The 490,166-nt window shown below is 41.8% G+C and overlaps 15 protein-coding genes across 40 annotated transcripts; 9 read left to right on the top strand and 6 right to left on the bottom strand.

Annotated features, from left to right (window-relative positions):
* Nucleotides 1-19,520: 19,520 nt before the first annotated feature.
* On the bottom strand, nucleotides 19,521-57,167 carry kdm6a (lysine (K)-specific demethylase 6A). Its single transcript, XM_033986568.2, has 30 exons — nucleotides 56,684-57,167; nucleotides 56,486-56,549; nucleotides 46,947-47,055; nucleotides 46,731-46,780; nucleotides 45,969-46,027; nucleotides 43,140-43,260; nucleotides 38,924-38,978; nucleotides 38,550-38,584; nucleotides 36,505-36,598; nucleotides 32,953-33,079; nucleotides 30,370-30,468; nucleotides 29,297-29,516; nucleotides 28,917-29,057; nucleotides 28,495-28,587; nucleotides 28,351-28,425; nucleotides 28,083-28,190; nucleotides 27,555-27,926; nucleotides 26,684-27,477; nucleotides 26,306-26,435; nucleotides 26,052-26,157; nucleotides 25,565-25,770; nucleotides 25,437-25,486; nucleotides 25,274-25,348; nucleotides 25,051-25,199; nucleotides 24,824-24,938; nucleotides 24,563-24,750; nucleotides 23,647-23,788; nucleotides 21,616-21,742; nucleotides 20,478-20,648; nucleotides 19,521-20,389 (listed from the first exon to the last, which is right to left on the bottom strand). The coding sequence occupies exons 1-30, from the start codon at nucleotides 56,845-56,847 to the stop codon at nucleotides 20,363-20,365; spliced, it is 4,266 nt and encodes a 1,421-aa protein (XP_033842459.1). The 5' UTR covers nucleotides 56,848-57,167; the 3' UTR covers nucleotides 19,521-20,362.
* Nucleotides 57,168-57,658: 491 nt separating this feature from the next.
* fundc1 (FUN14 domain containing 1) lies at nucleotides 57,659-61,798 on the top strand. Of its 2 annotated transcripts, XR_008649189.1 has the most exons (6): nucleotides 57,665-57,698; nucleotides 58,171-58,324; nucleotides 60,093-60,168; nucleotides 60,232-60,360; nucleotides 61,070-61,545; nucleotides 61,599-61,783. XR_008649189.1 is itself a non-coding variant. In XM_033986888.2 (5 exons), the coding sequence occupies exons 1-5, from the start codon at nucleotides 57,680-57,682 to the stop codon at nucleotides 61,145-61,147; spliced, it is 456 nt and encodes a 151-aa protein (XP_033842779.1). In that variant the 5' UTR covers nucleotides 57,659-57,679; the 3' UTR covers nucleotides 61,148-61,798. The 2 variants fall into 2 exon arrangements, 1 of the variants encoding a protein (XP_033842779.1); XM_033986888.2 differs by having other exon boundaries at nucleotides 57,659-57,698; nucleotides 61,070-61,798.
* A 203-nt stretch (nucleotides 61,799-62,001) lies between these two features.
* efhc2 (EF-hand domain (C-terminal) containing 2) lies at nucleotides 62,002-76,089 on the top strand. The gene is made up of 15 exons (XM_055230727.1): nucleotides 62,002-62,067; nucleotides 62,695-62,880; nucleotides 63,759-63,909; nucleotides 65,658-65,881; nucleotides 67,535-67,786; nucleotides 69,169-69,273; nucleotides 69,504-69,642; nucleotides 71,190-71,355; nucleotides 71,428-71,570; nucleotides 71,703-71,893; nucleotides 72,057-72,190; nucleotides 73,188-73,382; nucleotides 74,284-74,376; nucleotides 75,165-75,296; nucleotides 75,972-76,089. Exons 1-15 carry the CDS (start codon nucleotides 62,023-62,025, stop codon nucleotides 76,087-76,089), a joined length of 2,274 nt encoding a protein of 757 aa, XP_055086702.1. The 5' UTR covers nucleotides 62,002-62,022.
* Nucleotides 76,090-92,668: 16,579 nt separating this feature from the next.
* ndp (norrin cystine knot growth factor NDP) lies at nucleotides 92,669-119,689 on the top strand. The gene is made up of 3 exons (XM_033987333.2): nucleotides 92,669-92,796; nucleotides 113,442-113,822; nucleotides 118,620-119,689. The coding sequence occupies exons 2-3, from the start codon at nucleotides 113,622-113,624 to the stop codon at nucleotides 118,842-118,844; spliced, it is 426 nt and encodes a 141-aa protein (XP_033843224.1). The 5' UTR covers nucleotides 92,669-92,796; nucleotides 113,442-113,621; the 3' UTR covers nucleotides 118,845-119,689.
* A 9,646-nt stretch (nucleotides 119,690-129,335) lies between these two features.
* mao (monoamine oxidase) lies at nucleotides 129,336-165,696 on the top strand. Its single transcript, XM_033987368.2, has 15 exons — nucleotides 129,336-129,505; nucleotides 146,568-146,662; nucleotides 146,931-147,068; nucleotides 152,652-152,756; nucleotides 152,820-152,911; nucleotides 153,450-153,591; nucleotides 157,082-157,231; nucleotides 158,290-158,449; nucleotides 158,533-158,629; nucleotides 160,002-160,055; nucleotides 160,135-160,192; nucleotides 161,444-161,541; nucleotides 161,911-162,022; nucleotides 163,053-163,115; nucleotides 163,790-165,696. The coding sequence occupies exons 1-15, from the start codon at nucleotides 129,451-129,453 to the stop codon at nucleotides 163,943-163,945; spliced, it is 1,575 nt and encodes a 524-aa protein (XP_033843259.1). The 5' UTR covers nucleotides 129,336-129,450; the 3' UTR covers nucleotides 163,946-165,696.
* Nucleotides 165,697-207,615: 41,919 nt separating this feature from the next.
* On the top strand, nucleotides 207,616-367,907 carry caska (calcium/calmodulin-dependent serine protein kinase a). 9 transcript variants are annotated; one of them, XM_033986390.2, is made up of 28 exons: nucleotides 207,616-208,458; nucleotides 272,499-272,611; nucleotides 286,124-286,229; nucleotides 291,503-291,580; nucleotides 293,140-293,212; nucleotides 318,773-318,875; nucleotides 321,174-321,349; nucleotides 321,932-322,054; nucleotides 324,316-324,399; nucleotides 325,319-325,418; nucleotides 328,029-328,150; nucleotides 337,875-337,952; nucleotides 341,264-341,311; nucleotides 343,005-343,085; nucleotides 349,376-349,564; nucleotides 350,255-350,333; nucleotides 352,163-352,248; nucleotides 353,016-353,081; nucleotides 353,965-354,033; nucleotides 355,425-355,460; nucleotides 356,425-356,466; nucleotides 356,792-356,988; nucleotides 358,414-358,529; nucleotides 364,095-364,175; nucleotides 364,260-364,340; nucleotides 365,263-365,465; nucleotides 365,838-365,921; nucleotides 366,931-367,907. In XM_033986390.2, exons 1-28 carry the CDS (start codon nucleotides 208,394-208,396, stop codon nucleotides 367,105-367,107), a joined length of 2,856 nt encoding a protein of 951 aa, XP_033842281.1. In that variant the 5' UTR covers nucleotides 207,616-208,393; the 3' UTR covers nucleotides 367,108-367,907. The 9 variants fall into 9 exon arrangements, with proteins under 9 accessions (XP_033842281.1, XP_033842282.1, XP_033842284.1 ...); XM_033986391.2 differs by lacking the exon at nucleotides 356,425-356,466; XM_033986393.2 differs by lacking the exon at nucleotides 353,965-354,033.
* gpr34b (G protein-coupled receptor 34b) lies at nucleotides 311,420-316,741 on the bottom strand. Its single transcript, XM_033986397.2, has 3 exons — nucleotides 316,566-316,741; nucleotides 313,670-314,270; nucleotides 311,420-312,844 (listed from the first exon to the last, which is right to left on the bottom strand). The coding sequence occupies exons 2-3, from the start codon at nucleotides 314,242-314,244 to the stop codon at nucleotides 312,292-312,294; spliced, it is 1,128 nt and encodes a 375-aa protein (XP_033842288.1). The 5' UTR covers nucleotides 314,245-314,270; nucleotides 316,566-316,741; the 3' UTR covers nucleotides 311,420-312,291.
* A 2,698-nt stretch (nucleotides 367,908-370,605) lies between the features above and the next one.
* On the bottom strand, nucleotides 370,606-375,610 carry nyx (nyctalopin). The gene is made up of 3 exons (XM_033987202.2): nucleotides 375,329-375,610; nucleotides 372,756-373,060; nucleotides 370,606-371,753 (listed from the first exon to the last, which is right to left on the bottom strand). Exons 1-3 carry the CDS (start codon nucleotides 375,596-375,598, stop codon nucleotides 370,949-370,951), a joined length of 1,380 nt encoding a protein of 459 aa, XP_033843093.1. The 5' UTR covers nucleotides 375,599-375,610; the 3' UTR covers nucleotides 370,606-370,948.
* Nucleotides 375,611-383,236: 7,626 nt separating this feature from the next.
* On the bottom strand, nucleotides 383,237-391,511 carry ddx3xa (DEAD-box helicase 3 X-linked a). Of its 8 annotated transcripts, none has more exons than XM_055230860.1 (20): nucleotides 391,136-391,474; nucleotides 390,481-390,532; nucleotides 390,339-390,386; nucleotides 390,007-390,066; nucleotides 388,405-388,512; nucleotides 388,006-388,141; nucleotides 387,791-387,922; nucleotides 387,619-387,718; nucleotides 387,403-387,538; nucleotides 387,229-387,326; nucleotides 387,059-387,157; nucleotides 386,832-386,992; nucleotides 386,617-386,761; nucleotides 386,401-386,545; nucleotides 386,123-386,173; nucleotides 385,058-385,239; nucleotides 384,845-384,962; nucleotides 384,614-384,767; nucleotides 384,421-384,539; nucleotides 383,237-384,343 (listed from the first exon to the last, which is right to left on the bottom strand). In XM_055230860.1, exons 1-20 carry the CDS (start codon nucleotides 391,178-391,180, stop codon nucleotides 384,255-384,257), a joined length of 2,178 nt encoding a protein of 725 aa, XP_055086835.1. In that variant the 5' UTR covers nucleotides 391,181-391,474; the 3' UTR covers nucleotides 383,237-384,254. The 8 variants fall into 8 exon arrangements, with proteins under 8 accessions (XP_055086835.1, XP_033842763.1, XP_033842765.1 ...); XM_033986872.2 differs by having other exon boundaries at nucleotides 383,237-384,346; XM_033986874.2 differs by lacking the exon at nucleotides 390,007-390,066 and having other exon boundaries at nucleotides 383,237-384,346; nucleotides 391,136-391,475.
* Nucleotides 391,512-393,605: 2,094 nt separating this feature from the next.
* rpl8 (ribosomal protein L8) lies at nucleotides 393,606-395,766 on the top strand. The gene is made up of 6 exons (XM_033986677.2): nucleotides 393,606-393,697; nucleotides 394,115-394,258; nucleotides 394,470-394,611; nucleotides 394,888-395,106; nucleotides 395,184-395,299; nucleotides 395,572-395,766. Exons 2-6 carry the CDS (start codon nucleotides 394,121-394,123, stop codon nucleotides 395,728-395,730), a joined length of 774 nt encoding a protein of 257 aa, XP_033842568.1. The 5' UTR covers nucleotides 393,606-393,697; nucleotides 394,115-394,120; the 3' UTR covers nucleotides 395,731-395,766.
* A 94-nt stretch (nucleotides 395,767-395,860) lies between these two features.
* On the bottom strand, nucleotides 395,861-419,763 carry usp9 (ubiquitin specific peptidase 9). Of its 4 annotated transcripts, XM_033986672.2 has the most exons (48): nucleotides 419,312-419,763; nucleotides 416,554-416,822; nucleotides 415,588-415,733; nucleotides 415,262-415,341; nucleotides 414,869-414,981; nucleotides 414,487-414,705; nucleotides 413,709-413,824; nucleotides 413,373-413,624; nucleotides 413,155-413,290; nucleotides 412,825-412,977; nucleotides 412,631-412,735; nucleotides 412,327-412,533; nucleotides 412,119-412,255; nucleotides 411,086-411,124; nucleotides 408,103-408,236; nucleotides 407,940-408,030; nucleotides 407,714-407,827; nucleotides 407,396-407,624; nucleotides 407,188-407,283; nucleotides 406,886-407,097; nucleotides 406,555-406,795; nucleotides 406,317-406,466; nucleotides 406,094-406,214; nucleotides 405,862-405,992; nucleotides 405,458-405,736; nucleotides 405,229-405,354; nucleotides 405,016-405,153; nucleotides 404,730-404,896; nucleotides 404,545-404,653; nucleotides 404,309-404,455; nucleotides 404,084-404,230; nucleotides 403,791-403,998; nucleotides 403,498-403,718; nucleotides 403,221-403,408; nucleotides 402,960-403,133; nucleotides 402,751-402,892; nucleotides 401,875-402,631; nucleotides 401,564-401,687; nucleotides 401,255-401,480; nucleotides 401,017-401,146; nucleotides 400,259-400,444; nucleotides 399,829-400,049; nucleotides 399,584-399,672; nucleotides 399,353-399,509; nucleotides 398,711-398,923; nucleotides 398,361-398,390; nucleotides 397,886-397,984; nucleotides 395,861-397,792 (listed from the first exon to the last, which is right to left on the bottom strand). In XM_033986672.2, exons 2-48 carry the CDS (start codon nucleotides 416,653-416,655, stop codon nucleotides 397,568-397,570), a joined length of 7,827 nt encoding a protein of 2,608 aa, XP_033842563.1. In that variant the 5' UTR covers nucleotides 416,656-416,822; nucleotides 419,312-419,763; the 3' UTR covers nucleotides 395,861-397,567. The 4 variants fall into 4 exon arrangements, with proteins under 4 accessions (XP_033842563.1, XP_033842565.1, XP_033842564.1 ...); XM_033986674.2 differs by lacking the exon at nucleotides 411,086-411,124 and having other exon boundaries at nucleotides 419,312-419,741; XM_033986673.1 differs by lacking the exon at nucleotides 398,361-398,390 and having other exon boundaries at nucleotides 419,312-419,741.
* Nucleotides 419,764-423,994: 4,231 nt separating this feature from the next.
* med14 (mediator complex subunit 14) lies at nucleotides 423,995-433,540 on the top strand. 4 transcript variants are annotated; one of them, XM_033986694.2, is made up of 29 exons: nucleotides 423,995-424,420; nucleotides 425,352-425,378; nucleotides 425,455-425,560; nucleotides 425,660-425,833; nucleotides 425,914-426,043; nucleotides 426,132-426,260; nucleotides 426,339-426,446; nucleotides 427,004-427,136; nucleotides 427,217-427,367; nucleotides 427,471-427,582; nucleotides 427,654-427,779; nucleotides 427,877-427,955; nucleotides 428,033-428,192; nucleotides 428,274-428,468; nucleotides 428,594-428,728; nucleotides 428,836-428,912; nucleotides 428,993-429,153; nucleotides 429,242-429,388; nucleotides 429,711-429,955; nucleotides 430,020-430,289; nucleotides 430,375-430,618; nucleotides 430,914-431,036; nucleotides 431,219-431,389; nucleotides 431,473-431,711; nucleotides 431,792-431,971; nucleotides 432,090-432,197; nucleotides 432,296-432,421; nucleotides 432,507-432,696; nucleotides 432,969-433,540. In XM_033986694.2, exons 1-29 carry the CDS (start codon nucleotides 424,245-424,247, stop codon nucleotides 433,037-433,039), a joined length of 4,293 nt encoding a protein of 1,430 aa, XP_033842585.1. In that variant the 5' UTR covers nucleotides 423,995-424,244; the 3' UTR covers nucleotides 433,040-433,540. The 4 variants fall into 4 exon arrangements, with proteins under 4 accessions (XP_033842585.1, XP_033842586.1, XP_033842584.1 ...); XM_033986693.2 differs by having other exon boundaries at nucleotides 424,018-424,420; nucleotides 431,219-431,395; nucleotides 432,969-433,529; XM_033986695.2 differs by lacking the exon at nucleotides 430,914-431,036 and having other exon boundaries at nucleotides 431,219-431,395; nucleotides 432,969-433,539.
* A 266-nt stretch (nucleotides 433,541-433,806) lies between these two features.
* Nucleotides 433,807-438,662, top strand: si:ch211-218d20.15 (uncharacterized). 2 transcript variants are annotated; one of them, XM_033987203.2, is made up of 8 exons: nucleotides 433,807-434,016; nucleotides 434,189-434,307; nucleotides 435,595-435,655; nucleotides 436,592-436,659; nucleotides 436,741-436,843; nucleotides 436,905-437,023; nucleotides 437,101-437,246; nucleotides 438,518-438,662. In XM_033987203.2, exons 1-8 carry the CDS (start codon nucleotides 433,956-433,958, stop codon nucleotides 438,624-438,626), a joined length of 786 nt encoding a protein of 261 aa, XP_033843094.1. In that variant the 5' UTR covers nucleotides 433,807-433,955; the 3' UTR covers nucleotides 438,627-438,662. The 2 variants fall into 2 exon arrangements, with proteins under 2 accessions (XP_033843094.1, XP_055086612.1); XM_055230637.1 differs by having other exon boundaries at nucleotides 433,813-434,016; nucleotides 435,601-435,655; nucleotides 438,518-438,656.
* A 1,908-nt stretch (nucleotides 438,663-440,570) lies between these two features.
* On the top strand, nucleotides 440,571-458,425 carry si:ch211-269e2.1 (cohesin subunit SA-2). The gene is made up of 32 exons (XM_055230821.1): nucleotides 440,571-440,666; nucleotides 441,120-441,227; nucleotides 441,298-441,385; nucleotides 442,773-442,943; nucleotides 443,749-443,845; nucleotides 444,491-444,567; nucleotides 444,641-444,712; nucleotides 445,258-445,459; nucleotides 445,534-445,685; nucleotides 446,210-446,283; nucleotides 446,387-446,510; nucleotides 447,061-447,159; nucleotides 447,237-447,316; nucleotides 447,382-447,489; nucleotides 447,561-447,672; nucleotides 447,741-447,855; nucleotides 449,532-449,635; nucleotides 450,814-450,906; nucleotides 451,494-451,580; nucleotides 451,669-451,869; nucleotides 452,643-452,719; nucleotides 452,798-452,879; nucleotides 453,543-453,623; nucleotides 453,739-453,831; nucleotides 453,900-454,074; nucleotides 455,877-456,013; nucleotides 456,641-456,742; nucleotides 456,824-456,975; nucleotides 457,055-457,183; nucleotides 457,253-457,437; nucleotides 457,506-457,590; nucleotides 457,660-458,425. Exons 2-32 carry the CDS (start codon nucleotides 441,178-441,180, stop codon nucleotides 457,784-457,786), a joined length of 3,531 nt encoding a protein of 1,176 aa, XP_055086796.1. The 5' UTR covers nucleotides 440,571-440,666; nucleotides 441,120-441,177; the 3' UTR covers nucleotides 457,787-458,425.
* A 129-nt stretch (nucleotides 458,426-458,554) lies between these two features.
* ppp2r3b (protein phosphatase 2, regulatory subunit B'', beta) lies at nucleotides 458,555-479,242 on the bottom strand. 3 transcript variants are annotated; one of them, XM_033986724.2, is made up of 15 exons: nucleotides 479,117-479,242; nucleotides 477,880-478,275; nucleotides 466,038-466,223; nucleotides 465,778-465,881; nucleotides 465,255-465,357; nucleotides 463,393-463,467; nucleotides 463,232-463,318; nucleotides 462,992-463,148; nucleotides 462,035-462,083; nucleotides 461,862-461,951; nucleotides 461,620-461,795; nucleotides 461,204-461,322; nucleotides 461,023-461,129; nucleotides 459,000-459,523; nucleotides 458,555-458,619 (listed from the first exon to the last, which is right to left on the bottom strand). In XM_033986724.2, exons 2-14 carry the CDS (start codon nucleotides 478,234-478,236, stop codon nucleotides 459,406-459,408), a joined length of 1,728 nt encoding a protein of 575 aa, XP_033842615.1. In that variant the 5' UTR covers nucleotides 478,237-478,275; nucleotides 479,117-479,242; the 3' UTR covers nucleotides 458,555-458,619; nucleotides 459,000-459,405. The 3 variants fall into 3 exon arrangements, with proteins under 3 accessions (XP_033842615.1, XP_033842617.1, XP_033842616.1); XM_033986726.2 differs by lacking the exons at nucleotides 477,880-478,275; nucleotides 479,117-479,242 and adding an exon at nucleotides 469,151-469,543; XM_033986725.2 differs by lacking the exons at nucleotides 458,555-458,619; nucleotides 459,000-459,523; nucleotides 479,117-479,242 and adding an exon at nucleotides 460,826-460,873 and having other exon boundaries at nucleotides 477,880-478,263.
* Nucleotides 479,243-490,166: the final 10,924 nt, after the last annotated feature.

The following is a 490,166-nucleotide window of genomic DNA, read 5'->3' on the forward strand; positions in this document are numbered from 1 at the left end:
TAAAATAAAATAAATCAATAATAATAATAATAATAAAATAATAAAAACAGTAATAAAAATAAAATAAAATATATAATAAAATAAAAAAATAATAATCAAAATAATAATATAAAAATTAAATGAAATACAAAAAATACATAAAACATAAAAAATAAAATAATACAATAAAATGTATCAATAAATAAATTATGAATAAAAAATAATAAATAAGAATTTAAAAAAATTAATAAAATACATTAGATTTGATCAGATCCATAATGTTTTTACTTTCTTCTGTAAAGTTCCACAGTAAAGCGTCTTATCTTTCATTTATTCAGCTACAGGTGTTTTTATTGCAAACATTTTGAAAAACATAGATTCTTACATCTCAGCAAAGCAACTGACCTGAAAAGTTACACAGTGCTTCTTTAAAGATAAGACTGCAGAAGAAGAATGAGATGAACCAACTGATCTGGAGCTATTTTTTTTTTTTTTTTTTTCCCCTGTAAATTATAGTTGAATCTATTTTGTTAACGCGGTTGGAAAGTACCACACTGCCCAGCCGCCGGAGAATCAAACTGAAAGCGGAGCCAACAGGGATGACCGGTCTGTTTGTGGAAGGAGGTGGCACAACATCCTGGGCTTTAGGTGGTATTTGTGCGGCGTTCTGCAAACACGTGTACGAAGGGAACGCCACGCGGTAAACCTGAAGAGCTGAGGCCGGGAAAGAAAACAACTCCAACGTTTCAGCTCGTGTGACCGTTTGTGGGCTTCGATTAGCGAAAGGCAGCCCCCGAGAGGTGTAAAAGGGGGAGGGTCAAAGGTCAAGATGACGACGAAGGGCTGTACGGGGCCGGAGACGCTATTGCTTCGTCTAGAATGTTACACAGTGTAGCGTTAAATAGGCGATACTACGCGATTCTACATAAATATACAAGAACATCGTATAGAATAATATACTACAACTTCACAAATCCGGCGCGATTTGTAGTAGTTTCTTTAGCAGGATGGACGCTGATTGTGTTGTGATGGGGTTCTGGAGGGGAAGTGACTTAGCGTAGAGAGCAAAGTGAGGGGAGACTTATAAAACATGTAAATACAGTGTTTTTTTGGGAAATATAGTGTTTTCAATTTGGATATTTTGACATAAACATCGTTGGTACACTTGGATGCACTGATTCAAGGGTTGACGGTGCGATTCCAGCTCCCACAGATGAATGTTGTAGCTATTGTTGTGTCCTTGGGCAAGACACTTCACCCACCTCGCCCCCCCAGTGTCTGCGTACACTTGATGTGCTTTAAAGGTGGAGAAGCGCTATGTTAAAATGAGGCTGTTTACCATTAGGACAGATGCACAAACCTGAATGCGCCGGTTTGATTCCAGCTCAGTGATGCTGTGTCCATGAGCAAGACACTTCACCATGTACATGTGCTTTATGTACATGTGCTTTATGTACATGTGCTGCGCTGGGGGTTATGGGATGGATCTTGTAGTTTTTGTATTGAACTTTACATCAGAAATCTGCAGTGTTTGATGCTCTAAAAACAAATTTTGGAGTTAAAACATACAGACTTATATAATATGGAGACTAATACAGAGAGTCTTAAAGGGACAGTCTTATAGGGACAATGTTAAAGGGACAGTCTTAAAGGGACGGTCTTAAAGGGACGGTCTTAAAGGGACGGTCTTAAAGGGACGGTCTTAAAGGGACGGTCTTAAAGGGACAGTCTTAAAGGGACAGTCTTAAAGGGACAGTCTTATAGGGACAGTCTTATACAGAGAGTCTTAAAGGGACAGTCTTAAAGGGACAGTCTTATAGGGACAGTCTTAAAGGGACAGTCTTAAGGGACAGTCTTAAAGGGACAGTCTTAAGGGACAGTCTTAAAGGGACAGTCTTAAAGAGACAGTCTTAAAGGGACAGTCTTAAAGGGACAGTCTTATAGGGACAGTCTTATAGGGACAGTCTTAAAGGGACAGTCTTAAAGGGACAGTCTTAAAGGGACAGTCTTAAAGGGACAGTCTTATAGGGACAGTCTTAAAGGGACAGTCTTATAGCGGTGGTCTTAAAGGAACAGTCTTAAAGGGACAGTCTTAAGGGACAGTCTTATAGGGACAGTCTTATAGGGACAGTCTTAAAGGGACAGTCTTAAGGGACAGTCTTAAAGGGACAGTCTTAAGGGACAGTCTTATAGCGGTGGTCTTAAAGGAACAGTCTTAAAGGGACAGTCTTAAGGGACAGTCTTATAGGGACAGTCTTATAGGGACAGTCTTAAAGGGACAGTCTTAAGGGACAGTCTTAAAGGGACAGTCTTAAGGGACAGTCTTAAAGGGACAGTCTTAAAGAGACAGTCTTAAAGGGACAGTCTTAAAGGGACAGTCTTAAAGGGACAGTCTTATAGGGACAGTCTTAAAGGGACAGTCTTAAAGAGACAGTCTTAAAGGGACAGTCTTATAGGGACAGTCTTATAGGGACAGTCTTAAAGGGACAGTCTTATAGCGGTGGTCTTAAAGGAACAGTCTTAAAGGGACAGTCTTAAGGGACAGTCTTAAAGGGACAGTCTTATAGGGACAGTCTTATAGGGACAGTCTTAAAGGGACAGTCTTAAAGGGACAGTCTTAAAGGGACAGTCTTAAAGGGACAGTCTTATAGGGGCGGTCTTATAGGGACAGTCTTATAGGGACAGTCTTAAAGAGACAGTCTTATAGGGACAGTCTTATAGGGACAGTCTTAAAGGGACAGTCTTAAAGGGACAGTCTTATAGGGAGAGTCTTATAGGGACAGTCTTAAAGGGTTCATCTGTAAAAGCATTGATGACCTTAGATATCCGTGTAATATTCTGAGCTTTTTAAATGTTCTTGTTGACATGTTTTGGCAGCTCGTCCCGTCTGGACCAGATGGGCCGGTAAAGGTCCTGGGGCTTCAAAGGGAGCGGAGGAGGCCGGCCCTGTCCCTGCCAAGTCCTCACCTGCCGAAAAGGAGCAGGTGAAGTGAGCCAACAACCTATCTGTCAGGGCAAAGGCACGGGACGGAAATGTGATGTCACGATTATAATGGACAGGAGAGTCTTATAGGGACAGTCTTAAAGGGAGAGTCTTAAAGGAAGAGTCTTAAAGGAAGAGTCTTATACGGAGAGTCTTATACGGAGAGTCTTAAAAGGGAGAGTCTTATAGGAAGACTCTTAAAGGGAGAGTCTTAAAAGGGAGAGTCTTAAAGGAAGACTCTTAAAGGGAGAGTCTTAAAGGGAGAGTCTTATACGGAGAGTCTTAAAGGGAGAGTCTTATACGGAGAGTCTTAAAGGGAGAGTCTTAAATGAAGACTCTTAAAGGGAGATTCTTAAAGGGAAAGTCTTAAAGGGAGAGTTTTATACGGACAGTCTAAAAGGGAAGGTTTTAAAGGGAGAGTCTTATACGGAGAGTCTTAAACGGAGAGTCTTAAAGGAAGACTCTTAAAGGGAGAGTCTTAAAGGGAGAGTCTTATACGGAGAGTCTTAAAGGGAGAGTCTTAAAGGGAGAGTCTTAAAGGGAGAGTCTTATAGGGAGAGTCTTATATGGAGAGTCTTAAAGGGAGAGTCTTAAAGGGAGAGTCTTAAAGGAAGAGTCTTATACGGAGAGTCTTAAAGGGAGAGTCTTATACGGAGAGTCTTAAAGGGACAGTCTTAAAGGGAAAGTTTTAAAGGGAGAGTCTTATACGGAGAGTCTTAAAGGGAGAGTCTTAAAGGGAGAGTCTTAAAGGAAGAGTCTTAAAGGAAGAGTCTTAAAGGAAGAGTCTTATACGGAGAGTCTTATACGGAGAGTCTTAAAAGGGAGAGTCTTATAGGAAGACTCTTAAAGGGAGAGTCTTAAAAGGGAGAGTCTTAAAGGAAGACTCTTAAAGGGAGAGTCTTAAAGGGAGAGTCTTATACGGAGAGTCTTAAAGGGAGAGTCTTATACGGAGAGTCTTAAAGGGAGAGTCTTAAATGAAGACTCTTAAAGGGAGATTCTTAAAGGGAAAGTCTTAAAGGGAGAGTTTTATACGGACAGTCTAAAAGGGAAAGTTTTAAAGGGAGAGTCTTATACGGAGAGTCTTAAACGGAGAGTCTTAAAGGAAGACTCTTAAAGGGAGAGTCTTAAAGGGAGAGTCTTATACGGAGAGTCTTAAAGGGAGAGTCTTAAAGGGAGAGTCTTAAAGGGAGAGTCTTATAGGGAGAGTCTTATATGGAGAGTCTTAAAGGGAGAGTCTTAAAGGGAGAGTCTTAAAGGAAGAGTCTTATACGGAGAGTCTTAAAGGGAGAGTCTTATACGGAGAGTCTTAAAGGGACAGTCTTAAAGGGAAAGTTTTAAAGGGAGAGTCTTATACGGAGAGTCTTAAAGGGAGAGTCTTAAAGGGAGAGTCTTAAAGGAAGAGTCTTAAAGGAAGAGTGTTATACGGACAGTCTTAAAGGGACAGTCTTAAAGGGAAAGTTTTAAAGGGAGAGTCTTATACGGAGAGTCTTAAAGGGAAAGTTTTACAGGGAGAGTCTTAAAGGGACAGTCTTAAATGGAGAGTTATATAAGACTTATATCCACTGTCACCCTGTGAAAGTGAAACATAGAAAAGATTAAGAGTTTTTTTATGCTCATTCTTGTGATATACTTTTATTTATTAATTATTTTTGCTGAATTTTGCAGCTGCTTGTGTTTATATTCGATCTTCCCAGTGCCGTTTTATTTTTGTTGTTTGAACTTTACCCCAGATTTTCAGACATTAAGGGGCGAATGTGACAGGATGAGTAAGCTAACCGCTCCATGTGTGCATGTGACTGTTTTGACCCACCACACTCTGATTAGTAATCCGATCCACAAATGGCTCAAACTGGCTCATTATTGTTGGAAAACTCACCATGACTCAAGAACGACTCATCAGGAAGGAGCCGAACGTGCCAGACAAACACCAGCCCGATTTAGCAGCACCTCGAGCTACAGAAGCGAAAGGAACCGGGATTTGTTACGGGGTTTTTACTCACATGGGGAATCGGGCCAAAAGGTCACGCACAGGTTGCCCACACGTCCCGTTTCAGGATTGTGGACACTGCCCCCTAGTGGTTCAACTAAAGCCTCCATGAGTTCAAATTAGTGATAGGGCTTTCGGCTCTTTTTGGGATCCGAATCTTTTGGATCTGTTCCTTTCAAGAACCGTTCAAAAGACTGGCTCTTTATTTATTTATGTGCCAGACGTAAATGTGAGAACTCATTTTATAGACAAACTAATCACAGAGAGTTTGCAGTTTAAAATTATATATCATCTAAATAAAATGTTTCACAATAATAATAATGACATTAATAATAATAATAATAATAATAATAATAATAATAGATTTGATTCTTTTAAAAACTGAGATCCGCTTCCAACCGTTCACGTTAAGGAGCCGTTCAAAAGAGCCGATTCCTTCACAAACGTCACATCTCTAATTCAAATGAGCCGTTTTTGTTCTCTCTCGTTTAGGAACAGCAGCGGTTACATCATTTGTTTTATTTGGTTCCTTATTTAACATTTTTCTGACATTTTAATGATCGTTAGCTTAAAGTTGCATTTTGTTTGCAGAAAATTCCTGTTATCTCCACCCACAGCCCTATATATATATTTTTTTTAAACTAACTGATACATGTAGAGGAATATATTAGGAAAAGCTGCTGCTTGAGACAGGGCCTGGAGTTTGTAACAGAAGAAGTAACTTTATTTATTTATCACTTTTCGCAGGTAAAAATCACAAAGAGAACAAGTCCAAATAAACACCAGGGTCACAGGACTCACAGGACGTCCCATTTCTATGAGGACATTCCAGTGTTTTGAGTAATATCACGGTTTGCAATGAACAAACATGTAAAATGGTGGTGTACTGTATATAGTTCAGTAATTTTTTTTTAGTTTTAAGTTCAGAATCTAAAGTCAAATCTGAAAGAATCATTTGAGTCATTTCCTCTTCACATTTTAAAAAACTGATTTAATGAATTCTGTTTCCTGAGGTTGAGGACAAAGCCAAATGAAAGTCCACCTACTTGATTGGGAAAAGCATTAGCATATTAGCATTAGCATATTAGCATAAAGCGGGAGACGTGTGCGTGAGTGTGTGGCATCTGCAGAGAACATCTGCTTTGGGCTTTGAGACTGTGGTCCTCCTGGACGTGTTTGTACTTTATCGTTAGTGCTGCATAAATTACTCTTTTGTGTAAACTGTAAAAAAGCTGTCAGAGATTTGAACAATGCAGCTGAGTGTGTGTAGCATACTGTAGTACACTGTAGTACTGTACACAGTCTGTGGTGTAGTACAGTCTGTGTGTGTGTAGTACAGTCTGTGGTGTAGTACAGTCTGTGTGTGTGTGTGTAGTACAGTCTGTTGTAGTACAGTCTGTTGTAGTACAGTCTGTGTGTGTGTAGTACAGTCTGTGGCGTAGTACAGTCTGTGTGTAGTACAGTCTGTGGTGTAGTACAGTCTGTGTGTGTGTGTGTGTAGTACAGTCTGTTGTAGTACAGTCTGTTGTAGTACAGTCTGTGTGTGTGTAGTACAGTCTGTGGCGTAGTACAGTCTGTGTGTGTGTGTGTAGTACAGTCTGTTGTAGTACAGTCTGTTGTAGTACAGTCTGTGTGTGTGTAGTACAGTCTGTGGCGTAGTACAGTCTGTGTGTGTGTGTGTAGTACAGTCTGTGGTGTAGTACAGTCTGTGTGTGTGTGTGTAGTACAGTCTGTTGTAGTACAGTCTGTTGTAGTACAGTCTGTGTGTGTGTAGTACAGTCTGTGGCGTAGTACAGTCTGTGTGTAGTACAGTCTGTGGTGTAGTACAGTCTGTGTGTGTGTAGTACAGTCTGTGGCGTAGTACAGTCTGTGGCGTAGTACAGTCTGTGTGTGTAGTACAGTCTGTGGTGTAGTACAGTCTGTGGCATAGTACAGTCTGTGTGTGTGTAGTACAGTCTGTGGCGTAGTACAGTCTGTGGTGTAGTACAGTCTGTGGCGTAGTACAGTCTGTGGTGTAGTACAGTCTGTGGTGTAGTACAGTCTGTGTGTAGTACAGTCTGTGGTGTAGTACAGTCTGTGTGTGTGTAGTACAGTCTGTGGTGTAGTACAGTCTGTGTGTGTGTAGTACAGTCTGTGGTGTAGTACAGTCTGTGGCGTAGTACAGTCTGTGTGTGTAGTACAGTCTGTGGTGTAGTACAGTCTGTGGCATAGTACAGTCTGTGTGTGTGTAGTACAGTCTGTGGCGTAGTACAGTCTGTGGTGTAGTACAGTCTGTGGTGTAGTACAGTCTGTGGCGTAGTACAGTCTGTGTGTGTGTAGTACAGTCTGTGGCGTAGTACAGTCTGTGGTGTAGTACAGTCTGTGGTGTAGTACAGTCTGGTGTAGTACAGTCTGTGGTGTAGTACAGTCTGTGGCGTAGTACAGTCTGTGTGTGTGTGTAGTACAGTCTGGCGTAGTACAGTCTGTGGCGTAGTACAGTCTGTGTGTGTGTGTAGTACAGTCTGGTGTAGTACAGTCTGTGTGTGTAGTACAGTCTGATGTAGTGCAGTCTGTGTGTGTGTAGTACAGTCTGTGGTGTAGTACAGTCTGTGGCGTAGTACAGTCTCTGTGTGTGTAGTACAGTCTGGTGTAGTACAGTCTGTGGCGTAGTACAGTCTGGTGTAGTACAGTCTGGTGTAGTACAGTCTGGTGTAGTACAGTCTGTGGTGTAGTACTGTATATAGTCGGGGCAGAGCACACACACATTCTGCTGATAAAAGTACATTCACATTCAGTCTGTACGTTTTATAAATACAGTTTTATTTATGCCGTGACTTCAGACGGTAACAAACTGAATCAGGTCTAAATCATGAGCCAAATGTCACCGTGAGGCGGCTGAAGGACTATTACACCTTTTTAATAGAATCGTCATGAACATTTTGTATTTTGACGAGCGTTACCATGGCAGCGCACTCATGAGCCCCAAACATGCAGAAGCACAGAGGTAAGTGAATGTGAGAGTTCATTTGATCTCCCTTCCATCATGGTAAAAGTGCATTTTTATACAGCGCTTTCCCACTTTTAAGGCTCAAAGCAGGAACACGACGACAGGATTTATGTTTGAGAGCTGGAATCGCACCACCAACCTCACGGAGATGAGGCTGGAGGTCAGGGTCAGCGAGAACAACTCCAGTGTTTTTGTTTTGTAGTATAAATGTTTCCTCTGTTGTTTAATATTTGGCTGAGTTCTGCCTGATCAAAAGTGCGAGACACAAATCTTAATAATATAATAACATAATCCGAGCGTTCGAGGCGTGTCCGTGCGGCGTTCCAGAGCTCGCACACTCATCAGGAGCACGCTCTTCCTGTGACTAAGCTCCGACGGACTCATCCTGGAGGAATCCGGGACTTTCAGCACTTAGACCTGACCAGAGCGGCACCACCTCACACTGGAGACAGGAGGATGACTGAGCCGGAGTATTTGCACCTGGCAACCGCGCCGCATGTCCAACCGGTGACACAGGACGTCCTCTGCACAACATCAACTGCACAAATCAACTGGAAAATGTGTTTCAAATTAAAATGTGTTTCATTTGTACAAATGTTTGTTTAAACCCTGTTTGTTTAGGCTGCAGCGTGACCTGGTGTTGTGTGCAATATGACTCGATGCAGCGTGACCTGGTGCTGCGTCTGATATGACTCGATGCAACACAACCTGGTGCTGGGTCCAATATGACCTGATGTAACATGACCTGTGTCCTATATACAACTGTGCTGTGTCCGATATGACTCGGTGCAAAATGACCTGATGCTGTGTCCTCTGCGACTTGATGTAACATGGCCCGGTGCTGTGTTCTCTACTTCTCGATGCAAGATGACCTGGTGCTGTGTCCTCTATGACTCGATGTAACATAGCCTGTGTCCTATATGCAACTGGTGCTGTGTTTGATACGACTCGATGCAACATGACCTGTGTCCTTTATGCAACTGGTACTGTGCCTGATATGACTCGATGCAACATGACCTGCTGCTGTGTCCTCTATGACTCGATGCAACATGACCTGATGCTGTGTCCTATATGACTCGATGCAACATAATCCGGTGCTGTGTTCTCTACTTCTCGATGCAAGATGACCTGGTGCCGTGTCCTATATGACTCGATGCAACATGGCATGTGTCCTATATGCAACTGTGCTGTGTCTGATACTACTCGATGCAAAATGACCTGGTGCTGTGTCCTCTGCGACTTGATGTAACATGGCTTGGTGCTGTGTTCTCTACTTCTCGATGCAAAATGACCTGGTGCTGTTTCCTCTACGACTCGATGCAACATGGCCTGTGTCCTATACTCAACTGGTGCTGTGTCCACTATGACTCGATGTAACATGACCTGGCGCTGTGTCCGATACGTCTCAATTTGGATAAAAATATATATATAATTATTATTAGTATCAAACATGCAAAGCCGTGACTGCAGGTTTGACAGATCACATGACCTGAGAGGGCGGCTGGTGGATGTTTGGTCTGATCACATGACCTGAGGTGTTAGCTTGTACGTGCTATTCTAAACCGTCTATCTCACTGCGTCCGCCGCGTCCGATGAGCCGTGTCCACAAACACATCCTTTTGCCCCTTCTGCACAAACGCTTCCTGCTCCAAAACACTTGCACATGTTTGGGCTGTGACTCATTTGGGTTTTGAGTAAAAACAAATTGGAAGAGGAACAAAAACGAGCTGACTCAGAAGTGACTCAGGAGTGAGGAATACACCTTCAGGATTCGGGGGCTTTGATCGTCCCGTCCGGTGTGTTCCAGAGGACAAACTGCAGTGTCCGGTCCAGTCCACAGGAGTTTACCATCTGCACGTCGTGTCAGCCGGAGCTCGCGGCGCAGTGACACATAAAACACAACTATGTCCTGATTGTATTCCGACGGTGCTGTTCTGCCGCCTTCTGTCTCCATGGAGATGTTATGAGGGGCCAGACCACGGATCTATTAAATAACGGGATAGAGTCCTGCTGCTTAGAGCTGTCTCAAGTGGACACTCATGGTACTACAACGAAAAGAGCCCCTCTGTCCAGAAAGGATTTTTCTCATAGAGCAATGTAATCACAAACTGCTGGTGTTCGGCTGACAGGGGCTGACAGGGGCTAACGGGGGCTAACGGGGGCTAACGGGGGCTAACGGGGGCTAACGGGGGCTGACAGGGGCTGACAGGGGCTGACTGGGGCTAACGGGGGCTGACAGGGGCTGATGGGGGCTAACAGAGGCTAATGGAGGCTACCGGGGGCTAACGAGGGCTACCGGGGGCTAACGCTGGCTAACGGGGGTTAACAGGGTAACAAGGTACGACATGAATGAGCATGTGAGCGATGTGAACAAGCCCAACTGTCGTGAATGAGCCGCAGGTTTAGAACATGGGTCAGAAGCTCCTGGAAGTGTAAACATTAGCATTTATAATTTGTAATATGCCTTCGTGGCCGCTCCGCTCGCTCTTGTTGCTCAAAGCCTCATAGGGGGTAGTTCACCTGCACATGGTCCATGAGCAGAGCAGGACCGGATGTACCGAGCCGCTAAAGCAGGCATGTCCAAACTGTGGCCCAGGGGCTAAATGCGGCCCTCAGACCAATTTTTCTTGGCCCTCAAACTTCCAGGTGAATTGGCCCATATTACTTTAAACTGTACTTTTTACTGTACATTTCTGAAAACCTACTTTAACAAGCCCATATCAAATATTGAGTGTGTCCCACTGAGGATGTAAACATGAATAAAGGTCTAGTGGCTCAGTTTAACTTGTAATAAACACACAGAGTTGAAGTATTCACTGCATTGGTGACGAGTCTATGTCCTTAAATCGGCTCTCGGCTTTGTCTGTGTTTTTTTATGTGGCCCTTAAGAGAAAAGTTTGGACACCTCTGCACTAAAGGATAAACTTGCGACATTGAGCAGGGTCCATTGACTCCATGTTTAGGCTGCTGGACCAGGGTTCACGCAGCGTTTACAGAATGTTCAGAACACAGCAGCTCGAGACACATCAGGTCTGAGCTGAGACACCGGCTCTGGCTCCTGCTTCATATCGACTCAATTCAAAATGTTATTGATGTGGATGTTGAATGTGTGCGCTCTGTGGGTCCTACCTGCCCCCAATATACAAGCATATGTTTAGGATCTTGTATTAAGTATTTGTTTCAGCTCGCTTCGATTGAATATAACAGATTTAAAAGTGGAAAGGCGCTACATAAAAAAAAAAAAAAACAAAAAAAAACCCTTACCATAGTTTCAGAGACGGAAAAATAATGAAAAGTATGACCCCAGTCTCCAAGTTTAGACAAATTACAATCATAAACCTACAGAACATACAGTCATGTCCATCAACAGACATGGGCCCCCTCTGGAAGAAGGTCCGAGTCTGGGCCCCCTAAGATCCTGGGCCCCCCGAACAACAGACCCCTTTATCTCCTCCTGCTGACACCCCTGCAAATCGTCTCTGAACTTTATTTTTTACCATTGTGTGCACAGTAACTGAATACATGTACCAAAATACATTCTCACAGGTATCATAGCAACCAAAGAGCCAATCCAAACAGTTCTTCTTCAGGTGTAAAAGCTCATTATCGCACGACTGAATGATGTTTTGTGTTTCTATCTATAAATACTCATTGCTTTGGGACCCCTGAAGGTTCCTGGTCTGTGTCCGTATCTGTCGTAAACCGTTTTGTATTTCATATCACGCAAAGACGCAGTAATTTTCACCGACGCGGACGCATCTTAACACGTCTTTAACCGGCACGCGAGTATTTCCGGCGATAGACGACTTTCAACATGCACCAAACCAAAAACCACCTAATTTCTCGTTTCGTTCTCTTTTTCCTTTCTTTCCGCCTTCAATGCCAACCACTCATAACACATTATTCTCCGCGCGCGAGGCTTTTATATCGAGCGCGGCACATCCCAAGGCTATCTCCGACCTCCGTCACCATGGCAACAGGCGAGTAAACTAATACGAGTGACCAAGTGAACCGAAACACAGATCCTGATTTGGTTTTGAAGAGTGAAAAAACGCTGCCCTTAACCCCCTGAATTTTACTCGAGTGTAGGTTGAAAAAAAACCAAAAAAAAAAAAAACGTTATAGAAAGGAACGACGCCTCTTCGGTCGGCGCGGTTCCTTAAGGCGATAAAGCGGCGCTCAGGTTTCAGAAAAAGTCCTCGTCTTTTGTCTCACGGCTACAGGTAAGTGGGAAAATATCTGTATGCAAGCGCTCAAAAATGAACTGACGTGTAAATTAAGGGGGCGATGAGGTTGGCGTGTGGCGGTTGGCGGTCGGCGGTCGGGGTTCTTGCGAGGTTGGCGTTCCTGTGAGGTTGGCGGTCGCCGTTCTTGTCAGCGGACTGGCCCCGGTGCAGCCACCTGTGGGTTTGAAAGTACAAAAGCCCGTAATGCATAACACAGACAGGGAATGAACGTCAGCGAGGAAAAAAAGTACAAAAGGCCCCTCCATCAAACGGCCTTAAAGGGGAGGTTTAAGCGAGCGCCGTATTGTTCTCCTCGCATAAAGGAGCCAAAATGTTTCCTCTTACAGTTATTATTATAAGTGTACTTGCCATTCAAGCGTTTTATGAATAGAGCTGTCAAACCAAAACAGTTCACGAGCAGCGGGTTTTCTCGGTGTCGTCGAGCAAAATAAAAGCAGACGCGACAAAAGCGAACGCGGCGAAATCGGACGCAACACAAACAAAGGCGACGGAAAGGAACGCAACGACAGCGGAAGCAACAAAAGCGAACGCAACACAAATGAACGAAATGAGAGCAAACGTAATGCAAGCGAACGCAACGAGAGCGAACGCAACACGAATGATCGCAACGAGAGCAAACGTAACGAAAGCGAACGCAACGAGAGCAAACGTAACGAAAGCGAACGCAACGAGAGCAAACGTAACGAAAGCGAACGCAACATGAATGAACTCAACAAAAGCGAACGCAACGAAAGCGAACGCAATGAAAGTGAACGCAACGAGAGCAAACGTAACGAAAGCGAACGCAACATGAATGAACTCAACAAAAGCGAACGCAACGAAAACGAACGCAACAAAAGCGAACGCAACATGAATGAACTCAACAAAAGCGAACGCAACGAAAACGAACGCAACGAAAGCGAACGCAGCTAAAACGAACGCAACGAAAACTAACGCAACCTGAATGAACTCAACAAAACGAACGCAACGAAAGCGAATGCAACGAAAACGAATGCAACGAAAACGAACGCAACATAAATGAACTCAACGAGAGCGAATGCAACGAAAACGAACGCAACGAAAACGAACGCAAATAAAGCGAACGCAATGAAAGCGAACGCAACGAAAGCGAACGCAGCAAAAACAAATGCAACGAAAGCGAAACAAAGAAATAAAACGACAGAAAACAAAAACAAGGAAATCGAGCGCAACAAAAGCGAATGAAACAAAAACAAACACAACAAAAACTAATGCAACAAAAATTAACGCAATGAAAACGAAAGCAGCGAAAGCAACGAAAGCGAAAGCAACGGAAACAAACAAAACCAAATGCAACAAAAACAAGGGCAGTGAAAGCAAACGCAAAGAAACCAAATGCAAAGAAACTGAACTTCATGGACGCGAACGCGACAAAGCTAACTTATTGCTAACGCTAGAGCGACCTCGGGGAAAGAAGGCGCCTGATTTGTCTGTTTTTAATGTTCATATCTTGATTTACAGACACAAAAGTGAAATAAAAACACCAGGATCATGTAGAGCGGGTTAATACGAACATTTAAGACTAAAATGACGAGTCTGAGCAGCAGTTACAGAGAGAGGACACAGTTTTTCAATAGAAAGTGAACTGTCAATGGAGTCGGAAGCGCGTCTATGATCACTTCCTGTTTGGAGCGCGGCGGCTGCAGGACGGCTACGCCCATTTATATAAAGATAAAAGAGGCTCTCCCTCCTTTCCTGCTCATTTTAAGAAAAAAATACAAACACGACCAGTCAAAAGTTTGGACACACTCACTCACACACAGACTCTCGTGTGTGTGTGTGTTGTTGTTTTTTTTTACTACATTCTACACTTTATATACAAACAGAAAACATTAAATATATGTGTAATACTCAGAATATAAAGTTGACAGATCCAGACTGAACAGATGAACAGGTGAAAGACGCAGTGACAGACTCAGATCTGATTCTTCCTCTTTATAATCTGTTTATTTTATTTATTTAAACCAGACAAGATAAGAATTTTTAAATGTAAGTCCAAGACATTAACAAGACAAAAAAATAAATAAATAAACCATGAGTGAGTGTGTGTAGGGTGTGTGTGCAGCGTGTGTGTGTGTGTGCTTGTGTGTCTCTGTGTGTGTATGTGTGCAGCATGTGTGTGCAGCGTGTGTATATATGTGTGTGTGTGCTTGTGTGTAGTGTGTGTGTATGTGCAGCGTGCATGTGTATATGTGTGTTTGTAGTGTGTGTATGTAGTGTCTGTGTGTGTATGTGTACAGCGTGCGTATGTGTGTTTGTAGCATGTGTGTATGTGTGTGCTTGTGTGTAGTGTGTGTGTATGTGCAGCGTGCGTGTGTGTATGTATATGTAGTGTCTGTGTGTGTCTGTGTGTGTGTGCAGTGTGTGTATGTATGTAGGGGTGTGCATGTGTGTGTGTAGCATGTGTGCGTTTCACTAAAACACACTGAAGTTTAAAAGAGAGCGCCGTGTGAGTGAGAGGTGTGAGCTCAAATGAAAAAAAAAACACAAAAAAAAATTCCAAATAAAAAAAATAATGATTCATTACTTTAAGATAAACAAACTGTGGAGCTGCGTCTGTCGCTTTGAACACTCAGTCATATTTTTTATATATTTGTCGATGTAGAGAATCACTGTTTGTATCAAAGAGGTGAAGATAAAAAACTGTACTACTTTTTTGTGTATTTTTTTTAATTCAAATCCTCAAACGAGCCACTGGCCTTTAGCACCGCAGCAGAATCTGTACCTGGTGGTTATTTAGCCGTAGTTCTAATCCCACACAGTTGACGTTTCTGTCGTTTGTTTTCTGTCGTTTGTTTTCTGTCATTTGTTTTCTGTCGTTTGTTTTCTGTCGTTTGTTTTCTGTCGTTTGTGACTTGTAAACGTGTCCGCGCTCGTGTTTTATCTGAAGTGTCTTTGGACAGAGCCTCATCCAGGGCTGTTACATCACATATCCATCTTTTATCGTACAGGAAGGCTCAGTTCCTCTTTTACAAACCGACTATTGGTAAACTTCCTCATTTCATCTCCAGTAAATGGGGTTTTATTTTGAGCTGACCTTAAGAGATTTTCTTTTTTTTTTTTTTTTTTTACACAACGAACCTGGAGCGCCACAGCGGACCCTACAGGAAGCGCGGCGCCACGGAAAAAACGACTTCACAAAAACCTCCGAGCGGCTTGAAGGCGATTTGTCGGACTGCGTTTGAATGCACCGTCGGGGTCAGATGATGAGGCTGCGGAGGCGAGTGGGTATTTGTCAACGAAACGAGCCAAAAAAAATAAAAAATAAAAAATAAATAAAAGGATTAAGCGAACTGTAACTCACATATTCACTTTGGTTTCCATGGAGACGAGTTTTTACGCAGCGTCTAGGCCCGGAGATGCGTTTTACTTGGATTTATTTCACATTCAAAGCCGACCTGCTGCTTCTCGTCCTGACTGGGATAAACTTTGAGCGTGCCCAGGTGCATTCTGGTCCAATTTCCAATCATTTTTCAATATTTCAACTAATCGTAACTATCCCGGGTTTGTTTTGTTTAGTTTTTCAGTTGGTCTACTGTTAATTTAAGCACCACACAGCTGTTATTTTTACTTTTATTTGGTTATATTTAGTCAGTTCAGTTTGATATATGCAGCTTCTCTCACCTGAGTCTCCACACGGTCCAGACACAGAGGGGGCGTGTCCTGTGTCGGCCATTTTGGGTGTGGTCGTGGGCCGGACCATGTGGAGGGAGAACTGGGGTAAGTGCTTTTCTTTTTTTGTTTCAGTGTCTTTGTGTATTTGTTTCACTGGTTAAGTGTCTGTAGTTTTATTTTAAATACAATTTGAGTAAAGGGGTTTAGGAATTCATGAGTACACAAGAAAAGTGTATTTGTACAGCACAATTTGTACATGAAGTAATTCAAAGTGCTTTACAGAATAAGACGGAATGAAAACATAAAAAATCACAAATAATCGTCAAAGTTAACTGCTGTAGTCCATGTTTAGTCCATGTTTAGTCCATGTTTAGTCCTGCTTTAGTCCTGGTTTAGTCCTGGTTCAGACAATGTTAAGTCCATGTTAAGTCCATGTTAAGTCCATGTTAAATCCTGGTTTAGTCCTGGTTCAGTCCCGGTTCAGTCCCGCTTTAGTCCATGTTTAACCCTGGTTCAGTACTGGTTCAGTCCCGGTTCAGTCCCGGTTCAGTCCCGGTTCAGTCCCGCTTTAGTCCTGCTTTAGTCCTGCTTTAGTCCTGCTTTAGTCCTAGTTCAGTCCTGGTTTAGTCCTGCTTTAGTCCTAGTTCAGTCCTGGTTTAGTCCTGGTTTAGTCCTGGTTTAGTCCTCCTCATGTGAGATGGTTCATGTGTCTCATGTGGGACATGTTCTTTGGTGCAGAGACTTGTTCACACTGAGCTGCTTTAAAGTCTCTGAGCCACAGGAGCCACAGACCTGAGCCACAGGACACATGTGTGAAGTACTTCCTGGTTCTAGTCCTGACCCGAGCAGCAGTGTTCTGGATGTTCTGTTCTGGATGTTCTGTTCTGGATGTTCTGTTCTGTGGCTCGTTTGGAGAGTCCAGTGAGGAGGACGTTACAGTCGTCTGTCCTACTGGACACAAACACAGGGACAAGTCTCTCTGAGTCTGGTTTTGACAGTTTACCTTTGATTTTTGACATGTTTTTAGGTGGTAAAAAGCTGCAGATGTTACTGATTTGATGTGACTGTTAAAGTTCAAGTCTGAGTCTGTTATTACCTTTAGATTTCTCGCCTGATTTGAAGGTTTTAGAGAGAGACTGGAGGTGACGCTGACACTTTCTCTGTGTTTCTGTGGGACAAAGACGATGAGTTTACACAGTGTTTGATGAGATCCTGATAAAGTTCTTCTGGTTTGGTCAGTCTTTCGGGGAGAATCATGTAGCTGGGTGTACACGTTTTATTTTTTTCCCTTAGTTTCTTCATTTCTGTTGCTTTTATTTTAGTTGTGCGCAGTCACTTTTTGTAAATGTGCATTATTTTTCCAGTCCTTGGACCATGATGCTCTGTAATAAACATCGATAACAGATTAACAATAACAAAACATAAACCGCATTAACACAGCAAAAATATAAATCAAATATGCAAATGAACACAAAAATAAACTGTCAAACTAAAACACTAACTAATATTTGTAGTTTTATGTAATGCATCTGTGTAATATCTGTTCATATATATCAGTATAATGACACAAAAATGGTGCTTTTGTTTGATTTTCTGTGCAGCCTTGGTCCTCCAGCCTCTTCTTCTTCTGCGTTTTTGTTTCTTCTTCGTGTGACCTTTGCTTTGCCCTTCGTCTAAATCCAGGAAGTGAAGAGGTCAGTCGTGTATGTTGATATTTTGGCTTTTATTTACATCCGTACTTGTATTTTACTTGTGTTTTCGGCTGATTTCGAGCTCTGACGTTGCTCCATTGTTTTAATTTCGTTTGGGTTGATCGTATTTTGTACAATTTTGAACCAAATAAAACTCTCTAAAAAAGAATAAAACCTGGCAAAATCAACGTCTTAGCTGCAAATTGCCTGACTTTTTTTTATAAGAAGAGCTGTAAAAACCTAACCATAAGTACAATTTGCATGATCTCTTGAATAAATGTTGATTAAATGTTAAAAATATTCGAACAATAAAGTGTTTCTGCGCTGGTCAGATTGTTTTTTCATTGTTTTCTTGCATAAAAATTACTCAAAAGTACTTTCATTTTTTTATTTTTCGTGTACTTAAACTGTTATTACGCACTGATTTCATGCAGCAAAAGAAAAAAAAAGCATGGACAGAGGCGTAAAATAAAGGTAATTGTGTGAAAAAATGCAAAAGTACACGCAGAAACCTCCTTTAACGTGACTTTTATGGCTAAAAAAAGAGAAAAAAAGTCTAGTTAACCCATCACAAACTGCACAAACGCGACGCAGGATCCACTGGTCACATCTGGTGTTTTGTGTTTAGTTCAGGGTTAGTTCCTCATCTTGTGTCGTCCTTGTAACCGTTTAAGCGTTGTCGTCGTCGTTGTTAGCGTAACTGCTTTTGTGTGTGAGACTTTGGTTGCTATGGCGACACGTTGATGTTAATGGCGGGTTCGTTTGGAGACCGGAGCTGTTTGGGGCGTTACTTTTCATTATCGGCGTGAATATAGATCTGGAGACGTCCGTGTGCAGGAACGAGCATCGTGAGTTCGGTTTATTTCAATAAAATGATAATAGCGGCTCAGTTGGTAGAGCACGTGTCCAGGGATCTGAAGTTTAACGGGTTGAATCCTGCTTTTAACTTAAAAAAAAAAAAAAAAAAATCCGCAGAGTTGGACCAGTTCATAAACTTTAGCAGGGGTCCCATGTGTCGCTTCTTACCCCGGGCCCCCTAATTTCTGTGGACGGACCTGACTATACGTTCCTGTGTGTTTAGTCTTAGGTTGTTGGTGCGATTCCAGCTCTCACAGACGAATGCTGTCGTCATTGTGTCCTTAGGCAAGACACTTATGTTATTTTTCTGTTCTACGATATGGTTTGAGCTGTGGAGGGTCGATAAATAAACTTATGCCTCGTTATAGATGCAAACGTTTTTCATTCAAGTCATTTCTTTATTACAGCTCATGTTTTTTCAGAATAATCGATTAGCTCAAGTCAGGGGTGTCCAAACTTTTCTCATTAATTAAAAACACAGATAAAGCCGAGGGACAATTGAGGTCGTCTGGTCGCGAAAACAGTGAATACTTCAAATCTGCGTTATTAAAAGTTAGACTGAAACACTAGACTTTTATTCACGTTTACATCCTCAACGGGACACATTCGATATTTGATATGAGCTCGTTTCAGAAATGTACAATAAAAAGGACAAATTCAGTTTGAGGCTGAGAAAAATTGATCTGCGGGCCGCATTTGGTCTCCGGGCCACAGGTTGGACATGCCTGGCTTAAGTAAAATAGATTTAATTTAGCAAAACGTGTTATTGTGACAGTCTTAATGATCACTTCACATCGTCTCAGAGTATCACATTTATATTTTTAACTACTATTATCAATATTTGTGTTAATATTTCTGTAAATTTGTTATCTTAAGACTAAAATAGTACTTTCTGAGAGGACCCTGGCAATAAAACCGCAGTACTGTAATCCAAAAAGCTGGAATATTGCGTAGAAAAACTCTGATGCTAGCGTAGTTGGTACAGCGCTCGTCCACTGATCTGAAGCTTGACAGTTCGAATCCCGCTCTCGATATTAAACGTTATCGGTAAAACGGGCAGATCCATCCACCCTCAGGTTAATATAGAGTTGTAAAAAACACAATCCGATGTTGTTTTAATCTTATTCTTGCACCAGAGAGAGAACAGCACCAGACATAAAGCCAGTTCTGGTTTATTAACGCGTAAAACATCCTTCAAACAATAAACAAATTTTAAACAGGTCTCTGTACAATGCTCTCGATGCAGTTTCATTTATATAGAAAACTTATGAGAAGCCGTGTTCAAAACCACAACGCTTCCTCGGATTTTATGGCAGGTACTCTTATAAAAAAAAAAAAAAAAAAGACAGCATTCCATCAACAAATATTTTCAACCAATAAATATGCATTTTATAAATAGTATAAATTTACATCCACATAAAAAAAGTGAACTCATATCTGTGCAACCCTTTTGTGTCACTGGTCACTCTATGCCTCCGCCTCTCCCCACACAACCCAAACACCGAGACTCGCTCCAGCAAAACCTGTTGTGTTCTGAAACTGATTTGTGAGCCGTTTTACCGTATTTAAGACCAGCTATGCTAAAAATCTCACAGATCGTAGGAGAAATGCTTGTGTGAACATACAAAAAAAAAGAAAAAAAAGTGGAAAAATCAGTAGTCTTTGTGTGAATTTGAAAACATAATATGTACAAAATAATTTCAAATGTTTTATGGGTTGTGTTTTGCAAAGAAGTCCAGTTGGGCCCGAAGTAGAACAGTCAAGTTCTATTAATACAAGGAGCTGCCATTCCCCTTACATCCACCAGGGGGAGGCACACCACACTGAGCAGGTTGCATAGACACACAGCTTACAGCAGCTGCCATTGGGAAAAGCTACAGAGTGCAGTTTGGGGACTGTCACCATTTTTCCTGAATATCAGAAACAAAAGGGTTCCTGGAGGGGTTCCCAGTAAATTCACTGCGGTTCTAAAAGTCCTTAGAACGACGAGGGATCAGGTCAAGACGAGGAAGGCAGGGGACTCGCCTGTCAAGACAACACAAGGATTAATAAACATCCAACAACGCGGATAAAGACAAGGAGCGGATACGGAGGCGACGTGGGCGGTGCTTACAAGAGTGAACTGGTCGTAAACCTGCATGAGGTCCTCCATCTTGTATTGTTCTAGCACCACAAAGTTGTCCAGGTTAGTGCTCCCCCTACGGGCACAGTCCTGGCAATGCACCACGTATGTTTTTCTGCTGTTGCTTTCAGTGGTGACAAACAGCAGGTTGAATACTTCCACCTAAAACACATGACAACGGACATTAAACGTTATTAAAGATGTGGTGAGGTTTGTATTAAAGACGCCCTGTTGTGTTTGTGTCTGTGGATCATTTTGTTAGAATTTACACATTTTAAAATCGCAGTATTCATCAAAAAAGACCTAATAAAAGAAACAAGTCCGCTGATTTCTGAGTTAGAATACCACGGTGTCCAATAGGAGCTGACGTCGCTTTAAACGTAATCACAACAAAGCGCCACATGCTGTCAGCGCCCCCTATGGACAGATGCACGTCACACTAGCGAGCGGCAGACTTTTTCTCCATTTGTACCAAAATGACGACGCAAAATAAAATTAAAGTACAAAGTAAGTACGTCACAGAGGACGTGTACCAAGGACGAAAATACAACTTCTGAGGGTCAGCGAAAAGGAAATGACTAAACCGTGTTCAAAAGCTCTGAAAAACTGATTTCGCAGAATGGGTGTGTTTTAAACTATAGCATATTTATAATTAGTTCAATGTAAATCGCAAAACTGGTTTAAAAAGAAACGGGTTTGTACAGACCCCACCTCTCCAGAGCGAGTAGGAGATTCTCATTTATGTGGCTTTATTATAGAAAAATGGCCATGTGACATTTTGAACCCGACATGTGTGACCCGAGTCTCAATGTTTGGAATATCTGCAAGTAAATACACAGCTATAGAACTACAGGGAGATGGGGGGGAGGTGAAAACGGCGATTTTCTGTGCACTCAAGCCTCAAATGCAGGACAATACATAAAAAATAAAAATACTAAAACACACATGAATCAGTCCAAATACAACTTCAAGTAAGATTATTATGAGGCAACTATGTTAGAAAAAAACAAAACAAAAAACCTCACTCCTATCCCGTAGCCCCTCGTCCCTGTGTCTCTGTGTCTGTCTCTGTGTGTGTGTGTGTCGGGGTGTGTCTGTGTGTGTGTGTGTGTCTCTGTGCGTGTCTCACCTCACAGATACTACAGTAGTGAGCCGGTTCGTTGTTCGTCCTCCCGTGCCACACCAGCTCCTTCCCGGCTCCCTCCAGATGCTCCCTCTGCAGCTGACACTGCCTCAGAGTCCTCAGCAGACAATACCTAAAACAACAACACACGAGAGGGTGTGTTTACAGACCGGGACAGAGTGAGGGATGAAGGGAAGGGACGAAGGGAGGAAGGGAGGAAGGGACGAAGGGAGTGAGGGACGAAGGGAGGAAGGGACGAAGGGAAGGGACGAAGGGACGAAGGGAGTGAGGGACGAAGGGAGGAAGGGACGAAGGGAGTGAGGGACGAAGGGAGGAAGGGACGAAGGGAAGGGACGAAGGGACGAAGGGAGGAAGGGACGAAGGGAAGGGACAAAGAGAGGAAGGGACGAAGAGAGGAAGGGACAAAGAGAGGAAGGGATGAAGGGAAGGGACAAAGAGAGGAAGGGACGAAGGGATGGGACAAAGAGGAAGGGACGAAGGGAAGGGACAAAGAGAGGAAGGGAGGAAGGGAGTGAGGGACGAAGGGAAGGGACAAAGGGAGGAAGGGAGGAAGGGACGAAGGGAAGGGACAAAGGGGAAGGGACAAAGAGAGGAAGGGACAAAGAGAGGAAGGGATGAAGGGAAGGGACAAAGAGAGGAAGGGACGAAGGGATGGGACAAAGGGAAGGGACAAAGAGAGGAAGGGACGAAGAGAGGAAGGGACAAAGAGAGGAAGGGACAAAGAGAGGAAGGGATGAAGGGAAGGGACAAAGAGAGGAAGGGATGAAGGGAAGGGACAAAGAGAGGAAGGGACGAAGGGATGGGACAAAGAGAGGAAGGGACGAAGGGATGGGACAAAGAGAGGAAGGGACGAAGGGATGGGACAAAGAGAGGAAGGGATGAAGGGATGGGACAAAGAGAGGAAGGGACGAAGGGATGGGACAAAGGGAAGGGACAAAGAGAGGAAGGGACGAAGGAAGAAATAGAGAAAGGGACAAAGGGACAAAGTGAGAACGGGACAAATGGGCAAGGGGAGAACGGGACAACGAGAGAAAGGAAGAAAGGGACAAAATGGACAAAGGAATTGTGATAAAAAAGGGAAATAATAGTGTTTACATTCGAGGTGTGATGATCCAAATCTCACAGTATGATATTTATTACGATATTTTGTGGAAGCGAAGAAAATTATGAATAAAATCATGAATATGCTACAGTTAGGTCCCTAATCCTCAGCGTAGAGTTTACCGCCCGCGTCAATCATGTTTATCTTTACGAACATGTTAAAATCCACACATTTAGTAACCTGTAAGCTGAACCAGGACTGAACCAGGACTGAACCAGGACTGAACCAGGACTGAACCAGGACTGAACCGGGACTGAACCAGGACTGAACCAGGACTGAACCAGGACTGAACCAGGACTAAACCAGGACCCTTCTGTTTCTCATATTGAACAGAAAGGAGCAGCAGACCACACAGGACAACCACAGAAAAAAAACAGGTTCAGCTTCAAAAGGTTAAATAACATTCCAGTTCTATATTGAAAGTAGAAAATTAATAAAACAGTCCAATGCTGGGACTGTTTTTAACATTATTTTGACTTATTTGGACATTTTACAGTAACTTTGTCCCAGATACATAGAAAAGTCATATCCAAGTCAAACCAGCACAACACTGGGTGAAAACCACAGTTATTTAAGCCTAAAAAGGTAAAATAAAAAGCTCTAATTCAAACATATAGATGATAAAGTTAAAAGAACAAGTACTAGCTCCTCTTTTTGCCCAATTAAAACGCTGATAACTGTAAAAACGCCGTGTAAGTCTCAGTTTTAGCTCAGCACACACACAGATCTGAACAGCAATGGGTCAGAAACGGAAAACATGATCAGATAAATGTTTCTTCTATGTGTAAATTTCTTTCTTATTCAATTCTTGTGACACTAATGGAAAGAGTGTGGACCTGCTCTACATAAGTGTGAGTGGGACAGGGCAGGGCAGCCACAAGAGCGGGGAGTTGGGTCACACGGCGCTTTCTTACTTGATCATCTCAAAGAGCTTGTGATCAGACACTTTAATGTTCCGAGCCAAGTTCCAGGACAGGTGGATCATGGGAACGATGGACTTGACGCTCTGCAGTTTGTTCCATTCGTATCGCTCCACGGCCAGTTTGTACTGATGAGCTGAGGACCACGGTGGAGGGTTTTATGTGGAAAACACCAAACAAACGACAGATCAATACAATTATACAAGTTAGAAGATGTTTGGAATTATATAGCAGCATTATACCAACTTATCGTTCTATACACGACGCTGGAACAACACATTTTTAGGGTCAATATTTATTTTTAGTAATTTTTCGGCTGTATGATCAGATTTAAGTCTTATCCCCAAGCCCCTCACTCCCATCTCCTCAGCCCTGTCAAAATAACACATTAGAAAGTTTGATATATCGCTAATTCAAACCAGTGATCAAATAAAATGTGGTTTACAAAAAAAAAACTACAAAAAACCCCACTTTATTTACTATACTCCATATGTGTTCATTCATAGTTTTGATATCTTCAGTGAGAATCAGCAATAAATTGTCATGAATATAGAGAAAACAAACATTAAAAGTGTATTGACCTTATTCAGCCCCGCCCACTTTTCCAGTAAATGCAACGAAACAGTTTTTTATTTTGGGGTGACACTTCCAGTTTTGTGGGAATCCCGTCAAATGTTCAATGTTTATGTGCAACAACAAATCAACACTGCACTGATTCTCTGGGGAGCTTTAAAACGGCTCTGTGGCTCATATAGAAATTATTTGCTGTCAAGATCAGCAGCTCCAAACTAAATAAAAAAAACCCAACGGTGATGGTGGTGCTCGAGGCAACTTCCAGAATAAAGTGAATAGAAAACAAACAAAAAAACAATAAAAGTGTATATGGGTAATGATTAATAATGCCATTCACCTGTGAGAGGCCCCACGTTCCAGGCGATGTTGTTGCACCAGCCGATGGCCTGGACCCAGTGGATGGTTCCCGTGTTGAGCCAAACCAAGTCCCCCGGGCGCTGTATGAAGCGGTACACGGGAACACTGGCCTCGTACAGATCCTCCAGGTTAGGCCACCACGAACCCATCAGGAAGTTGATGTTGTTTCTGAGAAGCAGAAGTGTCGTAAACATTTCAAAATGTGAAGACATTTTTAAGAAGAAATTTGAGAGAAACTTACTTTTCACAGAAGTCATTGATGACTCCCCAGTACGTTTCAGGCACCGCAAACCACTCGCAGTCTCCAGGGCCGATGTTAATGTTCACAGAGCAGAAGTTATTGTTCTCCTGGTGACCTGCAGAAGATGAGAGCGTCTATAAGAGCTTCACTAAACCGGCAGTGACAGGTGCGTCGGCAGGTGAAGTGACAGGTGCATCAGTGAGTGAAGTGACAGGTGCACTGTGTACCTGGCGTCCGGCTCCCTGGCACCTTCATGTAGAGCTGCACTGTGTTCATGCCCAGGATGGTGTGGCCCACGTGGCTCAGCAGGTTCCCCGCCGACACCACACGAGAAAACGCCGGCAGTTTACTGAGCTCCTGAAGCTGCTGCTTCCACCTGAAACACACAGGTAGATTATAGACTCAGATTATTACTGTCCCATTAAAATCAGGTGATGAAAAAAAACTTACTTTTTATCATCAGAAAGATCTATGTTGGTGCCAAATTTTAAATTTTTGAAAGGTCCTTTCCTCCTGCGCATTGCACTAAAATAACAATATAACATTATCAAAACAGTATATCAATGGATTTGTTAATAACATAAAACTATTGAGGACAACAGGAGTGACTTACCCGTCTGAGCCAGATTCTGCTTCCATCTCTTTCTTTTTCTCATTTTCCTCCTGTAAAAACATAAAACTCTCACATAAAGAACATAAACAACAGTAAGGCCTTAGTTCCATGTCCCTCGTGTGACTGACCCTCAGAGACTCCTGGAAGGACGAGGCCTGATACTGGGCGTACTTGATGATGGTGGTGTGGGAGCGGCTGCTCTCACACCTCCACATTTTCCTGCTGCCGGTGGGGTCCCAGTTCTCGTCAGTGGGCTGGGCCAGCTGTGTGCGAACCTCCACCAAGTGGTCAGGGTTAGCCTCCACAAGGGTCTTTGTGGAGAACAAGCCCAGGTCTGAAGAAACCCATAAAAGTGTGATTAATATTTTTGCAATTACAAAAAAATAAGCAGCTCGTCTCTGAAATGTGATACTTGGTGCTGAAACACTGCATAAAACACTGGACACGAAACAGCTGGGTCTGAACATAGCACTGTTCATAATGTCACATCTGCAATATCACTTTTAACTTACAGGTGGTGCTGTTGTCAAACATATCAAAGAGATCTGCTCTGCTCCACATTACACTCACCCAGGAGTCATGTGAGGACAGAGGCAGCAGGATCATGGCTCTTACCCAGTTTGAGTGCTCCAGCCAGACCTCGAATGACTGTGACTGGGTTGGCAGCGTTAGTGCAGAACTGGTGTAGTGGAGGATAGAAGGCGTCCCTCTTGTTTTCAAGCTTTAAGAAACAAAAACAACTTTCCATAAAACTGCCTGTATTCTCTCCTGCACATATATCAAACTGTAAGAAGGCATGCATGTGTAAAGAACAAGAATGTGTGTGTGTGTAAAGAGAAGAATGCATGTGTGTGTAAAGAGGCACGCACATAAATACTGGGAGTCGGGGGGTTGAGCTTATCCTTTGGCTGTGGAGGAGAAGGAGGGCCAGGGGGCCGAGGTGGAGGACACTTGTCCAAGACGATGCTGTTTGTAGACAATCCATTCTTTCCCAGATTCCTGAAAAATTAATGGATAAAAGTGATATTTATATCTGCACTCTTCTCTTTTAATGTTCATTTTATGATGATTATTTATGTTTTGATTTGTTGTATTGTGATTTTAATGTCTTTCTTATTCTGTAAAGCACTTTGAATTACTTTGTGTACAAACTGTGCTGTACAAATAAACTTGCTTTGCCCATTTACCAACCAAACTCAAGTTGAACACAGAACACCATCACCTGTGCCTGGTGTGGTTAGCCGTACCTGCAGGCTTTGAGCACCTCACTGGAGCTGGGGTAGATGGAGACAGAGGACCAGGGAGCCAGACCAGCCGGGCTCTTGTGCCGGAGAACACCCAAAGGCTCCACCTTGAGCGGGCTATGCGAGTCCTCTGCCCCCTTCCCGTTGACAGTGGGCCCTTGATTGGAGCTGGAGGGGCTGTTAAGGCAGGACAGGTTGCTAGCGGAGCAGGGAGAGGGGGTGGCGGTCGCTGAGAGCGGCGACGATGCCACAGAGTGCTCTGACGTGGCGAGGACACACGGGTGGACGTTGTTGATTTTCTCTGAGGTGGGTCCTTCGTGGTTACTGCAGTTATTGTTACCATCGTTACTGGTAGTATTGGCTTTTCCCTTTAGCAAGGCTGAGTGCTGAGGATTGTCTGAACTTGTTGCCTTGGAGACAGGGGAGTCAGGCCGCGATAGGCTCGCGGTCAGTCCTGGAGCAGAGGTGGTGCCGGGGCTGAGGGCTGCTCCTGCGCAGTGCCTGCTGGTGGCTTCTGGACCTGACCCGTCGCTGCCCCCTGGAGGCGTGGTGTCTTTGGTGTGGACCCCTGAGGTAGTTGAGGAGTGCAGAGGGGAGGACAAGTGGTTGGGCGTGCTCTGTGGGGACGTGGGAGACAGAGACGAGGCAGAGGAGGAGACAGTGCAGGGCCCAGACGAGTGTCCAACCTGATTTAAAACGCCAGAAGAAGAGAAAGACGTGTGAGGGGAGGACACGGAGGAGAAAGGGGGTTCTCCATTGGGACCTGCCGAATGTGAACCTGGACCTTTGTGTTGTTCCTGGACAGCAAGGATACAGGAATGTTTAAAAGTAAGATTAAAACAGGTAATATATTAACTATAATAATGAAAAAGACCTGAGTGCTATTGTTAAGCGGCTGGCTCCTCCACAGCTCTTCTGGTTGACTGGGGCTAGTGTTGGTGCTGGTGCTGGGGTGACTGGTGGCGGTACAGTTGTGAGGTAGAGAGTTCGACTGCGTGTAAGGCACGTTTCCATTGCTCGCGCTGCCACCTCCCAGACCGGCTGCGTGGGCTGTGTCCACAGAGCCCGTGCTGAGGTGTCCTTTCAGGGCGGACGTGGGACTGGAGGAACAGGAGCCGTTGGCAGTGACGCCTGTGTGATTGGAAGAGCTCACAGAGAGGCCTGCAAGATGGTTCGAGGACTCAGCCAACGGGCCATTGGGGAGGTTTGGCCGAGGCTGTCCCCCTGCTGCTGCCTGCTGCCTCATCTGACGAGTAGAAACACAAACACCCGTCAGTAAAGCCGGAAAATGGGACTGACAAATGCAGAAGATTCTATCAAATACACTATATTTTATTAAATTGGATCAGTTAGAAGCTCATTAATTAGATAAATTCAGTTTTATGTAATATCAAGACCTCACCTGCTGCTGATGCTGCTGCATGAGGGAGAACTGGTTCTCCAGCTGTTCCAGCATTTGAACCTGAGGAGGCTTGAGAGTCGCTCGGTTTGTCCGCAAATGGTCCAAGAGCTGTTTATTTCAACAAAATGTATTCATTTTACCAAAGCGCTTTAAATGCCTTATTCACACTCATTGTGGTTTAGGTGATGAGCTGGTTCTGGTGTGTGTCTTTATATGGAGTAAGGCCATAGACCAACATCTAAATGTTTGTATTTAGTGTTATATTTACCTGAAGTTTCTGAGGTGTTAGGTACCAGTTGGGGATTGGTTGTTGATTTGAGCCGTTCGTTAATGGCTCTGCTCCCTGGAGAGAAGAATCGACACAGTCAATCAAAGCCCATCGCCCTCGTAGTAAACTGTGTGCTGTCATTACCTTGACTGGGCTGGCAGTGCGTTTCCTCTTGGCAGGACTGATCTGTGAGTCTGTGTGATTGCTCGCAGACTGGTCTACATTCGTCTTACAAGGCTAGAAACGACACAAGTCCATACACATGTTTTTATTCAATCCAACAGAACAAAAACAGACAGATTCACCATCACTAAACCATGTGTTTTTTACTATGAGCACATGTAAAACTAAAGCTTGTGTTTGTGTTTCCAAAACAAAAAAACATCTCAAATTACATAAGTATCACAAAAGAAAGAACAAACTTAAAAGGCCCGACAGATAATATCTCTTAAACGTGTAATGACAGATCTCTGGAGGTGTTACATTAGAGTAAAAAGGTGAATTTTTTGGCTTCTGTTATAGTGTGACATTGGAGAGGACGTGTTGCACTGGGGCGGAGGGCTCACCTGCTGTGTCTGTGCCGTGTTCAGGGCTCCCTGTCGGGACGTGAGCTCAGCGGGGATGGGAAGGCTCCATGCCTCTTCAATACTAGGAAGCATTTTGCTCTTGTTCTGCACACTACCCGGCTGTAGGTTACACAACTGGGCCTAGGACAAAACAAGGCAAAGACAAAAAGTGTGGGTTCTATAGGAAAGAATACAAGTTCTACTGTAAAACATGGCTCTATATGAATACAGATACAGAGAATATGCCAGTGTGTAAGAACATGGAACGGACTGTTTCAAATCAAACTCATCTGCAGGTGAGTTCCTCAGGTCTCTGCTGCAGGTCACCTCAGACTCAGAGGTTTGATGTGCTGTGTGAGGGCAGCCATGTTGTAACTCACCTGCAGAAGTTTGATGCGCTGTGTGAGGGCGGCCATGTTGAGGCAGGATTTGCTCCGTGTTGCATTGATGTAGCACTTGATTGCATCATGCGGCTGGCCGCAGGACTCGTACAGCGTCCCCAGATCCATCCAGGCGGCGGCGTGACTATGGTCCAACTGAACAGCACAGATGTAAGCCTGCAGTGCATCCATAGGCTGGTTCTGCTGCTGGTACAGCACCCTGGACAAACATCAGGCTTAAGTCATTACATGTATGTAATAAAAACAACAGGAACAAACAGATGAATTAGAATATTTATTTTTTGTTGCATCAATGGTGGTTTTCAGATTCATAACATTGTATTTTGTAAATGCACAAATGTTTTATCTGAAGATTTCTATGAGTGACTGAACCCATCAACTTCTTGTTTTACAACCATAGACTGTATAAAAAAATGGACTGAGTGTGACGTCACCCACAGCGTTCAGCTCGGATGAAGCTCATCAAAGTGAGCAATTACAGGGGCTAATTTGGAGCGGAGTTCCACATTTGTAATTCTGACTGCGAGTATCTTAGCGACTAAAGAGCCAATCCAGAGCAAGGCTGAAGGAGGTAACACCCCTCCCCACCTGCACCACTGGTTTGGCAGGGAACGGGTGTTTACCAACGCTGTCAATCAAATCTGTTGCTGTAAGTGACCTCGGGGAAAGAAGGAGCCTGATTTGTCTGTTATTAATGTTCACATCTTGATTTACAGACACAATAGTGAAATAAAAACCCCAGGATCATGTAGAGCGGGTTAATACGAACATTTAAGACCAAAATAACGAGTCTAACAGCAGCAGGTACAGAGAGGAACCACAGTTTTTCCAATGGAGCCACAAGCGTGCACACAATCACATCCTACTTGGAACGCGGCGGCTAACAGGTTAGCTACGTCCATTTATAGATACAGTCTACAACACACATCTGCATTTAACAGTATTTATGTTCTCTGCTCTTCATCTGCATTAAACATTAGTGGCCTAAATAGTGTTTTGATGTCGTCTCAAACCCAGCACTTCACACAGATTTAGTCATGAGCTGCTCTTACCCTATGGAGCACCAGGTGTCAGCACTGGCCTCTGACTTGTCAATGGACTGTCGATAAGAGATGAAGGCATCCTGCACCTTTCCAATGCTGGAGTAGCACCTGTAAAAAAAAAACACCACAGAAAACTAATTTTAAAAAGGTTTTCTCCACAGGAAAAGACCCCGATGTCAACAACAGACCGCCATTTTGTCTGCCATTCACCTCTGACCTTTCTTACAGACATTACAGACTCAAACGAATGACTAAAGCGTTTCATTCTGCTTTTTATTTACTCCAGCTTATGATTTTTAACAATATTGTAGATTTATAATAGTTTTTGTGTTTTAAATCTGCTCTTAGGTTGTTTAAATATTATCGTTCATCATCTATATTTACTTCAGCGATGCATCAAACTTAAAAATGTGTTACTGTGACAGGGCTAGTTGTGGTATTTTACTTGACCTTACCTTTGCCAAGATGTTTTAGCAAAATAATCTGAGAGCTATATATGAAGAAATTCACACAAAACAGCAATTGGAGATCGATGTGGGTTTGTCCATGGCCGATTCCGATGCTGATAATTTAGACACAAAAACTAAAATAACGGCAATTTAAAAGAACAAAAAACCTACAAGAAAGTGGCGTAGTGACATTTTGTGTAATTACCTATTGAACTCAAGTGTTCAAATAAAACTTTACAGTGTTTCTCTGGGGTTTGGTGGTTTGGAGGGGACGGGGGTTGGCTTGTGAAAAGACCTATATATATATAAAACGTATAAATTAAATAAAGTATATATTAAACTGATTTACTACTGCTGTTTATCTTACTGTTATATTAAAACTTCCTTGTATTTGAAACAGCTTTCTCAAACTATAAACTGATTTCATTAAAACACCCAAACTTCTGAAAGTGTTTTAATTTTCATATTAAGGCCTTAACTTTTCTTAAGAATCACGCTGTATTACATCATAACTTCAGCAGTGGCTCGAGATCAGCCCCACAGTCAAACAGAAACCTCTTTTCTTCCTCTTTGACCCACAGGCAGAGCACAACTACATTTATGTGTCAAACTAAAGCTGGGTTTGGCTTGTGTTTTGTTTACCTACAATGTGCCACTAAACATTAATACACAGAGTTTATAGCTAATAAAATATGTGACTAACTCAAAACATTCACATGAAAAGACTCAGGTTTACATTTCCATATTTTTTTGACATATTAAATACTAAAAATCTACAGAGGGGATTTATGATCGTATTTTGGATCTATTTGAGTGAACTAGATCTGTTTAATTAGCCTAAAAAATCAAATTCCGCCTCATTTTTTTTAGTTAAAACTTTAATTCCAAATCTGATTTATTAGACAGAAAGTAGAGAGAAAAAAGTGTCTGGATTTTTGTGATTGCAGTAGTTTGTTATGGATTATTTTTGGGACATTCAAAAAATAAATAAATAAAAAACAGCTTTAAATTTCTATATTCTTTTTGTTGACTGTAGATTTTTAGTATTTAATATCTAAAAAATCTACAGAGGAGATTCTGGATCTTATTTTGGATCTATTTGATTAAACTAGATCTGTTTAATTTGGCTAAAAAATGTAGTTCCGCCCCATTTTTTTGAGTTAACACTTTAATAAATCAGATTTGGAATTAGACAGGCAAAGTATGAGAGAAATACAGGACTGGATTTCTATGAGAGCAGCAGATTCTTATGGATTACTGGAACATATGTGGTAAAGACGATGGGGTTTTGACGAAAGGTGATTAACGCTGCATAATTTGATTGACAGAGGAGGGGTGTCCTGACAATGTAATGGCTAAAACAAAATATAAAAGGCCGATAACGGAGTCGCTAAAAAGGGCAAATATCGGTCAAAGAATCTGACTATTTCTAACAGCAATATGACTTAACCCCTTCTGATCCATTAAAAAACACATTTTTGTCATTATTTGGTCAACGCAAATTAGTGGTGGATGAAGTACTTCATTTTGTAAAAGTAAAAGTACAGATACAGAGGTAAAGTTAAGGATTAAAGTACACGTTTAAAAGTAAAAGTATTCCACACAAGTGTTGTTAATTTGTTAAATGGATTCATATTGTTACTGTGACCAAAATATGTCTAATTTTTAACCAATATCTCTAGATTTACACTATTTTTTCTTATGAATTTTGTGTATTTATTTTTACTTGGTCAAAGCTGAAACTTGAAAACGTTTACCACGAACATAGTAAAAATAACCCCTCAAATCAGATGAAAAGTACTTTTACTTTTCAGTCCTGTTCAAAAATGTAGTGGGAGTAGAAAGTACAGATACTGCTCTCAAATGTACTGAAGTAAAAGTAAAAAGTACACACTGTAAAATGTGCTTTAAGTAAACATTTAGGTATCTGTACTTTACTACTTGTACTTCGTTACCTTCCACCACTGATGCAAATAAAGACCATTGCAGTTCTCACACCTTCCAGCAGAGGGCCTCTCGGTGCAGTGACTTTGTGATCACGATTTGTGTCAACCCAGAGGTGTGAGCGCTATCTTAAACACACACACACACACCCCAACACACACACACACACAAACGCACAACGCCCTTGTTCTGCTCTTACCTGCCAAGAAAGTACCAAGACTGGCCCGAGTCTGGGTCTGCTTCTATAGACTTCTGCAGACACTGGATGGCATAGCTGTCCTTGGTGCCTTTGTCTCCAAGCTGCTCTGCTGTGTGATGCATCCAGCCTAAAGAGCAAGAACATAGGAACATCAAGAGCGTGATCAGCTTTGGGCGTTTTAGATCAGGGATAAGCTCCAAACCATCTAGATTTATGTCACGATGTTGTTTCCTCATCACAAACACACGCAAAGTTGTGTTTTGTTTCATTTACACATGTTTAATACACAAACCCTGCAGATTTAGATGACTTCTCTCAAACAAGAAGTGCTCCACTGTGTTTTTAAACTCCACACACCTTCACTAGAATCGTTTGGATCATTTCAGCTCTAGAACGGTCAATCTCTACTGAACTAAAGGTAAAAGGAGCTGAAAATGACTGCACAGGCTGGAAAAGAGCATTTTGAGCATTTTGGGCATGTTTACAAAATGGAGGTTTGCAGGTTCATTAAATTAAATATTAAAACATCCTTCAGTGCAGAGAGGATGAAGTTGCTGCTACGAGACCAAACTGAGCAAAAAAACAAAAACTTGAAAACAGTTTTGCCTGAAGTGTCTCTCCTTAAATAAATGTCCGCCTTTGGGATTAGTTTACTGTGTCCATTAAAAGTTCATTTTCAATTTGATTAAGATTATTATTTTGTCTCACTAAAAACTAGACGTGCAAAATTAAACAAAACTCTGGCCAATATGAGGAATAACTTTCTGTAAAATATATTCAGCATTCAATCTGCCTTACCCTTTATTTATCCATACTTTTTTTCCTCCAAACAAAAAAAAAAAATTACCTCTTCTCCCCCAAACTTTACATAACAAGCTCATAGTGTGTATATATAAATGGACGTAGCTAACGTGCTAACCGCCGCTCAAACGTGAGGCACCTGTGTAATCTGTACAGGTCGCCATGGCAACGTCCGACAGCGAGAGCAGGAACGGCGTTTACGAGTGAATGAGAAGGAATGAGAGGGGGCGGGCTGCGGAGTAAAGGAAAAGACGAGGGGGCGGGGGGATTAAACCTGTCAATGCGCTATGGATATTTTTTTTGTTTTGTTTATTTATTGAGAACATAAATAAGCAGCAATATTTCATAGCTTCAAATCATATTTCGTTACCGACACAAAAGGGCCAGGAAATGAAACGGAAACCTTGCACCTTGTATCGAGACCCCCACGGTCTTAATACGAGGTGTAAATCACTCCCCATAGTTAACAGATCTGAGGCGACATAATTAAACTGCACTGCTCTACGAAAATATATTTAAAAGCCAGTGTTTCCGTCGTGAAAACTGGTACAAAAATAATAAAGACAATAATAAAACTGTGTAAATCATATTCAGTGTTTACAATAGAGCTACAGATATGAGACTACAGTTGTCCCTCGCTATATCGTGGTTCATCTTTTGCAGTCTCGCAAATTATTTTTTTTTTTTTGATGATCGTGCATTGTGTTCTTTGTCCTGATTGGCTGTTGGACTGTAGACCATTGTCCATCAGTCTCCTCCGTGCCGTGTCTCCTGTCCAGTACAGAATGTGTTCAGACAAATTTACATAAACGTTGGATCGCAGTGTGACTCTGAAGTGCTGTACGTTGGCAGTTTGTTTTCTCCCCGACAAAACCCACAATGTCGATGAAACGTTCTGCACCGACAAAGACGCCTACGAAGGTTTGAACTTTGAGAGAGTTTAAACGAGAGAGAAATGTGAGAAAATGTTAACACCTGTGTGAGAAAAGTGTATAAAGTGTGTGGTGAGGCTGCAAAACATATATAATAATTGTAAAAAATAAAGCTGATACTTTTCACGCGCTATTTTAGAACGTAACTCCCGCGATAAACGAGGGACCACTGTGCACTAAAGCAATCACTGAGACATGGGAAAAAGTCAAACAGCCACGTAAAACTGAAATCAATAGTGTGTTTAGATCATTATATTTTAGCAGTGGTGGAACGTAATGAAGTAAAAGTAGTGAAAATACTGTACTTAAATGTAGTGAAGTAAAAAGTATACACTCGAGAGCAGTATCTGTACTGTCTACTCCACTACATTTTTAACAAGACTGAAAAGTAAAAGTAATTTTAATTATTGTGTGAGAGCTGCTGAAAAGGCTGAGGGTTTATTTTTAACACGTTCATAATTTGAACAAACAAAATATACAAATAAAAACAATCGATTCAGTTGTTTCTGTTGAACAAAATTCAGCTCAAATCTGTATCAAAATCACCACAATTGAAGCTTTTTAAAGACTCAAAATCTGCACAAAATATTTTTACTTTTTAAGCAGGTACTTTAATACTTTTACTTAAGTAAAAGTATCGCATGAAAAACATTTACTTGAGTTTTTTTTTGCTCCAGTATCTGTACTTTTACTCAAGTAACAAAACTGAGTACTTCTTCCACCTCTGAAGTATTTGTATTAGATCTTAAACAAGACCTGGACCAGAGACAGATGAGCACGACTGTCCAGCAAACAGACCACAGACTCTCTCAAAAGAGCCACATGCGGCTCTTTAAAGCCGCCGGGGACGGCTCTTTAAAGCCGCCGGGGACGGCTCTTTAAAGCCGCCGGGGACGGCTCTTTAAAGCCGCCGGGGACGGCTCTTTAAAGCCGCCGGGGACGGCTCTTTAAAGCCGCCGGGGACGGCTCTTTAAAGCCGCCGGGGACGGCTCTTTAAAGCCGCCGGGGACGGCTCTTTAAAGCCGCCGGGGACGGCTCTTTAAAGCCGCCGGGGACGGCTCTTTAAAGCCGCCGGGGACGGCTCTTTAAAGCCGCCGGGGACGGCTCTTTAAAGCCGCCGGGGACGGCTCTTTAAAGCCGCCGGGGACGGCTCTTTAAAGCCGCCGGGGACGGCTCTTTAAAGCCGCCGGGGACGGCTCTTTAAAGCCGCCGGGGACGGCTCTTTAAAGCCGCCGGGGACGGCTCTTTAAAGCCGCCGGGGACGGCTCTTTAAAGCCGCCGGGGACGGCTCTTTGCACTTTGAAGCTGAGGAAATGGGTTTATTTACTTCGATAGAATGAATACTGTTTGGTATGTAACAAACATTTGTCAATTTTTTTTTTTTTATTCAAATCCCAGGTCTGCAAATCAGAAAATAATTATAATTTTGTAGAGTAAATATTTCATTTTAATCATGTATTTATTTGGAGCAGATTAATGAACGCATACACCCAGTTCACTTAAATAAGAAACATGTGAAATGTGCATTAAGCTCAAAAAGGAGAAGAAGAAGAAGAGAACTTATTAAATCCCAGCCCCATCTTCCATTAGAACACACATTAAATGCATTGTTTAAGCTTACACATAAAATGCAGGATATTACAATACAACTTTCTCAAAACCCCCAGACCCCCCAAAAACACTTTGAGTAGCCCACAAAGTTCACACAAATACAAAATGTTGACTTGCTTGTTCTAAATGAATTCCAACTTTGTCTCGTTACTTGTGGAAAAAAAACAACAACTTTGGGACTTTCGTTAAAAGTTTGCATAATACTCACCAAGTTGTTGCAGTGTTGTGGCCTTCACCTGAGCAGGGAGATCTTCGGTCTGCAGGAGCCGCTCATACGCTTCCTTTGCAGCTCTGTATTTCTTCTGCACAAATCAACAAATTGAAGTTGTTAAGGCCAGACGGGAGGTCAGAGTTTTATGACGGCGTTTGGACAGACACAAAGACCTTTAAGGACCTCCTAGGCCCGATAATGACCATCCCAACTCACACCCACACGGGGGAGGGCCAAAGGGGGAGACTCCAAACGTCTGGAGCAGTGAGGGCATTGTATTTAAAAGAAACCTGAGCTGGCTGGTCTGAAGGGGGCTCGCTGTTGGCTTTTTCTGCGTGACCTTAGTAACCTTGAGACCGAACCGAGGCGGGTGTTTGCGCCGGATGGCTCTTATCACCGCGAACAATTACCCGGCCTCCACGATGGATCAAAATGTCCGAAAGTGTGGGCAGGGTAAACACGCTCCCCCCTCGCCGGTCGCAAGCTCTTCCTGTTCATGGACTGTTAAAACACCTCAAGGGGGAAGCGGACACTCGGGGAAACATAAATGAGACGCTCTTAACGGTCTCTTCCTCCGATTATCGATCAGATTCTGACAACACAGACACAGCAGCGCTCAGGAAATGCAGCTCGGTGGTCAATGGGGTTGCACTTGAATCCTACTAATGCAGACGAGGGCTTAAAGTAGGAACATCCGGGTTTGCGCGCGTTGTGATGATAGACATGTATATCTAAACGGACACAGTCAACGCGCAAGCCGACACGCTCCAAATAGGAAGTGATCATGGGCGCACTTCCGGCTCCATTGACTCTGGCTCCAATTCACTTTACATTAGAAAACTGCAGCTCCTCTCCAGCTCCTCCAGCTTTTTCTGTTCCGATACAGATTTTAGTTCTTTGGCTTTAAGCATTTGCCGAACTTGATATCAACAGATACCACTAATCCCTCAGTCGTCCAGGTCTGATTCATAGTAAAACAAAAATATTAAATCTGTCAACGGAGCAGAATGTTGTAGGAGTGAAAGCGTTTGGCTGCCTCATATCTGTCTGAAGGGAGGAGAGAACTACACTGAAACTAACACACCTATTGTTTACAGTTTCTGTTTGTAGGCTAGGTTTATTTAACAAAAACTATTCTAAATCTACAATATTGTTAAAAATCATGAGCTGCAATAAATACACAGCAGAATGAAACACTTTAGTTCTTAGTTTGTAGCCAAAAAGATAACCAAACATTTCTCAGTAGCTAAAAATATATATATTCAAATGCGTTTTGTAACCAATTTGTCATTTAAACTCACTAAAGAACCACTTCAAACAATATTACATGGTGTTTAGCGTCAGCATTGTCCAGTAAATGGTCTAATTACACAACATTCCAATCAAAATAGTAGCTGTTGATGTTAGAATGATTCAAATGGTCAATTAACCACATTATGCCACATTAACCATCTCACACTCTTCAGGACTTCAGGGACCTGCCTCCTACTGGTGCCCAGAGTCAGGGCTAAACCGGGGCTAAACCGGGGGCTAACACTGGGCCACACTGGGGCTAACACTGGGCCACACTGGGGCTAACACTGGGCCACACTGGGGCTAACACTGGGCCACACTGGGTCAATGTTTAGACTTGGTTTTAAGGGGTATTTATTATTTACGGGTTTGCATTTTATGGGATGCTCCAAACTCAATTTTGTTGTTCTCCTGACAATGACTAAATAAATAAAAATACTAAACCGGGGCTAAACTGGGGCTAAACCGGGGCTAAACCGGGGCTAAACCGGGGCTAAACCGGGGCTAAACCGGGGCTAAACCGGGGCTAAACCGGGGCTAAACCGGGGCTAAACCGGGGCTAAACCGGGGCTAAACCGGGGCTAAACCGGGGCTAAACATCATTTCAGTTTTCTGCAGCTAAATCCTGCCACATATAAAGCGTTGCCTTAATCTCAGTGAGTAAAGATAAGAGGATTACAATATTAGTACGATATTAGCATTTCCCGTATCTTTATCCTTTAGCCAAGGGAACAGTACAAGACGCTTACCTGAATTTCATACAAATGAGCGATGTGGAACTGAACTGTGGAGAGAAGAGAGAAAAAAAGACGAGTGAGGTTGGAACAGTTTTGAGGTCTTTTTACTACACGTTTAATTAGCGGACACAGACTGAAATAGTACAGTGCACAGATGGGAGGGGACCGGCGCGTTCCACCAGTGAACATGCGATCTGAAAATCACACTCTCTATGGCAATTTCTTCTTCTGCTGTTTCCTAGGCAACGAATGTCATGGATAATAAGACGAGCGATGGTTGAAAAAAGGGGAGAGAAGATGTTTTATAGAAACGAGCCAGTGCGAGAACCTGCACGGGCCGCACTATGAGGTCTCTACAAACACGTACTTAGATAAACGCTACTTACTTTCGGCTTTGGACAAAGTGCAAAGAGTGGAGTCAATCAAAGCCAGTTGAAAGTGCTGAAACGACAGAAAAGGAAAGATTAATGTGACATACAATTGTAAAAAGTAAAGTAACATGTGATTTTATTTTTCTTTCTTTTGTTTAGCTCTCCACAAACACAATGTTGACTTAAATGATTGAGTGAACAACCCTCTTAAGGACAAGTATTCATAAAAAAAACCCCAAAAAAAACAGTATGGGATGGAACATGATTGGTATAAAAGACGAGAAATTAGACCCACGGGAATGAGAGATTTTTTTACCTAATTTGTAATAAACGGTGCATTTTTTGTATTTTTATCTATTTATTTAATAGGGACATTAGACGTAACATAATTATACATTTATACCAAAGGTTAATCTGCAATGTCTGTCCGTAGAAGGGCTTTTACGAAAGGCAAAACTCACATAGACACAACGTTCATTTTATGGTTGAATATGCAAAGGCGGATGCAGGTCCTCGCTCGTGGTTTTATCAGTGAGGACATGTCTGACTACTCGTTAAGACGCGTTTAAGTTCATGTTTAAAACCAGCCCAGTCCAGGTAAAGTTTCAGATCAGGGTTTCAGGAGAGAATGCGGACTGTCCAGAGGATGTTTTTTTTCCTCAGGGGCAACTTCACTTTCCCATTAGAGGCTCCTCGTGTGATGGAGACCGCACTGCTCCGAGTCGTGTCCACCCCGTTTCTGATTCATTTCGATTCAATAACTTTGCTGTGATTGTGGCGCTGCTTCTCCCCAACACTGAACCGATTTTTGTTAATGCCAAATGTAAAAAACGAGCGCCATCTTGCGTCTTTCAAAACTAAGATCTTGGCTCATCCGTAACCAGCAGTAACGTAATCTCCGAGATGCTGATACGCAACGGTTAATGGTCACGTTTTTATATAGCGCTTTCCCATCTTCAAGGCTCAAAGCGCTTTACGTCAAGGAACCAGTGTACATAGGCACTGGGGGCGAAGTGTCTTGCCCAAGGACACAATGACAGTATTCATTTGTGCGAGCTGGAATCGCACCGCCAGCCTGTGAGTGAGTGGATCTGACCGCTCTACCAGTGTCCGTGTAATCCCTCAGTCGTCCAGGTCTGATCCATTAGAAAAGCCAAAGTTGACAGATTTAACTTTGTTGCTTATGTTGCGAGCCGGAGTCAAACCGTCAACCTCCGGGACCAGTGGGCAAACCCTCTACCAACTGAGCCGCTGGTCATTCCCGTTCTCTTAATCCTCTTTGACTTTTGGATGAGGGGAAAAAAAACAAAAAAACATAAAAATATCTTCAAAATCATTGTGTCAACAGTGACTCCGTTGGTATTGTTTTGTGTTTGTCCACTGATCTGAATACTGTCATTGTGTCCTTGGGCAAGACACTTAACCCTCTTCGCCCTCGGTGTCCGTGTACACTGGTGTATGAATGTGTGTGTGAATGGGTGAGTGGATCCATTATGTGAAGCGCTTCGAGTGCCTTGAAAGTGGGAAAGCGCTATATAAAAAAGTGACCACTGACCATTGTTATATAAAATCTTGTAAAATACTTAACATTTTGCTGTATAGTTAGGCCTGTCATGATAATCACTAAATCCACTTATCGTTCAGTATATAAAAAGCTGGAACGATACATTTTTGTGCACTACTGGAGAATTTTTGGGTTATTTTTTGACTATGTGATCAGAATTAGGCTGTAAAAGTTTGAATTAATAACTCATCTGACTCATTACAGAAGCAAACTAAGGACTAAAGTGCTTCATTCTGCTGTTTACTCCTTGCAGCTCATGATTTTGAACAATTTTGTAGATTTAGAATAGTTTTTGTGGTTTAAATCTCTTGGGGTTTTTGTGTCAGCGCCGTAAATTAGTTTCAATATTGTCGTTTATCGTCTATATTTACTTCAGCGATATATCAAACTTCAAAATATGTTATCAGGACAGGGCTAAGTCTATGTACTGTAAATCACAAAACACCATTTTCCCAGGATGCACTTGTACTTTGCTAGAAAGTCTGCAGCGCTCTGAGAGAACATAACTGAATCTGTGAGTGTAATGGGAGAGGAGAGTGATGGCTGCAGGGATTGAACCACAGACATCCTCCCTCGTCTCCGTCTTTATCTCAAACGGAACCTCTGCTCCTCGCGTACAGCTTTAACACAGCTGAACGAAACATATGTGAGCGCTGACAAGGCGTGGCCCACTAACAGACATATATCCACAGTCTGGGTCACTGTCCAGATATGCACATAGTGAGTAAAGACACAGCACAGCGCTCCTATTAAACACAGAGGAAGTGTGAGCATTAAAAAGACCTGTTCCCGACTTCCTTCCCTTCGTCTACTGCAAAAACGCTCATTTAGCCGTTAACGTTAAACACATTCACCTAAATAAACATATTGCCAATTCAAAAGCGTCAACCGTGCAATCTCTGGGTCAAAAAACGTTTATAGAAATCAGTCAGAATCTAGCACATGGGTCGAGGACAAACTGTTCTGCCGGTGGATTCCCCGAGACTAAAAATACCGGAGATATTTTAACATGCAAAAGATTTAAAAACAGCCAAGTAGTAAGAAAAAGCTTAGACGGAGCTCGTGGATGGATTTGCATACGAGCCGCGGAAGCATTTGGGCACGTGCGCCAACAGTCTCACACACAGAAACACACAGAGACACACACACACGAGCAAATAGGGCGCTGCTAAAAATAGACTCATTTTTAACCAGCCACAGAATGTCAGTCATGCTCTGAGCCAGATGCCCTGCAGTCAGACAGCACATACAACACAATTAAGGACACGGCACATGGCGTTACCTAAAGCACTCGTCTGGAAAACCACAGCATCCTCCCCGTTTTGCCTTTCACACTTCCTCTCGCGGCAGCCAGATAATGCAGCAGAATTGTCAGGCTGGCTTTCCCATGTCTCGCCTTGCCTCTCTCCCTCGCAACTATCTACGTACCTCTCTCGCCCTCCCCACCTCCTCCTCCTCCTCCTCCTCTATCCTGGTGTCACTGATTACTATTCACCAGAAGGCTGCAGCTCAGAGTACAAGGATGACACACAATACCTCAAAGCAGAACCAACACGCACACACACACACACACGCACCTCCAATCTTTTGTGCAACATAAACCGTCCCAAATCAACTTCGTTAACACTGATTTTCACAGAGAAACAATGAGAATCTGCCATCTTTCTGCCACTGTTACCCCTCTCCTCAGCCTGAACCTTACCTTTAAAAAAATAAAAAATAAAATCAGCCTGCCTCTTTCTTCCAAAACTCACACTTTACTCACACTCCTCCAGTGGCCTAGATATCAGCAAAGTGAAAGAGTGTGCACGTTCATGGGCGTGTGTGGAGCCAGCGGGAGGGGAGGGCTCCCAGTGAAGACAGTGCGAGTGAGGACGTGCCGCCTGGAACGTACTACCTGCTCAATCCGTTACAACAGAGCTTATGAATTCTGTAAGCGCGCACACACACACACACACACACACACACTGAAGGTGGGCAAAGTCAGGATCAGATACCGGGCTTTCTCCTACAGGGACGACACTTCTATAGGCTCCAGTCTGAAGCCTTTTGTTGCCCTGTGAATACATGTCTGCATCACAGGTGTCAGGGGGATAGCGCGCAGGCTTCAGACAGACACGCATGACACAATAAACGCACTTTTGTGAAGAAGGCAGGTATCTTTGTCCAGCACACTATTATAAAAAGACATCTGTTATACGGCCATAGATGAACATAAACATGTTAAAATGTGAAATCTGCGTCAAATCAGCCCTATTGTTGTAATCTCTGACACCCGTGGATCGTTATGTTATAATTTAGACATTTCAAATCACAATACACACCTAAACGACGTAATAAAAGACACTAGTCCGTTGGCTTTACTGCGGTGCCCAATGGGAGTTGACGTCATCGTAAACCTCACCACAACAAATCGCTGCGTAACTGTTGGCGTTCGCGAGCAATGGATTTGTTTATTTGTACCAAAACTACTACACGACGCAGCCGAATCCTGATGGTACGTCACAGTGAGTGTGTACAGGTGGAGCTGACAATGTGACGTCTTGAAAATAAGCGATTAAAGATGAATCGCTCCAGAAACAAACTACACTGCGGTTAAAAGCTCTGAAAAGGTCTGATTTCACACACACACACACTTGCGTCAGATGTGGAACAGTGAGACTTTACCTTTAAGCTGGACTCGTAGTCTGTGTTGACTTTAAACATGACCCCCAGCCTCAGATGGATCTCTTTCGCTTTGGAGAAGGTGGGATCGATGTAAAGCACCTCCTGGAAAGCCTTGATTGACCTGAAAGGAAAAAAGAACTCATTTAATATCGCAACGTCACATTATTTTGACTCCTACAGATATTTAAACCCACTGCACGGATTTCCACACCGCGTAGGAAACTTATCTTTTTTCTGACAATACCCGTAAATTTCGGACTACAGAGCGCACCTTGATATAAGCCGCACCAGCTAAATTTGAAGAGAAAATCAATTTTGTACATATATAAGCCGCACCTGAATAAAAGCCGCAGGTTTTCATATTGTAACATGAGATATTTACACAGAAAGACGGTGCACCGACACGCTTTTTTTTAAACTGTGCCTGAAAATTGGCACCAACACGACAACAACACGGGATGAACACATCTGCAGGTTTAGAAAATAAAGCTGCACCAACACGGAAAATCTGCTTTTATTTCCTCTGAAAACTTTTGTCGTCTTTTTACATTGACCAAGTTGGATTCATTGATGTCGAGCTTACGTGCAGTGGCTCTATTTCAGGGGTCGGCAACTCGCGGCTCCGGAGCCGCATGCGCCTCTTTCCGCCTCATACTGCGGCTCTGCGTGGCTTGGGAACTAACACAGACACAGCTCAGTCCTGCGTAAAGAGCCCTGATTTTCAGACGTTGTGCGCACAGGGGTCAGGAGCAACTTTGGCCCGTCCCTAATGACACACTAATAAGCTCGTCCGTAGATGTATCATGAAAATCCTGCTGGAAATCGCCACAGAAATCTATTTGATGTAGTAGCAAGTTTATTATCTGCTCTTGTCTCCGCGGTGACGTATCACGTTTAACACATCAGACACGACGCATTAAAGTAGAGCCACAAGCGAGTGAAAATGAGCCAAAACAAAAGTCTTTGGAGATCTTTTTAACAAAGGGGAAAAGGACAACTGAGGAGCCAGAAGAAGAGACTACGACCTCCAAGAAAAAGAAAGATAAATTTAACAGACAATGCCTACTTAAAATCTGGGTTTGTCGCTACAGGTGACTCACGCACAGAGTCCGCTCTGCGTAACATACGGGAAAAGCAAATAAGGCAATGAAACCTTCAAAACTGCTTTGGCACATGGAGAATAAGCACCTGGGATTAAACGATACGCTACGAGTTTTTTTGTTGTTGTTTTTTTAAAGAAACTGCGGAGTAGAGTAGACATAATCACATAATCAGCGCAGGGCTCCCTCTGATGCAGCGGTTTGGTGAGTTGTATTTTTTTAATGCACTTAAGTTGTTTTTGCCATATTTATCTGCCACGTGTAGAAGGCTTGTCCGTGAAAGTAAAACCTACATTATTCCGTTACATTATTGTTATTATACAGTGTTATCTTCATTTTAGATGTCAAAAAGTATTTGCGGCTCCCAGTGTTTTATTTTATGTGGAAAGTGGGTCCAAATGGCTCTTTGCGTGTTAAAGGCCGACCCCTGCTCTGTTTCCTTTCTGTTTCTTTATCTTAAAAACTGCATCATATCCATTTCATGATGCGCAAAATGATCGTTCAAAATCAAAACTAGTGAATTCTTCAGAGCAGAATCTTTCCCCACGTCTGTCTCACTTTTACGTTTACAGCTAGAGAGCGCCCCCCAGGGGCCGTTATCCAGTAAAATTCCATATATAAGCCGCACTGCTGTAAAAGCCGCAGGGTTCAAAGCGTGGAAAAAAAGTAGCGGCTTATAATCCGAAATTTACGGTATATTTAGACATATTGTGCTTGTGTCTGTCTATAGTTATAATCACACCAGTGGATCATTAGGTCATAACACGGACATTCGAAATCGCCATATTGATCTAAAACAACTTAATAAATAAATAAGTCCACCAACTTTCGTGGTGTCCGATGGGAGCTGACGTATCCGTAAACGTCGTCACAAATAAAGCGCCGCATGCTATCGCCGCCCCCGTACAGACAGCTGCACGTCACAGTAGGGAGTAGCAGATTTATTTATTTTTCTCCATTTGTACCAAAACGACTACGCGACACTGCCGAATCCTGCGCGTATCACCGATTAATAAAATAAAATAAAAGAACGTGGGCGTATGCTGGTGGCGGTGAAAATGGGAGATGATCGGAAATTTTAAAAAGATAAAATAATATGATAAAAAAATATATTAGAGTGATGTCATATTGTGAGTTGCAGCTCTAAGCTCAAACACAAACACTGTTCTTCTCCACCCGCTCCTCCTATTGCTCAGCTGCCTTTACGTTCTGAGTGAGTGACAGGTGGATTAAACCAATCACAGTGAAGGACGAACTTTTAGAAACGACAGATTGGTTTAGATATGATGTTAATGTTTAGGTTTAATCAACAACCACCCGTAGTCACAACCCTGCTTTTGCCACACAAGCAGCCCTGCGTATATATTTACTGTATATACCAGGCTGAACAGCGGAGCACTGAGCTCACTGCTGTGGCCAGACACACAAACACAGACACACACTCATTCATGAACCCGCTGCACCCTTTCTCTCCCTCCTGTCCCTGCACCGCTCTCCCTCTCTTCTATACTGGCTCATTCTGAAGCCAAGTTCTACAGAGCACAGCTTTCTGCAGAGGGTCCTGGCCAAACAAGAGGAAATTAAAACACGTGAATAATTAAAGTTTGATTTATTCTGATGCAATCTATCGAGTCGCCTGCATCTACACTCAAACGCTCCATCACAAACACGGCCACGGACAAGTTTTACACGCAGAGCACAGCGGTGTTTTTCGGTTCAACGTACTTACCACTGAAATGCACTGTAATGGAAGTAGACCATCCCCAAGCCGTACAAAAAGGCAGCATTCTGAAAAGATAAAATATATTTACATCAACAGCTAATAACCAGAACTTAACACGACAAAAAGGTTTGTAAGATGAATGACGTATGAGCAGAATCCAACCGAGTCAGTGCTACCGGGCTCCAACGCAAACTCAAATAAACTCTGACTCCGACCGCAGACTGTGTAAAGAAAGCGGAGTAAGTGACTGGAGCCGAACGCTGTGGGTGACGTCACGCTCAAATGAAGCTCATCGTGGCTAGCAGTTAGAGCAGCCGATCCAAAGCCGTGTTCAATATTTGGAATTGAAACCGCGAGTATCATAGCAACCGAAGAGCCAATCCAGAGCAAGGCTGACGGAGATAACCGCTTAGCAACGCTGTCGATCAAACCTGTTGCTTTGGGGAAACGTGGCAGCTGATTTGTCTGTTATTAATGTTCATATCTTGAGTTACAGACACAAAAGTGAAATAAAAACCCCAGGATGACGTAGAGCGGGTTAATACGAACGTTTTAAGAGCAAAATGACGAGTCTGACAGCAGCAGTTACAGAGAGAGGGGCGACAATATTTCAACGTAAAGTGAAATGGAACCAGAGTTGATTGAGCCGGCAGTGCACCGAACTGTGGGCAGAGATGGATGTAAACTACTATAGTAAAGCCACTTCAGAAATCTACTCGTGACAGTTTGGGAATTGAGCTGGTGAAAGTGTGAAGTGATAAAACTCACCTTCCAGTAGTCTGGCTGTAAACTGTAGTACCTCTGGTATGCAGATAATGCTGCAGTATGAAGAACAATAACACAAGTATTAGAATATGACTGAAATGCACTCATAAAACTCTAAATAAAAAGCAGGTGAATATTACACTGTTTAAACTGGAATCAGCTCTATGTCTGTGCACTTTAGCTTAACAAAAAATCAGAAAAATAAGATAAAATTCCCACCTTTTGGGTAATCCTCCAGCAAGAGATTGAAATGACCCAACTGACAGAACATTTCGGGTTCCACTTTCCCCTCAGCTTTCAGGATAATGGCGTCGTAGCAGCTTACAGCCTGAAATAAAAATAAAATAACACATTTGCAGCAGGGATCAACTGACTCTCCTCGACGTCTTTGAACATTTAGTTAGGCTTTAGCGAACCCGAGCCGACTGTCTGAATAACCGCCCAAAACCTACAAGGCAGCTGTATTTTAGATTTGAGAAAGTTGTGCCACAAACCCGCCCCCTCCTCTTTCTGCACTCCACTTTTAGCTCTGTTTGAACACTTTTACACAGCATTAAATTAACCCATAAGAAGACGGCACTGCTCAAAATGTGACTGGAATAGGCTCCTTTTGAACAGGTTTGCCGCAAGACAGGGCTTTCCTTCCATGCCCATATTGTATAGAAATAAAACTATAATCAGAGTATTTGAATATTTACAATAATCTACATAATCTACACATTACACTGCACATCTAAATCAGTGTTTTACTTATTAGTTTTACCCATTTTTAGCTTTCTGTTTCTATCGGCCTATTATAAAAATTGTATTATTTTTCAAACTTTTTTAGGCTAATTTACATAACTCACTTGATCTGCAGATTAAAGGCATAAATTTGTTTCTAACTACACTGAAAGTTTTATTTGTGCATCGACAGTAGACATGAGATGATTAAAATATTTGCAATTAACGATTATATCACGACAATGAATAAAGTTTCTGAAAGCTTAAAACGTTATAATTGTAATTTTAATCTTATGAACAAGTTCCATGTTTAAAGAACTGTTATAGTAGTATATGAAAACAACTACGATCTAGCGGAGAATATTCTGGATGAGCAGGGCTGTGATCTGAAATTTGGGGGCCCTGGGGGAAGAAGTCTCACATGGGGCCCCCCTTGTAACACAAATTAATAGGAAGAGAGTCAAATCTGGGCCCCTAAACCCCCAGAAAACAGACCCCTTTGCCCCCTCGTCGACTCGCCTATGGATAAGTAGTTGTTTTTCTGCACATTCTGGTGATTATCTTTGTTGTCGATTATCACGATTACATAAAATACTCCACGAATGATTATTGTCGACCCTTTTTAATCACGATAAACGGTATTATTGTTTATTGTCCCATCCTTAATTTACAGAGACTGGTTTATAGCAGGTGGAACACAGCAAAAGCGTATCCAGGATAGCCGTGTGCTAGCGTTGCTTCATTAGCTCCCTGACGTTTCGCTCCTTGAAGCTTAATGAGAAACAAAAGCCCACGCAGCTCTGCCCTCTGCGTGGATACGGTGCAGTTAGTTTGGAGCTTAAATTAGAATTTTTGCAATAGAGGCGCTTTTCAAATTAGTAACACAAAACAGTCTGCATCCAGAACGTTTAGAAATGGGTCAAATGAGCTCCGCCTTATATGAACGCCTTTTCTTGTAAGCTCAAACGTGAACAAAAAAAAGGTCCAAGATAATTGGAATATAAATGGATACGCAGGATAATGGAAACGCAGCAGAAGCCAGCCCTACACACAAGTGCCCCCCTGCCCCGAGCGAGAGGAGGCAGGAGGCGGAGTGAAAGAAATACAAAAACAAACAGGTAGAAGCAGAGGGCTCTCATTAACAAAGCTTACGATTATAGTAATATTTACACTGTGGTGCACTTGAAGCTCTTTGTTTGAGCACATCATACACGGTTTAATCAATGAAATCACAACTCGCTTACGGAGATGATCGGCAGCTAATATAGTGATGGACAAAAGGGAAAGATGAGTGCGTCGATGAGTCAATAAAAGTGAGACTCTTCCGACGATCCACGGTAAAGAGACTTAAATCAACCACATTGCGCTTGTGTTTGGCTCTACAGTTATAATCTCCCGACACCCGTGGATCATGATGTTATGATTTGCACTTTTTAAACACGATATTCATCTAAAACGACTTAATAAAATAAACAAGCCCGCTGACTTTCACATTAGAGAACTGCGGCGACTGTTGGGAGCTGACGCCGCACAAAATGTCATCACAACAGAGAGCCGCGAAGTTGTCGGCGCCCCCTATGGATAGCTGCAAGTCACACTAGCGAGGAGCGGATTGGTTTGTTCCATTTGTACCAAACTGACCAAACCGAATCCAACATGTATCATCAATTAAGAAAATAAAATTGGAGAACGAAGTGCGTACGTCACAGTGGGCAGAGGTGAAAATGGGGTTAATCTGCAAAATGGCGTCTTGAAAATAAGCAATTAAAGATTACTCAAACATGAATAACTCCAAATACAACTTCAGAGGGTAAATGCGTAACATATAACGTGATTAAAAGTTCTGAAAAGTCGATTTTTAAAGTAAATGTTCTTTATTAGGGTATAATCTGGACATCAATCTGTCTGGGTTTTCTAAACGGTGTCATTAATAAGTGAATAAGTGATTTATCGTCATCTGGACTGAACATAATCCTTAGTTGTAGCCCTTCGTACAGTCAGTTAAGGCAGTTGGGCAAAGAAATCAAATCGACGGATCACATTGTTTTGTCTGCTAGAAAAACAGTTTTATTTCCCGCACCTCCCCTGTAGCTGGTTCCGTAGCTCAACCTTGCAAACAGAAATTCAGAGCGCGGTTCCATCAACGACTACGACGAAAATCACTTCTCAAAATAATGTTGTAGTTACGTCACATTCCTTAGCTGCCGTTTCCATTTACAACAACAATGATCATTTGAACCCACGTCAGGTCACCATTTCCTGTTCTTCAACTTCAGCTGACACTATTCAGATTTTGTTTTGACAGATTTTCAGAAGAGGACAGAACATTTTTTGTGAATTTTTCTCTCCAAAAATCACCCAGCCCTACTGTGTCGAGCTCTGGGCTTTAGCGGGAGCAGGAGGCACTTAAACAAGATGATTTTCTCATTATCGTCTTACGGACAGTAGAGGAGAGACAGTAACCTGCTCACATCCAAAACCCCGAAGACGGAGGGGAGCTAGAGTTTGCTTCTAATGTATTTTATATAAAGCACATTCCTGGTTGAAAGAATGTAGAAGTGGATGTCCAGAGTCCAGCCCTTCATCAAGGCACTGTTGGGAATGTGGTGTTGGAGTCGCTTTACAATGAGCCCCTCGCCAACGCCATCAGAATCTGTCCCACCCAGCAGACGAGCCGCAGCCTATGACTCGATGAAGACGTACACTGAGCCTTACAGGATAAAGAGAGTCAACCTCAGTCTCAGCCTCGGCTCCACCAACAGTCAACCTCAGCCTCGGCTCCACCAACAGTCAACCTCAGCCTCGGCTCCACCAACGGTCAGCCTCGGTCTAAGCTCCACCAACGGTCAGCCTCGGTCTAAGCTCCACCAACGGTCAGCCTCGGTCTAAGCTCCACCAACGGTCAGCCTCGGTCTAAGCTCCACCAACGGTCAGCCTCGGTCTAAGCTCCACCAACGGTCAGCCTCGGTCTAAGCTCCACCAACGGTCAGCCTCGGTCTAAGCTCCACCAACGGTCAGCCTCGGTCTAAGCTCCACCAACAGTCAGCCTCGGTCTAAGCTCCACCAACAGTCAGCCTCGGTCTAAGCTCCACCAACAGTCAGCCTCGGTCTAAGCTCCACCAACAGTCAGCCTCAGCCTTGGCTCCACCAACAGTCAGCCTCGGTCTAAGCTCCACCAACAGTCAGCCTCAGTCTAAGCTCCGCCAAGATCAGCTCCACCAAGAGTGATCCTCAGCTCTAGGCTCAACCATGGGTCAAATCTATCAGAAGCAATAAGCCTCTGTCCCACGAGCGTCATGTCCACATTTCACAAAACCAGAGCCACGGCCTAGAAACAGCTGAACAAAAGGACAGAGGTCTCTGGGTCGGAGCCAGGCCTCTCGCTGTTGTGTTGACCTACAGCTGAACAGCAGCGCAGAGTCAGGTGGACTCCCTGGGAGGGGTAATGGGCAGCACACAGACTGGGAGACCCCACTGTTGTTTCTGGGGTACAACAACAGGGACTGTTTACACTGGCAGCACTGGCTCTGTGTTTTTCAATGGGAAAGCCGTTCAGACTTGACTGTGCATATAGCAACATGCTAACAGTTCTACACTGAAAATAATTGAACAGACTTGAATTTTACCAAACAACAGGTTTTTGAAAGTAAATTTGAAAGCACAAATGGAGACATTCTGAACCAGGGGACTGTAGTACTGATGGCATCAGCACAAACACTGTATGTATTTGAATGGGATATGGGATATCTGAAAAAAGGTTAGATTCCATTTTCTCAAATCGTGCTGCTCCCAGCATGCACCTTGTGCAGACGGTGTGTCCCCTTAGATTCACTTTTAATGCTGACATAAAAGTGTAAACAATGTGCAGTTTTTACATGTGCGAGCGAAATATCCTTGCAGGGTGTTGTAGACGGAAATGCTTAGACTACAAGGTAGTCCTGGTTTGTCCTGTTGTTTTTCTGACCCTCACAGTGCATTGTGGTCTATACTGACCAGGGGTCAGCTCTATGATCCCATGGCTCTACGTTTGTTGGTTTGTAGGGTCATAATTAAGATTAGGGTCTGATTTAGAGGTTATGGTTAAGGTGAGGGACACGGTAAGGGTCAGGGTTATGGATTTAAAAACAGGGCTGTGTGGGAACAGAGGTGTGCAGCACACTCCCCTGAGTGGACTCAAAGTGACCTGAACCTTGTTCAGTGTCCTATGTGAGGAAGAGTGTGGACATCGCTCACGTCCTCTATATTGTCATTTTAATCATTGTTCATACTTATGCAGAATTTTTATGTTTTTAATCATAATTATTGTGTATAAAAATCTCTTCACTGGTTTCAGGTGCAACTCCTTCCTGATTTGAAGGATTTGACATGGCAATGTTCCTCTGTTGTTATAGCAATTATGTAATTAATACAAATATTATCTTTTGAATGGGGAACTGTCCTCACTTCCTTTAAAGTAGACCTACTTTGCAAAATCGACTTTGTAGAGCTTTTAACCATGTTAGTCATTTCCCCTTCTCATTTACCCTCTTGAAGTTGTTTAAGTGTGATTCATTCCAGGAACTCACCGATCCAATACTGGTATCAGATATCGGCTCCATATATCGATTCAGTTAATATCCCTGTAGCACATTTAAATCGATGCAACAAGACTGAGACTTTTGGAGCCAATTACCACCAATGTTTTAATTTTATTTATACAAAGAGATAAATAACACCTACATACCACATTTGGAGCAGTTCTGACTTATTTTTGTTTAAAGGAAATAAATGCTGTTTTCAGTCTCTGCTCTTGTATCACTTAACATCAGGTATTGGCAGATACTTGAGACCATTGTATCTGAGTCAGTATCAACTGAAAAAGCTGGATTGGTGCCTCTCTCATGTATGTGATCTTTATACTCATTAAACACATCATTGCTCTGATTAAGGCCCTGTGTTCACCGCCCACCCTCCTCTTATATTCACTTTTAAAAATGGCCAAATTGTAACAACGATCCATGGGTGTAATAGAATACAATTATACAGCAAAGGCACAATATGTCGTCTTTAAATCAGGAAGGAATCATTTGCCTGAAACCCAAAATACACATTTGAATAAGAGTGTTGTCATACCACAGAACTTTCAATTAGCCTGATGCAAATACAGATTTTAGAATCCCGAGGTTAGTGTTCATTCAAACGTTTTCTGACATGATGCAAGTGCGATAAACATATTTACCAGTGGTGACCCAGCAACTTATTGAGTTACTTTACTTTTATACATTGCTTTTAGCTCTAATGTCCAGTATGCAGTTCAATTTTGGCATTAATGTAACATCACAACATTTTAAATTCCTTATAGTTTAAAACCAGAGGTGAGCTGCCAGGGCCAGATAGGCCTCCTGCCCTAAACATGCTCAGAAAAGTGAATTAAATTAATTTTCATAAATATGCAAACAAAAATATTCTTCTATTCTCTGTTCTCTTTATGTCATATTATATCCACTTCGTTGAGTGACTTCCAATGTTGATTATTGTGGTAGAGTTTTTATCCAATTATATTTCAGCTGTGCAGACAAATTTCATTTTCCTGGGGCCTTCAGAATAAACAGAGCAGGCCCTGTCCATTGTAAGTAGACACAGCAGTCAGTTTCAATAGCCAATCAGATCTCGATTCTACATACCAGGGCCATGCTAGGAGGGCTTTCGCTGAACTGGACGTGTACATGTCCTGTGATTGGATACGCACTACTACAGCGTGAAAGGCGGCAGTTTGCAGAATGTCAAATTAACCCGGGACATCCAACAGCTATTGCTGTATTTTTAATCCATAATGGCCGAAGAAGGAGAAGAGATTGAGCTGGTTGCAGATATACTTTCCATGGCATTTTAAAGACGGGGCTTTCACGAAAAGCACAATATTATGAGAAGAGGTTGGCCAACCTGTCTCAGCAAGGAAAAGGGTTTGTCTGTCTATGGTACCTTCCTGTATCACAGCTTCTGAGAAACACTGCAAATTGTTCTGTTGTTGTACGGCTGGGCACTTAAAGCTACGGTGCGTTTAAAACGTTTGGAGAGACGCGAGTGGACCTGTAGCTCAGCGGCACGCAGGGAGACGGAGCTCCACAATGAAAAAGTGAGTTTATAATGTTAATAACGTGGTTCAACAAAGTCACATCAGTTAAAACTGCACTAAACCTCGTTCAATCTCAGCTGTGCCACATTTTCAGTTATTTGCTGTTTATAGCCTAAGAATAGTGTGTTTTGTTATTGTCTGGTTGGTGTCTTATATGAAAAGGCAACATTGCGCAGTTTGTACAGACTTGTTTAAGTTCATATAGCGCAATTTTGGTCGCATTTTGTTGCCATCTTTACATCACATTTTTTATTTTTGACAGTATGTGTGAACTTAGTTTCCTACTCTTAATTGTGAATTCAATGCATGCTTATTGGTTTTAAAATCTCCTGAACTTAAGTGTTGCTTGACAAGCCTATACTGAGGTGATGTTGTAATGTGTAAGTGGGACGTCACTGAAGACCCAAGGGTGAAATGCCCACCACCGTTTAAAATATAGACGTGGACTAAGGGAGCGTGACATCACCCATAGCATTCGACTCCAAGTTCCATATTTGAAATTCCAACTACCAGTATCATAGCAACCAAACAGCCAATGTGGAGCAAGGCTTTTTTAGCAAGGAGCGGGCACTGCTGCCAATCAAACCTGTTGCTAATGTAGCAGGAAAAAAGGGGGAAAAAAAACACCTGATCAGTCGCTTATTAATGTTCATATCTTGATTTTCTACAGGTAGTGAAATAAAATCACCAGGATCATGTAGAGCGGGTTAATACAAACATAATAAGACTAAAATGATGAGTCTGACAGCAGCAGTTACAGAGAGGAGAGATTGTTTTTTCAATAGAAAGTGACTTAGAGTCAGTGTCATTGGAGCTGGAAGCGCACCCATGATCACTTCCTATTTGGAACGTGGCAGTTAGCAGGTGAGCTATGCCCATTTATATCAACAGTCTAGGCCCAATAATTAGAGATATTGTATTATAAACCAAAAACATATTCACATGAAACAAAAACTGACACAAAGCATCTTATCTAACAGTATACATAAGCTACAGTGACTTTTTTTCACAGTAACTCAAAGTGGTGCCATTAATTACCTCTAAAAGCCGTGACTGTTGTCTGTTGAGAGCCATAAGATTTATTTGGCAAGTTTGGGGAACCAACTGACAAATATTGATAAAAAGGTTCAACATTTGTGGATTTCTACCGTCTGAAATTATTACAAAAGGTGAATGCGACCCACTGACCCTGGTTGTATTAGTGGTGCTGCCTGCGACACAGCGAGTTTTCTATGAGATAAGACGGGGCCATAGGAACGAGACAGGACTTTGAAAAATTGTGAGACCCAAATTGTGAATAGAATTGCACAATTTATTTTTCTTGAATTTTGGCATTCATTTTATTTCAGATTTTTGCCGTCATTTTAACACTGCTTTTTGGAAGTACAGCTCTTAATAAACCCTTATTTTGTCCAATCCAAATGGGAAAAAATCTCACGAGATAACACCTAGTGTGCAAGATCTTGTCTCATCCCTACAGGTTATAGTCACTGTATTGATCTCACTAATACTATATCCTCCTTGTAAAATGCTGGCGAGCCCTTGCTGCGATCATTCCTGTCATTACTATCAGAATTCTAACTGAAATACCAGCATCAAAGCTTTTCACTAAAAGACTGGGACAATATAAGCAGAGAAAGTGCACAGACTGTAGCCAATGGGTCTCAGCTTACTGATTAGGCTATAGGTGACATTTTGAGGACCTTTTGCTATTCAAAAGATGTAAGAATATGTTGTATTGAAAACAATGTCAACGGTCCTAATTTTTCCTCATGAAACCCCTGGACCCGAGCCACCAGCTAACAGCACAAACTGAGGCTAAAAGCACAAACTGCACAAACTGAGGCTAAAAGCACAAACTGCACAAACTGAGGCTAAAGTGTTAACTGCTCACAATGAATGTGACACAAATTCTGCAAATAATCTTCCTGTACAACTGCTCGATAAAGCTGATATGAGACAAACTTTTTCTTTTCAGACAAACATGTTTACCGTGGACTGAACAGTGTTTATGCTAGCTGTGCAGCGGATGCTAGTAAACGAGCTAGCAGATGTTGGTGTTATTTTTGCACGATATTGTCACTTTAGCTCTCCTCTGGGGTCACACGTCAGGAGAAAGACACTGCATTTGGATAAAAAAGCGTAAATGACACAGTGTGGTGACTCAAATGTCCCATAGTTTATAAAGAAACATGAGACAGTAGAGCTGAGTTGTTAGCCGCTACAGCTCTTAGCCTGAGCCGCTGAACTGACGCACACAGCTCCAAAACAGGCTGGAGTTACACCAAGCGGACTATTCAGTTTGTTTCATGCACTTGTACGCGTCGTTGCACATTTGAGCAGTTTGACAATGAGGTTTAACGTGTTTAAAGTGGCTCCACATGTTTTTACGACTCGCATTGTTGACAATTGTTTGAAATAATGAAGTGAAACAGGGAGGTCCAGAGGGTCCCACTGCCTCACATTGAATCTCCTTTTAACATTGAATCTCCTTTAGCATCACTCATGAGGATGTTTTTTTATTATTAATGCGCATGTACTGCAAAATGTGCACTTTTAATCAACGTGTGTAAGCATTACCCTGTGACCATATGCTCCAAAATGTCCAAAATGTCCAAAATGCACAAAGTTACAAACAGATCTTATACAGAATTATTATAAACTGCTGTGTGTCCTAATAAAAACAGTGTCAGGGAAGATCCACAGCGTCTAATGTCCTTCTTTTATGTAAACACGTGAAATAATAGTTAAATAGTTTGGACTTATGTGTTTTAATAATGACATAATCATTTCTTGCAGCTTGTAAAACATAAATAAACCGTGCGAGGTGAAACTGTGGCACTTTGTTGAACACTGAACACTTTATTTAAGACTTAAGAGACTGTGCAGCCCTCCTCATGTGCTCCTCTGTGTTTCATACCTTTAACAACAAGGCCTTCGTTCTGGCGCCATCTTCTTGAAGCCTGTGAAATCCAAACAGTGAGCTGCAAGAGGACAACACAGGCGGGTCCGTGTTACTCAGGGCTGCTCTGTTTGTTCTTTCGTGCCATGCAATTTGAAATCTACGAAAAAATATTTGAATTCACTTTTGATTTGTTTACAAGAGAAGTGTCCAAACCTGTCAATTCCTGCCAGAGTGTCTTCCTCCTGCGCCGTTAGCTTTGGAAAGTCCTCTTCGATTTCAGTTGCTTTTCCCGACGCCATTTTCTGCTCGTCATTCGCAGTGAGGCTCTGAGCAGCAGCAGAGGCGGCCGCGGGCAGCGAAACCCCGCACGATTTCATGGCAAGATCAAGTGAACCAAGCGACTCCAGTGAAATGTAAAAAGCACACGGCTGCACACTTCTCCAGGGCGAAACGGGGCGTAGCGTTATTCTTGCCAAATCCTCAAGGAAAAGCTCCCTTCAAGTTACCTTCCACCCTCATCCTCATCAAACCACCGCATGCATTCCAACGTGCCAATGTGTGCATGGAGTTGATATTATGTTAGGCTTTACCATTGAGTCTTTTTTTAATATTATCGCAAACTTCCCCAACCCTCGGCTCAAAGTTGTTGTAATTGTGTCACTTAAGGCAAACGCACGCCGCCACCTTCGCCACGCCCTCCGTTTACACCGGCCAATCAGCGGCCAGCGTGTGCCGTCACGTGACCGCCTGTGGCGGACGTGCTACGAACACGCGCACGAGAGCCACAGAGTCCCGCCTCCGCTCAACCATTGGATGTTTACTTGACATTAGGATGACGTAACAGCGAGACAACGCATTTGAATGGCCAATGCAGCTGTCAGTCATGTTGAGTTCTGTTAAAGATAACAAAGTGTTAGATTTTATTTGACTTAGATTTATTTTTTATGGATTACATTACATTTAAGTTATTATTTATTTACATTCAGTACAATTCCAATTATTACGTTTTTGTTGATGATTACAAATTAAACCTACATCCTCACACAAGCACATCAAACGATTTATAATATTATTTGCCTAAATTAAAATGGTAAATATGTTATGTGATCATGTGGCACGTTTATAATCTATAATCTAAGCAGCGTCTCTACGCATTTATGCAAATGAGCCGCGCAGGCAGCTGAGGACACGCGCGGAGCTAACGGCAAAATGGCGAACCGTGACAAGGGTAAGCAGGCCTCACGAGCCCGGACTGTGTCTGACGAGACCGTATCTCACTTTAATTATGACAAAGAAACACGTTAAAACCGTGTTTCCAAGTCGTTGTCGTGTTTTGTCATTTACAGCTCAATGCCTACAGACAAATGGAGTGTTTTAGTTTCGTTTTGTTTTCGGCTAAGTTGCTAGAGGCCAGAACTTTGTTTCAAGTTATAAGCATAAGTTTACAGGCTTCATACTGCAAAAGACTGCGAGTTTACAGACTGTATACAATAAGTCAACTATTGTGTTGACTGTATAACGTAAGTGTACTAAGTGTACACTTATGTCATACAGTTTGTACTAAGTGTACAGACTGTAACATAAGTGATCTAAATGCTCTGTTTACATCAGGCAGTTCTGTTCAGTGAAGCATTAACTTTGATGATGATGAGCTAAATGTCCAATGTCATTATACTTGTGCTGTTATTCTCTGTCCACAGATCTAGAAGAAGAGATTTACGACAAAGTCGTGGACTTAACAGAATATGCCAAACGTCAGAGATGGTGGAACAGAGTATTTGGAAACAGTTCTGGGCCAGTAGCTGAGAAATACTCTGTGGCTACACAGATAGCCATAGGTGGAGTCAGTGGATGGTAACTCATCTCTTATTGCTAAATACTGTGATATTATAACTGTTTTTGATAATAGAGGTCATGTACTGACATTGTATTTGTAAACTGCCCCTCCACATTCGCACTGAGGCAGAAATATGGGCAAACCAACAGACTAAATGTGTTTCTTTGCTTCTTTTGGCCTAAGTTTTGTCCATGGAGCTACTTTCTTTTGCTCAAATTCACTTTATACAGTAGAATGCAAAGAGAAAGTAATTTCTCTGTTGCTGCTGTGACTGTGCAAAACTAGTTTGTTAGTTAATTACAGAGGGAGATCTGATCCCACAGCCCGTATCAGTGATAAATGTGCTTGTAATCTGCACTGTCCCTGTCATTTCACTCTTCACTGGTTTTCTACGGTTGACTTGATTTTCTTGTTTTAAATTTCAGGTACAAACTAACTATTGATCAGAATTGTACATGTTTATATTTGTTATTAAACCGTAGAAGCTCTGTCACATTATTGACTTAGTGTTTTGAGCTTTTACATAAGAAAATGTCATTACCCACCATTGAAATCTGAAACGTTGTGGCGTCATCTGCTTAACCTCTATTGACATTAGCCTTTGTTTGATGGTGTGACGACACAATCCTGATCACTATTGATACTTTCCAGCTAATGTCATCAGCATTTCCCGGGGATGTGATGCTCTGACAGAAGCTGTGTTACTCAAATTACTTTAATCTGAGGTTTATTTTCACACAATCTGACCATAACATTACAGTCACAGGCTAGCTAGCATTAGCCAACAGTTTTCAGTTAGTGTCTCACCATTTTGTTGAAAGTCAAACTAAAACTTAAACAGGACCATGAACACTCGGATTTGTCACAGACTCCTAACAATGTGCTGTTTGAATCCATTTTGTATTTTCTTAAAACAGTTTTGACTTGCTTATGTGTGCGTTGTGTCATCATGGTAACGGCTGAACATTCCTCTGTAGAGATCCATGTAGAACACCCCCAGCATGTGATTGCAAAGTATCAGTAGGTCAGGCTCATGTTTTAGAATTTAATGCTGTCATTATTTCAGATGGAGGAGAGGGGGCCTCCATGGGTTTCAGAATAATGAAAAGCTTGACGTGACAATTAACAATGCAAAACTAAATATTACGTTTTTTGATTGATCACTCATCCTCAAAATGGCGGCGTGTAACAGGAAGCTGAAACCCTTGAATATGACTGTAATAAAGATAGAAACATGCAGTCCACAAATATTAAACATTGTTAAGATTAGTTATGATTGGCTTCACAAAAAAACTCCTTGAAAGTACTTTTAACCGACAAAAATCACATCTTTGGCATTGACTGATGGCACTACTTTCTGAAGATACTGAGCCTAAAGCTGGTTTTTATTTCATGTGAATAGACCCAGGAATTACAGAGACATTAACCATAAAACAGCCTAATAAATCTGTGATCTGACGGCTACACAGCAAACTCTTCCGTAGATTTCTGTCCTCCAGCTCAGTCTTAAACACTTACTAGAATGTTAGTTATAATGTCACGTAACACAACCTCTCCATGGATTTCAGAATGATGAGAACTCAAGACCGTTACCATAGTGATTAACCATTAAAACTCATAAATAAGTTGCTCACTGAAATAGACCCTTGCCCTGTGACGCATCTTTAAAGCTTTTTCTATAAAGTTGGCTGTAGAACTGAAGCATTTCACATTTTATTCTGGATTTTTTTTTTTTAAACGGTACAGTGACAAATCAGATTAGAGCCATGTGTTTATCTGCTGTAGGTGTGCGGGATACCTCTTTCAGAAGGTCGGGAAACTGGCTGCTACGGCTGTCGGTGGAGGTCTCCTCATGTTACAGGTACAGTTTATACTAACAGGACTGCGTTTACTTGTTTACTTTACATATATTTTGTTTCTTTAGATAGCAAATAACAGTGGCTACATCCAAGTGGACTGGAAGAGAGTAGAAAAAGATGTCAACAAAGCCAAGAAGCAACTGAAGAAAGGAAGCAAAGACGCGTCAACAGAAATCGACACAGTTTTTAAGAAGGTACGAAGATGATTTATACCATTTTGAATTTCATTTAATGTCATTTTTAAAGTTTGTAAAGCATTTGTAAAGTTAAAGACAGGTCAAAAAAATACGTTTTGCAAAATACCCCTTCTTCCATGTTATAACATTGTTTCCTCATCAAACACACGCCTGAAGAGGCTTTAGATGTCATCCATGCATGTTTGAGTAATCTAGTGATCTCTCCCGGGCCCTATTCAAACCCTCCTTATGGTTAGCTGTAAGATTCTACGTCACCCATGCTCTCACACAATAACTCTCCAGAAATATACAAAAACATGATACAAAACAATGCACTACAACTTCACAAACCTGATGTGATGTGCAGTAGTTTCATTTGTGTGATGCACGCTGATTGTGTTGTGATAGCGCTCTGAAGGAGGAGTGATTTAGCATGGGGACAGAGTCAGAGAGTCAAAAACAAAAGTGATACTTATAAAACATGTTAATACATTGTTTTCTGGGAATATAGTATTTTCAAAACAAAAGGAAACATCTAAATATGGTATGTGTTACAGTTAATAACCCGCAGAAGTGAAATATCTCCTCTTTTAATATTCCATAGATGTGTAATACCTTCTCTTTAATGCCCCATAGATGTCAAATACCCCCTCTTTAATACCCCATAGAAGTCAAATACTCTTTAATATTTTTATCTTCATGGTTGTATCATTTTGTGTTGTTTCAGTCAACAGAGTTTGTGAAGAAGAACATTGTCGTCACAAGCAGCTTCGCTGGAGGCTTTCTGCTTGGAATGGCGTCCTAGAAACTGAACATCTCTCTAGTTGAAACATATCATAAAAAGCTGTTTTAAATTTACCACTTGCAAGTAGATTGACCTAATGAACTGTTTATGCAGCGCATCATTATCTGAGTCCTGTAGTACCTCTCTATACTCTCTATATCAGAGGCATTTGTATTCTGTTGTATTGGTTTGACCAGATGTTAGACCTGTTGTTTTTATATCACCGTTTATGTTTTGAGCCAATCAGCCTTTGGACAAAAGACGCACCTTCAGTGTATTATTTATTTATTTTGATACTAAAATCAGATTTCATCATGTGAAGAAAAGCCAAGTTTAAATGTATCTGAGTGTAAACGATAATCACAAACATTCAAAATCTGAAGTCCAAAGCGCTCCCTGTGTGAGGCCTTTAGGAGGAGGTGATGTGTCTCCTTCTTTTAAAGCGCTCCCTGTGTGAGGCCTTTAGGAGGAGGTGATGTGTCTCCTTTTAAAGCGCTCCCTGTGTGAGGCCTTTAGGAGGAGGTGATGTGTCTCCTTTTAAAGCGCTCCTTTTGTGAGGCCTTTAGGAGGAGGTGTGTCCTCCTGCTCCTCCCTGTCTGTCTGCATGGCTTTGGCAGCTGTGCTGTTTGTGTTTAATGATAAAAATAAAATAATAAAGTTATTAAAGCATCATCCTGGCCTTTTATTTTAGTTGAAGATAATACACATGAGATCAGTCTGCTGGACCTTACAAAGTAAACTCTTTGTGTCACTAGATGGCGCTGTTGTGCTCTAGGCTGTTTCCTGGACACGCGCCTAAACACAAACACAGTTTCCATGGTAACTCCACTGATCCACGTTTCACGAGGCTGAAGTTTGGTGACTTTTATTTTTATTTTTTAATTGTTATCTCCGTGATGTCTTCACTGCCTCTGCTTCCGGGTTATTCTCCAAACAAACACGTGAGTCTGTGTATCATTAAAGCTGCTCATTTGAGCATTAATCGTGTTAAACGGGTGTTATTACTCGCTGCAGTGCGCATGCGCGAGTAATTTAAACGTTTATCTGACTTTTATATTTTGTTCTGTTTTGACTCCTCCGCTCCTTGAGCATAAAGCTCCACTGCCAAAAAAGAAACTAACATGAAAGCATTTCATTTTCACGATGGTTTCATTCATTAAAAAAATAAACAACTGAAAAACTTGCGTCCTCACACAGCCCCTGTCACAGAGCTGACTCGTAAACTGACTGAAGCACTGACTGTATATATATTATATTTTATAAATTTATATGATATACGTGTTTATAGAGTCTGTGGGTGGAAGGCAGTTGCTTGTCTCCATGGAGATATCCTAACAAAGCTTTAACTGAAATGTTCCACAGAGTGGCATAAAACTTTTCCAGCTCCGTGTAGAAAGTTCCAGAGTTTGTGCATAAATGTTGTGTTGTAGTAGCTGTGTTTTAGCTCTAATTACTCATCCCTGACACAGTTGTGACTCTCACTGTCAAACGTCCAGATGCCCTGTCTCCTCTGCTGCCAAACACAGTGTTGATGTGTGTTTTTGTTCTAACACATGTGTCTATCACAGCTCGGCAAAGAGGCTTTTCACAAGTCACATCACTTTGACACTTCAAATGGAGTGACTTTACTGGTGGGAGAGAAACCAGGAATCGGAGGAGAGACGTTACCTGGACAAAACATGAGACCAAAGTATTCAGTGTATCCCAAAGGAGAAGGACGAGAGCAGCCGGCCTGGGTGGCCTTTGATAAACAGGTGAGGCAGACGTGTGCTCAGAGTTCAGCCTCTCACTCCTCTTGTAATAATAATAATGTCTTACACTTGTAATGCTCTTTAAAGGCTTGTCAAAGCCTCTCAAAGCTCTACACTATAGTCATTATTCATTCATTTCCACACTTGGTGATGGTAAGCTACTGTTGTAGCCACAGCTGCCCTGGGGGCAGACTGACGGAAGCGAGGCTGCCAATCTGCGCCATCACCTATCATTCACGCACACACACCACTTGCCTAAGGACACAACGACAGAACTTGGTTAGAGTGGGACTCGATTGGGGGACCAACACTCTAACCACTGAGCCACTGTCGCCTCTTGTCCCTCTGTCACCCTCTTTACTTCATCCCTCTTTCTCTCCTCTTTGCCTCTCTCTTTCCCTCCTCCGCTCTTCTCTTTTCCCTCTCCTCGCTTTCCCTTCTCCCTCTCCCCTCTTTACCATCCTCTCTAGTCCCTCCTCTCTCCTCTCTCCTCCTCCTCTCTTCTCTTTCTCTCTCCTCCTCCTCTCCCTCCTCCTCTCTCCTCCCTCCTCTCTGTGTTGTAGACTTTGTGTTTTATACTTTAAGTCCTTTTGTGTCGTAGGCTTTGTGTTTTGATTTTGAGTCTTTTTGTCGTAGGCTTTGTGTCTTGATTTTGAGTCTTTTTGTCGTAGGCTCTGTGTTTTGATTTGGAGTCTTTTTGTCGTAGGCTTTGTGTCTTGATTTTGAGTCTTTTTGTCGTAGGCTTTGTGTTTTGACTTTGAGTCTTTTTGTCGTAGGCTTTGTGTTTTGATTTTGAGTCTTTTTGTCGTAGACTTTGTGTCTTGATTTGGAGTCTTTTTGTCGTAGGCTTTGTGTCTTGATTTTGAGTCTTTTTGTCGTAGGCTTTGTGTTTTGACGCATACTTCGAGGAGCTGGTGCCACAGGCCAGAGAAGAGACCTACAGAATCAGAAAGTGCAAGATCTTCTTCCACCTGGAGGACGACACCATCAGAGTCGTGGAGCCGCAGTCGAAGAACAGCGGCATGCCCCAAGGTGAAAACACTGCAAACGAGTCATGTGACCATCACGAACGAGCCGGCTCTTTTGAACGATTCCTTAAAGTGAACGGTCGGAACCAGATCTTTTTCTTATTATGCATTTTTTTTATCCTGATTAACACAAGAATCAGAACAGAAGCAGAGAAACGACAGTGAGAGATTTATGAACATTTATTATTATTATTATTATTATTATTATTATTATTATTATTATTATTATAGTCCAGAGTTTTATTTAGACTGTGCATGATTCCAAACACTCTCCACTCTCAGTTTGAACCAGTTTAAAAACAACAAAGTACAAGTAGTAACAAGTAGTAAAGTACTGTACTTAAGTAAAACTTTAAGGTATCTGTAGTTTACTTAAGTACATTTTACAGTGAATACTTTTTACTTTTACTTCCGTACATATGAGAGCAGTATCTGTACTTTCTACTCCACTACATTTTTGAACTGGACTGAAAAGTAAAAAGTACTTTTCATCTGATTTGAGGGGTTATTTTTACCGTGTTCGTAGAAACATCCTGACTAAAGTTTTCGATTTCAAGCTTCGACTTACACAAAATAATAATAATAAATAAATACACAAAATGTGTAAGAAAATTGAGAAATGGATTTGTGTTGTTGCTGTGACCAAAATATGAATCATTTTAACCCATATCTCTGCATTTACACTTTAACAAATGAACCACTCTTTTACTTTTCAAACAAGTACTTAAATACTTTTACTTAAGTAGATTTTTTCATATGATACCTTTTAACTTTTTAGCCCTGTGTCTGTACTTTTACTTAAGTAACAAAGTGGAGTGCTTCTTCGTCCTCGGGCCTTGTGTTTCTCTGTGATCAGTTTGGACATAAAATGACTAAACTGAGTTTTCACATATCGTAAATAAACAATAAAAGAGCCAGTCTCTCCAACGGCTCTTTGAAGTGAACCGATACAAAAGATTCGGATCCCACAAAAGAGCCGAAAGTCCCATCACTGTTGAGTCCTCTGACATGTGTAGGCTGTGGTTGTGCGTTTACTGTGGTTGTGTGTTCACTGTGGTTGTGTGTTTACTGTGGTTGTGTGTTCACTGTGGTTGTGTGTTCACTGTGGTTGTGTGTTCACTGTGGTTGTGTGTCCTCTGTGGTTGTGTGTTCACTGTGGTTGTGTGTTCACTGTGGTTGTGTGTCCTCTGTGGTTGTGTGTTCACTGTGGTTGTGTGTTCACTGTGGTTGTGTGTTCACTGTGGTTGTGTGTCCTCTGTGGTTGTGTGTTCACTGTGGTTGTGTGTCCTCTGTGGTTGTGTGTTCACTGTGGTTGTGTCCTCTGTGGTTGTGTGTTCACTGTGGTTGTGTGTTTACTGTGGTTGTGTGTTCACTGTGGTTGTGTGTTCACTGTGGTTGTGTGTTCACTGTGGTTGTGTGTCCTCTGTGGTTGTGTGTTCACTGTGGTTGTGTGTTCACGGTTGCGTCCTCTGTGGTTGTGTGTTCACTGTGGTTGTGTGTTCACTGTGGTTGTGTGTTCACGGTTGTGTCCTCTGTGGTTGTGTGTTCACTGTGGTTGTGTATTCACGGTTGTGTGTTCACTGTGGTTGTGTGTTCACTGTGGTTGTGTGTTCACTGTGGTTGTGTGTCCTCTGTGGTTGTGTGTTCACTGTGGTTGTGTGTCCTCTGTGGTTGTGTGTCCACTGTGGTTGTGTGTCCTCTGTGGTTGTGTGTTCACTGAGGTTGTGCGTTCACCGTTGTGTCTTGTTACAGGGACGCTCATACGACGTCACAGGATCCCACTTCCGCCGCCAAACGACGATCAGTTCTACAACGTTTTTCACTTCAACGTGAACCAGGAGGTGGCGCTGTACTCTCGGAGGTTCACGATCACAAACTGCGACAACTTCACCAGAAATTTTATCACCAACCTCGGCGTGCGTCTGAACGAGCCCACGCCCTCGCCCGTGGATCCATACAGCCAGCTCAGGGACGACGTGAGTTTATATCACACAGGATTTAAAAAACTGATTTTGTACAGTTTGAAACTCAACTATGCAGAGATGGAACGTAGTACAAGTAGTAAAGTACTGTACTTAAGTGAAAAATGTAGGTATCTGTATTTTTTATTTGATATTTTTACTTTTACTTGAGTTTTTTTTTGCTCCAGTATTTGTACTTTTACTTTAATACCTTTACTTAAGTAGATTGATACTTTTTTACTTAAGTAGATTGATACTTTTTTACTTAAGTAGATTGATACTTTTACTTTACTTAAGTAGATTGATACTTTTACTGGAGTTTTTTTTTTTGTTTTTTTTTGCTCCAGTATCTGTACTTTTACTTAAGTAGATTTTTCATTTGATACTTTTACTTCAGTGTTTTTTCGCTCTGGTATCTGTACTTTAATTTTTTACTCTTAAAGTGCATTTTTTAACAGGTAGATTGATACTTTTACTTTTACTTTTAGTTTTTTTGTTTTGTTTTGTTTTTTTGCTCCACTATCTGTACTTTTACTTAAGTAGATTTTTTATTTGATATTTTTACTTTTACTTGAGTATTTTTTTTGCTCCACTATTTGTACTTTTACTTTCATGTGATACGATTACTTTTTACTCTTAAAGTTCATTTTTTAACAGGTACTTTAATACCTTTACTTAAGTAGATTGATACTTTTACTGGAGGTTTTTTTTTTTTTTTTTTTTGCTCCAGTATCTGTACTTTTACTTAAGAAGATTTTTCATTTGATACTTTTGCTTCAGTGTTTTTTCGCTCTGGTATCTGTACTTTTACTTTTTACTCTTAAAGTGCATTTTTAACAGGTAGATTGATACTTTTACTTTTACTTGAGTTTTATTTTTTATTTTTTATTTTTTGCTCCACTATCTGTATTTTTTCATATGATACTTTTACTTTTACTTGAGTATTTCTTTGCTCCGGTACCTGTACTTTTACTTAAGTGGATTTTTTCATCTGATACTATTACTTTTAACTCTTAAAGTACATTTTTTAACAGGTACTTTAATACCTTTACTTAAGTAGATTGATACTTTTACTGGAGTATTTTTTGCTCCAGTATCTGTACTTTTACTTAAGTAGTTTTTTCCATGTGATACTTTTACTTTTACTTAAGTATTTCTTTGCTCTAGTATCTGTACTTTTACTTAACTAGATTTTTTCATGTGATACTTGTACTTTTAACTCTTAAAGTACATTTTTAAAAGGTACTTTAATACTTTTACTTAAGTAGATTGATACTTTTAATTTATTTTTTTATTTTTTGCTCCAGTATCTGTACTTTTACTGAAGTAGATTTATCCATGTGATACTTTTACTTTTACTTGAGTATTTTTTCACTACGGTATCTGTACGGTATCTCTTTTACCTGCCTTTTTGCCTGTACTTTTGCAGTACTTTTACCTGCCTTTTTGCCTGTACTTTTGCAGTACTTTTACCTGACTTTTTGCCTGTACTTTTGCAGTACTTTTACCTGACTTTTTGCCTGTACCTTTGCAGTACTTTTACCTGCCTTTTTGCCTGTACCTTTGCAGTACTTTTACCTGACTTTTTGCCTGTACCTTTGCAGTACTTTTACCTGTACTTTTGCAGTACTTTTACCTGACTTTGTGTACCTGTTCTTGTTTTCGCAGATGGAGAAAAGCATGAATCCGCTGAGACCCTACGAGAGGATTGACACCCGGAGGCAGTTCTTGGATAACGACAGTAAAGTGTTGCGTTTCTATGGTTACTGGGACGACAGCTCGAGTCTGTTCGGCGACGTCAGAGATTTGGTGCTGCATTACTTCCTCGTCGACGACACCATAGAGATCCGTGAGGTCATCGCCCCTAACTGCGGCCGGGATCACGTGTCCAAGTTTCTGAGGCGGAGCAAACTTCCCAAGGTGAGACATTACGTCATTATGTCAACTTTACGTAACTGAATGTACTTATAGTCAAAAAAGGGGAAAAAAGGGGAAAAGAGGTTAAAAAAAATAAATAAATAAATAAAAAAGATTAAAAAAAGAAAAGTTTAAAAAAGTTAAAAAAAAAAAAAGTTAAAAAATAATAAAAGGTTAAAAAGTTTTTTTAAAAAGTTTTTAAAAAGTAATAAAAAAAAAAAATTAAAAAAGGAAAAAAAGTTTAAAATAAGTTTAAAAAAAATAAAAAAAATAATAAAAAAAAATAAAACAGACCTGTCCCTGTCCCTGTTTAGACTGCTACCCCTGTGACCCGGACCCAGATAAGCAGAAAAAAATGGATGGATGGATGGATAAAAAAAAGGGGAAGAAGTTTTGTGAAAGTAAAAGTACAGATACCGGAATAAAAAATAATGCTCACATAAAAGTAAATGTATCACATGAAAATAAAAAAGTTTAGTAAAAGTGTTTCATGCAGATCTTGAGTTTTATAAAGCTTCAGATGTCGTGATTTTGAGACCCAGGACACGCTGGAGGGACGGTGTCTCTCATTTGGCCTTGGACCGGCTTAGGGTCTCACTGGAGGAGCTGGAGGAAGTGTCTGGGACGAGGGAAGTTTGTGAGTCCCTGTTTAGACTGATGACCCCGCGACCTGGCCCGAATACGCAAAAGAAAATGGATGGATTGAGCTGGATTTTGTTCAACAGAAACAATTCAATGAATCATTTGACAGAGCGTTTGTCCACTGATCTGAAGGTTGCCGGTTCAAATCCCGCTCTCGACATAAACATCACTGGTCGAGCGGTCAGATTCACTCACTCACAGGTTGGCGGTGCGATTCCAGCTCCCACAGATGAATGCTGTTGTTGTGTCCTTGGGCAAGACACTTAACCCTACTCTCTTTTCAGTCCTGTTCAAAAATGTAGTGGAGCAGAAAGTACAGATACTGCTCTCAAAAGTACTGAAGTAAAAGTAAAAAGTATACACTGTAAAATGTACTTAAGTAAAAATGTGATGTATTTGTACTTTACTTCAGTACAGTTCCTTATTTTTTTTACTATTTCACCTTCCATCTTTGTTTATAGTGACTCAGTGTGTCTGACTTTAAATGAAACTCACCAGGAGTAAACGTTTTAACCAGGACGTGATCTTTCCCACCTCTTTTCTCCGTCTTCATCACTCAGTATCGTCCTGACGTGACCACAGCCGTCCCCTCGAGCGTGTGGTCCTCGTCCTCCACAGACCCACCTAAACCTGATTATCCTCCATAACGTCGATAAACGTTACAGATTTAAAAAGGCAGCCCTGTCATTCAAACAGGAGCCGGACTCTGGTGTTTTACTCTGTTTTCTTTACATTTTGTGCAGTTGGCCCCGAGTGGACTCCTGCCTCCTGGAGCCGTCACGCCCCGCGCCGTCCTCAACGTGTTTGACTCCAACCAGGGCAAGCGCTTCATACTGGACAGTCTGAAGGTGCGTTTCTGCAAGATATTTCATAAAGTTAACAACGGAGGTAACATATTTATATTTAAACTGATTCAGTGTAAAATATATAACACACAAATACAAAAATTGATGGTTTAAGACCCAGAAAATCTTAAATTCTCTGTCAAAACAAACTCAAATCTATAACTGAAACCCCCCCAAACACTTTTCTTTGTATTGTATCTGTATAATAAAGCGATACTCCTGTCCCACTGCAGACTGGAGCCGTCAAACAGGAGTTCTACAAAGACTCTGACCTGACCATAGGCACAGAGCTGAACGTGTGGGGCCGCAGAGTCACCATCACCGACTGCGACGAGTTCACCAAGAACTACTACCGCAGCAAATACGGCATAGGTGAAACATACACTGCTTTTGTTTATTTAACACCTTTAAAACTACTTCATTAATGCATAAATACATACACTTGAACTGCTTTGTATCATTTTGTAGTACACCAAGTGAACACATGGTGGCGGTAAAATCTAACAGCAGGAAATTAGGATTCAGTTAAAAAAGAAAAGTGAAAAATGAAATTGAATTGTACAGCCAGAATTTTTTTTAAAATAATAATAATAATAATAATAATAATAATAATAATAATAAAATAAAATATCAAAAAATTGAAGATAAATCTAATAATAATACAAAATAAATCTATAATGATAACAATAATAATGATGATGATGATAATAATAAATATAAATACAATCAAATATTAAAAAATAATACATCTAAAATAAATCTACTAATAAAAAATATAATAAATTAAATAAATCAATAATAATAATAATAATAATCAATATAAATAAAATAAAATATGAAAAAAATCTAAAATAAATCTAATAATAATACAAAATATACAATAAATAAAATAAATATATAATAATAATAATAATGTATAATAATAATAATAAGAAGAAAACCCACATCTTCTCTCTGGCATCTAATACTAGCTCGATAGGAAATCTTATGTTTGTTTGGGGTTTTTTTTGTTGATTTTTATGTGAAGCGTTTGTTCAGCTGAAGTTGTTTTAAATGTGCTATAGAAATAAACTTGAACTGAACTGAATAATACCTGCTGCCACTTGTACTTATGTTACTGCACTATTCTGTTTAAGTAATATTTTAGTACATAAACTAAATCCCTGGTCTGATTTCCTGCTTGTGTCTGTTCCATTCCGTTCATTTCCAGTTTATTTCTGTAGCACATTTAAAACCACTTCAGCTGAACCAAAGAGCTTCACATAAAAGTCAACACAAAACCCTGTAACTGCTGACGTCTCTTTGAATCCCACGTTTCCCTGTCAAGTTCCCATATTAAGTTGTAGTTCAAATATCTTCAAATACCTGAAGAAGCCGAAAAAGTGAAGGGTCTCGAGTTCCTTTAAAGTCAGCCCAGTCCAAGAGCGACACATTAGACAAGTTCTCAAGTGGCAGTTTGTGAAGAAAAGTTGGAAAAAGCCGTTCTGAGTTCTGTAAAAGAATCCCTCGATCTGTGGCATCAACGCACAAAACTCCATCCAAAATTCAAGGATCATTTATGTGTCTTGTATTTTTATTTGTATAATCGTAACTATTGTGTAAAGTAGACAAGCTCCGGACGTTGTTTACAGTTTGGTTTCTGGATAAACTGTGGCCAAGGATCCGTACGAACAATGGAATTACTCAAAGTTTTATTGCTAAATCTCAAATATAATTGAGTTCCGTGCTCTTTAGTGACTCGGGTTGTCTCACCTGTCATGTGCAGTTTGAGGGGACGGAGCTGCTGTCCTCTGCTCCTCAGACGGATTAACTTTTGCCCTTCTGGTCACTCCCTCCCTCTGGGTTTCTGCGCTCTTCTAATGACTCCCTCCCTCTGGGTTTCTGTGTGTCTTTCATGTCCTTTTCTCTTGTTGTCCCAGAGGACTTCACCCCTGTGCAGTACAAAGCCCCCGCTGCCCCTAAGCCCTCCAGATACGTGCCCCCCTACAACGGCTTTGGATCCGAGGAGGACTCACTCAGCTCCTGCCAGGGTCTGGTGCCCAAGCCTCCGCAAAAGGACTTCCACAAATTCATGACAAAAGACAGGTGTGATGAGTGTCAGTGGAGAGGATGTGCCGCTCAGACAGAGCTGATATTCTCTGTGTTTATGTGACACAGGGACGGCCTCGAGAGTCATGTGCTCAACTTTGAGGCCAAGATGGTGACTGAAAACCCAGTGGACAAGGACCGAGTGTTCATCATCTCCTTTTACCTCAGAGACGACACCATCAGCGTGTTTGAGAAGATACAGAAGAATTCAGGTCAAAGTTTAGAGGAAAAATACTATATATATATGTAAATATTACCTGTAAATGTGCCCACAGTACATATGTTGTGTTTGTTTAAATCCCAGGCCGTCCACACATCGTCCTGTCTCTGTGTTCTGTCTCTAGGTGTACTTGGAGGTGCATTTCTGCAGCGTGGTCGTGTGAAGAAGTCGGGGCAGGACCAGAGCCAGAGGTCGCAGTACTTCACAGCTCAGGACTTTTATGTTGGAGCTGTTCTTTGTCTCAATAAACGTAACTTTCAGCTCATTGAAGCTGATGAATACACTCTGAACTACATGGAGCAGCACGCGGACGAGGTCTGGACTCTTATATGTGCATATGTTATATACAGTATATATTATATACTGTGTATGTGATATACTGTGTGTGTTATATATTACATGTTTGTGTTGGTGGCGTATCAGCCCCTGATGAGACATGTTTGTGCTTAATTATATAAAACCTATTGTTTGTTTGTAGTTTGCCAGAGCCGACGTGGGCTGTATCCTGAGCAAACTGCGCTCCATCTCTGACGACAAACAGAGAGAGATTCAGACTTTTCTGACTCTCAGTGACCCCAGCGGCTCTGGCTTCATACATTATGAACCCTTCAGGTGTGTGTGTGTGTGTGTGTTTATTATCACCACACATGAGACAAAACACACATTATTGACTTGACCAGAGGCACCAGAGGAGCTGAAGCAGATGAACATTTTGGCGTCAGGTTTGAGTCAAATACAGTGTTTTACAGTGAAGCTCTGGACGCCTGTAAAACTGTGAGAGTCTGTAGATTTGGAACAGACCAAAAGTAGAACAAATGTTCTTCATGTGTGAAAGTTCCTACTTGTTTGTGTAATTTGTTTAAGTGTGTATTCATGTGTCACAGGGGGCTCCTGATGTGTTTAAGTGTGTGTTGTTGTGTGTTGTCATGTCACAGGGGGCTCCTGATGTGTTTAAGTGTGTGTTGTTGTGTGTTGTCGTGTCACAGGGGGCTGTTGATGTGTTTAAGTGTGTGTTGTTGTGTGTTGTCATGTCACAGGGGGCTCCTGATGTGTTTAAGTGTGTGTTGTTGTGTGTTGTCGTGTCACAGGGGGCTCCTGATGTGTTTAAGTGTGTGTTGTTGTGTGTTGTCGTGTCACAGGGGGCTCCTGATGTGTGTTGTTGTGTGTTGTCGTGTCACAGGGGGCTCCTGATGTGTTTAAGTGTGTGTTGTTGTGTGTTGTCGTGTCACAGGGGGCTCCTGATGTGTTTAAGTGTGTGTTGTTGTGTGTTGTCGTGTCACAGGGGGCTCCTGATGTGTGTTGTTGTGTGTTGTCGTGTCACAGGGGGCTCCTGATGTGTTTAAGTGTGTGTTGTTGTGTGTTGTCGTGTCACAGGGGGCTCCTGATGTGTGTTGTTGTGTGTTGTCGTGTCACAGGGGGCTCCTGATGTGTTTAAGTGTGTGTTGTTGTGTGTTGTCGTGTCACAGGGGGCTCCTGATGTGTTTAAGTGTGTGTTGTTGTGTGTTGTCGTGTCACAGGGGGCTCCTGATGTGTGTTGTTGTGTGTTGTCGTGTCACAGGGGGCTCCTGATGTGTTTAAGTGTGTGTTGTTGTGTGTTGTCGTGTCACAGGGGGCTCCTGATGGGTTTGGAGTGTGGTCTGTCGGAGCATGAGGTGCTGGTTCTCTCTCGCTGCTTCTCAGAGCCCGAGCGCTCGGAGCTGGACGTCGGCCTGATGTTGGCTGTGGCTCAGCACTTCCTCAGAAAGGAGCATTTTGAAAACTTCTCTGAACTGACCAAAGCTTTGACCCACCGTGACAGACACAAGTAGGTACACACACGCACACACACACACCCCCACACACGCACACGCACACACACACAGACATTTTGGGTTTCTATGCTTTTTGGGGACATTGCATTTACAACCTTCACCACAGTCACGACTTCTCTATCCTTAACCTAAATCCCAAGTTTAATCTATTTTAACCCAAATCTTAACTTTTAAACCTTGATGCTGATCTAATAGGATTTACATCATGGGGACCTGATTTTTGTCCCGATACGGAAGGCAGGTCCCCACAGTGTGTGTGTGTGTATAAAGAATTTAGTCCCTACAGTGTGATAGAAATACACTCTCACACACACACACACACACACACACACCCTGGCTGAAGCGGTGCCAGAGAAACACACGCAGAAAAAACACACAAAGGAGCACAGCGTCACAACAAGACATGAATCGTTCAGGCAGTGGCCCCATATCTCAGAGCTGACATTAGTTCCAGCAGTGTGAGTGCAGCATTGGAACCAGATGCACCCTGCAGACCTGCCCGGCCTCCGCAGGACACAACCGCCTCTCCACAATGCCTTTACTTCTTTTGTTTTGTCTTTGCTTTGGGTCGTTTTATACGTATATGTGCGCATGTGTGTGGGATTACATAAAGTCTGAAGGCGCGGGGGCCAGACTGTCCTCCCCGTGTGCGAACGACTCTGTTAGCACTTAGCGAGCTCCGGTTTATTCATCAATATTAACGGTTTGACGGTGGCACGACAAGAACGAGGAAAACATCTGGCTCCGTAAAGCGTCACGGGCTCATTTACTTTACGTCTCGTCCTTCTCCCGTTGTATTCACACAAACGCATCCTGACACTTGTAATAAACGGTTCACTCTCGTCCCACCACGTAAGTCCGACTTGTCAACACTAATGTCTTTCCTTTGCGCAGGACGGGATATCTCTCCTTGAAAGAGACCAGGACCATCTGCAAATCCTTCAGCCTCCCCCTGCCCGAGACCCTGCTCACACCCCTGCTGCAAAAGTACGTTTCGCCGACCGCATCCACGCCGTCATGTATTTAGAAGCAAACGCAACAGAGGTTATTAGGAAACCGTCTGCGTAACCTGCATCAGCCCCGTTGTCAGTTTGAACGTCTCCATCTTCAGCCTCTCCCCCCTCGTTTCCGTCCCATCAAATAAACCCGACCTGCCAATAATGTCTTTAACAGCGTTTCTATCTCACAAACCGCTTCGCATTTCTATTGTTCAAATGCGATGGTGCGAGAAGTGTCCCATTTTGTTATGTTAAAGTACAAATACAAAGGTAAAAAGTTGCTCAAGTAAAAGTGTCACGTGAAAAAATCGACTTAAAGTGTTAAAAGACCTGTTTAAAAATGTACTTTAAGAGTAAAAAGTAAAAGTGTTGTTCATTTAAGTGTAAATGTAGTGATATCGATTAAAAAAATGACACAGATTTTGGTCATAGTAACAATTTTCTTATGAATTTTGTGTATTTATTTTTGTTTTGCTCAAAGCTGAAGCTCGAACTCGAAACTCTAGTCAGGATGTTTCCACGAACATGGTAAAAATAACTCCTCAGATCACATGAAAAGTACTTTTACTTTTCAGTTCTGTTCAAAAATGTAGTGGAGTAGAAAGTACAGATACTGCTCTCAAATGTACTCAAGTAAAAGTAAAAAGTATCCACTGTAAAATGTGCTTAAGTAAAGTACAGATATCTAATAACTCTACTTAAATACAGTGCTTTACTACTTGTACTTCTTTTCCTTCGTCTCTTGTAAAAAGTTTGGTGTTGCTCCGTGTGCTGCAGGTTTGCACAGGGGGATGACCTGGACTATCACGCTTTCGTCACTGGTATTAACTGGGTGGAACATCCTGCCGCCCCAGTGATGCCCGAGGACATTCTGAAGGTAAGCAAAAGACCGTTTTATTCTGGCAAAATGTACTGACGTCCCAGAGGAAGACCCGGGACACTCTGGAGGGACTGTGTCTCTCGGCTGACCTGGGAACGCCTTGAGGTCCCACTGGAGGACGTGTCTGTGGCAGAATGCACCAATAATGAGCCATAAAACAGACTTATTCACCCCTCCACAGCTCGAGTTTTACCGTATTACAACCAAAATCCCCCAGTCTCCCACTTTTGCACAGAAAAATAACTCATGATAAATACAGAGACCCAAAATATAAAGTTCCAGCTTCATAAACTGAACGATAAATCGATTAGGGATGAATGTGACGGGCCGATCAGGTACTGGATTTACACATTGCAAATAATGAAAAATCACTGGGAATAACCAAGAGCCACGTCTCGTAAAAAGCAGCTTCAGACGAGGAGAAAGAGGAAGTGTCTTTCATCTGCTACATAAAACTGATTTAACACGCTGCAGCCACGTCTGAGCGGGAACAGGTGAACGATGGAGATATGCTCCCTGACATTTCAATAGAACAGTGGGTGTGTGTGTGTGTGTGTGTGCGCGTGTGTGCGAGTGTGTGCGAGTGTGTGCGTGATGCTAGCTTTGATACTTTGTCTTTGCCTCCAGCCTGTGTCCGTGATGTACCTCATGTATAAATATATGCACTGAAGGAAGTATTTTTAAATTCTGTTTTTACAGGTCAGTTTAAAGACTTCAGACAGTAGAGGAGCTGTGCCAAGAAACATCAGCTCTGCCCGTGTGCTGCGAGACGTCTTCCCCGGGCCCCTCAACAGCACAGACCCGACAACTGCTGCCTCATAGATCCATAGAAAGTACAACACAAAAAGGTTTATAATAAAAACCTCCTGTTTGCACCGGCTCTGCTTAAGTACAAGTCTGTCCATGGACCAGCCCCAGAGAATATCTCACACTCTGAGGACTAAACCAGGACTAAACCAGGACTGAACCAGGACTAAAGCAGGACTGAACCAGGACTAAACCAGGACTAAACCAGGACTGAGCCAGGACTAAACCAGGACTGAGCCAGGACTAAACCAGGACTGAACCAGGACTGAACCAGGACTGAACCAGGACTGAACCAGGACTAAACCAGGATTAAACCAGGGCTAAACCGGGACTGAACCGGGACTGAACCAGGACTGAACCAGGACTGAACCAGGACTGAACCAGGACTAAACCAGGATTAAACCAGGGCTAAACCGGGACTGAACCGGGACTGAACCGGGACTGAACCAGGACTAAACCAGGACTGAACCAGGACTGAACCAGGACTGAACCAGGACTGAACCAGGACTAAACCAGGATTAAACCAGGGCTAAACCGGGACTGAACCGGGACTGAACCAGGACTGAACCAGGACTGAACCAGGACTAAACCAGGACTAAACCAGGTCGAAATGTGGATGAAACATGGACTGAACATGGACATATGACTGAAAGGGTTTTATTCTGCTTCTTCTTTAAATGTTAATTTTATGATGATTATTTATATTTTGATTTGTTTTATTGTGACTTTAACGTCTTTCTTATTCTGTAAAACACTTTGAATTACTTCGTGTATGAATTGTGCTGTACAAATACACTTGTCTTGTCTTTACTGGTCTCTCTTGTCCTGTTACATAAACCTTGAGAGTGTCTTTATAATTCAGTGTTTTAATATTTGAACAACATGGTATTGACGACCCTTTAAGGAGTAAAATGACGCGATCGTCTCAATAAGGAATGCACTTAAAGGGGATGTTCGGACAACACATGCTTTTTGATGTGAACGCTTTTATGTTCTATGGGTTTAGCGCTAAGACCTCTATGACAAGTTTAAAGGCTGGAGCTGTTAAAGCGGAACCATATTTTGAGCTCTGGGCGGCCTGGACTCGCACACTTTATGATTACATTACAGAAGATCCCTGAGTGCAAATGGGATCAGAGGAAAAGTACTCAGGGGTGAATCATGGGAGAGAAGTGATGGGGACAGTTTGCTGGCGAAAACTGAAGTAGAAACTGAAGGTCTGTGCATAAAACTGCGGAAACAGGACTCACTGTGTCTGTAGAAAGAGAAATGAGCAGATAAGATGAACTAAAACTTTACACTGGGACTGGACATGGTCAGGGAGGACGTCCATGTTGACCAAGTGAATCTTTTATAAAACAACAACAATAATAACGACAACCACGACATCATCAATGGCAACAACATCAGCAACATTATGAACAGCATCATCAGCAACATTGACAAAAACATTAACAACAACAACATCAAGGAAATCAACATCAACAAAAGCAACATCAGCAACAACAACATCATTAACAACATCAACAAAAACATCAAGAAAAAACAACATCAACATCAGCAACATCGACAAAAACATTAACCACAACATCATCAACTACGATGACAACATCAAGAAAATCAACAAACAAAAGCAACATCAGCAACAACAACATCATTAACAACATCAAGAAAAACAACATCAAGAAAAAACAACATCTACATCAGCAACATCGACAAAAACATTAACAACAACAACATCAACTACGACAACAACATCAAGAAAATCAATATCAACAAAAACAACATCAGCAACAACAACATCATTAACAACATCAACAAGAACATCAAGAAAAACAACATCAACAAAAACATTAACAACAATATCAAGAAAAACAACATCAACAACAAAAACATCAAGAAAAATAACATCAAGAAAAATAACAACATCAAGAAAAATAACATGAACAACATCAAGAAAAATAACAACATCAAGAAAAATAACATGAACAACAACATCAAGAAAAATAACATCAAGAAAATTAAAACATCAAGAAAAATAACAACAGTCAACAACATAAAAAACAAACAAACAACAACATCATCAACAACATGAACAACATCAATATCAACAACGTCAACAAAAGCAACATCAGCAACAACAACATCTTCAATAATAATAAATATGTTTAATGGACAGCTGCACATCACTAGCGAGCAGCAGATTTTTGTTTTCATTTGTACCAAAATGACGACGCGACGCTGCCGAATCCTACGAGTATCAACGATTAAGAAAATAAAACCGGAGAAGGAAGTGCGGACGTCACAGTGGGCGTGTCCCGGTGGTGGTTAAATGGCGTCTTGAAAACAGTCGATTAAAGATTAAACTCAAACACGAATCTCTCCAAATACGACTTCAGAGGCTCAATGAGAAGAAACAACTAGAACAGGGTTAAAAGTTCTAAAAGGTTACAGAATAGGTCCAAATGATGCACATCTGATATTCATAATGTGATATATATTCAGAGGATGTGTATTACGAGGACTTAACATTTCCTTATCTGTGAAGATGAACGGCGATCATTAAAGTGTTATTTAGCGTACAGGACTTTTGTTCCTTTAAAGCACATTCCTCTTGGAGCTGCCTCCTGAATTATAGCCACAGTTCATAACCTCATTTGGTCTGGGAAAGTTGAAACCATAGACTGTATATATAAATCGATGTAGCTCACCTGCTAGCCGCCGCCTTCGAAACAGGAAGTGATCATGGGCGCACGTCCGGCTCCATCGACTCTGGCTCCAATTCACTTTCTATTGAAAAACTGTGGCCCCTCTCTCTGTAATTGCTGCTGTCAGACTCGTCGTGTTGGTCTTAAAATGTTCACTTAATCCACGTCTTCATACAGTCTGTGGTTGAAATACTTAAAAATGACTGTCTTTCTATGTTTACATTTTGATTTCATCCACTCAGCAGGTTAAATAAATAAATAAACACCATTATCAGCGGTTGACTTTGTGTGTGGCTTTAGTCGGTCTATAAAAACGCCCCGACGTGTAACCAGATCCTGTGCTGAGGATATGTCAAACTTCAGGGATCAGGCCTTCCACCTCCTCCATGTAACTCACACAGATTTAAAGCACCGGGGCAGAAACGGGGGATGACATCACCGCGAGGGGCACGACCGGGTCCTCGCTGTCTGCTTTCACACATACTAAACATTAGCCCCTCCCCCTCGGGCAGACGCTCGGCTTACAGAGGCCGACGTGGAGGTTGCGAGCTGGGACCAGAGCCTCCCGAAAGCTGTGAAATTCAGAGGGAACGTGGGATGAGAAAGAGGAAAGGCAGACGTGTCAGACTAGGTTACAGGATGACAATTGTCTTCCTACACGTGTCTGGATTTCTTTACTTTTTGCATTTTTGTCCCACTCAAATCTTGATAAATCGTTTAAGAAAATTATACACAAAATGCCGTTACATCCAGTCCGTGGTAATTGCGTTTTTTAGCAATCAGACCTCATTTCTTCAAGAGCATCGGCCGTTTCTCCTGCAGTTATGTTCCTGTAACAGTAAATCGGTTTTATACGAACTACACAACATTTTAAAGAGAATGGTCACATGAGCAGAAAACGTTTTACTCAAATGAACATAGTTTATATCAGATTTTAGAGACAAAACTTTACACAAAAGTCACCACAAATAAAGAGTGGTTTGGTCACATACACGTCAAAAGTGGGCGTGGCCGAACAAGGTCAATAGCCACGTGCTACAACCTTTAGTTTGACTCAAGCACAGATGAAGAAGTGGACAAAGCGAGTGTGACGTCACCCACAGCGTTCGGCTCCAGTCAAATGAAGCTCATCGAGGCTAACGGTTATAGCGGCGAATTCGGAGCAGAGTCTCATATTTGAAATTCTGACCGTGAGTATCATAGCAACCGAAGAGCCAATCAGGAGCGAGGCTGTTGAAGGTAACGCCCCTTCCCGCCCGCGTCGCTGGCTGTTATTAAGGTTCATACACTGACTGGCCAGAAAAAAAAGTCGCCGCCAAAAAAAAAAAAGGTCACACACTCTAATATTTGGCTGTTCCTCCTTTAGCTTTGATCACGTCGCACATTCGCTGTGTCATTGTTTCGATTTCGCTTCTGCAACGTCACTAGATTTATTTCCATCCAGTGTTGCATTAATCTCTCCCTGATCTCACATTGATGCTGGTCGAGTCTGACGCTGCTCAAAGCTTCTCCAGCTCATCCCAAAGATTCTCAATGGGGTTAAGGTCTGGACTCTGTGGTGGACGATCCATGTGTGAAAATGATGTCTCTGTCTCTCCATCTCTCTGCTTCTATTTCTCTCTCTCTGCCTCCCTCCCTCTCTCTCTGTGCATCTCTCTATCTCTCTCTCTTTCTGCTTCTATTTCTCCCTTTCTCTCTCTCGCTTTGTTTCTGCTTTCTCTCTCTGTGCCTCTGTTTCTCCCCCTTTCTGCTTCTCCCTCTCTCTGCCTCTCCCTCTCTCTGTTTCTATTTCTCTCTCTCCCTGCCTCTCTCTCTCTGTCTCTCTCTTTCTGCCTCTCCCTCTCTCTGTTTCTATTTCTCTCTCTCCCTGCCCCTCTCTCTCTGCTTCTATTTCTCTCTCCCTCTTTCTCTCGCTTTGTCTCTGCTTTCTCTCTCTGTGCCTGTTTCTCCCTCTCTCTCTCTCTGTTTTCTCTTTCTCTCTCCCTTCTCTCTCTCTCTCACACCCTCCCTTTCTCTCTTCTCCTCCCTCTCTCTCTCTCTCTGTGTTCATCCTCCCTGTCTCTCTCTTTCACAGTTTGATCCTGATGAATCCCGTCATTGTCGTCTTGGAATATTCCCGTTCCATCAGGGAAGAACAAATCCACTGATGTAATAACCTGGTCATTCAGTATATTCAGGCGTCAGCTGACCTCATTCTGCTGCTGAACCTTGACCGGACCAACTGCAGCGACCCCAGTGTTTATTTACTTAGTTAAATCCAGGTGGAGATTTTTTTTTTTTTTTTTTTTGGCCAGGCAGTGTATCTTGATTGACGAACACAATAGAGAAATAGAAATACGACTATCATGTAGGTTAATACGAACATTTTAAGACTAAAACGACGAGTCTGACAGCAGCAGTTACAGAGCGAGGAGCCATGTTTTTTCAATAGAAAGCGAATTAAAGCCAGAGTCGATGGAGCTGGAAGCGCACCCACGTTCACTTCCTATTTGGAACGCGGCGGCTAACAGGTTAGCTACGTCCATTTATAAACACTATGTCTATGGGCGCGGGGCTAGTTCCAGTCCAGATGCAGTCGACGCTCATTAATCAAACGCTTCATCTGGTCTATTCAGAATCGTGTTTAAAACTTTACAGAGAGAGAGCCGGTCATGACATTTTAATGGATCCGTGGTCATGACCAGTAAAAACTGTTTGGCAGAAATAACTTTCCAAAGTCAAAAGTATCAAGGCCACCTCATATGTACGCGCTGCCATTAGCCCTACTGTTATATAAACGTTGTATCTGAAACGGCCTCCAAAAAAACGACATTTTTACTGCCAAACCCGTACCTTCCAAGAACACGCATTTACCCGTCACATATCACTTCCTCTAATGACGCCCGTCTCTCCCAGAGTGCTTTGCCCCCTGACACATCTTGAGTGAGTCGTCTTCCCCGAGAACGCAAACACGATCGCCGGTTATGGACACTGCATTTCCTCGTTCCTCGTTTTTTACGGCCGCTCTGCTATGGACGGCGCGCTGTAAAAGCTGATCTACAGGAAGATGATAGAAGTCTCTGGGGTCGAAGGGGCCGGAGTGTTTGTCCACACGCACGCCGACGGGAGCGCACGCCAATGGGAGCGCAGGGCCTAATCCAGGTCTGACGGAGCCATGAGTAATCTATGAAGTCTAAACACATATCTGAGAACAAGAGGGAGACGCTGTTTACTGGCCTGCTGCCGCTCCCCGCTCTCCTGACAGCGCCTCCTCGTCACAGAGCACCTGCGTTCACATGTTGTTTTGTTCTGTCTCTTCCTCACAGCTGCAGCTTGGCCACGCCGGACTCCGCTCGGTTTGTTTCCAGAACAGACAAGACGGGGGCTAAGATCCCTTTTTAAAATAAATGACATTAATAATGCGTCTCCGCTGTAAGAAAAGATATTGCAACATGAGCACGTTTTATGGGGCCGGGATCTGGATGGATAAAATCATCACATGTAAGAATTTATAAACTTCACTGGGAGATCGCGAGTCGTAATTTGAAATGAGGTTCGGAATTCAAATGAAATACAAAAATCTAAACTTCACGGGTTTGGTATTTTTTCTTGAAAACAGCAGAACTCTGATCCTGATCTGGAGCCACGTCTTATGCCCTTTATACTTGTATGTTTCAAATGTTTGTGCTAAAGGGGAGCAGGAGTTTGTGGCGTTCTAAAGGGGAGAAGGAGGTTAGGAACGTTCAAAAGGAGAACAAGGGGGTTTAGACGTTCTAAAGGGGAGCAGGAGATGTGTGCCATACTAAAAGGAAGCAGGGGGGGTTAGTGATGTTCTAAAGGGGAGCAGGGGATTTGTGGCGTTCTAAAGGGGAGCAAAAGTTTGTGGCGTTCTGAAGGGGAGCAGGGGATTTGTGGGGTTCTAAAAGAGAGCAGGGGTTTGAGGTGTTTTAAGGGAAGCGGGGGGTTGTGGCGTTCTAAAGGGGAGCAGGAGTTTGTGGCGTGCTAAAGGGGAGCAGGAGGTGTTTGTGGCGTTCTTCAGGAGAACAGGGGGTTTGAGATGTTCTAAAGGGGAGCAGAGGAGTTTGTGGCGTTCTAAAGGGGAGCAGAGGAGTTTGTGGCGTTCTAAAGGGGAGCGGGGGCGTTACATAAGTCCACATCAGAGTGAGCATCACTGTCTTTGGACGGCAGAACGTGCTCCTCATCTCCACATGTTTGTACTTTAGTTTAGTGAGTGAAGGTTGTCACTTCCAGAGCTCGGGGTCTTCTGTTCGTTGTTGTTGGTCGGTGCCGATGGGCAGCGGCACAGTGAGGGGGGCGGAGGGGGTGGAGGGGTTGGAGGGGGCGGAGGGCGGTGAGACTCTGCTTCAGATGCTCAGCTCTGCCCCAGGGCACATGGGGAAACACTTATCCATCCTCTCATAACACCATATCGCCGTGTGCGTCCTGAGAGCTGTTTTGTCGTTCTTCGAGTCTGTCATTGACCTTGTTTTTCCGTAAATGCAACTAAACTGCACTTTCTTTCTTTCTTTCTTAGTAGCACTTCCGGTTAAGTGGAAATCCCATTCCTTTCAATGGACAATTTGGGAAAAGTTTCTGCACTAAAACATTATGTAAAGTAGCGTGGTTTGTGTTAAATGTTCGACAACTAGTCAACACCGCACCAATTCTCTGGAAAGCTTTAAAAACGGCTCTGTGGTAGAACTTATTTGCAGCTCTATGCAAAATAATACAACCCAAAAGACGATGGCGGCGCCCACGGCAACTTCAGAATAAGCTGAATAAGTTTGTGTGTTAACATCATTAATAATGGTGTGGGCTTATGCCAGTACAGAGTGTCTTTGATTTCCTCTTTTATTTCAGTATCAACATATCGTCTGCTCAGAACAATGTGCCGTGTCCAAACCCTCGTTGTCTTTGGCAGCGGCCGTAACGCTGCTTCACCTGTGGTAAAGAGAGAGAGAAAGTTATTCTACCCCAGCTGTAAATTACAACTATGGGACTATTTTTGTTAGACCTTTGGATCCCAGAGGAGAACGTGGAACAGCTCTCAATCGTTCAAGGCCTCGTTTTGTTCTAGATAAATCTTTCCAAAATTACAGCTCTGATGCTTTTTTGTAACTTACATTGTTGAAATGAAATCAGTCGGGCTGTTCGTATACATCACATGTGTTTTACTGTTTCTAATGAAGACCACAAAGCTTAGGCTGATGTTCCACAGAGCTTCAGCTGATGTTCTGATGAAGACCACAGAGCTTCAGCTGATGTTCTGATGATGAAGACCACAAAGCTTAGGCTGATGTTCCACAGAGCTTCAGCTGATGTTCCAAAGAAGACCACAAAGCTTAGGCTGATGTTCCACAGAGGTTCAGCTGATGTTCTGATGATGAAGACCACAAAGCTTAGGCTGATGTTCCACAGAGCTTCAGCTGATGTTCTGATGAAGACCACAGAGCTTCAGCTGATATTTTGAAGAAGACCACAAAGCTTAGGCTGATGTTCCACAAAGCTTCACCTGATGTTCTCCAGAGCTTCAGCTGATGGTGATGTATTGTAGTAGGTTTTTTGGGGGTAATGGGTTTTGTAAATAAGTTGATCCACAAACCGCTAACCACTGAACCACCTCTCATCTGTCAGTTGTGTAAAACAGTGGACAGGAGCTCGCTGTAGGTGACGGAGAACACGTGTCTCCATGGAAACCCAAACGCTTTCTCCTGACACTTATTTTTTATTCTTTTGTTTTTGTCAGTAGGCTCATGTTTACGTTTTGTTTCGCTGTTCGTGGGTTTCAGCTTCTACTTCTATATGCAGCAATTTCAATTCTTCTTCCCCATTCAAAAGATATCAGATTTTCTTTTTATTAATCACTATGGCAACGGTCTTAACGTGTAATAATTCTGAAACCGATGAATACAAAAGACGCAGTGTAAGAGCAGTTTAAATAGAATAATATATAACACTAATCCTTAAAGTGGCGACAGTGGCTCAGCTGGTAGAGAGTTTGTCCATTGACCTGAAGGTTGCCGGTTTGAATCCTGCTCTCGACATAAACGCCCATTGGTTGAGGTTGTGTCCTTGGGCAAGACACTTAAACCACCTCGTCCCCTAGTGTTTCCGTAGAGCTAGTGTGAGAAAAAGTTCCGCTTGGATTGACTTGAAGGTGGAAAAACAGGAAAATTATAATATCTCTAAAACAAAAGCCACTTCATTATTCTGACAAAACGTTTCTATTTTGTGCAAACCTGAACTGTATTTCACGGCGCGGGAACCAAACGGGCACATTATGGATATGTCTTGTTTAGTTTGGACAGAAGCAGCTGTTTAAAGCCGCGCTAACACCTTTCTACGCATAGATCACAACGATCCACTAAGATATAAATTGCGTTTGGGACTTTTATGCTGATTCCATATGTGTTTCTTCCTCTCCTTTTGCGCGGCGTAGTGTTACCTCCATAAATCATTAGCCACTGGCGACAAGTCCAGCGCCAAATCCAACAAAAACACTGAAAACTGTGGCTGTTAGCGTTAGCAGCTGTTCGCTACATCCGCGGGGGTCATCAATAACCAGAGGAGGAAGGAGTACTCCATTTGGTTACTTAAGTAAAAGTACAGAGGCAAAAAATTTCTCAAGTAAAAGTAAAAAGATCGCAGGAAAGAATGTACTTAAGTAAAAATAGTAAAGTACCTGTTTAAAAATGTACTTAAAGAGTAAAAAGTAAAAGTATTTCACTCAAGTGTTGTTGAGCTGAAGAGGAGGAAGGAGAGGGGGGAGGAGGTGGGGGTGAGAGGGGGAGAGGAGGAGGAATAGAGGAGGAGAGGGGGAGCAAAGGAGGAGAGGGGAAGCAGAGGAGGAGAGGGGGAGAGGAGGAGGAGTAGAGGAGGAGAGGGGCAGAGGAAAGCAAAGGAACCGGACAGGGGGAGCAGGAGAGGAGACTGGGGAAGAGGAAGGGTGGAGGAGGAAAGGAGAGGGGGAGAGGAGGAGAGTAGGAGGAGAGGAGAGTGGGAGAAGAGAAGGCGAGGTGGAGAAAAGGAGAGAGGGAATGGAGGAGGAAAGGAGAGGGAGAGAGTAGAAGGAGAGGAGGTGGGAGAGGGGGAGAGGAGAAGAGTAGGAGGATATTGATTAAAGATATTGATTAAAAGTGAAACATACTTTGTCCAACAGAAACAATACAAATCCATTTCTTCTTTCTTTTTTTTCTTATGAATTTTACGTATTTACTTTTGTTTTGCTCAAAGTCGAAGCTTGAACTCAAAAACTTTACTCGGACGTTTCCACGAACGCTGTAAAAATAACCCCCCGAAACTTTTTACTTTTCAGTCCTGTTCAAAAACGTAGCGGAGTAGAATGTACAGATACTGCTCTCAAATGTACTGAAGTAAAAGTATCTTCAGTAAAGTACAGATACCTAAAAATACTACTTAGGTGCAGTACTTTTACGTCTATAACACAGCCTTCCTTCCACACGCAGGTTGGGTGTATTTCAGTGCAGTGATTTACGTTAAGGATTCATTTTCTTGTATTTATTTCTACAGCGGGGAGGACGCTGATGGCGAGGACGCTGACGGCGAGGACGCTGACGGCGAGTATTCTCCCGTATTTATTTATAGCTGTCTTCCCATTGTCACATACAAATTGGAGCGGTGCTGGTAACAGTCTCTGCAGCTGCTGAAGGCTAAAGATCTGCAGACGTTATAAACATGTTCACGGGATTTTAACTTTGGCCGCGGTCCATTCAAACACATTAATAACGTCGTACATTTGTGTCTCGCTTTCCTGCTCCAAGGTGGTTAGGAATGAGAGTAGCTCAAGAATGCGACTGTGAGAGCCAAAACGAGAGTCAGAGGAGAAAAACACGGAGTATCTAACTGGAGTCACGGTCAATCTTACTCAATAGAATTCCTGTCTTTACAGTCGCACGACACGGACGACGAGACGCGAGCTACGTCTGCCGTCTAAGCCCACATTTTGAATTATTTCGCTTTTAAAATTGCAGTCGGGATGAACAAAACCGGTGATTTTTGTACGGATCCGATACGGTAAATGGTTAAAAAGTCACATTTTTATTGAACTTTTCCGCGTTCAAGACTCTCAAACACGCATGGATGTAGCTAACCTGCTAGCCGCGACGTTCCAAATAGGAAGTGAGCATGTGCGCGCTTCCGGCTCCGTCGACTCTGGCTCCAATTCACTTTATATTGAAAAACCGTGGCCCCTCTCTCTGTAACTGCTGCTGTCAGACTCGTCATTTCGGTCTTAAAATGTTCGTATTGCGCGGAGGTTAGCGTATTAGCTATGTCCATTTATAAACAGATAAAGCTGTTTGTTAGATGTCATGTTTTTTACTCTATGATATAAAAAAGTTGACAGGAATTAAATTTTACTTTCACTATGGACGACTCAGGCAACTCCGAGTATTCAGACTACATTAATCTGATTGGCCCATGTACCAAAATACAATACAAAAAAAACATTTACAAAGAGGATCACCCTGAGGCCCCGCGCTGCCAGACCTCCTCCAGTGCGGCGGCCATCTTGATTTCCTCAGTTCTTTCAGACGATGACACGACTTGGCTGTGTCTTGAAAACATAAGCTGAATAATATCTAAATCTGACAGCGATAGTAACGGTATAATTTCCCAAATGAGGTGCGAAGTAGGACCTGAGGACCCGCTGGCGTCAGACCAACAGGACACAGCACGACACGGAAAACAAATGTAGTTTTCATAAGGTGTCACATGGTCTGGGAGCTGTGGCGGAGTAGGAGGAGGCGGAGATAGAACCGCACAGGGGTAGTTTTGGGGGCCTAGTTTTGGACACATCGTCTCATTCAGCCTTTTCACTTTTATTTCTTTATTTTTTACTACTTTTACATTTTAAATACGAACATAAAACATCAAATATAAGCAGGATATATGGAATTATGTAGTAAAAAGTGAAATAACTCAAAGCAAAGGGTGGATACTTTACTCATAATTCCTCTCTCAAACCGAAAACACTCTGTTCCACCTTGTGATGTCATCATGTGGTGATACAGGAAGTGCTCCACTGTGTTTTTAAACTCCACACACCTTCACTAGAATGAATATTTCAGCGCTGGAATTGCTAATTTCTACTAAACTAAAGGGTAAAAGGAGCTGTTAACGTGAAAACTACCACTTCGTGACATCACAAAGTGGAACGGAGCATTTTAACAGAGCTCACAAAAGTCCATTCTGTGTAATACAGGTGCTTTAAAATGAAAAAGTAGCTTGCTAAGGTTGAATGAACACAAAACACTTAAGATTTGTGAAGAGGAGTGGAGTTTTTTGTGAGTTATTTACTGTTTTTCATCGCTACATAACCCCATACTTGTTACGTCATATATTTGCTGTGTTCTGTGTGGATGTAAAACGTAAAAAGTAGAAAAAATAAAGAAAAAAATAAACCATGAAGAATGAGAGGCGGTGTCCAAACTTTTGACTGGTAGTGTATGTCTCAAATTCTCCTGGGAAATAAGGGGGAGCGGCCCGCGTCCTTCTAAGTAGGGCTTAGTAGGTCAAAAGTTTAAGAAGCACAATTACCTGTGTGACCCCTGCTGACCCTTCGAATTTCTCACATTCGGAGCCCAACACCTCGCGCACCTTTGACAACAAGACCCGATTTACAGCCGACAGCAGCGAACGGGCAAACGGGCTGGAAACTCACACCGCAGAGACCGGCCTGAGGTAGAAAAAGTTGTGATCGCACTTCGAAGGCTTGTAAAAAACGAGTAAACGCTGTCAAATAAAACGGCTATAAGTCAGGCGGATATCACTGAGACCGGGTTGGCTTGGCAGCTCCGTGTTGCGAACGAGAGGTGGTGACAGAACGCAAATGGCTTCTGATACTGTATCATAATATCGCGTTAAGAAAGCATCCAGGGAAGCTCGAAATGTGAATCCCATATGGCGAGTTAGAAAGGGTGGAGTGAGCGAACGGCACATGGAAGATATATGGACACGTGGAGATGACATACGGCCTCAAAAACCGCCTTAAGAAGATAAAAGCTCGGACGGACGTATGTACGTGTTGAAAAGGGTGATTTTAAAAAGGCAAATGAACGTCAGAGGTGTTGATGTGCGAATGACGGTTTAAAATAAAGTCTCAGTCTCTCGGTGATGTTTCAGAGCTTCGGCCCTTGAGTCATGGTTCCACTTAGAAATGTGTCACCAGCCACTTAGAGTCCTGGCCCTGCAGCCGCGCACACGCTCGTTTAAGTGTGCTTCACGTTTCAGCTTGTTATATTCACTTACAAAGAGAACACTGGAACTTGTGTCTCATTTGGCTGAAGTGCGTCTCACGTCCAGAACCGGGATACGACGGGACCTGAAAGGACATGAGTGGACCTTTAAGAGATTGACACAGCGGTACTGTCTGAGGTCTGGAAATGACAAAAATGGTATTTAAAAAAGACATATTTTTAGATATTTTAGTTCATCTGCAAATCTACTTCATTTTTAGGACACGAGTGGACCTTTTAGAGATGAAAAAGGCGGTACTGTTTGCGGATTTGAAAGGCGCTGCTTCTTAAAATGACAAAAGCGGATGAAAAATGAAAAAAAATCGTGAAATGATTCTTGATATATTTCATTTTTTATCAGTTTTATTTTGCAGTAAATATGTTTGAATATGAACAAAATGCGATGCTTGCCATTGTTTTTGCTTTTGGCGACAGTAGCTCCATTTATCCGAAAACTGGAGATCTGATTCCCGCTCACAACGTAAAAAAAAACATCATTGCGAGAGCGGCCAGACAAATCAGGCACCTTCCTTCCCCAAGGTTACTGCACTAGCATTAGCAACAGGTTTGATTGACAGCGTTGCTAAGCGCTGGCAGGAGGTGTAACCCTCAACAGCCTCGCTTCCGATTGGCTTTTTGGTTGCTGTGATACTCCCAGTCGGAATTCCTGTCAATCAAACCCGTTGCTAAGGGTAGCGGGAGTGACCTCAGGGAAAGAAGGCGCCTGATTTGTCTGTTATTAATGTTCATATCTTGATTTACAGACACAATAGCTAAATAAAAACACCAGGATCATGTAGAGCGGGTTAATACAAACATTTAAGACCAAAATGACGAGTCTGACAGCAGCAGGTACAGAGAGAGAATGGAGTGAACTGGAGCCGGAAGTGCGCACATGATCACTTCCTGTTTGGAACGCAGCGGCTAGAGGTTAGCTACGTCCATTTATCAGATTAAACATCACAAATCCTACATTACAACTGAAAATCCAAAACACCAAACATCTATCGAGATACATCCGCAAAAAAACAACGATGTGAAAAAGTCAACAAAAAGCCCCACAGGTAAACACATGTACAGTCCATCTTTGGTCCAGATTAAAATGAATTCCTGCACTGGCCCATTACTGACTATTATTCAAACTTAACATTCTTAATAGAGGAAAAACGTATTTGGAAACAAGCTGTTTTCCCACATGGCATAAGTTTGTTTTATGTCCCATTGACTTCCTCAGCCTGCTCCGTGTCAGTTAAAAAGAGCTTCAGAATGACCATGGCCAACAAACAAAATGTGCGATCGCGTGTTTTCAGCAAATATTTGGAAGAGTATAACAATCTGCTGGACCTGCCGCTCTGATGTGCGCAGCATCTGGCTTTAACATGCTTTTGTTTTACACGCGGCTTTTGATATGGCGAGCTCTTACGCCGTGTCACTTTTCAATTCAAGTTTATTTATAAAGCACATTTAACACCACTCCAGCTGACCAAAGCGCTTCAGGGAAAAGTCAACACAAAACAAACACACACATAACACGATACAAAGGAAAAGAACAAGAAAAACACCTGTACGTCCTGTCTAGTGTTAAATGCCAGGGAGGAGAGGTGGATTTTCAGTCTAGTCTTAAACTGTGTTAAAGCCTAAGAGGATCTGACAGGCAGAGGGCGCTGTTCCAGAGTCTGAGAGCTCTGTCACCTCTGGTCTTGAGCCTGGCCCAGCTGACCTCAGGGCTCTGGGTGGAGTGTAGGGCTGCAGGAACTTTCTCAGATTAAGAGGACCCATAGAGCACAGATAGGACCCATAGAGCACAGATAGGACCCATAGAGTGAAGATGGGACCCATAAAGCGTAGATAGGACCCACAGAGCACAGATAGGACCCATAGAGAGAAGATGGGACCCATAGAGTGAAGATAGGACCCATAGAGCACAGAGGGGACCCAACAAGTGCAAATAGGACCCATAGAGCACAGATAGGACCAATAGAATGCAGATAAGACCCATAGAGTGAAGATAGGACCTATAGAGCGCAGATAAGACCCATAGAGTGAAGATAGGATCCATAGAGTGAAGATAGGACCCATAGAATGCAGATAAGACCCATAGAGTGAAGATAAGACCCATTGAGTGCAAATAGGACCCATAGAGTGAAGATAAGACCCATAGAGCGCAGATAGGACCCAACAAGTGCAAATAGGACCCATAGAGCACAGATAGGACCTATAGAGAGCAGATAGGATCCATAGAGTGAGCACATTTAAACACGTGAATTGAGCCGATGTGACACAGGAGCCAGAGCAGGTTACACAGCACAGGCCTGATCTGTCTTGTCTCTCGATTCTTGTCAACAGACGAGATTTTAGTTTTTTCTCAAGTCCCTTCGCATGTTCCTGCATTAGACACATGCAATGCTGTTCAACATAGATACCAGCTGAAATTTATTATCGTTTTATCTCAAAAGGAGTCACGAAATGTGTCTGCGTTACGCACATGTGCAAGAGTTTCAACACTTACAGCGAATGACCTTGACCCTACACGCCTCACACATGAACAAGAAGAAGAAAACGTGTGACTGTTCATGCTGTATTTAAAGAGTCCGTATTACACTATTGTCTGATCTTCTTGTCACAAACAGACCTGGAGTTGTGGTTTTTTTTAGCTCATTCACGCACGTTTAACACACAAACCCTGCATATTTAGGCTTAGTTCTTCTCTCAAACTGGCAACACTCTGTTCCACCTCGTGATGTCAACTCCAATACACCTTCCGTACAATAATTTGGATGATTTCAGCTCTGGAATCGCCAATTTTTTTACTGAACTAAAGGTAAAAGGAGCTGTTAAAGTGTTACTCAAACACGTGTGAATGAAACAAAACACAACTCCGGGTCTGTTTTTGAGGAGGTAACGGCATTACAACACGGCGTAAACCTCAACAAGAGTCAAGTTTTGCGTAATGCACGACCTTGAAGCATAAAGAACCTCCACGAAAGCTATCATTAGAGCTCATAAATGACCACGATCCAACAACACTGCTGTCCATCGTGGGTCAAACGGGTTTTTTGGTTCACCTGATCGTGTTCTTTTCCATTTCGCCTCCTTCCAAATGTAATGTCCCAGTTATAGTTTTGGCTCTGTGTTTTTTGGCGCTGTTGTTTTTATTTTATTGTTAATAAAACACAACACAATCGGATCCGTGTTTTCCCGTTTCGTTTCGCTTCCACAAACTGTCCTGACTCTTTGACATTTCGCCCCCTTCGCCCCTCACCCGCCGCTCCCCACCCACCAAGCTTCTTATGTCAGAAAGGGACCAGTTGTTTTTAAGTAAACTAAATCCGCTAACAGTTTTATAACCCTGGCCTCGTAAACCCAGCGTTTGGTCAGTGTCTCCTGATGGGCTGAGCAGAGCCGTCCGAAAACCTGGAATTCCCATTTGCGACGGTGGAGCGTGTCGGCGCGTCAGCTGCTGTGTTTGACTCCGTTTGGGAAAAAAGCCATTTCATAATATACGAGGGCTTTTGTCACTATCCACATGTGACCGCTATCCTTACAGGGCTGCGTCGTTCTGGTGGTTTCTATGTTACAACAAAAATGGAGTGACTACAGCAGAGGGGAGGTGAGAGAGGGAGGGAGGGAGGGAGGGAGGAGAGAGAGGATCCAGCTCAGAGAGGTAGAGGCAGGAGAGGAGAGAGACGCTGGCTGGGAAACAATAGTTGGAATCCAGTCATGCACACAGGACCCCAGCCTCTCTGGATACTTCCGCTCTGTCTGTCTGTGTCTGTAAGGTAAGAGCCAGCCTTGTGTACTACTCGTATAGGACCAGGGATGGGACCGATACTTCGAAAAATATCTTTAGTTTTATTAAAGTAGAAGCGATACTACATATACAGCAATTACAACCAGCTTTATTTGTTTGTTTTGCATTAACTTATGTGTAATTAAAGAAGCAGCGCACATGCCTCACTGTAAGAGATGTGTTTTTTTGTGTTTTTTTTTATTCTTATTGCAAAATTACATGAAGAAGAAGTACTAGAAATAGAAAAGTAACGCACAAAATTAGTATTCAGACTATGTATTCGCAGTACATGTGTTCAGTTACTTCAACATTGTGTATTATCTCTCGTTCTCGTGGCATGCTGGGTAATTTTCAGACAGCAGCGACGCAGTTTCTCATACTTCAAGTGGACTTTGATGTGTTTTATATGCGTTTTTTTCTGTTTAATCTTTTTGTTATGTGAAATTTGGACGTCCCGGCAGCTAAACTTTACAGATTTTCTATATGTTTCGATAAGTATTTTGAGCCACGACAGCTGTCAGTGAGAAAATACACTTATTATGAAAGAGAATTAAACTGTTTTTTTTTAATAAGAAGCTTTTAAATGACAGATATGACAACAGAGCTGGAAAAACTGTTGTGTATTTGTATATAAGTGTGTATTTAAACTCACTAAAAGAGCGTTTAAGTGTGAGTAAGTTCCCTCCATTTTGAGATCTTCTTAGTCCCGGGGTAAATGCTCACTTGTCGATTGCGTGTTAGAGCAGCGCCTTGGCAAGAGGCTGTGTGGTTTTATATTTTATTCATATTTTTATAGTTTTGACACATTGAGTAAAGAGAATAAGAGAACGAAACCAAAGATGAGAGCGAAAGAGGAGGTGTGTGTCCAGAAATGTGTCCAGAAGTGTGTGTCCAGAAGTGTGTGTGTCCAGAAGTGTGTGTGTCCAGAAGTGTGTGTGTCCAAAAGTGTGTGGGGGTGTGTCTGTGTGTCCAGAAGTGTGTGTCTAGAGCTGTGTGTCCCGAAGTGTGTGTGTCCAGAGCTTTTTTATCTCCAGAAGTGAGTGTGTGTCTAGAGCTGTGTCCAGATATGTGTGTGTGTCCAGAGCTGTGTGTCCAGAGCCATGTGTGTGTCTAGAGCTGTGTGTCGATAGCTGTGTGTCCAGAGCTTTGTGTGTCCAGAGCTTTGTGTGTCCAGAGCTTTGTGTGTCCAGAGCCGTGTGTGTGTCCAGAGCTGTATGTGTGTCCAGAGCCGTGTGTGTGTGTCCAGAGCCATGTGTGCGTGTCTAGAGTCGTGTGTGTGTGTGTCCAGAGCCATGTGTGTGTCCAGAGCCGTGTGTGTGTCCAGAGCTGTGTGTGTGTGTCTAGAGCTGTATGTGTGTCCAGAGCCATGTGTGTCCAGAGCCGTGTGTGTGTCTAGAGCCGTGTGTGTGTGTCCAGAGCTGTATGTGTGTCCAGAGCCGTGTGTGTGTGTCTAGAGCCTTGTGCATGTGTGTCCAGAGCCGTGTGTGTGTCCAGAGCCATGTGTGTGTCTAGAGCCGTGTGTGTGTCCAGAGCCGTGTGTCCAGAGCGTCCAGATCTGTCCCGGGCGGGTGCGGGTTATTAGCCTGTGCCGTGACATGATGTGTAATAGCAGGAAACATGTTTGCATTGGCTCGTGTGGAGTTGCTAATCAGGCTCTGACAGGGAGGTTGGCTGGATCACTGAACTGTGTCGGAGCGTGTGTGTGAAGCGGCGTCCGGGTTAACAACGGCGTAAATGTGTGGAGACGTGTGCGTGCGGATATGTGTGTAGATCTGGGGACAGGGGCGGAGCTAAGGGGGGGGGCTGAGGTCCTCAAAATGGATGCTAACTTAAGATTAACATTAATTTAGCGCCTTTTAACGATGGCTCATGAATCCCTCAACCCTCTGACATGTTTGCGTTGCGTTTTGAAGTGATTTATAAAAGCTAATGTGAAATTCCTTTTGATTATTGTCTCATTTTGAACAATTTAATCCATTTTGAACATTTTGCGTAGAGACTGAGTGTGTTATGACAGTGGGATAAAAACGTTTGAGGGGGCTGTGGAGGAGCATTGTTATTCTAGGGGAGGTTAGTGCCCCCTCAGAGCCCCCTCAGAGCCCCCCCACCAGCACCGCCCCTGTGTGTGTACAGATACGTGTGGAGATGTGGCTAGCGTTTTACAGGTGTGTGCGTTCATATCCACTTGAGTGCGTGATTGACTTGGCCCGCTCCGTCGGGGCCCGAGGCTGCTGGCTTATGTTGGGAGGACATGATGACAGATATAATGGACGCTGTGGTAGGTAGAAAAACAGGAGGGGCCAGATAAGGCTACTACTTCCAACGGGAGAGAGTCAGTCGTGATTATGAGACAGGGAAAGGTGTGTAAATGAAAAATGGAGTTAGTGAGCTTTAAAAACACTTCAAAGCAACAATTATTCATGGTTTGGTTAAAAAAAAACTATTCAGGATAATGGCCTTTTCAGCTTTTAATCTTGTTGTAGTTGTTTCCTGTCGACGTTTACTCAGTCAAAGTTGTTTTTTGGAGTGATTCATGTTTGAGTAATCTTTAATCGCTTACTTTCAAGACGCCATTTTGCACGATTTACCCAGTTTTCACCTCCACTGTGACGTACGCACTTCCTTCTCCAGTTTTATTTTCTTAATCAGTGATACTCGTAGGATTCGGCAGCGTCGCGTAGTCATTTTGGTGAAAAAAAAAAAAAAAGGGCTGCTCGCTAGTGTGACGTGCAGCTGTCCATAGAGGGCGCCAACAGCTTGCAGCGCTTTGTTTGCGATGGCGTTTACGGCAACGTCAGATCTCACTGGACGCCGCAGTTTTCTAACACGAAAGTCTGCGAACTTGTTTCTTTTAATCAAGTCGTTTTTGATGAATATTGTGATTTAAAATGTGTAAATGACAACATAATGATCCACGAGTGTCAGAGATGAGAACCATAGAGACACAAGCTCAATAGGTCATAACATAATCTACTTCAAGACAAAAATCAGTTCCGTCAGACACTGATTTGCTTATGGACTTTGCATAAACTTTACATTAGATGCTCTTCCTGGTGGAACAGTGCACCTTTTTAAGATGTTTGTGTTTGGTAGTACTGGTGCCAACTGGAATAAAACCACACTTCATCACCTTCTCTTGTTATGCACCATCTTGAGAACCTTTTGCGTGTTGAATCGTTAATTACTACGGCAACTGAAAGTCTTCCTCTGTTTGAGCAGCGACTCTAAACACTGGATTTTGAGTTAACGCGTAAAAAATGATTTGTTTTTTCCCCGTGGGTCCATCTGTATCATATTCTGTATAAAGAAGCGGACTGAGCGAGCGCGACGTCACCCACAGCGTTCAAACGAAGCTCATCGAGGTTAGCAGTTACAGCGAGTATCATAGCAACCGAAGGGCCAATCGGGAGCGAGGCTGTTGAAGGTAACGCCTCTGCTTAGCAACGCTGTCAATCAAACCTGTTGCTAAGTCTAGACGCCTGATTTGTCTGTTATTAACGTTCGTATCTCGATTTTACGGACACAATAGCGAAATAAAAACAGCAGGATCATGTAGACACTTCGGTTTTTCTTACTTATTCTTACGACGGAATGAAAGTGAGACAGACGGAAAGACACAGAGAGAAAGATCGTAATAGAGATAGAATGAAAGTGAGCAACACCAGACAGGAAAGCTATTTGGGTTTGTATGTTTCTTTCTTCTCCTCAAAGATCAGATTTGGCGTCCGCAGCTCAAACTGAAAACCTAACGAGACGAGAACAGACGAGTGGGAGGTGATTTTGAGGCATCACACGTCCAGCCAGGTGCAGACTGACACCAGCGCTCTGGCACGGAGCTCTGCACTTACACGGAGCTTAGAATGGCCTTATTTTTAGACTGCTTCTCATTACTCAGCATTATATTTCAATATCATTAAAGGTCCTATATTACACAAAAGTGACTCTTATGAGCTTTAAGCCGTGTTATAAGGCTGTTAACACGTCAAAAACAGACCTGGGGTTGTGGTTTGTTTCATTCACACATGTTTGAGTTACTCTTTATTATTAGTCTGTACATCTGCAAACCTCAAAACACTCCGTTCCACCTTGTGATGTCATGAAGTGGTAGTTTTCACGTTAACAGCTGCATTTTACCTTTAGTTCTGTAGAGATTGGAAACTCCAGATTGGCTAAAATTATCCAAATTATTCTAGAAATGAAGGTGTGTGGAGTTTAAAAACACAGCGGAGCACTTCCTGTATTGACACATGATGACATCACAAGGTGGAACAGAGTGTTTTCAGCCTGAGAGAAGAACTCAGCCTCAGTACGCAGGGTTTGTGTGTTAAACATGTGAGAATGAAACAAAAAAACAACAAAACTCAAAGTCTGTTTGTGATGAGGAAACAACATTAGAACAATCGTTATAATAAAGTAATACGGAACCTTTAATGTTTCAATCGTCAGGAGAGTTTTTATATTGCTCTGAAGCCCAGGTAAATATTTAAACAGGTTGAACTACTCATTTTACTAAAACACAACTCCAGGTCATTATATTTTACTATTCAAATTGTACTTCCTGGTTGGTGACATCACACTGGGGAAGTCCATAACGGTCACTTTCGACTACGGCATTAGTCGACCAAAACGCCTCTAATGTTCACAGAAATAATAATAAATAATGAAAATATAAGAACTCACCTTCATTTTGTTTAAATAAGTAATTAAGTATCTGAAAAAAATCTTGTGTTTCTTGTGTAAATTGTGCCGAACGTTTGGGCAGACTTCTCCCAGTGTGATGTCATCAGTGTGATGTCATCAATGTGGGACTCTCTACTTCCTGTAATTTTCCTGTCATTTTTTTTTCAAATTTTCTTCCCAAACTGCTTCTTGATCAGTGTAAAACTATAATTTATATTTACAACAGGTTTTATCTCAGCAGCGTAAGTCAAAATGTGAGAATCATCCAAACCTGTGGTAGGCGCTGAAACTGTACTGAAACTGAGCGTGTGCGGCCGAGTCACGGTCAGAGCGAGGCCTTCAGGTGTTTAGGAGGACAGGGCTGAAGCGGCTGAAGCGGCTGAAGGGGCTGAAGGGGCTGAAGGGGCTGAAGCGGCTGACGGGGCTGAAGCGGCTGAAGGGGCTGAAGCGGCTGATAGACACTTCACAATGTTTCAGTTGAGGAGGAATGTGCTGCTGACAAATGGATGCTCTGCACGCACCTCAGACCTGGAGGTAAATCAAACACAGAGGTACGACCAGAGAGAGGGAGAGAGGGAGAGAAGAGAGGTAGAGAGAAAGAGAGAGAGAGGGAGGGGGAGAGAGAGAGAGGGAGGGGGAGAGAGAGAAACGGGAGGGCTGAGAGACAGAGAGAGACAGACACACACACGTCAGACCTGGAGGTAAATCAAACACAGAGGTACGACCAGAGAGAGACAGAGATACAGAGAGAGAGAAAGAGAGGGAGAGAGAGAGACTGGAGGGGGGACTGAGAGACAGACAGAGAGAGACAGAGAGAGAGAGACAGACACACACACGTCAGACCTATAGGTAAATCAAACACAGGGGTACAACCAGAGAGAGAATGAGAGAGAGAAACAGGGGTGGAGAGAGCAAGACACAGGAGGGCTGAAAGACAGACAGAGAGAGATAGAGAAAGACAGACAGAGAGAGAGAGACAGAGAGAAAGACACAGAGAGACAGACGCACGCACCTCAGACCTGGAGGTAAATCAAACATAGAGGTAGAACAAGAGAGAGACACAGAGAGAGGGAGAGAGAGAAAGAGAGAGGGGTAGAGAGAGAGAGAGAGAGAGAGAGAGGGACGGAAGGGGGGACTGAGAGACAGAGAGAGAGAGAGACAGACACAAGCACATCAGACCTGGGGGTAAATTAAACACAGAGGTACGACCAGAGAGAGACAAAGAGAGAGAGGGATGGTGAGAGAGAGACGGGAGGGGAGGACTGAGAGACAGACAGAGAGAGTGACAAAGATAGAGACAGACACACCTCAGACCTGGAGATAAATCAAACACAGAGGTAGAATAAGAGAGAGACAGAGACAGACAGACAAGGGGTAAAGAGAAAGAGAGACACAGAGGGAGAGAGATAGAGAAAGAGAGACAGACGAACAGCAAAAGAGAACGAGAGAATGACAGGTCGACCCTGCCTGAGGAAACCCCCTTAAAAAACAGACTGTGATTGACCTGTAGCTTCGTGTAATGAACTTGGGGCCGTTGCTATGGTTTTTATGACTTTGTGTCTTTTTTTCAATTTTTCAATGGTCAAGTTTTTCAAAATGACAATAACAAAAAAAGTCTTACCACTTATACGCAGGAATATAATTAACTCTTATACTTATATTTATATATTTTTTGGTATTAAAAAGATGTTTGTTATGGAAATAGATGTTATAAAACCACATTAGCCAAAATAATCTTCATCTTCGCCTGCTTTTTGTTTTGTTGTTTTGGACTCAGAGCGTGATGATGTCATTCTCCCAGAGCCGTCAGTGACATTTCGATAAGATCCAAAAGGTCAAATCTGTCACGTTGAACTGGGTCATTTTTTGTGGCTCGTTACATTACCACAAAAAAATCTGCAGTGTATTAATTATTATTGACCTATAAAATGTGATGGCATCTGATCCCCGCGTCCAAAGTCACCGGGGTTTGTTTTTTTAATAAGCTCTTTGCACAGCAGCGCGCTCAAAGCTAACAGGCACTTCTATTAAAATAAAAATAAAAAAACATCAAATAAATGAAAAGCAGGGATGTGATCGGCCCGTAGCCTGTTAAAATTCACATTAATTCAAATAAACAGACTACACAGTTATTTTTATATGTGGAATACTTCAGTTTGTTGTGTTGTTTTTTTATATTATTAGCGTTAGCATTGAGATACAAACACGTGTCCTTTGGGGAAGTGTTCATTTTATTTGCGTTGTGTTTAACGTGTTGTTAGTGGCATCGAAAGACATAGCTAAATGCTAACTAGCTGGCTCCAATTCACTTTCTATTGAAAAGCTGTGGCTCCTCTCTCTGTAACTGCAGCTGTCAGACTCGTCGTTTTGGTCTTAAAATGTTCGTTTTAACCCGCTCTACAGGATCCCAGCATTTTTATTTCGCTATTGAGTCTGTAAATCAAGATATGAGCTTTAACATCAGACGAATCAGGCGTTTTCTTTCTCTGAGGTCGTCCCAATGGCGTTAGCAACAGGTTTGATTGACAGCGTTGCTAAGCGTCCGTTCCCTGCCAAACCAGCGATGCAGACGGGAACAGGCGATAACTTCAACATCGTCGCTCTGGATTGGCTCTTTGGTTGCTATGATACCCGCGCTCGGGATTCCAAACACGAAACGCCGCTATAACCGCTCTAGCCTCGATTAGCTTCATTTGACTGGCACTCGCTCAGTCCGCTTCTTTTACACAGTCTGTGCTGACATGACTCTGCAAAAGCCTCGCGGGGATATTATTGGACAGGAAGCAGTGACGCTGAAGTGAACAGTGATGAGTAAAAGTACGGAGTTACTATGCGTCCGTGCGTTATCATTTCGGACGGGCAAATTAGGGGAGCACCTGCTAAGATTACGCCTGCCGTGAAAGGAGCAGTCGCACTTTCTATGAATCCCACAGAACAAAGCGAACGCGAGCTTAGCGCCGGCTCACACGGAGGCCCGTTATTGGCCGCGCACGGCTCCCCAAATCCACGCTGTTTGCTTTATCTCTTCTGGGGGGGATATATTTAGTAAGGGGCTTAGCTTTTTGGAGTTTGGCTCGTGGGGTCGGCCGCGCGTGTGTGTTCAGCGGAGGGACGCATTAGAGGATGTGTGCTATCAGGAGCTGGCGTCAGTGGACAGTGGAAGAGCTTGGCACCATGCATGCCAATATTCTGTGTGTGTGTGTGTGTGTGTGTGTGTGTGTGTGTGTGGGTCCCTCTGCCTTGGTCCAGTGAGGAATCTGCCCTTTAGTTTATTAAAAGCTGGTGAAACAATGGAGGGGGTGAGGGCGGGAGGCAGGCGGGAGGCGGGAGGCGGGCGGGAGGCAGGAGAGGGGGGGGTAGATAATCATGACGTCAGCTTTGGCCACGGACTGCGGTGGTGAGCAGATGAGATAGGATTGTGGTGATGCAGTTCAATGAAAGAAGTCTGTGCAAAGAGAGGAAGTGAAAGGAAAAGGTATTCACCGATAGAGGCTTTAATCAAGAAACCACACGCCGTTCAACAAGAAAGTTTAGCGCGGCGAGGCGACGGTGGCTCGGTTGGTAGAGCTTTTGTTCACTGATCTGAAGGTTGGCGTACACTAGTGAATGAATCGGCGGATGGTTCCTTGATGTAAAGCGCTTTGAGTGTTTTGAAGGTGGAAAAACGCTGTGTAAAAATGTGACTATTAACCAGTTTATTTAAATCAGACCTGAAAAATCTGTAAAATGGACAGATTTGGACAGATTTTTTAACCATGCTCGAGTTGTTTCTTCTCATTGAACTTGTATTTAGAGTGATTCATGTTCGCGTAATCTTTAATCTCTTATTTTCAAGACGCCATTTTGTCGATCTATCCCCGTTTTCACTGCCACTTGTCCACGCCCACTGTGACGTACGCACTTCCTTCTCCAGTTTTATTTTCTTAATCGGTGATACTCGTAGGATTCGGCAGCGTCGCGTCGTCATTTTGGTACAAATAAAAGAAAAAATCTGCCGCTCGCTAGTGTGACGTGCAGCTGTCCGTAGGGGGCTTGTGATGACGTTTACGGCGACGTCTGCTCCCATCGGACACCGCAGTTTTCTAACGTGGAACTCAGCGGATTTGTTTTGTTTATTAAGTCGTTTTAGATGAATATTGCGACAAAAAATGTGTAAATTGTAACATAATGAGGTCAGAGATGAGAACTATAGAGACACAAACACAACGGGGTGAATTTAAATATCTCCAGTGATTGTGCGTTAGTGGATCGGACGAACGTTCTACCAACTGAGCCACTATCGCCCCAGTTTATACCAGATTTTCTATTACAAACCAGTAAAAATTCATCACAGAACAGTTTTCTTAAGCCACGTTCCTCTCAATAAAGTTTCGACCAGTGCAGGAGTTTAGTTTCACCTGATAATAGTTGGTTTTTTTGCGTTTAGCGTCGGTACATGACTAAGTGGGCCGTCGCTGCGGACTCGCTCCCTACAGCGCAGACGAAACTGTGATTTTCTGCACAACATATGGCTCCGGCAGTGGGGTGTCCTCAAGTTCTCTCCCAAGACGGTTCCAATTTTCCAAACAATTGTCTCTTGTTGTAAGGATTTTTTTTTTTTTTTCGACCGACAGAACGCACAATCAAAGTCAGTTTAGAGAGATAAGAAAACGTAATGATTTAGGAGCAATTAGCGGCTGCGTAACCATCAATTAAAGGGCACGTATAAGACAATTTTTATGTTTTTTTTGTTTCATTCGCACATGTTTAACACACAAACCTTGCACGTTTAGGCCGAGCTCATCTCTCAAACCGAAAACACTCTGTTCCACCTTGTGATGTCATGAGGAAAGACAGGAAGTTCTGCACACACCTTCACTAGAATCATTTGGATCATTTCAGCCAATCTGGAATTAAAAAATCTCTACTCAACTAAAGCTAAAATGAGCTGTTAACTTGAAAACCACCACTTTATGACATCACGAGGTGGAACGGAGCATTTTGAGCATTGGAGACGTCGACACGCTAATAATAAAGTTACTCAAACATGTGCGAACGAAACAAAACGCAACTCCAGGCGCGTTTTTGACGAGTTAACGGCATTAAAACACGGCTTAAACCTCAAAATCCTCAAATCTAAACGCATTTGGGTGAGAGTTGCGTCGTGTTTGCTTCATAATTCGGCCCATACGGTAACACGGCGGGGGGTTCTTTGTGTGTGGCTTTTTTCCCACCGTTGTTCGTGAATGAGACGTTACACTCGGTGGGCGTCTTAAACTGGGATCCACCTGCTCATAACTGTAATTCCCGCAGTTTCATACGGTCTTATACGGGGACTTGAGGTATGCAGGGGCTTGCGCGGCTCCTCGTTTATTCTTAACCCACAACATTTATTACACGATGTCCCCGGAGTAGGACCAAAAAACGCAAAACTAAGTACGTTTACTCTATGGTGTGTCGTATTCCCCTTAATGCAAAGTAAATGTTGATTAGCAGAAAGCCCGACGCAGTTAATATTTGCGTAGTTGCGCTCGCTATGCCACGCTACGTAATCACCCCGTACTGTATTAGCGTATTAGCCCGCGGAGCTACATCTGGGACGCTAATTATTTCATGCGAGCGAGGAATGCCACATTGGCCTATTAAAAAAGGAAAAGATTTGTTAGAGGTTCTGTGCCAGTTTAGCTGATTTGTTATAGATTACCCAGAATGCAATACTTTGGGGTCCCACAGGGTTTACAGTTAGAAAAAACAAGGATTTTTTTGCGAATGGTTTTTAACATTTTGTGGAAATGTTGGATTGTGGTTTGGATAGAAAAAGTCATTTACATTTTCCCAGGTTTGGACAGAGCGTGATGGAGGTTTAGAACGTTCTGGTCTCTTTAACGACGCTTTGACGGTTTCTCCAGCCAGTTTGGTTTAGGTTCATGTGTGCGATGACTGTTTCTTGAAGTAATTTGCTATAATTACTTGGGCGACCGTTAAGACTTTCCAGTTAATATTTGTTTTCTGCAAAGAGGGAGGAAGCGGCGACCGGAGCCAGGTGGAACTGTTTCGATTTTGCGAGAGATAGATCAGGTGCAAAATACGACTTGGGATGAGTTAGCCAAAACAGAGGAGGTAAAGAGGCGAACGTGAGCGATTAGGATTGATGTGGTAATGAGATGTGATTGGACGCGAGCGGAGGAGGGAGAGTGAAAGACGCCGGACTGGAACCTGGCTTTGTTCAATCGGAGGCTGAGCTGAGGCTGATGCGAGTGGAAAAGATACGAGAAAATCCAAAAAGTTTATTATACGCTCTATTTGTTATGGCAACACGTAAACATCGTGCAAACGTGAAGCTAAGTATTTAAATGGACCGATTGCAAAGTAAACTTCATCAGACGCTTCGCACTAACGACACAGAGGTGAGCGGAGTAGCCAAAAGTGTGGTTGTAGTGGTTGTTTTTACGAAAGTGAGAGTAAAAGTATTTGGAGGAACTATTACTCAAGTATAGACTGTGTAAAGAAGTATCATAGCAACCAAACAGCCAATCCAGAGCGAGGCTGTTGAAGGTAATGCCCCTTCCCGTCTGTTATTAATGTTCATCTTCATATCGCGTTACGGACACAGTAGCGAAATAAATAAAAAAAACGGGTTAATACGAACATTTTAAGACCAAAATGACGAGTCTGACAGCAGCAGTTACAGAAAGAGAGGCCACGGCTTTTCAATAGAAAGCGAATTGGAGCCAGAGTCGATGGAGCTGGAAGCGCGCACGTGGTCACTTCCTTTTTGGGACGCGGCGGCTAGCGGGTTAGCTACGTCCATTTATATAAACAGTCTTTGTGCTCAAGTAAACGTAAGTAAGTGTCTGAGCATGAACACACGATTTATAATTAGACGTTTATGTAATTGGAGGCGACAGTGGCTCAGTTGGTAGAGCGTTTGTCCACTTGGCGGTTGGCTGTTGTTGTGTCCTTGTGCAAGACACTTAACCGTCCTCATCCCCAGTGTTTGCGTGCGCTGGTGTATGAATGTCTGAGTGGTTTCTACATTTAAAAAATTGGATAAAACATGAAATACTGCACAAAATCTGGTATTTAAACATTAAAAACGAAGTCATATCTGAAGGAGCTGCAAGACACAAACGCTCAAATCATTTCATACGGTCAAAATAAACCTTTTGTCACTTGTATTTACTCACAGTGGGAAGAGGAATCAAAACTTACACTGTTTAAGTCTGGTGTCTTTACTGTAAAAACCTGCACGTAATGATTTTTATATTGGTTTCGACTGTAGGAAACACACTGTACTGGACATGGGGACATTTTATTGTATTTTCCTGCTAATATCAACGATGAACTGATACTTTTATAATGTAGTTGTAGTGAAATGTGTGTTTTAACCTGCCCAGAGACTGCACTTGGAAAGCAGCAGTAGCTAAATCTGGTACAAATCGTCTTTTCTTTTGGAAGATTAATGAATTTGTACATGGTTCCTGACAAAAAAAAAAAAAAAAATAGTAGTACCCACTTCTGTAACTGTAGTATTCATGCTGTTTCTGGACTGATAGTGAAGGCACCAGTCCACTTGGGTCAGTTCTTGGGCTGGACACGCTTCAAACAGGTTTCGGTCTGATAGCTGCTCACGTCTGGACCTACGGAGCCACTGTTTCAGTTTCATACGTCAGCAGCACCGCCCCTTTCTCCCGCGATTACGACCCAAAATCTAAATAAAACGCATGGAAACATATATGTGACTCTGGAAAACATAACTCTCGGTCTATTTTTTCCCCTCGTCATATCAAATCAAATCAAAACAAAGGCTTTGGGAGGATAACGAGTGGAAACTGTGACTTTTGCGGTGTCGAGTAGAATTTTCAGTGGCACCACGTTTCTGTAGCAGCTGATAATGTTTACTCAAGTTTGGTCTTTACAAACGCGTTCTTCTGTAAAGATCTGTCGCCAACGAGGGGGACGACAAGTCGCTGGGTTAGAAAACAAAGGGCGATGTTCGTTATAAAGTTCAAAGCTCGTTTTCGCAAGTTGTATGATCGGAAAGTTCGGTGTTTATTTTGTTGATCGCAGTTTAACCAAGAAATGGCGAAGGTTTTGGACTCGCTGGTCGTGTGGTTTGGTTTGGAGACAGTTTATTTGTAGTAGAGGTGGTGCTTTTTTTATTTTTCGTACAATTGTAAGATCGATTAAACTGTGGGAAATCGCTCCAAAAGCTGCTAAAATAACCCAAACGAACGTCCAAAAAACACATGTATACTGTTTGTGGTTAATTAGTCCATTCACTTCACCTCATAGACTGTATTTATAAATATGGAAATTAGCGATAGACGAAGTTTAAATCCGTCAAACTGTCAACAGACGTTTCCCAAACTGTTCAAAACTGAAGAAGCGTCTTGGATGAGCGGCGAAACGTCTTCACTCCTACAACGATTTGTCCAGTTGACAGATTTAAACTTCATCTTTTTTTTGCTCTGGATCAGACCTGGACGACTGGGCTAATTTGCTAAGCGAGTCTGACGTCACCCGCAGCGTTTAGCTCCAGTCAAATGAAGCTAATCGAGGCTAGCAGTTATAGCGGCTAATTTGGAGGTATCATAGCAACCAAAGAGCTAATCAAGACCGACGCTGTTGAAGGTAACGCCTCTTCTCGCCCACAACGATGGTTTAGCAGAGAGAGCGGACGCTTAGCAATGCCAATCAAACCTTTTGCTAACGCTAACGGGAGAAGAAGGCCGTGATTCGCCTGTTATTACTGTTCTTATCTTGATTTACAGACACAACGGCGAAATAAAAAACACCAGAATCATTTAGAGCGGGTTAATACGAACATTTTAAGACCAAAACGACGAGTCTGACAGCAGCAGTTACAGAGAGAGGAGCTGCAGTTTTTCTATAGAAAGTGAATTGGAACCAGAGTTGACTTACGCTCACTTAAGGCGGATAGCTACGTCCTTTTATACATATATACAGTCTATGATTCTAACGCAGGAGAAGTTCACCGTCAGGACAGGACCTCCAACGCACTGACGGTAATAAAAGTGCTTCTGTTGTAGGGAGTATTATACCTCTGATAACAAGGACGTGGGAAAACAATCACTCGATCATTAGGCGTAGTAAAAATGTTGTGACGTTTACATACAACCGATATGGAGTGGGGACGGGGAGCGAGATCTGCGGATTCTTACGTCTCCGCGGCCGTTTACGTCGACGCGGAACGTTAAAGTCTCGTCTGGGAGCTTAACGAGCGGACGCCAATCAATATCGCACGATCCCTGCACCGTAGTTAAACGCCGACGCGGAGAGGAAGCTGGCCCGGCCGTTAAACATGGCTGGCCCACGCTCAAAATGACAACATTCTGAATAAATTAGCGTTTATTTGGCTTGTTCCGGCCAAATCGCCCTTGTCCTCTGGTATTATCTTTGTTTGCTTTGCTACGCTTAAGTGCCAGAACGTGTTACGAGCTCCACACGAACGCGTACTCCTTTTCTCTTTTATTTGTATAGACATGTCGATAATGTTTTCTGTTATTTTCATGCTTTTCGAGATGACTTAACGGCTCAATATCGCTCCGGTCCGCAGGGCATACTTATCTTACTGTGTTCTAAGAGCGGGTTGTGAAGCAATCGTCGTATCGCAGTGATTACGCTCGGATATACACTGTTGAGCTTTGTGTCCGGGAAAAAAAAAAACCTATTGCTTCCAGAACCGATTGAAACATTTCCTCAAGACCATTACGAGTCTAACCGCCAACGTTTAGGCTTTTTGTCCTTTTCTCTTGTCAATCACAGCTGGACGTCAATCACATTTCGAAGATTTTGTTCCGTTTTTAACACCGAGAAATGTTTACTTTTCTGTTTTTTTCGCAGCGTAGCTCATTTATCGTTCAAAAAAATGACCTGTGTGAGCTTTAAATTGTGTTATAACGCTAAAAAAAACACACACGTGGAGCTGTGTTGTGTTCAAAATGCTCCGTTCCACCTCGTGATGTCATGACGTAGTGGTTTTTTCAAGTGAACAGCTCCGTTTAGTTGCGTTTGCGATGAGGAAATAACGTTGTAACGGATCAGAAAATACGATGAAAATGGGCCGTTTGAGGAGGGGGAGGTGGTCGGCCGAATACGCACGCCGCTTTTTTACGAGAGAAAATTTTAAGTGCAGTTAATTTTACACGAGCGGGTTATTAGTTGTTTGGAATCTGGAGCTAATCACGTTTCCATGTGTCGTCCACCGCGGATTTAAGAGGAATTCTGAGGCCTCGGGGCAGGTGAAGTTTATACGGACGGCGATTGGGAAAACAGCGTGTGGGAACCGCTTTGAACGCTGTTGTTTTGTTTTGCGGAGGAAACGGCGACGGGACGGAAGATCGTGAGAGCCCAGGGGCGGGAGGAAACGGAGTACGAGCAGTAAAAGTACTCAACTATCTGCGCTTTACTTCAGTACATTTGAGAGCAGTATTTGTACTTTCTACTCCGCTGATGTTTTTGAACAGGACTGAAAAAGTAAAAGGTAAAAAGTACTTTTCATCTGATTTGAGGGGTTATTTTGACTTTGACTTTTTGACTTTGAGCAAAACAAAAATAAAAAAATACACAAAATTCATAAAAGAAATTAAGGAATTGATTTGTTTTGTTACTGTTGAGCAAAATACGTCTCATTTTTAATCAATGTCATTATCTCTCCATCTCCTCCTCTCCCTCTTCTCTTCTTGCCCTTTCCTCTCTGTCTCTTCTCCTCTCCTCTCTCCTTTCCCCCTCTCCTCTCCTCCTCCTCTCCAGCACCACGTGTATCCACCAGCATCACTACATCCTCTCCCCCTCTCCTCCTCACCCTCTACTCCTCCTCTCCCCGTCTCTCTCCTCTCCTCCTCTCCACTTTCTCCTCACTCTCCTCTCCCCCCTCCTCTCTTTTCTCCTCCTTTCATCTCGTTTTCTACTCTCCTCTCCTCTACCCTCCCCTCCCCTGTCCTCCTCTCCCTCTCTCCTCCTCTGCTCGTCACCTCCCCTCCTCTCCCTCTCTCCTTTTCTCCTCTCCTCTCTCCTCTCCCTCTCTCCCTTCCCTCTCTCCTCTCCTCCTCCTCTCCTCTCCCCTGTTCTCCTTTCTCCCTCTCCTCTCATCCGCTTCCCCTCTTCTCTCCCCTTCTCTCCTCTCCCCTTCTCCTCTCTCCTCTCCTCCTCCTCTCATCTCCTCTCCTCCTCCTCTCCTGTCCTCCTCTCCCTCCTCTTCCTCTACTCGTCCCCTCCTCTCCCTCTCTCCTTTCCCACTCTCTTCTCCGCCCCCTCTCCTCTCCCCTCTCCTTCTCCTCTCCCCTCTCCTCTCTTCTTTTCTCCTCTCTTTTTCCCTCTCCTCTCCTCCTCCTCTCCTCTCTTCTCCTATCTTTTCCTCCTCTCATCTCCTCCTCCTCCCCTCCTCTCCTCTCTTCTCCTATCTTTTCTTCCTCTCCCCTCTCCTCTCCTCCTCCTTTCCTCTCCTCCTCCTTTCCTCCTCCTCCTCTCTCCTCCTCCTCTCTCCTCTCCTCCTCCTCCTCTCCTCCTCTCCTCCTCCTCTCTCCTCCTCCTCTCTCCTCTCCTCCTCCTCTCTCCTCTCCTTTCCTCCTCCTCTCCTCCTCCTCCTCTCCTCCTCCTCTCTCCTCTCCTCCTCCTCTCTCCTCTTTTCTCTCCTCCTCCTCTCTCCTCCTCCTCCACTCTCCTCCTCCTCTCTCCTCTCCTCCTCCTCTCTCCTTTCCTCTCTCCTCTCCTCCTCCTCCTCCTCCTCCTCTCCTCCTCTTCTCTCCTCCTCCATACATCTCGTTCTTAACCATCATCTCTACATTTAACACAAAAGAACAACACTTGATCAAACACTTTTACCTTTTTCCTCTTTAACTTTCAAACAGACACTTAAACCCTTTTACTTACGCAGATCTTCTCACACGATACTTTTACTTTTACTTTTACTCAAGCAACATTTTACCTCTGTATCTGTACTTTTACTTCAGTAACAAAACGCAGTACTGCATCCAGCCCAGTCGAGGCCGCAGAGACATGGGACCACGGAGCGAGCGCTGACCCCGCCGTCGGATCATGTGTGAGAATATTTATTTTAACGAGCCAAATGATACTTCTAGTTCTGTCTGAAAGGTCGAGGTTAAGTGATTGGCTTTTGTAAGAAAAACACAGGACCTGGGAGGTTGGGCGGAGATAAGATGCCGTTTTAATTTTAGCTCAAGTGCAGACATGAGCTGTAGAGACGTGTTGCCTGTGCTAATAGAAAAACACTGTGTTTATCGATGGGGCTAAACATCTGGACACAAGAATCAACCGGACAGGAGTAAAACGAGACGGGTCAGGGTGGGACAAAGACGGGAGTGTTTTTTTTTTTTTCCTCGTATGGATCGTTTATAATTTTATTTTTCCGTTTTATTTTGTCCAACGGTTTTGATCCAAAGTCTGAGCTCAGATCCAAACTGTTTTTACTGACACATTTTTGACAAAGGATTTCTCTGTTATAAAGAAACACCCAAGGATACTGTACTAGTGGTAGTAGTAGTAGTAGTAGTAGATGTAGTAGTAGTAGTAGTAGTAGTAGTAGATGTAGTAGTAGTAGTAGTAGTAGTAGTAGTAGTAGTAGTAGTATCTGAAGTCATTTTTTTTGTGATTGTATTTGTTAAATATGATCAAAGTGTCACTTCTCGTATTATTACCAGAACAGATCAAAATATGTCACAATCCTGCAGTGACCAGTGTGTGTCCTGTGTGTCCTGCAGTGACCAGTGTGTGTCCTGCAGTGACCAGTGTGTGTCCAGTGTGTCCTGTGTGTCCTGCAGTGACCAGTGTGTGTCCTGCAGTGACCAGTGTGTGTCCAGTGTGTCCTGTGTGTCCTGCAGTGACCAGTGTGTGTCCAGTGTGTCCTGCAGTGGTCAGTGTGTGTCCTGCAGTGACCAGTGTTTGTCCAGTGTGTCCTGCAGTGGTCAGTGTGTGTCCTGTGTGTTTTGCAGTGGTCAGTGTGTGTCCTGGAGTGACCAGTGTGTGTCCAGTGTGTCCTGCAGTGGTCAGTGTGTGTCTTGTGTGTTTTGCAGTGGTCAGTGTGTGTCCTGGAGTGACCAGTGTGTGTCTTGCAGTGGTCAGTGTGTCCAGTGTGTGTCCTGGAGTGGACAGTGTGTGTCTTGCAGTGGTCAGTGTGTGTCCAGTGTATCCTCCAGTGGTCAGTGTGTGTCCTGTGTGTCCTGCAGTGTCCAGTGTGTATCTTGCAGTGGTCAGTGTGTGTCCTGTGTGTCCTGGAGTGACCAGTGTGTGTCCTGTGTGTCCTGCAGTGGTCAGTGTGTGTCCTGCAGTGTCCAGTGTGTGTCTTGCCGTGGTCAGTATGTGTCCAGTGTGTGTCCTGCCGTGGTCAGTATGTGTCCAGTGTGTGTCCTGCAGTGGTCAGTGTGTGTCCAGTGTGTCCTGCAGTGACCAGTGTGTGTCCTGCAGTGACCAGTGTTTGTTCTGCAGTGGTCAGTATGTGTCCAGTGTTTGTCCTGCAGTGACCAGGGCATGCCCAGTGTGTCCTGCAGTGGTCAGTACATGTCCTTTAGTGACCAGTGTGTGTCGTACAGTGTTGAATAACATAAAACAGACATAAGACAGACTGGGTTATTTTCTAATGACAAACTGCATGTGCTTTTAATGAAAACGAGACGCAGTGTAATTATACTGATGGATGTGGAATAAGAAGAGGAATTTACTCAAGTTCTATTTGTCAGATTCAATTATGATCTTCAGCTTTTCTCTGCCCCTCAGACCCCTGTCCAGACCCCCGTCAAACCGTCACCGAGGACCCCCCCCCCCTCGTTAAATACTCTATATGGGATACGTGGTTTAAACCCAAGACGGCACAGGATTTTTTTTTAAACGAAAAGTGCCAGTGATATAAAGCGTTCTGAGTAACCACAGGCCACAGTTATGCCTCCGAGTCCAAACTGAGAAGTGGCTGTTACTCCACATAAAACAACACATACCCTCACTCATTTTCCTTTTCGTGAAATTGCCAAAAGCTAACCCCAAATTAAAACCATGTTGCCGTTCGAAATAAAAAAAACGAAAAACCAATTACATTTCAGGCGTATTATCGTCGGCTCTAAACCTCAGTCATTATGTTTGTTTCTGCGTCGCTAATCCGCACCATACCGCTGTTACGCGCTCGAAACAATAAAGAACCTTTCTGAAAGTAGTAAAAAACGATCCTTGTTTTGTTATGGCACATCTTCATTTTGCTAAGACGCTGACTCACTGCTTCCTGTCCAATTTTATCTCTGAGGTTTTTGCCGAGTCACACCAAAATGAATAAATTTCAGCAGAGGACACGTCTGTGTTTGGAAAGAGGCCGGTTTGTGTCTCAGTGCTAACGCTAATGCTCATTTTGAGGCATAATACATCTTAAATCAACACCAAACACTGAAGGATTCTACATGTAATAATAATTGTGTCGTCTTTGTTTTAATTAATTTGAATTTTAATGGGTTGTTTATTTTAATAAGTGACTGTTAGCTTTGAGACACACAGAGCTAGCTAAAGTGCTGCTGTGCCCAGAGCATAGACTGTATATATAAATGGATGTAGCTAATCTGCTAGCCGCCACGGTCCAAACAGGAAGTGATCATGTGCGCGCTTCCAGCTCCATCGACTCTGGCTCCAATTCACTTCACCTTGAAAAACGGCAGCTCCTCTCTCTGTATCTGCTGCTGTCAGACTCGTCATTTTGGTCTTAAATGTTCGTATTAACCCGCTCTACATGATCCTGGGGTTTTTATTTCGCTATTGTGTCCGTAAATCAAGATATGAACATAAATAACAGGCAAATCAGGCGCCTTCTTTACCCAAAGTCGCTCCTGCTAGCGTTAGCAACAGGTTTGATTGACAGCGTTGCTAAGGGCCGCTCCCTGCTAAACCAACGGTGCGGGCGGGAAGGGGCTTTACCTTCAACAGCCTCGCTCCGGATTGGCTCTTTGGTCGCTATGGTACTCGTAGTCGGAATTCCAAACACGTAACTCGCCGCTATAACCGCTAGCCTCGACGAGCTTCATTTGACTGGAGCTGAACGCTGTGGGTGACGTCGCACTCACACTCTGTCCTGCTCTTACACAAAAAATTAAACGTAGACGTATTTTCGCTGTTTATATTGCATGTACATCGTAATTTGTGTTATAGTTAGCCCTGATTAGCCCACGAGCTTAAGTTAGCTTACTGGTTTGCTATTTAATTCGAATTCTAGCTGCGTATAACAGAGGCCGTTCGCATTCCTGCCACGCTTCACCACAACCGCAGTTTGTCAATCCGCAGCCGATAATAAAATAAAACCAAATCCAATACAACCGCGGCAGTTTAAGCTAACGTTTTCGTCTGCTCGTAGAGTGTAGCAAATTGGCATCGCGCTCGGATTGTTGAAACAATGTTAGAAGGACATTGAAAAAATTCACCTCTGGGGCTGGCAGACAATTACAAGCATGTGAAACAGCCCATGGTGTTGTGAGGTGGATTTTAATGAAAAAGTCATTCCTGGGGACGGGAGGGAGCTGGCTGCAGGCTGTTTGTCCACGGCTTAGGTTTCTCCTTGTAATAAAAGTGCAGGGGCTTAAGTGTTGACGTGCGCTGGGTGAACAGAAGGAAACATGTCTATCACACACCTTGAAGGCAGGTCAGCGGTCTGGGGAACTTCTTGTACGCCCCTAAAACCCCGCTACCTTAAGAAAATATTTTTAGAAGCGTCGTATTACCTTTCATATTTTGGTTGCTCGCGTTTTCGGGCTTTATTTTATATACTCCCACGCCATCGAGCGATCAGTCACAGAGAGACACTGGGAAAGACATACATGGGAAAGTAAGTGAACATATCCGCAATGTGAAATCCTCAGTGAAAAGTAGATGCCCAAATGGTAATAGACAAAACATACCGGCTTCAAAAACACAACATTGCTTCTTCTTCTTCTTGCGCTGCATTTATCTGTTTGTGTTCTCCTCCAGACCGTGGTGGATCCAGACAGCGGGGGATGGAGCGGTCTTATGAAGCTTACGACTTGTACCTGCGCAATTTGCCGACCTTGAACGTTTTAAAGAAAGTCAGACCCTGAACTTTTGGTGGCTGGTGGGGAAAAAACAAGCGAACAAGATTGACAACGGGAACATATTGGACCGGTTGTGGAGATGAGGTCGTCCGTGTGCGTGCCTCCCCCCTCTGGCCTCTTGCTGGTCCTGGTGTGCTGTCCCATTTTGGGTTTGGTGCAGTCGGCCGGCGGCAACAAAGCCAAAGACCCTCACCACCTGGGAGACTCCGACCCTCAGAGGTGTATGAGGCACCACTTTGTAGAGACCATCACCCATCCCATCTACAAGTGCAACTCCAAGGTAGGACTCGAGGCGGGAACGTGTTTTGGTTTGTTTTCACCCCTGACAGTTTGGAGATGCTCACTGGCGCCTCAGAGTGGTCACGTGATGTCGCTGTAAGGTGTCCAGCTGATTTAAAGAGGTTTTGGTGCTGTTTTTCTACCGGTGGAGGCAGGATGACAGCGCCATCTGCAGCCCGATTTCGTCAAGACAGTATCCCAGGTGTGTGAAAGTAGAAAGGCCCCTTCATCCCGGTTCAAAGTCCCGTGGGCACGTTTCTGTATTCCGATTGGCTCCGTAATCCAGCGACGATGTTTGTTGTCCTCCGTCCCAGTCCATAATGTGGTTCTCTCTGGTTCTTTCCTGTTTTTTTTTCCTGTTACGCTTTGTGTTTTGTGGCTCGTGAGCAATCGAAACTGTCAGGTATGAAAACAAACTAAACCTTTGTCTGAAAAAATAAGCTATTAAAATAAATTACCAGACCAGATGAACCTCATTGGACCAAATACAGGGCCTTTTTTTCATTAAAGTCTTCAAGAAGTGTGTGTGATTTTAGGGTTTCAGCTCAGCGGTATAGAACAGGGCAGACCTTTGTCCAGACACTGGCCAACTGTGAGATATCCTGTCCAGAGCGAGGACTTTGAAGTTCTTGAGTGATTTAGGTAATTTCACATAATGGTAGAATATGTACTTATAAACGCATTCCTTTGGTCTGCTTCAATGATCTCTATTTCACTTGTCTGTTAAAGTCCCTGTATATGAGTTTTGCACATTAACTTTAATACATTTTGTGTGTCACTGATACTTTTGCACAGATGCCATCTCATCAGGTAACGGGCTATTCCATATTTGACTGAACTCACTTCCATAGAAAGAAGTTGTTTAAGGTAACAGTCAGACTGACAAATGAGCAAGAGGTGATTTGTTCAATTTGTCCAAAACTCTGTCAGTTCCAAACAGATGCACGGCAGTCGCTCTGCCAGAAAGCTCCCTTCAGTTCTGAAAACTGTGAGAGATGATTATGAATATTATCTCTCATGGTCCCAGGAGGTCCCTCCTCTTTGCTCGCTCCGCGCCGGGGCTCTGGGTGTCCTTGAGTGTGTTTGGATATCCCTGGGTGTCTCTGGGGGTCCCTAGTAGTCCCTGGGTGTCTCTGGTGGTCTCTGGGGGTTCCTGGCTATTTTGGGGTGTCTCTGGCGGTCTCTGGGTGTCCCTAGCTGTCCCTGGCCATCTCTGAGTGTCCCTAGCTGTCCCTGGCGGTCTGTGGGTGTCTCTGGCAGTCCCCGGTGGTACCAGACCATCTCTAGCTGTTTGTGGGTGTCTCTGGCGGTCCCTGGGTGTTACTGGGTGTCTCTGGCTGTCCCTGGGGGTTCCTGGATGTCTCTGAGTGTCTCTGGAAGTTTCTGGCTGTCTGTTGGTGTCTCTGGCGGTCCCTGGGGGCCACTGGGTTTCTCTGGCTGTCTGTGGGTGTTCCTGGCTGTCCCTGTGAGTCTCTGGGTGTCTTTGGCTGCCTTTGAGTGTCTTTGGCGGCCCTTGGGAGTCTCTGGGTGTCTCCGTCTCTGGGAGTGCACTGGACGTGTGTGCTGCTGGACAGGGGCCATGCTGCAGTCTCAGAGGGGGCGTGCTTTTGGCTGAGGGACGCGCCGCACCTCAGCCCTGTGCTGTCGGCCGCTGCCAGAGAGACAGGGCCACACAAAGGGAGCGTGGAGAGTGGCCTAATGGTTCTGAGGCGGGCCTCTTCCTCTTAATTTGTCAAACGGCTGAATACTTTATGCAAACAGAGCGACGGCTCGGCCCGAGCCAAGCACGTCATTGTTTCTGCTGAAAATGGATGTCAGTTTTCCTTTCCATTCCTGTTGCTTTAGCACAGTTATTCTTGTTGCATGACTGATCACTTTTTCTCGTCTTTTAAAAAAAATCTTTGGACTGAAAGTGCAAATAGCAGGTGGCCAAACCGCAGCAGGCCCCGGCTCAGGAAGGGCAAATTAAACTCACAGTGGAGCGGTGGAACTGTCAAACACTTAGAATAACCACATCTGCACAAGCTTCATGACAGCAGGCTATAACATACTGTGTATCACATTAAATCAAACATCAGACTAGATCTTACTAGATACTACTTTCTGATGGGTGAATAAGTCACACCCATGTGCAGCTTTGTCTCTCATTGCTCTGGATTCAAGTTCAATAAACGTCTGTAATAAGATAACAGGCTCACGTCTAATCTATATTTCGTCTCTGGGATCGTAAATTTACAAGGCCAAACTGTGGGTCTTCTTCAGATCCAGCTGAAGTGTCCAAAGCCCTTCTACCTTTATTCCCACAAAGCTCCTGGACTCCCCCGGCTCAGGCTTAGCGTGTTATGAATGAAACAGACCAGAGAAGGTGCCGACAGAGCGCAGAGAGCAGGGACAGACTGGGAACAGTATCTGAGGCTTGATCCTCCGCTGGGACAAACACAAATGGACTTAACATGGCGACATGGCTGCTGTTGGGTGTCCCGGCCGTGGCCCAGACAGGCTTTAGTGTGAGTGGCCCATTCTTTGGTGTGAGTGGCCCATTCTTTGGTGTGAGTGGCCCAGTGGCCCAGGCTTAGGTGTGAGTGGTCCATGGACAGGACAGGCAGCAGCTGACAGAGGACACAGAGGCTGCTGAGGGAGGCGACAGGAATGCGGTGACCCACCGAGGTATGCGGGCCGGCGGTCAAAACACTGATCACAGAGAGGCTATGTGTCAGCTGATTGGACGGGCTTAAGCAGAGAGTCAGCTCTGCTCTCACACAGCGCAGTGTGTCATGATACCTTCATTTAGAGACAATAGAGCTGTGGATGTGATAACACGGCTGTGGCTCTCAGGACCTGTCTGGGTCTGAGACGGTTCTGGAGACTTACAGGCGCTGTTACATTTAACTCTTCAAATCAACAACACAGTATGATTTAGACTTTCTGTTGTAGCTTCGACACATCAGAGCAACAGTTTGTTTCTCACAGTTGGTGCGTTACAGAGGAGATGATGATCTTGGCCATAGGGCACAACTCTGTGTGTTACTCATCCTGGTTTTTATTGCCTGCATTTCAATCTTTGAATGTTAAGGTCTCTGCTCCCAGTCTTGGGTTAGACTTTTAATTCCGTAAAGCACTTTATGAAGATGAAGAGCATAATAGTCTTTCTTGGCAATATGGAAATGTGGTCTTGAAATTACATCCTTGAAGGATTCCATATTGGATCCATTTGAATGGACTGTGTAATAACTGATAAAGTCGTGGTGGTCATTACAGCTGTCAGCTCGGCCGTTTTATATGTCTCTCTTTGAGAAGACCTTGGAGGGCAGTAAATGTTTCCTGTCCTGTTTAACTTTTCGAAGCCGTGCTCAGGCCGAGGGTGGAGTTTTCTATCATTTTATATATGAACTTTAACCACACTACAGGTTTTTATAACACTCTAATGACACAGAGACAATCCTCATATATCACTGATGGATTGTAATGATGTATAATTACAGTGTGTGTGTTACAGTGTTTAAACCCCCCCCCAAATGAAACTTAGGCCTTAACTCCAGATGTTTCTCAGTGTTTTTGTTTTGTCCGTATCAAAACATAAGATACACATGTACCTAAATAACTCTTTATGTTTGGGTGTGTCCAAAGTATCGATACCAGACAGTAATCGCTACTAAAACTAGAACAGATATTTTACTTTTCCTGAAATATAGTGCAAGGCAAATAGTAATAAAACATCCTGTTCTTTTGGGGTTGGGTCCATTATCTGAAAAGAATGTTTTAGGTGTTTTTAGGTGTTTTTCTCTGTCTGGAACTGAAATTCGACGTCATGACAACACAAATCTAGATTGTTCATAGTGACAGTCCCCCCAAAACAACAACAACAACTGGGCTCCACCAATCACAAGAACTTTTTATTTATTTTATTATTATTAATTTGATCATTTTTATTATGTTTTATTTTCTTTTACTTTTCTATTATTATTATTTATTTTATTTATTTATTTATTTATTTATTTATTATTATTATTATTATTTTATTTTATTTTTTCCCTATTAACATTAACTATATCTTCTTTTGTCACTTCAGCATTCTGTTTCCCACGTTACCCCTCCAAAATCACAGAAATATCACTGATACACACATACACGCGCACACACACATACATACATCACACACACACACACACACACACACACACACTTATCACATACAGTTGTACAGTTGCTCACTATGTTTGTCTGTCTTCCATTAAATCAATAATTAAGAATAAATAAAATAAAATAAAAAAGAAACGCCCACCCAATCTCAGAGAACATGTAGATAATATTCAAATACAGAAGTCCCACTTAGAAAAGACATTTGTCTCTGGGCGCTCTCCCCAAGAGACTATCCTCGCTCTGCAGGTGAAAGGTCACACAACTCAACAATAAGTCAATTCAACGCAAACATGTCGAAAAATGTACAGGTCAAATCGTCCAGCGAAGAGAGACTAGCTCAAGATCTGGAGATGGGTCCTACGGCTCCTGGCAGGTTTAACCCAGTGGCATTGAAGGATGGGTCAAACGCAGGGGACAAATTTCACTATAAGGGTAATATTTCGCCGCAAAATGGACTCTTGTGAGGTTTAAGCCGTGTTATAATGCCTTTACCTCCTCAAAAACATACCTGGAGCCTAAATATGCAAGGTTTGTGAATGAAACAAAACAAAAAAAACACAACTCCAGGTCTGTTTGCGACGAGAAAACAACATTAGAACATAGATCTGCGACTAATATGTGGCGTTTTTAACCACTCTTTTCCAAACTGTCTTTCCAGATGGTGTTGCTGGCTCGCTGCGAAGGTCACTGCAGCCACACGACCCGCTCGGACCCCCTCATCTCCTTCAGCTCGGTGCTCAAACAGCCCTTCAAAAGCACCTGCTCCTGCTGCCGCCCGCACACGTCCAAGCTGAAGGCCGTGAGACTGCGCTGTAGCGGCGGCACTCGTATAACGGCGACCTACCGCTACATCCTGGCTTGTAACTGCGAGGAATGCAGCTGAGCAAGGACCCGCGACCCTCGAAAAAAAAAAAACAAAAAAAAAAAAGGATGCTCGCTGATGTCTTAGAAGTCATAGTGTTTTCGGCAAACCTTGAATCCATCCATTAAATTGATCCGCAGCCCTTGGGATCTCCACTGAGAACGTGCACCCCGCCCTCGCTCCTAAACTACCATTTAGAAACCCCATTGTCTGGTTTCAATCAATACAAACCAAATGCCGTGCTTCCCTGCAGCAAACCAAGGCCAGACGCTACAAAGAAAAAAAAAATAAATATAAAGCAACGGTTCCCAGGGGAGCGTTGGATCCACTCCGTACTGCAGAGCCCATTATAATTCATAACACACTCTCAACATTTCATCGCTAAATGTTGGCATCAAAGTATCTGACAACAAAAACAAGGCTCCTTAAAATGGCGGAGACGATCGCCGGGAGGACGAGCGTCGGATCTCCCGAAGGCCGCACCTGCGTCGTGTTCTGTTTACGCGGTTTATTTTACAGACTCCTCGCTGACTTTGAACGCATCGTGTAAAAAAACATGACAGGTGAGAACGTTACAGGGGGAAGGAGGCGGTAAAGGAAGCTTCGCCGGACTGTTACGTATTATCGTGTTTTCTGTCAATATTAATAAAAATGTAAGTATAACTGTGCCGAATTCATAATCTGCTTCCGTGTAGGCCTATTGCTACAAGTGGCGGTTGTTACAAGGGAAACTCGAAACAGCGGTGTGGTGGATCGCATACATGTGACGCTAGCTCCATGTTTATTTTTGTAAGAAAAAGACTCTGATGATATAAGTGTATTTATGGCCCACTGAGCATGCTCACTGCAGAGTTGTATTCTATCGGTGCGGGTGTGTCGCTGTAAGCTCAACGCCTCCACCACCTTACATTAAAACAAACAAACAAACAAAAACCAAAAAAAGTTAATGTTCTGAAAACCAAACAAATAAAGAAATGTCATCTATGTTGTAATGACACTGAGTTTTCTAGTTTGTGTGGGGCCTCTGGTGTGAAGAGGGTGAGGGTTACGAGTTATAGGGTGAGGATTAGAGAGTGAGGGTTTGAGGGTGAGGTTTGGAGGATGAGGGTTAATGTAACTAAGGGTTATGAGTTAGAGAGTGAGGGTTAGAGGATGAGGATTAGAGAGTGAGGGTTAGAGGGGTGAGCATTAGAGGAGGAGGGTTAAAGGAGGAGGGGTGAGGGTTAGAGGAGGAGGGTTAAAGGAGGAGGGGTGAGGGTTAGAGGAGGAGGGTTAAAGGAGGAGGGGTGAGGGTTAGAGGGGTGAGGGTTAGAGGAGGAGGGGTGAGGGTTAGAGGAGGAGGGTTAGAGGGGAGAGGGTGAGGGTTAGAGGGGTGAGGGTTAGAGGAGGAGGGTTAAAGGAGGAGGGGTGAGGGTTAGAGGAGGAGGGTTAGAGGGGTGAGGGTTAAAGGAGGAGGGGTGAGGGTTAGGGGAGGAGGGTTAAAGGAGGAGGGGTGAGGGTTAGAGGAGGAGGGTTAAAGGAGGAGGGGTGAGGGTTAGAGGAGGAGGGGTTAGAGGGGTGAAGGTTAGAGGGTGAGGGTTAGACGGGTGAGGTTAGGAGTTAGGATTAGAAGGTGAGGGGTAGGGATTAGAGGGTGAGAGTTAGGGTTTTAGGTTAGAGGTTAAGGGCTAGAGGGTAAGGGGTTAGGGTTAGAGTTTGAGGTTTAGGGTTAGAGGCTAGGGTTAGGGAGTGAGGACTAGGGGGTAGGGGTAGGGGTTAGAGGGTTAGTGTTAGAGGGTTAAGGGTTAGAAGTTAGGAGTACGGTTAGGGTTTGGAGGGTGAGGATTTAGGGTTACATGGTGAGGATTAGGGTTAGAGGGTTAATGTTGGAGTTTTAGGGGTGAGGGATAGGGGTTAGGGTGACGGTTAGAGTGTTAGGGTTAGAAATTAGGGTTAGAGGGTGAGAGTTAGGGCTCAGACGTATCTCAGACGTATCTACAAAACTCATACAGAATCATTGTTTCACTGTCGCTCTCAAAACAACACAAGTTCCCTGCTCGTCTGGTACAACCCCAAACCGTCCCGCGGTAACCCAAGACGGCCACGTTGTCTCCACGAGCTCCAAACGATAAACACAGCCCTGGTTCTGGTTCTGTTACCGCACTGTTTAATTCAATTTCCTTCGATTCTAATGCCAATTTGGATACTACTCACCAAACCACCTAAACATTCTGAACAAGCATAACAATGTGGTTACTGCACTGGTGAAATATCAGAAGAAACAACCTCTTTAATACACGTTTAGGACGGCTGTAAAGTCACATCACGGTCCCGTCTGTCACTTTGAAACTTTAAAGTAAAACGCGTAGCTTAAACTGACTTTTAAACATCTGAACGAGAGCTAATGTGACTTTTAACGTATTTGCACAAGCCATGCCTCTCTTTGATACCCGCCATTTCCCTGTCGTCCCACATGTACGTTCAAACACGGCTGTTTTTCTTTGTCGGGCCCTCGTCTTTCAGATCTCTAAGCGGTCTCGGGGTATTCGTACGCACACTTTTATACACATGTTTCACCTCCTGACGTGCCCCCGCGGTTGCCGTAGACGTTTCAAACCATAGTGCACCTGACAGCGCGGCCGCTCGCCACACATGTGATCCCAATAAACCGGCGTAAAGCCCCACGTTGTGAGATTAATCGGCCCCTTTTAGCTGTCTCCTCTCACTGCGGAGTCCCTTCATCTGCGCACAAGCTCTCTCGGTCGTGGCAGGACTTCGATGACATGAAGCGAGGGCCGTGATCGCTATGGAAACTGCCAAACGGATGAATGTGACGCCATGACATCAGGATGACATAATGGGTGTGGTGTTGATGTTTATTGTGGCATAAATGCTTGTCAAATTAAAGAACGTAACATGTTTCAGATATGCTTTTCCAGGTGTTAGACATATACAGGGGCATGTGTTCCATTTATGGCCGTATCCTGCCGACATCACACGTTCATTCTTCATTTTTCCTAATCATAACCATGCAAGTATTTCATAAAGTTCTTGCAAAAGGAGGGGTTTTTATTGGCTCACACTATAGGTGCAGTCTTGTTAAAGAGGAATTCACATCTGTGTGTTAAGCACTGCATTAAGATGCCAGACGTGAGAAGAACAACAGGCGTGTGGCTGCAGACTCCATCGCTCCACACAAAGGGGCTATATTCAGACGCACAGAGCAGCACAGAAGGGACATTAACACAGCTCATAACTGGCCACAACTGACCAGGCCACAGGGATTTTCACAAACATGACACAGACACTATTTTCTACTAGAGGGAATGACCAAAGACACAGCGGTGCATCATGCGGGGTCAGCTGTGAAAAGTCACAGTGCTGTGTCCCTCAGCCGTCCCAGTCTGAGCCATAATAAAAGGAAAATATAAATCTGTAACTGGACAGAATGTTGTAGAAGTGAAGATGTTTCGCTGCTCATCAAAGCTGCTTCTTCAGTCCTGGTCAGACAGATATAAGGCAGTGTCCAGCAGTGATCTGACTCAGACGAGCAACCAAATGTCTTCATTTCTACAATGTTTTTTGCCACTGTGCAGTGTTTTATTCAACAACAAAAGTCACCATGAAACTGAAACAATATAACATAAAAATCATGGCATTATTCTGATCTATTTTTAGGTAATAATTGTAAAACATTGAGAATCAGAACCAGAACCAGAGTGTTACTGCATCAGAAGCCCTCTCAAAGACAGAAGGAATAGTTTTTAGGCTGTTGCTGCCACCTACTGGTAAGTGTGGCCTCTCACGGCGACTTTTCCCAGTGTCTAAAGTCTATTTATAAAAGAAGTGTAAAGTGAAGCACATGAAGAATATCACAGGTGCAGTCCACATAAAGTGAAACGCTCATATAAACTATACATTGGGAGTTCTAATCAAGTGCTTTTATAAATGCTGATGAGAAAAAATCACATTATTCTGTTTATGATCCAGCCACTGCCTCATAAATAACATAAATAACATAAATAACATAAATAACACATCTCTATGGAGTCTGTCCCCACCAAGTCACTGCAACAAACAAAAACATTCAGCTCAGAGACTCAGGAGGAAACTCAAAACTCTGAAATCACACCTACAGAAAGTGCAGACTAACACAAAGAAGAATAAAACATTAAATATAATGAACTCGAAAATAAAACTGGACCTGACAGAGTCGGATACCACCGGAAACACCAGAGCCCACCTGTGTACCACCAGGGGTACTTGTGCCACAGGTTGAACAGCACTGAGAGTAAAGTGTGTTTACATCATAGACGTGTGTGTGGGTTCCATTCACACCGGGGGGAGTTTGCATGTGGCAGTAGTGGCTCAGTGTGGATTAGCCCATAAAGGCAGATTAGGATTAAAGATGATGAACATGCTTCTGTTTACCATGTGCTCATTAGACCACAAGTGTAACACTGACCACCTCTGACCAGCAGGTGGACGCCTGAGGACAAGGATCTGCGGTAAACACTAAGTCCTGTGACTATTACTTTATGACACATATTTCACTGTTTCATTTTTAATGTTAATGATTAACAGCCTTTAATTAATGCTGGACTCTGAGGACGAAACAAGTAATGATAAGAACTTGATAAGACTAAACAAAGAGCCACTGTGAGCACAGGTCACTATGAGTCCACTGTGTGTCCACTGTGTGTCCACTGTGTGTCCACTATGAGTCCACTGTGAGTCCACTGTGAGTCCACCGTGAGTCCACTGTGTGTCCACTATGAGTCCACTGTGAGTCCACTGTGAGTCCATCGTGAGTCCACCGTGTGTCCACTGTGAATCCACTGTGAGTCCACTGTGTGTCCACTGTGAGTCCACTGTGTGTCCACTGTGAGTCCAAAATGAGTCCACTGTGAGTCCACTGTGAGTCCACTGTGAATCCACTGTGAGTCCACTGTGAGTCCAAAATGAGTCCACTGTGAGTCCACTATGAGTCCACTATGAGTCCACTGTGAGTCCACTGTGAGTCCACTGTGTGTCCACTGTGAGTCCACTGTGAGCACAGGTCACTCCTGGACGGGTTTGTCATATTAAAACCATTTGTATTTCAATATAAAGATGTCGTGTTATAAGACAATATCATGAGTAAACTTGTTTAGTGTTAGCTGAAGAGTCAGAGCAAACACCAAACCTGCACATTTGATATTTCCCCATCAAGTCTGTGGCTAATCGACCTTTGAACTCCAGACAGAATGATAATTAGCTCATTGCAGGAGATGTAGATAAATACATCTCATAAAAAAGAGCCTGAGGTCCTAAGTATAAGACACAAAATGAATGTCTTTTGAACAGAATAACATTTTGTAAACTATGACTTTGTTTTAAACTGTCTGTGAGTGCACGCCGTAGTCTTACTGGAGGGAGAGATGTTTTTGCTTGATCTGAAATGCTCCACACTAAAGCATTAAACTTATACATCGGCACAGAAACAAGCAGGTGAAGCCACAAGTCCAAACTTCAGGTTCAATCTGTGCAGAAGTTTCCCCGGCTGTAAAAAATATCACAGTGTTTTTAGGGATTTTTGAGCAATAAAACATCTGCAGATAAATCCAAAATAAATAAGACGATGGCAGGTGTAGAGGACCCTCCACCAGAAAAGTTACAGACATTAACTTAAAACAGACATTAAAAGCAGCGTTAATATGGTCCCAGAACCAAACGACGAACCAAAGTCTCTCTTCTGAAGTACAACGAGGTTTTCAAAGTGTAGCTCAAATTACGTTGTTGTTTTTTGTTTTTATTTTTTAAATAAAAATGTATAGATTCTACAAATATGTGTATTACAATTTTAGGCCTAAACATGTGACATGTGACAGTTTCAAGATGCACATCCAACAGTGTGCTGAAGTGTGCTGAAGTGTGCTGAAGTGTGCTGAAGTGTGCTGAAGTGTGCTGAAGTGTGCTGAAGTGTGCAGAGTGACTGACAGTGCAGCCTTGACTCTTAGTTCAGCCTGCACGTGCTACTATATACATCAATTAGCCTGCACAAAATGCACATGCTACTACATTAATTATCCTGCAGACAGGCCTCAGACTAAGCAGCAGCTTAGATCCTCGAGGCCACCAGAGGGCCCCCAAGAGCCCACGTTTATATTCAAAATAATGATTTAATGATTGGAAAGTGTTTTGTTTTTTTGTTTTTGTTTTTTTTAATGGCACTGGAGTGTTTATACTAGTCTAAATATCCCTCTTAAACAATTAGATGTGTTGTATTTCCAGTAGAGAGACATGTGCTGCTTACATTTTCTGAGTCTGGCAGTGGTGTGGACAGCTACATGTGTGCACTGGTGTGAAGGACCCCTCCCCTCCAGGTGCACTCTGGGAGCACTGAGGCAGAGGGACTTTTGAGTGTTTTACAAACTAAAAGACTAAAAGTTAGTGAAGTTCAGTTCATCTAAACTTTGGGACAAAGCCTGAACACCCCAGAGTAAGATTGTTTAGGGGACAGGACTTTTCAGAGAGGACTCGAAATCTGACAGGACACGCCTCAGAGGGACAGAGGACAGAGAGGACACGCCTCAGAGGGACAGAGGACAGACAGGACACGCCTCAGAGGGACAGAGGACAGACAGGACACACCTCAGAGGGACAGAGGACAGACAGGACACGCCTCAGAGGGACAGAGGACAGACAGGACACGCCTCAGAGGGACAGAGGACAGACAGGACACACCTCAGAGGGACAGAGGACAGACAGGACACTCAGAGGGACAGACAGGACACGCCTCAGAGGGACAGAGGACAGACAGGACACGCCTCAGAGGGACAGAGGGCAGACAGGACACACCTCAGAGGGACAGAGGACAGACAGGACACTCAGAGGGACAGAGGACAGACAGGACACACCTCAGAGGGACAGAGGACAGACAGGACACACCTCAGAGGGACAGAGGACAGACAGGACACTCAGAGGGACAGAGGACAGACAGGACACACCTCAGAGGGACAGAGGACAGACAGGACACACCTCAGAGGGACAGAGGACAGACAGGACACGCCTCAGGGGGACAGAGGACACAGGTGAGTCTGTTTATTACACTGTCTGTTTTTGGTTGTGTCTCGTCCTTTTGTCTATAAACCTCAGATGAGGTGAGTGAAGTTAAAGTGTCACTGTGTCACATTAACACTGATTATGGCACAAACCTGTTACATCTGAACGACAGAACGACGTGTGAACGACTCCTGAATGTGAATACTCATACACGGATGCATCGATACCACTTTTTGCAGAACAAGTACTTAATTTTGAGTTCCGATACTGAGCAAAAGTACTGTTTCCAGACAGTATTTTTACTAGTGTTTGTTTGTAGTAGTAAATCTAAATACTTCATAGGATTTTTATAGCATGTACACTTTATCTTAGAATTCTCATTTTATCTACTGAAATCATTGTAGACAGGTATAATTACAACATAATTTATTTAGATAAGCATCTGGCTTTAATATTTACCACTTCCTTTTTGCAGCTGCGCAAACTGCTAACGAGCTAAGTGCTAACAGCCACTGTTAGCATAACAGTGTCAGTTGTTCCTTTTACCACGGCCGCACTTTGTCCAATACGTTCACGCTGTTCCTCTTTTAAAAGCTGAAACTGCTATATTCGCTAAATATGTTTGTCAATTACAATAAGCAACGTTAGCATGCTATTACCGTAAAACACAAACACTGTGCCGTGTCCTCTGAGAACTATATAAACCTTGAGTTCTAAATATTTGTAAATTTCATGTGACAGCTGTGCTAAATGTGCAGAACAGTTAAAGTGCATGTTTATGTTTATGTTTATGATTATGATCACATCTGATCTGTGCAGAGATGAGCTGTGAGTCCAACAGGAGGCAGCACAGGTACAACAGCTACAGTGGTATCGGCTCTTGGTATCGGCAGCTCATTGAGGAGTACGAGTACTGGCACCTGATATATTAGTATTGGTATCTGTGCATCGATACTCATTCATGTGCATTTAGGTCAGGGGTGTCCAAACTTTTCTCATGAAGGGCCACGTATAAAATCACAGACAAAGCCGAGGGCCGACTGAGGGACGGGGGCTGTGTCTCAATTCGCCAAATGCACCCTTCAAGGGTCCTTACGAAGTACTCTTCAAAAGTGTAGTTTCAAGGTTCCGGTCCAGAGTCTGCCCTCCTCAGTGTAGCCTCCATCTAACTGAAGTGGGACAGGCCCACACCACGGGCCGCACTTCCACCTCTGTCTTTGAGCGTACGATACGTACATTACGTACGTTATTTTTAATGATTTATTGTTTAATAGAAAAAAAGTCAAGATGTCGTCGTCACAGCCGTTTCTTTCTGTTTAGATTGAATATCAATAGGCAAATATAACGTTCGAGGTGATTTTTTTTACTCATTTGTAGCTACTTCATAACTTAAACAAAATATACGTTGTGAAAACGTAATAACAGAGACAGAGGTAACAATATAATTTCTACATTCATAGTCTATAAACCAGAGAACACTGATTAGTTGTACATATAGTGGGATATTGCAGTTTAACATTCGGTATTTTGGCCAGTGGCTACACCACTTTAATAACAGTAGAGGGCGCTGTTTCCCTTCTATGTCGTGCCAGTTCTTTCCATCTGATTATTATAAGGTATTTTCTAGCAGTGCAGCGCTACATCACTAGGTCTTGATTTACTAACACGAAAGTAAATGACACGTGCCCACGAGGGGCGCAGACGTATGGAATGTACCGGAACACATGAAGATTTTGTGCACGTCTCAGGACTCTGTTCTGTCTGTTCTGTCTGTTCTGTCCTTTCCTGAGAGTCCGTTGCTTCATTGTTCACATTACCTGTGTGCAACTCATTAAACTCTTCTGACTTTACGTTTCAGTCTCTTGGTCTTTGACGCTTACAATAGACACGAACATTCTTACATTATTCTTATTGCAGTAATAATTTTTAATGATAATAATGTCTTCTTATTGTCTAACAATAACTGCACATTCCTTTATTCCATGTAACTCCTTTTTAATCATCAAACACACTGTACAGATCTTTATTCAGATTTAACAGTTTCATGTCACACTGTTGTAGATTAGGTAAACCAGTACGAACATTTGAACGTATATTGCGCAGCGGACTCCATTTTCTTCTCTTTTTTGCGTAGCCGCGGTGCATGATGGAATATAGAAGTGCGTGAAGTGTGCACGGATGCAGGCTTCGGTTACGGCCGATCTCCATGGAAACGGTGCAAAGGGAAGGGCAGGTTTGTCGGCCGCATTCAGTAGGGTGGGTTGAAATGGGACAGTCCTTGTCGCGCCGGAAATTACGTCACTGCCCTTAGAACCGCCCTTCCAATGGTGATTCTAAGGCCAGGTGGGCGAATTGGGACACAGCCATAGACTGGATGTGAATACAATGAATACTTCAAATCTGTGTGTTTATTACAAGTTAGACTGAACCTCTAGACCTTTATTCACGCTCACATACTCAATATTTGATAAGGGCTTGTTAAAGAAGATTTTCAGAAATATACAGTAAAAAGTACTGTTTAAAGTAATATAGGCCAATTCACCTGGAAGCTTGAGGGCCAAGAAAAATTGTTCCCCCGCGCCGCAGTTTGGGCATGTCTGATTTATGTGAAATCACAGCACCCAAAGCCTCACAATAAACATAAAAATAATGTGAGCCTAAAATGATTATGTTCAGTCCTTCCAAAGAATCTGATGATTATAAATCTGTTATGTCCAGCCTGTTTCTCTTATGCAACTTGGACCACTACTTTGTACTTCTGAGTAATATGATTTTGAAGTAAATGTACTCTTGCTGAAGTACATCTTCTGGATATTCTATCCAGCCCTGAATTTTATGACAAAGTATTGATAAATGTAAGTCCACTTTAGTCAACTAGAACACATTAAAATGCACCAGAAACCAAGAAAATAATGTCCAAAAGTCTAAAATTTCTTTGGCAAACCCCCCTTCTGTACACGTTTTTATCCTGTTATACTTGTGCTTATTGCAACTGTGAGTCTCTGAATTTGCTTTTTATAAGTGTTTGTGATGAAGTCTTAATGTTGTCACATATGAATATGTGGCACTGAGGTGGACAGGTCCCCGAAAACAAATTCAGCTTAGGGCCCCCTAAAGGCTAAGTCCAGCCCTGCCTGCAGGTGCTACTATCTATATTAATTAGCCTCCACGTGCTACTACATAGCCTGCACGTGGTACTATATATATATATATATATATATATATATATATATATATATATATATATATATATATATATATATATATATATATATATATATATATAAATTAGCCTGCACGTGCTGCCCGTGGTACTCTATCAATTAGCGTGCAGGTGCTTCTATATTGACTGGCCTGCGAGTGCCGCTGTATATATTAATTACCTGCACGTGCTACTACATTAATTAGCCTGCACGTGCTACTCTCTGGGGCGCGCGGGTTAAAGCAGAGGTGCTCTCTTCAGGGGGCGGGGCTTGGGGGAGTGGGCTGGTCCGCGCTTTTAATACAGATGCGCTGACGCTGTCCGCTCGCGCTGCGCTCATCAGCGGCCGGTGGACAGAGCCAAGCCCGGGGAGAGAGCAGAGCAAGCGGGAGCAGCACAACCATGACTGCGCCCAACAGCACTTACGACGTGATTGTGGTCGGCGGCGGAATATCAGGTGAACGACACAGCCTCATTGGATAAAACTTTACTTTTTCCCCGCGGGCATGAGTTGCTCCGCGGGGGGAAATGGAGCAGATGCGCGACAGTCGCGGTGCGCCTTGTTGTGTAAGGTGTCTGCGTCTGCGTCTTCACTTTACGCGCGGATCCTGTGCGTGCTCCAGACGTGTTGTTTGCTCCTGTGCTCGCCTCCCTGGTCCTGTAGCTGCAGCAGTGCGTTAAGTGGCCGCTAATAACTCAGTTTGCTGGATATTACATAACACAGGACTGGCACGCTCGTATTCGCCTGCCAGTTTTTACGCACGGCTCTGTAACTTTGCTCCAGCTGCTTCCAAACCCCGCGTTTAGCCTGGACCACAGCGACTCTTTGGCTCGTATTTTGCAGCTCTTTGGTTTGTTTCTTTCTGCAGATGGCGGTGTATTTTGAAGGGCAGAGCAGCGCTGTATTTACACAACTTTTATTGATTGACACCTATTGCAGGAGCCGTGTTGTATCTGCACTGATGTGACGGTAGGGAGAGGATTCGAGTCTTTTTGAACGGTTCTTTTAATGTGAAATCTCTTTTTCTTTCTAGTTTTGATGCATGTTTAAATTGTTTAACACTGAACCAGCACAAGCATCAGGAAAAACAGACTTTGCATCATTATAACATCAATAATCATTTTTATATTAACAGTTTTATTTAAATTTCTAGCATTTGGAAGGATAAACACTCTCCCACTCTCAGTTTGACCCATTTTAAACACATCTGAGCCTTGGTTGTTTCTTTCTTGTAGATAAAATTAGTTCTCACATCGGCTTAAGTCATATAAATAAATGGTAAAAGTTCCAGTCTTTTGAACGGCTCTTTGAAGAGAACAGATCCAGAAGACTCGGGTCCCACAAAGGAGCAGATTGTCCCATCACTAAATGTCATAGTTTTTTTTTTTTTTTTGGGTGAAATTAAACACACACACACACACACACACACAACGGGTAGGGAGTAATTTTAAACCTTTAGTCCTGTCACATAAGCTGCGGCCCCAGAACTGTTAGTAGAAGTCGTATAGTTCTGGTTCTTCTGGTTCCTCCATGCTCACAAAACACAATTTCTCCCATAATTAGATTGCTTTTTTTTTCTTTTTTTTTTTTTTTTTTTTTTTCTTTTTTCCTGTAGGCTAAAGGCCCGTCTCTTCATCTCTTCGTACTGTCTTTTTACTCTATGAAGCTGATCTACTTGTCAGATTTGTTGGTCAAAATGCCTTTCTGTGTTGGTTTTCCAGATTCTAGCGTGATGACATCATACTCTTGGGACAATGGGACAATATTAAACTTTAATGTGACGATTATCATGGCCAAAATAACTGCAATTACCAATTTTATATATATTACGATGATTATTAATGTTGTTATGGATATAAATAATTATAACTTTATCAGAGAATATTATGGATGAGCAGAGCCGTCAACTGAAATTTGGGGGCCCGGGGTAATAAGTCTCACATGGGCCCCCGTTATACGAATGAATAGGAAGAGTGTCCAATTCTGGGGCCCCTGACAACAGACCCTTTTGTCCCCCCTGTGGATAAGTCGTTTTTTTTCTTCACATTTCACTGATATAATGGCGATTATCTCTGTTGGCGATTATCATGATTATATAAATATCCGATGAACGATTATTGTCAACGCTTTTTACCACGATAAATGATGATTTTGTTTATCGTCCCGTCCCTAACTCCCAGAGAAGGGGCTTGACTCGATCTTACTTTATCTTTTATTTACACAGGGGACCCCAGTGAGACCCCGTGGACACTCCTTTTCATGCACGCCCTGATTTAAAATGCAATACAAGCAAAAAAAACTAACAGAATAAACATGTATACAAGTCCAAATAAGACATTAAAACCGAGTGCGAGTGTGTGGATAAAAGTTTGTTACCAGATTTTTAAAATGCTTAGTTTTTCTGACCGATTACGTCGTATTTTGACATGAAATATCCAAAAGGTGAACTCACAAATACTGAACCGGATCGTCTCTGTTAGCGACTAGACCCAAGTACATCAGTATTTTAACATTATTTTATTTTCCCTCCATCTGTTAAATATTAATGGCCTGTAGAATGTTTTTGATGTCGTCTGAAACGCAGCGATCGGCCCCGTCAGTTTGAATCTTCATCAAAAACGGTAAAATCAAGTCAATTGAATGAAAGTGTTCTAGTACCTCCGCTGTGTCCCCTTAAGCTGCTGTCCGTGTGGCTTTAACGACATTAAGGGCGGAGCAGCTATAAGAAGAACCGGTAGCCAATCAGAACGCAGATCAGGCCTTCAATTTCACAATAAAGCAGCTAACGGTGTTCAGGGATAACGTAAAACGAGCGCTTTAAACCAGACCGTTAGCTTGTGCTGCACTATTCTCAGATTTACTCATCACGAACAGACCTGGAGTTGTGTTTTTTGTTTCATTCACACATGTTTAACGCACAAACTCTGCATATTTAGGCTGAGTTCTTCTCTCCAAACTGAAAAAAATCACTCTGTTCCACCTTGTGATGTCATCATGTGGTGATACAGGAAGTGCCCCACTGTGTTTTTAAACTCCACACACCTTCATTTCTAGAATCATTTGGATCGTTTCACCTGGAATTACCGATCTCTACTGAACTAAAGGTAAAAGGAGCTGTGAACTTGAACTACCACATCATGACATCACAAGGTGGAACAGAGCGTTTGGAGATGCACACAGACTAATGATAAAGTGACTCAAACATGTGCGAATGAAACAAAACACAACTCCAGGTCTGTTTTTGAGGAGATAACGGCATTAGAACACGACTTAAAGCTCACACGGGTCATATTTGCGTAATATAGGACCTTTTTTAAGACATTATGACTCATTTTGGTTTATTGCTTTTATTTCAAACACAAGCGAGTAGCGTACTTGGCGACATACTGTGTGTAATTGTCGTCTCCGTGCCCACCCGCAGCACCAGCCTGGCCCTGGGGGGGAGCCGGGACTTTGGAAGACAACATGAAGTGATTGTGACAGGCTCCTATCAAAGCTCAAAGTCGCACAAAGGCTGAGAGCAAAGGGGGAGGTGTGGGGAGAACAAGGAAGCAGTGTTTTGTGTAGGCGGATGTGAAAACCTGCAGAAAAGCAAGGAAGGAAGGAGGGAGATGTGATGGAAATGGCTTTTGTGAGGCATCATGATGTTTCTATGACGTTTCCCGTTACAAAAGGACACGTCTAAATCAGACTGTGTAAAGAAATGGACTGAGTGAGTGTGACGTCACCCACAGTGTTACATGGGCGAATTTGGAGCATTGCTGTCAATCAAACCTGTTGCTAACGCTAGCGGGAGCAGCCTCAGGGAAACGAGGCGTCCGATTTGTCTGTTATTAATGTTCATATCTTGATTTACGGGCGCAATAGCAAAATAAAAACGCAAGATCATGTGGAGCGAGTTAACACAAACATTTTAAGATCAAAATGACGAGTCTGACAGCAGCAGTTACAGAGTCGATGGAGCCGGAAGTGCGGCCGTGATCACTTGCTGTTTGGAACACGGCGGCTAGCAGGTTAGCTACGTCCATTTATATATACAGACTGTTATAAATATTTAGCTTAAGCGCGGGTGAACGTTGTGTCTTGTGTAATATTCTCCTACAGGGCAGTCTGTCAAATGTGCTCAAACTCGCCCTTTAATGTCGTGTTTGAGGCTCAAGTGCTCTAGACTTTTATGTGATGCTCTTTGGTTCAGCTCAAGTTGCTATAGAAATAAACATGAATTGAATTTAATGTGAAACAAAAACTGAACTCAGATAAGTGCCTGGTTACATTCTGACCCTAACGTGTGTGAATAGTTTGACAAAGAACTTATTGGAGTTAGATAAACATTTTGGTGTAGTGTGTTTCATAGACTGTATATATAAATAGATGTAGCTAATTTGCTAGCCACTGCGCTCCAAATGGGAATGGCTGCACTTCTGATTCCATCGACTCTGGCTCCAATTCACTTTTTATTGAAAAACTGTGGCTCCTCTCTCTGTACCTGCTGCTGTCAGACTCGTCATTTTGGTCTTAAATGTTCATATTAACCCTCTACATGATCCTGGGGTTTTTATTTCACTATTTTGTCCATAAATCAAGACAGACAAATTGGGCACCGTCTTTCGCTCCCGCTAATGTTAGCAACAGGTTTGATTGACAGCAAAATTGACCCAATTCCTGCAAAACCAGCGACGTGGACGGGAAGCAGCGTTGCCTTCAACAGCCTGGTTCTGGATTGGCTCTGTGGTTGCTATGATACTCATGGTCAGAACTCGGCTCCGAATTAGCCGCTATATCTGCTAGCCTCAGTGAGCTTTATTTGACTGGAGCCAAACGCTGTGGGTGATGTCATAATCAGTCCACTTCTTTATACAGTCTATGGTGCATTTTAAGTGTAAGAAACGATGGCGCGCTCTCTGCCCCCTCCTGGTCAATAAAACACCTGATTTTACTACAGACACAAAGACGCGGGTTTCCTTTGCGTTTTTCTTCACATATTCATAATGACGCCGTATTCTGTTTGCTTGTGATATCAGAGAGGCCCTTTTGAGTCTTTGAACACCTTCGCCATCGTCTGGTTTGTTATGTCACGCTATCATTGAGTCAACGTCAAGATAATTGGCCATAACGTCGTTCTTTAAATGTCTCAGTCACCATAGCAACACATGGACAAGCACTTTCTGGTCCAGCTGAGCAAACTCCCAACTGTTCCATTATAATCATTATGGACAGGCCCTGTGTAATTTTCTGTTTGTCTCAACTGTAGCGTCTGTGTGAGGAAGACGCTAATGTCGGCCATGTTGTCTTGTACCACTCTTCAGTTTGGCAAAAACTAGATGAAGTAACTTTTTTTTTTCCCCCTCACATGGACAAATCATGATTCTCTTGTTGCTTTTAATTCCACTGATCTGAAGGTTGGCGGTTCGAACCCTGCTCAAATCAGCGGTCTTCCTTCCCCAAGGTCTCTCCGGCTAGCCTTAGCAACGCTGTCAATCAAACCTGTTGCTAAGTGCCCACTCCCTGCTAAACCAGAGGGGCGTTACCTTCAACAGCCTCGTTCCGGATTGGCTCTTTGGTTGCTGTGATACTCGTGGTCGGATTTCCAGACATGAAACTTGGCTCAAAATTGGCCGCTAAAACTGCGTCACACTCACTTAGTCCACTTCTTTATACAGTCTGTGGTTGGCGGGTGTGAGTCCAGGGCTTTGAGTGACTTGAAGGTGGAAAAGCGATGTATAAAATTGTGACCGTTTACCATTAATTATAAGGTTTTTGAACAAAGACGAGCTTAAATAAACCTTCGCTTAAAGTTCCTTCCATTAGCCTACTTTCACTGTTCTGTTTAGCTCAAAGTAAACTCTAAACACAGTGAGTTTGGTTTCATGATGAACTGAGCACTCTGATGAAACAAAACACACAGCAAAGATAATCATTTAAATATTCCTTTCTTTGAATAAGTGTGCTGTTCATTTCCATGTTTTACTTAATGTAAAGATTTAGTTTGAGTTGATTAAGAATAAAATGTGACTTCTTATTATCAAGAGGGAATTGTTTTGAAAATCTTATTGTTTTACGTGATTTGTACTTTGTCATATAGACTGGGAGCTGGTTTACAGACCTTAGTCTGTCATGATCGTGTTTTGTTTCAGTGTTTTCCATGTTGTTGTTTGCCTTATTTCTCTAGTCCATGTGTTTTAGTTTGACGTGTGTCCTGTGAGCTTGTGTTTGATTTTACTTCCTGTCTGTTGATTGCCCCGCCCTCATGTGTTTCACCTGTGCCTTGTTTCCTGGTGTATTTGAGCCTCATGTTTGTGTGTTTTGGAGCATCGTCATCGTCTTGTCCTGCTGTTCGTTCATTTTCTGTGATTCCTTGAGTTTTGACTATTTTTGTAATGTTCAGGTTTTTTTCCCAGTTTTATTTTATTGATTGAATTATTATTTAGCAGTTCTGCATTTTTGGCCTTACTTTTATAACCTCATCCTGGCATAGTCCCAGTCTCTTAACTCTTCTTTTTCATTTGACCTCGAGATCCAGTACATCATGCTCAGTGTCCATTGTCTGATGTATATTAGACCGACTGTTTATCCTGTGTCAAGTGTTTTGGCCTCGTTAATGGGTCTAAACTGGTTGTTTTGTTTATATAATTATCTGTGTGGTATAAATCCTGTATTTACTGAGCTCCTGACGACGCTCGGACAGGGACAGGCAGCTCTTTATAATTGTGCACAATGGCTTTGATAAATCAGACTTTGATTCAAAAGAGATTGTTTTATTTTTTAGTTGTTTTGCTTGTAGAAATTCCACAACATACTCTAACTTTTCTGCTTGAGGGTTCTCCATCTGCTTGTCTCCATGGAGATGTTAATGCTTGTTACGCAGTACAGAGCGCCTGCACCCCACGAGTAAATTCGATGGGGACGCCATGTTGGCCGTGGTGAATTGGCAGAGTTCACTTTTTTTGAGTTTTTTTATTTTTTTATTGTCATTGGGTTTAAAATAAATCTACATCAGATTAAACCATAGTGTGACATCGCCCATAGCGTTGGGCTCTGGTCAGATGAAGCTCGTCGAGGCTAAAGCAGTTATAGGGATGAATTTGGAGCCGAGTTAGATTCAAACCGCAAGTATCATAGCAACCAAAGAGCCAATCTGGAGCCAGGGAGTCATGACCACTTCCTGTTCAGAACGCGGTGGGTAGCAGATTAGCCATGTCCATTTATATATACAGTTAGCGGATTAAATATTAGTGACCCTTACCGAGCACACGTGTGATTATAAAGAGGATGGATCTTAACTCTGGACATCTGGTTTACTTTTCATTTTCTTATATCGTCAGAACGTTCCCTGGAAATGTTTGTAAAGAATATACTTATAAATCCTTGTATCTAAACGGTCACATTTCTATATAGTGATTTTCCACCTTTTTAAGTCACTCAAAGTGTCCTCTTCCCCAAGGACCACTGATTTCTTAGGTTTTTGGGGGTTTTTTTTCTACAATTTACATTTCCAAGGAGTCAGTTAATCAAAAAGCCTTTGGGGTCATTCCTCTTCAAATTCCTCTCTCCTCCTTTTAAATCGTTATGAAACAATGACTGAATCATTAAAATAAACAGTCCTATCTTAATGTCTGGCTTGATTTAGCTGCAGAAATCCAGTTTTGCCTTTGGTCTTGATCTTTGTGAATCTGGTAAAAGGCTCAGGTTTTCTTCTTCTAAACTTATTAATGTGAACATCCCGGTGCACAACAGTAATCCACCATCTCTGAAACGCAAGTTAAATTTGTTCATTTTGGCAGATGTTGTTAGTTTCTCTGGGAATTCGACGCCTCTCCACTGCCAGACTGGGGTTTGGAGGTGCATGCTGGGATTGCGTGATAACTGTCTGCGCTCTATGGTATTAAACTTATCCAACAGACAAATCAGGCGCCTTCTTTCCCCGAGGTCTCTCCTAGCGTTAGCAACAGATGAGCAAATGAGCTTCATTTGACTGGAGTCTAACGCAAATAATTCTTCTTCCCAAGCCAAAAGTGTGATCTGCAAACCAATCGATCACGTTTTCTTTTTTTTACTAAAAGGACTTGGGCGAAATGTACATGTCCCTTTCCTCGCCTGTATTTTCCGCACAAACATGGCTGACCAAAACGATAAAATGTCATGTGAAATGTAGTCCACACATCACAGCTGAATAAACGGCTCGCCAATCACATTAGGACCCATTTTTTTCTCATAAAACAATGTTATCTTTTCATTTTTCCAGTCCAATATTGAACCTAGCTAAGTGCTAATAATCGTGTTAGCTTATTGCCGCTGTGCCGTCTGCTCCGGCTTATCTGGGTCCAGCTAATGGTTTGTCGATATTGTTTGCTTCTGGTTGTGCAGCTTTTAAACAGCCAATCAGTGTCTGGGAGCTGTGAAGAGGGGCCCAAATGTGATTGTGGCGAGTCTTATAAATGTCTCGGGAATGGGATCGATGCGGAGCCGCGCGGGAGCTGATCTGGACTGGGGCACTTGTCACTCGGGGGCTATTGGATTCTTTTGTTTGCAGTGTTTGTTTGGGAAGCAGCCATTTTGTGTCACTCTGATCCCACACATCATCACTAGTGAAGCAACAGGGATGTCTCTGGCAAATGAAGGCAATTTTGAGAACATTTTCAGCTTTGAGTAACACTTAATTAGTCTGTACATCTCCAAACGTGTGAATGAAACAAAACACAACTCGGCTTCAAAACAACTTCAGGTTTCACTAAAAAGCAATGGGATTATGTAGAAAAAAGCAAATAAATACTCCCTCTCTCCTCCAGCCCTCCCGCACTCCCTCTCTCCTCCTGCCCTCCCATACTCCCTCTCTCCTCCAGCCCTCCCATACTCCCTCTCTCCTCCTGCCCTCCCATGCTCCCTCTCTCCTCCTGCCCTCCCGTGCTCCCTCTCTCCTCCTGTCCTGACAAACTCTTTGGCTCGTTGTTAGTTTTCACTTTAGGGAGCGTGCATGGCCTTACAACGAGATTCAGTCGGTCAGACATCATCGGGGCGTTATCTGGTTTAAACATAACTCCCGTCGCAGTAAATCATCTCTATTGTCTGCACTGGACAGTGGAGGTACCATTAAGTTTTAATCTAAGTTGTAAAACAGCCCTTCAAATGTTCCTCAGCTGAGGGGTCCTCACATGTAAACACACAGCTGCCTACGCCTTTGCCTGGCTCAAAAACACATGTAGGCAGCAAATGTAATTGTTTGAGAGGGATATTTAAACGACACATGAGCCCCATTTCTAATAAAACTTGACTTATTATATTATTTTGAATATATATGCATGTGCTCTTGGGGGCGCTCTGGTGGCCTCGGGGCCCAAAGCAGCAGCTTAGTCCGCCTATGGGCTGGGCCGGCCCTGGTGCAGCGTTTGTCCACTGATCTGAAGGTTGGTGGTTTGGAACCTGCTCTCGACAAACATCATTGGTAGAGCGGTCGGTAAGATTTTCCATGAATCGAGCTGCGCCGTTGAATTCCCAGAAAAACTAACGGTGTTGGCCAAATGAACGAACTTTACAGGAGTTTCAGAGATGGATTACTGTTGTGCACCGAGATGTTCACATTAATAAGTTTAGAAGAAGAAAACCTGAGCCTTTTCCCAGATTCACAAAGCTCCAGATCGATGATTTCTGCAGCTAAACGAGCCAGACTTAGTTATGAATGTATTTTTACATCTTTTTTTTTTATTTGAAAGATTCAGCCATTGTTTCATAACTATTCAAAACTGTATTTTCATTCTCATTATAGTCTACGGATTAGAGAGAGGAATTTGAAGAGGAACGACCCAAAAGGCTTTTTGCTTAACTAAAGCTGAATCACTGTTTTTTGTGTTTATTGCATTGACATGAATTGGCTAATTTAACCTACACCTGCACATTCACACTCTCCTTGAGCAAGACACTTGACCCCCCTCGCCCTCAGTGTCTGTGTTGAATGTGTGTGTGTGGTTCCTCTTTAAGTGCCTTGAAGATGGAAAAGCACTGTATAAAAATCATATCCAGACAGCTGCATGTTTTAAAGAAGACGACCTGTAGTTTTTATTTAACTCCAGATCGTGATAAATGGCCCTAAACTGTCTGCTCTTGTGTATTTACCTTTTACATAATCGGTGCTTTTGCCAGATCCATGATGAAAATGTAATATTGTCGTAACGTAAACGGCACGGACGAGAGCGGAGCATCTGCACGCACGGTTTACATGTTTCACTGAAGGTTTGTTTGGTCAGAGATAATGAATGTCAAATTAGCAGTCCATAAACAGAGCCACAGAGATTTAGCAGAAGCCCTGTCCGCACAAATACACTTAGTTCTGCCAAACAGCTTTGCCCGGTCGCCATGGTAACCCCCCCCCCCTCCTCCTTCCCCGTCTCCGCTAATTTTCTCACAGCGAGGATGAAACGAAGTGCCCGACGTGAGGTGGCCATTCAGGTGTAGCTGCTTCTTTAGAGCCACGCTGCAAACTGAGTCATTTCACCAAACGTGCTACCGCGCTAACGTCGTACAACCGTCTCAAAATATCTCACATTGGTCTGTAATTTAGGTCATGTGGAGCCCCCAGGAGCTGTGGAGGGGAGAGGGGGGGCAGGCAGCAGAGGGGAAAACAAACACTAAACACATTACCGCGGAAAGGTTATTTGAATTCACAGCGGCCGACAGAACGGCGTTTTAGGGTTTAAGGACTCGTCAAACTGATAAATGGTGTTTGGACGGAGTTTTGATGCGATAGTTTAGCCACAACAGACGCCACTTTTGTCAGGTACTTTTGAGAAACTTTCAAGTAATAGCCAGCCAAAAGAATACTCAAGTAAAAGTATTGAAGTACCTCTTTAAAAATGTACTTGAAGAGTAAAAAGGACAAGTATTTTACGCAGATTTTGAGTCTTGTAAAGATTCAAATGAGGTGATTTTGATAAAGATTTGAGCAAAATTGTGATCAACAGACACAATTGAATCAGTTTTTTTTTTTCCTGTTTTTGTTTTGTTAAAAATGATAAATAAAAACCCCAGGATCATGTAGAGCGGGTTAATACGAACATTTAAGACCAAAATGATGAGTCTGACAGCAGCAGTTACAGAGAGAGGAGACAGTTTTTCAATAGAAAGTGAATTGGAGCCAGAAGTCTTTCATGATCACTTCCTGTTTGGAACGTGGCAGCTAGCAGGTTAGCTATGTCCATTTATATAAACAGTTTGTGTCGCATTATAATCTATTAGGCAGAGAGTTTGAAGAGGAACGGCCCTAAATACATAAAAATAAACCCTCAGCCTTTTCAGCAGGTCTCAGACAATAAGTACTTTTTACTCCTGTTCAAAAATGTAGTGGAGTAGAAAGTACCGATACTGCTCTCAAATGTAGTAAAGTAAAAGGTATCCACTATAAAATGTACTTGAAGTACAGATACCTAAAATGTCAAGTTCCACCGTTGCTGTGTAATGTTAATGTAGAATGAAGTAAAAGTAGTACTGTGCTTAAGTAAACTACAGATACCTAAATATTCTAATTAAGTACATTTTATAGTGGATACTTTAGTACATTTGAGAGCAGTATCTGTACTTTCTACTCCACTACATGTTTGAACTGGACTGAAAAGTAAAAATAACTTTTCATATGATTTGAGGGGTTATTTTTTTACCATGTTTCCTTCATCCTTAAAGTTTTCGAGTTCAAGCTTCGACTTTGAGCAAAAGTAAAATAAATACAGAAGAAAAAATAAATGTATTCGTATTGTTACTATGACCAAAATGTTTCATTTTGAATCAGTCACTACATTTAAATATTTAAGTACCTGTTTAACAAATTAACAACCCTTGTGTGAAATACATTTTAAAGTGTAAAAGTACATGTTTTCATGTGATACTTTTTACCTCTATATCTATACTTTTACTTACTTTACTTACTTACTTTACAAAATCACCCATCACTGATGGTGATTAAGAAAAAAAAAAATCTTGATGTCCGTAGCTACACAGCGCCTCCTTCAGGTCATGTGCTGCTCTCACACATGGGTTGGTCTGGAGTCCTGCCTCATGTTCTGGAAGGATCTCATTATTTCTGTTTTAAGTTCACTCTCTGTCATCCTCTCAGATAAATGGACAATATTCCCTAATTGGTCCATTTTGTAGATGAAAGCAGGTTGCTAACAGGAGGCCTGTGTGGCTCTGGGCATAAACACAGGCTCTTTGTTTCCAGGGACAGTCTGACCTTTGAGAGGAGACAGGTAATGGCATGAATTTAACAGCAACATTTGTTTGGACTTTGAACTAATGCTCTCACTAATTCTACCGCTGCAGGAGCTTTGTGCCATTGCAAGATAGAGCTAGTTCTGTCTGCATAAACGTAAGAGGCCAGTGCAGTGCAGAGACTGTATATGTAAAGGGGCGTGGCTAACCTGCTAGACGCCGCGTTTCAAACAGGAAGTGATCATCGGCACTCTGGCTCCAATTCACTTTATATTAGAAAACTGTGGCTCCTCTCTGTACCTGCTGCTGTCAGACTCATCATTTTGGTCTTAAATGTTCGTATTAACCCGCTCTCCACGATCCTGGGGTTTTTATTTCACTATTGTGTCTGTAAATCAAAATATGAACATTAATAACAGACAAATCAGGCGCCTTCTTTCCTCGAGATCGCTCCTGCTAATGTTAGCAACAGGTTTGATTAACAACCTTGCTAAGCACCCGCTCCCTGCCCAAACAGTGGTGTGGGTGGAAAGGGGCGTTACCTTCAACAGCCTCGCTCCTGATTGGCTCTTTGGTTGCTATGATCCTCAGTCAGAATTTCAAATATGGAATTCTGCTCCAAATTCGCTGCTATACCTGCTCTGGCCTCGATGAGCTTCATTTGACTGGAGCTGAACGCTGTGGGTGACGTCACTCAGTTATACTAATACTCTGAAACATACTCATTCAAACCAACTTTTTTGCTCTTCTGGGGGGGTAATGCCTCTTTTTGTGTTCTAAAATGTATTTTGGCATGTGTTTTTAAAGTCTGTTGTCCCAATAAACATTTACATTTGGCGAGAATTTCATTAGTTACAATTGACCATCAGGCCTTTTACTCATCAGAACACACTTCTCCAAAACTTTACAAAGATCTGGTCTGAGTCTGGTCACTGGTGAATGTCCCTGTTCGCAATTGGACGTGATTGACAAGTGGATTGGCCAATCAGAGAAAAGCATGATACATCCTTATTGGGGGGAAAAAAAGGAAAAAAATCTCACAGCCAAAGTGTTAATCTGAGGTGAAGAAATGTGAAACGAAGGCGCAAACAAAATTACATGTGTCACTGAAATAAACGGATCTGACTGGACGATCATGTGTGACCGGGCTTGAGACACATCAGAAGGCTTGGGACCAGACTATCAATCTGTACAAAAAAAAAAAACACAGATCAGTCTGGATTAGCCAGGCTAGCCCTTTACTGAAAGGCCTGGGATTCTAGTTTAAGCAGGACACTGGAAATGGAAACATCTCAATTCTGTTTTATTCTATTGTTTTCTTTTATTTTGTGGTGATAAGATGTACCAAGACATACAGGACATAACATGGTTTATTTGTAGTATTATTATTATTATTATTATTATTATTATGGTGCTTCACAAATGATTTCTTATAGTCAAGTATTCGAGTTTTGTTTGAGACTTTTGGGGTTATGTTTCAGTAACTCTATCCAGTCTGCAGGATTCTCTCAATGTCAGACAGAAGGTGGAGTAAAGCTACACAAACTGTCTGAAACGATCAAAACGTTCCTAACATCTGTAGAGCTTAAGAGGATTTGAGACGAGAGGCTAAAAAGATGAGGATGAGGTTAGAGGGGAAGTGGAGCGAAGGCTACGAAAACATTTACACAGATGTTTGAGCTTTGGCTTTGAGCGAGAACGCTGCGTCGGAGTCGTTTTCTGCGGTGCCACTAGAGCTATAAAGCAGCTAAGAATTTGAATTATGATTAAAAACCCATCTGAACAAATGAAATAAGAAAATGCATGTTTATTTTCTGCACTAAAGTAACTTGCGTCAAAACGAGAGTAAAACGACAGTGTCAATAGGCTCTGCACAACAGCACCTGGCAGCCTCACTGTGAGCGTCACCACTTCCTGTCCAGTTTTATCTCTGTTCATTTTGGCGTAACTTCGCAAAAACCTCCATAAATATTTAAAGATGAGGCAGTGGACAGTGACTTTAACATGTTGCCAGAGACACGCACCTTTTTAAGATGAAATAAATTAGCTAAAAACTTCACCAAAGCACACTTCTACTTTCAGAAAGACGGATGTTTTGTGCAGGTATTTAGTTCTGATGTTGTTCTTTTTAATTTATGCATTTCTTTATTTAATTTTCTTTCATTGTTCTATATTTCAAAAACATAAGGGTTTAAAAAAAAAGATGTTTGTGTCAATGCTAATGCTAATTTTGGGGCATAATATTAAAACAACGCGACAAACTTAAGTATTGATTGTCTTTTTTTTTTAATGAATGTGCATTTTAATAGGTTGTATGTTTTTGTGTCAATGCTAACTGTGGGGAAGCTGGCCCGAGTGAAGAAGTCCCATTAGACACATTTATTACCCGTGCAGTGGTACACCGTGGACACACAAAAATAATACATGTGTACCAAAATTAACAGTGCTCAACAAAAAACTAAGCAACCAAACTTAAGCAACTGAAACAAAAGCCACGTGTACCCTGGCTACACAGGTGTTCTCCATCTGTCTAATTGGCCAGACTAAAATACTTCCCTGTACCGGAAGCCCCACCCCTGGTCTACTCCATCTCTTGTCCAGGGGGCGGTGGGAGTAACATAAGCCTATATTGCATATAAACATCTCTCGGGCCCGAGTCCCTTTACCCAAAAGTGTTTTAACTAAACAAACTATAAACACTTAATTCATGAAACGAAAATACACAAGACATTAACACAAAGAAATAAACAAACTTAAGCCAGTTTTTCCCTCCACATGGTCCGGCCCACGACCCCACTCAAGCCTATAAAATGGCCGACATAGGCCACGCCCCCTCTTTGTCTGGACCATGTGGAGATGCAGGTAAGATGATTATTGAACTGAACTGAATAGACACATTTAACTAAATAAAATATATTTAACTAACAAATGTGTGATTTACTGATTGCAACTAAACAAAATAGAACTATCCCGGGTTTGTTTTGTTGAGTATTGAAGTTATAGAAAATTGAAGTTATAGAAAATGAACAAAGATGTGCAAAACCAAATCATAGTACTATTAAAAGGGACAAAGGCCCACTTTGTCACACTAACGCTAAGGCTAATTTTGAGGCATAATAAATATTCAGATAACATCACAAACTGAAATAATTGACATAAAAACAATCGGTTAGTCTTTACTTTAATTAATACAAGTTTTAATGGGTTTATTTTATATTTGACTGTAACTGACGACTGAAACCTTGACATAAACTTGTCGGCAAAGCAAACAAAGTGTCACATACAAAAGCGGTTACATAAACAGACTCAAGAACTACAAAAGGAGTCGACACAGAGCTACACACAACATATCACATCATTAAAATATGAATAATAATTATATATTTGTCTCTTGTTTCTGTCATTTCCCCGGGAGTTGTACTTGTATGTATTATAAGACATAACGTGGCTTTACTTATCCATATGCTACGTGCTAATCTGCAGCGTGTGTGTGTTTAGATGTGTGTGTGTGTTTAGATGCGTGTGTGTGTTCATGGTTAAGTGCATTTACGCTGTGTCTTATTGCATTAAAGTTATGGCTGCCCCAGGTCACACTATGCGACGGTAGTGTCCGTTCACGTGATCAGGTCAGGAGATACCAATCCGTTTGGGGAATAGTGCAGTGCTTGATCTACTTCTGTGAATCTTTTCAACCCGCAGCTCAGTGACATTTGAAAATACATTAATAAAAATTGCTTGGAATTCCTCTAATAAAAAGATTCTGAATTGTAATCCATATTCCCATGTGTTTTTTTTTATAAGCTGTGTTCTATTGAGGTCTTATATTACACAAAACTGACTCTTATGAGCGTTAAATCATGTTCTAATGCTGTTACCTCCTCAAAAACAGACCTGGAGTTGTGTTTTGTTTCATTCACACGTTCTCCAAAGCTCAAAATGCTCCGTTCCACCTTGTGATGTCATGAAGTGGTAGTTTTCAAGTTAACGGCTCCTTTTACCTTAGCACAGTTTGGGCTGAAATGATTCTAGTGAAGGTGTGTGGAGTTTAAAAAAACACTTCCTGTATCACCACTTCATGACATCACAAGGTGGAACGGAGTGTTTTCAGTTTGAGAGAAGAACTCAGCCTAAATATACAGAGTTTGTGTGTTAAACGTGTGTGAATGAAACAAAAAAAACACAACTGCGGGTCTGTGTGTGACGAAACATTAGAACAGATCAGAAAACCTCATAATAGGGGGATTTTTTAAGCAAATTTACCCATAATGCTTTGTGTGTAGATTTGCAGCACACAGGCCACTCTTTGCTCAAGTGCGTCCTCAGTCTACAATGCAGAAGAGACAGTTTTTAAGCAACACATTAATCTCTTCATGGGTTTGATTAAAATCTTATCCGACTGAAGTGTTGTAAAAGTGACCCTTTAAACTCCATTGTGTTTAAACTTTGCCCTGTGTATCTGCAGACACATTATTACAGCAGCAGTAAAAACGTGCGTGGCTTCTGCAGGTGGACGTTTCCTCTGCACTACTGGGCCATTTTTGGTCATTTTGCGGCTATATGATCAGATTTAAGCCGTAAAAGGTTGAATTAATAACATTTATGACTCATTACAGATGCAAACTAACGACTAAAGTGTTTTGTTCTGCTGTTTTATTTATTCCAGCTCATGATTTTTTTTTTTAACAATATTGTAGATTTAGAACACACACTCACTTAGTCCACTTCTTTATACAGTCTGACGTCACCCACAGCGTCGCTTCCTATTTGGAACACGACGGCTAGCGGGTTGGCTACGTCTATTTATGTATACGGTCTATGGTTTATAATAGTTTTTGTGTTTTAAATCTGCTCTCGGGTTTTTGTGTCAGTGGCGTAAATGAGTTTCAGTATTATCGTTTATCGTTTATATTTACTTCAGCGATATATCGAACCTCTAAATGTGTTCTGGTGACAGGCCTTTGACATTTGAGCAGGTAGAAGGCCACGTAATAAACTTGAAGTAGTTAGTTCTAATATCTATAGTGTTATTCAATGTGAAAACTACCACTTTATGACATCACAAGGTGGAACAGAGCATTTTGAGGTTTGGAGATGTACAGACTAATAAAAGTGTTACTCAAACGTGTGTGAATGAAACAAAACACAACTTCAGATCCATTTTTGAGGAGGTAACAGCATTAGAACATGACTTAAAGCTCACAAGAGTCAATTTTGTGTAATATAGAACCTTTAGTTATTGTGAAAGTGATAAAAATCCACCTCAATATTATCGTTCATCATGTTATTTTCAGAATAAATATATCGTCCTGGTTTTGCCTGTGTGCAGGGCTGAGTGCAGCGAAGCTGTTGAAAACCAGTGGACTGAACCCTGTGGTGCTGGAAGCCCGGGATCGCGTTGGGGGGCGGACCTTCACAGTACAGGTGTGATGTACAAGCCCCTCCCCCACCCTACCAACCCATCTGTATTTTTTTCTTTTTTTTTTTTTTTTTGTGGGTTTTTATGGGGGTTATTCTATTTTTATTTTTGTATTTGATTTAATTTATTTATTTAGTTTTATTTAATTTATTTATTTTTATTTTATTTTATTTTGTTTTATTATTTTTATTTATTTTAACATCACCCAGCAATATGTAACTTTTACAAAGCAGTGTCATAACAGAACAGTTTTTTTTTGTTTTTTTTTGACAGAATAAGCAGGCAAAGTGGGTTGATTTGGGCGGGGCTTACATCGGCCCAACTCAGAACCGGATCCTGCGATTGGCCAAAGAGTACGGCGTGCAAACCTACAAAGTGAACGAGAGGGAGAACCTGGTGCACTACATCAATGTAAGTACCGACCATAGACTGTGTATGTAAAAGGACGTAGCTAACCCGCTAGCCGCCACGTTCCAAACAGGAAGTGATCATGGGCGCACTTCCGGCTCCATTGACTCTGGTTTCAATTCACTTTACATTAGAAAACTGTGGTCCATCTCTCTGTCACTGCTGTTTTGTGTCTGTAAATCAAGATGTGAACATTAATACCAGACAAATCAGGCGCCTTCTTTCCCCGAGGTGGCTCCCGCTAGCGTTGGCAACAGGTCTGATTGACAACGTTGCTAAACCAGCGGTGCAGGCGAGAAGGGGCGTTACCTTCATCAGTCTCGCTCCGGATTGGCTCGCGGTCGGAATTCCTAATATGGAACGCGGCTCTAAATTCACCGCTATAACTGCTCTAGCCTCGATGAGCTTCATTTGACACTCCCATAGTCCACTTCTTTATACCGTCTACGGCACCGACACGCCTTTGTTTGGTCTGTTAGCATAGCGCAAACGTTCAAATATGTTTTAAGTTAATCGCATAATCCTCAAAGCTTTTACTCGACGTTGAGAACTAGACATTCGGTTGTTGATCTTATGGAAAATGAATAAGTTGCCCTTACAAAAACACACAGAGCCAAGCCAACAGCAAACCCTCTTGAGTATTAGCTTCTGATGATGCTAATCGTTGCCTGGGGGATTCCTATAATTCAGAATTTGATTAGTTGAAAGCAGAGGAAAAATGGTCTGGACACAAACAGAGATAGGTCCTTTGACTGGATCTTATTAGTGTAGATGTATCCTCTCTTCTTAAAACAGCTGATTTCATTTGTGGCCTATCCCTATTCTCAAGATTCTATTGGCTCTGTTAAGTGCTCAGACCCGTCGACAGAAATTTCAGGGCCCTGCGCAGGAAGCCTCACATGCAACAATTAAAAAGAGGGTTCAGTCCTGGTGCCCTGAAACCCCGGTGGTGTGGGAGAGCAGGCCCGTTTGTCCGCCCCTGTCGACTCCCCTGTAAGTGCTTAATAAATAGAATGTGTGTATATATAAATGGTCATAGCTAACGTGCTAGCTGTTACGTTCCAAATAGGACGTGATCATGGGCATGGTGGGTTTATAGTATGTAGTATAGTAGTTTATAGTAAAAAAGGGTCTAGCGATGTCCCTGGAGAGTCGTACGATTAAACACATTTACGATAAAAGGCAGATTATTCATTAAAGACATTGGCTCCACTCTGGTCTTTGATGTCTCTGCGTGAAGTAGGTCAAGTCGGTCTGTGGCATTTCACACACACACATCGCTGAAATAAACCGTGGACCTGTAGACGTGACAGCCCGGGCTCGTGTCTGTATCCATAGGAGCACCTGTGCGGGTGTCTCCTTGGCGACTATCTCCGTCAGATCCACTCGGCGGCTAACGTGGCTTACTCCGGCTTATTGGCGCGTTTCCATGGCAACGGGGTCCATCACTACCAGACCCCAAATAACAGGGGGACACGATGCAGAAGGGCGACTTTATGACTTAACAGCTTAAAATGCAGCGGAGTTGAGGCTACGTGGAGAAGCTAGTGGTGTTTTTTTTTGTTTTGTTTTTTTTTTAAACTAGCTTAGCATTTATAATTTATGAAGATGCTGCAGAGATGATACGGCTTAGGCTCTATTTCTGCAGTGCGGCGAATAGAACGAAACATTAACAAATACAGTTGGACTTTAGAAACCTTTCAGATCCACTTTCACTCACTTCATGATGAATTTAAACACATCACTGTAAACTCTGAAAAAGTAAGTTGGCCATCGTTGTCTCTCAGAAGAACAACACTGTATAAATGTGTATAAATGTATTTATGGGACTACGAAGACGGACTGACTCAATATAATACTTGTGTCGTCTTGTGTTCTACATGCTAAGAGTTCAAAGTTCAACAAACAAGATCTACTTACAGGCAAAAAAAGGCTGTTCCTTAAATGAACACCTGATGGAGACACATGGACTTCAGGCTACTACTCACAGCTTTAGGTGTAGCTTTCTGACAGATCCCCGGTCCGCTCAGGCTGCACCTCCCCTCAGGCTCAGGCTGCACCTCCCCTCAGGCTCAGGCTGCACCTCCCCTCAGGCTCAGGCTGCACCTCCCCTCAGGCTCAGGCTGCACCTCCCCTCAGGCTCAGGCTGCACCTCCTCTGAGTTTGACCGTCTCTTGGATTCACTGAGGCAGCAGATTATTATGGGCCTTAAACATCACAAGTGCAGTATTTCGATCAACAAGATCATGTCATTTGAATGTGTTTAATTTAAAATACGCATTTGTTGGGACATAATAATCTGCATAGTTTCTAATTTCATAGTTTCTAAGTCTTTTCGTCCCTGTCTCTTAGCTCTTAGAGCACAGTGTACTGGAACTTTAGGTCAAACGGATGAGATATAATTGAACTGTGTCCACTGTCTGATTTATATAAGACCAGCTGTTTATCCCATGTCCAGAGAAGTGTTTTGGCCTGTACGATTATGCACCATCATAAAGAGCTGCCTGTCCCTGTCAGAGCATCGCCTTGACCTAAGCTGTGTCAGTGTCATTACATACAGCATATTTATACCACACAGATAAGAAATACATATACATCAATTTAGACCCATTAAACAATCAGACAGTGGACACAGTTCAGTTATATCTTATACATTTGACCTCGAGATCCACGGCATCATGGTCTAAGAGTTAAGAGACTTTCATATAGACTGAGTTTGCAGACGTCTTATTCCTACAAATGAGGTCTACATGATCCTGATGTTTTTATTTCACCATTGTGTCTGTAAATCAAGATATGAACATTAATAACAGACAAATTTCCCCTAGGGACCTTTTTAAGCAATAATTGTACTTCAACAAAAGAGCTAGTGAATGTCATACTGTGGAATATTTCAGGCAAAGCAATAACACCATGGTGACCACAGGTGGCAGCTCCTCCACCAGAACAGTTACACAGAGCAGCCAACAGACTTGCATAGTTTATATACAGTTATAGGAGTAAAAGTAACTCAACAGGTGTGCTGATGTGAATGCTAAACTTAATTACACAATCATAAGAGCTATGTGGCTAATCAGCTTTTCTATGGAGATAGTAATCCAAAAGGACAGTGCTGGTTTCTCTTATCAGCAAACTGCTGGCTAACACAGCTGCAGCTCTCAGCTCTGCATTTATTAACACTGTAGTCACTTTAACCTTATGGACGGGACGGACATGAAGCACTTTTCCTGTAGACCTCGTCATCGTCTTCTCCACAGTTGGCGTGTGTGTTTCCATATTTGTGTCACATAACTACTTAAACGAAAGGGGATGAAGGAAGAAAGCCAAGAGTCTGAAACATAAAGTGAAAAGGGTTTAATGAGTTTCGCACAAGTGAAGTGAACAATGAGGCAACAAACTACAGAAAGGATGTTTTGTGTTTGTGTATCGAGTATCCTCTTCAGGTCAGCATAGCGTCATCTTCATGAGCTTCCACGTATCGGCAGAGCCACAGGAACTCACAGCTCTGTCCTTGACTTCGTTTAATAACATGTGAACACCAGTAAAATGCAGACACATAATAACTTTAAACTTGTATTTACCGTTAGAGATGCACCACAGACTGCAACGCTGTCAATCAAACCTGTTGCTAACGCTAGCGGGAGCAACTTTAACTTTAACTTTAGGCGCCTGATTTGTCTGTTATTGATGTTCTTATCGTGAGTTACGTAAAAAAACACCAGGATCATGTAGAGCAGGTTAATACGAACATTTTAAGACCAAAATTATGAGTCTGACAGCAGCAGATACAAAGAGTGTGTCCAGTTTTTCAATGTAAAGTGAATTAGAGCCAGAGTCGATGGAGCCGGAAGCGCGCACATGATCACTTCCTATTCAGAATGTGGCGGCTAGCAGGTTATTTTCATACTAATATCCGTATCTGTCAACAAAACCTTATTTCTTCCACGCTTTCCTGAGGTTTTGGAGACTCACTAGAAGAACTATCTGTATAAAACGTGCATTATCTTAGCATGTGTGCGTTTTTAGCCTAAGCCCCTCGTAGGCCTCTCCAGTATTCTGAGGTAACGTGAGCTCTGGACTTTCTCCTCGGAGGCTGCAGATATTGTTAGCTGATGTGGAAACAGATGCTAGCCGCCCCGCCCCTCCCCTCTGCCTCTGCCGCGCTGCATTCACTTCACCGGGGTCGCCATGGAGACAGACCTGTTGTGCACCGGCCAGCTCAGAGCGACAGCAGCCACAGCACGCCCCTGTGTTTTTATAGTAGTTACTCCAGCAGCAGGTACAGGGTCCTCAGATATTTAACACTGGCATATAGGCACCGAGCGTTTTGAAATGCAGATCACTAGTTTAGTTGGAAGTTTTTGTCATGGGTTGTGATGTGAGTAAATGTCTTTCGCGGTTGCAAACGAGGGAGCAGAGTAAAGAATAGTGTGAGGATGCTGAGGACTATATCATCTTTGTACATTTGGAGATCCATGGTTCATTAAATTTGTCAGGCGTGTGTAATCTGAGCTGAACTGTCTTATATCCATCAAAAAGGTGCGATATGTGCATAGACTCTATATATAAATGGACACAGCTAACCCGCTAGCCGCCGCCGCGTTCAATGACTCTGGCTCCAATTCGCTTTACGTCAGGCTCGTCATTTGGTCTTAAAATGTACGTATTAACCCGCTCTACACGATCCTGGTGTTTTTTATTTCACTATTATGTCCATAAATCAAGATATGAACATTAATAACAGACGAATCAGGAGCCTTCTTTCCCCGAGGTTGCTTCCACTAGCGTTAGCAACAGGTTTGATTGCGAAGCGCCTGCTCCCTGCTAAACCAGCGGTGCGGGCGCGAAGGGACGTTACCTTCAACAGCCTCGCTCTGGATTGGCTCTTCAGTTGCTATGATACACTTAGACCACTTCTTTATACAGTGGTCCCTCAATATATCGTGGTTCATCTTTCGCGGTCTCACTGTTTGGCGGATTTTTTTGTGTGCAATTTTTGTTTTTTAGTGTATGAACGTGCATTGTGTTCTGCGTCCTGATTGGCTGTTGGACTGTAGACCATTGTGTTCTGCGTCCTGATTGGCTGTTGGACTGTAGACCATTGTGTCGTGCGTCCTGATTGGCTGTTGGACTGTAGACCATTGTCCATCAGTCTCCTCCGTGCCGTGTCTCCTGTCCAGTACAGAATGTGTTCAGACAAATTTACATAAACGTTGGATCGCGGTGTGACTCTGAAGTGCTGTATGTTTGCAATTTGTTTTCTCCCCGGCAAAACCCACAATGTCGATGAAACGTTCTGCACCGACAAAGACGCCTACGAAGCTTTGAACTTTGAGAGAGTTTAAACGAGAGAGAAATGTGAGAAAATGTTAACGCCTGTGTGAGAAAAGTGTATAAAGTGTGTGGTGAGGGGTTTTACAGCAAAAAACATAGAATAATTGTAAAAAATAAAGCTGATACTTCACGGATTTCACCTATTGCGGGTTATTTTTAGAACGTAACGCCCGCGATAAACGAGGGGACACTGTATATTCTGTGGGTCTTACACAAAGTGACTAATATCTAATGTTCTGTTTTTACTTACAGGGAAAATCTCACGCGTTCAAAGGCCCCTTCCCTCCCACATGGAATCCATTTGTTTATATGGACCTCAACAGCTTCTTTCGGACAATGGATGAAATGGGCAAAGAGGTAAACGACTGCGATAAGGTAAAATATCTCCCAACTCTAAAGGCTTTTTGTTTGTTTGTTTAGATTCCCAGAGAGGCCCCATGGAGAGCCCCACACGCCGAGGAGTGGGATCATATGACTATGCAACAACTCATAGAAAAGATATGCTGGACCAGGTACAGAGCAGGAGATTTATGTAGAACTGTGTATGAAACAGACTGTATATATAAATGGACATAGCTAACCTGCTAGCCGTCGCGTTCCAAACTGTGGCCCGTCTCTCTCAAACTGCTGCTGTTAGACTTGTAGAGTGGGTTAATACGAACATTTTAAGACCAAAATTACATGATCCTAGTATTTTTATTTCGCTATTGTGTCCATAACTCAAGATATGAACATTAATAACAGACAAATCAGGCGCCTTCTTTCCCAGAGGTTGCTCCCGCTAGCGCTAGCAACAGGTTTGATCCCAGCTTTTTGTTGTAATACAAGAGGTTAATCTCATAGAAATCACCAGGTTCAACATTTGTGCATTTACCTTTTGGCTATTTCATGACAAAATACAACGTAATCAATCGGGGAATATTGGCTCTCGCGCCCCCGTCTGGGAGTATGACGTCATCACAGTCTAGAGTCTGAAAAACACTAATTAAACGGGTAAAGGAAAAAAACACTTAAAATAACCTGTAGTCTGTGTAACTGTTTTGATTCCAGTGCCGTCCGCCGCTTCGCCAAACTGTTCGTGAATGTGAACGTGACGTCGGAGCCTCACGAGGTGTCGGCGCTCTGGTTCCTCTGGTACGTGCGGCAGTGTGGAGGGACCATGAGGATCTTCTCCACCACCAACGGGGGACAGGTGAAATCTGCTGATACTTTGCGGCGATATCGTGCCGGGGGGAGTTCTATGTGTATGCCTTTTGGAGGAATGTGCAACAGTTACCATGACGACACAATGCACACATTAGCGAAAACTGACGAAAAAAGTTTTAAGATGGTCTGAAAGCTTAAGAAAGAATACGAAATTGATTTAAACGGCACATTTTCAGGAGCCTGTGATCAATCCGAGCTCATGGTCCTTTTTTAGGAGTTTGATTTTACATAAAAAGGTGACAGCGACTAACTGAAAAACTGTTGGCTAACGCTAGCTAGCTTGTGACTGTAATGTTAATTGAGAGGAACTTATTTAACCGCACAAATCGGCTCCCATGTTGTAGTTTCAGCTAAATCAGTTTTTTTATGGTCAGATTGTGTTAAAATAAAGCTCAGATTGAAGCCTAACTTGAGTGACATTTTCAGACAGAGCAGTGCCTACAGTTGCAAAGTATCAGAACTACCGTATATTATAGGCTCAGTTACTTCAAAAACTATTTGAAAGCAATGTATGAAGACTGTAGTTATGGGTACTATTAATGGCAGTATGAAAATTGGCATCAGCAGCAGTAGGTACGATGCAGCAATGAGATATTTTAGTAATAAGTGTTTTTATACATTTAAATTTCATGTTGGTTGATTCTTTTTTCAGACCAAGGTTTAGTTTGTTTTCAACAGCTTCGACTGCTCACTAGTAGATTTAAGCAGGTTTTGGCGCGGTCTTCCTATTGGTGAAGGCAGGACGACAGCTCCATCTGCAGTCCGACGTCTTCAGGACATTATCCCAAGTGTGTGGGAGTAAAAACGCTCCCTCGTCCCAGTTTATCGTTTTAAAAGAGAGAACCACATTATGGACTGGGACGGAGCAAACGTCATCGGGGCAGAGGAAAACAAACCATCACTGGATTAAGGAGGCGATCGGAATACAGAAATGTTCCCACGGGACTTTAAACCAGGACGAGGGGGCTTCTTTACTCTCACACACTTGGGATACTGTCCTGAGGAAGTCGGACTGCAGATGGCGCTGTCGTCCTGCCTCCACCGGTAGGAAAACGGAGCCAAAACCCGTTTAAATCAGCTGACTGGACACAACACAGCAACATCACGTGACCACTCTGAGGCGCTAGTGAGCAGAACAAACTGTCAAAGAAAACAAACTAAAAAAAATCTATTAAAATAAATTATTTAAAGACCAGATAAACCTCATTAGACTAGTATTTTTATATAGTTTAAGTGATTTTGTAATAAAAAAAATCTGTTAGTTTTGTTTCTTCCATCAGATGTTTATGTTGATGGTTTATATTTCTTTATTTCAAGGTTAGGTTAAACATTAGCTACTCTCTGACAACTGCAGTGTAATTTTAAGACTGACAATAGCCGTTTTCTGGGAGGCCTGGAAAAGCTCAGTAATATCTTTCTCTTGTTGCCATGGCCACAGTTGTCAATTCGTCAGCATCTCCTTTTTATCGTATGTGTCAGACGCGCCGCATAAGTGATTTTCGGGCTTTCAGGGATCTTTTCTGGTGTCACGGTACGACGCTTTGGTGGAGGAAACAAAAACGACACAAAAGCCAAACATGGTCTTACGCTGCCAGGACCAATTGTGTAATTTTGCACACACTGGTGGACAAATGGGTCCAAATGTCACGGAGGAATGCATGCAATATGGTTTTGATTTGGAGAAGAGAGGAAACAGAGACAGAAGAGAGATGGGAGCTGACGCTAACCATATGTAAAAGGTCACTGTCCATTTAAGTCAGTGTTTCACCACTTTGACAGAGCTCCATGTGTCTGCAGTGGATTCGATCATAAATAATCTGAACTGGATCAAACGGCTACACATGTATTCTTTTTCTAGACAAATGTTTAGTTAATTTTCATCCGTGACCGTTTGCACCGCTCATTAACGCCTCAGAGTGGTCACGTGGTGTTACTGTGACGTGTCCGGTCGGCTGATTTAAACAAGTTTGGGCGCCGTCTTCCTACCGGTGGAGGCAGGACGTCGGCGCCATCTGCAGTCCCGCTTCTTCAGGACAGTATCCCGAGGTGTGAGGGAGTAAAAAGGCCCCCTCTTCCCGCTTCAACGTCCCGTGTAATCCAGCAACGATGTTTGTTTTCCTGTCCCAATGATTTTTTGCTCCTTTTTATAATCCGTTTCTCTCTTTTTAAATTACCGATTTGAGTTGCTCCTGTTCTGCTTTGTGTTTTGTTGCTCGTGTGCATGTCTTATCTGTCCCATGATCTTTTTTCCATGTACCGGATGCCCTCCCTGTTTCTCCCATGTACGTTTTATCACAAGACATCCAGGTTATTTCATATATGACGTTACATTTGTGCTCCGGTTCTATTTTATCCTTTGGGTGGTTTGAGTTTTCTGTTTGGTTTTATATTGTCTAAACCTGTTTTTAAATCAGCCGACCGGACACGTCACAGCAATTGATACTTCGCAGTGACATCACATCATCGCTGGGGGTGTTCTACGTGTATCTTTATGGTGGAATGTTCAGCAGTTACCATGGTGACACAATGCACACATTAGCAAACGCTGTCGAAACGTTATAAGATGGTCTGAAATCTGAAAAAAAAACCTACAAAATTGATTTAAACTGCAGATTTTCAGGTCTGCGATCAATCCGAGCAGTCATGGTCCTGTTTAGGAGTTTGATTTTCAACCAAAAAGGTGAGAGTGACTGAAAAACTGTTGGCTAATGCTAGCTAGCTTGTGACTGATTGTAGGCTGTGTGTGAGAGACTTGTTTAACAGCACTAATCAGCTCACCTGTTGTATGTATGTATGTATTTATTTATTTATTTATTTATTTATTTATTTATTTATTTATTTAAAAGGGACAATGCACATTAATAAACACCAGTAAAAAGTGCACGTTTAGGGACTGCGAATGTAAATTAGCTGTGGAGCTAACTTCGGCACATTTACACATCTAAAACGAGACAAGAGACACAAACAACAATCAAACAACTCCACAGATCACAAAAAATTCACTCTCCATACAGTCTAAGTGTCTATTTATAAAGTGCGTATGTGGCCAAAGTGCTGTAGTGTTCTCATAAATAAGTTAATTTAGTTTAAAGCCAGTTCAGTCCAGATGTGTCAGTCGTCTCCTGCCGCTCGGAGACGACAAAGACACTGGAGTTTACAGAGCGTCCTCATGTCCTAAAACATTCATACATTATATAACATTCATTGTAGTTACTTAACTTTGGATGGGCCTGGCACCTCTACAGACCTGACTCAGAAAGTTCCTCGTTTGCGTTTATATAGAACATAAAGGTTATCTTTGGTGTGCAGGTTTCAAATTCAAAATGACCTGTATTGTTGGCTTCATGGGATTCAGAAAGTTCTGGGGGTGTGTCTTTTGTCAAAAGTACAAACATGTGAGAAGTGATTTCCCATCCCTCTGACTGAGGCCACGTGCCAAAGATAAATCATCATAACGTTTTGTTTCTTTGCTGCAGGAGAGGAAGTTCCAAGGCGGCTCCGGTCAGATCAGCGAGGGCATGGCCAAAGAGCTGGGAGACCGGGTCAAACTGCAGTCCGCTGTGTACAAGATCGACCAGAGCGGGGACACGGTGGTGGTGGAGACTGTGGACAAGCAGATCTACAAGGCGAGTCCCACGAGACATTACACTGTGTTTAAATAGCACATTTTATTACGAGATGAACAAAGCCAGGAGCAAATGTGAATAAAAACGCTTAAAATAAATAAAAAATAATTAATAAACATCACACACAACCAACCACACAGCTCACACGTTGTTAAAATCCGGTGATTAAAGACGTGACTTAAAAAAAAAAGCTACAATCTGCAAGTTTATTAGATTTTTTTTTTTTCACCAGTAGATGGCAGATGTGAAACCTGTTCCTCCTCACCTTCCCTGGCTCCTCCCTCATCCCCTCACCTGTGCTCTCCGGTCGTTTTTTTTTTTTCTGTCAGACCAAAGCTGGCACACTGTCAGACAGCAGTAATGTAGATGTCCTCTAGTGGTGATACGTGAGAATACAACAAGGATGAGTTGGCCAATCAAAGAAATGGTTCGAGATTGGAGTTAAAGATGCCATTTTTGTTTGGAAAGACAATCCATCTTTGAAGAGGAATGGGTTATCTTTATTTTTAAGTCCAGACCTAAATCTAAACAAGGAAAACAGTAGTGCTAGCCAGTATGCTAATAGCCAGTATGCTAATAGGTGTGAGAGCTTCCATTAGGGCCATTGCCAAAGACGAAGTTTCAATCTGTCAACTGGACAAATCGTCGTAGGAGTGAAGACGTTTTTGCTGCTCATCCAAGCCGCTTCTTCAGTTCTGAGGGCCCTCTTCCATTAGGCGCGTGAATGATTATGCAAAATATGTTAGCTAGGTCTATTGAACGTTGAAGTGCGAGCCGTAAACAAACAGGTGTGTTAGCTTTTTGGTGTAGTTTAAATGGATATTAGGCAGTGTCCAGCAGCAATCTGACCAGAACTGGACGAGCAGCCAAACGTCTTCTCTAAAACTTGTGTTCAGTTGACAGAATTTAATTTTTTTTTGCTTTAAAAACTCCAAATATATCATCGCAGCAAATATTAAACACAGCTTAATGTACTGCTATAGTGCCATCTGCTGGTCACACGGTCAACCGCTCTCACACACAGTCACTAATGAGACGTTTCTTCTGCATTTGTCCAGGCCAAATATGTGATAATAGCCACCCCACCGGGATTAAACCTAAAAATCCACTTCAACCCCGAGCTGCCGCCTTTGAGGAACCAGCTCATCCACCGCGTTCCCATGGGGTCGGTCATCAAGTGCATGGTCTACTACAAGGACAACTTCTGGAGGAAAAAAGGTACTCCGGAAATTTGGCTGGAGTTGAAAGGCGAGCTCAGGATTAGAATTCCTCTTGTGTGAACTTCTGGTGCGTGTCATTAGGGTATTGTGGGAGTATGGTGATCGAGGACGAGGGGTCTCCCATCGGCCTGACCCTCGACGACACAAAGCCTGATGGGACGGTTCCTGCCATTATGGGGTCAGTAAAGGCGTCCAGTAACAATGGTGTTTGGGTTATGAGGATAATCAGAGGTTCAAAAGTTCCTTGCAGTTTAAATACAATGTAAACAGTGGTGGGTGGTATCTGTATTTTACTCAAGTACATTTTGCAGTGAGTACTTTTTACTTGTAGTGAAAAAATACTTACTCTCAAATGTAGTGAAGTACATTACATTTGAATCTCTAAGACCTAAAAATTTGTGAGAAATACTTTAGTTTTTACTCTTTAAATACATTTTTAAACGGGTACTTGAGTAAAAGTATCACATGAAAAAATTAAAAGTATTCAAGTATTTTTTTGCTTTGACTTTTACTTAAAGGTGCACTATGCAACTTTTCTGGTACAGCGTCCGTCACCTGCTTGTTCACATAAAGATGTTATTGCTTTGCCAGGCGTGTTCCACATTATGGCTTTAAATATTTCAATTTCCGTGGAAACAAGCAATCAGGTCAAGTTACAGGTCAGATCAGTGGAAAGGCGACCCCGGCTCACGGTGAAAATGCATGTTTTCTGTTGTAATATTGAGCAGTAGTCAAACCTGTAAGTGAATCAATGCAAATTAGATGTGTTTAATGCCATACTGTGGAACATTCAAGGCAAAGCAATTTCGTGAAGACAAACGGGAAAAGTTACAGTGTAGCTTTAAGTCATAGAATTGAGTACTTGTTCCACCACTGAATGTAGGTGAAACAGAAACGTCTACACAGTAGGCAAATCATTTTGGTTTTAGAGCGTTCTACTTAGAAGAAAACACTGAAACAATTTCTCCAAATTATATTTTATTATCTGATTGACTTTATCTAAAAATACAGCTTGTAAGTCTTTGAAGGTCAGTAAATGGCCTTTTAAAATATAAAAAAAAAAACGCCCAGCCCTTACTCCTGGCAACACAAAAATGATTATTGTTTTATCACGTTAATAGTTAGGGCTTGTGCTTCAATGCTTTGAGCTTTGAACCGAGATAACAGATAAAAGATTTCACTACAGGGTTAGATCAGGTCAGACTGTCGTAAAACACTGGAGAGGTAGTGAGTGGTTAAGGTGTGCGTGTCTTAAGGTGCGTGTGTGTTAGCGAGTGACAAAGAGAGTAATGATGTTTTCTTCTGTAAAAGTCCAAAACACTAAATCTAAAATGTGAAAGAGCCAATACAGTTTAAACACAAATATAAAAGTCTATAGGTACAAACCAAATATTGCTCAGTTTTGGACTGTTTATATAAATGGACATGACTAACCTGCCAGCTGAATAAAATGATGCTTTTGTGTGTCCATGTTTAAGCAGTGAACGTTTGTTGTTACCCTTTAAACAATTAACTATTTCACCATTACTTTTTTTCCTTGTTCCCCTCAGATTCATCCTGGCGAGTAAATGCAGAAAGCTGTGCAACCTGACCAAAGAGGAGAGGTAGTACAAACACCGCCACCTACTGGACCTTTCAGGCTCCTGCACACGTTTAATCCAAAATGTTGTGTGTGGATTTTAGGCTGAAGAGGATCTGTGAGATTTACTCTAAAGTTCTGGGCACAGACGAGGCCCTGCATGTGAGTCATTTCATATGGACCCTTTAAATCCCCTTTTCTCCACAAAGAGCCCACATGACACTGTTTTCTGATCTGTGTTTTTAATGTTTCCTCATCACAAACAGACTTGGAGTTGTGTTTGTTTCACTCACACATGTTTAACACACAAACCCTGCAGATTTATCGCTACAGAACTAAAGGTAAAAGGAGCTGTTAACTTAAACTATCACTTCATGACATCACAAGGTGGAGCGGGGCATTCTAAGCTTTGGAGATGTTACAGACTAATAATAAAGTGTAACTCAAACATGTGTGAATGAAACAAAACACAACTCCAGGTCTGTTTATGACGAAGTAACGACATTATAACACGACTTAAAGCTCACAGGAGTCAGCTTTGTTTAATATAGGACCAGGTTAGACTCCTCATTTTACTAAAACACAGTTAAGATCAATACGTTTTAACATTTTACAAATTTTTTAGGTTTGAAATTTCACTTCCTGGTTGGAAATCATGACATCACACTAGTTCCATATAACTGTTACCTAGCAACCATGTACAGTACTACACTGGGCCAAAACTCCTGTAATGTCACAGACGATGATTTGACAAATAAAAATGTACAAATGGCCATGTCCCCCTGCCCCCCAGTGTCCAGCACAACCATTTATTTACACGTAGCATTCAGCAGCATCACAAACCAGTTTAAGCAGTAATTGCAAATTTCCTCCATCCTTCTAGAGTACAGTCATTTCAAACTGGATGGGATTATTTTTATTTTACTTTTTTAATTATTATTTTTTATATGTAATCCTTTGTCTGTTTGTCTCTTTTGTCTGTTTTGAATATTTATAATAATAATACAATTTTTATTTATTTTATTATATGTACTTTTTTTTGTTTTTATTGTGTATTTATATTTTTTTTTCTTTGTATATGCCCATTAAAAAGGGGATCTTGGGGAAAACGGGTGGGAGGAATTGGGTTTAAAAAGGGGGAAAAATGATATCATCTGCAGTTATTAAAATTAGTTTGATTGCAACACTTGATTTACAAAATTTGATCACAAAAAGCAGCATCACAAACCAGTTTAGGCACAAAATAAATAATAAAAAACAACACCACAGGGGGGCTGTCAGCACGACACTCTGTTGTGATGCCGCTTCTGTTGCCGTTCCGTAAAGAGGCGTCAGCAGGGTTGTGTGTTCTTATTACATCGTTTCAGGTCACTGTCACATTTTAAACGTGCGGTGTTGTGTTTTCTCCATCAGCCGGTTCACTACGAGGAGAAGAACTGGTGTGAAGAGGAGTACTCTGGAGGCTGCTACACGGCCTATTTCCCCCCAGGAATCCTCACCCAGTACGGCAGGTAAGGCTTTTGTGCGAACGTGTGTGGCTCTTTTATACACACATTTTACAGATAAAACACATAGACTGTATAAAGAAGTGGACTGAGTGAGTGCGACGTCACCCGTAGCGTAAAAATGTTCGTATTAACCCGCTCTACATGATCCTGGGGTTTTTATTTAAAGACCAAAACGACGAGTCTGACAGCGGCAGTTACAGAGAGAGGAGAGTAAAGTGAATTGGAGCCAGAGTCGATTTAGCTGGAAGCGCGCCCACGATCACTTCCTATTTGGAACGGGGCGGCTAGCGCATTAGCTCAGTCCATTTATATATACAGTCTATGATAAAAGTGTAATGCCTCCATATATTAACCTGTGTTGTGTTGTTCCAGGGTCCTGAGGGAGCCCTGTGGCAGACTGTACTTCGCCGGCACAGAGACGGCGACGGCGTGGAGCGGGTACATGGAGGGGGCGGTGGAGGCGGGAGAGCGAGCAGCCAGAGAGGTCAGAGAGCACATTTATAAACGGCTAATTACACACATTTCCAGCATTGCAGTGTTTCCCCGTTAAGTAGACCTGGCACTATGGAGAAATATCACAATAAATGATATCGGAACTACTTTAAGCCACTGATTTAAGATGGAAATAATGCAAGATAATCCTAGTGAACCATTTTAAAGAGACTGTTTCATTAAAAGACATGAGCTGCAACAAATAAACAGCAGAATGGACCAAAAATCTGCCATAAAAGAGACTTATTCACCACCTTATTCATCCTCGACAGCTCAAATCTGATCATATTACAGCAAAAAATACCCCAAATCTCCCACTTTTGCACAGAAAAAACTCGTAATAAATACAAGAGACTACAAAAAAATGTAGTTGAATAAAGTTCAAAATCACAACAGCAGTCGCCTCTTAGGGCTGAACATGAAAAATGATTTAACAAAGTTGGAAAATCAACAATGAAACAGAAACAGACGAGCAAATGGAAGTGTCCCAGAGCGCCCCCTGTCTTTAGACCCTTCTTCTTGGCAAGGAAAAAAATCATCTGCATCATCTAAAATGGTCTCCCAGAGTCTAAAAACAAACTGGAATATTTTGGCACAACAGAAATTTGACTTTAGTCTTTTTCTTTATTTTTACCACTTTCAAATTTTTTATATACACACAGAAGACATCAGATATATGAAGTAACATGTATGGAATTCTACTAAATATATATATTTTTTGTATTCAGTGTAGCCAGCTTTGGCAGTTACTAAACTTTTTTTCTTTACTACATAATTCCATATATCTTACTTCATATGTTTGATGTCTTTGTATGTAAAATGTACAAGGTAAAGTAGTAAAAATGAAGAAAATACTGAATGAGTGTGTCCAAACTTTCCACTGGTACTGCATGTATGTAGACAGTGTTTTTTATACACCACAAACTGCATGAGATTGAAACATATTTGCGTCACTATAATCTAAATTCAGTGTTTCACATTTGGTTCACTCTCACTTAATGTGTGATGCTTTTTCTCTTTAGATAATGTGTGCAATGGGTAAACTTCACCAGAGTCAGATCTGGCAGCACGAGCCCGAGAGTCTGGTAAGACTGAACTGAACACATGCAGTGAAAATACATATTCTGAATACTAATTTTGAGTAACTGTAATCTGGTATAGTTATTTTTTTCATCTGGTGGCATTCATTTAATTGAATACATGACAAACGGTAATAAAAATCGAGCAGTTTGTCCTTAAAAGTCATGTTTTTTTTTTATAACAGAATGCAATTTGGTGTAAAACATGGACTGTATATATAAATGGACATAGCTAACCTGCTAGCTAGCGCGTACCAAACTTTTCACCCTTTCTTTGTAACTGCTGCTGTCAGACTCGTCATTTTGGACTTAAAATGTTGGTATTAACCCGCTCTACATGATCCTGGGGTTTTTATTTCGCTATTGTGTCTGTAAATCAAGATATATGAACATTAATAACACACAAATTAGGCGTCTTCTTTCTCTGAGGTCACTCCAGCTAGCGTTAGCCTCCCCGGTCAGAATTCCAAATATGAAACTCGTCTCAATTCTCCGCTATAACCGCTCTAGCCGTCTACGTCACACTCACTCAGTCCACTTCTTTATACAGTCTATGAAGTAAAAATATTCAAAGTATTCAGAATGTAGTACTCCGTTTGGCCCGAGATACATTACAAATCCTATCACTGTTCATTGTTTGACATATTTACTCCTCAAAGTAACTGTTTTTCATGCAACAGGACGTCCCCGCTCTGCCCTTCGTCACCACCTTCTGGGAGCGGAACCTGCCTTCGGTCGGCGGCTTCGTCAGATTCACAGGAGTCTCCGCCTTCCTGTCTGTCGCCGTGGCAGCAGGAGTCCTCGCTTACAAGAAAGGCCTGGTACCGCGAAACTAAACCTGGTTGAAAAGACGGCGTTATACTTTTCAAAGCACTGGCCCGAACTGCGAAGTAGTTAAACGTATGTGGGGGAAAAAATCAGTCTGATACACGTAATAAAAGTAGACGAGGACAAAGCTAGCAGCCATTTTGAAATTCTGATTTAATGAAGGTAAATAAATCGATCTAATAATGTAGAAATCACTACTATGGGTTCATCCATTGCCAACGACGTGATCTGAACGTGATGTTTGAGCTGTGAGAGTGCGTCAGGGGCGGCGCCAGGATGGGGGGCTTGAGGGGGCAAGGACCTCCCCTAGGACGGACAACGCTCCCCCCAAACATTTATACACCGCTCTCGTATGTCTGTGTAATCCTGCAGTCGTCCAGGTATGATCCGTAGTCAAAGAAAAATTCTAATCGGTCAACAAACTATAAACAAACAGGTGCGTTAGCTTCAGTGTAGCTAACGCCTCACTTCAGACAGATATAAGGCAGTGTCCAGGAGTAATCTGACCAGAACTGAAGAAACTACTGGGATGAGGAGCCAATCATCTCAAACGTAGCGTATTGAAGACCTTAGCGCTCCCCTCCTTAGCGCCCCCAAACAAAAATACCTGGCGCCGCCCCTGGAGTGTGTCCGTGTCCGTTTTTGTTACTAATTTTGTCTCATTACCTCGACTGATTATAGGTGCTGAATCATTACAAGCTGTAGCCACTGTATTTGAACTATATAAATCCTGGCATTTTGTATTAAATCACTAAGAGGGCATCTGTATCTTTACACATTCAGAAAACATCGATAGTGGGCGTGTCTTAACATAATAACGCGTTGGACTTTGCGTCGTTTTCACTGCGGAGTCGCGTTTAAACCTTTTGGACTCGGACGATGATTATGGTTTTAAATAGTGAGTGTATTGAAGGCGTTTGAATGTATTTACTGTAGATGGAGGAAACCGTAGACTGTATATATAAATGGACGTCGCTAACCTGCTAGCCGCCGCTTTTCCAATTCACTTTCTATTGAAAAACTGTGGCCCGTTTCTCTGTAACTGCTGCTGTCAGACTCGTCATTTTTGGTCTTAAAATATTCGGATTAACCCGCTCTACGTGATCCTGGGGCGATTGTGTCTGTAAATCAAGATATGAACATTAATAACAGACAAATCCGGCGCCTTTTTTCCCCCCCGAGGTCACTCCAAATACAGAAATCGGCTCCAAATTCGCCGCTATAACTGTGGGTAACGTCCACTTCTTTATACAGTCTATGGATGAAAAACACGGACCAGATATTTTTATTTAAATACATTTACTTTTACGGAAGTTAAGTATTTTTTATATGTAACTTAATCCAAATTTTAGCTGCACAAAAAAACGATCGCGTGTTCGCCTGTTGAGCTTTCGTAGCGTCAGTAGCATCCGCCGTTGCACTGTAGACTTGCACTGTAATTATAAACTTTAAAAAGACAATTTAAAGAGGAGTAACAGCCGAGTATTTAACACGAGCTCATTTATTTACCGGATTGAGTGAGGCAGTTTCGGAAAATGATCCCACAGACGGGGAATCTTTGTGCGGAAAGACGCGATTCTGTCAAGTTGCCATGGTAACCCGAGAACGATACCCAGAAGAAGAAATTGCCGATGCGATACAAACCACGATATGCACTTTTTAAAAATTAAATCCAATTCAATCAAGGTTTTTTACTACGTTCTCCATTTTACATACAAACGGAAGGCATCAGGTTTTGAAAAAGTAAAATAACTAAATATTTTTCGAGGCGTCTGTGTAATCTCTGTCGTCCAGGTTTGAGCCGTAGTAAAAGACAAAATCTTATTTAACTGGACAAAAAGTTGTTGGAGTTAATGGATTTAAATATAAAATAAAATAAATAAATTATAAATAATATCTTGCTTCATATATTTGATGTCATCAGTTTGTGTATAAAATGTAGAAAGTAGTAAAAATAAAGAAAAAAACACGCTGAATGAGAAGTTGTGTCTAAAGTTTTGACTCGTACCGTGATTTTTAGATCGATTCGATACGGTTTCGGTAAACGATAGCATCTTTCAGCTCAATCCCATTAAAAAATATCGATATAACCAACTACAAACTCAACATTTACTCCATTTACTCGAGCCTAAACCAGTGAATATGAAACGCACCATTTGAATCACATCAACAGCAGCCCGCGATATCGATCCTGCATCACCAAACTAAACGATATGGCGATATTTCGATATTTTTGCACTCCCCTGGTCTAAACTTTTGATCGTGGCGTCTTCTCGTAGCTTCAGAGCCCCGTCCCAAAGATGTGCTGAGTGTTGTGCCTTATTGGAACGTCAGTGTTTTGTGTTTTTTCTCTTAAGTGCCTGTGTGATACGAACACTGACCTTTGACCTTTCGACCTGAACTGGCCCCGCCTCTCGGCCCATTTTCACGTAAGAAAATCACAAACATAATGGCGGGTTATAGACTGTCGTGTGTGCGAGACAAAGGAACGAGGTTAGCATTTAGTTTAACATCTAGACCACAGACGACGTGTGTAAATTGACAAAGCTAATGTGCTAGCCGCCGCCGCGTAGGAAGCTTCCATCGACTCTGGCTCCAGTTGACGTTCTATTGAAAAAACGTGGCCCCTCTCTCTGTAACTGCTGCTGTCAGACTCGTCGTTTTGATCTTAAAATATTCGTATTAACCCGCTCTAAAAACAGAACTCTGCTCCAGATTCGCCGCTATAACCGCTAGCGTCGATGAGCTTCGTTTGACTGGAGCCGGTGACGTCACACTCGCTCAGTCCACTTCTTTGTAAAGTCTGTGGTCTAGACAGTTTTTAAATCGGCTCAGTTTGGTTTAGGTTTTTTTCCACTGTGAATCGAGAGCTCGTCCTGTTCAAACGTCCCATCTTCAGTAAAGCAGTGAGTTTAGTCTTGTGGTTTACGGTGATCGGCCTGTCACGATAACGCACGTTTAAGTACGTTATCAATCAATAATCGATCAGTTTTATTTGCAGAGCGGCTTCCATTCACACAGACGACTCAAAGTGGTTTACGCACACTTAAAATCACAACAATTTGCAAAGTGTAAAGACTCACGTAGTTGGCGAAATATGAATTTACACAGAGCGAACGCAAAAGATCAGTTGGTTCTATGACTTCATTGAGAGTTTTACCATTTATTATTCAAAGGCAACATTAAAAAGATGTTTTAATTTTGATTTTAAAATATTAGACCTTGTTTACAGGTGTAAAATTTCCCATAAATAGTTCCATATTTAGTCTTGGTTTAGTCTTGGTTTAGTCTTGGTCTAGACATGTCTTAGTCCAGGTTTTCATCCCAGTTCAGTCCCCCTTTAGTCCTGCTTTAGTCTTGGTTTAGACCCGGTTTAGCCCTGCTTTAGACCCGGTTTAGTCTTGGTTTAGACCCGCTTTAGTCCTGTTTTAGTCCTGCTTTAGACCCGGTTTAGTCCTGCTTTAGACCCGGTTTAGTCCTGCTTTAGACCCGGTTTAGTCCTGCTTTAGACCCGGTTTAGTCCTGCTTTAGACCCGGTTTAGACCTGGTTTAGTCCTGCTTTAGTCCTGCTTTAGACCCGGTTTAGACCTGGTTTAGTCCTGCTTTAGACCCGGTTTAGACCTGGTTTAGTCCTGCTTTAGACCCGGTTTAGACCTGGTTTAGTCCTGCTTTAGTCCTGCTTTAGTCCTGCTTTAGTCCATAACACTAACATAAACTCTGTACTTTTTACTGCTCTACATAATTTGACAATAATAAGGAAAAATCAATAGAATTATAATTATTTCTAGACTGATCCACAGCCCTGTTTTTCTCACCCATAATGCAACAGTGTAATCTCATTTTGAACGCCATCATCGCTCCAAAGTGTTAAAGATTTACGCCGCAGTAGCTCAGCCCAAACCAAATATCGACCCGGGCAGGAGAGTTATGGCCGGAGGTTAAGGAGAGTTATGCAAAAAAAAAAACAACGTGCAAATATCAGGAAGGCCCAGGGCAGTTTGAGTGAAGATGTTTTAAAACGAGTCTGTGCATCATTTTTACTGAACTTTATCTCACTGAAACGCGCAATATTCAACAAAAGGTTTAAGAGCAAAGAGACAGAAATCAAACTTTGACACATTGTTCCCGTCGTAATTATCGTGACAGGCCTAGATTTGAAAACGAGTCTGTGTTTACGTTTAACTGAACAAGAAACTGCCCCTCTGCCCCTCTGCTCCTCTCTTACCCTCTGCCCCCCTCTTACCCCTCTCTGACCCCTCTCTGACCCTCTTGCCCCTCTCTTGCCCCTCTCTGTCCCTCTCTCTGTCCCTCTCTTGACCCTCTCTCTGCCCCTCTCTGGACCCTCTCTGACCCTCTCTTGCCCCTCTGCCCCTCTGCCGTCCCTCTCTGTCCCTCTCTGTCCCTCTCTGTCCCTCTCTGTCCCTCTCTGTCCCTCTCTGTCCCTCTCTGTCCCTCTCTGTCCCTCTCTTGCCCCCTCTCTGGCCCTCTCTGACCCTCTCTGGCCCTCTCTGACCCTCTCTGGCCCTCTCTGGCCCTCTCTGGCCCTCTCTGGCCCTCTCTGACCCTCTCTGTCCCTCTCTGACCCTCTCTTGCCCTCTCTTGCTCCTCTCTGGCCCCTCTCTTGTCCCACTCTTACCCTCTTGACCCTCTCTTACCCCTCTCTTGCCCCTCTCTTGTCCCTCTCTTGCCCCCTCTCTTACCCCTCTCTGTCCCTCTCTTGCCCCTCTCTGCCCCTCCCTGACCCTCTCGTCCACCCTGTACGCTCAGATGTGTGTGGTTGCTCTGTAGTTGTGCGTCTGTCCCTCGTGTGTCTGTGTTTCAGTCTCGTGACTGTTCTTGATGTAATTATTTCTTTAAGCAAAGCTGGTGATATTTCAATGAGAAAATGTGAAATAAATCTTTTACTCATCTTGAACATGCCTCTGGATTATTGTGTTTGGTATTTTATCAGTTTTATTGTGGTTAAATCTTAAATCTACACAAACAAATGAACAAATATCGTATCATTTTCAAATAATTACATTAAATAAAATGGGACATGGAAGAAAGTTTATCAGTAACAGTTCAGGTTTTAGGTGCATTTTAAGTCATTTACAGTGTTTACTTTTACTTTATCTGAGAGCAGTATCTGTACTTTCTACTTCACTACATTTTTGAACTGGACTGAAAAGTAAAAGTATTTTTCTGATAGTTTGAGACCTTCTGAAAAGACTGAAGGTTTATTTTTAACACACTCATTTGTTTTTATTTATATATTTTTGTGTTACTCAGATACTAACCCTAGAGGCTCTAGAAAATCCCTACTACTTGATATTTATTTGAGGCATTTTTACATTTATTTTTTTTTTTTTATAATTTGAGAATTATATATTCAAATGTACAATGGTATAAACAAGAACATTGCCAGAGGTTTAACCGTTTACATTTACATTCACAGAGCATGTGCAATAGTGTCATGTAGAAAAATTAATACATTTTATATTTCAAATTCTGTACCTAGTGCTTTTGTTTTCAATATTTTGAATTTGTACAATAGTTTAGAGAATTTAAAACAAGATTGAAATGTAACAAATTTGGGTTTCTGTCTTAAATTTACAGCAGTGGATATGATATTTTGAGAGGATTAGGTTCAGGACTTTTTTTTTTGTTTTTTGTTTTTTGCTGTGTTTTTAGTTGTTTGACACATTGAACAGTAAAAAACAAATGTGATTTTATCTTTATGTCAAACAGCTCTGACTGCTATGACGTCACCTGAGAGTTCATATAAGACACAGCCACCAGGGGGCGACAGGCACCTACAGGTCTGCTTCCTCTGGAATTGAAGGGGAAAACTGATTAAACTAATTTCTTTGGCCAATTAACAAAAGTGGTTTTGTAGTAGACTGATATATGTATGGATAGGGCCACTGGAATGTAGTTTTTGTTTGGGGGATTTCAGAATTCTAACAAATTAGTCCAGTTACCATAGCAATTTTAAATCAAATAACACGTGTTTTGAGTATGAAAAAGCCCAGTTACCATAGCAATAAGCAATTTTAAACCAAATAACACGTGTTTTGAATGTGAAAAAGCCCTGTTACCATAGCAATAACCAAATTTAAATCAAATAACACGTGTTTTGAGTATGAAAAATTTCTGTTACCATGGCAATAACCAATTTTAAATCAAATAACACATGTTTTGAATGTGAAAAAGTCCTGTTACTATAGCAATAAGCAAATTCAAACCAAATAGCCCATGTTTTGAATGTGAAAAAGTGCAGTTACCATAGCAATAAGCAATTTTAAACCAAATAACACAAGTTTTGAACGTGAAAATTCCTCAAAATGTTGCATATAACATGAAGCGATGTGGTTTTGTTCCTTTCCTCGTCTTCCTCCCCTCCCTATCGCACATAAATACATACATGGCCTACATAACATACGTGTAACTGCTGACACACAACCTTCAGCCACAGCGTCCTGGCTTCATTAGACCCAGTCCTGCTCCCCGTGATATGAAACGTGACCGGAACAATTTGCTTCCCAATCCGTCAGAGCGCACATCGGATTGGGATGACAGGGAGGTGGGCCACAGGGACAGGAGCTCCGGACACGAGCACTAAAACTACAATCTCCTGCAGCATCAGCTCACGGTCTCATCACCAGGGAAACGACGAGGAGCTAAAGACGACACTGAAACCTCACCGCTTCCCCCCCTGGCATTTAACAAACCCGTATTCTATGTTCTATTGGTGTTTCCTCGTCACAAACAGACCTGGAGTTGTGTTTTTTTTTTTGTTTAAATCACACATGTTTAACACACAAATCCTGCATATTCTGTCCGAGCTCTTCTCTCAAACTGAAAACACCCCGTTCCACCTTGTGATGTCATCGTGTGGCGATACAGGAAGTGCTCCGCTGTGTTTTTAAACTCCACACGCCTTCACTTGAATCATCTGGATCATTTCAATAATTTCAACCGTGAACTACCACTGAACTTAAGGTGAAACGTAGCTGCTAGCTTGAAAACTACCACTGCGTGACATCACGAGGGGGAATGGAGCGTTTTGAGCGAGACAGAGTTATAATCCAGGATCAAACGTGTGTGAACGAAACAAAACGACACAACTCCGGGTGTGTTTTTGAGGAGGTAACGGCATTAGAACACGACTTAACGCTCCAGAGTTTAGCGTAAAATGGCGCCTTTAATGCTAGCTAAACATGATATTTGGCGTTTTTTTAAGTTATTTTCCTACGTATTAAGTTATCTACATAGTCTGTGTTCTTTTTTCCCGGGTCTAATTCCACCTTTACTCAAAACTCAAGGTCTGGAGAAGCATTTTTATCTACGTAACTCAGAAGCAGCCGGTCCAATGACACCGCCGTACGAAACATAAGTAAAACGCAGAGTGCTAATCTCGTTTTATTCTATAGGACTAAACTATATTTTTATCTTTACAGATTTGAAATACTGCTGCAGATTCCCACTCCTCCTTTCCAAGTTCATATTGTATTATTTGTGATATAGCCGTCATAACTTCTTATCTTCCAGGATTCAGCAGTTTGGTTTTTATGAATGCAGTTAAGGCTGGAGTGTGTCTGGAAGTATCCCAGCATGCACTTGGCTTGAGCTGTTCAATCTCCGCTACAGACTCTGAGTTATTGTTCTGGGCTGTGGAGACTCGGGGCTGAGGCTGAAGCGGATCACGGTGAGGCTTCACTTGGTTTGAGGGTGGCACCGTTTCAGTTTCAGCCTCAGAGTAAAGACGAGACCTGAGCGAGTTTGACGTCATCAGCAGATTCAGCTTCAGACACATGAAGCTCATCGAAGCAGCAGGTCCACGGGTGTGTGCAGTGAACCCCCAGAATGAGAGGGAACGCTGTCGTACTGTCTACTACTACTGCTACTACTACTACTACTACTACTACTACTACTACTACTACTACTACTACTACTTTAGCTACTACTACTACTTTAGCTACTACTACTACTTTAGCTACTACTACTACTTTAGCTGCTACTACTACTACTGCTACTACTACTACTACTACTACTACTACTACTACTTTAGCTACTACTACTACTTTAGCTACTACTACTACTTTAGCTACTACTACTACTTTAGCTACTACTACTACTACTACTACTTTAGCTACTACTACTACTTTAGCTACTACTACTACTTTAGCTACTACTACTACTACTACTACTTTAGCTACTACTACTACTTTAGCTACTACTACTACTTTAGCTACTACTACTACTACTACTACTTTAGCTGCTACTACTACTACTTTAGCTACTACTACTACTTTAGCTACTACTACTACTTTAGCTGCTACTACTACTACTACTACTACTACTACTTTAGCTACTACTACTACTTTAGCTACTACTACTACTTTAGCTGCTACTACTACTACTACTACTACTACTACTACTACTTTAGCTACTACTACTACTTTAGCTACTACTACTACTTTAGCTACTACTACTACTACTACTACTTTAGCTGCTACTACTACTACTTTAGCTACTACTACTACTTTAGCTACTACTACTACTACTACTTTAGCTACTACTACTACTACTACTACTACTACTTTAGCTACTACTACTACTTCTACTACTTTAGCTACTACCACTACCACGACTACTACTATCTCTACTACCACTACTACCACCACTACCTTTATTACTATTACCACTAGTACTACCAATACCACTACTACTACTACTACCACTAGTACTATCACTACTACCACTACCTCTACTACTACTATCACGACCACTACTACCACAACTACTACTACCACTAGTACTTCCACTACTACTAGTGCTACCAGTACCACCACTACCTCCACACCTCTACTACTACCACTACCATTACCACCTCCTGTACTACTACTAACACTATCACCACAACTACTACCACTAATACTACTACTACTACCACTAGTACTGCCACTACTACCACTAGTACTATCACTACTACCACTTCCACTACTACCATTCCCACTAGTACTATCACTACCACCTCCTCTTCTACTACTACTAACACTACTACCATGATGACTACTACTACCACTATACCACTACCTCTACTACTAAGACTAATACTATCACCACGACTACTAATACTACCACTACTACCGCTAGTACTATCACTACTACCACCACCTCTACTACTGCCACTAGTACTACCACCACTAGCACTACTACCACTAACACTACCACCTCCTCTTCTACTACTACTACTAACACTACCACTACTACCACAACTACTAAGACTACTACTACCACTATTCTACTACCTCTATTACTAACACTACGACCGCTACGACCAATACCATTACTACCTCTACTACTACTACCACTAGTACTACCACTACTACTACCACTACCACAATGAACGGGATTAAGACAAACTAAACCTTGTTCTGACAGTGAGACTCATATTATAAATGTAACGTCGAGTCACTGGATAAATATTAATTGATTGAAGTTGATTGAGTTATTTGTGTCATTAGAAAAGATTAAACTGCACTTCGTTCTTGTGTCCGTCCCAAAAGACGCGGCGTTACGTTTTGTTTTTGTTTGTTTTGTTGCGTGTGTCTCACGTGGTTAAACTCCAGAGACACTTTCACTTTGACACTGACAGATCTGAATGAGACTGGTCCTGATAGGATCCATCACAGGAACATAATGATCCACATCAGTCACTCTGCAGCAAACAGCAAGTACATGAGGTCAGGAGAGGAGGAGGAGAGGAGAGGAGGAGGAGGAGGAGAGGACAAGAGGAGAGGAGGAGAAGAGAGGAGAGGAGAGGACAAGAGGAGAAGCCACATAATGATCCACATCAGTCACTCTGCAGCAAACACAGCAAGTACATGAGGTCAGGAGAGGAGGAGGAGAGGAGGAGAGGAGGAGGAGAGGAGGAGGAGAAGAGAGGAGAGGACAAGAGGAGAGGAGGAGAAGAAGAGGAGAAGCCACATAATGATCCACATCAGTCACTCTGCAGCAAACAGCAAGTACATGAGGTCAGGAGAGGAGGAGGAGAGGAGAGGAGGAGGAGGAGGAGGAGAGGACAAGAGGAGAGGAGGAGAAGAGAGGAGAGGACAAGAGGAGAAGCCACATAATGATCCACATCAGTCACTCTGCAGCAAACACAGCAAGTACATGAGGTCAGGAGAGGAGGAGGAGAGGAGAGGAGGAGGAGGAGGAGGAGGAGGAGAGGACAAGAGGAGAGGAGGAGAAGAGAGGAGAGGACAAGAGGAGAAGCCACATAATGATCCACATCAGTCACTCTGCAGCAAACAGCAAGTACATGAGGTCAGGAGAGGAGGAGGAGAGGAGGAGAGGAGAGGAGGAGGAGAGGAGGAGAAGAGAGGAGAGGACAAGAGGAGAGGAGGAGAAGAAGAGGAGAAGCCACATAATGATCCACATCAGTCACTCTGCAGCAAACACAGCAAGTACATGAGGTCAGGAGAGGAGGAGGAGGAGAAGGAGGAGGGGAGGAGGAGAAGAGGAGAGGAGGAGTGGAGGAGGAGAAGAGGAGGAGTGGAGGAGGAGGAGAAGAGGAGTGGAGGAGGAGAAGAGGAGTGGAGGAGGAGAAGAGGAGAGGAGGAGGAGTGGAGGAGGAGGAGAGGAGGAGTGGAGGAGGAGGAGAAGAGGAGTGGAGGAGGAGGAGAGGAGGAGGAGTGGAGGAGGAGTGGAGGAGGAGAGGAGGAGTGGAGGAGGAGAGGAGGAGTGGAGGAGGAGAGTGCTCGGTCTGTTGGACCTGGTCTTATGGGAACAGTATAAAGTTGGAACAATTTGATGTAAACATTATAAAAGTATAAATGGAACAGTTAATGATCCTGTGTGACCCCAGGAAACGAGGGATGAGAGGAGGTGAAGAAGAAGAAGAAGAAGATGATGATGATGGTAACGATGACGACGACGGACAATGACGTATGACACACACACACACACACACATACAGTATACACCCCCTTGATAAGAGTGAATATTGTCTGTCACTACTACTACTACTACTACTACTACTACTACTACTACTACTAACACTACTATTACTACTACTACAACGAGTACCACTATCACTATCACTACCACTGCTACTGCTATGATTACAACTAAAAATAGTACTACTACCACTATCACCACTACTCCTACCACTACTATTACTACTAATGTTACTTTTATGATGAATATTTGTGATTATTTATATTTTGATTTGTGTGATTTTTAATGTCCTTCTTATTCTGTAAAGCACTTTGAAATACTTTGTGTACAAACTGAATATACTTGCCTTGCCTTACTACTACCACTACCACTACTACTATCATTACCACCACTAGTACTACCACTACAATTACTACTACTACCATAACCACTACTAATACTACTGCCTCATTCGAGTGGATTCAATCACTGTCACATTAACATATGAAACAGATCATAAAAAGACGATGAGTGAAACGGACAGATTCAAACGTCATTATCTCCGACGCCGCTTCTGCGATGAAGACTCCGCTGTCCACAAAGAGAAAACCACTTTCCTCCATTTTGGCCCCAGAGTCTTCACATCACATTACAGGGGGAGGAGAGTTTTAATTCTGCTGTGGCGGCGTGTCACTCTCCCCGGCCCTGCAGTGCTCGCCGTCAGCACTCACGGTGATAAATAACCCCATAAACAGTAAATCCAAGGGCTGCAGTTTGGAGGAAGAGGAGGAAGAGGAGGAGGAGGAGGAGGAGGAGAAGGAGACGAGGAAGGCTTTCTCAGACCCGACGCTTTGTTTCAGCTACAACAAGGCCAAAATAAGCCAAGACGGCATCATTTCTGTATCAGCCATAACATTATGACCACTTAACTATGGACAGCTGTAAACTGCACTGTGGAATTGTGGGATTTTTTTTGTCGTTTCGTTCGCATTTCAGCTGTTGCCTTGGATACAGAACACACACTTTTCCAATACTTTAAGGAGATGTGTGTCTGGTCACTGTCGAATCTCCTTGTTTTCTAATGTGCGTGATTGGCAGGTGGATTAGCCAATCAGGGACAAGCGTCGTGCGTCCGTATCGGAAATAAATAAGGGAAAAAAATATGACGGGAAGCTGAAAAACATGGCGGATTTCTGCGGAATTAACGAGCGAATTGAGGCGAGAACTGTGATTTTATTTGTAAATCACAGCTGACCAATGAGCTCCTTCGTTTCCGCACGTGTCACTGAAATAAACGAATCTGATTGGACGATTACGACTGCTGTCAATCTGTATAAAAAAATAGAGATATCAGTCACTTACCCCTGTCCCCGCCCAAATCCTTGTACGTATTTGCAAATATTTGAAGATTTAAAACTTTGACAGATACGTGTAGGGATTTTAAAAGTCACAAAACGTTTTCTAAAATAAAATAAAAATAAAAACACTCAAACATTCCCCTCCCCCATCGTCTGTTTGATCAGGAAGTCGAGGCCTCAGGAAGTTAATGGTCCTATTTCTTTTATTGCACTGCTCCTGACAGTTTGCCCCAGGCTGCCTACTTTATCCATCCATCTTCTTCCACTTATCGCAGGGGCAGCAGTTGAAGCAGGGACTGTCAGACTTCCTCCACCCCAGACACTTCCTCCATCTCCTCCGGTGGGACCCCAAGGCGTTCCCAGGTCAGTCAAGAGCAGAGACTTTATATATAAATGGACATATCTAACCTGCTAGCACCACGTTCCAAAAGGGAAGTGATCATGTGCGCTCTTCCGGCTCCATGGACTTTAGCTCCAATTCACTTTCTATTGAAAAACTGTGTCTCCTCTCTCTGTATCTGCTGCTGTCAAACTCATGATTTTGGTCTTAAAATGTTTGTATTGATCCACTCTACATGATCCTGGGGATTTTATTTCGCTATTGTGCCTGTAAATCAACATATGAACATTAACAACAGACAAATCAGGCACCTTCTTTCCCCAAGATCGCTCTCGCTAGCGTTAGCAACAGGTTTGATTGACAGCGTTGCTAAGCACCTGCTCCCTGCTAAAGTGGTGAGCAGCAGGGAGGGGCGTTACCTTTAACAGCCTGGATCAGATAACTAGATTTGCTCTTTGGTTGCTATGATACTCGCAGTTGAAATTCCAAATACTGCTAACTGCTAGCCTCGATGAGCTTCATTTGACGGTGGAGAAAACTCACTTAGACTTCTTGTATCTGTGATCTTGTCCTTTCCAAAAGCTCCTGACCATAGGAGATCTAAACCAGGACGAAAACAGGGACTAAACCAGGGACTAAACCAGGACTAAACCAGGGACTAAACCAGGGACTAAATCAGGGACTAAACCAGGGACTAAACCAGGACTAAACAAGGACTAAAACAGGACTAAACCAGGACTAAACCAGGACTAAAGGGTAGGAACATAGATTGACCGATAAATCGTAAACAAAACTCTGAGATACTTGATCTCCTCCACTTTAAGCAGGGACTCTCCACACACCTGCCTTTTGTAATAATAATAATATAATTTGTTGATAATGTTGTGGCCAGTTTGCAAACATGACTCCAGTATCTATAACACAGAAGAGCAGAGGAACACGCAGCCCGAAGGGAACTCAGACGCTCCAAGGGAACTCAGACGCACAAAGGGGACTCAGACGCCCCAGGGGGACTCAGACGCTCCAAGAGGACTCAAGTGCTCGAAGGAGACTCAGATTTCTGGCTGGGTCAGACTGAGTTCTGTTTAAATGCCTGGGAGGGAGGAGGCAGCTAATCACACCTCATTCTGAGTTAGTCGCAAATGGCGACTGGGCTTAATCGTATTGGAAAGCTCCGAGTGTACGCCGTTATTTGATTATTTTGCCTGAACGCAGACCTGCATGTGGAGAAGTCGGGAGCTGTGTGCTTATGCAAATAAAACGCATCACGGAGCCAAAACTCAGTCTCATGATGAATTCCTCTGTTTACTTTAGGAGCCGGTGGAATTACTTATTTCTTATTCTATAGTGAGGGAAGGGGTCTACATAGAGCCGGGATGTTTTTCAAAAATGACCGAAAGTTTAATGCAGAAACTGTTATAAATGAGGACATAAGAGACATTGATGTCTCTGTGTTATGTATCTATGGCTGTATAAAGTGTCTTGCTCAAAAACACAATGACAGAACACACGAGTAAGAGCTGGGTTTGAACCATAGACTGTGTAAACATTTTAAGACCAAAATGATGAGTCTGACAGCAGCAGTTACAGAGAGAGGGCCCACAGTTTTTCAATAGAAAGTGAATTGGAGCCAGAGTCGATGGAGCCGGACGTGCTCCCATGACCAACGCGGTGGCTAGCAGGTTAGCTACGTCCTTTCATAGATACAGTCTATAGATTGAACAAAAGGTGCGCTATGTAACTTTTCTGATGGTTGAAGGGGGCGTCTGTCACCTGCTTGTCTCCATGGAGATGTTATTGCTTTGCCTGGACCGTGACACAGAAGGGCATTGAACTTAATTATCTTGTATTTGTTCTGTTATTGATACTTTACGGTGATGTCATGCTGGGGGTGTTCTACATGTGTGTGTACGGCAGAATCTTCAGTTACCGTGGTGACACAGCGCAGAGCAAACACAGACAACATTTTTCTTAAGAGGGCCTGAAAGCTCGAGAAAAAATACAAAATGAATTTAAAGAGCACATTTCCAGGAGCCTGTGATCAATCCGAGCTCATGGTCCTTTTTAGGAGTTTGATTTTACACAAAAAGATGAGAAAGACTAACTGAAAAACTGTTGGCTAACGCTAGCTAGCTTGTGACTGTAATCTTATTTGACAGCTCACCCGTTGTAGTTCCGTCCGAGTCCGTTCTTTACGATCAAAGATTAGATTAAAGTCTACGTTGAGTAACAGATCCTCAGACAAAGCAGTGCCTACGGTTAGCATCACACCCCCAGGGAACGTTGATGACATTCACAGTATCTAGAAGCGGTTAAAAAACAAAAAAACAACAACAAGATCCCTTAAGAAACCCCAACCCTCTGACCTTATTAGCACATTCTCATTTAAATACAGCGCTCACCTTGGTAAAGCATCTAACCCACTTTACTTTAGTCCTAAATCCTGAAGAACGCACCGAGCCTCGTCTCCTGAGCTGCGCCCGATCGCTCATTAATCTCGGTGTGACTGGGGCTGTAGCTAAAACACAATTTCCCCCACAAACCTGCCACACAGCACCGCTCGTAGTGTCTGCACTGTGCTTCAGACGACATCGCCACATTCTACAGCCCAATAATATTTAACACAGATGGAGGCAGATAAAATGAACGCAGTAAAAAAAGCAGATTTCAGTTGTAATACAGTGAGTTCTCGGGTCTGGTCGATAAAAGAAGTGATCTGGTTCAACGTTTGGGCTTTTACCTTTTTGGATATTTCACGGTGTAGGGGAAAGCTGTCTCTTGCGCCCCCTTCTGGGAGTAAAACCTCCAATCCATCCCTCTGTTTTCGTTCGGAAACATCACCTCAGCAGTCGCCTTCGTTCAACATGACCTGCATCGACAGTGGCTCAGTTGGTAGAGCGTTTTGCCCACTGACACAAAAGTTGGCGGTGCGATTCCAGCTCCCACAGATGAATGCTGTCGTTATGTCCTCGGGCAAGACACTTAACCCACTTAAGCTAACCGAGGCTAGCAGTTATAGCGGCGAATTTGGAGTTGAGTTGCACATTAGGATTTCCGACCGCAAGTATCATAGCAACCAAAGAACCAATCCAGAGCGAGGTTGTTGAACGTAACGCCTCTTCCCTCAATCGAACCTGTTGCTAACGCTAGCGGGAGTGACCTCGGGGAAAGAAGGCGCCTGATTTGTCTGTCATTAATGTTCAAATTTTGACTGACAGACATAAAAGTGAAATAAAAAAACAGCATGATCGTGTAGAGCGGGTTAATACGAACATTTTAAGACCAAAATGACGAGTCTGCGTCGATGGAGAAGCGCGCCCATGACCACTTCCTGTTATTTGGAACGCGGCGGCTAGCAGGTTAGCTATGTCCATCTATATATACAGTCTATGCGTACACAAACACTAGGAGCAAAGCGGGGTTAAGTGTCTTGCCCAAGGACACAGAACAACAGCATTCATCTGTAGAAGCTAGATTCGAACCGCTAACCTTCAGATCAGCGGACAAACACTCGAGCAATTGAACTGCCGTCGCCCCAAATGTGACCCAACGAGGTTTTCTGCCCACAGGTTTATTTATTTTTCCTCCGTTTTCCACTATCCCACCTCCTCCTCTTTTAAACGGACTGAAATAGAGTCGCTGCCTCGTGATTGGCTGATCCACAGTCGGCTCTCGCAGTGGAGAGTACGGGCCCGCTGTTCCTTATCAAAATATGACATGTCCCTTGGGTGCTATTAGCTAGTGGGTGCCAAAATGTTAATAAGCCAAATGGGAAACTGCCTCATATTTAGAACAATGGTGAAACAGTATATAACACTGTCAGCAGAAAACTCAAGAAAAATATGAAGCAGAAAAAGGTCTTTTCAGGACAGGTTTAGTTCAGTTAAAACATTTAGATCCTTGCGTTGGACCATGGGGTTTTTGTTACACGTCTTTCTCAACGTAAACATCATAGACCACATGTGTCAAACTCAAGGTCCAGGGGCGAAATCTGGCCCGCCATGTCAGTTTATCTGGCCGCGACAAGGTAAATTAAAATGTATGACTGTCTTAAAATGTCAGTTTATCAGTAGACAGGCAGTTACACAGTCGGTGAAATTGAGTTTGACATCAGACTCTGTAAAGTAAAGTGAGTGCGACGTCACCCACGGCGTTCAGCTCCAGTCAAATAAAGCTAATCGAGGCTAGAGCAGTTATAGCGGCGAATTAAAACCCCAGGATCATGTAGAGCGGGTTAATACGAACATTTTAAGACCAAAAATGACGAGTCTGACGGCAGCAGGTGCAGAGACATGGACGATGGTTTTTCAATAGAAAGTGAATTAGAGCCAGAGTCAATGGAACCGAAAGCGCGCACATGATCACTTCCTTGTCAGAACGTGGCGGCTAGCAGGTTAGCTAAGTCCATTTGTATATCCAGTCTACGGTAGACCCAGTCCCCGCTCGTGTCAGTCAGTACAATCTAATATAACCTCACTGTCCTGCAGCGCTCCCTAGAGGTCTCCAGCTTTAATCAGCTCGTGAGGACAAACCCTCGTCTTTGTCTCACTAGTCTTTCGTCTTGTACTTCAATCCAACAGCTATTTTTTTGCAGAAATGGGAATAGCTGATTGTTAACTCGAATGTTTTTATGTTATTATGTTGAGATTTGTGAGCTATTGTGTCTAAATCTAAGTCTAAAGTCTGACGTCTATTGTATCCATGTTTCTCTTAATGTGAGGGTCTGCGCTAAAATCAAAAACAACAAAATAAATGATGTGTTTGAAAACTGGCTCTATTATATAAAGGTGCACTGTGTACTTTTTCCGGTGGGGGGTCTGCCGCCTGCTTGTTTCTATGGAGATGTTATTGCTATGCCTTTTGCACACCAGGCAGCAGATAAAAACTATTAAAAAAAATATAACTTATCACACAGTTATTTTTGTTCCATATGCACCGTCTGTGTAATCAACAAATAAAATGAATGTTCTGCAGTGTGGCATTAACAGCGTTGCTAAGAATGGAGAATTTGGATCGTCTTTTCGCAGCTTTGACCTGTAACTTGGTCTGAAGGCATTGCTTTTTCATCTCCATAGTTTTACTTTAGTTAATGTCGTAATGGCTGGTGTGAGGTGGACCAAAGAGTGCAGATTTACAGTGTTTATTTACAGTTTGTGAAAATAAGACAAGAGTTCATTAATCCAATAGGGAGCGGGGTGCGAGCCGGGGACTGGGAATACATCTCGGTCAGCCGGAGCAGGAGCAGAGGGCGGCCAGGACCAGGGCGAGGACAGGACCGGGAACGAAGCCAGAGAGAGCCGAGCAGGAGTAGTCCAAGGAGCGGGAGACGAGGAGCAAGCCGGAGCCACAGATTAGACGAGGAGGTGAAGACAAGGGGTTGACTGTACCGGAGCTGGAGCGCAGAGTCAGGAGCAGGACCAGAGACCAGGAGCAGGGACGAGCGAGAGGGCAGGAATCTGGGAAGCAGCAAGAATCCAGTAAGCATCAAAAAATAGAGAACCAGGAATGCAAAAACAGAGCTGGAGCATTCACGTGGACGCGCGGACGATCTGGCCCCGAGTGTCTGGAGCTCGTCCATCTTATGCTCCGCAGCAGGTGGAGGTGATTGCAACTCCGCCCAGCTCCAGACTCAGGCAGGGAGACAACAAAAGAGGCAGACAACACGTGCATCATGACAGTTTATTGGTTTATTTTAGCAGGGATCCCGTGCAAACACATTAATGTCCTAAAAGGAGATATGCTAATGCTAGTTTCCGTTTGCAGTCGCCGGGCAGGTTTAAAAACGCTTAAAATACATCCAAGTTTGCGTCTATTTACGATCAAACCTGCATTCTTCTATTCTTTCATTTAAAAACATCACAATCCACATTTCCACTTTGAAAATTACTCAAATATTACGTAAAAAATCACTGCCTACATTCAAATCAAACCATGGAGATAGATCGTTTAATACTGTACCATACTGTGGAATTTTCCAGACAATAACATCTCCACGGAGACGAGCACGCAGTCCTGCAACCAGAAAAGTGCGTCGTTAAATGTAAATCAATTCATCTTTGCTGTGGTGCATTCATGATACAGTAATAACTTCATATATAAGAACGCAAACATAAAACTACAGAAATCCGTGTGTTTGTGAAGTGGACGGCGCTGCTGGAGGCGTCTTATTTACATTAGATATTCTGCTCTCCACATGGAGCCGGTACTGAATAATGCCTCCATTACTGTGTTAATTGAAGTGAAGGGGAGGAAAAGCATGGAGTGAGTCAATATGAACGTGCTGTATATCGAGTGTGTGGCTCACCTCAACCGCAGACCTGAAAATAGACTTTATTTACACACAAACAAAGCCCGCTCCTGTAAATGTGCTGTTAGTCTGTGGGGAACGGAGGAATCACCACAAACAAAAGAGTGAAGTAAAGAGCTGGCAGCGGCTCGTACATGTCACATACCAGTGTTTATTTCTCTGAGCAGCAGCTTTTACAGTGTGAAAGAAGAATTCAGCAGGGTTTTTTATAAGACTTTTAGTTGTGTATTATACCTGTTATTTCAGGGCGCATCACATCAGTTTGTACATTTACATGGCTCCAAATCATAATAATCAATTTACCCAATGATTAGATTTGATTTTGGAGTGTGTGTTTACAATGTGAGCATCAAAAACATCTGAGTTATTTATTTATTTTTATTATTTACCGGTATTTATTTATTTAATGTTTAGATCTTAACTTTATTTATTTATTTAATGTTTAGATCTTGACTTTATTTATTTATTTAATGTTCATATCTTAACTTTATTTATTTATTTAATGTTCATATCTTGACTTTATTTATTTATTTAATGTTCATATCTTGACTTTATTTATTTATTTAATGTTCATATCTTAACTTTATTTATTTATTTAATGTTTAGATCTTGACTTTATTTATTTATTTAATGTTCATATCTTGACTTTATTTATTTAATGTTCATATCTTGACTTTATTTATTTATTTATTTATTTATTTATTTATTTATTTATTTATTTATTTATTTATTTATTTATTGGGACAATGCATGCTAATGAACAGACATGATACGACATAAATGTAAACAAAGGGTGGGGTCAGAAAAGAGCCAAAATTAAAGTTACACAGTTCCCATTATTGCACCATACAAAATATTGCACATACCATTAATTGCACAGTCCATCATGTAGAGCGGGTTAATACGGACATTTTAAGACCAAAATGACGTGTTTGAGCAACCGATTGTCAGGATTTGTTTTGTTTTTTGTGTGTCCTGTGCTGTTTTCCCACATCCCTTTTATGTTTGATCCTGGAGCTGGGCGGAGACACCACCTCCATACACCTGCCTCTGACCAAGCAACCACGCCTTCACCTGTGAGGACAAAAGGACTGAGGATCTGACACTCTGGGCCAGATCGTCTTGTCCAGTATTTTCTTATCATCTCTCGGTATTTCCACGGGTCGTCTTTCAGGTAACGTTCCACTCTGCACCTCCGCCTCCGACCCAGCTCTCCACGTCCGGTACGAGCACCTCAGCCTCTGACCCTGCGACCCACGACCTGCTCCAAGACGCTCCCAGCTGTCTGCTCTGTCTACCTTCATTCACATTCACGTATCTGCAAATAAACTCTGATTTGTCTGTTATTAACGTTCATATCTTGATTTACAGACACAATAGTGAAATAAAAAAAACGCCAGGATCACGTAGAGCGGGTTAATACGAACATTTAAAGACCAAAATGAACAGACTTTGATACAGACCTGTGAATGTGAATAAAAAGGGACAAAGTACTGGAGCCTGCATCTCGTCTCTTCGCACGTCTCTAATGCACAAACCATTTTCCGTCCCTCTCTCAGTTCCCAGCTCGCTCTGTCGTCTCTGAGGCGTGATCCCACTCACACGCCTCACTGACCACCCGCACGCTGGACCCGGCGGGGGCTGGGCTGGGCGGGCGGGGCGGAGGGGGGAGGTGGGGGTACTCACGACCTCCGGGCTGCACCTTTACATAACTGTGATTGGTAATAGAAATGACCACGTAAATAGCACAGCAGCAGTTGAAGACGTGACTTACATTTGTCTATTGTGATTCCAGCGCCCACGGGTGAGCGCTGTCGTTGTGTCCTCGGGCAAGACACTTAACCCTCCTCGTCCCCCAGCGTATGAACGTGTGCGTGAATGTGCGAGCAGACTCCTTGATGTAATATGTAAAAGCGCTAGATAAAAATGTCACCGTTTCCCATTTATTCGTGAGTTTTTACAGCGCGTGACGAACTGGAACCGTTGCCATAGCGATTAACAATTCAAATCACATATTATATCTTCTGAATGAGCAAACGTCCTCGAAATCAGTTCAATAAACAGAAACTCACGAATCTGTCTTCTGAACCAGGCCTGGACACATTCACCTTTGTTCTAATGAAACACAGACTAAATAAAGAAAACTGCTGCTTCTGTTATGAGTATTTTGTTTGTAGTAGCCTTAATTAGGGAAATACGCTTAAGTACTTTTATTATATTGGTGTTTGATTCCGCTTAAACTATAAAGATGTTTGTTCATTCATAGCGTCGTGATAAAACTCTGGACCTCGTCTGCGCAGAACATCACTGAGCGTTTTTATAAGTGCTCATAAAAGTGGATTGCTTCATACGGCTTCAAAAGTACTTTTATTTTCTCTGCGTGGGAGTGATTCATGTTCTTTTATGCTCCGTCAGATCGACTCAAGGATCCAAGTTCGCGCTCTTCGTGGCGAGAGAGGGCGGCCTTTGTAATTTCAGCCACTGCAGTTTTTGCGTGTGGTTTGAATTCTGCAAATGTTTCGATTTGAACTTAATAAAGACGTTTGAGTCGATGTGTCACGGAAAACATGTCACACTGCTCCTACGGGGGGCGCTATTTAGGAGGTCACGACATTTTTTAGCGGTGTCCGACGCACCTGGAAAAGTATTGTCAAGCTCAATATAGACCACGATGCATTGCGGGAGTCATAAAACAACAGTGGGCCGTGACGGTTTTTTTACTGGACACGACGCGACTGAATGAAGCAGAAAGAAGCGCCGGTTTATCTCACTGCTGATCCTGATATGTGAAGAAAACAAATCAAAAACAAGTCAAAATAAATAAACCGGTTATGGTGTAAAGTTGCTAGCGTTAGCCTGTTACCTTAGCTTGAGCTGTTAACAGAGCGAGGAATTTCCACATCTCAAACCAAAAGCTGATGAATCCAGTCCGTTTACGTGAGATCCAGCTTCACATAAACTTGTCTGATTATTATTATTGCCCGACTTTAGGTGATCCAGTCCCCAGCATAATGAAGTGGTCAGTCGCTGATGAGTTTGGACATATCCAAGAGCCGTGGAGGAGCTGAGGGACACCTGCTATATGAAGGAGACGAGAATGAAAAGAGGAGTGGGTCAGCAGCAGGGTCAGCCAAAAAGAGGAAAAGAGGTGGTTCTCCGGAGTCCTGTCATTCCTCGATCCCCTTCATTTTCCCCCTGTGAGACGAGCGGGGACATGTCGAGGAGAGTCTGAGGAGAGTCTGAGGAGAGTCTGAGGAGAGTCTGAGGAGAGGAGGCCACAGGGGGGTTAAAGTCTGAAGCAGGAGGAGGAGCAGGAGGAGGAGCAGCAGGAGGAGCAGAATGAGGAGCAGGAGCAGCAAGAGGAGCAGCAGGAGGAGCAGGAGGAGCAGCAAAAGGAGCAGGAACAGCAGGAGGAGCAGCAGAAAGAGGAGGAGCAGCAGAAAGAGCAGGAGCAGCAGGAGGAGCAGCAGAAGGAGCAGGAGCAGCAGGAGGAGCAGCAGAAGGAGCAGCAGGAGGAGCAGGAGGAGCAGCAGAAGGAGCAGCAGGAGGAGCAGCAGAAGGAGCAGAAGGAGCAGCAGAAGGAGCAGGAGCAGCAGGAGGAGCAGCAGGAGGAGCAGCAGAAGGAGCAGGAGCAGCAGGAGGAGCAGAAGGAGCAGGAGCAGCAGGAGGAGCAGGGCGGTCAGATGCAGGTGTGTTGTTGATACTGAGTGATACTTACAGGTCCGTCAGCCTCGTTCTGTTTTGTAATAATAAGAGTAAGACCTGAGTGATGATAATTCAGTGTATAAGAAAATGTGCAAAACAAAAATAGAACTACTGAGAAACTCTTTATTAGATTTTTTAAACTTTAATCTTTGTTTTAACACAAGCTGAGGCAGAAAGAAACTGAACTACAACAGGTCAAACGAGTCTCTCTCAAATCGCATTACAGTCACAGCTAGCTAGCATTAGCCGACAGTTTTTCCGTTAGCCGCTCTCACCTTTTTGTGTAAAATCAAACTCTTAAACAGGAACTATGAACGCTCAGATTGATCACAGACTCTTGAAAATGTGCTATTTTACACCCATTTTGTATTTTTCAGACAATTGTAAAAAACGTTTGTGTCCGTGTGTTGTATCGCCATGGAAGCGTCTAAAGATTCCCCCATAAACTGTATATACTGTATAAATGGACATAGCTAACCTGCTAGCTGCGGTGTTCCGAACAGGAAGTGATCACGTGCGCGCTTCCGGCTCCATCGACTCTGGCTTCAATTCACTTTGTATTGAAAAACTGCGGCTCCTCTCTGTGTAACTGCTGCTGTCAGACTCGTCATTTTGGTCTTAAAATGTTCGTATTAACCCGCTCGTTACCTTCAACGGCCTCGCTCCAGATTGGCTCTTTGGTTGCTATGATACTCGCGGTCGGAAGTAGCCAGCTATACCTGCTAGCCTCGATGAGCATGCAGAAAACCCCCAGCGTGATGTCAAAGTATCAATTAGGCTTACATCCCGTGCATAAGAGAGTACCGTAAATTTCGGACTATAGAGCGCACCTGAATATAAGCCGCACCAGCTAAATTTGAAAAGTAAATCTATTTTGTACATGTATAAGCCGCTCCTGAATATAAGCCGCAGGTTTTTGTGTTGTAACATGTGATATTTACACAGAAAGACGTTACACTGAAGTTTTTTTTGTTTTAATTTAGGCTTTTTTTCTTTCTTTTTTTTTTTTTTTTTAAATTGTGTCTGAAAAGCATCAGTTCATAATCTTTCCCCATGTCTCACTTATGCATTTACTGTTAGAGTGCCCCCCAGTGGCCGTAAACTAGCCGCACTGTTGTATAAGCCGCAGGGTTCAAAGCGTGGGAAAAAAGTAGCGGCTTATAGTCCAAAAATTTACGGTAAATATATAAATAAATAAACAAATACTTCAAACTGTTATATGCAGATCCGGCCTGGTCTGCGCGTCCATCTGCCTCGTCCTCCTGCCGTGTGCCGGTGCCATGTGGGCTCGAGAACAACAAGAATCATGTCATCAGATGGAACAAGATCGAACATAAACTTTGCCGTGACATAACGCTGGCTGGGGGTGCTCTACACGCATGCCTTGATGGAATGTTCAACAGTTTACCATGGAGACGCAGTGCACACATTAGCAAACGCTGGCAAAAAAAAAAAAAAAGGTTTCTCTCCGGAAAACTAAACAAAAAACAAAAACACAAAATGGATTTAAACCGTGTATTTTCAGGAGCTTGGGATCAATCCGAGCGTTTATGGTTCTGTTTAAGAGTTTTTGGCTAACGCTAGCTAGCTTGCGGCTGTATTATTATGTGAGAGGGACTTGTTTAACAGCACAAATCAGCTCACCTTTTGTAGTTCCAGCGAAATCAGTTCTTCACGGTCAGATTGTGTTAAAACGACGCTCAGATCAAAGTCCAAACAAGCTCAGACAGAGCAGTGCCTACAGTTAGCGGTTAGGCATGACCCTCCCATGGATTGTTGATGACAGCAGCTGCACAGTATCAACCGAAAAAAGTGTAGTGATATAAAGCGCCGCCAAAGGAACCAATGCTAACTTTAATTCAAAATCAGGCATCGTTGTAAAATTTTAAAAAACACATCGTGACCTCAGTTTGACCCCGAGTTTCCTGGTTCTGTTTGCGTTTTGTGTCGTTTTTGAACAGCGGGAGCACCATTTCGCTCTCAGGCACTGGAATAAAAAAATAAAAAAAGTTCCCAAATCCTGTCTCTGCTTCGTCCTGTTTGAAGCTTCATGCAGTGTGATGTTGAAATCTCCTTAGCCCCCTGTGTCCCCGCGCTGACCTGAATCCAGAAATATAATAAATATTGCATTTTATTTTAGTTTAAAATGGCACGTGTTACACTATTTTCTGCTATACTACTGTTTCCTCGTCACAAATAGACCTGGAGTTGTGTTTTTTGTTTCATTCACACATGTTTTACACACAAATCCCACATATTTAAGCTGAGTTTTCTCAAACTGAAAACACTCTGTCCACCCTGTGATGTCATCATGTGGTGATACAGGAAGTGCTCCACTGTGTTTTTAACTTTTAAACTCATTTGGATCATTTCAGTCCTGGAATTGCCATGTGTACTAAACTTGGACTAAACTAAACTGGTTTAGTTCTGGTTTAGTCCTGGTTTAGTTCTGGTTTTGTTCTGGTTTAGTCTTGGTTTAGTCCTGGTTTAGTCCTGCTTTAGTCCTGCTTTAGTCCCAGTTTAGTCTTGGTTTAGTCCTGGTTTAGTCCCAGTTTAGTCTTGGTTTAGTCCTGGTTTAGTCCCAGTTTAGTCTTGGTGTAGTCCTGGTTTAGTCCTGGTTTAGTCCTGCTTTAATCCCAGTTTAGTCCTGGTTTAGTCCTGCTTTAGTCCTGGTTTAGTCCCAGTTTATTCTTGGTTTTTAGTCTTTGTTTAGTCCTGGTTTAGATCTCTGAGCTTTGGGTAGTGGCTGATTGAGTCTAAATGACTTTCTTTGGATGTTTTCAGTCCTGGAATCGCCAGGTTGTACTGAACTAAAGTTAAAAGGAGCTGTTCACTTGAAAACTACCACTTCATGACATCACAAGGTGGAACAGAGCATTTTGAGCTTTGGAGATGTACAGACTAATAATTAAGTCAAACTCAAACATGTGTGAATGAAACAAAACACAACTCTAGGTCTGTTTTTGAGCAGCATTATAACAAGAGTCTAGTTTGTGACCTTTGACCTTTACATTTATAAACATACTATATCTACTTGTGTGATTAAAATAATATGTTTTTATAGTGTTTACTTCTCAGGCTACACATAACGCAGCTTTTCCATTGGACGGTTCACGCGCCGCCTGCTTGTCACCATGGAGATTCCAGGTTTTTCCTTTGCTTAGAATGTCCCAGAGTACGGCTTTAAACATATCCAAATGGAGACGAGTAGGTTTTTTCCCACATGGGGCGAGTTATTTTTGAGCGATAAAACACACGTGCAGTTCGATAAATGGAAAATGGATCAGTTTAGAGTCCATTCCAGGCAACACAAAACGCCTCCACGGAGACTAGAAAAGTGACATAGCGCAGCTTTAATCACTCACTTGTAGTCTATAAATAATTGAGTTGGTTCGGATCAATCGAGCGGCTCATTTTAGACAGACCTGCTTTGGGGGATTAGGGATTTCTCTTATGTTGGAGGTCAGGGTCAAGGCCAGACACATGCATTATGTCTATGAGCTCAGTCTGGAAAAACAACGTCAGATTACACCAGAGCTATACGAGGATTTTAGTCGATATTCAGCCCATGTGACGAGGACGTGTGATTAAAGTTTTATACTGGTACATGTCTGATTTACACAGGAAGCACCGTTCACACATGTGATCAGGTCGAGGCTGGAATAAAAGAGTCAGGTACTGCAGCAAAATGATTTATTTTTAAAACGCTATGTTATTCAAGGGGAGGAGTCCTGGTTTAGTCCTGGTTGAGTTCTGGTTGAGTTCTGGTTGAGTTCTGGTTTAGTCCTGGTTTAGATCTCTGTTCTTACCTTCACATATGGTCCTTGTTTAGCCCTGTTTTACTATTCGTTTGGTCCTAGTTTGGTCCTGTTTTAGACCTGGTTTATTCCTAGTTTAGTCCTGGTTTAGTCCTAGTTTGGTCCTGATTTAGTCCTGGTTTAGTCCTAGTTTGGTCCTGATTTAGTCCTGGTTTAGTCCTAGTTTAGTCCTGGTTTAGTCCTGGTTTGGTCCTGGTTTAGTCCTGGTTTAGTCCTGTTTAGTCCTGGTTTAGTCCTGGTTTAGTCCTGGTTTAGTCTTATTTTAGCCCACGTTTAGTCCTGGTTCAGTCTCGGTTTAGTCTCGGTTTAGTCCTGGTTTAGATCTCTGTCTAAACCAGGACTAAATCTCAGTCACATGGGAGGAGCTCGGAGAGAGGAGAGGCTGAGGTGGATCGGGAGTAGCTGGAGGAAGTGTCTGGGGTGAGTGAAGTCTGTGACTCGCTGCTTAGACTGGTGCCCCGGATAAACAGAAGACGGATGGATATAATTCCAGTCCATGTCTCGCAGGAAAGAAACACTGTTCAGGAATGTTTGAAAATGATTAAAAACAAGACTCAGGTTTGATGGAAATTATTGCAGTTTTCCAATGATGTTTTTGCGGAGCTCAGTGTGATTTATGACTTCATTTCTCTGTGTTGTTGCCCATATTACCTGCAGGTTCGTGTAGTTCTGCTCATTATAGATCCTGTCCACTGCAGAGTCACCGCTGCCTCTTATGAAACGCGCTCAGTGCCTCCACCTGACGACCGCTGCGTCCTGCCTAATGAAACGAGTGCTTTTGTTTCACCTGTGATTGTTCCCCTCAGAGCGGAGCCTGCTCTTTAAAAACACAATCGCCGCAGTCATTTTGCCACAACGAATGACTTTTGAACCAATTAGTCCGGCCGCACAAAAGAGCAGACGTGGAAACAGCGGGAAGGACGGCCTGGAAGACGACACACAAAGAGCCGCCGCAGTCTGAGCCGCCGCAGTCCGAGCCACCGCAGTGTGTTTTCGACGAGGTAACAGCATTAAAACGTGACTTAAAGCTCACACGAGTCCATTTTGTGTAATACAGGACCTTTAAGAATCGAACACTACTTTCCGAACAAAATCCCGCCTTGACCTCGCGCTTCCTCGTCTTAATCGTTCTTTCCGTGTCCCGCTGCCAAATGCTTCACAGTGCATTCGTCAAAGCTTCTAAATACACACTGACATTATTATGAGGAAATTAGTTAATCTCATCCTCAGTTTGTTTAATTTCACACATTTGTACATTTTATTTGCTGTAATTTTTCCATAACCGACTAAACCACTACACACGACTCTCTTATAGTCCCACTTTAACTTCAACACCACGGACAGAAGCGACTTTAAACATTTTATTTGGTTAAACGTATTTCAGTTATATAATTCAGTTAAATACATCTACTTACTTGAGTCTCCACATGGGCCAGACTAAGAAGGGGCGGGTCTAATGTTGTGGGCCGGACCATGTGGAGGGGTGAGGTCATGGGCCGGACCATGTGGAGGGGTGAGGTCGTGGGCCATATTGAGGAAAAAACTGGGTTAAGTTTCTTTTTTTTTTGTTTCAGAGTCTTCGTGTACAGTATTTTAGTTTCAATATTTCCGCGTTTATTGTTTTATTTTAAGCACTTTTATTAAAGAGTGAATTAAACGGCACAGGTTTAGTCCATCGGGGGCAATGATGGAACATTCCGCTCCTTTGAAGAAAAAAGATCCGGAAGATTTGATCCCAGAGCCGTTCAAAAGACTGGCTCTTTTTACTATTTATTTATACAACTTAAGATGATACCTGGTAAAATAAAGGTTAAATAAAATAAATAAAAATAAAAAGCCAACGTGAGAACTCATTTTATACAAATTCATCACAGAGAGACACGACGAGGCTCAGATGTGTTTAAACTGGTTCAAACTGAGAGTGGGAGCGAGTTTACTTTTTGGAATTATGAATATTCTAACTAAAACTTTCCACAACAATAATTTTACTATGATCCCAAATATGTTTTTTCTGCACATTTGTCACACTCACTTGTGTTGGTTCAGTTAAACAGAGTGAAAATGCATAAAAACTGGGAAAAAAAATGTTTAGTTCTTTTAAAAAATGAGATCTGGATCCAACCGCTCACGTTAAGGAACCATTCCAAAGATAAATTTTCACGAGCGACACATCATTAATCGAGAAAACGTCTTTGTTTCTTGGTGCACATGGAGGATTTCTTTAGTTTTGTTCATTTCTGTCGCGTTTAAGTTAAGCACGGTTATTTATTTTTGGTAAATATTTATATAGTTTTATATTGAGATGTTTCACCACGTTTTTGTCGAATGGGAATTTTTCCGAAGTCTTCCTCCTGCTTCAGCCCACACCGACCAACTTCTCCCAGTTTGGATTTAAACTGTGTTATAGATGCGCAGGATCTGACAGGTAGAGGGCGCTGTGCTGCGTTCTTACACTCTCAGACAGTCTGGTTCTCATCTTTGTAAACTTCCGACTCGCGCTTCTTTCACTGCGGATCGTTGCCTCTTTCCGAACGTGATTGTGTCGTTCTTAACCAAATTAACTCTGTCATTGTGTTTAAACTCATTACGCTGATAATTAGTCCGGCTTCGGTTTATTACGGTGCACCTCGAGTCGTTCCTCCGCTAAACGCTTTCAGGAAACAATGTGGCGTTTGTACAAAAATGCGCCGTCGACAAGTCCAGCTCCAAACCATTTGCTTTACACGCACTCTCAATAAATATCAAATAGACACGACATTCCCACGGATAAAAATGGTCACGACTCTTTGGGAAATTTAGCACGGAACGGGGACAGGAACTAAGTCCGTGTGATGGACGGCCAAGACGATCTGGACTCTAAAAGACACGCCCTGACCCTGACCCCTGCAACATTACACAAACAAAAATGGCTAAATAGAATAACCAATTTCGTATTTTCGTTTTTAAGCGTTTCCTTCCGTAAATGGTAAACGGTCAAGTCACTCAAAGCGTTTTACAACCGCTCACCGAACCGCCAACCTTCAGATCAGTGGACGAACGCATAAAAAAATCTAGTCGACTACTAAAATAATCATTAGTTTCGGCGTTATACTCGTAGACCGTTTATAGAAATGGACGTAGCTAACCCGCTAGCCGCCACGTTACAAACAGGAAGTGATCATGGGCGCGCTTCCGGCTCCATCGACTCGTCATTTTGGTCTTAAAATGTTCGTATTAACCCGCTCTACATGATCCTGGTGTTTTTATTTCACTTTTGCGTCCGTAAATCAAGATATGAACATTAATAACAGACAAATCAGGCGCCTTCTTTCCCTGAGGTCACTCGCACTAGCGTTAGCAACAGATTTGATTGTCAGAGTTGCTAAGCGCCCACTCCCTGCTAAACCAGCGGGCGGGAAGGACCATAACCTTCATCAGTCTCGCTCCAGATTGGCTCTTTGGTTGCCATGATACTCGTGGTCAGAATTCCAAATATGGTACTCACCTCCAAATTGTCCGTTATAACTGCTCTAGCCTCGATGAGCTTCATTTGACTGGAGCCGAACGCTGTGGGTGACGTCACACTCGCTTAGTCCACGTCTTTATACAGTCTGTGGTTACACGACAATTACAGGAATGTGAAAATGATTCTTTTATAGACAGATAACATAATCAGAACTCACACAGAATCATTGCATTTATAATTGTGTTTGCGAATAATTCCCATCCTCCCTCTGAAATGATGCAACAAACCATTTAAATATATGTATTACAGAGCAGGGACACACCCGTCTCCTCACCTGTCCCCTCACCTGTGACCTCACCTGTCCCCTCACCTGTCTCCTCACCTGTCTCCTCACCTGTCTCCTCACCTGTCTCCTCACCTGTCTCCTCACCTGTCTCTCCTCACCTGTCTCCTCACCTGTCTCCTCACCTGTCACCTTACCTGTCTCCTCACCGGTCTCTTCATCTGTCTCCTCACCTGTCTGCTCACCTGTCTCCTCACTTGTGTCCTCACCTGTCTCCTCACCTTTTTCGTCACCTGTCTCCTCACCTGTCACCTCACCTGTCTCCTCACCTGTCTCCTCATCTGTCTCCTCACTTGTGTCCTCACCTGTCTCCTCACCTGTCTCCTCACCTATCACCTCACCTGTCTCCTTACCTGTCTCCACACCTGTCTCTTCACCGGTCTCTTCATCTGCCTCGTCACCTGTCTCCTCACCTGTCTCCTCACCTATCACCTCACCTGTCTCCTTACCTGTCTCCGCACCTGTCTCTTCACCGGTCTCTTCATCTGCCTCGTCACCTGTCTCCTCACCTGTCTCCTTACCTGCCTCCTCACCTGTCACCTCACCTGTCTCCTCACCTGTCTCCTCACCTGTCTCCTCACTTGTCTCCTCACCTGTCTCCTCATCTGTCTCCTCACCTGTCCCCTCACCTGTCCTCCCTCACCTGTCCCCTCACCCGTCTCCTCACCTGCCTCCTCACTTGTCTCCTCACCTTTCTCCTCACCTGTCTCCTCACCCTGTCTCACCCGTCTCCTCACCTGTCTCACCTGTCTCCTAACCTGTCCTCCTCACCTATCACCCTCACTTGTATCCTCACCTGTCTCTCACCTGTCTCCCTCACCTGTCTCCTCAACCTGTGACCTTCATCTGTCCTCCTCACCTGTCTCCTCACCTGTGACCTCATCTGTCTCCTCACCTGTCTCTTCACCTGTCTCCCTCACCTGTCTCCTCACCTGTCTCCTCACTTATCACCTCACCTGTCTCCTCACCTGTCCTGCTCAACTGTCTTCCTCACTTGTGTCCTCACCTGTTTCGTCACCTGTCTCCTCACCTGTCTCTTCACCCGTCTCCTCACCTGTCTCCGCACCTGTGACACTCACCTGTCTCCTCACCTGTCACCTCACCTGTCTCCATACCTGTCTCTTCAACCTGTCTCCTCAGCCTGTCCACCTTCACCTGTCTCAATACCTGTCTCTTCACCTGTCTCCTCACCTGTCCTGCTCACCTGTCTCCTCACTTGTAATCCTCACCTGTCTCCTCACCTGTCTCCTCACACTGTCTCCTCACTTGTGTCCTCACCTGCCTCCTCACCTGTCTCCTCACCTGTCTCCTCACCTGTCTCCTCACCTGTCTGCTCTTCCAGTGCCACAGCACAATGGAGGAAACACAGCGAAAGAGACGCTTTTTTTAAAGAAGCAGCACAGTCAATTCTGAGCACCGTGGGACACTGGAAACATGCTCATAATCACGCTTCAACATAATCAAAAAATCTCCGGCACAGTCGGAGAGGAATTATAAGGAAGAAAACAGGGAAAACCGCGGATTATGCACAGGAAAGTATTTCAAAGATGCTCAGCTTTCAAAGGCCTGGACTCCCTTTTTTCCACTGTCCGCTGTTGTGGCTTTCTGCATCTAATTATGAAGCCTTTTATTCACCGATAGTCAGGAAATGTGTGTTAGCATGCTAGTTTGCTGTTTCTCTGGTCCTCTGAAAGCTGTAAAAAGTGCTTATAAACTCATCACGGTGAATAATTACAAGTGTTCGAATGCAAAAGGTAAGCAAGGAGTAACTTTGGGACCACTGCGAACTGTTTAAAATGAACCGAATTCTGCTTTTTTTAATGGTTTTTAAGACGGTAAAAATCAGGTACAGCGGCATTAAAGCAGCTCGATGAACGTCTTTTTCACATCGGAGAAAAGGATTATCGTAACTTTACCGACAGAAACAGTCCGTCGGTGCCAGAGTCCGACCCAACCCGAGGTTTTGTTGAGGCATATCTGGTTACAAGTTCTGCAACTCACAAATAGACTAAACAAATGATTGCGTAAGTTCAAATGAATGGCTTTTATAATGAGAAAATATCTGAGATGACTAACTGGTTTGGGTCTACGCTGCTCCCGGCCAAAGGCATCATGGGACAGGCTCCAGGATTCTACCGTAGCAATCAATGTAATGTGTGAAACCAGGCTTACACTTTGTCTACATGTCTGAGTATAAACTATGGGGTTCAGTCGATGTCCCATTTTTGGTTTATAAATTAGTGTAAAAAAGACAATTTACTGCATAATGTAAAACTTGCATATTTGGAATTTCGACCGTGAGTATCATAGCAACCAAAGAGCCAATCCGGAGCGAGGCTGTTGAAGGTAACGCCCCTTTCCACCTACACCTGTCGTAAAGATTGGTGGATCAAAGGCGCAGACTCGGGATCCAAAAAATGAACAGGTTTTATTGCGAAAAAAATTGCAAAAGCTGGGTGTTGGGAGCTGGGTCGGAGGCTGAGGTGATCGGTAAATACAGGAGGATAATTTGACGATCTGGCGGCGTGCGTAGAAATGTGCAGGGTCTTTGTACTCCAGAGGTTGTAGCTTGATTGCTGATCGACTGCAGGTGAGTAGCGGGTGGTGCCAGGTTCTCCTCTCAGCTCCAGGCGAAGACACAGAAAGGAGGAGGGAAAACAGGGACAGAAACACAAGGAAATACTGGAATCCTGACAGCACCACTGGTTTAGCAGAGAGCTTAGCAACGCTGTCAATCAAACCTGTTGCTAACGCTAGGGGGAAAGAAGACGCCTGATTTGTCTGTTATTAATGTTCATATCTTGATTTACAGACACAATAGTGAAATAAAAACACCAGGATCATGTAGAAGGTTAATACGAACATTTAAGACCAAAATGACGAGTCTGACAGCAGCAGATACAAAGAGAGGCGCCACAGTTTTTCAATAGAAAGTGAATTGGAGCCAGAAACGATGGAGCCGGAAGTGCGTCCATGATCACTGTTTGCTAGCAGGTTAGCTATGTCCATTTACAAACACAATCTATGGCTCTTTAATATTTGACCTCGTATTGGGGTTTGTAACGTCAGGAAATGGAAGCGACAAATACAATAAAAATACAAATAGAAAATGTGAAAGGTGCTTTACTTTAATAACTGTTTTGCTCAGTGTGAATCATGGACAGAATCATGTGTTTTATTTAAACTCCGTCGTCGTCTCCGGGTCTTTGTTTGCCTGAACCTCGTGTCACTGCAGAGTCGGTGTTTACTCGTCTGCATCTCCCGCCTCCACCGGCAGAATAATGAATTCTGAGAAGTGACAAAAATACTTGGAGTAAAGAAACGTGAGCGTGAGGTGAGTCGCTGTGCTCTGGGCTGTGGACTTTCCAAACACACTTTTCCTGTTCTGTAAAGATGGATGACAGGAAGAAGAACAAAAGAAAAAAACAAAACAAAAGCTACAACAACTTTAGACCTCCAAGCACCAAAGCCTCGATATTAAGAACGTGTCGGGCTCCAGGGAGACGAGGGACACGAGGCTTTTCACCCGACAGTGAACTCGACTGACTCTACAAGCACAAGGCAACAACAGCAGCAACAACAACAGCAACAACCACAACAACAGCAGCAACAACAACAGCAACAGCAATAACAACAACAGCAGCAACAACAACAGCAACAGCAGCAGCAACAACAGCAACAGGAGCAACAACAGCAGCAGCAACAACAACAGCAACAACAACAGCAGCAACAACAGCAACAGCAGCAACAACCACAACAACAGCAGCAACAACAGCAACAGGAGCAACAACAGCAGCAGCAACAACAACAGCAACAGCAATAACAACAACAGCAGCAACAACAGCAACAGGAGCAACAACAGCAACAGCAGCAGCAACAACAACAGCAACAACAACAACAGCAACAACAGCAGCAACAACAGCAACAGGAGCAACAACAGCAGCAGCAACAACAACAGCAACAACAACAGCAGCAACAACAGCAACAGCAGCAACAACCACAACAACAGCAACAACAACAGCAGCAACCACAACAGCAACAGCAACAACAACAACAGGAGCAACAACAGCAGCAGCAACAACAACAACAACAGGAGCAGCAACAGCAGCAACCACAACAACAGCAACAGCAGCAACAACAACAGGAGCAACAGCAGCAACAACCACAACAACAGCAACAACAACAGCAGCAACAACAACAACAGGAGCAACCACAACAGCAACAACACCAGCAACAACAACAACAACAGCAGCAGCAACAACAACAACAACAACAACAGGAGCAACAACAGCAACAGCAGCAACAACAGCAGCAATAACAACAACAACAGGAGCAACAACAGCAGCAGCAACAACAACAACAATAGCAACAATGTTCTTAAATTACGGCATTTACCATTCCTCTCTCATCCCCCTTTCCCCTCTCCTCCTCTCTCATCCCCCTCTCTTCTCATCCCTCTTTCCCCTCTCCTCCTGTCTCATCCCCCTCTCCTCTCTCCTCCTCTCTCACCCCCATCTCCTCTTTGCTCCTGTCTCATTCCCCTCCCTTCTCTCATCCCCCTCTCCTCTCTCATCCCCCTTTCCTCTCTCCTCCTTTCTCCTCCCCCTCTCCTCTCTCCTCCCCCTCTCCTCTCACACTCCATCGCTGCAGCCATCCTGACAGATGAGAACTGCTCTCATCTTCCTCTCCTTCTCTCTCCTCCCCTTTCATCCCCCTCTCTCTGTACACTCCTCCACTGCAGTCGGTCTGACAGACGAGAGCTGTGGTAGACTTGCTCTCCTCTCTCCTCCCCTCTCATTCCCCTGTCCTCTCCTCTCTCCTTCTCTCTTCTTTCATCCCCTCTCTCCATACACTCCTCCGCTGTAGTCGTTCTGACAGATGAGACTGTGGGAGATTTACTTTCCTCTCTCCTCCTCTCTCATCTCCTTCTCCTCTCCTCTTTCATCCCCCTCTCTCCGTACACTCCTCCGCTGTAGTCGTTCTGACAGATGAGACTGTGGGAGACTTACTCACAAACTGGAGCCAGTAGAACTTGTCTTTCATTTCCATAAGTGATGTGTCTTTACTCAACGTGTTTTATCAAAGTACTTCTGACAGTGTGGGAACGAATACTTCGAAAATATATTTAGAAAGTACGCAGAATTCTGAATACCTGAATGTAACGTGTTCAATTACATGAGCCAATCAGAGCATTGCCTAGAGAATTTTTTTAGATTGAGTTGCATTTAACCTCCTGAGACCCGAGCTCTTGCAGGACTTTATTTGCAAAAACTATTAAGAGCCTGAACACATAGATTTTGTGTAAAAAACTAAATGAGAAACAATTGTGCCTCTAGGAACAATGTGTCTCGTTTGTGCTGTTGACAGGAGCAGGAAGACATATACCTTTAAATAAAAAATTAAATAAATAAATAAAATAAAAAAATAAATTCAAATACAATAAAAATAATAAATAAATAAGTAAATAAATAAAAATAAAAATAAATAAAAAATACATTCAAATACAATAAAAATAATAAATAAATAAGTAAATAAATAAAAATAAATAAATAAATAATAAAAAATAAATTCAAATACAATAAAAAATAATAAATAAATAAGTAAATAAATAAATACAATAAAAATAAATAAATATTCTAAACTCTTAGAAATATTCAAACTTGAACATGTTCTTGTTGCTGTTCTTCTAAAAATTAGCACTGTGGCCTAAACAACCCAAAATGTGTTGTCCACAGATGAGGACGCCAGGTCTCAGGAGGTTAAATGAAAAAACACAACATATGATTGAAAAACGGCTTTATACACAAAATCACATCAAGTCCATGTATTCCTTTGATTTCAGAAAAGTAACTATCGGATGAACGAGGGACCAGTGTGTACAGTTTATGGGCAGGAGCCTGTTTTCCCTAAATGGATTCAATGGTATTTTTATTTTTAGATTTAAGAAAAACAGACCAGACACAACATGCTGAATCCCAGTATTTTTTAATAAGTCTTGTCTCTGAATGTAATAGAGCCACAGAATGTTGTGTTGTTGTGTTTAGACCTGCCCAAGGACGAATGGAAAGTAGCTAATATCGGCTGCTGAACCTATTTTTTCATTCTCTATTAATGTAAACAGTGCCGCTTAAATAAATAAATAGGTATAAACTTTAATTTTATATCTATATTAACTTAACCTCCTGAGACCTGGCGTCCTCATCAACACATTTTGGGGTGTTTAGGCCACAATGCAAATTTTTAGAAGAAGAACAGCAACAAGAACATGCTCAATTTTGAATATCTTTAAGATTTTAGAATATTTATTTTTATTTTAATGTACTTTTATTTTATTTTATATTTTATTTATTTTTTATTTTATTTATTTGTCTTTTATTATTAATTTTTTGTTTTATTTTTGTATTGTATTTTAATGTATTCTTTTTTATTTAATTTTTATTTTTAATGTAATTTAATTTTTATTAATTTTTTTATTGTATTTCATGTATTATTATTATTATTATTTATTTTTATTTATTTTTTTAATTTAATTTATTTAAAGGTATATGTCTTCCTGCACCTGTCAGTAGCACTTCAAATGAGACACATTGTTCCTAGAGGCACAATTGTTTCTCATTTCATTTTTTACACTCAGAAAAAATGTGTGTGTTCAGGCACTTAATAGTTTTTGCAAATAAAGTCCTGTAAGAGCTCGGGTCTCAGGAGGTTAAATTCCATGTATTTCTCTAAAACAGTCGCCTCTTACGGCTGAACAAGATTTAAACCTGCACTTAACCGATTCACTTTACATTAGAAAACTGTCAACCAGCAGGAGCGTTACCTTCAACAGCCTCGCTCTGGATTGGCTCTTTGGTTGCTATGATACTCGCGGCCAGACTACGCGCCGCCCCCACCTGGGACCACGACGTCATTACATTGTATAGAACTGGATGAGAAAATCCTCCTGCAGCTTCCAACAGAGAGCTGCCGTTTTCCGTACTCCGAGGAAACTAAACTACTTCATTAAGAGTCAGGGTATTAATTAAAGGGCAAATACTACACTGTTTTCTGATCTATGTTATTATAATGTCGTTTCCTCATCGCAAACAGACCTGGAGTTGTGTTTTTTTTTTGTTTTTTTTGTTTCATTCACACACGTTTAACACACAAACCCTACATATTTACGCTGAGTTCTTCTCTCAAACTGAAAACGCTCCGTTCCACCTTGTGATGTCATCATGTGGCGATACAGGAAGTGCTCCGCTGTGTTTTTAAACTCCGCACGCCTTCATTTCTAGAATCATTTGGATCATTTCAGCCAATCTGGAGTTACCAATCACTACTGAACTAAAGGTAAAAAAGGAGCTGTTAACGTGAAAACTACCACGTCGTGACATCACAAGGTGGAACAGAGCGTTTTGAGGTTTGGAGATGTACAGACTAATAACTTAAACATGTGTGAATGAAACAAAACACAACTCCAACACGACTTAAACCTCACAAGAGTCACTTTTGTGTAATATAAAACCTTTAAATCATTACTGCGCCTGTTCAAGGAGATAAAATAGTGTTGGTGGAATAACAGGGTTGGCAGGTTTTCATAATTACAAGTGTTTTGTTGTTTATTTGCGTCAGGTTTGAACCAGCTCTGCCATACTGTGGACACCGCCCCCTCTGGCCCAAACTGACCCTGCGTTCTCATCAACATGCTGCTCACCGACGGGACACCAGTCTTTTTTTTTTTTTTTTTGAACCGGAGGAATCGTCTCGTCTGGCTCCGCACGAGTTTATGCAGAATCCAGAGAGCGGCAGCGAGACGGGACGAGTGCGGACGCTTCCCTCGCTTTACCGCAGACGGACACGCATGCATTAGAACGACACGGATGGACTAGAACACGTCAAAGTTCAAAATCAGAACTTAAAGGAGCCGGATGTCGTCAACTGAACCCGGGTTTCCGGACGTTACAGACAAATTCATCTCGTTCTCCGTATATTTGCAGTGGTTTTCAGATTCTAGACTGCGTCATGTAATCAATAGCGAACCTTCGACGTAGCTAAACCTGCTAGCCGCCGTGGTCCTAATAGGAAGCGAGCATAGGACTCTGGCTCCAATTCACTTTCTATTGAAAAACCATGGCCCTTCTCTCTGTAACTGCTGCTGTCAAACACATCATTTCGGTCTTAAAATGTTCGTATTAACCCGCTCTACTTCGGGTTTGGGCTAGTAGTTCTTTCTGTTTTCTAGTTAGGCGATCATTTTAAGAACCAAAACACCGAATTATAAGATAAAACAACTTTCAATCATGTCCAAAGTGTTTTATCAGTAAAATCTGTTTCATTTGAACACGTTTACTTCCCCGTCTCTTATATTCTTATACCTGAACCACGGCCAGTCTCACAGTTACACTTCCTGTTTCCCCTCCGTTAACTTCAATATGTAAATGATCCTCCATCTGCTCAGGAGCCTGGGTCAAGATCTGCGGAGAGGCGCGTCTCACTCCAACGAGACCGAAAGGATAGAGGTATTTTTCATAATCAAAATGAACTTTAAAGGCTCCATACTGGATCATTTCAACTAATCTGGAATTGCTAATCTCTACTGAGCTAAAGGTAAAAGGAGCTGTTCACTTGAAAACTACCACTTCATGACATCACGAGGTGGAACGGAGCATTTTGAGGTTTGGAGATATGGACGAACTAATAACAAAGTGTTACTCAAACGTGTGAATGAAACAAAACACAACTCCAGGTGTGTTTTTGAGGAGAACGTGTCATTATAACACGACTTAAAGCTCACGAGAGTCAAATTAGCATAATATGGGACCTTTAAGTTGGTGACTAAGCAGTGTGTGAGTGTGGCTTTTAAAGGGGTTGCGTCATGTCTTTTGTGGAAGGCAGAAAAGCAGATGATGTTACTGGTCTTATCTTAGCCTAAGTGTGTGTGGCATCAGGCACCGCACGAGGGAACACCACAGCAGCAGAAATGTTCAGGATGTTCCTTTGTGTTTGCATGTGTGAATATATGTGTGTGTGTGTGTGTGTGCCATAGACTGTACATACACCGTGTTTTTCATACTATAATTCGCTCTGGAGTGTAAGTCGCACCAGCCAAAAAAAAAAAGCATAATAATGAAAAAAAAAACCATATATAAGTCGCACTGGACTATAAGTCGCATTTTTGGGGAGAAATTTACTTTACAAAATCCGAGACTAAGAACAGACATTTTATCTTTATCTTGAAAGGCAAGTTATAATAATAATAATAAAAAAATAGAGAAAAACACATTTATATTTATTCAGCTCCATGAAGCACAGACAGAACTGAACACGTGTCTGGTTTGTTAACGTAAGATATTAACAGTTCATCAGATAAAGCATAAAAAATCAAGCAACAAGTTTACTCTGGATCTCACTCCAAATCACTAAATCCACTGAATCCTTGATGTCGGTGTCCAAAGTTCTGCTTTCTGCTTCCTCTTCTGTGTGACTGTCATCAGACTCAGCAGAACATGGTGACCAAAAGTTCAGTCTTTCTCAGATGTTTTTTTAAATTACCGTAATGTTCAAATTTTCATTGTTTCTGCAGTAGTAGATATTGGTACAAGCCTGGAGTCGTCAGTGTGACAATAACGACGATGTGAAATGATATATGTTAATAATTTCACATATAAGTCGCAAACCGGGCAAACTATGGAAAAAAAAGTGCAACTTATAGTCCGGAAAATATGGTAAATGGACATAGCTAACGTGCTAGCCTTTTTGTTCTAAATAGGAAGTGATCATGTGCACGCTTCCGGCTCCATCGACTCCATCGGCTCCACTTCAGTCCCTCTCTCTGTACCTGCTGCCGTCAGACTCGTCATTTTGGTCTTAAATGTTCGTATTAACCCTCTACATGATCCTGGCGTTTTTATTTCACTATTGTGTCTGTAAATCAAGATATGAACATTAATAACAGGCAAATCAGGCGCCTTCTTTCCCTGAGATCGCTCCCTCTAGCGTTAGCAACAGGTTTGATTGACAGCGTTGCTAAGCGCCCGCCCCCCTGGTGTGGAAAGGACCTTCAACAGCTTCACTCCAAACGGGCTCTTTGGTTGCTACGACACTTGCGCTCGGAATTCCAAAAAACGTCACTCGGCTCCAAACTGTCCGCTATAACCGCTCTAGCCTCGATTAGCTTCATTTGACCGGAGCCGAACGATGTGGGTGACGTAACACTCGGTTAGTCCACTTCTTTATACGGTCTATGGTGTGTGTGTGTGTGTGTGTGTGTGAGCCACCTGGATTGTGCGTTCTTACAATGTCACGATTCCCACTGAGGTAAGTACACGAGCAGAACACACAGAGCAGCAGACGCACAGAGCTGGGGGCCCCTGGCTGAGACCAGAGCGTGTGTTGTGTAGAGATAAGATTTGCTCTGATGTCCTGATTTTTTTCCCATTCTTAAGCTAAATGGCCTCCCGCTGCATTTAAAAGCACAGAGTCACCGCCAACAAGGGCACGCTCTGTATATATGTTTAAACAGGAGATAAACTGCGCCATAAAAACAAACAAACCGGGTATATGCATTAAACACAATCATTTTCGATACATTTCTGTGAATACAAAAAAACTTCATTATGAGTTTTGCGACTAACTGTGAGCTCAATTATCATCCAGCAGTAATTAGGCAATCAGTTCAGTGAGCAGCTTCGTCTCTCGCCAAACGCCATTAAAAACGCATTAGAGCCACACGTCTGAACGTTAACGCTACAACCATCAGGAACGTCACGGCATCATGTGACGTTTTAGAACAAAGTGAGCTTCGTTTATCTCGGTTTGGGACCAGGACAGACTGAAGAGTGTGAGGAGTGGATCAGGTTCACACTATCGTCCGTTTAACTGATTTATATAACAGTTTCAATTATGACACATCCCTGTTTTAAAAATGGTGAAAGCCAAAAGTTAATTTTCTCAACGGGACATAAAGTTGTAGGAGTGAATGAGAGCGGAGTTAAAGAACTCAGTTCTTTTAGGGTTTTCGGTCCCAGATGTTAAACTTTACTTGCTGAGGTGTCATCATTTCTGCTGAGTAACCCCCACGTCTATGATAGGCCCAAAAAGAAATGCTGATTCCTTATTGGCTCAAGACCGCGACTAGCCCGCCCCTCAGTTTCCCACTGCTCAGCGCCCCGCCCCACAGTGCTACGCCTCTCACTGCCCTTTCCCTCCGTGCTCCGCCCCTCAGTGCCCTGCCTCTCGATGCCCCGCCTCTCACCGCCCCACCCCTAAGTGCTCCACCTCTCACTGCCCCTCCCCTCACTGCCCCGCCTCACGCGCGCCCCCCCCAAGTGCTCAACCTCTCACTGCCCCTCCCCTCAGTGCCCTGCCCCTCACACGGCCGCTCCTAAGTGCTCCGCCTCTCACCGCCCCACCCTTAGGTGCACACACACTTGTTGTTTCTGCAGATGTAGCGGGGCAGAGCTCACACAACTTAAACCTATAACCAGTTTACTACATCTGAATATATCAACATTAAACTGAGAGATCAGAGGACCGGACCCGCCTCTGCAGCCAGTGTGGATCTGAATCAACACGGTGAGAGGAAACTAAGCGCCACCTTAGGAGCTAACATGCTAATGTTCAGTTACAAGCTAAAGATAAATTCACTGTTTTAGATCTGCAGGAAACTGGGCTGAAGGAGCTGGAGTCTCAATGAAATATCATCGAAATGTCCTGGTGAGTGACTCTGTAGGAGCTGGAGTGTGTGACCGTTAGCAGCTAACTTAGCAGCTAAAGCTAAGCTAGCTGTTTTGGACATGGGGAGAAAATGTATGTGGTTTAGCATTATTAGCTGGGAAATGAGCCATATGAACAATAAAATACACAACTAAAGCAAAGCTATTTCAAGATTATAAAAAGCTTTTATTGTATTTTTGTAATTTAATACATTTAATACAAGCGCGTACTGTGATTTGAGTCTGTGACGTCACCGCGTCATTTGCCCTCGCGCGCATTGCACTGTAAAAAACACAGATTTGGACATTTATTTATTTTTGGTTATACAGTATTGCAAATACATATTTAATATATTGCAAATAAAAGTGAATGTCATTTTCCATGATTCAGATTAATTTATTACAATGATATTTAATACATTTTTAAAGATACTGTACTGTAAAAGTAGAGTTTACCATAGTTTGGTTTATACATGTTTAATTGTTTAAAATGTAAACTTTTGATGTTGAATATGCTTTTATGAGATATATTATTTACATGTCATGATTATATGCTACACTGAAAAGACCCATTTGAAGAATATAATTGATAGAAATAACTGTTAACGTTAAAGTGTTAGTTTTAAATGACTTGCATTAATACTATGACCATGATAATAAACTAGAAATATGAACTCTATAGTAACAGCTCTGTTTTTCATACAGACTAAGTTTTGTAGAGTGGACCTTGGAACTGTATTTCTCCCTGACGAGGAGGATGGCGAGTCTTCCTCTTGAACTGAACCGAAAAAAAGTTTGTCCTTCTGAGGCTGTTCTCCCACCACTGCAGACGATCGGACTGTGGTAGGACAGTACCACACTGTGTCAAAGGACTTTTGACTTGACTAATAACTGACAACTAGGTCGACAGGACTTTACATCTGAGCTCAGATAGTGATATTGGGGTATATTTTGTTTTGTAAATGAATGTTACTGTTAATGTTATTTTCAATATATTTCACCTAAGCTTTACCTGCGGCTCCAGTGATTCTTAAAACCCTCCTTCTGAACCTAGTCTGTGATCTGTCTTGTATAAATGGCTAGTTTAAGCAGTTACGTGGCGATTATTATTATTATTCTATCCTGCTAAGTATGTCTCAGACACAGTGCACACTTAGTGTAGCTCAGTAGACCTAAGCTACAAACAGAAACTGTAAACAAAAGCTGTTTCCAGTCTCAGTGTAGTTAGCTCCTCCCTTCAGACAGATATAAATCAGTGTCCAGCAGTGATCTGACCAGAACTAAAGAAGAGGCTTAGATGAGCAGCCAAACGTGTTCACTCCTACAACTTCTTGTCCACTGACAGATTTAACTTTTGGCTTTTACTTTGATTCAGACCTGGATGACTGAGGGATTACACAGACATCCCTGTTTTAAAATAGCTTAAAATTAAACCAAACATGAGGCAAACTATTCCACTTCATTCTGATGATGTCATGCCTTCAAGGGAACAGTATTGTCTTTGCATCATTATAAAAACACTATTGAAATAAACTAGTACCAACGGCAAACAAACACATTTCACTCCAAACTCTCATGTAAACTGCTCCCCAGTCGCCTCTATGGCGCCACTGCACCGCCATGTTGGCTCAAAGCCTGCGCGCCTCAGAGCAGAGCCATGGGAAGCGGCTCTGCGCCAGAATGGAGGACAGTGGAGCAGTTTCATAACCTCTCTGTGGGAGGAGCTTGTCTTTCTGGAAGGAGCTGCTGCACGTCCGGACATAGAGCAGTGAATCTCTGCGCCCAGGAAAAACACCAAGCGAGGAAAGGAAAGTGTGCACGCGGGGAAAGACGCGGGGAGAGCGCGCGTGGGTCTGTGCGGGACTGGAGCCTGCTGTAGGCGCATTTCAGGAGGGACAGTGCGCAAATCCATGAAAACGAGGCAAAGTGGAGCCGGGTGGAATTCCGAGATGTGAAGAATCCTGTAACGCACCTGGACCCGCGCAGAGCCCGAGCCTGATGCGCTCTGTGCGCTGTTTGTGCGGCTTCCACTCTCTTTCTGCGGCTTCCACGTTCTTTCTGCGGTTTCCACGCTGTTTGTGCTGAGGCTGTTGGAGTGAGCGCTTCACGGGGACAGCAGTAGCAGCAGAGGAGTTTAGTTAATTGTTTATTTGAGCAGCTCCTCGTCTCAAACACGGACTAAGTGTGGTTCAGTGGAATAGAAGGCGGGGCCGGTGGACTCCAGCTGGATTATCGCGCTGTCCCTGTCCCTGTGCGCATTCACCCGCGGCGACGCAGCGTTTTGGGGGCGCGGGTTGAAGCTGCGGGAATAACTGTGATTTAGAGCCGATCCTCGTGAACTCTCCACCGCCTCCCGCTCTGTGCTGAGCCCAGGCGTCTGTGCCTCACGCTGCCTGTGGCCTGCCGTGCTGCTGCTCTTACGGGAGCACACTCGGCTCTTACAGGAGCAGACTCGGCTCTTGGAGCAGACTCGGGTTCGGGACGTGTTTTTTGGGGATCCTTTCCCCTCAGTCGGAGCATGACGATGGCGGACGACGACATCCTCTTTGAAGATGTGTACGAGCTGTGCGAGGTCATTGGAAAGTAAGTGCTGCTGTTCTGCTTCATGTTTTGCTTCATGTCAGTGTTTTCAGGTAATGCTGGTCACGGGAGCTTTCCATTTAACTCTTTATAACACCTCCAAAGGTTTGGCACGCGCATTATACGCGCGGGCGCACGTGAAAGAGCCTGGCACAGTTTGGATTTGAACTAATGATCTGCAGGTCTGGACTCTACAGCTCTGCTCACATGAGCTGTTTCAGTCCAAAGGCTGAAGACAGTGACAAACAGTTTTACAGCTTCAGCCTCAGAATTAAGAGCCAAAGGGACTGAGTTGTGTTGTCATATTAAATATCTTCTTTATAGTTTTCTGTTGTCCTTTTGCGCTGCAGCTGCTACAGTCGCGCGCTTTGACCTAGTGGCAGTTGTCAACTTGGTGCAGAGATTAAAGGGCAGGGCACATAGCGACATGAGTCATGCTCAACAACATCTGGACACGATTAACATCTGGAGGTCTCAGCCAAGCCATTCAGAGTAACATTCAGTCCAAGTGAGACACCTCAGGACTGTCTCCAGTTTATGTTTCTGTAGGAAGCTCTTCCCAGGTGTCCTTGGTAACAAGCTGCTTTGCTTTGGAAATTAAACTTTTCCCTGGGACTTGAGCCGACACAAACTCCATTCATCTTCTGCAGATGTGTTGTGTGTGAAGTTACTGAAAAAATGACAGTGAGGTGAAGCCTCTGTGAGAACAGACAGATTCCATTATGATCCGTTTAAGCTGTTTGTAAAAGTAAAGTGTTGTGCTAATATAAAAGTATATATACGTCTGCACTCTTGCCCCTTAGCGGTGAAGTTGGGGGTTTGATCCTCGAGCTGATCATCAACCAGGCTGCTAGTCCCTCCCCCTTTTTCCCAGGATTCTCTCCTCCTCTTCTCTCTCTCCTCTGGCACCTTAAGTTTTCACAAAGCCTGAATTAAGCCTGAATAATCATAAAAAGATCTTGTCTGACTTTTCTTACACAAAACAATATTGTGATCATCACCTCTCCAATGTTTATGTCACGATTCTGTTCATAGTGCACTCTTTCCTCTTCTTTAATTTCATTTTTATTTAAAGAACAAATATGATACAGACACATTTCTTCCTGTTCAAATATAATCAAAAGACACACAGGAATATTATTTGAGATGGACTGACATGCAGCTCTGGACCCACAGTCTGTAGGTTTAAACATGGGGAAAAAAACCCAATCGAATTTCACCCATTTATTACCCAAAATACCAGACCTGTCACGATAACAAAACTCAAAGATTGTAAATATAGCCGATGGACGATAATACTGAAACTCATTTACACCACTGACACAAAAGAGCAGATTTAAACCACAAAAACTATTCTAAATCTACAATATTGTTAAAAATCATGAGCTGCAGTAAATAAACAGCAGAATAAAACACTTTGTAATGTGTCAGTAAGTTATTAATTCAATCTTTTACTGCACAAATCTGATCATACAGCCAAAAATTAACCAAAAATGTAGCTGTGGTGCAAAGGAAAAAGTACACAACCCTAAAATTATAGTTCCAGCTTCTTATACTGAATGATGAGCTGATGTGGTTCATGTTTCAGCCTGAATCGGTGAGTGAGTGTCTGTTCCGTGTGCGTCTCCCTGGTCATCGCTCGTGGACCCCTCCTTCCCGACGCCACATTATAAATAGATGTAATTGTGGGGAATATGACTAAGTGGATACATCAGACCCCTCCTCCGTTTTTACATGTGAATATCATGAAGTCCCAGCCGTGTTTATCGTGTTTGGTTTATCTTTCATTCTGTGGTAATTACATGTGTGATATTTAGAGCCGCATCAGTTCAAAGGACGTGATTCACTCTTTTGGGGCACGCACACACACACACGCATACACACGCTGACACATACACGCACGTACAGGCACACAAATGTAGGCACAGGAAAGCACGCACGCATTTATACACACGCACATACACAAAGGCACACATACTGACACATATATACACACACGCGAGCACACATCCACATGCACATATACACACACAAACGCACGCACATATATACACAGACTGACACATGCACACACACGGACGCACACTCACGCATGCACACACACATACATATATACACTCATACACACACAAATGCCATGTGAATGAGGAGCCCGACTTGACAGACACACGCACACACGCATTTATGGGCGCACACACGCATTTATGGGTACACACACTCATGGACACACACACTCATGGACACACACACTCATGGGCACACACACTCATGGACACACACACACACACACGCAATCATGGAGACACACATGCACTTATGGACACACACTGGGACACACGGGCACACGCGCGGGCACATACACAGGCACACACACACGGGGATACACACAGGCACAAACATGGGCACACACACTCATGGGCACACACACACACACTCATGGGCACACACACTCATGCAGACACACACGCACACGCAATCATGGAGACACACATGCACTTATGGACACACACGGGCACACACACACGGGGATACACACAGGCACACAAACACGGGCACACACACCCCGACACACACAGGCACACAAACACGGGCACACACACGGGGACACAGTCACCGAGACGTTTGCGTTTTGACAGAGCGAGGACGCGAGCTCTACCCTCAACATGTTTAAACAAGCCTGAAAAACGACATGTGCGTTTTATCCCACGCCGTCTCTGGCAGTTTATAAAACACTCATTCAAACAAACACAGCTCGGAACGAAGGGAACACCGCGGCGTTCTGTGTGACGGAGCAGAAGGTCACGGGGTCAACTGGGGCTCGACTCTTAAAATTTCTATATAAAACTTGTTATTTAAATTTGTGGTTCTGAATCTTATTACGTGTCACTTTGAACTGTTATAATGTTGTTTCCTCATCACAAACAGACCTGGAGTTTCGTTTTGTTTCATTCACACATGTTTCACTCACAAACCCTGAATATTTAGGCTGAGAAAACACTCTGTTCCACCTTGTGATGTCATCATGTGGTGATACAGGAAGTGCTCCACTGTGTTTTTAAACTCCACACAGCTTCACTAGAATCATTTGGATCATTTCAGCCAATCTGGAATTACCAATCTGTACTGAACTAAAGGTAAAAGGAGCTGTTGACGTGAAAACTGCCACTTCATGACATCACAAGGTGGAACAGCATTTTGAGCTTTGCAAATGTTACAGACTAATAATAAAGTGTGACTCAAACATGTGTGAATGAAACAAAAACACAACTCCAGGTCTGTTTTTGAGAAGGTACATGAGTCAATTTTGCGTAATATGGGAACTTTATGTGTTAAATTATTCGAGATCTGTCTTGTTTACGTTCAGGAAATGAATAAAAGCCAGCTAATTTGTTTTTAATACCAACAAACATAAAAACAAATAAAAAATTGTGATCAATCAATGAGGGGAGTCTTGTCCATGTTGGTGGTTTTCAGATCCTAGACTGCGATGAAGTCATCCTCCCAGATGGGGGCGTAAGAGCGAGTTTTCCCTGTTGATTTCATTGTGCTTTACCATGAAATATCCAAATGTAAATTCACACATATTGAACCTGATCATTTCTATTAATGACTAGACCCAAGAACTCAGTATTTAACAGCAACAAAAATAATTTCAACAATACTAATTTTAGCCAGGGGCCCGGGACAACAGACTTCTTTGCCCCCCCCTGTCGACTCCCCTGTGGAAAAGTCCAGACTGAAATGGGTAGAACTAGGAAACTACCTGTAAAGTTAATCTAAAATTGATTTAAAACAATAAACGCAAATGCAATATCAGTATTTTGCAGATTCTGAGCGTTTTCATCCCATACCTTCGCTGCTTTGTGATTCGGGTTCCCATAAAACAAGTTTATGGAGGACTTAAGCACGCCCTGGCCCCACAGATACAGAGATAAGATCGTTTTACTCTTTCAGATCCACCAGAGCTCAAGCGGCTTGTAAAACTCGCATTGGATGAGAAGAAGCGGTGTGGGAGGGGACCTTCAAACTCCTGAATTGTGTGAATCACGGCTTACTCACTTTTCAACTGACTGCCTATAATTTGCAGTTTGCAGAAGGCGACTGCAGTCTTTTATCAGCTGACCTGCTGTTCTCCGTGAGTGGAGCCTCTACTGTCACAGCCTCGATTTCAAACTGCATTGAGAGAGGGAGAAAGAAAGAAAGAGGAGTGGATGGTTTTGATCTGAGAAGAGAGGAGAGGGGGGAAAGTAGGGAAAAGCCTAACCAAATAACAGTGGAGCGGTGAAGAGGCACACGGCGCTAAAAGCCTGAGGGTCTGGGGTGGCTCTGTGTGTGTTTTGCTCAGGTTAAAGCTGTGCGCACGTGGACTATTTATAGACTGCAGCAGGGACGTCCCGGTCTGATACTGGTCTCATATCAGCCGCCGATCTAAGCATTTGTAAAATATCTGCTCGGATCGAATTTGGTGAATAGATCAGGCAGATACAGCGGATACAGCTACGCACACGGCTGCAGCTATAGACTGTATATATAAATGGACATAGCTAACATGCTAACCGCCATGCTCCAAATACGATGTGATCACGGGCGCGCTTCTGGCTACATCGACTCTGGCTCCAGTTCACTTTACATTGAAAAACTGCGGCCCTTCTCTCTGTAACTGCTGCTGTCTGATATGTTATTTTGGTCTTAAAATGTTCGTATCTACATGATCCTGGTGCTTTTATTTCATTATTGTGTCTGTAAACCAAGATATGAACGTTAATAACAGACAAATCAGGCAACTCAAAATATCTGTCTCTGATACAGCTTTAAGAGTGAGAGCTGATACGCTAAAAAGTGCATATGGATCCATCTTCAACCTGAAATCACATTTGTTATAAAAGTATTTCAGGTTTTTTCCCATCACGAAAAGACTGGTGGGATTTTATTTTGTCTAGTTAGTCCACTACATTATTCCAATACGTTACTTATTATTATTATTAATCACTATATCAAAATGTGTGACTGGAACTGTATATTTTGGGGCTTCATATTCATCATGTATATAATTTTATTGCAAAAACAAGGAGATTTGGGGTATTTCTGTTGTAATAAAAATAGATTTGAGCTGTAGAAAGTTGAATAAGTGGCGTCTCCGGTTAGTTATTTGTTCATCTGTTGCAGCCCAGGCCTTTTAATGATCCAGTTTAATGATATTTAAAAACAGTTTACTGGGATTATCTTGTTTTATTATGATTGAGACAGTTGGATAAAACAGTTTCAGTATTATCGTTTATCGCAGTATCTGTCTGGAGCCGTATACGGAGCTTCAAAATGCGTCACCGTGTCAGGCCTAGACACTATAATTTAGCATTTTCGGTATTATTTCTATTTTAGAGCTGTATCCGTCTTTATCTGTGTCAAATGTAAACGCATGGAAAGAAATCTCATGAGGTTTTGTCTGATCCACATTTAAAGATGCATTGAATTTTACTTATTAGACTAACGAAGATAATTTATAGTTACTTCCCGTGTCTGAATGTCCACACAGCCTTCCTACAGGGGGCGCTATTTAGGTGTCACGCCATTTTTAGCGCTGTCCGAATGTCCGGCTCGTGGAAAAATAGTGCACTCAAAATTTCCCCCAATGCGTCTTACAAAGTAGTGAGCATCATTTTATCTCACTGTTGATCCTGATTATCAATAAAACACTCTTAAATAAACCGTTATGGTGTAAAGTTGCTAGCTTTAGCTGCTTACGTTAGCTTGAGCTGTTAACGGAGCGAGAATTTCCACTTCCACTCCGTTTACAGGACAACTTGACAAAAACTTGTAGGATTATCACGTCGACCCGTTCTTATCCACGGGTCCAGAATGATGAAATTTTAGAACCGTTACCATGGCGATGAACGATTGAAGACAAAATATGACATCATAAATTGGGATAAAGTCCAAGCTGAAACCTATGAATAACATCTACCCTTTTTTCAGGTCAACTTTACCGAACCTAAAACTATCGCCTGTCACGATAACACATTTTAACGATAAAGACGATATGTCATAAAAAGTAGGCAGCGTCTGATCTGAAGGTTGGCGGTTCGAATCCCGCTCCCGACATAGTGTCTGCGTACACTGATTTATGAATGTGTGCGTGAATGGCGAGTCGTTCCTTGTCGTAAAGTGCTTTGAGTGACTTAAAGTTGGGAAACCGCTGTATAAAAATGCAACCGTTTACCATTTACCAAAGCAAAATATTGTATCTTTTAAATGGAAAAAAAGTCCAAGCTGAAACGGATGAATAAATTGTACCCTTTGTCAGATCAGCTTTACACAAACCTAAGAGAATTGGTATATTATTTTGCAAATGGCCGACCTCCATTCTTAATAGATCCATTCATCCGTTTCCTGGTTTTCCATCTTAAGGTGAAGAACGGAAAGGACCAGGAAGCACTGAGAGGCGCTGGGATGAGTGAAGGAGCAGCAGAGGTCAGGTCCGATGGAGGAGGAAGGCTTCCATTAGTTTGACTCACACATTAAGAGACATTCAGCCCCAGGGAAATGCGCCTCGGTAGTGCGCCCTTGTTAAAGAGTGCAGTGTTTCTGCTGCTCTCCCCATAAAGAGGCCTATTTTAAGGTCCCTAGAGTTTATTCCTGTACTTGCCGCGTCACTAATGGTTGGTGACAAATTTGATGACATTAGTGAATTGTTTTTAGATTGGGCTTACAAGATTCCACACTTCACAGCGGCGATTTTCAGACTTTCCAAACGCCATTTAAGCAAAGGTCACGTTAATAAACCAGGATGTAATCTGACAAAAGTTATTTAGCTACACCTTGGGTAAACTGTAACTATTATTCATAAGGGATGTCATAATCGTGGTAATCGCCCATGTAGACAAACCCACTCACTGTGTTTTCAGTTATAACAAAGTACAACACTATAACAGCTGTTTAAATATGGGACTTATTCATAATATTAAAATTAGAATTACTCATATCCATAACATTTTCAAACTTTAATAATTAATAATTGTGATATTATCGTTAATCACAGTTATTTTGACTGTAACAATTGTGATTTTTATGTTGTCCATTGTCAAAGTAGAGGCCTGTCTCACATCTTCAGGAAGACTGTTCCAGGTTTGCAGAAAAACTGTTTAGTCCTGGTTTAGCTCTGGTTTAGCTCTAGTCTGGTCCTGGTTTAGTCCTGTTTTAGCCCTGATTTCACCCTGGTTTAGTTCTGGTTTCGTCCTGTTTTCGTCCATTTTTTTGTCCTGTTTTCGTCCTGCCTTAGTCCTGTTTTAGTCCTGGTTAGGTCTGGTTTAGTACTAGTCTGGTCCTGGTTTAGTCCTGTTTTAGCCCTGTTTTAGTTCTGGTTTAGCCCTGATTTCACCCTGGTTTAGTTCTGGTTTCGTCCCGTTTTCGTCAATTTTTTTGTCCTGCTTTAGTCCTGCTTTAGTCCTGGTTTAGCCCTGATTTAGTCCTGGTTTAGCTCTGGTTTAGTACTAGTCTGGTCCTGGTTTAGCCCTGTTTTAGCCCTGATTTCAACCTGGTTTAGTTCTGGTTTAGTCTTATTTTCGTCCTGTTTGCATCCTATTTTCGTCCATTTTTTTGTCCTGCTTTAGTCCTGGTTTAGCCCTGATTTCGTCCTCATTTAGTACTGATTTCATTCTGGTTTAGCCCTGGTTTAGTCCTGATTTCATTCTGGTTTAGCCCTGGTTTAGCCCTGGTTTAGTCCTGGTTTAGCCCTGGTTTAGCCCTGGTTTAACCCTGGATTAGTCCTGATTTCATCCTAGTTTAATCATCATAAAACTAACCTTAAAAGAGAAGAGGCAGAATAAATACTGCTTCAGACTCCAGAACAAACCAGGTCTAATCAGAACGTCTACACCCTGTGATAGTGATACGATACCACAGTTTGAGAACCGCTGGTCTAGACAATGCTTCTGGTATCGATTTGGCCCTGACTCGTGGCCATCGAGAGGCTGTGCTCTGCCTGCAGTGCCTGTCATCTCTCTCTGTTAATGGAGCCCAAAATGGGAGCTAATATCATCCAGCTGAACGAATCGATGACTTTGCTGTTCTGTGTGTTTGGAGCCACAGTGGATTTAACGGCGGCACTGTCCTGTTCTCCTGTTCCATACGTCGCCGTGGAGCCAAGCGACCATTTGCATAACCCCCGAGCCCTGAGGAAAGCTCCGGGGAACTGCGCTACACCTGGATGTAAATGTGATCTGATGTGGGGACGTTTTATCTTCTGCTCCAACAAAAAAATGTAACCCTACGAGCCGAGTTGTCGTAGATATTCAGTAAAAACAAACAGTGTAGTGTAAGTTTAACAGATTATTAAACTACAATTGTGTCACCAGCGTATCCAGTTCTGCTTTTCCTTGGAGTGTGTTGTATTTTTGTGAAACAGAATAGCTAAAAACCTCTTTCCCGTCTCAGTTTTGGTGCTTCTCGTCTTTAACCTTATGCAGTTGTGTCATTTTATACTTCTGCAACTACTGTACATGCTTGGTGATATTAAACTATACCAGTGCAGAGACCGAAACAGCATTTATTTCTTTAAAAATAAAACAAAACTGGTCCAAATATGTCCAAATGTAGCCGTTGTTTGTCTCTGTATAAGTAAAATTCAAACATTATGAGACTTTTTGGGCGAACCACGACCAGCAAATTGTCTTGTTACGTCGATTTTCTACAGTATGTCCAATAAAAAATCGACTGCACAGAGATTTGGCAGATGTCAAATCAAAAATTCCAAAAAAAGGAATGGTGGAGAAGCAAACGCCTATATTCCCCGCCCACTTTTACAATGCCGTTCTCGCAGTAGTCTCTAATGCTTCTGCCAGACTCAACAACAATCAGTCACTTTACTCCACTCACAGCGTAACTCAGAATGTTTTAGTTTGCATTCGTAATCACACATTCACTTACGTTCCTTCTTCCACATACTTGACTGTAATCATTTATTTGCATCTTTGATTAAACTAGGGATGTGCAAAAAACCGACATACTGTATCGTTTAATTTAATGACACGGTATTGACATCGTGGGCTGCTGTATCTATATATATTTTTTGTATATTTCACCAAATGATTCTGTCAGAGCACTATTTTGTGACTTGTTTAGAGGAAAGAAACTTGTTTATCTTGTACATTTGACATTTGATTCACCGTTTTGACGATTTAAACAGGTGTATTTCTTATTGGCTTTGCACAGACAGTGGTTTAACAAAAACTTTTAGCATCACAGTTGTTTTAGATCCTTCAGAGTCGTTAAACTGCACGTCTCTACGTAAATGTAAATGTGGAGCTCGTATAAACTGTGGATGAATAATACTGACCAAAGAAACAGTTTGACGTGTTCTTCTAGTTCGTCACATGCACTTTATGTTCGTTCAGCTTCAGTAAACGGAAGATAAACGGACCATTAATGTGTATTTTTGGTGAAAATGGGGTTGATCAGGGTCACGAAAGCCTATATTTTGCACTGAATCGCATCGAATCGGTTTAAAATGTGTTGTATTGTCGAGGTTTTGCATCGTATCGACAGAATCTTAATAATGCCCCGCCTCAGTTTAAACAGTTTCATATTTGTGCATTTTTACAGTTCCATATTCTGACCCCACTTTTGTCGAGGCTAAATCTCGTTTGGCACATACAGGGACGTTGTGTGTAGCTGTGACTGTGAGCGTTTAAGACGAAGGGAGTGGTTTCAGATTTCAGGCTGATGCAGAGAGCGTGTAAGTGAGGATGAGGTCGTCACACGGGGGGAAACGAATTAACCTTGGTTGAGCGAACGAGCCGCGCCGTGTAAGGATCTGGACGCTAATCCGCAGCATCTCTTTTATTTAATCAAAGTAGTCATACTCACACATAGGGTACTGCCATGCATGACATCCAGGAGACACTGTATGGAACAAAACACAACTATAACTGTTCTGTAATCCTCAAAACGTCCTCAAAACGTCCTCAAAACGTCCTCAAAATGTCCTCAAAACGTCCTCAAAACTATGCTCCACAAAGCTAGAAACCATGGATAGACTTCATGAACACTCAAACTTAAAGAGAATTGGAAAAAAAAAAAGATATTTACAAATGCAAAACTAGAGATTTAAACTGAAATAAAGTCAGTGCGCTTTGGTTTGGTAAAAGGGGAGCGAGAAGAAAGAGAAGAAAGGTTTGATAACTTGAACTGTAATTACTCCATTCTCCATTGAAAACTCAGTGAATTTGAAAAACAAAACTAAAAAACTATGGTCCACAATCAAAGTTAAGGTACTGTTAAGAGTTTCCTTCTCGCTAGTGTTGTTCTGATGCAATTTCGTTTTGTTTTTTGAAGTCGGCTAACGCTGCTTGTGGCTGATTTTGTCACAAGAGCAAAAAATATCTCTAGTAAAGGGTCTCTCTCTAAAGAACATGTACAGGATAAATGAGATTTTGAGACTAAAATGTCAGAGTCACGTGGATGATGGTCCTGATGATGAGTTCAGCTGATTTAAGCGCTTTTACTTTTACTTTCACTTTCACTTTTTACCACAGAACGAAGTAAAGCCCGGAAAAAGACCTCGTCCTCGGAGCACATGGATCTTTTATGCGGAGGAAACGAAGTCCGTGTTAGCGCTAGTGTCGCATTAGTGCTGCTTTTGTGTTAGCGGTGTTGATGTGTTAGCAGCGTTGATGAGTTAGCAGTTGTGTTGATGCTGTTAATGTGTTAATAGTGTCGTTGTGTTAGCGCTGCTTTTGTTGTATTAGCGCTGTCATGATGTAAGTGCTGTTGTCGCCGTGTTAGCCCTGTCGCCGTGTTAGCCCTGTCGCCATAATAGCCCCGTCGTCATGATGGCGCTGTCGTCGAGGATAACCCAGTCGTCGTGATAGCGCTGTTGAGCTAAAATGAAGGTTTGATTATTATTAACGTGTTTTAAGTGTCTGCAGAGCCTTGATAGTCGACATTTAACCTGCTCTCGGCGTTAGCGTTCACATTTACATTTGAGGCAGACATCAACAGCATCTACGGGTCCTCATTCTGGAAAAAGCAGAGTGATATCAGATCAGTAATTTGGCCTGACTACTGATACTTAAAGAACATGTGGTATCAGAGCTTTACAGAGCGGCTTTAAACAGATATGAATCCAGATATTTGAGTGTTCAGATTCCTTAGAAAAGACGCATGAATTCTGTCCTCGTAGAGCGTGAGGCTGAGGCATTGTTGAGACGGGGATGGCATCTGCTGCTGTGGAAATTCTTATAATTCTTCTCAAAATAAGGGACCTGAGATAAGTCTTGTCTGACATTGTCCACACACTTTTAAAGGGGCGTCACTGTGAATATGACATTTATAAATGCATCCAAGCTGGAGTGGATTGATAAAAGCAAGTTCAGACTTTAAACACAGAAGTTTTTAAGTGTTTTTTTTGTGTTAAATGGCAACGAATTAAAGTGTATAAAGTGTGTAGTGTTTATTTTCAGGATATTAATATTGCATTTTTTAATATTTTTCCATATTACGCTATTTTCTAATCTGTCCTAATGTTGTTTCCTCTTCACAAACTTACATGGAGTTGTGTTTTTTTGTTTCATTCGCACATGTTTAACACACAAACCCTGCATATTTAGGCTGGAGTTCTTCTCTCAAACTGAAAACACTCCGTTCCACCTTGTGATGTCATCATGTGGTGATACAGGAAGTGCCCCGCTGTGTTTTTAAACTCCACACACCTTCATTTCTAGAATCATTTGGATCATTTCAGCTAATCTGGAATTACCAATCTGTACTGAACTAAAGGTAAAAGGAGCTGTTAACTCAAACTACCACTTCATGACATCACAAGGTGGAACAGAGCGTTTTGAGGTTTGGAGATGTAGACAGAATAATAATAAAGGGATGCTCAAACATGTGTGAATGAAACAAAACACAATTGTATATGAATTGCTTGTGTTTTATGCTCAGGGGCTTAAAAGCTCAGAATTGGACCCTCCTCCTATTCATTTCTTTAAAAAAGGGGGGCCCATGTGCGGCGTCTTGCCCCGGGCCCCCAATTTCCTGTCGACGGACCTGCTTGTTTTGCATCTCTGAGACCTGCCTCGTATCTGTAAATTGAAGGTTAACCCGTTTTGTCGTCTAGTTCTCGTAAGCACGTGTCTGTTATCCATCGCAGCAGGTTCCTGTTATCCACCAAGGTTCTCAGCTATGTTCATTAATGCATAATTAATGAGTCATTTTCCCCCCCGACCCCCAGTGCGTGTAAGTGCTCACCTGCAGAGATGTCATGTGTGAATAATTAGAGGAACAGCGAGTTCACGGCACACACAAAACACATTTACATCCCATCTTCCCCCTGTACATGAGACACTACAGGACCAAAACTGGACCCAGATGTTACAGACTAATAATAAAGTGTTACTCAGACATGTGTGAATGAAACAAAACACAACTCCAGGTCTGTTTTTGAGGAGGCATTAGAACATGGATTAAAGCTCACAAGAGTCAGTTTTGTGTAATATAGGACCTTTAAAGAAAACCAAAACATATTGATTGAAATACACAGTTGAATCAGAGGCTCGTTCTTGGGGTCTAAACTTGGGGTGTGACAGTTTTGTACCAAACTCACGCTCAGCTAAATGAATGTGGAAGAGCATCTGAGCCAAAATAGTCGACTCTATAAATCAAAAGTGGTTTATTATTGCAGTGACGCCGGAGGAAGAGTTGAAACAAAAGATTTTTCAAAAGGCATTTCAGAAATGATGGTGAGCAGCTCTGAGGGTCTGAACTCTCCTTATTGTTTTTCTGTGGTCAGCTCTGTCCACAGCCGTTTCCAGTGGACATGCCAAAGCACACACGGTCACCTGGGTTACAGCCGGGGCCCCAGGAAAAACAACACCCACCATGCAACACACTGGGAAGAAACATTCCTTTTGAATGTTTTTGGACTTTTACAGTGATGCAAATCTAGAGCCAGGTCGTGTTTTAGACAGTTATATTTTGTTGTTGTCATGTTATTATGTGAGGTCTTTATATTGTAAAAGGCAATGGACACACACATTCTGTGCCTGGAGGGTCTTCCCTCTGAAAACTGATCCTTTAAATATGTAGCACAGCTGATGTCAAACGCTTATTGAGATATTCAGAGGAACAAAAGGAGAAAAGCTTTGTGCCTGAAGGTGTGATTGGTGCAGTGACGGCTCTATTGTTACTAGCAGGAGGCATCAAGGCCTCCAGGTCTGCCACTACAAAAGGATATTTTTGTCATGGCTTTTGCAAATCTGTTGCAAAAAACATCTAGAGTTACATTACATCCATCAAGAAAAAATAACAGCATTTTATCTATTTAAGTAGAGAATGAGTGACTTCACTTCACTTTTAGAGGAGACCTGGTGTATCCAGGGTGAGTGTAGCTGTAGATCTGGAGTCTACAGTAAGTGCTGAGTGCATCTGTGCTGTTTATTGATTTGTCATTGGAAATAAAAACACCTTAGGTCTTTAAAGGAAAGTTCACATGTTGCATGTAAATCTGAACTGTCCCCACAAAATGAGAGCGCGTCGTTACATCGGCTCTAAAGCCTGTGGTTATTGTGAACTCCCCCAGTAGAACAGGTGAATGATCATTACATCATATACCTTATTATATTATTATTGTATTATTATAGTAGCAATTTCAGAAAGAAACGGCTTGGACATGAAATGCAGTGAAACTAAACTGAACAGAAGAAGAGAATGGCTCCTCGCTCTGACTTGGTACATATGTTGGAGTGACGGTGGAGGGTCCTGGCGGTCTATATCCACATTTAGCAGTGTGGCTGTGTTGACATATTGTCTGACAGATGGGTGACACATGCTTGGTGCCAGCCCTATTGTAAGTGCAACTGGGGCTCGGGGACAGAGGCACGGAGCAGCTCTCTGTGGGAAGCTGGTGGAAAAACTACATTGTCTTGTAGTTGTAGCTGCTCCTACCTCAACCCAAAGCACCAACGCACAACCTCGGTGTCTTTACTGATCCGATATGACATACTGTTATGTTATTATTTGCATCCATAGACTGTAAATATAAATGGACGTCGTGAACCTGCCTGCTAAAACATGTGTGTAATTGTCTATAATGATGATTGTGCGCTCAGGTTGTGTCACATGTTCCCGCGTGGGCTGTGTCACTCCCTTTGTGTCCCTCCCACTCGTGGCCTTGCGCGTCGACTTCGGCTCCATTCACTCTGCGCTTTTCAAAGTGTTAGGAGCTGTCGCTACTCATCGCTCCTCGTGTGCTTAAGAGCCCGATGTGTCTGTATACCTGCGTCCTTGTCGGGGGGAGCGGGGGGGAAGTTGTCGGCTACTTTCTGTCGTCAACGGCAACCGGATTTATTGAAAGAAAAAAACGCAGTGTCACTTTTTGGCCTTTCCGTAACCTGCCATCTGGGGAACGGCAGGAAGTCGAGCGCATATGTTCTGTGTCAGCGCGTTTTAGGGCTGGGGGGGCATCCGCGTGACAATGGCTCCCTAAATCTGTCACATGCAAACACTTGGCACCTTTCACTACTTCCTACACTGGGGAAGGTGTGAACAGACCTGCCGTTGTAACGCTACGGGACGGGGATTTAGTTTGTCTGGGTGAACGGGATTAGGACTCGGACTTGAACTTTAACAGCCACATCGAATCAAGAACGTCTGCGGCTTTTTTTTACCAGCTAAAAAACATTGCAAAAATATGTGAGGGTGACGTCATCCTTAGCAACGCTGTCAATCAAACCTGTTGCTAACGCTAGCGGGAGTGACCTTAGGGAAAGAAGGCGCCTGATTTGTCTGTTATTAATGTTCATATCTTGATTTACGGACACAAAAAACCCCAAATCATGTAGAGCGAGTTGATATGAACATTTTAAGACCAAAATAACGAGTCTGACAGCTCAGTTCCTATTTAAAACGGCTAGCAGGTTAGCTATGTCCATTTATATTTAGAGTCTATGTGCTACACTGTGATGCTGTTTGCGGTGAAAGAGTTCGGTTCATTTCCTATTCTCCGGACAGCACCTGAATGCAGCTCACTTAACTCAAGTGAATGATTTCATTTCGGCGTTGTCTTTCTCACACTCTGCAGGACGGGAATACAAATACAGCAGCACCAGTGAAACGCGTGTGACTCAGTGCGTTATTTAAACTACTGGTTCTCAAACTTCATATATTTGATGTCTTGTGTATGAATAAAACGTAGGAAGTAGGAAAAATTAAGAAAAGAAACGTTGAATGAGAGGGTTTTTTGGCCGGTAGTGCAGTTTGTCGGCTCTAAAATGGAATAAACCCAATGAAAAGTTTATAACGTTTATTATATGGCAGGTTGTATCTAAAATATAGAGGTGATTTAAGTATACTGCTGTGCGTGTCGTATTAGCAGCGTCGCTCGGAGTAGCCCTGTGCAGTGAATAAAATTTAAAGCTAATCAAAATCCAATCGTTTCAAATGGTCAATGATCAGCCAGTCCTCTGCCAATAAAACTGCGTGTCTTTGAGCAGAGGTCACGTTATAAATGAATAAATTTTCGATCTAATCTCTTGCGTTAAATGCCATGATGTTCATTCAGTCAAGACGCGGATACTTGACCTGGCGTCCGTTTTCGGCTTTAAATGACTCTCCAAATGATGTTGTTCTTCCTCCGAAATCAAACTCACCCGTGCAAAGATGTCGTCTGTATATTACACGTCGTTTTAGAATGAAGTTGCATTTCATTGCTTTGTATTTTAACCATAGACTGTATATATAAATGGACATAGCTAACCTGCTAGCCGCCGCGTGATCGTTGGCGCGCTCCCAGCTCCATCGACTCTGGCTGCAATTCACTTAGCAATTTCACGTCGCTAACCGGTGTGAACATCCTACAAATATATTACATTACTTTCAAAATGTTCTGTTTCCCATTTAACGGCGTCATTTCTTGTAATCACAGAAAACTCAGACATAACGTTACATTTCGGCCAAGGTCACATTTCGCACTTTAGCTTCTTTCATACAGGCTGCGTGACACCCGCCCTGGGAGGATTTAAAACACTGGTGTGATCTCAGTTTGTTAGACTCTGCATTTGACTGGACGCTGCCTTTAACCCGACTGTACAATCAAAATCTACACAACGATTCCCGAGCCTCTGCGCCTGTTCTTCATACAACAGAAGCAGAAACAGAAACCGACACATGCTAGCCACCGCGTTCCAAATAAGAAGTGATAATGGGGCTTCGCTTTTGGCTCCATCGACTCTGGCTCCAATTCACTTTCTATTGAAAAACTGTGTCCCCTCTCTCTGTAACTGCTGCCGTCAGACTCGTCATTTTGGTTTTAAATGTTCGTATTAACCCACTCTACATGATCCTGGGGGTTTTATTTCGCTATTGTGTCTGTAAATCAAGATCTGAACATTAATAACAGACAAATCAGGCGCCTTCTTTCCCTGAGGTTGCTCCCCGAGGCGAGACGCGACGGAAGGGGCGTTACCTTCAACAGCCTCGCTCCGGATTGGCTCTTTGGTTGCTATGATACTTGTGGTTGAAATTCCAAATATGCAATCCGTCTCAAAATCCACCGCTATAACCGTTAGCCTCGATGAGCTTCATTTGACTGAAGCCGAACGCTGTGGGTGACGTCACACTCGCCCAGTCCACTTCTTTATACAGTCGAAAAGGTCAAGTACCCATGTTTTTGTTTTTTGTATAGAAAAAAAGTCAACTCAAAACACTGACAACATTTTTCTGGTGTGTCACGCAGCTCTACTATTCGCTACGTTTCCAAAATAAGGAATCGTCTTGTATTTTGTTTTACATATTTTATTTTGTGGGGCCAGAGATGCCCACTTTGCCGGGGGGGACGGGGTTAAATTCATCTTTTGTCTCGTGCCCCAAGGTCTTAAACCCCCAGAATCCTCAATTTCTGTAAAAAAGGGGGGCCCAGGCGAAGCTTCTTACCCCCGTCCCCCCAAACTTCCGTCTCCGTCCCCGCCACTTTGTATAGTATGCGTAAAATCGCTGGTGTGAACGGGGTTTTGAGAGCGAGTAGGAGCGAGCGGGGAAAGAGAGCTGTCTTTGAGCTATGAGGTGTGGACATAATCAGTCAGAAGAGCAGCGTTCAGCACTTTTCTCCAAACCACTTATAAAAGCTCACCTCTGCCAGTGCCAGCCGGGATCCCGCTTCGTGTGTGTGTGTGTGTGTGTGTGTGACCGGGGGGGTTATTGCACTCCTCTCCACAGGGGTCAGGTAAACACAATACAAGTATAACGTGACCTTTCGCCACCGCTCTATTTGGTAAATAAACACACCGCCGCTCACGGTCGCGCACATATGAGTACACAGATAGTAGCGGCATCTCTTTATACCAGACACACCCTTCTGAGCTCTGATAGGCTGAGACAATAACGTCATCATTTCTTCTCAAAGCCCCTTCTAAACCAGCGGTGCGGTTTCTGTTGCTAACGCTAACGGGAGTGACCTCAGGGAAAGAAAGGCGCTTGATTCAGCTGTTATTAACGTTCATGTCTTGATTTACAGACACGATAGCGAAATAAAAACGCCAGGATCACGTAGAGCGGGTTGATACGAACGTTTTAAGACCAAAATGACGAGTCTGACGGCAGCGGGTACAGAAAGAGGAGCCACGGTTTTTCAATGGAAAGTGAATTGGAGTTGATGGAACTGGAAGCGGATAACATAATCATTTCTTCTCAAAGTTGACGTGTTAGAAGCAGGTACAGGGTAGATGGTTTTAAAAATGGATTATATCGCTGTTGACGTCTTTGGATATATAAAATTTGAATATCACATTTAATTAAAACAAAACAAATTCAAAATGAGCGACAAGGGAATAAGGTAATGTCATAATGTTTGAGTTTTTATTGATACAAAGTCGTTCTGTCGTTACTTGAGAGATAAGTAACGGCTACAAAACACATTTCAATCCGTTTTGTCTTATTTTATTTTTGTTTAAAGGAAGTAAATGCTGTTTTTTAGTCTGCTCTGGTGTCTGTTAACGTCAGGTATCCGCAGATCTTTAAAGCTTTCGTCGGTAGTCGTTATCAGAACTGAAAAAGCTGGATTGATGCGTCCTTAATTATTTCCACACTCACATTATCAATTTAACTGTTCTCGTTTTGTGCAGTACTCAAACTCACCACCAGGGACGTTTTGGCACGTTCCTCATGGTTAAAAAACTGTCCAAATATCACCATTGGGATACTTAAAAATGCATCGAGATTTTTTGCAATTTTGACAATAACACCCCCACACGTCTTCAAGCAGGAATCTGTTACATAATTTAATGGGAGGATTTTCAGATTGGCAGTTCAAATTGTGCGTTTCGTTCAGTAGGAAGTGAATTCTGACCTTCATAGCCTGATTTTGGGTATAAACGACTGGCTAATGATCCATCCATCCATTTTCCTCCACTTATCCGGGTTCAGGTTGTGGGGGCAGCAGTCTAAGCAGGGATTCCCAGGCTTCCCTTCCCCCCAGACACTTCCTCAAGCGTTCCCAGGCCAGTCGAGACGCAGTCCAGGCCTTGAATCAAAAGCTAATTAATTAAATTTATATAAGCAACTAGTTTTTGTCCTTTTGCAGATTGATGTACATGAGCGTTAAGACGTGTTAAAATGCTTTTATCTCCTCAAAAACACACCTGGAGTTGTGTTTTGTTTCATTCACACGTGTTTGAGTAACACTTTATTATTAGTCTGTACATCTCCAAAGCTTAAAATGCTCTGTTCCACCTCGTGATGTCATGAAGTGGTACTTTTCACGTTAACAGCTCCTTTTACCTTTAGTTCAGTACAGATTGGCAACTCCAGATTGGCTGAAATGATCCAAATGAATCTAGAAATGAAGGTGTGTGGAGTTTAAAAACACAGCGGAGCACTTCCTGTATCACCACATGATGACATCACGAGGTGGAACAGAGTGTTTTCAGTTTGAGAGAAGAACTCAGCGTAAATATGCAGGCTTTGTGCGTTAAAAATGTGTAAATGAAACAAAAAAAAACACAACTCCAGGTCTGTTTGTGACGAGGAAACGACATTAGAACAGATCAGACTGGTGTGATATGGAGTCTTTAACATAAACACTAACCACAAATGAAAAGTTACATTTTTGTCGTGCATTCTGTCACATTCTGCTTTCTTATTTGCACGTTGTGACCATACAGGAAATCCAGTTCTATTTTTTTTATTTAGAAAACTAACTGTGGCTCCTGATCGATGTGTTTATGGGTAAACGGTGGCAACTTCGAGAAACGTTGGAGCGATTGTTGTTTCATTTGTTTTCTTTGGTTTTTTCGCTCTCTGCCGTGACACTTTTCACAACAATAATTTTGCATTGGCAGCAATAACGAGCCACAGCCGCCTTTGTTTCCTTCATTATGTAATTCCTCTGTTTTAGTCCAATGCAGTGATGGAAGGTAACGAAGTACAAGTAGTAAATTACTGTACTTAAGTAGTATTTTTAGGCATCTCTGCTTTACTTAGTACATTTTACAGTGGATACTTTTTACTTTACTACATTTGAGAGCAGTATCTGTACTTTCTACTCCACTACGTTTTTGAACAGGACTGAAAAAGTACAAGTAAAAAGTACTTTTCATATGATTTGAGGGGCTATTTTTACTATGTTTACCAACATTATGACTAAAGTTTTTGAGTTCAAGTTTCGGCTTTGAGCAAATAAAAATAAAAATACACAAAATTCACACAAAAAATGGAAGAAATGGATTCATGTTGTTACTGTTTAGCAAAATATATTTCATTTTTCATCAGTATCACTTCATTTTACACATGAACAAAACTTCCGTGAAATACTTTGACTTTTTCCTCTTAAAGTACATTTTTAAACAGGTACTTAAATCGATTTTTTCATGTAATACGTTTAAGTTTACCTCTGTATCTGTACTTTTACTTAAGTAACTAAACGGAGTACTTCACCCTTGTATTTCCCTTTGTATTTATAAATGATTGTCCCTGTCACATTTCTGAGCCTGTGTGTTTTGACTCTGTGACAAGCTGCATCTGAGCACGCACTTCTCCGCCTGTCGACCTGCAGCTCGGGGCTCCGTTGGCGTGCGCCGCTCTGATTGGCTGTCAGATTCCATTAGGGAGTTTCCTGTCAGAAAATCCGAAGAGCGTGATTGGCCGACGGCAGTGGAGCTGACACCTATCTGTCAGTATCGGCTTCTCGGTGTCGGGATGAAGAGATTGTTACGGCTGCACCTGTGACGAGGACGAAGAGCCAACCACAAACCACAGGAGCGTAAGGACGAGCCTGGGTTTAGACTGGATATTTAAATGGACGTAGCTAACCTGCTAGCCACCGCTTCTGGCTCCAGTTCACTTTACATTGAAAAACTGTGTCCTTTCTCTCTGTAACTGCTGCCGTCAGACTCGTCGTTTTGGTCTTAAATATTCGTATTAACCCTCTCTACGTGATCCTGGGGTTTTTATTTCACTATTGTGTCTGTAAATCAAGATATAAACATTAATAACAGACGAATCAGGCGCCTTCTTTCCCCGACAGGTTTGATTGACAGTGTTGCTAAGCGCCCATTCCCTGCTAAAAGCCATTGCCTTTTAAATATCCAGCTCAAATATTTTCAAGCCTCAAATTCAACAGTTAAATGATCCAAGATGCCAAGACACAAGTAATCGATCATGAGGAGGACGGAGGCGGCAGTTTCCTATTGGTCTTTCTCTTCTGTGGGCGGGGCTTATAGTTAAGGGATTGATTAGGCTAATTTTAACCAATCAACATGGTTTCCTACAGCATTTCCTGGTTGTTACTGAGTTAGATCGACTCATTTAGGATCGATCGCTTGGCATCGTACTGCAAATTTTGTCACTATAAATTTTACACTTTGAATTTTGACTGTTGAATTTGAGGGCTTCAAAAAGAGAAGGGGCAGAATAAAACCCTTGAGTCCGTTTGAGCCTGGATTTAAATATTGTCAAAGTAGAGGCCTGTGTCACATCTTCCAGTTCCAGGTTTGAGCTGCAGAAAACTCAAATGCTGATTCACCATGTTTAGTCCTGGTTTAGTCCTGGTTTAGTCCTGGTTTAGTCCTGGTTTAGTCCTGGTTTAGTCCTGGTTTAGTCCCGGTTTAGTCCCGGTTTAGTCCTGGTTTAGTCCCGGTTTAGTCCCGGTTTAGTCCTGGTTTAGTCCTGGATTAATCCTCTCTTTTAGTCCTGGTTTAGTCCGGGTTTAGTCCGGGTTTAGTCCTGGTTTAGTCCTGGATTAATCCTCTTTTTTAGTCCTGGTTTAGTCCAGGTTTAGTCCGGGTTTAGTCCTGGATTAGTCCTGGTTTAGTCCTGGATTAATCCTCTTTTTTAGTCCTGGTTTAGTCCTGGTTTAGTCCTGGCTTAGTCCAGGTTTTGTCCCGGTTTAGTCCCGGTTTAATCCCAGTTTGACCGTGGTTTGGTCATGGTTTAGTCCAGGTTTAGTCCTGGTTTAGTCCTGGATTAATCATGTTTTTCAGTCCTGGTTTAGTCCCGGTTCATTCCCGGTTTAGTCCCGGTTTAGTCCTGCTTTAGTCCCGCTTTAGTCCTGCCTAGTCCTGCTTAGTCCTGTTTAGTCCTACTTTAGTCCCACTTAGTCCCGCTTTAGTCCTGACTAATCGAGGAGAAAAACACATTTGTCAGTGGCGGTAAAATAACTCTTCTGCTGTGTTAAAATACTGAGATTGCATTTCCAGTTCCATTTCTACCTTATTCTTTTTGTAAATCTAAAACCTACAGGAGTAAAAATTCTTCTGCCGTTTGAACATGTGGGATCAGTCAGTTCTTGGAGGCTGATGTGGTGCACGTGTGTCTAACGCTGAAGACGATGGAGATGTTTAATATTTCATCCCCTCGTACGTCCTTGAATCAGAACAAAGTCTATACCTTTTTGTTCTTCGGGTTAACAGCGTTGACGTGTTCGCCCTTGGATTCTGCAGAAGCCTGTGTGTTTTTTCTCACTCCTCTGTGTTATATTTACTTTTAAACCAGCTTTATTTACTTATAGTCTAACCTATTGCCTCTGCGTTGTGTTTTCAGCATCTGTTTTGTGTTGACTTTTATACGAAGCGCTTTAGACCAGTGTAAGTTGTATTTTAAAAGTGCTGCATAAATAAAATTGAATTGCGATCCTGAAGAGTAGCTGTTTGTCCTGGTGTAATCATGGGGAAGTAACTTGGCTCTGGCCTGTTTTTTTTTTTTTTCTTTTTTTCAAAGCGTGTTTGTTTGACCCCCCCCCTCACGTTCGTCGTTAGTAGGAGTGTACGCCGTGACTCCATACATGCCTATCTGGGCTAATCTTAGCTTTAGCACTTGCTCCGGCCAGTGGTCAGGATTAAGAGACATAAGACGTGGGCAACTGGACAAGGCTTAGTCATAGTAAAGACGAGCTGCTGTATATGATCAGATCTACAGGAGGAATGTCATCAACGTGTTTGAAATTAAGATTATTGTTGTTTTACAGATGTTTTGTTTTGTTTTTTCTACACTATACAATCTCACTAATCCCATTCTCCAAATCTTTTCAAACAAACATTAAGCAAAAGTCCCATAGTTGTGTCTTTTTTGCATTGTGGGCTCTTAGCAACTCTGTCAATCAGACCTGTTGTTAACACTAACAGGAAGAAGAAGTAGAAGAAGTCGCCTGATTTGTCTGTTATTAATGTTCATATCTTGATTTACAGACACAATAGTGAAATAAAAACACCGGGATCATGTAGAGGGTTAATACGAACATTTTAAGACCAAAATAATAATTTGCTTTGTTAGAAAACTGTCGCCCTAGCAGCTAGTGGGTTAGCTATGTCCATTTATATATACAGTCTAAGACACAGGTGTCAAACTCAAGGCCCGCGAGCCAAATGTGGCCCTCCACATAATTTTTTGTGGCCCTAACAGGGTAAATTAAAAGGTATGATGGTCTTAAAATGTCATTTTATCAGGAGATGCGCAGTTACACAGCCATATTTTTTACAACTATGCAAATAAATATGTAACATTTGTAACTTGAATAAGTAATAAACGCAGAAACAGTTAATAAGTTTAAAAAGTAGTTACGTTTATTTACATCTGGCCCTTTGACGGCAGCCACTTTGTTGACATGTCCCTCGGTGAAAATGTGTTTGACAGCCCTGGTCTAAGATCTTAACTCTATTCTTCTTATAATATTCTTATGTTTTAATGGTTTCTTATACATATTTATTTGTGATTGCAGCTGTTCGTGTACACTGCGTTGCAATACTGGAATTTCCCCATTGTGAAACAAGTCTTGATACTTATTTAAAGGGCCCATATCACACTATTTTCTGATCTTTGCTCTAATGTTGTTTCCTCATCACAAACAGACCTGGAGTTGTGTTTTTCTTGTTTCATTCACACATGTTAAACACACAAACCCTGCATATTTACGTTGAGTTCTTTTCTCAAACTGAAAACACCCCGTTCCACCTTGTGACGTCATCAAGTGGTGACACAGGAAGTTGTATTTATTTTTAAACTCCACACACCTTCACTAGAATCATTTAGATGCAATTTTTACTCGACTAAAAGGTAAAAGAAAGGACCTCTTAGCTTAAAAACTACCACTTCATGACATCACAAGGTGGAACAGAGCGTTTTGCGCACGTGTAAATGAAACAAAACATGAGTTAACCGCATTATAACACGACTTAACGCTCGCACGAGTCAGTTTTCGCAGTTTCGCCCAGAGCCGGAGCCACTCAAAAGTTCAGGCTTGTTATGATCCGCACAATTGCCATGTATCGTAACAGCTCCGGCGTTATAATTATTTTTGAGGACCGGAGCTTTTAGTGGCGCTCTCGGACGGCACGAGGCAGCAGTTATGAGTAATGACGGCGAGGGAAACAACAGTGCCATCTATAAAGAATAAATGTCATCTGCGAGAGAGGGGAGGTGTCTGCGTTATAGCCTGACCATATGTTCACAAAGGCGGCGAGGACACAAACAAAGCAGCCCATTATAATAAGTGTGGAGAGATGCGGCGGCTGACGGGGGGTTCACAACTACTTTCCATCATTTCTACCATTCTCAGGCTGACGATAATGATATTCAAGAACACTTAAAATGCCAAATAGGTTTCAAGACTTTGGGTAAAAATATATCTCGCTGCTAAACCTGTCACGATAACACATTTTTAAGCAGCAGTCGGTAGGTTCGTGTGACGCTTAAAGGTTCTATGTGAGTTGTGAGGTTTAAGTCGTGTTATAATGCTGTTAACGCATCAAAAACATACCTGGAGTTGTGTTTTTTGTTTCTTTCACATGTCTCCAAAGCTCCAAAATGCTCTGTTCCACCTTGTGATGCCATGATGTGGTAGTTTTCGGATAGTTTAACAGCTTCTTTTTACCTTTAGTTCAGTAAAAATAGGCAATTCCAGATTAGCTAAAATGACGCAAATGATTCTAGTGAAGGTGTCTGGAGTTTAAAAACACAATAGAGCACTTCCTGTATTACCACATGATGACATCACAAGGTGGAACGGAGTGTTTTCATTTTTAGAGAAGAGCTCAGCGTAAATATGCAGGGTTTGCGTGTTAGAATGAAACAAAAAAAACAAAACAACTCCAGATCTGTTTGAGACAAGGAAACAACATTATAACACAAATCAGAAAACGGCGTCGTGTGGGGCTTTAAATTAATTTTCATCGCGTTGTTTGGCCTGTACACGTATATTCATATTGTGTGATGGGTGGTCAGTGCGCTCTTCCCAAAGCTTTCCGTCCTCGGCCTCCTGGAGAGTCTCGGATTAGTGAAAGTGCTCTTTAGAAATGGACGGAGCTCAGCGGGAAACAGTGGCTGTGGTTTTATGGGCCCCCCGCGGAGCCCGGTGCACGTGGAACCGTCGTTACTAGTTTGGATTCGACTGTGTGGAAATGGGGAGCGCGTGCGTGGTCTCGACGTCGCCTAGATTTTCGCCATTACTCATTTTGACAACAAGAGCGTCATGTATTTGCGCTCGTTTATTCGAGTATAAACAAGTAAATTGGATCGTTTTTTTGAATTAACGCAATCACTATCCCCTTGACAGACTTGTTCCGAAGTTGACGTCTGGCTCCCATTTTGTATCAGAAGAGTTTAATTCATAATTTCCGCTGCTGGATGAAAACGTTACCGAAATGACACACGTTTTATTAAGCAGAAATCAGGTGTCGGTTTGTGACATTTCAGGGTAAAACGTGTCTGATTATAAATGGATCTGTCATATCAGGGGAAAACTGTAGGCTCATTTATTCCAAAGAGATTAATTTTGTCTTTAACCCTAAATTTACCTGATTATTATTATTATGATTGTTTTAAATTTTTATTTTATTATTTTATTTATTTATTTTAATTTTGTATTTATTATTGCATTTATTTATTTTAATTTTGAATTTATTATTGTATTTATTTATTCTAATTTTGTATTTATTATTGTATTTATTAATTTTAATTTTGTATTTATTATTGCATTTATTAATTTTAATTTTGAATTTATTATTGCATTTATTTACTTTAATATTGTATTTATTTATTTGAATTTTGAATTTATTATTTAATTTATTTATCGTTATTGTGTTTTATTTATCAGTTATTATTTTATGTATTTATTATTGTATTTATTTTAATTTTGTATTATTGCATTTATTTATTTTAATTTTGTATTTATTATTGCATTTATTTATTTTAATTTTGTATTTATTATTGCATTTATTTATTTTAATTTTGTATTTATTATTGCATTTATTTATTTTAATTTTGTATTTATTATTGCATTTATTTATTTTAATTTTGAATTTATTATTGCATTTATTTACTTTAATATTGTATTTATTTATTTGAATTGAATTTATTATTTTATTTATTTATCATTATTGTGTTTTATTTATCAGTTATTATTTTATGTATTTATGTATTTAAACACAAAAAGTATACATGCATTAAAACTAGCACTAGACACACAGACTTGGAACTGAAAAGCCCAAAACTGTAAGGTTCTACGCTGCAATGGTTCTGTCTTAAAACCTTTGTGATATGACTTTATAGCAGTGGTGTCAAACTCATTTTCATAGTGCGCCACATCAACAAAATAGTTGTCGTCAAATGGTCAGATGTAACTGTACGATAAATGTAACCAAATGTACGAGGGTCATTCAATAAATAAGGTGAATTTTTCAGTATAAGGACTTTTAATACAGTTAGAAGCTTACTTTTTTGTTTGTTTGTTTTACTTGTTTTTCACATGGATTTAATTTCTTTTGCAGATAAAAAAAAAACTTTGAGAGTTTTGGCGATTAACAAAGATGGCCGACCAAGAAGCTCGAGGAAGGTGCAAACCCGTTGAAATTCATAGGAGAATGTCACTGTGTCTGGTTCGATCACCTCAGGAGACCTCACTTCTGTAGGCCTCCCAGTCCTGCCTTCATCCTCAACACTGCTCCGTCCTTCTTTAAACAATTTAGCCACTTGTAGACATTTTTTTTGGCTGAAACATGTGGCATCAGACACAGTGACATTCTCCTATGAATATGGGTTTGCACCTTCAGCAACCAAAAACTTGATAACTAACCACTGTTCAATCCTGGAGCTTCTTGGTCGGCCATCTTTGTTAATTGCCGTAAAGTTTTTTTTAAATCTGCAAAAGAAATTAAATCCATGTGAAAAACAAGTAAAACAAACAAAAAAAGTAAGCTTCTAACTGTATTAAAAGTCCTTATACTGAAAAATTCACCTTATTTATTGAATGACCCTCATAATTTTAAATAAATGCAACTTCTTTTAGTCTTGTTAATTAAACGTTTCTATATTTATTACTTATTCAAGTTACAAATATGGCATATGGATTTGCATAGATATGAAAAAAGGGCTGTGTTACTGTATCTCCTGATAAACTGATATTTTAAGACAGTCATACCTTTTAATTTACTTTGTCGCGGGCCACATAAAATGACGTGGCGGGTCACATTTAGCCCACGGGCCTTGAGTTTGACACATGTGCTTTATAGAGTCTGGCAGAATGTTCAGCAGCACGAATGACCAGTGTGTTTGCAAATATAGTTTTAAGTTGTATAGCGTTCAGATGTGCAAAGAATTGTCATATTTTATTTTATTTTTTATATATTTTTGTTTTTTTTTATAATACTGTCCTGTAGTCATTTATCATATAGAATTTACTCCCCTCGCCCCTTAGACAGTGGCTGTTTCCCATCCCCGAAACTTGATTTGCGTCATAAATATTGATTACATTGGACTGGCACGGCTCTTTATGGACTAATAATAATCAGACAAGTTTATGTGAAGCTGGATCTCACGTAAAAGGACTGGATCCATCAGCTTTTTGTCTGAGATGTGGAAATTCTCGCTCTGTTAACAGCTCAAGCTAAGGTAACAGGCTAACGCTAGCAACTTTACACCATAACGGTTTATTTCAGAGTGTATTTATTCATAATTGGGATCAACAGCGAGATAAACCCGTGCTTCTATCGGCTTCTTTCGGTCGTGTTGTGTCCAGTTAAAGACCTGTCTCTGCTGTCGTTTTCCCGATGCACTGTGGACCTCTAAATAGTGCCTCCTGTAGGAATAGCATGGACATTTAGACACGCTACAGTAATTATATGGTCTTAAGCTCCTAACGACATCTCTGTGCATCTTTACATTTCCTCTGTAAGTAAAGCTCATTTTCTGGGTTGACTCGAGCGGCGTTCTGGTCCTTTTGTGAACTCCTCCACTCTTCCGCTGCTCCATTTTCAGCCTGATGTAATGGTAAATGCTGCAATCAACGCTAAGGTCAGGAGTTTTTCTTTCCACTGCTGCGTCTATGGCTCCACCGCTTCGTTCCCTTTTTTCTTTTTTCTTTTTGTAGCCCTGCACGACGACGATGAGTTGAAACCGCCAGCGTTTGGGACCTCAGATGTCCTTTACACGCGCAGGGACGAAACTGTGACGAAAAGAGTGGCGTTTTGGGCATGTTACGGAGTTTTCTGTGCGTGTCCCTTGAAAGCTCCCAGACAATTGACGGCGTAGCATAGATTTAGCGCGGCTTGTGTACGTAGGAGTCCGGGTAAAGCTTCCCTGACGTGTTGATCAATGGGGACTTGTACTGTGAAATCAGATAGCATTGTGGGGTTTACTGTGTGTTTTGTTCTGGCTTTTTGAATGTGGAAATGGGCTGAAGGTAAAAGACAAATTAAGGTCATCTCCTCCGATTTTCATCAAAGGCGTAGACCGCGTGTATAAATGGACGTAGCTAACCCGCTAGCTGCCACGTTCTAAATAGAAAGTGAGCATTAATGCGCTTCGGGCTCCGTCGACTCTGGTGCCAATTCACTTTACGTTGGAAAAACTGTGACAAAAGCAGAGATTTGTATGATATTTGATGGTTCAATAGACTTTAAACTGTTGGTGTGTCATTCGGCAAGACACTTAAATCACCTTATGTCCGAAGAATGATGCGTGAATGTTACAGGGAGTATTTATCAGTATTTATTACGATTAAACCAAAGTAATGTCCGTAGTATAAATAAAGCTTTTAATGACGCAGATTGTGCAGAGTTCCCACACGTCCGGGAAAACCTGGAACATAATTAGCCAAGAAAAATGCATGGAAAATGGGAAAATTATATGTAGTTTGTCCTTGAAAAATGCTCCACTTTGCTGTGCTATTTGATATCAACGAAATGCAGACTTTTACTGCCTCCTATCAGAGCAAAAGTTCACCAAAATGCAGGAAATGACACCTATTTTGCACAAACCCTCAACCCCTGTACATCGTTTTGTCTCGCCTTAGCGCTGCATATATATGTCGATTTATTTTCCTGTTAGAAATGTGACAGTAGACTCTTAAGTTTCATTTATGCGAGTCGTGAACACTTACTCGCTTGTTTGTTCTTAGTCGATATAATTGGCTTCACATGTGTTTAATTTGAGTTCCACCAGAAAATATGTTTGGGTCATGTGCGTAACAAAATACAGCGCGTTTGCAAATGTAATAATTGCGTCCTTTTGTTGTAGTTTTAAGCTTTCATGGACTGTATAAAGAAGTGGACTAAGCGATTATGAATGAAGCTCATCGAGTCGTAGCGGACAATCGGAGCCGAGTTCTACATTTGGAATCCCGACCAAAAGTATCACAGCAACCAAAGATTATTATTAATGTTCATTATCTTGAAACGCAAACAAAATAGCGAAGTAAAAACACCAGGATCATGTAGAGCGGGTTAATACGAACATTTAAGACCAAAGTGAGTCTGACAGCAGCAGTTACAGAGAGAGAGGCCACAGTTTTTCAATAGAAAGTGAATTGGAGCCAGAGTGCTATCACGTTAGCGGTGTCCGTTTAAATACACAGTCTATGCTTAGACTTGGATCACATCTTTAATATAAAAACTGTATTAAAAAGAGGAGATCTGTCTGTAGACGCTGTGATTACATAACTAAAAAAATGTCCTGGAAAAGTCCTCGAAAATGATTTGAAACACACTGTGAGAACCTGGTAGTAGCTTACATCATATTAGCGCTAACTGCAAATTGAGCAGTGGGCCTGTCCTGATGATTACTATATTCTTTGCAAACGTGGGGACATTTTAGCAATTTTTTAAGTAATGAGGTAATATTTGAGCTTTTAGCGTGTAGAGTAAATAGTTTTTATGGCTTACTTTTGGTTTATTCAGACATCTATCTGTTTTTAATAGTGCTGTCTATTATTAGTTTCAATATTATCATTTATTGTGATATTTCTCTGTTGCTATACATCGTTTTTGCGACAGGTCTCGTGAGCAGCAGGGTTTTACAGCAGCGGGTTAGATCTCGGTGCTGTTCTTTGTTGTCAAGGGGCCAGGAGGAGGCAAACGAAAGTGACCTTCAAACAGGAGACTAAATGGAAAGTAGTAGTAAGCGTTTCTGGACACAAAGCAATACTTCCACCCGTAAAAGAGTTTTTCTTCTTTTCTCTTGTCAAGGTAAAGTCTCGTTGTCTCCCGGTCACTGCTCTGTGAAATCCATTCTGTGTTTACCTCGTATTTTCGTGACTTTTTCTTGAGGTCAGCGAGCTCGTTCTCGACAAAGGAGAAAGGAGGAGTGAAGAATTTCTTTTTGAAGTCTGTCTGAGAAGTTGGCGCTGAAGTGGCAGACTGGCATCTTGCGTTTTTGGCAGGCGGCTGCGTGTTAGAGGGCTTCCACAACTGGCAGAAAGAAAACTGCGCTCTCAAACAGATGATGCCACGTTGGCGATCATAACAAGGGCTGATCGAGCGCTTGTGCTAGGAACAAATAACTTATGTGGCTGCAGCTCAGGCTTTTAATGAGACTGTCTGTTTAAAAATTGGTTTGCTGGGATTATCTTGCTTTGTGCCAGTGATATAAAGTATTTCCAATATGATCGTCTAGCGCAATATTTCTCTGTAGCTTCAAAATCTGTGACCGTGACAGGGCTAACGTGAGCAACTTGAAAATGAAATCTCTTTAACGAAGCCGCGCATAGTATTTCATTCAAGGCGGAAAAGAATTTGCTCATAAAAGTCAATCTTAATCTTTAGAAATAGACTGTATATATAAATGGACATAGCTAACCTGCTAGCTACTGTGTCACAAATAGGAAGTTAGCATAGGTGCACTTCCAGCTCCTTTGTCACCTCACTTTGGTCTTAAAATGTTCGTATTAACCCGCTCTACATGATCCTGGTGTTTTTATTTCGCTTTTGTGTCCGTAAATCAAAATATGGACGTTAATAACAGACAAATCAGGCGCCTTCTTTCCCCGAGGTCACTCCCGCTAGCGTTAGCAACAGGTTTGATTGACAGCGTTGCTATGTGCCTGCTCCCTGCCAAACGAGTGGTGCGGGCGGGAAGGGGCGTTACCTTCAACAGCCTCGCTCTGGATTGGCTCTTTGGTTGCTATGATACTCGTGGTCAGAATTCCTAATATGCAAATTGTCCCGTATAACTGTAAATTAGCCGCTATAGCCGCTAGCCTCGATGAGCTTCATTTGACTGGAGCCGAACGCCCTAGGGTGACGTCACACTCACTTAGTTCACTTCTGATTTATTAAACGGTCTTCATCTGCGGCTCTATAACTAAATTACTATTTCAAAAGCAGTTTCTTCTTTTCATCTTCCAAAGAGTGTCTCCAGTATTGACCCTGCCTGTCCATTACACTAATTGTGTTGATTGACAAACAGACAACCCTCTTGACACATTTGGATGAGTAGAAAGATCGTAAAATGTGGTTTTTAAGTCTGGGAGCGTCCTGTCTGCGTTTGACTGACGGGTGATGTCTGACAGCCTGTGCGTGCTGTGTATGTGGAGCTCTTAAGACTCTCAAAGCTGATCCTGTATTTAGGCAGGTATCGGTATCGGTGACTCTGTATTTTCCAGAGTTGAGGACACATCAAAGCGAGCACTGCCGCTTGTTGACGTCTGTGGCTAATGCTAACGATAACGCCCAGAGCAGGTTAAACGCAGCAGACTGTGGGGGCTCTGCGGACGCTTAAAACACGCTAATAATGACTGAAAAGATATTTGAGTTACCTCTTTGATAGCTGCGTTTAGCCTTTGTAGTTATTTTACTAAGTTTAGCATCCACACCAAAGAGTGCAGCCTGACAACATCGCTAACAGGACAGCAGCGAACTAGCACAACAACAGCGCCAGCACGACGACGGCAGCGCTCATACGACAACAGCGCGTGAACTTGGCGATAGTGCTAACATGGCAACAGCACGACAATACAACAATAATGCTAATACGACAACACAACGACAGCAGCGCTAACACAACGACGGGGCTAAAACGGACTTAGCTTCCTCCGCATAATGATCCGTGCGCTCCAAGGATGAGGTCTTTTTCCGGGCCTCGCTGTTGTTTTTCTCCTCGCTTTTCGGTACAAATTGCAAGTGAAAGTAAAAGTGCTTAAATCAGCTGAACTCATCATCGGGACCGTCATCCACTTTAGTCTCAAAATCTCATTTATTCCGTAGCCGTTCTTTTAGAGAGACACTTTTAATAGAGATTTTTTGCTCTTGTGACAAAATTGAGTATCGTTGTAATCTATTTCTTCACACTATGCTGTATCCGACTGGTATCCATATCTGAGTACTCTTAGACCAAGTGTCAGTATTGGATCGGATAAAAAAAAAAAAAAAAGTATTTCCCAGTGCGAGAGTGCTAACCGACGCTGCTTATTCCAAAATATTAGCTTTTATGTCACTTACAACTGGGAAATCTGGAAACCTGCTGCGGTGCCTTTTAATATCCCAGTGGTTTCGTTACGTCTTGGGATTTCTTAAATTTGAAAAGATCCGAGGAAAGATTTGAACTTTCCTCTTCTTCTTCTTCTTCTTCTTCCTCTCTCTCTCTTCACCACTTTCTGGATTTAACATTTATAATTAAGATGCCGGGTTTGATAGTAAGAAAAATGTAAAGGGCAAAATGGTGATCTGTAAATTGTGCGTGGAAGTAAAAAAAAGAGAACGTTAGAAATAAGACCACATGAAGCACGTATAACTGGAGTGGAGCAAATGAAAACAGATTGTAAAAACTGCCTAAAACGTGCAGTAATGTGAAATCATTATGTGTCTATGAAGTGTTTGCTGCTGCGCACGAGAGCGGCCCACTTCATATCCCACTGCTCTTCCTCAATGGCTTCTATTTTAAATCCTTGGCTGTGAAATGAACACGCAGATTGTTCTTATTAAGCTCTTAGTCATATTACTCAGTGTTATTACTCCTACTAGTTCTGTTGTCATCAGACTAAAAAAAAAAAAAACATATCATTTTCTGACTTTAAATGATGCATGTCAGCAGGGGCGGCGCCAGGAAGTAGGGCTTCTTGAGGGTGAGTCCACATAACTCATTTTGCCCCGTTCGATCTCGACTAAAAATGTGTGAATGTGAAGTGAATGTGACGTTAAATGAAGCGCATCGAGGCTAGCAGTTATAGCGGCGAATTTGGAGCTGAGTTCTGAGTTCCGCGAGTATCATAGCAACCAAAGAGCCAATCCAGAGCGAGGCTGTTGAAGATGACGTTCCCTTTCGCCGACATCGCTGGTTTAGCTGGTTTAGAGTTGGCACTTAGCGACGCTGTCAATCAAATCTGTCGCTAACGCTACCAGGAGTGATCTCGGGTAAAGAAGACGCCTGATTTGTCTGTTATTAATGTTCTTATCTTGATTTACAGACAAAATGGCGAAAGAAAAACACCAGGATCGTGTAGAGTTGGGTTAATACGAACATTTTAAGACCAAAATGTCGAGTCTGACAGCAGCAGTTACAGAGAGAGGTGACAATTTTTAAAAATAAAGTGAATTGGAGCCGGATGCGCAGCCCATGATCACTTCCTATTACATAATCCTATTAGCAAAACTTGGAATACTTTCACTGTTTGTTCTGTGTTTCCATTGCTGATCTGAGACGTTGAAATCACACCTGCCTCATCAGAAGAGCTCGGTTTTATATTTTACGCGCTAATTACCCTCAGTTTGAAGCCTAAAATTGTTTTAGCAAGTACTGCAGTGTATTCCTTTTGATTTGAGGAAAGTGACTGCACTCTAAATACCAAGAAAATGCAAAAGTAACTACTTGGAATAGCTACTCGACATTAGTATTCAGTTACTCTCAACACAGTATTTGGTTTATTCTTACTTGCTCGTCTTTCACCCAACTCCAGGGACAAGAAGTGTGGCCTTAGCTTAGCGCGGTGTCTCGCTCGCAGAGGCGCAGAGAGAGGGAGAGATATCTTTTGCAGAGCTCCAGAAGTTCAGGAGCTGCGTTACGTAAGTCCGACTAAAACGAGTGTGAAATTTGAGGAGACAGGGAGGAAAGCTCTTGGCCTTTTTTGAACAAATAAAACGCAGCACTGGGGGGGGCTTTATGTTAAGATTGCAGTCATTTCCATGTATTTTAATAAAACTCTGTGTCCACGGCGAGCCTTTGTGCCGCTTCTGTGGGCTCATTAACTTTTATAGACTGCCGCCGCTCTAGTGAGGAGGAAATGACCGGGACGATATGCTGACCGCTGCGTCCTAAAGCGCTCGCACGGGCTCCCTCATTTGTCAGTCTCACAGCGAGATCGTGAGTAATCGCTCTGAGAAACGAGATTGGACCGTGGCACCGGCAGAAAGACAAATTCATGGTTTCTTGCGCTGGTTGGAATCGTTTGCGCTCGCCTCACCCTTTTCATCATTTAAATGCACCACAGTGTTAATCAAAACTTCGATTGATCGCATTGATTGGTGCCTGTCAGATCCACCACCCCCCTCTGGTGCTGTGAGCTACAGTTTTTGGAGTCTCTTGACACAACTCCTGCTAATGCTAACGCTATAGATTGTATTTATAAATGGATGTAGCGAACTGGTGGCGCCTCTCTCTGTATCTGCTGCCATCAGACTCGTCATTTTGGTCTTAAAATGTTCCCGATTAACCTGCTCTACATTTTAATTTCGCTATTGTGTCCGTAAAAATCAAGATATGAACGTTATTAACAGACAAATCAGGCGCCTTCTTTCCCCAAAGTCACTCCCGCTACCATTAGCAACAGGTTTGATTGACAGTGTTGCTAAGCGCCTGCACCGCTAGTTTGGCAGGATGCGGACGCTGAACAACGCTGTCAGTCAAACCTGGAAGTAGAGGGGCGTTACCTTCAATAATCTTGCTTCAGATTGGCTCTTTGGTTGCTATGATACTCACGGTTCAAATAACAAATATGGGATCGGGCTCCAAATTTTCCGCTATAACAGCTCTAGCCTCGATTAGCTTCGTTTGACTGGAGCTGAACGATGTGGGTGACGTCACATTCACTTAGTCCACTTTTTTTTTACAGTCTATGGTTTGGACCAATGATAACACAGAATCCCGAGTTCACTGTTACTGTCGTCTTTGTCTTATTGTTATCGCACTGATGGTACGTTCTGGTGCTCCACGGCTTCAGTGAGCCGTTCATTATGTCATCTTTTTATATCTGCTTTTTGTTTCAGCTCAAAAACTCAAATGGGAGACGGCCTGAGAGCTCCTAAATTAAACCAAATGACAAATGCAGTGCACATAATGGAGCCTTCTGCTTCCACTTTCACAGCACTCTATTAAACAGAACGTTTTACTCAACAGTTGCTTCAATGCGGCAGATTGAATAAATGATCATTAGCGTTTGGTTATCTGCTCACTAACGCTTTTACACTTATGTCACATCACTAGCTGTTCTGGCTGCTTTTTTTGAGTTTAAACTTTTAAAACTCCTGCTCAGGTCCTGACTAGAACCAGGAAGTACGTCCTGTGCTCAGGTCTCTGGCTCCTGTGGCTCAGAGAATAGACTTTAAAGCAGCTCTGTGTGAACAAGTCTCTCCATGGACCAGCACCAAAGAACATCTCCCACATGAACCATCTCACACTCTGAGGACGTCAGGGACCAGCCTCCTGATGGCGTAAAATCGCGTAACATTGGCCCTTGGTGTGAGTTCAAATATGTTCTTTTCTGCTCAGGATAAAGTTGCTGATCTTTGGAAAACGGCACAGTGCACATTTGTATATTAAAAGCGACGGAGTCTTGGGTCTGGTGAACGTGTGTGTGTGTGTGGGAGGAAACTGGTTCAGTATGGGGACATTTGGCTCACTGGGTTGAGTTTCAGTCCAGATGTTTTCACTATCTGTTCTCAATTTCTCCAAAATCTTCATGAACGGCGCGGGAAAAGTGGCAAACTCAGCGTGTATTGTTTTACTTGTTGCAGTGGTAATGGTGTTGTGAAAGAGAGAGGACCAGGAGGAGCTTGGAGTCAGACTAAAATATTATTCAGCTCAATCCACTCTGGCTCCAATTCATTTTACATTGAAAAACTGTAACCATAGCTGTCAGCCTCGTCATTTTGGTCTTAAATGTTCGTATTAACCCGCTCTACATGATCCCGGTGTCTTTATTTCGCTTTTGTGTTCGTAAATCACGATATGAACATTAATAACAGACAAATCAGGCGCCTTCTTTCCCTGAGGTTGCTCCCTGAGGTGAGAAGCGACGGAAGGGGCGTTACCTTCAACAGCCTCGCTCCGGATTGGCTCTTTGGTTGCTATGATACTCCCAGTAGCGTTAGCAACAGGTTTGACTGACAACCTTGCTAAGAGCTTGGTCCGGATTGACACGCACTTAGTCCACTTCTTTATAAAGTCTGCGGTCGGAGCCACGGGACAATATTGAAATTTAGTGTCACCGTTGTCAAGGCCGTCATGATAATCACTATATCACCTTATCGTTCAGTATTGTTCAGTATAGTGTGTTTTTGGCTATTTTTTTGGGTCTATATGATCAGATTTAAGCCGTAAAAGTCTGAATTAATAACCTCTGTGCCTCATTACAGATGCAAACTAACGACTAAAGTGTTTCGTTCAAGCATTTATTCAAGCTTTATACAGTTAACGGATATGCCTGACTTCAGATTTTCCTGCTCTCGCTAGAACGCTGATGCTAATTTGGAGTTTAAAAGTGTAGACAGAACAAACCTTTACAAAAGAGGGGTAAAAAAAAGTTTGAAACCGGTATCGATTTTGACCCATATTCACAAGGAAAGGATTAAGCTTCAGAAATAACACATGTACGAAAGCCCGTTACCGCTAAATTATAACCAGAAAACATCGACCTGCGTTTGGTTATCGGCCCAAGCGTTTCCTGTAGTATCGATAGCGGTTTAAAATGTCCATATTCCTGATGTAGACGCTCTCGTAACGCGGTGATCCGGAGGTAATCCTGTCCGTCTTATCTGACCGAAGGAGCGTAACACTGAACTCCTGGTGGATTTTGTAGCTGTAGGTTTGATCGATGTGAGACTTTTTGGAAGGTAAAAGATCTTTAACACAGATATTTGCTTTTGCAGCCTCGGTGAATGGGTCCAGAAGCTCATTATTCTCCAAAGTCCAGCGAGCCGCACACACACACACATCCACACACACACACACACACACACACACACAGAGCGCTGTCTGCTGTACGCTGTGGTGCTGACGCTGCAGTGGTACTATCAGAAATCGCACGGCCGAGCTCTACACCTGCTTCGTATGAGCCCATTTAAATAGACAAAGCTGACACAATTCCCCTTATTTCCCTAAAATGCAAATGACTTCTTTCTTCTTTAGAATCACTCTGAAAATTCCGAATGGGATCTACGGAAAGTATGCAAGGACAAATGCAAAAAAAAAAATAAAAAAATAAGATGTTAGGATGTTGTTTTTTCGCTATGGGCTTTTCTCGGGATCACCTTGTGGAATCGTCTGCCTCGTTAGGAATGTTAACGTCGGAATTTTGTGTCATTGTAAAAAAAAAAAAAAAAAAAAAAAGGATGACGTTGGCTCGTGCTCTGATCTGAAGGTTGCCGGTACAAATCCTACTCTTGGGTCATAAACGTCATTGGTAGAGCAGTTAGATCCACTGGCCCATAGGTTGGAAAGTGCGATTCCAGCTCCTCCCACAGATGAACGCTGTCGTTGTGTCCTTGGGCAACACACTTAACCCTGTCTGCGTACACTGGCGGGTGGAGTGGTTCGTTGATGTAAAGCATTTTGAGTGTCTTGAAGGTGGAAAAGTGTCTGTTTTGTTCCGTTTTAGTCTAAATACACAAATATGTGGCCTTCATTTTGAAATCCAACTTTGAATGATACAGATAAAAAAAAGCATCTAACACTTTTTAGAGTAGATGGATTATAAATAAGTAGGTTTTTTTTTTAAATTCCAGTATTTTTTATGACAGATTTACAAATTCCTGTCCTATTGAAAGCTCAGTAACACAGAACACTGAATGTATAAATGGATGTAGCTAACCTGCTAGCCACCACGTTCCAAATAGCTCCATCAACTCTGGCTCCAGTTCACTTTACATTGAAAAACTGTGTCCTCTCTCTGTAACTGCTGCTGTCAGACTCATCATTTTGGTCTTAAATGTTCGTGTTAACCCGCTCTACATGATTCTGGGTTGTTTATTTCGCTATCGTGTCTGTAAATCAAGATATGAACACCAATAACAGACTTTTCCCTTAGCCTTCTTTACACAGTCTATGTGGGACAGAGGTTCTGTTAAAGCTCTGGTGGCTCATCTGGCCTCTGTAAATGCACCACCAGTCTATAACTCTGTGTTTATTTCCCCATATTCTTTAATAGTTTGGACGCCCTGGGATTAACTGAATAAACTTGACATCCCGTGCTTCATATAAACTAGTTTGAGTATGACTATTGCCGGTAAATCAACATTAGTGGACAATCCTCTGGTTTACAAATGTCGTTTTAGTTTTTCATTCATGTTTGTAAGCGGCTCAGTCCTCAGTCCTAACGTGTGGTTTACTTTCCATCCTAAACATGTTTCTTATGGGCCCCCAAAGACCTGCAAATGGCCCAGGATGAACTTAATAATTTAGAAGGATGTGAGTGGTGGGCCTAATGCTGTGTTTTGCTCGTTTATGTTATATACTTACATACAGCCCGTGTCTACAGCGCACGCCCTGTTCTAGTGGCTCATTTTAGCCGTTAGCCAATCAGCCGTTATAAAAAAAAAAAAGTTAATGTTTAGTGTTGAGGGAAAACATGAATCAGGATCGTGTAGAGCGGGTTAATAATGAGAAAATTCTAGCAAGAGAGGTGAGAGTTTTTCAATAGAAAGTGAATTGGAGCCAGGGTTGATGGAGCCAGAAGTGCGCCCATGCTCACTTCCTGTTTGGAATGTGGCGGCTAGCAGGTTAGCTATGTCCATTTATGCATGTACAGTCTGTGGTGTTTTCTAAAGTTTAACTGTTGAGGAAAGCATGAATAAGGATCATGTAGACTGGGTTAATAATAGACATTTTAAAAGAAAATTTAAGGGAGAGGGGCGAGAGTTTTTCAATGGAAAGTGAATTAGAGCCAGAGTTGATGGAGCCAGAAGCGCGACTCTGATCACTCACTATTTGGAACATGGCGGCTAGCAGGTTAGCTATGTCCATTTATGCATGTACAGTCTGTGGCGTAACCCCAAACTTGTTCTTCAGACTTAACCTTTGTTAGCCAAACATCATTGTGCTGTTTAGTAGTTAGCAAATCAGACATTATAAAAAAAAAGGTTTTCTAAAGTTTAATCAGGATCATGTAGACTGGGTTAATAACGGACATTTTTAAAGAAAATTTTTACGAGCGTTTTTCAATGGAAAGTGAATTGAAGCCAGAGTTGATGGAGTAGGAAGTGCGCCCACGCTCAACACGACAGTTAGCAGGTTAGCTATGTCCATTTATACATGTACAGTTTGTCGTGTAACTCCAAACTTATATTATTCTTGAAACATATTCTTCAAATGGCCAATCAGCCATTATAAAAAAAAAAAAAAGGTTTTGTAAAGTTTGCCGTTGATGCCAATTACATTTCGATTTCTTGCTTCCATCTGTTTTAAAATAAAGCATTGTTACTTCCAATATACTATAAAAATGGGCGTTTATGGCCCAAAGATCGACTATTTACTCCACAAATCAGCTTGCTAATCCACAGAGTGCCTCTATAGACTCCACAGACAAGTCCGGGAAAAGCATCCGGCAGCAAATCTCCGAGTTGGCCCGGGACCCAAAACCTCTCGGAGCCTTGGACGGCAGGGCTCCCTCTCCCCGTCTCTGCACATTTTTTACTCAGTTCCTATTGTTAGCTTTGCCTCACACTCATTGTGCTAATTGTGCCGTCGTTTGATTATCCTGATTCACTGAAGATCTGGTTGATGTTGCACCTTTACCTGCACAGTTTGATAATTATGTGTTAATGATGATGTCTGCTCTGTGAACTTAGAGAGAACTTAAAAGTGGCTCAATAAGAGGCACATTTGAGCATGACATTATTTTTATTTCAATTAGTGTTGTCAAAAAAACTGATTCCCAGCTGCTAATCAATGCTAAAGTGAATATCTATTGGAGTAGGTATCAAAGAAATAACATTTGTCCACTGATCTGAATGATGTAAAGCACTTTGAGTGACTTAAAAATGTGAATATTTGCTATAAATAGGACAAAATTGGACCTTTCTTGAATATATAATTTTAAATCTAGTATAAAACCACATTATAACAGTACATTTATGAAGTTTGTAATTGTTATTATGGTATTATATCAATATACAGTAATGAGTATTTACCTTAGTGTTGAAATCAAGCTGGAAATGTTTAATATAAATATCGTTTTTGCCCATGTACGTGTTTTACTCTTTTTGCTTGTGGCACTGTGTTTACATTTACACGTTTCAATCATGTAAATTGAGGAAGCCCAGTGTAATTTTAAGTTTTTTTAGCGTCAAGGTCCAGCCAAATGAGGCTCATCGAGGCCAAATGACGAGTGACGGGCCACAGTTTTGTTTTTAATTTAAAGTCAATTGGAGCCAGAGTTGATAGAACGGTAAGCGCGCCCAGGCTCACTTCCTGTTTGGAACGCAGCGGCTAGCAGGTTAGCGATGTCCATTTATATACACAGTCTGTGGTGTAACTCTAAACTTTACACATGAATCATTTCTGTAGACGTAACCTTTGTCAGCCCAAGTGTGTGTTCTTACTTTTGCAAAAACTTCTTGACCACTATTTGCACAACTTTGTCCTGCCCACAGTGCGTCGTGTACAGGAGCTATGCAGTAATCCGTGCCCTTGTGTTTTATATCCCATAGTTTATGCTGCGTGCCTGTGTGGCCGTGGTACAAAAGGTTAAGCTCTAAATCCTCCGCAGTTTTAACATTATGTAGTTCATCGCATTCTTTATAAAGTCCTTGAATGTCACATAAGTTCAGGGTCGTTTGGGTGAAGATGGTTTATTTTCTCTTGTGTTTTACCCATCGGCTTCAAGAAGTTGTTTAAAATTTTGGACGTGATGCAACTTTTTTTTTAAATTTGGGCTTGGAACTGACGTAAAATGTGCTTATAAAGTGTTGGATTACACTGCCAGGCAAAAGTTTATGCACGCATCTCATTCAATCTTTTTTTTTTTTCTATTTTCTACGTTTTAGATACATACAGAAGATATATGGAATTATGTAGTAAAGAAAAAAACTTGAATAACTATTTTTCGACAGAGCAAAAAATGGCTCCAGAGGATTTGAATGAGTGTATCTTTATAAAAATTGTGTTAAGTTTTTTTCTTTGCTACATAATCCTATATATTCAATGTCTTCTGTGTGTATATAAAATGTCGAAACTATTAAAATAAAATAAATAAAAACATTAAATAAGAGGGTGTGTCCAAACTTCTCGCCCATAGTGTCTGACAAAATAAAATCGACAAGTGTATTAGCGTTTGTAATAACAGAATGATACACACTTTACCCTGAAACTTAGAGGCAAGCGAAACTGTTTTATTTCTGTCTTCTGCTAATAATGGCAATGTCCCAGAATATGACTTTATCCTCATATTCAAAAGTACAAGTCTGAAACACGCACTGTCACGCTCAGGTAAAGTTTGAGTGTATTATCTGTGAAAGGCGGCTCCGGGGAAGGGGCTCTGGGTTTAGACACGGAGTCGGAGCCGCTTCCCCGGAGTCGCTTCCCCAGAGCTCCTACCTTTGAGCTCCTTCCCCTGACCCCTGACCCCTGATCCCTTCCCCTGACCCCCGTCCCCTGCCTCTGTGCTACGGCAGAGCACCGTGAGGGTAAAAGTTCCATTCCTCGCTCTAGGACACTATTGTGGGACTTCCTGTCACAGCTCATCATGTCCAGTTCCGTCCTCTGCTCTCTCCTGCACCAGTTCTGTGTTTGCCCACATTTGTTCCCCCTTTTCCTCTCGGTCTGTGGATAATTTGTGCATGTTTGAGGTTTATTTTACCCTAGGATCTGTGCTTGCAGTGAGGGACCTTTTGGAGCAGTCTGGCATGTGGGTAGGACTGTTGGGACTGGTTGCTATTTTTGGAGACCAGGCATTTTTACACCTAAAAATCTCAGTTGGGGTAATGTGAGGCCAGTGTAGCGCACACACAGAAACAACATATGGGCTTGTTTTTTTATGTATTTCTTTTACACATTGCAAATTGATGGCTGCAGCTGTTTTCGTCGGCTGTTGGTCATAGATTTTTAACAGATTTCTGAAGATAAACTCCTAGAATTTCTACAAGTTTGCTTGCCAGACTGATCTCTCTGTGTTTTTTTGGGGTTTTTTTTAATACAAATTCATGCCAGCCTGGTCCCCACGTCCTTTTGTTGTGTCTCAGACCTGCTTGTCCAATCAGATTTGTTTATTTCAGTGACACATGTTGAAACGAAGGAGCTCATTGGTCACCCGTCATTACAAATAAAATCAAAATTTCTCTCACCTCGGATTAACAGTTTAAGCTTGTCTCGTTGATTCTACAGAAATCCGTTGTGTTTTCAGCCCAGTCATATATTTTTCTTTCATTATTTCCAATTCGAACTGACCATGCGTGTCTCTGATTGGCTAATCCACCTGTCAGTCACGCCTATTTGAAAACGGAGATTCAACCGTGACCAAACTCGCATCTACGTAAAGTATTGGACCTCTGGCAACACATTTGTCCCATTAACATTAGAAAAACTTCATGTTCCTGTGTTTATATAGATTAGTTTTACATTTTTACTTTGGACCATCCCATTTTTGCATATTTAACAAAGAATAGATGGATGGATAGTAATGAAAAGCACTTTAATTTTTGTTTCATGTCTGTGCAGAAAGGGAAAATCCCAGGTGTAAAAGAAAAAGATATTATGTTTGAACTGGAACGAATGAGTTTCTATAATATTTGTTCTTTCCGAATAAAAAAAACAAACCTTAAAATATATCTCATTAACTTAACTTTACAGTTTTCTTCTTGATAAAGTCGCCAACAGCTGTTTAAAATGTGTTGTTTAGCCACGTAGCGTCACGCATTTTAACATTTAATATGAAGACGTCTACCGTGTCTTAACTCGGCTCCGTTTCTGTCGTTCTTTTGACAGGTGAAACAGTTAAAATCCCTGTCTACGTTTTGGCTTTGATACTCACCTGTCTGAAGCTTTTTGACTCATGTGGCTTGCCCTCATGTCTCTTAAAACATTTCTCGCTCAAACGCAGGCGGGTTAGCAAAGACGCATCAAAGCCGTCGTTCCAGATCCGTGTCGGAGTCTCTCGTGTATTCGTAGACTGTATATATAAATGGACTCTATTGTTCAGTATTGTATGTTTGTGGTTATTTTTTTGGGCTAAATGATCAGATTTAAGCCGTAAAAGTTTAAATAAATAACGTGTCTGACTCATTACAGACTCAAACTAACGACTAAACTGTTTCATTCTCCTGTTTATTCCTTGCAGCTCATGATTTGTAACAATATTGTAGATTTATAATAGTTTTTATGGTTTAAATCTTGGGTTTTTGTGTCAGTTGCGTAAATGAGTTTCAGTATTATCGTTTATCGTCTATATTTACTTCAGCGATATATATAGAACTTCAAAATGTGTTATGACGATTTACGATTATATCACGATAATTATTAACGTTGCTGAAGGTTTAAACATTTTCTGGATATGAATGATTATAATTTTAATATTACGAGTAGGTTCCATGTTCAAACGACTGTTATACTTCTGTACATTTAGTGACTGTTTACATTATAACGTGCAATTTATTTTTATTTATTTTTCACTCTTCACTATGAACCAGTTCTTAACATAGACTGTATAAAGAAGTGGGATAAGTAAGCGTGAATGAAGCTAGGCTAGCAGTTATAGCGGCGAATTTGGAGTTCCATATTAGGAATTCTTCTATCATAGCAACCAAAGAGCCAATCTGAAGCGAGGCTGCTGAAGGTAACGCCCCTTTTCACCCCACACCACTGGTTTAGCAGGGAGCGGGCGCTTAACAACGCTGTCAATCAAACCTGTTGCTAACGATAGCGGGAAAGCGTCTGATTTTAATGCTCGTATCTTGATTTACAGACACAATAGCGAAATAAAAACACCAGGATCACGTAGAGCGGGTTAATACGAACATTTTAAGAGCGGTAGTCACAGAGAAAAGGACCACAGTTTTTCAATAGAAAGTGAATTGGAGCCAGAGTCGATGGAGCCAGAAGCGCGCCCATGATCAATTCCTATTCGTAACGCGGCGGCTAGCACATTAGCTATGTCCATTTATATATACAGTCTATGGTCACTGTTGATTCTGGTGATCTCTTTTCATCACGACGTTCCTCTTTCTTGGCCCGCCGCTGCCGTGTTGGAGGGCTGTCGTTGAGCAGTGCAGGTGGGGGCATGTCCGCTCTTTGCTCTAATCCTCATGAGAGCAAAAAATAAGCTCTACCGCTCCGGCTGGCTTACATAACCAGAGCGCCGCAAGTGAGTGGAGAGAGGCGTGACGGATTCAAAGAGAGGGTCCCGCTGATTATGAGGTTATGAGGAAATTCTGCTGCTGCTACTGCTGCCGTTCAGAGGAAATCATCTTTGAACTAAACCTGTCACGATAAAAAAAATGCATGTGTAATGTAAGAAAATATCGACGGAAAACAATAATGATGAAACTTATTTACGCCACGGACACAGTAAAAGTAGAATTATCAGCAAAAACGCTATTATAAATGTGTTTTTCCCTTCAAATCTTCAGGTGCCGTAAGCCTCCGTACTGTACAGTCTCATGGCAGTTTCAGGAAAAGGGAGTTTTTGCGACGTTCTGTCCCGATCTCAGACTCAAAAGGCCGATTCCAGGGGATGGTCCATGTGTTGCAAACCGTTTCTAGGGACAGAAAGGAAGTAACACAACCCAGATGGTAATTGGATAATAATAAGTGGCTCGTTTAATTATGCAGTAAACGAGAAGGATGCAAGATTACGAGGGGAAATGAAATTAGAAGTGTACAGTACAAGCTAAATAACAAAAGGAAGCGCAAAACGAGTTAAAAAATGGTACAAATTAAATTACAAAGGCGTTAGCGAGCTGTAGCGTCTCGAAACGGATGCACACAGTTTTACGTTTACTGCTAGGAATGCACGCTGCAATGGCGAAGGGCAGGAGCGCGGCGATGGGAAGTACAGGCCGGGGATTGGTGGCGCGAATCCGGAGCTAACCCAGAGGAAGCGTTGAACCCGCGCGCCACTCAAGAGAGAGGATCAACAGCGGCATTTTTGTGTACGTTAACAAAACTTGTACTTGTTTCTGTGTAGTCAGGTGCGTCAGATGGACCGAAACATTGTATTAATAAAAGTGAACCAATAGCGAGACGGTGTGAGGGAGTCTCCTCAGCCTTTGAATGTATGCTAACGAAACAAACGGTTAAACAAACAACACGGGAGCGTCCGGGCCAAGCGTCGCAACACCACGCGGTTCAGTAAAGCGTCCATCCTGTCGAGTGTCCGTCGCTCTACCTCAGCCGCAGTCTCTAAACTACGTCCTATCTCCTATTTTTCTGAGACTGTCCGCCACAAAACTGCAGCGTAAAAAACAGAATTAGCCGTTAGCGCCCTATAAAACATACGCAGCAGTTCGTTTACATTAAATACCTTAGCTTTTCTTAGAACATACAGTCGGTTTTGGCCTTTCCCATGAAGCGCATCTGTATTTGTGTCAGCGTATTGTCCAGATGCAGCTCCAGGTATTTATTGGTTGACACTATTTCAATATCTTACCCCCTAAAGTCAGTGACGGTCTCTTTCGTTTTTGAGGTGTTTAGAATAAGACTGTTTTCTTGCTCCGTCTGTAAAAGTTCCTTCTTTATTCCTCCTCGTGTCCATTTTTGATGCGAGCAGAGTATTTTTGACTCAGGACTCGGAGGTGTAATTAAAACCAGTCGTGTATAACGTGGAGTTAACCAGCTGCTTTAAATAAAACGCAGGATGTTTAAACTGTTGCTTAGTAGTTTAATTGTAATGTTTTTTTTTCGACCCTCTTCAGCTCAAATCTAATCGTAGAACAGGAAAAATAACAAAAAAGTTCCTGAGTACAACATTGAGTTCAGGGTTTAGAATCACATGAAAACCTGCTACGTGCTAAGAAAGTTTACCCCCCAAAGCAGGGCCGTCGACCGAAATTTGTGGGAAGAAACGTCACATGGGCCCCCCTCTAATATTAATTAATATCAAGAGGGTGCAATTCTGGGCTCCTAAGTACCCTGGGGCCCGGGACAACAGATTTTTTTTCGTTTTTATTGTTTATTTGAATACGGACAGATGCTACAAACATGGATTAACAGGCTATGCTAGGCTAATTTGCAACACTAGTCCCTGAAGAGCTTTTAAACTGTTCAAATTTCATTAAAAACAAGTGGGAATGAAGTACCTCCTCATACGCACTTACCCCTCATACGCACTTACCCCTCATACGCACTTACCCCTCATACGCACTTACCCCCTCATACGCACTTACAAACTCATACACTCACGTTTCAGTCTCAGCCCTTCCTCCATTCTCTCTCTCTCGTCCTCTCTCATGCCCCCCATTTTCTCTCTCTCCCTCTCTCTCCCCTGCCTCTTCATCGTCTCTCCTCCTTACCTCCCATACACTCTCTCTCTTCCCCCCTTTCCCCCTCATTCTCTTTCTCCCTCTCTCCCTTACCCCTCCATACTCTTTCCCTCTCTCCTGCTTACCCCCTCATACTCTCCCTCTCTCCCCCCTTACCCCCTCATTCTCTCTTTCCTCCTTACCCTGTCATTCTCTCTCTCCCTCTCTCCTTCTTACCCCTCCATACTCTTTCCCTCTCTCCTCCTTACCCCCTCGTACTCTCTCGCTCCCTCTCTCCTCCTTTACCCCTCATACTTGCTCTCTTTCCCCCCTTACCCCCTCATCCTCTCTCCCTCTCTCCTCCTTTCACCCTCATTCTCTCTCTCTTTCCCCCCTTACCCCCTCATTCTCTCTCCCTCTCTCCTCCTTACCCCTCATACTCTCTCTCCCTCTCCCCCTTTACCCCTCATACTCGCTCTCTTCCCTCTTAACCCCCTTTCACCCTCATTCTCTCTCTTCCTCTCCTTACCCCCTCATACTCACTCTCTCACTCTCCTCTTTACCCCCTCATTCTCTCTCTCCCCTCCTCACCCTGTCATTCTCTCTCTCTCTCTCTCTCTCTCCCCCTTACTCCGTCTCATTCCCTCTCTTTCCCTCTCTCCTCCTTACCCCTCCATATTCTCTCTCTCCCTCTGTCCCCCTTACCGTCTTTCTTTCTCTACCTCCCCCATACTCTCTCCTCCTTACTCCATACTGTCTCCCTCTCTCCTCCTTACCCCCTCAGACTCTCTCCCCCTCTCTCCTCCTTACTCCATCATTCATTCTCTCCTCCCTGACTCCTTCATATTCCTTGTTTCCTAGATGCAAAGTGCTTACATTTAGTGATTATCATGACTGATCAATCTGCCGTTGTGTCCTTGGGCAGGACATTTGACCTGAGCTGGTGTGAACGTGACGTGTGTGCGAGTGTTGGTCTGTTTACAAATCATCTCAGTATTTAATGAGCGACAGACGCTGGTTCAGTGAGTCTTAAGTCTGATCGTGAGCCAGGGGGAAAAGGAGATATTAAAAAGGGTTGGGCCATAAAAGCTTAAACTTACAGCATCAAAAGTAACTGAAGCACACGTGACCCACTTTCTGAAGCTGTGGCGTTTAGAGTCACAGCTCAGGGCGAAGAGCTAATATCAAGATTACCCATCGATCTGATGGTTGGCTTTTCATGTGGAATAATCACACAGCAACTTTGTCTGCTGTTCTAAACAGGCCGTGCATCAGGACCACCCAGCACCAGGGACAGTGTCTACACTGAAGATGAGCGAGCCACAGGTCCTGGCTCAGTCCTGGTTCAGTCCTGGTTCAGTCCTGGTTCAGTCCTGGTTCAGTCCTGGTTCAGTCCTGGTTCAGTTTTGATTTAGTTCTGGTTTAGTCTTGGTTTTCTCCTAGTTTAGTCTTGGTTTAGTCTTGATTTAGTTAGTCCTGGTTCACTCTTCTGTTCAGTCCTGGTTTAGCCCTGGTTTAGTTTTGGTTTGGTCCTGGTTTAGTTTTGATTTAGTCCTGGTTTAATCTTTATTTAGTCCTGATTTAGTCCTGGTTTTGTCCCGGTTAAGTCTTGATTTAGTCCTGGTTTAGTCCTGGTGTAGTCCTGGTGTAGTCTTGGTTTAGTCCTGGTTTAGTCTTGATTTAGTCTTGGATTAGTCCTGGTTTAGTTTTGATTTAGTCCTGGTTTAATCTTGGTTTGGTCCTGGCTTAGTCCTGGTTTAGTCTTTCTTTAGTCCTAGTTCAGTCCTGATTTAGTCTTGGTTGAGCCTTGGTTTAGTTCTGGTTTAATCCTGGTTCAGTCCTGGTGTAGTCCCATTAAGTCTTGGTTTAGTCTTGATTTAGTCCTAGTTCAGTCTTTGTTTAGTCCTGGTTTAGTTAGAAATACCAGGTGCCACAGGGGGGCGCTATTTGCAAGAGAAAACGACTTTAGTCCTGTCACGATAACACATTTCGAAGTGCGATATATTTCTGAAGTAAATAAAGACGATAAACGATGATTTTGAAACGAAACCATGAAGCAGAATTTAAACGTAGAAAATTGTTTAAAAAAAGTGGCGTCGTTGTTTCCTTGGGCAAGACACTCCACCCACATGGTCCAGGTGAATGTGGTGTGTGAGAGTTGGTGGAGGTTCATTGGTGCAGATTGGCAGCCTTGGTTCCATCAGTCTGCCTCAGTGCACTTCATCGAGCGTAGAGTGGATGAATACCGCTCTGTAAAGGTCTTTGGGAGTCTTGGGAGGCACTACATAAATCCAGTGGTAATTTATATGGCAGACCTTGTTGCCGAGGGATCGCAGTTTGGTTCATGGTCATTTCTGTTGTTTCTACTCTCAGGACGTCAGATTTACACATGGAATTCAACCGACCAGCCAACGTGAACTATGAGGACCATCTGTAAAGTGTCCAGTGTAAAACATCTGCCATAATGGAATGTTATTTAGTGTAAAGCATATTGGTCCTTTAACTGTCCTGGTTCAGTCCTGGTTTAGACCTGCTTTAGCCCTGGTTTAGTCTTGGTGTATTCCTTGTTTAGTCCTGGTTTAGCCTTGGTTTAGTCCTGGTTTGGTCCTGGTTTAGCCCTGGTTTAGCCTTGGTTTAGTCCTAGTTTAGTCCTAGTTTGGTCCTGGTTTGGTCCTGGTTTAGTCCTGGTTTAGCCTTGGTTTAGCCTTGGTTTAGCCTTGGTTTAGTCCTGGTTTGGTCCTGGTTTGGTCCTGGTTTGGTCCTGGTTTAGCCCTGGTTTGGCCTTGGTTTAGTCCTGGTTTGGTCTTGGTTTGGTCTTGGTTTAGTCCTAGTTTGGTCCTGGTTTGGTCCTGGTTTAGTCCTGGTTTAGCCTTGGTTTAGCCTTGGTTTAGCCTTGGTTTAGCCTTGGTTTAGTCCTGGTTTGGTCCTGGTTTGGTCCTGGTTTGGTCCTGGTTTAGCCCTGGTTTGGCCTTGGTTTAGTCCTGGTTTGGTCTTGGTTTGGTCTTGGTTTAGTCCTGGTTTGGTCCTGGTTTGGTCCTGGTTTAGCCCTGGTTTAGCCCTGGTTTAGCCTTGGTTTAGTCCTGGTTTGGTCTTGGTTTAGTCCTGGTTTAGTCCTGGTTTGGTCCTGGTTTAGTCCTGGTTTAGTCCTGGTTTGGTCCTGGTTTAGACCTGCTTTAGTCTCAGTGTAGTCCTGCTTTAGTCCCGCTTTAGCCCCGCTTTAGTCCCGCTTTAGCCCTAGTTTAGTCCCGCTTTAGTCCCACTTTAGTCCTAGTTTAGTCCCGCTTTAGTCCCGCTTTAGTCCCGCTTTAGTCCCGCTTTAGTCCTAGTTTAGTCCCGCTTTAGTCCTAGTTTAGTCCCGCTTTAGTCCTAGTTTAGTCCCGCTTTAGTCCTAGTTTAGTCCCGCTTTAGTCCTAGTTTAGTCCTAGTTTAGTCCCGCTTTAGTCCCGCTTTAGCCCTAGTTTAGTCCTAGTTTAGTCCCGCTTTAGTCCCACTTTAGTCCCGCTTTAGACCTGCTTTAGTCCCGCTTTAGTCCCGCTTTAGTCCCGCTTTAGTCCTAGTTTAGTCCCGCTTTAGTCCCGCTTTAGTCCCGCTTTAGTCCTCATTCGCCCTACATATTCCTGTGTCCAGATTAACACAGTGATATTCAGGGCGTCCTCTCTTTATGTGCTGTTAGTTTTAATCTCACTTACTGCATAGTTGACCCACATTACCCAGAGTCTCTCGTGTCCACCTTGGGCCTGTGATTCGTTGCATTTTTATTTCATATTTTTGTTGCGAGGCTTTTTTACCTCCCCTCACTCCCTCTGCCTTCTCTGCCTGGCTCGCTTTATAAGTTGTAGCCGTGTTTTTGCCAAGCGCCTCTGGAGATGGCGTTCTCTGAGTTACACACTGGATGGATGTGCACTTGGCTGTGTGCTTTTTCATGGCTTCTTTACTTCAGATCAGAACAGTTGATTTTGTAAAGACATTTTTCTTGTGTGAAAAATTGCATTCAACAAGTTTAAACTGTTCGGAAATAAGTTCATAGTTCACTCGTTCGAGCAAGTGAAGAGCAGACAGTGAACCCGACCCAGAAGGTTTTTGTCTGGTTCCAGGACAGGTTCCAGTCCTGGTTTAGTCCTGCTTTAGTCCTGGTTTAGTCCTGCTTTAGTCCTGGTTTAGTCTTGGTTTAGTCTTGGTTTGTATTGTTCCAGGTTCATACATCACAATGAGCTGTTGTGGTTTAGTCCTGATTTAATCTTGGTTTAGTTTTGATTTAGTCTTGTTTTAGTCCTGGTTCAGTCCTGGTTTAGTCATGGTTTAATGTTGGTTTAGCCCTGGTTTAGTCCTGTTTGTCCTAATTCCAGGTTTGTTTACATCACAATGAGCTGCTCTGGTTTAGTCCTTGTTTAGTCCTGATTTAGTCCTGGTTTAGTCCTGGTTTAGTCCTAGTTCCAGGTTCGTTCACATCACAATGATCTGTTCTGGTTTAGTCCTGGTTTAGTCCTGGTTTAGTCCTGGTTTAGTCCTGGTTTAGTCCTGGTTTAGTCCTAGTTCCAGGTTCGTTCACATCACAATGAGCTGTTCTGGTTTAGTCCTGCTTTAGTCCTGCTTTAGTCCTGGTTTAGTCCTGGTTTAGTCCTGGTTTAGTCCTGGTTTAGTCCTGGTTTAGTCCTAGTTCCAGGTTCGTTCACATCACAATGATCTGTTCTGGTTTAGTCCTGGTTTAGTCCTGGTTTAGTCCTGGTTTAGTCCTGGTTTAGTCCTGGTTTAGTCCTAGTTCCAGGTTCGTTCACATCACAATGAGCTGTTCTGGTTTAGTCCTGCTTTAGTCCTGCTTTAGTCCTGGTTTAGTCCTGGTTTAGTCCTGGTTTAGTCCTGGTTTAGTCCTGGTTTAGTCCTAGTTCCAGGTTCGTTCACATCACAATGAGCTGTTCTGGTTTAGTCCTGGTTCAGTCCTGGTTTAGTCCTGCTTTAGTCCTGGTTTAGTCCTGCTTTAGTCCTGGTTTAGTCCTGCTTTAGTCCTGGTTTAGTCCTGTTTTAGTCCTAGTTCCAGGTTCGTTCACATCACAATGAGCTGTTCTGGTTTAGTCCTGGTTTAGACCTGGTTTAGTCCTGTTTTAGTCCTAGTTCCAGGTTCGTTCACATCACAGTGAGCTCTTCTGGTTGGATTATTACAGTCATGGTTTGTTTTGTTCGTTCTAAGCCTCTCTCTGTAGTCGTGTGTCATCGTTTTCTTCCCACGCTGGTGACGCCTCGGGGTTAGACTGACTAAAGCGAGACGTCCCACCCAAGCACACTACATTCTTACACAGCCCAAGGTGGGTCTTGCTCAGGGACACAATGGCAGCCTGCACTGATCTGGGTTTGAACTGTGACTGCGCTCTGATGCCGATCTCCGTGTGATTATGTGTCGTACCGTCGATAGTTGTGTCTTTATTTCAAAGTGTTGTTTCTGCCAGCGCCTCCTTCCCTCTTCACACTTACTGTCCTGCTCCATGGGAGGTGTAAACATGTTAATGACAGTCATTTAGTGATGATTTCCTTAATGTCTCCTCCAGGCGGCCATTATGGTTTCATTATAGCCTCCTATTGCACCAGTCTGTTACAGTGGGGCGTTCCATTATGTTTACGCTCTCGGATTCAAACACTTTGCTCTTTTCTCAACTGTTTTTATCCTGTTTTTTGGGGAACTAAAATAAATTATGCAAGTTTTGATCCTTGTTAATGTTATGATTTGGTTGATAACAGTTATGGGATTGTCCTGGTTTAGTCTTGATTTAGACCGGTTTTAGTCTTGGTTTAGTTCTGGTTGCGTCCTGGGTCAGTCCTGGTTCAGTCTTGGGTTAGTCTTGGTTTAGTCTTGGTTTAGTCCTGGTTTAGTCCTGGTTCAGTCCTGGTTTAGTTTTGATTTAGACCTGGTTTAGTTCTACTTCTGTCCTGGTTTAGTGTTGGTTTAGTCCTGGCTTTGTCCTGGTTTTGTCCTGGTCTTGTCTTGATTTAGACATGCTTTAGACTTGGGTTAGTCCTGGTTTAGTCTTGGTTTTAGTCCTGGTTTAGTCCTGGTTTTGTCTTGGTTTTGTTGTGGTTCAGTCCTGGTTCAGTCCTGGTTCAGTCCTGGTTCAGTCCAGGTTCAGTCCTGGTTCAGTCCAGGTTCAGTCCTGGTTCAGTCCAGGTTCAGTCCAGGTTCAGTCCAGGTTTATTTGCCGTCAAACCCGTGTGATGCGTGTAAACATCACTTGACCGTTATGCCCTGTCGTTTATACCTGAGCAGGTCGCTCTCGCCGTTAAACCCCGTCTGATTGGCCGCACATCAGCCTCAGAGTGGCGTGCGGCGCTGTGGACTCGCATGTGTCGTAAAGCCGCTGACATTTACCAAATGAGACTCGGGGGGTGATTCACACACTGTGAAGTTGAGAGGGACCCTCGTTCGCAAATCACGTTTTACTACCGCAACACACACACCAAGCCAGGGGGGGGCGCCGGGCGATATAAGGCACCCTATCTTTTTGATGTTGTAGTAAATTCCAGTTGGTTACGTTGACAGGGACCGCAGGGAAGCTCTTTTCTCACAAGGTTTTGGACTATAGGTGTCGGGAGTTGTAGCCACGCCCCTTTTCGTAGAGGTCAGCTGGAGTACATGGCTTAAAGGTCAAAGGTTATTAAGCGGACAGCACTACCCACCGAGCTACTGTCTCCCACGAACTTGTGTTTTTACCGATTTTCCTTGACCCAACGACGAAGATCCAACGTGTTTCCCTCACCGCATTAGTGACGTTTTACTTCCTGTTTGAGAGAGTCGTTATCCAATCAGAACGCTCGTTTCTAAGACCGTCGTGCTCGTCTTTAACTGTATGAAAGCTACGCTGAGTGGAGTTATTATTTCTGTGCCTCGAAGCTGGGGGTAGAAATCATTTTATTGGGCACAACAACAAAAGCAGAACTAATATGGATAAAAATAGGCGAGTTGAGCAGTCACAGAAAATGGGTTTATGGGGAAAATATGTCGTATGAAATTATAGTCTGAAAAATGCCACCAGTTCAGTACAGCAGTCTAAGAATATTTGTTTGTGCTGTGTTGTTAGTCCCTTTTTGGTAATACCAGGACTGTAAGACTGTATATGTAAATGGATATAGCTAACCTGCTAGCCGGCGCGTTCCAAACAGGAAGTGATCATGTGCGCGCTCCATCGACTCTGGCTCCAATTCACGTTACATTAGAAAAGCGTTGCCCCTCTTTCTGTAACTGCTGCTGTCAGACTCGTCATTTTGGTCTTTAAATGTTCGTATTAACCCTCTACATGATCCTGGTGTTTTTATTTCACTTTTGTGTCTGTAAATCAAGATATGAACATTAATAACAGACAAATCAAGCGCCTTCTTCTTTCCCCGAGGTTGCTCCGGTTAGCGTTAGCAACATGTTTGATTGACAGCGTTCCCTGCTAAACCAGCTTCGCTCCTGATTGGCTCTTTGGTTGCTATGATACTCGCGGTCAAAACTCCAAATATGGAACTCTGCCCCGAATTGGCCGCTACAACCGCTAGCCTCGATTTCAAAATAATACCCCCAAAAAATCCATGATGTTTTGCATTAATGAACGCTAAAGTGCCTGGAGGTGTATTTGTAATTCAACAGAAAAATGGCAGTGGTATTATAAAGCAGGAAAAGATCATTTGTAGCGGCCAATATGGAGGATAGATGTGGGTGTCATAGCAACAAAGAGCCAATCCGACGCAAGACTGTTAAAAGTAACGCACCTTTCTGCCCGCACAGCTGGTTTAGCACAGGGCAGGAGCTTAGCGACGCTGTCAATCAAACCTGTTGCTAACGCTAATAGGAGCGACCCCGGGGAAAGAAGGCGTCTGATTTGGCCGCTGTAACTGCTCTAGTCTCCATGAGCTTCATTCGACTGGAGCCAAACGTTGTGGATGACGTCATACTTCTTTATACAGTCTGTGTGTGTGTGTGTGTGTGTGTGTGCAGTGTTTCCCATGTATACAGTAGACTAAGGTCCTCCCCAAAGTATAAAACTCTCTCACATCATCTAAAAACAACCTGGATTATCACGTCAAAGTAATATACGCTCTCCTACGATTATCTGCGATGACTCACGGGTTGGCGGTGCGATTCCAGCTCCCACAGATGAACGCTATCCTTGCGTTTTTAGGCAAAGACGCTTAACCCACCTCGCGCCCAGTGTCCGCGTACACCGGTGTATGAACGTGCGAGGAAACGGGTGACCGGTTCCTCGATGTAAAGCGCTTTGAGTGTTTTGAAGGTGGAAAAGCGCTTTATAAAAACTGAAAGGAAAGTTGAAAACCTGTTAGAGCTTTTGGGATTAGGAAGCCAAACTCAGTAATTTGGGATTAGGTGGCCAACACGAGCCACTGGTCCAGGTAATCACTTGCGTTTGTTTGTGACATTTGCATTTGGATTTTTCCGACTTTTCAAAGATGCCAATTCTCCGAAACGCTCTTGTGTTTTTTTTTCCCCCCCTCCACACGGATTTTCCTCTGGCGTGTCTTCCAGTCTCTTTCTGTCCATATTTCCCTGTGTTTGGCTGCAGCGTGTTTGGATTCATTAGAACAGTCCATGTGCAGCTGACATCTCTTCAGGTCTATAATGGCGTATGGAGCACAGCTGATGCCCATTCACAACCAGTTCCGCCACTCGAGCCGTTTCAAAGCTCCCGTCCTCTTCATCCCCCTCGCTCCTTCCTTCCCGTCTGCTCAGCCAACGCACTTAATAAACCTAATCTCCCGTAGTTTGTAGTATTGTCCCAGTGTTGTGCTCGAGACGTCACGCCTCTGACGGATATTTTTTGGAACGGACATAAGCCAAGACGAGCATTTCAGCCTTTTTTTTTCCTCTTTAAAGGTCCTATATTACACAAAATGGACTCTTATGAGCGTTAAGTCATGTTTTAATGCTGTTACTTCATCAAAAACACACCTGGAGTTGTGTTTTGTTTCATTCACACTTGTCTGAGGTACATCTCCAAACCTCAAAACGCTCTGTTCCACCTTGTGATGTCATGAAGTGGTCGTTTTCAAGTTAACAGCTCCTTTTACCTTTTAGTTTAGCAGAGATTTGGCAAGTCCAGATTGGCTGAAATGATCCAAATGATTCTAGAAATGAAGGTGTGTGGAGTTTAAAAACACAGTGGAGCACTTCCTGTAGCACCACATGATGACATCACAAGGTGGAATGGAGTGTTTTCAGCTTGAGAGAAGAACTCAGCTTAAATACGCAGGGTGTGTGTGTTAAATATGTGTGAATGAAACAAAAAAAACACATTCCCTTTGTTCTCTTTATGTATGTTTCCTTTAACGTTCTTTGAGTTTGGTATTCAGCCTCTACTGGGAGTACAACAGAACCTATATGAATAACTTCAAAATAATGCCAAAAAAACATGATGTTTTGCATTAATGAGCGCTAAAGTGCCTGGAGGCGTACTTGTAATTCAGCAGAAAAATGGCAGTAGTAATATAAAGCAGGAAAAAGATCATTTGTATATGACTTGTATTTTCACTTCAAAACCTGGCACATAGTCTGTATGAAGCGTCAAATGAAGTTCATCGAGGCTAGCAGTTATAGCGGCTAATTTGGAGGTGAGTTGAGTATTAGAAATTCTGACTGCGGGTGTCATAGCAACCAAAGAGCCAATCCGGAGCGAGGCTGTTGAAGGTAACGCCCCTTTGTGCCCGCAACACTGGTTTAGCACAGGGCAGGAGCTTAGCAACACTGTCAATCAAACCTGTTGCTAACGCTAGTAGGAGGCGCCTGATTTGTTTGTTATTAATGTTCGTATCTTGATTTACCGACACAATAGTGAAATAAAAACCCCAGGATCATGTAGAGCGGGTTAATACGAACGTTCAAAGACCAAAATTACGAGGGGAATCGGAATCGCGCACTTGCCTCACTTCCTGCTTGGAACGCGGCGGCTAGCAGGTTAGCTATGTCCGTTTATATATAAAGCCTATGGGAAGGGAGGCGGCTGGTTTCTGTACAACGCCAACGTGAATAACTTAATATCGTTTGCCGTTTCGCTCGTTAAAAAACATGTCACTCCTTTCCCGTGCTAAACGTGTCACCGAGCACGCTCACTGATGCGCGCTGAAGCCGGAGTTGTCCCTCGCTTGATTGACATGTGAGATTCCTTGATTCCTTCGCCCGCTGCCTTTTTTTTTCTTCCCCCCCCTCACTGTGGGAACCGTCCAGTCTCTTTCTACTGTTTGTCCCATCTCCCCGAGGGCCCCGTGTTCATTGTTGTAAAGGGGGCAGACGAGACCGAAGCCTGACATTTGAGGCTGGCCGATGGCAGGTGAGGCGTTGGGACGGGCGCGCACACACACACACACACACGGAGAGTTAGCGGTAGCAGCGGGACGTGACTGCTTTGCTAATGAGCGCTCTTTCACCTCTCCTACAATTCACTGGAAAGTTAAAAGTGAACGGTTCCTCCCGGAGTTGGTGTATTCTATCCGGTTTTATATAGGTATGACTGGATTCGTCAAGTGCGCCAATTCCTTGTCGGCAAGCTGGTGTTTTCTTTCAGGTGTGAAGATATATTTCCCCTGTGGAAGTTGGCTGTTCACAGTCTAAAGAGCTGGAAAAGAACTGAAAGAAAGGAAAGAACAGTTGCTTTATATTTCATTTGTTCATTTACACTTTTAAATGTTGTGTTTTTCTAATTGAAATATGAAAATAGGACGCTAAAGAGGCGGCTCTATGTTTACACAAACGTACGGCTGATTCTTTCTTTCTCTTTATTTATACAGAAGAACCCGATGAGAGCACTTGGATTCTTTTTCATGGGTTTAAAATACAATCCAAGCAGAAAAATAACTCCATAAAAAACATTAAAAACAGGTGCAGGTGTGTGTGTGCGTGTTCGTTACCAGCGTCTCCAGTTTTGCGTTTCCTTGGAGTGTGTTCTATTTTTATGAAGCAAAACGACTAAAAGCCTCTTTCCCGTCTCAGTTTTAGTGCAGCTCGTCTTTGGCCTCATGCAGTCATGTGATCTGGGATTATTCACGGAATGGACTTTAAACCAGCTCTGCGTGTGCACAAGTCTGTGCCACATGAACCATCTCGCACTCTGAGGACTTCAGGGACCGGCCTCCTGCTGGTGCCCAGAGTCAGGACTGAACCGGGACGAAACTAGGACGAAATCAGGTCTAAACCAAGTTTAAACCAGAAAGAAAACAGGTCAAAACCAGAACTAAACCAGGATGAAACCAGAATGAAACGAAGGACAAAACCGGGACAAAACCAGATCTAAACCAGGTCTAAATCAGAACAAAACCAGGTCAAAGCCAGAACTAAACCAGGATGAAACCAGAATGAAACAAAGGACAAAACCGGGAAAAAAACAGGTCTAAACCAGGTCTAAATCAGGTCTAAATCAGAACAAAACCAATTCTAAATTAGAACAAAACTAGGTCAAAGCTAGAACTAAACCAGGATGAAACCAGATTGAAACTAAGGGCGAAACCTGATCGAAACCTGGCCGAAACCAGAACTAAACCAGGACTAAACCAGGGGAATCAGCGTTTCAATTTTCTGCATCTAAAACTTGGAACATTCTTCCTGAAGATGTGAGACAAACCTCGACTTTGACCATGTTTAAATCCAGGCTCTTCTCTTTTAACGCTCACTTTACGATGATTTGTTGTATTGTTAGTTTAATGTTAATTCTTATTCTGTAAAGCACTTTGAGTCTGGGATCCTACTGCTGTTGATATTTGATGCGACCTGAAGTACGGAGACCGCTTTTGACCAGAGTTTGGAGATAATAAACCGTGTGGAGACTGGTTTTTCTCTCTACAGCGTCAACATCCACATCTGGCTTTTTAAGCAGGGCCTGAACTGTTGCGTTCTTGATCTGCGCCGGTACAACGCCATTCGAAAGTGAGACGATACTTGAAACTACAGAGAGGTATCAAACACATCCTTCAAAAGTTCTGACAGTATTATGTCGCCATGACGATGGGCGGGTTTCAATTTGGTCAGTGAGGCAGATGTGACGGGCTGGAAATGACCGAAATGGAAACCTGGTTGCACCTCCCGAATACCCAGAAGACTTTGAGATTTGCGGTCAGATACTTGAGATCGTTATGAAAAAAAAAAAAGTTTGAATATCTCACATGTTTCTTATGCGGAGGTCTTATATAAACGGACATAGCTAACGTGCTAGCCGCCGCCGCCACGTGTTTTATGAGCATTTGATGAAAGAAGTTTAGGATAGTAATTAGTGTTGGAGGAATGTAGCGCCCCCTGGTGTGTTTTAAGACGCTGTTGAAAGCTGGAAAGTGTCTGAAGTCTTGGTAATCAGCCGGTAATCCGTGTGTGATCTGAAAAAAACGCGAATAGTTGGCACCGAATCTCATTTTTTGAAAAGAACTGAATCCGTTTTTTCTCATTTTTATACGTTTTTACACTGCGGAACCAACACAAGAATCATCTCAGAACCAGATTAGGCGACACAAGTGAGATATTTGAGCGCAGAAAAATACATTTGGGATCATAATAACAGTTAGTTTTTACGTTTTATTTCGATTATTCATACATTTCAAAGCGTAAACTCGCTCTCACTCTGAGTTTGAGTCGTTTTACACATCGGAGTCTCGGTCGTTTCTGTCTGTGATGAAATTGTAGATGTCCACATTGGCGTCTGTCATATAAATTAAACCGTAAACGAGTCTTTTGAACGGCTCTTTTCGGATTCGGATCCCCTAAAAGAGCCGAAAGTCCCGTCATAAAGAACCTACATGACTGATTCTAACTCCAGCTCCTGACCTCGGAGTCTAGACACTTGTTTCTAATCAGGAGCAGCTTTAGGGGGGTCACTTCACATCTGTTGCGATTTGGCCCATATTTTTTGGGTTATCGAGCAAACGTTGGCGAGACTCTGTATGGAAATAGCTCTTAATGTGTGAAGTGCCGCTCCAAGTCTCAACATGATGAATTTCTCATGTCACGGCCAAACTGAACTGAGTTAGAATGAAAATAAAAATGGAAAAGTCATAACACTGATTGCTCGAATGTAGATTTTTACTTTTACTTCGCCTCATTTGTGAGCATTTGTACTTTCTACTCCACTACATTTTTGAACGGAAGAGAAAAGTAAAAGTGTTTTTATTATAGTTTGAGAAAAGGCTGAGGGTTTATGTTTCGTTAATAATTTGAGCAAAACCAAAATATACAAATTAAATCAGCTGGAAAAACAATTGATTCAGTTGTTTCTGTCAAAATCACCACATTTGAAGCTTTATTAGATCTGAAAATCTGTGTGTAATACTTTTACTTTTTACTCTTAAAGTACATTTTAAACTTTTTATTTAAGTAGATTTTTTTCATGTGATACTTTTACTTGAGTTTTTTTTTTCCCTCTGGCACCTGTACTTTTAGCTCTGGTATCTGTATTTTTCCTCTGATAGCTGTACTTTTTGCTCTCGTATTTATACTTTTTGCTGTGGTATCTGTACTTTTTCCTCTGGTACCTGTACTTTTTGCTCCGATATCTGTACTTTTTGCTCTTGTATCTGTACTTTTTGCCCTTGTATCTGTACTTTTTCCTCTGGTATCTGTACTTTTTACTCCGGTATCTGTATTTTTTGCTCTGGTATCTGTACTTTTTGCTCTGGCATCTGTATTTTTCCTCTGATAGCTGTACTTTTTGCTCTCGTATTTATACTTTTTGCTGTGGTATCTGTACTTTTTGCTCTAGTATTTGTACTTTTACTTGTTCCAGGGCTGATTACCTTTAGCATAGTCCATATGATAAACTGAATAACACACTCAGACTTTGTTCTGTGCCAAACACCTTAAATCATCTCATTAATGTAAAGTTTGGCTGGACCTCCTCATTATGAGTCTGTGCTGCAGAGAAATACACACTGTCCAGTCCATAACCACTGTCCAGTCCATAACTACTGTCCATAACCACTGTCCAGTCCATAACCACTGTCCAGTACATGACCACTGTCCAGTCCATAACCACTGTCCAGTCCATAACCACTGTCCAGCCGTGCAGTGTCTTTGTACAAGTGAGACGCTGCATCATTTAAACAAGATTCTTTTGTTTTTCCCAAGGATGGATTTATGCAGATTTTTGTGTGTATTTGTGTGTATTTGTGTGTTTCTGTGTGTTTGCGTGTTTTCCTGTGTGTTCATGTGTGTTTGCGTGTGTGCTCCTGTGTGTTTATGCATGCTTATGTGTGTTTGTGTGTGTTCTTGTGTGCTCCTGTGCATTTGTGTTTGTTTGTGTGTTTTTGCGTGTGTTCCTGTGTGCTCGTGTGTGTTTGCGTGTGTGTTCCTATGTGTCTATGCATGTCTGTGTGTGTTTGTATGTTTGCTTGTGTTTTTGTGTGATTTTGCGTGTGTTCCTATGCATTTGTGTTCCTGCATTCCTGTGTGTTCCTGTGCGTTTCTGTATGTTCCTATGCATTCCTGCTTGTTCCTCCTGTGTGTTCCAGTGTGTTCCTGTGCGTATGTGTGTGTTCCTGCTCATCTCCGCGTGTTCCTGTGCACCCCTTTGCCTTCCGGTGCGTTCCCGTGCACTCCTTTGCGTTCCTGTGCGTTCCCGTGCGCTCCTTTGCGTTCCCGTGCGTTCCCGTGTGTGTGTTTCTTCCATGTTTTGGCTTGGCGCTGCCCTATCTCACTGCCCTGACACTAAGCAGCTTTTGCTTGATCACCATCTGTTCAGTGGTCTCCGTTTGTGCTCTGAAGATGGCTCGAGCTCCTCCTCTCCCACTCACACACTCACACACACACAAAAACACAAACACACACAGAGAAATACATACACTAATCCTATCTGCGGCTGTAGCCAGGGGTGCTGCCGTCTTTAGCTGTGAAGTGGGTGCACACACATTATGGTTATGTGGTGGTTGGCTCTAATTTGCTGTGGGATGGTAATTCACACTAAAGCTGCAGGTGATGTCTGTGTTGTGTTTATATTTAGTGTTGGGTTCCTCGCTGGGTTTTATGGGGTGCTTTTGAGCTGCAGAGATCCGCAAAGGAACTGGATGGAAAAAGCGTGGAACAGCCCCGTACCCTACGAGGAGCCGTTGACTTTTTATTGTTATTGTACATAAAATATAATGACTACAACTGCGCTTCAAAACACAGTGAACTCGCGACTGCACGACACAAACACAAGGCAAAGGAAAGGAAGTGTTAAAGGCGGGCTATGCAACTTTCCCGCAGCAAAGTTCGGCACCCGCTTGTCCCCGTGGAGATGTTATTACTTTACTCAGAATGTTCACGCAGTTTGGCATGAAACATATCGATCTCCGTGAAAATGAGCAGGTGATGTCAGCGAGATAAGTTAAAGGTCACATCTGCGGAGACGTTAGGCTGTAAAAAGAAATGGACTAAGTGGAGCCGAACGCTGTGGGCGACGTCTCACCCAGTCAAATGAAGCACATCGAGGCTAGAGCAGTTATAGCGGCGAATCCAAGATCCATAGTTCCATATTTGAAATTCCGAGCTAGAGTATCATAGCAACCAAAGAGCCAATAGGGAGAGAGTCTGTTGAAGCCCCTGCCCACTCAGCAACGTTGTCAATCAAACCTGTTGCTAATGCTAACCTGAGAGTTAATATGAACCGTAGACTGTTTATGTAAATGGACGTAGCTAACCTGCTAGCCGCCGCGTTCCAAATATGAAGTGAGCATGGGTGCGCTTCTGGCTCCGACTCACTTTACATTGAAAAACTGTCACCCCTCTCTGTCGTTTTGGTCTTAAATGTTCGTATTAACCCGCTCTACATGATCCTGGTGTTTTTTATTTCACTATTGTGTCTGTAAATCAAAATATGAACAATAACAACAGACAAATCCGGTGCGCTCTTTCCCTGACGTCGTTTCGGCTAGCGTTAGCAACAGGTTTGATTGACAGTGTCGCTTCTTGCTAAACCGGCGTTGCAGACAGGTTGGAGCGTTAACTTCAACAACCTCCCTCCAGATTGGCTCTTCGGTTGCTATGATACTCGTGGTCGGACTTCCAAATACGTAAATCGGGTCCGAACTCGCCGCTATAACCGCTCTGGCCTCGACGAGCTTCATTTGACTGGAGCTGAACGCTGTGGCTAACGTCGCACTCACTCAGTCCACTTCTTTACACAGTCTGTGCTGCCAACATATAAAACTCTTAAGACTTGTCCCTTTTGGATTTGATCGGCTCGGATTAGCTGTAAGCCATACCTCTTGTAGCGCTTTATTTCTGATCCATCTTTTGTTGTTTGGCTCTGACCTACGCTCCCCACACCTCAAATATTCTTCAGTTTTCCAAGCGCACATTTTGCTTTAGCGGAGCACGGGTCAGTTCAAACCCATTAGCCCCATGCGGTAGATGCAAAACGGTATCCTTCCTCTGTTTTCGCGTCGTCGTGACCTGCTAGTTTGCGGAGCCATACCCACCCCCCCACCCCCCAACCTCTACCGTCCCACCCCGTTTATCTCTCTCTGTGAACATGATAATAAACGCGCTCCGTCCTAAGAACCACGATGCGCTACTGTGTGTGAGCGTTTGTGAACTCCTCAACCTCCGAAATGAGAATCCGGGAGCAGCCGTGGCCTCTGTAAATGAAGCTGCTGCTACACAGAGGGGAGCGCTCCGAATGCGAGCACAGTCCCACGCGCTGACGTTGTGTGTACTCTGAGCTCATGCCTCCAAGGAACTATATCTTAACTTTAACTTTTAAGCTTTAAGTAGTTCAAGGAGGTGCTGCAGGGAGGAGAAGTGCCAGTGCGATGACTTGATATTTCAGGACTTTCACTGGCTCAGGGGCTATTGAGAAACTATTGTATTTCTAATTATCACATTAAGGACCATTTAAAGGGCACGTTTTACGCTATTTTCTGATTTGTGTTGTAATAAGTTCATCACAAACAGACCTGGAGTTGTGTTGTTTTTTTTTGTTTCATTCACACATGTTTAACACACAAACCCGGAATATTTAGGCTGAGTTCTTCTCTCTAACGGAAAACACTCTGTTGCACCTTGTGATGTCATCATGTGGCGATACAGGAAGTGCTTTATAGTATTTTTAAACTACATACGCCTTCAAATTTAGCATCATTTGGATCATTTCAGCCCTGGAACTGCTAATCTCTATTGAACTAAAAAAATAAAAGGAACTGTTAACTTGAAAACTACCACTTCATGACATCACAAGGTGGAACGGAGCATGTTGACGTTTGGAGATGCTACAGACTAATAATAAAGTGTTGCTCAAACGTGTGTGAATGAAACAAAACACAACTTCAGGTCTGTTTTTGAGGAGGTAACGGCTTTTTAACACGACTTAAAGCTCACAATCTTGTCCTTGTTGCGTCATCTGCTCGTCTCTAAGGAAGTGCGTTCTGTGTCGTTTTGTGGGAAAAGCGATAAACAATAATATCACCATGGGGACGGACAGGGCGGCGAACCCTCCAAGCAAAAAGTTCCAACCTTTAATGCCACATTGCAGATTTCACTCACTATAGTCCTCATTTAGCCTGACAGTAATCCAGGTTTTGTCTGTTTAACTCCGAGTTATTCAAATGCTACGTCAAATTCACGTCTCGCTTTGGACTTTTAAGCAGTTTTAATATGCCAAACCACCTTCCCCAATTGTGAGTAATTTAATTTTGATTTTGGGCCTCCTCACTCACATCCCAGTCTCATGCTAATCAAACATGTGCTGTTTCCTGTGTGTCCTGCAGGGGGCCGTTCAGCGTGGTGCGGCGATGTATCAACAGAGACACGGGACAGCAGTTTGCCGTCAAAATAGTGGACGTCGCCCAGTTTACCTCGAGCCCGGGACTCAGCACAGAGGGTGAGTTTGTGCTTCTGTTTCCACTGTTAGCTTTGCCTCGGCTAGTATTTACGCAGGGGCTATATATCACAAGACAGCGCGGCATCAAAGTACTTTTAAGTCTTTAATTTGTAGCTCTAAAAATAGTTAAATGTTAATATTACATTGAGTTATTTCTGTGTTTTCAATGAAGCTAGCGGTTGAGCATTTGTTTACCCGTTGCTATGGTGATGGCAGCAGAGCAGTGATATAGAAAGTGATTTAACCGTAGCCGGAACTACTTGTGCGTTATGTAGTACTAACCAGAGACTGTATAAAGAACTGGACTAAATGATCTCCAGTCAAAGGAAGCTAATCGAGGCTAGCGGTTATAGCGACCAATTTAGAGCCGACTTGCTTATTTGAAACTCTGGCCACGAGTATCATAGCAACCAAAGAGCCAATCTGGAGTGAGACTGTTGAAGGTAACGCCCCTTTCCACCCGCACCACTGGTTTAGCAGGGAGCAGGCGCTTAGCAACGCTGTCGATCAAACCTGTTGCTAACGCTACCAGCGAGAGCGACCTCAGGGAAAGAAGGCGCCTGATTTGTCTGTTTTTAATGTTCATATTTTGAATCACGGACAAAATAGCAAAATAAAAACACCTGGATCATGAAGAGCGGGTTAATACGGACATTTTAAGACCAAAATGACGAGCAGCAGTTACAGAGAGAGGGCGAACGTAAAGCCGGAAGCGCACCATTTTCTATTTGGAACGCGGCGGCTAGCACGTTAGCTATGTCCACTGATATAGACTGTATTACTTGTGTATTCATATTAACCATTGGAATTCTCACTGACCGTGGTATCAACAGTTTTAAGGCCAAATCCAAAATACCACAAAGATGTAATAAATTAAGTCGTAAGCTTATTGACATTCACTAGCTTCAACTTCCTCTTACAGGCGACATTTTGAGGACTTTTGCCCATTCAAAAGATAGAATATTTAGTTGTGGAGTGTTTAATTCTGAAATCAATGGGGAAAATTAGTGAGTAATTGTTGCAGAAGTACTGATGGGGTTAAACAGAAAGTACTCCCTGCAGTTAAACGTTCAGATAGTCTCTGACCCAACTCGTTATCATTCACTTCCTGCCACAAGTATTCCCCCTTTGTCTGAAGCCTAATCTCAAGAGCTTTTATTAATCGTGTTATCTGTGAAATGTTTGGAGGATGTTGGCACTCAGGACTGAACTATAAGTGTTTCTGATCAAATCTTCCTCTTTTGTATTCTCATAAGAAACAGCTGACATTTCATTTTAATAGTGTTGTGCCGTTCACCTCTGATCTTTTAAATAGTTTATAATAATCTTTCACATTTCATCCCTGTACAATGCTTTTCTTTTTAATCTTGAGCGACAATAAGCCGCTCACGTCTTGTTCTTACAGTTTACTTTTGTCAAAATTACGGTTTAACATAGACTTACATGTGTCCAAACCATAGACTAGTTATATAAATGGACATAGCTAACCCGCTAGCCGTGGCGTTCCAAACAGGAAGTGATCACGGGCGCGCTTCCGACTCCATCGACTCTAAATGTTCGTAGTAACCTGCTCTACATGATCCCGGTCCTTTTATTTCACTATTTTGTCAGTTATTCAAGTGATTCATTGGTTTCAGAATTAACAATCCAGAACTAAATATATTATTCTATCTTCTGAATGGTCAAAAGTCCTCAAAATGTCGCCTGTTAGAGGAAGTTGAAACCTGTGAATGTCAATAAGCTTTCGACTTATAGATAGATTTGGAATTAAAACTGTTTATACCATGGTCAGTGAGAATTCCAGTGGTGAACATGAATACACAAGTAATGCAGTCTATATCACTGGACATAGCTAACCTGCTAGCCGCCGCCGTGTTCCAAACAGGAAGTGATCATGGGCGCACTTCCGGCTCCATCGATTCGAAAAACTGTAGCCCACCCTCTCTCCTATTCCGCTATTGTGTCCGTAAATCAATATATGAACATTAATAACAGACAAATCAGGCGTCTTTTTTCCCCGAGGTCGCTCCTGTTAGCGTTAGCAACAGGTTTGATTGACAGCGTTGCTAAGCGTCCACTCCCTGCTAAACCAGCATTGCAGGCGGGAAGGAGCGTTACCTTCAACAGCCTCGCTCCGGATTGGCTCTTCGGTTGCTATGATGCTCACGCTCAGAATTAAAAAATATATAACTCGGCTCCAAATTAGCCGCTATAACTGCTAGCCTCGACGAGCTTCATTCAACTGGAACCGAACACTCGCTCAGTCCACTTCTTTTACAGTCTAGGACCAGAATAAATATAAGACGCATGGACTAGTTTACGCCCACGAACCACTACGGAACCTTAGTATCGAAATCGAGTTTGAAATTTTAGCATCGCGCCAACACTATGAGCAAAGCGACCTTTTCAACGTCACGCTCTACGCCGTCAAACTTCCACGTGTTTCTACGACAGCTTGAGATGTCGAGATCACTCCGAACGCGCGAAGCTCATTAGAAACACGACGTCTTCACGCTCACCCTAAGAACGCTTTCTTTTCAACGAATTTTTGGCGCAATAAAAACATCTGCACTTGAATAAACGCCATACGGTGGAACATTCTAATCAAACCAATAACATCTTTTAACTGTATTTCGCTTGTGGATCTAATGGGATCAGCAGCAACTTACTCACTGTCAACATCTTTAATTCAATCCATCTCGTTCTGCTGATTATTGAGAGATGAAGAGCCGGTCTAGACAGAGCGCGGTTCCTTTACCGATGCTACAGAAACAAACGCCCCCAGTGTAATTAAAGCCAGCGCAATAAAAGTAAAATATATCAGAGCAATGAGAGGAGCGTTTGTTTAATGGGCCTGGTGAGCATATTCACTTGATCTCATATAGCTCCACATTTTATTGCTTGTCTTGTAAATGGCCTTAATCGTGACTATATCTGTGATTAGAATTGCTGGGTATAATTTAACCAAGAAAAAAAAAAAATCAATTTAAGATTTAACACTATTTTAACGTTGCTTCGTTTAGCTAAAGTGCTAATATGTGGTGCACAGAACACTGCAGGCTCGGTTTAATAAATAACTTCACTGATCAAACAGCCCGGAGTCAAACACAGGGTTACGACCGCACCTGGAGAGTTTCCATCGTGATTAGAGCTGGACCGTTTTTTTTTGTTTCCATATGAGTACTCAAACGATACCCACGTTTTGATATTTGTGTGTGTTTTTTGTAAGTGTAAATTAATGGAAAATGTTTTAAACCCTTGACTTACAAACATAGACTGTATAAAGATCCACAGCGTTCAGCTCCATTCAAATGAAGCTTGACGAGGCTAGCAGTTATAGCGGCTAATTTGGAGGTGGGTTCGATATTTGGAAGTCCGACCGCGAGTATCATGTTCATATCTTGGGTTACAGGCACAATAGCGAAATAAAAACCCCAGGATCATGTAGAGCGGGTTAATATGAGCATTTTAAGACCAAAATGATGAGTCTGACAGCAGCAGTTACAGAGAGAGGGGTCACAGTTTTTCAATAGAAAGTGAATTGGAGCCAGAGTCAGTGGAGTCAGAAGCGCGCACATGATCACTTCCTGTTTTTACCGCGGCGGTTAGCAGGTTAGCTACGTCCATTTATATACACAGTCTATGTTTGTTACTCAGAAAACAGTCACTTTTCTAAACGAAACACTTTACAAAATACATTTTCAGATTTTTGTTCCCATCACTGGTCATACTGAGGTACATTCTCTGCAAAACAGTAACCATGGAAACAAGCAGGTGGCAGAAAAATGACATAATGCACTTTGAGGTCTTATCACAAAAGCCATTACATCAGTGTGTAAAGATGACAAACCTCTGATCTCCATTAAATGTGTTCACTTGAGTTTTATTAGTGTCCACCTCCCTCCTCATTTACCCCGCCTCCCACAGTCACTCCCTCCTTCACTCTCTCACTCCATCCCTCTCTGCATTGCTCACATCCTCCTCCCTCCATCTTTCTCTTCATCCCTCACATCCTCCTCTCTCCCCCTCCCTCCTTCTCTCCCTTCTCCCTCCCTCTCTTCATCTGTCACATCCTCCTGCCTCCTTTCTCTCCCTCCCCCTCTATCACTCACATCGTCCTCCCTCCTCACTCCCTCTGTCCATCTCTCTCATCGTCCTCCCTCCCTCTCTCCATCTCTCACATCCTCCTCCCTCCCTCCCTCCCTCTCTCTCTCCATCTCTCACATCCTCCACCCTCCCTCCCTCTCTCCCTCCCATCTCTCACATCCACCTCCCTCCCTCTTTCCATCTTTCACATCCTCCTCCTCCCTCCTCCCTCCCACCTCCCTCCCTCTTTCCATCTCACATCCTCCTCCCTCTTTCCATCTCTCACATCCTCCCTCCCTCCCTCTCTCCCTCCATCTCCCTCATCCTCTGTTTCCCTGTGGACCTCGACCGGCTTCTCTCATTGTACATTTGTTTTGGTGTTGCACCTTTTGTCAGCCGCAGAAAGCCGAGCAGTTTCAGTTGAGTGGGCAGCTGTAACACTACGGCGCCATAATAAAAGCGGCGTGCACACGGCGCCCGGGTGGAGGGCGAGGGGCGAGGGGAGAAGTGGGTCAAACGCTCGGTGTGCTGGCAGTGGACTGGCCGACAGGAGCGTGATACAAAGACGGACACGACCCAGAGATGTGATGAATAGGTCAGGACTCAGAGGGGAGGGGCCACATCTATCAGCATCATTCAAAAGGCCAGTGCATTATGGGAAAACACACACAACATGTGATAACTACAGACGTCCAGCATAACATTATGACCACCTGTCAAACATGCATCAGCATTTGTGTTTATGATGAAACCTTTAACACAGCGAGCTGTAAAGCTGCACTATGGAACTTTTCTGGTAGAGGTTCTTCCACCTGAGCCTCTCCACTGATATGTTTGATGTGTGAACATTTTTTTAATAAGTTTGGGTTTCCCTGATCCACATTTGACCTTTCTGTCCTTCCCCTAATATTATCAGGTTTGACTTCACACTCCATTCACTCACTCGTGTTTTCTCCGGGCCCGTTCGTGTGTTTTCTCCAGGCTCGTTTGTGTGTTTTCTCCAGGCTCGTTTGTGTGTTTTCTTGGGCTCTGATCTCTCCTGTGGTTTGTGGCTTTGGCTGTAGACTCTGCTCTGTCTGTGTGAGCCTCTTACATTAGCTCAGTGCTAATATCAGTTAGCGTGATGTGGAGAACCAGCAGGAGGAGCAGGACCACTGCAGAGAACACATCTGTCGGCCCCATGCTCCTCCTCTGGCTTTAGGGCTGCGCCTCCTCTGGCTTTAGGGCTACTCCTCCTCTGGCTTTAGGGCTGCTCCTCCTCTGGCTTTAGGGCTGCTCCTCTTCTGGCTTTAGGGCTGCTCTTCCTCTGGCTTTAGGGCTGCTCCTCCTCTGGCTTTAGGGCTGCTCTCTCTCTGGCTTTAGGGCTGCTCCTCCTCTGGCTTTAGGGCTGCTCCTCCTCTGGCTTTAGGGCTGCTCCTCTTCTGGCTTTAGGGCTGCTCCTCCTCTGGCTTTAGGGCTGCTGCTCCTCTGGCTTTAGGGCTGCTGCTCCTCTGGCTTTAGGGCTGCTCCTCCTCTGGCTTTAGGGCTGCTCCTCTTCTGGCTTTAGGGCTGCTCCTCCTCTGGCTTTAGGGCTGCTGCTCCTCTGGCTTTAGGGCTGCTGCTCCTCTGGCTTTAGGGCTGCTCCTCCTCTGGCTTTAGGGCTGCTCCTCCTCTGGCTTTAGGGCTGCTCCTCTTCTGGCTTTAGGGCTGCTCCTCCTCTGGCTTTAGGGCTGCTCCTCCTCTGGCTTTAGGGCTGCTGCTCCTCTGGCTTTAGGGCTGCTGCTCCTCTGGCTTTAGGGCTGCTGCTCCTCTGGCTTTAGGGCTCCTCCTCCTCTGGCTTTAGGGCTGCTCCTCCTCTGGCTTTAGGGCTGCTCCTCCTCTGGCTTTAGGGCTGCTCCTCCTCTGGCTTTAGGTCCTCGTTTGTCTGATAAGAAAAAGCTGTGTTCAAGTGTGGGCAGTGCTAATGTTTGTATATCACACATATTAATCAGAGATGCACCCATATGGTACTGGGACCGGATATCGGCTTCCAAAAATCGGTTCAGTCGATATCCTGGTTGGACATTTAAATCGATGTGATAAGACGATTCGGGTTAAGCAGGAATCGCATTCAGTTCAGTGGTGAATTTGGGAAAGTTTTGCCGCTAAAATGTGATATGAAGTAGATCGGTTCTGTGTTCATAGGTCGTGATAATCTCTATATCGATACGATGGCTAGAACAATATGTTTTCGGGCTCCGTATTCATCGTGTGTGTAATTTCTTTGCAAAAATAGGGAGATTTGGGGTATTTTTGTTGTAATAAATAGATTTGAGCTGTAAAAAGTTGAATAAGTGACTTCTATGGCTAGTTATTGGTTAATCTGTTGCAGCTCGGGCCTTTTAATGCTACTGTTTATTTAAAAAAATGGTTTACTTTGGCTATTTCAGTTGGATAAAACAGTTTCATTATTATCGTTTATCGCAATATCTGTCTGTAGCCACATACCGAGCTTCAAAATGTTTTACCGTGACGGGCCTAACAAGGAGTCAGACTTTATAACAGCTCTGTAGTCCAAGTACAAAACGTATTTACTGTCAAGATCTGCTGCCCCATGCAACGTAATACCACCCCAAAGACCAACAATATATCGCTATAGACAAATAGTGTGTGTAGCATCATTAAAAACAGATACACGGCAAAATGAAGCAATAATAAGCCAAAGAAGTTATGTATTCTACCCGCTAGAGCTCAAATATTACCCAAATACATAAAAAATTGCAAAAATGTCCCTACTTTTGCAAAGAAGATAAATATTGACCCTAAAATATTAATACACAACTAAAATTATTAAAGTAATTCCTGTTATTTCTGACCTTTTTCCATAATTTTCTAATGTTTTAAAACTAATTCCAACAAAACTTCATGAGTGACTTCCATTATGTGATAATTGATAATGGGCCACAGTGTTCTGGAAAAGAGATCACAGTTACAACACTTTCACTGTTTCCAAATTCATGTGTCAGATTTATTCAAAGGTATTTTGCGTATTATTGTATTAGCCTAATGCTCTCACGGACCGCTCTGTTCTACTGCAGCAATTAGCTACTTATAAAACGGAAATATTTACACCAACAATATGAATTCTGCCAAAAGTACACGCAGAAGTTCTGAGAAATAGCATAAAAATGGCACTGGCGCTTGTCACGATAGCAAAATCTAACGTTTGAGATACATCGCTGAAGTAAATATACACGATAAACGATAATATTGAAACTCATTTATGCCTCTGACACAAAAACCTAAGCGGATTTAAACCACAGACGCCACAATATTGTTAAAAATCATGAGCTGCAATAAATAAACAGCAGAATGAAACACTTTAGTCGTTAGTTTGCATCTGTAATGAGACAGACGCTATTAATTCAGACTTTTACAGCTCAAATATTGCTAAAAAAACAACCAAAGTTCCCAGTAGAGCAAAGAAAAAGTACACACCATAAATATTGACCCCCCAAAAATATTGTTCCATCTTTTATGTATTGAACGGTAAGTCGATATAGTGATTATCATGACAGGCCTACACTGATGAGACCTGCACATAGACTGTATATGTAAATGGACAGAGCTAACCTGCTAGCCGCCACGTTCCAAACAGGAAGTGTGTCCCTTCTCTCTGTAACTGCTGCTGTCATTCTCGTTATTTTGGTCTTAAAATGTTCGTATTAACCCGCTCTACGTGATCCTGGGGTTTTTATTTCACTATTGTGTCTGTAAGTCAAGATATGAACATTAATAACCGACGAATCAGGTGCCTAGCGTTAGCAACAGGTTTGATTGACAGCGTTGCTAAGCTGGAATGGACGTTACCTTCATCAGCCTCGCTCCTGATTGGCTCTTTGGTTGCTATGATACTCGCAGTCGGAATTCCAAATATGAAACTCGCCTCCAAATCCGCCGCTATAACCACGATCCTCGATGAGCTTCATTTGACTGGAGCCGAACGCTGCGGGTGACGTCACACTCGCTCAGCCCGCGTCTTTACACAGTCCGCGGAGCCGTTTTAATCCCGTGCGAGCTGCGAGGCGGCCGCCATGCGCCTCGCGATGTGGTGTAAATAAACAGATGGAAAGCGACGTATTTGGCACAAACTCAGTAAACGTATTATGAACAGAAATAGACGCCTGGATTCCCCTCAGCAGTGTCATGTCGTGTGCTTTAATGAGCCAAATGGATTCTATAAACACTTTTACCTCTGCCAAGGACACTGGGCCTTGTTTGTGCGGTTCTGGTTTTACAAAAAAAAAAAAAAAATCTAAATAAAAGCATTACATTTAAAGCTGTAATCTGTTAAAACATCTACATACCAAATAACTCATTGATACCAGAGCTAAAATGGAAGCTCATCGTTTCACACTTAACAAGGCCACAGTTTGGAGAGGAAGGCACGAAGCGATTAAATACAAATTACTCAAATTACACTCAACCCAGAAGTGAGTCCAGCTGTTTTCTTACAAGCTAACAAACAAACAACAAACCTTCCCATCACGCATCGCGCTTTCATCCACTTTTGCGCCGACGTTTTATGGTCTTCCTTATTAATCATCGTAAATTATCATAGATTCTCACTTTTGGTAGTATCTCGATGTGATACAGTTCAGTTTTGTTCATGTTCTAATGCTGTTACCTCATCACAAAACAGACCTGGAGTTGTGTTTTTGTCCCATTCACACGCGTTTGAGTAACCCTTTATTATTAGTTTGCGCATCTCCAAAGCTCAAAATGCTCCATTCCACCTTGTGATGTCATCAAGTGGTAGTTTTCAAGCCAATCAGAACTTTAATCGCCATTGTCAGTGAGCACAACTTCACAAACTAGGAACTTTCTTCGGTGATAAAGTGCAACATAAAACACTGAATAATAATAACAAAATAAAAAAGTAGGAATATAGCGATTATAAATACAAATAAGGGCGTGCATAAAGTTAAAAATAAAATGGTTATAGAGGTAGATAAATACAACAACATCAGAACAACAGTGCAAACAGCTACATTTTGACATTTAGTTCAGTAGATATTGGTATTTCCAGGGCTCAAATCATCCAAAATTATTCCAACGACGCTGTACAGAGGTTAAAATCACAATGGAGCACTTCCTGTATTACCAGATGACATCACAAGGTGGAACAGAGTGTTTTCCGTTCCGATACGTTGATATTCCGATACTTTTCCGCACCTCTCGCCTCCTCAGACCGGGGCGTTAAAAGCACCAGTCTCAGCAGATGACATTAAACGCCGCTCTCTACAATACCCTTAAGGTAGCCACTTATCCTGGCTTTAGCGGCGTTAGCTTATGCTGTAGCCGGCCCCTGCTCCATACGAGTCCTCCGAGGATTAGCGTTATGTTAGCGAGACGGCTCCGAGCGGCACAATGAGGCGCGCGGTTTCTACTGTAAGCTTAATTAAATGTCATTGGAGACAAAGCAGAACAACACCTCAGTAACTCGACGCGTGGCTGTGTGCAGAGCGTCGTAATTATGAACCGACTGTGGTCTATAGCATCATGGAAACGTGCAGTTCTGAGTGTGTGTGTGTGTGTGTGTGTGTGTGTGCGCGCTCAACGTTGACCCAACACATGCTTATAGTGGGCGGAAACAAGTCTATTTACATTTAAATTGGATATATATATGACTCATTCTGCAGACAAATGATGGGAACTTGTCACCCTTGGGTCGTATTTAAACAAGAAAACAAGCTAACTGAAATGTTTTGACATCTGACTTCATTTTAACAAGCTACTCTTTTATAATAATGTGGCAGCAGATGCACAAAATCATTGTAGAGAAAAAGCTAATTGTTTATTAGGCTGATGTTACCACTGACTGTATAAAGATGTGGACTGAGCGAGCGCGACGTCACCCGCAGCGTTCAGCTCCAGTCAAATGAAGCTAATCGAGGCTAGTGGTTATAGCGGCGAATTTTGAAGAAGATTTCCACAGACCGCGGGTGTCATAGCAACCAAAGAGCCAATCCGGAGCGAGGCTGTTGAAGGTAACGCCCCTTTCTCCACCACACCGCCGGTTTAGCAGGGAGTGAGCGCTTAGCAACACTGTCAATCAAACCTGTTGCTAACGCTAGGGGGAGCAACCTCAGGGAAAGAAGGCGCCTGATTTTATGCTGTCGTCGCCGATAGAGCGCGGTTGCGGATTTTTCATTACCGTAACTCCGCAACCAGTTGTGCTCTCATGTAAATTCAAACGGCGTCTCAAAGCAGAGGCATGAGGCTACTTAAATATTTTATTGTCATTACGGTAATGTGCCTCCGTTGTCCCTCAGAGGTGACGAATCAGAGCACAGGTGCCGTGGGGATTTTTCCAGTCAGTTATTCAATGCGTCAAAGAAAAAATACGAACGGATGTGTTAAATAGAGGCAGTTGTGTGAAAAAGTGCAGTACATTCTGATACTTCCTTTAACATGATTTTTATGGCTCAAAAAGGATAAAAGTCTAGGCGAGCTATACTGGTCGATAATGTGCTCAGTCCTTAAAGGGTTAATGTTCTGACTGCGGGTGTCATAGCAACCAAAGAGCCAATCCGGAGCGAGGCTGTTGAAGGTAACGTCCCTTTCTGCCTGCAACACTGGTTTAGCACAGGGCAGGAGCTTAGCAACACTGTCAATCAAACCTGTTGCTAACGCTAGTAGGAGGCGCCTGATTTGTCTGTTATTAATGTTCGTATCTTGATTTACAGACGCAAAAGTGAAATAAAAACCCCAGGATCATGTAGAGCGGGGAGAGAGGGGACACAGTTTTTCAATAGAAAGCGAATTGCGAAGTGCGCCCATGATCACTTCCTGTTTGGAGCATGGCGGCTAGCAGGTTAGCTACATTCATTTATATATACAGTCTATGGTTGTTACCAAAATGACTACGCAACGCTGCCAAATACAACGAGTGTCACTGAATAAGAAAATAAAACTGGAGAAGGAAGTGCGTACGTCACAGTGAGCGTGTCCCGGTGGTGGTTAAATGGCGTCTTGAAAATAGTCGATTAAAGATTAAACTCAAACATGAATCACTCCAAAAACAACTTCAGAGGCTCAATGAGAAGAAACGCCAAAAATACGGTTAAAACATTGGAAAAGTTCAGTTTGCAGAATAGATCTAATTAAAATTTTTGGCGTATACAGCTTATCCACGGATTTCAGAGTGATGAAGGATTTTGCCCGTTGTTGCCGTAGCAATGAATAATTCAAAACAAACCAAACATCCAAACCAAAAGTCCTCAAAATGTCACCTCTAACAGGAAACTGAAGCTTATGATGAATACTTTCCCTGATTTGATTAGTGAAAAGGCTAAAAGTAAACCGGTATTATCAATCTTATCAGGCCCATTAGTGTTTCTTTGGGTATTTCCTCGCTCGTACTGAATTCATAACAGCTCCACGTCTGAAGCTTGGGAAATGAGCCCGTCTTAATGTTAATTGGACTTCCTGTTTGGCTGGCAGCGCTCTGTCTGTCATCTCTCCCCTGCGGCTCCTCCCAACGTCTGGACCACATCGCTCGTTTTAGCTTCACCACCAGCTACGTAAACCTCCTCTTCATTAGCAACTTATTTAAAGAGGCCGACGCTCCCTCGCAGGCCCCGAAATGTAACCGATATATAAAAAGATTGGCGTTTTTTGCGTGTCTATTTGCATTACACGGCGTCCCACCCTGATGGATGTGGGTTCCCGTCAGGGCAGTTCTCAGCAGTGCGACCTCCCGATCCGACTCGGGAGCGGCGGGAGCTAAGCCGAACGCAGCGCCGGGGATCATCGGAAATGTTGAGACGTGCCGGAGAGAGAGCTGGAGGGTTCAAGAGCCGATCCGAGAGGGAAGAGCTGTGAGGAGAATTACCTGCTATGGCGGATTTGTTTGGGATCAGCTGGAATGAACTAGGACCTAATGACTCCACTGGTCAGATCCCGTCGGAAAACCTCCAGGAATTCAGCAAATCTGTATATTTCACTGTTTTATTTCTAGCGGCGGAAGGTAACGCGGTACAAGTAGTGAAGTGCTGTGCTTAAGCAGAATTTTGAAGTATCTGCACTTTACTTAAACTCGTATTACGCACTTATTTGTCGTATCGAAGGAAAAATAAGGACGGACAGAGTTGTAAAATAGAGGTGTTTGTGTAAAAAAAGGGCAAAAGTACATGCAGATACCTCCTTTAACATGATTATAACGGCTAAAAAAAGATAATAAAAACGTTTAGGCGCGCTATAATGGACTGTAATGTGCTCAGTCCTTAAAGAGTTTAGTACATTTGACATTGGATTTTACAGTTTTAGTTTTACTTCCTTACATTTGAGAGCAGACGTTACAGCTCCAGGTCTTCTGCTCGTTCCCTTTTAGTATCCATGCTGTTTTTTGTGTGTTGTTTTCCTGCCTGGCCAATCCTGTGTCTCACCTGCAGCCACCTCCCTAATTTAAGGAGGTTGTCCACATCTACACGGGGCTGCGGTTCGTTGTGTCCCGTCGGCCATTTTGTCTCTGTGTCTCATTTAATCGTTAGTGTTTAACTTTAGCCGTGTCCCAATTCAACGGCTGCACCTTTGGAAAGGCCCGGTCGATGAAGGGCGCTCCTCTGTGGACAGACGTACGCTTACGATACGTCGCTTACATTACGTTGGCTAGTAACCGTGACGTCTGCTGTTTGTTTAGTAGATTATTTCATGTGATACTTTTTACTTGAGCAACTTTTTGCCTCTGTATTTTACGTTTTACTTTACCCACCACTGGTTATTTTAACGAGTCATTACTTTGTGAAGCAAACAGCCTCGTCGCTCCCTTTGACAGACAAATACTGTTTCTTTACCGTGCCATACTCAGACTTTAGCCGTACTCGGACTTTAGCCGTACTCGGACTTCAGCCGCACTCAGGGCCAGTTTTGTTGGGGCCAGTTTTCTCTCACAGACTGAGGTTGTATCTATAGGTCTACTCTTACTTCAGCCGCACTCAGACTTCAGCCGTACCCAGACTTCAGCCGTACTCAGACTTCAGCCGTACTCAGACTTCAGCCGTACTCAGACTTCAGCCGTACTCAGACTTCACCCGTACCCAGACTTCACCCGTACTCAGACTTCAGCCGTACTCAGACTTCAGCCGTACCCAGACTTCAGCCGCACCCAGACTTCAGCCGCACCCAGACTTCAGCCGCACCCAGACTTCAGCCGCACCCAGACTTCAGCCGCACTCAGACTTCAGCCGCACTCAGACTTCAGCCGCACTCAGGGCCAGTTTTGTTGGGGCCAGTTTTCTCTCACAGACTGAGGTTGTATCTATAGCTCTACTCTTACTTCAGCCGTACTCAGACTTCAGCCGTACCCAGACTTCACCCGTACTCAGACTTCAGCCGAACCCAGACTTCAGTCGTACTCGGGCCCAGTTTTGTCTCACTGCGTTTTTTTCTCTGTGTGTTTTCCAGATTTGAAGAGGGAGGCGAGCATCTGTCACATGCTCAAACACCCGCACATCGTGGAGCTGCTGGAGACCTACAGCTCAGACGGGATGCTTTATATGGTCTTTGAGTTGTAAGTGCATCGCCAGCCCCCATGTGTGCACCACCAGCCCCCATGTCTGCACCACCAGCCCCCATGTCTGCACCACCAGCCCCATGTATGCACCACCAGCCCCCATGTGTGCACCACCATCCCCATGTGTCTTCCACCAGTCCCACGTGTGTACCACCAGCCACATGTGTGTACCACCAGCCCTATGCGCCCCCACCCCCATACACCACCTGCCCCATGCACCACCATCCCTACGTCTGCACCCCCAGCCCCACGTGTGCACCTTTACCGTACGAATCCCCAGCCCCATGCACCCCCAGACTCATGTGTGCACCTCCTGCCCCATGCACCACCAGCCACACGTCTGCACCCCCAGCCCCGCATGTGCACCCTAACCCCATGCACCACCATCCCCACGTGTGCGCTCCCAGCCCCCCCGCGTGAACCCCCCCGCCCCACACACCCTCCGCCCCCTGTGTGGATCCAGTCTGTGATATCAGGGTGTCAGCGGTGGGCGTCAGAAAAAAGCCTGTGAATCTGGTTGAAGCCGAAGAAAAACCAGCGGATGTGGGTTTGATGCCCGAGGTGTTTTATATAATCCAGGGGGACGCTTGGGGGTGGGGTGAGAAAGCGTGCACGCCGCTCCAGTGCGCACGTGACTCGTATGAATAGATAAGATATGAGATTTCGCACTTAGGCCAACCCCCATCCTCATCCTCAGCCTGTGTATCTGCAGTGCTTTTCCGTATCCAGTTTTTTGATCAGCTAATTCGCTTATCGCCGGCGTAGTTAACACAACTTAACGTAAATGCTAAGAAGACGCTTTCGGCAGAGTACCCGAGAGATTTTCGAAGCAAAAAAAATCCAAGTGCGGCTGCTCAGGTAGAAGTGAAGAGCCTCGGAGCGTGTCCTTCGTAAATGCACTCGTGTGTCTGTTTGAGCCGCTGCTTGATAATGAAGGTGGTTAAGTGTATGATCTGATGGAGCAGTAGATAATGGAGCCTACATTAGCGCAGGGTTTAATTGGAGCATTGAAGAAAGCTACGCTAATTGGCCTAACAATTAGCGCAAATTGAAGTGTGAATTTGAAGGGAAAAAAAAGACATGATGTGGTCGACAAGGGAGCCAGCCTCACTGCGTTAGGAAAGCAATCAGCGTTTTCAGTTTTAGCTCGCTTTATGTATCTGCCAATGCCCAATATCTACTTCAAGTTCTATGTATATCGCTGAAGTAAATACAGACGAAGAGCAGATTTAAACCACAGAAACTATTCTAAATCTACAATTTTGCTCAAATGAAACACTTTAGTCATTAGTTTGCATCCGTAATGAGTCATCGACGTTATTAATTCAACCTTTCACGGCTTAAATCTTATCATATAGTCAAAAAAAGAACCCAAAATGGCCCAGTAGTGCAGAGAAAAAGTACTTTCATATACTGAATGATAAGTGGATATAGTGATTATCATGACAGGCCTAATTTATACCATCTAGTACAGGTTCTGAATTAATTAGCTCCCTTACAAAATGATTATGTCACTCGTGAAAGAGGCTGCAGCCGACACACACAGGGCTGGTTGCTAAGGACACTAACCATGTCTTTTCAGTCCATCTGCTGCGAGCTACTGAGCGCGTGCAGACTCCCCGAGACACTACTCCTCTGGCTCTTAACCAGCCTGCATCACTGTCACTGTGAGAGCTCCGTCTTTACCAGAAATGACTCCCCCATAGCCCGTATAAAGAAGTGGACTAAGTGAGTGAGCTTAACAACGCTGTCAATCAAACCTGACGCTGATGCTTGTGGGAGCGACCTCGGGGAAAGGAGGCGCCTGATTTATGTGTTATTAATGTTCATATCTTGATTTACAGATGCAATAGTGAAATAAAAAACCCCAGGATCGTGTAGAGCGGGTTAATACGAACGTTTAAGAGCAAAATGACGAGTCTGACAGCAGCAGGTACAGAGAGAGGAGCCACGGTTTTTCAATGTAAAGTGAATTGGAGCCGGAAGTGCGCACATGATCACTTTCTGTTTGGAACACAGCGGCTAGCAGGTTAGATATGTCCATTTATATATACAGACAGGGGGCACTATTTAGGGGTCATGCCATTTTCAGTGGTGTCTAAATGTCCAGTTGGTGAAAAAGTAGTGCACTCAAAACATTTCCCACAATGCACCTTCAAAAGTAATGAGCATCAGTGGCATAGCTGCTGTCAGACTCGTCATTTCGGTCTTAAAATGTTCGTATTAACCCGCTCTACATGATCCTCGTGTTTTTATTTCACTTTTGTGTCTGTAAATCAAGATCTGAACATTAATAACAGACAAATCAGGCGCCTTTTCCCCTGAGGTCTCTCCTGCTAGCGTTAGCGATAGGTTTGATTGACACCGTTGCTAAGTGCCCGCTCCCTGTCAAACCAGTGGTGTGGACAGGAAGAGGCGTCACCTTCATCAGCCTCGCTCCGGATTGGCTCTTTGGTTGCTATGATACTCTGCTCCAAATTAACCGGTATAACTGCTCTGGCCTCGATGAGCTTCATTTAACTGAAGCTGAACGCTGTGGGTGACGTCACACTCGCTTAAGTCCACTTCTTTGATGAGTGGTCACTAAAGGGGTCAATATAGACCACAATGCATTGCAAGAATCGGAAAAAGAGCAGCGCCAGGTCTTTAACTGGACTGAATGAAGCCGATAGAAGGCGCTGGTTTATCTCGCGGTTGATCCTGATTATGAGTTTTAAATAAACCGTTATGAGGTAAAGTCGCTAGCGTTAGCCGTTTGCCTTAACTCGAGCTGTTAACGGAGCGAGAATTTCCACATTTCAGGCCAAAAGCTGATGAATCCAGTCCGTTTATGTGAGATCCAGATTGACATAAACTGGTCTGATTATTATTGGTCCATAAACGGTTGCGCCAGTCCAGTCCGATTAGTATTTATGACACAGATCAAGTTTTATCAGACCCAGAGTCATGTGACCTGAAAGTAGTGAATCGCTCTATTGAGTCTGAGTTATTTTATTTATTTGTAAAGGGACAGAGCTTTTAAACATGGAAATATGTAAAGATTATAGGTAATGTTGATGTTAAACAGTCTACAGAACAGGGAAAAGAGCAAAATACTGTGGAGTAAATGAGGGGTTATGAGCTGCGGGAGACATTCGGACACAGCCTGAAACTCTCACTATTTGAGGATGAGAAATAGCGTGGAAATGTGAAGAATTCTCGCATAAAAAGTGCACATCTACTTTGTTTGACAGGAGCACTCACTGGGTTTACCGATACGTGATCAAATTTTAAACAGTATTTCATGAAATCCTTGAAAGTTGTTGAAGAAGACGAGTACGCTGTTATCTCCCCTCTGCCTCCGCCGTTTGCACTTTTAAATTAAATTCTCGACAAATCCAAGATGGCTCCTGCGTTTTCACAGATGTAATTCCTCACCGTGGATTTAAATGTCAGAAATATAAAAGTTAACTGCACTAAAGTAGATCCAGTTCTCGCTTATGAAGACGATGCGTGAAATAACTCTGAGGGATTAGTGAAGGGAACGCCGGAGCTGTACTGTTTACAGCGGCGTCGAGTCCAATGCGGAGCTGGGTTTTAGTGACAAAAATCGATCTTGTTACATATTTTTTTTAAACTAAATCAAATCATATTCTTTGCAGTTATCGAAATCTTGCTAAAAAACTGCGTTAGTTCCAGTTTAAAGGTGCTATATTACGCAAAATTGAGCTTTAAATCATGTTATAATGCTGTTAACGCATCAAAAACACACCTGGAGTCGTGTTTTGTTTCATTCACATGTTTGACTTAACACTTTATTATTATTCTGTACATCTCAAAAGCTCAAAATGCTCCGTTCCACCTTGTGATGTCATGAAGTGGTAGTTTTCACATTAACAGCTGATTTCGCCTTTAGTTTAATTGAGATCGGCAATTCCAGATTGGCTGAAATGATCTAAATGATTCTAGTGAAGGTGTGTGGAGTTTAAAAACACAGCGGAGCACTTCCTGTATCACCACATTATGACATCACAAGGTGGAACGGAGTGTTTTCAGTTTGAGAGAAGAACTCAGTGTAAATAAGCAGGGTTTGTGTGTTAAACATGTGTGAATGAAACAGAAAAAAACACAGCTCCAGGTCTGTTTGTGATGAGGAAACAACATTAGAACAGAAATTGGAGAACTGCAGTGGATTGTGGGTAATATTTGACAGTCTTATCTTGATTTTGAGTGTTCTTGGGCAAGACACTTAACCCTAAACATTCCCTACACAATATTTTCCCAATTGTGTAGAACATATGAGATTGTAGATGATCACCAAACATCTGTAAGTCTTTGTGAGAGTTGATTCAGATGAGACGGTTTCCTTTTAGGCTCAAAACAGCTGGATTTATGCATTAAATCTGGCAACCCAAATAACAGACTCATGTGAGGCTCATTCTGCTCTCTGATTGGCAGTGGTGGAAGAAGTACTCAGTTTTCTTAAGTAAAAGTACAGATATGAGTGCAAAAAATACTCAGGTAAAAGTAGAAGTATCACATGAAAAATCAACTTAAGTTAAATGATTAAAGTATCTGTTTAAAAATGTACTTAAAGAGTAAAAACTAAAAGTATTTCACGCTGATTTTGAGTCTTATAAAGGTTCAAATGTGGTGATTTTGATACAGATTTGAGCTGAATTTTTTTCAACAGAAACAATTGAATTTTCTATCTATTTTAATTCCTTTTTTTCCTTGTTTTTTCCGGGGGTTTTTTTGCTCAAATTGTGAACATGTTAAAAATAAACCATCAGCCTTTTCAACAGGTCTCACACAATAATAAAAATACTTTTGCTTTTCAGTTTTGTTAAAAAAAAAGTAGTGGAGTAGAAAATACAGATTCTGCTCTCAAATGTAGTGAAGTAAAAGTATCCACTGTAAAATGTAAAAGTAAAGTACAGATACCTAAAATGTCTACTGAAGTACAGTACTTTACTACTTGTTGCGCTCCACCTCTGCTGGTTGGATAACTGTGTTCAGCACCAAAACACAAGATTTTCACATAAACATCTTGGTGTGACATGTTCCCTGAGAGGCCCTTCGAACGTCTCCATCCTCTGAGACGTCGATTCGCCGCCGTCAGTCTGGACAGCTCCTCTCCGCCCGCTCCACCCGCTCCACCTCACTGGCCTATCACACAGCAAACTCGGTTGAAGTTTTAATAAGGATGCCCTTTCGTCGGCTCGTAGAAACCTTCCCTGACCTTTAAGCTAAACTTTCTCTTCTCTTTTCTCTCCTTGTGTCTGTGTTAGCATGGACGGAGCTGACCTGTGTTTCGAGATCGTAAAACGAGCGGACGCCGGGTTTGTTTACAGTGAAGCGGTGGCGAGGTAAGACGTGTTCAAACCTGAAACGCACACGATTGTTTTTCATGGAGTCATGTCTTAATGAGAAACAGGCTCTGTGCTCAACAGCGCCCTCAACCTCACTGTTAGCGCCACTACTTCCTGTCCACTTTTATCTCTATTCATTTGAACATGACTCTGTAAAACCCTCAGGAATATTTAAAGGTGAAGCAGTGGACAGGGAGCTGCGGGTGGGTCAGAGGTCAGAGGTTAAGGGGTTAGGGTCAGACAGTGGACAGGGAGCAGCTGGTGGGTCAGAGGTCAGAGGTTAAGGGGTTAGGGTCAGACAGTGGACAGGGAGCTGCGGGTGGGTCAGAGGTTAGGGTCAGACAGGGAGCTGCGGGTGGGTTAGGGGTCAGAGGTTAAGGGGTTAGGGTCAGACAGTGGACAGGGAGCTGCGGGTGGGTTAGGGGTCAGAGGTTAGGGTCAGACAGGGACCTATGGGTGGGTTAGGGGTCAGAGGTTAGGGGGTTATGGTCAGACAGTGGACAGGAAGCTGCAGGTGGGTCAGAGGTCAGGGGGTTAGGGTCAGACAGTGGACAGGGAGCTGCGGGTGGGTTAGGGGTCAGAGGTTAAGGGGTTAGGGTCAGACAGTGGACAGGGAGCTGCGGGTGGGTTAGGGGTCAGAGGTTAAGGGGTTAGGGTCAGACAGTGGACAGGGAGCTGCAGGATACTAATGTTGAGGCATAACAAATATTAAAACTGAAGTATTCTACATATAAAAATACTTCTGTAGTGTTTATTTTAATCCATTTGAATTGTAATAGTTGCGCACAGAGCCTATTGGGTTACACATCATGACTTTTCCGTTTCCCTGGAGATTTTTTCATCACTTTCCCAGGAATGTTCATAAGTAGGGCATTAAACATGTTTGACAAGCATTTACAAATATTGACACAAAATTTTACTGTTTAAAAATACCTCGAAAAACATGTAAGCAGGACTCTCATGCAGTGTTTTTTTTTCTATTTTTACTACTTTCTACATTTAATATACACACAGAAAACATCAAATATATCAAGTAACATACATGGAATTATGTAAATAAGAAAAAAAGTAAAATAACTCACTTTTAACTGGATTGAAGTATATATTTTTGTTCTCCATATTTATCATGTGTACTTTTTCTTCGCAAATTAGGGGAGATTTGGGATATTTTTGTTGTAATATGATCAGATTTGAGCTGTAGAGAAGTGAATAAGTCTCTTTTATAACTAAATATTCGTACATTCTGTTATTTATGTGTTCCAGCTCATGTCTTTTAATGAAACAGTTTATTTAAAATGATTTACTGGGATTAATTAGTGGCTTAAAGTAGTTTCAATATCATCGTTTATCGCGATATTTCTCCACAGCGATATACCATGGTTTAAAATGTGTTATCGTGCTAGGTCTAAGTTGCTGCTCTTTCAAAATAAAATATAAAGAAGCAAAAAAAAAAAAACACTTAGTGAGCGAGTGTGTTCATACTTTTGACTGGTAGCTGAAGTACTTTGTGTACTTGTGTCCTCTGACCTCTAAAACAAAACTATTTCTTTCCGCAGCCACTACATGAGACAGATCCTGGAGGCGCTGCGCTATTGCCATGACAACAACATCATACATCGAGACGTCAAGGTATTCGACTTTGAAACTTTTGTGTATTTCTATTCACTACACGGACGGTTCTTATTCGCCGTTTGAAACACTTTGTATGAAGCTCCCCCTGCTGCGTCTGAGGAGTTTTTTTTGGAGAAGGTTTGACAAGTCCCAGCCAAAATTCACACGTGTAAATATGAAAAATTAATGAAAGTCGGTCTGGGATCTGGCAACCGCAACTCGGGGTGTCTCGCTGTAGTAGTATTTTTGAAAAGTATAGGCGTTTAGCTGGAAACCGTTTGTGGTGATGTTGCATAGTTTAGTATTTCTGTTCTGTCTGTAATCGGGCTGGTTTCTCCTCTCTTGGGCGGTGCTGCTAAAGCTAACCCTCAAAAACCACATTTTTTTTTCTATTTTTGTTCTTTCTGGTGGAGGAGTGAAGAACTGCTGTAAGTTTAGAGAGAGTTTAAAGTTAGAAGTAAGTTAGAAAGACGACAGTAACATAATAACGACAGTGACGACAACGTTTTATTTAGAAGTGTACTTTCAAAACAAGGACAGGACAAGTTAAAAACATAAAAACAGGTGGAAAAATGTCTGAACAGGTGAGTTTTGAGTCAGGATTTGAAGAGAGGAGGGGAAGAAAGGAGAGGAGGGAGGGAGGAGGGGAGGAGGGAGGTCGGGAGTGAGTTTCGGAGCTGTGGAGGACGGCGGCTGAAGGCTCTGACCTCCACAGTGACAAGACGGGAAGAGGGAACAGAGGGAAGGAGAGAGGAGTGGAGAGGGAAGAGAGAGGAGGAGTGGAGAAAGCAAGGACGAGACAGAACAGAAAGCTGGAGAGAGTGAGAAGGAGGGGGGAGGAGAGAGGAGGAGTGGAGGGAGCAAGGAGGAGAAGGAACAGCTGTAGAGAGCAAAGAGGAGCGAGGAGGAGGGAGGAGAAGTGAAGAGAGCAAGGAGGAGAGGGAACACTGAGGAGGAGAGAGGAGGAGAGAGCGAGGAAGAGAGGGAACAAAGGAGGAGAGGAGAGGGCAAGGAGGAGAGGGAGGAGGAGAGAGAGGAGGATAGAGGAGTGGAGATGGCAAGGACAAGAGGGAACAGAGAGGAGAGAGCAAGGAGGAGAGGGAACAGAGAGGAGGAGGGAAGAGGAGAGAGGAGGAGTGGAGAAAGCAAGGACGAGACAGAACAGAAAGCTGGAGAGAGTGAGAAGGAGGGGGGAGGAGAGAGGAGGAGTGGAGGGAGCAAGGAGGAGAAGGAACAGAGAGCTGTAGAGAGGAGGAGAGAGGAGGAGTGGAGAAAGCAAGTAGAGGGAACAGAGAGCTGGAGAGAGCAAAGAGGAGCAAGGAGGAGGGAGGAGAAGTGAAGAGAGCAAGGAGGAGAGGGAACACTGAGGAGGAGATGAGAGAGCAAGGAAGAGAGGGAACACTGAGGAGGAGGAGGAGGAGAGGAGAGACCAAGGAGGAGAGGGAGGAGGAGAGAGGAGGATAGAGGAGTGGAGATGGCAAGGACAAGAGGGAACAGAGAGGAGAGAGCAAGGAGGAGAGGGAACAGAGAGGAGGAGGGAAGAGGAGAGAGGAGGAGTGGAGAAAGCAAGGACGAGACAGAACAGAAAGCTGGAGAGAGTGAGAAGGAGGAGAGAGGAGGAGTGGAGGGAGCAAGGAGGAGAAGGAACAGAGAGCTGTAGAGAGGAGGAGAGAGGAGGAGTGGAGAAAGCAAGTAGAGGGAACAGAGAGCTGGAGAGAGCAAAGAGGAGCAAGGAGGAGGGAGGAGAAGTGAAGAGAGCAAGGAGGAGAGGGAACACTGAGGAGGAGATGAGAGAGCAAGGAAGAGAGGGAACACTGAGGAGGAGATGAGAGAGCAAGGAAGAGAGGGAACACTGAGGAGGAGGAGGAGAGGAGAGACCAAGGAGGAGAGGGAGGAGGAGAGAGGAGGATAGAGGAGTGGAGATGGCAAGGACAAGAGGGAACAGAGAGGAGAGAGCAAGGAGGAGAGGGAACAGAGAGGAGGAGGGAAGAGGAGAGAGGAGGAGTGCAGAAAGCAAGGATGAGAGGGAACAGAGCGCTGGAGAGAGGAGGAGAGAGCAAGGAGGAGAAGAAACAGGAGTGGAGAGAGGAGAAGAGGGAGCAGAGGAGTGGAGAGAGCAAGGTGGAGAGGAAACGGAGAGCTGGAGAGAGCACGGAGGGGAGAGAGAGTCAGAGAGAGAGAGAGGGAGACAGATATGAGTCCATGTTGTGGTCCCCCCTGTGATATTTCGACATACGCCTCTTCACTGGCTCCTGCTGTTACTTGTGTGACGTCGTGGTTCCTGTAAACGTGCGGCGTGTGCCTTTCACACTTGGTTTTGTCTAAACTGGTTCATGACACACACACTCAGTCCTGTAAAGAAAACAACATTTTAGGCAAACTACGGCTGTGCTTTTAAAACACATCTCTTTACTTCTGTGTGACTCTTTTGCATTCACAAACACACTGCAGCCCCCCGGCCGCCTCCCTGTGGTGAGCGTAATGTTTTTATGTGACTTTCACTGGGCTGTTCCAGTTCTTACTTTATGTTACGACAAACCGCTTCCCAGATACACACACACACACACACACACCCACACACACACACACACACTGTATAAAGAAGTGAGTGAGTGTTACGTCACCCACAGCGTTCGGCTCCAGTCAAATGAAGCTCATCGAGGCTAAAGCGGTTATAGCGGCTAATTTGGAGCCGAGTTCCATATTAGAAATTCCGACTGCGGGTATCATAGCAACCAAAGAGCCAATCCGGAGCGAGACTGTTGAAGGTAACGCCCCTTCTTGCTCGCAGCTCTGGTTTAGCGAGGAGCGGGCTGTTAGCAACACTGTCAATCAAACCTGTTGCTAATGCTATCGGGAGCGACCTCTGGGAAAGAAGGAAGCTGATTTATCTCATATTAATGTTCATATCTTGAATTACAGACACAATAGCAAAATAAAAAGAGCGGGTTAATACGAACATTTTATGACCAAAATTACTTGAAGTTGATGGAACCGGAAGTGCGCCCATGATCACGTCCTATTTGGGACACGGCGGCTAGCAGGTTAGCTACGTCCATTTATATAAACAGTCTATGGACACACATAATGCATATATGTCTTGGTGAGCTCTGTTCTGTTTGTGAATTACCATCTCTGTCTAAAATGTACTTAAGTAAAGTACAGATACCTAAAAATTTGACGATACAGTACTTTACTACTGATACTTGCAGTTCGTTACCTTCCACCACTGTCCATTAGGGGGCAGTAAAAGCGCAAGTCATCAGCAGTGTGGGATTCAATGCGATTCAATTGTGAGGGTGTGGAAACAACTGCACTAAACAAGGACGACTGAAACAACCAGGGTGAACTCTGGTGTAAACGAAAACTGCTCCTGAATGCACCACTAGAGGCAGATAGGGGCCCCGGAACCACATGTTGAGAACCACTGTCGTTTATAAATGTGGTATAAAACCGGAGCTCCACATGGCTCCGGGGGGTTTCAGTGAGGAACTCGGCGCCAATTGCGTGTAAAGGAGTTTGAAAAGTATTTGATTAATCCGTAGATTAACAATAACAGATGACAAAGCTAGCAACACAGCAAAACCCCCTCATTTACAGCCGTTTTGTAGAACCGCGTTACATTTATTTTATTTTCCTTGTATCCCCGTGTATTCCCTGAGTCGTCCAGGTCTGATCCATCGTCAAAGAAAAATATAAAATCTGCCAACTGGACAAAACATCGCAGGAGTGATCATTCAAGCCCCTATTGAGTGATTTCACACCTGTTAGCATCCCGCCTAGCCCGATTGTTTTCCTTGTTTAGATTTAAGTCTGAGGATGGAGTTATAAATGAGCGATAAATGATGTCTGATCCTTTCATTCCTGTTCAAAGATGGATTGTCGTTCCGAACAAAAATAGCTTCTTGAACTCCGCTCTCAAATCATTTCTTTTCGTAGTTCTTTTAACACCGGTACAGCGTTTTACCTTGTATTGATCAGATTATAACAATCCCAATGATCAGCGAGTTAAACGTATGTATTTTTTTTAACACTTTATAGATGAAATGTACTGGTTCTGTTCATTTTAAACCAAAGCATTTATAACATATGGCGTTGTTTGCTCCTCACATTCGCTAAACGTAGAAAACGCCTATTTCAAATGCAGCTTTGACATTGCTCAAGGTTTTCTGTGATTTTAAATGGGCTGTGTGCTCACCTCCGTCTTATCAGATGTACTTTTATCAGAACACACAGCACATACTGCGCTTTACAGGGACTGGAGTGTGCGTATTTTTTTTTAGGACACTTTTTTGCGTTTAGATTTGCGATATATATTTCAAAAGTAGGATTCTGTTCAGAGTCGTACACATTATAAACAACTCGAGTAGGCCTGTCACGATGAAAAATGGATCCGGAGTTTTTGGGGGTCAGTATTTCTCGTGGGGACCGTTTTTTTTAAGACTGGTTGGGAACTTTTTGTTACTTTTCCTGTTCTACGATTAAACTTGAGCTGTGGAGAGTTGACGAAATGACAGATACGACACATTCAAGACGCGAACGAACTACCAAAGTGTTTCGTTTTGCTGTTTACTTATTGCCGTTGTTTGTTTGTTTTTAGCATTTTGCACATTTAAAATAGTTTTTGGGGATAATTCTACTTCAGGGTTATGACGTCAGTGGCATAAATTAGTTTCAATGTTATCGTTTATCGTGTATATTTAGTTTGGCGATACATCAAACTTCAAAATGTGTTCTCGTGACAGGCCCAAGCTCGAGGAGAATTCACATCTGAGACTGAGCTGATAAACTAATCTAAAAACTAAAAATCTCAGGCATTTCAGAACGAAGTGTGAAGTCTAAGGCCTGTTACGATAACACATTTTGAAATTTGATATATTGCTATAAACGATAATATTGAAATCACAAAGCAAGATAATCCCAGTAAACCAATTTATTTAAATAGTGTTATTAAAAGCCTGAGCTGCAACAGATACATGGCAGAATGAAGTAATAATAAACCATAGAAGTTATTTATTCTACCTGCTAAAGCTCAAATATTACCTCATTACAAAAAAGTTGCAAAAATGTCCCCACTTTTACAAAGAAGTCCCCATGATACATATTAAGCCCCTTATACTGAACGATTTAATTTATTTAAAGGGAGAGCGCATATTAATGAACTTACAAATGTAAATATGTCAGAATTATGTTTCCGTCTGTCGTCCCTGGCAGGTCAGGACCAAGTATAACGCTCTACAGATACAGAGAGAGAACAGAAGAGAACATCCTGTCATGTAAATAAACTATAGCCTTTGCAAGTTCATAATCACGGGACACATTTTTGACGTGTGAAATGTTGAAGGAAATACAGACGATAAACGATAATATTGAAACTAAAGAAGAAAATGATCTGAGAAGTTGTCTTGAATCAAAGAGTCTGATTTATTAAACCATCCATTTTTGTCCTCTTATCTGTGGTCAGATCGTGGGGGCTGCAGTCTAAGCAGGGACGCCGAAGCCATGTCCAAATTCGACAGTTGCGCACTTTGTCGGCTGAATTTAAAGGGCACTTACGTAACGTCCGGCGCAACAAGGCCTGTCCCGTTTCATGCAACTCACGAACGCGGCTGACAAATGTGCCCTGCGTTTCCATAGAGATCCGCCGTAAACGAAGAGTGCATCCGAGCAGACGTCGCAAACTTCTACATCCCGTCATGCACCACACGTCGCTTCTTCTACGGGGACAAAAAGGAGTCCGCAGCGGTCACGTTTTGCTAGGCGACGTAACGTAAGCGCACAGACGGCGGTTGACATACTGTCCCATTTCGGCACGGTCTTTGCGGTTCACGGAGGGGCGTCCTTTGTCAGCTGGGCCCTTCCGTTGAATTGGGGCACGACGCCAGACTTCCCTCGTCCCAGACACTTCGTCCAGCTCCTCCAAAGGGTCCCCAAGGCGTTCCCAGACCAGCCCAGAGACATAGACCTTCCCGCTTGTCCTGCGTTTTCCCTGTATCTTTGATTCAGTATCTAAAATGATCTTGCTATAAATGGACAATTGTAATTCTAGTAATAAGTTATTTAGCTGTTTCAAGCCGCTTTGTTTGATGTTCTTCCCCAAATCGTTCCAAATCCTACACAAACCCACTGACTTTTCCCACTGGCCCTCGCTCCTGGTAAATTAAAGTTAGCACATACCCAAGTTTTCCCCTCCATCTTTCTCTATGAAGAGTTTTTTAAATATTTGTCTTGCCTGATACAGGAGCTGTGCAGTGTGTGAAAACCCACAAAATCAAAAACGTTGAATAATTTAGACTGTAATAGTGTTGAGTTTGTTCAGAATATCCAACCTCTTACAACACGCTTTGGAAATATTTCAAGGACACATAATTCAATTTCATTCAATTTTATTTATATGTTTCAGTCTAGTCTTAAACTGTGTTAAAGACTGAGAGGATCTGACAGGCAGAGGGTGCTGTTCCATAATGTGAACGTTTGTTATTTCACTGCAAAGATCCTCTCAGTCTAGTCTTTAACTCAGTCTTTTTGGGTCTTCTTTATTTGAGCGAGTCACTCCTTATACTCCACCCAGAGCTCCTGCCGCTGTCCCCAAAGCCCACACTATGGAACAGCGCCCTCTGCCTGTCAGATCCTCTCAGTCTTTAACACAGTTTAAGACCCAGAAAACCCACCTTTCCTCCCTGGCATTTAACACTAGACAGGAAAAGAACAAGAAAACACCCGTATATCCTGTGTATCGTGTTGTGTGTGTTTGTTTTGCGCTTTATTTCAGCTCAAGTTGTTTTAAATGTGCTATAAAAATAATCTTTCACACTGCGGAGCGCCTCGATTTAACTGCTGTGCACAGTAGAGTTTGACCGATATGGGTTTTTTCATGACAGATGCCGATACCGATTGTTTAGGATACAGTACGTACGGTCGATTTTGATCATTTTCTCCAAATTTTGTAGTTTAAATTGACTACAAACTCTCCCGTCATAACAAATCTGTATAGACATTTAGTACAACCATCTCTTCATATTGACTGTAGTTTTTTTAGGCAGCAAATCGACCAAAACAAACAAAATATCGATGCGTATTTGAGATTTCAGGACCATTACCATTCCGCTAAAAAGTCCGCCTGTCCTGGTAACACATTTGGAAGTCAATATAGATGATAAACGACGATATTGAAACCAAACCATGAAGTAGAATTATTCACAAAAAGGTATTCTATTGTTTCTTCTTTAATCTTACAATAGAAAAGACGTTTTACACCAGATTTCGCTACTGCTGCTTTCCATTTGCAGTCCAAGGGCAGGTGAACACACATTAAAAACACGCATTTCATTACAATTACGTTATAAGACGATCAGTTCATCATTAACATAAGCAGGAAAATACAATAAAATGTCCAGTACAATATGTTTCCTAAAGTCTAGCAGGTATAAATCATCATTATGTGCAGGTTTTTACACTGAAACAGAACAGTATGAATGAACCAGACGGATATGGACACATTTGATTATCTAAAATGTACTTTTTTTAAATTTCTAGTCAGATTATTCAAATGCAAAGGCTGGGGATCTATTTGAAACTATGCAGTATATTGTTGAGCTGTACAACCTTCCACAGCTCAAATCTTATCACATTGCTGAAAAAATAACAACATTTTTTTCCACTAGTACAAAGCTTGACCTCTAAAAGTAATAATTTCATTGATAACGTATTAAAGTCGATATAGTAACCATCATGACAGGTCTACTTGAAGTCCAAATATCATTATCGGCATATCTCCAGTAAACACACACACAAACACACCCCAACACACACAAACACACACACATCTTTATGGTAACATTGGCAGGTCGGTTTCTTTTGGGCATGAGGCCGTTGGTTTTTAGTCAGCAGTTACTCTCAGAACCTTATTTTGGGACACTTCCTGTATTTCCGTGCCATACATTCAGGCCGTACAGTCGCTCACTGAGCTTCATTCATAGACTGTGAGAAACCTGCTACAGTTTGTCCAAAATGGCTCACGGGCGCCAGGAAATATGAGCACGTTTCTCCTGCGTTGGCCTCTGCACTGGCTCCCCGTCACATTCAGGACTGATTTTAAAGATTCTGATTATGGTTTTTTAAACTTCTCCTTGGGTTGGCGGCTTCTTCTTCGTCTTCTTCTTCGTCATCTTCTTTGTTGTCTTCGTCGTCTTCTTCGTATTCTTCTTTGTTGTCATTGTCGTCTTCTTTTTCGTCATCTTCCTCTTTGTCTTCTTCTTTGTTGTTGTCATCTTCTTCGTCATCTTCATCGCTGTCTTCTTCGTCGTCTTCTTCGTCTTCTTCATCTTCGTTGTTGTCTTCTATGTCGTCTTTTTCTTTGTCTTCTTCGTCTTCTTTGTTTTCTTCGTCTTTGTTGTCGTCTTCTTCTTTATCTTCTTCATCGTCGTCTTCTTCTTCATCATCTTCTTCATCGCTGTCTTCTTTGTCTTCTTTTTCTTCTTCGTTTTCTTCTTCGTCTTCTTTGTCATCGTCGTCGTCTTCTTCTTCGTTGTTGTCTTCTACGTTGTCTTTGTCTTCTTCTTTGTCATCATCTTCGTTGTTCGTCTTCTTCATCATCTTGTTTTTCTTCTTTGTCTTCTTCTTCGTCGTCAGTTTCTTTATTGTCTTTGTCGTTTTCTTCTTCGTCTTCATCTTCTTCGTTGTTGTCTTCTACGTCATCTTCTTTTTCTTCATCGTCTTCTTTGTCATCATCTTCGTTGTTCGTCTTCTTTGTCGTCTTGTTTTTCTTCTTCCTCATCTTCTTCTTCGTCACCTTCTTCTTCTTCTTCTTGGTCTGTCAGTCCACGTTCCCAGTAAACTCAGACCAGTGTGTGTGTGTTGCACTGTTTCTGTTCGTGTCTCTTCATGAATGTTCATTTTGTGCAGTAAGTGCGTTCATTTTGTGCAGTGTGTTCCACTTGTGCAGATCTGTCACGTGTCACTCATGGGGTTCAAGATGCAAAATGATAAATCCATAGAGAGCAATAGAACTGAAGACTCAGAGGCATAAATGAGGTTTAGGAGCAGGAGAAGTAAAGTACTTTCATGTATCTGTACTTCACTTAAGTACATTTTACAGTGGACACTTTTTACTTTTACTTCACTACATTTGTGAACAGTTTATGAACTTAATTCTCTACATTTTTAACCCTATAGCGTCGGATGCTGTCGTCGCCGTTCCCAGTCAGTTATTTGATGCGTCAAAGGAAAAATATGGATGGATGTGTAAAATAGAGGTAGTTGTGTCAAAAGGCAAAAGTACATGCTGATACTTCCTTTAACATGATTTTTATGGCCAAAAAGAATAGTCTAGTCGAGGCGAGATCTACTGGTCTATAATGGGCTCAGTCCTTAAATGGTTAACAGGACTGAAAAGTAAAAAAGTTTTTTTCTGTCCAAGGTTCAGCTTTGAGCAAACCAAAAATAAATGCACAAAATTCACAAGAAAAACAAAGAACTGGATTTGTATTATTCACTTTGACCAAAATATGTTTCACTTTAAATCAGTACAACTACATTTACACTTAAACAAATGAACAATACTTTTGCTTTTTACTCTTAAAGTACATTTTTAAACGAGGACTTAAATACTTTTACTTAAGTAGATTTCTTCAGGTGATACTTTTACTTTTATTCAAGTAACTTTTTATCTGTGTATCTGAAGTAATAACACTGAGTACTTCACCCACCACTGGTCTATGCTTCTCAACGCTGACTCAGTATCTATTCATTTAATAAGTAGTTTGTATAAAAAGTGGCGTTATTAAACTTTTATTGACTAAATATTGATGTCCACCCAAAGTGTACAGGCCATAAAAGTCATCACACACTACAGATATAGAGCGTTTCACAGGTTAATTGAAACTACTGCAGTAGATGTGAGCAATAGGAACAGGAAGTGAAAGTGAAATGTGTCATACAGTACACACACACACATTTATTTATATATATATAAGTATAAATATACACAAGGGAAATTAGTCCATGAAGTTCATTAAAGAGTGTGGAGCCTCTGTGCTCAGTTTAAAATGTAAAGGAGTAGAAAGTACAGATACTTCTCTCAAATGTAGGGAAGCAAAAGTAAAAAGTATCCGCTGTGAAATTAACTGTACTTTTACTTTGTACTTTCTACTACTGCTACGAACCACATTGAAATAATACAGTTAAAACCACACATACGTGCACTATATAAAAAGACACATACATACACGCTTTTTTTTTTTTTCTGTCCCTGTCCGATATGAAATCAGACTAAACTTTTCCTGTTTTAGGATTAACAAAATTATCTCTATTTCCTAAATGCCAGAATAATGAGAGAAGGATTTTTTTTTAGACAATTTTTCATTGAAGTTTACATACATTTCATTATTTGGTCCCATTGTTTTAAACTGTGTGACTTTCTTTCCACAAGCTTCTCACAATAGTTTGTCCGATTCCTCCTGATAGAACTGGAGTAACTACATTTTCAAAAGGACTGAGATCAGGTCTTTGTGATGGCCACTCGAAATCGTTGACTTTGTTATCCTTAAACCACTTTGTAACCATTTTGGCAGTACGCTTCAAGTCCTTGTTCATTTGGAAGACCCATTTGTGTCCAAGCTTTAACTTCCTGGCTGATGTCTTGAGATGTTGCTTCAGTATTTCCACATTATGTTTTTTCCTCATGATGCATCTATTTTGTGAAGTGCATCAGTCGCTCCTGCAGCAAAACAACCCCACGACATGATGCTGACGCCCCCCTATTTCACACTTAGGATGTTGTTCTCAGGCTTATAAACTTCCTCCTTTTTCCTCCAAACGTAACGATGCTCATTATGGCCAAACAGTTACATTTTAGTTTAGTCAGACCACAGGACACATCTCCAAAGTGAAGGTCTTTGTCTCTGTGTGGATTTGCAAACTGTTATCCAGCTTTTTTTAATGTTTCTTCTGGAGTAATGTCTTCTTCCTGCAGAGTGTCCTTTCAGTTCATGTCGGTACAGTCCTCGTTTCACTGTGGATAATGACACACTCTTACCAGCTTCAGCAGCATCTTCACAAGGTCTTTTGCTTTTGTTCTCGTGTTGATCTGCACATTTCAGACCAAAGCTCATCTCCTCCTCCTCCCCGTCTCCTTCCTGAGCAATGTGACGCCTGGACATTCCTGTACTCTTTATACTTGTGTGTAATTGTCTGAACAGATAAATGTTTCACCTTCAGGCATTTGGAAACTGCACCAAAAGATGAACCAGACTTGTGCAACTATTCTCTTCCTGATTTCTTGGCTGATTTCTTTTGACTTTCCCACGACGCTACACAAAGAAGCAGTGTGTTTCAGGTGTGTCTTCAAATACATTCAAAGGTGTGGCACTAATTAACTTAAATGTTGTCAATAAACCAATCAGAAACTTCCAAAGACATGACATAGTAATCCAAATGCATAATAATACTCTATGTAAACTTCTGACTGAAAAAAGCAAAGAAAAATTGTCTAAAAAAATCCTTCTCTCATTATTCTGGCATTTAGCAAATAGAAATAATTTTGTTAATCCTAATTGACCTAAAACTGGTTTAATTTAGTCTGATTTCATGTCAGACAGTGAGCAAAAAAGCGTACATGTCTTTTTATATGTTGTATTTGAACTCCTTGTTTCAACAGTAGACGCTTATTCTGCTTATGTGTAACTTCACTTAAGTTCTCTTTTCTTGTTAAGTTACGTGATATGATTGTTAATCTGTCAGTCCAATCTGCTTCTCTGTTTACTTCTACGACACGTTTTTACACTTTGCAAAACTGTAAAATGTGAGGTGAGATTTTAGTCTTGAACAGTGTGAATGCGACTTTAAGTACTGCACTTGAGTACAACTTTTAGATATGTCTAAGCAAACAAAAATAAATACACAAAATTCATAAGAAAATCTGATTCGTACTGCTACACTTGTGTGAAATACTTTTAGTTTTTACGCTTAAAGTACATTTTTAAACAGGTGGTTAAGTAGATTTACTCATGTGATACTTTTTACCTCTGTTTGTGTACTTTTACTTAACAAAACTGAGTACTTCTTCCACTACAGCTTGTTCCTTAGTTATTATGCACATAAATTAGACAGAGAGATCTTTAATATGAGGTGATTTAATAGAAATATAACCATAAATAAAATATATATGAATGTTATATACAATATTTTCAAAATAATAAAAAAGCGTTGCATTTGATCAATCGCAAAATAAAAATTCAGTTCTTTTCTTGTTTTGTCTGATGAGCAGAGACTGAGAGAATTTATTTCCTAAAAACAAAAATTTAAAAAAAGACAGGAGTGATCCACGCCAGAACGACAGAACATCTTTGTGTAAATACAAACTCAAACATTATGCGATGTCTGTGTGATCCCTCAGTCGTCCAGGTCTGATCCATCGCAAAAGAAACGTATAATATCAGTCAACTGGACAAAACGTTGTAGGAGTGAAGACGTTTGGCTGCTCGTCGAAGCCGCTTTTTCAGTTCTGGTCAGATTACTGCTGGACGAAACGAAGAGAGCAAAGAAAACATGCATTGCCAGGGCGCTTTTAGGCGTGAAATCACTCAGTAGGGGCTTGAATGACTACGCTAAGACTCAGGCACAGCGCACACTTGGGTACAATTGGTGTTTTTAGTTTCAGTGTAGTTAGCTCCTCCTTTCAGACAGATATAAGGCAGTGTCCAGCAGTGATCTGACCAGAACTGAAGAATCGAGCAGTTAAACGCCTTCACTCCTACTTTTGCTAAACAATATGAGACTTTCTGGACCGACTACAACCACTGAATAGTCTTCTTACGTAAATTTAAATGTCCAACCAGGATATATCGACTGAACCGATATTTATATTGATCCAGCTAACGTTCCAGTGTCAGTACCAATATCAGAAAAGTTCGTCGCGGTTTAAAAAGCACTTTCATGACTGGAGTTAACAGTGGCCTTGGTGCCGTCTGCGAGTCCGGGTTTAGGAGTCCCGCTCGCGCTCCATAGCCACGCCCACATCCCTGAACCGCTCTTCTCCTTTCCAAACAGTTTCAGAGTCTGTTGGCGAAATCTTTTGTCCAGAAAGAAGTACATCACGGGGTCAGTGGATCCTCGAAGTGCGGCGAGGAAGAGCAGGCTGTTCTTCACCTAAGTAACATATTTACATTTTAGCATTTTGTAAATAAAAGCCTGCCGAGGTAGACGTCCCGAACCCACGCAATATTTCATTTTTTGTGACATTCCTACAATACGCACCATGTCTTTGTAAGTTTTCATACGAGCAACACAATCAAACCTGCTCAGACACGACTTAAATCTCACACGGGTCCATTTTGCGTAATATAGGACCTTTAATGACTCTATATTAATCTAATTGCCTTGTTGATGTTTGCAGGTAGCGATCTAAATCACATTACGCGAGAATAATTAAACGTAATCACCTCAACCAGTCCAGAGAGGGGATGACAGCCGATGTCGTGACGGGGCGTTAGCTCGGCTTGTTTGGAGGCCAGAGAAATAAAGATGGGTTTGAAGACGTGGTGCGGGAGTAAACACACAGACAGGACGATCTGAAAACGCAGTGGAAACAAGTCACGGACCACACAGATGAAATTTGAGTGTAAAGTTTGTAAAAATGATAAGGTTTGCAGGGTTGTATCGCACATTAATGACACTTGTAAAGAAAATAGTATAGAAATAGTATTGGATCTATATATATATGTATTCATTTGGATAATATTGATACTGGGGGGTAAAAAAAAACACAAAAAACAAAACAAAAATAAGACAAAGTTGGATCTTTCTACTAGTTTAGTTATGAGTTTAGTTTAGAAGGAGTCAAAAACACATTGGAATATTAAACAAATTACTACGATTTTTGTTGAAAATATAAAGTAAATTGTCTTTTTTTATTATTGTGGTATCAAAAAATATATCGAGTTTCAGTGGTTTTAGCATTTTAGTCACACTACTTTTGCGTTTTGAAAAGGACCGAAAAGTAAAAGTGCTTTTTGTCTGATTTGAGGGGTTATTTTTACCATGTTCCTGGTAACGTCCTGACTAAAGTTTTCCAGTTCAAGCTTTGAGTAAAACAAAAATAAATACACACAATTCATCAGAAAAATTTATAGATTTGTTACTGTGACCAAAATATGTCTAATTTTTAACCAATATCACTACATTTCACACTTTAACAAATTAATAACGCTGTGTGAAATACTTTTACTTTTTACTCTTAAAGTCTATTTTTAAACGGGTACTTAAATACTTGAGTAACTTTTTGCCGCTGTACTTTTAGACTCACTGCTGTTGTTGATTTGGAAAGAATCTGTAATTTCTATAAATGTTACTGACAGGAAGGACAAGACCCGACAAAGATTTGGTCACATCCTCTCATGAAATGTGTTTACTACTTTTTACATTTTTTATACAACAGAACAGAAGGACCTCACAGATATGAAGCAAGATATATAGAAAAAAACTTGAAAAATTGGAATATTTCTTTTTACTAAGGATCATACCTGGAGCACTGAGGGATTTACTTATTTTACTTCATATATTTGGCGTTTTCTGTTTGTATATGACATTTAGAAAGTAGTAAACAGCTGGTGCGTCCAAACTTTTGACCGGTCCAAACTCTTGACCGCACACGTGTCCTTGTACTGTACCTGGATGACCACTATGTTCCTCAGGACTCTTCCCAGCAGGCTTTGCGACGTGGCTACGTGAGCGCTTCTCCTCGAACGCCGTATGTGTCTCACCACGGTCATGTACGACACGAGCACGAGCACGTAGCACACATAGAAAATCGCTATGGCAGACAGATTACACGCCGCCGAAGTACTGCCCCCTACTTCCACGGTGGGGTTATAGCACTTCCCTCCTTCGGACGCGGTCCCGTTCGCGCTTATTGCTTCTTTAACACCGTAGAACACAGTCACGGGTACGATCGCGGCGATATTTATCAACCACACTGCCGCACACACCCCTCTCGCGAACGAAACCTTTTTGAGACAGCTGGTTAAGCCCGTCGGCATCAGGGCGACACACGCGCTCGGTCTGGACGCGTGAGTGTGCTGCATAAGCGAAACAAAACGGCTAAAGGCGACCCAAGTTAAGATCATGAGGCCGATGTAGATGTTAATGTGGAGAACCGGCGTAGCGGCGTGCAACACGACCTGGCACAGAAAACCCCGGAAGGTCCACGCCGCGCCCCAGCCGTAGTACGCGCCGAGAAAGGGCGCGGTCAGGGAGAGGATGAGGTTGGACGCGCTCAGGTGGGAGAGGTACACGTTAATGGGGGACACGGCGGAGATGCGGCGGTGGAAGACCCAAAGGGAAAGCATGTTGCCGGGGAGAGCGGTGAGGAAGAGGAACGTGTACGCCAAGGGGAGGAAGATGAGAGTGGCGTGGGTGGGGCAGAGGGAGACGGAGGACGGGGGGTGGAGGCTGTGAACCGGCGGTGAGGTTTTGTAATCCATTTGATCTGTGGGAAGATGAAGAGAAGACGATAGGACATGTGAAAGAGCGAAGCTTTGTGTGAGTTATAATGGGATGAGACTATAACAAATACTCTCAGTTGAGGCTGGGTATCGGTAAGATTTCTCGATACATAGGCACTTTTTCGCACTTTTTCGAATTGATACAGTACGATCCAATATATTTCAAATCGATTCGATACGATTCAGTGAAAAATATAAGCTTTCGTGACCCATTTTCGCAAAAAATACACCTTAATAGTGCATTTATCTTCCGTTTATTAAAGCTGAATGAACATAAAGTGCACGTGACTAACAAAAACAACACATCAAACTTTTTCTTTGGTCAGTATTATTCATCCACAGTTTATACGAGCTCCACATTTACATTTACACAGAGACATGTGCAGTTTAACGGCTCTGAAGGATCACGACATATTTACTAAAACACAACTGTGATGCTAAAAGTGTTTGTCAAACCACTGTCTGTGCAAAGCTGATAAGAAATACACCTGTTTTAATCGTCAGAACAGTGAATCAAATGTCAAATGTTCTGCGTAAACAAGTTTCTTTCCTCTAAACCACCCACACAATAGTGCTGTGACAGAATAATTCGGTGAAATATACAAAAAATATATCGATACAGCAGCCCACGATATCGATACTGTGTCATTAAACTAAATCATAAGATGAGAGAAGAGTTTTGCACATCCCTCCTCTCAGTGGTCTGGTATTTCTGCTCTGAAAGTGCCTGTGTGCGTAGGTTTTCATACAAACAAACTGAGCGGTAACACGTAACTTCAGAACAAAGTTAATTAATGTTACATAGAAAAACACACACTTTCACTAACGATATGTTGAGATAATTGCCTATGTACATTTTATATATATATATGCACATTTGATATCAACTTACACCTGTTTTTTTGCTTTTTTCCCCACTCCTTTTTGAGTTTAAATTTAAAAAAAAAAAGTTTACTGGACGTGTACTGACTTCTGTGTTCATTAATCTGCTCGAAATAAAAAAAACAACAGTAATTTTGAATTGAAAAAAAAAAAATTGTAAGTTTTCGAAATATCTTTTTGAAATGAAAAAAAATCTAAACTTACTGAATTATAGGGACAGATGGTCACTTGAAAACATTCATTCTCGTAAAGCCCTTGCCGTGGTCTGTGTGTTACCGTTCGCGCTTCCTTAAATGAAATGCCCTCACACGTCAAGCGCAAGTTCCTCTTATGTTATACTGAGGGAGTCATCTGCTTAATTTGTCCATACGGTGGCGCTGTAGTCCCACTCGTGCATGAGGGAGTAGTTGACGTTGATGTAAATGCCTGGACGAGTGATGTGCAGTGCATTTTGGGAGTTGTAGCTGTGTTTGGGTGACAAAGTGCCGCTGTCTGAGGCTTTCATCTGTGTAACGCTGCGTCCTGTGTGAACGCTCACGTCTGGATCAGAGCCGGCTTTGAAGTGAACAACACACGTCTCTGTTTGGTCTGTTCGCCGCGTGTTACACCAGCTGACAGTCTGAGGATTTTATCTACAGTACTGCGTTGTCAAAAATATACAAATATTAATTAAAAAACTGGGTTATACTTTGAGCAGGTGTTGATCCACCGGGGAAAAATCTACAGGAGCAATAGCCAGAGGTGGAAAGTAATGAGGTAAAAGTAGGAAAGTACTGCACTTAAGTATGTATTTTAGGTATTTTCAGGCTTTACTCACAGTGGATACTTTTTACTTTGACTTCAGTACATTTGAGAGCAGTATCTGTGCTTTCTACTCCACTACATTTTTGAACAGGACTGAAAAGTAAAAGTATTTTTTATTATTTTCTGAGACCTGCTGAAAAGGCTGAGGGTTTATTTTTAACACGTTCAAACAAAAATGTACAAATAAAACAGATAGAAAAACAAACAAACAATTGATTCAGTTGTTGCTGTTGAACAAAATCCAGCTCAAATCTTTATTAAAATCACCTCGTTTGAAGCTTTATAAGATTCAAAATCTGCACAAAATACTTTTAACTTTTTACCCTTTAAGTACATTCTCTGGTACTTTAATACTTAATACTTTTCATATGATACTTTCACTTCAGTATTTTTTTTTGCTCTAGTATCTTCACTTTTACTTGAGTAAGTTTTGTCATGCGATACTTTTATTTAAGTATTTTTTTCTTCAATATCTGTACTTTTACTTAAATGTAATTTTTACATGTGATACTTGAGCATTTTTTCTTCCAGTATCTCTTTTACTTCAGTAGATTTTTGTATGTACTGTAATGCTTTTACTTGAGTTTTTTTTTTTTTTTTTTTCATATGATACTTTTACTCAAGTATTTTTTTGCTCTGGTATCTGTACTTTTACTTAAGTAACAATGGAGTACTTCTTCCCTCACTGCTAATGACCCTTTAATGAATCTATAATTTAGTTTTTGTGTTTTTATGGCATTGAAACTGTTTTAGTACAAAGTATTTTCCTTCAAGTTTGAAATTGGGATGATAGTATATAGAACAGAGATTTGGTGCGATATAGAGTGGTTAACCAAAGTACTATCTGAAGTATTATGTGAAGTACTATCTGTAGTATTATCTGACCCAGATCTCAAATCCATCTTCATGACCTGGAACCGTGAGACACAAAACAGTTACACATTTAAAAACTCGTCGTCTTAAAGATATTTTTTTATTAACACGTACAAAAACTACTGCAAGAGAACACTTCAGGTTACACACTAAGATTAACGATGTGGCGCCGTATGAAGTCTGCTCTTTTGTTTATGACACGAGTGTTAAAAGGCCCTGGTTTAATTAGAGTCAGTATAAATTTTAATGACACCAAAAACATTTAAGGAAACTCGGCCCACGACCCAGACGTCATTTTCTCTACAAATAAAACAGTTTGCCAATGTCATCAGTATCAGCCAATCGAAAATTTGCAATTTTTTCCGCCATCAGCTCGTCTCCATGGTGATGCTATTGCTTTGCCTGGAATGTTCCACAGTACGGCATTACTCTACGTTAATTATCAATCTCGCATTTGTTGTTTTTAGTGTTTTATTGCACAAAAATACCGGGAAAACTTGTGTTCTTACTGTCATCTGACTTCACACGTCCTTTGTCTGTGCAGAGATTTTATTAAGAACATTCTAGGAAAAGCAGTAACATCTCCATGGAGACGAGCTAGTGCTGGAAAGGTTACGTAGCGCTGCTTTAAAAATGATTGGTATCGGGTTCAGCGGCCCCAAAAGTCTTGACCGGAGCTCGTCTAGTCTGATCTTTCAGTCCACACCACAGACTGTGTAAAGACGTGGACTGAGTAAATGCGACGTCACCGACAGCGTTCAGCTCCGGCCAAATGACGCTCATCGAGGTTAGAGCGGTTACAGCCGGTTAATACGAACATTTTAAGACCGAAATGGGGAGTTTGACAGCAGCAGTTACAGAGAGAGGAGCCACAGTTTCTCATTACAAAGTGAAATGAGAGTCGATGGAGCTAGTAACGCGCCCGTGATCACTTCCTATTTGGATCGCGGCGGCTAGCAGGTTAGCTATGTCCATTTATATAAACAGTCTATGGTCCACACACAGCACATGGACTGAAACGCTCTTTCCGTGTCCTCCTCAGCTCTTGTTGTTGTCTGTAATGACTGAGCTGATGTGTATCTCTCCTTTGTCGGAGGCGATCGCTTGTGCCATCTCCACAGAAGAGCTGTTTCCATGACTCACGACCACATCTCGCACGCACAGCACCCTGCCCGCCAAACGCAGCACCTCCCTCCTCATCGACGAAGACAACAGGAAGTACATGACCGGGTCCAGGCAGCTGTTAAAGGCCGAAAACACCAACGCGATCTCGTTGGCTCGATCGGCCACGCCCCTTAGGAAACAGGAAGTGTCCGTGATCTGCGTTACGATGTAAAAGATCCTGACCAGGTGATAGGGAACGAAGCAGACGGTGAAGAGGAACAGGATGAAACATGACTTCTTAGCGCTGCTTCTGTAGTGGGAGGCGTTGGGGAAGTCCGGCTTCTCCTGGGATCTCCTTCGAAGATAGTGTCCGATTTTCATGTAAGATGTCATTAGAATGATAAAAACGAGCCAAAAAGCCACGATGATGGAGAGGTTCATCCAGGCCTTCCATTTGTCGTTAAGGAGATGTTTGTAATAGAAACATCTGCAAAACAAAGCATGGTTTTAAATGGCAACTCTATATATGTTCATTTGCATAAACATTTAAAACTAATGGTGAGGAAATTTGGTCGTTTTGTTTTGGTAAATGTGTTACTGTTGTGTTTGTGTCTCCATAGTTATAATCTCTGACACCTGTGGATCATTATGTTATAATTTGCACATTTTAAATCACAATATTCACCAAAAACGATGGTAATAAAAGAAACAAATCCACTGACTTCCATGTTAGAAAACTGCGGTGTCCAGTAGGAGCTGACGTCACCATAAACGTCATCATAACAAAGAGTTGGCGCCCCCTATGGACAGCTGCACATCACACTAGCGAGCAGCAGATTTGTACGAAAATTACTACACGACACTGCCGAATGCTACAAGTATCACCGATTAAGAAAATAAAACTGGAGAAGGAAGTGCGTACGTCACGGTGGGCGTGTCCCATGGAGGTTAAACGGGGCAAAATGGCGTCTTGAAAATAAACGATTAAACATGAATCTCTCCAAATACACCTTCAGAGGCTCAATGAGAAGAAATGACTAAAACACGGGTAAAATCTCTGAAAAGTCCAGTTTGCAGAACTGGTCTTATTTACATTTTTGTAACTATTCCAACTTTTTTGAGACAGAAATTCACGAATTTGCTTCCCAGATGTTCAGTTTCATTCCGCATTAGAACAGCGCGGTGCATTACTTTTGAACGTAGACTTCGCTCATCACATTACTCTTGCGAATACCGAAATAGAATATCATAATTACTACTTATCACTTCTTATAAACAGTCCAAGAAGAAGCTAAAACATGTCCTCACCCACCTGTCCGTCTGTGTGCGCTTCTTGGACACCACTATCGGCATAATGAACGCCACGGCTCCTGCCCATGCTACCGCGCAGAAAACGGTGCTCCTTCTAGCGGTCATCCTACTGTCCAGACCCGAGCGCCGATGGAGCTTCAGATACCTGTCCACGCTGATCATTCCCAGCAGTAGGATGCTCATGTACATGTTCATATAAAAGAGGTTTCCCACTACGGTGCACAGCGTCGGCCCCAGTCTCCATCTGTTGCCTTGGCTGTGGTATATCACCCTGAACGGCAGGCACACCATGAGAAGCAGGTCGGCTAACGCTACGTTAATGAGAAACACACGCAGAGAGTTCTTCTTTGAGTGCAGGAAAAGGAATACCCATAACGCCACCAGGTTTCCGAGAAGCCCGGGTATAAAGATGATGGTATAAAGCACGGCGAGCGATGACTGTAGCTCCCCCTGCTGCTCGCAACGTGTGCTCGCGTTGGAGGCTGAGGTCATGCTTAGGTTAGCGTGAGCCATGCTTATAGAGCTCTGCTTCAAAGTGTGAAAAATGCTTCCTGATGTGGTGGTTTCGGTTTCCATGGAGGTTTTCTGGTGTTTTGCCCACACTGCAAACAAAAGGATGTAGGTTAACAATAGCTACAAAGCAGTAAATCAGTTCTGTCGGCTTTTTAATTACAGCGGCGTCAGTGGCTTTAGTTTATAATCTGCCTCTTTTTATGAAATGGGATTTTATGAACTGCAGGTTTGCTCTCATTTTCTATTGGACTTGACTTCATTTAAGGCCGATAACAGCCTCAGTAAGTGCTCGTTTAAAGGTCTAGTTTTGAATGTAGGTGACGACATGTGGGGCCTAGTGATGGGACTTTCGGCTCCTTTGTGGGATCCAAATCTTTTGCATCCATTCATTACTAAGAGTCATAGTAAAATAGAAACTCAAATCTGTAACTGGACTAAAAGTTTTATTGAGTGAAGACGTTTCGCTGCTCGTCCAAGGTCAGATTACTGCTGGACACTGTCTTATATCTGTCTGAAAGGAGGAGCTAACCACTCTTTGACACTACCACATCTGTTTATGCACGTACTGGGGAGCACTTTTGTTTTATTTTAGATTTACGTCTGAGGATGGAGTTATAAATAGGGGATAGATGATGTCTGAGGCTTCCATTCCTGTTCAAAGATGGATTGTCTTTCCAAAAATGGCCTTTCAAACCATTTCTTTTCTTCGGCTAAGGTCTGTCCCTCGCCATCTTCAAAGGAGTCGTTAGTGGCTTTGAGATGGAGATGTACAGCAGACTGAGGTCCCGGGGAGTGGACCCTAATCGTAGGCAGTTTCAAGCCATCTTTGAACAGGAATAGGAGGCTTAGACATCACTTATCTCCTATTTATAAGTCCATCCTCAGACCTAAACCTAAACAAGGAAAACAATAGTGCTAGCCAGTATGCTAATAGGTGTGAGATTATGCAAAAATATGACTCAGGCGCAATTTACACTTACTGTAGTTTGATGGACCAAGCCAACAAATATAAACTGTAAACAACAAGTGTAATAACTTCAGTGTGGTTAGCTCCTCCTTTCAGACAGATACAAGACAGTGTCCAGCAGTGATCTGACCAGAACTGAAGAAAGGGCTTGGACGAGCTGCAAAACGTCTTAAAACCTTTTGTCCAGTTACAGAATTGAACTTTTACTTTGGATCAGACCTGAGACATTACACAGACATTACAAAGAGCCGTTCAAAAGACTGGCTCTATCTATCTATTTATACGACAGAAGCCAAAGTGAAAACTCATTTTATCTACAAACTCATCACAGACGGAAACGACTGAGCCTCAGATGTGTTTAAACTGAACTTTGGAACGATGAAAATACAGCTAAAACATTGCATTACAATTAAAACCATAACTGTTATTACGATTTCAAATGTTTTTTCTGCACAAATCTCTCACTTGAGTCGCCTGCTCTGCTTCTGCGATGATTCTTGTCTTGGTTCAGCGTTAAAAATGCATAAAAATTAGATTCTTTCTTTGCAAAAACGAGATCCAGTTCTGAGTGTTCACCTTAAGGAATCGTTCAAAAGCCCCGACTCGTTCTCAAAGGTCACGTCACTATTGTGCACCGTGACATGTCCCTGGACAAAGCACATTTCCCAAAAGGACGACATTCACTTTTCAACTCTCAAAACTGGTTCTCTTGTAACTTCCACATCGCATTTCGTCAGCGGTCACACTTTTATACAGCGCTTTTCCACCTTAAAGTCACTCAAAGTGCTTTACATCAAGGAAAAACTCACACATTCACACATGGGTTAAGTGTCTTGCCCAAGGACACAACCACAAACACACACTGAGCTACTTTCGCCCCAGTATTTAAATATATAATACGTAGAATGTCTTGTACATCTTGGGATTTTTTCGAAAAGACCTAACACGTTTTAACAGTTTTTTGGCGAGAGATTCTGAACATTTTGGACACATGTACGGCACAACACACGGCATCTTGTCCACTCCGTTTTTGAGCTGGACTGAAAAGTACAAGTATTTTTTATTATCATGTGAGACCTGCTGAAAAGGCTGAGGGTTTATTTTTAACACGTTCATCATTTGAGCAACAAAAATGTACAAATAAAAACAAAATCCAACTCAAATCTTAATCAAAATCATCATATTTGAAGCTCAAAATAGGTGCAAAATCCTTTCTTTTTAAACAGTAATACTTTTAAATAGATTTTTCATGTGATGCTTGTACTTTTACCTGAGTTTTATTCATTTTTTGCTCCAGTATCTGCACTTGCACGCTTGTCAGGCAATGCAAAATAAGATTGAGTAAAGTACTTAACATCTTCCTAGCGTTCCTAAAGCAGTCAGATTTCACTCGGGTCTGTGAAAAAGAAGCACTTACCTAGTTGTGAAATCCGTCAAAACAATCCCTCTCAGACACTGGGCACAGACACATTTTCTGCTCATCTTCTTGTGCAGGTTTCCAGGCTGCAGCTCATGTTCTGCCTCCGCTGTCACTCTTCATACACACTTCGGCCGTCGGAGTTACAGAGACTCGAGATTTAAGCCACTTCCCTTCCTCACCTCTGTCTCCGTCTTGAGTAATTGTTGAAAGAACTCGGTGCTGTAGCCGCCTGCGTGTTTTAAACCACAGTGAAAATCTCCAGCAGAGACAGTGAGAGAAAGGGCTGGGCCAAGCGCACATAGTCACAGTGAGATCATACAGCAGAAAGCCTCCGTGTATACAGCACCGCTACTTAAGTAAACCACGCCAAACTTAGCCCGACGAGAGGAAAGATACTGGAAATGTGTCCTTAAAAGTCCACGGAAAAGTGCAAGAGGAGGAAAGGCAAACGGGATAAGTTTGTATAAAAGTGTCTAAGATATAGTGATATTACTTTAGTGTTAAATGGGTAAGTAAAAGTACAGATACTAGATGAAAAAAAATACTTGAGTAAAAGTAATACATGAAAAAAATCTACTTTAAAGCATTATAGTACCTGTTTAAAAATGTACTTAAAGTGTCTAACATAGAGTAATATTACTTCACTGTTGAATAGGTAAGTAAAAGTACAGATACTAGATGAAAAAAAAATACTTGAGTAAAAGTAATACATGAAAAAAATCTACTTTAAAGCATTATAGTACCTGTTTAAAAATGTACTTAAAGTGTCTAACATAGAGTAATATTACTTCACTGTTGAATAGGTAAGTAAAAGTACAGATACTAGATGAAAAAAAAATACTTGAGTAAAAGTAATACATGAAAAAAATCTACTTTAAAGCATTATAGTACCTGTTTAAAAATGTACTTAAAGTGTCTAAGATATAGTAATATTACTTCACTGTTGAATAGGTAAGTAAAAGTACAGATACTACATGAAAAAAAAATACTTGAGTAAAAGTAATACATGAAAAAATCTACTTTAAATCATTATAGTACCTGTTTAAAAATGTACTTAAAGTAATATGCTTCAGTTTTTTATTGGTAAACGATATTGACCAGTCGATTTCAGTGGCGGAAGAAGTACTCACTTTTGTCAAGTAAAAGTACAGATACCGGAGTTAAAAAATACTTGAGTAAAAGTAAAGTAACACATGAAAAAAACTACTTTAAGTACATTTTTAAACGGGTCCTTTAATACTTTTACTTAGAAAAGTAGATTTTTTTCCTGCGTTACTTTTACTTTTTACTCAAGTGTTTTTTTTTTCTCTGGCATCTGTATTTTTACTTAAGTAACAAAACTGAGTACTTCTTCCTGGTCAATATCGTTTACCCATTTAACACTGAAGTAATATTACTATATCTCACACACTTTAAGTACATGTACAGATACTTTAACACATGAACAAATCTACTTAAAAATATTACTTTTAGATTTTACTCAAGTTTTTTATTTATTTTTATTTTTACTCCTTTTACTTAAGCAACAAAACTGAGTACTTCTTCCACCACTGAAATAAACCCGTCAATATCGTTTACCCATATAGTGTTTAAGATGTAGTAATATTACTTCATTACTTCAGTTTTCTCCCTGGCATTTAACACGAGCTCCACAGGTGTTATATTCTTGAAGTTATCTTGATGTTTTCTTGTGTATTGTCTTATCTGTGTATCTGTTCTGTGTTGACTTTTATATGAAGCCCTTTGCTCAGCTCAAGTTGTTTTAAATGTGCTACAGAAATGACCTCGACCCTCAAACCTGATGCAGCAAATGATGTTCAGTTCTCACCCAAACGCAAACGTCTTACTCTTCTTTTTTCTGTGTTTTTAACGTGTTTTTCGGTAACCATTTTTGTTACTAGCATGTCAAACCGCTCGCAATTAGCCCGAATACTTCCACACCTCACAAACGCCTTAACACTCAAAGCAAAAGCCTCAAGGACCCGCTGACTTGTTGTTAAATTGAGTTTTATAAGTTGGATTCTGCTTTTCCGAATGTGGAGCGTCCCCTGTGATCCTCCCTGTGCGGTGCGGCTGTGGCGGGGCCGGGTGATGCTGGTTTGGGTGTGCAGTGCATATGTGGCTCGTCTGTCATTTATAGCGGGGTGTAGCTCTTTAATTAACGCGAGCTTCATTAAACTGTTGGCGTCTGCTCTCGTCCCCAGCCTCACTGTGTGCTCCTGGCCTCCAAAGAGAACTCGGCGCCGGTCAAACTCGGAGGATTCGGAGTCGCCATCCAGCTCGGGGAGTCCGGGCTCGTGGCTGGAGGTAAAGTGTGACTCTACAACACGTGTCAAACTCAAGGCCCGCGGGCTGACTGTGGCCCTCCACATCATTTTATGTGGCCCTCGACAGGGTAAAGGTATGATGGTCTTAAAATGTTATTTTATCAGGAGGTACACAGTTACACAGCCATATTTTTACATCTAGGCAAATACATATACAATATTTGTAACTTGAACAAGAAATAAATACAGAAACAGTTAATTAACAAGTTTTTAAAAAAGTTAGATTTATTTTACATCTGGCCTTTTGAGCGCAGCCATTTTGGTGATGTGGACCTTGGTGAAAATGTTTTTGACACCCCTGCTCTACAAGAAATAAAGATGTCAAAATACCCTTAATATTTATATATATATACCTGTTCTTTCAATGAGCTGCTTGCTTATGTTTTTTCTGTATATTTATGGATATCTGTGCAATCCATCAGTCATCCAGGTTTGATCTATGTTAAAAGAAAATTTTTCATCTGAAACTAGACAAAAAGTTGTAGGAGTGAAGACGTTTCGCTGCTCGTCCAAGTCGCTTCTTCAGTTCTGGTCAGATTACACTGGACACTGCCTGATATCTGTCTGAAGGGAGGAGCTAACGACACTGAAACTGTGAACACCTTTTGTTTACAGTTTCTGTTTGTAGGGTAGGTCTATTGTACTACCCTAAGTGTGCACTGTGCCTGAGTCCTACTTAGTATAGTCATTCAAGCCCCTAATGAGTGGTTTCACTAGTATGATTCAGGCACAGTGCGCACTTAAAATTACAGACAATAGACTCAGACAATAATAAAAAATACTTTAACTTTTTAGTCCAGTTCAAAAATGTAGTGGAGTAGAAAGTACAGATACTGCTCTCAAATGAAGTAAAAGTATCCACGGTAAAATGCACTCAAGTCAAGTACAGATACCCAACATTTTTACTTAAATGTAGTACTTAAATACTTTGACTTTGTTACGTTCCACCACTGTGAGCAGCAAACTTTATTTATTACGTACATTTTGGGTTAAAGATGCATTTGTCACTTCCTGAGTTCACTTGTGGTGGCTGAAACACCACAAACATGTCAAACTTTACAGAACAGCTCACAATAATCTGCTTCCTCTTTCCTGTTAAGAAGGAACAGCAGATGTACTGAGTTTTGTTATTTGCAAATATCTCATACTCTGCAAAATAAATGTCCAGCGCATTGTAAAAGCCAAAACAATGTGTGAAACTGTGTAAAAGTTAAATAACCCAGTAACCCCGTAACCTCACTGTTAGCGTAACTACATCTCTATAGCCGTGTCACAGTTTACCGACTGCATCCTTCGAAGGACCGGGCCTCCCGTCACCTAGCAACCGAGACATGCTGCTAATGCTAATGCTAACCACACGCGCCACACATATTACGCACATGAATCGATTAAAAAGATTACGACACCATGAGCTGATAAGATGTTATAATAAATCTGACCCAAATCTTATGACGAAAAACACAAAAATATACCCAATTTGACAGTGTTCTTGTAATAAAATAGCCTAAATGAGGACCTTAAAGTTTCAGCTAAATTAGTTAAATTCTTAAAGTATGATTTCGAGATTAACAAAAAACAGTTTCATGTCAGTATAGTCTCAAATTGTGTTCTCTCCTTATCGTAATCTGTATAAAGACGTGAACTAAGTGAGTGTGACATCAGCCCACAGCGTTTGGCTCCAGTCAAATGAAGCTGATCGACGCCAGAGCAGGTATAGCGGCCAATTTTGAGCGACTTCCAAATTTAGAAGTTTATAGCAAGTATCATAGCAACCAAAAAGCAAATCCAGAGCGAGGCTGTTGAAAAGTAACGCCCCTTTCCGTCCGCACCGCTGGTTTAACAGGGAGCGGGCGCTTAGCAACGCTGTGAATCAGACCTGTTGCTAACGCTAGCGGGAGTGACCTCGGGGAAAGAAGGCGCCTCATTCGTCTGTTAATGTTTATAGCTTGATTTAGGAAAACAATAGTGAAATAGAAACACCAGGATCATGTAGAGCGGGTTAATATGAACATTTAAGACCAAAATGACGAGTCTGACAGCAGCAGTTACAGAGAGAGGAGCCACAGTTTTTCAATAGAAAGTGAATCGGAGCCAGAAGCGTGCGCATGATCGCTTCCTATTTGAAACACGGCAGCTAGCAGGTTAGCTACGTCCATGTATATATGATTGGGACACGGCCTATGATCCAACCTCTTTGTATTTCCTGCGCTGAAACCTGTTTACAGTGAGTTTTATTCAGGTCACAGCACTGAGTCGAGCTTTTGTCGTTCGCTCCCAGGTCGAGTAGGGACGCCCCACTTCATGGCCCCAGAGGTGGTGAAACGGGAGCCCTACGGTAAACCTGTGGATGTGTGGGGCTGCGGAGTCATCCTCTTCATCCTCCTATCGGGATGTCTGCCTTTCTACGGCACCAAGGACCGGCTGTTTGAGGCCATCTGCAAAGGCAAATACAAGGTCAGATAACTCTAAAGCCTCGGTATTAAAGGGCCCGTGTTAAAACTATGGTCTGATCTGTTATAATGTCGTTTCCTCATTAAAAACATACCTGGAGTTGTATTTTGTTCCATTTACACATATTTAACACAAAAAAACCTGCATATTTAGGCTGAAAACACTCTGTTCCACCTTGTGATGTCATCATGTGGTGATCCAGGAAGTGCTACACGGTGTTTTTAAACTCCACACACCTTCACTAGAATCGTTTGGATGATTTCAGCCTTAGAATTACCGATATCTACTGAACAAACGCGGTAAAAGGAGCTGGTAACTGACGTCTTTACCGCTTCATGACATCACAAGGTGGAACAGAGCATTTTGAGCTTTGGAGATGTCGACAAGCTGATAATAAAGTGAGAAATAAAGAAACAAAACACAACTCCAGGGCTGTTTTTGATGCGTTATCAGCAGTATAACACGACTTAAAGCTCACAAGAGTCAATTTTGCGTAATATCGGACCTTTAATGTGTTTTTATTTTAATTTCTGTGTACGTTATATTGGAGCTTATGTATTGTATCTACGTGTTTTTAAAATGCAGATGAATCCGAGGCAGTGGGCTCAAATCTCAGAAAGCGCCAAGGACCTGGTGAGGAGAATGCTGATGCTGGACCCCGCGGAAAGGATCACAGTGTACGAGGCGCTCAACCACCCCTGGCTCAAGGTACGACACACAATACTCTGATGGGTTTACACAAATATATACAAATAGTACAATACGTTAGCTTCTCTTCTATTCAAGATTGACCTTTCTTTCCCCACTTTTATCTAGTTATTTATATAATTAACCATCTTCTCCTGTTTTGTTTCCGTTCTGTTGGGTTGTCACTTTGATATATTTTTAATCTTGTCTGGACACATGATGTATTGAAATGCTCAGGATGGACAACTGTATTTTAAACTTTATTTTATCTGTGCGTCATTTTTTTTTTTTTTTACAAAAGGAGATTGTGCAGAATATATTTTTTCTGTACAAGTCAGTTAAACATAAACAAAACAAGCAACAACATTCAACTTTAAGTGTTATTATGAAGACGTTTACCAAAAACCTTTTCAAAAGCGAAAAAGTCCTGGTTTAGCCCTGGTTTAGTCCTGGTGTAGTCCTGGTGTAGTCCTGGTTTAGCCCTGGTTTAGCCCTGGTTTAGTCCTGGTTTAGCCCTGGTGTAGCTCTGGTGTAGTCCTGGTCTAGACCTGCTTTAGTCCTGGTTTATCCCTGGTTTAGCCCCGGTTTAGTCCTGGTGTAGTCCTGGTTTACTCTTGATTTAGTCCTGCTTTAGCCCTGGTTTAGTCCTGGTTTAGTCCTGGTTTAGTCCTGGTTTAGTCCTGGTTTAGCCCTGGTTTAGCCCTGGTTTAGCCCTGGTTTAGCCCTGGTTTAGTCCTGCTTTAGTCCTGCTTTAGTCCTGCTTTAGTCCTGGCAACGCCATTCAACTTTATTAAAGTGTTATTAAGAAGACGTTTACCAAAAACTACAAAAGCCAAAAAACAAAACAAACAAAATGAATAATAATCGTTTTAGTGTTGGCGCAAAAACATAAGAAAACCAAGCCTGAGGTCGTCACAGTGCTGCTGCTGCTGTGTGGAATAATTAATTACAATCCATTGACCCACTGATCCAGCTCCCACAGATGAATGAACGCTTAACCCACATCGCCCCCAGTGTCTGTGCACACCATAGACTGTTTATATAAATGGACGTAGCTAACCTTGTCGCCGCCACTCTCCAAACAGGAAGTGATCATGGACGCGTTTCTGGTCTATGGTGTACACTGATATATGAATGGGTAATGAGTGGATCCTTGGTGTAAAGTGCTTTGAGTGACTTGAAGGTGGAAGGTGGTGAGTTGAAAGTGAAAAAGGTGGAAAAATAAAAAAAACCACAGGCGGTGATGATGCAACAGAATGCAATAAAACAGGGCAGGAAGGGAAGAATCTTTTCGAAGAACTTTGTGTTTTGTAGAAGCATGTTTCCAGGTGAACAGTTGGGACTAAGTAAATGAAGTTTCCATGGCATCATTAATTTTTTCTTAGACATCAAGCGTGGAAATGTTGCTCAAGTCGGTGTTTGAAGTGCTGTAGGTATAGGTATGGAAGGTATGGAATAGTCAGCCGGTTTGGACTGTCAGGTATAAATGGCAGATCCTTAGATTGGTGAAACTGGCTGTAACATCATGGGTGTGTTTAATCTGACTGGACCACAGACCGTCTTTGAACACCGAGCTGTGAGACAGGCTCTGAAGATCATCAGAGATCCCTCTCATGTGCTCGACACACAGAGCTCCTGCAGTGTGGGAGGAGATACAGATAACACTTCTTTTATGTAAAAATAACACGTATAAAAACTTGTTCGTGCCCCCAGTCCATAGAATTGATTCACAACATGGACTGATTGTGCAAATGAAACCTAAAGACGAGTTTATTTGTATAGCACAATTGGTACAGTAGTCCTGGTTTAGCCCTGGTTTAGTCATAGTTCAGTCCTGGTTTAGCCCTGGTTTAGCCCTGGTTTAGTCCTGGTTTAGTCCTGGTTTAGTCCTGGTTCCGTCCTGCTTCAATCCTGGTTTACTCCTGGTTTAGTCCTGGTTCAGTCCTGGTTCAGTCCTGGTTTAGTCCTGGTTTAGTCCTGGTTCCATCCTGGTTCCATCCTGTTCCGTCCTGGTTCCGTCCTGGTTCCGTCCTGGTTCCGTCCTGGTTCCGTCCTGGTTTAGTCCTGGTTTAGTCCTGGTTCAGTCCTGGTTCAGTCCTGGTTCAGTCCTGGTTTAGTCCTGGTTTAGTCCTGGTTTAGTCCTGGTTTAGTCCTGGTTTAGTCCTCAGAGTGTGAGATGGTTCATGTGGGAGATGTTGTTTGGTGCTGGTCCATGGAGTCTTGTTCACGAGCTGCTTTAAAGTCTATTGGTTTCACATCTAACTTCTGTTTGTGTGTTTCAGGAGAGAGACAGGTACGCCTACAAAATCCACCTGCCAGAAACAGTGGAGCAGCTGAGAAAGTTCAACGCCAGGCGGAAACTCAAGGTCTGTATCAATAGAGATTGTAACATTGAACATGCTCATGACGATGCTCTAATTTTGACTTAAGTTGGTGGGATAATAAATATAAATTATAGTTTGTGCACCAATCAAGAAGAAGTTTCTGAAGTTAAAAAATGAACAGGAAGTAGAAAGTTTGATTTTCGAGTCCCACGTTGACGTCTGTCCAAAAGTTTAGCACAATTTACACACGAAACACATTTTTTGCGCTACTTTAAACATTATTCCAACGGTATTTTTATTCGTCAGATCATAACCTCTGTGTACAATAGAGGAGTTTCCATTTTCTTGTGGCGCATGGTTGCTAGGTAACAGTCCTGAGTGTGATGTCATGATTTCCAACCAGGAAGTAAAATTTGAAGCTTAAAAAATGTCCAAACTGGGAGAAAATACGCTAAAATTCGTAGCTAACTTAAATATAATGATCTTGAGCGTGTTTTAGTAGCCAACCTGTCATATGCATGTTACGTGTATCTTTTTTACAGGTTAAAACATTTATTACAAAGGCAGTTGGTCAGATATCTTAATCAGACTTTTTCTATTGTCCTCAGTGGTTTCCAAAGTTGTTTACCTCATTTAACGCACCTCTATATGGGCCCCTCATGTTCTTGGCCCACTTCTCTTTCTCTCTAATACTGCCCCTGTCTCCACACGTCTTGTTCAGTCGTTTCGTTGACCTTTCATTGCCCTTTTGGTCTCAATAAACCATGAAACACGCTGCGCTTCTCTTGAGGAGGAGCCATTTCGTAGAGGTTAATTCAAAACGACGCCTCTTGACACGATGCAATACAAAAATGCAATTATAACCACTGAAAACAATAGAGCAACTCTGATTATAATAGAGACTTAATGGACACCCTGTATTTTTCATTTTAAAGCTGATGAATGCATGTCTGTTTCGTAGGGAGCCGTCCTGGCCGCAGTGTCCAGTCACAAGTTCAACTCCTTTTACGGAGACCCTCCCGAAGAGCTTCACGATTTCACAGACGACCCTACTTCCTCAGGTAAGCGACAATAAAATAATACAAAAATGACTCGGCTTTTTTCATAACCTAAACTGAGTTCTTCTCTCACTTCCTTCCTGCGATGGCTTGTTGTTTTTTTTTTGCACTTAAAGATTATGACCACAAGTTTTAAGCACGGATGTCAGCACAAATGCAACTACCACTGACACAACTCCAAACCGCACAGTATGTGAACTCACCCCTATGTCCGAAACTTGACAACTTTTTAAAATTCTGCAGTACGACTGTCACAATAACACCTTTTGAAGTTTGATACATCACTGAAGTAAATATAGATACTGAAACTGATTCATGCCACTGATACAACACCCCAACCCAAAAACTATTTAAATCTACGTCATAAGCTGCATTAACCAAACAGCAGAACACTTTAGCACATAGTTTGCAGCTGTACTGAGTCTTACAAGTTACTAATTCAATCTTCCATGGCTCAAATCTCATCGTCTAGCCAAAAAAATAATCCAATATTTCCATTTCCAGACCTGTACCGAGGCGTAGCATTTGTGCCGTTGACTCATTTCCAAAACATAACCTAGTATTACTTGCAGAAAATGCTAATACGAGATGTGTATTGTGTATTTCTGTTAATGCTCCCCACCTCCTAGGACTACTGGCAGCAGAACGTAGGTATCACTGGTCGGATGCATGTGGCAGTGCATGTTTCGGTCACTGAGATTTGCCTGCTCCGGTGGCCAGTTATTCTTTTGTTTTTCTCGAAGTTTGACTGTGTAACTTATCTGGTGGGAGGTCTCGGTTGTACCACTTCCATGTCTCCGTTCAGATGTTATTGCTTCGCTCAGAATGCTCCACAGTATGACGATAAACGTATGTTAACGGGAACTGGGTATTCAGATTGTGAGGGTGTTATTTCTGGGACTCTCTTAACTAAAATTCACTGTAGAGGCTAATTTGACTTGTACAAACAGGTTAGCTACCTCCATTTATATATAGTTTATGTTTGTACGGAAGCCTTTAAATGTGTGTCTTCCAAAGTACCAAAAATAGTGCAGATATTAGTCATTAAAATACGTCTGCACCTTCTAACTTCTATCACCTGGTGCTAAATACCTGTCCGCTGTATATCTGGGGTTTTTACCAGCGCCCCCTAGAGGCTGGAGGTGCACAAATGAAGGTCTGTCGAAATTGCTTCTACATTCACATAGCACAGCGGTGTCCAAACTATGGCCCGGGGGCTAAATGCGGCCCACAGACCAACTTTTATTGGCCCTGAACTGGCCCAATTGATCATAATCAGTACTTTTTATGGCAAATTTGAGTATTCCTACCAATATAACCTAAATAATATCACATTGCATTGTCATTCAGAACTAAGATTATATTTCAAGCCTTATTTAAAGTATGAAGTCAAAATGTTAAATGCACCATCTGAATTATTTACTATATTGACCACTGTGGCCCTCCATGTCGAATAGTTTTCAAGATTTGGCCTTCGGTGAAAAGAGTTTGGGCACCGCTGACGTGGCAAAAGACAAAATCTACTGTCACTGGACAAAAGTTTTAGAGTGAAGTCGTTTGGCTGCTCATCCAAACGGTTTCTTCAGTTTAGACGACATCAGAAGTATGAAGTTAGAAATGTGGAATCACGTGGCAAAGGAAAGGAGTCAAATAACTCTACAGTCTTTTTTTACATATTGTGTTTTCAGATCTAATTCTTTATTTTGCATGTTTTTATTTCACTTCTTTCTTTCGCTTCTTTCTTTTGCTTCCTTCTTTTCACATCTTTCTTTCGCATCTTTCTTTCTTTGGCATCTTTCTTTCTTTGGCATCTTTCTTTCACATCTTTCTTTCTTTTGCGTCTTTCTTTTGCATCTTTCTTTCACATCTTTCTTTCTTTCGCGTCTTTCTTTTGCATCTTTCTTTCACATCTTTCTTTCTTTCGCGTCTTTCTTTTGCTTCTTTCTTTCACATCTTTCTTTCTTTCGCTTCTTTCTTTCGCATCTTTCTTCCACATCTTTCTTTCTTTCACATTTCTTTCGCTTCTTTCTTTCTTTCACATCTTTCTTTCTTTCGCTTCTTTCTTTCTTTCGCATCTTTCTTTTGCTTCTTTCTTTCACATGTTTCTTTTGCTTCTTTCTTTCTTTCGCATCTCTCTTCCACATCTTTCTTTCTTTCACATCTTTCTTTCGCTTCTTTCTTTCTCTTCTTTCTTTCTTTCGTTCTTTCACATCTTTCTTTCGCTTCTTTCTTTCTTTCGTTCTTTCACATCTTTCTTTTGCTTCTTTCTTTCGCTTCTTTCTTCCACATCTTTCTTTCTTTCACATCTTTCTTTCGCTTCTTTCTTTCTTTCGTTCTTTCACATCTTTCTTTCACATCTAAAACATAGACAGTTGTAAAAATAAAGAAAACTTTGAATGAGTGTGTGTCCAGACTTCTGACTGGTGCCGTACTGTGGAACAAATACAGGAAATGCATTAACATCCCCATGGAAACAAGCAGATGAGGGGGGGCAGCTTCCACCTCCACCTGAAACGTTCCATAATATCTCTTTAAATGATGAATGCATGGAGTGATCCCCTGTGACGTGTAGAAGCAGGAGTAACTTGAGTCTGTGTGTGTGTTTGTGTCCAGGGGCTGTTTCTCAGGTGTTGGACAGTTTAGAAGAAATCCACGCGCTCACAGACTGCAGCGAGAAAGATCTGGATTTTCTTCACAGCGTTTTTCAAGATCAGCATCTGCACACGCTGCTCGATGTAGGTCAAACGATTACTCAAGACTGACGTGGCGTATGTGGTTTTCACAAGTACGAGAGATGGCACAGAATACAAGGAAGAGAGATCTGAATGCGATAAAACAATAGGTTAATCTACACGACCCTTCACTTCCCGTCACTGCCAGTGTTTTTTTGTTTTTTTTTTACTACTTTTTACATTTTTACACACAGAAGACATATATGGAGTTATGTAGTAAAGAAAAAAATGTTTATGTTGTTTATGTCACATTTTTGTACAGCACTTTTCCACCTTTGAGTCACTTTACGTCACATGTGTCAAACTCAAGGCGCGTGGGCCAAATTCAGCCCGCCACGTCATTTTATGTGGCCCGCGACAAAGTAAATTAAAAGGTATGACTGTCTTAAAATGTCAGTTTATCAGGAGATACACATTTAAGCAGCCATTTTTTCATGTCTATGCAAATCCATATGCAATACTTGTAACTTGAATAAGTAATAAATATAGAAACGGTCAATTAAAAAAAATTAAAACGTAGTGACATTTATCTTAGTTACATCTGGCCCTTTGAGAGCAACCATTTTGTTGATGTGGTCCTGGATGAAAATGAGTTTGACACCACTGCTTTACATCAAGGAACAACTCACCCATTCACACAAACATTCAGGATTCGAACCAGCAACCTTCTGATCAGTGGGTAAACGCTCTACCAACTGAGCCACTGTCGCCCCCATGTCTATATATTTAAAAGTATAAAGTAGCCACCCTGTTTAGTAGTGTGTTACGTGCCATTTTGAGGGTGGCGGCACGTAACGAAAAGATGTAAACCGGGCGTGGAAAACAAACGGAAGCGAGGGCAGGTGGTCAAAACGATAAATATGATTTATTTCTACAAAAGTAACGCAAATATATACAAATTAAATAACTGAGCAATACAAAAATAAACTATAAATAACTGAAAAGTCGCTGTAGCGGAAGGGACACACTGGCTTTTATCCCCCGGCTGTTTACGATCCATCCATTTTCTTACACTCATCCGGTGCCGGGTCAGTCTAAGCAGGGACTCCCAGACTTCCCTCACCCCAGACACGTCCTCCAGCTCCTCCGGTGGGACCCCAAGGCGTTCCCAGGCCAGTCAAGAGACATAGTCCCTCCAGCGTAAACTATAAATAACTGAAAAGTCGCCGCAGCGGACAAACCACTGGCTGATTACCTGCGCGCCAATAGGTCTAGCGTTTTTCAACTTTTTTTTCTTTACTACACAATTCGAAATATCTTGCTTTCATATATTTAATTTCTTCTGTGTGTTTTTAAAATGCAGAAAGTAATAAAAATAAAGAAAAAAAGACACTGGATAAGAGGGTGTGTTCAAACGTTTACGACATTTTTACTTTACAGTCATCGCTTCCTGTTCATTTTGTGGATTCTCGACCATTCATACGATCATATTTACTGTAGTTTCGTCATTGTTAATTGCTATGGCAACACTGCTATGTTTCCATTGCTTAAACTCATGGATTTGTAAGACCAGGAAGTAAACCGTAAACTACCTCTCCTGTTTAACTTATAGAGCTCTAAACCCATTTTAAACATGTACCTTAGTTAGTTTTTGCATGTTTTATAGTTGTTATTTGTGCATTTTCACAGCCAAACTCCTTGTAAGTGTTTCAGAAAGTTTTGTGTTCTTTGCCGGGAGCTTAACAAAAGCGTTTGTTTGGTGTTTTGGAGAGGAATTGTCAGGAGGGCTATTAAAATATTCACTGATGTTGAAGAGTAAAGAGAAAACAGTGGTTGGCTTATTTGAGTTTTATTACTTTGAAAGAGGAGTTTGTTCTGTCTGTGTGTGACTTGTTGACCTTTTCGTGACCCTATTTGTGCCGTATCTGATTTTCCACCTCATATTAAAAGACTATGCTCGTCAGCGATATCTGCATTAGTTTAAATCTGAGAATTTAAACACTTTGGTTGGCATTGATATCTTTGTCTTTTTGTCAGACCTGCGTAATCCTTAGGTTCTTTAAAAGGTCAACTGATTTCAAACCTTGAGTGACGAACGTGGCTTAGTTTGAACTTTTAACATCACCCACTTAGTCATTTCTGCCACTGTGATATTGCAACATGGCACAGAAACAACCGTCATGCCGTTGTTTCCTTATAGTTCTCATATATCGGCCTACTGTTTCCTTGAAAATGCACCAAATGTGTGGGATAGTGTCGGGCAGTTGATTTCCCATGATTCTTGGTAACAATGAGACTGATCGGGTTGAAAAAATGGTGATTTTCGGCAAACTCTACGTTAGTTATTACTCAAGAAAATGCTACGTGAAATTAATACATTTTATTATGCAATGTAAAGGGCGCCACACACTACAGCCACGTCTCAAACAGGAAGTGATCATGTGCGCGCTTCCGTCGACTCTGGCTCCAATTCACTTTATATTGGAAAGCTGTGGCTCCTCTCTCTGTAATTGTTGATGTCAGACTCGTCATTTTGGTCTTAAATGTTTGTATTAACCCTCTCTACATGATCCTGGGGTTTTTATTTTGCTGTTGTGTGTTGTTATTATTCGCCCGTGTAGCCTGGATTTAAAAATTGTCAAAGTAGAGGCCTGTCTCACATCTTCAGAAGGACTGTTCCAGGTTTTAGCTGCAGAAAACTGAAACACTGATTCCCCATGTTTAGTCCTGGTTTAATCCTGGTTTAGTCTTGGTTTAATCCTGGTTTAGCCCTGCTTTAGCCCTGGTTTAGTCCTGCTTTAGCCCTGCTTTAGCCCTGCTTTAGCCCTGCTTTAGCCCTGCTTTAGTCTTGCTTTAGTCCTGCTTTAGTCCTGCTTTAGTCCTGCTTTAGCCCTGGTTTAGTCCTGCTTTAGTCCTGCTTTAGCCCTGGTTTAGTCCTGCTTTAGCCCTGCTTTAGTCCTGCTTTAGTCCTGCTTTAGCCCTGCTTTATCCCTGCTTTAGCCCTGCTTTAGCCCTGGTTTAGCCCTGCTTTAGCCCTGCTTTAGTCCTGCTTTAGCCCTGCTTTAGTCCTGCTTTAGTCCTGCTTTAGCCCTGCTTTAGCCCTGCTTTAGTCCTGCTTTAGCCCTGCTTTAGCCCTGCTTTAGCCCTGCTTTAGCCCTGCTTTAGCCCTGCTTTATCCCTGCTTTAGCCCTGCTTTAGCCCTGCTTTAGCCCTGCTTTAGCCCTGCTTTAGCCCTGCTTTATCCCTGCTTTAGCCCTGCTTTAGCCCTGGTTTAGCCCTGCTTTAGCCCTGCTTTAGTCCTGCTTTAGCCCTGCTTTAGCCCTGCTTTAGTCCTGCTTTAGCCCTGCTTTAGCCCTGCTTTAACCCTGCTTTAGTCCTGCTTTAGTCCTGCTTTAGCCCTTCTTTAGCCCTGCTTTAACCCTGCTTTAGTCCTGCTTTAGCCCTGCTTTAGCCCTGCCTTAACCCTGCTTTAGCCCTGCTTTAGCCCTGGTTTATGCATGTGGCTCTAACATGTGGGAGATGTTCTTTGGTGCTGCTTTAAAGTCTCTTCTCTGAGCCACAGGAGCAGAGACCTGAGTTGAGTCACTATCACTGATCTGCAGCAACTTCCCCCTGATCCTCGCTGTGTGGATGTAAACACACACACACACACACACACACAAGTGTCTACTGTGGCCTTTTTTTACTTTTTTAAAGAGCATTTTAGAGTCTCAAAGTGGCAGTTTTACAATAGTCCGGTAGACGACTTTTAGCTTGTGGCGTGCGGTCTCTTCACTGCCATATCTCATTGTATTCTTTGCTGTGGTTTGCGCTTTTTGTCACGAGTCAATTGTTTAAGACTGAAAAATCCTCTAGTGTGTAGCAGGATTTACATTTTAGTTTACTATACAAAAGCAGTTTTAATACAATTACAGAGCACTAGCCTATCATTTCTATTTCTGTGCCTCGTTGCTACAGTTTTGTCAAATAGGGGAAAGTGCAAAGTCCCTCTGAGCTCGTCAACAGTTTCTCAAGTTGCCGTAGCGTGGGTGGAAGCTTCGCAGTGTCAGTAGACCATTTATCACCACCATCAGGGTGAAAGTTGCTCATTTCTGAAAGTTAAATATAAGTGCATCAAGATTATGAAGCCAGTAATACGTTTTGTTTATGATTTAAAGCTTCTATATGTAAATCGCATAAAATTAAAGGTCCTAAATTACACAAAACTGACTCGTGTGAGCGTTAAGTCGTGTTATTATGTTGTTACCTCCTCAAAAACAGACCTGGAGTTGTGTTTTGTTTCATTCATACATGTTCGAGTAACGCTTTATTAGTCCGTCTAGATCCTCCAAACTCAAAATGCCACAGTTCCACTTTGTGATGTCATGAAGTGGTGGTTTTCAAATTAACAGCTTTTTTTTAACCGTTTGTTCAGTAGAGATTAGAAAGTCCAGAGCTGAACCCGAGTACCTCTTTAACCCCGAAATCAAGAGTTATATTAACATTTTGAGAGTCAACAGATAACAATTTTTAGGGTTATCCTGATTTAGCTAAACGACGCACACAGACGTTTTATTTTTATTTTATTATTTATTTTTTATTACATTTTAATTTTATTTATTTAGAGCACATCTATCAGATTTATTTTCATTTATTTCATTTTTTATTTTAGCATGTATTTATTTTAGCATTTATTAATTTTATTATTTTATTTTATTATTTATTTTTTATTACATTTTAATTTTATTTATTTAGAGCACATCTATCAGATTTATTTTCATTTATTTCATTTTTTATTTTAGCATGTATTTATTTTAGCATTTATTTATTTTATTATTTTATTCTATTATTTATTTATTTTATTATTTATTTATGTATTCATTTATTTTATTATTTCGAGCACATGTATCGGTTACACTTAAAGCACATTTCACAAATTAATCCTTATATAACCTCAAAAAGGAGTGGGAAGAAGAAAATTTATTAAATCCCACCCCTGTCTTCATTTATTTCATTTTTACTCTTAATTTAACATTTTGAGGAGTAGTAACCACACGCTGTAAAGTGTAGATTAATAAGTAAAAAGAAAAAAAACATTGTAAAAGATGGTGGCAAACTGGAAAAACAGGAATTCAGCTGATGTGTAAATCTGTGAACACTTATAGAAACGTGCCCATGATGTTCAGTTTTATGAGACATAGTGAGACAGTCTGTTAACCAACTTCCTTCTTGTAATATGAGTTTTTTCTTTCAAAGTTGTCACTATTAACTGTTAAAAAGAGAAATGTGTTATTTTACCTGGAGGTGAAAAAGAGCAAATTAGAATAAATAAAACAAATAGTTGAACTTGTCTTTAGAGGCTGCGTTTGTCGTGTCTGTGACTTTTCAGAGCCGCGCTGCACCTGGACCAGCATCGCTATTTTACTCAGACCTAAAACATAAATGTAGTGGCACAAAGTTCACAAATAAAGCGAGTAAGAAAGTGAAGATGCACCAATGACTACAGATACCAATTCATCTCGGTCAAATGCAAAAAAAAGAAAGAAAAGTAAACGCTTATGTGAAATATGCAGGATTGAACCCAGTCCTTCATCGATGGCGAAGACGTGGGAAAATTGTATTAACTTCAGCTATATCAATTCAAATAACCCCAACTCAGACCCCGATTTAACTTTTAAACAGTCAAAATGATGAGTTTTGTGTTAAAAACAACTCTGAAATGTTAGCCGTCCAGTTTCGCTGTATTAGACTCTATGAAATCTATTAATAAAACTGTGAAACCAAGTGGTGTTTCCAGATTTGCGATAATGTTGTGACCACAGCTGTCTCCGTTTTCAGAGTTTTACACCCCAAGAGGAGGGTCAAACCTATACAAAGGAGTGTGCTGCCCTCCCTCAAATCACTAGAACAATGACTCCAATTGTAAAGTCTAAGACCCTGCATTCAAAACCAGTTGAGCCTTCTGCATCCACACACACACACACACACACACACACCACTCCAGTTCTCCGCCTCTGTGGCAAAATAAACCGCTCTCGTCTGCTCGGCTGGCTGCGTTTTTCTCACAAACTACTTTCTGTCTCTTGGGTGAGTGTGTTTTCATCGTCTGTTTGCCTCAGATCTACACGAAGGAAATAGCGTTTTATCACAACACCGCGCGAGGAAATTTGATGTCGGCGAAGCATCCCGCGTGTGTGTTTTTTAGAGTTTGACGAGTATAATGAGCCGCTGCAGACGAACGCGTTGTGTTTTTGTATTCGCTATTGGGATTCGGGCTTTAAAAGGTTCTCCTAAAGCAAATTATGCGTTGTTTTTTTTCTTCTCATGTGTTTCCTGTGTGTTTTGTTTGCTTGAATGTGTGTTTTTACTGTATATTTAATCTTCTTTTTGCACTATAACTGACTCAGGAAGACGCCTTTGTTGTAGTAAATGTTATACAAGTTTTTGTTATGTTATAATCCCAAGATCATGTAAAAAAAAACTGCAGCGCTTTTGTTTTGTAGGGTGGGTAAAAAAGAGAATCAATACGCGATAGAAATTTTGGGGCCCGGGGCAAGAAGCGTCACATGGGCCCCCCTCTAATATTAAATAATCGGCAGAGGTTCTAGTTTTGGGGCCTTAAGAACCTGGGGCCCGGGGGGAAACGGACCATTTATCATTTTCGTTTTGTTTTTGAAAAGAAAAACGCAAAGAACACACCACTTTTGTCTGGTTGTGTTTGTTTTTTGATCACTGACCCCGCTCCACTCACTGTCACATGTCTCTTTTAGATCTCATCACTGCATTGAACTGTCTGGTACTGAAGGGCCCCTGTCTCCAGCCTCCGCCTCACTCTCTTTCTGTCTCTTTCTTTCTTGTTCTCTCTTTCTGTGTCTGTCTCTCCCTCTCTGTCTCCCTTCTCTCTCTATTTTTCTCTATCCCTATTTTATCTTTTTCTTTCGCTCTTTCCCTCTTTCCATGTCTCTCTTCCTCTGTCTTGCTCTCTCTTATCTATTTTTCTATCTCTCCCTCTCGCTTCTCTCTTTCTCTGCTCCATCTCTGCCCTGACAAAATGTAAGCTGTCCTGTATCTCTTTCTCGCTTCTCTCTTTCTGTCTCTTTTCCTCCTTCTCTTCTCTTCCTGCCTCTTCCTTCCCTCTCTTTCTCTCTTCCTCTCTTCTCTGTCTTCCTCTGCTCCTTCTCTTCTCTCCCTTCCTCTGCTCCTTCTCTTCTCTCCCTCCCTTCTGTCTTCTTCTGCTCCCTTTCTTCTCTCTCTTCATCTGCTCCCCCTCTTTCTCTCCTCTCTGTCTGTCTCTTTTCCTCCTTCTCTTCTCTTCCTGTCTCTTCTTTCCCTCTCTTTCTCTCTTCTCTCTCTTCCCCTGCTCCCTTTCTTCTCTGTCTTCCTCTGTTCCATCTCTTCCTCTCTTCTCTGTCTTCCTCTGCTCCCTCTCTTCTCTGTCTTCCTCTCCTCCCTCTTTTCTTTGTCTTCCTCTGCTCCCTCCCTTCTTTCTCTTCCTCCCCTCTCTCTCTTCCTCTGCTCCCTCTTTTCTCTCTCTTCCTCTCCTCCCTCTTTTCTCTGTCTTCCTCTCCTCCCTCTCTTCTCTCTCTTCCTCTGCTCCCTCCCTTCTCTCTCTTCCTCCCCTCTCTCTCTTCCTCTGCTCCCTCTCTTCTCTCTCTTCCTCTGCTCCCTCTCTTCTCTCTCTTCCTCTGCTCCCTCTCTTCTCTCTCTTCCTCTGCTCCTCTCTTTCTCTCTCTCTGTCTCAGCTCCTTCTCTTCTCTGACAGACTTCATCTGTCCTGTGTGTTCTCACTCTGCAAGTTCCACTGAAAAAACAATGAGACACAAGACTCAATATTTGCGATCGGAAGCAGCAGTATCTGAATAGAGTTTGTGTTGCCGTTGTCGTTGTGGTCACTTTTGTTGTTGTTGTTATTGTCATTGTTGTTGTCATTGTCACATTGTTGTTTTCGTTGTCGTCGTCGTCATTGTTGTCGTTGTTGTCATTGTCATCGTCGTTGTTGCCGTTGTTTTCGTGGTTGCTATTGTCATCATTGTTGTTATCGCCGTTATTGTTGTCGTTGTTGTCGCTGTTGTTGCTGTTGTTGGCGTCGTCATTGTGATTGTTGTTGTCGTCGTTGTTTTCGTCGTTGTTGCTGTCTTCATTCTTGTCATCATTGTTGCTGTTGTCGTCGTCATTGTTGTCATAGTTTTCGCTATTTCATCGTCTTTGTTGTCGTCATCATTGTTGTTGTCGTCGTTGTTGTCATCGTTGTCTTTGTTGTTGTCATTGTCGTTGTTGTCATCATTGTCGTTCTTGTTGTCGTGGTTGTTGTCATCGTCGTTGTTGTTATCGTTGTTGTTGTCGTTGTTGTCGCTGTCATCGTTGTGTCGTCATTGTTGTCGTTGTTGTTGTTGCCGCCATCGTTGTTGTTGTCATGTGACGGGACACACACACACACACACACACACACACACAGTCTTTGTCCGCTGCACACAGTGTCTTAAATCCTGACTGGGTGCACAGAGGCTGCAGGCGTGAGGGACTTTATGGCTCAGCTGGGGCCCAAATGAAACATGGCTCTTGTGTGGAACGTCCTCGGGCCACAGAGAGAACACTTTGTTTTGCCAGTACAAGTTTAACACCAGGTGCTAGCTTAAATGCTACTGGAAAGATTCAGTGTCTTTGCATGGTGTATGGTTATTGAGCAAATTTGACAATATTTTCTCTAGAGACGGACGCACATATCGGCCTGTATTTGTCTCCAGCACAGGCAGATATTTTGTTTTGGTCGATCTACACAACAAGTTTTATTTTAACACTCTAGCATTAGCAACCTCGGGGAAAGAAGGCGCCTGATTTGTCTGTTATTAATGTTCATATCTTGATTTACAGACACAATAGTGAAATAAAAACACCAGGATCATGTAGAGCGGGTTAATACGAACATTTAAGACCAAAATGACGAGTCTGACAGCAGCAGATACAGAGAGAGGCCAGAGTTTTTCAATGTAAAGTGAATTGGAGCCAGAGTCGATCTTTACTATTTTAAATCTGCTAATGCGAATAATTTGACACATTACCCAAAAGCAGGCTTAAAAGTAGGAGATTATGCATTCCAGTTGTCTTTTTTTGTTTGTTTTTTTCTTTGGCTACTCTAAAAATATTGAAACTTATCTTCAAAATGGGACTTCGTAAAGATTATAGGACCTCGAAAAAATGTTTAAAAGCTGTTTTCTGTTTATTCAGCTGTGCCATCTTGCTTCTAGTTTAAATAAAAAATACAAAATATATTTTTTTTAAAGTGCCTATGACAGTTTTAACTACATTTTTGACCAAAACACACAAATGTAAGATTTTAAGATTTTTTTTTTTGTACCTCGGTTTAAAATTTTACTTCCTGGTTGGAAATTATGACATCACACTAGGGAATTTACATAACTGTCACCTAGCAACCACCTGGTATCATAGGCCAAAGCTCATCTAATGTACACAGGGATTATTAATGGACAAGTTAAAATAAAAGACCTTAAAAACATAACTTTATTTTGTTGAAATCATGTTTAAAATCTCCGGAAAAAATGTGTTTCTTTTGTAAATTGAGCCAATGAGTGAGCGATGAGTGTTAAACTATAATTTATATTTACAAGTTTTATCCCACCAGCGTAAGCCAAAATTTCTGAATCTTCAAAACCTGTCATACGCACTTGGAACAAATATGAACAGAAACTTTAAAAAAAAAAAAAAAAAAAAATCATTTGCATTTGACCCAGGAGCGCACGGTTCTTCTTGGGCGCAGAGTGAGAAGGTGATTGACTTGTTTGTGTTGCAGCTCTACGATAAGATCAACAGCAGGTCCTCCCCGCTGATCCGAAACCCTCCCAGTGATGGAGTGCAGAGAGCCAAAGAGGTGAGTGGCACCTTCAACTCGAGATAAACGTTTCTTACCCTCTCTTTCCTCGTGTTTGTGTTGTTATTAAAGGTCCGATATTACGCAGAATTGACTCTCGTGAGCTTTAAGCCGTGTTATAATGCTATTAATGCATCAAAAACAGACCTGGAGTTGTGTTTTGTTTCATTCACACATGTTTGAGTCACACTTTATTATTAGTCTGTAGCATCTCCAAACCTCAAAACGCTCTGTTCCACCTTGTGATGTCATGAAGTGGTAGTTTTCAAGTTAACAGCTCCTTTTACCGTTCGTTCAGTACAGATCGGCAATTCCAGATTAGCTGAAATGATCTAAATGATTCTAGAAATGAAGGTGTGTGGAGTTTAAAGACACAGCGGAGCACTTCCTGTATCACCACATGATGACATCACAAAGTGGAACAGAGTGTTTTCAGTTTGAGAGAAGAACTCAGCCTAAATACGCAGGGTTTGTGTGTGAATGAAACAAAAAAAAAAAAAACAACACAACTCCAGGTCTGTTTGTGATGAGAAAACACCATTACAACAGAGATCACAAAAAAGCCTAATACGGGACCTTTAAACTGCTCATTTTTAAAATCTACAGCTTTTTGAAAACTAATCACTTAAAACTTTGTCTTCGTTCTTGAACTTTAATTACTGCTGCCTGCTCTGTCCACTCTCTGTGTACTTATTCTGAGAAGGAAAAACATAGAAAAAAAATAGTTTAGCCAGAGAAATAATATCAGTAGTACTACGTTCACATACACTACCAGTCAAAAGTTTTTTATTTTTTTATTTTTACGACGTTTACATTTTATATACATACAGAAGTCATCAAATATATGAAGTAAAATATATGGAATTGTGTAGCAATGAAAAAAAAAGTTAACTGTACTAATGTTTCTATGTTTTATAATCAAATCCTCAAAGTAGCCAACTTTTACTGCGTTTTTAAACTTTTTTTTTTCTTTACTACATAATTCCATATATCGTACTTCATATATTTGATGCATTCTGTGTGTATAAAATGTAGAAAGTAGTAAAAATAAAGTGAGAGTGTGTCCAAACCAGGGGCGGCGACAACATCATATTAGCTTTAATACATCACTACAGGGGTTAACTACATTTAAAGCAGCAAAGCAAACGTGGAAAGTGTTGGCGAGGGGTACGTTCCAAGACCTTAGCCCCCCCATCTTAGCTCCTCCAAATGAAAATCTCTGGCGCCGCCCCTGGTCCAAACTTTTGACTGGTCATGTTTATCATTTGTTAGTTTTGTTTGTGAAATATTGCAGTTTTGATTCTCATCTAAGACCAATTTTTAGCAGCTTACGTGAACAATAATACATATTTTAAGAGTTGTGACTTTGTTTTTCATCAAAAGAAATAAGAATAAAAACAAAAAAACTGTTTGACTCAGTGCTGATGTAGGGCAAATGTTGATTGTTGGTGCAGTGACTGATTAGAAAGAACAGAACATTTTTGGTTTCCGGGGTTTGGCTTCAGCTATTTGAGTATTTTCCTGTCGTTTAACTCTCACTAAAACTGCAGTGTGACCAGCCCGTGTTTGTAGTGGTGGTGAGTGCAGGGTTTAGTGCAGTTTACTATGTGCTGTGTTGGTTTTGGGACCAATTAAATCGTTTTTAAGGGTTGGTCAAAAGCGGCGTCTTGATTTTAAGACAAAAGTTACGCTGTTGGTGGTTTTGGAGTCAGACAGACCTGGCTAATTAACCCAGATTTGACCCAATGTTACGAAAATCCGACCGCGGAAATGTTTTTTTTTTTTTTTTTTTTGCTTTTAAATAGAAATGAATGGATTAAAAGTCAAGCTTTAAGCCGTTTTGCTAAACACGTTCTCCAGGCTGTTCAGAATGTGCAGTGTGAGCTTTAGTTTGCACAGTACAATAGACTGTTCATAAACACATTGTGCGTCGTGTTTAAGCCTAATCCAAACACTGGAGCATATTTATAAAGCTGTTGCTAGGTCATAAACTGCGGACATAAGGGTTGAGTGTGTGCAGAATGGCTGTCAAAAGTATCGAAAATCAGATGCTGATCGATAATAAAATGAATATCGAAACTAGACACATATTTAAAGTTATCCATCCTGAAAAAAACAACAAATTTTAACATTTTCTGAACAGTTTCATCTTTCAACTAGAGTAAGACCCCATGGTGTAGCAATCAGATACTATTATTTTGTGTTGAAAATTATAATATTGTCTAAAAAAAAAGCTTTTAAAAGTATCATTTAGGTATTAAAATCGGTGTCGGGTATCAAGTCTATTCTATCGAAATAGAGTTGGACATTTTGGTATCGTGACAACACTAGTGTGCAGTCACATTACAGTAGCTCCATGAACTGTATATATAAATGGACATAGCTAACGTGCTAGCTGCCATGTTCCAAATAGTCACTGTCATTTTGGTTCGTATTAGCCCGCTCTACATGATCCTGGTGTTATTATTTCCCCATTGTGTCTGTAAATCAAGATATGAACATTAATAACAGACAAATCAGGCGCCTTCTACTAGCGTTAGCAACCATTTGATTGACAGCGTTGCTAAGCGTCCATTCCCTGCTAAACCAGTGGTGCGGGCAGGAAGGGGCGTTACCTTTAACAGCCTCGCTCCTGATTGGCTCTTTGGTTGCTATGATACTCACGGTCGGAATTACAAATATGAAACTCGGCTCAAAATTGGCCGCTGTAACTGCTCTAGCCTCGATGAGCTTCAGTTTTTTGGAGCTGAACGCTGTGGGTGACGTCACACTCACTCAGTCCACTTCTTTTTACAGTCTGTGAGCAGGTGAAAGAGATAGATTTAATAAAAAAAAGCACAAACCCATTATGTATTGTTCATTTATTTATTTTAAGATAGTAAACTTACATAGATGCATTTGCAATTTTGGCAGAAATAATCCAAACATTAGCATGAAATATTATAAAATGCAAAGTTAAAATCGATGTTTTATCCTTCCTCTTTCCTCTTGCATCGTCCCACTGTTTTTCCTTAAACTTCAGCTGATGTCACGTCTGCTGCCGCTGCTTCTTCTCTGAGGTTTTGAGCTCATTTAAACTTGTGTGTCAAAGCGCTTAAAACGTCTCTCTAATTCTGATTCTTAATTTCTAATCTCTGAGACTGGATCTTGTATTCTCGGCTAATGGCTATAAATACTAATCCTGCTCCCCCACTAATACACTGATTAAATCTGAGGGCGGAGTCTCCCCTCCTCTGTCACCTTTGACCTTTCCCCCCCTCCGAGTCAAAAGCTTGAATAATGATTGTTCCTGTGTCTTCCTCCGTTTGAAGAGACCCTCCCAAGATGGAGCAAGTGGCGCTTTGAAACATCTGGAATATGTAAGAGCCAAGACCTCACCATCACACCATGTTTACAGTAATGACAGGATTAGCCGGCTAAATGAGATTAGCGTGGGAATGTTTTCACGGTGATGGAAAAAGCTATGATAAAAACATATACCTTTTGTTTAGATGTAATTTTACGTTTAACATGGTCGCTATGAACAACTGCAATAATTATATTTCTTTTGCAGCTTGTGTAGTAACTAAAATGCTAACGAACATTTAGCGTTTGCGTTTGGAAGTAACAGTAATGGAAGTAGTAATAAAGACGCCACGTGATAATATTGTTATAGCTCAAGACATGATTTTCAAGATATTCAACATTTCCAGGATTTATTTCAGAGCTTTTGCTACTCGTTTAATATCACTGACAAATGGTGCTTTAAAAATGTTTTGTTATGTCGATACGCTCAACAATTGTACAAATATTACACATTCATATGAAACCATCAAGCAACTAAGTACGTGTAGTGAAAATACGTATAGAGTACTAGTTTTGAGTAGTATTTTTGTACAGTTACTCTTTCATTTGGTGGTATTCAGAGGGGAGGGGCACATGGTGATATTTTATCATGTAATTTTGGTTTTGCATTGCAGGTTTTTAGTGAGAAATAAACGAAACACAGCTCTTGAGACGCGGGTGTGTTCAATTTTAGTTCTCTAATTAGATATAAGTTAATCCATAACAAACATGGCAACAAAAAAAAAAAGAAGTTTGTAATTATGTGTAGTATTTTTCTCACTAAAATCTAATGCAGCTTGGTGTAGAAGTATTTCATGTACTCAGAATGCAGTACTCTGATTGGCCCAGGGGGGGCAGTAATCATTTGTGGAACAGCTGTTTAAACATGTAACTTATTTATATTATTGAAATTATAATTATTCATATCTAGAACATTTAAACCATCAGACACTTTAATAATTATCCTGATATAATCGTTAATCGCATTTATTTTGGACATGATAATCGTGATGCCAAATTGCAACGTCGCCCCCTGTCTGTGTGAAAGAATACAGCACTCTGGTCGGTCCGCGTAACAGAACACCTCACAAAACTCATTATAACACAGTTTTTATTGCAGTATCCTGTAAGTAAATACATTTTCAGAGTGTTCTTCACGTCCCTGTCAATCAGATAATGTCAAAACATGTCGGAACACAGCAAAAAAACAGACGGATTTGAACGCATCACTTAAGACGAAGATCAAAGATTCTATTGTCCTGACACCGAGACACGTGAGACCTGTTTTTCAAAATGTCATCAGAGAACGGAAATCACCTTCGCTTTAACCTTACAAGAATTTTTGAACGTAATTCTGCTTCCAACAAATGCACACACCATCTGCAATATGTATGAAACGCACTGACGGACAGGTGAACTCGAGTAAATCCCCCCGAGAGAGGCCCTAATCCCCACAATGCCACATTCAGCATTCAGGCTCCACATAACTGGAGCGGACATGAGCTGATGTGTCCAGCTGAGAAAGAGGAGGGGCTCACACTTGACCACATTCTTGAGTTCCTGACCTGTGTCCAGCGGTGATTTCACATTGGCCACAGAGGCGAGGGGAGGCGGTTTAGGGCGAGTTAAGAGCGGAGGACGCAGAGGTGGTTGGAGCTGGAGACAGGTACAGAAGCGGGAGAGGGTTTCGTGACGGAATAACCGACCCGAACTTTGTTTCTGCTTCAGGTGTTGGAGGAGATCTCGTGTTACCCGGAGAACCACGAAGCGAAGGAGCTGAGGAGGATACTGACACAACCGCATTTCATGGTGAGTTTCATAATAAATGTGCTCACGGGGGCGACGGTGGCTCAGTTGGTAGAGCGTTTGCGCACGGATTTGACTGCTGACTGTTTGAATCACGCTCTCGATTAAAAACGTCACTGCTGGAGCGTGTATGTGTCCTTGGGCAAGACACTTAATCCACTTAATCGCTCCCAGAGTCTGCGTACACCGGTGTGTGAATGTGTGTGTGAATGTGTGTGTGGTTCCTTGATATAAAGTACTTTGAGTGACTTGGAAGTATATAAAAATGTGACTATTTACCATAATGATGATTGCTAATAAACAAATCAAGCTAGTGTCGTCGTCTGCTGCACTTTAAACTCTTAACCAGGCAGTACAAGTTATTTTTAAGCGTTTTTTTAATGCTTTTCCGTCAGGCTTTTCCATTTTTATATATATTTTTAAGCATTACAAACTTTAAATGCAAGATATTGTTAAACTTTCATGTCAAATAATTAACATTTCCATGACGATAACCAGGTGTCAGACTTCCCACTCGAAAAGTTTAACATCAGTTTCGCTGATTAACGCCCTCGTCCCTCTTCTTCGCTGATCACATCACGTGAACTCGCCCCTGATCGACGGCTCGTTTTCACCTCGACGGCCTGACAAAAATTCCTATCGAGCAGACTGGGGGAGGTATGGACCCGGCAGGTTGTGGGTTGAGCACTAAATCACGTTTAATATGACTGGATCCTTGGATGCCAGAGCCGTGTAAACTCACAGAGGGGCGAGAAAGCCACTGTCCCGCCCACATTCTTCTGAGTTCGGGCCAGAGTCAACACCGGACGACTCCTGAGAATATAACGTTTGTTTACATGAATATTAGTGGGTTTTTAAAAGAGGCGAGACTCCCCATATCACCAGGGAATATGAATTATCCAGGAGTGAAAGTTTGGCCTTGAGGAGGAGCGTTGGGAAGTGAGGAGCAAAACAAATCAAAACAAAGATGCTGATTTTTTAAATATATTGTGTTATTCAGGGTTAAATGCTCTTGATTATATATTTAGTTTTATTCTTCCCACTCCTTTTTGAGCTTGTATAAGGATTAATTTGTGAAATGTGCTTTTAGTGTAACCGATACATGTGCTCGAAATAAAATAAATGAATACATAAATAAATAATAAAATAAATAAATAATAAAATAAAATAATGAAATAAATAAATACTAAAATAAAATAATAAAATAAATAAATGCTAAAATAAAATAATAAAATAAATAAATACTAAAATAAAATAATAAAATAAATAAATGCTAAAATAAAATAATAAAATAAATAAATGCTAAAATAAAATAATAAAATAAATAAATACTAAAATAAAATAATAAAATAAATAAATGCTAAAATAAAATAATAAAATAAATAAATGCTAAAATAAAATAATAAAATAAATAAATGCTAAAATAAAATAATAAAATAAATAAATACTAAAATAAAATAATAAAATAAATAAATGCTAAAATAAAATAATAAAATAAATAAATGCTAAAATAAAATAATAAAATAAATAAATGCTAAAATAAAAATAATAAAATAAATAAATACTAAAATAAAATAATAAAATAAATAAATGCTAAAATAAAAATAATAAAATAAATAAATACTAAAATAAAATAATAAAATAAATAAATGCTAAAATAAAATAATAAAATAAATACATGCTAAAATAAAAAAATGAACTAAATGAATTAAAAACAAAACAAAATACCGTAAATTTCGGACTACAGAGCGCACCTTGATATAAGCCGCACCAGCTAAATTTGAAGAGAAAATCAATTTTGTACATATATAAGCCGCACCTGAATAAAAGCCGCAGGTTTTCATATTGTAACATGAGATATTTACACAGAAAGACGCTGCACCGACACGCTTTTTTTTTAAACTGTGCCTGAAAATTGGCACCAACACGACATCAACACGGGATGAACACATCTGCAGGTTTAGAAAATAAAGCTGCACCAACACGGAAAATCTGCTTTTATTTCCTCTGAAAACTTTTGTCGTCTTTTTACATTGACCAAGTTGGATTCATTGATGTCGAGCTTACATGCAGTGGCTCTATTTCAGGGGTCGGCAACTCGCGGCTCCGGAGCCGTATGCGCCTCTTTCAGCCTTATACTGCGGCTCTGCGTGGCTTGGGAACTGACAGACACAGCTCACAGTCCTGCGTAAAGAGCCCTGATTTTCAGACGCTGTGCGCACAGGGGTCAGGAGCAACTTTGGCCCGTCCCTAATGACACACTAATAAGCTCGTCCGTAGATGTATCATGAAAATCCTGCTGGAAATCGCCACAGAAATCTATTTGATGTAGTAGCAAGTATATTATCTGCTCTTGTCTCCGCGGTGACGTATCACGTATAACACATCAGACACGACGCACAAAAGTAGAGCCACAAGCGAGTGAAAATGAGCCAAAACAAAAGTCTTTGGAGATCTTTTAACAAAGGGGAAAAGGACAACTGAGGAGCCAGAAGAGGAGACTACGATCTCCAAGAAAAAGAAAGATAAATTTAACAGACAATGCCTACTTAAAATCTGGGTTTGTCGCTACAGGTGACTCTCACGCACAGTCCGCTCTGCGTAACATACGGGAAAAGCAAATAAGGCAATGAAACCTTCAAAACTGCTTTGGCACATGGAGAATAAGCACCAGGGATTAAACGATACGCTACGAGTTTTTTTGTTGTTTTTTTTAAAGAAACTGCGGAGTAGAGTAGACATAATCACATAATCAGCGCGATGCATGATGCAGCGGTTTGGTGAGTTGTATTTTTTAATGCACTTAAGTTGTTTTTGCCATATTTATCTGCCACGTGTAGAAGGCTTGTCCGTGAAAGTAAAACCTACATTATTCCGTTACATTATTTTTATTATACAGTGTTATCTTCATTTTAGATGTCAAAAAGTATTTGCGGCTCCCAGTGTTTTATTTTACGTGGAAAGTGGGTCCAAATGGCTCTTTGCGTGTTAAAGGCCGACCCCTGCTCTGTTTCCTTTCTGTTTCTTTATCTTAAAAACTGCATCATATCCATTTCATGATGCGCAAAATGATCGTTCAAAATCAAAACTAGTGAATTCTTCAGAGCAGAATCTTTCCCCACGTCTGTCTCACTTTTATGTTTACAGCTAGAGAGCGCCCCCCAGGGGCCGTTATCCAGTAAAATTCCATATATAAGCCGCACTGCTGTAAAAGCCGCAGGGTTCAAAGCGTGGAAAAAAAGTAGCGGCTTATAATCCGAAATTTACGGTACACAATTAAGGTGCATCTTTATTTAAGGGCAACTTTTGATCACACTCCTCGGTTCAGCACATATAAAATGGACATAGCTAACCTGCTAACCCGCTCTACATGATCCTGGTGTTTTTATTTCACTATTGCGTCCGTAAATCAAGATATGAACTTAATAAAAGACAAATCAGGCGTCTTCTTTCCCCAAGCTCGCTCCCGCTAGCGTTAGCAACAGATTTGATTGACAGTTGCTAAGCGCTCGCTCACTGTTAAACCAGCTGTTACCTTCAACAGCCTCGCACCGGATTGGCTCTTTGGTTGCTATGATACTCACAGTCAGAATCTTGAATATCAAACTCGACTCCAGATTCGCCGCTATAACCGCTCTGGCCTCGATGAGCTTCATTTGACTGGAGCTGAACTCACTTAGTCCACTTCTTTACACACTTCTATGGTTCAGCATGAGTCATTTTTACATCTGATTACATAAACATGGCAAAGGAACAAAAGTAAAATATAGGCGTGCGCAAAAATATCGAAATATCATTATGTCGTTTAACTTGATGATACCATATTGATATCGTGGGCTGCTTAACAATATATCACCAAGAGGGTTTCTTTTTGTATATCTTACTGAATGGTTTTGGGAAGTGCTACAGTTTTGTTGCTTTTTTTAGAGGAAGGAAACTTGATTATGTAACATATGTAGTGCATATTTACTGTTTATGATTCAAATGGTGTGTTTCATATTCACTTTTTGCGTTTCATATTCACTTTGAGTTCGTTTAAGCCTCAGAGGAATAAGTTTAACAGTTTTGTTTGCTTCTCGTTGGTCAGGGTTTTTTTAAATGGCATTGATCATGAAATAAGGAGCCAAATGTCTTTATCTTTTACTTTCTTTAACTGTCTCGAAATCTACAGGACTGGTCTTAAAACCTGATCATAACATACAGATTTTCGTCTCGCTGCTTCCTTTTTCTCAAACCTCGAGTTAACTCCGAGCCGCTGATCACTGGAGGAAGTAGTTACCCTTTGACCCCTCCCTCATTAGGGTACAGTGTCTCCCCATGCGCTCCCGTTAGTTCACGCAGCGGTGACTTCCTGTGTGTCTCGGCGTATCACTTCTCTTTGGTGTTTGATGGAGACTGACGTGAGAGGGGGGCTGCTGGGAGAGAGTTCTGCTGCCCTCTACGTTTGGGTGAATGGGGCGGGTGGGGGCGGGTGGGGGCGGGTGGGGGCGGGTGGGGGCGGGTGGGGACAAGGATAGAGGGATAGTACTTACTCTGTTCTTACTTCTGTCTTTAATTTTATTTTCTTAATCGGTGATACTCGTAGGATTCGGCAGCGTTGCGTAGTATTTTTGGTGCAAATGATTTAAAAAAATAGCTAGCGAGACGTGCTGTTATCCATGTTATCCATAGGTGGCGCTAACAGCTACACGGCTCGTTGTTGCGGTGACGTTTGGGTGGGAGTGAGTGTGCGGTGTGTCGGGTTTTGCGCTCTGAAGTTCAAGGATTCGAGGAAATTTTGTCAGATGAGAATGAAAACTGATTAACCAGTGGTGGAAGAAGTACTAGATTTTGTTACTTAAGTAAAAGTACAGATACAGAGGTAAAAAGTAAAAGTATCACATGAAAAAATCTGTGTAATTAAAAGTATTTAAGTACCCGTTTAAAAATGTGCTTAGAGAGTAAAAAGTAAAAGTATTTCAGTGTTAAATGTAGTGATATTGATTCAAATTGACACATATTTTTGGTCACAGGAACAATACGAATCCATTTCTTCCATTTTCTTCTGAATTTTGTGTTTATTTTTGTTTGTTCAAAGTCGAAGCTTGAACTGGAAAACTTTAGTCAGGATGTTTCCACGAACACGGTAAAAAATAACCCCTCAAATCATACGAAAAGTAGTTTTTACTTTTCAGTCCTGTTCAAAAATGTAGTGGAGTAGAAAGTACAGATACTGCTCTCAAATGTGCTGGAGTATAAGTAAAAAGTATCCAGTGTAAAATTTACTTAAGTAAAGCACAGATTCCTAAAAATACTACTTTACTGTGGGTGTGGGTGAGTTTGTTTGTTGCATCAGTGCAGAATCTTGTTCACACTTATGGCAGATGTCAGGGAAAGTGTTAGGCGTTTCTAGACTGATTTGTGCATGTTTGAGTAATCTTTTCTTCGCTTATTTTCAAGACGACATTTTGCTGATCTACCCCCTTTTTTTTCCCCCTTCCTCCGGTACAGGCCCAATGTGACGTACGCACTTCCTTCTCCAGTTTTATTTCCTTAATCTGTGATACTTGTAGGATTCGGCAGCGTCGCGTAGTCATTTTGGTACGATTGAAAAAAAAAAAAATCCTCGCGAGTGTGACGTGCAGCTGTCCGTAGGGGGTGCCAACAGTTACACGCCGCTTTGTTGTGATGACGTTTGCGCCGACACCAGCTCCCAGCTCCCTTTTATTAAGTCGTTTTAGATGAATATTGTGATTTAAAATGTGTAAATTTTAACATAATGATCCACAGGTGTCAGAAATGAGAACTATAGAGACACAAACGCAACAGGGCCGATTTTAATCTGTTTTGTTGAAGAAAACGGCACCCCTTGTCAATTCACTTCCAATAACACATCTATTCTAATTTATAAAAAGACAAATGGGTGACTGCAGCTTGGTTATTCCACTCACTTAAGTCTTGCAGTACTCAACATAGAACAGGTGCAGGTCGTTAAAAAGCAAAATGGTTGTGCTCAGTGTTTGTTTTTCAGGTTTGTGTAATGCTTTTTTAAATGTGGGATCTCCTTGCTTCTGGCTCCAATTCACTTTGCATTGAAAAACTGTAACTGCTGCTGTCAGACTCGTCATTTTGGTCCTAAAATGTTCATATTAACCCGCTTTACACGATCCCAGGTTATTTATTTAGCTGTTATTTCTGCAAATCAATACATGAACATTAATAACAGACAAAACAGACCCCTTCTTGTACGGTTTACGACCTGGGATGATCGTTTCGGTATCTCGGCGCTAACTTCTTCCTGTCTGTTTGCGCAGGCTTTGCTACAGGCTCACGACGTCGTTGCCCATGAGGTCTACAGCGACGAGGCTCTAAGGGTAACTCCGCCCCCCACCTCGCCGTACCTGAACGGAGACTCGCCCGAAAGCACCAACGGAGACATGGACCTGGAGAACGTGACCCGAGTGAGGCTGGTGCAGTTTCAGAAGAACACAGACGAGCCCATGGTAGAGTGTCCCATACCATTTTGCAAGTAAAAGTAGTAAAGTACTGTGTTTGTGTAGTATACATTTTAGGGATCTGTACTTTACTTAAAGGGCCCATGTTACGCTATTTTCTGATTTGTTCTAATGTCGTTTCCTCGTCACAAACAGACCTGGAGTTGTTGTTTTTTTGTTTCATTCACACATGTTTCACACACAAACCCTGCATATTTAGGCTGATCTCAAACTGAAAACACTCTGTTCCACCTTGTGACGTCATCATGTGGTAATACAGGAAGTGCTCGGCTGTGTTTTTAAACTCCAAACATCTTCACTAGAATCATTTGGATCATTTCAGCTAATCTGGAGTTGCCAATCTCTTCTGAACTAAAGCTAAAAGGCGCTGTTAACTTGAAAACTACCACTTCATGACATCACGAGGTGGAACAGAGCGTTTTGAGCATTGGAGATGTACAGACTGATAATAAAGTGTGACTCAAACGTGTGAATGAAACAAAACACAACGCCAGGTCTGTTTTTGAGGAGGTAACAACATGTATGGTTTAAACAAGCGTCAATTCTGCGTAATATGAGGCCTTTAAGTAAATTTTTAAACTGTACTTTTACTTTTACTTGAGTATTTTTTTGCTCTGGTATCTCTACTTTTACTCAAGTAACTAAACGGAGCGCTTCTTCCACCCTCTGTTTGTTTAGGGGATCACACTCAAAATGAATGACTCCAACCACTGCACTGTGGCGAGGATTATGCACGGAGGAATGATCCACCGACAAGGTACGTCACTGTCCATGGAACTGCCGTTTTTTGTTGTTGTTTTTTTGTTTGGGATCACATTTTTAATAAAGTCTTGACATAATCTGCAGTTATACAAGTTACAGTGTACAGTAGCAGTGTACAAGTCACAGTTTGATTACGTTTTAGTCCTTTTTAAAAACATTTCTGTGTAATCCCTCAGTCGGCCAGGTCTGACCCAAGCCGCTTCTGGTCAGATTACACTGGACACTGCCTTGTATCAGTCTAAAAAGCGGAGCTAACTACACTGAAGCTAAAAAAACGCCTATTTTTTACAGTTTCTAGGCAGTTTTCAGGCTAGGTCTATTGCGTTGCCCCCTAAATGTGCCTGAATCCTACTTGGCATAGCCATTCAAGCTCCTATTGAGTGATTTCACACTTATTAGCATGCTTTGGGTCTGAGGATGGAGTTATAGATAGGGGGATAGATGATGTCTGAGTCGCTCTTTCCCCGTTTTAAACCCACACTTCCCTCCTATTTCCCCCGAGATCCCCTTTTGATTGGCATATACAGAAAGATAAAAGAACGTAAAGAGAAAAGAAAGTGGAGAAGAGGAGTTTTTTGGGGGGTTTTTTCAGTCTTTTACCAAACTTGAAATCAGCCGTTTGATGTGATTTGTTGTTCCCACGCTCCTTCAGTTATTTTCAGTTTGACCTTATTCGGCCCCGCCCACTTTTGCCTCTAAATGCTCCAAACCGCGCTCTCTTTGTGGTTGGAATCCCATTGTTTTCCGTGGCGAATTCTGGAAATCTGGTGGATAGTTGTTCATGTGGCCAGCAAGTCAACACCTCACGATTCTCTGGAGACTTAAAAACGGATCTGTAGTCCGAATAAAACTGATTTCCTGTCAAAAAAACGGACAAAATAATACAACCCGAATGACGAGAAATAAGGCGAATATAGCACATTTAAATAGAGATGGGACAATAAACGTGATATAATTAAACTACAAAAAGGGCAATAAGAATCATTAATACAACCAAGTTTCCGTGAGCCTCTTAATGATCTATTTATTAAATCCATCGTCGAAGAAAAATTGGACAAAACGTTGTAGGACTGAAGACGTTTTTCGCTGCTCGTCCAAGCCGTTCCTTCAGTCCTTAAAATCTACGAATATAGTTAGTTAAGTTGAACGTTTTGACAGTTCTGTTTGGCATTCAGAACGAGGATATTCCCACAGGCATCCAGTTCTTTAAATTAAGAAATAGTCGCTGTAACTTAAGAGGATTGCTTCAGTAAAATAAATAAGAACTTAAGTTAGGAAAGGATGTGTGTCACGAAGGAATAAGATGTCACGAAGCGGTAGTTTGCGAATACAGACAGCTGCGTTTTACCTTTAGTTCAGTAGAGATTCCGGCAATTCCAGGTCTGAAATGATCCGAATGACTCTAAATGTGAAGGTGTGTGGCGTTTAAAAACACAGTGGAGCACTTCCTGTATTACCAGATGACATCACAAGGCGGAACGGACTAGAGTGTTTTTCGTTTGAGAGAAGAACTAAGCCTAAATTTGCAGGGTTTGTGCGTTAATCGTGTGTGAATGAAACAAAAAAAACACAACTCCAGGTGTGTTTGCGATGAGAAAACAACATTATAGATCAGAAAACAGTGTAATATCTGTCCTTTAACGCCCGATCAGCTTCATTTCGGGTTGTGTGAGGGAACAGACCCTGGTCGGAGTAGTGTTAGTAGTCTCGTTTGGTAGTTCCCTCCGCGGTGTAATCAGACAGGAGCGCCGGAGGAGAGCGAGAGTGAGCGGAAGGAAGAACTGTGTTGTCAGAGTTCCATTTGTCACTGCCTTTTTATTTCAGGAACGCTGCACGTCGGAGATGAGATCAGGGAAATCAATGGTATCAGTGTGGCCAATCAGACGGTTGAGCAGCTGCAAAAGATGCTGGTAAGTTTGTTATGTCTGAGTTGTATTGATACTTCGCGGCTGATCTCATCAACGTTCCCCCGGGGGGCGCGATGCTAACTGTAGGCTCGGCTCCGTCTGAAGCTCTCGGACTCAAATTAGACTTTAATCTGAGCTTTAATTTAACGCAATCTGACCAGAGACAATTGACTTAGCCGGAGCTATGACAGGTGAGCTGATTTGTGCTGCTAAACAAGTCGCTCTCAAATAACATTACACACAGAAGCTAGATAGCATTAGCATTAGCCTACGGTTGTTCAGTTAGTCACTCTTCACCTTTTTGCGTGAAATAAAACTCCTAAACTGGACAGTGAACACTCGATTTGATCACAAGCTCCTGAAAATGCTCCGTTTTTATCCATTTTGGGGGTTTTTTCTTGAGTTTTCAGACGATTTTATAACTTGCTTTGTCTGCGTTTGCTAATGTGTGCGTTGCGTCGCCACGGTAACACATCCATCACCCATTTACATGTGCTAATCAGTTATCAGTTAAAATTATGACCACATTTCAAGGTAAAACTGACATAAGACGTATTCGCAGGCATGTTTGCGACGAGGAAGCATCATTATAAGAGAGATCAGGCGTAACGTAGCGTAATATAGCCCGTTTAATGTTTAGTTTAGGCATTAACGTGCATTCTGTCCACTATAGGATGTGAAAGATGAACGTACTATACAGTGGTCATAAAGCTCCTGCATGTAACTATAGAATTCACTGTATTATATCACTAATATTTTTGTTTTCACAGAGGGAAATGAGAGGCAGCATCACTTTTAAAATTGTGCCAAGTTACCGGAGTCAAGGCTCGTGCGAGGTACTGTGTGTTCTCTGGTGCCTCTTTCTTCTGCTGATCGTGTCACTAACAAACTGCTGGCCAGAGCGAGTGTGTGTGCGTGCGTGCGTGTGCGTGTATGTGTGTGTATAACTCCGGTTTGTGGTGTGTGTGTGTGTGTGCGTTTGTGTGTCTGTGGGTGGGGCCTGAGACTTGCTGTGTTTCGCTGGTGCCGGGTGGGTCCCTCCGCACACCAATTTAAAAACCAAGATACCGGAACAACTCTTTTTTTTCTCCCCCCATCCCTTCGCTCCAGGAATAAGCCACACCTCTTTGTGTGATCCTGCCCTCTCTGTGCAACGAGCCCGCCGCAAAACTTGTAGGACTTAGGAATCTTATCTTCTTCTTATGGGGATCAGCCATGAAAAAAAAACAAAAAAAAACCCAAAAAACATATCGCTTGATGTTTTGGTTGCACGCTAACACACTCTTCAAGCTAATCTCTGAATGAAGCATAAACAAACCTATACGTGCAAATTATGTAATGTTTTATAACGTAGGTGACAAAGCAAAAGGAAAGCTTGAGTTGCTTCGATTCCCAAGGGAACTCATTTGCTCACAGTAGCTTAAATACATTTTTTAAATAATCTTTAATCTATAATCTTTACTATATAGCGTCTTCTACTTACACCGTGAGCTCAGACTAATAAAACCCACATAGTCCTTTGCGTTGAGCCACTGCACCCAGAGAAGATGACCTCATGGAGTCGTCTGGTCCTACGCCAGTCTGCTGCCCCCCTGTGGTCATACAGAGACCTGCAGGTTGGGTGCCGATGCTGTTAAACACATTACATCAGTGCAGCTGTGTGAATCTGTGTGTGTGTGTGCGTGTGTGTGTGTCGTGCTCACTTGTGTGTCATTGCAGAAAGACTCCCCCAACACCTCCAGGCAGTCCCCCGCTAATGGCCACTCCAGCATTAACAGTTCGATATTGGTAAGGATTCCCCCCCCCCTCCGAAAATCCCAAATCCGTCCCCACCGTTCCTATAGACTGGAGCCGAAACACCCACGTTTTCACAATATTGTTTTATTGTGGTATATTTTGCCTGTGGTTTTATTTTATTAATATTTTTGAGTTGTATTACTAGTTTGTACAGTTGTGTCCAAACAAGTCTATATAACTGCTCAGTCGGGTCTATGTTTTGGCTACACGCACAGAGGAAAGCAAGATGTTACCAAGGTTGCATTGAAATTATGAAAGGTTGAGGCTGTTTTAGCAATTATACACACCACATAAAAACTGAAACTAGTCCCAGAACTAAACCAGGACTTGACCAGGACTAAACTGAGGTTAATCCAGGGTCAGGCCAAGTCTAAACCACAGACTGTATATATAAATGGATGTAGCTAACCTGCTAGCCGCTGCGTTCCAAACAGGAAATGATCATGTGCGGGGCTACAATTCACTTTATATTGAAAAACCGTGGCCCCTCTCTCTGTAACTGCTGCTGTCAGACTCGTCATTTTGGTGTTAAATTGTTCGTATTAACCCGCTCTACATGATCCTTGTGTTTTTATTTTGCTATTGTGTCTGTAAATCAAGATATGAACATTAATAACAGACAAATCAGGCGTCTTCTTTCTGCTAGCGTTGGCAACAGATTCGATTGACAACGTTGCTAAGCGCCCGCTCCCTGCTAAACCAGTGTGGCAGCCGGGAAGGGGCGTTACCTTCAACAGCCTCGCTCCGGATTGGCTCTTTGGTTGCTAAGATACTCGTAGTCGGAAATCCTAATATGCAACGTGACTCCAGTTTCACCGCTGTAACTGTTTGCATCGATTAGCTTCATTTGACTGGAGCCTTATTCCACTTCTTTATACAGTCTGTCGTCTAAACACAACTTTGGACTTTGATTCACCCCTGAGCCAGACTTTGGACACACCTGTATTATTATTATTATCATTATTATTATTATTATTATAAGAGTAAATGTCTGAAAACTGGTCCCTCCCACTGATTTTTGTGTCAAAACAGCTGTGTCCGATATCTCAGTTAAATTGGTGTGCACTTTTTGCCTGCTGTACCAGACCAGTGGTGCAGGGGGCGCTGTAACTCTGGACACTTCCTCGGACTCTGCTTGAGCTGTAGCCCGCTTGCTTTGCTCTTTGACTTTTGACGCTTGGTTTGCTTTAACACAGTAGCTTAAAACTATTCGTTGCTACTCTTTCAACTCTCTAATTTATGTAAAGTTGTTTTTTTTATTTTTTCCCCACATCCTTTAAATCCCGTAATGAGAGAATGTGTAACTAAAATCTGCGTTTATGCATAATTTTGCTAATGGCGCATCATTTTTTTTTTTTATTATGAACGCTTTACTTCAACAGGATCTGCCTTCGACCATTCAGCCAAAAGGTCGCCAGGTAAAAATGTCCCTTCATTTAGTTGGAAAAACGTGTGTTGTGTCTGTTTTTGACCCTTTTCTGACCTCTACTTTTACCAGTGGTGGATGAAGTACTCAATTTTGTGAAGTAAAAGTACAGATACAGAGGTAAAAAGTTACTAAAATAAAAGTATCACATCGAAAAATTGACCTAAGCACCTGTTTAAAATGTACTTTAAGAGTAAAAAGTGCACATTTAAAAGTGTTAAATGGAGTAATATTGATTCAAAACTGATACCGATTTTGGTCACAGTAACAATACGAATCAATTTTGTATTTTACTCATGATTTTGTGTTTTTTTTAAGCTTGAACTGGAAAACTTTAGTCAGGATGTTTCCACGAACATGGTAAAAATAACCACTCAAATCAGATGGAAAGTAGTTTTTACTTTTCAGTCCTGTTCAAAATTGTAGTGGAGTAGAAAGTACAGATACTGCTCTCAAATGTACTGAAGTATAAGTCAAAAATATCCACTGTAAATCTGTACTTTACTGCTTGTACTTCGTTACCTTCCACCACTGACTTTTACTAACCCAAAAGCACTTTAGAGCAACATCCTTTTACACTACTCCCTCATTTTGTTTGGTCCCAGTTCACGTTTGATCCATTTTAGAACGTTTAAGTCTCAAAGTGGCACTAACGGCACAGGTATTTGAAATGAAAATAACCCCGTAACCACAGACGAGGTCAAAAACAGAAGTAGTGATGTTCCCTGTCTGTTTCACCCCCATTGTTTTGTGCATGTATCCCATTCAAGTCCAAATAAATATTCCCCTTTTAACACCTACCACCAGAGGGCACTGCAGTACAACAGACGCTGCCCTCTGCCCCTGTCCCATCATTATCACTCCTGTGTTTTCTACCCCACCGACCCCCACCGTTGTAGTGCTGTGTAGAGGATGCATATCGCTGCATGATGTGTGTGATGCTTTCCAAATCCTAGATTGTTGCCAGACCTCCAATCAAGGACAAAATGTCTGTGAAGGTAAGATTTAGGGAACAACATTACAATTTCCAAACGTAGACGCCTTCAGTTAGAGTTTAGCGTTTTTGTTTGGAACTAACTGACACTTAGACACAGCCAGTCCCATTATTAGCAGTGTTTTCGAGGCTCGTTAAAGTCTTTATTTCAGCGGGGATAGCTTTTTCTAAGTACTTTTCCGAACCACATCTCTTTCTGCGCGTTCATCCTTGTGCTCATTATCTCGTACAAAAGCTTCTGTCATTTCAAGTTTGTCTCTTTCCAAAACACATTCACTTCGTCTTAAGCTTCTCCAGAACTTTCCCCACACGTTTTGCCTCCTCCGCAGATCTACGTCCGGGCCCAGTTTGAGTACGACCCGTCCAAAGATGAACTCATTCCCTGCAAAGAAGCTGGGATCCGGTTCCGAGTGGGAGACATTATCCAGATTATCTCCAAAGACGATCATAACTGGTGGCAGGGAAAACTGGAAAACACTAAGAACGGAACAGCGGGGCTCATCCCGTCCCCCGAGCTCCAGGAATGGTGAGAATCATGTTGATCGCTGTATTTTTATAGAGATGGGCTCTTGTACACAGCCTAGATATAAACAGGGTGGCCCAAAAGTCACTGACAGCTGAAAAAAACTCAACTCTTTTGTTTCTAAATATTTTTATTTCACTTTTTCAGAGCGTTTAGAACGACCCTTCCGACTTTAACATGAGCAAATCCAGCACCGAGGAACGAACCCTCATTGAACAGTGGTACTTTGAGTCACATGGGTCAAATTCACAAACCCAGAGTCGACATTTTAACACCAGAGATGCCCCGAGTGTAAACGCCATTAAAGGAATAATAAGTGTTTTTCAAAGACAGGGGGCAGTATGTGATCTCCACAGACCTGACTAGTCCTGATTTCTTCCTGTGGGGCGATCTTAAAGAAAAGGTGTTTGTGAATAAACCTCAGACAATAAACGACTTAAAACGTGATATCAAGGATCAAATAAGAGACATAAGCTGGAAATGCTTTAAATGTGTAAAGTGTGTTGGATCGGGCTGTTCAGGGAGAAAACGAAAATGCTGGACAGGTCATTAGGTCATTTTTACTTCCCCTCATTTAAGTAGTGATAAGTTCAAGTGTAAGTGAACAATTATAACCGTATATATTGCCAAAAATCTCTGAAGGTTCAGTTTATCTACTGATAAAATTCGGTGAGTATAACTTAGGAATTATAGGAGCGACTGAAGATTTAAAAGTGTCAGTGACTTTTGGGCTTATATATTTTTGATATTTCACTCACAAATCTGTATATTTGTCAACACATTTTGTCCATCTTTGAATTATTTTGAGTTTTAAAATGAGTTTGTGAGCCGCTGCGTCTAAGTAATTCCCTTTGTGGATCAATGTAGTTTGTCTAAGTCTATATATATCGTCTATGACAAAACAAAACTGGCTTTTTAATGCGACCTATAATTTCCGGATATAACATCACGTCTACACCTACAAACATGCGGTTGTGCAGCTTCGTCGTTGGCGGATGTAATGAAGGGTAATTGGGGCTTCAGACAGTGCAGTCGCTTCTAGAAACACTTGACTCGCTTCATTAAAAAAGAAAAAAACACTTTGTATTACATGTCCCATCATTATAAACCTATTATCCTTCTGTCTGCTCTAGATTTATAATGTCTGACACTCGTGGATCATTATAATTTGCATGTTTTAAATCGCAATATTCATCAGAAATGACTTAATAAACAAAACAAGTCGCTGTCGGCGCCCCCTATGGACCCGAATCCTACGAGTATCACGGATTGGAGACGTGTACCGGTGGAAAACATGGGTAAATCGACAAAACGGCGTCTCGAAAATAAGCGATTAAAGATTACGCAAACACGCACGAATCACAAAGCTCTGAAATAAGTCTGATCTCACGTCTATAGACAAACTGAGTCCATGTTTGTGTTTTTTAGGCGTGTGGCGTGTATAGCGATGGAAAAGACCAAGCAGGAACAGCAGGCCAGTTGCACCTGGTTTGGCAAGAAAAAGAAACAATACAAAGACAAGTATTTGGCAAAGCACAACGCAGGTAAGTCGCACAATGACACACACTGGCATGAGAACACACCCAGAGCTGTTACATTACAAAACTGGTCTGGTCACATTAAAAACTTAACATGGCACCACCAGAACCAGGGCATAAAATAAGTGTCGACGTTGGTAGAAATCACACCAGAGTCATTTGGTTCGTGCTAGCCAGAGTGTTAGCATTTTTCCTAGTCACATTTCGCAGCTGTGTACCGGGCTGTGTCACGTTACGGCCGCTCGGGTCAAAGTCATCGCGCTCGTGTTGATTCGTGAGTGTAAACACACGAAGGGGGCGGGGCTCCGGCTAACCGCTGACACACGCACAACGTTTTGGAAGTTTGGTAATGATTGGCGAGTTTATCTGCACTGATTACAGTTCGAGTTTGTTCTGAGAAAGCAGATGACTATTGGCAATCAGTTATTTTCAAGTTTTCTTTTAATCTTTGGTCGGTTTTAAGTTTTGAATCAACACAATTTGTAGTTTTTCGAAGACGTTCTGTCAGTGAAATGTGTTAAACTTATATTTTGTGTATAGGAGTTACACGTGATATTAAGACACTTAGATAAGACTTTGTAACAGAAACAACTGCCTTTTATGGTGTGTGTTTCCTGCAGATTTATGTCTATTGTGGCACAGTTCATTTTTACACATAACGTTTTATATAATATTGTATTTGGAGTAAAATCGAATTACCTAAAATTTGTACTTGGATACTTTTTTTCCACTACATCTCAGTGCCGTATCTGTACTTTCTACTCCACTACGAGTACTTTTCATATTATTTGAGGGGTTATTTTGACCATGTTAGTGGAAATATCCTGACTAAGCAAAAATAAATACACAAAATTTATGAAAAAAATGATTAAACTGATTCGTATTGTTACTGTGAGCAAAATACGTTTCATTTTTTTTATCTATGTCACTACATTTAACACTAACAAATGATTAACACTTGTGCGAAATGGTTTTACTTTTGTACTCGTAAAATACTGTTGTCTGAGACTTGCAGAAAAGGTTTATTTTTAAGGTTTACTTTAACACATTTATAATTTGATCAAACAAAAAAAATATGAAAAAAAAAGCTACAAAAAAATTATAGATTGAGTTGTTTCTGTTGCACAAAATTCAACTCAAATCTTTATCAAAATCACCACATTTGAAGCTTTTTAAGACTCAAAATCTGCGTGAAATACTTTTACTTTTTACTCTTTAAGTACATTTTTACACAGTACTTTAATACTTTTACTTAAGCAGATGTTTTCACGTGATACTTTTACTTTTAATTGAGTATTTTTTCTCGCTCTGGCGTCTGCACTTTTACTTAAATAACACAACTGACTACTTTTTCCACCACTGATCTTAAACATCACAGGTCGAGCGGTCACGTTCACTGATTCACTGGTTGGCGGTGCGACTCCAGCTCCCACACGTGAATACTGTCATTGTGTCCTTGGGCAAGACACTTAACCCCCCTCGCCCCCAGCGCAGTGTCTAATGTACAGTGGTATACGAATGTGCGCGTGAACGGGGTAGTATTTCCTTGAACGTTCCTTGATGTAAAGTGCTCTGAGTGACTTGAAGTTGGAAAAGCGCTATATGAAACTATAAATGTAACACCAGTTTATCATTTTGAGGAACAGGACCATGTTTAATCGCTAAATGCTGCCCGAAAATCAAACATTGCCTATAGAAAAAAAGCAGTCCGGGCCGGTGTCACAGAGTTGGGAGCTGAGAGTCAGGTGTCCGTCTCATGTACAGTATGTTCCCCAGCAGCTGCTATGTCCGACCGGGGAATCCGAGAAGGCTACGACTAAGCATCTGCTCACTGTAGCCAGCTCAGCGCGCTCCACAACACCACAGTCACGCTGGAGCCCAAGTTTACAACTACTATAAGCCTCCACATAAGCACAAATACAGGCCAGAGTTTTACACGGTGAACGTACACACTGTCTGCACTTGTCTGCCTAGTAAAATTATGTAACAGGTTTTTTTTTATGGGGGGGAGGGGGACGTTCCTACTGGTGCGTGTAAGAATTGATACTTTGCAGCTGATGTCATCAATATTCCCCCGGGGTGTGATGCTAACTGAAGGTACTACGCAAACTAAAGCTCCGTGACTCAAGTGAGACGGAAATCTGAGCTGAAAGCAGTGACTTAATCGAGAGGTGAACATGATTCGTGCGTCAGCCAACAGTTTTTCAGTTGGTCGCTCTCACCTTTTAGTGTAAAATCAGACTTTTAGTGTTTTTTCTTAACAGTTTTACAACTTTTTAGGCTGTGTTTGCTAATCTGTGCGTTGCGTCGCTGTGGTAGCTACTGAAAATTCCGCTGCAAAGTATCAATAGCTGAACATCGCCAAAAAAAACTTACTTCAGTATTTCAGCTGTTAATCTTAAAACCCTGCATGACTTACATCTATCACGTATTTATTTTATTTGTGTTTTGGCTCACGCTGGTTGAAAATATCACATATATATTGGAGGGGGTTCGTTATTTTGTGTTGCACATTTGAATATTTTGATGAGTCGAGTCAAACGTTACAAATCTACCTTTTATTATGCGTTTTTACTATTATCTTTCAACAGATAATTTCAACATTACTGCTGCATTTACTGCCCAAATCGAGTAACTAGGGCAAAGTTTAGTTCTCGTGTTACTGTTGGTGCCCAGTGGGGGGGGTTTGCTGGTTACAAACTTCGAAACAACATGCCTCATCTTCATTTTAACCTCAGTCATCAAGTCTCAGTTTGCAACAGGGGCGGCGCCAGACATTTTTGGTTGGAGGAGTTGAGGGGGGGGGGCTAAGGTTCTCAATGTGGGTGCTCACTTAACATGTTAATTTAGAGTCTTTTAGCAACAGAACATGTTTGAGTCGCTGCTTTAAACCAGTTTAAATGCAGTTAGCTCTTGTAGTGGTTTATAAAAGCTAATATGGAGCCTCATTTTGAACACTCTGCGGTCGCCATTTGAACATTTTTAGTTGAAATTGGATGTGATATGAAAGTGAGGAGCTATGGGAGTGCATTGACCATTCTAGGGGAGGCTAGTGTCACCTCAAGCCCCCCCCCCTGGTGCCGCCCCTGGTTTGCAACACAACGATGATTTATTTTATAACTTAAGAAATTCAGATTGTTCCACTGACAACTGCATTTTCTTATAAAACATTAAACAGCACATTAATATTATTTTTTCCCCCCCATTTACTCTGTAACCAGGGGCGGCGCCAGGAGAAGGGGGTTGAGGGGGCACTAGCCTCCCCCAGAATTGCCAATGCACCCTCCATATAAGTCACTACAGGGGCTAACTAACCCAAAAGTCACTGAGACTTTTAAATCTTCAGTCGCTCCTATAATTCTTAAGTTATACTCATCAAATTTTATCAGTAGGTAAACTGAACGTTCCCAGATTTTTGCGATATATACAGTTATAATTGTTCACTTACACTTGAACTTATCACTACTTAAACGAGGGGAAATAAAAATGACCTAATGACCTGTCCAGCATTTTCGTTTTCGCCCTGAACAGCCCGATCCAACACACTTTACATAACATTTAAAGCATTTCCGGGCTTATGTCTCTTATTTGATCCTCGATATTACGTTTTTAGTCGTTTATTGTCTGAGGTTTATTCACAAACACCTTTTCTTTAAGATCGCCCCACAGGAAGAAATCAGGACTAGTCAGGTCTGTGGAGATCACATACTGCCCCCTGTCTTTGAAAAACACTTATTATTCCTTTAATGGCGTTTACACTCGGGGCATCTCTGGTGTTAAAATGTCGACTTTAACACAGCTGGGTTTGTGAATTTGACCCATGTGACTCAAAGTACCACTGTACAATGAGGGTTCGTTCCTCGGTGCTGGATTTGCTCAGATTAATGTGGGAAGAGTCGTTCTAAACGCTGTGAAAAAATAAAATAAAAATACTTAGAAACAAGAGTTATGAAGTGACTTTTGGGCCACCCCGTACATTTAAACTGGTTTAAAACAGCGATTCCAACATGATAATGGACCTGCCACGCTCACATCCATAAAAAAGCTTTAAATTAACATGTTAAGCGAGGACCCCCATTGAAGAACTTTGCCCCCCCCCCCATTGCTCCTCCAATCAAAAGTACCTGGCTCCGCCCCCGTCTGTAACCCCTGCTGCATTTTTGAGTACAATGTAATTTTGTGGTTGTAATGTAACGATCCCTCCTGTCCCATCTCTTTTGCTTGCTTCTTCTGAACGGCTTCTGCATGTAAGTAACAACAATATCCGTCCATCCCCGATACACGGCTGTCACTGTAGAAGTTTTGTCTGTTTTGTTTCTGCCGAACGCGCCAACAGAAACAAAAAAATCAAACTCAAACCACCCGCACCTCCACCGTAGCAAGTCTTGAGCTTACGTAACACGAGGCTTGCGCAGAGACAGTCGTTGTTCTGGCTTTAACTAACACTCACACTCACTCTAGACCTCCAATCACTTCTGCTCTGGCTCACAAACACTCCAGGGGCTTGTGGGTGTTGTGTTTCACTTGACAGCTCAGTCAGACGGCATTGTTTGAAGAAGACTAAACACAATTACGTCTAAGTCTTTTATTTTTGCAACACACAGAAAAACAAGAACACGCTTTATCGATAAAAAACCCAGTGTGGTCACGTGATGTTGCTGTGACGTGTCCGATCAGCTGATTTAAACAAGTTTTGGCGCTGCCTTTCTTCCGGTAGAGGCGGGACGACAGCGCCATCTGCAGTCCGACTTCTTCAAGACAGTATCCCAGGTGTGTGAGAGTAAAAAGGGCCCCCTCGTCCCGGTTTAAGGAAAGAAAGAAGACTCAGGCAGCTACTCGTCCACCCAAAAGATAAAATAGAACCGGAGAACAAATTTTTAACGTCATTTATGAAATAACCTGGATGTCTTGTGATAAAACGTACATGTGGGAAACGGGGAGGGCATCCAGTACACGGAAAAAAGATGGAATAGAATGAGAGGAAGAAACAGTGAAGAGTAAACAAAACACAAAGCAGAACAGGAGCGACTCAAATCGGCCATTTTGGATCACTGTAAAAGAGAAACACATTATGAACGGGGACAGAGGAAAACAAACTCTGTTGCTGGATTAATTGAAATATGGAAATGTGGGATCCTGTTTTGAAGAAGTGGGACTGCAGATGTCGTCCTGCCGCAACCAGAACGAAGACGTCGCCAAAACCTGTGTAAATCAGCTGATCGGACATGTCACAGCAACATCACGTGACCACTCTGAGGCGCTACTGAGCATGTCCAAACTGTCAGGGAACAAACTAAACCTTCGTCTGGAAAAGAATTTATTGTTGAAATAAAGGAAGTAGCAGAAAAAGCCCAAATATAAAGACACAGATGGACTTAGTGCTGCTTGGACAAAGTGTAAAACTTTTAAGCAGTCTATTTCCAAAACTATCAGAGGACACTAAAGTAATTTTTTATTCTAAATCAAAGAAATTAGTTTGAAGATAGACATATTTTATAGTTTCAATGTTTCTGGTCCATTGTCTCAAACGATCTCACAGTTTTGTTCTAAACCTGGTTTAATTTCTCACAGTGTTTGACCAACTAGACCTCGTCACATATGAAGAGGTCGTGAAGCTTCCCGCTTTCAAAAGGAAAACATTAGTCTTGTTAGGTAAGTTACACTTCATATTGTCACTTGTGCCGTCATTTAATTTTATAATGTACAGTTACCATGGAGACGATGTGTCCTGAACAGGTGCTCACGGCGTGGGGCGACGTCACATAAAGAACACGCTCATAACGAAACATCCAGACAGATTCGCCTACCCGATTCCACGTAAGATCACATGACAGATCACACGACACGACAGATCACACGACACGACACGACAGATCACACGACACGACAGATCACACGACACGACAGATCACACGACACGACAGATCACACAACACGACGGATCACACGACACGACAGATCACACGACACGACAGATCACACGACACGACAGATCACACGACACGACGGATCACACGACACGACGGATCACACGACAGATCACACTCAGTTACTTATGAAGAGGTCAAAAGCTAAAACACAAAAAAAGACAAAATGTTTTTTTCTTTTTGTTACTTTCCTCTTCTACAGATATTAGTAATGATGATAATGTAAAGTGGATTTGGATGGATCGTTTAATTAGTTTTTTGTCAAGTCAAATTAATTTATGAAGCACATTTTAAAAACAATCCCATCTGCCCAAAGTGCTGTGCAAAGTGCAAAAAGACAATGGAACAATACAATACAAGTGTCCCTCTCAGCTCGCGTTAAAAGCCAGAGCAAAACTATTAGTTTTTAACAAAGATTTAAAAATATTTAAAGATTGGTTTTAATACCCAGAGGAGGGCTGTTCCAGAGTCTGGGACCAGCAAAAGCCCAGTCCACTCTAATTTTTAGCTGGGACCTTGGAAAATCTAAAATAATCTGGTCTGCTGATCTTAAAGTTCTGCTGGGAACATGGACAGACAGAAGCTCAGAGAGATGGAGAGTGTGTGTAATGTATTTTAAACAGGGCAAAAAGAGACTGTGTGCTCTCATTGGGCTCCTCTGTATAAAGGAAAGAAGTAAAACACAGTTGTCTTTAGAAAATATTACTATACTAAGAGTAAACCACAAACCTCCGATGCCTTTTTCAAATGGCATTTATCTGTTTTTGAACTCTTAGTATAGTTTTACCTTACCCCTCTGCTCTGACCTCCAGACACAACCAGACCTCCAAAGAAGGACGAAGAGAACGGCAAGAACTACTACTTCGTCTCCCACGACCAGATGATGCAGGACATCAGCAACAACGAGTACCTGGAGTATGGCAGCCACGAGGACGCCATGTACGGCACGCGGCTCGAGACCATCCGCAGCATCCACCAGCAGGGTCTCATAGCCATCCTCGACGTGGAGCCCCAGGTCAGCCAAGTACTTTACAGAAGACATTAAAATCACAGTACAACGAATCATAACATAAATAATGATCATAAAATAAACATTAAAAAAGAAGAGCAGATGCGGCTGTCTTAAGGCTCGTCTGGAGAGGCCAGTGAGCAGATTTTTACAGTAGTCTAACCACCTGGAGATAAACACATGGATAAATCTCTCTAAGTCTGGTTTTGACAGCATCCCTTTGATTTTTACAATGTGTTTTCGATGGTAAAAAGCCGCAGATGTTATTGATTTGATGTGGCTGTTAAAGTTCAAGTCTGAGTCCATTATTACCTCCGGATTTCTCGCCTGATTTGACAATAATTGGACAATAATATCAAAGCGATGTCTCCGTTTTAGGCCCTGAAGGTTTTGCGGACAGCCGAGTTCGCCCCATACGTCGTGTTTATCGCTGCGCCAACGATCACACCGGGAATAAATGAGGTACGCTCACAGCAGAGACCTGTTTTCCATTTCTGCTGTACTCTTTGTTCATTCCGTAGAATCTTTTGTACCCAATTTCACCTTAGACCTTCTAGTTCTAAATCATCGTGTATGTGTCGTGTATGTGTCGTGTATGTGTGTAGTGGAAATCTGTTTTGGTTTGAGGTTTTTGTACATGTCTCACACGCCTTTGCACTTGTTTTTGCACGCTGCATGCTTTTATTTTGGTATTTTTGTCAGATGCCAAGGTGGTGCCGATCGCTGACAGTAAGTAAACCGTTACGGGATGTGTTTGGATTGTCTTGTGTTAGTGTTACGAGTAAATACACAACTGAACATTTACGCACACCACCTCAGTGTTTGGACTACACCTGGACTAGAACCAGGACCAAACTGAGTCTAGAGCAGCAGGGGCGTTTCTAAGGAGTGGCCGAGGGGGGGGCACAGGACAAGTTGGACCTAAGACAGTATCTGGGTAATAAAATACAGTAAAATGTGTTAATTTTACTCATAAATCACACCAAATTATAACAAAATAAAGTAAACAGACCTAAATATTTAAAATTATTCTTAAAAGGGAGACAGTAGCTCTGTTGGTAGAGTGTTTGTCCACAGATCTGAAGGTTTGTGGTTCAAATCCCGCTCTTGACCCACAGGTTGGCAGTGCGATTCCAGCTCCCACAGATGAATGCTGCTGTTGTGTCCTTGGGCAAGACGCTAAACATCCCACTGACAAACTCCAGTGTCTTTGTACTGGTGTATGAATGAGTGGTTCATCCTTGAAGTAAAGCGTTTTGAGTGCCTTCCACAGTGCTAAATTTAAACATTACCATTGACGTTATTATAAAAAACAAAGAATATGAAATGTAAGAGTTTTGGGTCGACCTTAGTGCCAACCTAGGACCCCGCCCCAGTGAGTTTGGACACGCCCCTACGCATCAGAACTAACTAAACCAGGAGAACTGCCATAATCTTACACAAAACTAATGCCTTATCTCTTCTCCTGCAGGATGAGTCCCTTCAGCGGCTGCAAAAAGAGTCTGAAATCCTCCAAAAGACATACGCTCACTACTTTGACCAGACTATTATCAACAACGAAATAGACGAGACCATAAGGCACCTGGAGGAGGCCGTGGACCTGGTCTGCACGTCCAGCCAGTGGGTGCCTGTGTCCTGGGTTTACTGACCGCCATCGCCTCCTTCTACCTTAACGCCAACGAATTTCCTCTTCAAACTTCGAGAAGAAACACCAGAACTCACGGAAGAACTTAACACTGCACTTGGACGGAGAAATGCTCTGTGAATACAACCACAGCTATAGATCGAAATTTACTCCAAAACGCTGCGCAAAAACACGTACGGCAGCCCCCTACAGACAACCTAGTCATGATGTTGTATAAAATAAATAACGTGAATATTGTCATGTCTGTACTAGCTACGAGGCAACATTTTTGTAGATGTGTTTCTGAAAGAGACAGTACCGTGTCCCCCGCCCTGTTTTTCCATCCATCGTAGTCTTTGAGCCCATTCACAAAAAGACGACGTCAGTGGACTATAACTCCCAAGTAAAAGCACACAGACACTGCAATGTCTCCAAAATCCTCATCCGTTTTCCATTTTGACGAGCTGTTCATTCACCCGCGGTTCCACCAGACACGTACTGTCTCTTAATAAACCATGCATCGTTAGCGATTTGAATGAGATTATTGTGCATGTGGACATTTGCAAGTATCCAAGCCAATCAGTCAGTCAGTGTTCCCTGTGCCCCTGTGTTAAACCGAAAGAAAAACAAGAAGAAAACATATTTTGACACATTCCAGCAGTTTGAAGGACTGAACTCAGCCACGACAAAGGGAGAAAAAATAAACGGGACTGGCACCTATGCACATCCCATACTCGCAAATGGTTCGAAAAAGAGACACACATTTCTAAGCATTGATCATGTAGTGAGATGTGTTTGTACAAAATAAATCAAGTTAAAGTCTGGGTTCCTTGTTTTGATTATTTTTTTTTATTATTATTTGGCATTCAGAAAGCTTTAAAATACTCTTACAACCCTACTACGTATTTGTTGTATGTAAAGTTACAAACGGGACAGCGCTATCATCTTTGCTGTTCCTCAAGATTTCATAAAACTCCAGTAAAAAAAAATCACAAGAATAACCTCAGTGATGTTATAGATGGGCAGGGGCGGCGCCAGTGGGGGGGCTTAAGGGGGCCCTAGAATGGTCAATGCGCCCCCATAGCTCCTCCAAAGATTTTTGTCCCAGTTTGGAGTGAAAATGTTCAAAATGAGACTCCAAAAAAAGGAAAAAAAAATCCATATTAGCTTTTGTAAATCAATACAGGAAGCTAACTACATTTAAACTTTAGTGTGGACGCACACTGACGACCTTAGCCCCCCCCCCCTTTAACTTCTCCAACCAAAAAAGTCTGGCGCCGCCCCTGCACATAATCCTGTCACGATAACTTTTGAAGGGCGATGTATAAACGATAAACAATATTAAAACCAAATAAGCAGAATTATCCCCCCAAAAAGTATTCTAAATGTACAATATTGTTGAAAATATGAGCTGAAATGAATAAATTAACCACATCACGCAACAGTTAAGTAGTCAGTTTGTGTTCAGAATCCAAAATCTACAGCTCAAATAGTGTCATAATTCAGAAAAGTAAGAAGTAGTACATAGAAAAAGTCCCTATGGTAAATACCGACCCCAAAAACAATTGTCCCGTCCGTCATAAACTGAACGATAAGTCGATATAGTAATTATAGCGACAGGCCTTCGTCGCGGAGCCAAACCACACGACCACACGCGCATAAAAGAGTGGGATCCGAAGCGCACCAGTCTTCCCAGTTCTTCTAAGTGAAGCCTAATCCCACATTAAAGGGTGAACGGACACTGGCAGATTACGATGACAAAGGTCGAGGCCTGTGCACTGAGCTAACAATTTAAACAGGACTTTGATTTATCTTTTATACCACACAAACGTTTCAACACGCCGTCTCATTCAGGGTTTTTTTTTCTTAATTTTTTCTACTTTCTACATGTTGTTTACGCACAGAAAACATCAAATCTATGAAGTAACATGGTGCTTATGGAATTATGCAGCAAATAAAAATGCTATTATTTTTTATATTTTATTTCAAATCCTCAAAGTATTTCAGTTTTTTTCTTTACTACATAATTCTATATATCTTGCTTCATATATCTGATGTTTTCTGCATGTATCTAAAATGCAGAAAGTAGAAAAAGTAAAAAAAACAAAACACAAAAAAGCATCAAATGAGAGGGCGTGTCCAATTTTTTAAACTTTAAACCGGTAGCATATATGGATATAACATTGGGTTCTGTTCTGGTTCTTAAATAAACTGGTGGAGCAAAGTAACTCCAAACATCAGTAGCTGTCGTCTTGCTAAATGCGTCCATGGATGAAGTGTTTGCATTGAAGTCTATGGCATATGGCGGAGCTGCCGTCTGGAGAACGCGCAGCGGAGTCCAGCGTGTCCATAGGAACCAGCAGAGTCTCTCCATAACGCTGTATAACGCCACAGCGAGCCGCGACGCTAAGAAGATTAATGCATTTACGGAAAAAACTGGCACTCCCGACGTTACAGTTACAGGAGAGAAACGGCGGCGGAGAACATCTGCTCGGAGCCAACACTTCTGATCTGCTCGTTTTACACAGACACATGCGAGCGGTGTAAATGCAATTTCAGACAACACTAAGACTAAGATCTCTATGATTACCATTACGTAATATTAATTAAAAATGACCATTATGCAACAAATATAGATATTTCATCACATTTCAACAATAATCCACAGTTTCCTTTTGAGCCCTCGTGTAAAAAAGACCTGTAGCTTAAATCCTTGGCCGCCACAGACTGTGTAAAGACGTGGACTGAGCGAGTGCGACGTCACCCACAGCGTTCAGCTCCAGTCGAATGAAGCTCATCGAGGCTAGAGCAGGTATAGGGGCCAATTTGGAGCTTTAACCGCGAGTGTCATAGCAACCAAAGAGCCAATCAGGAACGAGGCTGCTGAAGGTAACGCCTCTTTCCGCCCGCACAACTAACATTTTAACTTTAGCGGCAGCAACCTCAGGGAAAGGCGCCTGATTTGTCCGTTATTAATGTTCAAATCTTGATTCACGGACAAAATAACGAAATAAAAACCCCAAAATGACGCGTCTGACAGCAGCAGTTACAGAGAAAGGAGCGACATTTTTTTTAACCTCCTAAGACCCGAGCTCGTGCATGACATGATTTATTAATTTCTCTTTGTTATTTGGGCTGATTGGACCTGATGAGCGTAAAAAAAACAATTATCTTTTTACATCATGTAGTTTCTGAGAAAAGTGATGTAAAACTAATGTCCTCATATGTGGACGTTTGAATCATTTTGATAAAACATCTGAATAATGATTTGCAAAAACTATTAAGACCCTGAACACAGCAACATTTGTCCTGAATGTAAAAACAAAATGAGAAACAACAATTGTGCGTCTCGGAACAATGTGTCTCACGTGAAGAGCTGCAGACAGGAGCAGGAAGACATGTGACTTTACAAAAAAATAAATATATTCTGAACATTCTAAACCCTTAAAAATATTCTAAATTGAACATGTTTGCATTGTTGCTGTTCTTTTACTTCTAAAAATTCGCATTGTGACCTAGACAACCCAGAATGTGTTGTCCAAATGTGTGAACGCCAGGTCCTAGGAGGTTAATGTAAAGTGGTTTGGCGTCGATGGAGCCGGGAGCGCACCCATGATCACTTCCTGTTTGTTGGTGTTGCTAGCGTGTTAGCCGTGTCCATTTATATACACAGTCCATGTCGGGCCCTCATGCTTCTCATATTTAACAGTCACACATGGTACAGTATAAGACACAGACCCAGCGCAGGTGGGATTTAAAACAGCTGCCTCAACACCGTCGTTCCATTTCTGACCCTGACCTTAACCATAATCCCGTTCTAACGACAAATATATAAACGCCAACCTCCAAACGCAGCCGCGGTTCTTCAAGTGCACGCCATGACGTCGTAGACACCGCTCACCGCCCACAGCAACGAGACCCAGACCCAGCCGAGGTCCGGTCCGTGCGTCGAGCCACGGTCAGACAACTGCGCCTCCTCCGACTCCTGCGCCGTCCCGTTCCTGAGGCTCTCCGAACTGTTCCCCATCTCCTCCTTCAGTTCCTGTTGGAGCAGCTTCGAAATCAAACTATTGAATTTATTTTCCGTAGTGGACGCGATCTCAGAGGAGGCCGTGGTCAGGTTCAGCTCTGCCGGATCAATGCAAGTGCCGTTGATTTTCGCGAACGCCACCTCGCTTAGATCCAGTCCCGCCACGGAGGACGGAGACGCGCACGGGATGTCCCTCACCAGTTTGTAGCTCTCCATCCAATCCTTTAACCACGCCAGGGAGCAGTCGCATTCCCAAGGGTTTCGGAAGAGATAGAGTCGACCCAGGAAGTAGATTGGCTGGAAAACGGCGAATGGGAGAGTGGTGAGGTTGTTGCTGTTCAAGTGGAGCGTGATCAGGCTGGTTAGGTTTTCAAACGTTCCTTCCTCGATGAACACCAACTGATTTCTGTCCAAATATAAGACTTCCAGTTCAACCAAATCACCGAACCACGTCTTGGATACGTTGGTGAGCTGGTTTCCTCCGAGGTTTAGCATTTTGAGGCAGCTGAGGCCTTGGAACGCCACCCGGGGGAGGCTGGAGAGGAGGTTATCGTTGAGGTAGAAGTTTTCCAGACGCACGAGATCCTGGAAGGCCTGGTCGTGGATCACGTTGATGCGGTTTTCCTGGAGGTTCAGATACCTGCCGTGGACAAAACAGTAGAGAAAAGACATGATTTTTGAAAGAGTCTTAACGGTTAAATTGGGTCACAACCAGAGCGGATCAATCAAACCTGTTGCTAACGCTAGCGGGAGTGACTTCGGGGAAAGAAGGCGCCTGATTTGTCTGTTATTAATGTTCATATTTTGATTTACAGACACAATAGTGAAATAAAAACACCAGGATCATGTAGAGCGGGTTAATTGGAGCCAGAGGGAATGGAGCAGGAGGCACGCCCATGATCACTTCCTACTTGTAACGCGGCGGCTAGCGGGTTAGCTATGTCCGTTTATGTTTACAGTCTATGGTCATAATGTAATGGCCGACACATTTTGTTGAATCTAATTGGAGACACGAAGTTAACTGGTCCAAGTGAGTCGCTTAAACGTTGCATCTACTGGTGTCCTTCGGTAAGACAAACATTAGTTCACAAACATTACCAACTCTGCGGAAGGGCATCTGGAGTAAAGTCTTGCCAAATTATATCTACGTGGAAGTGATGCGCAGTCAAACTAAGCTAATACTATTTAGAATTAGTCAAATGGATCAGATTCACTGACATTTTTAACCAATGTCCCAGTGTTTTCCAGATTGAAAGTTCAATTCCAGGCATTAACATCTCCATGGAGACAAGCAGAAAAGTTACATAAGGCACCTTTAAATCCGCCCTGTTGTGCTCGTGTCTCTAGAGTTCTCATTTCTGACACTCCTGGATCATTATGTTAGAATTTACACATTTTAAATCACAATATTCATCTAAAACGACTTAACAAAAGAAGTAAGTTCCCATTGGGCAACGTCACAGTGGGCGTGTCCCAGTGGAGGTGAAAACGGGGGTAGATCGACAAAATGGCGTCTTGAAAATAAGCGATTAAACATGAATCACTCCAAATACAACTTTGGGTGAGTAAATGAGAAGGAAACAACTATAACACGGCTAAAAACTCTGAAAAGTCCTTTAACCTCAGCTGGAACTGGACTCACTTGAGACTCCCCAGACCCAGCAGCGAGTTATACGCCACCGCCTCGATCTTGTTCCTCTCCAGGTAAATGTGCGTGAGGTTCTCCATGCCGCGGATCGCTCCTGGAATCCTCCGGAAGTTGTTCTGGAAGCAGAGCAGCTCCTTCAGGGCGATTTGCTCGATGAAAATGCGGTCGGGGATGTTGAAGAGGTTACAGTCCGACAAGTCCAGACGCAGCAGCTTCTTCAGGCCGGTGAACGTGCGAGTGTGGAGGTAACTGATGTACTCGTTGTGCGCCATTTTGAGCTCGAGCAGGTTGGAGAGTCCCTGTAAACAACGGGGAAAATGTTTTGAGTGACTGTATTCTGGTACTGTTACTTTTTCATTTGGTGGTATTGAGAATATTTAGCTTTTTTTGGTGAGGCAGGCGTGACGGGAAACACAGAACAAACAGTGAAACAAACATCCAGCTGTTTTTTTAATCCTGTGTTGCGTCTTTACCATATAATTCAAGTATATCTATAAGGGACTACTTCAAAAACTGCCAGAACACCTCAGCTACTCGTTTACCTTTGATACCAGATCGCACGACTGCATAAGGTTAAGAACAAGACGCACCAAAACTGAGACGGGAAAGAGGTTTTGAGCCGTTTTGTTTCACGAAAATGGAACATACTCCAAGGAAAAGCAAAACTGGACACTGCAACTCAACACATTTTCAAACTGTTCTTCCCGTCGCTGCCTTTAGAGTCGCAATATGACCTATATTCGATCCTGCAGTGGTGGAAGAAGTACTCAGTTTTGTCGCTGAAGTAAAAGTACAGACACTGGATCAAAAAATACTTGAGTGAACGTAAAAGTGTCTCATGTACCAGTTTAAAATGTGCTTAAAGAGTAAAAAGTAACAGTATTTCTCGCAGATTTTGAGTCTTATAAAGCTTCAAATGTGGTGATTTTGATAAACATTTGCGCTGAACATCTGTTTTTATTTGTATATTTTTGTTTTACTCAAATTATGAACGTGTTAAAAATAAACGATCAGCTTTTCCAGCAGCTCTCACGCAATAATAAAAAATACTGTTACTTTTCAGTCCAGTTGAGAAACAAAGCGCAGTGGAAAGTACAGACACTGCTCTCAAATGTACTGAAGTAAAAGTAAAAGTATCCACTGTAAAGCACCAGATACCTAAAAAAAAAAGTACTGAGCTTTACTACTTTTACTCCGTTACGCTCCACCTCTGCCGTCACGCACCAGTTCAACACATCACCGTCTCTTTATAACAATAGGAGCAAACGATCTAAAAATAACAGTCAAAGCTGATTAGCAGTCGGCTGGTTCAAAGGTTAAATAAACAATCTCTTTTTGAGAGGAGTGCTCACCAATCTGGCAACTCTAAAGAACTGTTCTGAGTTTATACAGTGAGCTGAAACAATGAAACAGTGAATATTATAAGCAACCGAAACATAAACATACACCACCAGTCAAACGTTTGGACACATCCTCTCATTCAGCTTTTTTTTGTGTATTTTTACTAGTTTCTGTGTTTTATATCCACACAAAAGACATCAGATATATGAAGTGACATATATGGAAAAACACTACTGAAAAAAATCATAACTCTTTTGTTTCTAAATATTTTTCTTTTATTTTTTCACAGCGTTTAGAACGACTCTTCCGACATTAATCTGAGCAAATCCAGCACCGAGGAACGAACCCTCATTGAACAGTGGTACTTTGAGTCACATGGGTCAAATTCACAAACCCAGAGGTGTTAAAGTCGACATTTTAACACCAGAGATGCCCCGAGCGTAAACGCCATTAAAGGAATAATAAGTGTTTTTCAAAGACAGGGGGCAGTATGTGATCTCCACAGACCTGACTAGTCCTGATTTCTTCCTGTGGGGCGATCTTAAAGAAAAGGTGTTTGTGAATAAACCTCAGACAATAAACGACTTAAAACGTGATATCGAGGATCAAATAAGAGACATAAGCCCGGAAATGCTTTAAATGTTATGTAAAGTGTGTTGGATCGGGCTGTTCAGGGCGAAAACGAAAATGCTGGACAGGTCATTAGGTCATTTTTACTTCCCCTCGTTTAAGTAGTGATAAGTTCAAGTGTAAGTGAACAATTATAACCGTATATATCGCCAAAAATCTCAGAAGGTTAGGTTTATCTACTGCTAAAATTTGGTGAGTATAACTTAAGAATTATAGGAGCAACTGAAGATTTAAAATTGTCTGTGACTTTTGGGCTGGTCTGTATATTTCAACCAAGCAAAACATGGCAACTTTGACCATTTGGATATAAAAAAAAAAAAAAAATGTATTCCATGTGTCTTATTGTGTATATTTGATGTGTTTTGTGTGTTTATAAAATGTAGAAAGATGGAAAAATAAAAAATAAAAAGACTTTTGACTGGTAGTGTCCGTTTATGTTTCAATTGCTTAAAAAAAATTCACTATTTTGTTGTTTCAAGCCAAGCCTAAGCCTATGAGGTTCCATATTGCCAGAAAATAAAGGAGTGAGTATGTCCAAACTTTTGACTTTGAACTGAATTGTCGACGTTTACTACATCGACACAACCGACACTTACCTTAAAAGCCCCCGGAGTGATGAAGGAAATGTTATTGTGGTCCAGGGACAGGGTCTTGAGGGAGGGCAGGGTCCCGAACGCTCGCTCCGACAGAAACTTGAGCCTGTTCTTGTCCAGGTTTATGGCCGAGGCTTCACAGGGGAACTCTTTGGGCAGCTCGGCCATCCCGGAGCGGTCACACAGGACAGAGCAGCTCCTCTCCGGGGTGCAGGTGCAGGAGGCGGGGCAAGCACGAGCACACGCCCACCGACCCGCCATCGCAACACGCATCAGGCAGAGGACGGACACTGGAGACGGGACAGATACAACCTCTCATTTCATGTTTGTTTTCTTTATTTTGACTAGTTTCTACGTGTTAAATCCACGCAGAAAACATCAAATATATGAAGTAACGTATATGGGATTATGTAGTAAAGAAAAAAGGTAAATAACGGTTTAAATATTTAGTAGAGTTATTTAAAAACTAAACAAACAGGAGTGTTAGTTTCAGTGTAGTTAGCTCCTCCCCTCAGACAGATATAGGGCAGTGTCCAGGAGTAATCTGGGTCATACCTGGACGACTCAGGGATTACACAATCATCTAGAGTTATTTCACTTTTTTTTTCTGTACTACATATTTCCAGATATCTTGCTTCATATATCTGATGTCTTCTGTTTGTTTAGAAAGTAGAAAGTAGTCCAGTCCAGTTTTGTGCCACGTTTTAACAAAATCAACACATGAATAATTGTAATTGTTTTGTGGAATTGTGTTTACATTCCAACACACTGGAAACTTGTGCGGAAAAAGCTCTTAACAAAAACTGGAATGTGTTTGTGTTTCAGCGCTAACAGAACACACAGTCAGGCACTGGTCACACAGAGCACAGCACTTCACACATGTGTCCTGTGCTCAGGTCTAGAACCAGGAAGTACTTCACACATGTGTCCTGTGCTCAGGTCTAGAACCAGGAAGTACTTCACACATGTGTCCTGTGCTCAGGTCTAGAACCAGGAAGTACTTCACACATGTGTCCTGTGCTCAGGTCTAGAACCAGGAAGTACTTCACACATGTGCCCTGTGCTCAGGTCTAGAACCAGGAAGTACTTCACACATGTGCCCTGTGCTCAGGTCTAGAACCAGGAAGTACTTCACACATGTGTCCTGTGGCTCAGGTCTAGAACCAGGAAGTACTTCACACATGTGTCCTGTGCTCAGGTCTAGAACCAGGAAGTACTTCACACATGTGTCCTGTGCTCAGGTCTAGAACCAGGAAGTACTTCACACATGTGTCCTGTGCTCAGGTCTAGAACCAGGAAGTACTTCACACATGTGTCCTGTGCTCAGGTCTAGAACCAGGAAGTACTTCACACATGTGTCCTGTGCTCAGAGACTTTAAAGCAGCTCTGGACCAGCACCAAAGAACATCTCCCACATGAGCCACATGAACCATCTCACATGAGGAGGACTAAACCAGGACTAAACCAGGACTAAACCAGGACTAAAGCAGGACTAAACAAGGACTAAACCAGGACTAAACAAGGACTAAACCAGGACTAAACAAGGACTAAACCAGGACTAAACAAGGACTAAACAAGGACTAAACCAGGACTAAACCAGGACTAAACCAGGACTAAACCAGGACTAAACCAGGACTAGGCCAGGACTAAAAAAGGACTAAACCAGGACTAAAGCAGGAATAAACCAGGACTGAACCAGAACTAAACCAGGACTAAACCAGGACTAAACCAGGAATAAACCAGGACTAAACCAGGACTAAACAAGGACTAAACAAGGACTAAACCAGGACTAAACCAGGACTAGGCCAGGACTAAAAAAGGACTAAACCAGGACTAAAGCAGGAATAAACCAGGACTGAACCAGAACTAAACCAGGACTAAACCAGGACTAAACCAGGACTAAACCAGGACTAAAGCAGGACTAAACAAGGACTAAACCAGGACTAAACAAGGACTAAACCAGGACTAAACCAGGACTAAACAAGGACTAAACCAGGACTAAACAAGGACTAAACAAGGACTAAACCAGGACTAAACCAGGACTAAACCAGGACTAAACCAGGACTAAACAAGGACTAAACCAGGACTAAACCAGGACTAAACCAGGACTAGGCCAGGACTAAAAAAGGACTAAACCAGGACTAAAGCAGGAATAAACCAGGACTGAACCAGAACTAAACCAGGACTAAACCAGGACTAAACCAGGAATAAACCAGGACTAAACCAGGACTAAACCAGAACTAAAGCAGGAATAAACCAGGACTAAACCAGGACTAGGCCAGGAATAAACCAGGACTAAACCAGGACTAGGCCAGGACTAAACAAGGACTAAACCAGGACTAAACCAGGACTAAACCAGGACTAGGCCAGGACTAAACCAGGAATAAACCAGGACTAAACCAGGACTAGGCCAGGACTAAACCAGGACTAAACCAGAACTAAACAAGGACTAAACCAGGACTAAACCAGGACTAGGCCAGGACTAAACCAGGAATAAACCAGGACTAAACCAGGACTAGGCCAGGACTAAACCAGAACTAAACAAGGACTAAACCAGGACTAAACCAGGACTAAACCAGGACTAAACCAGGACTAAACTAGGACTAAACCAGGACTAAACCAGGACTAAACCAGTAATAAACCAGGACTAGGCCAGGACTAAACCAGGACTAATAAAGGACTAAACCAGGACTAAACCAGGACTAAACCAGGACTAAAAAAGGACTAAACCAGGACTAAACCAGGACTAAACCAGTAATAAACCAGGACTAGGCCAGGACTAATAAAGGACTAAACCAGGACTAAACCAGGACTAAACCAGGACTTAACTAGGACTAAACCAGGACTAAACCAGGACTAAACCAGTAATAAACCAGGACTAGGCCAGGACTAAACCAGGACTAATAAAGGACTAAACCAGGACTAAACCAGGACTAAAAAAGGACTAAACCAGGACTAAACCAGGACTAAAGCAGGAATAAACCAGGACTAGGCCAGGACTAGGCCAGGACTAATAAAGGACTAAACCAGGACTAAACCAGGACTAAACCAGGACTTAACTAGGACTAAACCAGGACTAAACCAGGACTAAACCAGTAATAAACCAGGACTAGGCCAGGACTAAACCAGGACTAATAAAGGACTAAACCAGGACTAAACCAGGACTAAACCAGGACTAAAAAAGGACTAAACCAGGACTAAACCAGGACTAAAGCAGGAATAAACCAGGACTAGGCCAGGACTAGGCCAGGACTAATAAAGGACTAAACCAGGACTAAACCAGGACTAAACCAGGACTTAACTAGGACTAAACCAGGACTAAACCAGGACTAAACCAGTAATAAACCAGGACTAGGCCAGGACTAAACCAGGACTAATAAAGGACTAAACCAGGACTAAACCAGGACTAAACCAGGACTAAAAAAGGACTAAACCAGGACTAAACCAGGACTAAAGCAGGAATAAACCATCTTACAGAGGCTTTCAGGGACCAGCCTCCTGATGTAGTCCTGGTTTAGTCCTGGTTTAGTTCTAGTTTAGTACTGGTTTGGCCCTAGTTTAGACCTGGTTTAGTCCTGGTTTAGCCCAGAGTCAGGACAAAACCAGGACTAAACCAGGACTACACATGGGGAATCAGCATTGTAGTTTTTTGTAGTTAAAACCTGTCACAGTCTTCCTGAAGATGAGACAGGCCTGTACTTTGACAAATCCACTGATTTTAACGTCTTTCTTATTTCTTATGTCTTTCTTTGAATGACTTTGTGTTCCAGTTGTACTGCACAAATAAACTTGCTTTATCTTTGATTTCTGTAGTTCTGAGACTTTGTTACTTCAAAAATATAAATAAAATCCATCGTCCCTTTACACGTGCAGACAGTCCCAGCTCTAGTGTCATTATAAACAGAAAGAAAATAGAAAAGAAACACAAACTGACCAGTGAACGTGATGGTGGTCATTACTGTCGTCTCTCATATGGGACATGCCAGGATTAACACTGATCTGAAATACGTCGAAACAGATACTACAGTTATTAAAACATGTTTGAACGAGCATTTGATCAACAATAATAATCTAATCACAAATATAACAGTTTCATACCTTCACTTGTTCCCAGACGTCCATGTGTCACGTCCATTCTGTCCATCCCATATTAAACTGTGCCTGTTTAGAGCGTCAGCAATACAACCCTCACCCTCCAGAGCAACAATGTGTGTGCTCTACGTGTGTGTGTGTGTGTGTGCCATTATAACACACACCAAAAAGCCATCTCTTAATGGCACTCAAATCCCCTGGATGGAGGGATGAGGAGAGGCTGTTGGTGGGATTATAGAAGTAATGCGACGTTCCCAGATGCAGCAGACGAAGCGTGCGGTAACTTAGAGAGGCAGATTAGGGGTTCGGGCTCCTGCGCACGGTCAAGTTCAACGTAAAAAACTTAAAACACAAACGCAGATGTGAAACGGGGGGAGATTACAGAGTCGTTAGTGGTAAGACCTGATGTGTGGGACTAGATCGATACAATTTGCTGAATTAGTTTTACTACAGGGGACAGCACGGTCCAAAGAGCCCACGCGCCACTGTCCTAAAAACCCAATTCTGACAATGAGCAAACTTATACAACAGAGCTGCTGCGGCGACGGCGGGTCTGTGGGTTATTATGAAAGACTGAGACACATTAGAGACACATTAGACGGGACAGGTCGGCCTCGGGAACTGGGTGAACGCTGCACTCTGTGATTAATTTAAGATAAAGAGTAAACAAAACATGACTACTGTGTTTATATGCATTTAAAGATATATACTAGCGTCCTAAAATACACAAATATATGAAGGCAGGTCAGGGGCGGCGCCAGACTTTTTTGTTTGGAGGCAGGGGCGGAACCAAGAGGGGGGCTGGAGGGGCCGCTATCCTCTCCTAGAATGGTCACTGCTCCCCCCATAGCTCCCTCAAAGATCGTCGCTCCACTTTCAAAGCACATCCAGCTCGCTAAATTAACACAAGTGAGCTCGTCCAAACAAAAATGTCTGACTCCGCCCCGGGTTGGAGGAGCTAACCAGGCGGAGCTAAGGTTTTCAACGTGGGCGCTTAGTTAAAATGTTAAGTTAGAGCCTTTTAACAATGGCGTGCACCCCCACCCCGTACCAGGTGTTTGCAGTTTTAAACGATTTTAATGTCGTTAGTCCCTCCTGTAGTGATTTATAAAAGCAAATTTTGTTTTTTTAATTCAAGTCTAATTTTTAAACAACATTTTTAAAAATTAGATGCGAAAGTGGAGCAAAAATGTTTGGGGGAGCTATGGGGAAACATTGACCTTTCTAGACGAGGCTAGTTCATGATGACGTCACCTGAAGTGGTTTTTCTTCACCGCTGTGTCTCGTCAGGGTTCGTTAGCGGAAAGAAGCCAAAAGCAAAGGGCGGCCATTTTGAAAAATCTGAAATATAAAACATGAATTATTCCTGCACATTTCTTCACTTCTTTTCAAACGTTCAAATTTGTGATGCTTCTTTGAGAATCTACTACGTTCTAGAGAAAAGAAACTTGGGATTTCAAGAAGCAGCTCCTCTCTTTATGGTGTAGAAGTACTTTTTTTAAAAAACAATTTCCTAGTTTCTGCAGTGTTTGGTTAACTTGGCATTAAAAGGGATTAAAAATATTATGCAAAAGTGACTCTTGTGAGATTTCAGCCACGTTATAATGTTGCTTCCTCATCACAAACATACCTGGAGTTGTGTTTTGATTCACACATTAGTCTGTCTACAAGCTCAATATGTTCCACCTTGTGATGTCATGAAGTGGTAGTTTTCGGTTTACGTTCACAGCTTCCATTTACCTTTTGTTCAGTAGAGATTGGCAATTCCAGGTCTGAAATAATCCAAATGATTCTAGTGAAGGTGTGTGGAGTTTAAAAACACAGTGGAGCACTTCCTGTATTACACGATGACATCACAAGGTGGAACAGTGTTTCAGGTTGAGAGAAGACCTTAGTCTAAATATGGAGGGGTTTTGCATTAAAAACGTGCAAATGAAACAAAACAACTCCAGATCAGTTTGTGATGAGGAAACATTAGAACATGAATCTTAAAAAGGTCCATTTTGTGATCTAAATTGTGTAAAACGTGAGGTAAAAATAAAACAAATGACACGTTTGGGTGTATAAATGAAAGGTTTATATTTCAAAAAGAATTTCATCCAATCCATACCAAATTGAAATCCGCCGTCTGCGTGTCTTGCGTTTACAAGGCCACAGACCGCTTGCTACAGGTTTCCTCTGCACAACTACAGTAAACATGTATTCAGAAAACATGCTGGATTTTGCCAGATCATTTTGCATTCAAACATTTTTATTTTGGTAAAATCATACAATTGCACAGCTGAGTATTTCTCATGCAGTGCAGTAGCCTAGAAGCTAATACAGAAAGCAAAGTCTACATCTAAAGAGCTTTGGGTTCTTGACTAAACGTGGAACAAGTCAAGAACAGCCCCGCTCCACATCGAACCAGAACCTACAGCTTTCAAATATGCAAATACAACAATGAGAATTAACCACATGTTTGTTACTTTAAAGGATTGCCATGTGCCAGACATTCACTGGAAAAAATTCAGGTCAAATTAGAGAATCAAACATTAATGCACACGTTTGGAGACTCGTCACACTGCACTGATAATTCTTAGGAAAGTTAATCGCTTTTGAAAGCTTTATACCAAACCTTGGCAGATTTGTTCTGTTACATTTTTGCTCACCAATTCTTAATCTAGTCGAGATGCCAGGCTCCTTGACGAGGCCCTGGCACAGTTGTGGACACTTTGAGTCGCATGTATTTTAACATTAAAAAGCTCACACTACCCCGAAATAGAAATTTCACGCATACAGGTGACATTCAACATTCAAGTGCCAGTGTTTTTGTAATGTCTTTTGGTCAAGTTTCTGAAACTTTCAAAGAATCACTTTGAGGCTTACAAAAATAAATATTTGTCAAAAATGCTTAATAAATTACACAAAACTAGCAGCAAAAGTAGAATCTAGAAATCTGTGCAAATGGCTAAATTCCCGACTGCTAAATCCCCTGGTCCCAAATAAATCCTGGTTTGAGAACCCTTCCCCTTTTGTAAACAAGCTGCGTTTCTCCACAAACTCCTCACACACAATATTTGGAAGCTTAAGGACACATATTCAAAGACATCCATATAAAACTCTAGATGTGCAATAAAATAACTGTAAAACTCGATGGGCACAATGAAACAAGGGCCTACACCCCACAACGAAACAAGGGCCTACACACCAAAATCAAGTAGAACCATTCATCCTCAAGTTCTCATCTGCCAGTGCATCCGCGTATAGCTCAAAATCTTAGAAAAGTTTTCAAGGCACAACACCCAAGAAGAAAACTGGAGCGTCTGAGTTCCGCCCCGTCTCAACTGTCTCTGGCTTTGCCTCGCCAGAGACTCGTGGATTTCAAAGCAAACTTCTGGAGATCTGACAGTACTTAGTCTGAACAGGAAGTGGTCCAACCTGAACCCCAAAGAGACCCCCAGAGGTCAACTACACAGTATTGAAAACCTAAGCCACTGACAAAGCGGTGCTCTTCAAAACCGCTACCTGAGCCGATCCCGTCCCACCCACCGGAGTGCTGCCCCCGCTCCTCTTAAATTCAATTGGTAAACCTCAGTGACCAAATGCCTGTCTCTTCAGATGACCCTGCCTCCAACGCAGCTTGAAAAGAGAAAACGTTTGTAATTAAGTTAAGCCTGCGACTCTTGTTCACTTGTCCTTCCGTCTTGACCAAAAAACAAAACACTTGCAAGCGTAGAATACCATCTGAGCCTTGTGGTAGTGCAGATTCAGTAATGCTCACCACAGTGGGGCCTTCCTGATGCTGTGGTCCTTTGTCCAGTCATTTTGAACCCTTGCTTTCAAGATGGCAGGCATTTTTACTTAGATATTTCAAGAGGAAAAACAAACTTCCATTTTTACATTTTGCACACAAGCCTGCACCATAATGTCTCAAGTAAAAATTAACACAAAAACACCACCCACTTAATGTAGCTAGCACTTCGAACATACTAGCTGCCTTAACACTGTCAAGTCAAACAGAACTGCGGAGTAACATGTTCCAGCATCAATTCTTTTGGATTCTCAGCGAGTGTTGGCACTGAGTTTAATGACTTCTGTGTTTTAAGATAAATCACAGGAATGGCTATTTTAAAGACTCCCAAACCCATTTAAAATGGAGCCTGTCCAGGATAGAGTGAGCCAAACAAAAGTAACCTTATCCTCGAGGATTAAAATACAGTTGTTTAACACAGTGGCCCAAATTATAGGTAACATCAATAGCTCAAAAAACTGTTCAACTGTAAATAAAAGAGAAAAAAGCTACATGATGTTTGTGCAGTAATTTTGAGTTCAAATGGAATTGTGACACTGTAGCCACAAAGCCCGAGTATTTGCCAAGGTTTGACTCAGTCCAAGCTTATTTTACTTAGTTTTTTATGAAATAAAATAAAAACAAATTTAGAACTCTTGGCCATTTTCATCTGGTGAAATGAAAACAGATTTCCTGTTTAAATTCAAAAGGCACAGTACATTAACATACAAATGATCCTCAGGTTATTCGATTGTTTTTTCCACAAAAAGAACAAAAATACTTTAAACGATGAAAGTCCGAGGTTGCTATCGGACAATGCATGTATGTCAGCATCCATGCTCACTCTGAGGTGTGCACGCCTCTGCGCTGGCCCGAGCCCGCCACGTGCTGGTACTTGTGTGCGGCGCGCTGCGCTTCCCGAGCGGGACAGGAGGAGGCAGAGACCCAGGGTTGGTAATGTACTGTGTGTCAGTGAAGCTACACAGGGAAGGTTGTTGTGTCTGGCGAAAGTTAACATGTGGTTTCCATTTGGTTGGTTGACAAAGCAACCTGTTCCTATGGCGACTAGTTGCCCCACCAATCCACACTACCAGAGTGGCTGTAATTTCCTCCATAGCCATCATTGCCGTAGAAGTTGCCGCCACCACCGAATCCTCCTGAAAAGAGACAACGGTGTTAGACATTGTATTTGGGGGTGTGAGCGGTCAGCCTGGGGAACAGGGGTGCTTACCTCCTCCAAAGCCGCGGTTCCCTCCATGGCCTCCAGTGTTTCGTCCTGTGCGGCTACTGTTGAAGCCTCCTGAACCAGGCGTCTGACGATAATCTCTGGCTCCAAAGCCCCCAGAGAATCTGAGCAAGAGACTGCTGCTTAGTAGCTGAACACATCCATTTATATTATAACCAAACAATGTGGACTTCCTTACCTCTTGGAACGTCCACGATTGTTGCTCTTGTGCTGGTGCTCATAGGCGAGGCTCTCCAGCCAGGAGGGCACCTCCTGCTTGGCTTCCACCAAGATGTCCAATAAATCTTTGGTAATATTGCTGTTTTTGTCGTTAAAGAACGACGTGGCCAGACCTGTACAAATAAAACAACATTAGTATGGCTACAGATACAGGTGGATACAACATTTCAAATATCTAAAAAGAACTTGCCCAGATTGCCCACACGTCCCGTACGGCCAATACGATGGACGTATTCCTCAATGTCACTGGGCAAGTCAAAGTTGATCACATGCTTCACATTACTGATGTCCAGACCCCTGGCAGCCACCTGAGAAAGAACCATGGAGTCAAAAAACCTTGATATTTTGATACAATATAAATTCTACATGTACATGCGTCCTTGAGACCTGTGCAGTCACATACCGCTGTAGCCACCAAAATGGGGCAGCGTCCAGATCGGAACTGATGCAGCGCCTCCTCCCTGTCTTTCTGAGAGCGGTCACCGTGGATACTGGTGCAAGCGTAGCCCTCACGATAGAGGTAGTCTTCCAGAGCATCAGCCCCTTTCTTTGTTTCCACAAAAACCAGGGTCAAGGAATCTTTACCTACAACGTAAAGGAAAGGAAATTTAACATCGGGTTACAAACAGACTCTGGAACACATCCACATTTAACCACTAGCACAACTACAAAAGGCTTTGCAAAATAAAATCTACAAGTGATACATGGGACAGTGCAACACCTTGACAACCATTAACTATGCTTCAAACTAGGCCTGTCACGACCATCACTACATCACCTTATCTTTCAGTATATAAAGATATTTGTTTAGGGTCAATATTCCTCGTGTGAACTTTGTCTTTGTACTACTGGGATTTTTCTTGGTTATTTGCTCAGGTTTAAGCCTTAAAAAAAGGTTGCATAAATCACTTCTATGACTCATTACAGTTGCAAGCCAACAACTTTACAATACTGCTAAAAGAAAATTATGAGCTACTGTAGATTTAAAATAGTTTTGTGGTTTAAATCTGCTCTTGGGCTTTTGTGTCAGAGTATCAAACTTCAACATGTTATTGTGACAGGCCTATTTCAAACTTCAATTCAAGATTTGTGATGCAAACCTCCTTTTAGACAAAACAAAGGTTGGTACATGAATTAATGGCCATCAGAAGCTTGAAATACAAATGATGATGACAACTGAATTACTTTGTTTAAAAACTGCTACACAAATGATAAACTCAGGAAAGTCCAAAATATTTCTTAAAACTCGAGAAAAAGTCTGAGTCTTGTGTTTAGAGCAAAATGGCTTATAAAATTATCAGTCCAAAACAAATGCTTTGTCACACCAGTTGTTCCATCAAACTAAAATGACACAGGAGCACAGTGTTGTCGGCCCAGAGCTAAAGCAAAACAAAGTGAGCAGGGACGGGATGGGCTGTGAGATGGTCATGTTTGGGCTGTAGGGTGAGATGCATATTCTTATACTTACCAGGCTTCTCCGGGGGCTCAGTCACATTTTCCTGAACCTCACTGGGAATAACTGATAAAAACCAAACCACACGCATGGCTGCTCAGTGCAAGAGCTCCACATTTGAACAACATTAACATGGCTGACTACAACTACATTTTGTTCGACGTTGTTAAAACATGCGTTCACGGGGTATAAACAACCCAAGCTCATAATTGACGGTTCAAATTTGGTTAACTGTAAAGCCCTAACGAAAGGAAGTGCATTTGTACAAGTGTTAATGGACTATAGGCTCATACCTGTGGCATTGAGAAGGTCGAGGAGGAAAGACCTTTTGTCGATTTCCTCCACCCAAACAACTTTCTGTGTGATGTTTTCTGAAGTTGAACCAACTCTCCCAACTGCCAGGAAAATGTAATCGTCCAAGAAATCCCGGGCGAGGATCTAAACAACAAGCTCTGATTAGGTGCAATCTACCAACTCTAACAATCTACCAACAAGTTAACAAGTTGTACCTGAATTTCCTTTGGGAAAGTGGCGCTGAACATCATAGTTTGACGGATCCCTTTTGGGGGCATAGTGTCCTGTTCCACAATGCGTCTGATCTGGGGCTCAAAACCCATATCAAGCATGCGGTCAGCCTCGTCCAGGACCAAGAAGCTAAACACAGGCTCCGGTAAATACGCTTGTAAGGAACAGCAGTACAAGGCACTGACAATCTTTTACTTACTTGCAATAGTCCAGGCCGATTTTGCCCCTCTCCATCATATCTACCAGACGTCCTGGGGTAGCAACCAGCAGGTGACAGCCCCTCTCCAAGTCCCTGATTTGCTGACCAATGTCTGCCCCGCCATAAACGACGCAGGGACGTACACGGGAGCGATACGCAAACTAAAACAAAGCAATAGTTTAAAATCCAGCCAAACGATATAATGGGGGTGTAAAAACTTGAATCACCTTGCGTGCTTCGTCGTAGATCTGCGAAGCCAACTCTCTGGTGGGGGCAAGGACCAGGGAGATCGGGTACTGCTTACGGCGACCATACCGTCCATTCTCCTGAGAAACAAAAAGCCCATTAGACGCTACCATGTCACACACTGCCTAAAAAGGAGAGAGCAGTCACATACCTGGCCACTGTTTTTGGATGCCTGAAGTGCCTCTCCAGGGCCGTCTGTGTAAATCTGACTCAATACGGGCAACAGGAAGGCGGCGGTTTTACCAGAGCCTAGGAAATGCATAAGATACAGATAAGAAAGACAGTCAAACCCTTTGGAATAAGTCTGTGGGAGGCCAGAGCATACCTGTTTGGGCACAAGCCATCAGGTCTCTCTTGCCCTTGATGATTGGGATTGCGTATTTCTGAACTGGCGTGGGCCGAGTGTAGCGACTGAGTGTGATGTTGCCCATTATAATCTCACCCATGTCCACGTCATTGAACTACAGAGGAACCAAGGAATGAAATTTTGTAAACGTTTCATACAAATGTACAGCATCACAAGGCGGCTGGATCATCTTACAATATCAATGTGTGGAGGGCAGTTATTTCCAGTCGCCTCCACAGGAATGTCGTCATATTTCTCAAAGTTGATCCCAGTGTTACTTGCAGAGAAAAGCTCCCTGAAATTCAAACAAAGATATGATTAAACGCACTGTTGAGCAGCACCTTTGTGGTGTAATGGGGAGGCTTACTGTTCCAAGCGGTCATTGCGGGCAGTGGGTTTAGACCAGTCTTCTTCTCTGGATTCTTCTACCCACCGGCTGTTTCCTCCAGCACCTCCTCCTCCTCCTCCTCCTCCCCCTGAGTAACCTCCACGCTCATATCTGTACACAATGTGGTACACATTTAGGTGTTTAATATGAAATGCAAAGAACTCATAGCAAAAGGAGATTAACAGTGCTCTCACCTCCCCCTTGAGCCTGTCCCACGATCACTGAAGTAGTTAGACCTGGATCGATCATTGCGTCCTCCAAAACTGCTGTAGGCAGCATCTCTCTGAGCGCCTCCCCATCCCCCCTCTTTATTTTCATAATTGCCAAAACCTACAGAGGAATCATGTTTAAGCGTGCATACATTTAAATATACAATATTTATAATTAAATATGAAATGAATTGAATTGAATTTAAATCAAATGTTTAATGTGAAAAGTAATGGCACCACACACACGTGAACAAGGGTGGGGATGGTGGCGTTGACTAGAACTACAACAACTACAGCAGGGCAGCACGAATCCCCCACCTGCATTTTGTAATGGCTGATTAAACGTGCCTCCACCCCTGTTACCACGGTAGGCGCCCCGCCCACCTCTATCGTTGCGTGGGGGTCCACGTCCTCCAAAGCCCCCGTTGGAACGGTTGTCGTGGTAACCATTCACATATCCATTGGTACGGCCACCGTCCCATCCAGGAGAATCTAAGAGGAGCAAGGCAGGTTATTAGAATTAAGTTTATAAATGCTGTCACCGAGCTACAGCCAGGATAAGTAACTCAACATTTAACTACTTTTGAGTTTAATGTGACCTAAAAAACTGCATTATCGAATGCCAATCTTGGATCACTGTGGTTCATTGCCTTTGTACATTTCTACCCAAGAGTCATGGAAACCTCTGTGGGGGACATTTACCACATCGGTCTGCCCAGCTGTGAACACTGGCTGTGTCATCGTTCCCATCGGTGGCCACACTACTATCAGTGCAGGCTGAGGATGAGGCTAGTGGGGGGGGGACAACAACAGTTAGTGCTGCCATGGTACGGCATGCCACTAAGCAGAACTTTGCTTTAGTACAAAAGTGGTATAACCAGCCACAACTCTGCCAAACTAGTCCTACTGGCATTAGGGCAACTCAGGTTTAAAATCAGACAGAGGGAGATGTGGGTCTGAGGATGCAAGTCAAATCTCCATAAGGCCCACACAGACAAGCATCAGTCCACAGCAAACTATAGCTTTTGGATTTGTAGAAGTCCCAATTGTGTGTTAGAACACTCTGCTTCTGCATGTTCCTCAAAGTAATGCACTTTTTAAACAATAACTCAAGACTTGTGTCAGATAAGACACATCTGTACATCTCCAACCGTGATGGTCCACATCATGCAGTGTCTAGGAACAAAAACAATTTCCAGAAGATGTGCCGTTTTAAATTGGTTTCTACAAAACTGAAGGTAACACTATATGATATTAAGCATTGTAACAAATAGAACACTGAAAAAATGCATTATTTCTTAAGGGCCACGACACAGTAAAATATTTAGACAGAAAAACTTGAGTCATCAACATGCTTTTAAAGCACCACTATAAAGACAAAACATGACAAACGTGTTAGGCCTCTGACCTACTTTAGTGACTGACAAAGCGAAGGGTTTGATTTTGCTGAAAGGTACAGTTTGAATTGAAAGGCAGCCATTATTTAAGTGGCATGACATGCAGACACAAGTATACCACATCTGTTTCGCCAACCACCAGTGTAGGCATGGTAAAAGGCAAGCTCTTGTGAGGCCAGTCTTGGGTAACCTGAGCAAAGGCATGGAGAAGACTCTGGGAATCACTGTCTTAACAGTAAAGTATTGGCTTTAAAAAGGTGTCGTTTGATCTTACAATCATCCCATCCTGAGGGATAGTTATTTCTTTGTCTTGGCTGACATTCAGCTTGCCACTGCTGTGGGCACTGCTTAGGAGAAACTTAAGGGACACCAAAAGTGAATTACGTTTTCAGAAACATTGAAACATTTCCAATGCAAGCACCACAGCCAAAAGCGATTGCTAAATTGTGTCCAATTAATATATAGAAAATTAATCAAATCAATGTTCCCTCTCCCCCCTTCAAATTAGTTTTGCTGGTTTGTAAACTGGCCATTTCATGCATGTGGAAATGCAGATTGCCCTCAGCAAAAGCAGACAGAAGGGACTTACAGAGATTTACGGGTGCCAATGAATAACCGCACTGTCTACCAGTGGAATAAGCATTTGCTGCTGTGGGATAAGAAAACAATAAACGTCATGTGTGCAGAGCCACAATAACACAATACTGCTTTAAGAATGTACACAATCCCGTCCAGAGCAGTCAACTGTGAACCCGATTTCCTGATGGGCCAGGTGGCATACAAATTACTATTTTTCTATTAAAGCTGTAGTTTGGTGTGCAGGGAAATGCAATTCTGTTTTCTTATTTTGATACTGGTGAATCAGCGCTTCCTTTTACCAGGCTCTGATGGGTTGAAACAAATGCCCAATAACACACTTACCGCTTTTGCCTGCATCTTTGTTCCTCAAATGAGGCGGAATGTAACGCCCTGAGGAGAAACAAACCACGTTAAAACATCGCCATAATCAACACTCCACTCATTTGCCTATTGCACAACAAAAGGCAACGAGTTCGGTACTTACTGCCGGTTCCTCCGCCCTGTCCGTCAGCAGAGTTCAAGTCTAGGGCAGCAAGCTATAGAAACACAAAACATTAAATCAAAAATGTGTATTGGACCGGCGGAGGGAATTATCTACGCCAGTTTAGGTTCGAGTGTGAGAAATAAGAGCTAATTGAAAATCGCGTTAATATTAAAAAAAAAAAAATGTCGAATCAAAACTAGTTGAACAAATGAGGATATTAAAAAGAGAGTGTGTGGATTTAGGTCAGTGGAATATAACTGGAACCACATCGCGTTTTGGTGCCAGCTCTTTTTTTTTCTTCCTGCGCCACGTTTCAGGTTGAGGCCTGACTTTAGCCGGCTGTACTCCGCTGTACCCGGCCCGGCGCTGGACAACCGTCAAATCCATGAAAACAACAGAATACCAACAAAACCCGGGTGGGCACATTTAGAACAGACTATAATCCACTGTTAATAAAGTACCGTTAAATAAACACTAGCCCTGTGTCCGGCTCAACGCAGTGGTCCTCCGCCATCACAATCTCACAACGCCATCACCGACATTTTACCAGCGTTAGCATGTCGGAGCTAACGGAGCTAACGGGGCTAACACCACGAAGCTAACACCGAGCATTCACAGCACATCTACAGAGGACAAACGTGTAAAAAGTTCTTACCTGCTGATCTAGACCGTGTGGATTATCGACGACCACATGACTCATAACTAAAGAGAGTAGTGGAAGATTTTTGAAGAGAACGGATTTTCTTTGTTAGCACGGTTAGCTTACAAGCTCCAAGTACGACGATTTTTTTCCCCCTTTTTGTAAAACGTTCCGCTTTGTTACAACAGCTACTGGTAAATTTCACGACTTGTCTTTTTCAAATAAATAAAATAACGGTGATTACTTCATATAAATAACGCTAAAGTTCAGTATGAAATGGTTTCTGTGGAGCTGCTCAACAAAACCAACTCCCGGCGGCTTGACCGTGGTGGAATGAGACGCTGAGTACGCAGGTAACGCGAGATATCACATCTGTAACCCGGCAAAGCGCCCTGTGGGGCCCAAAGTATCGCGAGAGTTCATTTTAATCTCGGATCATTTGGCCAACATGATTATCAGGAACAGGAACACTTTATGGTTTTTAATCCATGGATGAATTAGAATCATCTTCGGGACTAAAAAGTAATATCGTTTTGTATATCGCTTTTAGATCAAATATTCAAATGGTGCTATAGATCGAGCTTTTGAGAATATAGCTGCTTTATTGAAATAGGGATCTAGGCTATTGGTTTTATTGACCTCTGCTTTAGAAAACAACAACAACAACAACAACTACTACAAAAAAATAAAAAATAAAATAAAAACAAATAAACCTTATGCCAGCAGACTATCGTTCGTTTTTTTCTTCTTCTTTATTTTGGTGAAGAATCGTCGCCCGAAAGCAATGACGTCAGACTCTTTGAAAAAGTAGAGTGTTAAAACATTAGGTCAGTACACTACATTTTCTGTTAAAGTACGATTATTTTTTTTATTGTAAAAAAAAAAAAAAAAGAAAGAAAGAAATACAATCATAATATATATAAATATAAATACATTAGGTCTTTAAAAAAAATAAATAAATAAATAAAATTCAAATAAAAAATAAATCAAAATACATGAATAAATAAAATATAAATGCAACATCAGGTAAAAATCTTCCTTTAAAATAAAATAAAAAACAACATAAATATAAATACAACATTAGCTCAAACATTTTTCTTTAAAATAAAAAATAAATAAAATGTAATTAAATAAAAATAGAAATAAAAATACATATAAATATAAATCCAACATTAGGTCTAAACTTTTCTTTTTGTTAATGCTATACAGACAGCTCTTGAAACATGCCAATGAAGAACAATCTCAGCGCTCCAGAACATGATTTAAAACTTTTGATAGAAATATAAAAGGCGAATGATCCAAAGCTGGTGGGATGTTGTTTACTAGGCTGTAGGAAGCTGCAGAAGTAGGTTTATCAGTTGGACACATTGGCCAAAGGGCTCGGGGCAGTGATTTGTGAAGTTCCTCCTGTGCTTTAACCCTGGGTCATCTTTAACTTTAAATAATCATTATCATTGAGTAGCTGCACATATGGATACTGGAGAATCACACAGATGCCTTGTCACTCGAGTCATAGTCAAACTGAGACAATATAGAGACAACAGAGACATTTATAGAGGTGCAAAAGTAGATCCTTATCGTTAGGGTTAGGGTTAATAAATCCTATAGTAGCCTAGGTTTGACAAGCCATGGAGTGACATATGGTTTGAAAGCTCTTCAGAGGGCTTGAAAGGAAGGGTCAAGAAGACAGCCACGTGTTATCCAAATCCCTCCTCGTTTGACCACTATTCACCCCCTTTCTCTCCCAGTCCAGTGGATGCCGAGCATTACCTGCTCTGAACAGGTGTCTGCTGACCACTGGAACACCGAGTTCATATTTAACTCCATTGAATAAAGTGTAAATAATATTTTATTCTCTCATATCCACACAGTGTCCCATATGATGATGATGAAGAAGAAGAAGTGCAGTTCCTCAAGTATCTATCTAAAATGTTACTTGTTTTAATCGGGGAAAACGGTCAAACTAAAACTATAATAAAATAGAGGATAACATTTTATTTCAGTTCAGAAGTTACAAAGATTTTTTTTTCTGGTTGTGCAGCGTCTCTGGCTCCATCTACTGGCAAGAAGAGGGCAAAACACAGTTTAATAGGTCAATAAATTAGTAATACAATAAAAGTAAAAGTAATCTTGGTTATGTTGACTTTTACATATATAAAAAAGTAAAAATAAATTAAAAAAATAAATAAATAAATATATATATATATATATATATATATATACATACATATACACACATATATATGTGTGTGTGTGTATGTATGTATGTATGTATGTATGTATGTATATATATATATGTATATATATATATATATATATATATATATATATATATATATATATATGGGTGTGTGTATATATATATGTATGTATATATATATATATATATATATACTTACAATAATAAGATGTGTTTATATGTTATTTATTTGTTTATTTTCAATATTTAGTTTTAGATTTAGTTAATTCGATATATGACTTTTATACTTCATTTCCCATAATCCATTTCGGCGAGTTCTCCGGAAGAAAATGTGTGCGTCATCGCGTATACTTCCTCTTTCCGTCAACGGAGTTTAGGTACGGGTGCTTCAGTGTGATTCCGTTTAGAAAATCTTGTTTAAATCTGTGTTTTAACTTGTCATCCACACTTCAAACGTTTATAGACGTGTCCAGTAACAATTAGAGAGTTGTATTTGATATATATTGTTCAGATTAACATTGATGTAAATAGTTTGTTGGGATGTGTTTAGTCCACCGGTGTCATGGCGTTCAAATGGCAATGTTTAGCAGCTAAAGGCCGGTTGCTTCACTGCTAGTGTGTAAAATATTAAATTTGTATTCATTAATATTGCTCCCTTAGTCAGTATTGTGTTTATTTGCTCTGTTGGATCATCATTAAAAAGCGACAGTGCTGTACTTTTTCTGAAATGGGGTTTGTAGACCCTCGTAAACGGTGCGTAATCTGTAACGACACTGTTATATTTCTTTTTTCAGTACACGATGGGACGTGTAATCAGGGGACAGAGAAAAGGTGCGGGCTCTGTGTTTAAAGCCCACGTAAAGCACAGAAAAGGTGCCGCTAAACTCCGACATATTGACTTTGCTGAACGTCATGGATACATCAAGGGGATTGTGAAGGTATGCCACGGATTACACATCTAATACACATATTTTCATTTCATTTGAACAATGCACACAAAAGAAATGCACATAAAATCTGTAATTGTTAAAAAAAAAAAAGTAGAAGGAACAGTTTATCTAATCTCATCCCATTACTTTACATTACTGATGCTTCCTGATGTATATTCACAGCCAGCGATGTTGACTCTGTACATTTGGTCTCCTTTAGGATATTATCCACGACCCGGGCCGTGGTGCTCCTCTGGCAAAGGTTGCTTTCCGTGACCCGTACCGCTTCAAGAAGAGGACGGAGCTGTTCATCGCTGCTGAGGGCATCCACACCGGACAGTTCATCTACTGCGGCAAGAAGGGTGTGTACTCATTCAGGCCAGTCCTGGTTTGTATTAACGTAAATCAGAGTTTAGGGTTAGGCTCATGTTTTTTGGCTCTCATGCCTTCTGTGGAATTGGCCAATATGTACTTTATATTACAAATGTTATTCTACCACTATAATCTCTTGCCTCACGTAGCTTTGTGACACATCCCTGAAGCTTTATTAAAGATACAGTAACCATGTAAAAATCCAGAGGTTCTGTGTAGTAGTATAATGTAATCAAGACAATTAATGCTGTTTTAATATTTTGCAGCCCAGCTTAACATTGGCAATGTGCTGCCTGTGGGTGTAATGCCCGAGGGTACCATCATCTGCTGCTTGGAGGAGAAGCCCGGAGACAGAGGCAAACTGGCCCGTGCTTCTGGAAACTACGCCACAGTGATCTCTCACAACCCTGAAACCAAGAAATCAAGAGTCAAGCTCCCTTCTGGATCCAAGAAAGTCATTGCTTCAGCAAATAGAGCGGTTGTGGGTAAGATGCAGCTGTTTGCAAATCTTCTGTGACGTTTTGGTTGGTTAGGGTTACTAATGCTTTGAAAATCGTTCCAGGTGTGGTTGCTGGAGGTGGTCGTATTGACAAACCCATCCTAAAAGCTGGTCGTGCTTACCACAAGTACAAGGCAAAGAGGAACTGCTGGCCACGTGTCCGTGGTGTGGCCATGAACGTAAGTCAATATGGATACATCCATGACAGGTTTTATCAGTCATTACCAAGTATACATTAAAGAAGCACTACAGAAATAAAAAAAAAAATTCCCCCCATAATTTCAAGGAAGGGTGTTGCTAAATTTACAATCCAATAAACTGAATAGAGCAGAACTAGCTCTGCCAATGTCTTTAGATTAACAATGCATAGGATTTTTTAAAAATTCATTTGTACTTTTAAGCATCTTGATGTCCCAAACTACATTTTAATGTGCTTAACTTGTATCTGCAGCCTGTTGAACATCCCTTCGGAGGTGGTAACCATCAGCACATTGGAAAACCCTCGACGATCAGGAGGGATGCACCTGCTGGTCGCAAGGTCGGTCTCATCGCTGCCCGTCGCACAGGCAGACTGCGTGGAACAAAGACAGTCCAGGAGAAGGAAAACTAAGTCTGTGCTTCTTGATAATAAAATGTGTTTAAAGAAGTCTGTCTTGGGGTTTCAGTTTGTACAAAGTCATATACATGTACATTCAGAGTGAGTTTTAAAATGGCACCTCACACACTACAAAGACACTGAGAAGATTCCATGTTCTTTATTTGCTAAGGGCGCAATGCTTTATATTTCTGTGCACAAAAACCTCACAAAGTGAAAGTCCACATCGACTGTAGCTCCAGAATTCAAAATCACACCATGGCCAAAACAAAAGTCGGCAAAAACAGGGCGCAGAACTCTGTACAGTCAATATTTTTAAAAATAACACAAGGACAAAAATGTTCCTCTTAAATCAAATTCTATTTGTGAAATACAACAAAATAAATTCTATAAAATAAGAGCAAAATATTTAAATATAATACGGTGGGCAGAATATTTTCATTTGCAGGAGTATTTGGTATGTTTTAACAAAGATCAAAAATACAAGCATTCAAGTTACCAATTAAATACAGTATTTACTGATGTTTACCTTTACTCCTACAGAATTACAAGTTAGCTCAAGTTGTATTATGACTAACCAGCTGCTAATCCTGCGATACAACCCTGCTGAGAAACTGCTGAGTGAAGGTCTCACTGTGGCCCAGAGTCACGGTTCCTGGATCCAGCAGACTTATAGCCCTATCAGCTCACAGCAAACGCACGAAGATGGGCAGATCTAGAAGGAGGCTCCACTGAGGTGATGCCAGATAATCTCACTATACCAGATAGCCAAGTGCAGCAATTTTGTTGCATAAGATTCATTTTCAGAATTCCTATAAATGAAAGCTAAGCCATGTATTCCCACCTTAAACTGAAATCTGGATGTAAATTGTGAAGTTGTAGGGTCACAATGTGCAATTAAAAAGCCACTTTCTGATACACAAGTTCAAAGTAACGCCCTCATCATAGATAAGGTAGATGGAAATAAAAAACGCAAGGAGAACCCTCTGTAGAGATGTGGGTTTAGAACAGCTTTAGGTTGTTATGATCACAAGTTTTCCCTTGGGCTACACTATTCTGGTGAGAAGCCATGCTAAATGTTACAGCATTAACTAGAGCTTCAAATTAATTAATAAACAGAACAAACGAAAAAGAAGGCAATGAGTTTCAGAACAACGTTGCATCACTGCTTTTTCACATCAACCAAACACCGGAAAGTCCACCCAACCATTCCATGTCACACTAAAACCAACCACAACCTTTGAGTTGATTTGGCATGGGTCAGAAGGTTGCCAAGGATCTTCAGATAATAGAACTATAATGATAATAACAATGCGTCCTTCTACAGTTGAATGACCGAGAACCGTCCAATGGTATAACAAACTTCACTGCTGAGCATGGGTGATAAAACAAAAGAGTTGTCGTACAGTTTTTGGGGGCATTTTTCTTATTTATAATATCCATTTTATTTTTCATTTTAATCTGCAACATCTCCCAGCAGCCAACCATAAGTTATGCTATTGGGGGATCTGAACAGTCAAAAACATAAACATACTATGTACACCTTTTTGTCATGAAGACAAGCGCATCAGCATCGCCAGCTCTGGTTAAATGAGTTTCCTTTTTTAGAATTTTTGTCCACTCCTTGGCCTCTGTAGCAACCAGCAGGCCCCTGTCCCACGCTGAGCAGTCCCAGGCCAGGGGAGAGCGCCTCCTACAGGCTGACAGCAGAACATCTTAAGTGGCCTTGAGATAAGAGGAGACCTTGCTCTGCCCTGTCCTGGGGCCAGAGAGAGGGCCAAAAGTGAAGCTCTGTTGACCAAAGAAGAGGAAGGAGAGCGGGACGATGGAGGCTCGAGGCACTGCAGGGGCGTTACTCCTTAGGGGGGGCAGGCCCTGGGGCAGGGGTGGAGGCGGGTGCCACCTCCTCAGTGCTCTCCCAGTTCTCTTGTGCTCGTGGGCCCTGCCCTGGAGCTGGACCTGGGCTTGTGGTCTGAGGAGGAGCTGGATTTGGGGCAGAGGCCGGCCCGGGTCTCTGGGGGTTGTTCATGTGCTGAGCAGCGGGGCCTGTGTACGGCTGCCCATGAGGATGGTTGTTCTGCACAAATGACAATGAACAATTGGACCAGTCAAATCTCAAATATAAGAAACATTACAACAACAAAAAAAGTGTTTTCACGCTCACACTCACCTGCTGAAACTGGGCTGTCCCAGGAGAATGGGGGTAAAGAGATGTGTCCTCAGGAGGAGAGGAGTCCTGATCATCTGGTGCTTCCTGCTCATCGGGTTCCTATAAAAACAAAAATACTTTTAAATGAGGATTTTAATGAATACTTAACAAATGTGTTATATTGATTTAATATTTATTTCTATTTCAGTGGAAATCTCAATAGTATAAAATATTTTCTGATTTGAAAATTGCATAAACATGAAAGTAGCACCAAAAAACAGAGCAACTAAAATAAAGTGGATGTTACTTAAATGTGTCAATCTAAACAAGAGCTGATCTAATCACTGCCCCAAACAAGTGCATTAATATAAGTGTAGAATATAAAAAGAAGTCTAAATACACATGTTCACAGTAAGTGGGTGACTTTTATTGCCAGTAATTATCATTTTAACATTTTTACTTCCTTCCTTTATGTAGTGGTGCCTGGAATACTGACCTTCCCTGGGCTTCCCTGTGTACACTTGAGCTGTGCATGGAACATTACAGAGAAGCGTGTCATTTATCTGATGTTTTTCAACATTCAAATACAATTTTGTTGTACATTTCTTATTAGTTCTATACATTTTATAGCCCCCACCAACAGGTCAAATCGAGTCTAAATGTCTTGATTTGAGTGGCATTTGATAGTGTATGCTGGTAGGCAGTAAGTCTGAATCAAAGTAACAAACACACAATAAATTGCAGACTATTTAATAGCTTAATTGTGTTTAGCCTAACTCAATAAACAGTTTAACATTAAGTGGGCCTGTATATGTGGTGGGAGTAGAGTGTGATTGGTGCAGTTACCTCTTCTGGGCACAATTCACAGGCTTTGGCCAGCGTCATGCGCGCACTATGTGAACGCTCCAGGAAATAGCCATTGGACGTCTCATTACTCTGAACTGGAGGGGACCAGTTATTGTACGTGTACTGGGGGTTTCCTGTATAAGGCCGCCTCTCCAGCTCATCCCCCAGCCACTCTACCGCCCAGGTCCACTTTCGCTTTAGGTCACCATTACTCTGCATCAGAAACACAAGTTTAGATGGTGGTGATTAAACATTTTAAAATAGTGAAAAAATGTAGAAGCATTGAAATCATGAAAAAATTAATTTCGCTCTTGGAGGCACAGTTGAGATCAGCTTGTATTTGAGCTATGACTGACATTACATTGAACCTTAAACTATTTTAGCATGCATTTGTGTACATGAGCATATGCAGGTAAGTGCTCCAAACATACTGTATATCATAGTGCCTTCAGTGCAAATGTAGTGTTTACAAAACGTACACAGCATTTGAGGGGAACAACTCTACAAGTTCATTGAACTTCCATCAACTCCTTTTGAGTACCAATATTTTTGCCCTATTTAAATGTAAGTAGATGTTTCTTTTTTTTTTAAATATGTTGCTCAAACAAAAAAGGAGCACTATGGTGGAATAGCGGCCTGTACCTGAAGAATCTGATAAGCCACAGAGCAGTTGCTAAACAGAGCCACCATGCACTTGATACACTGGTACGCTCTTTTCTGGTAGTGGTTTTTGGAGCGCTGGATGGTGTCAAAAAGCCCATCTCTGTCATCAGGAATGCCCTTCAGTACATTGTGGATTCTAAGAGCAAAAGAATAACGATATTCAAGGAACAATGACAATAGTTAAATAGTTATAGTAGAGGAAAAACTGACCTGTGCGTTTGCCAGGAGTCCTCAATGAGAAGAATCTGTAGCAGCAAGTCCAAGTAAGGCCTCAGCTCATAGGTATAAGAGTAAGCCACCTGTTAAGAACAAACACATCTTCACATGATCAAGTAGTTATTCTAACACACCACATTAAAACAGAGAAAAGGGCAACCATGTTTCTATGGTACCAAGTGTCACTTGAACATCAGTGATGGGAGATCTTACAGAACAAGCTTCAGAGCCACATCTACCTGCCAGAGCAGCTCACTGAGCACAGTGGAAGAGAACTGTGGATTCTCCCAGCAGCTGAACCGCAGCAGTTTGACAGTCTCCTCTGAGTTACTGCAGTCTTCGATGATCTTCTTCACGTAGCTTGTCCTCACAAACAGGATCTCTGCGACCAGCTGCTGCACAGGCATCACCGGGGAGCTTAGGTTTGTGTCTCCGTAAGGGTTTGGGAGTGGAGGGTTACCTACAACAGTCAAGAGAAAAGATTTTAGACAGGGAAAAGGAACTACTAAGTGTTTCATTTACAAAAAAAGCCCTCAGCTTAGAGATGTGCTTTCACAATGCACAAACCCCAAGTGGCTAGTTTCTCAGTCTCAAAATCATGAGCAAGGATGTAGCTCCTCACGGGGCTGATGTTTGACAATAAAATGGAGTAAGCCAAAGTTGACCTACCATTAATGGATGACTGCATGCGTGATGAGACATCACAGCAGCGAACGAGCTGAGAGACCACGGTGTAGAGTTTGCCCAGTTCAGCGTACTGATATTTGATTGGAGGGCCGGGACCCTCATCCAGAGCAACCAACATAAAAGTGGCAGGAACATTCAACTTTAACAGCTGTGTTTTCTCTGCAAGACCTGTACAAAGATAAGTATGAGTTTTTAGAACAATTACTCCAATTTTACCTTGATCACAAATCTCTATAGCCTTTTTCACCAGTTTTGTGCTTTGCAATCCCAATGCGCAAGAAAGTTCACTTAAACCCAATTTCCTGTTCTATCAGTTCATCTGTTCACAGATTGTCTCTACAGGGGCAAACTGTAAACAATCTGCTTTACTGCAAAAACAAAAGCCATTCCTCTAAAATGAAGTTGATCCAGTTCCCTCACACACACTAGATTTAGCTACATTTACTTTAGCTTACACCGTTGGTTTGGTCCATCTTCACACACACAGCTCATCATTCAACCTAGTGCCCAGTTTTGCAGTGCCCGTTTATTACAAATATGTACGACACATGCAAATCCTCAAATTTACTGCATAATGAAAGTAGCACAGTCTTGGAGTGGCTGTTAATCTTCTTTTCTCAAATTCAGTAACAATTGAAATTATTCAATTACAACATTATTTAAAAGATACTAGATAAATACTAAAACTATTTTGTTAGAGGCAGGTGAAGCTGACAGTTGGCGATGTCTGTGCGCCTTACCTAGGTTGGCATACATAACAAAGAGGTTGAAGTACTGCTGCAGGTGACGGCCGTGTTCAGAGACCTCTCTGCGAAGCAAGTTGAGTACAGCTCTCAACAGATGGTCACTTAAACTGAGGTTATCACAGCCCTGAAACACAAACCATAAACACAAGTAAAATAAACTAAGCTTAAGACGGTTTTGTTTTTTCTTGTGTAAAATATTCAGTTTCTATGGATGCTCCAGTTTTCTACCAACCTGAGTAGAGGGTCCCGGGGAGGCAGTGGGTGAAGGGCAGGGTCCATCTTGCAGAGAAAAGTGGGCGATGAAGACTATGAGCTTGGCAAATGCACCACGCACCTCAGCACTTGGGCACTCGAGCAGGTACTCCGAGAACCGGTTTGGATATGCAAACAGGACGTTGTGTGCAAACCAATAGCGTACATTCTTACTGTGCCTCAGCAGGATGCAAAGAGCATCATACCTTAAAAAGTACAAAAAAGAAAAAAAATATATGAAAAAAAAATTAAGACAAAATGAAGGCAAGAAAAGTAGAACAAAGTTTACCAGTCGCTGGCAGGACCCCGGACTACTTTCTTTGTGTGAAATCCTGTGCTGAAAAGGAACCTAGCAGCCAGCTGAGCACTGATCATAGCAATCTCTTCTGCTTCAGGCAGAAGATGGTCTTGTCCTACGTGAAGGGTAAAACAAACGCATCAAAATAAAAATAAAAAAGTATATGAAGCTCAGTTTAAGCAACACCACAGTAAATCAACAATACATTCCTAATGAATTCTAACAATATTTTGGGTCAACAGAGCAGCAACAAATAAACAGTGTTCTGTGGTATGGCTAGAACTTTGTAGAGAAAAACATACCTGGAGGAGGATTTAAATAGACACTGTTACAGGTCAAAAGTTTCTTAATGAACTGGAAATATTCCAAGCTGTATTGCATTCTGTTGTGCATGAATTGGACGTTCTGCTTGCGGACGCTGCACTCGATAACACCAGGCATCTTCACCTGATGTGGTTTTGTGGAGGAGATGGTTAAGTCCGAGATGTACTTGACAAGCTCGCTGTCTTTGTCCAGTGAGTCCATACGCTCATAGAAAAGGATGTACGCATTCCACCAGCGCTTCTGCCTCCGATACGACATCCTCTTCATCATATGATCAAACACCTCGCCCATGTACTCTCCTCCAAAGCACTGGTTCTTCATCTCCTCTTCATCATCCATCTTGCACTCAGTCACATCACCATCATCAAATTTATACCAGCGGTTCTTTTCACCATCTCCTCCATTCCTCTGAATAATGTAAGAGTAATAGTGTCCCCCGCTGGCCTGGCCTGAGTGGACCAGTACACCCACAAGGCGATACTTGGAGCTTCCAGGAGGAGTGGGCTCCGAGGGCTCGTTCTGCTGGATCACCTGGTTTTCAGGATTGACGTCATCGCCCTCCAACTTAGCCACCCCAGCTACAGTGTAAGGCTCCATGTCCAGCTCCCGGGGGAACTCAAAGTAGTCATTGAACTTGATGGCACATTCCCTCTCCCAGTCGTAGTCAAAACGTTTGAGCTGTATGGCAAGGACTGGTGGCAGCTTCTTAATTAACAAGCGCTTCACTGTATCCACCTGAGCCAGAAAATATGGTTAAAATTATATTACTACAGGAGAATTAAATTGAGAAAATATATTAAAGATCAATTTACAGCATTAACCAGTGTGGCTGTCCAATGACACTCTGTTCTCACCTTCTTATTACACTTCTCACAGTGGTAGGCATTAGCTCCTTCTAGTAAATCTCCTTTGACGTACTGCTCCATGGAGTCCAACAGGTTCTGGTGATTTCTGATATCTACATTGAGTGTTGTGAACGACTCCTCACACTCGTATCTAGTAAAACAAGTGAAGATTAGCTTGAACATAACAGTGAATGAATAAATCATAAGAAAGCTCTCACCTGTGTGGGCAGCCTTGGCAGATCTTCTGATCAGCAAAGGAACCACCCAGGACCTTGCTTAACATGGCCGGGTGGCCCAGAGCTTTAAGCGCTTCATCCAGGCTATCCACTAAAGAGTTGAAAAACTCCAAGGCATCATGCTGCTCCCTTAGGTTTACTGGCTCACCCCACAACCTTGTAAAGATGCAAGCACAATAATTATAACAAATATATATTAAACTAATAAATAGATTTAAAACAGACATGATATAATTCTAATACCTGAACTGTTTCCAGAATCCTCTAGGAACATAGTACTGCAGCCTGGACGCAGCCAGATGGCCAAAAATGACCTGGAGATGACGTAACACCCCGATGTTGTACTCTTTCCTGTCTTCAGATTTACCAGAGGGTTTATCATCGAACTGGTGATGGTAACTGAACACCTCATCTCGAGGATCCACGTTGCTCTGTGTTAAAAACACATGTTACACAATGATTCCAAATATTAAATAAAGTATATAAATTAAAATAGGTAGAGGTGGAAATGTGCAGTCACCTCATTTTCCTGCTTCTCATCCCCTGACATATCATCATCCACATCAGTGCCAGTGCCCTCAATGGCGAGAATGCCATTACGAATCGGTGGGATCATGTACAGCTGCTGAATGACAGAGTTCATGTAGCAAGTGGCTCCTGCATTCTTCAAACCTACAAAGCCTTTGTTGGGCCTTGGTCCGACCGGGGGGAGATATTCCCATTCAGTCAAAGTATCGCCGCCTAAAACAAAAAAAAACACCAATGTAAGGTTAGACTGTTTGGGAAAATGTGTTAAGTTAAGGCACAACTTACCCAAATAGTACATGTCTGTGAGGGTATCCACTATCTGTTTGAGGTTCCTGACACAACCAACAGCCAAGGCCACGAGCAGCTCAAAGCCTGCATTGATCGAAGCTGGGGTGCTACACACTGGGATTGCTTGCTCTGTGGGGAACTCTCCACTTTTCATGTACTGCAGGTAAACATTAGATGCTGGGAAAATGAAGTCATCTATCAGCTCCTTCACGAAGAGGGGAAAAAAAAGATTAGAGATTTTTAAAAGCAAGTCATAATTGTAGCTTTTGCTTACAGACGCTAATGTGTACCTTAATGAGATTTGCGCCTCCTTTTTCACAGCCGATGTAGTACTTCTTCTCTGGGGTTTGAAAGGACAACAGCTCCTTGGTGACCCCAAGATGACCCTCTAAAATTGTTTCCTCTACACCAGTCTCACCGGTCCTTTTAACTTCATCCTAAACAGTCAAACCTTGAAAGTTAATGAATTATCCACAGTGAAACTACATAGCTATACACTATTTGATACGCCATACCCTTATTCGCTTTAGCCAGTCAATCTCATTGTTGAGCAGCACCTCAGCGTTTGGCAGGTTAATATTGCTATTATAAGCGTAATTCAGAAGGTGTCTAAGCAAAGTGAAATAATCTCCAGCGTGTTTGGCTCGTTCTTTAGCTGTAGTCTAAAAAAAAACAAAACAAAAAAAACACAAAAGTTGACCATTTACTCTCAGGAATGTAATTTATAAAGAGGTGCATATTTTCTACCAACCCCGAGGACTGTAAAGAGGAGAGTAATAAAGAAGAGGAGTGGTCGGTGGCCCATGCAGCACCTGGTTGCCATCAAGAAAAACTGCTCTTGTGCCATTTGCCGTACGGACCTATAAATGAGGTAATCATGAGTAAATTTTCGGTAAATGCTGCATACAAAGATTACAGAAACACTGATGTACTAACTTGCTATGACAGTGTAGCAGTAGATCTATGATAAAAGTCTGCCAAGCCTTCTCTTTACTGAGCGTGTCCAAAGCAGTGGGCATTAGGGCAAAACACAGTGTCATCACCTCCAGGGCCTCACAACACACCTGCTCATCCTCACCATCAGGCTCCTTCGCCGCATTTGTCTAAAAATACACAACTCAAACTCAGACTGACAAATACTGGCCACGTGGGCATGGGATTTAAAATAGACAAGAATCAAAATGATTGATTTATTGATATCAAGTATCACAGAGCAACTAACCTTCTCATATATTTTACTGATTTCTTCATTTGAACTGAAGACAAGCTGGACAGTACCACAACCTGAAGCCCATACAATTTTCTGTATTGCCCGGATGACACATATATCTGGGATGTACTTTGATGCCTGGAAGAAGTTCTGCATGCAAAAAAACTAAAAAAATTAAAAAGACATCAATAAGAAACACTGCAACCATAACATAAAAATAATTACCTCATCAGAAATCTGCTGAGCCAGACGAATAGCAACATTACGCAACATGCACTCTGAGGCAGGATTGGGAATATTTTGTAAAGCACTTTGAAGGACCAGGGCCTGGTCATGAGTTGCCTGATTAATCTGTGCAGAGAGAAGGAAGACAAGTCAGAAAACTACCATTAAGCACAAGTTTCAAAACCAGTTTCAATGATGTATCGCAGTCTGTGTGTCTGTGTGGACAAACCGGTGAAACAGGAACGTTTCCCTCAGCATTGGGCTGACAGGCCTCTGCCACAGCCTTTACATGTCCAAAGCCAACCGCAGTCAGAAGGAGCTTGGCAATTTTAAGTGCATTGAGGTAAGCTCCACGCCGGGTCTCCATGTCTGCTGAGGGCAAGAAATTGTTCCTAGTGAGCATGCTGAGTACCAAAGGCAGCCCCCCACTTTTCAAGAAGTTGTATTGGAAGTCACTGGCATCTTCCCCCAGTGTAGCACTGGCCGGCATCAGCAGAGCATACACAACCTAAAACAAAAAGTAAAAAATATCCCTTAAACTAAATAATATTATTATACAAGACTCACACTCAATATGTGAAGCAGATAAGAATAATAGAAAACCAATTAAAAAGAGAAACAGTGAAAACCCACCTCAATGAGGTAGAGCACTTGTGAGGGCGACGGTCCAAAGAACCTCGAGTCCAGAGACGGACTGAGGCTGTTCTCACCGAGCTTGGCATGATCGAGACACACAGCACGCAGATTCTCCACTGTGGTATTATCTGGGGATTCACAAAACAAAATGTAAAATACAGAGTGGACCTGAAAATGTGATTCTAAACGTTAACTATGTCTTGATATTAGGTGCCTGATGTATGTTTACCTGGAGGCATGAGTTTCATGAGAACTCTGGCTCCATCTCTAAGAAGAGGCATGTTGAGGTTGCAGCCTAAATCAGCAACCTGCCACAGGAAGGAGATGTAGCGCAGGTGCAGTGACATAATCTGCAAAAAGAACAGTATAGGTCACGATGGATTCACAAACAGAGATTTCCAACAGAATCTAGCTATGAACATAACCAGAAATGAAGAAATAAGACAGCTTACCACACCAGGAAGACAGCTTTCCACCTCAGGATTGGGTCCATCGCTATAGTGGTTACCATGGTTACCGGGCGATCCAGTGGATGAGTCAGATGAACTATCTGGACTAGAGGGCATGTTGGCACTTACTTGGGTTAGTTTTGCTGTGATAAGCTGTACATAAAAAACAAGGAATACAGAACAAAGAGATTACACTAGTAAGTTTGCATAGCATAACATTTACCATTTTAAAGTTGTTTACCGTTTTGTCTTTTAAATTCAGCTGACCAATCAGCTTCCGGTCATCAGCTGGATCAACAACCTCCCCTCCGATAAAAAGCTCTATTTTAGTATGTGCAGCATTAGCTTTGATCCGATTGAGAATTGCACGTCGAACTGAACCAATAGTGTCATTGGTGTGTGACCAAATGTCCAGGTCATCGACCTGACGCCCTTGGTTTGGGAAACGAACTATAAGTGTGATGTGCTTTCCTCTAAAAGCTCTGTAAGAAATGCACAAAAAGGCAGAACATGTGTAAGATTATTGTAACCTCTATACAGCCTGTCCACAATATGATGCTGTTAAATTGTACCTGGACATAGGCAGTATAGTCCTCTCCTCGTGGTAATCGCTGTCACATTCATTGATGTACTCCTTGAGTACAGTTAGTACTCGCACCATACGAATGGCCTCCTGACGAGCACAGTTTATGCTGTCTTTGTCTCCATCCAACACACACAGAGTGTCGTATGATGCCTTCAGCCGGTCAAAACAAGACTGGATAAAATCTTCATGAATTTCCACCTGTGACAGAAAAAACAATGAAAGATAAAGACTGGCGATGATTTCTCTCTTAACAGTATGTGTAAACACCATTACCACAAACAAATGTACCTGGTTAACTTGCAGTTTTGGTCCAAGGTTGGTATAAATTTCCTTCAACAGATCGATGGCCCGACTAGCAATGTCATCACTTCCTTGAATAACCACCTTTAAGGACAGAAAAAAGGAACATGTAATTGTAATTAATATAATCAAAATAACATCCATAAAGTTAATACATCACAAAGAGAAGGTTTCTAGGATCAACTAATTGCCTCACCCTCCAGAGATAATCCAAGCCTATGAGTTCCAGGTCATCCATCATGTAAGCCCGACGTTTAGCCACCAACTTGCCCTCTCTGCAGTTGACCGCCTTGAAGAACCGCTCAAAGCACTTCATGCCATTTTCTGTGAGTAGAGAGGGGTCCAACTGCAGCACATTATTCTCAAAGAAGTCCTTGTTGATGTCTGGGTCAAGGTCTGGCTCATCCCCCATGAGTTTAGAATACCTGTCAATGTGAATCACAAGACATGAACAAATAGAAAAGCTAATAAAACAATGAAGCAGGAAAGAAAAAAAAAGAAGCCAAAACTCAACCATTTGAAGCAGGCCTCGCGGTCACATAGAAACACAGCGTTTTCCGCTAAGCATTTCCAGATCTGCTTTGCTTGTGGGGCACAAAGCCACAACTGCCCATCCTTCAGTAGAAACCTGGTAATAAAAAGTGTCTGTGTGAATTATTTGTGTACCAAATGTACATAACCCATATGTCCACGACACCTAAAGCTCTCTGTGCTGTACAGACTTCAATGTATGCTGATACCTCAGAAAGTTAAGTCGTTCTTGTACTTCCTGGACATGGCTGTACCGACTCCCAGGTCTTACGGTTTGGGGGTCAAACTCAGCTTGTTCTTCTGCAAATAACAAAAATGAAAATAAATAAGTAAATACTTAGATGTTTATTTATATAGTAGTTCAAAACAAACCTTTGGAAAGCTGCCTCATGGTCTCCATGTAGGCTGAAAGGTTCTCTGCGACCAGGGTGACCAAAGCATGGTTATGCTGCAGCTGGTTGATCAAATCATGGCGATAAAACACATGGGGACTTCGCTGAGTTTGACTACAGAAAAATAAAAAAGTTAAGATGCAAGACTCAAAATGGCTAGTAAAAAGGGTTTGTAAATATCCAGTTAAACATTTTATAATCAATGTTAGTATTTGTATCTTTGTATTTGTAAGAAATCCAGCAATAGTAATTAAAGCCATATTATGTAATTTTTTTTGCCAAAACATTGACCAAAATAAAAGCATGTTTTTGGTTGTTTTTATTTTGGTTGTTTTTGTTACACTGACAAACATACTCTGAGCGAGCTTGCATCTCCACAAACTTGACACTAGTTTGGCCTGTAGGAGGGCCTCCTCCTGCTTGTTGCCATGGAAATATTCCTTTAGCTATAATGTTTCACAGTATGGCATAAAAAGTATGGTTTTAACTTTCCATGGAATCATGCAGGTGACATGCCACCTCCAAAAAGTTACACATTGTACCTTTAAAACATCAAACTGGTTAAATGATTATGTTTTGAAAATGTCTTGCTTTATTACTTATAAAATGGATAGAACAATAAGTAGCATGAAATGAGGGATGGATCTGGGAGAGATATCCAGCAATTATCAGAGCTACGAATCAGCCCCAACACTGAGGCCAAACAAAGTGCCAAGTATGTGTGTGTATAACCTAACCCTCAGGCCACCCAGCAGCACTGTCACAGCCATTTCTCAAGTCGTTTCCTTGTCAATTAGAATAAGAAACACAATATATACCTATATATAACAACATATTTTAAAAGACTCAAGGCAAGAAACACATATGCAGTATGTATTGCATATTGTATGTATTGGAAGTTTTAGATTTAAATTTCATTAACTTTACCTTGTATCTGGGAACACAGATCAACATGTTCAAAACAAATATAGCTTTTACTGATCACAACTCTGATTTATTCTTAGTTAGAAAATTAGTGGACATATTTGTTATAATTTGGTGTTTTGGTTCTCAAGATGATTATCCAATCAGAAAGCAGAACGAGCCTCAGAGTTTCAATGCTGAAATCTAGTTGGATTACACTTAAAAGGACTCTCGCCCAACACCTGCAGCCAACCATTAATCAGTGCTAGTGCAGCCTCTGCAGCTCAGTGAGTGAATTTCAAAGGTTCTGAGCTTGAACCTGTATCTGTCCTCTACAGTTTTAGGCATTGAGAGCCAGGTTCAGTTGTGATTTAGTACATTCTTTAAAACAGTAAGAGCGCAGGCTACATACAGTTCTGTACTGCCTGTACTACTGTCATAAAGATGGGCTCCATTGCAACATTAGAAATAATTTGTCATTTTTGAACTTCCCCATTGTCCCTGCACATTATAGATATAATAGCAACAGAATATGCTGCAGTCACTGATTAATATCTCTGATTTTTTATTGTCCAAAAATCTGATGATTATATGAGAGCTAGGAAACATTGAGGAAAAAAAATCTAATTTTATTTTATTTTGTCCCACTGGGAAAAAAAACACAAAAAAAACCAACAAAAAACTAAACGTCTTTTTCCTGATCATAAAACAATAGTTTTAATCACTGCCACTTCACAGAAAAAGTAGTTTCTTCCTCCAAAATCTGAACTCCAAACTACAGGCTTTCACTGACAGGGGAGTGGCTGTAGACCCCTTGATTAAAAAGACCCAAGCTGATCATTGACAATTAGAAATGACTGGATCTTGATTAAAATGTGATTAATTGCACAGCCCTAATTTATATACAGCATTAACAATGCAGTGCTAAAAATACTCTCAATATTATACTGCCATACAAAAGAAAAATGCAGTAACCGCATATTAAGTCAAAACTGAGTTACCACAATCTTAACTCTTTACAACTCTACTGCAGTAACGACACATTTCTCAGTGATACACGGGAAAAAGTGCAGTTCTGAAACTTTCAAAAATTTGGATCAAGATTACTGAGGGGAAAATCTTATGTCAAAAATGTGGGTTGTAGGTCTCAGAGACAATTAAACCAAAGACAAGCTGCGACTTCTATCAACAAGTATCTGATGTTTTGAAATCTTAGTTGCAGAGTGGGCCATTCTCTTGCTGTGTCTACGATCAATCTCTGTCAAACATGTGAACAGTAAACACAAGTGCACCGCAGGTGAGCTCAGTCACAAACAAAACCATCTCTAACCATTTCCCTTTTAGTAACATTAACAAACATAAAAACACAGCTTTAGTAGTGTGCAGCTATGCTGATGCCATATGTTGCCTAGAGCCTGACATTCAGCAAGGTAAACTTTGATCATAGTTATTTATGACCCTTTGTATGACTCTTCGCACATGCATCTGTGCAGTCTAATGACTTAAATTCCCCACATTTACTGTGAACTTACTGCCAATTGTTTTCTGATACAAAATACAGTGTTGAAACTATGACAAGTTCTCACAGACTGAAAACTTATTGGTTCTGGCAGTGAAAGAACAGAACATTAACTACACTTATGGGAGTCAAAGAAGGTCAAATCAGTATTGATGGGTGTGATTGATTTAAAATTACACCACTAAGTATTACATAAATACTACCATGAAAGTACCTTTGACATAGACTTGAAACTAAATCAAACCTTTAAAGCCTTTTCCCCCAGTTTTACAGACAGTGCAGATACTTTCCTTTGTAGGGCAGTATGTAATAAAACACAGTAATAATGCCAATGAATACATATACATGTTTTAGTCAATGTATGTGCTCACTTTCTGTCACATATGGACTTGAATGTTGCACTACAAATGACTATCTCACAAGTCTGTCTTAAAATGTATTTAAAATAAAAATCAAGATGAAACCCAGAAAAGAACAGCAAGAGTATTTTATGCAATGCATGAGAACAGTTCGGCTTGACAAAGAGGCTCTCTCAACTTACCCTATTATGCTTGTTTGTATTTTACAAGGAATTTTCTTTCTGAAAAAATAGGCATGTGTGCCATAATTTTGCAGATTACACAATAAACCAATAAATGAAAATGACGTATCAAAATTCTATTGATAAATAGTTTTTCATTAACATTAGGGGCAGCCAGAGCGGGGCTTTGATCATTTATCATCAAATATACTTTCTAAGTCTGTACTATAAAAATCATGTTTTGCACAAGGTTAGCAAAATAATTTGATTGGCTTAGAATAAGTAATACTGTTAAGGCCACATTGTTAGGCCTGTCACGCTTTTTATCATTTTTCTGTCATCTTTTTGGTTGTACGCCAAGATCTGGGCTGTAGAGAGTTGAATAAGTAACTTTTATGACTCATAAATATTAATGCCACTTTTCCACCAATATGCTGGTCCTTGGTTGGTTCCGGTCTAAGGCTGGTGCTGGCTGTGATACCTGTAATGGTTTGGCTTGGTTTGCCACCAAATAAAAGCAAAGGTTTGCCTTTCCACAGACATGACTCCTAACTTGGCCTGGTGGATGGCAGGTTGTTGCTTCTCTATGGAGATGCTATTGTTATTGATTTGCCCAGAACATTCAACAGAATAACAACGCTGACCTATATCCATGGACAATGTTCAAAATTTTGGCTTCAATTTTCCTCCATGGAGTCCTGCAGTTGACATGCCTGCCACCAGAAATGTTACACAGTGCTACTTTATGTGCTTCATTCTGCTGTTCATTCATGGCAGAAGAATGCCATTTTTTAATATATATATATTGAACATTTAGTAAAGGCAGACTGGGATTATCCTGCTTTAGGTTTAGTTTCAATATTATTGTTATAAAGATATTTTCTGAATGCAATATAATCACACTTCAGAGTTTGTTACTGTGACAGGCCTAAAAACTGTAGTTCTAATTTCTAATATGGAAAAAATCAAAATAAATAAAAGGCATTCATGGCTTAAGCAAGCTGCAAAAAATAAATCTTAGACTAAATTCTTTGTGCTACTGCTACTGCCTTACCTTAGGTTTTGAGGAGCTTCTCCAAAGAGGCTACAGATTTCTCTAATTTGCTTCAAAGCAGGGATCACCCATTTGTCATTGGTTCGTAGTTCTTCTATGAAGCGATCAATCCATTGGATTTTCTGGGTATCTCGGTCCTGATAAGACATGGTTAAAGAGTCAGCTCATGTGGAGATGCTCTTTGGCCTTTGTTGAGCAGGAGTTGTACCTGTGAACAGCTGTAGTCCAGGATCTTGATGTGTGCACTCAGGGCCTGATCCATGATGTCTACAGGCACATCATCACTGTGGGCCAGGTTCCACAGCAGGTTTAGAACCTTGTGAGCCATCACCCCATCCTTGTCATCCTCCGCCAAGCGCCGAATCAGTTCCAACAATTTCTCACGTTGTTTCTTGCTGGCATTGGTCCAGCTAGCCTATAGTAAAAAGAACAGTAACAAAATGTTATGTTGGACTGGTCTCTCAGAAAACACACAGCACACAAAAATATTTTTATCAATAAAAATTTCAAACCTTAAAGCAGTCAAAAAGGTGGTCAAGTTGCTCTGGTGAGAAGTCCCAAGCAAGTTTGGCCAGAAGATCATGGACATTCTTTACTATTGCTTCATGCTTTCCAGCCTGATGGCACCAAAACAATTATTTGTTAAGAAATTAGTTTGTTTGTTTTTTTTATCTTGTGAGGCGAGCCATTTAACATCTTGGAATACCTGAGCAGCCCAAATATTATCCAGATCCTGCATGGTAAGAGCTTTTTCCTTGATAACAAAGCGCAGGATCTTCTCTAGTTTCTCCACATACTGAGGCTGATGCAAACTGTCCCTTAGCACAATCGACAGTATGTGATTTTGTTGGATCCACTCCTGTGAAACAATAAGAGTCGTAAAAACAAAGTATCAGATGTACCCGATTAAGCAGCGGCTAAATCTGGTATAAATCGTATTTTGTATAATTAATGAACTTCTCCATGGTCCCTGACAGATAAAGAATAAAGAAAGAAAAAACTGAGTGCATAGAAAGCTATTAAACATGTAACTTACGGCCATGCGCTCTGCAGTCAGCCACTCTTCCTCCTCAGGGTTGTGGCGGTGTGTGTAGTAGGATACACTGGAGATCACCTTATTCACTTCATTTAGTGCATTCATTTTGCCGTTAAAAGAAGAAATTTGTAATAACCTAAAAAATAATGAATGTGTTAAACACACACTGGACAGTAAAAGTTATCTTGTTTAAAATCAAATATGTTACCCATACTAACCTAAGAATCATTTTTAACCTAAAAATCTCTAAATTCTTTACGGTCTCTTCTTGTCCTGGAACACGTGAAGCCAGATTTTTTAGAGACTTGATTATCATTGATAGTGCGTCATTTTTGGCTTCATTTTTGGCCTCTTTCTTCAGCTCCTCGTCGGTGAGGTTCTCCAAAAACTGTGGAACCATCTCAATGACCGGAAGGAAGTACTTCTTTACTGTGTGCAATGTGAGAAACTCGTAACACTGGCCAAAAGGCCTGAAGGAAAAAAAAAAGAATAGTTAGGACATAATAATGTACTTGTACTGAAACACCATCAACCACCATCAACCACCATCTTACTTGATAAGTGCAGCTATGATCTGGACGTTCAGTGCTTGTCCGCTCATGAAGCGGTCGTGCAATATTTGAAACCCGTTTAACGTCCCAAACTTGTTTATTAAGTCCACCAACCAGCCCTGTAACAAAAAAAAAACAAGGATGATGTTTGTCATGCTAGAACTTACAACAGCTTTTGCTGATAAATGAGATCTGATCTTTGACAGTACAGTATGTGATTTCAGACTAAAAGAGTATGTAGAAAGAAAAAGGAGGGGTAGCAAAGCTTTTGGTACCAGGGCATTTGACAGCAGTATCAGTTGGGTCACTTGCTTTATTAACCTAATGTCCAGTGATTAAGGCATCAACTTCTCATATAAAACAAAATAAGCCAACACCTTATACATTCCTGTGCACACGTGCACAGACGGCTTTGACAAAATATTAATATAATGAATAAAAAACAGTGTTTATTCCCCACAGACAGTTTTTATTTGGTAAGTAATACTGTTGATATTCCCAAGAAATATAAAGTAAAGGGATCCATATCCATTGTGCATTGAACACAAACTTCCTCAAACTGGCTCCTTCTGTCCTCCCCAAGCCTGGATCGCCTGCCTCATCTCTGAAACTTGAAACGCAGGGTACAGAATTTGCGGACAGGACTGTACAATCCCACGTCAAGTTGTCTTTTTATAAATCTCAAACTTAATGTGTAATGGCGCATACGTAATATTTAGACTCCATTTTGTGCGTACACGTGCTTTATAAATGAGACCCAAGGTGTGCAGTAGGTCTTTACCTTTGGAGACCTTGGGTCTGGTGGTCGGGCATAGAGCTCGTCATCAGCCAGCTGTGCTCCGGCCGGGACGCTCTCAGAGGGGCGGGTGCCATTGTAAATATGAAACTTGCAGTGAGGGTTGGTGGCCATGGCCAGCAGCTCCAATAGAGGGAACCAGTCCTGAGAGAGCTTGGCTACACACAGTTCGACCAAACGGTGAGTATTGTTGATGATACACCTCTGAAAAACATTAGATGGGAAATATTTATTATATTTTATATATTATTATACATTTTATATATTAATATAAATTATATAATGCCAACTGCGCAAATAGTGATTCAAATGTCATTATCAATTTAAATAATCAATCATGTGGTTATAAAAAATATCCAAGACTCACATGGATCTCAAACTTCCATCCACTAACTGCCTCATCAGTCAGGATCTTCGTAAAGGAGATGGTCAGCCCATCTCGGAAAAACCTCTGACAAGCCTCACATTTTACATCCAGTCCTGTAAAAAAAAAAAAATTAAATATGACGTTTACTACCCGGGTAATTTTTTACACGAACGGTATGTACCACTGCTGTCTAAAGGCATTAAAAGACAAAGGTTAACATTTATCACGATTTTGTGTTCAGACAAAGAATTTCAGCAGAGGTCAATACTGGTGAATGTGTAAAGGTTAGCAACACACTACTTGAAATGGGGGTGTTAAATGGGTCGCTGAAAGAGCAAAGGTGATTTCAAGCATCATGTATTAAATGTATTTTTTCTGTGTAGCAGAAATTACCTTTTTTACTCAGGTCTATAGCAGCTTCCAAGAGGACTTCTAACTCTCCTTTTGGCAAAACTGGGACAACCCAACGAGGCCTTGGGAGGGAAAAAAAACAAGAAAGATTTGGTTCTGACCGACTTTTGAACTGAAACAAAACATATTGTCAGAGTCAACTGATCACTTATGCAATGTATGGTTAAAAAAAAACAAGTAAACATTCAGGCACACTGATTGTGAAATATAACAGTAAGAATAGTAGTAGTAGTAGTAGTAATAGTAGTAAGACTAGTAGCCTAGAATGTGTCTAGTAAGAGTGTATAGGTATATGCATAAGTACCAACCTGTTGATCATGTCATCCAGCTTGGCTAGATCAGTGTGCGGGAAAGCAGGCTCTTCTTCTTCCAGCTGAGGAGGTCCATCGCCAGCTCCCTGCTCTTCTGGTGGACTCACTGGAGAGTTCTCATTAGACGAGTTAGGAGATGAAGTCTGGAAAATTCACCAATCACACAATCAGTAAAAGTCTTTTCCAGTCCAAAGAGCCATTTACTGGATTTGACAAAACAAAACACATGGGATGAGGCCCTGTGTGGCAGCGCAATATCTGATGCATTCATTGGAATCGAGGTTATGAAATACATCCATACAATGAGACAGGATCTCATATTTGCATTGGCATGTTGCCTTTTCCAATGTAGGAATATAAATCGCAGAAGCAGGTTAGTGAAAAGTGACTACCGACACACTGCAGCCAAATTACACAGCAAACCTGTAGTTTTGCATGGCTGCAGGTGATTTCGAGGAGACCCTAACAGTACAGAATATCGCTCCTTGAAGAAAATGACCAGTGAATTACAATTAGGGGAAGACCACCCTTGACTTGCTGCTAATCAATGGCCTGGAGACAAGTGTCTGGCAGTGAGAGCATCCTTAGAGGTGAGAGCAGATGTGTGTCTGAGACTAATGAAGACACATAGACATAAGAGTATGAATGTGGGGGTGTGTGAAGGCTGACCTACATAGGCAGTTTGCCTCTCACGTCTCACTACAGCTCATCTCTAACCAACGCAGGCCGCTGCACAAAGATACACAAACACCCTTTCTCCAGTCAGGAGGCTCTGTTCATTGATGCCTTGCCTTTACACTCAGCCCCTTTTCCGCTCCCTCCCTCCATCCTTGTCCCTGAGGCATCTTTGTATCGTTAGGTATGAGAAAGACCTGTTAAAATTGCACCATTGCCTGAAATGGGACACTGGCTAAAATCAAAACATGCACTGTTAATGGCAGTGTAATCCACATCAACACAAACCTGATTCTGTGGCAGCGGAGGCTGGCTCTGAGAATCAGGTGCCTGGCTTTGGCCCTGACTATCATTGCCCCCCACCGGAGAGCCACGCGTGGTGGCCGTCATGCTCGCCACGGGGCAGATCTTGGCAATCTTGGCCTCTTAGGGAGCGCTGGTCAGGAAGGAAATCACAGCCACCTCAGCTGTACGGCAGAGGGAAGAGAGCCCGAACACGCAGCAGAGGGACACAAGCACCTGGAGATCTGGATGTGCTGCTGCGACCATTGCATAACCTAAGGGGGTAACAGTTACAGTTAGTATAGCTTTAAGAAACAAAAGATAGACTCTGTTAAATTATATAGGAATAAAAAACATTAACAAATGTAGTGATCACAATCTGGAGTGATGACAGTTTACAAACATATCAAGTGTGAAAAGAATAAAAATAAAACCTGCCATTAAGGTTATATTTATAATGAAAAACATTTCAGAAACAGATTACTTGGAAAAAAAACAACATTAAAACAAAATAGGCAAAAATCAAATACCCAGATAAGTAGTTCTGTGGAACAATGCCTTTTAGGTGTTGGCCTAGGGCGTTTTTAGATTTAGAATTTACTCACTGCATACTTTTATTTATGGATCATCGACCACTGGAGAAATGTAAGCATTACTGAACTCCTATGAACTACTAGAATACTACAAAAATCTCCATACAACAACAAGCAATAATAATAGTTACCAAAAGCCCTGCCCTGTGTAGTCAGCCATCCGTGACAAGTTCAGTAAAGGCACAATTGAAATGCATCCTTGTCTTTTTTAACTGAGGCTCGAGAACAAAAGCATCTCTCTTTTTACAAATGACATTTCACTGCTGTCTGTTCATGCTTTTAGAAGCTGCCAGGTAAATGTGCTAGGAGAATATTTCATTTATTTACACTCAAAAACACAGACATTATAATATATTTTTAAATTAAAACTTAAATGCTGTTTTATCATACAATATTATAACCACATTAAATTACTATATACTTTGAGTAGTCAGTTGGTAAATTCAACTCAAATGTAAATTTAAAATAAGAAATAAACCAGGTTTTATGCTACAATCAAAAGTGTGTCATGAGCTGTAACTTGGAAATCACATATTTTTGAACAAAGAATTCCACCAAAACTAAACTAGATTCTACAAAAATCTCATCTAACATTTATTGCTCAAAAACATCTTGAAAAACATGTCTTCTTACAGTGAGAAAGGTCACGTGTAAATCTGCCAGGTTCAGTCACCTGCTTGTCTCAAGAGACAATAATAAAAGTTTAATGCCATACTGTGGATCATTCTAGGATAAACAATATCATTTCTATGACAACAAGCAGGTGGTGGAACCCTCCTCCAGCAAAAGAAACTTAGTGCACCTTTAAAAATCCACTCTTGTTCCACTTTGTTAAGAATTAATGGCTGGCTTTTGACAAGAATCCTGTTGACACGTCCAATTCCTATTACTTTCTTCTATGACATCATACAGACACAGCAGAAGCTACTTACGTTTAAACTGCTATCTTTTATAACTGTGAGCGTTATGTGCCTTTGTTTTGCGGCTCTACGAGCACAGGATTTATATAGTTATGTACGTCTATTGTGAGTGGATTGAAATACAGAATTCTGGTTAAAACTGAAAAATATAAGGTGTATATGTATATGTATGTAAAAATATGTACATAATACAAACTATTAGCCGTAGACTAGAGGTGTTAGTAGCTCTGATATAGAGTAATAAAGTATGTTTAACAGCTGGGAGAGCATGTTATCGCCGGGGTTGTAGCTGCGGCACTAGCGCTGGCTTCAGCTGCAAAGTGATCCGCCCAGAGCCGTGAAGGCCTCGTCCATAGCTCTGCGCTCAGGCCTCAGTCTCCTCAGGCCTCCTACACAACACAGCCCAGGCTTTAGCAAGAGAGACCTGCCGTGAAACTGTCACCAAACGCTTATCGTCCATGTAAATGTTACAGTATATGTCACAGTATTCCATTAATATCAGAGCAACAATCACGTCAACTAAAGGCAATCTGTAATGCTACCGGTTAGCTCGGGATGAGTTTAACGTTAAAGTCAGTGTAGCTAACGTTAAACGGCATGTTAGACAAACCTAACGACCAACAAGTCACCCGACACTGCACACAAGGACTAATACACGTCCTGTGTTTGTTTATGAAACCCATTCGTTTGCTTTCGATTTTCTTTTGCGTTAACGTCCAATGTTAGTGACTGTGGCATCGTCTATTTCCTGAAACTGAAGAGTGCTCTGACCTGTATCTCCCAATACCAAGTTATAGCTCTGATAAAACTAAACAGAAATACGATATGTGTTTAGTACGTTATCATACTCACAGATAACTGATGAACAGACACCTCTAGTGATATAAATGCCAAAGGGCTCGTCTGAAATAATGAGAGCACTGAACGTTACGCTATTTGTAAACATAGTACGTTTAAAAAGGAATCCAACATTGTCAGTGATTAGACAGTGCCCAGAAATGACTGCGGAAGGCTAGCGCTAACTCTGCCTCAGCGACACTGGCAGGTTACATGTTTACAGCCTACACAGCTTTAATCTCGTTGACATTAAAGGGGATTCAGACAATAGGTGCAAAGAATGGCAAAGAGTCACGTAAAGCATGTGAAAAAGAGTAAGAGCACATCATATCACCAAGCACCAGCTGACGCTATTAGCATTAGCCGGCTAACAACCAGTAAGCGCCGAGCTAGCGTTGGTTAGCAGCAACTCACCAGGAATTTGATATGACTTCCTCTCTATTCACGGGGCTATGGCCAGCCTTGAACGATGGTGCCGTCGAATATTACATAAACGTGGCCTAAATCGGTGACAACTGCACAGGACACAGACGAGTAACGAAAATGCACTAATTCCTACGATTTCTCCTGCTTCTGGGTGTTTTTCCTGCGTCACCGGCGCGGTTTCAGCCCCCTAACTCTATCTAGTCCGATTTCTGGGGCTTGTCACTTCGGTCCTAGCAGTCACTCACAACTTGAATCAGTTCAACATGGCGGAAGGAAGCGCAGTCTGACACAAATACAGCTTCACATGACGAGCCGAAGAACACCGTGAAGCGGGCGGTGCGGCCGTGTTAGGAAACGAGTTTGCAGCGCAGCGCGACAGCCATCACCAACTACAACACCGCTGTATGAAAACGCCAGCAAACCCGTGTCGTATTCACAATCTGAACTCCAGATTCAAAAAGCCTCAGTCAGTCCGTAGTTTACTTCAAGCCACTACAGCTACGAGCCGAAAGACACTTGACTATATCGCCCCCCACCGCCCCGGGTGTGTAACGACAGATACTTCAGGTTTACTTATGTGCAATCAATCTCTTTTAAAGGTGCATTATCTATGTGACTTTTAATGGGGATGGTTCCAGTAGAAAGGTTACACCACTCGCATGACTTCATAGAGATGTTATTGCTTTACCTAGAATAGTAAAAGTCAAAATTAAAGCAGTCAAATGGGCAAAAAGCTGTACAGGTGAAGACGTTTTGCTGCCTTATATCTGTCGGAAGGGAGGAGCTATAAGATATATAAGGAGATGTACACTCATCATAATCTTTTGACATCTACTCCAACAGTTTTCATTAAAAAAAATTAATAATTCAAACAAAAAGACACAAAACCCATGTGCAACAAAAGGCCATCAATTACACTTTAAATAATGGGGATGGGGATCTTTCAACAAAATAAAAAAATATATATCTTTAATAAACATTGTCAGATTTGAATGGACCCAATGAGGCTGCCATATATCTGTCTGAAGAGAAAAGCTGTAAGATATATACGGAGCTATAAGGCAGTGTCCAGCAGTAATCTGACCAGAACCGAAGATGAACACCGAAGCGTCTTCACTCCTACAACTTTTTGTCCAGTTGACAGATTTGAATTTTTCTTTTAGTATGAATCATATCTGGACAACTGAGGGATTACATAGACGTGAGCTGAAATAAACTAATAGCAGAAGGCAACATATCTGTGTAATCCATCAGTTGTCCAAGTATAATGGAGGTGGTTCCAGTGGAAAAGTTACACCACTTGCTTGTCTTCATAGAGATGTTATTGCTTTACCTAGACAAGACAAAGTTAAAGCTGTCAACTGGACACAAAGTTGTAGGAGTAAAGACGTTTCGCTGCTCATCCAAGCTGCTTCCTCAGTTCTGTTCAGATTATTGACCTGGACATTGCTTTATATCTGTCTGAAGGGAGTCTTAACTACACTGAAACTAGAACATCTCTTCAAGACAACACCACTAGGAGAGGTTACATCTGTGAGGCGACCTGCTCACTGTAATGCCAGATTTACACTTAATGCGTTTGGGTTTGGCATGTGCTTTGAGTGGGTTGCACCAACTATGACTTACTGTGGTGTGTATTTAACCAAGGCAGCATGGTTTCCACATGAGTTCATGCGATAACACATCTCTTACCAGAAAAACACTCCAGGCTATTGAGGTGAAAATTTGACTCCTTGTGGATTCTTTCCACAGACCTGCACCTGATGCTGCATTTACAGTAACTGCAAGACATGTCCGGCACATACTTTGAGCGGGTTACTTGGAGATGCTCTGTTACACCAAGCAGTGTCATGTGGGTTTACACGATAACACAAAAAATAGACTTCTTGCCATAGCTGTAGAAATGTAATTTCCCAAGGAATCTACAACGGAGAATAGGTGTCAGATTTGAACATTAAATCATAATTTTATTAGAGTAAAGTCATAATTTTAAGTTGTGGACAAAATAAAGACCTAATTTTATCAAGATTTAAGGGCAGACACTGACACTGACATCAATGTCAAAACTCAGAAGAGCAATTCGCCACCACTACCAGAGTGCAAAAGACTGACGCTTCTTTGAGTTAAAAGCTTAAATAAAAACCTATGATGGATGTAGAACTTTATATTGATGGCCTTAAATGTTAAAAACTGTTAAATTATTTCCCTGGGGAATGACCCCATGCACCTGTGTGCGTACCTGAGCATTCCTGACAGGGACGTCACTAGACCCTTTTTACTGGGGCATGTGGCCCAGTATAGATTGGCTGTGCCACAGTGTGAAAAGACCCAGTCTGCAGGAGACAAGTAGCAAGAATATCATGAGGCACCCCCTGCTCCTCTGTGCAGCTCACAAAATAGACTCTGCTACACATAGGTAGACTATAGACATGTGGTTTTCTAGGTTACAGTTAACATGTCATAGTGATGAGTGGGTCAAGGTTTAGCAGCGGGTGAGTCAGATGGCTCAATAGGAAGTGTATAACCTTGAAAATCCATGGATAAAGAGCGGATGCAGTGCTCCAGATACTCACCGTGAACAGCGAGGACTGTATACTGTGTTTGATTCTGCATAAAGAATTCAAGATCAGAGACTAAAAACAGGACAGCACAGTGGCAACAGGGATTAGGCTACATTTGATGTGTATAAGGGCTGCCCAGTGCACATGGCTCCACACCCATGACAAGGAGCTAAGCTCATCCACAATGAGCAGATCATTAAACAGTGATTGTGCAAAGTGCCCACATTTAGAATAGTAGAGAAGCTAAGCAGAGCAGAGCATGGATAAAGATCACACTGATACTCACCTGTTTGCGGCTCGCACAGACTGTGTTCTGCCCAATGAGCCCCAGGGAGCCAAGGTCTGCAGGCCTTTTCCAAGCAGGACTCTGGTCACTCCACTGGGAGAAATCTAGCCTACTTCATTGAACAGTGACTGATGTGTAGAGAGGTGGCAGCTAAGCTCTGCGATCTGTCTAATAACTTACACACATTTGGGACATGTAAAATCAAGTCAGCATTTCAAAGTTTTCACTCATCCAAGCGGCAGTCTTTTGCAGTCTGCGTTTGCTTTGCTTTTTGCTCGGCACCGACCCCAAAATAATTAAATGTCGACTTTATTTTTGTTATAATTTTTCATTTTGTTGCATTCTGGACCACAGTAAACAGCCGATCTGAGACAGCTTGAAACAGGAGGCCTAAGAGCGGCTTCACCCACACTCTGGAGCGGGGCAAGTGCAGTGTGAACGCGGCTGACTTCTGGCCGACATACGCAGTCCGCTGTGACAGTATAAGTGCTGTCTCCTCCTGTTTCTGTCTGTGCAAGTGAGCCTGGGTTTGCTGCGCAGGTGAGTCTGTCTCTGGCTGCGTAAGTGAGCCGGGGTCTGTCTGCGTAGATGAGCCTGTCTCTGTGTGGGCAAGTGAGCCTGGGTCTGTCTGTGCAGGTGAGCCTGGGTTTGTCTGTGCAGGTGAGCCTGGGTTTGTCTGCGCAGGTGAGCCTGGGTCTGTCTGCGCAGGTGAGCCTAGGTCTGTCTGCGCAGATGAACCTAGGTCTGTCTGTGCAGATGAGCTTGTCTCTATCTGCGCAAGTGAGCCTGTGTCTGTCTGCGCAGGTGAGCCTGGGTCTGTCTGCGCAGGTGAGTCTGGGTCTGTCTGCGCAGGTGAGCCTGGGTCTGTCTGCGCAGGTGAGCCTGGGTCTGTCTGCCACTGCGTATAGGAGAAGAGAGCGCGTGCGTGTGTATTCACAGGGCTCTGTCCCTTGAAGCGTTTTGCTATAGAAATAAATTCGGCGATCAGCTGATGGACTCACGTGTCTCATGGTGCGTGTTTGGGGTGAATGATGCAGGTGCACGTGAACAAGGCCGACCAAAGTAAAGTAAACAAAACAAAAGTAAATCTCGTGCGCACTGGGGTCGCTCCACAGAGCCAAGAGCATGTGTGAAAGCCTCACTCACTGCTGTGAGACAGGGGACACAGGGGACATGTGCTTTTGTCCTGTGCTTGACTTTTCTCACCGTCTGAACATTTAGTCGTGATGCATTAGTTTTAACCAAGCACGAGCTGCACAAACCAAATACAGGCTTTAACTCCCGAGTCCAAAAGTCCCTCAGAAAAAGAGCTGCTGTCACTCCTCATGGGGAGACCTGGTGAAAAGAAAAGTATAGTAAAAGAAAAATATAAAATCTTTCAACTGGACAAAAGTTGTATCTGACCAGAACTTTGTCCAGTTGACAGATTTTATATTTTTCTTTTACTATGGCTCAGACCTGAGGAATCTCACAGATAAATGAGAAAACCGTTGTCTAATGCTAGCTAACTTGTGATTGTAATGTTATTTGACAGGGACATGTTTAACAGCACAGATCATCTCACCTGTTGTAGTTCCAGCTAAATCAGTTCTTTATGATCAGATTAAAGTCTAATTTGAGTAAAAGGGCTTCAGACAGAGCAGTGCTGTCAGTTAGCATCACATCCCCAGAGACGGTTGATGACATCAGCTGCAAATTATCAATATAAATGATCTAAACATTTGCCCCGTTTTGCCCCGTACCGTGAGACAGGATTTTGTTCCAGAATATGTAGTATTGGTGTTTATACACAGGGTGAGTCCAGTGAGTCCGTCCCGGGTTTTCGCGCCTTCTCTTCAGTGTGATCAGACCCTGCGGTAAAGATGGCGGCCAAGATGGCGGCGGAGCGGCGCTAACTGGTTCATCCTAATGTCTTATAGTTTCATATTTGTCGATTTTCCTTTGCTGAAATTAAGTAATCTATTTTAGTTTGGTTATTTAAAATGTGGGGCGTCTGAAAAGAGCGGTTTCTTTTGTTTTACGGTTCATATATTTGTTGTTTCGTCGGGTGTGCGTCGCGGATCTTCTTTGTAAAATGGCCCCAGTTCAGATCGGGTCGGACGGGCAGCTTGTTCCGTTTGGGGGCCCGGTGGTTTCAGGTCCTCAGCAGCCGCCACCCGGGGCCCCGGCTGCACAGGGGGTTCGGCTGAGTATGCTCATCGACTTTCTGCTCCAGAGAACCTACCATGAAATCACCCTGCTGGCCGAGCTGTGAGTAACGTGTAACACCGGGCCCGTGGGCCAGTGATCACAGCACACACAACACACATACAACAACAGCACACACAACACACATACAACAACAACACACATACAACAACAGCACAAACAACACACATACAACAACAGCACACACAACACACATACAACAACAGCACACACAACACACATACAACAACAGCACACACAACACACATACAACAACAGCACACACAACACACATACAACAACAGCACACACAACAGCAACACACACACACATACAACAACACACACAACAGCACACACAACACACATACAACAACAGCACGCATACAACAACACACACAACAGCACACACATAGAGTACACATACAGCAGCACACACAACAGCACACACAGAGTACACATACAGCAGCACACACAACAGCACACACAGAGTACACATACAGCAGCACACACAACAGCACAAACAGAGTACACACACAGCAGCACACACACAGCAGCACACACACAACAGCACACACACAACAGCACACACAAGGCACACACAACAGTACACACACAGCAGCACAAACACATACAACACATACAGCACACACACATACAGCACACACACAACAGCACACACACATACAACACATACAGCACACACACAACAGCACACGCACAACAGCACACGAGGAACAAGGTTTTATACTTTCATTTTAGTTCAAGTCTCCTGTGGGACTCTAAAGGTTACATCTTAAATTTGACGTCTACCAGAGTAAATAAATAAATAAAACCAGAAATCTGTCAGGGGGTTGAGCCCACACACCGGTCACTGACTGAAGCCAAGGATCAGGGATTTTTATTATGAATATTAATAATTACATTGTGATTATATGAAATGTGTCTGCAGCCATAGTCATTAATTAAAAATAAATGTGTTTTTTTTCCTGCAGATTACCCAGAAAAACCGACATGGAAAGGTTTGTGCTTGAAAGTTATTTATGAGTTACTATATTATTGGATTAAATATTAATTACATTCATTTTTTTATTGTAGAAAAATAGAAATTGTACAGTTTGCAAGCCGAACAAGACAGTTGTTTGTGAGGCTCCTGGCACTTGTGAAATGGGCCAGCAATGCCGGAAAAGTAGAAAAATGTGCTGTAAGTTGTGTGATATTATATTTAGGTTTTTTTGTCTTATTTAAAATGAATGATGCATATTTAACTGAACTGCTGATCACCTTTAATCCTCCTGTTTAGATGATCTCCAGTTTTTTGGACCAGCAGACTATTTTGTTTGTTGATACAGCAGACCGGTTGGCATCATTAGCCAGAGATGCCTTGGTACATGCTCGTTTACCCAGCTTCGCTATTCCTTTTGCAATAGATGTTCTGACCACAGGGTCATACCCACGTCTACCTACATGCATCCGGGTAAGTGTCACTGATCCATAATCTCTTATCATTTCTGAGTCAACCTTTTTATCAATTTAATGTTGTTCCATTCTCTTCAGGATAAAATTATTCCTCCAGATCCAATAACTAAGACAGAAAAACAGACAACCCTAAACCAACTTAATCAGATATTACGTCACCGCCTTGTCACCACAGATCTACCTCCACAGCTCGCCAACCTTACTGTTGGTAAGAGACTTGTTTAATACTTTAGTCAAAATGTATGTTTGTATGTAGTTGTCTTGTGATTGAGTTTAATTTTTCTTTATTTATCTAGCAAATGGAAGGGTGAAATTCCGTGTGGAAGGAGAGTTTGAGGCCACACTGACTGTGATGGGAGATGATCCAGATATTCCGTGGCGATTGCTAAAACTAGACATTTTGGTTGAAGATAAGGAAACTGGAGGTGAAATTATATCTTTGCTGTCTAGTTATATAAATGCAAAGACAACATTTACATTATTCTGTTTTTTTTTGCTGACAGATGGTCGAACCTTGGTACACAGTTTACAAGTGAACTTCATCCATGAGCTTGTTCAAGCGCGCCTGTGTGCAGATGAGAAACCCCTTCAGGACATGTACAACTGTTTGCGTATCCTTTCTGCATAAATGCACAGAGTAATATTTGGTAGACTCTTTCTGTAGCCATTTGGTGTTTGTCCCAGACCCTTATTTGAATATTTAAATCTTCACTAAACAGATGCTAATATTAAAGCCATGCTGCCTGGGTTGGACTAGGTAGTTTCATTATATAGGGACTGGGAGATTATATTTACTTAGTTCTCTGCACTGTTCATGTGGAAAAAAAAAAGATATATAAATGTGTAAAACATAATTTGTTTTGTTGTTGTTTGAAATATAGTAACTCCCGACCTTATTAAAAATATAGACCTAAAGTTGTTAATGTTGGTTTTAAGTCAAGTAGATGGTCAATGCAAATCCGTACATCTCTTCTATACCCTTTCAGAATTAGAACTAGCATTGCTTGTGGTGTCAAAGAGCAGTTTGTTGTAAGAACAAATGCTCCATTTACCCACACAGCGTGTGGTAAGGATATGTCCCTGTTGAATACTAATGAAATGGCTTAATTAAATCTTATACAGTTCCACAGAAACTACCCATTATATTTTCTTTAGCAACATTCTGCAGACTCTTTCTGTCTATCGCTGCAGCTTGAGGTGCTGCACTCTCAGACTCTGATGCTGATCAGAGAAAGATGGGGAGACCTTGTCCAAGAAGAAAGATATGTGCCAGCAAAATTCCTCACCCTTTCTGTTTGGAAGTAAGTGTTGAAATGGCACAGTTTTAAATGGTAAGAATCAATGGTTAACAAAATATTTACAAAAACAAATATTTGTACAGCCAGCAGGTTCTGGGTAGAAAAACTGGAACAGCATCTGTTCATAAAGTCACAATAAGGATAGATGAAACTGATGGATCAAAGCCACTGCAAATATCTCATGAACCTTCACTTCCAGCCTGTGATCCGAAGTTAATGGAAAGGGCTATGAAGGTGAGATAAAACAAAAACATTTATATACATTTTAAGTATATTTTATAATAATGTGTGTAGTGAAAACAGCTCTGCTTTATTAACTTATTGTGATTTGCTTTAGATTGATCATCTGTCAGTGGAGAAACTTCTGATTGACAGTGTCCATGCCAGGTCTCATCAAAAGTTACAGGAGCTTAAGGCGATCCTCAAGGCTAATAACGCCAGTGACAACTGTATGTACAATGTGCATTTATTATGTTTAAATTATTTGGATCACACAAAGTAATTGTCGTTTCTGTTGTAGCATTCATCGAGACTGCTTTACCCACATTAGTAATTCCTATTCTGGAGCCCTGTGGTCGCTCCGAGTGCCTTCACATTTTTGTTGACTTACACTCTGGCATGTTCCAGCCAATGCTGTATGGACTAGGTAAATAAGCGTCACAATGATTTACTTATGTTTTGTCTCAAATAAACAAAATATAGACATTTGTTTGCCCATTTTTAACTTTGTTCTTTTATTTCAGATCAGTCCGTACTCGATGACATTGAAAAAAACATCAATGATGATATGAAGCGCATCACGTCTTGGCTGCAGCAGCTAAAGTAATCATTGTTTCAGTTTGTTCATTCAGCTGTTGGGTATGAATTTCTCAGAACTCTTGATGTTTTTTCCTGATCAGGTTCTGGTTAGGCGAGCAGCGTTGTCGTCAGTCTGTGAAGCATCTCCCCACTGTGTGTTCAGATGTTCTTCACCTCGCGAATTCCTCCTCTCATGCTGTTGGAGACTTGTCCAAACACAAACTATTCATCAAACTTACACGACTGCCGCAATATTACATCGTATGTATTGTAGATCTAAAAATGTGTATAACCCCTGCTCATTGACTTATCCACTTCATAAGCTTTTCATTTTTATTTTAGGTGGTAGAAATGAATGAAGTGCAAAGTAATCCTACGTCACTGCAGTACAAATACTCCATCCTATCGGTAACTCAGTTGGAGGGAGAGGATGGACCGTTGAGTGCACAACTACTCCGGCATTTCAAACCTAATCTTGAACACCTTGTTCAGGACATCACAACAGTAAAAGGAGTCAGACTGGGGAGTAAAAGAAAAGTACGCTGTCTTGATGTACCATAATTACTGTCACTAATTATAAATCCAGAATTATTAGTTAAAAAGATAAACACTACATTATATCAGCAGTTGATCCACGTAAAGAAATTCTTGTTTGTGTGTAGTTGCCTCCAGACCAAGGAGACGCTGAGCCTAAAAAGCCCAAACGATCTGGGGAAATGAGTGCCTTTAACAAAGAACTGGCGCATATAGTGGCTATGTGTGACACCAACATGCCGTTTATTGGACTGAGGACTGAAGTATGTTTCCAAATGTTCATACTTTGTATGATTTTCCCATCAGTAAGAAAATGCAATTTTCATAGAAAATTTCACCCCTATTCCCACCTGTTCCCACAATGTTGTAGATGTCCAATATGGAGATTCCAAATCAGGGTGTCCAAGTGGAGGGAGATGGAAGCAGTCACGCAATCCGACTGTTAAAGTAAGTTTTCTTTTAATTCACTTGTTTACATTATACAAAATGTTTCAATATAGTGCTCACATGTTAATACAACTTCACAGAATACCTTCTTGTAACGGTGTGGGTGAGGAGACAAGAAGAGCTCTAGAGCGCTCCCTGCTGGATTGCACGTTTCGTCTCCAGGGCAGGAATAACAGAACCTGGGTGGCTGAATTGATCTTGGCGAACTGTCCTCTCAACAGTACACAGTGCAAAGAACAAGGTAGCGATCCCATTTCTAACTGCAGTGGTTGTTTTGAATTGAAAGCAGATTTTCCTTGACAAAAATAACTCTCCGTCCTCTTATATAGCTTCCACCAGGCACGTATACCTGACCTTCGAAAACCCTCTGTCAGAGCCCGTTGGGGGGAGGAAAGTGGTGGAGATGTTCCTCAACGATTGGAATGCGATCAGTCAACTATATCAATGTGTCCTCAACTTCTCCAGAGCACTGCCTGGTAACTATTTTAAAATAAATACTCCTCCTTTTTTAGCATTGCTGTGTTTTTTTTCTCCTGTAGACACATGTAGCAATTGGTATAAAACTGCCTTTGTATGGTAATGGATGTAACAATCAGCTGAGAGTCACATTTAACACCCTATTTTGGTTACAGAAACAAACCAATAAATCTATATTCCCTTTATTTTTTCTTTTGTAATACATTTGTTGATTCAGTTTGTCACCCATACCCAGGCAGGCAACCGCAGTGTTTCCATGGGTACTGATTGTGTTTTTTTGTTTTTATTCTCTCCTCAATTTGTACTTCTGTTCTCGTCTAGAAATGCCGCCGTATCTCAATATATTCTCAGAGGTACGCCTATACAATTACCGCAAATTGGTGCTTTGCTATGGAAGCACCAAGGGGAGCTCCGTTACCATTCAGTGGAACTCAAACAGCCACAGATTTCACCTGTCTCTGGGAACCGTGGGTCCAAACTCTGGCTGTTCAAACTGTCACAACATCATTCTCCACCAACTACAAGAGATGTTCAATAAAAACCCAAATGTCATGCAACTTCTCCAGGTACAGCGTTTAAACAAACTAAGCACCTGCTCTGTGGCACTATCTAATATATTTTGTTTTGCAGGTCCTTTATGACACACAAGCTCCCCTGAATGCAATAAACAAACTACCGACTGTCCCCATGCTCGGCCTAACCCAGCGCACCAACACTGCCTACCAGTGCTTTTCCATTTTGCCCCAGTCCCCGACACACATCCGCCTGGCGTTTAGAAATATGTACTGCATTGACATCTACTGCCGCAGTCGTGGTGTTGTGGCGATTAGGGACGGAGCCTATAGCCTTTTTGACAACACTAAAATTGTAGAAGGTTTCTATCCGGCTCCAGGTCTCAAGGTAACCACTTCTCTCACTTTAAGTACCACTGCTACTATGTTAATATATTTAATCTGACTTTACATGTTTTATTTTTTCTCCCAAGACATTTTTGAACATGTTTGTGGACAGCAACCAAGACGCCCGCAGGCGCTCAGTCAATGAAGACGATAACCCTCCCTCTCCAGTAGGGGCAGATGTCATGGACAGTTTAATGAGTCAGTTCCAGCCACAGCCGCAGACCATGAGGCCGGCTCCAGGAGGCGTATATCCCTCTCTCACATCACCTCCTCCAAATTACCACACCAACGTCACTCCGTCTCCGTCCATGATGCCCACACAGTCCCCAGGTATGAATATGTAGAGTCGGCTTATGTGTGTCATGTCAGCTCATTTACTAAATATCTGCGTATAATTTCTGAAATATTGATTTTTACTTTTCATTCTCATATTTGATTTGTTTTGAGAGGAAAAGCATCCACGTGTGCCCATTTTTATTTTTGTGCCCTCTTTGTTACTTTTTTTCATCCAGCCATGAAATCTCTGTCCTTCCATTCAGCCTTAGCATGTTAACCCATCTGTGTGATACTCGGCATGAGTACATAAAAAATTGATGAGTCCTTTGGTATATGTGTGTGCGCACAGGGAACATCCATGCCTCTGGCTCCCCTAGTGGAGCTCTTAGGGCACCCTCTCCTTTTGGGCCTACCCCCTCTCCATCTTCTCTTGGCATAGCCATGGGCCAAACCAGCTTTGCCAGTCCCCACGGTAAGCAAGGACCTCAAAAACCAGGTCTGGTGTTGATTCTGGTCTGTGTTTTGGAGCGATGGCTGTCAAAGGGCATTTTCAAAATAATCAAATAGAAATAATAAAGTGGGCACACTGTGTTGTGTTGATTAGAATCAGTTTAGTGTCATTGTTTTTGAGCTAATGTTTGTGTGTATTTGTAGGTACTATAGATCCCAGCTCGCCATATCCAATGGTGTCTCCCAGCCATAGAGGTCAGTGGCCCGGCTCACCCCAGGTCTCAGGGCCTTCTCCTGGTGCCCGAATTCATGGCATGTCCCCTGGCAACCCATCACTGCACTCTCCGATTCCTGATCCTCATTCTCCACGTGCTGGTACAAGTAAGCTTTAAGGATATTTGAAAGGTAACATTAAATAAATATATTTTTCCTCATGGAAGCATTCTCCTTTGCTTTAGGTTCCCAAATAATGCCTTCAAGTATGCCTCCTCCACGCACTCTACCTCAGCGCCCCTGGGCTGCCTCCATACCCACTATTCTCACACACAGCGCCCTCCACGTGCTCCTGCTCCCGTCGCCTACTCCCTGCCTCGTGCCCGGCCTGGCAGGAAGCTACCTCTGCTCCCCTCTGGAGCGCTTCCTGGGTTCAGTCATCATGAGACGACACCTGCAGAGAATAATTCAGCAAGAACCCAATGTAGGTGGAACTTAAGTCGGGACTTCTGCAGTGTCTCTGTAGTGTCTCTGTTTTACTCACTGCTGTAATTGTTCTTCTAGTTGACCATTGTAAACTCCAACGAGCCCGGAGTTATCATGTTCAAGACAGATGTCCTCAAGTGTCGTGTGGCTCTAAATCCTAAGAATTACCAGACGTTACAGTTGAAAGTGACCCCAGAAAATGCTGGTCCCTGGTCCCAAGAAGAGCTCCAGGTTTTGGAGAAGTTCTTTGAGACAAGGGTTAGTGTAATATTTATGTCTGTGTGTACATAATGTTACTTTTATACCGGAGTAAAACTGTAAGAACCTGGTAACATTTGCTGAGAGTTTTTTCTAATTTTCTGTGTCTTTTTTTCAGGTTGCTGGACCTCCCTTTAAATACAACACACTGAATGCCTTCACAAAGCTTCTTGGTGCTCCTACACACATCCTTAGAGACTGCGTTCGCATCATGAAGCTTGAACTGGTACATTTGTTTTTGTTGACTTTAATTTTACTGGAATACACACTGTATAAAAACACTAAAAGGACACTATAAACAAGTTGAATATTGTTTGTGTTCAGTTCCCAGACCAAGCGGGTCAGTTAAAATGGAATGTCCAGTTTTGTCTCACGATCCCACCAAGTGCTCCCCCCATTGCTCCACCGGGAACCATCGCTGTGGTCCTCAAGTCCAAAATGCTTTTCTTTGTAAGTCTCTGAAATGCTTCAACTTTATAATTACATGCTTTTGTATATCTTGTCACACCTGATGATTTTTTTGTTTTGTTTTCAGTTACAACTTACCCAACGTATCCCAGTGGCCCAGGACCCAGTGAGCATCATTGTGCCTATAGTGTACGACATGGCCACAGGTCTCACTCAGCAGGCGGACATCCCCAGACAGCACAGTTCCTCTGGAGCTGCAGCGCTCATGGTCTCAAACATTCTGAAGAGGTTCAATGAGATGCATTCTGCCAGACAAGGTAGAAAATCTTTCACTTGTATCACTGTGTTTCAAACGACATCACAACATTCTATTGGTCAATAATATTCAATACAGATGAGGGGCAGGTAAAATTAATATTGTTGAACATTTGTGAAATTACCTTTTGGATATTTCATGGCAAAGTTCAATGTAATCAGTAGTCCGACATGTCCGACATCATCATATCCTACAATCTGAAAGCCACCTTTAAATCAAAGTTCATGTAATAATAAAACGACACAAAAGATTAACTTTATGTTTCTTTTTCAGGGGAGTGCACAATATTTGCTTCTGTCCATGAGCTGATGGCGACGCTGACGTTACCCCCTGGCACTCGGTAGACTGCATGGCACGTTTTAATAATGTCTGATCCAAAAATTTTGAAGAAACAACCTTTTATTTTCTCAGATTTACCGTTTCTACAATGAAACGGTAAATACAATGAGTTGTCTTGTTTCAAGTTTAGTTTTTTTATGTCAAACTAAATCTCAGAGGATAAGCATTTGATGCAAGATATATTCACCCCAGGTGCACTGTAAACAGAAAGACTATCTATTCAATGGAGGTTGTTTACAAAATCTGTACATTATTGTAAATTTGAGAATGAGATTTTGCTAGAAAACTTGTCATTTATGTTTTTTATCGGACAGACTAGGACCAGGATATATTTGTAAATCCACACTACACTATTTAAATGTCTTTTCTCTTGCGTCTGTCTTTTCATTTGAAGCTTAAGTGTGGCAGAAAAAATATTGTATTTTTATTACATTGTTTTGGAACTCCTTATAAAAACATCTTGTACAAAATGTAATAAATAAAACCCGGAGTTGGATTGTTCTTCCATTGCTGTGCTGTTGAGCTGCATCCACACCTACTGAAACAATGACATCATCTGCTGCTCTGTGGGGGGAGAGGGGCAGAGAGGAGAGAGGAGGGAGAGAGGGGCGTGCACTGAGCGTCTGTTCCGCAGACAAGGCGTCGGCTTTGAATGATTTTGCTACGGATTCAGCGGTTCTTGGGGATGCATGGCGTTATTTTCATGTATTTTAGGCAATGCACAGCGTGAACAGCCATCTGAACAAGCGCGTGAGCAGAAGAAACGGGTTCAGCAAAGCGAGCGCGCGAGATGCCATGGAAAAAGGGATCAGGACCACGCGCTGAAAGCTCCTCTTTAGCCGTAGTTTCACAACACGGACTAATACAATGCATGGAATTTGTGTACATTGATTTTATAAATGAGAAACTGTGAGGGCTGTAATGGCAGTGAGCACCTCGGACCCGCTGTTCCACCCATGTGTGTACCATGACGCGTTCAAAGGTAAGCGGAATTCAGAGTTGTCTCTTCAGTGTCCAGTCCTTCCCTTTCACTTCCTGCGCCCTGTCTCCAAAAAAGGTTTTAAATGGCGCTACCCAGTCCATTTCTGCCCCATTGCGCACCCACACTGATTTATTCTGTGTTTATCCTGTGTCATGTTTGTTTGTCTGTGCAGTGGAGCTACAGGTGAAGCGCCCCCTGATGCCCATCCAGCTGAGCCCGGAGCAGGTGGGGTTGGAGATGCTGTGTTTGTGCGGACAGCTGGACCTCCTCATCAGGGCGCAGACTCAGCAGGTGGGACACGTCACTGGAGGTTCAACACTGCAGCCTCCTGATGGACAGAGATGGGAAGATTACTTTGGAAATGTAGTTACACAGTGCCAAATACAGGGCTGAACCTAGGTTTTGAAGGGGTCCTAGGCTGAATTTGTCTCTGGAGTGGCCCTGACAGCGGATGTATCCTGGCTGAGCTGTTGGTGATTCATGTTTGACGACATTATGACTCTGCTCTCATCACTTTGACCAGTTGTATTTGTGTTTATTTGACCAACATCAGACTGAAAACATCCAGAATGTCACAGCTACCACAGTCACAAGAACAGAGCACAAACATATAAGTGTTATTTAAATTCTAGACGAGTTTCTGGTGGATTTTAACGTGTTCCAGTTGGTGACAGTGGGCTTAAATTTACATTATGTCGGGTCCTTGCACCGGTGTAAACACATAGCTGCCCTCACCTCTGCCCGACTCAAAAACACAAAGGCAGCGGTAGATATTTTGCTCCTATAGATATAAAACAAATGTAATCTTTCAAAAGGGATATTTGGGCTACTGTAAACACACAAGCCCTGTTTCCATTAAAACTTGATATATTATTTTCAATATAAATGCATGGGTTCTCTGGGGCCCCCTGTAGGAATAGGGGCCCAAAGCAGCAGCTTATTCCCCTTACAGGCTGGACCGGCCCTGCTCTGATACATGGTCCAATCTGAGTACTTTTACATTGAGTTGCATTTAAATTATAGTGTGTAGGATTAAAAATGGCTTTATATTTTACCATTTTTAAAGCATTTCCTATTTCATTAACTGAGAGAGAGGGAAAAATCATATCTACGCTCACAACAAACATTTTTTTTTTTCTTTTTTCCTCACTGATTCTGTGCAGTTTGAAGCCATAATTACATGATCAGAAACGTTAATGTATTGCTTTGAGTTTAGAAAAGTAACTATTCTGAAAACCATCCATCTATTTTCTTCTGCTTATCCGGGGCCGGGTCATGGGGGCGGCAGTTTAAGCAGGGACTCCCAGACGACTTCCCTCACCCCCAGACACGTCCTCCAGCTCCTCCGGTGGGACCCCAAAGCGTTCCCAGCCCAGAGACATCATCCTTGGGGCTGGTGGGACATGTCCGGAACATATTCTGAAAACTACCAAATAACTGTTTACTTATTTCTTCATTAGATGTATTTAATTACTCCCCAACGCTGTTTATGAATGACAGTGTCAACATTTACAGGTGAACTAACGAGTGAGGTTTTGCATGATGTAATCTGTGAGGTAACTTTAATATATTTGTCAGTTTCAGGACCAGCTGGAGGGCGGCTGTAGCCCGGAAGAATCGGACACTTTTCAGATTCAAGGTACAGTCTGCTTAATAGTGATGTGACCTTCACGGACGAGTCGGCTCTTTTGAACGGTTCCTTAAAGTGAATGGTGGGATTCAGATAATTTTTTTTTGTTTTTTTAAGAACCACATCTTTCACTTTGTAAATCTTAACGCTGAACGAACACAAGAATTAGTACAGATGCAGAGCAAGCAACACGAGTGAGAGCTTTTTACAGAAAAAAACCTATTTGACAACTTAATAACAGTTACGTTTCTTCTTATTCTTATTATTATTATTCTTATTATTATTATTATTATTCTTATTCTTATTCTTATTATGACTATTCTTCTTCTTCTTCTTATTATTCTTAGTCTTATAGTCTTCTTCTTATTATCACTCTTATTATCATCACTATTCTTCGATTATCACTATTCTTCTTACTATTATCACTATTCTTCTTATTATTATTATCACTATTCTTCTTCTTAATATTATCACTATTCTTCTTACTATTATTATTATTATTATTATTATTATTATCATCACTATTATTATTATTATTATTATTATTATCATCACTATTATTATTATTATTATTATTATTATCACTATTATTAATACAAGGCAATGTTTTATTCTGATTATACATCATTTCAAAGGTTAAACACACTCCCACTCTCAGTTTGAACCATTTTAACCAAATCTTAGCCTTGGTCATGTCTCTCTGTGGTCAGTTCGTTGTTAAAATGAGCTCTTTCACTTATAATTAAATACAAAAAGATCCAGTCTTTTGAACGGCTCTGACATAAACTGATCCAAAAGATTCCGCTCCATAAAAGACCTGAAAGTCCCATCACTACTACCAAACCTCCATTTCTGCGTAATCCCTCATTTGTCCATTTACCGTGGCACGTTTTCACATCTTTATCGTGACTTCTTTGGTTGGTTTTGTTTCATTTTTTTTTTCAGGATCAGAGATTCTTGATCAGATGCTGCAGTGCCTTGAGCATCTACCAAAACCTATGCCACAGCTGGAGGTATCTTCTGAGTCTTTCCATGCGTTCTTTTTTCTTTCTTGCGTTAAAAACCATAAAAGTCAGCGTCTGTCCTTTCCGTAGGATTACTTGGATTTGATTGGCCTGTCCGCAATGTTTCCACGTGTAGAAGTTTTCTTAATCCAAGGCAGCCCTGTGGAGATGCTGGAGAGGCCCCTTATGGACGGTATGTTTTGCAGAATTGGACGTTTTAACCAATAGTAACTTTATTTTTTTTTTAATTACAGACTATTTTTCTCACATCGCCAAACTGAATCAACTCTTAGTGCTAAGTCAACAGCTCGAAGAAGACATCAACCATCTCGGGAGTCATAAATACATCGCTCATCAGCTCTCGGTCGTATATGTAAGCCAGATTTCATAAGTGTACGCAGTGTATTTACCCTTCAACGCCGATGCAATAACCGTTCTTCCTGTTTTTAGCAAGTAATCAGTTCATTTAGAGGAATCAAAGTATTTTCCGAGATTAAGAAGGAGATCGAAGCGAATTTTAAACAGCTGAAGCAGTCGCTGGTGGCAGACGAAGGGTCAAGGCACGAACCTCAGTTGTCCGCGCAGTACGTTTCGTGGTAAGTTTACTCCAAAAAGACAAAACCACGGACGAGGCCTGTCCAGATAATAAAGATTGAAGTGCGATATGTAGCTCAAGTAGTTTACTGTTGCAGCTCATCGTGTTTTGTTAAAATTGTATAAGAAGTATTCAAATGGACAAAAGGTTGTAGGAATGAAGATGTTTCGTTCAAGCTGCTTCTTCAGTTTTGGTCAGATTACTGCTGGACACTGCCTTATATCTCCTTATATATCTTATTGCTCCTCGTTTCAGACAGAAATAAGGCAGTGTCCAGCAGTAATCTGACCAAAACTGAAGAAGCAGCTTGGACGAGCAGCCAAACGTCTTCACTCCTACGACTTTTTGTCCAGTTGACAGATCTGTAACTGGACAAAAAGTTGTAGGAGTGAAGACGTTTGGCTGCTCGTCCAAGCCGCTTCTTCAGTTCTGTGCTAAGTCGGACTCAAAATAGACTTTGCCTACAAACAGAAACTGTAAACAATAGGTGTTTTGAGTTTCAGTGTAGTTAGCTCCTCCGTTCAGACAGATATAAGGCAGTGTCCAGCAGTGATCTGACCAGAACTGAAGAAGCCAAACATCTTCACTCCTACGACTTTTTGTCCAGTTGACAGATTTTATTTGTCTTTTCCTATAGCAAAAGTCAACATTTAGAAATTAGTTTGTATCTCTAATGAGTCATGTAAGTTATTTATTCAAGTTTATGCAGCTCAAACCTTATATTTACCAAAAATATTGTTCCATGTATCACGTATTGAACGATAAGTTGGTATCGCGACACATCAAATTAGACAGAATCTCAGAACTCTTACAGCAAGTAAGTCCTCAAAATGGAGCTTGATGGGTTTGAAGTTAGAAATAGATAAAATAGATGTTAAAATGAAAAACGACTGTGTGTGTGAATGTAAACTGGGCTTTTGCATCAGTTCTAGACATCGACCACTATGGGTTTTTTCATAGACGACGCCGATACCGATTGTTTAGAGTCAACAGGAACCATGGATGTTAAGACCTGCCCATATTTTTAGGCTCTTTTTGAGTATTTTCCCCACACTCTGCCATTTAAACTTACCACACTCACCCACAGCCCTTTTCCCCCATAAACCTCTAAGGAAAGCTCTAGTGTCGTTGTCTCTTTGTGTTGAACTAAAGCTCTGTGTGGATTCTTTAAGCAGCAGATGGACCAGTTGCGTGACGTCTACTTAATTTTTTGAACACATTTAACACATTTGAACACATCTTAAACTGATTTTGATTGGCCGATCTGTTTAGGATTTTGGAAATGACTCAGAACATAACGTCGATGGTGTTATCGCTGCCGGAGGAGCTGACCGAGGACCTTCACCCAGCTCTCACGTTCATGGCCCAGTTCTTGTCTTGACCCTGACGTGTTTCTCATGAACAACAATATAAACCCCATAAAAGGTGCTACACATTTTCATGGACAGTACAAGGATTACATGTGTTTTGTCTGAATATGTCGGTCTGGGTATGAATGTTCTTGCACTATAGTAATTTTCAATTTAACAAGTAATAAAAATATGAACATTCACGAGGCTGTGTGTGTGTTGATCCATCAAACTGAACTGCTGTTACACCTGGAGCTGGAATCGCACCACCGACCTGTGGGTCAGACACTGGGGGTGAGGTGAGTTAAGTGTCTTGCTCAACGACAGTATTCATCTGTGGGAGCTGGAATCACACCGCCAACCTGTGGGTCAGTGGATCTTCCTGCTCAACCACTGATGTTTTTTTTTACAATCCCAGCTTTATTGGAACATACTGCAGACATCAAACTGAAAATAAGTGAATATTTGCATAAAAACAATAAAGTTTATCAGTTTGAACATTAAATATCACGTCTTTCTAGTTTATTCAGTTCAAAATAGGTTGAAAAGGATTTGCAAATTATTGTATTCTGTGTGTTTTTTAAGTTTTACACAGCGTCCCAGCGAAATTGGAATTGGGGTTGTATGTCGAGAGCGGGATTCGATCCAGGAACTGACCGTCACCCCTGATGTTTTTCCTGTGAGGTGATTGTGATGTGGATGGAGAGAAGTGATAAATGCACAAGCGGAAGTGTCTTTTGGAACTATGTGTTTATAAGAGACGACGACAGACTCAATATCTCATCTGTTTGAGGAACTTTGATACAAGATCTCATGATGGTCTATGGCTAAAAACTGAACGGTAGAGCGGAGGAGAGAGGGAGTGAGTGAGGGAGGAGAACAGAGAAAGAGGAGAGGAGGAGAGAGGGGGAGGAACAGAGGTGGAGAAGAACTTTTAACACAAGATCTCATGATTGTCTTTCTAAAAACTGAACAATAGAGGAAAAGAGAGGAGGGAGGAGAGAGAGAGGAGATGAGGAGATAGGGACAGAGAAGGAGAGAAAGGAGAGGAGCAGACAGAGGAGAGGGGGAGAAGAGGAGGGAGGAGGAGAGAGAAAGAGGAGACAAGGAGATAGGGAAAGGAGAAAAGGAGATGGAGAGAGAAAGAGGAGAGGACGAAGGAAGGAGGAGACAGGGAGAGGAGAGGGAGAGAGGAGGAGGGAAGTAGGAGAGAGGGAGTGGAGAGAGGAGAGGAAGAGACGGAGAGAGGGAGGAAGGAGGAGAGAGAAAGGAGACGAGATAGGGAGAGAGAGGCAGTAGAGAGGAGAGGAGGAGAGAGGGTAACAGAGGGAGAGGAAGAAAGGGGGGAGTGAGAGGGAGGAAAACAGAGAAAGAGGAGAGGAGAAGAGAGGTGGAGAAGAACTTTTAATACAAGATCTCATGATTGTCAACGTCTAAAAACTGTCCAACTAGAACTTTATTTTGCTTAAAAATGTGACACATTTGAAGCACATGTAAAACTGGATACACTGGTGCCACTAATTCACTTTAATAATGTGGAGATAAACATTTATAATCACACCTGCTCCTGTTTTAATGTTTTAAATGAACACATGTTTTTGAAAAAGAAGAATACACAAACTTAAAATACTTAAATCTGTCCAGTTCTGCAAAAACCCTGTATCAGGTTAAGTCAGAAGAACTAAAAAAAAACGCACTCACACATGTTTATTCATTTATTTATTTTTTTTATAAACGTGTTGAACAGACAAACAGCGCTCCCTGGCGGTCACTCTGCGTCACGTCAGCGGGATGTTTCTCTCTCCAGAAACCGGACGGCGCGCGGGTCCGCATCAGCCGCGAGAGGTGGGTCAGAACCAAGAGCGACACATCCACAGACAAATCAAATTCTCACGTTTCATTTCTCATCCAATCAGGGCGGGTTAGGCTGTCCACGAGCTTGAATATGAGAGCTACTGTAAAGAAGGAAATATACCCATGGAAACATTGTACTTGTGTTGCTCTGACAGCCTTTTTTACATGACACACTGCGCGTAATTACAAACAACAGGAGAATGAATAGACTTAAAGAGGTAAGCTGGAAAAGTTGTGTCTCGCCTGTGCGTCAGTCACGTTGGAATCCACATAGCTGCTTTCCTTTAGAGAATCTGAGGGCACAGGAGAGCTGCTCACCTGAGTTTAACTCCATGGGGCCAATCTTGGGAGTTTTGAACTGTCAAAGTGTCCCTGGGCAAACCTGAGGGGATCCTAGCAGCTCCTCCCAGTGGAAAAGCGCGTCAAATGGCACGCGTAATGTGCAAATCCCGGTGTTTTCTTTTGATCAGGGGTTTTCTTTGTTGTTATGTTAAAATGTTGCAAGATTTACACGTGCGTAATGCGTTCATTCACTGATACACACCTCCACAGTGTCAAAATCTGGAAAGTCAGCTGCTGTTTTGCTGTTTGACTGTATAACTCATTCTCCCACGTGCTCATTCTGATTTTATCCATACATGATCATTAATTTAATCTCTTGTTTTGATTAGATTAAACCTGGATTACTTCTACACCCACTTCATTCATGTATAAAGTTTTGAGGAGGATATGATACAAGATCCAAAAACTTCAGCTGCATCCAGGCTCGCTGAGCAAAGGTAGGAGTTGGTCAGTGTTCCGTCAGTGTCTGGTCGTTTCTGTGATATTTGACTCATTTATTCTTTGCAGCAAAACATCTTGTGACAGAGAAAACACTGATCGTGCCACCCCTCAGTTTGAGGATGACTCCGGGAATGAAAACAAACGGAAGAATGTGGTGAGTGCAGAGGATTGTTATAGAGGTTATGCAGGTGATGACTTTGGAGCTTTACTAGTGACTGGCAAAGGAACATGAGGGTCAGTGGTGAGGGACGACATTTTCCCCTAAATTTAAAATGTGAGAGCTGCTACGGTTTAATAGCAAATCTAAAAGTCTGAAGTGTAATTCCTCAGTCGTCCAGGTCTAATCCATAGTAAAAGCCAAAAGTAAAATCTATCAACTGCACAAAACGTTATAGGAGTGAAGACGTTTTCCTGCTCATCCAAGCTGCTTCTTCAGTTCTGGTCACATTACTGCTGGACACTGCCTTATATCTGTTTGACTAAGCATGCACTCTGCCTGAGACATACTTAGACACTTAAAGACATAGCCTGCAAACAGAAACTGTAAACAAAATCGCTTTCGTTTCAGTGTAGTTAGCTCCTCCCTTCAGACAGATATAAGGCAGTGTCCAGCAGTGATCTGACCAGAACTGAAGAAGTGACTTGCATGAGCAGCGAAACGTCTTCACTCCAGTTGACAGATTTTACATGTGACTTTTACTTACAAGTGTAAAAGTCTTCAAGTCTGCTAAATATCTAGTTCATGCACAGGTCCAGGTCTACAGGGGGGAAAAAGGGTCCACTGCAACCCTCACTTTTGCTCCCCTTTGGAACTCGACTGCACTCTGAGTCAGTTTGAGCTGGACCTGTTTGTACTAAACTTTAAAGTCATGTCAAAAAAACTCCAACCAGAAATGAAGGCAAGCATTAACGTCTGCAGGATGATCAGAGAGACTTTGTCGTTTGTGAGCGCCTGCGTCTTTGTGAATGTCATGATCCTGTCTCAGCTGCTCTCAGACCGACCCGACCTCCTTAAAATCTCTCGAGCAACTCTACAACCGCTCTGACAAAGGTTTAGACAAAAAGCTGTTAACTTGACTAGTAAGACTAATAATAAAAGGTTACTTAAACACGTGTGAATGAAACAAAACACAACTCCAGGTCTGTTTGAGATGAGGTAACAACATTATAACATGATTTAAACTCACAATAATCCATTTTGTGTAATATAGGACCTTTTAAAATCAGTCCTAAATATGACTGGGGGCCATTGGAGGGACGCCAGCACAGGGATAATTAAGCATAAGCAGCCGCATTTTGAACCAGCTTCAGGCGAGTTAAAGAGGATTTGTCCTGCCCGCACTACAGCGAGTTGAAATAGTCTAATCTAAACGATATAAACAAGTGAATAACTCCACAAAAAAACACATTTGTCTGTTGTTCTGCCCATAATTCTGCCTCTCGAAGGGCAATTTTTTTTGAATAAAACGATGCCAGCGCGTAACCTCTGTACACTATTTCCCTTTATCCAACGCTGATGCTAAAATGTGCCAACTCTCCAGCCACAGAAGCGAAGAAAAAGAGCACAGACCACTCCCAAAAGTGGAAAAGGCCCAAACACCAAAGCAGACCGGGGGAGCGGAAGCCGGGCAGGGGGCAGTCGAGACAGACAAGACGATGGGGAGGCGGTGACGCTGTTTGAGGTCATAACCATGGGCCGCAGCGCCATAAAGGTACGGAAGTTTGTTCTTTGTGTACTTTGACTTCATCGTACCATCCTGAGACACTAGTGGAGATAGTACAAGTGCCACGAACCAGCTTGACTTTTTATGATATGTGTGATGTTTCCGCTTTAAAGTTAGTAGTAGTAATGAAGTTAGTAGTAGTATTGATATCGTGGGCTGCTGTATCAATATATTTTTTGTATATTTCACCAAATCATTCTGTCGCAGCACTTGTTTGTGGCTTGTTTAGAGGAAAGAAACTTGTTTACGCAGAACATTTGACATTTGATTCACTGTTTTGATGATTAAAACTGGTTTATTTCTTTATAGCTTTGCACAGACAGTGGTTTGACAAACACTTTTAGCATCACAGTTGCGTTTTAGTAAATATGTCGTGATCCTTCAGAGCCGTTAAGCTGCACATGTCCCTGCGTAAATGTAAATGTGGAGCTCGTATAAACTGTGGATGAATAATATTGACGAATAAAACAGTTTGACGTGTTCTTCTAGTTCGTCACATGCACTTTATGTTCGTTCAGCTTCAGTAAACAGAAGATAAACGCACTATTAATGTTTATTTTTTGTGAAAATGTGGTTGATCATTAAGGGTAACATAAGATAACATAACTTTTTTTTTTTTTTTGGACATATTTCATATCTTATTGCATCAAATCGAAAAAGTGCTGTATCGAGATATGTATTGTATCGTGTCCTATGTTACTTACCTTCATATTTGAACTGAACCTATATATATTTGCTTTTTTATTATTATTAAATGTTTTTTTTTCTGTTTGTTATTGTGTTGTGTGGCCAGGCTGTGATAGACGACTGGATTGAGGCCTATGAGAAGGAAAGAGACCCCTCCATTTTGGATCTGATCAGTTTCTTTATTCAGTGCTGTGGCTGTAAAGGTCAGTGTTAAAACTTCTAACTCCACACACACAATATTCACAACACTATTCACTCATAGTCCAAAGAAGTTCATCTGGTTTAGTTTGTTTTCATACCTGCTCATTAGCGCCTCAGAGTGGTCACGTGATGTTGCTGTGATGTCTTCCTACCGGTGGAGGCAGGACGACAGCGCCATCTGCGGTCAGACTTCTTCAGGACAGTATCCCAGGTGTGTGAGAGTAAAAAAAAAACACACAAAGCAGAACAGGAAGAACTCAAATCGTCCGTTTCTAACCATTGTAAAAGAGAGAAACACATCAAACATTATTAGGACAGACGACAACAAACATCGTCGCTGGATTAAGGAGCCAATCGGAATAGAGAAACGTGGCCGAAGGAGTATAAACCGGGACGAGGGGGCTTTTTTACTCTCACACACCTGGGATACTGTCCTGAAGAAGTCGGACTGCAGATGGCGCTGTCGTCCTGCCTCCACCGGTAGGAAAACTGCGCCAAAACTTGCTTAAATCAGCTGACCAATCACGGCGCAGCAACATCACGTGACCACTCTGAGGCGCTAGTGAGCAGTCCAAACTGTCAGGGGTGAAAACAAACTAAACGTTAGTCTGGAAAAAATAATAATAATCACTCATGTTCTTCCTCAGGTTTGGCCACTGCAGAACTGTGCACGAGTAAAGATGGAAGCAACATCAAAAGTAAGATGGTGGAGCAACTAGATGAGGTAGAAAATAAATCTGAAAATGATTTCTTTTGGATTTCCTGTGTTTTAGTTCTAAATGTCCTTTGCATTTCAGGTGTCTGGTCTTCAGGTTAAGAGGTTTCTGGCCTTTCCGTGGATTCTTACGGTTACGTGGCCGTTGGACGGGGTAGGTGTTTAGGGCGACAGTAGCTCAGGTGGTAGTATTAGATTCACTGATCAGAAAGTTGGCGGTTCGAATCCTGCTCTTGACATGGGACTGGCACTCCAATTCCCCCCTTGCTCCCAGTGTCTGTGTGAATGGGTGAGTGGTTTCTTGATGTAAAGTGCTTTGAGCCTTGAAGGTGGAAAAGTGCTATACAAAAATGTGACCGTTTAATAGACTTATAGTAAAAGAAAAAAATGTAAGTCTGTAAACTGGACAAAAGTTGTAGGAGTGAAGACGTTTGGCTCCTCATCCAAGCCGCTTCTTCAGTTCTGTCTACTACTTTTTGTCCAGTTGATCATATCTGGACGACTGAGGGTTTACACAGACTTTTAACAGATTAACTTTACTATTAATGCTAATCTAATTTAAATGGGTAACTGCTTAGAGAACATGAGAGTGAATTGATCTAATTCTATTTACATAATACTACACATTACCAGTTGCTAGGATTTATTAAAACCATTGCCATAAACTCACCATAACTCACCATGATCATTATTTTCCAGGATGCGGAGTACCCTCTGGTGCAGCCTGGGCCGTGTGGGCGTTGGTTCCACTCCGAGCTGTGTGACTTCATGTCCGTGCTGGTGGCTCAGTTTCAGCACAGCGTCCTCTTCGACAGTTACCTGATGAACGCCGTCCTGTCTCTGCTCACGGCGCTGTCTGACTCCTGTGTGCGGGCCTTCAGACACACGTGCACACTGGCTGGTACGGCTAACGCGTACCCGCACGTTTACGCCATAAACGTTTACGCTAACCCTGTCTGTGTGTGTTTTCTGAAGCCGTGAAGTTGCTCAGTTCACTGGTGCGTGTTGCCCTGAGCCTGAGCGTTGGCATTGAGAACAGTCAGAAGTTGTGCGCTGTGCAAAAGTCTAAGACTGCGAGGCAGAAAAACTCTCCTCAAATGAAAGGCATACAGAAGAAGATCACTCAGGTCAGACTTGTTTCTTATTTGCGAACAGACTTGTATGTAATAACAAGCCTCTTAATCATAGACTGTAAGTATAAATGAACATTGCTAACCTACTAGACGCCGCGTGCCCCTCTCTGTAACCGCTGCTGTCAGACTTGTCATTTTGGTCGTAAATAATGTTCGTAATAACCCGCTCGACATGATCCTAGTTTATATTTTTATTTCGCTATTGTGTCCGTAACTCAAGATATGAACATTTAATAAGAGATAAATCACCTGCCTTCTTTCCGCGAGGTCGCTCCCGTTAGCAACAGCTTTGATTGACAGCATTACTAAGCGCCTGCCCCCTGTTAAACCAGTGGCGCGAGCAGGAAGGGGCGTTACCTTCCACAGCTTGCTCCAGATTGGCTCTTTGGTTGCTATGATACGCCCTATAACTGCTAACCTCGCTGAGCTTCATTTGACTGAAGCTGAGCGTGATGGGTCCACTTCTTTATACACTCTGTGCACTTAATATGTGGTGTGTTTTTGTTATGCACTTTCAGCTGGAAGAAAAGAGGTCTGAGGTGGAGAGTATGATGAACGTCATCTTTAAAGGAGTATTTCTGAAGCGTTATCGGTACAATTATATTTTCTTAGCTTAGTTATGTAGCCATATTATTATTATTGCAGCCATATTATACGTGTGAATACATTTGAACCATAACTACCTTGTTCGACAGTGACGTGCTTCCAGAAATCCGTTCGATTTGTATGGAAGAGCTGGGTGCGTGGATGAAGGACTACCATACTGTATTTCTCAATGACGGTTACCTCAAGTACATGGGCTGGATGATGCATGACAAGGTACATGAATCACAAAATGAGCCAAACACAAGAACCAAAGCTTTTGATTTCAAATATAACAATATTTTAAACTGAATTCAGATGTTCAGATTCACTTTTGTGTCTGTAACTCCTGATATGAACATTAATAATAACAGACGAATCACCTTCTTTCCCTGAGGTCGCTCCCACTAGCGTTAGCAACAGGTTTGATTGACACTGTTGCTAAGCGCTCGCTTCTTGCTAAACCAACAGTTCCGGGGGAAAAGGCGTTACCTTCAACAGCCTCGCTCCTGATTGGCTCTTTGGTTGCTATGATACTCGTGGTCAGAATTCCAAATATGATAATCGCCTCCAAATTGGCCGTTATACCTGCTCTAGCCTCGATTAGCTTCATTTGACTGTAGCCGAACGCTGTGGGCGACATCACACTCACTTAGTCCACTTCTTTATACAGTCTGTGGGCAAGACTTGACCCACCTTACCCCCAGTATCTACGTACACTGGTATATGTCACAAAATGAGCAAAAACTGAAGCTTTTTATTTCAAATCTAACAATATTTTGAACAGAATTCAGACGTTCGGATCAAGTGCGTGTTGGGTCTGCAGGAGTTATACGGGGATCCTGCACTCTTTCCTAAACTAAACCTGTTCACCAGTCGCTTCAAGGTAATCTACCATATAAATAAATACATTAAAAAGCCATTTACATGTGTATATATTTTTAAATGAAATGTTTGCTTTAGGAGCGGATGATCTCCCTGACTCTGGATAAGGACAGTGAGGTGGCGGTGCAGAGTATGAAATTGCTGGTTCTCATGTCCAAGTAAGCGCTAAGTCAGGTTTGCATTTCTGTTTTACACTTGTTTCATTTAAGCCTTTTGTTCTTAGTAAATCAGGGGACGTGCTCCTTCCAAGTGAATACAGGCAGCTGTTCCAGTTTGTGTACTCCTCACAGCGCCCCCTAGCTGCTGCTGCTGGAGAGCTTATGTTTTTAAGGTAAACTTTTGCACAAACCGCTTCACGTTAAATGAATACATAAAAATAAAGAATAGATTTGTTTTTTTAAGGCTCCTAAACACCTCATCAGACACTCAGGACGGGACAAGTGCAGAGGAAGCTCACAAACAACAAATATATGTAAAATTAAAAGCACTACTTGACTTTTATCAGGAGTCTAAGGTGTGAGACATGAACGTCATTATGTAGAGTGAATTAAACACATTGGTAATCATTTGTAAACTTCACAGCTGCACCAGCATGTTCCTTACCTCGTGGACAGTCTTTGGGACTGTTCCAGTGCTCTGCTGAAGGACTGGCCCACCATCACTTCCATACTACTGCAAGAACCCCCCTCATATCCAGGTACGAGCATTATGCAAATTTACGTGTACATTATTGTGGATAAGTCCCTCTGTCCCTTAGTTGAGTGGACTTTGACCCTGCAGACTTGAACTGTATCTGCAAATGGATGTGCGTTAGTCCTGGACACATCTGCAGCCTGCCAGTCCTGGTTTAGTCCTGGTTTAGTCCTGGTTTAGTCCTGGTTTAGTCCTGGTTTAGACCTGGTTTAGTCCTGGTTCAGTCCTGGTTTAGTCCATGTGAGTGGATCTCTCCTTCACTCTGGTTCTCTTCGAGGTTTCTTTTTTCCACATTTTATTTATTTATTTATTTTCCCTTGCCGAGGAGGAGGGTCTAGGGACAGGGGGCGCTCTGGGACACGTCTCCATTTACTTGTTTTCTGATGATTAATTTACTTGTCTGTTTCTGTTTCACTGTTTATTTTCTAACTTTCTATTGGTTAAATCATTTCTCATGTTCAGCCCAAAGAGGCGACTGCTGCTGTGATTTTGGGCTTCACAAAAATAAATTGAATTCACGAGGAGTTTGTCAATAGGCAGAATATTCTTTGTCGTGAGCTTGAGCATCTTGTTAAAATACAGAACAACACAAACAAAAACAAACAAAACACATAACTGCACATGTCCATTTAAAACATTAAAAACTGGAGCAGGTTTATCTCCACATTATTAAAGTGAATTAGTGGCACCAGTGTATCCAGTTTTACATGTGCTTCAAATGTGTCACATTTTTAAGAAGCAAAATAAAGAAAAGCTTTTTTTAAATATTTCAGTTCTAGCGCAGCCAGTTTTTAGAAGTTGACAATCATGAGATCTTGTGTTAAAAGTTCTTCTCCACCTCTGCTCTTCCCCCTCTCTCCTCCTCTCTGCCTCCTCCTCTCCTTTCTCTCTCCTCCTACCTCCCTATTGTTCAGTTTTTAGACGTAGCTCTGCTCTTCCCCCTCTCTCCTCTTGCTCTCCTCCTCCCTCCCTTTCTCCTCCCTCCCTCTCTCCTCTTTCTCCTCCCTTCCTCTCACTCCCTCTCTCCTCCTCTCCTCTCTCTTTCTCCTCACTCCCTCTCACTCCCTCTCTCCTCCTCTCCTCTTTCTCCTCACTCCCTCTCTCTTCCTCTCCTCTCTTTCTCCTCACTCCCTCTCTCCTCCTCTCCTCTCTCTTTCTCCTCCCTCCCTCTCTCCTCTCTCTTTCTCCTCCCTCCCTCTCACTCCCTCTCTCTTTCTCCTCCCTTCCTCTTTCTCTCTCCTCCTCACTCCCTCTCTTTCTCCTCCCTTCCTCTTTCTCTCTCCTCCTCCCTCCCTCTCTCCTCCATTCCTCTTCTCTATTGTTCAGTTTTTAGACATAGACAATCTTGAGATCTTATATTAAAACTTCTTCTCCACCTGTGCTCTTCCCCCTCTCTCCTCTTTCTCTTCTCCTCCCTCCCTCTCTCCTCCTCCTCTATTGTTCAGTTTTTAGCCATAGACAATCATGAGATCTTGCATTAAAAGTTCTTGTATCAATCATGTTTAGTATATCTCCATAATCCAGTGCACTTGAACTATTTCTTTTCTGTAATTCAAAGAGAAACAAGACACAGACGGCAGCACTAATCTCTCAGCTGCCTTCACATATTCTACTCTCCGTGTTTAAGTGCTTTACACAGCCGGGTGTGTGATTATTGTATTTTCATTTTGTATTTTCTAGGACTAAAAGACGCCGAGGAAACGGTCCTGGTCGAGATCCTGGTGGCTTCAGTGCGTCAGGCTTCAGAGGGTCCTGGACTGGTTGGAAGGAGTGGAGCCAAAACGGTGTGTTATTGTTCTTGGAAAATATGACACGTAAATGAAATGATAATAGGAGACGACAGCAGCTCAGTTGGTCCGAAGGTTGGCGGTTCGAATCCCACTCTCCCACTGTATATATAAACGGACATAGCCAAATAGGAAGTGAGCATCGGCGTGACTCTGGCTCCAATACATTTTAAATTTTTTTATTTTATTCGGTCATTACATTAAAAATCAAAACATTATTCAACTTGTATAAGGTTGTACGTAACATTTCTATCGCGACGGAAAGGGTTTAGGCTGGAGTAAAAACGACTTATAATGCCTAAAACTATTTAATAATAATGCACAAGAATTCCAAGAAAAGCAGCATCAGTTCTACAACAAATGACTAAATATGTAACGAGAGAAAAACTACAAACCTCGACAGTTCACATGAATCATTCCTGAGTCCTGTAGTTTTCAAAAAGTAATGTTTTATACTGTACCTCTTGTTAAATGCTTCTATTGTGTAGGAGCTTTTTAATTTATCATCGAGGTTGTTTCACACAGAAACCCCTTGAACAGAAATGCAGTACAATGACGTTTTTTACTGGTTCTAGTCTTAATTTTTTTAATATACCTGTTCGTCTAAGATGATATTGACTCTCTCTGTTTGAATAACATCTGTAAACAAGAGGGAGTTTATGATTATTTGCCTTGTACATCATTACGGCTGTGCTCAAATCAACAAGATCACACAATTTTACTGGTTTTAACTTGACAAAAATAGGATTTATTGGTGCGAGATAGTCTGCTTGTTTAACTATTCTAACGAGCTTCTTTTGGAGTAGAAAAACTGATTTTATTTTAGATTTATAAGTATTACCCCAGATTTCTACACAATAATTCAAATATGGCAGGAGTAGACTCTTGTACAATAATTTAAGTGAAACCTGACACAGCAAACATTTTATTTTACTCATTATAGCAGCAGTTTTAGCTAACTTTGTCTGAAGAATACTAATGTGCACTTTCCAATTAGGTTTTTCATCAATATCTATACCTAAGAATTTGGTCTCAGTCACTTGTTCAATTTCCAATTCACTTTATATCGGAAAACTTTCACTTTTGTGTCCGTAAATCAAGATATGAACATTAATAACAGACAAATCAAGCGCATTAACAACATATCGTGATATTAACATGTTTTATTTTAACAGGCAGTGAGCGTCAAAGAAAAGAGGACCCAGGTTGACGACTGCACCAAACTCACTGAACATTTCCTTGAAGCGCTTCCCAAGTTACTCAAAAAGGTAGTTATTTGGCTTTTTATAATGAGGAACATACAGTATAATTGTCATAACGACTGACAAAGGGACCGAAGATACAGATCCCGGGGAACAGTTTGATCAATCTACTTTTAAACTGTAAATAAACATTGTTAGATAGTTGAGAGCGAGGTTGTTTGCAGTAGTCCAGGAGTAGATCGTGTGCAGCGGGGTCAGAGACGAGGAGAGCTGGGTCGGAGGGTTTGAGTTTCGTACCAGTCGTGGAGAGCTGGGTCGGAGACAGAGGAGCTGAGCGAGTCCAGGGAGCGGGATCTGACGAGGAGCAAAAACTTAGAAAAGAGTAGCAAATGCAAAAACATGAGACTGAGCCAGGCAGAGCTGTAGCACTGCGGACGATCTGGCGCTGAGTGTCAGGTCCTTGCTCCGTTTGTCCTCCCCAGGTTCAGCTTGATTAGCAAATAGTCGCAGGTGTGAACGGGAGAAGCCTGAATCTCCGCCCAACTCCAAGCTCCGACACAGAAGGGAGAGGGAAAACAGCACAAAACACAACGCAGACTGTGATCTTGACAATAATTGATATTTCACTACGCTTTCCCAATGTGTTCTGTCAGTTTTTACAACGTGAAGATGTCGTTGCGTTGCTCCTGAAGATTCCTCAGTTCTTCCTCGCTGACTTCCTGTTGCCTGAGAAAGATCAGGTACCAAAGTTCTTGCGTTTTTCTTCTTCCGTCCCCATCGGGTCGTCTTAACACTGCCGATATCTCCGTGTCTCGTGTCTCGTCCCAGTTGCTGTCGGACGTGTTATCAGCGATGGGAGCCGTCTTAGACCTCCACTGTGGTGCTGACGTTCTGGAGGCCGCCGCTCGCTCCTACCTCAGCCTGTGCGGAGACCAGACATCCTGGTTTTCCACTGCCCAAACTGCCAGAGACGCCATGGTCCAAAATTGGATGAACCGACTAAGGTCACTACTTGAAGATGCAGTAAAGGTAGAGAACATTCACAGTAGCTCAGTTGGTGGAGCGAAGGTTGGCGGTTCGAATCCCGCTCTCAACGTAAACATTATTAGCAGAGCGGTCAAATTTACTGCCCCACAGGTTGGCGACAGACATGGGACGATACTGAAATTACGTTATCGCGATTATCATGACCAAAATAACTGCGATTATCGATTATATCACGATAATTATTAAAGTTGCTGACAGTTTAAACATAGAACTTATTCATGAGGTTACAATTATAATTATTCATATCCATAACATTTTAAAGAACTGTTATAGTTTTGTACTTTGTCATCAGTGAAAATAACTACAATTTAGCGGAGAATATTCTGAATGAACAGGGCCGTCGACAGAAATTTTGGGGGCCCGGGGCAAGAAGTCTCGCATGGGCCCCCCTCTAATACAAATTAATAGGAAGAGAGTCAAATTCTTGGGATCTAAACCCTAGAAAACAGATTCCTTTATCCTCCCAGTCGACTCCCCTGTGGATAAGTAGTTCTTTCTGGACATTCTGGTGATATAAGGACGATTATCTTTGTTGCCGATTATTGCGATTATATAAAATGTCCCACAAATGATCATTGTCGACCCTTTTTATCACGATACACGATATTATTGTTTATCGTCCCATCTCTAGTTGGCGGCGCAGTGGCTTTAACGTGGAAAAGCACTGTATAAAAAGTTGACCATATACTATTTCACTGTTCCATAAATTATAATTTTGTGGGATTCTGACATAAACTTGCATCTACTTGTTAAAGGAGGGGACTTTTACAGCAGACGTTGACAAAACTGAAGAAGTCGTCTCCACTATTAAGAGAGTCAGAGCGTTTCACAAGTAAGAATACACACAGTACGGTTGTCCTCACTCTGTATTTGGCACAATGGCTGATGGGAGCTCGTCCTGGTTCTGCAGCTGTCACGACTTGTCCAAGTGGAATCTGTTTGAGCTCGTGTTCCCGCTCATGTCTGTGGATCAGACCGGACTCCCGCCTCAGGTAATGTTACATAACTCACACGACCGGTCAAATGTTTGGACACAGACAATATTTAATGTATTATTTATTTTTTATTTTTTTTATGAAAGACATCAGAAATATGAAGAAAGATATATGGAATTATGTGGTAAAGAAATCCTCAAAGTGGCCACCATTTCCTTTGTTAAAAAAAATATTTATTTAACTTTTTTTCTTTGCTACATAATTCCATATATTTTACTTCATATATGAGCTTGGACTGGGAATTTTTTTTTGTGTGTGTGGGGGGGAATCTTGATTTTGCTATCAGACAAATAAAAAACTGATTAGAAAAATTCCATATCTTACTTCACATATTTGATGTCTTCTGTATGTTTATAAAATGTAGAAAGTAGTAAAAATAAAGAAAAAACAAAACAAGCAAGATATATTGAATTATGAAGTAACGTAAAAAAAAATACAGAATATTTTTCAAATATAAAATAATAAAAAAAAAAAAGGAGAGATATTTCACTTTTTTCTTGACTATATAATTCCATACATCTTACTTCATATATGAAGTATATCATAAAATGGAAAAAGTAGTAAAAATAAATAAAATAAAACATTGAATGAGACTTTTGACTGACGGTGTAAATGTGCAACATTAGTAACATATCGATTAACTTTACTTTTGGATTGAAGGTGCTTTTGGAGGTTTTGAAGTGTCTTTGTTACTCCATGCTGTGGTCACTCAACACAAGCAGTGAGACTCTAACGTCTAAGGCAAGTTTTTTCTATATAAAACTTTCCAAAATCGTCAAACAACTGCAAACGACCAAGCCAAAAGTTAATTCCAAACTTGAATAACAGTTTTTCCATCTCTTTTCCGTGTTTTTAGGAGAAGGCGTTGGCCCAGAGACTCCAACTACGTCAGTTTTGTGAAAGCAGCCAGCGATGTCTCTCCCACGGTGAAGACGCAGTGAGGCAGCAGGTACGCTCGTTAAAACAATACTGGTAATAGTATCGTCATTTCACACATGGATTTTGTTTTCACCACAGGCTTTTCTGGGCATCTGTGACGTCCTGACGGCTCATTCGTACCAGACAAACATATGGGATCCAACCTGCTATGGTCCTTTGCTCTACACGCCCAGCCCCAAACTGCAGAGGGCGCTGTTGACCTTTCTTTGCAGCCATATCTTTGTTACGCCAGAGAGTGACAGTCAAAACACAGGTGAGCAAACAGAAAAACAAAACACATAACTGCACAGGTCCATTTAACACATTAAAAACAGGAGCAGGTGTGATTAGAAATGTTTATCTCCACATTATTAAAATGCAGAAAGGAGGTTGCTTTATTTATTTATTTTATTTATTATTTATTTTATTGTATTTATTATTTATTTTATTTTATTTATTATTATTTATTTTATTTTATTTATTATTATTTATTTTATTTTATTTATTTTATTTTATTTATTATTATTTATTGATTTATTTATACATACTTTTTGGTTTTAAACTGTAACATTATTCCCAGATATGTTTTTTAAAGTACAAGTTTTTATCCATCTTAACCCAAGAGATCATGACCAGTATAATGTTAAGTACAGGGTGGCTCAAAAGTCACTGACAGTTGAAAAAAAAAAATCATAACTCTTTTGTTTGTAAATATTTTAATTTTATTTTTTCAGAGCGTTTAGAACGACTCTTCCGACATTAATCTGAGCAAATCCAGCACCGAGGAACGAACCCTCATTGAACAGTGGTACTTTGAGTCACATGGGTCAAATTCACAGAGGTGTTAAAGTCGACATTTTAACACCAGAGATGCCCCGAGCGTAAACGCCATTAAAGGAATAATAAGTGTTTTTCAAAGACAGGGGGCAGTATGTGATCTCCACAGACCTGACTAGTCCTGATTTCTTCCTGTGGGGCGATCTTAAAGAAAAGGTGTTTGTGAATAAACCTCAGACAATAAACGACTTAAAACGTAATATCGAGGATCAAATAAGAGACATAAGCCCGGAAATGCTTTAAATGTTATGTAAAGTGTGTTGGATCGGGCTGTTCAGGGAGAAAATGAAAAAGCTGGACAGGTCATTAGGTCATTTTTACTTCCCCTCGTTTAAGTAGTGATAAGTTCAAGTGTAAGTGAACAATTATAACCGTATATATCGCAAAAATCTCAGAAGGTTCGGTTTATCTACTGCTAAAATTTGATGAGTATAGTTTAAGAATTATAGGAGCTACTGAAGATTTAAAAGTGTCAGAGACTTTTGGTCTGTATAAGTGAATATGACAAACAAGAAAGGATAAAATGTAAAGCGCCTGTACGTGAACCACACAACCTTTTTTTTGCTTTGATAAACTTCAAATAATTTCAAAATGGCTGTGAATGAGATGTGTAAAATAATCTGGAATACTGTACACACATGCTACATTTATATAGAGTTACATGGCCCAATTAGAAACACCGACTTTAACCAAAATGCCCCTTCACCACTCGACTTTTTACGGCCTAGTGAAACCGTCCGGATGAAGCGATATCTTTGGTGGCGGCGGTGAAGTCTCTTAAATGTCCACATGCAATATCGAATAGGATCAGTGGTTTCTGACGGTGTAATAAAAAGCTATAGTTTTATTGGATTGGGCTGGTTTCGTTCTATAGACGGTGTTTCCTCTGTGCTGCCGGATCAGGGATCAGGCAGGGGGCAGGAATATGAAGTTAAATCATAGAATCAGGGCAATCTCTTTCCGTGAGAAAATTCCATTAGCTTTGGCTCACCTCCGAGTCTTTTTTTTATTAGGCTTGTGTAAGATTGAATCCACATGGTGTCACAACCATAACTCTACTCTAGCGTTATCTTTGATTCCCACCTGCTAAAGCCATCGTCCTCGCAGCGACTCAAAAGACTTACGAATGCCTTTGTTCTTTCGTTTCGATTGTGTGATTTCTCATGATTAATAACTCTACTTACGTTGCCTTCTTGACCACGTTTACTCCCATACATCACTTCCATCTGGGCCCCGCAGACACCGAGGACTCTGAAGTTGAAAAGCTGGAGGACCTTCATAAACGGAGAAACCTGCTGGCAGCGTTCTGCAAACTCGTCGTGCATGGGATCCTGGAGATGAGCCTGGCTGCAGAGGTCTTTATGTGCTACGTCAAGGTAACGCAAGACAGCCCCAGTGCAGTGTGAAGCTGAAATAACAGTTCAGACAGATTAGAGACGGCTAAACGTGAAATATTTAATGGTTAACTCTAGGGATGCATCACTCCGTTCAACTGCAGATACTGACAAATCTGCTGGATCAGATATCGGCTCCCAAATATCGATTCAGACGATGTCCTGATTGGGAAAAGATAGGTTTGTAATAAGACTTTTTACGGGTCAGAAAGTCTCAAAATGCTGAAACTTTTATTCACACAAAGCTGTTCTGTCGTTACTTGAGATAAATAACAGCTACATAACACATTTGGAGCAGTTCTGGCATATTATATTTTTGTTTTATGGAATTAAATGCTGCTCTGGTATTGGTTTATATCGAGAATCGGAATCAGAACTGGAAAAAGCTGGAGTGCTGCATCCCTACTTAGCTCCGCTATGTATTTTTGAAAATGTAAAACCGTTTTAGGAAACTGTTATGTTCATATTTTTCTGTTTTCTATATTAAAAAAAAGAAATACTTAAGCCACATGCGCCCTTGCAATAAAAGTACAGCAGTAATTGAGGAATATACAGTAAATCCTGTTATATTTTGCTCTTTTGATTACTGAAACGATCTTTTATCTGCAGTTTTATAACGACTTCGGAGACATCATCAAGGAGACGCTGTGCAGAACGAGACAAAGTGACAAGACCGAGAGCACTCGCACACTGATCCTGTCTCTGCAGATGGTACAGTCCCACACATGGAACCAAAGACTGGAGTGAAAACACGCTCACACAAGCTCACATCACGTCTTATGTCTTTCTCAGCTGTTTATGCGATTGAAACATGAGCAGGAGAGTGGAGGCAGGCTGCATCCCGGGGTCCAGACCTTCACTAGTATAAAAGAGCTGGCCCGTCGCTTCGCCATGACCTTCGGGGACCTCATGAAGTTTCGCGAATGCGTCGTCATGATCCACAGGTTTAAATAAATGTCTTTTTCTTTTTCCCCTCCGTGTGATCTTAAGTCAAAGTAAAACCCACGTTCATTATATGTGCAGGAGTGGAATTGACTTCGTGTTTCAAGGGTTTACGCAGACTCCGGACGCACAGACACCAGTCAACCTCTCCTACCTGACCATCCTCAGCGAATTCTCCAGTAAACTGCTCAAACCTGACAAAAAGACAATGTAAGTGTGAGTCATGGTGTTTGAGGAAACGCTGTATTTTTCTTACAGCGTCCGCTCTTGTCGCTACAGGTTGGGTTACCTGCAGAAGCACACAGCCGAGCACATTACTGACCTCAGGGAGGAGTGCTGGCAGCCGCTGGGACATTACCGCACATCACTATTGGCAGCGGCAGAAGGGGAGGACGCCTTGTCTCACGCTAGCTCTGACAGAAGGCTGCAACCACGCTCAAGCTGTACTAAGTCTAAACTGGAAGGTAAGCTCACGTAATTACAGCTTTTGTTAAAATGAATACAACTTTTATCTGTTCAATTTACTTCATAGGAAAAAAGTCTACATGTCCCACCAGTCCAGCAGCTGACATTAGTAAAACTCCAAGTAAAGCTCAAAAACTCAGATTTAGTCCAAGGTAAGAAACAGTTTTACATTCAATTAAAACGATCTGTAAAGTGTAATCTGCATGACTTTGTCCCCTCAGCACTCCTGTGGCAGACATGGACCCTTCTTTTGTCTCTGTGGCTCCAGTGAGACGACTGAACTTTGACACACCTGAGCTCAGCGCCGAGTCCGAGGCCCAAGACGAAACTGTGGATGTGGAACTATAACGTTTTAGTACTTTTGAGATGGGACTATTTTAAATGTTGTTATTTTGCACCTTATAACAGGTCTTTTTTTAAGTGAGATTTTTGTAAGACGCTACAGGTTATTGTGTTTGTAAAAGAACATTATTTTTATAGGGGAACGTGGTGTTTTATGTCACATGGAAAATACCATCTAAGATTCCCTTTTTAAAGCCTCCACTGATGGAACATGGAGCAGTTTAAGCTGTTTTCTGGGCACATTTTGATCACATTGATTATACTGACACTACATCCTCCATGTTGTTTGTGAGGGCCACTGCCACATGGTATGAAACATCCTGAAATATAAAGTGCCAAAACCAATTTTTAAAGAAAAGAGGGACATTTTAATGTTGGGTGCACAAACATATTATTGGTTTAGACATTTATGTAATTTAAATATAATTATATAATATTATAATAAACAGAAATACAGAATTGACCTGTTCAAAAAACCTCATGGCACTTTTCCAAACTCATTCTCTTTGTATTTATATTTAAATTCTAATTCTTCGATCACTGTCTGTGTAGCATTAACTGCACAAGAGTTTCCTGACACTTTAATATCGTTCATTATCAGTATTAAAGTGAGCTTTATGCTAAAAGATCTTTGTGTATTTTTGAAATATTCACATTATATTTATTAAAATGAGATCGTCTGACCCGGGAAATTTTATAATTATCATAACTTTATTTTTTAAACCAATGAAAAATATTTTCCACTTTCTTTTGTTCTTGAAAGTACAACAGTCCAAAGTACTTCATACAAAAGTACTTCATAGAAAAGTTAAAATCATGTACAACACTACACACACACGCTATTTACAGGTGTAGCAAACAACGAAGTTAAATCTGTCAACTGGACAAATCTTGTAGGAGTGAAGACGTTTCGCTGGGGGAGAGATTATGTCCCCCCCATCTACAACTCCATCCTCAGACCCAGAACAATGACAACAGTAGCAGGGTCGTTAAGGGCTGAATAGGGTAGTTTCAGCTGAAACTGGAGACAATAGCTGTTTACAGTTTCAGTGTAGTTAGCCCCTCCCCTCAATTAGATTTAAAAGGCAGTGGCCACTAGCATCTGACCACAACTGAAGAAGCGGCTTGGATGAGCAGCGAAACGTCTTGATTTGTCCAGTTGACAGATTTAACGTCGTTGTTTGCTATGGATCAGACCTGGACGACTGAGGGTCTACACAGATATTTACAAGTATATTTGTTTTACAATAAAAAACCATGTTCACACCTTCCATGTCAAAATAAATATGACCCTGTACAATATGAAGCATTATTATTATTTCATTTACTACAACAATCATGTGCATCAGAGTTTGTGTCGAAAATAAAAACTCTAGAGTGAAACAATGTGGCTTAGCTTATGTCAGTGTAATTCACTTGTGGCACAAAATTCACAACTAAAATGAGCTGGAAGCCAAACTGTAGTGAGCCAGATTTCAAACAGTGAGACACAAGGCACGTTGTGTTTTAAAGATCACGTGCTGCTTTAACCATGTGTTTGTACTGGTTTTGACCTTGTACAACTTTGTTTGGGCAAGTGTCCATTTTGCCCAGTTGAATTATGAGAAAATGCGACTGCAGTGCTGTCATTCAAAGTCGTCGTCGTATTCATAGTCGTCCAGATCGCCGTGGGGACTGGGGATCTCAAAGAAGTGTCTCTTTGTGAAGCCCAGTTCACTGGAGATGAGCAAAGGATTGTCGTATCTATACAGAAACAAAAAGACTTATGTAAGTACACAGAGCAAGTGCTTATCAACCTGGGACAGAAACAGAGGGGCACCACATGAGGGGATCAACAGTGGCAGTGGCAAAAACCCTTTTTCCAAAGTTTAAAGAGGGAGTATTACACTTCTATGGGATATTAACATCTAACACATATTTACATCACCATGTTACCTTATATTGTTTTGAAAAAGCTTTATCTGCCAAAAACAACGTATTAAAACCTTTAATGAGTTTCAGTTTCATTTCTGATGCCGAGTCTCCCCTCCCTTTGCTCTCCAAGCCAAGTCACTCCCCATTCAGAGCGCTGCAACAACACAATCAGCGTACATCCCACTAATGAAACTACTGCACATCACATCAGGTTTATCAAGTTGTAGTATATCGTTTTGTAGCATGTTTTTGTATATTTATGCATAAGTGCTGTGCGTGGATGACGTAAACTTCGAAAGCTACGTCCACCATAAGCAGGGTTTGAATAGTGCCCAGGAGAGATCACTAGATTACTCAAACATGGATGACATATACAACCTCTTGAGGCATGTTTCTAATGAGAGAACGTTATAACATGGTAGAAAGCTCCAAAAAGTTGATTTTGCATAATACCCCCTCTTTAAAGCACGTTCAAAACCAAACTGCAAGCAAAGATCAAATATGTGACACCCAAGATTTACATTTAGACATCAACATCAGTCTGGGGGATTGTGAGGAACCTCAGGTGGATTTAGGACTAGACATTCCCAGGAGAAAGAAGGATCATTTAAATCAGACCTATTGTGCTTTTGTTTGCTCTATCGTTATAATCTCTGACCCCCGTGGATCATTATGTTATAAGTGCACATTTTAAAACACAATACTCATATAAAACGACTTAATAAAAGAAACAACTCCGCAGATTTATGTGTCAGAAAACTGCGGTGTCCAATGGGAGCTGATGTCGTAAATGTCACCACAACAAAAAGTCAGCACCTCCAATGGATAGCTGCAGACCAAAATACCAAAATTACCAAAATAACTACGCAACGCTGCCAAATCCTACACTTAACACAGATTAAGAAAATAAAATTGGAGAATGAAGTGCGTACGTCACAGTGGGCGTGTACTGGTGGTGGTGAAAACAGGGATTGATCGGCAAAATGGCGTCTTGAAAATAAGCTCTTAAAGATTGCTTAAACAGGCACGAATCACTCCAAAAACAACTTTGGGTGAGTAAATGTTGAGAGGAAACAACTATAACATGATCCATTTTGCATAATAGGTCTGCTTTAATCCCGGTGGTTCCCTGGTGGTGTCTTACCTGCTCTGGTTTTTCTTTAGAAGTCAGTGGTGTTCCTAAAACCGCCATACAACATACCTGTCAACAGCCTCATCTATCACTGACCCGTACAGACACCCAGTCTCGCTACTCCAGTAAACACCCCAGGATTTCTTTACAAATGAGTTTTTCCATTTGCATTTGAGACTTTGGAAACAGAACTTACACATCGTTGCACTGCTCGTTGGCTGCTTCTTCCGCAACCAAAATATCATACTCCTCAGCCGCGTATTTTTCCCAGTCGGACATGTCCTGGTTATCAGACTCCGCCTCCTTAAAAACAATAGAATACAGCGTAAATGTCGTGTTTATTAATTAAAAAAAAAAGTCATTGCATTGCTCCGAACCTTTATAACATAAAACGGGTCCTTTTGTTCATGTTCCAAGTACTTCTCAATATTGAAGAATGTGTTGAAAAATACGTGGGCGAGCTTGCACCTCTTCAGATCCCGGAGTGTGATTTTTTCTGAATAAACACAAACGTTTTAGAACAATATACTGTACAGAAGCATGTGTCCGAGCTGTCTTATTGGGTAAGCGGCGGTCTCTCCCGTTACAGTACACACGGGTACAGCGGGGCAGCAGGTCGACTGGGGGTCACATTCTTCCCGCTCTGAATTCTAAGCATGTGTACCTCACTTTAGTCTCCTAACGCGAGGGCTCCGGCTTAAGTGTTACGGGAATTTGTTAAAGAAGTTCCTGTGTGGGCCAAAGAGGAGACAGTGGAGAGCCTGTAGGAGCGTGAACAAAAATGGGCTCTGACCTTTGACCTCGGGCTTGACGAGGTCGAGCATTTGGCAGAGGCAGTCTTCAAACGGAAGCGGCTCGATGGCCATGGCTTCCAGTTTCTGACACTGCTCGTCGTAGAAATACTCCAGCTCGTACATGCTGAGGACCCCGTCGCCGTCCAGGTCCATGCAGCGGAACCAGTACTCTATACTGGAGAGGACGCACAGTGAGAAACAAGGACACCTCGTCTTTAAAACGTAAAGTCTAAACAAATACCTCGTTTCTGTCTTTTTGTCCTCCTCCGAGATCAGAAACCAAACGAAATCCGCATAGCTTAGCCGTCTCTCCTTGTACGTCTGTCTGTCTCTGAATAAAACAGACATATTCTTACTTAAAACACTTAAAATAAAAAAGCTAATCCAATTTAAACTGTGCATTAATAACCTTACCTCGTTACCGTCCCTGAGAATATTCTGTCAATCATTTTACGGGAAATAGCTGCAACATAGACATTACTTGTTTTGAGTTCTCATTAGCGGGGCACATTTGGAAATAAATCATGACAAATGTCTATTCCTCCCAAAACGTAAGCATAATGTCAGACTTTCCTGAGGCATCACCCCATCTAGACCCCTCATGGAACAATATTTTTGGGGGTCAGTATTTCTCATATGTAATTTTTCTTTGCACTACTGGGACATTTTTGGTTATTTTGTGGCTATATGATAAGATTTAAGATGTAAAAGTTTGAATTAATAACTTGTCTGACTCATTACAGATGCAAACTAAACAACTAAACTAAAGTGTTTCATTCTGCTGTTTATTTCTTGCAGTTCATGATTTTTAACAATATTATAGATTTAGAAAAGTTTTTGTGGTTTAAATCTGCTCTTGGGTTGTTTGGTAAGCGATATCAATTTGTTTAAATATTATTGTTTATTGTCTATATTGACTTCAGTGATATATCAAACTTCAAAATGTGACAGACCTAATCCTGCCGTCCTGCTTTACACTTTCAAAAAAGTTAGTGAGAGAGTAGCAAAACAAAAATACACAAATAAAAACTACAAGAAAAAAACAAAAAAACAATCGATTCAATCACTACATTTGAAGGTTTGTAAGACTCAAAATCTCTGAAAAATACATAAAAAATTACTTAAAGAGTAAAAAGTAACAGGTACTTTAATATTTTTACTAATGTAGATTTTTTCATGTGATACTTTTACTTTTATTCGAGTATGTTTCACTCCAGTATCGTACTTTTACAGTAACCAAACCAAGTACTTCTTCCATCACTGCATAGATGTAATATTTCTCAAGCATAATTCATAGCTGTATTAAATTTCCACATGCTTTTTGAAATATGAACTGTGCCAGACTCTATAACTGTTCTTATGTTTAAATACCTTGGTCGTTATGTCGTCCCAAGTCTTTTTTGTCAATATAGAGATCATGATCCGTGTCCAGCTCCCAAAACTTGCAGTAAATAACATAAAAATGCTCATAGGAAAAGTAATCCGTCAACTGGTTTACGTCTTCCTCCTGTTCCAACAACGCCACATTCTGCCAAAGGAAACGCGATATTTGTTTTTATAAATACATAACCAAGCATTTTGATAGAATTAATATAAAAATTTTCAAATCACCTGGAGAAAATTACTTTTTCTGAGTTCGTAACCTGTGATTTTTCCTGTCCATGACCGGTTCACGTTATAAAATATCCTTTGTATTACCTAAAAACAGCAGATGAAGCAAATCCAGTGAACTGAAACTAATGTAAAAACTGCATTATAGTATTTGATGTTACCGTGGTGATGTATCTGGAGTGAAAGTCTGGCGCCTCTTTAAGAAAAGCTAGGCCGCTGTGTGTGTTCACGACATCCTGCAAACAGAAACGACAGAAATAAGTCAGGGCCTGTCTCCAGCATCTCCATAACAAATGAATACAAACGTAAACACTGACTCGGGGTCGTCAATAGAAAACAACTGTACAAAAGGCAGAAGAAAAGGACACGAAAACAACAGCGATCGGGTCTAACAACACAAACAGACTCATAAGACATATCAAACTGCTGCTACTACTACATGCCACTATATGGTTTAAATGGTATCGGTATTGGTTCCATGGTATCGGTTAAGTCGATATCCTGTTTGAGCTTTTAACTGGATCTAATAAGGCGATTTACGGGCGGATAGTGTTTGAACTTTTACTCGAAGTGGTCCTGTTGTTATTTGAAGGGAAAGTAACAGTTACATAACACAGTTACATCTCTTGTTTATTACGTTAACTGTGTTTTAAGGAAATAAATGCATCCCTAACAGAAAGACTGGCTGGTGAGTGAAAAAATTAAACAAAAATACGATTTCAGTGGAAGTCGCACATTCACAACAAGATACAGACTGTTGTTACTGAGTCCATAAAACACATGATAAGGTTTGTATGAGTTGCTGTTTAGCCTTTCCCTTTAAAACAAGAGATCATTATGCAGAAATAACAGTTCTGTGCTCTGGGAAAAGCTGTTGACATAAATGTGGAGGTGGCAGTAGAATTAGAAAGGCCTTATTTTGGGGGCGGTCAGTGTGGCTTTTCACTCCAGTGCTGAGAAATTAAATTATAGAGAAACACATAAATCACTTGACACAGGAAACAGGCAGGGACAGTCACATCTACTCCACTGCAATCCTCCTTTCATTCATCAAAACAGTCAAACGCCATTTACTGAACGCAAGCTAACAAATTAAACAGCGAGCGTCACAAGGCATCTCAGCGGCTATGCTAACGTGCGGTGTTTAGCCTGCTGCTTTTGCCAGCATGAAAATGAGGCAGGTGTGGGCGGGGCCACGGTGCAGCACAAACAGCCTGTCAAACACAATGACAACACAAGCAGCCGGGGCAGCACAATGCAAGATTTTGTTGATACTTTGCAGTGACATCACGCTGGGGGGGTTCTACATGTATCCCTATGGCGGAATGTTTCTGCAGTTGCCACGGAGACACGATGCACATTAGCAAGCACTGCCAAAAACTGTTTTAAGATTACGTGAGTGTTTGAGATCAATCCGAGTTGTTTATGGTCCCGTTTAAGAGTTTAAGAGAGCGACTAACTGACAAACTATTGGCTAATGCTAGTGCTAGTGTTAGCTTGTTTGAGAGGGACTTGTTTAACAGCACAAATCAACTCACCTTTTGTAGTTCCAGCTAAGTCAGTTCTTTATGGTCAGATTGTGTTAAAATAAAGCTCAGATTAAAGTCTAAATTGAGTATCAAAGCTTCAGACAGAGCAGTGTATACAGTTAGCATCACACCCCCAGGGAATGTTGATGACTTCAGTTGTAAAGTAGCAATAGTTTTAGAAGTGAAAGTTGATCAATATGGCCAAATGACCCTAGAATCTTTATTTAAGATTTATTTTACCAGAAAGGATGTATTTTTTGAGCGAGAATAAGACCAGCCCCTGCACATACAAAAACCTGATCAAAAGTTCAAGTGAAGGCCTGGAAACTAAATATCTGTCTCTGTGAAAGCCGTTCTAAGTCTCCTCTGTCCAGGTCATTACTGATGTAGCCCACAAAATTAAAAACCAAAGCCACACAAAAATAAGTCCAGTTGAGACCACCAAAGCCCTGGCAGTTTGGCCCCACACGTGTGCCAGTTTCAGCCGCTCGTACCTGCAGGAATGGGATAAAGTCGTCCTGTTCCAGGTAATTACAGCCGGGTTTGGCCAAGAGGTGCACAAATTTAGAGGCGTCATCGTGACAGGTCTGCAGCGTCCTGGTGGAGGTGAGGCAGAACAGATGTTAGCATGGTTATTTCCTACTGTGCCTTTTTATAGCTCTCAAAAGAAAAATGCAGAGAAGGTTATGTTTAATGTATTCAGAAATTACAATGCTGGATCATATCTGGCTAATTATAAAAATCAAGGACATGATTGTGGTGTTTTATATGAGATTGTTGGCTCATGAAGTCAAGTCAAAGGCTCTGTTGGCCCAGCTCTCTGGAGGTTTGCATTAATACAAGAACATGCTTAGAGCTAGCATTCTGCATAATCATTCAGTAATATATACATCTAGCATAAACAGGACTTTACAAAGCTAAAATCTGAACCGTTTTCTCCCCAGTGGAGACGTTTGGTAGTGCTGGTATGTGGAGTCAGTGGGTTACAGTTGCTACAAAGAGAAGTGGTTGTCTTACTTTCTCCACATAGCCACGAACTTGTGAACAGACACAAAGCCGGTCCTGTCGCCTCCAGCCAAACAGAACAATGGCACTTTCCAGTAGAGAGGACACTCACAGGCCTAAGACACAGTGACCAAACAGGAGTAAATACATTTACACATTATTGATAGGCAAATCTGTTTTTAATACTAATATTTTCATAGTAAATACTAACATATTTCATTAGTTAAATAAATGAAAACCAAACAAGTCAATGTCACAAATCAAACTGTTACCTTGGCGACCTGGCCCATGTCATCAATGGTGGCCCTTTCATTCGGAAACTGGGAAAATGTTTTCTCTATTTTAGAAATGAGGCTGTCGATGTTGAGATTGGCTTGAGGCCTGCCTTGAGGGAAGTAAAACTTTGGAATGCTTTCACTCAGTGCTGCGGGGACGGGCTCCTCCGGCCTCACCTGCGCCTGTAAACACAGATCACCTACATAAGGCTCGGATGATCCAAACAAATGTCATGAGATGTGTTTAGAACCACAAGTGTCTGCTATTCTAACTATTTAATTAACTAAATATCTACTCAACTGTGTAAACGATGAGTCATGAAATCAGGAAAGTCATCTGAGAATGATATCTTAATCTTGATAACTACCACAACAATACAAACTAATTATGTGAAGTGACTGCAGAACGACCGCATGTATGCACCATCTTATTAATGTGCTGTATAAATAAACTGGAATATTAACAAAATAACTGCCTGTCCAAATGGAAGAAGCCGCTACTGGAAGCAGTCGCACTTAAGTGTCAAATGGACTCAAACGGACAGGCACTTTGAACTTGAACTACCACTAATCTCCCTGGACCTTGGTTTGTCAGGTATCAATGTCTTTCAGACCAGGCTCTTTCTGTAGTGTTTGTTTGGTTCGTATTGCGTATTAAAAAAGTTATAAATAATTAAATATAAAAATAACTACATGCCATCTGTGTAAACAATGAGTCATGAAATCAGGAAAGACAGCTAAGGCGGATGTCTTAATCAAACTAATTCCGTGAAGTGAGTTTACAATCACATATTTCCACTATTCTAGTTCTAGTTAATGTGCTCTATAAATAAACTGGAAAATCAACAATACAACTACATGTCAATCAGGAAAGCTCGCTAAGGCTGATAGCTTAATCTTGATAACTAACACACAAACTGTACCTTTTCACTTTCAAAGATTATATCAGGACTAAAATATTCAAAACAAAACCATCGACGTAAACAGTAGAGTCCTCCAGCTCTTTCTGTCCCAGCGCTCTCAAAGGATGTCACCAGTGTCAATGGGCAGTTTGTTCTATTTATGCCAGTATGAGACATCTTTGTAAACTCCGACTCCTGGTACTGCACTGGCTCTTCCTCTTAAAATAAAGACTTGATAAATCTATGGACTGCAATCCAATCTATCACCAGAATGTGCGTCTGCAGCAACACAGAGCAATTAGAAGTGTGTAAAAGATCTCATTACAGTTATTACAAGTTATTTTCGATGCTTATGCCAAGTGAAATCTCATATTACACAAAATTGAAGCGTGTGAGCTTTAAGCCATGTTACCTTTAGGCTGTTACCTCCTCAAAAACAGACCTGGAGTTGTGTTTTGTTTCATTCACACATGTTTGAGTGACACTTTTTTGTTAGCTTGTCTACATCTCCAAAGCTCAAAACGCTCTGTCTGACCTTGTGATGTCATGAAGTGGTAGTTTTCAAGCTAACAGCTCCTTTTAACTTTAGTTCAGTAGAGATTGGGCTGAAATTACCCAAATGATTGTAGTGAAGGTGTGTGGAGTTTAAAAACACAGTGGAGCACTTTCTGGACAACACATGACATCACAAGGTGGAACAGAGCATTTTCAGTTTGAGCGAAGTACTCAGTCTAAATATGCAGGGTTTGTGTGTTAAACATGTGTGAATTAAACCAAACGCAGCCCCAGGTCTGTTAGTGATGAGGAAACAACCTTAAAACAGTATAATATTTGTGTGTTCAAAAAAAGTAATGCCAATTCCCTAAACAGAGCAACCAGGCCTGTACTTCACCCCACACAGTATCTATTCAAAACAGCAGTGCTACTGATCTTATTCGGTCCCGCCCCTTTTGCCATTAAATGCTCCTAATCCACATTTTCTTTGTGGTGGCACTTCCGGTTAAGCAGGAATCCCAGTTTCAATGGAGAATTTGAGAAAGGTTTTTTGTGATTTGAAAACCTTCTTAGGCCTGTCATGATATTCACTATATCGACTTATCGTTCAGTATATAAAGCTGGAACTATATTTTTTGGGGGGAGTATTTATCATGTGTACTTTTTCTTTGCAGTACTGGGAAATTTTGGGATATTTTTTGGGAATACAGTAAGATTTAAGCTGTAAACTGTAAATGCAAACTAATGACTAAAGTGTTTCATTCTGTTGTTTATTTATTTTTAACAATATTGTAGATTTAGAATAGTTTTTGTAGTTTATATATTTAGTAGTTTATATTTACTTCAATGATATAACTTCAAAATGTGTTATTGCGACAGACCTAAACTTTCTATGCTCATGTGATCAACAAGTCAACACTGCACCGATTCTCTGGAGGCTGTAAAACGGCTCTGTGGTTCATATAGAACTCATTTACTGTGAAGGTCTACAGCTTTATGCAAAATAATACAACCCGAATGACGATGGCAGCGCCCAAGGCAACTTCCAGAAAAATGTAAACAGCGATGAGGAATGGCACCAAAATATTACTCAAAAACAGACAAAGTAGTAATCCTCATAAAACATAAAAATGAATAAATAACTATACCTATTTTAGTTCATTTGTTCATTTTTAACAAGATTAGTATTTTATTTAAGCTACGTTTCCTTTCACTTTAGGTGTTCCTCGGCTTGAGCAGGTGAACCAGATGGGTGAGCAGAAGCATTAGCCTGGATCGTTAGAACAATGTTATTTTGTATTTTGTGAGATTTCTATCCTTTTGCGTAACAATTGCTTCAGATCTGTTCCCCTGTCTTGTGTGTTGGTGTCAGCTATGGCTATAAATGGACATAAACATATCCTGTTGCCCGGCCCCCTTCCATCTCACAGTCTGGTGTGATGCTAAACGCTAGCAACCTGTGCTACTGCTCTGCTTAATGGCATGCTGCACATTTATAAGGATGTGGTTTTAAAAAGGACAGAGTCAAAGGAACCGCATCTCTAAAATGACTCACTTTTTCCACATGCAAAGCTGGTAAATGGCTCTAAAGGCTAACAACACGGAACAACAAGTGCAAAAGAGTATCTCAAAAATGTCAAGAACTCCTCATTTGCATATTAGAAGCTCATGTGAGCAGAATGAACACCCAGGTGAAGACACACGAGCACCTGCCTGTCCTTGTTGGAAAGCTCGGAGCCTCTTCTTGAAGCGAGAGGGCAAAACAAAGTCACAACCTCGTGCCAACTGGGCCAACTCTTTCCTCAGGTCTGGGTCCTGGCGTAGGGAGAGCTCCTTCATCCTCATCCTCGCGCTTCACGTGGTCAGAAACATAAACTCAATCCAGCAGCTACTCCTGAGAACACCGATCACTGCAGAGCAAGAAGAAGTCCCAAGTTCTGTCCTTGTGCTCTGACTGAGCTGGAGCTTCCTAAAACAGGAGCGCAGCTGCCACTGAGGCTGGGCTGTGCATGTCTGAGTTGGGCTCTGCTGGGTCCAGCTGTCTGCACACACACGTCCGGAGCCCTGGCCTTAGAGCGGCTGTGGAGATAAGGACTGACGCACTCTGGGACTCTGTGTGTGCGCGAGGGGTGGGAGGGGTGAGAGCGAGGGGTGGGAGGGGTGGGAGGGGTGAGAGCAAGTGATCTGCCCTTTCCAGTTTGCATTCCTCCTGCTCATAGAAGGTTATGTAAAGTGACAGACCTGTTGTTGCAGCTCCTGGCCACACATGAGCAAATAGATGAGAAACTTCTGAGTGAAAGTAATCAAAGATTTTATAAAAGCAAAACACAACAGCTAACAGTGTGTGTAAAAGATGCTGAAAAGGACAAACTATAGTGTTCCTCCACTGGGGGTGATCATTCTAACACATGTCCGTGTGTGTCCGTGTGTGTCCGTGTGTGTCCGTGTGTGTCCGTGTGTGTCCGTGTGTGTCCGTGTGTGTCCGTGTGTGTCCGTGTGTGTCCGTATGTGTCCGTATGTGTCCGTATGTGTCCGTATGTGTCCGTGTGTGCCTGTGTGTGTCTGTATGTGTCTGTATGTGTCTGTATGTGCCTGTATGTGCCTGTATGTGTCTGTATGTGCCTGTATGGGCCTGTATGGGCCTGTATGTGCCTGTATGTGTCTGTATGTGCCTGTGTGTGTCTGTGTGTGCCTGTATGGTTCTGTATATGTCTGTATGTGTCTGTATGTGTCCATATACATCCACACAACTCAAACTGTTGGTTTTGTTTCTAAATCAACCACTCTTTTCCATTGGGCAGCAAAACATTCCACATCTTATTATAGTGGCAATGAGGGGGTAGGGGACATGTCAAATCAAAAGAATGATGAGTGAACAAGTCTGTGTCTATTAAAAGCAATGCCAAACACTGTTTAAGCAACCTAAGAAATTAGATCAGAGACAAGAGTTCATCTTAGTTTGTTTAGGGCTCAAACTAACTTTCCAATCACTCATTACAACTAACTCACATAAAGGCACAGACAAAATGCCCTGGAAGTGCCTGGACTTTTTATGCAGAAGTATTCCATTGAATTTTGTAAAAACGCTCCATAGTTTTATATGTGAGTCAGAGGTTTCCCTTGTTTTGCTCAATACACAGTTTCTGTTGTGATCCAGGACCCTGCAGAGAATGATCTGCTGTACACCGCACAAACAGAAAACATTACACATTTATCATCAATATAAACAATGACAGAAATATCCTGAGGAAATCATGTGTGAAACAGCAGTGGCCTTGTGCCATCTGCAGTGTTTCTGTGGTATGTGGTTCATGTGGTGTAATTATGAGGGTGTAACACACTAACACTGTGTACAATCACATCTTGTTTTACAAAGAGGGGAGTGTAAAAAGGTACAAGATGAACAGTTGTGATGTAGATTTATGTTTTCTGAGTGTACATTTGAACATGGGGCAGAGAACATTTAAATTGCTAAACTAACCACCTGCATTTTACTACCAGCCTTTGAACTGATTTTGGTTGTTCATTTATCCAGTCACACAGATTCATGAGACCTTGAGCTATAGAATGTCTAATGTGCAAACAGCTAAATCTGCTTCACCCTGAGACCTGCTCATGGTGAATGATGTTCACTTCATTTCACAACACTGTGGGTTCACTGTCTTTTGGTAAACTGGCTGAAAGAAAACTAAATAACAAAAAAACTACATTGTTTGTGTTGTTTTATATGGCACTACCTTTAAATGCAAAGTCTCTCCATGGACCAGCACCAGAACATCTCCCACATGTTAGAGCCACATGAACCATCTCACACTCTGAGGACTTCAGGGACCGGCCTCCTGCTGGTGCCCAGAGTCAGGACTAAACCAGGACTAAACCAGGACTAAACCAGAAATAAACCAGAAATAAACCAGGACAAAACCAGAAATAAACCAGGACAAAACCAGGACTAAACCAGGACTAAACCAGGACTACACCAGGACTACACCAGGACTACACCAGGACTACACCAGGACTACACCAGGACTAAACCAGGACTAAACCAGGACTAAACCAGGACTAAACCAGGACTAAACCAGGACTACACCAGGACTACACCAGGACTACACCAGGACTAAACCAGGACTACACCAGGACTACACCAGGACTACACCAGGACTACACCAGGACTAAACCAGGACTAAACCAGGACTAAACCAGGACTAAACCAGGACTAAACCAGGACTAAACCAGGACTAAACCAGGACTAAAAATGGGAAATCAGCATTTGAGTTTTTTGCAGCTAAAACCTGAAGATGTGACTCAGGCCTCTACTTTGACAATGTTTAAATCCAGGCTCAAATGGTTCTGTTTATCTGTGTATGTGACTGAAAGGGTTTTATTCTGCCTCTTCTTTTTAGTGTCCATTTTATGATTATTTATTTTGTTTTATTGTGATTTTAACGTCTTTCTTATTCTGTAAAACACTTTGAATGACTTTGTGTATAAATTGTGCTGTACAGATAAACTTGCTTTGCCTTAACGATAAAGTTTAAAACATCTTATAATATAATGGATTTGAATGGAATTAATATAATGGGTTTATTCCCAGCATGCATTGTGTCGTATCAGGATCACTGAAAGGTTGAAACTAAACAATTACTACACCTCACCACAAAATAATCAGCAGTATTCTCATTGCTGGTTTAGAGCCAAATGGAGTAGCCCAGCCACTGTGTACGATCCAAAGAGTCCTGCCTCAATCCAACACAATCTGACGTCTGCAACCAGGATTTGGAATTTATTTGAACATGAGCTAGAAATAAGCCTGATCGCTAGAAACCAAGCAAGCAGAACAAGATGTTAGCAGTTAGCTTGCATAAGGTGACAATGCAGAGTCGAAGAATTTATGTAAAAACAGCTACACTTTTTTTCTGCAACACAAGTAAAAGTACAAGTAGGCCTGTCGCGGTAACACATTTCAAGTTTGATGTATTGCTGAAATAAATATAGACGATAAAAGAGGTACGAGTCGGAACAAAGACAGAAGAACGGCCTCATTACACAACACCAGAGCAGATTAAGCAATCACGAACCCTATACATGACAAACAAACCTAATCAATACAAAAGTCAATACTCAAAAGAACTCTTTGGACTCCTACAAACAGAGTGGATATTTTAGTTCAACTTCCAAGGTCTGCCTTCCAAATAACTCACGAGAAACTCTTTAGCACTTACTAATAGGTCGCACAACTGATAAAGTGACCCTGGGCCCTTTCTTCAAATAGCTTCCATGTCTCTGGCTCCCTCCAGGCTGTTATAAACGGAGACCTCCAGGAAAACAGGCTCCCAACTGCAAAAGGATGTGTCAGATTAGGCAGCACATAAATAGTTCATTTTAATACAAATAGCCGCGTGTCTCAGCTAGCTCCAATATAAGCCTGTGATGAGTACATACACTGCAGAACAACTTCAAGGCCAAAAGGAAGACGAGGTCAAATCAAACTCCCGTGTTCCCCTCGTAGCTATTCAGAATATAATGCAGGGGGCGGGCGCTTAGTAATGCTGTCAATCAAGCCTGTTGCTAATGCTAGTGGATATTAATGTTCATATCTTGAGTCACACACATGATAGCCAAATAAGAAAACAAGGATCATGTAGAGCGGGTTAACACGGACATTTTAAGACCAAAATGACGAGTCTGACAGCAGCAGTTACAGAGAGAGGGGACACAGTTTTCTAATGTAAAGTGATTCGAAGCCAGAGTCAATATTATCATTTATCGCGATACTCTCCTATAGGAATATACCACGCCTCAAAATGTGTTATCGTGACAGGCCTAGCCACATTCACATACAAACCAGTCTCCCCTGGTTTATGGTTATAGCCAGTGGTGGAATGTAAAGAAGAGAGAGAGAGCAGTATCTGTACTTTCTGCTCCACTACATTTTTGAACATGACTAGAAATTAAAAGTATTTTTTATTGAACTTTCACACTAGGGATGGGACAATAAACAATAATATTGTTTATCGTGATAAAACAGGTTGACAATAATCGTTACTGGGACATTTTATACAATCGTGATAATGGCCAACAAAGATAATTGCCCTTATATCACCTGAATGTGCAGAAAAAATGGGGTCTGCTGTCCGTGCCCCAAAGTTTTAGGGGCCCAGAACTGGACCCGCTTCCTATCAATTTGTATTTTGGGGGTCATGTGAGGCTTATTTCCCCAGGCCTCCAAATTTCAGTTGACAGCCCTGCTTATTCATAATATTCTCTGTTAAATTTATAATTATTCATATCTGTAACAACTTAAATCATTATCGTGATATAATCGTTAATCACAATTATTCTGGCCATAATGATTGTCACATGCCTATTTGAGACCTGCTGAAAAGGCCAAATGGTTCGTAGTTTGAGCAAACAAAAATATACACATAAAAACAGCTGGAAAAAACAATTGATTCAATTGTTTCTGTTGAACAAAATTCAGAGTTAATCTTTTTCAAAATCACTACATTTGAAGCTTTATATGACTCAAAATCAGCGCGCAATACTTTTACTTTTTACTCTTTAAGTACATTTTTAAAAACAGGTACCTAAATACTTTTACTTAAGTCGTTTTTTGCTTTTACTTGTATATATTTTGCTCCAGTATTTGTAAGTAACACAACTTCTTTCTTTTAGGTTGGCTCAGTTCCCCGTCCCACACACTGATATTATTGTGTGGATAACATCTCTTGATTAAATATTCTCTTAACGACAGGGTTTACACCGTGAATGTGTAGAGTAAATGATTGAGAATCCGGAGTGAGGCCCCACCTCATCTGACCAGCCAGTTTGGAGTCTCTCGTGGCCACAGCGGGGGGGGACGCAGGGCTATCTATAACAGGTTCTGATGTCAACGTCAGATCAGCTGTTCCAAGCAGCATCATGGCAGCGTAGACCGGATTTTTCATTAATCCTTTGAAGAATGCATATACGCCAGAGTTCATTTTGTTGTCTTAAAAATAGAAGCATTACTTTATCCCACGTCACTATCTCCTTAATATGAAAAGACACGATGGCGGCGTGCCACTTCGACGTCACAGCGGAGAACGCGGCTTGAGCTGTTCGGCAGCTGCTTTACATTAATAAGAGGTTACAGGGTTGAAACAAGGGCTAAAGGTCACTGCGAGGAAAGAGACGTGGATATGAATTTCTAAAGTTTATGCAAATCTGTCAGAACGCATGTCAGACACAAGAGAATGAGAAAAAAAAGGGATTATTTTTGGTTTTGCCTCTAAGCCAGCTGATTTGAACATAACAGAATGCATTGGAAACACCCTCAAAGGGGACTCTGCATACGTTCACTTCAAATGCAGCCAGGTTTTCTCAGAATGAATAATAACATTAGACCTACTGACGTGACAATCCCTTGGTAATTAAAATACTGACATATTTCAAATTCCCACATAATTATAATTAGGCTATCCTGAGGCGACGGTGGCTCAGCTGGTAGAGGGTTTGTCCCCTGCTCTGAAGGTTGGCGGTTTGAATTCTGCTTGAGTGTCAGCGTACACTGGTGTATGAATGTGTGTGTGTGAATGGGTGAGTGATTCCTTGATGTAAAGCGCTTTGAGTGTCTTGAAGGCGGAAAAGCACTATACAAAATCATGACCATTTAATATTTACCATTTACCATTATCTGGTTTGCCTAGTTTATAGCTGCACCATAGACTGTATACAAAAATGGACATAGCTAACCTGCTACCCGCCACATTCCAAATAGGACGTGATCATGGGTGCACTTCCAGCTCCATCAACTTTGGCTCCAATTCACTTTACATCGGAAAACTGTGGCCCCTCTCTCTGTAAGTGCTGCAGTGAGCCTTGTCATTCTGACCTTAAAATGTTCGTATTAACCTGCTCTACATGATCCTGTTTTTTTAATTTCACTATTGTGTCTATAAATCAAGATATGAACATTAAAAACAGACAACTCAGGGGCCTTCTTTCCCCGATGTCGTTCCCACAAGCAACAGGTTTGATTGACGGCGTTACTAAGCAACTGCTCACTGCTAAACCAGCATTGTGGGCGGGAATGGTCTAGCTCCGGATTGGCTCTTTGGTTGCTATGATACTCGCAGTTGGAATTCTTAATATGGAACACGGCTCCAAATTGGCCCCTATAACTGCTAGCCTTGATGAGCTTCATTTGACTGGATCCGAACGCTATGGGTGACGTCACATTCATTTACTCCACTTCTTTATACAGTCTGTGAGCTGCACACACAACCTTAGTTTTTGATCTCGAACTTTGAAGATGTGGATTTATCAGTGAGCATTTGTGTGTGTCCTCATGCCATCGTTTAGCACGTCAACAAGAAGCCAAAGGAAAATTCCCCTCAGCATGTGCACACAGCTGTCTGCTCATGTGACCTGTCACCACACACAGAGCATTGTCAGTGATAAGTCCAGTTTATACTTTCTTTTATACACAAGTGGAAAAACAAGTCTCTCTACTGTACCATTTACTTCTTCATTCTGTCATTATAATTATAATTAACAACAAACACAGGATTACAAGTGAAAGAGAATGTTGGCAGTATATCAGACAAATTAACCAGTGCTTTTAAATGAAAAGGAAAGCAGCTCAACAATAGTATTCTTTATTTTAACAAATTATTTTTCCAGACCAAGATTTAGTTTGATTTCATACCTGACAGTTTCCACTGCTCACTACAACAACAACAACGTTGTCACTGGATTAAGGAGCAAATCGAAATATGGAAACACCCACAGGAATTTACACCAAGATGAGGGAGCCTTTTTACTCTCACACACCTGGGATATTGTCCTGAAGAAGTTGGACTGCAGATGGTGCTGTCGTCCTGCCTCCACCGGTAAGAAGACTGTGTCAGAACCAAGCCCCCAGGCCTAAACATGGCCGTCCATTGAAGTCAATGGGCCATGCTAAATAGTATATGTTGCCAGTTTAGCCTAAAATTCGACCTTTGTGAAAGCTGTTGGTCCCCGTCAATCCCTGTCAGGCAAAATTGAGCAGTTTATGATTACATTGTGCTCTATGAGAAAAATCCTTTTGAAAAATTGCTGGGCAGGAGGGATTTTTTCGTTATAGTACCCATGAGCGGCCACTAATTCAACTCGAGACAGCTCTAAGATAGCAATACCCTATCCAGTTATTTTAATAGATCCATGGCCAAAACCTTTTTAAATCAGCTGACCGGGCACGTCACAGCAAAATCTTGTGACCACTCGGATGTGTTAGAGAGCAGTCCAAACTGTCAGGTATGAAAACAAACGAAACCTTGATCTGGAAATAGAGTCTATTAAATTTACGGGAGGCCAGAAGAAGCTCATTGGACAAGAGCATTCTAAACTTTCACAGTGATTAATGTCTGGACAAGAGGATGACCCTTCAAAGTTTATTTTATCAAGATTAAGATTAATATTAACATCAACTTTACTCCCCAAGTGGGAATTTATCTTTGGAGTTTAAAACACAGTTACACTCAAACATCACTCTACAGTCAGGCCGGAACAACAGCTAGAGCTTATCAAAAGAACAACTAAGTGTCTATTATTAATGTCCATTGTAGGCCTGTCACGATAAATACTATATAGACTTTATTCATTCTATATCATTCAAGGCAAAGCAAATGTATTTGTATAGCACAATTTGTACACTAAGTAATTCACTAAATCATCATTATAAAATTAACATTAAAAGAGGAGAGTGCAGAATAAAACCCTTTCAGTCATATGCACAGCTAAACAGAACTGTTTGGAGCCTGGATTTAAACATTGTTGAAGTAGAGGCCTGTCTCACATCTTCAGGAAGATTATTTCAGGTTTTAGCTGCAGAAAACTCAAACTCTGATTTCCCATGTTTTGACTCTGGGCACCAGCAGGTTGTTCAATATATGAACACTGGTACAATATTTTTTTGGCAGCTTTGAACTGTTCCAGAGGCTGCAAGCAACTCAGCAACCCAATTTGACCACTCGTGAGAATCTTACCATTATGACCTCAGTAAGAGTTGGAATGAAGCCAATCTAATTTGCGTCAATGTAAAACCATTTATCACTGTTTAATGAATCTGTCAATCAAGGGAATTCCTCAGAACACACAACAACAACAACAACAGTGAGTATCATAGCAACAACTACTCACATACAAATTAGCAGGACAATAAAAAATGTCGTCAAGATAATTTGTAATTTTACATACAAAGTGCACAACTGCCATGATTTAGCAAAAAATACTCCATAGTTACATAAGGTGAGTGAAGCTGACACGCCTTAGTTACATATTTCACAAAGCCTTGAAGCCTTATAACCTAATAACCTACCAAACTAGTTAAAGCCTGCATAAATGTTATGTAAGTTCATGTAAGGGCGAGTGAATGTAATCTGTTTACTTCTGCTTGAATCTGCTGTATATTGTGTGTGTACCTTCTTTGTGCTGACAGATCTGCGAAGTATTCTTCCATTATGCCCAGTTACTCTTGTGTTGGCACAGCTTCCCGAGGGCAGGGTTGTGGCAGCAGAGGGAGGACTGGATGCAGTGCTGAGGGGAGCAACTTTCCGCTCTGCTTGGTTGTTCTTACAGGTCACGTTGTTGTTCTCAGTTAATGACAGCGAATCCTGTTCAACATCATCGCCTTTGCATGGTTCAGTGTACTGTCCGTTTTTAATTAGGTGGAGGTAGTCCTTCAGCATTGACTGTGTGGTAGGGTCACTCAGCCATGTAAGAAAGAGCTCATCCACCTTCATCTTCAGAACTGGCTGAAGGATTTGAGGAGATGGCATTTTGACCAGTGGTAGATACGGGGACGTCTGAGAAAAAACCTGTTCGAGAAATTATAGAAGTTAGTTTTGGCTGCACATCTGATCTATGTTTTACTGTCGTTTCCTCATCACAAACATGCCTGGAGTTGTGTTTTATTGTTTCATTGTTGCATATTTAGGCTGAGTCCCTCTCAAACTGAAAACACTCCGTTCCACTTTGTGATGTCATCATGTGGTGATACAGGAAGGGCTCTATTGTGTTTTTAAACTCCATACACGTTCACTAGAATATTTGGATAATTTCAGCCTGGGAATTGCCAATCTCTACTGAACTAAAGCTAAATGGTAGCTGTAAACCACCACTTGATGACATCACAAGGTGGAACAGAGCATTTTGAGCTTTAGAGATGTATACAGACTAATAATAAAGTGTTAATCAAACATGTGTGAATGAAAAAACACAACTCCAGGTCTGTTTTTGAGGAGGTAAGAGCATTATAACATGACTTAAAGCTCACAAGAGTCAATTTTGCAATATATTGGACGTAAATATCTAAATATGCTGAATGAAAAGGGAGATTACAGTCACAATAACACACATTTAAACACATAACGGCTGTGTGCCCTGTGCATGACCTGGTTTTAGGAACAATATTGAGTTTTAGCGCGAAGCCAAAGCATCAATAGATATCAGGCAGTACTCAGTAAATATACTCACTCTGAATCAGGATTAAAACTGGTGTTACGAATCTAAAAGGCGGATAAAAGGGCGGTATTGTGTTTAACTGATAACTGAATTAAACAAGGAACATGCTACAGGAGCTAGGATGAGCAGGAAAGGAATCAACAAGTCCATTATAACGAGTAAACACAGTGATAATGTGCAAATGCGTGTACTTACAGAGAGGAGGGGGTTCAAAATAAAGATATCTCCATTATAGTGTTGATTTTGTCCGGGAAAAACAGTTTATAGCTGGCGCCGACAAGTGTCTTCCTGGCGTTAACTTTTCTGAATCTCGAAGCGCGTTCCCGTGGCAACATCATCTCGCGAGATCTGACCAGAGAGGGGCACGTGAAGGAGGGAGGACGTGAGGACGTGACCGTTGGTGTGCACTTTCTCTCATTAACAGTCTTTTTTTCATTTTAAAGTCAATGAAATGCGAGTAAAAAGTAAGTTTCGTATGGTTAAATAAGTTTATGATGTGTTGTTTGACTATAGTTTACGGAAGACACTGCCATTGTTTATTTATACTCAAAAAATAGTCCCAGTTTTGAGCCCTGTGTCTCCTGTTCCAGTAGATTTATCCAAAACCAGTGATTTGTTCCAGTTTTATTCAAGAAATGTCCCAGGTGAAAACATAAAAAAACAACTTAAGTACAAGTATTAAAGTACCTGTTTAAAAATGTACTTAAAGAGTAAAAAGTAAAAGTTTTTCTTGTAGATTTTGAGTCTTATAAAACTTCAAATGTAGTGATTTTGATAAATATTTGAGGTGGATTTTGTTCAATAGGAACAATTAAATGGATAGTGTTTTTCTGGCTATTTTTATTTTTATATTTTTGTTTTGCTCAAATTACTAACTTGTTAAAAATAAACCCTCAGCCTTTTCAGCAGCTCTCACTCAATAATAAAAAATACTTTTACTTTTCAGTCCAGTTCATAAATGTTGTGGAGTAGAAAGTACAGATACTGCTCTCAAATCTAGTGAAGTAAAAGTAAAAAGTATGCACTGTAAAATATACTTAAGTAAAGTAAAAGCCAAAAGTGAAATCTGTCAACTGGACAAAAAGTTGGATCTTGGATTCTTGGATCCAAGAACAGAAACAGTTTTTACTTAAGTACAGTATTTTACTACTTTTACTTTGTTACATTCCAGTACTACCCAGGTGTTCAGCTAAAATACAGAAAACTGTGCTTAATAATGATCCCAACCCGGTGTGTCCCAGTTTTGCATTTTGAAAATCTGGTCACCCTAAATTAGCCTCTGTTTTTGTTGGCTAATTTCCTGCACGCTGTTTTACTCATAATGTAATGAACAATTCATGTTTTTCTTTTTACACTGCAGTATGGAGAAGTCATCAGTGATAATGATCCAACATCCTTGCCCTCTCCACATAAATATCCCAACAGAAATATGGTAAGATAAGATATTTGAATACAGACCTATTGTTCTGGAGCAGGGTGGGCAAACTTTTTGATACACGGGACACAATGGGTTCTAAAATTTGACAGAGGGGCTGAGCCAGGATATATACCGGTATGTGTATATTACATTAGAGATTTGGCCTGTAACATGTAGCAAAGTATGAATATGTAAAGCTCATTGTACAAAATGTTTTCCAAATGCATTAATTAAATTAAAAATACATTTATTAAAATTCAGTTAAATAAACACAGCAGAAAAACTTTGAACAAGGCTTATCCTTACCTATTTTAATATATTTGGTCACATTCGGCGGGCCAGATTAATAAGACCAAAGGGCCATAGCTTGTCCATGTCTGTTCTGGAGTCTTGATGTTTGCATGTAGTGTGTGTGTAGCCTATTTCTTCAATTAACAAAAACAACACTACCCAAAGTCCGTCCATCCATTTTCTTCTGATTATCCAGGGCAAAGTTGCGGGGGCAGCAGTCTAAGCAGGGTCTCTCAGACTTACCTCACCCCAGACACTTCCTCCAGCTCCTCCTGTGAGATCCCAAGGCTTTCCCAGGCCAACTGAGAGACATAGTCCCTCCAGCGTGTCCTGGGTCCTCCTCCCGTTGGGACATGCCCGGAACACTGGGAGGCATCTGGAGCAGACTACCCAAAGTAAGTTCAGTCAAAGTCAGTTACGTGGGTGTTTACTATCTACAATATTGTACATTTATAATTATCAATTCTCACATCTGTCCAACTAAAATATGGTATTTCATTTCAAAGACTAAATTGTGTTATTATTTCTAAGATAATTAATTTTAAATCATCCCAGTAGTTTATGTTGTGCTAAATCGATATACTCCCTGACAGCATTTGTTATTTTTGCACAGACGAAAACTATCTTAACTATATGTATTTCATCAGAGTGGACATCAGGGATACCTTTCAGGCTAAATCCTATTAATAACTGCACAACAAACGCCTTTTTCTTGAGAGCAAATTACAGGTTGTTGCGTGGTTGTGAGAGTTATTGAGTGAATTTCTCTGATTGCTTCCCTTGATAACACCACCAGATCATATCAGAAGCATTCAAACACGTCTTAGGCGCAGCACGTAATGAGTAAAACGCCTTTGTTCTTTCCAACAGCGAGCCATACATGCAGTTAGCGCCCAATCAATATCAGAGAGGAGCAGGGAAAAAGTGAGGATCTTGAAACTTTAAACTTTGCAACTTTTCAAAGCGTAATTACAGTGTACAAATAGGATTTTACCCAAAGCAATGTACATGTTGTTTTTTATGTCTTGAAGGACATTTCAAAGGTTTGGCCGGAGCTGAAACCACAGGGGGACAGCTGGTTAGTGTAGGGAAGTGTTAGTGAGTAGATCATGGCTTCAGCATTCCCTTACTGCTGTCAGCGATGCTATATGGGTGCTCTGTGAAGTAGGCAATAAGCAGTCTTCTCTAATAAGGAGAATGAATACAGTTAAAAGTGTTTTGTTGTTGCCGTGCACCATAGAGACTTACTCGGACCAGAGCATATTCTACACGCATTGGAGGAATAAGCAATAGGCTACAGTTGTGTTTAAAGGTTGTTTGCGAGTATTTAAGTTCACAAACAACTTTGTTCTCTCGGCTTCTTGTAAAGTTTTATTTCTGCGTCTAGTGCTGTTAGTTGACAGCGCAGGGTCCTAAAATGATACAGATCAAATGGTTCAACGGCAAACTGAACCCAAACACTTGGATGCTCCATGCTATGCTTTTAGGTGCGTTTCAGGGATTCTAATTTGAAATATTTTGGTTATTTTTTCTATTAGTTTTACATGTGATTAAATTATGTTTGATGTAGGGCTGGGTGATATGTTCAAAAAATCTAATCTAGATTTTTTTGCACACACTGGACAAACTTCTCAAACAGGGGAAGCTCTTAACATGTGTGTTCTGTATCATATAGAATATTTAAGACATTGTAAACAGCCTTAACTTACATTTGTATAGATAACTTTCTTTCTTTTTTATCTTTATTTTTGAGAGGGCATATGTTTTTTTTCTGGGCCCCCTGTTTAAAACACAACACAAACAGAAAAACGTACAAAATAAACATATCTACAAGTCCACATAAAACATTAAAAAAGGAGCAGGTGTGTGTGTATTACTTACTTACTTATTCAGATTATTAAATTGCGATTGTGTCATCAACGTCTCCAGTTTTGCTAACTGTATTTGCACAATAACCTGCTTTGCTCGTAAGAAAATCAGTAAACTTGTTTCATAGTAATCCTCAATTTCACGATTTTGCAGTTTTTCAAAATCTTGATTATTACCAACATGAATTAATCAAATTCTATACAAGTAACTGCCCACCAAACCTGGAACAGTCTTCCTGAAGATGTGAGACAGGCCTCTAGTTTGACAATGATTAAATCCAGGCTTCAAATGATGATTATTTATGTTTTGATTTGTTGCATTGTGATTTTAATGTCTTTCTTATTCTGTACAGCACTTTGAATTACTTTGTGTACCAATTGTGCTGTACAAAAACTTGCCTTAGTTCAGTGTATAAGAATATTTACTCTTGTCCCCTATGGTCATTTCACTTTAATTCTCAGAGGCTAAAACAAATAAAACACGTGCCTTTTGCTAACGACAGATGCATGTGTGAATGTTATTAGGATATTGAGGCTTTTAACTTCACCTAATCCTATGTCTACATCATATCATTTTTGTATTTTTTTTATGTGGAGCAGTGTGTTTTTCACTAATCACACATTTGAAACTTTAAAAAAGAAATTTCAAGACGAATGAAGGATCACATTTTTGGAGCATTAGATGTTTTCATCACAGAGTTACAGTCTCACGTTTGATATAAATTTCAAATAGATTGTGGTGTGGACTGAACTCTTTCCTTTCCAAAATGGTATTGGGATAGTGAATACATCTTCTCGTAGTTTTACATTTAATTCCTGGAGAAAATCACAGACAGAATGAAATCAACATTTAGAATTCTAAGTAAAACATGAAGCAAACCCACGACACAGAGGAGGAGACGTCGTTCATTAGCAGCATCACCGACGCTCTGAAGCTTGTGTCTTCCATTCCTGATGACTTTAAAAGAGAAACAAAGCCTGAGTCTATACAGGCCTTTGGAGATTTTCATTCTCATCACATATTAATGAAAGAGGTGTATCAGAGCTGAGAGCAGAGCAAGGAAGAACCATGTGTCAAAAAACCTTTCTTTAAGATCACTTTTATGACATTATGACTTCAATGGTACAATATGTTTGGAGCAGAGGGAGGAAATATTCAATTTATAACAGCTACTGCATGCCCAAACCCTACATACTGGGATTTATTGTGTTGTTAGCGTTAAACTTGGCATATTTGATTATTTTTCAAAGGTGTATTTTTATATTTAATGAGAATATATATACTTTTAAAACATTTTATCGCAGAAAGGTTTGGTGGATGGATGTGTTTTTATAATTCAGTACTCAGTTATGTTATTTAAGTAAAAGTACAGATACTAAAAAAAACAAACAAGCTGATTTTTTATATTATACTTTTACTTTACTTTTAAGTAAAAAAGTAAAAGTATTTCTGTGCAGATTTTAAGGTTTTATAAGACTTCAAATATAGTGATTTTGATAAAGATTTGTGCTGGATTTTGAAACAATTGATTATTTCTATTTCTATTTTTTTTTCCTCCTATTATGAACTTGATAAAAATTAAACCCTCAGCATTTTCAACAGGCCCTAGACAATAATGACAATAATAAAACAATAACCCTAACCATTTTACTTTTCAGTACTGTTCAAAAATGTAGTGGAGTAGAAAGTACAAATGTAGTGAAGTAAAAAAAAAAAAAAAAACACTTAAAAAACCCAAAACAAAATGTAAGTACAGATACCTAAACACATTTGTCACTTTCCGACCTATTTTCATGATTGATATGATGATATTTTCCCATGTAAACACACAATCATTAATACTAAACTCATCCCTTTAGTGTTGTGCAGTTGCCTGTAGAGGGCGCACTTCACCCAGCATCACCAGGGGGATGGTTACATTCCCACACACACACACACTCTCACACACACACAGAACATGCACGAACATCAGCGCACATCAGACATGCGGCAGACGGCACAAATGAGAGGTGATTTCATGTCAGTAATCCAGATGAATGGACTGAACGTCAGCGCTGGCCTCCATCGCTCTTTTAATGAAGCAGGCCCAGAGCGGGGAGCGTTTGATATCCTCACGGGGGCAGCGCTAATGCAAATCACTGCAAATCAAGCGTCATCTTGTTGGAACACAGGATCACACCAATTACCACTTGTTTATTGTTGCTATTGTAGTATTTACTGCAGTCTAGTCATATTTGGAGGTCAGCCACAGTTTCAAATGAAAATACATGCTTTTGATGGCTGCTCGTTTAGTTGTTCCATATTAGCTGCATGCTGTCATGGTGTACAAACACGCTGTAAATCACTTTGCAAATCACAACTTTGATTAAGGAAATTGCTGGTTAATTGTGACCCAAAAATGCCATTAAGAAAATTGGTTCTCTGTATTATTTTGGAGATAATAATCGTATACGTAATGATTCAAACGTAGGCATTTGTTTTAACTTGTGTTGTTTCTTCTTTGTTCAGGTTCCCTCTCTGGTGAAATTCCACATCTGAACGAGGAAAATTCATGGCAATCAGCAAGGCATTCATTATAGGGAGGTCGTTCCAGCTGACTTTTATCCTCCGCTGTAGTTAAAGGAGGTAAGAGAATCCTATTCACCATCACCCAAGGCCTCACCTTTGAACAGTTACCAGCTAAAGCCAGGGCGAGCTCACACACACACACACACACACACACAAATACATCAGTTTCTCTTTCATTTGGCCTCCTTGAATTTCATCATTCAGTTTTACATCACATTAGCTAGCGTGTTAGTGGTCGGCATGTCTGCACGTAGAAGGCACGGTGCATAATGTAGGGAAAGTCTGCCAATACATGAAGGACTGTGGGCTGTGCTGTTTATCACATATACACTGGAGCATATCATTAAAGGATCGACAAGGCCTGGCACGATAACGATCATTTTGAAGCGCAATATATTTCTGTGAGTAAATTTAGGCCCCACTGGAGGAGCTGGAGGAAGTGCCTGGGGTGTGGGAAGTCTGGGAGTGCCTGCTCAGACTGCCTTTTTCGAATAAGTGGAAAAAAATGGATGGTAAATGCAGATGATAAACCATAATATTGAAGCTAATTTTTGGTACTAACATATTAACCCTAAAGTAGGATTTTTAACAAAAAATATTCTAAATGTGCAATATGGTTAAAAAACATGAACAGCAAGAAATAAATATGTGAATGAAACTCCTGGTAGTAAGTTTGTATCTATAATTAATCTTAATCTTACCGTAGAACAGAAACATAACAAAAAATTCTCCAAATGCATGGGAGGATATTGAAATTTTGTGTGATGATTATCATGGCCAAAGTAACTGCAATAAACGATTCTATCACGATAATAAAGTTGCTGACAGTTTAAAAATGTTCTGGATATGAATCATTAAACAAGGAACTTATTCATAATATTAAAATTACAAACTCGTATAGTATTGTACTTTGTGATCAGTGAAAACAACTACGCTTTATCAGAGAATATTCTGGATGAGCGGGGCCGGAGCAATAAGCCTCACCTGAGCCCCTCCTGTTTAATACAAATTAATAGAAAGAGGCTCCAATTCTGGGCCCCTTTGTCCCCCCCCCGTCGACTCCCCTGTGAATAAATTTTTTTTTTCTGCACATTCTGGTGATATAATGACAATTATCTTTGTTGGTGATTATCACAAAATGTCCCACGAATGATTATTGTTGACCCTTTTTATCATGATAAACGATATTATGGTTTATTGTCCCATCCATATTCTCCACTATTATAATGAAAAAGTCCTCATTGACCCTCAAAAATGATTATTCCATTTAACGTATAATGAATGAAGTCGATATAGTAATTATTGCAATGATCCTTTGGTTTTGTGAATAGCAAACGGGTTTATAGACTCACACAAAAACAAAGAGAGAGAAGGCATTTCACAATCGCATTTCACAATCTGTTGCAATGTCAAGCCATTTTTATTCCTGATTGTGTTGTTACAGGAGTTTGACACACTTTGACAGGTTATGAAATTATTATGACTTCTTGACACAAAACAGTTTAAACAATGATCAAATGAAGCTAAACTTAAGACTTTAATCTAAACTCCCTCAGTTGAGTTTACCGACGAGTTAGTGTTTTGTTTTGAGCCAGTCACAAACCTGGTTAAATATAGAGTGTAGTTCAGGAAGGGCATCAGGTCTAGTCCAATGAGGTTCATCTGGTCTTCTGGTAATTTATTTAGAAAGAAATCATTTTTCAGATCAAGATTCAGTTTGTTTTCATACCTGACAGTTTTGACTGCTCACTAGCGCCTCAGAGTGGTCACGCGATGGCATCAAATCTACACTGGTATCTCTGTATTTTTTTACGCAGCTTGATACTAGTCTGGTCCCTATTTCCTCGGTTTAGAAATGGTTTCCTCCGTTTAGAGATGGGACAGTAATATTAATATTGTTTATTGTGATAAAAAGAGTCAGAATAATTTGTGTGCTTGTGTGATTTTTTATAATTGTGAGAATCGCCAACAAAGATAATCCCCATTATATCTTCAGAATGTGCAGAAAAAACCTACTTCTCCCTGATGGTCTCTTCTAGATCAGTGTTGATTTCACTTATAACAAAACACGGCACTATAACAGTTTAAATATGGAACTTATTCATAATATTAAAATGACAATTATTCATATCTTTATTATTTTTAAACTGTGAGTGACTTTCCAGATTTCAGTATCGTCCCAGGTCTAGCTCTGTTGCGTTTCAAGTACGGTCAGACATCATCGTCCAGTCAGATCTGTTTATTTCAGCGACACAACGAAAAGAGCTCATTGGTCTCCTCTGATTTACAAATAAAATCACATTTCTCTCACCTCAGATTAACACAGTTTAGGCTTCGTTCATTGATGCTACAGAAATCCGCCATGTTTTTCAGCCTCTGTGATATTTTTTTCCTTTTGTTATTTCCGATACAGACGTACCATGCTTGTCCCTGATTGGCTAATCCACCTGTCAATCACGGGTATTTGAAAAACGGGGAGATTCATCAGTGATCACACCGATATCTTTGTAAAGTATTGAAGAACTTTGTATTCTGGAACCCAGGCAAAGCGTCAAATCTAATCTTAAAAAACTGAAAACCCTTTGAAAACCATGCCAATTTTGTACTTACTTACTTACTTAGGTCCTGGCCCACTATTCACAGTTGGATGTATGCTAATTTTGCTTCTAGATCCAGTAGTTTGCTGCAGATAAGTACCAAGCTGTAGTACAATAAGTCACTGTAATGAGCTTTTCAAAGTAGCACATTTTTACAATTAAAGACATGAAATCTCCCAACATTTAAGTTAATATTTTTTAATGAGCAGCTCAAAAGTCTCACTTAGAAAAAGCAAAGAAAACGTGTGATCTGGCTGTGAAGGAGACTGTTGTGTTAATGCGCTCCAAAGCCGCACTCCTCCGTCTGTCTCAGCGGCTGCGTCTCATTTGCAAGTCTCCATTGATCTGATACCACCAAGAACTGGCCTGCATATTAAACCCAAACCGGGCTACAGCTCTAAGAGACGCTGGCTTTGTCCATGTGCGGCCACTTCCCATGGCTCAAGTCCAGGTTAGAAAAGACTTGTGTCCACTGATCGGCATACAAGCCATAATGTTCTTTAGAAGTCTTGCTCTGCGCCTGCCAACTCGCTCTGGCCTTCACTTATGAATCTGACTTCATACCATAGTAACAAAGCGTCTTTATTCCACTCGTTCCAACATGTATTTCCTGTCTGCAGATAATTAAGATGTTGTATTCAAGATGGCCAGAGATGTACTGAAATTTTAAAGAAAAGATAACACGCCAATTCAAATTCAGATCAGGAAGAGGACAGCTTTACTCATATCGTGATGACTTACAAATGTGTTCTCTACTTCAATTTTTGTCTCAAATATAAGACCGGTGAAGACCCAAGACACGCTGGAGGGACTGTGTCTCTCGTCTGGCCTGGGAACACCTTGAGGTCCCACCAGAGGAGCTGGAGGAAGTGTTTGAGGTGAGGGAAATCTGGGGGTCCCTGCTTAGACTGCTGCCCCCGTGACATGGCCCCGGATAAGAGGAAGTGAATATTAGACCTGTCACGATAACACATGTTGAAGCTTGATATATTACTACAAAGAAATATCGCGATAAGCAATAATATTGAAAGTACTTATGATTAATACTGAAAGCAAAAATATAATATTCCAGGCTTCATACTGAACGACAAGTCGATATAGTGATTATCATGACAGGTCTACCAAATATAAATCAAAGTTCACAAAATAGTGCAACTTCAGCTTATGTACTTATATATACAGCCAATATTATGTATACCACCCTATTACCTCCCAAGTACTATCCTATTCCGAGTCATACACGATGGGTAAAACAGGTTGTAGCTATTTATTTAAAAAAAAACAACACACAAACATGAAAATCTGCTGATGTTACTAAGCCCTTTTAAAACAATGTTGTGCCCTATAATAAAGAAAATGTAAACTCATAATCAAACATAATGTAATTGTAATCTGTAATTAGACCTCTCATGATAACTACTACAGTACTCACAAATATATATGCGTTAAAAAAGTTAAACATGAGCCTATCGTCTTGTATGTAATTACCCTCAGACTAATGAAGTACAGGGACTTTGGCGTTCACCTTGGCCTGTTTTTAACAACTAATCCATAGCTGCCCAAGTGACTGTGTTTTTGTTTTATAAGCTGTGAAAAGGCTGGACGATGGAGGTGTGATCCCAACTGGCAGGACAAGACAACGCTGCAAAACAGATGAACATGAGGCTCCAGGTCGGACTGGATCAATGGAAGACAATTAGACGAGGAAGAGGAGGGATGGAGCTCTGCATGTCCAAAGAGGAAGAGTCTGAAAGGGAAACAGCGGTCAGTAATCACACACAAAGGAAACATGAGTAAAAGTGTTTAATGCTCGCTAGCTGCTTGCCTCCTTGTATCACTTGTGTACATGTTTGTCTATTGTTGTAATGATCTGTTAGCATACTTTTCACAGCAGGGAAAACACAACAGGTCAGGCATTCCTTTGTGTTTCTGCGTGAACCAAATACATATTCATGGCTCCTATATGCACAATTGCACTTATTACGATGAATATATTAAGAACAAGCCACATTTACGGAGGAATTGTTATTAGAATAGTAAAGGATTGTGGCCACCAGAAACCGTAGCGCCTTGTTATTCCCGTAGTGAGGTTTCTGGGAGAGGTTAAGCTCTCGCAGCAGGCTGGCTATTAGGCTAAACCGCCGTGCGCTGGTGTTCTGTGTAGGCTGAAAAAGCCCAAGTTTTGGCCATTAGCGAGTCGTAGAGCGTAGTGCCGCTGTGTAAAAGAGATATAGAGTTTTTCCTTTTGTATAAACGTGGGTGTAATCATCACACAAAGAAAATAACTAGGTGCGTAATGCAAACTCTGGTGTGTTTATTCTGTGCAGGTGTAGTTAATCTTTGCGACCCTTAAAATAAATAGAAGGTGTACCTACAATCTATATACTCCTGTTAAGTATGTATTATGACGTTGTTGAGGTGCACATGCCTCTTTCCACCACTAGATGGCTGTATGTCCTGTGATTACATTGAAAGCAGCCTGCCCTGGCCCCTTAGAAATGCA

The sequence above is a fragment of the Periophthalmus magnuspinnatus genome, chromosome 21 (genome assembly GCF_009829125.3).
Source record: "Periophthalmus magnuspinnatus isolate fPerMag1 chromosome 21, fPerMag1.2.pri, whole genome shotgun sequence".
In the NCBI taxonomy this organism is placed as follows: domain Eukaryota; kingdom Metazoa; phylum Chordata; class Actinopteri; order Gobiiformes; family Gobiidae; genus Periophthalmus; species Periophthalmus magnuspinnatus.

What these genes read in the sequence shown, in the direction of transcription:
- kdm6a (XM_033986568.2), bottom strand. Translation starts at nt 56,847, where the DNA reads ATGAAATCGTGCGGGGTTTCGCTGCCCGCGGCCGCCTCTGCTGCTGCT. An exon ending in CACAACACTGCAACAACTTG is followed by an intron (nt 33,080 to 36,504) that starts GTGAGTATTATG and finishes CTTGCTCTTTAG; the next exon opens with GCTGGATGCATCACACAGCA. An exon ending in ATCAATGACTTCTGTGAAAA is followed by an intron (nt 24,751 to 24,823) that starts GTAAGTTTCTCT and finishes TCTGCTTCTCAG; the next exon opens with AAACAACATCAACTTCCTGA.
- fundc1 (XM_033986888.2), top strand. An exon ending in ATAGGTGGAGTCAGTGGATG is followed by an intron (nt 58,325 to 60,092) that starts GTAACTCATCTC and finishes TATCTGCTGTAG; the next exon opens with GTGTGCGGGATACCTCTTTC. An exon ending in GAGGTCTCCTCATGTTACAG is followed by an intron (nt 60,169 to 60,231) that starts GTACAGTTTATA and finishes TTGTTTCTTTAG; the next exon opens with ATAGCAAATAACAGTGGCTA.
- efhc2 (XM_055230727.1), top strand. Translation starts at nt 62,023, where the DNA reads ATGTCTTCACTGCCTCTGCTTCCGGGTTATTCTCCAAACAAACAC. An exon ending in GGGTGGCCTTTGATAAACAG is followed by an intron (nt 62,881 to 63,758) that starts GTGAGGCAGACG and finishes TTTTTGTCGTAG; the next exon opens with GCTTTGTGTTTTGACGCATA. An exon ending in ACAGCCAGCTCAGGGACGAC is followed by an intron (nt 65,882 to 67,534) that starts GTGAGTTTATAT and finishes TTGTTTTCGCAG; the next exon opens with ATGGAGAAAAGCATGAATCC.
- ndp (XM_033987333.2), top strand. Translation starts at nt 113,622, where the DNA reads ATGAGGTCGTCCGTGTGCGTGCCTCCCCCCTCTGGCCTCTTGCTGGTC. An exon ending in TCTACAAGTGCAACTCCAAG is followed by an intron (nt 113,823 to 118,619) that starts GTAGGACTCGAG and finishes CTGTCTTTCCAG; the next exon opens with ATGGTGTTGCTGGCTCGCTG.
- mao (XM_033987368.2), top strand. Translation starts at nt 129,451, where the DNA reads ATGACTGCGCCCAACAGCACTTACGACGTGATTGTGGTCGGCGGCGGA. An exon ending in ACGGTTCCTGCCATTATGGG is followed by an intron (nt 158,630 to 160,001) that starts GTCAGTAAAGGC and finishes TGTTCCCCTCAG; the next exon opens with ATTCATCCTGGCGAGTAAAT. An exon ending in AGCACGAGCCCGAGAGTCTG is followed by an intron (nt 163,116 to 163,789) that starts GTAAGACTGAAC and finishes TTCATGCAACAG; the next exon opens with GACGTCCCCGCTCTGCCCTT.
- caska (XM_033986390.2), top strand. Translation starts at nt 208,394, where the DNA reads ATGACGATGGCGGACGACGACATCCTCTTTGAAGATGTGTACGAGCTG. An exon ending in ATCTGCACACGCTGCTCGAT is followed by an intron (nt 328,151 to 337,874) that starts GTAGGTCAAACG and finishes TTTGTGTTGCAG; the next exon opens with CTCTACGATAAGATCAACAG. An exon ending in AGGAATGATCCACCGACAAG is followed by an intron (nt 350,334 to 352,162) that starts GTACGTCACTGT and finishes TTTTTATTTCAG; the next exon opens with GAACGCTGCACGTCGGAGAT.
- gpr34b (XM_033986397.2), bottom strand. Translation starts at nt 314,244, where the DNA reads ATGGAAACCGAAACCACCACATCAGGAAGCATTTTTCACACTTTGAAG. An exon ending in AAGCGCACACAGACGGACAG is followed by an intron (nt 312,845 to 313,669) that starts GTGGGTGAGGAC and finishes TTTGTTTTGCAG; the next exon opens with ATGTTTCTATTACAAACATC.
- nyx (XM_033987202.2), bottom strand. Translation starts at nt 375,598, where the DNA reads ATGCGTGTTGCGATGGCGGGTCGGTGGGCGTGTGCTCGTGCTTGCCCC. An exon ending in TCACTCCGGGGGCTTTTAAG is followed by an intron (nt 373,061 to 375,328) that starts GTAAGTGTCGGT and finishes CGTTGTTTACAG; the next exon opens with GGACTCTCCAACCTGCTCGA. An exon ending in CTGGGTCTGGGGAGTCTCAA is followed by an intron (nt 371,754 to 372,755) that starts GTGAGTCCAGTT and finishes TGTCCACGGCAG; the next exon opens with GTATCTGAACCTCCAGGAAA.
- ddx3xa (XM_033986872.2), bottom strand. Translation starts at nt 391,180, where the DNA reads ATGAGTCATGTGGTCGTCGATAATCCACACGGTCTAGATCAGCAG. An exon ending in ACAGGGCGGAGGAACCGGCA is followed by an intron (nt 390,387 to 390,480) that starts GTAAGTACCGAA and finishes GTTTCTCCTCAG; the next exon opens with GGCGTTACATTCCGCCTCAT. An exon ending in GCCCTCCACACATTGATATT is followed by an intron (nt 387,539 to 387,618) that starts GTAAGATGATCC and finishes GTTCCTCTGTAG; the next exon opens with TTCAATGACGTGGACATGGG.
- rpl8 (XM_033986677.2), top strand. Translation starts at nt 394,121, where the DNA reads ATGGGACGTGTAATCAGGGGACAGAGAAAAGGTGCGGGCTCTGTGTTT. An exon ending in AGCAAATAGAGCGGTTGTGG is followed by an intron (nt 395,107 to 395,183) that starts GTAAGATGCAGC and finishes AAATCGTTCCAG; the next exon opens with GTGTGGTTGCTGGAGGTGGT. An exon ending in TCCGTGGTGTGGCCATGAAC is followed by an intron (nt 395,300 to 395,571) that starts GTAAGTCAATAT and finishes TTGTATCTGCAG; the next exon opens with CCTGTTGAACATCCCTTCGG.
- usp9 (XM_033986672.2), bottom strand. Translation starts at nt 416,655, where the DNA reads ATGACGGCCACCACGCGTGGCTCTCCGGTGGGGGGCAATGATAGTCAG. An exon ending in AGGTTAAAAATGATTCTTAG is followed by an intron (nt 413,291 to 413,372) that starts GTTAGTATGGGT and finishes ATTATTTTTTAG; the next exon opens with GTTATTACAAATTTCTTCTT. An exon ending in CTGCTACACTGTCATAGCAA is followed by an intron (nt 404,654 to 404,729) that starts GTTAGTACATCA and finishes CCTCATTTATAG; the next exon opens with GTCCGTACGGCAAATGGCAC.
- med14 (XM_033986693.2), top strand. Translation starts at nt 424,245, where the DNA reads ATGGCCCCAGTTCAGATCGGGTCGGACGGGCAGCTTGTTCCGTTTGGG. An exon ending in CTTCTCCAGAGCACTGCCTG is followed by an intron (nt 429,389 to 429,710) that starts GTAACTATTTTA and finishes GTTCTCGTCTAG; the next exon opens with AAATGCCGCCGTATCTCAAT. An exon ending in ATGTCATGCAACTTCTCCAG is followed by an intron (nt 429,956 to 430,019) that starts GTACAGCGTTTA and finishes TTTGTTTTGCAG; the next exon opens with GTCCTTTATGACACACAAGC.
- si:ch211-218d20.15 (XM_033987203.2), top strand. Translation starts at nt 433,956, where the DNA reads ATGGCAGTGAGCACCTCGGACCCGCTGTTCCACCCATGTGTGTACCAT. An exon ending in GTACCATGACGCGTTCAAAG is followed by an intron (nt 434,017 to 434,188) that starts GTAAGCGGAATT and finishes TTGTCTGTGCAG; the next exon opens with TGGAGCTACAGGTGAAGCGC. An exon ending in TCCGCGCAGTACGTTTCGTG is followed by an intron (nt 437,247 to 438,517) that starts GTAAGTTTACTC and finishes CGATCTGTTTAG; the next exon opens with GATTTTGGAAATGACTCAGA.
- si:ch211-269e2.1 (XM_055230821.1), top strand. Translation starts at nt 441,178, where the DNA reads ATGATACAAGATCCAAAAACTTCAGCTGCATCCAGGCTCGCTGAGCAA. An exon ending in TGGTGGAGCAACTAGATGAG is followed by an intron (nt 444,568 to 444,640) that starts GTAGAAAATAAA and finishes TTTGCATTTCAG; the next exon opens with GTGTCTGGTCTTCAGGTTAA. An exon ending in TACTTGAAGATGCAGTAAAG is followed by an intron (nt 451,870 to 452,642) that starts GTAGAGAACATT and finishes TACTTGTTAAAG; the next exon opens with GAGGGGACTTTTACAGCAGA.
- ppp2r3b (XM_033986724.2), bottom strand. Translation starts at nt 478,236, where the DNA reads ATGCCATCTCCTCAAATCCTTCAGCCAGTTCTGAAGATGAAGGTGGAT. An exon ending in ACTCCAGATACATCACCACG is followed by an intron (nt 463,319 to 463,392) that starts GTAACATCAAAT and finishes TGCTGTTTTTAG; the next exon opens with GTAATACAAAGGATATTTTA. An exon ending in ACCCGTTTTATGTTATAAAG is followed by an intron (nt 461,130 to 461,203) that starts GTTCGGAGCAAT and finishes ATTGTTTTTAAG; the next exon opens with GAGGCGGAGTCTGATAACCA.